The sequence below is a fragment of the Monodelphis domestica genome, chromosome 5 (genome assembly GCF_027887165.1).
Source record: "Monodelphis domestica isolate mMonDom1 chromosome 5, mMonDom1.pri, whole genome shotgun sequence".
NCBI lineage: Eukaryota > Metazoa > Chordata > Mammalia > Didelphimorphia > Didelphidae > Monodelphis > Monodelphis domestica.
In genome coordinates, this window is record NC_077231.1 from 209,116,712 (window position 1) to 209,693,427 (window position 576,716).

General features: G+C 35.8%; 1 protein-coding gene, 1 long non-coding RNA gene and 1 pseudogene across 2 annotated transcripts; 2 read left to right on the plus strand and 1 right to left on the minus strand.

Moving 5' to 3' along the window:
* Positions 1–14,605: 14,605 nt before the first annotated feature.
* On the minus strand, positions 14,606–73,999 carry MTPN (myotrophin). Its single transcript, XM_001367586.5, has 4 exons — positions 73,537–73,999; positions 38,027–38,140; positions 36,747–36,830; positions 14,606–17,908 (listed from the first exon to the last, which is right to left on the minus strand). The coding sequence occupies exons 1-4, from the start codon at positions 73,606–73,608 to the stop codon at positions 17,822–17,824; spliced, it is 357 nt and encodes a 118-aa protein (XP_001367623.1). The 5' UTR covers positions 73,609–73,999; the 3' UTR covers positions 14,606–17,821.
* LOC103100586 (uncharacterized) lies at positions 59,123–300,535 on the plus strand. The gene is made up of 3 exons (XR_008912312.1): positions 59,123–59,444; positions 173,823–173,862; positions 300,266–300,535. It is a non-coding gene; the product is annotated as an uncharacterized LOC103100586 (long non-coding RNA).
* Positions 300,536–405,514: 104,979 nt separating this feature from the next.
* On the plus strand, positions 405,515–413,718 carry LOC100022396 (60S ribosomal protein L15-like; annotated as a pseudogene).
* The last annotated feature ends 162,998 nt before the right edge of the window (positions 413,719–576,716 follow it).

Below are 576,716 nucleotides of genomic sequence, written 5' to 3' on the forward strand. Positions count from 1 at the left end.
GCTAGCAAAATTCCAAATCGTTTTCCTGAGTGAATGTTGGTTCTCAGAGAAGTTTACATGCTAATGAGGGAAACAACAGGGGCGTAGTCAGTGATAGGGTCAGAATGTACTTTAAGTCCTCTGCAATATGGTTTTAGCCATTCAGCAAGCCTGCTAGGTGCCAGATGTTATGCCAACCCAGGAGTTTATGAGTATCTTCAGAAATTGTAGCGACAGGCATGCCATGGCTGTCACGAGTCATAACTGGGCTTTTGAAGTCCACAAGCAAGAACATAGTGTCCTTCTCCCACACACACAAAAAAAAGGGAAAATTTATTGTTCTGAGGGTGTAGCAGCTTTAGTTAAATCTCATGAGATTCCTATTTCCATATTTGAAACTTTTTTTGGCTTTCCCTTTGACTTAATTCATAAATGAATTTCTTGTAGTACATTCTCCCCATTCCCCCCAATAAGCAAAACCAGTGGCTTCAAAGTCAAGAAGGAGGTGGGTGGCAAGGATAGACACTAATTTAATCAGAGGGGCCAACTATGCAGAGGAAAACCAAATTCTCAGCCTTTGGGGGGCACTACTCTGTCCCGAAAATGTCAGCAAACAAGATTATCTGTAATTGCATAAACAGTTGAGATAAGGGAAATAATTTTACGGACTCTAGTGAAGCTAATGATACATATTTGAATCTTAGAAAAAGTACAAAATACCAAGAGACAAAGGGGAAGGTAGAGATAAAATCCCCTGTCAAATGGAAACCCTCTAGGCTGGAAGGGTACTCATGTACATATATAGTTAACCCTTGAAAGTCTAACCAGCAAGAATTGTCACAAACTGAACTCATTATCTTTCTCCCCAAAGAACTACCACTTTCCAAACTTCTCTATTACCGTTGAGGGCACCACATACTCCCAGGCACCCTGGCTCAGAACCGAGGCTCAGTCCTTGATTCCTCACTCTCTCATCGTTCAGATCCAATCTGTTCCCAAGGTCTGTTGATTTTGCCTCTGTAACACCCTGGTTCAGTCCCTCATCTCCTCCTGCTTGGACTATTGCATTCATTAACCAGCTGGTTGGTCTGCCAGTCACACGTTTCTTCCCATTCCAATCTACCCTCCACTCAGCTATTAAAGCGCTCTTCTTAATGTTCCATGCCACTGCACTACTCAATCCACTCCAGGGGCTCCCTATCACCTCCAGAATAAAATAGAGAATCTCCTTCACAACTAGCACCCCCTCCACTTTACAGGGTTTAATGCCATCTTCATTCCCCCACTTTCCACTTCATTTCACAGTCCAGGGATACTGCTTTTCCTGAAACAAGATGCTCCATCTGCTTACTTTAGGCATCTTCCCTGACTCTTCCCTTTGCCTGGAATGAATTCTCTGCCTCCCCAGCTCTTCCTCTTAGCTTTATAGGCTTCCTTTATGTCCTAGGAAAGATCCCACCCTCTGATTTCTAGTGCCTTCCTTCTCTTTATTGTTTCTAATTTATCTTATATGTAACGTGTTTGTGCAAATTTATTCACACGTTGTCCCCATCCCCCCCATTACGTTGTGAGTTTCTCTTGAGCAGGGACTTTCTTTTACCTTTCTTGCTATCCCCATCATACCAAGCACAAAGCAGGAACTTCAGAAATGTTTACCAAGTGACTGAAAAGAAGAATTATTTGTAAGTATAATACAGCTAACATTCATATGGTATATTATGGTCTGCAAAGTGCTTTACATATGTCATCTCATTAAAACCTCACAACAACACGGGGAGGTGGGTGCTATTATTATGCCCATTTTCCAGATGAGGAGGCTGAGAGATGAAGTGATTTTTCCAGGGTCACATAGTATCTAAGTCAGAATTTGAACTCAGGTTTCCTGGATTCTAAGTCCAATACTAGTGACTCTACCAAATGTCTGCCTCTTGATAGTTCTACCCTTTTCAACTTTGTAGAACAAAAAAAAAAGATCTTTGTGATTTTACAGTCATTTTAATTCAAACATTGATTTTTCTTTTAAAATTTCCTCTTAATGGGAAATATTTTCATTAAACATATGCATGTGTATCTATGTATTGTGATATGGAAATCACTTTAAAAGACTGATATATATTAATTTAAGGTCGCCAAGGAATTCAGCTATGTAATTCCTAAATGAAAACTCAAGTCAGCAGTCAACCTTTTATGGAGTTTTTAATTTCTAACAGGAGGAAGAAAGGTATGAGAGAGAGAGAGAGAGAGAGAGAGAGAGAGAGAGAGAGAGAGAGAGAGAGAGAGAGAGAGAGAGATTGAGAGAGAGAGAGAGAGAGGGGGGGAGAGAAGGGAATAGGGCTTAAATACCCTCTCTGCTTAGGTTGGGCCAAAAGCCCAAGGCCTTGGATAGCCAAGGCAAAGAAAAGAGATCGGTCCCTATCACTCACGTGACCAAAATGGAGAAACAGTCTCAGGGCCTCCACTCCAAGCAACCAGCCTCCAACCACCACACTCTCCCTCCACACAGGAAGTCCCAGCCTCCTTAGCTCTCCTCTATCTCACTTCCTGTGTCTCACCTGTGCCAATGGTGGCTCTAGCTTAACCCAGGACCGCCCAGAGGTCTGTCCCCTTTGCACATGTCTGTTGAAGGTCATATTCTCAAATAATTAAATCTTGAGCTTTGCTGCAGCCCTTCCAAAATACTGTTACCCTGAGTAGGGTGGAGATTGTAGTTTCCAAGACCGGATTCTGTCATTCCAAGTATCTCTGTTGTTACTGATCAGGAAATAGCCAAATCCCATCCTCTAAAGAATGGTTTGAACAGGGTTGAGTAGTTTTGAAATTCACAGTATATAGACATATACATATGGAAAATATATACTGAGGTACTTCATTTTATTGCGCTGTTTTATTGAGCTTTACAGATATTACTTTTTTTTTTTTTACAAATTGAAGGTCTGTGGCAACCCTGTGTTGAGTAAATCTATTGGTGTCATTTTTACAACAGCAGGAGCTCACATCATGTCTCTGTATCCCATTGAGGCAATTCTTACAATATTTCAAACTTGCTCATTATTATACTATCTGTTATGGTGATCTGTGATCAGTGATCTTTAATTTTACTATTATAATTGCTCCCTTCTTTCTTTCCTTCCTTTCTTCTTGTCTTCCTTTCTTTCCTGCCTTCTTTTTTCTTTTCTTCCTTCCTTTCTTCCTTCCTTTCTTCCTCCCTTTCTTTCTTCCTCCCTTTCTTTCTTTCTTTCTTTCTTTCTTTCTTTCTTTCTTTCTTTCTTTCTTTCTTTCTTTCTCTCTCTCTCTCTCTCTCTCTCTCTCTCTCTCTCCCTCCCTCCCTCTTTCTTTCTTTCTTTCTTTCTTTCTTTCTTTCTTTCTTTCTTTCTTTCTTTCTTTCTTTCTTTCTTTCTTTCTTTCTTTCTTTCTTTCTTTCTTTCTTTCTTTCTTTTCTTTCTTTCTTTCTTTCTTTCTTTCTTTTTTCTTTCTTTCTTTCTTTCTCTCTCTCTCTCTCTCTCTCTCTCTCTCTCTCTCTCTCTCTCTCTCTCTCTCTCTCTCTCTCCCTCCCTCCCTCCCTCCCTCCCTCCCTCCCTCCCTCCCTCCCTCTTTCTTTCTTTCTTTCTTTCTTTCTTTCTTTCTTTCTTTCTTTCTTTCTTTCTTTCTTTCTTTCTTTCTTTCTTTCTTTCTTTCTTTCTTTCTTTCTTTCTTTCTTTCTTTCTTTCTTTCTTTCTTTCTTTCTTTCTTTCTTTCTTTCTTTCTTTCTTTCTTTCTTTCTTTCTTTCTTCTTCTCTCTCTCTCTCTCTCTCTCTCTCTCTCTCTTTCTTCCTTCCTCCCTCCCTCCCTCCCTCCTCTTTCTTTCTTTCTTTCTTTCTTTCTTTCTTTCTTTCTTTCTTTCTTTCTTTCTTTCTTTCTTTCTTTTCTTTCTTTCTTTCTTTCTTTCTTTCTTTCTTTCTTTCTTTCTTTCTTTCTTTCTTTCTTTCTTTCTTTCTTTCTTTCTTCTTTCTTTCTTTCTTTCTTTCTTTCTGTTTGAAATCTTCTGTGATTTGGAACTTACTGGCTCTGAAGGTAGTCTCTTACCACCATTGGCCAGATCTAATTGCAGTACAATTCTTCCTTTCATTAAAGCTGTCTTCCTTTATACAACTTTCACTGTTGCCCCTAGTATCACCCTTCAGGGCTAAATAGAACAAGTCTTCTGGGGGAGAATCTTTTTGGTGCTTGTGGACTTTCTCATTACTTCTCCAGGATCAATATCTTCTGTTCCTTCATCCAGCCTTAATGGGATCTGGTCAGCAGACTCCTCCTCATCCTGGTCCTTCTATATTGTTAATGTTCTCCCTAAATGTGTGCCCAGAGCTGAGAGTGATACTTGACATGGTCTGAGAATAGATACTTAGAAGGTGACTCAGTCACTGAAGATTCATGGGATTTTAGGATTTAAAGATAGAAGGAATCTTAATCCAATCTTCTCATTTTGCAGATAAGGAAACTGAGCCCCAGAGAGGCACACTGGTTCACCTGAGGACACAAGATAGTAGCATCATTCTCATAGCTCTTCTATTGTTTCTTCCCTGCTGGTGAGATCTTTGGCTAAAGGCTGGGGCTGGGGGTGAGCAGTTGAAGGGCCCATTAAACATTGAGTCAGGACTCAATTCTAGTACCATAATCTTCCCTTTCCTAGTTGCCTCCATCCATAAACTTTAAGGCTGAACATTTCTTAGAAGGTAGTCAAATAATTTTGTTTATAGCATTCCTTTGACTGATGATTTCACTGAGATAACATCATATTTAAACTTTGGACCTCTTTTGGCACCTTGCACGGTGCTCTGCACACACTGTACACTTCATGAATGAATGATTGAATAATTCTTATGAACTCTAACCTATTGTCACTAATTAGAAGGAAATAGCTAGCCTTGATGGGATGGGGGAGAGCATGGAGGTGGGGAGTGCTTTGACATTTGATAATAAAAGTTCTCACACTTTAAATAGAAACAACTTTTTTGAACCCACAGGATTTTCCTCATGGAATTAATCTAGTAAAAATGGAGCTACTCAGCCAGCAAGCATTTATTAAGCACTTCCTGTGTGCCAGGAATTGTGAAGGCAAACAGTCCCTGCTCTAAAGGAGCTTGCCATGCAGACAGCCATAAACAGACAAGACATTGGCCATTTTCCCATTGTGTCTGACTCTTCTTGACCCTATTTGGGTTTTTCTTGGCAAAGATAATGGAGTGGTTTGTCATTTCTTTCTCCAGTTCATTTCACAGATGAGAAAACTGAGGCCAACAAGGTGAAGTGACTTGCCTAGGGTTATGAAGCTAGTGTCTGAGGCCAGAAACGGAACTTAGACCTGTACTCTATCCACTGTCACCTACAGACAGAATATATATAGGATAAATTGGAACTACTCAATAGAGGGATGGTAATAGACTTAAGTTTATTGGGAGGCACTGGAAATCAAGGCCAGGCTTTATATAGAAGGTGGGATTTTAGTTGAGACTTCTCAGTTATAAACTAATTCAGCATAGTTCCCCAGGGGAAAAACAAACAAACAAACAAACTGGATTAGGAGCCAGAGGCCCTGGGTTTCAATCCTGGATCTTACTCACCTGTGCAACCTTGGCCAAGTCCCTTAAGCCTTTGGGCCTTTATTTTCTTCATCTATACAATGAAGGGGTTGGCCTAGATGACCTCTAAGTCCCTGATAATTGGTCTGAAATTCCATGTCCTGAGTTAGGTTTTTCTCCCTTGCAAGTTCTCATATTTTAGCACAACATGGAACACTAGTTTATCTTGCAAAGAGAGGAAGATGCTCTTTTGGAGTGTGACATTCTGGGTCAGTCGAGTGCAAATGAAGATGTTCTCTTGCTGGAGAATACATCACTGGCACAAATGTTTGCCTTAGGGCGGTTCCAGCAGTTAGATGGATCCATATGAGCTCCTGTATAAGAGCCTTAGATGAGAATTGGGAAATACTGACAAAATTAATACAAAGACAACACAATATATACAAGGGTAATATGCAGTTTTCAGCATCAACATGTGGCCTGCAGGAATCTTCCTATATGATTTAGGTGCCTCTTTTTCTATTTGATGCCAGTGATCTAGTCCATTCTTACGCATAATGAGAGGAACTCGATTGTTTGGGATTCACCATTTCCTTTTAAGTTGAAATGAAATTGAAATTTAAGTTGAAATAAAACCAAGAAAAAGCATTTATTAAGTACTTAGTATGTGCTGGGCCCCGAGTTGACGACATCAGTTTCAGCATTTACTCTGCAGGTCACCGCACTTCATTCTACCATGTATATAGGGAAGGTCAGCACAGGATGGGAAATGTCCTGTAAGAGTAAGACATCCTTGGGTCTGTCGGTCTCCGTTTCTTTATATTTGTGAATATTTGTACCCATTGCACTGCCCAGCCCCACCAGGCTGTAAGTAACTTGAATCAGAGACTATGGTGTCACAGTGTCTAATTCAGGGCCTTGCAGACCCTTAACATTTGTTGAATAAAATTGAACTAGATCATCCCCTCTTGTTCTAACCTTCTAGGATTCTGTAAACTGACCTCTGCAGGGCTGCAGTGGAAGAGTGCTGGATTTAGAGTCAGAGGATAGGGATGCAAATCCTACATGCATAACCAGGGGCAACTGGCTAAACTTCTTTGGGTCTCAGGAGCCTCACTTGTAAAACAAGGGAGTTTGGAAAAAATGGCTTAAGGATCCTTCCTTGATTTTACTTATAATCTTTTAAATTTCATTTTCTATTTATTTATTTATTTACTTACTTATTTACTCATTTATTTATTTATTTATTTATTTATTCATTTATTTATTTATTCATTCATTCATTCATTTATTTATTTATTCATTCATTCATTCATTTATTTATTTATCTATCTATCTATCTATTTATTTATTTGTTCATTCATTCATTCATTCATTCATGTATTTATTTATTTATTTATTCATTCATTCATTCATTCATTCATTCATTCATTCATTTATTTATTTATTTATAATCATTCATCGCTCATTTGTCTTTCTCTGTCCCTTTGTCTGTCTCTCTCTCCGAACTACTCATTCATTCTTTCCCAGATGATTCCATTGCAGCATTTCTTAGATCTTCCTTCTTTTTGTTTATAAGACTGAAAGTACAAATGCTTATGTCCAAGGGACAACCATCTTGCCATTTCCTTTGCTTTATTTAGGAAGCTCGATGTGCAAGTGGGCCCTGAAAGAAGCATATTCCCAGCAGTTGCCTTTTTTATGACTCATGATCAGACAATTTGGGAAATAGCACATTAAATAGCTGTGGACCACTGGGTGATATCACTGGCACTAGTAGAGTTGATTTTGGATGTGTGATCCACACCTTGTAGCCTGATGGTATTATTCTTCAGCCCGTTTGAAAAGATGCTAAATTTTATGGGGCATTTAAAATAGTAACTTCTTTACTTTTTTCTGGGAAAACACATCTGCTTGCCAGGCACAGGACCTCTGCATGTGGCATTTGCCAGGCACCTTTTCTGGGTGTCAATTCCCAAGTTCAGCATTATAGATGCTATTCCCCCCACACCCCCTTTATGGAATTTATTTAAAAATGTAAAATATCTAAACAATTGCTTGGAAACGCTGCATTAAACCTTTAACCAGAAATAATTCTGATTCAGGTTTTTTGGTGCAAGCCTGTCCTTTTCTCAGTATTCTAAGAATAATTTGGCTGATGATCATATGATCATGGATATTCCTGGGACTATAAAGATGCAAAAGAATATGCAGGGTCCAGTTTTTTAAAAAAAGTAGTTGTATAACTTTAGACTTCACTAAGATTCAAACACAAAGACAAATCTATTTAGTGATAGCATTTATTCTTAAAATTCCATGAAAAGGGACAGCTAGGTGGCTCAATGGACATCCAGGCCTAGAGAAGGGAGGTTTGGGGTTCAAATTTGGATTCAAGCACTTGCTAGCTGTGTGACCCTAGGCAAGTCATTAACCCCCATTACCTAGTCCTTACCACTCTTATGCCTTGGAATCAATACACAGTATTGATGTTAAGACATGATGGATAGGGTAAAAAAAACCAAAAAACAAAAAAAACCAACTCAACAAAACTATTCTTTCTCTAAAGATTTTTCAACACTTTGAGTCATCTGCTAATGTTTGACATGTTAACTAGGCAGCAAAACATACTGATTTCAATTTTACCTTTTCCTTTTGCTTTTTCTGGAGTGCCTCTGGGAATCAATACAACACTTAAATGATGGACTGGCAGTTGTTTGTAGTATACAGACAAAATCTTATTTTAACATATTTGATAAGGCATAAAAACTGTTTTTGTTCAAATTTGTTTAAATGCTACAACACTACCAAAATACTGAAGGACTGGAAATGTCAAGGAAGAAGAACCGATTTGGATTTGCAATAAGAAGACCTAGATTCTGACTCAGCCAGTTAGTATGCAACTATAGGCAAATTAGGACTTCTTTGAACTGTGGAATCTTTATCTGCAAATATGCCATGTGGTACCTCACAGAACTATTGCACAATAAATGCTCTGGGAACCAAGGATTGTTCAGATGTGAGTGGTTTTGATGAGTGGACAGAGATAGATATTTATATTTCTGGCACCAAGTTCTTCATTTACTCCAGTTAATGCCCAGCTTTTAGAAGTTGTACCATTTTCATTTCTCTTCTGGATTGACTAAATTCCAATGAGGAATTTATTTTATAACAACTTAATGGGTTTTTTTTTGACATTTTTCAAATTGATGAAAACTGGATAGGGAAATGAGATAAGTTTTCTATAATCACAAAAATAAAACATACCATGAATTTAACTAAAACTCAGTAAAAGGGAAGAACAACAACAACAACAACAACAACAACAAAACAGGTAATAGAAAGCTGTAAATAGTACTCTTCTAACAATTATGATTAACATCCAGCTTAGATGGCTGTTTATACTTTGGAGAGAATTTCAAGCTTTATAGACAAAAAAAAGAGGAAATACAGATGATTAATGAAAATTTATCAAGTTTTGATAATAATGTTAAATTTTATTTTTGACATCACTATAAAACTTAGATCTGGGAATTTTCAGATTAAAAAGTGTTAGAATCACAAAATGATCAGAAATGCCTTAAAAAAAAAACACCTTTATTTTCCATCTTAGAATCAATACTGTGTATTGGTTTCAAGGTAAAGGCTAGGCAGAGGGTCATACAACAACTAAGAAGTGTTTGAGGGCAGATTCTAACTCGGAGCCTCCCAACCCTAGATCTAGCCCTCAATCCACTAGTCACTTCGCTGCCCCCCACTAATGATTTTTTATTTTATTTTATTTTTAAAATATATTTTATTTGATCATTTCCAAGCATTATTCGTTAAAGACATAGATCATTTTCTTTTCCTCCCCCCGACCCCCCATAGCCGATGCGTAAATCCACTGGGCATTACATGTTTTCTTGATTTGAACCCATTGCCATGTTGATAATATTTGCATTAGAGTGTTCATTTAGAGTCTCTCCTCTGTCATGTCCCCTCAACCGCTGTATTCAGGCAGTTGCTTTTCTTCGGTGTTTCTACTCCCATAGTTTATCCTTTGCTTATGAATGGTGTTTTTTTCTCCTGGATCCCTGCAAGTTGTTCAGGGACATTACACCGCCACTAAAGAAGTCCATTACGTTCGATTATACCACAGTGTATCAGTCTCTGTGTACAATGTTCTCCTGGTTCTGCTCCTCTCGCTCTGCATCACTTCCTGGAGGTTGTTCCAGTCTCCATGGAACTTCTCCACTTTATTATTCCTTTGAGCACAATAGTATTCCATCACCAACATATACCACAGTTTGTTCAGCCATTCCCCAATTGATGGGCATCCCCTCATTTTCCAGTTTTTGGCCACCACAAAGAGCGCAGCTATGAATATTTTTGTACAAGTCTTTGTGTCCATTATCTTTTTGGGGTACAGACCCAGCAGTGCTATGGCTGGATCAAAGGGTAGATATTCTTTTGTCGCCCTTTGGGCATAGTTCCAAACTGCCCTCCAGAATGGTTGGATCAGTTCACAACTCCACCAGCAATGAATTAATGTCCCTATTTTGCCACACCCCCTCCAGCATTCCTTACTTTCCTTTGCTGTTATGTTAGCCAATCTGCTAGGTGTGAGGTGATACCTCAGAGTTGTTTTGATTTGCATCTCTCTGATTATAAGAGATGTAGAGCACTTCTTCATGTGCTTGTTAATAGTTTTGATTTCTTTATATGAGAACTGCCTATCCATGTCCCTTGCCCATTTATCAATTGGAGAATGGCTTGATTTTTTGTACAATTGATTTAGCTCTTTATAAATATGAGTAATTAAACCTTTGTCAGAGGTTTCTATGAAGATTTTTTCCCAATTTGTTGTTTCCCTTCTGATTTTAGTTACATTGGTTTTGTTTGTACAAAAGCTTTTTAGTTTGATATAGTCAAAATTATTTATTTTACATTTTGTGATTCTTTCTATGTCTTTCTTGGTTTTAAAGCCTTTCCCCTCCCAAAGGTCTGACATGTATACTATTTTGTGTTTACCCAATTTACTTATGGTTTCCTTCTTTATGTTTAAGTCACTCACCCATTTTGAATTTATCTTGGTGTAGGGTGTGAGGTGTTGATCTATTCCTAGTCTCTCCAACACTGTCTTCCAATTTTCCCAGCAGTTTTTATCGAATAGTGGATTTTTGTCCCAAAAGCTGGGATCTTTGGGTTTATCGTATACTGTCTTGCTGAGGTCGTTTTCCCCCAGTCTATTCCACTGATCTTCCTTTCTGTTTCTTAGCCAGTACCAAATTGTTTTGATGACTGCTGCTTTGTAATATAGTTTAAGGTCAGGGACTGCAAGGCCCCCATCATATGTGTTTTTTTTCATTATTTCCCTGGATATCCTTGATCTTTTGTTCTTCCAAATGAACTTTGTTATGGTTTTTTCTAAATCAGTGAAGAAGTATTTTGGTAGTTCAATGGGTATGGCACTAAATAGATAAATAAGTTTGGGTAGGATGGTCATTTTTATTATATTGGCTCGTCCTATCCATGAGCAGTTAATGTTTTTCCAATTGCTCAAGTCTAGTTTTAGTTGTGTGGAGAGTGTTTTGTAGTTGTGTTCATATAGTTCCTGTGTTTGTCTCGAGAGGTAGATTCCTAGGTATTTTATTTTGTCTAAGGTGATTTTGAATGGGATTTCTCTTTCTAGTTCTTGCTGCTGAGCTGTGTTGGAGATATATTGAAATGCTGATGATTTATGTGGGTTTATTTTGTATCCTGCAACTTTGCTAAAGTTGTTGATTATTTCAATTAGCTTTTTGGTTGAATCTCTAGGATTCTTTAAGTAGACCATCATGTCATCCACAAAGAGTGATAACTTGGTCTCCTCCTTGCCTATTTTGATGCCTTCAATTCCTTTATCTTCTCTAATTGCTACTGCTAGTGTTTCTAGTACAATGTCAAATAGTAGAGGTGATAATGGGCATCCTTGTTTCACACCTGATCTTATTGGGAATTCATCTAGTTTATCCCCATTGCAGATGATATTAGCTGATGGTTTTAGATGTATACTGTTTATTGTTTTTAGGAATGACCCTTCTATTCCTATGCTTTCTAGTGTTTTTAATAGGAATGGGTGTTGTATTTTATCAAAGGCTTTTTCTGCGTCTATTGAGATAATCATGTGGTTCTTGCTAGTTTGCTTGTTGATGTGGTCAATTATGTGGATGGTTTTCCTAATATTGAACCAGCCCTGCATCCCTGGTATAAATCCTACTTGATCATGGTGAATGATCCTTCTGATCACTTGCTGGAGTCTTTTTGCTAGTATCCTATTTCAGATTTTTGCATCTATATTCATTAGGGAGATTGGTCTATAGTTTTCTTTCTCTGTTTTTGACCTGCCTGGTTTTGGAATCAGTACCATGTTTGTGTCGTAAAAGGAGTTTGGTAGAACTCCCTCTTTGCTTATTATGTCAAATAGTTTGTATAGTATTGGTATTAACTGTTCTCTGAATGTTTGATAGAATTCACTGGTGAATCCATCAGGCCCTGGGGATTTTTTCTTAGGAAGTTCTTTGATGGCTTGTTGGATTTCATTTTCTGATATGGGGTTATTTAAGAATTCTATTTCCTCTTCTGCTAGTCTAGGCAGTTTGTATTTTTGTATATATTCATCCATTTCTCCTAAATTGGTGTATTTATTGCAATATAATTGGGCAAAGTAATTTCTAATGATTGCCTTAATTTCATCTTCATCGGAGGTGCTGTCCCCCTTTTCATCTTTAATGCTGTTAATTTGCTTTTCTTCCTTCCTTTTTTAAATTAGATTGACCAGTACTTTGTCTATTTTGTTTGTTTTTTCAAAGTACCAGCTTCTTGTCTTATTTATTAAATCAATAGTTCTATCATTTTTGATTTTATTAATTTCTCCCTTAATTTTTAGGATTTCTAGTTTGGTTTTCTGCTGGGGGGTTTTAATTTGATTGCTTTCGAGTTTTTTCATTTGCATTTCCAATTGATTGATCTCTGCTCTCCCTTGTTTGTTAATATAAGCATTCAGGGATATGAATTTACCTCTGATTACCGCTTTGGCTGCATCCCAAAAGGTTTGAAAGGATGTCTCGCCATTGTCATTTTCCTCGATGAAATTAATTGTTTCTATGATTTCTTCTTTAACTAAAAGGTTTTGGAGTATCATATTGTTTAATTTCCAATTGGTTTTAGATTTGGTTTTCCATGTACCATTACTAATCATTATTTTCCACTAATGATTTTTTAAAGTGTGGTGACATAGTTTCTTTGTAGATCCCAGCTTCTAGAATAATTTTATTAGGTTTATGCATTCAAAAAATAGATTAACTTTTTACTTAAAGCTACTTGGTCCCTCATGTTTAATCCTCATTTCACAAACCAAAAACCTTCATTATTACACCTTTGTTTCTGTCTAGTGTATTTAATTCACGAAACATTTCAGTTTTAGTCCATTTCAATAACAGAGGAATGGGCCTTTCTTAATGTTCATCTTTTGACAATATTAATGACCCTCTTCTGGACATTGTCTTCAGTATTTATTTTTTTGGTGTGCGTGTGTGTGAGCTCTCTTTGAGCTCCCCTACCTGCTTAACCACTTTTTGGTTTCTTTTGCTAGACCTTCACTTGGGTTTCTTGGGAATATCCACTAACCAAAGGCACTCACTCCTCAAGGACTTGACTTAGCCTTTCCTTTCTCTCTATTCTATTTTACTTGATCTTATTAGCTAACATATTCAATAATTACTCTATGCAGATGATTTTTAGATCCTATTCATCCTCATCCCTCATTACTATTAGACATTTTGAACTGGATATTCTGTAGACATCCTAAACCTATGTCCAAAATAATCATCTTTCCCTTAAACTCTTCCCAACGGTACCACCTTCTTCCCTGACACTTGGGCCAATAGATGTCATCCTTGTCTCCTTACTTGCACTTACTACACCTCTGTTGTCATGCCTTTTTTTTTTTAAACAACCCTTACCTTCTGTCTTGGTATCAATTCTAAAGCAGAAGAGTGGCAAGCATTAGATAATTGGGGTTAAGTGCCCTTGGTCACTGTTAGGTAGTGTCTGAGGCCAGATTTGAATCCAAGTCTTCCCAACTCCAAACCTAGCTCTATCTGCTGTACTGTCCTGTAGGCATGTCTTTTAAATCTTCCAAACATTTCTTAGATACAAGTCCTCTTTGACACTGCTGCCAAAGGAGTATATGCCCTTATCACCTCACATCTAGATTATTGCAACAGATATCTGGTTGGTCTCCCTGCTCCTGCAGTCCATCCCCCATTTCCTAAAGTCTGAGTGTGTGGGTAAGTAACCCATCCTTCCTCTAGTGATTCTTTTACTTCCAAGATAAAAAATGAAATCCTGCTTGACTTTTGAAGCCCCCTTTATCTTCTCTCAACGTATTCTACAATCCACTGACACCACTTTTTTGGCTTTCTTCTGTGCTTGACAATCTTTGGCCTAGATCATTTCTAAGGTTTCTTCCACGATTTGAGATTGTACATGAAGTTCTCTAACATAATATTAAGGTTATTTGACAGCCAAATTTGGTATTTTTCATAAAACCTTATTAAGTTCTATAATTCCATCGTTTAATGACAAATGCCATTATTTATCACCAAATGGAGTGTGGATGCTCAGTACACATTTATGATGCAAATAAATCAAAAGACTAGAATAAGTGCTATAAATGAGTTCATGGAATGTTTTGGGGATTAACCAGTTGGCTATCAATACTCATTTCTGTTAAAAATTTCCTAAAATGTATTAGCATAATGGACATACGAGTCTTTCTGTGTTCTTCAGGGTCACTAATTTATAATCTTAAGTACTGATGCAGAAGAACTGGACAAATCTGTACTGAATAAGATATATTTTAGAAAAAGGCTTTTTCCTTAAAAAACAAACAAAAATCTGGACACCCCCCCCCAGCTTGAAAAATTCTGATTAAGTGTGGGGTTCAAGTTAATCAAAGTTTTGCTATATAATCCAGGTTTTGATGTATTTGCAGACACATCAGGGAACATAGATGAAAGGGACTCAAGGACAAAAAATAAAACTCCACATTTCTCCAACTGTAGCACAATTCAAGTTTATTCCATTTGTTCTTGCAACACAAAACTTAAACACAGTATTATTTAGCATTCTGATGTTTATGAACTAGGATAATATGAGAAACCTAACTGTCAAAAGAATTACATTTTGGAAAAATGAACTCAGATATATCAAAATGCACAAAAGCACTAGTTCTTTAAATTTTTATTTTATTACTGTTTAGAAAGATATGATTGTTCCTCCATTTACAAAATAGAATTAGGACAGTTTCATTTATTTACTTATTTAGCATGCAAAACACTGCAATTGCTTATGTGGGAGTGCACTCTCACCAGCTTCTTCTAATACACTCATGCGGACAATATTGCATGGGAGAAGGTAGCAGCTCAATTTAAGATTCAAATGTATAACAAAGTAGAGGATGCAGAGGATATAAAACTCAGTATTTATAGGTCTTTAAATCTAGCCAGTTTGGTGAAAACAATAATGAATGAATGGCCTACTTGTCAGCAGCTTCCACATATTCTATCTCCCTGTCCTTTGTGCACAACTAGAATTTAGGAAAGTGTGCTGTGCATAGAAGAAATATATGGGTATGTAAAGGAAAAGAGGGATGGGGACTGTCTGAATTTCCAAGTCCATAGCAATCTGTCTAGGTGTGGCGGGTGTAATTTGACACTTCACTGATGTGCTGGTGTGAGGCAAAAGTAAGCCACCTGTACGTTTTTTACTTGAGACCAGAAAAGGAAATGAAAGAATAGAAAACTCAAGAAAATGCAAGATACCTTTCTGAGATGCTTAATTTTACTTTAAGAAGACAAAAATGTTAATTTGACCTTTTGCTGATGCATGTAGTGCAAAAAAAAAAGATACAGTTTTTAGCTTTTTTTTTTTACCCCAAAATATTAATGTTAAATTGTTGTCAATTCCTCTGCCAAAGAAGTTCAGATATACATTATAAATAATGAGGTTAGTTAAGAAGTAAAAGGAAAAAGAAACCCCAAACCATCTCTGTTGGTCAGTAGAATTTATTCTACAACACTGTGTTGTCTTAGCAAGGGAGCTCTTCATGATGATGGAGTTTGCTTACAAGTTGGTAAAGGGGAAGGTGGAAAGGCAAAACTGCCTTTACTGAATTACAAGAAAAAGGATAACTTGTACAAAGCATCAAATAGTTTTATATACCACAATGACTGAGTAAATCAGAAGGCCTGGGAAAGAGTACAATGCACATTGTACTGCAATAGTCAACTACAATGAAACACTTTGAAAGGTAAAGGGGAAACTCTGTAAAGGTTAAGTTCTAAGCCTTTAAATAGAATTATGGTAATAGAACCCAAACCCACACACACTGTACTACTTTAGCAGAACTAAAATGGACTGAGTGCCCTACAATTCAATAGAGGCATCACCATTTTAGTTCAGTGATGTAGGCCAGCCCTGATTAATAAATGCTCAGTAAATATAAAAAGGTTGTATTAAGATGGAAAAATTATCCAAATATATTTGTCATTTTAAAACAATTATTCAGTAATTGGCTTCTCAGAATAAGAGAAATCATGGGTCGGACTGGGTGTGGAAGTAGGAAGGGGGTGGAATTACTTAGGGAGGAGAGGAAGGAACATTGAATTAAAAAAACCCACTACACTTAATCAATCAAGCAACTGTTTAGTATGATTTGGTATTGGCCAGGCTGGTTGTTCTTAGTAATAATTTAATTCTCTGGAAGGATGCTGCACTATGTATAAAAATCTTTATTAAATTGTTCCCATCCCACAATCTGAATGCAAGGAAGGCCTTTAAAAAAAATCTGAGGTACATTCAAAATCTTGTAAATTGGATGAAAAAAAAAATCTAACATTTATTAGTAAATTATACTCATCTGGATGTTTCTGTTTAGTGCACAGTTCTGATTTTTGTCATTATTTAAATGAAAGATATTAAAATTAGATATTCATTTTATTTTGCCATAATGCTCATGAAACAAATATGTAATGTGTACAATATTTTCTTCAAGTTATAAAAAAAAACCACTGTAATTGAGTACTTATTTCTAAATGTACAGAATCATTTTTAAAGTGTATCATACTCTTTGTGACACATGATTTTAAAATAGGAAACTACAATGTGGGTTGCCACATGTCCAGCAAAAACTTAGAGATATTTGGTAACAAATTATGTTTGAGGAGACTGGATCAAATCAAATTTACCCAAATCTTAAGCCCCACCCTAGCATGGTACAATAAGTAATCAACATCCAATGTAGGGATGGGGAAGGTGTTTAAATTATGTTCCTTGATTCTTCAAATAAAATTGATTTCAAAGAAAAATTCCAAGTAAAAATAAGTAGAAGAAAACCTTCAGCTACCAGGAAACTTGTTTTCTTTTTGTATAATACTAACAAACTTATGGCTATACTACTTTTAAATCCCCGCTCACTGCTAGAAGAGTTTGAAAGTGTTTCATACATAATACACATTTCTCAAACTGGAGGAGAAAATGAATATATTGGAATGCTATTTCTCCTCAGACCCTCAAATCAAAGCTTTTACAAATAAGACTGGTCAGTTTTATTTAAGGACACATGAAACCCACATGGAAAGGGAAGAGAAATTCAAAGTCCAGTCATCCAGCTACTTAGGGGTATGCCCCTCCTCATCTGAACCGAGTCTTTGTTTAAATCAAAGTTACTGAGGAAAGATTTGGTCACCAACCATAGGCAACACTCTTAACCAGGCCAGGAAATCCCCATTACAGTGCAATCTTAAGGCAGAGGGCTATAGCTAATTGCTTATCTCAGCACCCTAAGTTTACAACATAGTAGCCACCACTGCTTCCACAGTTAGGGCTACAAAATATATAGAAGTAGGCCTTTATATAATCAGACCTTTCGACACAATCTAATTAATAGAACTAGTTAGGGAGCTGCACAGGTTGAATGTTAAACAGTATATTTTGTTTTTGCCCCTCCACAGGGCATGAGCTGAATTTTATTAGAAACATGAGAGTGACATGATCAGGAATCCCAATAAAGTCCTGATCATATGGATTTACTCTCTAAAAATAGTTTTTTCTGGTAGTCTGATTTATTATGAATTTCTCTCTCCCTTCACCTCTCTTAAAGTATTTAGCTGAAGAAGCTGGCAGATAGAGAGTGACAGACAGACAGGCAGCAGTGTGAGGCCACGGGAGAGGCATTCTTCCATATGGATCAGTCCATCCAGCCATCACTGAAGAAGAGCTTTGATTGCCTGGTTGTCAGTGGCTTCAAAGGCAGTTAGTCCATCTGGGCCTTTCACAGTTTTATCAGCACCCTGAAAAAGAGATAGAGAGAGACAAAGAAAAGAAAGAGGAGAATTGTTATCACTAAAAGCTAATTTTTAGTGGAAAAAGTGAAGTTATTTTTTAATGGAGAAATGAGGCTGTTACAACAGATTTACTTAAGTTTATTTAGGTGAATGTTTTAATTGGCAATTAAAAATTCCTTAACAGTCCTCACAATAAAATGAGAGAAGGGCAAAATGACTTCTGAGGTACCTTCTAGGTCAAAATATATGATTTCAGTAAGACAGTATAGTTCTGTAAGATAGTTCTTAAGAACAAAACATCACACAAAGAAATCTAGGAATTAAAGTAGGATGAGAGGTCATAGATTAGACAGGAGAGAACTATTTTCTTATTCATCAAAAGTTTTCATAATACAGGCTACATAAGAAAGTAGCAGTTGGCACTGAAACAGGCAAAGCTGTTGTCTACAAGTAATTCTCTTTTACTATTACTATTGTGTATGGAGTGTGTTATATTTCATATAGACAGCCTCTTCCCAAAGCATCTGTAATTAACAGGAGAATAGAAATGTGATTTGGAATAAACTTGAAAGAAGATCCAGTTATTTATAGCTTTTTCTTTTCTAAGACTGGAAAGTGATACTGCATATAACACATAATGAACACACACACACACACAAAATCCACAGCTAGGATATAAAACAAGATGAATTTTCTGAGGATGATGAATGATATTGCTCATTTTACTTAATAAAAATATAGGCTTAAAACAATACATTATAGGTTGTAGAGAATATTCTCTTTCCTTTCCTTTTCAGATGGACCTCTATATTACTCTAAACATGCTAAGAGCTGAGGAAGAAATCTCTGTGTAATGTTGAGATGTCATGTGGACTATGTCGGCATCGTACCTGGGTGTGCACACGGACACACACAGATGTGTATTCATTAGCCTCTCATCTCCAAGAAGCATACTGGTTTAACTTCTCTTGGTTCACAGGTAAGACCTGTAACCTTGTGGTGCCCATAATATTTTCATCATCATGGTTCTCTATATGGCCCTAAGCCCAGAGTTCTTGTTCATGGTATCTCCAACACCAGACTGTCCCCTTCACTCCACTGTCCTGTTTTCCCCACATTCACTATGTCGCTGGCTCCACTGTTGTGTAAGCTCAACTTTATTTCCTTAAATTCTTTACTATTTCCCCTAAACTGCCTTGCCTTAATTTAGAAGTTTTGAACTTGGGATCTGTGTACCTTTTAAAAACTGTTTTGATAAGGCTATATTTCAATATACAACAGGTTTACTTTTGTACATTATTTTATCCATTTAATAGCATTATTCTGATAGGTTTCATGTTTAATGACCAGTATGCAAATGTATCACTTTCTATTTTAAAAATAATAAATGTACAGTATTCTTGCAACATTAAGGATAATAAGACTTTAATAGTCTACCTATAATTTGTTTCATAGGCTCCTTAGGCAATAAGGTGAAGCCTAAGAACCTTTTCAAAAGCAATGTTTTTAAATAATGGAAGGAAATGTTAAATTTCAGTTAGAGATTAGTGAAAACAGCCCCCCCCCCATCCAAATTACAAACCCGTCTTCATCTATAATCAAAGTACAGCTAGCTTCTAATACAATGGCTGTTACGTGATTAGAACCTAAAGTATTTGCTGTACTGAGAATTCACTGTGGCCAGAAAAACAATACATATGTACAATGAATGAATCAGGAGAGGAGACAGTGTTGGCCTATAAAACCTTTCTTTGTTTTTAGGATATTCCAATACTGGAGAGAGAGCCTGCTATTTTGGCAGCTTTGAGTAGTTGAAGCTCAGCATTTCCTAATCTTGACACATATGGCAAAGTTTCCACCAAAGAATTTGGTAAAGGTGGAGCTGGCAGGAGTTGTCAAGGTAAGGATCAAGTTGGAAGATCATAACAGATTTCAAATACTAAAGGGAAGCTTACTCTACTACTCATCGCTTAATCTATAAATTTAATAATGATTGAGAGTGTTCCTAGGTACCATAGGGGATTCTAAAAGAAATATAAAATCATTATCTCTGCCCTTAGGGAATCAAAAGTCCAGTTGAGGAAACTAAGGCGCATTTGTAAGAAACTATTAGAAAACAATTAAACTTGAGGCATTTTGGACAATCCCTTTATTGACTTATTCATGTTGGAAAAAAGGTACCCATAACACCTCACACACCAAGACTGAAAGATAAAATAGGAGAAGAGACCAAGGGGCCAAGAGTTTAGTTGTTTAGAAAATGTTTTGATATCCTGTCCAATGTGTTAATAACAACCATTCCGTGTTTGAGCTATTTAAAAATCAAAGTAGTAAACTAATTACTTGATGAACAATATAAACGAGGATTAAGTGTTAGGATGTAGGTTGTCAGAAAGTGTTTTTGGTATTATAGGGATTAAAGAATTCCATGAGAAAGGAAAGCATGTATCTGAAATAAAATAGGTAGGTCTCGAACTTCCGGGTAATCATGGCTGCAATCTAGACGCCACACGCTTCCTTTCCCCGGCACCGAACAAAATAGACTACATCAAAGGAGCATAAAAATCACCTTTGGAGGAACAGAAGGACTCCCCAGTACTCCCCAGAGGCGAAGGTACGTGGGGTTTGAACATTTCCACACTATAATAAGAAGGAGGAAAAGCTTGCACAGAAAAGTGAACTGAGCCGCCCTTCCCCCCCACCCCCCACCTAACCAGAGTGAGCTACCTGAGCGCTCACCAGGACAGTGAGTGAGTGGGGAACGTCTCTGTCTGGGGGGGGGGGGGGCACTCCAGGGTCCTTGGGATCTGGGGACTGCCAGGAAAAAACGTCTCAGGGCGGTTTCACGGGAGAATCCTGCGCTGAGCACAGGGGGCCCAGGGAGCCCAGGGAGCCATACTCGGGGAGGCTGTGCTGAGCATCTGGGCGGAGCTAAACACCAGGGGCGGACCACACGCTGATTATCTGGGCGGAGCTGAACACCTGGGCAGTGTGGCTTGTGATCAGGGACCCAGCGCTCTAAGAAACCTCGGAGCCTGGGAAGAACTAGTCTGAGGCAATCTAAATCCACAGAAAACCCGCCCATATCACCCAGACCCCAGACCAAAAAGGAAAGGGGAATAAAACCACCAAAGGGCTGGTTCACATGGCCCAAAATCAAGTCTCCAGGAAGAAAGGGAAAAAGGTGACTATTGAAAACTTTTATGGTGGAAATACCCAAGGAAAAGAAGAGAATGAGAATAAAAAAAAACAGAACATGCCTCCCAAAATGGAAACTATCAACAAGCTCTGGAAGATCTCAAACTGAAACTCATCCAAAAGATGGAAACCTGGAAAGAAAAATGGGAGAAAGAGATCAGCAGTCTGACAGATAAGACTGCTCAATTGGAAAAAGAGCTCGAAGCATCCAATAGAAGGGCAGACAAAGATGAAAAGCAAAACCAGTCCCTAACGACCAGAATTAAGCAACTCGAAGAAAGTGAGATCATAAGACAGCAAGAATCAATAAAGCAAACCCAAAAAATTAATGAATTAGAAGAAAACATAAAATATCTCACTGAAAAGGTCACAAACTTGGAAAACAGAGGAAGAAGAGACAACCTCCAAATTATCGGTCTCCCAGAGATAAACAATAAACTCGATATTATTCTACATAAAAGAAAATTGCCCACACGTTCTGGAGCAAGGGGGCAAAATAGAAATAGAAAGGGTTCATAGAACACCCTCTATACTAAATCCCCAAAAGACAACCCCAAGGAATGTAATTGCCAAATTCAAGAGCTTCCAAGAAAAGGAGAAAATCCTACAAAAAGCCAAGAAGAGGAGCTTCAGATATAGGGGGGCTCCCATAAGGATCACACACAACTTAGCGGCTAACACACTAAGAGACCACAAAGCATGGAACACGATATTTAGAAAGGCAAGAGAGCTGGGTCTCCAACCAAGAATCAACTACCCAGCAAAACTGACTATATACTTCCAGGGGAAAGTATGGGCATTCAACAAAATAGAAGATTTCCAAGCATTTGCTAAGAAAAGACCAGAACTTAGTGGAAAATTTGATATCCAAGCACAGAAAGCAAGAGAAACATGAAAAGGTAAATATGAAAGAAAGGGAAAAGAAGATTAATCTTATGTTTTTCTTTAAGTCAAACTCTCTTCTATAAGGACTACATTTACATTAAATTGTATATATTAATATGTGGGGAAAATGTTTTGTGTAACTCTCAAAAATTGTATGCATCATAAGAGCAGTTAGAAGAAACATGAATAGGGAAAGATTGGGGCATTAAGAAGATTTGGGGAAAGTGGGGGCAAAGAAAGGAAAAGGGGGGGGGAACTGTCGATAACACTAAGATTTACCTCAAGAAATAGGGGGGGACTTAATAGAATAATCTTTCCCATATAAAGATACACATGGGAAGGGGAGGGGAAGAACTCTCATATGAGAAGGAGAGGAAGAGAGCGTGAAGTGGAATTACTTAAACCTTACTCTCAGTGAAATCAAATCTGAGAGGGAAGAACATCTAGATCCAGTGGGATCCTGAATTCTATCTTACCCATTAGGGAAAGAAAGAAAGGAAAATTAAGGAGGGGGAGGGAGGAGGGAGTATAAAAAAGGAGGGAAGGAGAGGGGGGAGGGGAAGGGAGCATAAAAATGGAGGGGCTAGAAAGGGAAGCATATCAAGGGAGGGGACTAGGGGGACTGACCTAAAGTAAATCACTGGTTCAAAAGGAGATAGCTAAAGAAGAAAGGTCAGAACTAGGGGAAGATATCAAAATGCCAGCGAATCCACAAATGACAATCATAACTTTGAACTTGAATGGGATGAACTCACCCATAAAACATAGACAAATAGCAGATTGGATTAGAACCCCAAACCCTACCATCTGTTGTCTTCAAGAAACACATATGAGGCGGGTTGACACTCACAAGGTTAGAATTAAAGGTTGGAGTAAGACTTTTTGGGCCTCAACTGATAGAAAGAAGGCAGGAGTTGCAATCATGATAAAGCCAAAGCAAAAATAGACAATCATTAAAAACTACTTTGCCCAACTGTATGGCAATAAATATACCAAACCTAGGTGATATTGATGAATATTTACAAAAATATAAATTGCCTAGACTAACAGAAGAAGAAATAGATTTCTTAAATAATCCCATATCAGAAAAAGAAATCCAACAGGCCATCAAAGAACTTCCTAAGAAAAAATCCCCAGGGCCTGATGGATTCACAAGTGAATTCTATCAAACATTCAAAGAACAGCTAACTCCAATACTATACAAACTATTTGACATAGTAAGCAAAGAGGGAGTTCTACCAAACTCCTTTTATGACACAAACATGGTACTAATTCCAAAGCCAGGCAGGACAAAAACAGAGAAAGAAAATTATAGACCAATCTCCCTAATGAATATAGATGCAAAAATCTGAAATAGGATACTAGCAAAAAGACTCCAGCAAGTGATCAGAAGAATCATTCACCATGATCAAGTAGGATTCATACCAGGGATGCAGGGCTGGTTCAATATTAGGAAAACCATCCACATAATTGACCACATCAACAAACAAACCAGCAAGAACCACATGATTATCTCAATAGATGCAGAAAAAGCATTTGATAAAATACAACACCCATTCCTATTAAAAACACTAGAAAGCATAGGAATAGAAGGGTCGTTCCTAAAAATAATAAACAGTATATATCTAAAACCATCAACTAATATCATCTGCAATGGGGATAAACTAAATCCATTCCCATTAAGATCAGGAGTGAAACAAGGATGCCCATTATCACCTCTACTATTTGACATTGTATTAGAAACACTAGCAGTAGCAATTAGAGAAGAAAAAGAAATTGAAGGCATTAAAATAGGCAAGGAGGAGACCAAGTTATCACTTTTTGCAGATGACATGATGGTCTACTTAAAGAATCCTAGAGATTCAACCAAAAAGCTAATTGAAATAATCAACAACTTTAGCAAAGTTGCAGGATACAAAATAAACCCACATAAGTCATCAGCTTTTCTATATATCTCCAACACAGCTCAGCTCTATTATCAAAGATAATAGATATTATTATTAATTTTTGTATGAAACTAATATTCCAGGCAAAACTGTAGTTTCCTAAGGAAACTAAGTATTAGTTCAAATAGTTGTTCAGACTTAAACTTATAGAACAGAAAAACAAAAGCAAAACATTAAAGGACAGGTATAAGTTAAGAATAAAAGTTGAAGCTTTCACAGGAGATGAATAATGGCTGGGTACACTTTCCCTTGTGTTCTAGGAAATGTGAAGAGGTTCTTTTGAGAAAATTAATACTAATCTTCTATTTAAATTAGAAAGTATGAGAAAAATGTGCTTTGGTATTACAAATAGTGTGACTTTCTGAGATTCAGGAATAGAAACAAGTAAGCTTCATGTGCCCTATGTTCTTGCCACACTGGACTTGTTATTTCCTGACTATGGAGTAGGTGATTAAAAAAAAAGAACAAAAAAATCCAACCTTTACCCTCTGTGTCTTAGAATGGCTACTAAGTATTGTTTCCAAGGCAGAAGAGTGGTTAGCGTTAGGCAACTGGAGTTAAGTGACTTACCCAGGTCAAATAGCTGGGAAGTATCTGACTCCACATTTGAACCCAGATCCTTCTATCTCTAAGCTTGGCTCTTAATCCACTTGGCATCGGTGACTCTTCAAAATAATAAATTTATCTACTCTTTTCACATCACTCAAATGCTATTTAAAAATTTTATAAGACTAAGATGGGTTTAATGAGTACATATTATGGCACTTTTGCTTATCATGACATGAAGATTCAATTTCAATATAGGTAGTATGGGTTAATGTGAGAATACTAGCAGTCAGGGGACTAATAATAATAATAGTTATCTACATCAAAGGAATTCTTTCCCTCAAATATTCAAACAATTTATCTGGATCTCTTCTTTGCTCCTACTGTGCTTTACTGTCATACTTTGTTGTCTTCATGTCAAATATACTTAGAGAAGACTAAAGGCTCTTGAGGACACAGTCTATTGTTCTTCATTTTTGTACTTAAGCACCTTACACAGCAATTTGTATCTATCAGGGACTTATGGATAAACTTGTTTGAACTTAAAAACATATAACCTAGGGGGCAGCTGGGTAGCTCAGTGGATTGAGAACCAGGCCTAGAGACGGGAGGTCCTAGGTTCAAATCTGGCCTCAGCCACTTCCTAGCTGTGTGACCCTGGGCAAGTCACTTGATCCCCATTGCCTAGCCCTTACCACTCTTCTGCCTTGGAGCCAATACACAGCATTGACTCCAAGACGGAAGGTAAGGGTTTAAAAAAAAATATATATATGTATATATATAACCTTTAAAAATCTTAATTCACATGTTATTGATGATTTGCAGTATAATATGAACTATTCATTTCTATATTGTAATTTCTTTAAGGGATTTTAGGTTATCTCAACTAGGAGCATATATTTTATAAGAAATAACCATTAAAGTCAGCTTGAGTGTTTGATGAATGAAAACTCATCTCTAACCATTGCATTTCTCTCATCAATAGTGATTCAGAATATCTTCCCATAACATTATATATTCCTTTGATTTCTTTCAAAAAACAGTCTATTTGATCATTTATCAACTGGGGAATAACTCATATTCTTATAAATTTGACAAAGTTCATTATATATTTAAGATATGAAACTTTTATCTGAAAAGCTGGTACAAAATTCTGCCGTCTTGTTCTAATTTTCTTGGCCACATTGGATTTATTTGCACAAAATTTCTAAAATTTAATGTAATAAAAGTTCCAATTTATAGCTATTGTTCACAGATTCTTCTATCAACAAATCTAATAGGTAATATGTTCCATGTTCCTTCAATTTACATATATCTTGCTTTATGTCTAGGTCATGTATCTGCTTTTACTGTATCTTGGTAAATGGTTTAAGATAACAGTCTACTAGTTTCTGCCAGACTGCTTTCCAATTTTTCCAACATTTTTAAAAAAAAACAACTGTGAATTCTTATGCTCACAGCTTAAACCTTTACATTTATCAAACACAAGGCTATTATAATAATTGACTATGTATTGTATATCTACTTCATTCTAGTGATCTACCATTTTACTTCTTAGATAGGAACACATAGTTTTGATAATTATTGCTTTATGATACAGTTTAGGGGTAGTGAGCTGGCCCAGTGAATAAAGCCTTGGAATCAGGAAGCCTCATTTTCATGAGTTTAAATCCAATCCCAGATACTTACTAGCTGTGTGACCCTGGACAAGTCACTTCCCCTCTGATTGTCTGACAAAAGGATCCATTGAAGCAAAACAGCCAAACCACTATAGTATCCTTGCCAAGAAAACCCTATGGATAGGAAGGGCCCATGGGGTCAAGAAGAGTCAGACAATACTGAATGATTGACTAACAACCATAATACAGTGTAAGATTTAGAATTGCTATATCTTTCCTTTACATTTTTTCCATTAATTGTTTTTAATATTATTGACCTTTTGTTATTCCAAATGAATTTTATTAATTTTTTTAGCTTGATAAGATACTATTTTTGGTAATTAAATTTGGGCAGCATTGTATAAGTAGATTAGTTGAGATAGAATATCATTTTTATTATAATGGCTTGGCCCACCAGAGAACAATTAATATTTTTCTAAACATTTAAATCTGACATTTGCATAAAAAGTGTTTTATAATTATGTTCATATAGTTCTTGGTTTTATCTTGACAGGAATTCTTCTAGGTATTTATTTATTTATTTTACTAGCTATGGTTAGTTTTTTTTTTTTAATTTTTTAAAAAAAATTTAAAACTCTTAATGTTCCATCTTAGAATCAATACAATGAATTGGTTCTAAGGCAGAAGAGTAGAGGTTAAATGATTTGCCCAGGGTCACAAAGGTAGGAAGTAGTATCCAGTCTCTAGGCCTGGCTCTCTATCCACTGAGCCACTTACCTGCCCCCTCTATGGTTATTTTAAATGAAATATCTCTTATTATTTCTTCTTGTAGGGTTTGCTGGTGATTTTATATAACTATCCTGGCAATCTATGTTATTTTATATCCTGTTACTTTGCTAAAATTGTTTTAATTAACTTTTTAAGTTGGATCTCTAGGATTTTCCAATATTGTCTTTCAAAAAGAGTTTTATTACCTCATTGCCTATAATGATTCTTTAAATTTCTTTTTCTTCTCTTGTTATTGCTATCATTTCCAGTACAGAATTGAATATTGGTGATAATAGGCATCTTTGATTCACTCTTGATCTTACTGAGAATACTTCTAGCTTATCTCCAGTACATGTAATGCTTGCTAATGACTTTAGGTGGTTGCTTCTTTAATTTTAAGGAAAAATCTACTTATACCTACTGTACTATATATAAGTCATAGAAATTAGATTAAGATGGTGCTGAATTTTATATAAGATGTATGTTAAAATAAATGAACTTCTGAATCTAGCTCTGTTACTAATCATTTGATCACTTAATAGAACTTATCTTGTATTCTATTGCTATAACTTCTAAAAAACCAAGCTAAGTGACTTATCCAGGGTTACAGAGCTGGTAAGTACATGACTCTGGATTTGAACTTCCTGACTCTAGGCCCAGTGTTCTTTTCATTAAGACACCAAAAATACATTTGTGATTCTACTAAGTTTCTAAATTTCTGTTCACAATTTTGGCTTTCTTCCAAGCTAACGAAGCAGTAGTTGAGCTACATTCTAGTAGTTATAACTTTCTATAAGAACACAATCAATTTCTCAGTGACCTCATGGTGGTATTAGTGGAAGGGGCAAATTCAATAGCAAGTTAATCTTTGCAATAATTCAATTTTAAGAAAGCTGAATTCAATTTTGCCATACCAATTTCAAAAAGGTCAAAAATCTAACATTCTACTCCCCCCTAAAATAAATAGCCTTAGGTTTAGAGCCTTTGTTGTCACCAAAATAGAATGTTTTCTGAATATCAGATATTAGAGTTTGTCCAGGGGGAAAAATATTAAGATACAGATACTTCACTAAAGGAAAGGCTGAGAGTATAAATAATAATAATTTAAAAAGAAATAGTTATGCATAACTGATATATAAAGTTATTATATATTATCATCAGTATTCTGTAGATTTGTATTTTGGCATATGCTAATAGGCTATATAACATATGGAAGCTTTTCAGGGAGGGCCAGAACTTTATACCATGTCAACTAAGCAAATTAGAGTCAAGTAAACTCAGGTCAGAGGAAAGAAAAGGGACACCATCTGGTCTGGTATTTGCACAAATCAGGTCCATGGCTGGTTTTTGGCCACTCACAGTGACCTGAATTTCTGGAGTCCACAGACAGTCGAATTCACCTTGGACAGTATCTTGACAAATTAAGACTCCATTGATTTGTAGGGTCATAGGATTTTACATTTAGAATTATAAGGGATCTTGGACATCAAGTGTCCTAGCTTAAAGGAAGGTGGGATATGTTTATTGTCTTCACACATCTTATGCATTTAAAAACGTGTTGGGAAGGGTATAGGCTTCATCATCCTGCCAAAGGACAGTAAGAAAGGTTAAAATCCTTGATCTACAAAAATGGGGCTAGGCTCTTCCCATAAAAATTGTTATGAAGACAAAATACTGAGAACTTAATAATGTGAGATATTACATGATGTAAAAGCTGCAAGAGAAGAATTCTTCCAGCTATGGATAGGTACTATATTTGGCATGACAGAGATTTAGTAAGGAAATATTTTCCCTCCTTGAATTTTGTCTCACAGAAGCCCCTGTTCGCACATCCAAATAGTTATCAGTAATTTCATTCTAGTTTGAGACATTAGGCAGATGATAGGAAGAACTGGAACAGGCCTAGAACAATCAGTTCAATCATCTATGCAAGAAGTACACACTTTCAAAATTCACATTTTGTACCTCCTTAGTTCCCCCCCCCCCCCAAGCTAATTGGTATATAAATGAGGGAAAAGATCAATAATAAACAAAACAGCAAGGGAACAAAATGAATAACGTGGGACAGGCAGAGGATAAGTCATGGTTTACATTTGTTCCAATGCTACCTATGTTAGCTCTAATCTGGAATTATTATTACTGAACCCTACCTAAAAGATGAGGTGCTGGGTTCATTTTTAAGGACTGTGTATCAACCACATTAGCATTTTAATTATTGTTTAATACTGCCTCCTCTTCCGGCTTCTGAATTATTAGAAATTATTAGAAAAAGCATCTCTATGTCTTCCCCCCCCCCTTTTTACTATAGCCAAGAGGTTTCTGATAACCCATACTGATATAGTGGTTTAAGGTTTTCATAGTAGGCTGTATATTATCCCCATTTTACAGATGAGGAAACTCAGTCTCAGAGAGGTTAAGATGTTTGTGGTCACAAAGCCAATCATTAGTCAACAAACAAAAATTATCTACTATATGTTAGATTAAAAAAAAAAAGTGAAATTGGGCTCTGCCCTTGAGGAGCTTACAATATAGCTGATGGTGACTACATGAATATATATAGGTATGTGCAAAAAAATCACTAGATGACCGGCAGGGTTTGGGATAGGTGGGGAGAGAGAGGAAGGGAATCAGAAAAGGCTTTATGTAGCAGGTGGGATTTGAACTGAGTTGGGAAGTGTAAACCTCAAAATTTCTCAGACTTATGAATGTTAGGGGTTTCCCCCATTGGGGAATCGTCTACTTAAAAAAAAAATTCCCTAGCAGATAGTGAGAATTCTACTTGAATGCCAGAAGGCTCCTTGCCTTGGGAATATCCCTACTCCACCCTACTTAGGACTGCTTTAGGACAGAGAGCTCCTTGAAAACAATGAAAGTGCTTTGATCCATGCTTATGGAAGTGACAGGAAGTTCTTTGAGTCATGACTGTTTTAGAATTGATACAATGGGATACTAAGTACCTATAAATAAGTACCTATAAGTACCTATAAAGGTGAGGCAACTTGTAAACTACTTAAACCTAAAAGGGGGATAACTTATTCAGAGGTTTTTTCTTAATGAAATTTGTCGACACAGCAGCATTTTTTCCTGACTTACTAAAGAGATTAAAACTACTCAGCTGTGAGTTCAAAATGGGCGGTCCTTTAGAAACATCTACAGTGATTGGTAGATGTAAGGACTTAGGGGAGGTGACAGAGGAGATTTTGCCCTTAAAAATAAGAGCTCAGAGAAGAACAAAAGAAATCTGGATTCTGATTCTCATTCTGAAGGAGAGCTCCTTGAGGAGCTCCTCTGAGGGGCTCTGTCCCTCTGGGGTAGGAGCTCTGGAGGCTCTTGAGAGAGGCCCTTTGAAACAATCTCTGGCTGGAAGACTCTTTGAGGAAGGATGCTGGCCTGGTGTCACTAGTATCCTTGTTTAGTCAGACCTTGTGGTGAGTGTTAAAAAACTGACTGATTTCTCTTTTAAGACTCAGGTATAGGCCATATTGGCTTGAGGACCTTCATACTTATTCCTTTCTTACTCTCTCTCTCTTTCTTTGATTACTCATTGTATTGTTAATTAAAATCTCTATAAAACCCAATTGACTTGGGTATTTGAATAATTGGGAATATTTCCCTGGAGACCACCTTATATTTGATTTTAAAACCCAAGACACTGTAGTGAAACATATTTCTGCGGTCAAATTTACTCACCCTCTCTTATATCTATCACAATTTATATCTTCCACTATTTTAATCACTACAGTTTAAGACCTCAACTACATTTTAAATCTCACAGAAGAAAACTAATGATTGGAGTAAAGGAGGGAATATATTAGCCAGCCAGTGCAAAGGCACAGAGGTGGGAATTGAAGTGTCATGTGTGAGGCATAGAAAGCCAGTCTGATTATCCATGAAGGAGAGGAATGTATAAGAAGGCCAGAAAACTAAGTGAGAGTCAGGTTGTGAAGGATATAAATAACAAACAGAGCTTATATGTGATCACAGAGTTGATAAGAAGATACTGACATTTATTTAACATATGAACCCAAGTCTTCTGACCCCAAGTCCTGCATTTCCCTACTACAATGTTGTCTCACAAAAAAAGTAGTCAGCAGAAACACATGTAGTTATTTTTTTCTTTCCCCCTTAAATAGTCATGGAACTGAAGCTTTCATATTTAGGCAGATCAAAGGCAGTAACAAAAAATTTCATGTTTCTATGGAATTTAATGGAGGCCAGTCATAATAACTCTTACACTTACTCATTTACATGTATGAAAAATAGTATTGTACAGAAATCATATCAAATCTTAAGAAGTCTTTCATAATCTACTTCCCTCCCTCCTTTCCAGTCTTATACTGTGCACTCCTGTGACACTGGCCTCCCGATTATTCTAGGAACAAGGCCCTCCCATCTCTTGGCTCCAGGCATTTTCTCTGGCTTGTTCTCATATCTGGAATCTTCTCTCTCCTCTTCTCCAACAACTGACTGCTCTTGTTTTCTGGGAGCCCCAAATTAATAATCCCCTATTTTACAGGAAGCCTTTTCCAACTCCTTTTAATTCTAATGCCTTTCTTGTTAATTATTTCTTATTTATCCTATGTATAGCTTGCTTTGTATATATTTGTTTGCATGTCCTCTCATTAGATTATTAACTTTTTGGGACTGTTTTTTTTTCTCCCTGTTTTTGTATTCTCAGTACTTAACACAGGTAAACAATCATTTTTTTGGAAATGAATAGGCTTCTGGGTCTCAGAAATCATTAAATACCTTCAACAATCCTAAACTGCTTGTTTCTGGCAAAAATTCATCTTTTGAATATTCTAGAGATGATGATTTAGTAGTGTGAATCACAGACCATCATAATCTCAGGATCAAAAGTGAAGGAGATGCAAAGAACAGCCTATTATTAACCAATGAGGTTGAAGTATAAAAAATAGAGTATGGAGTAAGAAATAGGAGTAGTCTAACTGGAAAAGCACGTTGGCTTATGTAGTGAGAGACAGACAATACAACAGATAATCTAAGTATTGTACTGGCATCCCCCAAATACTAAATTATCAAGAAGGTCCTATTTGCATGACAGGTAATCAATTGATGATTAACAAAAGGGAATGTGAATTGTACAGAATAAGAAAGCAAGGATTTTGTTGTGATCAAGAATCTATTCTGTTTTCAAGATTCCTTCCCCCCCCCCCCCCCACTGAACCATATATATTTCATTAGTATAAGGAACACCTAGTGAGGAAATACCCTCAACATATTCTCTGTAACTTAATAGTATTAGAGTTGCCTGGGGTCCTGGGGGGTGAAGTGATTTGTCAGGTGTTTGTGTGTGTGTGTGTGTGTGTGTGTGTGTGGGGGGCATAAAAGCTATTATGTGTCAAAAGCAAATACAGGTCTTACTGATTTCCAAGAAAGGTTCTCTATGACAACATCCAAACACACAAAAATTTTAACAACCAAAAAAGACTAACACTTTACCCTTCTGGAATAATATCCAATTTTTTCCCAAATAACATGAAAATGGCCTTCTTTACAAAAGCAGTGGAATTCCTTTTGTATATTTTGCTTTTTCAAAGAAGAAGCTGAATAAACTACATATTAAATTCCAAGTCTCTTTTCTAACCAAATTAATTTTATACTAATCACTCTCAGGCAAACCAATAAAATTTTTTAAACTTGGGAATGATGATATAACTAAGTAACTGAATATACAGGAATACTTCAGCAACATTGCCACTACCAGTTTATGTAAATTGTGTGGTCATATAAGAAGTCAATAAACATGACATTTCTTTTATGGGCCAGGAACATCTTAGGGAATGAGAAAACATATTAAAAATATTAGTCACCACCTTCAAGGGATTTATATTCCAAATATGCTGGATATAGGTCAGGATGTGAAGAAGAGGCAAGAGAAATAGGGCCAGAATGTGGGTGGCAGAATCTGTAAGAAAGAGACTTCCCAGACACTGATGCTTCCAACCTATCACAAAAATTGACTATATCTCCTGATAAAATTTAGTTCAGGATTTTGGCTAAGTGTTTTGTTGACCAAAATGTTGGTGAACAAAAGAAATCACTTTATTTGTACTAATTTTTACAGGTAGCATGGGAAGTGTTGAAGAGTAAAAAAATCACCAAGTAAGAACAGAAAATCAGCCTCACACTTAAACCATGAAAGTAAAAGAATCTTCATTACAATTATTACCAAAAATAAGAACTTACATTTATTTATCCCCTCATTAGAATGTAAGCTCTTTGAGGGCAGAGATTGCCTTTTTGCTTCTATCCCCAATGCTTAGTATGGTACCTGACACAGAGTAAGTGCTTAATAGAATACCTGATTGCCAAAATAGATAATTCTATGCAGATAAGCAAAGAATAATATGACAAACCGACCACTGTATAATTAAGATCAAACTTATTCCCAGAGACAAGTAGAGAATATGCACCCTACCTTTCTTAATTGTAGAGGTAGGGAATTACAGACATGGAACATTCTAACAAATAATATGTTAGCTGGTTTCTTTTTCTTTCAATCTTTATTATGAGATGGCTCTTTGGGTAGATTTAAGGGAGCGATATATTTAGAAATGAATGTGAATTAAAAGCAAAAGATGACAATAAAAATATCTAGAATCCTTTAAAATAATGAAACAATTTGGAAAAATGCTAACATAGTGATTAAAAATTACACATACCTTTTGACCTAGCAATATCCCTAACTAGACAGTGGGTAAGGATCCATTTATACTAAAATATACTTCTGAGTTCAATGCTTCTGAAATTTATTCTAATAACATGGATGAAAATCCATCTATATCTGCCTATTCCTTAAGCTTCTCACAGAAGGTCTGACCCACCCAGTATGTTAGAGGTATTCTTTTCTGGCTTCCTCACCTGAAATGGCAAGAATACTAGAGGAGCATTCTGGCCATACATTTGTCATTTCTCATTCTCATGACTGTGTGATTTAAATATCATGGGGATCTTCGATGCAGTCCAATTCCAGAAAGACTCAATAGAGTTACAGAGTCACATGTTTGCCAGGGCATGGCACCACGGAAGCCAGGAAATATGGCTATGAAGGCAGTTGGCCAACTGAAGGATCTGGGGGAGGAGCTTAGATGAGGTTTCAAAAGCCAGTGAAAGAAGTCTTGGCTGCCTTCTTAGTGGCTCTTATCTATTTTGTCATCTCTGGCAAGCAGAGGAGCAGGGTTGGAAACTGGGAACTGCTCTTAATTTAAGTTAGAAAGGCTAAAACCTTATTCTCTCTTCGTTTCTCTTTACTAAGAAATGTTTATAAATTTAGTATAAAGCCTCCTAGAGTAATTTTTATTTCATAACACTATGTCAGCAGGCAACACACAGAAATTTCCAATGTACCCAGAACCAGATTAAAATGTAACTAGTAAATATTTAATAAATGAATAATATAATTCAATATGAGGTTAATGTGTGGTTTTTCTAAAGTCAATATGTGTTTAGCATCCATTTCCATTTAAGTTTGATACCACTGATGTAGAGCAACGTAAGCAGAAATGGCTTATAAAATGCCCTTGATAACATTGCTTGGCCTGCCATCTTTCCTAAATTTCCCTAATTTCCTGGAGCTTAGTGAATGAAGGATAAACCATTCTTTTCCCCTTAGAATCCTGGCACAAAACTTTTTTTTAAATATATGTACCTTTTTAGCAAGATATTTTTTAAATCAATATATATTACCTATATAATCTTACTACCAATAGCCAACAACCTGATTTAAGAATCTCTCTTAGGTTACTTCCTCATCTATATCTTATACAACTAAAACATCTATATCTTAATTTTGAGATTGATTTGGATTCTATATGTCATCTTGGAGTTTGTAACCATGAAGAACAGGAAAACTGGCCCAAGAGAGACAAACATTCTAGTTTTTAAGACATTCCAAAATATTTCAAGAAAATTCAGGTTATGATTCTTATGACTATACACTCAAAGGAAATTCAATATGAGAGATATAAGATTCAAAAATCAGAGATTATGATGCCACACAAACAAAAAAAGGAGAAGGAATCTAAAGAAACCAACCAGACTGTTAAGAGAGATACCTGGTGAGTTTAGGGTTAAAAAAAAATGCATAAAGGACAGAAGAATACAAGAATCCAAGTCAACTCCTAAAAACTGCATGAGCAAGGCAATAGGAACAGAACAACAAAAAGGAAGACAGAGGCCTACCTCTTAGGGAAGGTGATGTAATGAGATAAAATGAACAGAGAAAACAAAAACTATTCAATACACATTTTGCCTCCATTCTTTACAGCAAAGAGAATGTTCTATCCTTTTTCAGTTTGAAGAATAAAGACCCTAGGGACAGAATTCCATCTTCATAGGAGGAGACCAAATAGCAATTTTAAACTGCTTTGTCTCCAGCCTTCCCAAAGAAACTGGAAATATTACTTCTGAACCAAATCATGGAGAGCAGAGAAAGTATCAGAAGACTAGAGTTAGGCAAATGTTTCCCAAATTTTAAGAAAAGCAAGAAGGGCAGGGGTTACAGAAACTACAGGAAGTCAAATTTTATATTGATCTTCAGTAATATTTGAGAACAAATTACACTAACATGTTTTAAGCATTAAAAAAGGGGGTGTGTATAAGAGGGACCAACCTGAATTCATTAAGAAAAATATCAAACTTGCCTCATTTCCTTTTCTTATGGGGTAGCTATATTGATAAAAGGAGGCATTCCACAAATAAAGTATTTGACTTAGTCTGCTGACTTAGATCTAAGATTAGAACCATAAAAATGTTAGCATTTTTCAGCTATGAGTTAAACTAGCTTTTCTGAGTTGGCCAAGAAGCCTAATCATTGTTTAGAATGATAGTTTTATTGTAAAAATAAATTGAGTTCTGAATCATCAACTTACAAACTTTTGGAACACAACTTACTTGTAAATCTAGGATTTCCTGAAATGTATTCATTTCTAAGAATATAATTTTAAGACACAATGAAACTACAATGCATACAAATAAAAGTGGCCAAGAAAATGGAAGTTATAAAAACCATGTTATTACATAAAGAATGGTGTACAGAACTGAAGATATTTGGACCTGTTTAGAAAACTAAAGGAACCTATATTTGAGAGACTGTTCTGAAGAAGGAAGAAGTAGTCTAGGTCTATGTTATAAATAGGACAAAAGGGTGAAAATTATAGGGAAACAAAATTCTTTCTACTGAGGGAGTCTTAACCAGATTTGTGCAACAGTGAAATGCTTCACAAAGTGCTAAGCTATACACTGTATATATTCAAGCAGAGGGTAGATGATGACCTATCTTACACTGAGTAAAAAGGTTAGACCAAATGATCTTTAGGATCCTTTTCAACTCTTATGCTATATGATATAGTTTTCTCTTGAGATGAGAAAGCTACAGGAATAGTTAATCCAAGAGGTGGAAGATGACAAAACCTAATATGTTTATTTTATAGAACAAGAAATTGAGACCCTTAGAGGTTAAGAAATTAGTCTAGAACACAGAGCTAACTACCAATGCCAGTGTCAATACTAAATACTATCAACTCTTTAAATTTCCTAGTCCAGGACTGCTTTTGACTAAACCATTTCTAAGGCATGTGTGTCTATGCAACTAAATAGTCTTGGTACAGTGTAGAAAGTAGAATCTGGGATCTCAAATCCCACAATTGAGTTCTCAATGTCTGATGCTATATATGATTTGTACCAAAATAAAACCCAGCAATTTATCTTCAATAAGTATCTATTAAAATGCTTACTATTTGCCAGGCACTGTTAAGTGCTGAGAATACAAAGAAAGTAAAAAAACCACAGTCCTTAAACCTATCTTTAGCTAAATATAAAGGATCATAGAAAACAGTGAAAATTAACAATAGCTCTTACCTTTGATAGAAGCAGTTTCACACAGGAAACGTGACCTTCATATACTGCAGACAGAAGAGGGGTGATATGATGTTTATCTGGAGCCTAAAAAATAATAAATTCAAGGGAGAAAATAAACTCATTTATTTAAAGCACAGAATTCCAAAGCTATTAAGTGTCCCCTGAGGTCATCTATAAATCCCTTTGGCACAGGAATTCCCTGTTCAACATACTTGATATAGTGGCAGTGACCAATCATCCAGCCCTTTAAGAGCCCAGTGACAGAGTTGCCTTAGCAGGGAACCCATTTCAATCTCAGCTCATCATTAAAGTTTTCCATTATATTGCATGGTTTCTGATTTTTCCACCACCCTGATCAATCTCTTCCATTCTTCTTAAAACGTGATGCCCAGGATTGAACAAGACTCCACAAGTTTGACCAGGGCACACAATAGTGGTACTATAATTCCCTTGTTGCAGACACTAGTTCTGTAAGTTCAGTCTAAGATTAAATTAGATTTTATGGTTACCACATCATATTGTTAATTCATAATGAAAAAGAAATGATTTAAAACTTGGTTTCAGGGGCAACTAGGTGGCAAAATGGTTAGAGTCAGGCCTGGCAACCAGAGGTCCTGGGCTCAAACTGGCCTCAGACACTTCCTAGCTGTGTGACCCTGGCCAAGTCACTATTTCCCAGTTGTCTAACCCTTATTACTCCTCTGCTTAGGAACTGATACTAAATATCAATTCTAAGACAGAAGATAAGGTTTAAAAAAAGAAGCCACCAAAAAACTCAAATTATAGTATCATCATGGATAGGAAGACTTAGTCAAATTATAGTATCATCATGGATATATAGAAGACTTAGCATTCATTTCATTAAGTAATATTTACTTGTTTCCTACAAACCATTTTAAATCTCCAAACTTTAATATTTCTAGCACCTGCAGACTTCAAAAATAAACTAAGTTAAAAAAAAAGGGCTTGGGACACAAATATGTACAAATAAAAAGAAATTCTCACATATGCCAATGGCTTAACCTAAATTGCTAAAAATATGATGGAAAAATTAATTCCCTTTCTAATATTGAACCTTAAAATCAAGCCACTACTTATTCTAAAGGGTCTCAATCATCTCTTTCTAAATTATAGGAAATTGGCACATTTAATTTCAAATAATTTTCTTTTTCAAAATGAGGTTCTCACAAGTAACTTTTAAAAAATGTATAATAATCAATTACCCAAACCATACAGCAGAATTGGTCTACACTAAATTGCTTATTTTCTTTTAGACATACATTAATATCAGCTCCTTTCAGTAGCAGAAATTCCAGGATTTCAAGCTGCCCACAATCTGCTGCATAATGAAGAGGCTTTCTACCACCTTCTAGTGTCCGGTTGACATCTTCACCCTTAAAAGAAAGGGAAAACATTAGAATAAAAAGGTGATGGTTGGAGAAGGGAAATAAAGTTCATTTTCTCCCCTAAAACTGAGGATTTCATTTAATGATTACATTTTCTAAAATGAACTGATCAAGGACTTGAATAGAAATATGGTATAATACCCAGTAGAGTCAAGTCATAACTATTCAAGGTGAAAATTAAATGACATGTGAAAAAGTCCTTTGTAACCACATAAAACTATATAAATATCCAAATTGTTACAATTATCATCAACAACTATAAAACTATATATATACACACATACATACAGACACACACACACACACACATACACACACACACACATATATATAAACAACTCTAACATGGCCCAAATCTTCTCATTTTGGAAGCAAAGTACAATTGGGCCTGACAAATCTATAGATGGGAAACTGCTTGGTAATCAGTATGGTTTGAGTCATGTTAAGTTAAAGATATCAGTAGGATTTCCATGTGGAGGAGGCCTGTGTAGAGTCTGAGACATAAGTGTGGGTCTGAAGAGATGAGAGGAAAAAGGATATAGGTTTGGGTGACATTTGCATATTTATGGATGTATTATGAGAGAAAATATAAAAGAGGCAAAGGTAAAGGATAGATTCTTGATTCTAAGGAAACATGTACACTAACTGGCTAGGATGAAAAAAAGTAGCCACCAAAGGAGGCAGGAGGGATTAGAGAAGAAGAAAATCAAGAGAAGATGGTATCTCTGAAGTCATGAAAGAGAAGAAATCCTGTTGGAAGTGGTTTTGAAGGTGTCAAAAACAATAAAGTGGTTGAAGAGGATGGAGGAAAAAAAAGCTAAATATTGGTGACTAGGAGGATACTGAGGACAGAAGTCAGTTTGCAAAGGACTGATGAAAAAGTAGACATGTAAGAAATATGTAAGGAAATGGAATGTTATCTATGTAACATTGAGTGTCAAGAGTAGACATAATTATACTTCTTTGTATTCCCTACAAATAAACAGTGTTAGGGATATAGCTGGTGCTTAGCATATATCTGTTGACTATATAACTGTATCCTTCCAAGTATGATGATTATTCTCCTTCCTAGATAAAGACAGTTCAGAACAATTTAGGATGTTTAAAATGTCAAGGGTATTTTCCTGAAGATTCTGTTTAAGTATCAAATTGATTAGAGTTAACTTTCAATTATCTGCTAGTTCATCTTAATTACTATCTCCAGGCTGCAACTTTGTGAGGTTGATAGGCAATGCTGTCCATTCTTGTCATGAAGTAATAGCAGAGAGCTCTGCCTTGAAAGGGTTAGGAAAAGAAAGAATTTTAAGTATTGAGACTGAACCAGACCTCAGTTGTCATTTAGTTCAACTGATAAAGGAATCCTCATCATAACATAACCAAAAAATGGTCATCCATCCTCTGCTTGCAGACCTTCATTGAGGGAGTCTTTTTAGGAAAGGAGAACCTATCAAGCTATTCCAGTTTTGGATAGCTCTGCTAGGAAGCTTTTCCTGACATCAAGCCCAAGGCTCCTTCTTTGCAACTTCTATCTTTTCCTGCTATGTCAAATACTGTGCTTGACACTGGGGATACAAAGACAAGAACAAAAACAGTCTCTTGCCTTAACAAGATAACTTTTATTTGGGGACAAATAATATCTATATTTACATTAATAATATTTTTACATTATATACAAATACCTACAATAATAATACAAATACAATATAAGATTACATTACATAATGCAATAAATAGAAATAACTGGTTATAAAGTACATACTAAGTTATATGGATGGAAAACAGTAGGAGATAATTGGGACAAACCTTTTGTAAGAGGCTGAAGTGAGGAAAGAATTCATTCCAGGCATGAGGACATCCAGGCCAGACTTGGAGAGTTAGGGAACAAGTGGGGGCAATCTTTTTTGTACATAGAGTATGTGAAGTCATATTTCTATTAAGACTGGAAAGGTAGGCTGAAAGTCAGATTGTGAAGTCTATAAATGCCAGAAGTTTCCATTTTATTCTAAAGGCAATAGAAAAGCACCTGCAGCTTCTTGAGTAAGGGAAGGAAATGCTGTTATCTATGCCTTTAGAATAAGACTTTGGCAGCTATAAAGAGTGGTGGTGTCAAACTCAAAGAGAAACAGAATTCCTATGGGTCAAGAGTCTTCACAGTGTCCTACTCCAGAACCACATAAGTCAGACACTGAGGAGCAGCCAAATAATTAATCTAGGTTAATTTCTAAGCCTGAGTGTATAAGAAATAAAAGTTCTCTAAAGAATGGGCTGGGCTATTAGACCTTTATGTGAGTTCTATCAGTCCATAATGTTTTTCCATTTCAAACTCATTTATTAAATATGATCATCTTTGGATCCTGATTTTTAAGAACAAGAGTATGATACAGATTTGTTTATTTTTTTAAAAAATTACATGTAGAAACTATTTTTTGACAATTGTTTTCTGACATTTTATGATTCAGAATCCCTCCCTCCCTGACAAGGTGGTTAATGATCTGATATAGGTTATACTAGTGCTTTTATGTAATATGCATTTCCAATACTTCCCATGTCATGACAGAAATCATGTCACACATACAAAAAAAGCTCAAGAAAGGAATAAAGTGAAGGATGGCATGCTTTAATCTGCAATAAGATTCTAACAATTCCTTCTTTGGATGTGGCTAGCATTTTCTTGAAAACTTGTCTTGCTGATAATAATTCAGTCCTTCACAGCTGATCAGTGTACATTATTTCAGTATACATTGTTCTGGTTCTGCTGCTTCACTTTCCACCACTTCATAGAAGTCTTTACAGGCTTTTTTTCTGAACTGATCCTATTCAGCATTTCTTATGAGTAATAGTTTTCCATTACAACCATATTCCACAGCTTGTTCAGCCATTCTCCAACTGATACAGTCCTTCAGTTGCCAATTCTTTGTCATTACAAAAAGAACTACTAAAACTATGTTCAAATAAGTCCTTTCCCCCCAATCTCTGGAGAAAATATAGCTTGGGATACAGACCCAGTAGTGGTATTGCTGGGTCAAAGGGTATGCATAATTTTATGGTCCTTTCCCTATTCCCTATTTCCAGAATGGTTGTATCAGCTCATAGCTCAACCAACAGCATGTTAGTGTCCCAATTTTCCCACATTCTTTTAACATTAGCCAATCTGATAAATATGAAGTGGTATCTCAGAGTTGTTTTAAGTTGCATTTTTCTAATCAACAGTGATTTGAAGCATTTGCTCATATGATTACAGACAGTTTCAATTTCTTCATTTGAGAACTGGTATTCCCCCTTTATTTCTACATCAAGTAATCCATCTTGACATTATCTTGGTGAATGGTGTGAGATGTTGGTCTATCCCTAGTTTTTGCCATGTTGTTTTCTAGTTTTCCCATAAGTTTTTTATCAAATAGTGAGCCATTCCCCCCCCCCCCCAATAGCTTGGATCTTTGGGTTTGTTGAACACTTATGGCACACATTTTGAATTCAGACAAACAATGAGAGTAGATTAGCAGAATCAGCTTAGTCAGACTCATACATTTACAAAGAACATTCATATTTGTGCCCATAAATGTGTAGTACCTGGTAGCACACACTTATGGATTTCTAGATAACCAGAGAAAACATACTCATAGCCATGTATCAACCTGCTAGATTTTAGTTTTTAAATTAAAGCATATTCAATTCAAATAGCTCTAGTATCAAATGCCAACTCTTCCACTTACTATTAGCATGATCTTAAGCAATTCACAATGAATTATCCCTAAGTTCCCAATCAACTCTAAATGTATGATTCTAAGATATATTATTCAACAGGGTAGATGATCTGCATTCTTCATTTCCCCAGTAAGGATGGTTAGAACAATCTCTTTAAAAATAATTTTAATGACTTCTTTTTTTATGACCTATGTTTCCTTTGAAAGGAATTCTTTATTCCCTTTGTCTATTTTGAGTTAATTAATCAAGAATTTGAAGTACCCCTACTTAGCACTTGGTAGGTCACTGTCCTTTTGGCAGTGCTAGGCAAATTGGGAGGCTGTGATTGGTTCCTGTGAAGTGGGTGAAGGACAGAAGTGACTTGGAAAAAGGACTATAAAAGTTGAGACTGAGGAGAAGATTTCATTCATTCCTTGGTTCTTTGGTGAGAAGACCCTCCTAGAGGAGGATCTTGTGCCGAAGGCTTGCTGGGTGAGTAACTGGAGCCGAAGGAAGAGGCTTGTGTTGGTGAAACCCTTGGAAGACACCATTGGGACTCTAAGAGACTACCATGGCTCCATGTGGGTATCGGGACTTGAGGGAGCCCTTGCCGGGTGACGAGCTAGACTTCTTCGGACAGAAATTATAGGGCATCTAGCTAGGCAATACTTTCTACTTCTTTCCAACATTTCTCTTTTACTATATCTCTATTAAACTAAATTGTTAAGAGTGGCTAACAGACTCATGACTTAAGAGTTAATTTTATAAATGGCAACCAATATCATATATTTTTAAACTCTTATATTTAAGTCAAACCAATTTTAATTTTATATTCCCCACTAGATTTCCCCCCTCATCATTTCTGAGAGCCATTATTTATAATACAATATGAAGGGGAAAAAAAAAGTTCCATAAAACTAAACACCTTATCAAAAGAGTTTGACATATATGTAATGACATATCTCTAATCCATAGTTCCCCACTTCTGCAAAGAAAAGGGTGATGTCATCTTTTATCTTCTTTGGGGTCAAACTATATCAATATAATGCCATAATATTCAGTTTTGACTGATTTGTTGTTCATTATTTTTATATTTCTGTAATGATTATTTATTGTTTTCCTGGTTTTGCTGATTTTGTTGCAACAATTTATAGAAGTCTTTTAATGGGTTCTCTGTATTTATCACATTCAATGTTTTTTATAGCACAACAATATTCCATTACAATAATGTACTACAATTTGTTTAGCTACTCCCCAATTGGCAATCTACTCTATTTCTAATTCTTTGATATTATGACAAATGCTAAGAATATTTTGGTTATCTTGGGTTATAGGCCAAAAAAATGGAATAACTGGGTCAAAGGTTGTAGAATTTTAATCACTTTATTTATATAATTCCACCAACAACTCATTTATGTGCTCAACTTTCTACAACCTCCCTAACAGTGACTCTCCTATCTTTTTTTTTTGCCATTTTTGCTCATTTGCTAAGGATGAGAAGAAACCGCAAGGTTTTTATTTGCATTTCTCTTATGAAAAGTGGCTTGAAACATTCTTTCATATGGTTAACAATGTGCAATTCTCCTTTAGTGAAATGATCCTATTGTTTGTTATTCATCAAAGCATGGCTTTTATTTTCTTAATTATTTTTTCATGTAGCAAGTAATGTTATCACCTTTCTCCCCAACTCACTGTATTGTTATTTGGAAATAAAACCTATGGTTTTATAAGTTATAGAAATGTTTTATGATTATTACCCCATGTCAAATGTTTTAAAAAATAATCTTTAAAACTTCAGACAGACAATAGTTTCTAATACTCTTCTACATCCTTCAGACAGTTGTTTATTTGCAAAGACAATGCCATCTTTAGTTCAACTTGCTTGGCTCTCCCCAGGATGAACAATGTCAAATTTACCACAGTTGTGAGTCAAGAATTCTTACCTTACTGAGAAAACCTGACTAAGAAAACAACTCTAAGAACTATTGTAGCTGACTTAGCAAAATCTAACTAAACTTAATTCTCAAAAGCACCTTCCAAAAACAGGTTTTTATTCTGCTTAGCTCAAGTCAGAAACAAACATTTATGTTATCATAAATGCAAACTGATTTTGAATGGTTCACAAATTAGCAAGTTTCTGAGTTTTGGTTATTATTCATATACAGTGTATATACTGAGAAACAAATTTAAATGGCAATAGGGATTATTTGAGGTCAATCTCAAAACTCTTTACAGCTTTTGTCAAACTTTGAAGGATTACACAGAAAGATTTCTTGGTTGCTTACTTCAGAAACAACTGCTTTTCTAAAACAGCATCACTCTTCATTATCAATTTTAACTCAGGCAACTAATCTTGTTTCATTAAAGTTCAGGAAGGATAATTACCATGGCAATGGTTCACTAAGTTTCATAGCTAATACAAATTAACTAGATTTCTATAAACTGTAACCTCCTCTGTTTTAGCTTAAAATAAACATTACCAATTCATCTTTTGGGCAAAATATAGCAAAGAAGTTCTCTTTCTCTCTCTTCATACATACATATATGTAACTATGAGGTATTTGGAATGGAAAAACTAGTTTGTTTTATACAGTAATACAAAGAAGATTCATTGTTCCAATGACAAAGACAAAAGGGCCATTTTGTTAATACCATGCTAAAATTAATATACACTTAAAATATATGTAGAAGTACAGTTTCATATATAATCTTTCTCTATTCTTTATATGTTGAAATGGAAATATTTGTTTTTTGAGGTCATAATAAAAAATTTTATATTAAAAAGTTCATCTTTACTTCATTATTCTGTAGTCAAGATGTAAGTACACAGCTCCTGACTATAGGAATTCAGCAAAGAGGTAAGGTATTTTTTAGAGAATGTCTCTTTAAATCTTCTCTATAATCCTGTACCTGACATATAGAAACTAGTATTTGAATTCTGGGAAGGAAACAATCTCTGCTAAGTAAAAGAGGAGAGAGAAAGAAAAGGGCAATAAGTAGGTGCTAATAAGAGAACAGAAGTGAGTAGGAGTTGATAGGTATCAAATGGTTATATGAAAATAGAGAACAGACCCTCTCATAGTCACAAAAAATAGAATTTTTGCCAAGGAACTTTTCACTTTCCTCTATATAAAAAGTATGAGGAAAGTCAACTGTTTGGGGAGGGAAAATGTGTGGAAGAATCCAAACTTGTCACCAGTTCTTCTAAATAATAAAAAACTTTACCCAGGGCCAGCCCCTTTAACCAGACAGAATAAAGCAGGAAATCTTGAAAACCAATCAAGTAAACCCTATTTGTTGGACTGGGCTCTAGGGAATATGCCCAGGATTAGGAAAAATTTGGGATTTCTGTTCATTCCTAGAAAATTAATAACAGCTAACATTTATAAAGTGCTTACTCATGTCAGGCACTATATTATGCTATTATGATTTCATTTGATGCTCACAGAAACCCTGAGTGGTAGGTAGTATTATCTTCATTTTACAGATGAGGAAACTGAAGTTAACAGAGGTTGAGTGACTTCCCCAGAGTCACATAGTCAGAATTTAAGAGCAGATATGAACTCGGGTATTCCTGGCTTCAGGCCCAGTGACCTATCTACAATGCTACCTTGCTGCAGCAATAGTAACAATCTGGTTATCTTCCCACTTTAGGAACCTGCTGACCTCTCACAACATCCACAGCAGAATTTGAGTAGGTGGGATTTCAAAGAGAAAGAGAGGGATGTGTCAATTTGGGGAAGAGAAAAGAATTTTTCAGCAGCCTTATTTTTAACTTCTTCAAATTAACCAAAAATAATTTATTAAATGCCTGCTATTTGTCTGGTACCCTGTTTTGGGGATAGTAACAGTATCACAATGGGACATGGAAGAACAATTTGAGACCTTTTGCTAGATTCTTAAAGTTGTTTCAAGGAGTCCCTTTTCAACTCTTATGGAAAATAGAAATTACATGTGCAATGTTAAAAGTGACTGGTGATTATATTTTCCTTGTAAAAAGCATAAGTAGTGAAGTGAATAACAACAAAAAGCTGTATTGTGATGAAATAAAAACAGCAATGACTTTCGTATATGGAATGACTTTCTGCTTGCCTCTGTCTTTTAAAACTCAGCTCAAACTCCCCTTCCTATATAAGGCTTTTCTAGATACTCCCTCCCCTAAGCCACTCTACCCCTAATTATTATATTTATTTTATTTCATTTAGTTCTTTTATATTTATTTTGTATATCCATGTTAATTCCTTTCAGTAAAAGGTTCTTTGCTGGTCTAGGTTGTCCCATTTTTGCCTTTGAATAATTAGTACCCAGAACAGAACTTGGCATATAATAGATGCTTAATAAATAACAATAGAAGATTTGTTTAGATATATGTTACTGCTTTGATGATGAAGGAAAAAAAGAACAAGTTATATAAAGTCCAATTTAGAAAACTCAACGATTCTATTTAAATGCATGTTAGCAAAATATTTATTTGGATGCATATACAAAAAGCCTCAGATGAAATTTACTACAAACCAGGGGTGAAGAACAGAACTTTTACCAGCCAAATATCCTCCCTTATAAAGATGAAGAAAATGATCCTGAGAAGTTAGATAACTTATTTGAAGCCACAGAGCTAGTGGCCAATCTGGCTAAAACTGATAAACTCCTTATTCCCAATTCCTTCTCTACAATATCAAATTATTTTTCCAGTCCTAGCCTCCCTTTCCATGACTTGCTTGTCATACCCCAGTCAGGGGAGAGAGAAAGGGAGGGGAGTGGTTTGGGCATTCTGCTCAGGGGAGGGAGTAAGCACTTCCATTGGACTGCTGGGCAGAGGGGTAGGGAGGAATAGTGGAGAAGGGGAAGAGAGCAGCTCCACCCAAATCCCTGTCTTTCTAGTACCTAATTGGTGAGTGAAGGCATGCATGCCCAGAGGTCTCTATGTGTGTGCCATAGGTTTGCCATCATAGGTCTAGAGCATTTATTGGCCCAGCCCTTGTCATTCTCCAGGATCCTCCAGCCAACTCTTTATCCTTATCAAGAAACCACAGTATAAGGTAAACAAAGTTTGGTTTGGCAATAAATAATTGATAGACACTTCAGTAATAGAGTTGGGGGTATAGAAAATCTCATTTGGGCGAAGAACAAGAATGGAGGTGGAGGGGGTAGCTGGGTAGCTCAGTGGATTGAGAAGTTGGGAGGCTCTGGGTTCAAATCTGGCCTCAGACACTACCTAGCTGTGTGACCCTAGGCAAGCCACTTAACCTCCATTGCCTAGCCAATACCACTCTTCTGCCTTGGAACCAATCTATCAGGCAGAATCTGGTACGGGTTAAAAAAAAAAGAGATGGAAACAACAAAATATGCAAGAGCAGAGGTCACACGTCGTCATAGTTCTTGAATGTATACCATGAGTATTTCCTCTTATAGGGGAATCTGAGTACCTTTACCAAAATTCTAGCTGTACAGTGATCTGTCTGGAAACGTTTTGGGAATGGGGTGGGGAGAAATCAAATATTAAGAATTTTACTCATATATATATATTTATTTTTACGACGACCTCCCAACAAATACCTAAGCAATACCTCCTACGAAGTATACTCCAAGAAAAGATACACGAAAAAACACAGTATCATTTTGTGCAACTCATAACAGGTCACTTTATTTTTTTGTAGTTTGCTGGCTAACAGAAAGATGTATTCTTTAAAGGTAAAAAAGGAGTTAGCATATATAATTTATATTTATTGATTAAATGATCACATTTTAATGTGAATAAATTAGAGTGAATATATCCATTTCAATTTGTAAATTTCCATTTTAAGTTCAGCCAAACCTCAGTTCTTAGAAGGTCTTGGAATCAAGAAAATGAACTTCCAACTCTGAATTCAATTTTAACCAATAAAAAAAACTGGATGGTAATGGGGAAGAGACCAGAAATCTGGAAGAACCTGAGAATTGTTTAACTCTGCATTCAGAAAGCAATTTAAAATGTTCAGGGGAAAACCATGGCTAGATGCTAAAAAGAATGAAAACAATGAAGAATAGGAAGTTCTATATTGAAAAAAAAGTGTGCTGGATATGGAGTCAGAGTACAAAGGTTTGAATCCTACCTCTGCTATTTCCTACCATAATTGCAACTTCTATGATCCAAAATTGAAATTCTTCTGTTACTTCCATCTTTTACACTGCTTCAATTCCCTTAAGTTGACTCTGTTTCACCACAGCCTCTACTTTTCAGTTTTTCTAGTTCACCACAGGAGTTGTGGCCTCATTTTCTCCACTTCTCTTTTGTGTCAAGTCTTTGAAACAGTGTCCTACTCTCAGGTCAAGTTCTTCTCTTGTTCTTTAATCCTCCCAACCAGACCTACTCTTAAAAAAAAAAAAATCTCCATTTGATCCTGCCACATACCCCTCAGATTACTGTTTTATTCCCTTCTTTCTTTCATAAGCAAATTACTAGTACCATTTTTGCCTCAATTCCCTTATTTTCCAGTCACTGCTCAGCTCCTTATGACCTGACTTGTAATGCTATGGCCCTCAGTGGTCCTCAGCTTGCTCCTGTACGGTTGTGAAACATGGACACTGTACCGGAAGCACATGAAACAGCTGGAGCAATTCCACCAATGGTCCCTCCGGTCAATCATGAGGATCCGATGGCAGGACTGAATCACCAATCAGAAAGTCCTCGACAGAGCCAACTCCACCAGCATCGAAGTCATGGTCCTCAAAGCCCAGCAACGATGGTCTGGACACGTCATCCGCATGGACGCACAGCGAATACCAAGACAGGTATTCTATGGTGAACTGTCAGCTGGACTCAGGAAACAAGGCCGACCAAAGAAAAGATTCAAGGATCAGCTAAAGTCCAACTTGAAGTGGGCTGGCATTACACCAAAGCAACTAGAACTCGCTGCCTCTGTCAGAAGCAGCTGGTGAGCCCACATTAACCATGCTGCCACCACCTTTGAAGATGAGCGACGTCGACGTCTTGCCGCTGCGCGTGACACCAGGCCACAACCGAACCTCCTGTAACAACTGGCGTCCCAGGCCCCATGTGCCACAAACTCTGCGCCTCAGCCTTTGGACTCCAGAGCCACATGAGGGTACACCGTAGATGAAACTGCACAAAGACAATAGTCATTCTCGATCATCGAGAGACTATCACTATACATTGATAATCTTAACTATAAATAATATTCTTGCAGTTAAGATTATCTATCCACCATTTTTTATTCCTCTCCAGATTGTACTCCCTACTTTTCTTGCCATGCCTTGGGCTAGGATCTTGTATCTTCCCCTCCCACGTTTTCGGCCCCTCCCCCCCCATCTTAGAATCAATACTGTGTGTATTGGTTCTAAGGGAGAAGAGATGTAAGGGCTAGGCAAGGGAGGTTAAATGACTTGCCCAGGGTCACACAGCTAGGAAGTATCTGAGGCCACATTTGAACCTAAGACCTCCCATCACTAGGCCTGGCTCTCAATCCACTGAGTCACCCAGCTGCTCCCTCTGCTTTTTATGTGTAGTCTACCTCCATGAGAAGGAAAGCTTCCTGAGGGAAGTGACTGTTTTTCTTTCATCTTGTATTTGTATTCTTAGCACTTAGCACAGGGCTTTGAACATCACAGGTGATTAATAAATGCTTGTAGACTGACAAAATAAATGATCCCAATTTGCAATGAGTTAATATAGGCAGAAATGTATGGAGCAGGTACATAGTATTTTCCCTCAAATCTATTTTCCTCCATTTTTACTTCTATTAAGAGCAGCTCCATTCTTATAATCACAACTCACAGACAATTTTAGAGACCTCCTTGACTATTCCCTCTTCATCACCTCCCATATTCAATAAAATTCAATTCAATTTTACCTCTACAACATCTAACTTCACCATTGATTCAGAATTTCATCATCTCACCAAGGCTATTGCAAAAACCTTCAAATTCCAGTCTCTCCCAGCTTCAATTTATTCTCTTCCATACAGCTGCATACAGAATATCCCTCAAATATAGATTCAACCTACACATTCCACTCTTTTAAAATCTCCAATGTCATGCTATTGCCTCTCAGATAAAATACAGTAACATTAATCTAGCATGTTTAAGTCCTATTATGATGTGACTCCCTTATGTTTTAGTTCACTTTATGCTCTTTGGTTTCAAACTGGCTGACCAGTTGTTTCTGTGCGTTCATAAGGGCTGGCCCCCTTGCTTAAAATGAATTTCTTTTTCCTTGACCTCTGAGAATACCTAATTTCCTTTAAAGATAAACTCAGATACCACTTCGTTTCTTTTTTAGGGACAAAGCTTCCCTACCTGGCTCAGATCATTAGTACAGGGGTCACTCAGGGGCCTAACCCCTCTATTTATTTTGACGCAGGCTGGTTATCTTTTCTCAGTCAACCCAATGACTCCTCCACTCCTGAGGCTCACCATATTAATGTCAAACTTGGTCTGATTAGCTTAGCCAAATATCTGTTAGAACCTCTGTGGTCAAACTATCCAGCCTCACTGGGTAGCAGGGATTTCAGGTTGATATTACAACACTAAGCTCTTAGGTATGATTTCCAAAACGAATCCTTTCCTCATTTACCTCATTGGTAGTGTCCTCTCCTGTTGACTACACAATCTGTTGATAAGGAGGATGCATTTGCTCTCTCAAGAAGGCAGTATGATATAGGCTAAACTAACATCCTAACTTGTCGTTGCTCAATTGTTTCAGGTGAGTTTGACTGATTCCATTTGGGGTTTTCTTGGCAAATATATTGGAGTGGTTTACAGTTTCCTTCTCCAGCTCCTTTTATAGGTGAGGAAACTGAGGTTAACAGTTAAGTGACTTGCTTAGGGACATAAAATTAGTGTCTGAGTCAGATTTGTGCTCAGAAAGAGGACTCTTCCTGACTTCAGATCAAGCACTAACCTGAATTTTAATCCCATTTCTGAGTCTCTCTCTGTGACCTTATGCAAGTCTCTCAATCTACCTTGGTCTCTGAAACTTCATTTGACCTCTAAGATCTTTGCCAGTTCTAAATCTATGATAATCAAATGTATAATATTTCCAGGAACTGAATGCACTTTAAAAATAGCCAGTGAATTGGATGATTTGGAATAAGTCATTCCTGATTTCTATTTTACTGTTGTCACCTTTGACAAAACAGGAAAAAAAAAAATCCAACTTATCTTCTTAAGGTGGTGCTTAAAATAGTCTAATTATGAGACTTATCGGTATCATAAAAATTCTCAATTATTTAATGGAACAAAAATAGTTTTCCAAAACTGAAAGCTGAAAATAAATGGTTTCCAAGTAACATAAGGAGATAGAATTAAAAAGAGTAAATGTTTCAGTTATTTAAGTTCTTCTGTATAACAAATTAACTTAAATTTAGCTCTCATTTGGTCTTCATGGATATAAAGGATAATCTGTGAATCTCCTCAGGAAAATAAAAAAAAAACCAACAACAACACATTTCATAGCATAAATAATTAAATTTGCTTTTGGTCTTTTCTTTAACCAATCCTTACATTACATACAACTTTAACCATTGTCACTATTATGAACACTGTGATTTTTTTCCCCCTCACATTCTTTTCAAAGTATATAATTTTCTAATAAGACTAAGGCAAGTATGACAATTACTTTCCAAATGGTGTACATACATCAATATTATAATATATCTTGTCAATTTTCTTTTCCTCAACAACATGACCCTTACTGATTCATTCAGTTTGTTATCCCATTTTTGTAGTTTTGGCTCCCTACAGTGTGTGTTCCCTCTCTCTCTTTCTCCTTCTCACATGCACACACACCATATTACTAATCTAACCTATATTTATTTTTGATGGATTTTTGATCCTAAGCATATCACCTTACTCTTACGACTATTGAATTTTATTTTGGTTCTAGAGCAAAGTTTTGCAAGTAAGCAAAACAAGACAAAACAAAAAAAAATGCACAATAAACTTAATGTCTTTAGCATATATAAATATCATTTTGAAGTTTCTTCTTATTTCCAAAATATAGACAGTCCTTGATATTTATTAAAGTGTGTTCCTATAAACTATATTGTAAAGTGAATCACAGCAGGACAATGTTATAGCTGAGATCTGCATTTCAGACCAAGGACTTAGCACTCGATATGTCACAGCAATAAAAAAAAATGGCATCATTAAAGATGAACAAAGAACTACAATAATTAGTTGAAATAATAAAATTGCACTCTAAGTCATAGAAATTTGAAGCTAGAAAGTTTTCTTAGACATCATTGAATCAATCTTCCTCCTTTGACCAATGAGGAAAGTGAATTCCAAAGATGTTAAATGATTTGTTCCAAATTATTTAGTTGTAAAACAAAGATTCAGAGATCTTTATGCCTAGGTCAATGATCTTTTACTGTGACATCATCTCCCTAATACTATTTCTATAAAAAATGGCCATAAAAATATTGACTAGATTAATTAGGTAACTATTATTATCATTATAGAAGATACTTCCATACAGTACAAAACAGCAATAACTACTCTTGATACTGTCATATCACGAATTAGACTTATGATAAGTGGGGAAGAGTAGAGGAAGATGTAAATGGTCAGTAATTCTTTAAAAAAAAAAAGGAAGGAAGCTTCAAGGGAAGTGTGGACTATTTTTCTTTATATCTCAATTTCATATTAGCAAATGATGGCATGCAAAATCTTTAAATCTATTCATAAAATAGTGCAAAAATGCTTGTAGCTATCACTAATAACTTCAATTGACAAGTTTAATTAACTGAATTAACCTAAATATGGTAGTCTTCAATCATATTTGCTGTTGAAAACAAAGTGGTCACAAAATAATTGACTAAAGGGTATATGTGGAAATGAAGCAAAGCATCTTTGTTTTGGTGAAGGCAGGAATATTTGTTGGTTACCGCTGTACTTTAGGACCAGGATTGTTATTGTTTTCATAGACAATAGCTATCTTTTTTAGACAGCTATCCAGAGACCAAATTCTCCAGAATCCCCAATCTATCCCATTGAGTTATATTAACTAAGAGGCACAGTTTAGGGGGAAAAAAGGAGACCACTTAGTATTATTTCTTTTCTTTTCTTTTTTTTTTAAACCCTTACCTTTTTTTTGGAATCAATACTGTGCATTGGTTACCAGGCAGAAGAGTGGTAAGGGCTAGGCAATGGGGGTTAAGTGACTTGCCCAGGGTCACACAGCTGGGAAGTGTTTGAGGCTAGATTTGAACCTAAGACAGTGATGGGCAACCTTTTGAGCATAATTCAGGTGGTGTGTCACTTCAAGAAAAAAAAAATGCCTTTTCGGCATGCGGCCTCATACTTCTCTGTATGCAGAGCCATGTGTCATCGAAAATGGCTATGTGTATCAGTGCTGACACGTGTGTTATAGGTTTTCCATCACAGACTTAGGACGTCTGGACTCTAGGCCTGGCTCTCAACTAGTATTCCTTTTTTTTTTAAATTTTATTTAATTAGTCAATTTAGACAATTAGTCAATTATTCCTTAGTTACAAGAATCATATTCTTTCCCATAAGTCCTTCACAATTGTCCTTGATCATTGCATTGCCACTAATGGAGAAGTCCATTACATTCAACTGTACCACAGTGTGTCAGTCTCTGTGTACAATGTTCTCCTGGTTCTGCACCTTTCACTCTGCATCAGTTCCTGGAGGTCATTCAAGTTCACATGGAATTCCTCCACTTTATTATTCCTTTGAGGACAATAGTATTCCATCACCAACAGATACCAAAGTTTGTTCAGCCATTCCCCAACTGGAGGGCATTTCCTCATTTTCCAATTTTTTGTGCCACCACAAAGAATGCAACTATGAATATTCTTGTACATGTATTTTTCCTTATTCTCTCTTTGGGGTACAAACCCAGCAGTACTATGGCTGGATCAAAAGGCAGACTGTCTTTTAGCACCCTTTGGGCAAAGTTCCAAATTGCCCTCCAGAATGGTTGGATCAATTCACAACTCTACCAGCAATGCATTAATGTCCCTACTTTGCCACATCCCCTCCAGCATTCATTACTTTCCTTTGCTGTCATGTTAGCCAATCTGCTAGGTGTGAGGTGATACCTCAGAGTTGTTTTGATTTGCATTTCTCTGATTATAAGAGATTTAGAACACTTTTTCATGTGCTTATTAAGTTTTGATTTCTTTATCTGAAAATTGCCTAGTCATATCCCTTGCCCATTTATTAATTGGAGAATGGCTTGATATTTCATACAATTGATTTAGCTCTTTATAAATTTGATTAATTAGACCTTTTTCAGAGGTTTTTGTTATGAAAAAATTTCCCCAATTTGTTGTTTCCCTTCTAATTTTGGTTGCATTGGTTTTGTTTGTACAAGACCTTTTTAATTTAATGTAATAAAAATTATTTTATTTTACATTTTGTCATTTTCTAGTATTTCTTAAAGGATCTGTGGTTCCTTGGGGGTAGATACTTTATGGAAGAAAACACAACCATATGATTCATCTCATCTCTGTGAATTAAACTAGGCTGATCTACAGGCAAATGAAGTCCACACAAACCCTTTCTAGCTTAATAGAATCTGCCAGAACTTATTCATGGTTTCCTTAATCTTTGAGAACCTAGGCCCATCTCTGCTATAAAATGAAGCACTAAAAGACTCTACCAGAGAGGTCTCTTTTAGTACTTGTTACAAATATGATTGAACTTTAGTTATAGTTTCTTCATTCAGGTAATCATTAAAAGATAATGAATAGGAGAGAGCCAACATGGTGGATTAGGGGCAGTCACTCAGCTAAACTTTCCCAATATTGCTTTCTAAACAACCTTAAAATAACAACTCAAATCATATTTTGGAGCAGCAACTAACAATAGGTTGGGGTAAAGCATTTGAGAAGTGGTGTAATGGATAGCGTTGGACCTAGAGTCATGAACAAATCTAGTTTCATGAGTTCAAATCTAGTTTCAGACACTAACTGTCTAACAACAGGAAAGTCACTTTACCCCTTTTTTGCCTCAGTTTCCTCATATGTCAAATGAGCTGAAGATGGAAATGGCAAACCATTCCAGTATCTTTGCCAAGAAAATCCAAAATGGGGCCCAAAAGAGTTGGATACAAATAAAATAACAGCAACATAAGAAGTTTGGGACACTGGTGTGGAGGCCTGTCTAGAGACCACACAACCAACAGCAACAATAGTGACCACATCAGCAATTAAAAGTTTACACAGACAGAGGGCATGAATATAAATCAATTAAGTTGGAATGACCTCAAAGAAATGAAGAGGGGAGTTGCTCAAATAAGAGAGGCACACAAGGAAAAGCATTTACAATGGCGGGGAAAATAAAGGCATTAGGGGGCAATGCTTGAACCTCAGTTGCTGGAATTGGTTTGAAGGCAGGCATATACACTCTCCGTTGTGTATAGAAATGTAATGTGAACGAGGGCAGGGGTGGTTGGGTGGGGAGAGGGAAGAGAGGGAGAGAAAGTGAGAGAGAAAAAGAAGAAAATGGAATGGAGAGAAATACACAGTAATCATAACTATGAATGTGAACAGGATGAGCTCACCCATAAAATGAAGAAGACAGAGTAAATTAGAAACTAGAATCCAACAATGTTTTTCACAAGAGACTAAGTGAAACAGAAAAAGAGTTAAAGTGCTGGAGCAAAATCTAACATGCTACGCAGGGATAGCAATCTTGATCTCAGACAAAGCAAAATCAGACCTAATTAAAATATATAAACAAGGAAACTACATTATGAAAAAGGTACCACAAACAAGGAATTGTTTTTTTGAAAACATGGCTAATATGGACATATGTTTTATATGATTGTCATATGTTTAACTGATATACTGCATGCCTTTTCAGGGGATGAGGGAAAAGGTGAGAGGGAATCTGAAGCTCAAAATTCCAAAAGAATTAAAATTAAATAATAATTAAATTATATTAGTTATTATTAAAGTTAAAAATAAATAATAAATTAAATTTTTAACAAAATAATACTCAATAGAACGGGATTAAATACTGATAACTAAAGGATTCAAATTAAGGGTACTTATAGCTGTGACATTTTGTCACTATTTTATATTCAATTGATCGCTTATCTGAGAATATTATGGGTCTACCTATAGTCCTATTAGTAAAAATCTGATAGAAAAATAAAAAGCTTTATTGAAATAAAGTATATTTAGTAATAACGTCATCAGTTCAAGACATACTATGTACTTTGTGCTAAGTACTGAGAAGTACCCATGAATCATGCTAAGCACCTGGAAAGGCATGAACACATCCCTGCCCACAAGAAGCTAACATCTTATGGGGGAGACAGCATACAAATATTTGTATAGCCAAAATACATACAATATAGCTAACCTTTCTTGTTTTGCTCCTCCAGTTGGAAATTTGGTTTGATATAATTTACTATAATTCATTACTTCCTAGTATCTAAGAAAGTTAGTAAAAATGTGTTTATTTGTTTCAGTGTTTTTCAGGGACTGATAATCATTTGATTTGCTTTTCCACCAGCTGCTCATACTCTCCACCATCTGGGAAAATTGCCTTGCATTTATATTACACATATTTTATATGTACATGATTATATGTATGCATGTTGCTGCTTATAATAACATAAGCTATTTGTGGGCAGGAAGTCTTTTGTTTTTGTATCCTCAGTGCCTGATGATGGAATGAAAATCTAACTACTGTGTTCTCACATCTCCAACTGCCTTTCAGACATCTCAAACTCAATGTTCAGCCAACATCTTGAACTAAAGATGACCAGAGAACTTATTATCTTTTTTTCCTGCCATCTCCTACCTTCCCTTTTACTGTAAGGGGGCAACACCATCCTTCTATAGACTAGAAATTGTCAAATCTACACTAATCTCTCTCTCTCTCTTTAAAACCCTAACCTTCCCTCTTGGAATCAATACTGTGTATTGGTTCCAAGGCAAAAGAGTGGTAAGGGCTAGGTAATGCAAGTTAAGTGACTTGCCCAGGGTCACACGACCGGGAAGCGTCTGAGGCCAGATTTGAACCTAGGCCTTCCCGTCTCTAGGCCTGGCTCTCAATCCACTGAATTATCCAGCTGCCCCCTCCACACAATTCTCTTAACTACTCACCTACTCCCCACCCCATATCCAATCTGTTGCCATGGCCCACATCCCCTACTCTCCTGACATTGACACCACTTGAATGCAAGCCATTATCCTCCCCTACTCAAGATGACTACAATTACCTGCTGGTGGGTTGTCATGCCTCAAGTCTCTCCCCACTCTAAATCCACCTTCCGTTGAGTCATTAAAGTGATTTTCCTAAAATGAAGGTCTGGACATGTCAGTCCCTAATTCAGTAATTTCAGTGGCTTCTGATTGTATCTAGAATAAAAAACAAGATGCTCTATTCGGTATTCAGAACCCTTCACAGCTTAGCCTAAAATTGAGGTGCAATTCTTGACTTCTCACTCCTCCCCAACCCCCCATTGAATATGTTGCTATGATCCGTTGATTTTTACTTCGGCAACACTCTGGGGCAAGCCTTAAAACTCATGCCTGGACTACTACAATAGCTAGTTGGTTGTCCAAGATCTTTCCAAGATATTAAAAAGATTTGGAGGAAAATTTCAAGAGGCAAGTAATCATGCAATATTTTTATTATCTGTATCAATCATAGGGGGAATATGTGTTTATTGAATGGTAGCTAGAGTGATTTTATTTAAGACTGATCATAAAATAAACACAAAAATTTCAATCAACATTATTTTTTAAAAATTCCTAATAATTGTATTTAAATGTAAGTATTTCCAGTTTTAGTATCTAATATAGTTCGTGGTCATTTCAGTTGTGTCTGACCCTTTGTCACCCCATTTGGGATTTTCTTGGCAAAAATACTGTGGAGTGTTTTGCTATTTCTTTCTTCAGATCATTTTACAAATGAGGAAATAGAGGTAAACAGGGTTAAGTGACTTGCCTAGGGTCAAACAGTTAGAAAGTACTTGGGACATTTTGAAATTAGAAGATGAGTCTCCCTGACTCCAGGCCTAACACTGTCCACTCTGCCATTTAGTTTCCCCTAATACAGAGTTCAGTTTTCTCAATATTAAGAAGGTTTTCATTTAACTTTGTTCTCAATTTTCGGTGAAATGAATATCACTAAAAGGTTATTTGATATATAATTTAGCTCATTAACTATTCTCTTTAGGTTAATTTATTTCAAAGTCTAATGCTGCCTAAAGTATTCCCTTATAAGGATCTTGAGGGTAAAACAAACAAAAAAAAGTAATTATCTCCTACAACATATTTTGTTGGTATCTCATAGGAAGGAAATTCTCAAAGCTTGAAGTCTATGATTATACTTGATTAATATCTTTTAATTCTGGTTTTATGCCTTTGGTAGTACTAAAAATATTCTGTCTTAGAATGTAATTCATAGATATTATACCAAAACTCTCTTAACAATTAAATATAGAGGGAGCAGCTGGGTAGCTCAATGGATTGATAGCTAGGCCTAGAGATGGGAGGTCCTAGGTTCAAATCTGGCCTCAGCCACTTCCCAGCCTTGTGACCCTGGGCAAGTCACTTGACCCCCATTGCTTAGCCCTTACCACTCTTCTGCCTTGGAACCAATACACAGTATTGACTCCAAGACAGAAGGCAAGGGTTTAAAACAAACAAAAACAAACAAACAAAAAACAATTAAATATAGCAGGGGCAGCTGGGTGGCTGAGTGGATTGAGAGCTAGGTGCTAGGTTCAAATTTGGCCTCAGATCACTTCCTAGCTATGTGACCTTTAACTTAACCCCCCATTGCCTAGCCCTTACTGCTCTCCTGCCTTAGAACCAATACAAAGATAGCCTACAAAGTATTGGTTCTAAGGCAGAAGGTAAGGATTAAAAAATAAATAAATAAATGTGTCTTTTGAGTTCTGGCACAGTCATGTTATAAACATTCCATTTTCAAAATGAGTAGCTCTTTCTTCAGAACTTGAACTGAGACTGACTAAAAAAAATTGTTCTTAGATTAAATCTGTTTCTTTAAAATCATTAATGCACATGGTAAAGCTGCCAAAATTTCAACTCACTTTTGGAATATTTATTTCTCTAAGAATTTCATTTTTCAGTTATCATATCTTTTCCTCAAAATGCTAAAAATCAGGATAAAGAGGTCAGGTAGCCTATTTCCCCCCATTACAAAGTATCCTGAGGGTAAAACAAAAAAGGGAATTATCTTCTACAACATATCATTCTAATAGTACTTATCTCACTATATTGCCAAATCTTTTCATATAGTCTTCAATCTAATTCTTAAAATGTTCCTCCTAGAGTTATTGGACATATACAGCTTATGAATGTTGTACAGATCCATCTGCAAATGATGGGTCTTAAGTGTCCAGATGTCAACTGTGACTGTTTCCTCTGTAAGAGAGGAGAGCAAATTCAACATGCTAGAAGACCATCTTGAATGGGGGAAGGGCAGGAAGGAGAGAGAATTCCAGAGAAGAAACAGAGGAACTGAGAAGATCCAAACAGTTGAACTCATTTCTCTTTGGGAAGCCCACCAGGAAGGTTGATCTGAGTGAACCTCTGAGCCTGGAGCATCCTCCTGTGAAGCCTGACCCTCAGTATCCAGTGGAAGACAAACCAGAGTGAGTAGGACTTTGCCAGAAACCTATTTACCACAAGATTTCCTCTCAATCCCTTTAGACAGCCTTGAATTTGATATCATAGCTAGGACAGCTAGGAATCAGACAGCTCTCACAAATGACCCCAGAGGGTCAAGCAGGCAAAGCCTGATCCTGCAGGACTTGGGGAGAAGGGGTTCAATTGTTATTTAGGGACTTCCTATTTCCCACCTTCCTATCTCCTTATACCACAACTCACTTGCCCTACACCTTTCATGTGTTCCTTTAGAATAAATAACTGTTTACTAGATCAAGTGCCTGCTGCATAGTATCCAAGAAAGGAGATTTGGAGTTGGGGGGAGGGGGGGAAGGAAAGTTACACTTCTCTCCTCAGAGAGGGAGAAGCTGTCTGTCTTGTATTTTATTTCAACCAAGTCTCTGAGGGAACAGTAACCTATGATTCTGAAGGCAACCAGAGAGAGGTTTACCAGGGAAAGAGAGAGGGAAAACAATCTATCCCCTTTCTCCACCTTTGGCTCCATACCATCTGTACCACACTCTGGTCCTGAATTCAGTGGTGGGAGATTCCATTTCTCTCCCTCCAATTACACCTCCTACCAAGCTTGCACACCATACCACTGTTGATGCCTACATATTTATATTCTGTTTCTACCTGTGATCGTTAGCCTAATTTAGCCCTCTGGACAGTGACCCTTGGGTTGTTGGCTTTAATTCCATATCTTGCCAGTATCTTCATTAAGTATGACACTCTGGACTGTGACTTCAGCTCTACACTCATAACTTACAGTAACAAATGGATCTGTGTATTGATGAGATAAGTTAATAGAGTTATTAAATCTCTTATAAGCCAAACAGAATAGTAAGTGCTTAGGATACAAAGAACTGCAAAAATTTAAAAATTACATGTGTTAAATCTTATAAATGTTTAACTTTTTTTGTAAATGTCAACAGGATATTGTAGAAAAAATTTGGACTTAAGGGGCAAGAGAACTAGGTTCTTATATGGAACAGTTCTGAAATTTGCTTTGTCATCATGTGCAAGTCATTTCATCTGAGATTCAATTTCTTCACCTGTAAGATAATAACAATAATATATAATCTCTTTTACAAGGATGGAATAAAGAAAACACTCCTTGAACCTTGCAGCATGATGTAATTGCAAATTAACATTATGTCTTGAAATAACAAACCTAAAACTTTTTTCAAATAGATCTGTGATCAATTTGGGAGTTACCTCCAAATATGAAGTTTGCAATCCATTCATGCCTGTTCTTCCCATTTGACTTGTCCAGTCTATTCAAAATTTCACCCGAGAGAATCTGTTCCATAGTTTAAAGGCATTCCTTGTTTTCTTCTGATATTAGGCTACCAGTGGTACACTTTCAAATTTGTGTGAAATCCTGTATCCCCTTCTCTCTCCAACATGACCAAACCATCTCTTCCTATAATTTTTTATTCCCACCAAGTTAAATCAAGTTGATTTTTCACTTATCCTTCGGTCTGTTAGTTTTTCCTGGAGTAGTTAGTGGTTCCTAAATGGCCAAACATTCAAATTCAGTAAATTATATGTGGAACTTTAAAAAGTTCTAACATAACAAAACTTTCATTCTAAATAAAATAATGTTAACTCCCCACTTAAGATAGAAAAATCATGAGAAATTTTTTTTTAAGTTTTCTAGATATAACATAACCCTACAGCTGATCTCTACTGCAGAAGTACATACTGTACTGTCACAAGAGACCAGTGTCCCCAAAATCTACTTAACAAACCTGGACTAAATTAGCAGATGTGTCACCATTCAGTGGCACAACATGTAAATGAATACTCACGAACTGATAGTAGAGCAAAAAGAAACTTACGTTAAATTTAACCAACTTTGTAAGGATGAGTTAATGCTTTTCTAAAACTTCAATACATGTTGTATGACATATTTGCTCATTCACATCTTAAAAATTCTTTAGAGTATAATCTTGCAACAAAAAAACTTTGCTTTTTGTCACATTTATCAAAAGCAGTTCTCTAGTAATATTGGCTAATTAAAAAATACTATCAATTGGTGTGAATGCAAAATATACTATCATGGGCAAAAAGAAAAAAAGATTAGTTAATATAAGTAGTATGTTTCACATGTAGCAAAAGAGAAAGTGGCAAACAGAAATAAGGCTGTACCTGAAAATTATGGAATTCAACCATCACTTATGTTATATATTTCCACAATTATAGATAAAATGAAGGCAGGAAAAATTCAAAAATTTTAATTAAACATTAAAATAATTTATTTCATTTATACCTTGAAAAATGTATGCTGCATTCAAAGTATCAATTTTATTAGGAGAAATCCAAAAAGTTTCTGTAATTACTATTAACCATCAATTACTTGATAGAATCTCAAAATTTGGAATTAGAAGAGATTTCAGTACTCACCAATTCCAACTCATACATGGAAGTAATCCCACTATAATATACTCCAAAATAGTCATTCATATTGTTTGAAGGTTTCCAAAGATAGAAGCCACTTTTCAAGCCAGTTCAATTTACTTTTAGACAGCTTCAATCATTAGAAATATTGGCCTTTAATTGGCTAACATGACAGCAAAGGAAAGTAATGAATGCTGGAGGGGATGTGGCAAAGTAGGGACATTAATGCATTGCTGGTAGAGTTGTGAATTGATCCAACCATTTTGGAGGGCAATTTGGAACTTTGCCCAAGGGGTGCTAAAAGACTGTCTGCCCTTTGATCCAACCATAGCACTGCTTGGTTTGTACCCCAAAGAGAGAATAAGTAAAAAGACTTGTACAAGAATATTCATAGCTGTGCTCTTTATGGTAGCAAAAAATTGGAAAATGAGGGGATGCCCTTCAATTGGGTAATGGCTGAACAAACTTTGGTATCTGTTGGTGATGAAATACTATTGGGCTCAAAGGAATAATAAAGTGGAGGAATTCAATTTGAACTGGAATGACCTCCAGGAATTGATGCAGAGTGAAAGGAGCAGAACCAGGAAAACATTGTACACAGAGACTAACACACTGTGGTACAATTGAATGTAATGGACTTCTACATTAGTGGCAATGCGGTGATCCTGAACAACTTGGAGGGATCTACAAGAAAAAACACTATCCACATTCAGAGGAAAAACTGTGGGAGTAGAAACACAGAAGAAAAACAACTGCTTGAATATATGGGTCGAGGGGATATGGCTGGGGATGTAGACTCTAAATGAACATCCTAATGCAAACATCAACAACATGGAAATAGGTTCTGATCTAGGACACATGTAATACCCAATAAAATTGTGTGTCGGCTGTGGAAAGGGTAAGGGGAGGGGAGGGAGGGAAATAATGTAGCTCTTGTAACCAAGGAATAATGTTCTAAATTGACTAAATAAAAGAAAAAAGATTGGCCTTTAAAAAATAATTACTTAACTCTTTTAAAGAGTAAATTAATGGGTGGAAAAAAGAGAAGTTTGGGAATGAAATTCTGGATAGAAATATTTCTAAAATGTAGTTATATACCAAGCCTTAAATACAGTATGCTGAATTTAACATGTTTTTAAAAAATGATGCTTGATTAAATTAAAGATTTACCAAATGCCCATGTTAAAGGTTCTGATTCTTTAATAATTGAAGTCACTATTCAGTAATGTCCCCAGGTTCTATAAAGTAATGTAGGTAGGTTTGTTTGTGTCCATGTTAAATAGTTGCAGAATTCTGTAGTTTTAAGTTCTTGTGCTTTTTTTTTCTTTCTTTTTTGTTTTTGCCTGTCAGGTTATCACTTCTCATGGCTCTCAGTGTGACTAACTATAGGCAAACCCCCTTCTCCCTTCTAATTGATCAGTTTGGAAGCTAGATGGTCAAACTTCTTAGAATTAAGAATAAAAAGTAGGAGTAAATAATTTCTGACATAGTATCTGAAAGGCTTTTCTATGAGTAAAATGAAATGCATTTTAGTACAAAAATACTTTGTGATACTTTCACAGGGGCTGTATTCTGGATAGGTTAATCTGCTGGATAGCTGAATTCCAGATAAGTGAGTCACTGCTAGACTTCTGTGAAAGAGGTGAATAAGCAGTTTAAGTCCCCCATGAAAAGTATTCAAAGGCCTCATTCTTGCACATGGAATTGTTTAAAAGGCTAAAGCAAACAAAGAGTCTGTTTTCAATTATAATACTTATTATGATATGTCTTGTGTCAGTCAAGTAATTATAAAGGTTCATTAATTCTATCACAATTAGATACCTAGTATATCAAAACACTATTTCACTGCCAAGAACAGGTTTCAGACATAGGAAGTATTTTTCCTAACCAGTATAGTGCTCAAGATAATTCTTAATGAATTTCTTATATGTTACTTAGATGCTAAAAGAAATTGCTACTGGCAGGACAGGCTGGACCCTTTTTGTGATATTTTTAAACTTAAAAATAACAAAGTGAAAATCATCAAGAAACTATTTTTCTATCCAGACTTTAAATAATCCAGAATTAATTACAAACAGAGCTAACCAGGAAATTTCAAGAAGAGAATTACTGTTAACTAAAATTTAGAGAAGAATGTTAAAAGCTCACCATTCACTTGTTATGTAATTAGCTGCAAAACTAACTAATCAGGCCTTATTAGGAGTTGTAGGTTCATTTAAACTAGTAGGATGTGCAAAAAGTTTTAGTTGGAATAGTTTCATCTGTGAAAAAGGATAAAGTAGGGAGGTTGGGTAAAATGATAAGCAAAAAAAAAAAAGGAATTGGTTCTCTTCCTCCTAAGTGTTTCTTTTGGTGAGATCTTCAGAAAAAGTCAAATGGCAAGCAGTTGCCCAATTCAGGGAGAGCCAAGTGGATTGACTTTACCACTTAGGAAAGATGGAGATGAAAAGTGGCCCTGGGGAGAGAGAATTTGTGATCCTCTTCCACATCAACTAAAGAGGGAAAAAATCTGCTACTTTTTTCTTACTTTCTCTTTCCCCACTGGCTTCTGGCCAGAACACTCCTCCCCCTCCTCTTGAGTAGTCTCTCCTCATGGTTTTGGAAGAGTACACTCTACTGGTTCTCCTACATGTCTGATAGCTTCTTTACTGGATCAAAACCCATATTCCATCCCTTAAAAATGGATAATTTCAAGGCTCTGCCCTGGGCACTCATGTTATACTCTTAGTTGGCCCCATGGGTTTAACTACTATCTCTATATAGTAGACTCCCAGAGTTAGCTATTCAGCCCAAGTTCTACTTTACTGCCTTCTGAATACCTCCAAATGGATGTCCCCTTAAGCTTCCTAAATTCAGATATTCAAAATGAATTATGTCCCTCCCCAAATGTTTTCTTCCTAATTTTCCTATTTCTAAACTCCCAACAACTTTCTAGTCATTCAGATCAACGATTCCAAAGTCATCCATGGTCCTTTGCTGTTCTTCATCCTCCATATTCAATCAATTGCCAAATCTTGTTGATCATATCTATACCACACTTATACATTCATAAAGCACCACTATAGTTCAGGTCCTATCAAATTACTTTTTAACTATTATAATAGCTTCCTAATTGGTCTCCTCAACTCTAGTTCTAGTCTTTTCTCTCTCAAATTTATTGTTCACATAGTTGGCAAAGTTATTCTCCCAAGGGATCAACAATGTCATCCTCCTGCACAAGGAGGCACCAGTGGCTCACAACTACCTTAAATTTTTTTTCTTTTGGAAAATTTTACTTAATTAGTCAATTTAGAACATCATTCCTTGGTTAGAAGAATCATAGTCCTTCCTTCCCCTCCCCCACCCCTTCCTGTAGCTGATGTGCAATTCCACTGAGTTTTATGTGTCCTTGAACAGAATCTATTTCCATTCACAACTTGTAACACATATAAAACATTCTGTATCTCAACTGTGTGTGTGTGTGTGTGTGTGTGTGTGTGTGTGTGTGTGTGTGTGTGTGTGCATGTGTGCCTTTGCACACCAGCTATCCTTAGAATCCACAGCATCTTTCAAGGCTCAGCTCAAGTGTTTCCATCTACAAAAGGCTTATCCTGATCTTCCTGGTTGCTAGTGTTCCATTTCCCTGAAATTACTTTGTACAGTCATTCCCTTCCACATCACAGAGATTAAGGGTGTAGCACTCCTGCAATCTGGAAAATCTGCATTAATTTTTTGGTCCTTCATAACAGAATTTAGAATTTTTTCTTTTTTAATGGAGTATTTACAATAAAAGAAATTGTATATATTTATGGTATTAAAAGATAAAATATGTTGTTATATAGTATTATACATATAGTTAATGCATTTGAGTTTCTAAAAAATTTCTGTGTCATTTGTTAGCCTTTGCATGTCATTTTGCAGCTTTTGCAAAACTCCCAAATTCCCATTTAATTTCTTGTGCCAACTCATGAAATAAGGAAACCACGTTGGGGAAAGTTGTGATGTGGAAGGGAATATTTTGTTTATATTTTGTATTAATTTATCTCATTCATTTTGTTTCCCCCAAACTGAATGTGGACTTTTTCAGTGCAGAAAACTGTTTTATTTTTGGCTTTGAATTCTCTTAGTCTATACAGTGCCTTTTTAAACGAATGGAAGGTAAGGTCCAAGCAGTTCCAGTTTGACATTCAGAAGTCAATACTTTCTCTTAAGTCACTTCTGTCCTAAGATCACAGTATCTGTCCTGTTCAAGATTATAAGATCTAGGAATTTAGCAAATCTGTTAGCCTGAACCTCCTGAAATTGGTGTTCTCTTACTAGAAAAATGGGGAACTCTTGCTTCTAAGGTCCTCTATTTTTGGAGTCTAGATATTTAGGGAATTTCTTACTCTTCTAATTCCTTGCTTAATGGAAGGAAACCAGAGTTGCCAAATCTCAGGCCTTGTTTGTCGGTAAACTGACCTGGGGGCAGGGGGGGGCACGGCTGTGGCAAATTGGGGAATGACTTTCACCTTCCAAATATTTCTCCTATATTGTCTAAGATTAATTTTTGTTAAATAAACACAGTCTCCTAGAAGAGTAAAAGGAGACACTAATAATTATTTACACCTTGGGGATGGGTGGGTGGGAAAAGGGCCATTTTTATCTATATCAACAATATTAAGTTCTAGAACTGAAACTAACACTCTTTTGGGTAACTCTCCCTATCTGTTCTAGTCATGCCTTAAAAATCATCCTTCCCCTTATATCCTCTGACTACTATTTCTTGGGCAATATATTGATCTCTCTTGCTCATAACCTTAGTTATCTCCTACATAATTCTCACTTACTTTTCATATCAAGTCAATTAGAAGGTACTAGACAGTCTATCTTCAAAACATCATTTTTATTCAATTCCTCCTCTCCATTCTCTTTATCTTATTGTCTCCAACAAGCCAGACTCTCATCACCACTTCCTTGGATTTATGTAGTAGCAACCAACATCAATTAGTCCCTAAACTCTCTTCAATCTTTCATATAGCTTCCAAAATTATCTTTCTTATGCACAGATCTAGTTATGGTATACACTAGTTTAAGCATGAATCTCAAATAAAGTTTAAACTCCTTTGCCTGGCATTCAAGGCCCTCCACAGTCTGGCACCATCTTAGATTTTCTATTTTTCCAATCTTCTCTCACATTAACCTATTAAACACTTTATGTTCTAGTCTCACTGGATTATTTTCTGCCCTGAAAAAACTATAACTTTGCTTACATAGTTCTCTTTCCTTAGACTAATCTTCTTCTATTCTTGTTTCTTGAATTTTCAAATATCCTTTAATGTCTACTACTTCTTCCATAGACCCTTTCTGTACTATATCATAGCCAGTAACATTCTTTCCCTTTAAAAAGACTTTTAAAGCACTTTGCTTATTATTGTTCATACACTTATAAAAGATTGTGCTAGGTATTGGTGTCATCAAGTTAACAATTTCTCTGAACCTAATACATAAAATGCTATTTGTACTATCTCACAAAGTTGGTGTAAGGAGTCTAATAAATCTTAACAATTCAATGACTGTGTCTTATCTAAACTTTGATCTCTGTACAGAGCAGAGTCTTAAGTCAACTACTTTGACACCTAGCTTAGGGACTAAGGAATCTAAAAAAAGAAGGCAGCAGGGCTAATATTGGAGAATGGGATACTTCATTGGAGGGTTGCTGTTATAATGGGTGTAAAAGAACATGTTGCTATTCATCTTTCATTTTCAAAGAGGACAATGACATCACGGGGTAAAGATAGATTTGCTTGTGAATTAGAATTGCACATAGTGATCAGTCTTACTCTCTCTTCCAGTCATAGAAATCCAGTGACAAAACAAAAGTCAGGGCCACTGGCACTGGTCCAGAATACAATGGATGGCCATGGCAACTTTGATGCTGACCAAGCTCTAAGCATTTTCAGAGTGCCTGCTTCAGCCGCCTTCATGGTGATTGGAACAAACTGTTCTCATTTGCCCATTCTAATGGGGAAGTCTTTATATGTTTGAGGTAGAAACTCCTCTAATTTGTTGATGGATATGAAGACTATCTAGCCTGTCTCAGAGGAATGTAGCCACTGTGAATGCTACAGCTTGTTGGAGCCACAAGTGAGAATTGAGTCAAAGGTGGATGAGCAGCCCTAAAAAGGGCTTAGTAAACCTTCATACCAGTGGCATTAATCCTCCATCAACATCCTGTAAGGATTTGTATGGGTCAGAGAAAGCAGCTCTGGATTGTTATAAGGCACTGTACTTCAGGAAACGAAGAGGAATATACAAAAAAAGGAAAAAAAAGAGAGATAAAAACATGCCTTTATTATGGTAGTCCTTCCATTCATTTTTCTCCCTTAAGTTACACAAAGTTGTTATTTAAGTACTGCCTTGGTTCTCAGTCCCAAAAGGAGCTGTCAAAGAAGATGAACAAGTTGGTCCTAGCAATGGTTAAAGATTATTCAGTAAAGTATGTGTGATGATATTAAGTGCATGGCACACCCACTCAGGCATCAGTTTAAAATGGAAGAAATGAATTAAGAGTGCATGTATGGATCAAATCAACACATCCCCACGAACTCAAAGTACATGTCCTAGTGATGGTAGATTACCTTCATATACATGTTTATCACTAGATAACATTCTAGATATTGGCTAGAGCTTAAGCAAAAGCAACTAATATTTGTTATATACCACTTACTATGTATGCCACCTTAGATCCTGTATCTTTACATCTGACCAATATTGTTAATTTATCAAGTAAGAATGTATAAGGGACCAAAGCAGCTTGAGTATTCATAAATTTTAACAAAAGGTTCCCCAACAAGAGACAGTTTCACTATAATAAAATCTATTGTACAGTCATGAAACTACATGGAACTGTTTGGCCCAATGCCCATTTATGATGTTTATTATTATGGAATTACCTCTCATTACCTTGGCTTGACTATAGTTGTGTTTTTGGAAAACCAATTAACATTATACAGGTTATACCAATAAGAGGTAAACGTCCTTATGAAAGCTTACATTAGTAAATATTCCATATCTAATTAAAACACTTAATATAGCATGATCTTACAATTTGATTAGGTTTTATCACTGTTATAGAGAAAAAAGTAACATATTCCTATTCTCTGAAGTAAGGGAAGTATTACATTTTAATTTCAAGGCAAAGTAGTTTCTTGAACCCAATAAATACAATGCAGAATAGACTGTGGTCTGTTTTAATCTTGATACTGTTTAGGAAACAACATGAAAAGTGAGCCTCAAAAGTTTTCAAATTTCTAAAGAAAACAGTCAAGTCTTTTCTTTCTTAGGCTCAAGTGATCCTATTTTCTCTCACACAATTGTTGCCTTTTAAAACCTGAGGCGCTTTTAAAGTGTAGAGGATATGAAGTCAGGATGGGGGATGGAAAGGGAAAGGAAACCACAGAGAAAGGGAAGTTAGAGACCTGATGTATAGTATTTCACAGAAAGTGAAACAGAAGTACATGTAAACAAGAGTCCACATATCAGACTTGATCCAGAATATATGGACTTAATTGTCCTGCTAATTCAATAGTACCCATCTATAATGAACCATATCAAAACCTGGCAAAGATTTTAAACTCTGAACACAGTAGGTATTTAAGTGATTTGTTATCAGACTACTTTAGGATATAGTTATGGTACCCGGAGGAGTATCTCCTCCATGTAACCTTCCTGGCTCAGGCCCAATCCTACTCTGATATTTTGCTTCTCATCCTTTCAGCATTTATGCATTATTTTCAATGGAATAATGCCTTACTATTGTAACTTTCTTTAAAATTTCTGGAGAGAACCCTAAAAAATTTATATTATACTGTGTTGTCTTTTGAATATAATAAACACAATCAGATTGTTTGTGATCCATGATCATTATGATCAATTTTTTAAATAATGAAGTATGACAAAATGAGATCAACCTCCCAACCCACACAGTTTAAAAGTTATATCTCATATGGTGATGGCCTTTGAGATTATTAATTTTACAGGATTATTTGTTCCACACAAAATAGCTCTACTATCTTTTGCTACCTCTACTATCGGGCTACACACTATAACACTTTTATTAGTGTATTTAACTAAAGAAATTTCTTGTGCCTCCCCCATCCCTCATAGCCCCTTTTAACTATAGATTTGAACATGTTAATAGTAATGTATAATGAAAATATTAACAATAGTTGCTAGTATTTAAATAATAGTTTACCTAAACCATAAACATTACCTCATTTTACACATTTCATTCAAAGTGTCAGAATGATGTCCTTAGGGATTAATCTATGAATATTAATATGTGAGATGAATGAATTTTATGAAATGTGTTATGACTACATGAAGACACTGAAATCTTAGTTATGCTCTACATAATTGAGGCTACTATTGATAAAGAACCTCTAAGTGAAATGTTGATTTGTATTCACTGTTAACTTATGTGTCTCAAAGTATTTTATACATGTATATAACCCTAATCGTCCAAATACACAATGCAATATTAGAAGTGGTACATGGATTGTCAGGTGAAAAAGAAAATGAATGAGTAAGCAAAGAAGCAGGAAAAATGGTAACCAAGTGGCAAATGTTGGGAAGTGGTTGGCTAGAAATGGTTAAAAGCCCTTCTAGGGCTAGTACTATGCCTTCTATTTTTTACACTCTCCATATTGTCCTATAAAATGTTTAGGAAATAGTGGGCATTCAACAATAAAAGTTCAGTTCAGAGGTTAAATGTTTGTTTATTTTTCCATCATGGATCTGTGATTTCATTGGTAACACACTGATGCAGGTGTAGAACAACAACAATCCTGGACTACTCACTACTACACATTAAGACACTGCTACCTTGAAGTTAAAAATGGCTACTAAAAATTTAAGTTATACATGAGTGTAAAACTTGGATACATATGTATATGAAAGTATTTTTTATTTTCCTCTGATATATACTCAATCTATCCATGGTAGGTTTCCAAAGATCTGAGAATTCTTTTAACTAACTTTTCATTGGTCTAGACGTCAATTCTGAACCATTATTTCTTAACTTCCCCATAATATTCAATTTTGCTGAGGAGAAACCAGAAGCAGATAGAAGTAAGCCAGAAAAAGGAGGCACAATGGCTAAAGAAAATCACAAATTCCTAAACAAATTTTCAAAGGGAATGGTCTACTAATAGGGTTGTCTTTGTATATGAACAATGTCACAGAACTTCAAAACAGGATAGGGCAAAGGAAGAAGGTGAGGAAAAAGATTTTTTTAATTAGTCTTCATACATTAGAATGAAAGTCAAAATATTATACACTCTCCTATATACTTTGATACACATATACTTTATATGTAAAAACCTTATAAAAATACATGAATATTTTGGTCAGTGAATGGATAAATGGGTAAGATAGGACTTAAGTGGAAGACATTGAAAAAAAGTAGTTGAGGGAAAAAAGGAACAGTCAGCAAATGCTAGCTTTTCAATAATTTTCATCACTGAAGATCCAGAGGCCAAGTCACAATTAGCAATCTAAGAGATAAAAACTAAATGTTCTGCTTTTAAGGTAATTTTTCTAATCCAATATTTGAGGCCAACCTGCCAGTCCTTCTTATCTTGTTTTTCTCATCTGTGCTATATATATCTGGAATTAAATAATGGGTAGAATACACACACATACAAATCAAGCAATGAAAACAATGACATTTTTACTTAAAATAACATTGATTTAAACATAAAAGTATGTTGAAACTTGTGTTCAAATTTTATATACCTAGAACTTGCAAAAGATACTAGGGGAGACAGTTCTATGGTATATTCCAAGTTTTAGTTTGTGGGGTCAACTAGATACAGTGGAAAGAATACTAGATTTGGAAACTCAAAGGACCTGAGGTGGAATGGTTGGTTGCTTTTCTACTAATGCCATAAGATACCTTGGGCCAACTCATTTCGACTTTTTGGGCCTCAATGTTCACCTCTGTAAAATGAGTTTGTATTAGTTGACCATAGTTCTTCCCAACTCTAAATCAAGAACTGTGGCCTCCATAGCAGCGGTTCTCAACCTCTCAATTTGTAGCAATGAGAATACATAATGCATATCAGGTACTTACATTCCGAATCATAACTGTAGTAAAATTACAGTTTTGAAGTAGCCACCAAAATAATTTTTTGGTTTGGGGTCACTGCAACATGAGGAACTGTATTGCGGGGTCAGGGCAATAGAAAGGTTGAGAACCACTGCTCCATAGGATCAGGATCTTGGAGAGTCTAACTCCATCAGTATGACAGGGAGACTATTAATTTCAACTTAGATTGACAAATTCATGGAATCTGGCTCCAGATTGCTACCAAAGGAGATGGCACACTACCACAATATCACAATTTGCTGGAAATGATTGACAAAGTGGATAACAAAGGTCTAAATAATGCAGAATTGAATATAACGATAGTAGAAAAAAATTAGTAGTTGCCCACATTGTCTTATATATTTTAAACATTCAGAAACACTATTCTGCTTGTTTGTTGTTTTCAAATAGGCAACTTGGGAGACATACATTGGTAAATAAATGTTCAATTTTTTTTTAGAAAAAGTAACTTGAATTCAACAGGAGAGCAAGATTATATGTAGGTCACATGTTTATATCTGTTGTGCACTTATGATTTCCTTTAATAAATGTTTTCACTATTGCAGTTCTTTTAAGCAACTAAAGGCACAGTAAAACGAAGTATAAGGGTTCTATTATATCCAAAAAAAAAGAATAACTTGTTTTACATAAAGGAGGCATTAAGGGCAACAAAGGCAGTCCTGAAAATTGAGTTAGTTAACTATTTCTCTTAAGGACAACACAGATTTAATTTTTATATATGTGGTTTTGGTTGTAAATTGGTTTCCCCTTCATACCACATAAGCTATGACTGAACAACAATTCTATTTATTGTACAATTAAATGTTTTGGATGTTATCAGCCAGAAGGCTAGATTGAAGGCTCACCCAAATAAAACCAGTTAGGACATCTTAAAACACATGCCGACTGACAACCTTAGCACTTGAAGCAAAAGTATATTTGTGTTGTGGCAGAGGAGAGGAAAGGTGCCACACCCAAAATTAAGGCTTCTTAAAGTGAGGTTAAGTTTCAGGACTGTGATTTTCAGAACTATGACATTTTTAAAATCATTTCCTACGGATATATTCAAACTATGGCAGGCACGATATTTTTAAAGAAAAAGTTCGTCTGGTCAATATCATCTGCATGAATTTACCAGTATGGATGGATCCAACACAGATTTAATACTATTGGGAAAAGGTCTTTAAGAAATACTGGGTCAATGGCCTAACCCAAGGGCCTACTTCTGGAGGTGGAGGGGCGTGATTTGAGGCTAACCAGCTTTTCCTGAGTCCTGGAGGGCAGGATAGGGTTAGATTCCAGGTAAATGAACTTAAGTGACAATGAGAGAAGAGGGTCATTTTGATTGATTGACCCAAGGGAGTGTGACTCAGTCCTTCTTCTAAGGAGAACTAAGACTTGATTTGTCCAAGTCCTTCCCAAAGACCCTCCAGAACCCTCCCCATCGCGGACCCCTGCTGAGAAGCCTCTCCCACGCTGGACGCCGGCCATCCCCCCGACCTTTGCCTGTTTATCTGCAGCCTAGTCCGCGGCTCTTCGTGGCTCCTGATCCCCCAACCCACGCTTACCTTGGCCACATAGTCTTTCACCTCATCGAGGTCTCCATTTTTCAAAGCCCACATGAATTCCTTGTCGCACATCACTGCAGCGGGGCTGGCCGGATGGAGAGAGGGAAAGAAGGCGGCGGGCGAGGCTGAGGGAAGGAGGGCGAGAAACGAAGGCAGCGGCGTTGGGAGAGGAGCGGAGAGCGGCCGCAGGAAGCCCGGGCAGAGAGTGGCACAGGAGGGCTGTTGGCCAAGGCAGTCGGACAAAACGGCAGTGGGAGCCGGGAGGAGTAAAGTTCTCTCAGAGCTGGGGGCCGCGCCAAACGGAATCCGTGTGGAAAGGGAGGATCACCTTCCACTTCCGGTTCACGCTCCCACAGTGACCCGCCTCTTACTTCCTCTTCCCCTTCTCCTCCCCTCCAACGCCCAGAGTTAATGCTCCGCCCCCGTCGCCAGTAGGAATAGGGAAAGGGGCGGGGGGAAATGCGGTTACTTTACTTGCGCAGGCGCACTTGGGTCAGGAGGGTGATAAAGTGATTTCAATCTGTTATAGAAAGCATAGTAAGGATGCCAGAGAAGTAGACTGCAGAAGACTTTTTTCGGTCTTTAGAGGTAGAAATGATTTTAAAAGTCATATATTTAAACATTTTCCTTTTAAAGATGAATCAAGTGAGACTCAAAGAGGGGAAATATTTTTTCCCAAAGTCACAACAGTAGCAAAATTGGGGTAGGTGTTGGACTCTCTGCAGGGTGAACAGTATCAAGGGACAGAGAGAAGGATTAATGTTCCATCTGACCCAATGTCACTGTGACATGCAAACTTTCCAAGGCCTGTGTTCTCTGGTTGCGGGATTTTTCCAAACTGGGAGTTCCTTCAAACAGATGAAATGACAGGTTCTGAACTGCTTCCTTTCCACCTTCTCTGCCTTCCCCCCCTAATAATTTCCTGGCCATAGTGATATTAACCTTTTTTATTTCATGGGTGAATGCCTTTGGAAGTATGGGGAAGACTATGAACTCTTTCTCAGACTAATGCCTTTAAATGTGCAGGATAAAACATAAGCTTATAAAGGGAATTGGTGTTTGCGTTAATAAAAGTAATTTTTTCCCATTCAAGTGCATCCCAGGTAACAACTCCTGCTCTACTCAGTCAACTGGGCATTTATAAATCATCTATTATGTTCCAGGCACTGGGCTAAGTGCTGAATAGTTTACATTCAAGTGAGGGAGACAACATATATACATAAAAGTATACACAAAATATATACAAAGCATATATATAAAAACAAAATAATTTAGGAGAAGATAACAGCTGAGGAATGAAAGAACCTTATGTAGAATTTTATGCCTGTACTGAACTTTGAAGGAAACTAGAAATTTAAAGAGGTGAGGTGGAGTGTATTCAAGGCACTGAAAATGGACAGTCTGAAGTGTCATGGAGAAGGGAAATGAACTATCCAGAACAAGTAAAAAAAAAAGATGTCACTTTGGTTAGACTGTAGAGAATGGTGAATAATATAAAAAAGGCTGGGAAGTGGCTTTGAGGCATTTTGTGAACTATAAATGTCAGGCAGAGGAGTTGTATTTTACCCTAGATATATTAGAGATACATGGAAAGAAACTCTGGAGACACACTCTAACTAGGCCCTGATTCTCTCTCTCTCTCTCTCTCTCTCTCTCTCTCTCTCTCTCTCTCTCTCTCTCTCTCTCTCTCTCTCTCTCTCTCTCTCTCTCTCTCTCTCTTTCTCTCTCTCTCTCTCTCTTTCTCTCTCTCTCTCTCTCTCTCTCTCTTTCTCTCTTTCTCTCTCTCTCTCTCAAAGAAAACTGAGCCTTAGCCTGACCAAATAATATTTTTGCCATTATCTATTGTCAGGTTTAAATTTAGCCTCATTCAATACAAGAGGTGAAAGCCAGCTAAAAGGAGTAGATGAGGTTAAGTAGAGTAGACTGTTATGAATGGTGAGGAAGAGGCATTGAGAAATTCTGGTTGAGCACATTCCTTTAGCCTCATATATTATATGATCTCTAAAGCATGTGTGAATTCCAAGTCCTGGTTTTTTTCATAGATAACATCATGCTCCAGAAGATTCTTAGAGTCTATAGACAAATGTGCTAGGCACTTTGTTAGGAGCTGGGTATGCAAAGATGAAAATGAACTGTCCTTGACTTCAAAGAGTTTAAATTATTTGAGAGAGACAACTTGTTCCCATGTATGAAATGTATCCAAAAGTATATACAAAATATACACAAAATAAATGTGAATTACTTATTGGGGGTGTCATTCCTCTCCTCCTTCTATGAACCGCCCAGAAATGTTTTATCCATAATCTTTTACCACAACAAATGGAAGAACAAAAAGCTAAAGGCTTTTCATTCATTTGTCGAGACTCTACTTATTCCTTTTTCTGGACTCCCCTCTTTTCTACTGTCTACTTTTCCTATATAATCATGTATTTTATTATTTGTGAGTTGGGGCAATCTCTCATATAGTTGATGGTTTTCAATTCTTTTAAAAATGATTTCTTTTGACTACTTATTATTAAATGACTTTTGGTTTTATATATTTCTATTAGTTTCCTGTTTAGCTTGTTCTAAGACTTTTATTACAGCTATTTGACTCAAAGAGTTTTTTCCCTGTCAACTACTTTTTTTATCCTGTTAATTTGTTCATGAAAATGTTTTAATTTCATGTAATTGAAATTGTTTTGATTTTAAAAAATTTATTTTATTTCTTTTTTTTTTCATAATCAACTCTATTCTGTATTTAGTTAAGCTATTGTCCTTGTAAAGCAGAGGTGTCTAAATTTCCAAGAATTGGGAAATATAATCAGGAAATATTTAACAAAATAAATAAAAACAAAATAATTCAATTATAACAACAATGTTAATCTGTGGTTTTCTAATTCAATATGCAGCTACTGAAATTGAAACCACTACTTTCATATACAGAACTTGATGAATAAAAGGGCAAAGGAATTTTAGATAAGAAGAGAAAATAATTAAATCCATTATAAGGGATATAATGTATTTCCTCTTTCATGGGTCAACAGTTTTATGCCTAAAAAATAGTAGGAAAAGAAATTTGATTCAATAAAAACTTATTATCATATATGTGTTAAGAAGCCCAGTTTTCATATAGTCGAGTAGATTGGTTACAAAAGATATGGAAAGTGAATTGTGTCATAAATATATGGACTATATTACCCTTTAAAGAGGTAGTGTGATGCTAGCCAGGTAGTAAACAAGCATTTATTTGGTATGTAGTATGTCTGGATTGTGGTAAGCTATGGAAATACAAAGAAAGGCAAAAACAGTCCCTGCTCTCAAGGAGCATACATTTTAAAAAAAATTTAGAATATTTTTCCATGGTTGCATAATTTATAATCTCCCTCTTCCCTCCCTCCTTCCCAGAGCTGACAAGCAATTCCACTAGGAAACACATGTATCATTGTTAAAAACCTAATTCTATGTTATTCATATTTGCAATAGAGTGATCTTTTAACATCAAAACTCTAATCATATCCCCATTGAACTATATAATCAATCATATGTTTTTCTTCTGAATTTCTGATTCCACAGTTCTTTCTTTGGATGTGGATAGCATTCTTTCTTATAAGTTCCTTTGCATTGTCCTGGATCATTGCATTGCTGCTAGTAGAGAAGTCCATTACAACCGATTGTGCCACAGTGTATCAGTCTCTGTATACAATGTTCTCCTGGTTCTGCTCCTTTTGCTCCGCATCAATTCCTGGAGGTCTTTCAAGTTTACATGGAATCCCTCCAATTCATTATTCCTTTCAGCACAATAATATTCCATCATCATCAGATACCACAATTTGTATAGCCATTCCCCATTTGATGGACATCCCCTCATCTTCCAATTTTTTGCCACCACAAAGAGGGAGGCTATAAATATTTTTGTACAAGTCTTTTTCCTTATTATCTCTTTCAGGTATAAACCCAGCAGTGGTATGGCTGGGTAAAAGGGTAGGAATTCTTTAAAGCCCTTTACACATAATTCCAAATTGCCCTCCAGATTGGTTGGCCCAATTCACAGCTCTACCAGCAGTGTATTAGTGTCCCAATTCTGCCACATCCCCTCCAACATTTATCACTTTGCATTTCTCTAATCAGGAGAGATTTAGAAAACTTTTTCATGTGCTTATTGATAGTTTTGATTTCATTGTGTGAAAACTGCCTATGCCTGTCCCTTGACCATTTGTTGATTAGGGAATGGCTTGATTTTTTTAAATGTAAATTTGACTTAGTTCCTCATATATTTGGGAAATTAAACCTTTGTCAGAGGGTTTTGTTATAAAAATGTTCTCTCAGTTTGTTGCTTTCCTTCTAATTTTGCTTGCTTTGGTTTTGTTTGTATAAAAGCTTTTTATTTTTATATAATCAAAGTCATGCATTTTACATTTTGCAATATTCTCTATCTCTTGCTTGGTCTTAAATTCTGTCCTTTCCACAGATCTGACAGGTATAATAGTCTGTTTACCTAATTGATTTATGATTTCACTCTTTATATTTAAGTCATTTACCCATTTTGAATTTATCTTGGTAAAGGATGTGAGATGTTGATCTGAATCTAATCTCTCCCATGCTGTTTTCCAATTTTTCCAGCAGATTTTGTCAAATAGTTAGTTCTTGTCCCAAAAGCTGGGGTCTTTGCATTTATCAAATACTAGCTTACTAAGGTCATTTACCCCTAGTCTATTCCATTGATCCACCCTTATGTCTCTTAGCCCATACCATATTATTTTGATGATCACTGCTTTATAGTAAAGTTTAAGATTTGGTACTGCTAGGCCCCCAACCTTCACATTTTTTTCATTATTTTCCTTGATATTCTTAATCTTTTGTTCTTCCAGATTAACTTTTTAAAAATATTTTTTATGTTATAATTTACAATTTAATAATTTTTTGTTATAATTTTTTTCTAATTCTATAAAAAGTTTTTTGGTATTTTGATAGATATGGCATTGAATAAGTAGATTAATTCAGGGTAGGACTGTCATTTTTATTATGTTATCTCATCCTACCCATGAGCAATTAATGTTTTTCCAATTATTTAGGTCTAATTTTAATTGTGTGAAAAGTGTTCTGTAGTTGTGTTCATGTAATTCCTGTGTTTGTCTTAGCAGATAGATTCCTAAATGTTTTATATTGTCTAGAGGGATTTTAAATGGAATTTCTCTTTCTAACTCCTGTTGCTAGTTTTGTTGGAAATATATAGAAGTGCTGATGATTTATGTAATAAAAAGATTTTGGGAAGGTTAAACAGATGGGATCACACTAACAAAATGTATATAAAGGGGGTTAATTAAACTAATCAAGGATAAATGTTTTGGAAGGGGAATTAAGGAGTGACTTATTTCTAACCCACCCAGAATTTAACCTTAGCCTTTTTTAACTTAACTAACTAAATTAATAAAAGGTAATGTTCACAGGGCCCAGATTCTCACAAACTCCAGAATCCTTGGTTGAGCCCAACTGCAGGATCAGGATGTAGGGTCCAAGAAGGGAAGAGGTTCATACCCATTCACAACTGTCCACCACAATGAAGGAATCAACCTTTAAAAAATAATCCAAAGTGCTTTGCTATGTTCTGCTAGAAATCTCTTCCCACATTTCTGTGGGTTTATCTTGTACACTGAAACTTGCTAAAGTTGTTAATGTAATAGAAGGATTTGAGAGAGGAACAGGGGGAATGGAAGGAGAGAGGGAAATGGGGAGAGAGGGAATATGTCTCTAACTTTTGCTTTAAGTCTTCCTTCTCCCTCTGCTGTTCTGTGTTTATGTCATGCAAGTATGTTGCAGAATTATGCAATTCCTGCAGGGAAAGTGATTCAAATTGCAGAAAGAAGTGCTTATAAAAGTTTCTAAGTGTAGCACTACATCCCCTTTAGGAACTGCCTCTTAACATGGGGAATGGCTTGCTTGCTATCCTGTGGGAACCCTAAAATTGCTTCCACATTCTCCAGCAACCTGTTGAGGTAAACTGAGGGATGCTCTTTTTGTTCCTGCCTAATCCTCTCAAATTTCCCCCATGCATTAGGGCTAATGCAGAATAATTTTATAGCCTTGAGGAGCTCTTTGTAAGCTTTTTTAAAATAAGTCATGTTCTGAGGCCAGGAATATTCCACATCCCCATGAAATTCTGGCCAGCTCCTCAAATTCTCATCCTCTCTGGTCTTTCTTAGGAATTGGGCCTGTTCTTGTGGGCCAAAAAGTTTCCCAAGTAAAATTTCTACATCCTCAAAGCTCCGTTCAAAAAGTTTGAAAGCTTATTTAAATTTGCACAAACATTTAAAAGGTTCTGTGCAGAACTGGGGAATTCTCTTTTGTAGGGTCTCTAAATCCTGTGCTGTGAATGATTTATGCCTTCATATATAGAACCCCTGTATCTTGTGTGAACTTAGAAAAATCTCTAAGAGGCATGATTTTTTGTGCCTCTGCAGGTCCCTCAGTCTGTACTGGGTCTGTATTGCTCTGTTTGTCTATCATCACTTTCTCTGTGCAAATTCCTACAGTTGGAGCTATTGTTATTGCCTCAGTGCCCTTGTTCTTATCTTTGTCATTGTCAATGTTAGACTCTGTCATAGAATCTTTGGCCATCCTCAGTTTCTCCATCTTTGCCCTGAAGTCCTGGCACATGTCTGTAATGGCTGCCATCTGTGAGAATACTTTGTGAAGTCTGTTATCCAAGTTGTTAATGTCACCCTTGCCTAAGATTAAGTCCTTTTCTAATTGTTGTATAAAATTATCAAATCATCATGACATACGCATAGACTGCTGGGAACATTGGCCATAAAGATGTCATTTCTATTTTCTTTTGCTCCCAACATTTAGTTATATTCTTGACTGCCCCCAGGAAATCATGGAATATAGTGGAAATTGCCCCAAAGATTGAGTAATACAAATAGGCCACTATCAGTAGCACCAGGCTAGCCCACAGTATCTTTTGGTACATTCTACTTTTCTCTGTACCTATGTTCATCCCAATATCTGTATAAGCCTCCCCAAAGGAAAAAAAAATGTCAGTTTAAATTTGCCTTGTAAGCTCCTTCACTGCTGTGAGCTGAGCTCACAGAATTCTAATGTACAAGATGGCTGCCTCTCCCCCAGTCACTCTCAATTGTCAGTAATTGTCAGTTGTAAATGCTAATGGTGGATTCCTTGTCCAGCTACCTGGGATTGTGGGTTCTGATCCCATCTGAGTCGCCACTGTAATAGAAGGATTTGAGAGAGGGGAACAATTGAGAGGGAGAACAGAGGAAAATGGAGAGAGAGGGAGAGAGAAGATTCTTCTTCCCATCTCTTTTTCCGGGAGAGAGGTAGCCAAGTCTTGTGCCCCTGACAGAGGGACTATGCCTCTTCAGAGAAGATTCTGAGAGATGGAGGACACCCACTGTTACTTTCCTTCAGAAACCTAGGGTCACCCCACTATCAAGGAGTGTAAAAATGGAGATTTGAACCCTAGACTTCAATCCCCAGAAGTCCTTGGTACTTCCCAGAATTCCCTATAATCTCACCTGAGATTCCCACCTGGGTGAGATCAGAATTTGTATTTAAACTGGCTGTAACACCTACTTGCCTCTCTTCTTCTGCTTCTAAGCACATGTGTCTCTCTACCTGTCATGCAAGATGTAGTAAGTGCTGTGAAATGGGCTAATGTGCCCTAGGCACGAGTCTTTCTTATTTTGTATTTTCTTATTTCCTTGATTTCTAATAATCTTAATAAACCTCATAAAATATAATACTCTTATTAAAGAGACTAATTTAATCTTTACAGGAGAGATGTTGTTCCTTGGGTTAGGTAGTTTGGATCCTTGGGATCCTGAGCTAACCTTCCCCTTTTGAGGAGAGATGTGATTCTTCCCAAATCTTCTGTCCCCTTTCCTAGTTTTAGAAACCAACCAGACCTAATTTTAAAGTAATAAATAATTTATTTGGGTTCACACAGAGAAGGAGAGGTAGGGGTGTTAGTCGAGGAAAGTGGGGAGTAGGAAATTCTGACACTGGTCCCCTCTGGCAGACTGGCCCCCCCAAGTTCTTGGGATTCAAGGCTTGAACCCTTCTCTGGCCAGCTGCTGGTTGATCCTGTGAAGATTGGATTTGGTTCTCCCCTCATTTTTAAAATGAAGGTACTTAGCTCTTCCTTTTTTGTGAAGATTAAATTGTAATCCCCTGTCAATTTTTAGCTTTTAATCCCCAAAGTGTAAACACAGTATTTGAAGTAAATCTATCCATTTTAACCACAAAGGTATGAACTAACTACAAAAAAGTGTGAACTAACCACAAAAAGTATGACCACCCATTTCATACATTGAATGGGAGGACTGTGACCCACCTGTGAAAGAGTGGGCAGTCCTGGAGAGGAGCATCTGCTGTGATTGGTAGACTTAAAATTTAGGGGAAGTTACACAAGATAAAAAGGTCTTTAAATAGTGGAAAAAGAGACACACAGAAAAATCAATCACTCAGGCTTGGAGTGAAGATCATCAGTCATTCAGAGTTGGACTGGAAGACAGTCACTCAGACTTAGAGTGAGGACAGTCACTTGGAGCTAGAGAGAAGACAGACACTTGAGGAGGAAAGACAGACACTCAGACTTGGAGTGTAGACACTTGGCTGTGGAACTGGATCCCTGGAGGAGCTTGTGCAGGAGACCTCAGACTACACTGTGGTAAGTGGAAAGGCTGACTTCTTTCCTTGCCCTTTCTGGAGGTGTGAACCTCCAAGAAAGGCCCATCATCTCGAGACTCCTTTCCCCTGACTGGTGCCTTAGAATTTCCAACTGGTTCAGAGGAAGGAGGAGCTTTCTCTCTTTCTCCCCTTTTGTCTCTTCCTTAATACCTTCCCTCTTGTAAATAAACTACTACTAAATTCCATTTACTTGAGTAATTCATTTTGGGATTTAGAAATTAAATCCCTGGCATCAACCAATTAAATATTCTGTCCAACCATAAATTTAACAATCCCTATTCCTCAGCTAACTAACTTTTAATTCAGGAATCTAGGGACAGAAATCTCAGGAAATGATCTGGATGGCTCTGGCCAGTGTGAGTCCAAATCCAGAACCCCTTTTAGAATTCAGGTAGTTGTTCTTGAAGAGTCCTAGTAGAGGTATTTTTGGATCCCAGAAGGAATAATAGGTCCCATACGGATGGGCTCTTTCTCAACTTCTAGGAAAACCTCCTTTCCTCCTCTACCTCCCAGGCTGGAAGACCATTGATAGTTGGAGCTTCTCTCTCTCTGCCGCTCCTCTGTTGCTCTTCAGCTGATCTCTCCTTCAACTTGGCTTCTCATCACAACCCCACTGGATTTCTCTTTCTTATATTAAACTAATTATTTCCACTAGCCTTTTAGTTGATTTTCTAGGATTCTTTAAGTATACCATCATATCATTTGCAAAGAGTCATAGTTTAGTTTCCTCATTGCCTATTTTAATCCCTTCAATTTCTTTTTCTTGTCTAATTGCTATTGCTAGCATTTCTAGAACAATATTAAATAATAGAGCTGATAATGGGCATCCTTGCTTCATTCTTGATCTTATTGGGAAAGTTTCTAACTTGACCCCATTGCAAATGATACTTGCTGATAGTTTTAAATATACATTATATGTTCTAGTGTTTTTAATAAGAATGGGTATCCTGTTTTATCAAAGATTTTTTTCTTCATCTATTGAGATAGTCATGTGATTTCTGTTGGTTTGATTATTGATATGGTCAATTATGTGTTTGGTTTTCCTAATATTAAACCATCCTTGCATTCCTGGTATAAATCCCATCTGATCATAGTGAATAATCCTTGGAATAACTTGCTGTAGTCTTTTTGTTAGTGTTCTATTTAACATTTTTGCATCTATCTTCATTAAGGAGATTGATCTATAATTTTATTTCTCTGTTTTTGGTCTGCCTAGCTTTGGAATCAGTACCATATTTGTGTCATGAAAGGAATTTGACAAAATTCCTTCTTTGCTTATTTTGTCAAATAATTCATATAGTATTGGGATTAGTTGTTCTTTAAATGTTTGATAGAATTCACTTGTGAATCCATGTGACCCTGGGGTTTTTCTCTTAGGAAATTCCTTGATGGCTTGTTCAATTTCTTTTTCTGATATGGGATTATATAGTATTCTATTTCCTCTTTTGTTAATCTAGGTAATTTATGTTTTTTGTAAATATTCACCCATTTCACCTAGATTGTCATATTTATTGCAATATAATTGAGCAAAATAGTTCTTAATAAGTACTTTAATTTCCTCTTCATTAGAGGTGAAATTACCCTTTTCACTTTGATACTGTTAATTGATTCTCTTTTTTCTTTTTTTTTTTAAATTAGATTCGACAGTACTTTATCTAATTCCTATGTTTTTTTCAAAGTACCAGTTCCTACTCTTATTTATTATCAGTTTCTACTTTGGGTTTGTCTGGTATCATGATTTCTATTCCTGCTTTTTTTACTTTAGATGATGCATAATAAACTCTGATCCAGCCCTTTACCTTGAATCTGTGTGTGTGTCACCTTGGCTTAAATGTGTCTCTTGTAAATAACACAAAATAGGATTCTTGTTTTGAATCCATTCTGCTATCTGCTTCCATTTAAAGGGTGAGTTCATCCCATTTATATTCAGCATTATGATTACTAACTGTGTATAGCCATCCATAGTATTATCCCCATTATATCCTGCTCTATTCTTTTTCACTCTGCTCCTCCTTACCAGTATTTTGCTTTTTGTCACCCCCACTTTCCTCTCCCTTTGATTACCACCCCCCCACCTGCTTCCCTTGTCTTATTCTCTTTCTATTTCTCTGTAGGGTGATAGAATTCAATGCCCCACTGATTATACTCATTTTCCCCTCTCTGACCCAATTTTAATCTTGGTGGCACTAGTTTTATTTGTGCAAAACCTTTTTAATGTGGTTGAAGTTACTAATTTTACATCTTGTAATGTTCTCTATGTCTTATTTGGACATAAATTCTTCCTTTAACCATAGATCTAACAGGTAAACTCTCCTATGCTCCCCCAATTTGTTTATGGTATCACCCTTTATTTTTAAATCATGTACCCATTTTACCTTGCTATATGATGTGAGGTGAATATTTGGTAAGTCTTTAACTTCATTAGCAAAAAAATGAATATTAGGAAGATCTGAGTTACATCAGTTGAAATGTGTGAAGACTAAACTGATAAATGAGGAAGCTTGACTATAGGGGAACAGGGGGTAAAAAAACTATGTGAGGAAATGGCAATCAGAACAATCAGCTGATAGATGACTTCAGCTGCAAGATACTGATTGACTGAAGAGAGATTGGAACTCATTAGATAAAAATTCGTCAGCTATTATCCCTCAGTGCTACCTAGAGTTTTATATGTTATTGACTTATTTTCTCTTTTATTACTTAGATTCTTTAACTCATTGGTATTCCTTTTGTATTCTCAGTGTCACTCAATGTGTGCATGTGATTTAAAAAGAAATTTAAGCAAGAAACATGCTCCCAAACTCTCTATTGCTATCTTTGTTGTTCTTTGCTTCTCTCTCTGGTTTGAGAGGGAAAATCCAGTGAAAGGTTTTAAAGCTATGTGTCTATATCAAGAGATGCTGACATCTAATTGTATAACTCAGAGTCTGGATGAGTGAATAATTGACTGGGTTTGTCTTCCTTCCTCAAAGAATTATCTTGAACTACTTTGCTGTGAGCATTCTTTGCTTCAAGGTGATTAGACAATGTAACACACTGTTGAATAGATGGCTATCCTTGTCTCTATTTCTCAGAAAGAACATAGAATTGGTGAGTTTTTCAGTTCTTTGGCTGAAAGAGAACTACTAAGTTAAAAGTAGGATACTTTCTTAGTACCCTTAAGGAGGGCTGTTAGGTTATTTTTTAAAGTTTGAGAGTAGATAAGAAGAGGGTTTATCTATCAGGAAAGTGGTGAGGATTTGCTGGAGGTTAGCATGATAGTAGATAATGTGTAAATGTTCCTCAATGGCCCAATTACTTCAAAGCCTATAGTCTAGAATTATGAGTTACCTCAAGGCCATGAATTTTCCTCACTCATGTGTTTTCCTAGTGTCCCTCAGAGGTACTAAATATTCATGGATGTGTACATTGTGATATGTTATTATTAATGCACATGTGATGTTGACTTTGGCATCACTGGTGTCTGACCAAGTTCTAGGCACTCCACAGCACCTGTTTCAGCTGCCTTCATGACCATTGGAACATATTGTTCCCATCTGCCTATTCTGAGAGGGGATGTCTTTACATGCTTGGGGTTGACAACCCTCTAAACTCATCAATGGGTTTAGGCCTTGTCAGTTATCCTCAAATTGGTTTATTAAGTCTGCCAAGATGGTTTTGCCAAGGCATGGCCATTGTACATGCTATAACTTCTTGCAGCCAACAGTGAGCCACACTGTATCCCAAATCATCAACTGTCATCCTGACTTTTGTCTTACTACTTTGATGACTCTGGAAGATGGAATGAGGCTGATGACTTTGTGCAAATCTGCCTTACTTTAATTTGCTCACAAGTCAAGATACTGTGATGAGATTTGTTGTCTTAGAAAATGAAATATGAACATGTGATATTATTTGTCTTATTTTAAATAAATATTCATGTTTGTGAATGGCTGTTTTGTATAGATGGAAGTACATTAATAAGGACTTGAATGCTGTACTGACAATGCCTTTTTTGATGATTTTCCCCTCTTTTTTAAATAGTATTCAGACTCAAGCAGCCCACAACATAGACATAGAGATAGCATATTTTTCCCACAACAGGATCATCCTTTGGATCCAGAGAGAGTTTGAATGTTGCTATACGGTTGGGTTTTTATTTTATTTTATTTTATTTTTTGTAAACATAAACCTATCAGTGTGAGGGCAGTTTGAAATGAGCAGGTCACTATCAACTATTTGTGAAGGATGAAGTTCTACAGTGGGTTGGTCACTCAAGACACCCTGTTACATTTGGTTGAGAAATCATCTTTTAGCCATAGATATGAAAGGTATCTGATCTGATTCTTTTCCAAATATTAAAATTTTGTAATTTTGAGTTCAAATATTTATTTTGAGTTTCTTGTATATGAGTTATTCACTCAGTTAATAAATATAAATTAAGTACCTGCTGTGTACCAGTCACTCTGCAAAGTGCTAAGGATTCAAAAAGTGGCAAAGACAGCTGTTGTCATCAAGAAGCTCACAATCTAATGGAGGAGACAAAAAGCAAACAAATATTACAAACAAATGATGTATAGGATAAATAGGAAATAATGAGGGAAGGTATGATATAAACTATTTGGTTAAAATTTCTTCTAGATTTCCAGTTTTCCTAGCAATTCTTGTCAAATAGGGAGTTTCTTCTATGATAAGTAATATTTTGAGATTTGTCAAATACTAGGTTTTTGAGTTCAGTTATTCCTGATTTTTCCTTTTCCAGTCTATTCCATTATATACTTTTCTATTTTTAATCTAGTGCCAAATAGTTTTGATATTATTTTATAATGTAGTTTGATATTTAAAAGTGTTATTGCCCTATTCATTCCTACTTTTAAAAATAATTTTCTTGATATTTTAAACCTTTGATTTTTCCAAAATAAGTTATTTAATGTTTTATGCTTTTATTTTTTTCTGTTTTATATTTTATGTCAAACATATGGCCCCTAGGCTGCATTAAGCCCACAACCCTCCTGAGTGCAACCCAAACCAGATTGAAATGTAATGGGGAAATGCTGAATAAAGTAAATAAAAATGCAACAAAACATAGATAACATGAATATATGATTTTCTAAGTCAACATGTGACTTGTAGGGATCATTAGTATATGTTTTACTCCTCTAGCTGCCAGCTAGAGCATCTCCAGGTTGCCCTAGGTCTCAGGAGAGACATACATTATTTTGCAGTGAGGAGATTGGATTTGTGCTGTTTTCTGGATCTATTAAATGGTTAAATTCTGAGCATGGGAATGTTAAGGATTATAAAGTTCACAGTCTGGAGGTCTAATTAGAGTTGTTCCTACTGTTTTTGGTTGATTAATATGACCAGCTGTAGGATTCTGTTTCTTATAGCCTTGGATAATAGAAAATTCTGAGCTGTTCCTTTCATAGAGACAAAGCATGAGAGAACCAACAAGACCTAAGTAAACTCTTAGGAAATTTGTTGTAGTTTAGCATGGTTCTTAATAGATTTTTATCTGGAAGGAGATTCTAAGTTCATCTATTTTAATTGCCTCATTTTTCATATGAAGAGACAGGACAAGAGAAGAAGTAACTTATCAGAAGTTAATTCTAGGAATGATTTCAGAAAGATGTTTTATTTTAATGAAATGTTGTTTACCTGACTGAAGTGAAGAGTATGGGCTATGAGTTTTTTGATTTTGATTTGGTCAATAATTAGTTACTATGCTATTATCACAATTATTTTTTATAGAAAAAGAATAATTGCTTAGAATAGCATACTGCATCCCTTTGTACATCACTTATTCATGACTTTTAGAAATTTAAACCATTTGAGTTCAATTAAATAATTACCAAACATATACCAAGTACAAAATAGTGTGCAAAGTTCATAAATAAGATTGACCCTCCTCATTGTTTTTTCCTATATTCTGCCTGGACTCAGTTGACTTTATATCTATTAGTCTTCCTTCTCTGAGGCAGCTGCACTCAGTAAATAGATTGACTGTGATAATGAATAGCTCTACAAGTAGATACTTGACTCACTAAAATTTTTAAGTCCCAGCTTCCAGTAGGCAAAGCAATGGCTCTTTGAAATGCATTTTGTGGTTTCGGGGTGGTCCAAATACTTTGTGAGTTGGTCCAAAGGGAAAGGTGTAGCAAGAAGTCCTTGATACTCCACTCTGAGCACTTCCTTATCTTGATCCAAGGCCTCTTAAGAGATTGGCTTTTAACAGGTGGAAATTATTATGATTGTGAGGCCATCCTAGGAGTTAGAGAACCTAGTTATAAATTCACAAACTTGGATATCATCCAATTACTGTGGGACTCAGTTACCTCATCTGTTAAAAGAGGAGATTTAAACTTTGATAAACTGTATAAATAGCATGAGTACAGTACAGAGATAGGAGAGGGCTCATATTTGGGAAGTGGTAAGTTATTCCTATTTCACTGAAGCACAGAGCAGGGGAATAGTGGGAGATGAGGATGGACAGGGAGGTGGGGCTAGAGTGTAAAGGACCTTGAATTTCAATGTAAGAAAGCTGCATCTCATTCAACAAGTAATAGGAATCCACTGAAAGGTTTTTTTTTTTTTTTGGGAGAGGGTGATGTCATAATCAAGAAAGACTGTAGCATAGTTAATTTGGTAACTGTGTAGAGGGTAGATATGAGTGGGAAGAAAAAGGAAGCACAGGGACAACTTATGGAAGCTATTGTGCATAATTTAGATGCTTTGTAAAATAGATATGAACTAAGGTGATGACCCTGGGAGGAATAGGGAAGGAAGAGATGTGAAAAATATTGGAAGAGGAATTTCCAAGACATGTCTACCAAGTTCTGGAATGAACAAGTAGGTTAAGTAAATTGCTATATCTGAAATCTTCTTTGCTTCTCACAGTTGGACCAGTCAATTCAGTCATATTTCCCCCACTCTGAAATCTTTTTACTGATCTACACCCTGCCATATATGTCAAGAATGGGCAAAGATGAGATTCAACTAATCAATTAAAATAACCCAGTAATTTCCTAAAAATAAACAGGTAGTTTTTAGGCCAAAGTTTTGCCCATATTCTGATGGAGAGTATGTAGTAATAATGTATTGTTGTTCTTATAGTCAATTCTTTGTAATGAATAAACCAGTACAACAGATGTTTTCTCACAATCTTGCCCATAGAACAATCATTTTGTTGAGAATGAATTGTTCTTTCTTTATAGATAGGCCATAAAAGCCCATTTAATACATAATGTAACTGAAATACTGTATAGCTTAATTTAACAATAGTAAATGATACTTTTGCATCCAGTACTGATAATTTAACAGAATAATAACAAATGTATAAAATTTTTCATTTAATATGAGGGAGTTGAGGAAAAAGGTTCAATTAGAGGAAAGGAAGGAAAATATGGACTTATAAAAAGACCTAATAAAGAATTACTTTCTAATAACTTTAGGATTTGATGACACTAGTATTTTAATTTCAATATAAATGCTATACTTTGCTTTTCTTTAATACATGGGTGATATTAGTATTATCTATACTTATCAATCATGATTGATATCATTTTAGGCTCCCAACTGGAACAAGGATGGAGTGGATAAAAGAAAATAATGGACATTTTATTAAGCTCCCAGAGTAAGAGTTAAAATAGAGATGAGGAAGAGAAAGGGGCTTGTGTTTGCATATCTATGGTTTTTGTTTCATGTTAAGTAAACTAAGAATGGGAAGAGGTTGGAATGGGAAGAATAAAGATGGGTCTGGCATCAAATGACCTGATCATATTTCTGTTCTGCCTAATATTAATTGTGCATTCTTGGACAGGATATATAACCTCTTTATTTTTCTGTTTTCTTACCCATGAAATGATTATGTCAGACCAGACAAGTTTTAAGGGTCCTTTTTTTAGCTCTATATCTATTATCCTATGATTTGTTACAGCATGAATATGAATTTATAAATCTGATGACTAGAGATGTAGCTAGTGTGGAGTTGATAAGGGCACTTCTTTCTCAGAGGCTGGAGAATGCTTGTTTTTTTGGGAGAACATTTTTACTCCCTGTTGAGACTGCTGTCCTTGTGCTTATCTTTTGGGCTTCCACTGGTTGGGCACAATCACCTCCCAGGCTGAATATGGTCATAGTCCCTCAGGGACAGAGGGAGTTGTACAGCTTTTGGTCCCAAGGGAAGGGAGAACACAAAAGAGGTCCACCAGAACAGGGGCCATGACTGGGTCTCATTTTCACCTGCCCTTCTATAGGGATGTAGGCTAGATTACATTTTTTTTCACAGCATTACTGCAACTATGGGCTGACTGTCCTGCAACTGCTTCCTAATACCCAAACTATTTTTATAGCAGGCAAAAAGAATCTGATGAAGATTTGAGAGGGAGGAAGGAGAGAGAGAAGTTGAGGATGACTTAAGGGTTTCAAGCTGGGCTAAAGAAGGAGGAATTAAAATGTCATAATGGCAACTGATCTTCATGAAGCCATGAGGGTAATAGCTAACATTCAGCTCCTTTTGTGTTTCATAAACTAAAAAGTTGGTGTATGAACAGTATAGAGGGATGCTTCAATTTCAAACCATAAATGAAGTAGGATGTCCAACTGTCCTTGCTGAAAGAAATTATCATAGCTGGTAAGAAAATAAGTGATATTGAACATCTTCCAAGGAAGTAATTACTTTGGACTATTTAATTTTTAAGGGTGAGAGGCTTGTTATGTTATTGCCATTGAGTGCTGAATTGGCACAGAACTCATATCTAAGAGAAATATGTAATTAATAATTTGCTGGTAAAGAAAAATCCACATAACCCCCCACTCCATAACATATATCTTCCAAATGTTAAAATATGAATCCTAAATCAAATCCACTAAATTAACCAGTATGCATTTATTTAATTGAGTTTTATCACTTCAGGTATCAAGGGAAAAATTCCTATTTGAAGAAGTATAGAAGAAAACATCTTCACTGAATTTACTGGTACAGGTTGAAAGGATCTTAAACTTCTTTCCAAATACATTTAAGAGGAATATGACTTTTTCCTTTTAAAAATGCTATTTTTCTTTTTAGTTCCAGGTTTTCTCTCTTTTAAGCCCCCTTTCTATCCATTGAAAAGGCAAGAAAAATGATTTCAGCTATACATATAAAATCATTAAAAATATTTCCATATCAATCATGTTCTGAAAAAAAAATGTCAAAAATAAAGGAAAAAATATGTCCAAGTCTGCATTCTGGGTTCATCAGTTCTTTGTCTGGAGGTCATTTTACCTCATAAGTCCTTTGAAGGGATGGTGGATCACTGCATTTATCAGAGTTAGTGAGTCTTTTACATTTATAGTATTTTTGTTACTGTGTGGATTGTTCTCCTGGCATTTCTGAGTTTACTTTGTATCAGTTCATTTAAGTATTCTTAGATTTTTACAAAACCACAACCTCCATCATCATTTTTCATAGCATAATAGTTTTCCATCACATTCATATATTATAACTTGTTTAGCCATACCCCTATTGATGTTGATCCCTTTGTTTTCTAATTCTTTGTGATCACAAAAAGAATTGCCATAAATATTTTTTGTACTTATGGGTCCTTTTTCTTTAATATCTCTGGTGTATAGATCTAGTAGTGGTATTGCTGAGTCAAAGGGTATACACAGTTTTATAGCCCTTTAGACAAACTATTCTCCAGAATGGTTGGACTAGTTCACATCTCCCCCAATTGTACATTAAAGTATCTATTTTCTGACATCCCCTTTGGCATTTGGCATTTTCCTTTACTGTCATCTTAGCAATCTTATGGGCATGAGATGGTACCTCAGAATTGTTTTGATTTGTATTTCTCGAACTATTAGGGGTTTGGAGCATTTTTATATGATTATTAGTTTGATTTTTTCCCTCTTAAAACTGCTTGTACATATAATTTAACTACTTATCAATTGGGGAATGACCCTTGTTTTTATAAATTCAGCTCAGTATTCTTTATATTTGAGAAATGAGATTTTTATAAGAGAATTGCTATAACATCTTCCCTCAGTTTATTGCTTTCTTCCGATTTTGGCAGCATTCATTTTGTTTTTACAAAAACTTAATTTTAATGTAATCAAAATTATTAATTTTGCCTCCTATGAACCTCTTTATCTCTTGTTTCATCATGAATTCTTCCCCTATCCATAGATCTAACAAGTAATTTCTTCCATTAATTATTAATTTGCTCATGATATCACTATTTAAAACATGTACCCTTTTTTGAGCTTCTCTTGGAATATGGTGTTAGATGTTGGTCTATGCCTAGTTTCTGTTAGACTAGTTTCCTGTTTTTTTCCAGCAGTTTTTGTCATATCCAACTCTTCATGACCCCATTTGGGTTTTTCTTGGCAAAGATACTGGAATGGTTTGCCATTTCCTTCTCCAGCTCATTTTACAAATGAAGGAATCGAGATACAGCAGGTTAAGTGAGTTGTCCAGGTCACAGAGCTAGTAAGTGTATGAAACCAAATTTGAACTCAGGGAGCTCAGTCTTCTTGACTCCAGACCCAGTACTTTATCCATTGTGCTATCTACCTGCCCCATCTATCCACTGTACTGTAGTTTTTCACATAATTAAGTGCTAAATACATATTTGCCAAATTGAATTCTCCGTTAGTCTGCATCTTGTTTTGAATTATACCACTTTATATAGACTTTTATGTAAATACTGATTTTTTTTTTTACAATTTGTGAGGAATGTTCCCTGGATATTAATTATTTGCTTTCCTTGTCAGTGGGATAAAACACTTTATCCACTGTGCCACCTGCTGCCCTCTTTATTATTGTTCCCCTTTCTCTTAGACCTTTCCCTTCCTGTTCTCCTGTTGGGTAAACTAAATTTCTATACCCAACTGAATTTTTATACCCAATTTCTATACCATCTAAGTGGGGAAGGCTTCCTATAATAGAAACATCAAGTCATGAATCTTTGAAGAGATTGTTCCATGTTGTCAAATGAACTCGTGATGAATTTATTATGACCAAAGATTATATAAACACTTTTTATTTAAGGTGGGGGAAATTGTTCATGTTGATAAAATATCTTCAGAAGTAGGAACCAAATAGAGTTTTAAAAAAAATTCTTTTCCAGCCATTAAAAAGCCAATAACAAAAAAGGAAAAATAAATCAATTTTGATCAAGTATTATATAAATTAATATCCAGGGATTCTAGAACTTAAAAAATCCTAGAAACAAACTTTCTTTTGGCTTTGAATGCATAAAATATGTCAACTTTATATAGAAATTACAGTAGAGTTTGATTGACAGCCTTATTTTAAATAATAAACTATTGGGGCCTCCATTATTGTTTGAGGGATAATAGTAGAGTTTAATGTCCAATTTATGAAAAGATTCATTTTCTATTTTCATGCTTCCACTTCCTGTTCTATGACTATTATGGGAATTTTACCGGAACAAAGGACATTTTTGCCCATTATTACAGAATTTAATTTGGTCTAGGGCATTCAAATGTAGCCTAAATTGAAAATAAATATTTCTAAAAAAGTAATTACATATTTCTTTCTTTCTTGCCTTCAAATGTAATGTGAATGTTGAATTCATTGTGTTAGAGAAGTCAACCTGGAATTATGCATGACTAAATATTATTCTTTCTTGCTAAAATGTGCAAAACAGAGTGGCAGCAGTGATAGTATTTTAGTATTTTATGGTATGTTTTGTAAATTGCATGAAATGAACATTTTAACTAATCCATCACTTTCATTGTTGACAACAGTTTAAAACCCTTCAAATAAGCCCATGAAAATATTCCATATGGCAAAATGCTTACAAATAAAATGCCAGTTAAAGGATGATTCATGATTAGAAATGATGATTATATGACTTCTTCCCTCTATTTTGCCATCCACTGCAAAAGGTAGGCCTTGTACATGATGTATTATAATAGTACATCACAGTAAAATTGCTTATAGGGTTTAGAACTTCAAGAGACTTTTGAGATGATTTAATTTAGTTCTTTCATTCTCTAGGAGAATACCCTGAAGTGCAAGGAAGTCTGGTGACCTGTTTGAGGTCATACAGGACAAAAAGTAAGTAGCAGAGTCAGGATTCATGTTCAGGACTGTTCTCCAAATTCATCATTTTCATTATACAACTCTTGCTTATCTCAGATCCATTCTGTTATATGAAGAGGTAGATCTGAGTTCCTGCAATGAGGAAGGATGGTAAAAGATACAATCCTGTACAGTTCCATGAGAGTTTTTGAAGTGAGAGATGTAGATAAGTGTGAAAGTTTTCTGCCTGTTTTCCCATTCTTAGTGTGCACCTTCCCAGCTTACTTAGACACTATGCTTCAATGCTGGAGTTTCAGTGAATCAAATTTAAGGGTTCATGGAAATCCAGAATTTTAAATTGGGAAAGGACCTTAGTATAACATTTAGTATAACCTCCTCATTTTATAGATGGGGAAATCATAACCCATAGGTGTGAAGTGACTTCTAGGATGTCACAAAAAGTCAGTAGTAGGGCTTTGTATGAGGCAGTCCACAGATTAGAGATGACCAGGACCTATAGACTAGATAGGTTCTTGCATCTAACAGCAAGGTAATTGATTTAGGTCTCATTGAGGGGGCTGAAGAAGGAAGCCTTAGTAAGTGATTGGGAGGGGCAGGAAGCTACAAATAGAGATAGGTGGGCTGGCAGTCAGTATCTAGAATGTCCAAGAAGGCATGTGTCAGAGTGTGGAGTCAGGGCAGTTTAATGGCATGCAGAGAGTGGATAGAAATGTAGAAAAGTAGGCAATCATGTTGACAAATGTCTATTGACAAGTAGAGGGCATCCTATGAACATACGGGCTGATATTTGGGAGCAAGTCTCCTGTCACTGGAAAGACTGCTAAAAAAGCAAGGCAAGGGCCTCAGACTCAGGAGAATTGAATGTATAGAGCAGGTTCTTAAGAGAGGGACTTAGGTTTGTGAAAGCTATATAAAGGTTCTAATATTAGGACCAGGATGTCAGATAAGTTTGGGTTAGATAGTAGATAGGAAGTGGTCACAAAAGCTAAGGTAAGATGACAGTTTCAATAACCAGGGTGCTAGGACCTTTGATACAGAACTTAGATCCTTTACCAAATCTGTTGGAACCATAGAATCATAGAATTGGAAAAGACCTCATTACCATCTAGTCTAAACCATAAATGAGAAGGAAATTTTACTATACCATACCCAACAACTCGTCATCCAGTCTTTGTGTAGAGATTTCAAAGGAGGAAGAACTCATCACCTTTCAAGGTATCCCATTTTACTTTTGAATAGTTCTTTTTCTTAGGATGCTCTCCCTGATATTGAGTCAAAATTTATCTCTTTGTAACTTCCATCTATTGCTTTTGACTGTTGTCTTTTTTAGCCAAGTGGTACAAATATGATCTTTATTTCACATGGAAGCCATTCAAATGCTTGAAGACAGCTATTGTATTTCTTCCCCACCCTCTCTGGCCCCTAGTCTTCTTAAGGACAAACATTTTTTTCCTTCAATCAATCGATAAGTCATGGACTTGCCCTTTTGTTTCCCTTGTCCCCTGTTAGAAAGTCTCTAGGTTATCAATGTCTTTCTGAAATCTTGGTTTCCAGAACTGAATATAAGACTCCAGATAAAGTCCAACTACACCTAGTATCCAGTGGGATTATAATTTCCCTATTTCTGGAAGCTTTACAGCTCTTAATTCTGTCCTGTATTACATTAACTGATTCACATGAAACTTTTAGGCCACCAAATCTCCACATTGTCTTATGAATAGCTGGTGGTTATGCATTGGAGTCAGCTCATACAGGCTCTTTCTACTTAAAGACTGTTAACATTTCAGTATGAATGCTCACACTTCAGAAATTGGTATGCAATACAAATCTGGGCTAGATCTACTGTTTTTTTGATTGTTCAGACTTTAAAAGTGATAGGAAAATGTTAAAATGCAGACAAAATTTAAAAGTGTGTATTTTCCTTGCTTTAAGAGCTGCTTGTTAAATATTTACTAACATGCCACTGGATATATATCTATGCCTCTCTCATCTCATATTTAGAAGTTTATTTTTTTGGACCAAAGTACATTTATCTCTCTTGAATTTCATCTTATTAGATTGAATTCAAAGATTTAGCCCCAACAGTTCTCAAAATTTGGTTCTTGAGGACAAAAACATTTTCCTAATAATACTAAAACATTAAACATTTTAATATGATAAAATATATAGACATAAATTTTATAGACATAAATTATATAAATATATATATGTATACTCAAAAGTTTTTTTTGTTGTTGTTCAGTCATGTCTGACTCTGATCCCAGATGGTTTGCCATTTTCTTTTCTAGATCATTTTGACAGATGAGAAAACTAAGACAAACAGGGCTAAGTGACTTGACGAAGGACATGTATATTAAGTGTCTGAAGCTTGATTTGAATTTGGGAAAATGAGTCTTTCTGAACTCAGGCCAGTATTCTATCTGCTGTACCACCTAGCTGCCTCCAGTACTAGATACTGTACTAAGTATATGAAGAAAGGGTAAAGACAACTCTTACTCTCAAGAAGCTCATGATCTATTGTCAAGAGAACAAGAGGAATGTTCTCAGTCTCTTGGGTGATTCTCCTGTGGAGGATTTATAGGAAGATATAGATGTGGACTATGTTTGCCAGGAAAACCCCAACTGGGGTCATGAAGAGTTGGATATGACTGAACAATATCAACAATTACTTAGCACAGTGCCTGGTATGTAATAGGTACTAAAATATTTATTGACTCTTGACTATTGTGTTGACAGCAATGGAACCTAGGAACAGTTCATTACTTGTCTCTTGCTTTTTGCAACTAGTCCCCCTTATTTTCCAGTTATATATTTTTCCAATGACACCTTTTTAGGCTGCTTCTCTCCTGTAATTGTTGGTTAGCAACATATTACAATATGTTGCAGACAATCTGTGCTGTCCAGTTGTCTTCCTGTTGATCTTTGGATGACCTCAGCTTTTAATTCTAAGGAAATATTAGAATTTCATGATATACTCATATAGCATCTCTGAAAGAATATTGTTAAAATGTTTGACCTTTTCAAAGCGAGAAACTTGAGATCAGAACAGGGAAACAAATTGTATTGAATTATTAATAACAATATTAATAATAGCTAACATTTTTGTAGCACAATTAATTATTTGCAAAGCCTAAAAGTTAGATGCTTTATTATTCCCATTTTTCAGATGAAACAGAGATTAATAGGTGTTGGGGGGGTGGGGTTTACTCAGGATTATGTAGCTAGTATATATCTAAGGCAAGATTCAAATTGGATCTTCTTGTCTCCAAATCCAGGGCTCTGAGTCTCCTAATTAATGAATACTTTGTGTCCCAGGGATTTAGGAGTAGGATACATTTCAGGCCTTGGAGCAGGACTTAGTGGCTGGGGAAGAGATTAAGCAACCCTCCCTAGAGAAATGTAGTCAGTCACTGTATAGAGACTCCCACAGCTGGTTAGTGGTGAAGCCAGTCTCCTGACTCCCACTCCCAAAGTTTTGCTTCTACTATTCAGAAATTACCTATCTTATTCTTTCTCAATCAGCAGATTGTGACACTCTAGATGGCTATGAAGACATCACCATTCTGACTCATCTCATGAATTTCCGCTCTCTTTTTGCTAGTTGTTGCCGGGGAAGGCAGAGGATGGAAGTAACTATGAAAATGGTGTCAGAAAGGAATAGTATCATGGGTTGGTGTGTATATATGTATGTATGTGTGATTGTATAAATACAGCAATTATCACATAGGTTTATAAACCCAGGGTCATATAATATTTTGGGGAATGAGAGTCGTGGAGAGAATTATGACTTGGTGGGAGGTAGACTTGCTGTTTTGCCATAGTGTGTTCTAAAATAGTTGCTGGTGTTTTGTAGGTTAGAATGTTGTGGTCAGCTGACTTGACTGACCATGACCATATCTAACATTTATTTAGCACTTGGGCAGTTAGGTGGCACAGTAGATGGGGTATTGGACCTGGAGTTATGAACACTTCCTGAGTTTAATCTAGTCTCAGACATTAACTAGTTGTATGATCCTGGGCAAATAACTTAATCCTGTTTACCTTGGTTTCCTCATCTATAAAATGATCTGGAGTAGGAAATGACAAACCTCTCCAGTATCTTGGTCAAACAAACCTCAAATGGGGTGATGAAGAATCAGATACAACTGAAAACAACTCATTAACAATAATTCAACAAGAAAACCCAAAATGGGAGAATGAAGAATCAGATACAACTGAAGATAACTCATTTTTTTGCATTGTTAAAATGTTGCAACAATTTTATTTATTTATTTTATATTTATTTTATTCCAATAACAAATTTACACATAGGTTTTCCAAAGTTACATGATTGACGTTGTTTCCCTTCCCTCTTCCCTCCTCTTCCTGGAGTTGACAAGTAATTCCACTGGGTTAGTTATGTGTTATCAATCAAAACATTTTTCATATTATTCATTTTTATAAGAGAATAATCTTACAAAACCAAAATCCCATATCATATATCCAAATAAACAATTAATAATAATTTTTTTCAGACATGTGGTTTAACAATAATTCAACATCAAGGAAACCTAAAATAGGGGAATGAAGAAACACACACAATTGAAAACAACTCAACTACAATAACAAAATATGCCAAGTATTTGTTAAATGCTTTTCCAATGATTATTTCATTCAGTCCTCACAACAGCTTTGCATAGCTAGGTGTTATTACTATCCTCATTTTACAAATGAAGACACTGAGGTAAACTGTGTTTAAGTAATTTGCCCAGGGTCACATATCTAGTAAGTAACTGCCTCCTGATTCCAGGTTTGGCACTGTACCTACTATGCCACCTAGATGCCCTGAATAGATAAGCATTTAGGTAGAAGATCCCTGGAATAGTATATTGACCTACAAATTCAATCCTTTTAGTTATCTGTGTATTAAAGCTGTCTATGGTAGGTACTGAATGTATTTAACTTCTAATACATGGAAATAACACAATCTTATTCTTTGTTGTTATGATTTGAGAAAAAATAAGAATATACATGGGCCTTTCTAGAAAAACTGATATGTGAAAAATTCAAATTCACCTCTAGTTGGTCCGCTGTCACTTGAAAGTCAATGGTCTAGAAGAAAACTTTTTTTTTTACTATTTAATATACTTTATTTTTCTTGTCCCCCCCCCCACTCCTTTGGTCTGTGTTTTGTTCACAACATGACTAATATGGAAATATGTTTTGTATGACTGCACATATATAACTGGTATAAAATTTCTTGCTGTCTCAGGGAATGGGGAGCAAAGGAGAGAATTTGGAAATCAAAAAATTTTTTAAATAATTGTTAAACATTTTTACATGTAATTAGAAAAATATTTTTAAAAAGAATTCCTGTTCCAAGGTTACATCAAACTGTTCTTTTTAACTGAAAAAATTTATTAAATTAATTTAGAATATTTTTCCATGGTTACATGATTCATATTCTTTTTCTCCCCTCCTACCCTTCCCTCCCCATAGCCAATGAGCAATTCCACTGGGTTTTACATGTTATTGATCAAGACCTATTTCCATATTATTAATATTTGCATTAGGGTGATTGCTTAGAGTCTACATCAACCCATCAACCCCATCAACCCATGTGATCAAGCAGTTGTTTTTCTTCTGTAGAAGAAAACTTTTTTTTTACCTCTCAGAACTTCTCCTTCTTCCTACCTGTAAGGATGATATTAGAAAATAAGTATTGCTTTATTAATTTGTTAGTTTTATTAGCCAAGGTGCTATATGAATGCTAGCTCTAATGAATCCAAGTCTCTGTCTTCAATCCATTTATCTTATAATAATTGATGTTAATATATTACCTCAAAGTTTGCAGTGCTCTTAAAGTACATTATCTTATTTGAACCTCATATTCACTCTGTCAGGTAGATTCTATTGATTATTATTCTTATTTTGCAGATGCAAAACTGGTCATGTAGTTTGATGGCTGATTTTGAATCTAGGGCTTTTTGATTCTGAATCCAGCATTCCATTTATTATGCTAGTTCTCTTTAGAATTCCTAGCTCATATATGGAAATGTTTCGCATAGCTACACTTCTATAATCTATATCAAATTGCTTGTCTTCTCAAGGAGGGAGAAAAGAGAGGAGAAAAGAGAATCTAGAACTTGAAATTTAAAAACAAAAATATTAAAAATTGTTTACATGTGATTGAAAAAAATAAAATTTAAATGTAAAACAACAAAATCCCTAACAGTGTAGGATTATAATAATAATGGCTAAAACTTATAGAGTGTTTATTATGTTCCAGGTACTCTGCTAAGTGCCTTTGCAACTATTATCTCATTTGGTCCTCACAATAATCTATCATAGGTAGATGCTATTGTTATCCCAGAAAACTGAGGCAAATAGAATTTAAATGACTTACCAAACATGACACGTTTGGTAAGTGTCTGATGTCACATTTGAATTCAAGGCTTCTTAACTTTAGGCCTAGTGTTCTATTCATTGTGCCACCTAACTAACTGCCTAGATTGGTCTATGTTGAATCGATAATTATTTGTTAATGAGAGGATGGAATGAGAAATTTGCCTAGAACACCCATGTTCTTGCTTTCAGATCACTGAAAATTAAACAAGCTTAAGTCAGGCAGAGAAATGTGATGTTAAATTGCTAGAAGTTACTACCTAGTGAAAACAGATTAGAAATGAAGAAAAATGCACCTTTCAAGAATAGTGCTCATAGAATCATAGGACAGAGACAGAGGTGGTACAATTCAGGGAATGTGGAATTGAAAGTCAGAAGACTTGGACTGAAATAGTCAGTATGTGACTTATTACCTGTGTGACCTTGGGCAAGTCATTTAACTTCTTGGTTTCAGTTCCCTCAAACATAAAATTAAGGATTTGAACCAGCTAACATTTAAGGTATTTTTCATCTTGAAATCTATGATATCCTCATTCCTTTCCATCTGATTTTCATTTATCTAATGAGGAAACTTGGGCCTGGAGGAGAGGGACATGATCTTTCTGATTCATGGCATCCCTTAGAAGTCATTGGTTGTGATCTTACAGCCAGAAATCATTCTGTGTTTTTACAAAATTTACAGAAGACTGAAGGTTTTACTATAGGATTTCTCTCTGTCTCTATCTCGCTTTCTGTCTCTCTTTCTCTTTCTCTCTGTCTCTGTCTTTCTGTTTCTCTAGTGTAAGAATCCTTTGCTCATTATGAGATGTTAAGTCAACATTGAATTTATGATTCTAACACCACTCCCTTTAGAATATTATTGAAAGTGTGAAAAAAGTGTTAGAATTGGTCCCAGACTGCTGGCTATAGGTGAGTAGGTGATGATTACACTGTTTAGGACAGTCATCTCCTGTGCTGGACCTCCTCTCACCCCACCTATCATACCCCAGAGTCCAGAATCATCTAGGTTTGGGGAAAGTTTATGCATAAGGGATAAATTCAGTTAAATTTGATATGAACCTAAAACTATTTCCCAAGTCATTTAGTTAGTTACCTTGCAGTAGAACTCTGAATTACTATGTAATGTCATATTTAGAGCAAGAAGGGGGATCTTAGAGATTAAGGGTCCATCTATTTATACTTTATAGATAAAGAAACTGAGGCCAAGAGAGGGAAAAAGAATATTGACTCCTTTCTGCTATTAAAATATGACTGCTTTGGCTGTAATCATATTTCTATTGCCTTTAGCCAGTTAATTTGATCTTTCCAACATACATCTAATAAATTAATGCTTTAAAAAAGTAATGAAGAGACAAAATGCGGTTTAGTAGTATGTGTATCATTTTATACAAATTTGAATGTTTCATTTTGTAACATGTGGGACTTGTAGTCAGGAAGACCCAAGGTCCAAATCCTTTCTCTGTTACTAACTATGTGGTTATGTAACCTTGGCCTTATCTTTCTAGGCTTTAGTTTCTTTTGTAAAATGAAGGGGTTGGATTTGAGGGCCTCAAAATTCCCTTCCAGTTTTTGTATGTATTGCTTCCCTCAGTAGAATGTGAGTTCTTTGAGATCACTAACTGCCTTACTTTTCTTTTCATATCTCTAGCACTTAGCATTGCCTTTGCACATTTGTTGTTCAGTTGTTTCAGTCATGTCTGACACTTTGTGACCCTATTTAGGGTTTTATTAGTAAAGATACTGGAATGGTTTTGCCATTTCCTTCTCCAGCTGATTTTACAGATGAGAAAATGGAGACGCAGAGTTAAGGGAGTTGCACAGGATTGCACAGTAAGTCTGAGGCCAGATTTTAATTTAGTAAGATGAGACTTCCTGATCTCATGTTCTGGTATTCTACCCACTGTACTACCTAGCTGTCCTTACTTAGCACTTAATAAATTCTTTACTCATTTATTCATTCGCTCATTTATTCTTTCTCAAAATCTGTGATTCCAATAAGGCATGATAGAAAGAATGCCAAATTCAAATATTTGTTTTGTAAATTTTTATAATGTTCATAATAAATAGATGATAAAAAGTCATTTAAACTTTATGGGCATTGGGTTCTTGATCTGTAAAATGAGGGAATTGGATTGCTTGACCCTGATGTCTCTCCTAGCTATAGATGTATAAATCTATGAGATTTCCTTATTATAAGATTAGTAGCCATAAGTCATAGGAATTTCATGTGAATTACTGTAGTTAGCATTACTTTTGCACAACCAAAGATTTTTATAGTTTTTTCTCTTATTTTGTTACCCATAATAGCTAGAAATTATTCATGCTTTACAGCTGATGAAGTATTTCTTAATAACACTATGGAGTCATTGAACAAGTATTATTATTGTCATTTTTCAGATGAAGAAACTAAATTTAAGAGATAAAAATAACTAGTTCAAAGTTGCATAGCCAATGAGAAACTTCAAAATTGAACTAATACAGTTTTGTTTTTACTATTAGATGCTGCACTCTAGTTCTTCAGCATTTAAAAATCACTATTCTATTAACAATTTCTTGTACCTAAATATGTTTTAATCCTCATCACCTTTTGTATATATGTATTTTTTTTATATATGAAAAGGGCATGCTGGATCTGACTCCTTTGTTCCCTTCTTTTTGTTTTCCCTGTGACCTGATCCTTTAAGCAGAATACACAACTGTTATGTGTCCTCTTCATGGAGGTGCCTGGGATGATTAATTAAGTCAAAACTTAAGAGAGGTCAAAGTGGTGAAAACTCTGGGCCATGAGTCATGGGATCATAGATTTAGAGCTGGGAGGAATCTTTGAGGTCATCTAATCAAATCTTATTTATAGATCAAGAAACTGATACTCTAAAAGTTTTGTTCAGAGTTATACAGTTTATAAAGAACAGAGATAGAATTTGAACCCATAGTGCCTGACTCATTGAACAGCTCCACCATTCATTCTCCTCTGTCACATTACTGACAGAAAATAGCGTAATCCCCATTTTTGGTGTAGGAGTGCTCACTGCAGTTCTTGGTGGTGTGAAGTCAGAGTAGATAAGAATAGGGTTATGGATTCCTTACAGTTAGGTATATGAGATCCAAGTGGGGAGAAGGGAGAAAGTAGATCTAGGGGAGATGGAAACATATATTTAGGGAGGGTAAGGAGGAAAAGGCGCTAGCTTGATCTATATTCAAATCTGGTAGCCTCAAATTTCCAGAGGTATCTGACTTGAATGAAGCCCTGCTTTTACAGCAGCTCCAGGAAACAGGCTTCTAGAGGTCATACAATCCAGCCAGCTTATAATTCTGTAATGGGAATTTGTGTGTGTGTGTGTGTATGTGTGTGTGTGTGTGTGTGTGTGTGTATGTGTGTGAGAGAGAGAGAGAGAATGAATGTGGACATGGGCTTCATGCATACTATACTACAATGGACAGGAAAGCAGAGCTTAGCATTGGAATAGGAGTCAGACAATTTAGATTAGAGTTCTAGTTTAGGACCATAGGTTGACTAGTTAGTGCTGGAAGGGACTTTGGAGTTACCTAGTTCATCTCCCTTCCTTTTCAGAAGACAAAAAAGGAATCTTAGGAAATTTAAGTGACTTGCCCAAGGCTACACAAAGAGTAAAAAGCAGAAGTGAGCATGATTCAATCCAGAGTCCTTTTATTACAAAGCCAATATTTGAAAGAAAACTAATTAGCTATGAGACCCTGATAAGTTATAACTCTCCAAACCTATTTACTCAAATGTAAAATATTATGCACTGGACTAAGTGATGTTTATTGTACTTTACAGCTATTATTGTCTGGTTTTCTTTCAGATCTGGCTTCCTAGTAAAGGGCAAGCATTAGGTGGTGGGAAGAACTCTATTTTCTTCTTCCTTCCCCTCACCTTTAGGCCCAAGGTTTTTAGATGCTGAGACTTATTTTTACTGTGCCCTCTTCTCTCTATGTATCACCATCTTTTGATGGAAAACATTTAGAGTCAGAGAACTTGAGTTTATCCCCTAGCTCTTCTACTTACTGCCTCTATAATCTTGGGCAAGTAACTTAACCACAATGAACTTTGGTGTTCTTTTCTATAAAAAGAGAGATTTAGACTAGAGGTGCTCTAAATCCTATAATGCTACTGTGATTCAAAAGGCAATGGAAAGGTTCACTATACTCGTTCCCTTCCTTCTTTCTCCAATGCTTTTCATCTGCCTGATGATTTCTTTTAAAGGGAATAAAACTTTTCATTCCATAATTAGAGATGAAAGTCTTAAAATGCAAATGGCTTGTTGAGCTAACAAGCTGTCTGGCACTCATTTACACTAAAATATAATCAATAAGTCAAGCCTTTGAATTCTTAATTTAAGATCTTAGCTGTTGCAATAATTATATGTCAAGGACCTGTGATTTCTGAGTGTGGGATCTCTCTCCATATATGCCATCAATCTATAACTTAGAACTAGTTGTCTGAGGCTTAAAAGGGTTAATAGATTGACCCACTATCATCTAACTGGTGTCACAGGCAGGATTTAAACCTATCTTTTTTACTGACCTTTAGCTACCCTGAACCTCTTCCCCCACTTACCTTTGCCCTCTCCTCTATCAGAGGATGCTTAGAACCTTCCCAGTCTACTTGACAATTCCAATAACTTGGATAAGATGGGAGTCATGAACTCTTTTCTTTCTGGTGAAATGGAGGACCACTAGGTCTTATAAATTACTTTGCCACTGACTCCCAAGATGTTCTAGCCTTTATCTTCTACATATCTTCTCCACCTTTCATACTCTAGGAACTATCATCTAACCTATAGCCTCAGAACCCTTAGACCTTGCCAGTGATTCCATTCATTCTACTGGATCCTTAGGACTTTTGGGTCATTCATCTGCATAGTGATGAACTTTCTTTTATGTTTTGTGTTGAGTGAGCTCCTTGAGAATAATGACTTTTCCTTTTTCTATTTCTAGTGCTTTAAGCACAGTGAGTGATATATATTTTTGTAGAAGTAGGCCCTTTCCTCCAATATCTCATCTCTTTGGGAGATAGATCAGTAACTGGGTCAAAGGGTAAGCATAGTTTTGTGGTCCTTTGGGCATGGTTCCAGATTGTTCTCTAGAATGGTTGTATTGGTTCACAGTTCCACCAACAGTGCATTAGTTTTCCAATTTTCCCTCATCCTCTTTAACATTTATAATTTTCCTTTTCAGTCATATTATCCACTCTGAGAGGGGTGAAGTGGTAACTCAGAGCTGTTTTAATTTGCATTTTTCTAATAAGTAGTGATTTGGAGCATTTCCATATATGACTAGGTAGTTTTAATTTCTTCATCTGAGAACTATCTGTTCATATCCTTTGACCAATTATCAATTGGATAATGCTTTGTATTGCTATAAATTTGACTCTATCTTCAATATACTTAAGAAATGAGTCCTTTGTCAGAAATACTTGCTATAAAATCCCCCCCCCATTTGTTATTCCCCTTATCATCTTGATTGCATTGCTTTTGTTTGTACAAAAAATTTTTTTGTATAGTAAAGCTCCTAATGCTGCTCCTTCCTTCCTTCCCTCCTTCCCTCATTTTGAGAGATGAGTATATTGTCAATAAAGATCCTCAAGAAGAGCCTTATTGACCTTGGAGTTTTGGGTAGAGATTAGATTAGATAGGTTCTAAGGTCTCTTCAGTTTCTTAGTTCTACAAATATAATTCTAGGTATATGTTATCAGATGATAAGTGATAATGTAATAGAAATGGTAATATTCTTTTCTATTTTGATGGGGATAGCAGAAGAAGTGAGGAGATTAAAAAATAAAATAGCACTTGGTCTTCAGAGGAGTAGAGAAGAGAAAATAAAAAGGGATTTCAAAGACAAACATCTACCTCTTAGTTTGGCCAGAACTGTTTACTTGGACCTTATGGGGTAAATAGAAAGTATGGATAGAAATACGTTGATCCCCTTGCCACTATCAGAGTCACTAGGTTGTACTACAATTTTTATTTTCTCCTTAAGCATTTAGTTTTCCTTTGGTTTGAACTGGTTCACAGGAGATAAACTCACACTAGGATACGTGAGGGAGTTCAGGTTTGAAGCAAAGGAGAAGAACTGTTTAATTAGTAACTAGAAAAGCAGGAGGCCACAGATTAGATAAAAAGCAGTAAGGGTTTAAAACTTAATTAGCTTACAATTAAAATTTAAATGTACAAACAACTCAAAGGAGAGATTAGTTAAAATTAAGTTATTAGAAACAGAAATAAAAGTGTGATTAGTTTATTTCTCTGAATCAAAATGCAAAGTAACCTGGGCAGGAGTTTAGGAGCATTCTGCATATCTAAGCATCATCCATGAAATGAATGTCACAATAGCCCTAATATACTTATTAATAGTGAAGGATTCCTGGAAAGTGATTAGAATTAGGAAAAAAACACCAGGAACAGTAAAGTTGGGTTCAAAGTGGTGACTAGTTGACTGACTTGAATGTCCTCTGATACCTTCTGGTTGTATGACCTTTTCCAAATTATCTAATTCTTAGTGTCCCAGGTAAAATTCTAAGACTACGAATAGCAGAAGGGTTCTAATTCTGCATTAGTAAAGAGGTTTTCCTAATCAAGAATTGCATATCCCAAAGAAACCTCATGTTTGGACAAAAAGAAAAAAAAAGAGGAATGGCTTAATAAAGATTAGCTGAATTAAAAAGTTTTTATTGATACTTTAAAAAATATTACTGCACATCTCAGTACTTCCTCCTTCCTAACAATAAGCTAAAATAAACCAAAATATTAACTCTGTATATGTGTGTTTTTCTTTATTAGTCATTCTTTGTCATATCTCATATCATATCTCTTCATATCTCTAGTGATGTGAAGGAGAGATGTTTCCCCAACATAAAGGTTTGTTATATTTCATTGCACTGAATTTTCTTTTCTTTTAGAGTTACATTCCTCACTGTACATATATATGTATATATACACATATATGTATATATGTCTCTTGGTCCTGCTTACTTTGCTATATATTGGCTCATATAAGTTTTCTTAAGTTTCATTTCCATTATGATTAGAGGGCCAAAGGACAAAGCAAGGAATTCCAAAGCTTCTTTTTTTTAAAAAACATTATTTTATTTGGTCATTTCCAAACATTATTCATTAGAGACAAAGATCATTTTCCTCCCCCCCCCCCCAACTCTCCCATAGCAGAAACGGGATTCCACTGGGTATCACATGTGTTCTTGATTCGAACCCATTTCCATGCTGTTGGTATTTGCATTAGAGTGTTCATTGAGAGTCTCTCCTCAGTCATATCCCCTCAACCCCTGTAGTCAAGCAGTGGCTTTTCCTCGGTGTTTTTACTCCCACAGTTTGTCCTCTGCTTGTGGATAGTGTTTTTTCTCCTAGATCACTGCAGATTGTTTAGGGACATTGCATTGACCCTAATGGAGAATTCCATTCCGTTCGATTGTATCACAGTGTATCAGTCTCTGTGTACAATGTTTTCCTGGTTCCACTCCTTTCGCTCTGCATCACTTCCTGGAGGTTGTTCCAGTCTCCATGGAATTCTTCCACTTTATTATTCCTTTGAGCACAATAGTATTCCATCACCAACATATATCACAATTTGTTCAGCCATTCTCCAATTGAAGGACATCCCCTCATTTTCCAATTTTTGGCCACCACAAAGAGCGCAGCTATGAATATTCTTGTACAAATCTTTTTCCTTATTATCTCTTTGAGGTACAAACCCAGCAATGCTATGGCTGGATCAAAGGGCAGACAGTCTTTTATCGCATAGTTCCAAATTGCCCTCCAGAATGGTTGGATCAATTCACAACTCCACCAGCAATGAATTAATGTCCCTACTTTGCCACATCCCCTCCAGCATTCATTACTTTCCTTTGCTATCATGCTAGCCAGTCTGCTTGGTGTGAGGTGATACCTCAGAGTTGTTTTGATTTGCATCTCTCTGATTATAAGAGATTTAGAACACTTTTTTATGTGCTTATTAATAGTTTTGATTTCTTTATCTGAAAACTGCCTATCTATGTCCCTTGCCCATTTATCAATTGGAGAATGACTTGATTTTTTGTACAATTGATTTAGATCTTTGTAAATTTGAGTAATTAAACCTTTGTCAGAGGTTTTTATGAAGATTATTTCCCAATTTGTTGCTTCCCTTCTGATTTTAGTTACATTTGTTTTGTTTGTGCAAAAGCTTTTTAATTTGATGTAGTCAAAATTATTTATTTTACATTTTGTGACTCTTTCTAAGTCTTGCTTGGTTTTAAAGTCTTTCCCTTCCCAAAGGTCTGGCATGTATATTATTCTGTGTTTGCCTAATTTACTTATAGTTTCCTTCTTTATGTTCAAGTCATTCACCCATTTTGAATTTATCTTGGTGTAGGGTGTGAGGTGTTGATCCAAACCTAATCTCTCCCATACTGTCTTCCAATTTTCCCAGCAGTTTTTATAAAATAGTGGATTTTTGTCCCAAAAGCTGGGATCTTTGGGTTTATCATATACTGTTTTGCTGAGGTCACTTGCCCCAAGTCTATTCCACTGATCTTCCTTTCTGTCTCTTAGCCAGTACCAAATTTTTTTTTAAACCTTTATCTTCTGGCTTGGAGCCAAATCCTGTGTATTGGCACCAAGGAAGAAGAGTGGTAAGGGCTAGGCAATGGGGGTTAAGTGACGTGCCAAGGGTCACACAGCTGGGAAGTGTCTGAGGTCAGATTTGAACCCAGGACCTCACATCTCTAGGCCTGGCTCTCAATCCACTGAGCCACCCAGCTGTCCCCAGTACCAAATTGTTTTGATGACCACTGCTTTATTATTGGATCTGGGACTGCAAGGCCCCTTTCCTTTGTATTTTTTTTCATTATTTCCCTGGATATCCTTGATCCTTTGTTCTTCCAAATGAACTTTATTATGGTTTTTTCTAAATCAGTAAAGAAATTTTTTGGAAGTTCAATGGGTATGGCACTAAATAGATAAACAAGTTTGGGTAGGATGGTCATTTTTATTATATTGGCTCATCCTACCCATGAACAGTTAATGTTTTTCCAATTGCTCAAGTCTAGTTTTAGTTGTGTGGAGAGTGTTTTGTAGTTGTGTTCATAAAGTTCCTGTGTTTGTCTCGTGAGATAGATTCCTAAGTATTTTATTTTGTCTAAGGTGATTTTGAATGGGATTCCTCTTTCTAGTTCTTGCTGCTGAGCTGTGTTGGAAATATATAGAAATGCTGATGACTTATGCAGGTTTATTTTGTATCCTGCCACTTTGCTAAAGTTGTTATTTCAATTAGCTTTTTGGTTGAATCTCTAGGATTCTTTAAATAAACCATCATGTCATCCACAAAGAGCGATAACTTGGCCTCCTCCTTGCCTATTTTAATGCCTTCAATTTCTTTTTCTTCTCTAATAGCTACTGCTAGTGTTTCTAGTACAATGTCAAATAATAGAGGTGATAATGGACATCTTTGTTTCACTCCTAATCTTATTGGGAATGCATCTAGTTTATCCCCATTGCAGATGATATTAGTTGATGGTTTTAGATATATGCTGTTTATTAATTTTAGGAAACTCCCTTCTATTCCTATGCTTTCTAGTGTTTTTTAATAGGAATGGGTGTTGTATTTTATCAAAGGCTTTTTCTGCGTCTATTGAAATAATCATGTGATTTTTGTTGGTTTGCTTGTTGATATGGTCAATTATGTGGATGGTTTTCCTAATATTGAACCAGCCCTGCATTCCTGGTATAAATCCTACTTGATCATGGTGAATGATCCTTCTGATAACTTGCTGGAGTCTTTTTGCTAGTACCCTATTTAAGATTTTTGCATCTATGTTCATTATTTCTTTCTCTGTTTTTGACCTGCCTGGCTTTGGAATCAGTACCATGTTTGTGTCGTAAAAGGAATTTGGTAGAACTCCCTCTTTGCTTATTATGTCAAAGAGTTTCTATAGTATTGGAGTTAGCTGTTCTTTGAATGTTTGATAGAATTCACTTGTGAATCCATCAGGCCCTGGGGATTTTTTCTTAGGGAGTTCTTTGATGGCCTGTTGGATTTCATTTTCTGATATGGGATTATTTAAGAATTCTATTTCTTCTTCTTTTAGTCTAGGCAGTTTATATTTTTGTAAACATTCATCCATATCGCCTAGATTGGTATATTTATTGCCATATAATTGGGCAAAGTAGTTTTTAATGATTGCCTTAATTTCCTCTTCTTTGGAGGTGATGTCCCCCCTTTTCATCTTTGATGCTGTTAATTTGCTTTTCTTCTTTCCTTTTTTTAAATTAGATTGACCAGTACTTTGTCTATTTTGTTTGTTTTTCAAAGTACTAGCTTCTAGTTTTATTTATTAGTTCAATAGTTCTATCACTTTCGATTTTTTAAATTTCTCCCTTAATTTTAGGATCTCTAGTTTGGTTTTCTTCTGGGGGTTTTTAATTTGTTCACTTTCAAGGTTTTTTATTTTCATTTCCAATTCATTGATCTTTTCCCTCCCTAGTTTGTTAATATATGCACTCAGGGATATGAATTTTCCTCTGATTAGTGCTTTGGCTACATCCCATAGGTTTGAAAGGATGTTTCACCATTGTCATTTTCCTTGGTGAAATTATTGTTTCTGTGATTTGTTCTCTAACTAACTGATTATGGAGTATCATATTATTTAATTTCCAATTAATTTTTGATTTGGTTCTCCATGTACCCTCACTGATCATTATTTTTATTGCCTTATTATCTGAAAAGGCTGCATTTATTATTTCTGCTTTTCTGCATTTGTATGCCATGTTTCTGTGACCTAGTGTATGGTCAATCTTTGTGAATGTGCCATGTGGTGCTGAGAAGAAGGTGTATTCCTTTTTGTCCTTATTTATTTTTCTCCATATGTCTATTAACTCTAATTTTTCTAAGATTTCATTCACTTCTTTTACCTCTTTCTTATTTATTTTTTGATTTGATTTATCTAAGTTTGATAGTGGTTAGTTCAAATCTCTTACTAATATGGTTTTACTGTCTATTTCCTCCTTCAATTCTCCTAGTTTCTCCATTAGAAATTTGGGTGCTATACTATTTGGAGCATACATGTTGATTAGTGATATTTCCTCATTATCTATGGTCCCTTTTAACAAAATATATTTACCTTCCCTATCCCTTTTAATCAGGTCTATTTTTGCTTTGGCTTTGTCAGATATCATGATTGCAAATCCTGCCTTCTTTCTATCAGTTGAGGCCCAGAACTTCTTACTCCATCCTTTAATTCTGACCTTGTGTCTACCCACCTCATGTGTGTTTCTTGAAGACAACATATGGTAGGGTTTTGGATTCTAATCCATTCTGCTATTTGTCTACATTTTATGGGTGAGTTCATCCCATTCAAGTTCAACGTTATGATTATCACTTGTGGACTCCCTGGCATTTTGATATCTTCCCCTAATTCTGAGCTTTCTCCTTTAGCTATAACCTTTTAATTCAGTGATTTACTTTAAATCAGTCCCCCTAGTCTCCTCCCTTGATATGTTTCCCTTTCTAGCCCCTCCCTTTTTGTCCCCTTCCCTTCCCCCCTCTCCTTCCCTCCCTTTTTGTGTTCCCTCCCCCCCCAAGCCCCCTTGGTTTTCCCTTCTCCCTTACCCTGTTGGATAAGATAAAATTCAAGATCCCAATGGATCTGGATGTTCTTCCTTCTCAGAGTTGATTCCACTGAAAGTAAGGTTTAGTAAAAACTCTCTCCCTCTCCTTCTTATAGGAGAATTCTTCCTCTCCCCTTCCCATGTGTATCTTTGTGTGAGAAAGATTATTCTATTTAGTTTTTTTTCCCATTTCCTGGAGTATATCTTAGTAACATCAACGATTCCTCCCTCCCTTTTTCTTTCTATCCCCACCTTCTCCATATCATCTTGATGCCCCAAACTTTCCCTATGCGTGATTCTTCTTACTACACTAATGATGCATACAATTTTTGAGAGTTACATTTTCCCCACATATTAATATATATATAAATTGATATAAATGTAGTCCTTATAGAAGGGAGTTTGAATAAAAGAAAAAGATATCATTTTTCTCCTTTTTGCTTTCCTTCATATTTACCTTTTCATGTTTCTCTTGGTCTTTGTGTTTGGATATCAAACTTTCCACAGAGCTCTGGTCTTTTCTTTACAAACACTTGGAAATCTTCTATTTTGTTGATTGCCCATACTTTCCCATGGAAGTATATAGTCAGTTTTGATGGATAGCTGATTTTTGGTTGAAGACCCAGCTCTCTTGCTTTTCTGAATATCATGTTCCATGCCTTACGGTCATTCAGAGTTGAAATTGCTAGTTCCTGTGTTACCCTGATTGATGTTCCTTTATATCTAAATTGTCTTTCTCTGGCTTTTTGTAAGATATTTTCTTTTGCTTGGAAGCTTTGGAATGTGGCAATTACATTTCTGGGTATTGTCTTTTGGGGATTTAGTGTAGAGGGTGTTCTGTGAACACTTTCAATGCACATTTTGTCCCCTTATTCTAGAACCTCTGGGCAGTTTTCTTTGATGATATCATATATTATGATATCAAGATTACTGTTTATTTCTGACTTTTCTGGTGGACCAAAGATTCTCAGATTGTCTCTCCTTCCTCTGTTTTCCAGGTCTGTCACCTTGTCAGTGACATATTTTATGTTATCTTCTAATTCTTTAGTCTTTTGACTTTGCTTTATTAATTCTTGCTCTTTTGCAAGACCATTGTCTTCCAGTTGCCTGATTCTGACATTTAAAGACTGGTTTTCCTTTTCAGTTTGGTCTGACCTGTTTCTTGAGGCTTTGAGCTGGTTCTGCATTTGCATATTTTGGTCTCTCAGATTGCTGATTCCTTTTGCATTGTTTCCCATTTTTCCTGCCAGAAGGCTTCCATCTTTTTGATAATTTCTGATTTAAATTCTTCAAGAGTTTGTGGAGAATTTCCATTTCTTTTGGAAGGTTTTGGAGCATTTGTTTGTGTTTCCTCTTCTATCTCCTCTGTATTTTGTATTTTTGCTCCATAAAATGTGTCCAAAGTCACCCCCTTCTTCTTGTTTTTCTTGGTGTTTGGAGGCTTTTGCACTTCTGTACTGTTTGCAATCTGTATGATTTTTATTCCCCTTTCCAGTCAGAAATCTGAGTGAGGAGGACTGGCTCTTAGTGTATCTGTCTGATGGTTTGAGGCTTTAGCCCCAGGCAAATTGTCCATTCTCCACAGCTGCCCTGTCTTCCTGGGGAAACCCAGGGTCTGCCCTCCCCTGCCTGCCAGCGTTTTGGGTGTTACTGCTCTCAGTTCCCTTCAGTTGCTTCTCCTCTGCCTTACTTCCATGCTCTGAGCCTGGCACAGCACTGTCCACTAGGTACCTCAGTGCCTTTGCCGCCCCTGAGGTTCCTATCCTTTCAGAGGGATGGGATTAGGTTCAGCTGGGTTGTTCTGGATGTGCCCCGAGGCAAAAACCTCTGGTGAGACTCTGATGGAAGTACCCAGCCAGGGGGATACAGGCTCCCCCCATCTCTCTCAGGCTGCTTCCCTGCCATCTGTGTTGGACTTCCCGAAACTGGCCCAGGTTGCTTTCAAGGTGTGCCCTTCAGAACAGCTGGCCCTGAGGCCCTTTTGCTGGCCCTGAGGTTCTCGCTGCTGCTGCTGTGGGCTCTGGGTTGGGGGGAAGGGGTCATGGGGCCTTCCTTCTGCCTTCCCCCTAGACCCTAGTGATCTAGGATTCTGGCTCTTGGGGGGTGTACCTTTTGATTTGTGTCTAGAAGGAGGGTTCCCCAGCTCTGTCCTGTTGTTAAGTTTGAATTTCAGTCCCCTAGGAGCATTCAGTTTGTGATCGGTAAGGAAGGGTTTTCAGAGGTCTGAACTTTTGCTGCTTCTAAGCTGCCATCTTGACCAGAAGTCCTCCAAAGCCTCTTTTTAAAGAGGGATCCAAGGTCAGCCATCCCTCCCCATCCCTTTGTTTTCTACTAGCTGTACTCTTTGGACTAAACTTCATCTTATACTTTTGCTCAGCACTTTCTTCACATCTCTCCTGTAGCTTTTCAGTTTTCTTTTGTGTATTGTCTTGCCTTTTAAATTGTAAGCTCCATGGGGCCAAAGACTCTTTCTTTTTTACATCTGTATCCCCAGATCCTGACACAGTGCTTGGTACATAGTAATCATTTAGTAAATGCTTATTGACTTTCTCTAAGTTCCTAATATTTATGTTTCTTATAAAAATATTCTATAATGTGGTATTGTAGATAGAGAGTTTGCCTTGGGTTCTAGTCTTGCCTCTGATTCATATTACTGTGACCCTTTGTCACTCAATTTACCTCTTAGAGCTCTAGGAAGCTCAAGAAGACTCTCAATTCCCCATCTGCAATGGTAGGAGAAGTTTCTTTAAATAATTCTTCAAACCAAATAAATAATAGATCCTGTTAGTAAAAATAATGTTCAATACTGTAATTTGCTTTCCCAAATGATGGACATGTTAGGTTTTTTTTTTCTATTTCTGGAAAAAAGCATTGGTATAAACATTTTGATATATATGGGCCCTTTCCCAGTCATTGACCTTGGGTTATGTTCCTAGTAGTGATATCCTAGTCCAGGGGCACATGGTAAAACAAACCACTCATTTTCTGCCATAGTTCCAAATTGTTTTCCAGAATGAATAGGTTATTTCATATCTCCACCAATATTTTGTTAGTATATTTGTATTTCTATAGCCTATGGGTTTGAATTTTCAAACCATGATTCTCTTTATGAGCATAATTTGAAACATTTTATTTGAAAAAGCCTGAGCTAAAGTTCTTCAACTTCTTTCACTCTCTTATGAGCTGAGATCTAATGCTCTGAATTTCTTTGAGCATTTGGATGTTTTATAGATTTTTGGCTAGACTAGACTAGACTAGTAGAGATTAATCTAAATCATATTTATTTTATGTGCTAATTTGTCCATCCATAAAACACTCAAGTCTCAAAGATTTGGGAAGTTTTTTGAGTCAAAATACTGTCTTGGGGCTGATTCCTGTTTACCATTTTCTTTCTGCTCCTCCCTCCATTTTATTGGAGAGAAATCAATATTGATTTTTGGGTAGTGAAGTTGAATGATGGAGATTTGTGAATAAAATGGAGAAGTAACTAGTTGGGGGTAGAGTAACACCTGCTCCCATGAAAGAAACTGAAAAAAAGAAGTAGTACTCAAAAATCACCCAAGTTAGAAGCAAACCTTGGATTGAAGCCAGAGGAATTAAAAATAGATATTTCCTAAGGTATACTGGTAGATCTATTGCTATGGCTAAAAGCATTTTGAAGAAGAAATAGATGAACTGATTAATGCTGAAAGCAATAGATTCATTTTCTAGTGAGTTTAAGGAAAAGCCAATTGGATCAACTGGAGACATTCAAGAGAAAATGAAGAGAAGATAAGGCAGCATCTATCCCAAACCTGTTCATCCACTGATACTTCAAAATGAGGAAGTGACAAAAAACCTTTAATGCAGGACAAACAAAGGATGTATCCAGGAATTTTGTAATGGAACCTTGGGCATGATAATCTTCAGCTTATGATGGAAGGAGGGAGTCCAGACTTTGCAGATTCTTAAATAGCCTCCCCAGGACTCTTGGGTTCATATTCATTACTTGTATTAGGGAAGCTAAAGTACATAAGTATTTTTTATAGGTAAGGGTACCATTCATATGTGTTTGATTGGTTTATCTACTTCTGATATCATAGGTAGAGAAAAGTTAATTGGTTAGAAAAATTGAAACTTATGGCTTTGAAAGTTTTAGAAATAAAAAGGTTTCACATATCAGAGGTTCCAGAAAAGGAGCAGGCAGAAAGAAGGGAGTTTATATAGGACTTGTGGGACAAAGAAAGGCAAGGCATGAAAAACCAGTTTTCTTATTTATAACGTCCTACTTGATTAAGAAATCACAATAAATACCTTTATAAATCTTTAAGTGTCAACCTCTTTCTTCTGAATACCTTTGAAAAATTAAAAATAAGCCAACCAAATTTAACCTCAAGATGATACTTGGACAAGACATTTGACTTTGCTGGACCTCAGTTTCATCTTTCCTCACCTTTAAAATTCCTTTCAGACTTAAATGTATGATTCTATAGGCATTAGGTAGTAGGATCCCTTCCTACTCTAATGTTTAGAGTCTGTGATTATGAGGTTTCAGCTAGATGAACATGTCTTTATCACCAAAGAATTTTATCACATCTGAGGAAAGATGGTATCATGTGTTATTAAGAAGGCCAGAGCAAGGGATTTGAAATCAGTTGTTGTTTAAGGCTCATTGACAGAGGAACAGTTTTGTACCTGAGGCTGTGAGGGTATGCAGCTATTTATTACCCAGGTCTCTCCAAGGGTGTTGGAAAATAGTCAGAGGAAAAATATTGGTTGTTATGGAAATTGGCTTGTGTTTGGTGAAGAAAGGAGTTTAGAAGTTGCTGAGTGGGTGTGAGGTTGGAGAAATGATTTGTTGGTTGTATAGGAAAATGAGGAGAATTGAGTTGGTGTGAAGCATGGAGACCAGTTCTATTAGAGAATTATGGGAAAATGAAATAATGAATAAGTGAATGGATTTAGGAGGCACAGATTGACTATATACAAGAGAGAATCTTTGGGACATGGTGAATGCTAAGGCAAGCTTAGACCTGGTGAGGCCTGCCTGGGTGTGGAAGCCTGATCCGAGAGAGACTGCGGTGGCAGTCTGGGTGCCACTGGCTCTCCCATCCTGCATGAAGCCATTGAGAGTTCAGATCAGAGTTGTTAATTACATTTAGTCTTGTATCATTTCTTTGTATTAAGGGTGTTTTAAAATTTCTTCTAGTCATTTTTGGGAAGAGATCGCCTAGGAGTAAAGAATTGGGCCTTCTAAGCCCAGGCATGGACCATTACTGTGAGGATCCATCTCATGACATCTCTAATTCTTTCATTTATTGACTATTAGACTTGGGCAAGTGTCTACACTGCTTGGAGCCTCCAGTTCCTTATCTATAAAATGGAGATAATAATAATTGTAGTATTTGTGTCTAGATTATTGTGAAGATTAAAAGCAAGTTGTTGAAAAACTCAAAATGCTAGATAATTTTACTGGATCTATTGGATTTTAAACTCCTTTAAACTTTAAACTTTAAAGTCTTAGAGTGTGGGGCAGGGACTATATCTTATTTTTCTATCTACCTGAATCTAGCACAATGCTCTATGATTTATACATATTTGTCAAGTGGCTAAAAGAGTAGTGATGGTAAAACTAAAGCTTTTGCAACTTTACCAGAATGGAATTGATGGCTTCTCTTCACTCAACCCCCTCTAGATACCAAACTCCCACAAGGACTTCTCATTCCTATTTTAGTTATACGTCATCCTCACATCCCACTCAGAAAATGTGCTTCCTTTTGTCTTGCATATAATATAAATGCATTACCACACATTTTTGCATTAATTTAACATTTCTCTTCTGTTGCCTGCTTTATTCTTTACATGGTTTTCATAGTGTTATCTGCCTTAGATTGTAAGCCACAGAGAGGCAATTTAAGAGTAATTTTCTGCATACATGTACAACATAGCATTGTAGAGAGACTGCGAGTTTCAGAGTTAGGAAGACATCTTTGGCTATATACTGGCTGTGTGATTTGTGCAAGTCAAGGTTATAAGCAACTCTTTAAGACTATAAATTACATAGAAGGTTCTGATCTGAACTGGTAGAGAAAGTTTTCTAATCTGGAAATTTCTTGTAGTCATGAAATAATGGGCCCAATACCTAACCCTGTGTGTTTTTATGCCCTTTTATTAATTAAAAAAATTTTAAAACCTCACCTTCTGTCTTATAATCAATACTGTGTTTTGTTTCCAAGGCAGAAGAGCAGTAATGGCTGGGCAATGGAGGTTAAGTGACTTGGCCAGGGTCACACAGCTAGAAAGTGTCTGAGGCCAGATTTGAACTTAGGACCTTCCATCTCTAGGCCTGGGTTCCCAACCCCACTGAGCCACCAAGCTGCCCCTTTATGTCCCTTTAAATGTTTTATGATAATATTAGAATGATCACATTATAAAGTCCTCCATACCTTAGAGCTAGAAATCTCATCTAGTTCAATTCCCTCATTTTATAGATGAAGAAACCATAGATACTTGCCCCCTGACACCTTCAACCTTAGTACCACATACATATTTAAGAGAACACGTTATGGGAAAGATGAAAGAATATCTACTTGGTAGTCAGAAAACTATTGGTAAATTGGCTAGTAGTTGGTGAAATAGGGGTCTAGATGAGATATCAAGTGAGTAACTGGCAAGAAAAAGAGTATAAGTAGGGGAGATCAGGACTAGTTGGTGAATTGGTTGTGGTCTTTGAGTTTTTGATGGGCTGTTATGTGGAGGAGGGAATCAGAGTTACTCTATTGGGCATAGGAGCAACTGGGGACCAGGGGTAGAAATAGTAAATAAGCCAAGGCTTGAAATCAGTAAGAACCTTTCTAACAGTTAATTATAGTTGTCTAGAAGTAGAAAGGGGCAGCTAGGTGGTACAGTGGATAGAGCACTTGGTCTGGGGTTAGGAAGCCCTGAGTTCAAATATGACCCCAGACACTTAGTACCTGGATGAATCTGGGCTAATCACTTAGCGCTTAAGCTGAAGAAGGAAATGGAGAACACTCCAGTAACTTTGCTGAGAAAACCGCAAATAGGAACAATGAAGAGTTGGACATGACTGTAAAAAGTTGAACAACAATAAAAATAGAATAGCTTGCTTTGAACTATGTTGGGTTTCTTCTCGTTGAAGGATTTCAAGCAGAGGCTGTTGGGCTACTTGTTGGATATGGCATATTAGAGATGCTTTTCTTTTATGGGATGCATTAGGTGGCCACTAAAGTCCTTTCCAAATCTCAAATTCTGTGCTCTGTTGTCTGAAACAATGGTCAGAAAACTATCTAGAGATGAACAGGCAACTATTAAAACTATGAGCAGGTAACTTGGGGACCTGATGCATTAGAGTTGCATTAATTTAAATTTTTATTCTTAATTTAAGGTTCATTTTCAATTTCACTTCTTCAGAAACATCTTGTTCTTTGTCCCATGAATCCTATTTTCAAAACAACTAAATGGTTTCCTTCAAAAGTCTTATGGGAAATGCCTCCAGTAAACACTGAAAAATATAGTTGTAGTTTGTAGCTCTCACCTCGGGCACCTTAGGAGGTCTTCTGAGGTTACCACTCTCCATTTAGTGTGATCCAATACAAAGCAGGAAATCAGCTCCTCTATTTTTCTCCAAGAGTGATATGAACACATAGATGAAAGACTTAAGACACATGCAAACTTTAGCATATTTTTTGACTATCTGGAAATTGGGACCAAAACATCTACAATAAATCTTAAAAACAACTTAGGATGTATTTATCTAGAGTGATTTGTAATTTTTAATTTGAGCAATGAAGATGTCTCTAGCATTTTGTTTGTTTTCTTCAGCCAGCAGTAGTTTCAGAAATATTGGTATTAAAATGTATTTCTTTTAGGAGTCTTAACTTCAGTTGTTAAATCAAGAAAGGAACAGGTGGGTGCGTGGGTAGATAGATGACAGGATGCCTGGCTGAATGACCACAGGAAGCAAAAAGAAACTCAGTAGTGAGGAGGGATAACTAGAAAACAGTCTTGCAGGCAGGCCTGCTATTATTAAACTACAAAAATAAAATTGCATCAAGAAATTTTATATAGCTTGAATTATGAATTACACTTGTTATAACATTTTAAATGGTCAGTAATCTTCATGGGAAAGCTCATGTCTGGAATGCATAGTTACCATGGCTTCATGTCTAAGTTAACAATCATATGTCTGACTGGATCCTCATCTAATAACTTGGGGTAGGAAAATTGTGGTCATGGATTTCTAAATCCCACTTAAGTGGATTCCTAGATGCCATAGTTTCTCAGGTTGCTTTCAAGTTTGCGGTTCTGATTCTTGATGTAGTTTTAAAGATGGGAGTCTGGGTGGTAGTATGATGAAAATAGTGGAGACAGAACGTAAAGTAGACTAAAGAGGAAGATAATCAGTTTCATTTGGGCTATATTAAAACTTTGTGAGGTGTCTTAATTGATTTTCTAATAGCTGCAGGGTTGGAATAGGGATACCCTGCCTCTTGAAGGAGGTTTATAAGAACATCTTGCATCTTTCTGAAGGGACCAGGCATCCCCCACTTAACTTCTATACTACTGGGATCTCTGCAAAATCTGTGGAGGTAGGAGTAGGATCTGCCTTAGCAGCTTTGCAGTAAAGGGAATCCTTGCAATGAGTGATATCCTTAATGATTTTTAGAACTCTAGGTGAAAGAACATAGATAGCTTAGCAAAGTCAAGTCTAATATAGCAAAATCAGTTCATATTACATTAATTGCTAATGTTGAATAAATAATAAAATATTCATATTATTGAGTCAGTAAACATTTATTAAACATCTATTATTTTTCAGGCACTGTACTAAATGCTTGGCATACAAATATAGTTTAAAAAAAGGCATTCCCTACCTTCTAGGGGCTTACCATTTTATAAGACAAGACAAAAAGGGAAACTGAAAAATGGAGTTGAATGGGAGAAATAATAACAATAATTTATATAATCCCTACTATGTGCCAGATTCTTTACAAATATCTCATTTGATCCCTATAACAACCTACTGAGGTAGATGTTATTATCATCACCATTTTAAGTTGAGGAGACTGAAGCAAACAGAGTAAGTGAACTATTTAGTCACATAGCTAGTAAGCTTCTGAGGCCAGATTTAAATTCAGATCTTCCTGATTCCAGGCCCAGTACTCTATCCATTTTACTACCTAGCTGAAAAACATATGTAGGAAATCTAAGCATTTCATTTGAAGGGAAAATTTATGTCCTTCTTTGTGAAGGGAAGAGTCAATAATGACTATGAGATTTTGAATATGGGAATCCACTCATGTAGATTGTGAAGTCAGAAGAATCAGTTTAAGGACAATGATGACGATCAGCTTTTTGGGGGACCTGTCAAGGTTGGGGTTTTGATGGGACATTCAGAAGGAGATTCAGGAAATAGAATTCTGAAGCTGGATTAGGACTAGCAATAATGATTTGGTGAGAGGCAGTCATTAAATAGATAGCAATGAATGAGACTCCCAAGAAGATGAATGTAGCATTGGGAAGAATAAAAAAGAGTCCAGGACAAAATATTCTTTTTTTTTTTTTTTTCAAGAAGAAGAACCAATGAATAAGACTGAGAAAGATAGTTAAAAAAAACAGGAGAGTATTAGATGTCTCTAAAGCCAAGATAAGAGGCCAGTATTTCTTGAAAGGACTGGTCAGCAGTGCAAAACCTGTAGAGTTGGAACTAAACTAAAACAAGGTCATTGGATATAATGAATAGGAACTCATTGATGTGTTTTGAAGGAATGCTTTTTAAAAATAGAAGAAAAGTTTCATTTAACTCAACAAAAGCAAAACAACAAAATAAGCTTCTACCCAAATCTTGTCAGAAAAAACTCTCCATTTCCAGAGACTATCAAGCAGTCTTCCAATTTAGTTGGCCTCATCTTCCCTTCCAAACTGAACAGTCCATATGACTTGTAGTACCAGCAAGGAGATTTGTTTAGGTTATCTCCTTGAGTTTTTGTGGTTCCATGGAGTAATTTGAGAAAGTCAAGTGAACAGTTCAGCATGCTTTTATCCGGTACTCACTATGTGCCAGGCACATGTGCTTAGCACTATGCTAAATGCCAGGAATACAAATATAAGCAAGAAACACAGAAAATAGTTTTACTCAGTGGTGATTAGCAAAACTTTGATCGAAAGAGGTAAATGGGAGAGTAAATGGTAAAGAAATGGAAGTATTTGAAGGAGAAAACTTTTTTTTAAACAGTGTTTAGTAGTCAAGGGGAAGTGATAATAGGGATATCTAGATAGGAGGAAAAGGGTCACATGAAGTTGTTTAATTTTTTTAAAGGATTGGAGAGTATATTTCCAGACAGATAGGAAGGATCTGGTGAAGTATGAGAGACTGAAGATACAGGGAGAGAGGATGTGATTGCTAGTATAAGGTCTTAGAAAAGGTGAATGGAAATATGATCAAGAGGGAGCCTTAGTGATTATTAAGGAGTAACATTTTTGGTGAACAGAGAGACGAAAGAAAAAGGAATGGGTGAAACTACTGCAGAAGTTTGAGAAGAGGCAGTGAAAAGCTACCATTTGCTATCTGTGTGATCTTGGGCAGGTCACTTTAACCTCTTTGTGTTTCAGTTAACACATCTGTAAAATGGTTCAAACTAGATCAGGAGCCTTAAAATGTTTATGTGTATGTCATGGACCCCTTTGGCTCTCTGGTGAAGTCTATGGACCCCTTTTCAGAACAGTGTTTTTAAATGTATAAAATAAAATACCTGGATTATGAGTAAAACTAATTATATTGAAATGTAGATATCAAACTTTTAAAAAAGAAATAATTTCTTTTTCATGGAGTTCAAGTTGAAGATCCTTGAACTAGATGGTCTTTCTAAGATCCTTTCTTAGCTCTAAATCCATGATCTTTTCTCCCTAATATTCATTCTTCAAGGGGAGGCCTAGTATCTTATGTATATTTTTATATCTCCTAGTATTTACAACAGTGCTAGGCATAAAATAAATGCTTAATAGGGCCTTGATTGCTTGCTTGTTTTCAGATGGACCAAGAAATGTCTTGTCTTCTAGGATAAAGGCCTTGTTATTGTGATTCATTCATCACTATGTCTCCAATGTGCTGCACAAGGAATTATCGAGAAAGATCCCAAAGCCACTTGCCCAACAGAAGATAGTTCCATGTTGATGTGCTATTGAACCTAAAGTCATAGTCAGTGTACTTTTGACTTAAAGAATGCACATTAAATGTTATCCTTCATTGCTTTCTTGTTCATATAAAAAACTACTCATTAAATGCCCTTCATTAAAAATGAGTTTTATTGCTTCTTCTTGACCCCAGAACATATCTCAAATCCACGCATGTTACCTCCTTACTGACATCTATAAGAAGGATGTGGAGTCTAAGAGATGAAAGGAAGAAGAAGTGCATTCCAGAGCATGGACAGCATCCATGGAAATGGTCTTGAGGGAGGGGAAAGGAGGGCAGAGTTCAGGGAATGGTAAGTGACATAATTTACCTGGAACACAATGGTTAAAGGAAAACACCATAAAATCAGTCTGGAAAGGTAGATTAGAATCAGATCATGGAAGGCTTTAAAGGTGAAGCTACTAAGTTTATATTTTATCCCAGAGGCAACAGGGAGCCATTGAAGATTCTTGGTAGCTGAAAACTGGATTTTTACTTATAATTAATTATATTAAGTGATACATAAGTCAGAAAGGAACCCAATGTTCTTCCACAGCTCTGTTGATGCTAGAATGCTGACATAGGAGGAAAAGAGCATTGGTGATAAGTACAACATGGACACAAAGAAATGATGAATACTATATATTGCTTTACTAAATCATTCTTCTATATGTTCTTAAAACACAAATCTAATAACACGTGAAGATTATATATCCCATTAAAAAAAAACTCTCCTCTTCCTCACTCCTTCCCTATTCCTCCCTCCTCCCTCCCTCCCTTCCCCTATCTCTCTCTTTCTCTCTCTCCCTCTCCCCCCTCTCTTTCTCTCTCCTCTCTCTTTTATGCTATAATTTAATTGGGATATTTGGGAAATTTAATATAATAAATAAATACATTTTTAATATTAAAAAATTAATTCAACTCCCCAATCATCCTATTATATGGATTCTGCAAGTATGTTTACCACATTTTACACATGAAGAAACAGAGACTCAGAGATACTGTGACTTGTCCTTGATCACACAGCTAATAGGTGTCAAGCCCAAATAAAAATCCAGGTTCTCAGACTCCAAATCCAGCATGCTTTTCATTGCATTAATGAAATGCCTAGAAAGTAACAGAAAGCAGAAGATAGGGTTAAATTTTTGTGTTATATATTGTAAATGTTACAGGATTTCAGAGAAGAAATAGAATATTTTAAAGGTTTTGCTGAGCCATGAAGCTATTCAGTTTAGCAATGGAAATTGTCAATGTCAGGATATCAAAAACATTCTAGAGAGGACCTTGGATCCACAGACTGGGAAACCTCATTTCCATACTAAGGTAAACTTCTAGAATCCATAATAAAGGTAGACTTGCTGAATGCTTAAGTAAACACATCCTACTTGGGAAACTGCAGAGAGATAGGGCCTGGACTTGTGATTTCATTGGCATAGGGAATTTCCAGATGAACAAATTTTCTTTGCCAATACAGATTGCCATATTTCTTATAGATTAAGAGAAATTTCTGGAGCTATCAGAAGGCCAGTGATTTGCCCAAGGTCAGGAGCCAATGACTGACTGAAAACAGGCTTGAAACCAGATCTTCCTGACTTCACGACTGGCTCTGTTCGAATTCTTTGAAATCTGTTTGAATTCTTTGAAAATATAATTGTCTATCAGGATGAAGAAAAAACAGGAAATGTAATTTACTCAGATATTTAGCTGCTTTAAGGAGACTCCTTATTAGTTGATCAAATGGAACAAAGGGAAGGCATATAATGTAGTAAAGAGCTTGATTCCAATCAGAGTACAAGGGTTAGAATAGATCTCTTTTACCTACTTCCTGTTGAGGCATCTAAGTAGTGCTTTGGAGAGAGCACAAGCCTAGAAACAGGAAGACTTGAGTGCAAATCTTGCCTAGAACAATGACTAACTTGTATGACCCTGGGCAACTAATTCCTTTAACCTCTATTTGCTTTGGTTTCCTCAATTATAAAAAAAATAGGGATAATAGTTCCTACCTCCCAGGGTTGCTGTGATTAACAAACAGGATGATATTTGCATTTGTACAGTGCCTTGCACATAGTTTGTATACTAAAGTAATAACTGTATCAGGTGATCTATGAATGATTCTTCTCCTTTGGACTTATTTCATTATCCTGGTGATAGGGGACCCAAAAATCTTATAAAATGATATATACATACTAATGGTTGCGTTAACATAAAAGCCAAGCAATAAATATTAAGGCCAACATCTTTAATTAAGTAAATATTTAATTCATGTTTAAATATTGAATGAGAAAATGCTTATTTGCTTTCTCTTCTCTTGGATGAACCACTTATCTTTTTTGGTCTCATCTTGTTCATCTGTAAAATGAAGGAGCAGAACTAGGTGACCCCCCCCTTCACCCCGTCCAGTGCTAAATCTATGATCCCATGATTGTTGAGGTCAAGAAATTAGGATCAGACATATAGAGCTGGAAGGCATCTGAAGGATGAGCTAATCTAACTCCATCATTTTACAGATGAAGAAACTAAGGCACAGGGAGATTAAATGAGTTGCCCAAAACAAGGCAGGAAATATGGGATTTGAATACAGATACTCTTCTGGAACCAGAACTCTTTCTACCACAACAATCTCAAAACTAGGGGTAAATAGGCATTTTTGTCTGGAATTGATGTGCAAACTTAAGAGTGTTAATAGATACATTTTTGAATCAGTTTTATTTAATATTTTAATGAGTCCAAAAGAGACTTTTCAGACTCCCCTCATGACAACAGCCTCTTGTCAGTCCTCAGTGGGGCAGAGATTGTAACATAAACATAAAAACACAACAAGAAGAAAGTTTTGAGAAAAAGAAGGAATAAATATATATATATATATATATATACATATAGTACTTTTGTGACAGTCTCTATGCTAAACACTTTATAAATTTTATCTCCTCATTTGATCTTTATAGCCACCCTTAAAGGCAGGTGCTATTGTTACCCCCAATTTACAGTTGAGACTGAGGCAAACAGAGGTTAAAAAGGGACTTGCCCAGGATTACACTATTAAGTGTCTGAGATGGATTTGAACTCAACTCTTCCTTCCTGGTGTAGTACACCATGCACTGTGCTACAAGCTGTTAGTATTCTCTCTGGGGAATCATGTTGAGTTGGACACAAGCTCACATTCCTGGAATTTCTAGCATTTGAGCTTCTTTATCTAGAATGACCTCCTTAGTCCAAACTCTGATACAATTAGTTTGCTCACTTCTCTTCTACTCTTGCTACCAACCCCAGTCTGGGTAATCAATTTATGCTTCTTCTCCTATCCCCTCTTTTGTGACCCAGATGGAAATTGCTGTCTTGCCTAGGAGTTTGCCTGATTGCTGGCACATATTAGTGTGTGATAGCTGGCAATTCTCTAGTTAAAGAATTTGGTTGAAAATGGAAGCCAGGGCCTGGTAGTCTATAAGAACTGCAGTGCTCCTATGGCACATTTGAATGTAAAAAATTAAATCTATTTTTTTGGTCTAGTTCCACCTCCTGGCTATTACTTAGTACTAAATTCTTATAGCCCAAGATCAAGACCTGAGTCCTACCATTTGTCACTTCCAACCTCCTCACCCTCTTTTCTACTTCATATACAGTTTTCTGCTTTTAACCCTTTTTAATGGTCATGACTACCTAATTTTTTTTTCTTTTAATATTGACCCATTGCTCAAGGTTCCTGACCTCCACATACCCTGGAATGTCTTGGCTTTTCTTTCCCTGGCTCCGTAAGCAGAGGGGGATGAAATTAGCACCACGGGACCCATTTAGCTATGGGCCTTTCCAGACCTGACCTGGGCCTGAGTGGAACTGAATACAGATGAATTTCACTAAGGATAAGTAGAAGGTAATGTATTTAAGGGGGAAAAGACCCAAATGCAAACTGTATTTAGTAGATAAAGGACTCATAATATCTCAGAATCACAAAATTAGCAGATTACAGAATGCGGGAGCTTGAAGGACTCTTAGAAATCATCTAATTCAACCCCTTCTTTTACACAGGGGCAAAACGTGAAATGATCTAAGTCCACTGTGAACTAAGTACAGACAGAACTGAGCCTTGAACCCAAGCTTTCTTTGTCCATGTCCAATGTTCTTTCTATGACCCAGGAAAATCTAATTTAGTGCTGTAGCTAAAAATGCCAACATCATGTTGGGCATTATTAGAAAGGATGTTGGAAACAAAATTAAAGATGTTCTTATATCTAGTATGAAACTGGGAGATACCACATATTCTACTTATCAGAAGTAGAGAAACTATGGACAATTTCATTTTATTGGATCTCAAGAAAGTCATAAAACTGAAGATACTTCAGAGAAGAACAAACTAATCAAAGGACTGAATAAAAATCAATATGACTTTTCAATCTGCGAAGACAAAGACTAAGAAAAATAGTATCAACATCCTTATTCAGATCTTTCTATCACTTCATAGCTGAACTACTGAACCAGCTAACCAGTATCAGTGCCCCAAGTCTCTCCCTTTTAGTCAGTAATTGCTGTCAGGTTAATTGCCTTAAAATATCAGTTTGATCATGTGACTTACCTGTTCAAAAAGCCTCAGTAATCATAAATATAGAACTGGAAGGGACCCCAGAAGCCATCAAGTATAATCCTTTCATTTTATAGATGCAGACACAAAGACTCAGGGAGGTTATGACTTGCCCAAGATCAAACAACCAGTAAGAATTGAGTGCAGGATTTGAATCTAGGCCTTCGATTTTAGAGCCAAGTGATCTTTCTAGTGAGCCACAGCAACATTCACAACAATGTTGAAAGTTTTTAGCCTAGTGTTCAAGGTCTTCTACGATCTGGTCTTCATTTACCTTTTAAATCTAAATCACTCATTAATTCTTTGATTCAACAAATATTGGTCTTTTTTCTATATATAGAAGACCCTGTATTAGGTATTATATTTACCTCTTGAATCCAAATCATGCATTCATTCTTTAATTCAATAAATATCAATCATTTTTCTACATATAGAAGATACTATACTAGTTATTACATTGACCTTTTGAATCTAAATCATTTATTCTTTGATTCAATAAACACTGATAATTTTCTATGTATGAGACATTATACTCAGTGTATCTCAGGGATATGAGAATAAGTGAGTTAATAGTTCTGACTTTTAAGGAGTCTATAATCTATGGGGGGGAGATTATGTGAAATATATACTTATTATAGACTCTGATAGCTATGATTGGAAAAACACAATATTTACCTGACATTTAGAATAAGGAGAAAGCACATATAATGGAGGAACCAGAGCAAGCTTCATGGTGAAAATGGTGTTTTTCTGCTCTTAAAGTATTTGAAGGCATCCTAGAAAGAAAGGCATGAAAAAGCTATGGGATGGATGGGTGAAAATGCAGGATATGCTAAAGGAACATCAAAAAATTTAGGTTTGCTGGAGCTCAGGGTATGGGTAGAGTAGTGATGGGAATTGTGGATCCAAAAGTAGTTTGGGACAAGATCATGGAATTGTTATTTATTCCTATTCTTAAATATGAACCTTCAACTCCAGTCAAAATGGTCTACTTACTCCTTCCAGAATATACTTTGTTTTAGTTTTTTTTTTAATTGATTCACTTCCCCTTATCTGACTTGCTCTCTGTTTCTAGGATACCATGAATCAGGTCTTCTGGTTTGAGACTAGATTGAAGTGATTGACTAACTAAGACTTAACAAAAAGGGATTTATTTAGCCATAGCTTGGAAAGGATACTAAGCAAAGATACAACCAGTACAGATAAATGTGACTTTCTCCATACCTCCATATAGAAATGTATCTTGTTAGTGGTGCATGTTGGGTGTGATGACTTGTATGGCAGTGGGGCATCTATCAAGTCTGAGAGTCTTGACTCCTCAAGGACCAGCCTTTTATAGCTTAATAGACCAGGCAGATGAGTCAATAGCTTGAATTTGTACCAATGTACCTTGGATCAACCTTGGGCCTTTTAGAAAAAAAAAGCTATTCTACCCCATATGGTAAATATTGCTTCCATCACACCCTTCAAACAATGCCCACTTATTGAAATCCTATCTAGCCTTCAAGGCTCAGCTTAAACCCTAGATCCTCCATGGACCTTTTTCTGATAATTCTAACTAAGTATGATCTTTCCCTTCTCTAAACTCCCATAGCATTTATTATTTGTACCATTCACATGACATATCTCATCATATTAGATTATAATTATTTGAAAATATGCATTGTATTCTCAACTAGAAAGTAGCTGCCTAGAGGGAAAGGATTCTGTCAGTTATCATGTTGGTTCAAATATATATTTCATGTCCCCATGTGATTTATACAAAATCTGAATATGGTCTAAATTAGTGTTATTTTTCAATGTAACTCTCGCTATATAAAAGTTTTTCAAAGAGATTATTTTTGGAAGTGACAGATGGTTTTGGAGTAGGGAGAAGACAAGACAGGGAGATTAGATAGTAAGCTATTATAATAGTCTATGCAAAGATGATTGAGACCTGAACTAGCATGACAGAGTAAGACTAGAGAGAAGGGATGGTTGGGGACATGGAGGTAAAATTTCAAGGATCTGCCAACTGTTTGGGTGTGGGGATGAGGGAGAAGAAGAGTCAGATTTTAAATCTGATTGAAGGGGAGGATAATGGTACTGCCAACAGCAACAGGACAGAAGGATCTATAAGCAGGTGAGGTGATTGATAGAAACATGTAGTGGATCTAATCACCACAATTTTATAACTTCCTTTAGAACCAAGGTTCTTAAGTTTTGTCTTGGACCCTTTTGGTAGTCTGGTAAAGCCTGCCTCAGAATAATGTTTTTAAATGCATTAAAATATGATTACAAAGGAAATTAATTCTTTGAATTAGTTGTTAAAATATTAAAAAAAAGATTCACAGATTCCAAGTTAAGAATCTTTGCCTAGCAATATGTGTTGATTTGCCCCCCTGCCTACTCTTTTGAAAGGTGAGAAGATATCAGTAAATATTAACTGTATGTTTGCTGTCTTACCTCTACAAAATCTTTCTGAGGATTGTCTAAGCATCTACTAAAACCATCCTGGATTAAACAATAACATCACAAGAAGGCCAAATGCAGGCTTTTAAGGACCATTTTCTAGAGCAGACCACATCTTTACCATCATCCAGTTAACTAGGAGGAATAAAATATATAAAAATTCAATTCTAAATACTTTTAATTATATTTTTCAAAAAGCATTTTACTGTATAGAATAGATAATGTATCCCTCCATACTGATGTCACAATTCTATATGATGAGATTATGGAGATGACTTTGTTCAACAAGTAATGAGTTTTGATATGGAGAAAGGTTAAAATATGCTTACCCAAGATTTTAATTAGTGGAAAAATGTCATCCATAAAGATCAAACAGAAGAAGTGCTCATTTGTGGAAAGGCTTTCTATGGATAAAGTCACTATTTCATTGTTATGCCATTGTATCAATGACATCAACTTCAGGAACTAAGGAAATCCTCTTCTGGGTAATCCATGGAAAATCAAAAGAAATTGTTCTATGTAGCCATTTTAGAAAGACAGAACTGATGAAAATTGTATATAATGCCAGGTATATTATGTAACTGAGTGAGCAGAACATCATGGTAGTCCATCTCATAATCTGGGCATGTGATTTCATCAGGAAGAAGTTTCCTTGTGGGATAAATCTGATTCAGATTAAGAATTCATCTATAATTTATATTTTCATTCTTAGGACACTCAGAGATCAGGTGGTTCACCCACGACTGCATAGCTAGTATGTGTCAGAGGCAGGGTTTGAACCCCTCTTCCTGACTGCAAGACTGACCTTCTCTTCACTGTGTTTTGAGAAGAAATGCAGGTTGACAATGTGTTGAGTCCAGAACTGAGAAAAAGATATGGGGCTGGATCGCACTTGGGAAATTAGACATTGCTTTTCAGTTATCCCAAACTGCTTCCTGCCAGGAAGGCCTATCTTTTTAATGCCAATATTCTCCTGGTGATACTATATGGTTATGCTTCATGGAACACCATGATCTTGGAAGAATCAAATTTGCAAGTAACCCAAAGGGCAAGGGAAGAGATGCAAATTGGGTATAAATCACTTGTAGTATATTACCAATGATGAGTTATGTGGAAGAAGTGTCTATACATATAAACAGGAAAAGGAAGTGGGATGGCCATATAGTGAAAACAAGAGAGAACTGACAGATGGCTTGAAGGGCACATTGGTGCCTGAGGTATGGAATGCCTCCAGTGCATTTGGTGGAGCGGAGTGGGAGGGGATCTTCTTGGAAGAATTATGGAACACTATGCATGTGAATTGAAGAGTCAATGTTGTGGATAGGGAGCCTGGGTTCAAATATTGCTTCTCACACATACTGGCTGTATCACCCTAGGAACATTATTTAGCTTTTCAGTGCTCGAGGTGCTGACTTGTATTAGTTGAAGGATTTTCCTTATCTAGTAGTTCCTTACAGTAACTCCTTATTCCTATAGTTAATTAGAAAGAGTCATTTATGGAGCAGTAAATGTATATCAATAAAACTATGGCTCTCCCAGAGTATCAGAAGAACAAAATATAATTAGATTACAGGTAGTCAAGTCATTCATGCTAATAAATATGATTTCATGACCAAGTCGCAACTCTCATATATATTGACTATATATGACTTTGGGCAGATATCTTTAAACTCACTGGCCAGGTAACTCGCTAAGACTCTAAATTGCAGAACAGGTTCCATCTTCACTGGCACCATAGAGACAATTTCCTCTTTGAGAATTGTCTACATTAATTTTTTCTTAGATCTAGGTTCTCCTTTAAATGTGGTATTCCCACAAACTAGATTTACAGTAATAACTGTTAGTTGGTTTTGGAGTTTTTCTTGTTTGTATTATTATTTTTTAGTACCCAATTTGATTCAGAAGTTGCTAAGTATACTAGCAAGTCACTTATCCTTGTTTGCCTCAGTTTTCTCATCTGTAAAATGAGCAGCTAGGTAGCTCAGTGGATAGAATGCCAGTCCTGGAGTCAGGAAGACTCATCATCCTGAGTTCAAATTTGGCTTCAGACACTTACTAGCTGTGTGACTCTGGGTAAGTCACTTTACCCTGTTGGTCTCAGTTTCCTCACCTGTAAAATAGGTGAAGAAAGGAGAAGAAAATGGCAAACTACTCCAGTATATTTGCCAAGAAAACCTCAAGTGGGGTCATGAAGAATCAGACACAACTGAAAACAACTGAACAACAAAAGTAAGTAGAGGTCTCTGGAGAGGCAGTGTGGGGTATCAGAAAGAATTCTGGATTTGGAATTCCAATTGACTGGGGTTTGAATTCTAGCTCTCCTACTTACTATTTGTGCGATGCTTGGCAAATCACTTAACCTTAGTGGTCCTAAGTGTCTCATTTGTAATATGAGGTTAAGCTTGAAGTCTGAGGTGTTTCCTAGCTCATGACTCTGAGATACTACAATTCTGTGGTCCTGTGATTCTTCTATAAGATCCTAGGCCAATCAGATCAGGACTGAGAGAGTCAGATGTCCTTACTGACTAGAGCTTGCTTTAATGTCAAGTGAAGGAGGCCTTCACTTAGTGAATTGGAATGGCTGTTTCAGTAGTCACACTCATATAGATAGCTTTGTAAAATAATAACTCATTTACATAACTCTTTAAGGTTTTCAAAGCACTTTCTTCACAACTGTGTTGTGAGGAAGAGACATCATTAGGAATTCTGGAACCTTGGGCACATTCAATTGTGATAGATGTTAGCTCCTTCCAGGGCTGCCTGGTAGCTAGACTGCCTCTCCCTCTGGACCGACGAAGGCCTTCTTGAATCCAATGCCAGTCTTTTTTTCAAGGATGGTGTGCTGACTTATAACTTAAATTATATTAACATCTATGAATAACTATTTCCTTTAAAGAAAAAAAAACCTAGTAAAGATGCCCCTTTTGATTGGCATTAAGAAGCATATTCTCCAGATTAGTCTAGGTCATTTGCTTGAAGACCAAGCAATTTTTCTGTGGGCAAATTGTGATCAGAGGGCCACTTCCAAGACTACAATTTGCCCCTATACTTTCTGGGAACAGTGTTACCTTCTCTCCACTTTCTTCCAGCCCCCTAAAATGGGCCAAGCAGTTCTTGAAATGCCCCCTCTCCCAGCAGAATGAGGTTCAGATGATATAACCCTGCCCCAGAGATATGAGGCTCCTGTTGGGCCAAAAATGATTTGAGAAATTGAACCTCCAACTACTACTTGCCCCACAACAATTAAGCATGTATGCTACAATCTTTCTGGGACCACGCCTAGACTAAAGGAGCAGCATCTCTTCTGACCCTCTCTGTTCCTTGTCTCTAATCCAGATGTTTCCCTTGCCTTCCCTTGGGCTGAAAGTGAGCAAAGAGGAGAGAGAAAACAAAATGTGCCGTCAAGTGTCAGCATCAGAAAATTTATGTGACTCAAATAATTAAGCAGATACTCAAACCCTAATCTCCTAATTCTAGGTGCTAAAACATGAGGTGGCACAGTTAACAGAGAGTGAAACTAGAGTTAGGAAGACAAATTCAAATCTGACCTCAGACACTAGGAGTGTGTGATGTTGGGTAAGTCACTCCATGTCTGCTTGTTTTCTCATCTATAAAACAGGTAGAGCAATAACCTTCCCCAACTCCTCTTAATTCTAATGCCTTCTCTCTGTTAATTATTTCCTATTTATCCTATATTTAGCTTGATTTGTATATATTTGTTTGCTTGCTGTCTTACTCATTAGACTGTGAGCCCCTTAAGGGCAAGGGCCGTCTGTTGCCTCCTTTTGTAGGCACAGTGTTTAGTACAGTATTTGACACATAGAGTAGATTCTCAATATGTGTATATCAAATGGAAAGACACCTACTTTCGAGGGCTATTGTGAGGACCAAATGAGATTTGTGAACCTTCAAATATGATGACTTCTAGTTATTATTATTTCTTTGTACTTTGCTGGGATGCTTCTCATGAACCACTTACCAAATGTCTTTGTTTTGTCTTAATATCTCTTTGAGACAGAACATTGCTTATAATTCTGTTTTTTTTTTAGTGTAGATATCATCAGTATTATGAGCATCATAGCTGAGAATTTGTGTTGGTCTACTTTATAGGCAAAAAGGGAATTCACCCTTTGACCAAAGAAGGATGACCTTTGTGTGTGTGTGTGTGTGTGTGTGTGTGTGTATGAGAATGGGTATATGCTCCAGTGGCTTTTCAGACTTGCAGGGGGAACTTAAATTAATTACACTGTAGGATTTTGTTTGGGCTAGTTTTCTAGTGTTGTGAAACACTGGTAATGAGGTGGTGACATTATCCTCACCATTCACCCTCTGTTTTACCCCTCCATTCTATTTTTTCTTTTCTCTTCCTTTACTTCTTGCTTCAAGCTTATCCCTATTGACTTCAAGGTGTGACCTAAAGTTGATTGTCAAAATGAAATCGTGTCTGAACTATTTCCCCTTTCCATATCTCCATTTCCTTACATATAAAAGGATGAGGTTGTACTGGATGACCCTTAAACTCCTTCCAGCTTGGATATTTTATGCTGCTGTGGCTCCAGTCTGGTGTACAGGGATTTTATGAGATCTTTTAATGCCCTGGCCTGTATTGAAGTAATGCATCAAAGTTGGTGAGTAAGTTGTTGAAATAGATGGGCATGGTGAACACTAAAATATAGGCCTGTTTTGTGCTGGTAATTGAGAATTGGATCTTTGCTTGTAATTATGTAAGTGATGTATGAGTCAGAAGGGAATGCAATTCTCCTCCACAGCTCTATTGAGGCTATAGTGCTGACACTGAAGGAAAAGAGCTTTGTTGGTAAGTACAACATAGACACAAAGAATTGATGTAAACCATAATAACAGCACTATTTTACAAAGTCAATCTTATCCTCTTGGTGTTTAAGACAACCATTCTAATAATAAGTGACAATAATATATTACTTTAAAGTTTGCAAAGCACTTCATGTGCACTATTTAATGTGAACTCCCAATGACTCTGTGATATGGTTACGTCAGGTACTATTGCCATCTTTTTTATAGTTAAGGAAACAATTTCAGAGAGGTTTAGTGACTTGCCCATAGTCACATAACTAATAACTAGTGGAGGCAAGATCTGAACTCAGATCCTTACTTCAGGTTACTATTCTATCCACTACATCTGTTTGGGGAATGAAGGTCAGGTGGGATTTGGGTTTAGAAACTCCCTCTGCCAATTCAGATGGACAATTCATCTGCAATTTACAGTCTTAATAAGTTGGCTCTGGGGAATTGGGAAGTTATATCACTTACGTATAGCTACTCAGCTAGTATAGTAACAATAAGGGCTTAGGCTCAGAGTTTCCTGAATATAGGATACCATGAATTCTTTCAATCTTTCAAATATGAAAATGTCCATTTTAAATTGTTAGACTCAAATGCTCTGTATTGAATTTTTAAAAAAGTTCAAGTGCTTAGAAAAGAATCTCTAAGGTGCAGCTAGATAGCATAGTAGATAGAGTGTCAGGCCTGCAGTCAGGAGGAACTGGGTTCAAATCTGATCTCAGACACTTCCCAGTTGAGTGACCTTGGGCAAATCACTCAAACCTGATTGCCTAGCCCTTGTTCTTCTTCTGATTTCTAACCCATACTAAGATAGAAGGCAAGGTTTTTTTTTTTTTTTAAAGAAAAGAATCTCCAATAGGGGTTGTCATAGATGCCAAAATTGTAACAAACTTGACGGAAACTAGGACATCCCTAGGTACTGTTGGATAAGAGGAAATATGAGATCTGATGGATTATTGGAATGATGATGCATCATGTCCATTCTTATGTTCTTTTGTTGTGCCCAAAGTAGCCCTTAATCAGAAAGTATAGTTTCTTTCCATGTTTGACATAATCAGAAAGTATAGTTTCTTTCCCTGTTTGACATTTCAGAAGTTCCAAAGTTCCCAGGTTGCATGCAACTTTCAAATCCCATTATCCTTCAATCTCTTTTTTTCATATTGGAAAAAACCCTATACTTCCTCTCAGAACCCTTGTCAACAGTTTCCTTTAGAAGTAGATTTAAGTGTGAAGTTTTTTAGTTCCCAACCCTTAGCCCAAGCTTCTGCCTCATTGTGGACTTTGCTTGACCTATAATGACCAATGAGGCTCCACCTTCCCTTATTCACTAGTCTGGTTTTGATCCCTGTTTATCCTGGCACTCTGATGGATTTTAAGATCTTTTATCTGGGGACAAGTTCTGCTTACCAGTCTTTTTCTGGATTCCCATCTCCACCCTCAGGTTAAATTCCTGTCAAGGATTTTCCAGGTTTCTATCCCTAACTGTCCTACCACATGTCTTGTCTAAATGTAGATACAACCCAGCCCAAATCCATCCCTGCCAGATTTTTGTCTCTTGCTGGAGTCCTACTGTTTTTGGCCTATGCCAGTGTGTTTAATTCAGGGAAACATCTATATCTAAGAGCCACGTTTATTATTATTTTGGAATAATACCCCCAGCCTAATCATCTAAATATGGGGCTAAAGTAATTGGATCATGGCAAAACTAATCTAATTTCTTTCTCTCTCTTAATGACTTACATTGGCTGCTACACAATTGAGTAGTTTGCAGTGATCACTATTGATTGAGAAGATGGCTAGAATTCTTATCCTGGTCTTTCCCCAGTGTGGTTAGATGGCTACACTTAGAACCTCAAATCCTCTGTGACCTAAAGCAGAAATCTAAGCAACCCAAATGGCTTTTTTTTTTTTTTGTTGCTGTTCAATATACCTAAAGGATTATTTGTCTAGAATTGGAGTTCAACTTCCTCATTTTACAGATGAAGAAATTAAGACCCAGGGAAGTTAGAGATTTGCCCAAAGTCACAACAGTTAGAAGAATTTTGGGAACCCATTTTCTCTCTCTCCAGAGACAGTGCTTTGAACTAAAGTTCAATCCCAACTTTGCTATTTGATATCTATTTAGTCTTGGATAAGGCTCTGGCTTTATGTATAAAGCAATGGGATTGGGCTAGATGGTATGATTTTTTTAACCTTCAAAGTTACAAAATAGATGAATTAGCTCAAGAGAGTATCAGAAAATTATGGGGAGAAAATACAAATTCAGGCCAACGATACTTTAAAAAATTCATTGCCAGAGAACTCCCCTGCAAAGGGAGTAAGTCATGATACATTTGACTTAGAAGGATACACTAGGTCAGATGTCCTTGATACATAGTTATGTTTCTTGGTAACTTCTGTATTTATTTGAATGCTAGGGGAAGAGATGGTAAAATTGAGCATAGGAAGAATATTGACTATGTAGAAGAATATTTGTAAATTTGGATTCACTTGAATTCTCTGGAATTTTAGATAATAGAAGTTTCTAGAATTAGCCACATATTGCTATTTTCTAGATAGTCACAAAATTCCCTCATCCTAATTTTGACTTCCATATACCTGAACAGAAAAATAAGATTTTTCCTTGGAATTTCTTTCAGTTACCTAGGCATCCTTTTTGGTATTTTTTGCTATTAAAAAAGTTGAAGTATAACGTTCATCACCTCCCCCAACTCTATGAATGTGGACAGGAGGTGGAGGCTTATTAGTTGCTATGACATTTCTTTCTCTGGGAATATAATTTCTCTTCTAATATATTTCAAGCCCAGGTGCCAACGAGAGCAGGTGTCAGGTTTTAATCATCAGCATTTGTTTGCTTCATATGGCATATTTCTATTTTGTGTTTCATGGTGTGGTGCTCCTCTTTCAGCTCCCATTTTTTTCTTAAAGAGTTGACTTTTCCAGATGCCATCACTTCCTTATTATATGCCCTCTCTGTCATTCACATCCTTTTCATCCTATTGAAATGTCTTTCTCAAGGATCACCAATGACCTCCCATTCACCATATCCATTGGTCTATTTTACAATCCTCAACATCCTGGATCCTCTATGTACTGCTGATTGTTTCTTCTATTAGATGTTATTTTCTCCCTGGCTTTATAGGCACAACATTTATTTGGTTCTCCTCCTACCTTTTCTAACCAATCCTTTATGCCCTTCTCTAGTTTTCCATCCTCTTTCCACTTCTCCAAGACTATTTTAACCTTTCTTCTCTCTCTACACTCACTCCATGGGATATCTCAATTACTCATACTGTTTCAGCTACCATCTCCATGAAGATGACACCAAAATCTGTATCTGTCCTCTGAGTTCTAGGACCACCTCTAACTGCTTACAAGGCAGCTACATCTACATTTCCCACCAGAACCACAAACTAGTATGTTTTGAACAAAGCTTTGTTGTCGTTCATCTGAGACCATTACCATTGTGTTTAGGCACAGATCTGGTCATGTCACTAACTGCAGAAATCTTCAGGGACTCACTATTTGCTGGTAAGTGCAATTCACATTCCATTGCCCAATATACAAGGCTTTCTACAAGCTGGTGCCATGATACCTTTCCTTCTTTAGCTCACATTATTCCCTTCCATATTCTCCTATATTCCAACCAAACTGGAAAATAGCCTTTGAACACACCCTATGTTCTCCCCCCACTATGCCTTTACTTGTAGTTCTTTATGCCTCAAATGTCCTCCCTCTTCCCTCTTTGCTTGTTGAAATCCTAGCTAAAAGCCTGACTTACAATTCACCTCCTATAATAGGCCTTTTGGAGTTAGACCTTATATCAGACTTAAAACATACAAACAAATTCAAATGTACTTGCCATGGTTTGCATTGGTGTTTTTGCTTGCACTGTATCTACTTTAGGTTCAGACTGTCTCACATTGGTTACTTCACTAAGATAAATGAAGAATCTGTGGAAGGGAATTTAATAACAAGCAATATGTATCAGAGCTGGTCTAGATTGTTCCCTTAGTCCCTGGGAATGCTACTTCTCTTGATGTAGCTCCTGTGCAAGCAGGCCCCTAGTTCTAAAAACACTGGATACTGATTATATCAAGGCATTCATACTGAGGGATGCATACCCCATGCCATAAATAGTTGTTTTTTTTTCCAGTCAATCTGACTCTTTATGACCCTATTTAGGATTATCTTGACAAAAATATTGGAGTGGTTTGCCATTTCCTTCTCTGGATCATTTTACAGATGAGGAAACTGAGGTCAAGAGGATGCTCAGGGTCACAGAGCTAGTAAGTATCTGAGGTCAGATTTGAATTCAGGAAAATGAGTCTTCCTGACTCAAGGCTTAGCACTCTATCCACTGTACCACTTAGCTGCCCACAATAGGGGGCTCTTAACTACCTCCACCAATGAAAGAAGTACCTTGTACTGCTTCCCCTACCCTAAGACAAATACTGATTTAGACAATCAGAATTGTGAGGGTTGGACTAGAGTCTGAACTCAGGACAGTGCCTTTCAAGAAGAGTTCAGCCTTTCATTTAATGAATTTACAGAGCATCTACTATGTATAGAGTATCATGCTTAGGGTTATGATGGATATAACTGACATCTAAGGTATGATATCCATCCTTAAAGGGCAAACAGACTCACTGAGAAGATAAGCCAAAGTTAAAGAATCACATATTAAGGTATACAACTGAGCGGTGTCTCTGCTGCCTCTATCATCATCACCCCTCAAGGCCTAATCCATTGGACATTAAATTGCTTTTCTAAGAATTATTAATCCAGACACAGTCTTTGTACTTAAGGAGTTAACATTTTTAGACAGAAGCAATGACATAGATATGCAAAGTGATAGTATTTGGATTGGCAAACCAGGGATGAACTGCCTAGAATAACAGATAGTGAAAGATGGGAAATAACTCATTTGTGCAAATAATGTCAGAGTTGGGGAGAGAGAAACACAGACAGACAGAGAACAGGAACAGAGATAGAGAAAGATGTATATAGGGAGGGAGAGAACTCTATTTCTTCCCCTTTTTTGAGGAGTGGGGAGTAGTATATGATGATTTGCTGATCTTGTGAAAAATTTTGATTTATTTCTAATGACTCATGATTTTATAATCAGTGCAGATTGTTCCCTCCTTCGCTGAAGTAGATAAAAATCCCTTAATGCCTTAGTAACTAACTTTTATGCATTACCGTGGTGAAAATGAAGTAAATCAATACCTAGTGGTCAATCTTCTGTTGATGAAAGTCTCTGAAATGAGCTAGGCTGATCTCTCAAGAGGGCAACTAGGATAGAATGACAGCTCTTTGAATTAGGAAGTCCTGTCTTTCTGAGTTCAAATCTGGCCTCAGATACTAAATAGCTGTGTGACCCTGGGCAAGTCATATAATCCTATATGCTTTAATTCTTCATCTGTAAAATAAGCTGGAGAAGGAAAAGGCACTCTAGTATCTATGCCAAGAAAACTCCAAAAAAAAAAAAACCAACTCCACAAATAGTTAGACATGACTGAAATGACAGAACAACAACAATGAAATCTCTCAAAAGCAAACACAATCATTTGCTGGTTTTATAGTGAAAAACTTCCCAGTTTATTAGAAATTTCAAGGGTATGCACTTTTCTGGCCTAACCTTAGAGAGTTCAGGGTCACCCCTGAATGATGATGATGACGCATTGTGAGAGAACCATAGTGGAGGGATTTGTTTAGTTACTATTGTAAATTATCTTACCTTTCTCTTACCAATCTTCCACCATAATAAAGAGATCTAGCACTTAAAACCATTTTATAACCACATTTTTCTTGTTCGGTTTCTTTGCTATAATTTCTAGTAATATCTTTCCCCTCCTGTTATGGACAAGTCTTACATAATCCCATGCTAACACCTACAGGACTGAATCATAATTCATCTTGTCGATTTATAGCATACCCACAGGAAAAAAAATGCCCTATGATGCAAACTTGTGGTTGAAATATAGCTCTCCTAAAACACCCCCTAACTAGGCAATGTGGTTTAGAGGTCAAAATTAGAACACAACCAGTTTAAACTGTTTTCTTCATTACTTAAATAATGAGACAAGCTGAAAAGGACCAGGAAATGGCATTAACAAGCAGAAAAATCATTTATTCATAATAATGTTGAAATAGAAATCTTCCTCGTGTGGGAGGATCCATGCATTCTTAACACACAATTTCTCTCTGTCTCTGTCTCTCTGTTTCTCTGTCTCTCTCTTCTTTTCCTTCTTTCTCCCTCTTTCCCCCCTCTCCCTTCCTCCTTTTCCTTCCCCTTCCTTCCTCCCCCACCTCTCCCTTCTCTTTGATTAACATAAGAAGTCTATTTAGAATGTTTGCCTGTGTTTTTTGAATAAAATGCCAAATTGCTTGCTCACTGCAGGTTTGCCATTCTCACAAGAACTGCTTCTATTTAAAATTCTTCCCCTGATTTAAGCAGGAATTGATGTCCCCAGTTTACTCTGAGGGTAAAGCCTGGATATGGGGTGGGCAATATGTACATTTGCTTAGGATAGGATCCACAATGAAGGATGCTTTTTAATACTACTTTTTGAAATCAAATGTATGAATTTTTAAAACCAGAAAACCGTGCTTTTGAGAGTACAGAGACATTATGTTGTAATAAATCACCATGTGTGTTACAGCAGAATTGCACAACTGAATAGTAACAGTAACATACATTTCAAACCCAAAGGGATAATATTTTCCAGTGTTGCTTAGGTTGCACAATCTGAGGCCAAGTATGGGAGAATACTCTTGTATAGCCAGAGGGTGATGGTGGTGGAAGGGAACCAGTGTAGTTTTAGCAGCTGAGAAGAGGAAGCAAAGAATGAGAGGTGGCCTGGGAGTATGTCAGGGATAGAGTGGTAGTCACAACATACTTCTGACTCCCCTCCAATAGCTGCCATTGGGATATACAGATAGAAGATGTTTATGGCCATTTTGGAAATCTATGGCATGTTTCTGCTGTGCATAAACAATTTGCAGATCTGTGAGTTTTGAGCAATATTAATTTAATATAATACATAATTCTAGAAAGAAGTCACATAGAGCACTGGAAAGAAATCCTGGGTTCAAATCCTATCCTTGACACAGGTTGACTATCCTGGGCAAATCCTTTAACATCTCAGTGGTTTAGACTACTTAATAAGACTACAAGATATAGACAAGTTGCTGGCCTGCACTGGTGGACAGAATCTCCACTTAGGAGTTCACTGTACCAGTCTTTATCCCTATCCTTCAGTGCCTATTCTCCTACTCTCTGTTGTAGAGGAATTATTGATCTTTGTCAGTAGAAGTAATTTCCATACTGGAAGCTCCCTATGTTGATGAAATAACAGTTTAGATCTTCAATTTCCTCTTCCCCACAAAAGAAAATGAAATGAACAAACAAAACTTCTAGCATAAGACATTTTCTTTTTAATTCAATAAGCATTTAAATACTTAGTATGTGCCAGACACTGTGCTGATGAATGGGAATACACAGGTAAAAGATAAAAATAAAAACAGCCCCTGACTTCAGGGTAGCTAAGTTATGCTTATGGAAGCAGAGAACTCCTAGGGAAACTCTTCTCGCCTTCATCTAAGAGAGCATGATGCTAACACTGACCTGAAAATAAAGGAAATTTAAAAATGAAATTCAATATTTAAGCCCAAACATCTCTATGATGGGAAAATTAGGGACAGAGAAGGAAGTGAGGATGGAAGTGATCCTGTGCAAATATGTTTTGGGATCCTTATCAAATGTTGATGAGGGAGGAAATAGGTGACTTTTAAATATAGAATAAAATTACAATCTTCTGAGATGGGTAAAGTATACTCCTGTTTGAAAATGGGGAGATCGACTGGTTGACCTTGCAAAACCCTTCCTGTGCATATCTATTATTTTATATTTATATGATCTCTAAACTTGTTTTTGATCGCTGAATGGCTTGGGAAATCTATCAGGTAGAGTAGGAGGTGGTATTAATGATCTAATTGATGATATTCATTCATTGAAGTACATATGGAATTTGCATGCAGCTGGCAACTTGCTGCAGCAATTTTTACTGAGTGAGAAATGCATTGTGTACATGCACAAAAAAGCACAGCAGCTGAAGTATTTGTGAGAATCCTGTTTAATTCAATACTCATTTGGTGTACTCATTTAGTAAATGGGCTTTGAGAATTATAATAAAAACATCAGAACCCTAATCTGGCAATGAGCCTCAGTAAAATTAGCTGAGCTTGTCTTCAGGTGACAAAATACAAACTGTTGTTGCATCTATCTTTGCAGAAGGGTATTAAAATTGCTCTTTAGTATACAATGTACTGGGCATACACAGATCAGACAAGACAATCTATGACTTATTCTATATATGTACCATCTATTTCTAGTTTTTATCTATTTACCTATATGGTTGTTCAGTTGTGACCAATACTTCATAATCCTGTGGACCATTCTGACCAGGAGTTTTCTTGACAAAGATACAAGTGTGCTTTGCCCTTTCCTTCTCCACTGGTTTAAGACAAACAGGGATTAAGTGACTTCCCAGGATGACTCAGCTAGTAAGTATGTGAGGTCAGATTTGAACTCAGGCCTTCCTAACTTCAGGTCAAGGGTTCTATCCATTGAGCCATCTACCCAACTCCTAAACAGAGGTCAAATGACTTGCCGAAGGCCACACAACTGTTAAGTATCTGAAACCAGTTTTGAATTTAGGACTTCCTGAATCCAGACTCAATGCTCGGTCCACTTCCTTCCCCTACCTATTTGTACCTATACCTATAACACTATTTTTTAAGCTCTCTATTTCTATATAGCTATAATTTACCTATATCTATGCCTATATATACACAAATAACTCTAATGCAAATTAGAATATTGTGAATGAATAGAAGAAGTCTAAACAGAATGGTTTAAAAGGGAAATAGACATTATTTTCACCTGAATGTGGAAGGGAGAAAGAGAATTTGAGATTGGCTTCAGAGAGGAAGTAAGCAAGATTCTGAAGGAAAGATTTCAACAGATGAAGATATAGGAGGAATTCATTTTAAGAATAGTGTACAGCATGTACAAAGGTATGGAAAAGATTAAATAGAAAAGGAGAAGAGAGAATAATTTGGCTGGAACATTAGTTGCTTGAAGGGGAGCAGTATGAGTCCTTCCCCCCACCCCCGTTTGCTTTTTTTATGCTTCTCTTGAGTCTTGTGTTTAAATGCAAAATTTTCTATCCAGCTCTATTCTTTTCATTGGGGATGCTTAAAAGTCTTCTATTTCATAAAATATTCATATTTTTCCCTTAGAGTTTTACTCATTTTCCTGGGAAGATTATTCTTGGCATTTAATCCTAGATCTTTTGCCTCTCTTCCATAATATATTCTAAGACCTCTGTTCCTTTAACATAGAAACCAATAAATCTAGTGTGATCCTGACTCTGGCTCCATGATATTTGAATTCTTTCTTTCTACCTTCTTGAATTACTTTCTTTCTGATCTGGGAGCAGTGGTATTTGACTATAATATTCCTTAAAGTTTTCCTTTTAGGATCTCCTCCAGGAGATGATTGGTAGATTCCTTTAATTTCAATTTTGCCCTCTGGACTTAATAAGGGGCAGTTTTCTTTGCTAATTTCTTGAAATATATCCTTTTCCTTTTTGATCAGGAATTTCAAGTAGTCCAATAATTCTTAAATTATCTCTCCTTGGTCTATTTTTCTTGCTGTTTTTTTTCTCTGATGAGATTTTTCACATCTTTTTCATTCTTTTGATATTGTTTTATTGTTTCTTGATTTCCCATGGAGCCATAAGCCTCCATTTGCCCAATTCCAATTTTTAAGGAATTATTTTCTCCAGAGAGGTTTTTGAACTTCTTTCCCATTTGACCCGTTCTCCTTTTAAAGAAGTTCTTTTCTTCACTGAATATTTTATATTTCTTTTTTATATTTGGCTAATTCTGCTTTTTAAGGAGTCCTTTTATTTGATTTTTGTGCCTTTTTCACCAAGTTGTTAATTCTGTTTTCATATATTTTTTTTGCATCACTCATTTCTTCAGTTTTCCTCTTTCACTTTCTTTAACTGTTTCAGGATTTGTGTCCAATTAGTATTTTTCCTTGAGGCTTTTTTTGTAGCTATTTTCACATCTGGGAGCTTTTAACTCAGAGATAGTAAAATAGATTAGACAACTGGTCAGAAAGAGATTATAGGTAGAGGTCTCTTTGCTGCCACTAGGAACAGCTGGTACTGACTGGCAATTTTCTTACCCATGTGCAATTTGGGATTAAGTTCTAGGGGGGGGGGGAAGGATACATATGGTGAGTAACAAGGGATAAGGGGATTTGGTCACATTTCAGAGCAAAGATGGCCCTTCCTGAGTGAAGACCAGAGTGACTATATCTTTTCCAGGATCACACTACTTTGAAAGCACCAAAAACTGATAGACCCCCAGAACTAGCTCTGAAAAGAGCAACATGAAAAATCCTGAAGTGTAGGACAGTATCTCCCCACCCCCAGCGAAGCAGAGCCCAACTTGCTGTTGCTTGTGCTAAGTGTTTGTGCTATGGGCAGGTCTCTACCCTAGTGTCATAGACTTCTCTTGCTGACCTTTTAAGTTTTCTTAAGTCAGAAAAACATCCTGACCTTTTGTTGGCTTTACCACTCCAAAATTTGATGTGAAATGTTGAAGTTGTTTGGAGGGGAATGTTGGGAGAGGTCAGCTAGATGACTGTTCCTAATCTACCATCACTGGTTAATTCTTAATGATGGGTTTGGATCTTTTAGCAATTTTTCAAACATTAAAAAAGCCTTAATTGGATTTCTGTTCCTTAAACTTGACACAATTTTCAGTCTCATTCAGAATCTAGAAGGTTGGATTGTTATTGCTTGGATTTAGATCTATCCATTTCCATTAATGCCACTAAATTTTGAGTTTGGTGAGAGCACAGATAGTTTTATCTTATTTATTTCTTTTATTATCTTTAATACCTAGTGGAGTGTCTCATACATGGTAAATGTTTAATAAATGTTTGTTAAATTAGACTTTGTTTTGGGGATAGTAGGAGTCTAGGACTTTTAGACCAGAGTCCTCAGCCCCAGATCACACATAATTAAAAGAAAAAACAAATCACAGCATGATATCTTTGGTGATAAATCAAATTGCTTAAGTTTTTATCTTTATTTTTGTTCTCAGGGACACTATGTACTTGTTTATGCCTTCGCTGGCTGCTGAAATGATTATGAATCTTCTCATGCTTGTAAGTAGGCAGAATACAAAGATTAAGTTTTACATTTTCAAAGGTGAAGTCATTCAGATTTTTTTTTCTACCTCAGTATCTAAATTGCTTCAGTATTTCAAATAGCTTTGTTTTCATCTGTATAGGCATGCTCTCTATCATCTGAAGTAATGGAGATTTACTAGTAATGTGGCTGTAATTAAGTGACTTTTTAAAGCTATAAGTTGAATAAATCAGTAGGAATATAAACTGAAATGGATGACAGTGATCAGGATGAAAATGACATTCCTTTTGATTGGACTTACTTCTCTATGCATTATTTGGAGTTAATAATTTCCCCCCAAAGGTTAAAATATTGCACCAAATCCTAGAATCTCAGAGGTGGAAGTGACCTCAAAGATCATCTTGGCCATTTCTCAAGAGAAATTCTCTCAACAACATCTTCAGCAAATGATATTGACTCATCTCTTGAAGACTTCCTGCTATGAGTACCCATTACCTCCTTAGTCAGTCTCACTCTTTGGAAGCTATATTTATTGAAAAAATTTTCCTTAGATGGAGACAATGTCTGTCTCTTTGTAACATTTACCCAGTGCTCCAAATTTAGTCTCCTAGTTCATGTGTAGAACACATTTAATCCCTCTTCTGCATGATAGTGCTTCAAACTTGGATACCATTAAATGTCTGTCTACTTCTGAAATCTTTTATTACTCAGGTTAAATATTAGATGTAATTGTATGGGATAGATTTGAATCTTTTCAACATTTGGTTATTCCTTTCTAGTCAAATTCCAGATCAACAAGTTACTAGAGTAATGTATCAGTTATCCCAAATCCAAGGAATGGGATGAGTCACAGATACTGGTGATTAGGGCACTCTCCAGGGTTGGAAATGGGACAATTTCCTCTCTGAGAAAGAAGGAATGATATTTAAATAAAAAATCCAGGTAAGTGTAAACCAAAGGCAAAGTCAGATTAGGAACACAAGTGTCTCCAGAGTTTAAATCCAAAAGTCTGAAGTAGAAGATGGAAGGAATTTTAGGACCAGGGACTTCAAGCTTGAGAGGTTCAGAAGGCAGCCTACAGAAAGTATCTGTGAGATGGCTATTCAAAGTGCTGTTTCCCTTTGGCCTTTTGTGATGTATCATTCTGTTAATGAGTCAGATCTTATTTGCCCCCTTCTGACTTATCTGGCCAAGGGGATAAATCCCATCCTCTATCTCAGAATGCTTCACTGAATTTTAAAGTCATGGCTTGGTAGAAAGTTTCTGCCAATTCTGGAATAATCATGCTATCATCCAGTGTTCTTTCTTCAAATCCATACCCTTCCCTTTGCACTGTTACTGTTATCTCCATGAACTGAGAGCATTTTAAAATGCATGTTCTTCCTGTCTATTTATCTTTACAAGGATTCAGAGGGTCCTTTGTCACAATAGGGAATTCCAATCATTCTGATGGTAGGAGATAAAACAATAGAGATAAAATTCAAAGGTCTAGTAGAAAGGTCAAGAGTTTTTTTTTCTATTAACTTAGGAGAATAATGATAGTGAATTCCCAAAATTGGAGAATAACTGGGGACCCTAACTGGGATTGACATAAGAGGGTGGACAGGAGAGCTGAAAAATTTTCCTCAGGAGAAGGTGGAAAGCCTTGCCTATGGTGAAAAGTTCTGTACCAAATGGTATTCATTTGTTTAGGTGTTTACCTTATGGCATTGTATTGGCATTACCATATGGCATTGTATTGATGGGGTCAGCACAGGCTCCCAAAGTGGAGGGGATCTGTCAGAACTTGCAAAAAGCCTGTTTGTTGGCTGTCTCAGTGGGTCTTTGACCTATGTACATAATTAACCTTGGCATCTTGCCACACTTGCAGCTGCCAAGTATTTGAACTGACCATGTATAAGACCTTGAACAGGCCCTTGGGGATTGCTACTAGATTGTTGTTGCAGAGAAGGAGCATTATGTCCCAAGTCTTCTCAAGACGAATGAACAGGAGTGAATTGAAATTTCAGGAGACAATCATAATTTAACCCTACATCAAGTGAATGTGTTGTATCCCCTTGGGCATGTTTTACCAAATGACTAGTGTTAGGACACCAGAATAAATCTTAATGTTTATAAAATTTATACTCTATAAAAAGTTATTTAGGGTAGCTGGTCTACCAGGTATGCAATTTTAAGTATGGCAAAAGTATTTTTAAAATGAAAAACATTTCAAACCACCTCTCCCTATCTGGCCCAGACTGGAACTACACTGGTTACTTGTGGACCAATCATGGATGCTTTAACCTACTCAATTTGGGACTGATTTTTCATTTATTAGACCCAGGGGTCTTCTTTTCCAGAGGGATCATGATGTTGGATTTAATGAGGATACCTAATTGGTTTTAGTGCCACTTTAGTTCAGCACTCCCAAATTCAATAAAATCACTAGTCTCAGTTTATTCAATAATTGGCATTACAAGTATGTTCTACCATGGCCAGCAGCAAAAGTCCTTTTGAAGTAGCATATAACCTACTGAAAAATAATGACCAGTGGATCTTGTTTAGATTGAACTGATGGACTATTCAAATATTTTCACATGGTAGCCTCTGTGCATGATGGAAAACAACTGAGGAAGAATATAGAAGACAAACATTATAAGAATTGTGCCAGAAATACTAAACTCATTCTAAACTGATTCAAACAAAAAAGGGATTTTTCAGGATTTTTCAGAACCAAGGGGAAAATAAAAGAACAGAAAAGAGAAAGAACTGCAATAATGATAACAGATAATGGAGAGGAAGAAAGCAAAGCCAGAGCCATCCAACTCCTATTTAGTTTTTGTTTCAGATTTTTTTTTGTTTCTATCTAAATATCAAGTAGAATGATCACTAACAGAAGGTCAGCAAATATATTCACTGTACTTTCAGTGTACTTCATGGAAGTATGGTACCTTGAACCCAATGGGAATCTCAAGGTACTCTTCTACCATCACCTCACACATCTTCAGTTTAAACTCTTGATATAATTAAGATAGTGTATTAGGACAATGATAGAAGAGAATAGATGAAAAACAAGATTAATTAGAGAGTTTACAGGATGATAGAATATAAAAAAGTGTTAACTTTGGAGTTAGGGAATCTGGTTTTGAATCCCAGTTCTGCCATATACAACTTACACAAATTTGGGTAAATTGTTCAGAATCTTTATGTCTCAGTTTTCTCATCTAAAAATGAATGAGTTAAGCTAGCTGGTCTTTTAGGTTCCTTTCAATTCTAAATCTATGATCCTATGTTTGTCCTAGCCTTTCTAGTCCAAAAAAATCCTCTTTGGTACAAGGGGAAAGAACCAGAAGGAAAATATGAATTATTATTATTATTATGCATTCTCTTCATCGCCTATTATCTCTCCCAAGCAGCAATCCTACTTCTTCTTTGATCTTTTTCTTCCTTCCAACATAGCTTCAGAAAGCTGGGTTTTTTTTTTTTTGTCCCTTTAGCATCATCGTTTTGTATTTAGCTTTTCTTCCATTTTAAAAATAGATATATCTGCATATTTTAAAATGAATTTGGTCAATTAAATTTTTTCCTATTTTCCTATCCACATTGATTTCTTTAAAAAGATTCCCCTTTATAAAGATTTCATTCTACTAATTTTTAGTACTACCTATGTAGTTATACTTTATCTGTTTGTGAATTAGAGGTCATGAATTTCATTGTTGCCCCTTGTTCTTGGTATTATGTTTCAATTGCTATTATTCTCCCTCCTCCCCCTACCTCATATTATACCTATTTCCTGTGATATTTGGTTTGGTGAAAATATGCAGTCAGTTTTCTCTTTTTCCAGACATTTTTAATATTATCACTGTTCACACCCAATCAGATTTGAAAGTTTAACAGAATTATGGAACTTGAGATCAGGAAGGGAGCCATCTAGTTCATATCATATGCAAAAAAGAGTCTCCACTGCAATATATCAAACATGTGGTTGTCAGGTTTCTGTTTGAAGACATCTGAGTAGGAAGAACCAACTACCTTTCATAGAAGCACTTTTTATCCCACTTTTGGACATTGATAATTGTTAAGAAGTTTTTCTTGATATTAAGTCTAAATATGCAACATGTCTTCCTTGAGTCTTTTATTCTCCTGTTAAACATTCTCAGTTCCTGCAATAGTTTTTTGTTATGAAGTAAAGGTCCTTAACCATCCTGGTTACCCACTCTGGAAACTCTCTAGTTTATTAATGGCATTTTAAAATGGTGGAATCTACTTACCAGGGCAGAGTATATTCCATATTTTTGCAATATTTCATTCACTATTTTTGGTTACTGACTCATGTTGAACTTATAGTCACATGAAAATCCCAAGATCTTTTTAAGAATAAATCCATGCCTCTCTTTTTTCATTATTTGTGAATTTCATTTTTGTACCTTAGTGCAAGACATGTAACGTTATCAAAATTAATCCATAGACATGAAAAGATACTTTACAGGTCTTCATTAGATGTTATTTATTCCTGTTCATGTTGTAAGTTAAGGTTCAGAAATCTTTACCTCTCTCTAAGATACCACACTCCTAACTAGTGATTTACCACCTAAATTCATATTTCTGCTCTCTAGCTCTTAATTTTTTCCAACACTGATGAAAACAATTGTGTCTTTGAACTATTCCTTTTTCTAATTCTAGGATTTTATAATCTCTAGCAATGCTTCCTAGGTTCATTATAGTGATAGCATCATTTATCTCTAAGTGAATTACCAGAAGTTGGTAGTTGTCATCTGCTTTGATGAATCTCAGGGGACTCTGCAGCCTTCAAAATAGTCATTGTAGAAGACAACCTATCTTTCTGTTGTTTATGTGAGGTTGACAGATGATTTCCTCAGTACCTATGAACAGAGAATTGCCAGCTATCATTATTTTCTATTTCATCCTTTGACTTATACTGATAGCCTTTCCTTTATTGCCTCCAAGGACTATTATCACTCTGAAGAAAGTAAAGCAATTTTCTTCAGTGTGTACAGCACTATTTTCTTTTGGGAGGGTTCAGATACATCTCTATGGAAAGAAGTTCCTACCTATGTATGATATAGCTACAAATATAGAATGGTTTTTCTTAATTTTTTCTTCTTCCAATCTCTTGACATAGTATAAAATAGTCCTATGCTTCCTCAGATTTTTAAATTCTTTTTTTCCTTTAGAAGTGCTTTTTTTCTTTCTTTCAAGGAATGCTTCAATCTTCCTGCTCACCTGGAGAGTAGAGACTTTCCTCTTGTCCTTCCATCTCTTCACATAGGGAAATCCACATAAGTTCACATATTTATATTAGTTTTCACTGGCAAAAATGTAAGCATAATGAATTTTCTACAGCTCATTGAAAAATATTTGTTTTCCGTACTTACTGGAATTGATTTCCTCAGTTAAGTGTACATACCTTCTGTCACCTATGTGCCAGACAATATTTGCCTCCTGTGGTCCTGGGTTAATTTATGTGTAGGTCATTTTCTGATACTTATTCCGTTTAGGCTTCCATCTTTGTGTGAAATAGGGAATTTGGATCTGGATTCTCGGTTAGTACAATGCTAACAGAATAAGTTTAAAAAACTTAAGTAGAAATGAAAAGGAAATGCACAACATTATTATTTAGGGTGACTATAGGACATCCAGATTGTTCTAGGCTGGGGTAATGCAATTGCCTGTATTTTTCAGATTTCTTTTGTCTTAGACTTTTCCAAACTGGAATTTTCCTGAGAGATCTTTGGAAGTCTTCCCCTGAATTAGAATTTTCATGAGTGAATCTGGAAATCATAAACCTGAATAGAAAATGAATAAAAACAATTTAAAAAAAAATTAGAACACAAACAGTATCTGATTGAGGAGAGTCATTGGGGGCCAGGACTCCAACAGGACAAGGAGAGGCAGAATATCTTTATTTTCCCACAGCTGGGCTTCCCTGCTGTGCCTGCTAGGAAGGAGGGTTGGGGAAAGTCTTGGAACTACTAAAGGATAGTGTTCAATGGAGCTTCCACTCCCAGAGCCTGACCTTCTGAGGGATCTGGACACATACCAGCCCTACTGGTTACAAAGAGATACAGTAATGTGTTTTGAGTTAATAAGTGTGGAAGGTAAAAACAGAATCTAATATAGGGTCAGGGAGCTACAAAATATGTCATTAGTTTGCCCTGCAGAGGCAGGGGTACAGTCTATACTTTTTATGTCTTGTGAGGACTATTGTAAAAACCTTATAGCCCATTTCTTCATTATACTTTCCCCCCAAAAGATAGCAAGGAAGTTTCTTTTTCCCTCCAATGATGATGATGATGATAAAACCATTTATTGTATTAAATGCTAGAGTACAAAGTCAAAAGTGAATTAGCTTCTGTTGGGGAAGACAACACGTGTGTGTATATATTTTCACATACACACAAATACACATATATACATATAAATAGAAATATATTTATGTAGTATGTTCACTATATATAGAAAATAAATATAAAGTAATTTAAGGAAAGAGGACACTAGTAGCTCAGGGTATCAGGTAAGGTTCCATGAAGAAGTTGACATTTGAGCTGAATCTTGAATGACACTAGTCATTCCAAGAGGATTGATCAGAATCAGAATTGATCTCCAACTCAGAAGGGTGTGTATTCTGTATATACACAAGGGACCACTAGGACAAAGGCACAGACATAAGAAATGGAAAATTGATATTGCAATGGTATCTTTCAAGAAAATTTCACTTTAATTGGGGTAGACAAAAATTAAAAAAAAATGTTCAGCTGAAGGGAGGATGAAAAACTCTCAGGGGCTCTTTAGTCCAATATGTATCTGAATAAAAATTCTATTTTCTGACATTGACAAGTTTTCAGCCAACTTTCCCTTGAAGATTTCTAGTGAGGAGAAATCCAGTACTTCCAAAAATAATCCAGTCCATTTTTGGACCATTTGAATGGTTAGGATATTTTTTTTCTTATGGCAAACCAAAATTTGCTTTTCCATAAAATTTTACCTGTTTTTCATAGTCAAGTACTCTATGTGTCTAGGCAGAACAAGTCTAATATCTTTCCCACATATTCTCCCCTTAGAAACTGAAGGCACTTGCCAGGTGTCTTTTAACCAATCTCTTTTTCTTGCTAAACATTCCAAGGTCCTCTAATTAATACACTAAAATGTTGATCTCAAAGCTTTTCATCATCCTGGTCACCCGTCCTTGGATGTTTTCCAGATTATCAATGCTCTTCTTAAAATATGGCAGTATATGTCTAACCTGGAGAAAACTTTAGGGAACAAAATATCTGAAGAGGGATTAGACTTATTCTGTTTGATCCCAGAGAATTAAATAAGCAACTATGAATCAAAAGCAGAATGGGTAGCCTCCTAAGGCACATAATGGGCTCCCCTTCACTGGTAGTGTCTAAGTGAATGATGAATGACAGATTCGGGGGGATTCTTATATAGTAATGCATTTAAATTAGTGCCTTTTGAAATGCCTTCAAATTTTGAGTATCTGTGGTTCTCCATTCTTTGAAATACTTCACTTATAGACTTGACCACTGATTTTGCCACTTAGTCATGAACTTAAATCATATCTTTTAATATCTTAGCCTTTCTTTTACATTTTGATTAACAGCATTATAATGTAATTCCATCTTCTATAGGAAGTCTTTCCCAATCTCTCTCAATTACAATGTAATTCCATCTTCTATAGGAAGTCTTTCCCAATCCCTCAATTCTAGTGCCTTCTCTCTTTTAATCATTTCCTATTTATCTTGTGTATTACTTATTTATTCATATTTGTTTGCTAGTCTCTTCTATTAGATTGTGAGCTCCTTGAAGGCAGGGACTTTCTTTTGTTTCTTTGTATCTCCAGCCCTTTTCATAAGCACATAGTAGGTGCTTATGCTTAATGACTATTGACATGTCCCCTTCTACAGTCACTCAGCTTTTCTCCTTCCTTTTGACTTCAGGTACTTTCTCATCCTTTAAACTATTTTATTTATTGCTGACAAACTAACTTTTGTTGTTAAAAATGACACTTTCATAGCATGCATTTCTGGTTGTGTCAAATTTGAATTTGATTTATAATCAGGATACTTGGGGTTTACAGTATTCTCTGCTCTGCCTCTCACTGTGTGACTTGTGGAAAGTCTTACAACCTCTGTGGTTCCTATTTTCCTTATATGTAAAATGAGTTGGAGGTGGGGGAAGATAAATTAAATCATCTCTAATGTCTTCCAGGGGTATGTATATGATGGAGAGCCCTTAGCAGGGTCCTACTCCAACTAGCTCTGGGGTCAGTTTGTTGAATTATCAATATTAGCATTTAAACCTTGGAAATCAGAAAGTTGTTTAAATCAGGGCTTTATTTGTTTAAACCTTTCCCTTTTGTTTTAGAATTGATACTAAGTATGGGTTCCAAGGCAGAAAGGCTATAAGGGCTAGGCAATTGGGGTTAAGTGACATGCCCAGGGCCACACAACTAGGAAGTGTGGAAGTCAAATTTGAAGCTAGGACCTTCCATATCCAGGCCTGGTTTCCTATCTAGCTAGCTATCCTCTAACCCCAGGGTTTGATTTATTGTTAGTTCATTTCCTAGACTTAAGAAAGTGTTATAGAAAATGTTAAAAATGTAAATTTAACTTAAAATGAGTTATATGTACATTTTCACCCATAGGAAAGGCAGTTGTTAAACATTTAGTAGTACACCCTAGCTTCCATCTCTAAATTCTCTCTTATTTTTGAGGGTGAAACTTCAATTAAATGAAACTAAAATTCTAGCCATGTGTGCTCTCAGGGCCTATTCTCTACCCTACTTGGTGTGAGCTTTGAGGGAGGTCAAGTTCATGTTTTTTGCTCCAACTACCTTGGCTTAAACCTGCCTTTTGAATAAACATTTTCAAATAATTTAAAACAGGGCAAAGTTCTTGAGGGCAGAGGTTGATCTTTTACCTAACTTATGTAAGGGGGTGGTAATTCAGCCATCTCCAGTATGTAAAAACATCTATTATCGATAATAATAGCTCAAACTTATATGAGACTTTAGGTACCACAAACATTTTCTATATAGTGACTTGGTGAGGTAGGTGTTAGAAATAGTATTACTCCCACTTTACAAATGGTAAAACTAGGACATAGAGAGATTTTGTGACTTGCCCAAGGTCATGAAGCTGATTAGTGGTGTCAGATCTGGAATCAGAGCCTCCCCCTTCTAGATCCAAGAGCAGCACTTTTCCTACTATATCATGCAATTTCAAAAAATAAAAGAAGTACTTTAATCCAGTGTTTGCCTTTCATTTTTTATGGGTTTTACTTATTTAATTTTGATTCACAGTCAATGATGATGCTTTGCAAGTTTAGTTTGCAAAGAGTTTAATTTGCATCCTAAAGTCATAGCATGTTTTTTTTTCTCAATTCTTGGTTTTCTCAGTTGTTTGTTATTTTCTTCTTTTTATGAGGAAAATTTTATAAAGCAGGGTTTGAAATAGTACTGCTGAAATTAAACTGAGGGATTATGACTGGTGATCTACTTAAAAATTGTTTACTTTAACTAGGGAGAAGTAATTATTGCAATCTTCCCCATGTAATCTCCAGGCTTACAGTTAATTGGCTTTCTTAGGAAAGAGACAGTAGCTAAATTTAAAATGGCCTCTTGTGTGATCATAATGACTTTTGACAGAACTATATAGGCAAGAAATAGGGGAGGAAGGAAACAAAAGAGAGAGAGACACATACACAGAAAGATAGAATGAACAATCCAAATATTCCAATGATTATAGCAAATTATCATTAGTTTAGTTGGAAGTTATAACATGAAAGTGACCTTTCTGCTTTTCTTGAACCCTTTATTTGAACATGTTCCAACACAACTTTGTTTTCTGAAGGATAAACATTAATTTAATTTAAAAATATTTTTGAAGAGCATTTTATTTTCTTGACAGCATGTTAGAGTGGAAAGAACACTGGACTTGGAGTCTTGGGCTTTGGTTTAAATTCTGGTTCTTCCTCCTTATTGTCTAAATGGCTTTGGGCAAGCTATCTACCCTCTTTGGGCCTCTGTTTCCTTTTCATTGTTATCCTCTTGGTGAAGCCTTCACTGATATGTTGAGTTGTTAATGTTTTCTCCTTCTTCAAATGATCTTGTATGACATAAACTGTCCCAGAAGACTTGGTACGATTTAAAGCGTATTAAAGCTTATTATAGCTTAACTGCACTTAGACTTTTGAGATACCCTATGTTTATTTGTGTACATGTGATCATTGCCACATTCCTCAATAAGTTGTAAAGTACTTAAGGAACTTTTCACTTTTTGTCTTCATTACCTCACACTAAGTACTTTGTATAACTAAGTGGTTAATAAATGTTTTTCTGAATTGAATCAAATATAAACAATGAAGGATTAGAATAGATGACTGAACATCTTATTTCAACAATTAACCAACAAGCATCTACTGAGCACTAGGCATTAATGATGGGCATTGAGCTAGGCACTGGATACACATAATGGGCACTAGTCTAGTTACTGGGTACACAAAAATAAAACATGAAAAAAATTAAGCTCTTAGTTGTATATTATGCTAGTCATTGAGAACCAAGGCTACCAAAGGTCCTTTCCTATTCTCTACTTTATTATACTGTAGCATATAAAACTGAGACTGATCTCATATTTCAAGAGAATCAACTTGTCTTTCAAAATCTCTCCCAAAGTTCTAGCATTGTGAGAAATCTGTTAAATGATTGTGTGGACTCTCACATAGTTCAGAGTACCATAAATACATAGGGGAATCCTTTAATTTGATTTGTATTCTCCTGGTAAAATAGCCCATTATGCTGCTGTTCTTTTTTTTTCTTTTCTTTTCTTTCCTTTTATTTTTTTTTAACCCTTACCTTATCTTAGAATTAATAAGGTGTGTTGGTTCTAAGGCAAAAGAGTGGTAATGGGTAGACAATGAGGGTTAAATGACTTGCCCAGGGTCATACAATTAGGAAGTGGCTGCAGCCAGATTTGAACCCAGGGCCTGACTCTCAATCCACTGAATAATCTAGCTGCCCCCTGCTATTCTTTTCAATAGCCATCCTGGTTTGGTTTTCTTTTTTGGTCCTTAATATCTTCAGAGAAGAGTCTGATGGCTTGAGAAATGGAAAAATTGGTTCTACTATTAATCTCCAGCTCATTTATATTCTTTTCAGGAACATGGTCTATACTTCTTTTTTAAAAAAAACTGACAAAAGTATGAATGGAAAACTTAAATAACTAATTTTTCAACTCACCACAGCTCCTGAATCTTTTGGGGATAGTGTAACTGAGAAAATGTGGTTTGCTAAGACTGTGAATTGCCAAAACTGTAAAGATTTCGGCCAAATTGTAAAGTAATTTTTAGTGTCTTGATTTAAAATCAAAATTAAGTGGTCGCCATGGGAAAATTCCCAAATATGAAAATACTCAAGTCAGCTGGGTTTTATGGAAATTTTAATATAAATGAAGGAATTAAGGGAAGGAGATAGAGAGAGAAAGAGAAAATAGTAGAAAGGGTTTAGGCCAAATGGTCTAGGCCTGAGCCTAAGGGAGGGCAAATCAGTCTTTATCACTCACCACAAGATTGTCTTCAAGCAAGCTCCAAACCACTGAACTCCAATTTCAACTAACTTCCAATTCAAAAACTCCATTACCTGAACTGACTTCTCCTTTTAAAGAAAATTTCTCTTATGTCACCTCCCCTAAATTTTCACGTCTACCAATCACAGTAGATGCTTTTTCCCAGGACTGTCCATTCTTAGTTCCCATCTTCTTTTGTTCTCACCTTCTCTGGTTAGATTAGATCTACTGAGTACTTCACACCTCTTTTGTTAAGCTTGCCTTTTGTAAGTTGCTTGACCTTTTAGGTACTAATTTAACCTTTATAGGTACTTAGCACCCTTTTGAATTAGATCTAAAAATAGACCTAGCTTAAGGTTCTAGCTTTACTATGAGTTAGGGACTTTTAATTGTTCAATCAGGAGTTTACAACTTTATCTTTCCCTAAGGCACTGTCTGAGTAGGGTGGAGTAATTTTAAAAATTCTCAATACATTCCTGATCAAGTACCTCCATTGTTAAAAATGGGGAATAGCTTAATCAAATCTTCTGAAGTAGAGTCTGAATAGTTTTAAGATTCACAATAGTTTAGGGGAAAAGTTTAGGGATCTGATTAGTTATAGGTTTAGCAACAAATGAGAAGGAAGAAAAGGAGGGGGAAGAAGGAGAAGGAAAAGAAAGACATTTTTCTCTTGACTTATATAATGGCCTTGAGATGGAAAATTGTTTCATATTTGCTGTTGGGATACTTTTTTGGTAACAATGTTGATTAAGAGGGGGATAAACATATTATATTCATGTAAGGTTACCAAATAATAAACAAAAGGAGTGGAGACTGGAAGACCACTTAAAGTCCTATATGGATTAATCCACTCATGGATGCATTGAGTAATCACTCTTTCTACCAATAAGAAGAGTTTTATGCAAATGAATCATCTTGAATCTGGGTTATATTAATTGAACTAAATTGTCATTTTTTTTGTGGGCTCAAAATTATGAAAGGCTTTCAGTACATTGTATAAAATATTCATCAGGCATGTTGTAGAGGTAATTCATGTTACTGGTACAGGCTTGTTTAGACAAATTTATTTCTAGTTCTAGGAGTCTAATATTCTAAGACATATGTTTTCCCTTTCTGATTCATATCCTCTATTGAGTCAACATTTGAAATATTCTTGATATTATCTGGTTATTTATTTCAAGATAAAATAATTATAATTCATTTTTTTCTTGTGTATATATTTCCTTGTTCCTGTGCCCAACCCATATAGCTATCATCCAGGAAAGTAATTCCTGAGGAGAAAATTACAGCCTTCCCCACAAAATGCCAAACAGCTGCCACTCAGAGGGGAGGCAAGTCATCAGCAAGGCACGTTGTAGTAGAGACAGGAACCAGTATGTGATAGACAAATCAAATCATCACCACCATCCCATCCATCTTGACCATCATCTCACTTCAGAACCCAATGGAAGAGCCTTGGGAATAGTAATGTTTTTTATCAAAGTGCCCACAGCTATCATCCTGGGAAGTAACCCTTATGGAAATGCAGATTTTCCAGGTGCCACATACACTGCATAAGGCAGAAAAGAAAGTTCTTACCATCAACACTGACAAATGGTTCAGTAGTAGAAACTGATATTAATTTTTTATTGGTTTAAATAATATTAAGCTAGATTCATTAACATCTATTTTTACCACTGTACTCTAAAGACCTTGGGCCTTTTCCATTTGACCTGCAGCTGAGACCAAATGTATTATCTTCCCCATTTGAATGTTCTTTGAGAACAGAGAAAAGTATACTTTTCTATTTCTGTCCCTAGAGTTTAGCACACATAGTAAGTACTCAATAAAAGCTTTTCAAAAATTCATTCATGCTTCAGTACAATGTAAGCCCTTTGAAGGCAGGTACTATTTCACGTTCAGCTTTGTATCCTCAATGACTTATACAGTACTTGGCACATAGTAAGTACTTAATAAATGTATGCCAATTGATTGCTTTTTAGTGACATTTACAATTTATAAAAGATTGATTTAGTGACCTTTAAATTATTGTAATATATCCAACTTACCCTTATAGGTTCATTACTATCTTCATTTTTATACTTATACTCTGGTGGCAATTAGGCATCTTGCCACCCAACAATTGCATTTCAACAGTTGAATGGCTTGGCCTTGTCTTGGGAAGCTCTAGAGGACTTAAGATAGCAAATGAACTCTTTCCAAATTTAGAAAGGCTTGGAAGAGTCCCCAAGGCAGAGAGCAATCATCTTTAGTCCCCAAGGGATTACACATTAACTCAAAGAATTCCTAGCAGATCAAGGCTTACATATATGGTGAGATCCATTTTTAACCTTTCAGGAATTTGCAAACACTATCACAGAGCATTTTGGAGGAATAAGTATTTAGGACAAGTCATCAAAGAAACAAAATTTAAATTCAAAACCCTTTTTATATCAGAAAATCTCCATACATTCATATTTATATTTGTATATATTTATATAAGTATGTATACATATACACTGGTAGATAAATACTCATTCTTCCATAGATCTGAATTACCATAAATTGATAAGGCAATGCAGGGTGACCAATGCTGATGGACTCAAAAAGAAGCAGAAGTGGTTCAGAGCAATGAATAGTTTTGATGGATTTTTATGATCTGCCTCAAGAAAAAAAAATCCCTTTTCCCTAGGCTTTTCTACAAAATTAAAAGGGGTCTTGTTTTTGCATGGGATATTTATTTTTATGCCTTGTCAGATATTTATTCTTATCAACTTTGTGGTTTATTTTGCCCAGGAGGCCTTAACCTTAGTTTTTTCCCTTTCTGCTCCCAAGGTCTTCTTTGCTTATCAATCTGGAATCTGACTATGCTAGGAGTCACTTGATCTTGCAATGTCCTGGTTAGTTGAAGTTGAAGTAGTGCTTTTGTTTTCTTTAGCCACTTCTATTTTCCCTGTAATTTTCCACATATATATATACCCCCACATATATGCTTTTTAAGCCATTAATCCATAATATAGCATCCCATTTTCATTTCTGAATGATCCAGTAATAGGAATTCACATTTTAAATCATAGTTACATTTATTGGCTAAAAATAATCATAACAGGGATAAGATGTCTTTCATTCAGGGATTGGGCAGGTGGAATCTTCATGAAAAAAAATGAGATTTTCTATGGTTGTTAAAATTTAGATTTAGCCACTCCATTTACATGGTGAATTGCTAGGAAATACTTGTAGTTGGTATATGTGTCTTTCTCAGTACAATGTGATAAAAAACTATTTCTGTACATGAAAGCATCCTTTAGATTAACTATCAGTATGGTAATTTTTAATGCATTAAAATAATAATTTAATAAATTTAATATGAAGTTTTAATATCAAAGGCTTTTCTGTGTGAATGTTACGTTTTCTTCTTGTAAGACACATACACAGACACCTAATAACAAATCCTGGATAAGAAATTTTCAACCCTCTGTATCTGCTATGCTCAGATTGCTATTGTAGGGGGGTAGTGAGGGAATAAGATCATATAGAAATAAAATTCAAACTCTTTTGCCTCAACATTTTTTTGCTGACTCATCATTAAAAAAGATTTATCATTTTTAGCATTCATTTCTTTTTGAACTTTGGGTTTCAAATTTTCTCCCTCTGTCTATCCCTTCTCCCATTAATTGATAAGGCAAGCAATATAATATCAAGTATACATATGAAAACATGCAAAATATATTTCCAAATTAGTCTTATTTCAAAAAAAGTCCCCAAAAATAAAGTAAGAAAATTATACTTCAATTTGAACCAGTTCTCTTTCTGGAGGTAGCATTTTTCATCATGAGTTCTTTGGAATTCTCTTGGATTATTATATTGGTTAGAATGACCAAGTCTTTCATAGTTGATCATCATTATAACATTGCTGTTATGGTGCACAATGATTTCCTGTTTCTTCTCACTTGACTCTGCATCAATTCATATAGATATTGCTATTTTTTTGAAACCACTTATCTCAACATTTCTTACATCACAATAGTACTCCATAATAATCATATGCTACAACTTGTTTAGCCATTCTTCGATTGATGAGCATATATTTGATCCCCAATTCTTTGTCAATGCAAAAAGAGCTACCATAAATTTTTTGTACCCATAGATCTTTTTTCTTCCTCTCTGATCTCTTTGAGATATAGACCTAGTTATGGTATTGTTGGGCCAAAGGGTATGCACAGTTCTATAGATCTTTGGGCTTACTTCCCAATTATTTTCCAGAATGTCTGGACCAGTTCACTGCACCACAATAGCTCATATGTGTGTGTGTATGTGTGTGTATATATATATATATATATATATATATATATATATATATATGCACATATATTTCCCCCTTCATGTCCTCTAGCACTTGTCATTTATGATGTATGAGGTAATACTTCAGAGTTGTTTTAATTTGCCTTTCTCTAATCAAGAGTAATGTGAAACTTTTTTATTAGTATGGATAACTTTGATTTCTTCTTCTAAAAGCTGTCAGTTTATATCCTCTGACCATGTGTCAATCTACAATGTACCATACATTTGACCATTGTGATAGAGACATGAGAAAGAGAGAGAGATTTTGTAGTACTTGTGGACCAAGATGCAGGGCTGGAGATCTAGCTCTAGATGTCTGTCAAGAGAAGATTCCAATGGAATGTCCCCTGTTGGTGGCAGTTTGAGCTGATGGGGGGAGGGGCTTTTGGACTTTATCTCTGACTGGGAGACACACTCTCTCTCACTCCCTGGACTTTTGAAGATGGGTGAAAGACTTTTGTGAGGCTGATTTGATTTTTTTGTTTTCTCTGACTCTGAGCAGTTGAAGTTGACACTGAGAAGAGAAACTTGGCTTTTGGAACTTTGTCTCTGTCTCCCTGGCTCTGAGCAGTGGAAGCTAACCAAGGGAGAAGCTTTTAAGTTGTTGAGCTGGCCAGGAGAAAAGGAGAAACTTTGAACTTTGTTTCTTTCTGGGGTTAAGCTGAGAGATCTGGCTGATTTGTGAAGAAGAAATAAGATTTTGAACTGCTATTGTCCTCCATCTTTCTAACTATTTAAGAGTCACACTTGTGACTCTTCTAATCCTCAATTTTATATCATTTAGATTAGGGAAATTCCTCATCCCTCTTACCTCAGTTTCCCATCTTGTTATCCCAATAAACCCCTTGACTGAGAAAGCAACTAGAGTATCTTTATAGTTCACTCAGGAGGGAGGGAAGGAGCCAAAGGCTTCAAGAAGATCTGGGAGGTGAGGGAGGCAAAAGGGAGAGGTTTGTTAAGGGAGGGAGCGAGGAAGGGGTTAGGAAACAGATTGATCAGTAGGGATCAATAGGCAAATCCCAGAGTAAACCCCAGGGCAGTCCCTTATAAGCAGTGTCCTCTGTGTACCAGCATCTCTGCGTGGTGGCATCCCTGTACCTCAGTATTTCTCTGTTCTACATCCATTACCATTAAGCAGCATCAGGTCCCAGTAGCAGCCTCTCTAGTCACAGCCAACCAGAGAACAACAGTCATTGCAGGAGAAACAGGTTCCCCTCAGTTTTACTTCTCTATCTCAATAAGTAATAGTTTCCCTTCAGCTTACATTTTTATTTCACCATGTGGGATGACTCATTTTTATAAATTTGACTCACTTCTCTACATATTGGGAAATGAGACCTTTATTAGAGAAATGCTGCCAATTTTTTTTGCTATTATTTAATTGTCTATGTTACCTTTTAGTATAATGTAATTTTCCTGATCATATCTTTTAATTAGAACTATTTCTATTTTTACTTTGCCTTTTTTACTTCAGCTGAAGCATATCATATTCTGCTCCAGCCCTTTATTTTAATTCTCTGTGTGTCTTTATGTTCCAAGTATGTCTCATATAAATGCGATATTGTTGGATTCTGTTTTTTAATCCATTCTGCTATCCTTTTCCATGTTATGGGTGAGCCCATCCCATTTACATTCATAGTTATGATTACTGTGTATTTCTTCCTTTATTTCCTTCTTTCTATTATTCTCTTTCTTTCTTTTTATCCTATCCCTCATCAAAAATCTATTTTGCTTCTCACCATTGCCTCTCTTAATCTGCCCTCCCTTTTATCACCTTACCTCACTTCTCTTATCTCATTCCCTTTCTGTTTCCCTTTGGGTAATATAAATATATACACCTGAGTGTATATCTATATTCTTTCCTCTGAACGAATTCTGATGAGAGTGAGGTTTAAGTATTGTCCATCCTTCCATTTCCTCCTCCACTTTAAAATCTCTTTCTTGAGTGTCTCTTTTTTTACATAAAACTTGCCCCATTCTACCTCTCCCTTACCCCTTCTCCCAATGCATCCTACTTTCTCACCCCTTCATTTTTTTGGGGGGAGATTTCATTCAAATATATTTGATTCATGTCCATTCCTTCTGTCTATGTAAATTTCCTTTAATTGCTCTAATAATGATGAAGTTCTTAGAAGTTACCTGTATCATCTTGCATATAGAAATGTAAATACTTAAACTTTATCAGGTACCTTAAAATATTGTTCTTTTATGTTTACTTTTTAATGTTTCTCTTGAGTTTTATGTTTGAATATAAAATTTTCTATGTAGTTCTGGTCTTTTCATTAGGAATTATTGAAAGATCTCTATTTCATTAAATATTCATATTTTCTCCTGAAGGATTATATTAATTGTGCTGAATAGATTATTCTTGGTTGTAATCTTAACTCTTTTGCTATTTGGAATATTATATTCCAAGACTTCTGTTCCTTTAACATGGAAGTTGCCCAATCCTATATGATTCTGATTGTGGCTCCATGATATTTAAGTTGTTTCTTTCTGGCTTATAATATTTTCTCCTTGAAATTTGCAATTATACCCAGAGAATTATAAAACTGTGTATATCCTTTGACACAGCAATGCCAATACTGGGTCCGTTTCCTAAGGAGATCAGGGAAAGAATTAATATGTTCCAATATTTTTATAGTCGCTCCCTTTGTAGTGGAAAAGAATTGGAAACTGAGAGGATGCCCATCTGTTGGGGGATGACTGAAAAAATTGAGGTACATGATTGTGACAGAATACTACTATTCCATAAGAAACAATGAATAGACTGATTTAAAAAAAGATAACTTGGAAAGAACTACATGAAATAATGAATAGCGAAATGAGTTGAAATGGAAGAATCTTATACTAAGCCACAAAATTAATGCTGGAAGAACAACTTGTAAATGGTACCTCCAGAAAATGAACAGAAAGGTGAAATATGAAAGACTAAATTTATATGTAAGTATTGGCCACCTTGATGATATCTTTTGTGATGATGGAGGGTGGGGAGGGCCTGGAATACTTGTGGATGGAATTTATTATATAGAAATGAAGAAAAACAAGCCAAACATATAGGAGATTTGTGATTTTATTTGTGTGTTATTTTCTTTTTCTTTGTATATAGAAATGCTTATTTTGTAAAATTTGGAATAAAAAGATGTAAAAAACTCCTCAAACCAAATATTTTCTCCTTGATCTCAGAGCTCTAGAATTTAATCTCTTATATTCCTGAGAGTTTTCATTTCAGCAGATAACTGGTGGTTATTTCAATTTCTAATTTTCAACCTTTGGAATTAAGCTATCAAAGCAGTCCTGCTTTATAATTTCTTGAAATACAATGTCTAGGCTCTTTGATCATGGTGGTCAGGTAGTCTCATAATTCTTAAATTATATCTCATCAACTTATTTTCCAGATCAAATTTTTTTCCCTTGTAAGATGCTTATCTTCTTTTAATGTTTTCATTCATTTGACTTTAATTGTTTCTTAATATCTCATGAAGTCATTAGTTTTCACTTGCTCAATTCTAATTTTTAAGGAATTAGTTATTTTCTTCAGTGAACTTTTGTACTTTTTTGTTTCTTATTTAGCCTATTTTGCTTTTTAAGGAGTTTTTCAGTGAAATTTTGTGCCTCTTTTACTTTTAGGGAAATTCTATTTCTGAGGGTGATTTTTTACAATATTTTTTGGTGCTTCTTAAGGGCTAAGCTATAAATTTTCTTTTCATAACTTTCTTGTATCACTCATTTCCTTCCCTGATTTTCCTTCTATCATTCATCTCATTGAAAAAAACCCAGAAATTTTTGTTGGGGTTTGGGCAATTAACATTTTTAATTGAGGTTGTGTTCATAGCTATTTTCATGTTATTGTCTTCTTGTTAGTTTGTACCTTCATTTCCCCTTCCATTGTAGTAGCTTTTCATGGTTAATTTCTCCCCTTGTTTCTAACCTATTTCTTGACTGAAATTTATGTTAAAATTGGATTCTCTTCATCTTGATGGAGGAGGCACTGTTCCAAACTTTGTTCTTTTTCATGGTGCTATTTTCAAAGATAGTTCTAGGGGGGCCTGCATGTTTTTGGTACTTTCAAGGTGGTGTGAGTTGGGGGTCAGTGTGGTTAGTGATCTATTTTTCTGTACTCTCGCTTTTACTCAGGAAGGGTCCCTGCTCCTCTGCAGCCACAATCACTATTACTCCTCTTGGCCTTAAAACTGTGACCAGGTCCACTGTTCTTCTGTAGCTACAAGTGCTAGTACTCCTTATTACCTTGGAGTTGGGTTCAGGGCCCTGCTCCTTTGAGGCTAATCAGAAACTGTTCACTTTGTCCTAGAACTGCAGTCCAGAACCATATAAAGGCAAAAGAGTTGCCAATCAGTGCCATCTGCACCCAGTGTCAGCTAATAGTCCTCTGTAATTTCTTGCTGATGTCCAACTAATGTCTGTTGATCAATTCCCTTACTATCTCTGCTTCTATCATAGCTGTTACTATGTATATGTATGCACTCTGGATAAAAATTGTACTATGGTATCACTGACTTCTCCTACCACCTTCCAAGTTTTCTTAGGTCAAAAAAAATCTCATGTTAATTTTTTATTGGCTTTGTTGCTACAAAATGTGATTTGAAGTATTGTTTGAAAGTGTTTTTGGAGGGTGGTCTGCCCCTTACCTTGCTATTAAAACTCTTTATAATTTGGGTTTAGTATTATTTCCCACTATTTCTGTATATTCCAGACAAGCTGACTTAATTTTTGTAATCCCTTAAACCATCATGTGGTTTGCAACATCTTTACTTTTGTTCATCCTGTTTCCTCTAATCAGAATGTCTTCTATGCCACTTTTCATCCTTTTCTGAAGTTTTGACTTCCTTTATTGATTAAAATTCATTTTTCATCACAAAACTTTGCAAATGTTCCAACTCACACTGTTTGTTATATACCCCAAATTCCTAAAGTTCAAATTGTTTGTATCGGCCCATTGAAATGTGGATTTCATGTTTGATGAAATTTATATTAAATGGGTTATGTTGCTAAAATGCTATAAACTGTATAGAACTGGAACATTAAAAGAAGTCTGTGTAAAATTCTTAATAGAGTTGAGAGCAAGATACAACTTCTGATCATCCTAACCCAAAGAAATAGTAATAATTTCAGGTATTGTGAGTAGAAGATTTCTACTCTTCTTCTAAGGTATGTGACTGCCTGTGCCATTATATAGTAAATTCAGGCCTTAAAGATCCATCTTAATGCATTCCAGATTGAAAGTGAATGGACTTTTAAATTATAGGAAGAGAAATTGGGTTGGCTATAAGAAGATTTTCCTCATTGAAAATGCTTTTGGATTCCATATAGTGTCTATTTAACTATTACAATTGTTGAATTTTTCTTGTTAGCTTTTTACCTAAGGGCCTATTTTTTAGTTTCTTACTAATTAACTCCCTTTGACTTTGAGCCTTAGATAGGCTGGCCTAGTTCTGATAAGTGGGATGGTTTATTAAGAGAGGATGTAAGATCACCTTCCATAAAGAGATCTAAGGTTATGTCTACATTCATTCTTATGATTCAGTTTTCTTAGGAAAAAAATCAGACAGATAGTGGATGAGTAAGCATCCATTTTTGGCTCCTTTCTTTTTTCCTTTTCCCCCCTTTCCACAGTGTGTTGTGTGTGTGTGTGTGTGTGTGTGTATTTGGTTACATACAGAAACAATTTTTGGCAATTATTCTTTGACATTTTAGAATTCAAGATTTCTCCCTTTTCTCCTTCTCTCCTTGAGGCAATGAGTAGTCTGGGAATAGGATATACCTGTAGTTTCTTGTGAAAAATATTTCCATATTGCTCATGTTATATTAGAAGGCACATATCATGCATAAAATAGAAATCCTATGAAGGAAATAAAATGGAAGTGGTATACTTTGATCTTCACTCAGACTAAAACAGTTCCTTTTTTTTTTTAGCTGTGGATAGCATTTTCATCATAAGTCCCTTGTGGTTATCTTGGGAATCTTGCTTTGCTGATAATGATTTAGTCCTTCACAGTTGATTATTATGTAATATTTTGGTTACTTTATATAGTGTTCTTCTGGTTCTTCTGATTTTATTTTGCATCAATTCATGTAAGTCTTTCCAGTTTTTTTTTTTCTGAAGTCATCCTGTTCATCATTCCTTATAGTGCAATAGTATTCTATTACTACCATATAAAGTAACTTGTTCCTCCATTCCCCAATTCCCACAGTTTCTAATATTTGCCACTACAAAACTAGCTGCTAAACATATTTTGTACAGCTAGATCCTTTTCCATTACCTCTGATCTCTTTGGGATATAAACCCACTAATGGTTTTGCTAGGTCAAAGAGTATGCATAGTTTTGTGGCTCTTTGAGTCTGATTCCATATTGCTCTCCAGAATAACTGTATCAGTTTGAAATTCTACCCACAGTATATTAGTGTTCCAATTTTTTCCCATATCCCCTTCAGTATTTATAATTTTATATTTTGGCCATGTTAGTCAATCTGGTAGTTGTAAGGTAGTATCTCAGTATTGTTTCAATTTGCATTACTCTAATCAATAGTGATATGGAGCATTCTTTTCATATGACTTTGAATAATTTAATTTCTTCCTTTGAGAACTACCTGTTTATATTCTTTGACTATTTTTCAATTATGTAATGCTTTGTATGCTTATATATTTGACTCAGTTCTCTATATATTTGAAATATAAGTCTTTTGTCAATGATACTTGCTACAAGATTTTTTTCTGCTGAATTTGCTATTTTCCTTTTAATCCTAGTTGCATTGGTTTTATTTCCAAAGCCTTTTAAATTAAATGTGGTCAACATTAACTATTTCATTTTTTGTAATGCTCTCTATGTTCTATTTGGTAATAAATTATTTCCTTATCCATAAGTCTGACAGGTATACGTTGATCTTACCATAATTTGTTTATGGTGTCTCCATTTATTTCTAAATCAAATATCCATTTTGACTTTATTGGGTGTATGATGTGAGATACTCATCAATGTGTAAACTCTACCATACAACTATCCAATTTCCAAGTAGTTTTTGTCAAATAGTGAGTTTTTTCTCTTGGATCTTTGAATTTATTGAACACTAAGTTGTTATGGACATTAACTGCCACATGTTGATTGCCTAATCTCTTCTATTGATTGGCCATTCTATTTCTTAGTTAGTTCCACATTATTTTTATGATTACTGTTTTACTGGACCCAGGCTTCCAACGCCGAAAGAGTGGGACTGTCTCTGTGCGTCGACTTTTCCAATTAAATCTCCTTCACGCACAAGTGTTTTTGTGCACACTTATCTATATCACAGATGAAAGTGCACAAAGACAATCATTATCCTTGGTTACCGAGAGACTACTACTACTACTACTAGTATAGTTTGAGTTCTGGTATGGTCAGGTCTCCTTCTTCCTTTCCGCCCATTAATTTCCTTGATATTCTTGGCCTCCTGTTCTTCCAGATGAACTATTTTTTCTCCTAGTTTTATGAAATTTTTGGGCATTTGATTGGTATGGCACTGAGTCGGTAACTAATTGAGATAGGATTGTTACCTTCACTTTATTGACTCACCCTCTCCATGAGGAATTGATATTTTCCTAGTTGTTTAGGTCAGATTTTGTGTGAAGAGTATTTTGGATGTGTGTTCAAATAGTTGCTGGGTTTGTTTTGTTAAGTATACTCTCAGGTATTTTATATTGCCTAGAATTATTTAGAATGGAATTTCCTTTTCTGTCTCTTGTTGTTGGATTTTGTTGGTGATAAATAGAAATGTTGAAGACTCATGATGGTTTATTTTGTATTCTGTGACTTTGCTGAAGTTGTTAACTATTTCTTTAGTTTTTTGGTGGATTCTCTAGGGTTCTCCAGGTATGCCATCATATTATCTGCAAAGAGTTATAACTTTGTTTCTTCTCTAAAAAAATAATGAATTTAGCTTCAAGAAAATGGGTAAGAGTTGTAGTTCTTAAATATTACTTCACTTATATTAGAATTCTAATTTCTTCACTTACCATTAGAAATATTACTTTGGTTGTTGGTATGAAGCCAAGACATTCAAGTATCACTCTAGCCCACAACCAAATAAGACCAATTTCAGTGAACTGCAAGAGAGCCTGGCACAAAGTGACACATTCCAAGGAGTGAAAAGTATGGAGGTGAAATTTCCCAATTAATCATCTGAAAGAAAAGCCAAGGCCCTTAAAGGGTTCTGGCAGTTTCCAAATTTGTAAATGATTCCTCTGAACTGTTCTATAAGCTCTTTGAAGTTGTAAGAACAGCAAGAAGACCAGAAGGTATAACAGCTGCCAACCTTTGCTATGAAGAAAAATACTTGTCATGGACAAAAAAAATACAAAAACGAAGGTACTAGTAATTGGAAAAAATGTAATTTTTACTGATTAAACTTATCATTTTATTCAAAGCTATACCAAAAGTGTTGAAAGAAGTCTAGGTAAGCATGGGAATTTTGTAAGGTTGTAAAATATATACATAAAATGTTTTATGATTTTTTTCTTTTTAGTAGAATTGGGCATCTTGGCTTCATAGAAGAAATGATGAATACTGATTAATTTATTGATATGCTGAGAAGTAGAATTATTTCATGATTATAGAAGTTACCAGATGGAGATGGAACACTATCTGCAACACCAAATTGCTCCAAGCCATATATCATAAGAGATGAAAAAATTATTCAAACTACAGAGATAAACAGGCTTTATTGGCTTGGGAATCTGCCTGATTTAAACCTTATTGAAAACCTAAGAGTTATCAGAGCTAGACTTAGAAAACATGGACTGCTTGCCACAGGTATATTTAAAATTCATTGTGATAAAAATATGAAGAAACATTAAAGAATGTATCAAAATTTTGTGAATTCAATGCCATCTTTTGTAAAACAAGTGATTGCAACAAAAATTGGATACATAGTATAAGTTTTTAAAAATTTAAACTATATATAAGATTTATTGTATAAATTCATATTCATTTTACATTGTTTTCTTTAATTCACACAATGCTTCAAAATCCTGTTTATTCTTATTTTCCAATGTCTTGTTTCTTCTTTCTATTTCTACTGCTTCCATTCTATGTTAAACTTTCATTTTCTACCTTGCACTACTGCAATAACTATCTAAGCTGTATTCCTATCTAGCTTTTACCTTTCCAATGGCCTTTTATAAAACACTGTCAGGTTAATCTTTGTAATGCTCATCTGATCACATTACTCTTCTGCTCTTTATGATTCCCCATTGCCTAACAAATAAAGTATGAAATACCAACCTGGCATTCAAAACCCACTACTATTTGACTATAACCTAATTTTTAAAGAAATCAATTTTCCTTCATATTCCCTTGCTTCAACTGAACTGAACTATTTACCATTCTCTGAACAAACTCAAACTTTTTCATTGTTGTGCCTTCATCCAAATTGTTTCTTATTGCTTGGTAAAGACTCCTTCAACATTGCCAGTGAAAAATCCCACCCATCTTTCATGACTCACCTCATATGTTGCATCTCACTGATTTCCACTATTAAGTCTAGATTGTCATAGCATTCCCTTAAGATGATGGGAATATGTGTAACTAAGTGGTAGAGAGGACAGAATACTGGACTTGAAGCCAGGAAGATGTCAAGTTTGAATTCTGCCTCAAGTACTTACTAGCTATGTGACAAGTCATTTAACATCTCTTACCCCGCAGTTTTCCCAACTGTAAATGGCATAAGAATAACTATTTTGTAGGATGCTATGAAGATCAAATGATATGATGTATGTGAAGTTTCAGCAAACTCATAAGATATGCATTATTTATCATTATTATCAGAACAAGTGATGTAATTGAAATACAGCTGAATATATCTCCGAAAGATCTCTTCCCAGCCTCAGACATTTCAGGAACAATGATTTCTTGCCAGTTTGAAATGGTACAAGGGCTTCCACAAGGCATCAGATCCCTAAGGGAGTAATACAGACACTCTCCCTGCCTGTGTCCCTGCTAGTTAGTGTACAGGGAAAGAGAAACAAAGATCTGTTCATGTCAGGAAGTTTCTCTTCAGGATTCTACGCCAGTAATGTAAAATGCTCTTCTTATATCCTGGAGGATTGCCTTAATTGCCTTAGTCTTATTTTCACTCTGTGAACAATCTAAGCTATGAACAGAAACAACAGTTGGCCAATTTAATTAAATTGATCAGTACCAACAAATATCCTTCCTATTCCTCAAATATCCATGGTAACACAACACAATCACAATAGAAGTGCTAGTCTGGCCAGTTGCTCAGCTTTCTGACTGTGTGCTACCCAAATGGGGGACCAGCTACAGATGTTTAGTCTTACCACAACTGCTAGCCATGGTGCTGATTTTTGTTCTGCATTATTGACACTTAGCCCAAAGTCATTCCTCTCTCTTTTTAACTGTAACCTTGTTTAAATATTAGGTATGCTAAGTACTTTCACTCTTTACTTTTTATTATATTTATCTGTGTATAAGTCATTTTTATTGGAATAAAATCTTCTGAATGTAGAGATTATATTTTATTGACCTTTTTTCTAATATGTGAAATCTGACATCTTACAGTATTCTAAAATGGTGAGATCAGACATGTGACACATGTGTATGTGTGTGTGTGTATGAGAGAGAGACAGACAGACAGACTGAGACTTAGGTAGGTAGGTAGATAGATAGATAGATAGAAACAAAGACACAGAGAGGCAGAGAAAGAGAAGCTATTACTTGGAAAAAGTAAGGCTTAACTGGAGGTACTGAAGTGTCTATTCTAGGTAGCCCAGGGAAATGTGACCAATTTGGTTGCCAATGGGTATTTTTTAACTTACAAGGTGGGAAAGAGCAGAAAAAGGAAAAAGAGGAAGGGACAGGCATTTCAAGAGAATTATTTCCTCTTTCTCAGCTTTGCTTCAGGCAGGCCTACCTTTAGTAATATCTGTATAGATCTTTTTGGTTGTAGCAAAGACTAGGAAATGTGACTTCTATTTCTCAAAATTCTATAATAAGATGATATACCTGCCTGTTGGCCCCTAACAGTCAGGTTCAAAAGTGTAAGACAATTGAATATTTCAAAAGGAAGAAAGTAAGTTCCTCAGTGTGGTATATGATTCAGGAGACCCTGAATATGAAAAAGGAACTAAGTTATAACATTTCTATTTTTAACTATGTGACCTTGGACAAGTCTCTGGGCTTCAGTTTTTTTTTTTAATTTAAAAACTGAGGAAATTTGATTAGATTTTTAAATGACTCCTCTAGTCTATGAATAAGATTGATATCCCTAAAAGACCCCATCATTTATTCAAGATCCATTTCTTTTTAAATCTGCTATGTGTTGTAGTTCTAATTAATTATGTAAAGCATGTGTATGTGAAGTTAAAAAAAAACCCACCCTATTCTGCCTTTGTTTTTTCAATGTTACAGCTGCAGAGAGCCCCAGGTGCTGTTTTCAAAGAAGATTAAGGTACTGCATCATGAAACTTCCATTTCTAATCAACGAAACACACTGTAGCTAGGGAATTAACATTAAATATCATTACATGTTTCCCAAGAAGTTGAGAGGAAAATAGAGGTTTAAAAAAGATAGATTAAAAGCAGCAGGGATGTGATATGGTAGAGGGAGTTCCAAGGGAGAACTGTCTTTGGGATTTGTGTGACTGGAAATAGTCCTTAGTGGTTTTAAAGAGCTAGCAAGTAGGACTAATGGTTAAGGATGGGAATCTTTTCTCATTCTGGAGATGATTTAATGGTGTCATATCTTACAGAGACAAACAAGATGCTATTTAATTGAAGAAGGTTGACTTCAAATGAGGTGAGGGATGAGAAAAGGGCATACAAGTGATCATATTTTAAGCTGGTGGCAGATATTTAGTCTTAAGAAGGCTGTAATTCCATTGTAGAGATAGAGTTGGTGAAAAAGGACTGTTGTTATTTACTTGGAGAAGGAAAAATAATTTTGTCTCCTCCTATAAATCTCTCCTCCACCTCTCCCCCCTCAAAATCCCTGGACTTCATATTAAAATACGTTTGGGTCAAGATTCAGAGAGATTCAGAATCAGAATGGACCTCAGAAGAAATTTAGGGGAAACCATATATTAATAAGAATATATGAAGGGGTCTCTTCTTGTCCTTTTTGGAAGATTTTCAATGGTAAGGAACACATTACCTTCAAGGCAGACTATTCAACTTTTCCATCACTTTTATTGTTAGGAATTGTTCATTTACCTGAAATTCGTGTTTTTGCAATCTATTGTTTACTCTCAGACCTCTTTAGGATGGACATAACAAATTGAATCTCTCTGTAACAGGATAATGTTTGAAGATGGCTGGCTATCATGCCCCCCCAATCTTTATTTTTCCAGGACAAATATATTTGTTTCAACTGACTGAAATTTATAAAAGCAAAAATGGGACTTGGGTTTCCCACATGCTAAAAAACTGAAAAACTATGTAGTAAAGAGAAATATGTAAATGAGTAGTAGGGAAATCTTTTTCTGAAAAATCTAGATAGTTGAATGGTTTTTAAAGGACTTGACAAAAGTAGAAAAGTGTTCTTCCTGATATGTTACATTCAAATAGTGCATTATCCTGTTTTAAAAAAAGTTTTGATGTTAACTCTATGGGCTGCATTCTCTTGGCTGACATATCATTAGCACCCAGATTTTTCTTCTTGAAAAATGCATAGGCAGCTAGGTGATGGAATGAGTAGATACTGGATTTAGAGTCATAAAGATGAGTTGAGATTTTGTCTTGGATATTTATTGCCTGTGTGACCCTAAGTAGTTCACCTATCTTCTCTCAGTCTGAGTTTCTTACTTCTATAAAATTGGAATAATAATAACACTAACTTCACAGGGTTGTTGATATCCAATGAAATAAAATTTGTAAAGTGGAATTGCAAACTAAAAATCTGCCAACTATAAATGTTACCTAAAAATAATAAAGAGTACACCTTAATTTTTCAGACCAACCATCATGTGGAAATGGACATGTCAAACTCTTTGTGCTGAAACTTGTTGTTCAGTCATTTTTTAGTCATGTCCAGTTCTTTGTGATCTATTTTGAGGTTTTCTAGGCAAAGATACTGGAGTGGTTTGCCATTTCCTTCTTGAGTTTATTTTCATATGGGGAAACTGAGCTAACAGTTAAGTGATTTCCAGGGGTCACCTAGCTAGTAAATGTCTGAGACTGTGTTTAAATTCATGAAGATTAGTTTTCTCAACTCCAGGTCTGGCACACTATCCACTCTACCACCTAGCTGGGCTAATAATATTAATATTGAGAAGACAAAGACCTCAAAATCCCCATTTGACAGTCTATATATATTTAAAAGAAAGTAAATTAAGTTATAGAATAGTTAATTGAATTTCATTAAATTAGAAGAATGATGACATGAAATAATGGCAACTTTGATCTATTATGTTTCTAGTAGTTTGTCCAGAAGCATTTTCTGGACTAATTTTTTTTTTTGATTTCAGATTTTTCCTCTGTGTTGCTTTTGCAATACAAATAGCAAAGAGGAAGTCTTAATTTTTTGTTCAATCATGCTATGAAAAAAAAGATGTAACAAAACAAAGAAGTAGTTGCAATTTATATCCTTCCTTGAAACTCTCATATGAATTGACATAGAAGAACCCAAGTACAGTTTTGGACATTTACCATTTCCTTGACTTATAGCTCCCACCCAGGAATCTGGGGAAATTTATGCAAGATATCACTTTAGTAAGCTAACATTTACAATTAATTTGTAAGCCCAAGTCCATAATATTACAGAAGAAAGCTTTTATTTTTAAAGGAGGAAAACAGAACAGATCTGAAAAGAATGATGTCCCAACTCAAAAATATGTGAAAATCCCAGGAACTACTTACAGTCCTCAATATGAGAGGTTCTTTGACTAAAATCCTCTTTTCCACTAATTTGTTTCTTGGCCTGCTGTTTCCTATTGTTCAAAGGAGGCTAGAAGGAGGATAGCATTTTTTTTTCTTCACCTCCCTTGTCTTCTCCCAGAACAGATGGCTTTTTATATGGTAGTACTAGATCCAGTATATCCAGGAAGTGCAACACTTTTCAGGCAAGATAAGGATAAGTCTTGAGTGTTCTCTTTGCTTTCAGTTTATGTTCAGGCAAAATGAAGTATCCGCCCTACAGGATGTAAGTTGTTGAGGACAGAACTTATTTCATTTTGTTTTTATATTCCCAGAGCCCAGGGCATAGTTGTTTAGTCATGTCCAACTCTTTGTGTCATTTGGGGTTTTCTTGGCAGAGATACTGGAGTAGTCTGCCATTTCCTTCTCCAGCTCATTTTATAGATGAGAAAACTGAGGCTAACAATGTTAAGTGACATGCTCAGGGTCATATAGCTAGTAAGTGTCTGAGGCCAGATTTGAGCTCATGAAGATAAATCTTCCTGACTCCAAACCTGTCATCCTATCTACTGAGCCACTTAACTGTCCCTAGCATATAGTAGGTACTTAATAAATGTTTGTTGATTGACTACTCAGTTATTACTGATATTTTCTCTCTGGCACTCCTCCCTTTTCCTTCTCCTGATCTCTACCAGTTACTATACCCATCTATTGCTATGAATAATATCTCCGGATCTCCATTTATTTTCCTCAGTTACTCAAATTGGAGACAGAAAAGGAAGAGGACAAAACATCATTTGATAACTGTATTTTAACTTACTCTTTCAAAGTACACTTTAAGTTTATATACTGATTTAATACAAAGAAGTGAGGCCAAACCTTGCTTCCTTTGATTAATTGAAAACTGAATATATTACTCAATGAGACAATTCAACTGAACATTCATTGAGTACCTACTAAGAATCAGGTACTATACTAAATCCTGGGAATACAAAAGCAATAATGAATATAGACCTTGTCCTCCAATAACTTGTATTATAAGTTATAATAATATATAATAAGAGAATATTAGAATTAAGTGCAGTTGAGAAACAATATACTATACTTTTTTTGTGTAAAGGTTAGGGATGATAACATTTCAAATGAGGACATTATTGGTAAACTATGTTGACAAGACTGACATAGCACCTTTTCCTTGTGGTCTATCTGTGATTGAGATCTGTCTTTTGTTCAATTTTTTAGATATACTTTGTTGTAATTCTACAGAAATATCATAAGAATTAAAAATGAAAAGGTCTTTGGAGGTTATCTAGTGTTCTCATTTTACAGATTAAAGGATCATAGCTTTAGAGAGGGATGGCAACTTTAAGATCATCTATTTCACTACCCTTATTTCATGGATGAGAAAATTATGGTCTAGAAGGGGTAAAGGGTATTCCTAAGGTCACACTGGTAGTAGGGTATAGAATTTAAACTTAGGCCTTCTGACTATAATTCTAACAGACTTTTCACTACACCATGCTAACTGTGAGATCATGAACAATTTATTTAGCTTTCCTTAGCATCTGCTTCCTTATGTATAAAATAGGGAAAATAATGGCACCACAAATCTGTATTTCTATACCTTCCATTGATCATTTCTAGTTCTACCCTCTGCCAAAGCAGTCTGATTCTGTTTTCATGGCAGCTCTTCAAATACTTGAAGACAATAACCATTCCTCTCACTTACCTCACCATCTAATACATTTTATCTTTTTCAGGCTACATATTTCCAGTTCCTTCATAAGATCCTTATATGACTTTGTCTTCAGTTCTGTTCTCATTGTGTCTAATCTCTTCTTCATGTGCTCTGCCTTGTCAATGTTCTCCTTAAAATGAAGGTCTCAGAACTCAATAGTCTAGATGTGGTCTGATTAAGGCAGAATCCAGAAGAGATATCAATTTTTATGAATTAGATATTTTGCTTTTCATTATTACAGCTGACAACTTTTAAGGTTGCTATAACCTCTAGGAATTAATATGGGAGTGATGTAGAATAATGTTCTACTTCTTTGGAATATTATTGCTGAGATGGTGAGACTAGCTATAGCATCTTATAATGCATAGGGGAGGAATATAATCCTATTTTGATTATTCCTTAGGCTTTTCCCCCCTGATTATTCTTTATCTGTTCTGTCCTAAAGAGGCAGAGCAGTGGAGATGTGTAGGTGTGAAGGGGCAAGAGAACAAGGACCTGTCTTACTTTCTTTTTCTAGGTTATCTCAAGTTTTGCCAATTGCTCATTCTATTGCTTACTTCTTTCGTTTCTCCCATCCAAGAACTGATACCTCTTTCTCACCAACATATCTGCTAGCTGTCATTCTGAGAGTGTTGATCCATGCTTTTATGATAATAATAGCTAGCATTTACATAGTCTTTAGGGTTTAAAAGCACCATTTGCAAGTTATCTTACTTGATCCTCACAACAACCCTGTGGTTATTGGTATTATTATTATTAACATTTTGTAGTTGAACAAACTGAGGGAGATAGAAATTAAATGTCTTGCCAAGGGTTACATAGTTTGTATATATTTGAACTCAGAACTTCTTTGACACAATGTCTAGTGCTGTATTCATTGTGCCATGTCGCTACCTGTCTTAGTTGAGTGATTATCTTAATTGGGAGCAAGGGGCATGAGATAACATCATATTTTAATATTTTTATCAGTGGGTTTGGAGGTTTAAATGGATTATTCATTAGATTTTCAGATGACAAAAATGTTAAAGGGTTAACATTTAGGAATAGATTATTCAATACATGATATAGCCAGGATCTAAAGAAATTTTAATAGGTTAGAATACTGAGGTGATTTAAATGATTTAAATTAAATTAAATTAAATGATTTAAAGTGATTCAAATGAGAAGAAAATTAATAAGGTCTTGCATTTGGTTTAAAAATCAATAGGACAAGTACACAATGAGGGAGATTTGTTTAGAAAATCTTATATGAAAAAGATCTGGGCATTTTAGTGAACTGTAAGGCCTACATGAGCCAACAATCTGACACAACAGTGCCAAAGCAAATATTATTTTATTCTATATTTGGATATCTATAGTATCCCCAGTGAGTGAGATAATAGTTCTTTTGTATTGGTCTTAATCAGACTACATTTGCAGAATTGTATTCAGTTCTAGATATTATATTTTGGGAAAGATAGTGACAGACTTGATTATGTACCTAGAATAATTAAAATTGCAAAAGACCCTGAGACCAAGACAAATTATTTGAAGGAATTAGATTTAAGCTACAGAAGAGAAGTCTAGGAAGATAAATGATTGCTATCTTCAAGTATTTGAAGACCTATCACGAGGAAGAGAGAATAGACTTCTTCTATTGGCCCCAGAGGTTAGAACTAAGACCACTTGGAAAGAGTAGAGAGGCATATTTCAGCTCACCATAAGAGGAAAAAACTGAACTCTCACAATTAGAACTGCCTCTGAAGATCAATAGGTTGTCCCAGGAGGCAATGGATCCCTGGAGGTCTTTAAGCATAGGCTAGATGACCATAGTCAGGAATGTTGTAGAAGTGATTGTTTTCTCTCCTTGTTTGTCTCGGTCTCTGTCTCTCCCTCTCCCTCTCCCTCTCCATCCTTGCCTCCCTCTCTCCCTGTCTAATTGGAGTTCTTTTTAAATTGCTCTTCTCTTTTGATTCTAGTCAAGACAGTAGTTTCCTGCTGCTGAGACTGTGTGTATTAGAGAAGTCCATATCTAGGTTGTATTATATGACTTTTGGGATCTGTTCAACCTGAGAATTCCCATGCCAGTGAATGTAGGTTACAGTTTATGATTGAGACTTGTGGGCTAAGATTGGGGAGTCAATACAATACAAATGGATAACTATTTTTGTGAAACACTTAAATATTTAAGGCTGCAGTTTCATCTGGTTTACTATGCAGAGTTGTGAGAAACACATGTATTCAATGGCAAGAAGAGAATCATATTTTTAATACAGTGGTAGATATAGACTTGTCTTTAGGGCTAAGGACTTGGAAAACTTATCTATGAAAATTAGCTTTTGAGATGATACATTACTTGAAAGTTCATTAAAAAATCTCTTTAGTACCACCACAATTTCCTGGGTTCATATTATTGAAGAAATGTGAATATAATTTTACATTAGTATTTTAATCAAGTCAGAAGTTCCCTTTTGGCTTGCTAGTAAGGGAGTTAAAAATCTGCATTTAAATTGTGGTTTTAAAATGTTGAACCAGAGGACCCATGAGTAGTCTTCTCAGAGGGTTAGTTTTTGGAGAACATGGACCCTCTACTGCCCTCTTTTTGAACTAGCCATCAGAAAGTTCAGGATAGAGCCAGAAGGAGAACAGATTTAAGAAATAACAGGAAAATGCTTAGGGAATTATATAGAGCTACATCTAATGATCAGATTTTCCAGTTGTTCATAAGGGTTATAGGTTGAATCTACATGATCTGACATGAGCTAGAGTGTGATACTGCTAATAAGCAATTTATTTGACAGCTGCACAGTGTGTTATTGCTTTTCTACTCTCTGAAATGCCCATCCCAACAGTCAAAGTTATTTGTTTTGTAGAGGCACAAGACAGCTGGTGAAGAAGCAGCAAAGCCCCTTAAGCAATGCACAAATGGCCTTCTCTAACACAGACAGTCTCAACAGCAGGAGACTGTAGTGCCTTGACTAGAATCAAAAGAGAAGAGCAACTCTTAAAGAGAAGGGGAGGAGGAGGAGGAGAGAGAGAAAGAGGGAGAGAGTATAGGAAGAATAAAGGACAGTCTTATGTTTCATTTGAAAAGAAAAAAATAGCGAAAAAATGCTCTTAAGTACCTGCCTACACACACACACACACACACAAATGTATATGCTTTTTATGTATGTATGTAGGCAGATGTCACAACAAAGTCAGACATGACTGAAAAAGAATAAGTGACATGTATGTATGCATGTATGCATATATGTATTTGCTGCCACAATAGACAAAAAGATGATGCTTCTACCTCTATGACTTTAGGCAAATAATTTAATCTCTTGAGAATACAGGTTTTTGTTTTTGTTTTTTTTGGAAAGTCAGAGATCTGGACTAGGTGACCTCTGGATTCTTCCAGTTCTATATTTTTGATCCCATGAACATATGAAAAAGCAATTGTCTCCACATTTTGAAAAGATTAAAGGACATGTGTGTTGGACCCCAAACTCAGTGATCCGATAAAGAAGACAACTGAGAATGGAAATGGATCAAGAAAGATACCCAGATAAAAGTTCAGAACTGTATACTATGGAAGACACTGGGTACTGAAATAGAAGGAATAGTGAAGGAGGTTCCATGTTCTATTCAGGTGAAAAATAGGAAAGCAGGTCAGAAAGAATATTCATGGTCTCAGATAGCTATATGCTATTTCATGGAAGAAACTTGAAATTTCAATGCATTTTCAATATTCTCTCCTCTCCTCTCTTTTCCTTCTCCTTCTCTTCTATATTCACCCACTTTTCTTGCCTGATTTTACTGTTATTGGAAACCTATATTGAGGAAACTTTCTCTACCAATGAAGGTTTACCATTTATACTCTTAGAGAGTTACAAGGGGGCCCTGAGAGGGTAAAAGATTTGCTCAGGATTACATAGCCAGCATGTATAAGAAGAAAAATTTGAACCCAGTGCTCCCTCACTTTGAGGGTAGTTGGGTAGTGAAGTGGATAGAGAGCTGGGCCTGGAGTCAGGAAGTTCCTTCTTTCTGAGTTCAAATCTGGCTTCAGACATTTACTTGTGATCTTGGACAAGTCAACCCTGTGGGCCTCAGTTTTTTCATCTATAAAATGGACTGAAGAAGGAAACGCAAACTATTTCAGTATCGTTGGATGATGAAGAATCATACATGACTGAACAACTGTCTTACACATCTTCATATCTCCCTCTATACCTACAACAGTGCTTCACATATAGTCTGCACTTAGTCAATGTTCTTTAAATGAATGAATAAATGACTTCGTCAGTTACTTGCAATATTGATCCTGGGTTAAACATTTCCTGGAATTTAAGACTATTTGTGCTTAGTTATTTAAATTGGAATTCTGTCAATAAACTATTGGGAATCAAAGGACTAAGCTAATCCACAATTGCTACAGAAATAAGCAGAGGGGAGCAGAATCTTGGTTCAGTTGTATCCACCATGAATCATTCATGAGGACAGCTGAGGAAATGATACAGACAGTTGGGAAACCCTGAACTAGCCCAGAAGGAAAACTTAAATGCACTTTTAAACAGATAGAAAGAAGGTCCTGAGGCAACTATGAACATAGGCAAATTTCTGAGTATGAGTCAAAACAACTGAAAAATATTGTGTTAAGAATATGATACAGACAAATTGAAGAAATAAAATAAGACAAGTGAAGGTAGTTAAGGCCTGGATTTCAGTGAAGATAATGGTAACAGTGAAATTGGTTCTTGCTAAGATAAGTGGTTGAGCACCAGAGTAGAACCATTTGTGAACTGCTTTTCATATAGCATAGCAATAGTATTTCTACTACTCTGATGCCTTTAAGGTACTTATGATTCTGTAAATATAAATCCTGACAATTTATTAGCACAAAAGGCTTTTTTTTTTCATTAAATATTAGAGCAATCAGCAATGAATTACTGAAAGTAAGATAATATCTCTGCCCAAGATAGCATCTATGTTATGCAAATAAAATAGAATTTTGGCAGACATATTATTGGAATATCTACTATAGTAGAGGCTACAAATCTTTCTCATTCCTTGGCTCAAAGGCATTGCTACCATGAACCTGCACTACCTTTTTTGTTTTCTAGATACTTTAGCCCTAGATAATTCAAATAACATGGCTCAGATGTCCTAGATGGGAGATAGAGGTTCAAGATTAGAGAGTGTGTTGTACCCCCAAATCAAATGACCCAGAAGAAAGAATTGACATGAACAATAAACGCAATGCCTTGATATTGGAGGACAGAGAGAACCAAATAGTGATGTCTCCCTTTAAGCCTTCATGGATTTGAAGAGAGGGTATACAAAAAAGGAAGGGTTCCTTTAGTCCATGAGAAACCTCTCAGAGGAGACTTTAGGTTAAAAGGACATACACAAAAGAAGGCTTAAATCTAACTCACAGTCATCACTCACTTTGGAATTCCCATTGTTTACTCACTTGAATGTAAGTTTAATATGTGATTTGAGTCTAATCTGCTAGTAGACTTGACAAGAGTCATAAATCAAATAACACAATATTTAATTGGAACAGAATAGCAAGAGAAAATAAAAGAGAACAAGAAAGGGAATCATGCTTGGTCACCCCTCTTCCATACACAAATGATTAAAATGTGCCATGGTTTCCTTTGTCAAAAGAGAAGTATTTAAGATCTCTGCTATGAACAGAGTCCCAGAGAACAAATTTTCTGAGGGTCAGAAGGTTTTGGTTTCAGTTCATCTGCTTTGATTTATGGGTATGATTTTTTCTATGTAAATCTCCATGACTTTGTGGTCCTCTGTGTTAACACATTTTGTCTTCTTCCTAAAGTTCTTTGGTTTGTTCCAAAAACTCCTTTGCTGATGCTTCTACATCTCTTATCCTTTTGATTAGAGCTTGGAAATTCTATTTCCCTGGTTGTTATTCTCTGGAGCTGCCATCCCTTAAAGATCTACTCTGCTATTGCTTTAGAGCAGTGTGATTGCTCTTTTAGTGCAATATTTCTTAGGCCAACATACTTAGGACTATGTGACACTTTTTATGGCTCTGCTATTGATCAACTTCATAGCTCTGCCTGGATGGCATGTATGGATCCCTGTTCAGGCAGCCATGAGATTTATAAACATCCTTTTCAAGGAAAATTACCAGGTCCCTACTAGATGTACTAATGTTACTGAATTCCATTCATTTCTACTTCATTTCAGAGTGTAGGCACTGTTTCCACAACATAAATGACATCTGACAATAAATATTTTTGAAACCTGGGGATTGTTATAGTAGGGTTGGAAGGAAGGGTTAAACAAGTTATATATATATATATATATAATAAAAGTTTACCTAAAGGGAGAAAGGAAAGGAAGGGGATCAGGTAGTAACTTATTTCTAACCCACCCAGATCTAAAACCTTAAACATTTCTAAATAACTTAATTAAATAAGTGATTAAAGATAAAGAGGGATTTATAAAGTCAGTAGGACCCAAGACCCTCACAACACCAGAGCCCTTCATTGAGTCACACAGCAGTCTCAAGTTGAAAGTCCTCACAGGGTTTTAGGAGGGGAATGAGGATTAACACACACATACACACACACACACACACACACACACACACACACACACTGTCTACTAGTGTGGGGTAATCTGTCACTCAACCACTCCTTGAAGATGGTCCAATTCCCTGGCAGCTCCAAAGTTGGTTTTCCTCCAGAGAGAGAGACTTCTACTTCTTCTCTGTCTACTTCTAGTGAGGCAATGTCACTTAGTTCCCAACTGCCTCTCAGTGCCTTAGAATGTTGACTCAGTCCTTGCAAGCTCTGTGGAATCTTGGTTTTGCAGCATCCCATGCTATTAGCTTGCCCTGCTAAAAATCCCTTACTACAGGATGAATACCCCATTTCCATGTGCTCTTCCAATTTCCATCATATCTTCCATTAATTAGTGATAATTCATACCTTGAAATTCTGAAAAAAGAAGGCACTAGAAATCCTGGAGGGGGGGGGAGGAGTTGGCAGCCTCTACTAGCATTCCTGCCATTACAACAAAATTTATGCCCCCCTTCCAAAAGAAAATCAGAGGTATGTGTCCTGAAATGTAAAACATTCTTGAAGATTTGTCTCCATATGGGTCAGCATTATTGAGCTAGGAATAGTGTCAAGAGCCATCTGTTAGAGGAAAGCAAATGAATGCTTTAATGGGGCAATGAAAGGAACTTGACCCAGTTTTGTAGATGTAGCCTGCTGAGAGTAGATGATAGTTGTAAGAATAGGAGCAGAAGAGAGTTATGGGAAGAAGAAGGTGTGACAGATGGCAGGCTAGGAACTGGTGATGCAATTATTACCACTTGCTATTAGTTGAAGAGAACTGTAGAAGAAATATGGTAGAGAGCAATAGGAAATAATAATAGGTGATACCAACTTGGAGGACCAACTCATAAATACCCTCATTTGGGGTGCTATCTTGGATAGTAACATAAATATGAAGCAAACAGGTTTCTTTTTTTTAAATTTTATTTGATCATTTACAAACATTATTCATTAAAGACATAGATCATTTTCTTTTCCTCCCCCCACCCCCCATAGCCGACACGTAAATCCACTGGGCATTACATGTTTTCTTGATTTGAACCCATTGCTATGTTGATAATATTTGCATTAGAGTGTTCATTTAGAGTTTCTCCTCTGTCATGTCCCCTCAACCGCTGTATTCAGGCAGTTGCTATTCCTCGGTGTTTCCACTCCCATAGTTTATCCTTTGCTTATGAATAGTGTTTTTTTTCTCCTAGATCCCTGCAAATTGTTCAGGGACATTACGCCACCACTAATGGAGAAGTCCATTACATTCGATTATACCACAGTGTATTAGTCTCTGTGTACAATGTTCTCCTGGTTCTGCTCCTCTCACTTTGCATCACTTCCTGGAGGTTGTTCCAGTCTCCATGGAACTCCTCCACTTTATTATTCCTTTTAGCACAATAGTATTCCATCACCAACATATACCACAATTTGCTCAACCATTCCCCAATTGATGGGCATCCCCTCGTTTTCCAGTTTTTGGCCACCACAAAGAGTGCAGCTATGAATATTTTTGTACAAGTCTTTTTGTCCATTATCTCTTTTGGGGTACAGACCCAGCAGTGCTATGGCTGGATCAAAGGGTAGATATTCTTTTGTCGCCCTTTGGGCATAGTTCCAAATTGCCTTCCAGAATGGTTGGATCAGTTCACAACTCCACCAGCAATGAATTAATGTCCCTACTTTGCCACATCCCCTCCAGCATTCATTACTTTCCTTTGCTGTTATGTTAGCCAATCTGCTAGGTGTGAGGTGATACCTCAGAGTTGTTTTTATTTGCATCTCTCTGATTATAAGAGATTTAGAACACTTCTTCATGTGCTTATTAATAGTTTTGATTTCTTTATCTGAGAACTGCCTATCCATGTCCCTTGCCCATTTATCAATTGGAGAATGGCTTGATTTTTTGTACAATTGATTTAGCTCTTTATAAATATGAGTAATTAAACCTTTGTCAGAGGTTTCTATGAAGATTTTTTCCCAATTTGTTGTTTCCCTTCTGATTTTAGTTACATTGGTTTTGTTTGTACAAAAGCTTTTTAGTTTGATGTAGTCAAAATTACTTATTTTACATTTTGTGATTTTTTCTATGTCTTGCTTGGTTTTAAAGCCTTTCCCCTCCCAAAGGTCTGACATGTATACTATTCTATGTTTACCCAATTTACTTATGGTTTCCTTCTTTATGTTTAAGTCATTCACCCATTTTGAATTTATCTTGGTGTAGGGTGTGAGGTGTTGATCTATTCCTAATCTCTCCCATACTGTCTTCCAATTTTCCCAGCAGTTTTTATCGAATAGTGGATTTTTGTCCCAAAAGCTGGGATCTTTGGGTTTATCGTATACTGTCTTGCTGAGGTTGCTTTCCCCCAGTCTATTCCACTGATCTTCCTTTCTGTTTCTTAGCCAGTACCAAATTGTTTTGATGACTGCTGCTTTGTAATATAGTTTAAGGTCAGGGACTGCAAGGCCCCCATCATATGTGTTTTTTTTCATTATTTCCCTGGATATCCTTGATCTTTTGTTCTTCCAAATGAACTTTGTTATGTTTTTTTCTAAATCAGTGAAGAAGTATTTTGGTAGTTCAATGGGTATGGCACTAAATAGATAAATAAGTTTGGGTAGGATGGTCATTTTTATTATATTGGCTCGTCCTATCCATGAGCAGTTAATGTTTTTCCAATTGCTCAAGTCTAGTTTTAGTTGTGTGGAGAGTGTTTTGTAGTTGTGTTCATATAGTTCCTGTGTTTGTCTTGGGAGGTAGATTCCTAGGTATTTTATTTTGTCTAAGGTGATTTTGAATGGGATTTCTCTTTCTAGTTCTTGCTGCTGAGCTGTGTTGGAGATATATAGAAAAGCTGATGATTTATGTGGGTTTATTTTGTATCCTGCAACTTTGCTAAAGTTGTTGATTATTTCAATTAGCTTTTTGGTTGAATCTCTAGGATTCTTTAAGTAGACCATCATGTCATCTGCAAAGAGTGATAACTTTGTCTCCTCCTTGCCTATTTTGATGCCTTCAATTTCTTTTTCTTTTCTAATTGCTACTGCTAGTGTTTCTAGTACAGTCAAATAGTAGAGGTGATAATGGGCATCCTTGTTTCACTCCTGATCTTATTGGGAATGCATCTAGTTTGTCCCCATTGCAGATGATATTAGCTGATGGTTTTAGATATATACTGTTTATTATTTTTAGGAATGACCCTTCTATTCCTATGCTTTCTAGTGTTTTTAATAGGAATGGGTGTTGTATTATATCAAAGGCTTTTTCTGCGTCTATTGAGATAATCATGTGGTTCTTGCTGGTTTATTTGTTGATGTGGTCAATTATATGGATGATTTTCCTAATGTTGAACCAGCCCTGCATCCCTGATATGAATCCTACTTGATCATGGTGAATGATCCTTCTGATAACTTGCTGGAGTCTTTTTGCTAGTATCCTATTTAAGATTTTTGCATCTATGTTCATTAGGGAGATTGGTCTATAGTTTTCTTTCTCTGTTTTTGACCTGCCTGGTTTTGGAATCAGTACCATGTTTGTGTCGTGAAAGGAGTTTGGTAGAACTCCCTCTTTGCTTATTATGTCAAATAGTTTGTATAGTATTGGGATTAACTGTTCTCTGAATGTTTGATAGAATTCACTGGTGAATCCATCAGGCCCTGGGGATTTTTTCTTAGGAAGTTCTTTGATGGCTTGTTGGATTTCATTTTCTGATATGGGGTTATTTAAGAATTCTATTTCCTCTTCTGCTAGTCTAGGCAGTTTGTATTTTTGTATATATTCATCCATATCTCCTAAATTGGTGTATTTATTGCCATATAATTGGGCAAAGTAATTTCTAATGATTGCCTTAATTTCCTCTTCATTGGAGGTGCTGTCCCCCTTTTCATCTTTAATGCTGTTAATTTGCTTTTCTTCCTTCCTTTTTTTAATTAGATTGACCAGTACTTTGTCTATTTTGTTTGTTTTTTCAAAGTACCAGCTTCTTGTGTTATTTATTAAATCAATAGTTCTATCACTTTCGATTTTATTAATTTCTCCCTTAATTTTTAGGATTTCTAGTTTGGTTTTCTGCTGGGGACGTTTTAATTTGATCGCTTTTGAGTTTTTTCATTTGCATTTCCAATTGATTGATCTCTGCTCTCCCTAGTTTGTTAATATAAGCATTCAGGGACATGAGTTTACTTCTGATTACTGCTTTGGCTGCATCCCAAAAGGTTTGAAAGGATGTCTCGCCATTGTCATTTTCCTCGATGAAATTATTGTTTCTATGATTTCTTCTTTAACTAAACAGTTTTGGAGTATCATATTGTTTAGTTTCCAATTGGTTTTAGATTTGGTTTTCCATGTACCATTACTGATCATTATTTTTATTGCCTTGTGATCTGAGAAGGCTGCATTCATTATTTCTGCTTTTCTGCATTTGTGTGCTATGTTTCTGTGACCTAATGTATGGTCAATCTTTGTGAATGTGCCATGTGGTGCTGAGAAGAAGGTGTATTCCTTTTTATCCCTATTTATTTTTCTCCATATGTCTATTAATTCTAATTTTTCTAAGATTTCATTCACTTCTTTTACCTCTTTCTTATTTATTTTTTATTTGATTTATCTAAATTTGATAATGGTTGGTTTAAGTCTCCCACTAATATGGTTTTACTGTCTATTTCTTCCTTTAATTCTCCTAGTTTCTCCATTAGAAATTTGAGTCTTATATTATTTGGTGCATATATGTTGATTAGTGATATTTCCTCATTATCTAAAGTCCCTTTTAACAGAATGTAATTACCTTCTCTATCCCTTTTAATCAGGTCTATTTTTGCTTTGGCTTTATCAGATATCATGATTGCAACTCCTACCTTCTTTCTGTCAGTTGAGGACCAGTAGGTCTTACTCCATCCTTTAATTCTGACCTTAATTCTGACCATCCTTTAATTCTGACCTTTAATTCTGACTAGTAGGTCTTACTCCATCCTTTAATTCTGGTAAGGAATGGGTTTCCGGAGATCTGAACTTTAGCTCTCTCTAAGCCGCCATCTTGACCGGAACCTGTTCTTTATTTTTTGAAGAGGACCGATGACATCATGGAGTGATATCTTGATCCCCCTGTGAATCTGATTTAAGTGAGGCAGAGTTGCATAAAGTCATCAGCCTCATTCTCCTTTCCAGAGTCATTGAAGACCAGTGGCAAGACAAAAGTCAGGCTGATTGGTGGTGGCTTGGGATGCAGTGGATGTCCTTGGCATCTTTGATGTCTGACTGAGCCTTAAGCACTCCGCAGTATTTGCTTTATGGTCATTGGAATAAATTGTTCTCATTCATCCCTTCTGCCAGGGGAAATCTTTACATGCTTGTAGTAGAAATACTCCTAATTCACTAATGGGATTTGAGGCACAATGGTTACCCTCAATTTGGTTTAGTCCTTCTCATAGATATTACTGGGGTGTGATTGATGGCCATGCTATAACTTCTTGGAACCAGAGTGAGAGCTGAGTGAAAGATGGATGCCAAAATTGATGAGAAGCTCTGAAAAGAGTTCTGCCAGTCCTTACACCAGAGGTACTAGTCCTCCACAAACACCCCAAATTGTCTTTTTGCAAGTGGATATACATCCTATTTCCATTAACTGTTCATTTTTGAACCCAAGGAACCTATGTGATTATGGGGAGAGCTAATGGCTATGTTCTTGGTATAGGTGGCAGAATCTGAAGCTTTGAGATGATCTGAGTAGAGATAACAAGGCATTCTAAATAGTAATAATCTTAAAGCTTAATATAATGAACAGCTTTCAAAGACCTGGCTGAGGAGATAAAAATCAAGAAAGAGCAGAATAAAGTGCATATCATCCCTGTTGTCTTTTTCCCCCTAGAGTTGTGCTAAGTAGGCTTTCAGTAAGCCACAAAGGACACACACAAACACACACACACAGCTTAATTCAACTTCAAAAGCAATTATTATATCCACCTATGCAATATACTATAGAACAGTGAGCATGAAGGAATACACAATAATGACTTGTCTCAGGGCCATTTCTATCTGAACTCTATTAAAAAAATGAGTAGAAGATGATGATAATAATAACTCCAATTTATATGCTTCTTTAAAATTTTATAAAGAACTTTCTTCCCCAAATTCTGGAAGGTAGATATTATATGTCTGCTTCTGGTATAATTGAAAGGCAACAAGGATCAGGAGTCGTCCTTTCTCTACCACTAACCTCTTCTATTATCATTCACAAGTCACTCATCTCTTCCTTTCTGTGTCTCAGTTATCTCATTTATAGAATGAGAGGTTTGACCTACATCATAGCTAAAGTCCATGTCAGTTCTGTTATAAGGAAGTTTGGTAGGAGTTGCAGAAGGCCAACAAGAAAAGATTCTGGAATTCCTTTTAACAGTTCTAACATTCTAAGTTTGTATGACCTGAGTTTAATTGTTGAATAGGTTAGCAGCTAAGAGAAATTTGCAAGATTACTCCAAAGGGGAGCATCTAGGTAGCACAGTGGTTAGCATAATAAGATCTGAAGTTGAAAGGAGCTGGGTTAAAATCTGGCCTCAGACACTTCCTGTGTGACCCTGGGCAAGTCACACTTAACTTAAATTGTCTAGCCTTTGGTCCTCTGCTTTCTTAGAACTAATACTTGGACAGAAGGTAAGGGTTTAAATAAAGAAGATTACTCCAAAGGGTTGTCATACCATGTAGATATTAGACTTATTTTGTTTGGTTCTAGAGATTTGAACTAGGAATGATGAACTAGGTGGAAGTTGCAAAGAAGCAAATATAGTTGTGAGGTAAGAAAAAAACCCAACAACTTCCTAACAATTAGAGATCTGAAAATAGGAAAGTAGGTTGTATGAGTAGTACATTCTCTTTTTTTTAAAACTCTTACCTTCTGTCTTGGAGTCAATACTGTGTATTGGCTCCAAGGCAGAAGAGTGGTAAGAGCAAGGCAATGGGGGTCAAGTGACTTGCCCAGGGTCACACAGCTGGGAAGTGTCGGAGGCCAGATTTGAACCTAGGACCTCCCATCTCTAGGCCTGGCTCTCAATCCACTGAGCTACCCAGCTGCCCCCTAGTACATTCTCTTTATTTGGAAGACTGGAAGCAAAGATGGGATGATCACTTATCATATATGGTGTAAAAGGATTTCATGTTCATGTATAGGTTGGACCAGAAAGTCACTAAGTTCTTTCCAACTCTAAAAATATGTGGCTTTATGATTCTATAGAGCAGTTATGGTGAATCTTTTGGAGATGGAGTATCATGCCCCACCCCCAAACTGAGTGCCATGCTCCTCCCCCACACTTAGTGTTGGGTACATTCCACCCCTCTTACCCCAAACAGGGGAGGGAGGAAGCACTCCTATTGGGCTTCTGGGTAGAGGGGTGGGTGAAGCAAGAAATGTCCTCAACAAGTGTCAAGAGGGGAAAGGGAGTGACCTGAGTGTCCTGCTCCTTTCCAGCTCTGCCAACTGTAAGCCACCTACCTTACCCTCTGTGCTCTCCCATTGGACTACTGGGCAGAGGGGTGGATGATGTGAAAAAAAAATGTCTTCAGGTGTGGTGGAGAGGGGGAAGAGAGCAGCTCTACTTGAGTCCCTCTGCCTTTCTAGTAATTTACTCTGGGCAGGGGGAGGGTGGCTATGTGCCCACAGAGAATGTTCTGCTTGCCATATTTGGCACCTATGCCACAGGTTCACCATCACTACTATAGAGAGAACATTATTGTTTTAATTTTATAAATAAGGAAACTGAAGTTTAGAAGAGACTTAATTTGCCCATGGTCTCCCTGCTGGAATATGCTGGATTTTTGATTTTTGATATTTGAACCCAGATATTCACTTCAAGTTCAGTGCTCTTTTTAACAATGAATTACTACTTTTCAATAATTAATAATAATAATAATTTAAACTGACTTTTACATAGCACTCTCATTATATTATGTATTACATATAATATATGTATATTTATATAAATATTACATATGTTTATATAAAACTTCATTTAATTCTCACAAAACCATATGGAGGTAAGTTAGGTGTCATTACTACCAGATTACATAAAAGTAAACTAAAGCATAGAGATGTGAAGCAATTTGTCCATTGTTACACAGCTGATATTGGCAGTAGATTTGAAGTTGGAGATCAAATCTTTTTGATCTACCATTTACTTTTCCTGTAATTTTTGGCAAGTCATCTCTGTATGAATCTATAATATGAAGGGTTTGGGCTAGAATATTTGATGTCTTTTCTAGTCCTAAATCCTATAACTGGGAAAGTTGGTTTTTGGACAAAGGTCTAATTCTGGTGCTCTTGACACTTAGAGTATGGTTATGGCTTCTGCTGTGTTGGAGATTCCAAGCACATATCTAGTCTAAATATAGTTGCTAGTCAACTTAATCTTTTTTTTTAAAGCAGTCCGTATATGCATTTTCTTTATTATTATTTCCATTAGGGGATTATTATTTTTTAACTCTAGGCATTTTCATAGGTTGTTCTCTAGGCCTGGAATATTCTTCCTTGTCATTTTGTCCCCTGCCTCCTTTCAAGGTGCAGCTAAAAATTCTACCTTCTACAGGAAGCCTTTTATAATTCTCCCTTAGTTCTGGTGCCTTTTCTCTATTATTTCCAAAATAAATAAATATCATATATGCATACATATATATATATATTTATATCTTATTTGTACATAGTTGTTTATATGCTGTCTCCATTAGACAGTGGGTTCTTTGAAATCAAGTACTGTCTTTTGCCTTTCTTTGAATCCCTAGTGTTTAACATAGTGCCTGTCACATAGAAGGTATTTAATTAATATTTATTGACTAAATATTGTTGATGAAAATCTTGATATGTGGATCTTCCCAAGTTTCACAAAAGTAAAATTGGTAGCCACAGAGCAGGGGTCATTGAAAGTGTTTGAGATCCAACTTTGCTAGGCAATAGTAATGGAGTAAACAGTGTTGTAGAAGTCAGAGTCAGTAGCAATAGCAGTAATTTAGGCAGGCATAGTAAACTACAGGAAAATAAATGGATAGGCAGATTGGCTAATATGCCAGTTAAGGATAATAATGAATATTGGAGGGGATATAGCAAAATTGGGGCACTGATACATTGCTGGTGGAATTGTGAATTGATCCAACCATTCTGGAAGGCAATTTGGAATTATGCCAAAAGGGTTTTAAAAGAATTCATGATACCACTACTAGGTTTGTGCCCCAAAGAGATAATTAAAAAAGGGTTGTACAAAATCATTCATGGTCACTCTCTTTGTGGTGGCAAAAAATTGGAAAATAAGGGGGTGTCCCTCAGTTGGAGAATGGCTGTGGTATCTGATGGTGATGGAATATTATTGTGCTGTAAGGAATGATGAACTGGAAAATTTCTGTATGAATTGGAAAGACCTCCATGAACTGATGCGGAATGAAATGAGCAGAACCAGGAGAACATTGTACACAGAAAGTGAAACATTGTGGAATGATAAAATATAATCAACTTTGCTACTAATAGCAGTGCAAGGATCCAGGATAATCCTGAGGGACTTATGAAAAAGAATTTTATCTACATTGAGGGAAAGAACTGTGGGAATAGAAACACAGAAGAAAAGCATATGACTGATCACTTGTTTATATGGGTATATGATTTGAGATTTTTGTTTTAAAAGATTATTCTCTTACAAAAGTGAATAATATTAAAATAGGTATCGAGTGATAGATAACACATGTATAGCCCAGTACAATTGCTTATCAGCTCTGGGAGGGCGGAGAGAAGAGGGAAGAGAGACAACATGAATCATGTAACCATGGAAAAATATTTGAAAATGAAAAAAATGAAAAAAAAGAAAGAAAAAGTAAATGGCTAGGGAATATAGGAAGTCAGTATTCCAAGTAGAAGGAAGAATCAATAGGACACTCACAGTCAAAGAACCCTGTTGACCCTGACTGGTCGCCAATGTCCAGCAATAGCTGCTATTTGTCTAGTCCCATCCAGTGGCTGCTAAATCTGGTGAAGAGCAAAGACATCTGCCAAATGACTTGCTTGCCCCAGCCCAGTAGTGCATTATCCTCTCCATCAAAGACACTACATATTTTGAAGAGCAGGCCCAGATGAGTCATTCATTCAGTAGAGTTCCTTGTGAGGATCCAGCTTAACTGAGCACTAGAGATTCATCTATCCAATGCCACATGTCACAATGAACCTCATGAAGACTCTCCAGAGAGAGGAAGGACATTGAAGTCCAGAAGTTCCAGAGTTGTGAGTTTCCTTGTCTACTTGTGCTACATATGTGTGGGCCTTACTACTATTATATTTTAGGTTTGTGCTCACTCCTTCCCCCACAGACTATATATTTGTAGATGAGCATACCTCTGGTATTAGAAATTAGTGCTTTATAGTTGTTACTCTTATGCTATGACGTTTGAATGAATGCCTTTGCTAAAGATTTCAATCTATTGGCTGTTAATAATAAGAAGGTCACAGGTGGGCTTATGAGCTAGTGTTAGGAGGATAGCCATCCACAAGTTATCCCTAAGGTCCCAAAGTAATAGCAGCCATTCCTCTGGAGACCCAACTTTCAGTGGAAATGGAGGCTAGGGAAGGGTTATAGTTGATTTTTGGGAAATATGGCTAAAGCATAGTCAAAAAAGATTTGCATGCAAGAAAAGGTCGTCAAGGGCTTATATTGGCTGAAAAGAAGGTAGACCAGCCATTGATTTTAGATGAGAAACAACGAACTGGATAGTCTGAGTTCTGCACTTCTTTACATGCAATATTAAAAGCATAATTTGAAAGCTTCTAGTGTGTTGGGTGTGATAGAAGCTGGCACTAGAGAAAAAGTGCCAGGCTGAAGAGTATGTGAAATTGATCACCTTGATGGGGGTGGGGCCCCAGGAGTGGGAATCCTGAGGAGAGAAGACTCTAGTGAGGAGAGCAGTGAAGGTCTCTCCATCTTGAGACGTGGAAGAGAGAAGGTGGATAAAGACTTTATCCTGAGGGTTACCCACTTTTCCTGTTGGTGACTGGAAATCTTTACCCCCAACACTTCCCAATTGAAGGGACTTTCTGAAGAGAAAACCTGAGCAGACTTTACCTCAGCTTCTGTTGCACAGGGGTGAGTCAGTCTGACTTTCTCTCAGGGGGCTCAGGCTGCCAAGGCCTGGGTCCCCCCCCCAACTCTAGGAGGGAGGAAAAGGATTTAGATAGGGGCAGGGACCCCCTTTTCCCACTTTCCTTTCCCGTTCTTTCCTGCCCATTATTTCTTTTATATTACCTGATTGAGTTAACATTAAAAGTTTTCTGTTCTCCAAGCTGAGTGTGAGTGAACGGATCAAGGGGAGACCCTTTGGTCTTGAGTAGTAGAGGGGGGACAAGAGCAAATTGGGGAAAGCAGTTTTAGCTAAGGAGGGAAGGCAGAAGGGGGAAAATCTTCAAACCCCTTCTCCTCTCTCTGAGCCAACTCATTACAGCTGCTGTCTTCATTGAACCCCACTTCGTGGAGTAGGGAGTTCTCTCTTCTCTCTTCTCAATCCCCTCTCCATACCTCAGGGTCCAAGCCTCCCTTTCAGGGTACAAATCTCTTTTTATTTTTTTTTAACAATTGGCACCCCAGATTTAAAAGGACCCCATTTATTTAAAAAAAAAGCTTTAGTGACTGTCACCAACTGCCATCAACTGTCAGTTGTGAAGTTGTTGTCAATTACAACTCCTGAGGCCAGCAGCCTTTGTCACTGACTCTGGCTAGCAATTTCCACACAGGATCAAAAACATCTTGATTTCTTGTGGGGGGGGGGGGAGAACTAGTCAGTTACCAACTGCCACTCTGGTCAGTTACAAAACTGAGAAAGAGAGTCTATTGTAAAAAGGAAACTGTACTATCTAACTAGAAGCAAAGCTTGTGGGGACATCAACCATTTTCTAACTGTTAACTCCTGGCAGTTAGAGCCTAAAAAAGATCTAATGGGGAACATGTTACAACTAATACTATGGTTGACTGTGCTAGGAACAATTGCCATTTATTGGGGCTATTGTATCATTTATAATACATTGAAGAGAGAAAAGAGAACTCCCTACTCTACAAAGTGGGGTTCAATGGAGATAGCAGCTGTAATGGGTTGGCTCAGAGAGGAGAGGGGGTTTGAAGATTTTCCCTCTTCTGCCTTCCCTCCTTAGCTAAAGTTGCTCTCCCCAATTTGCTCTGGTCCCTCTTGTTCCCCCCCTCTACTACTCAAGACCAAAAGGTCTCCCTTTGATCTGTTCACTCACACTCAGCTTGGGGAACAGATAACTTTTAATGTCAACTCAATCAGGTAATATAAAAGAAATAATGGGCAGGGAAGAATGGGAAAAGGAAAGTGGGAAAAGGGGGTCCCTGTCCCTATCTAAACCCTTTTCCTCCCTCCTCAAGTTTGGGGGTAACTCAGTACTTGGCAGCCTGAGCCCCCTGAGAGAAAGTCAGGTTGACTCATCCCTATGGATCAGGAGCTGAGGTAAAGTCTGCTCAGGTTTTCTCTTCAGAAAGTCCCTTCAATTGGGAAATGTTGGGGGTAAAGATTTCCAGTCACCAACAGGAAAAGTGGGTAACCCTCAGGAGAAAATCTCTATCCACCTTCTCTCTTCCACGACAGAGAGACCCTCACTGCTCTCCTCAATAGAGTCTTCTCTCCTTGGTATTCCCACTCCTGGGGCCCCTCCCCCATTGAGATGATCAATTTCACATACTCTTCAGCCTGGCACTTTTTCTCTAGTGCCAGCCTCTATCACATTGGTTGATATGTCTATGTGGATTTACAAAAAAGACATAATAGCTAGCATATATATGTAGTGTTAATGTTTGCAAAGAGCTTTTACATATTTCACTTGAAAAAATTATATAAAGGGAGAAGATATTAGAATGAGTGCAATCTTCCCAAGTGGAAGATGTACTCATAGCTTGACTGAAATGTCAAAGAAGAGGAGTTAAAAGAATAGAAACCCTAGATATTTTTTTAAAAATTGTTGATATCTCTTATAGTACGTTAAGGCTTGAACAACCCTCTCCTTTCAACACTTCATGAGGTATATAATACAAGTATTACTGTCTTTATTTTTTCAGATGAGAAAATTGAGGGTCAGAGTGGTAAAATTATTTGCTCACATTCACATATGTAAATAAGTGCTGGAGCCAGGATCTGCCCCATGGCTCTTCTGGTTCCAGAGCCAGAATTCTTTCCAGTATAATATACTAATTTACACATAAAGTTTGAATTCTTTCTGCCTCCCAAATGAAAAGAAGAACAATTAGCCTACCATACATGTTAATATCAGTATGTATTGAGGCCTTATGATTTAGTAAAAGTGTCAATAGGATGCAGTATACAATTTTAGGTTAGGTTTAAAATTTTAGGAGTGGCTTCTGATAATTGAGTTTGATGGGATAAATTTAGTGAGAGGTGCTTTCTCCTTTTTCCTCTAGGGGAAATACCACTCCCACATTCAAACACAGAACCCTTTCTGTCTCTCAATATTGCTCTGACTATGAACCAAAGGCTTTTAGAAGTCAAAAAGTCATTTTTATGCATGTTACATGTTATTTTATACATATTTAAACACATATTGATATAATTAAATTATATCCACAAAGGGAATCTAAGGAGTCTCTTCACTATCCCCCCATCACTATTTTCTTTCAATGTATCTTTGACTTGTGTATCAGTGATGATAATGCAGAATAATTTACTTGGATGTTGCTCACACATCTACTTCTCTATTTTATTTTGAGAGTTTCTCTTTTTTATGTATTGTGGTAATGAGTTCACTTGATCACATCTCGAGGATATGTCAGGATTGAAGGATTGGGTTAATCTTTAGTAAGCATTCTTGAATGATTTGTGTGGTTGCTTTAAAGTATGTAGGATCTAGTTCTCAAGATACATAACTCAGGTGGTTTCCTATATTTATTATGGAATAAGAAGTCAAAGGCTTGATAAGATGGATTCAAATATTTTATTTTTCCCCCCATGAAGCTGGTCTTTTCAGTGCCTCTCTCTCCTCCTTCTCCAGTATGACATATTTTTGAAAATACAGCTGTTTTCAACTTTGGGATTTAAGTCAGAGAGAAGTGAGAAGGGAAGATAGAAATATGGAGAGAGACAGAGTGACAGAAAGATAGAAATATAAGAGAGTGAGAATTATGTATTTGCTAATTGTAAGGGATTTATGGAAATGACAAATTAGTAGAGCATGTAATTTAAATTGTTTTCCTGGTAGTGATATTTATTCACTAGACTCCTTTGATATCTCATTCATTTGAAAAACATTTGTTTACTAATTTTTTGATTGATAAACATATATATTAAGTGCCTACAATGTGTCAGGCACTGTACTGGATGCTAGGGATATAGATTTAATAATGACAATTCTCTCCCTTCAAGAAGCTTACATTAAATGGGCTTGGTTTAGTGGGTGGGAGATGGGGAAAGTTAGTTTGTTATCCAAGGACTTATAAAAAAAGACTAGATACACAATTGATGAATTTTTTGGCTGTAGCAATTCCTATAGACATCAGCTAAAAACAGGGAGATATTTCCATCTGTGTCTGTAGACAGAACAGTCATATTATTGAAATCATGAATCTTTTGAGATTTGAAGTAAAGAAATGGGTTACATTGATACTTTCATGTTCTCTTAAAGCCCCGTATAATTCATAGTACACATTTTTTTATGAGCCAGTTGGCCAGGGTTGGGAATAAGATGGTTTGGCATTGGAACAGAGAGATACTCAGTTCCCTTTGTGGAGATCAAACCTACAATCATGACTTTATTCACATTATGGAAGAAAACTAGGCACATATCTCCCAGCAAGTCACTACTATGTGAAATGTGATTGTGGTTGGACTATAAAGCCATTGAGAATCAAAGAGGAGTATGAGTAATTTTTGACAAGTTTTTGAAGGGCAGAGGTGGTCATGACTGAGTGTATTTTCCAATAATGGGGAAGGGAAAGGCAAAGGAAAAATATATTTATTAAGTGCCTATTATGTGCCAGAAATCATGCTAAGTATTTTACAAATATTATCTCTAGATTCTTTTAGTAGAATAAACTGTACCGACAGAAGCTTATTTTTCTCAGAAAGAGGTTGTGACTTGCTTAGGGTCTCAAAGCATTTAACAAATATTTTGTATACTCTGCTCACCCAATAGCCTGACTTCCTATAGTCCTATTAAGCAGGGAACTCTCTTGCCTGGAATAATAAACAGCTAGGTGATGCAGTAGATAGTGTGCTAGGCCTGGCATCAATTAAAAGTCAAGCTGCAGGAGACTTTCCCCTCCTTCCCCATCCCTGTCTCCTATAACTTCCCTTGGAGATAACTCTCCATCTACTTTGTACATTCATAGAGACCACTTTCCATCAACTCTGTATTTTGTATGTACGTAGTTATTTAAATGTTGTTGTCTCCTTTAGAATGTAAGCTCCTTGATGGCAGGGGCAAAGTTTTTGCTTTCTTTGAATCCTTATAACTTAGCAAAGCTCCTGGAAAATAGGCCTTAAATATGCTTGTTGACTGACATTTACTAACTTGACATTTACTAACTAATTTGATGTTTTACATCAAATTTATTTTAGTGTAATGAAACAAGACAAGACAGTATGTATCATTTTATTTCAAGCTTGTGCATTCTTTCTGGAGAGAGGCATTGTGGTGGAAAGAGTTCTGGATTTGAAGCCAAAGGGCTCATATTTGAATACTGGTTCTATAATTTGACTGCTGAGTGAAAAAGGGTTTCACTTTGCTTTTCTGGACCTGTTTTCTCACCTGAAAAATGAGAGGAAGCCCCCTTTAGCCCTAACTCCACAATCCTACATTCAACAAAACACTCTTAGGCTATCCTTAAAAGGATGAGTTTTGCTATTAATTTCTTATTATAGATAACGACTCTTATGAGGGTTGTGTTAAGGGACTCTCTTAGAAAAGATAATAGAATGGATTCACTTTCCTATTTATTTTCCTTTTGATATGATAATACCAAAATTATATCTTTAATTTATTTATCACCAAGTATATTTACCAATCTGTACTTCATTGGGAGAATTATATTGTCTTTTGATTCTGAATATATTTACTATGTTTAACATTCTACTCTTCTTTTTGTTCCCCTTTTTATTTATTTATTTTTATTATTATTTTTTTATTTAAAACCCTTACCTTCCGTCTTGGAGTCAATACTGTGTATTGGCTCCAAGGCAGAAGAGTGGTAAGGGCTAGGCAATGGGGGTCAAGTGACTTGCCCAGGGTCACACAGCTAGGAAGTGGCTGAGGCCAGATTTGAACCTAGGACCTCCCGTCTCTAGGGCTGACTCTTAATCCACTGAGCTACCCAGCTGCCCCCTTTGTTCCCCTTTTTAAAAATAAACATTTATATTTACCTTTGATATGCATATATATTCTGAGATTTAAGCACACAGATACAGCTTTTATTCAAATAGAACCTTACATTTTAATAATAATTTCTATACTACCTACTATGTGCCAGGCATTATGCTAAGTACTTTATAATTATCTCCCTGAGGGCCTATTAGATATTTCCTTTGCCATTCCAGTAAGGTTTGTCTCTAGAAAGGAGTAAGAGAGCTAGTTTAGTTTCATGAAAGGTGCCCCAGGCTAGCGAATCAGGGGTAATTTGATCACCCCTAATACACATACCTATCTCTTCACAACACCCTCATATACCCACCTTTGAATACATAGATTCATCCCAAACTCCTACATAGCAACTCATGTTTACAGAGCTTACCTCTCTCCTTACAGCTACACAAACACAAAATTGCATAACTACAGCAATGTATATCTACCCATCCACTCACCAGATTAGATAGAGAAAAGAAACTGTGGCATAATGGATGAGAGTAGGTTGGACAGAACAGAGGGTTAGGGGTAAGAAAAGTGCCTATTGGCAGATAGTTTTAGAGATATCTGCTGTTTGGTAGTCCAGCATTCTAAAAAAAGAAAATGGAATATGATAGAGAGATTTTCTTAACAGAATGATGGTTAATAAATCTTGGTTGGGTTTAGCTATAAAACTTTCCTTCTGACTTTGAATTAGCATATTGATTCTTGTGGATTTGGGTATACCAAAGGCATAGAAAAAGGTCTCATAAGTGAGGCCAGAATGGAATATCTTTTTTATGATGAAAGGTAGAAAAGTGATTATTTTCCCAATACATTGTGCTGGACATTTCCCTAATACACTCATGTTATCTCAAATGGAAGATCATCTTTACATTTTAGAAATATCCAGAGGTGAGGATATCTTACTCATGTCTACTCTAGAAGGCCCATAAAAATGGGTATTGGCTCAGCACTGCTTCATCTTGATGAGGGATATAAAATATTCTGTTGATAGGCTTATAATATAAATTCATTCCAGATAGGAATAAAGTACTCCCATAGATTAAAGTCTACTTTTCTAAAGTCAGAATCACATAAACACTTTGAAGAATCTTCCTGGGTAGAAGACTATATTTACTTTTGTAATAGGAGTTACAACACTTTTTAAAGAGGATATGACCAGAACTTTGTTTTAAGAAAGGAAGACCCTGCAAACTTATGGCAGCACTATAGCTATCAAAAACTAGTAGAAGGATTGTAGTTGGTGGAGAGATTTATTATTATGTTAATTTTAATATTAATGAAAGGTATTATGATGTGGTAGAAAGAGCATTGGCTTTGAAGACAGAGGGCTAGGATTTAAATACTATCTCTGATACTTCCTGTATGATTTTGGAAAGGCAACTTAATCTCATTGTACCTCAGTTTCCTTATCTATAAAAAGAGGGAATTAGATTAGATAGCTTCTAGTAAAGCTTTATTCAGCTACTCTAGGGTCCAAGATTTTAATAAACATAATCCACTGGAGGATAGAAAATACAATTTGTATATAGAAAAATCATGTTTCTTTTCTCTGCTCAAGTTCTTTGATGGCCAGTCTAAATAATTTTTAGATTTAATTAACTTAGACTTTCAAATAGTTTAAATAAGACTTTAAAAAAAGCTACTACAGAAAAGAATTGACTTGAAAAGATAAAATAATAGGTAGAAGTAAATGCAATCTTTTTGTTGGATATGGAAATGTTAATAGTCTCTGCCTCTGTATGCTCCACCCCTCACAATTGGTAATGGAATATTCATTCTTTGATAAATATATTTATAAATGATTAGGCAGTGAGAGTGCTCAATAAACACCCCCAGTTTTATAAATGATAAGGATTTTGTCAAAGTTGTAAAACAATGGGTTTATAGTGACAAATTTCAAGAACATATCAGAAAGTGATGTCTGTGGCTCAAAAAATGATTGATGTACTTCAGTGGGGTCGAGTGTAAAGAATTTATTGAAAAATCATCCAGTTTTTGCCATGATGAAATATTTGCTACTTTTCTGTTCTTTATTCTTCTTTATTCTATTTGGTATGTGTGAAGATACAGCAACATATAAGCACTGAAGAACTTTAAAGTCAACAATCACTTATTAGTCATCAATTATGTGCCAGGAATTGTGCTAAAAAGTATTGAAGAAGATGGATAAAGAGGGAGGTAGATGGCCCATCAGGCATTGGACTTGGAACCAGGAATAACTGAGATCAGATTCCACCTATCTCAGACCCTTAGGAAGCCATTTAACATCTTTCCCTAGATGCCTTATTTGTAAAATGAAGTGGTTGGATGTGATCAGCTCTAAGGTCTTTTCCAGCTTTAAATCTATACTATTATAAACCAGAACATGTAGGATAGAGAAATGGACTTGTCATATGGTAAGAGTGAGGGATGACAAGCAGATTGTTAGAACGTTTTCCTGGCATACCCACCATCTGAGGCAACAGTGATGAAGATTTCATGTACATTGGGTGGAGCCCCTTGTGGTCAGTGTTTGGGAGGACACAGGCAAGAGTCATAAAGAAAGAGCAGTTATGAATGTGTTGGGAAATGCATAGGCTGTAGTGAACTCCAAAAGGGATTATATTATAGATACATTTGAATATTTTGTTCATTTTAAAATTTGTTTGGGCATAAGTTTTTGTATCTTTTAGAAAAAATTCTGGAGTATAATTTAGTAAGAAGTTGAAATCATCTGCTTAAATGAATCCTTGTTATTATATGCAGATTAAGTCAGTGGGATCCAACAAGGGAGTATAGGGGAAGGATTGGGGATGATTTGCTTTTCTATTTCTGATTGGTGGAAGATAGAAATGGAACTGTAGAATTAGTCATAAAAAGATTGCTTGCTTGATGAGGAAAGACTTTTGACTAAGGGGGAAAACCTGAAGGACTAACTGATGTCTTCTCTTAAATTAATCCATTGAATCATAGTGTCAGAAGAGATCATCCAGTCCAAATCTCTTATTTTACAGAAGAGGAAATTGAGGCATAGAAGTGTTATAAGTGACTTACATAAAGTCATGGAGATAGTAAAGTGAAGAGTCAGGATTCAAACAGTCTAACTCCTAGTCAATTAATTTTTTTCATTGTACAAAAATTATGAAAATATTTCCTGAGTGAAATACATTTTCAACTCAAGATTAGAGAAAAACTGATAAAAATTTTGAAAAGATTTGACACTCAGTTGAGATTCAGAATGAGTTATAAAGTTAGATGGAAGTATACTCTAGAGATATGTGCCTATATATTTTGTACACATCATTCCTATGAATTTACTTGTAGGAGCAGTTGGAAGATACATTAAAAATACTTGTATCTCTGCAATATGAATTGCTTTTAGGGATTATCTGATTTTTAAAAAAAATTGCTTATTTTAATAATGAGATAGAGAACTGGCCTTGGAGCAAAGGAGGACTGGGTTCAAGTTCTGCCTCTGGTACCTAACACTTTGTGACCATTGATAAGTCATCAATTTCTAAATATATTAGACAACTCTTTAAGAATTGTGACAATTAAACATTCTGAGAGAATGAGTTTTAGATAAGAAAATCAATTTTTTGATCAGGATAGTAATAACTAATAAATTAATTGGTTAGTGGATCTATCTTGGTCATCAAAGACAAAGAAATTCAGCATCGTGAGTTATTAAATACAATTTTGGAAGCTGAGTCTTCCCCTAGACATACTAAGACATATCTAATTGGTGATTAGCTAATGAGGAGGTGGTCCAACATTCATTCAATCCCTCCCTGATTCTGTGATTTTATAGAAAATCACATCTGGTCCTAGATTCTGTTATCTAGAAAAAGAAATTGGATCTTAATTGGTTGAGAGTGATATTGTCCATTCATTCTAATATGAGACTCAAGGACTATGTCCTACTTCCTGCAGACACACCTATTCTAAGCTGGTTCTTATTTACTGGGCAGGATAGAACCTACAATCTCTTTTCAATCCTCCTAAAATAGAAGATGCTCTAGGATGGGAAATAAGAAAACCTTTCTTGAATTTTCTAGGAACAATGGGATGAGGAAAGAGGTTTGACGGACAGATCTGAGCCTTAGTTTAAAGTGTCATTAGAAATAATACTATTTCAAAAAAAGATCCTTTCAGAATATGTATATATATATATATGTGTATATATATATAGTGTAGAAAAAGTGCTCTCTTTAGTAGTGTCTTATGTGGAAAGGGGTTTCTTTTGCTAATGAAGTCACAGATTCATTATTCTTGTTAAATAATTTATTGATCTGTGAAACAATACTTGAGATTGTGGCATAAACTAACTTTCTACCACCAGTCAAAATACTCAAGTTCAAAGGTGATAAGGCCAAAAAGGGGCAAAGAATGTTTTAGAATTTTAAAGGACCTTGGAGATAATCTGGTCCTTAAGCTCTGGAGTTCTAAAACACAGATGATGAAGTGACAGGTATGAATGACTCAGACAGATTGATAGGCTCTGAATCATCACCCAAATTGTGAGATGTGATGGAAAGACAACTGGTTCAGGAATTAAAAAAAAAAAGAACTATATCTTGCCCAGGACAACTGGGGATTTCTTCTAGGGCAGGGAAATCTCAGGGGCATATTTCCTTTCCAGAACTATGCACTTAAAAATTGTTTAATTAATTAATTAATTTTGAATATTTTTCCATGGTTACATGACTCATGTTCTTTCCCTCCCCTCCTCCCATCCCCCTCCCAGATCCAACAAACAATTCCACTGGATTTTACATGTCATTGATCAAGACCTATTTCCATATTATTAATATTTGCACTAGAGTGATCGTTAGTTTATATCCCCAATCATATCCTCAATGAACCATGTGATCAAGCAATTATTTTTCTTCTGTGTTTCTACTTCCACAGTTCTTTCTCTGGATGTGGATAGCATTCTTTCTCATAAGTCCCTCAGAATTGTCCTGGATCATTGCATTGCTGCTAGTAGAGAAGTCCATTACATTCAATTGTGCCATAGTGTATCAGTCTCTGTATATAATGTTCTTCTGGTTCAGCTCCTTTCACTCTGCATCACTTCCTGGAGGTTGTTCCAGTCTCAATGGAATTCCTCCACTTTATTATTCCTTTTAGCACAGTAGTATTCCATCACCAACATATACCACAATTTGTTCAGCCATTCGCCAATCAAAGGGCATACTCTCATTTTCTAATTTTTTGCCACAGAACCATGCACTTTTTATGACAATTGCTGTCCTCTGTGCTATCATTATTTGTACTCCATGAACTCCCCACCTCCTCCCTAGCTAAGTAGAATTAGTTTGAGGGGCAAGATGTTCTTGTTAAAGTTTAAGTCCAAAGATGTGATTTGCTAGTTCTAGCTCTAATATTTAGGTTTGGAATCCTGAACCATTTCGTCTACTTCTGAATCTCAGTTTTATAATCAATAAAATTAAAAGATCCTTGAAGCATTCTATGAGTTTTTGAGTATAAACATTTCCTGATGACACTACTATTAGGGCTGCTAAACACTCCATCCCCTACTCCTCATTGAAAAACTGGGTATCATCAAGAACAGCAGGTGAAAATAGAATTACCTAGATCCTGGCTTCTAAACAAAGGAATAATAGGAATTAGGCATAGAGAAAGACAGTTAAAATGGAATGCCTTTTTTAAGCTGATAGCTAAAAAAAGGAAGAGAAATTTTCAGTCTAGAAAGACAAAGGCAGGGAGCAGACACAATGGAGTTAAATTTTTTTGAAGGATATTGTTCTTAATAACCAGAACTTCTGATCCCAGAATCCTTGAAAGAAAAATAAACTTATTTCAGGACAATAAAAGAACATATAATTTTATATAGCAAATAATAAAACACATAGGCTTTATTCCCTTATAATAATTTTATTTTCCTCCAAGGTCATTTCAGTAGTTATCATGCTTACCCTCCCTTCAACCACTGTCAAACCAAGGCCTAAAAAACTTAGCCCTTTCATGCTCAGAACAGACTTCCTGGCACTCAGATTTTCTGATTTGTGGATGTCTCTGTTACCCATTGAATCTAGAGCATTTCTTCAGTCATTCCCTGCTGTTTTCTCACCAAGCACTATACCACACAGTTCCAGTGTACATATCTCCTACCTTCTAACCCCTTTTCCAGTTCTGGAACCAGAGTCAAATCTACTCTGTTATTTCTGTTGTAGAGGGTGTGTCTATTTTCCTTGTGGCTCAACTCACTGTCCCTGTAACTTTCCAGACCCCAAAATGCCTCCCTGGCAGGCATTTTTTTTTGTATATATTATCTCCCTTTATTACAATGGAAGTTCTCTGAGAACAGGGACTGTCCTCATTTTTGTATTTCTATCCTCAGATTTCACATAGTGCTTGGCACAATTTCAGTGTTTTAATAAATACTTTCCCACCCCATTCATTTGTTCTGATAATATTCAGCACAGACTAAAAATATAAGCAATCTTGAGAGGGACATAGATAAATAAAAGGATGGCAGAGAGTTAGGGATTTTGAGGGTTAAATGCTAGGATTTTGAGATCAGAGAGAACACTTAGCTTTCTACAATGAATGGAACCGGACATATGTCTTGGGGTCTTTGCCTTTCTTTCAGAGTGGGTGAGGAAGGCAATCGTGTTCATGTTGAACATGCTGTGTTTCATTCATTCAATGTACATTTATTAAGCATGTACCATGGTACTTGGAACTGAAGGCAGGGAGATTCAGTCATTAGATATGCAAACATAAGGCAGTTCTTTACAAGGAGTGCAAGTGAAAATTGGTCTTGGAGAGTCTATTTCTTGAGGAGTGGATTAAAAAGATAAATGTGTTCATGTTGGACTTTCTCTGTTTCATTCATTCAATGTACATTTATTAAGCACCTACCATGGTATGTGGTACTGCAGTTAGGGAGATAAAAATGAAATAATCCTTTTCTTCAAGAAACTTACAGTCTCCTTGAAGAATAAAACATATATACAACTAAGTACAAGAAACAGAAAAGGTAGGAAGGTAGTAGCAAATCAGGGTCAAAATGCAGCAGGGTTCCCTAGCTAGACTCTTTGAGGGTTAATGCTATAGTGTGAATTTAATAAAAATTGTACCTCTTTATTTCATTTTTGGTCAGTCCCACCCTTTGATTAGGCACCTGTTGTGCTGGTGTCCTTGCATCTGGAAGGGGATGACAAGAGTCCCTGCATGATAGGTGGCATGTCAAAAAGTCAGGACTCAGATATGGACTGAGTCTGTGTCCAACCAAAGAGTCCCAAGAGGAATGGTGAAACTGGTTTTATAAGGAAGGGGGTATAGGAAGTGGGCTCTCTCCCTTTTCTGGTTGAAGAGGATAGGGATACTGACTTGGTTTATAGCCCTTTGGGATGGAGAGGCTGATGCAGCAGACCAGCTGATGTAGCCTGTGAAAATGGCTGGTGTGAACAGTTGAGCATGTGATCTCTCTCTTTCTCTCTCAGTTTTACTAATAAATAATTATAAATTCACATACAATCTCTAGAGAATTTTAATCTTAACAGTAACCATCAGATATCAAGCTTCTGAGGATCCTACTATACAGGAACCACTAAACAGGAAACATTTTATTTCATGTGAGAAATAGGTGTTTTTCCTTTCCTTTTATTTTTTAATAAAAATTGCCAACTTCTCTAGAGCAAAGATAAAAGATGAAGCTTTTCCTATCAGGCCAAAACCTAATTTTCTTTTTTTGGGGGAATCTTTAGTCCATTTGAATGCAATGGCAAAGAATCGTGTGATTAAAAAAGCTTTGTTCTATGTTGTTTTAATAAGATTAACATGGACAAAGAAATTTCTAGATGGCAAAATTACTAATGCTAGCCTTTTTATATTAAACACAAAGGACTTAAAAGAGGACTCTGATTTGAATGGATGAGTAAAGTTTGCTTATTCTTCTTTGGATTTAGAACGCTTGGTTTACAAATCTTTTATCTATCTCACAGTTCACTGGGACATAGAGCTGTTTGAGGTCAGTCATTTGTTCTGTCTACATCATTCTGGCTTATGCTTCTGGTTCAATCCATTGTAGATGGTGGGGGAAGAAGGTAGGTAAGCCCACTTCTGTAATGTAAGAGATAAAAGATGGGGCGATAAAAGAAAGTGGAATTAGATTTGGTGAAGGGGACAGAGCTGAAAGTTTCCCATTAAAAAATGGCAGTGTGTCACATGTTGTCTAGTCATTTTCAGTCATGTCTAACTTTGTGACTATTTTTTTTTTCTGGGCAGATACACTGCAGTAGTCTATCCTTTCTTTTCCAGCTCATTTTACAGATGAGGAAACTGAGACCAATACGGTTAAGTGACTTGCTGAGGGTCACACAGCTAGTAAATGTCTGAGGCCAGATTTGAACTCAGGAAGATGGTGTTTTCCTGATTTCAGGCCCAGCACTCTTATCTGCTGTATCATCTAGCCTTCCTTCTAGAAGGAAAGTACTGCATTCCATACTTGCCAACTGCTATCAGCACAACATACAATGTGTCCTTTATGCTGACCACTGTTATATGCATGAGTTTTGGTGGAGATAGCTCCTGAGAAAAAGAAAGTATCAATAACAATAGTTAATTTTTAAGTTTTGTAAAGTAGAAAAAAACCCTGTAACAAACAGATATTTTTATGTATGTTAGGATAAACTATCTCATTTTATTCCCACAACAAACCCAAGAGATAGGGGCCATCATTATTCCCATTTTACAGATGAGGTAATAGACAAAGACTAAGATTAAGTCCCACTTATAACAGCTAATAAGTGTTTATAGAAAGATTTGAAGTTAGATCTTTCTCAATCCAGGTCCAGCATTATATCTACTATATCATATACCTGATTCTAAGTACTGTTTAAAACTAGAATGATGGACTTGCTAGCTTTTACAAGAAAAAAAAACAATTATTAAGGGCATCTATATACAGTGTACTGATATAGACTTTGGGATATAGTTGCACAAATGGAATAGTCTTTGTCCTCAATGACCTAACATTCCATTAGGGAGGTGAGGGAGGGAAGGGTATATGAGGGACAAATTACATTCCAAGGAGTGTTGACATTTGTAATTCTACTTGTACAATGCTCCTAATCTGTGAAACCCCATTTTTATGAGTAAGATCAAGTGATGACCAACTTGCTACTTAGTTTTGATGTGCTCTGTCATTACCAAAAAAAAAAAAGACAACTAGGAAGTGGAGTGATAGAATGTCAGGTTTGGAGTAAGGAAGAATCCTCTTCCTGAGTTAAAATCTGGCCTCAGATACTAGTTGTGTGACCCTGGGCAAGTCACTTAACCCTGTTGGCCTCAGTTTCTCATTTCTAAAATAAATTGGAGAAAGATATGGTAAACTATTTGCCAATAAAACCCCAAATTGACAAAGAGTCAATCACAGCTAAAACAAATGAATAACAACAGCAAAATTTCAGTTGAGAAATAAGTTATCATCATCATTATTATTATTTTCTTACTTTATTCTTCTACAGACTACCCTTTTGTGTACAAACATGTAGAAACTAGATGAGGGAACAACTTCACATTTCTAAAACTAAGTTTTTGTGTTTACATATCTATTAAATTATTTAATTAAAATTAAATTAAATGAAAATTTTGTATAGATTTCAAGTAGACCATGATAGTTACTTTATATAGCATATATACAAAATCTATTTATTTTCTTTTTTTTTCTGCTTGTCTTTTGAATTCCTGAATTTTTGTGAAAATGACTTCTGTCTAATCTTATACTCCAAATAATTCTATGTTTATAATGACCATCTGTAAAGTGAGGATTCCATAGCTTGCAGTATACAAAGATAAGGAGACTCTGTAAGATCCAGACCAAAGGCTGCTGTGCACAAACTCAGTCATTGCAGATTTTACCAGACCACTCTGCCCTCCTCTCTCATATCCTCTCCCTTGCCGAATCTGGAGGAGGTTGATAGGGAAAACTTCTAATGGTTAAGAAGGGAGCCATAGCCCCAAGTTTGTGCTACTTGCCCTTTACAGGAACTGGAGGTCTCCATTGGTTTAGAGATCTTCAGGGTAATCATGGTCTTGAAGTATCATTGGAGAGAGCATCATTTGTGAAAATTAGAAGAGAGATTTGAAGATTGCTTTTAGTTGAAGCAGGCCATTGGAAGTAATAATTTTAAATTAAATCCTCCCCTTGTAAGCTATGCAACACTGGTCAAATTATTTAGATTTTGTAAAGGCAATCCTTTACAATTTCCTTTACATTTGGGATATCCTTTGATGAGCTTCACTTGGATAATTGAGTTGTATAGCTAACATTTATCTAATACTTACTCTGTGCCAGACACTATGCTAAGCACTTTACTGTTATTATTTCATTAGATCTTCATAACAACCCTCAAATGTATTAGGTAGGTGCTGTTATTAGCCCCATGTTACAGATGAGCAATTTGAAACAAATAAAGCTTAAGTGATTTGCCCAGGGTCTCACAATTAGTAAGTGTGAGGCCACATTTGAACTCAGGTCTTCTTGCCTCCAGGTCTAGCACTCTATCTATTGTGCCTACCTGTTTGGTACCTAATTGGTTCCATCCTTTCCTTGATGGCTTCATAGCAATCTGAATTAGGGGAGGTAGGTGTGAGAGACTAGGTTATTAGTCCCACACAGGGCTGTTGTATCACCTAAGGCTGACTGCTCCATAGACCTGAGGAACAGGCAGCTGTCACACCCAGATTTAGAGATATTTTTGGGAGGACAAGCTTCTACAGTATTCCTGCCCTCTGCTGTTTATTCTCTAGATTTTTAGCATTCTTATCTCCCTATTCACAGAGGAACCAGAACAAAGTGATGGAACTATACCTTTGAGTAGGAGGAAAGAACAAAACAAGAGACATTTCAAAGAACAGTCTAGACTATCCCAGCATCTTGTTAAGAAAATTAGGTAATCCCCAGACTATAGTGCTACCACTGACAGGCCTTGCTAAAGGGAACATTAAAGAGGGAAATGGATTTATTGACTAGTATGCTTCTCTCTTTCCTGATTCCCTATAAAATTATCCTCTATTTGAGTTACCTGCCATCTTAAGGGTCCATATGCCTAAAGTGAGCACTCTTAGGAAAAAAAAATTCTAGGCAGAAGATGAAAATTCACCCTAATTAAAGGGCAAACTCAGGTTTCATGCAAATTGGATTTTGCAATTCAGTGCCAGACAGGGAGAGTGAAAGGTTTAAAGGTAAAGGATTTGTTTCACAGCATCATTAGTAGATGTGCCCTTGATGATACCTTCTGCAATCTTGCCCCTTGTCTGTGACATGCCTATATCAATAGTCATGGGACCCTGGAAGTCAGAGTTTCCATGAACCTAATAACTTCGATTATTATGGTAAATTGCTTATTGACATATTCATCAAAAGAACATTTGGCATATCTACTATGTGTAGGATACTGAATTAGATGATGCCAAAGTATGTAGAATCCATGGTCCCAGTTCAATCAGAGGTTATATATCTGAAGACAAAGTCAACTCTAAATTGTTATTCAGGCATGTCTGACACTTTGAGACCTCATTTGGAGTTTTCTAGGCAATGTTACTGGAGTAATTTGCCATCTCCTTCTCCAGCTCATTTTACAAATTTGCAAAATTACAAATTAACAATTTACAAAAGAACCTTAGGCAGACAGGTTAAATAACTTGCCAAGAACCACACAGCTAGTAAGTGTCTGAGATATTTGAATTTAGGTCTTCCTGGCTAGAATCCTGGTGCTCTAGCCACTGCTCTACCTAGTTCCAAATATAAATCTTATGTCTCTCTTACACTAACAATAGCCATCATTCCTTATAATAGCACCTTATGGTTTTCAAAGTACTTTCCCAGTATCTCATTCAATTTTCACAATAACCTCCAGAGGCAGGTGCTTATTATTATCACTGTTTTGACAGATGAGAAAACAGAAGCAGAGTTTAAGCAATTTGCCCAGGGCCATACAACTAGTGGTCAGAGGTAGGATTTGAACTTTCTAACTCCAAGGCATTGTGCTATATAGTTGATTCTAATTTCAGAACCACAGATTCCCACAGATTCTCATTCAGGTTCTAAGAAAGAACCTTAGAGGTTAAACAGTACAGTACCTGAAAAACGAAACTGTCCTGGGGTCATAGTAGGTAAGTAGCAGAATTATTCTTAATGAGTAACTAAAGCCCATAATAATATTGGTAAAAATGATTAAACAGGAGTTAATTATTTACAAAGCTGAGCTACATGGGATAAATATGTATTACTAGCTGTCCCTTTCAACTAATTCATGATTGCCAAGTGCAACTTTTTGAAGAATAGGATGTTCAAAGTATAAACTGTGGCCGGATTAGCATTGAAATTAAGTATCAGTCTTATCCCTCAACATCAGTGTTATGTATCTTATGAACAAGAATATCAGGTTTGAGAAACACAATGTAACTAAACAAGTGAACAAGTTGTCAGGAACTCTTGAGGCTACTCTCCTGGATCTCAGAACCTTTTCTTCTAATGTGGGGTCTCAGGGAAGAAGGGTTAACATGGCTCCAAGATCTCTACTGTGGCAAGAGAAATATAAGCTAGGAGAAGGGATAGAATCTTCAATTTATGAATATAAGTGGTCTTTTTGTATTGTGAGTAGGTTAGGGCGGGGGGAAGAGAGACAGAGACAGACAGACAGACAGAGAGAGACAGAGAGTGACAGAGACAGAGAGAGACAGAGATACAGACACAGACATAGTATAGATGAGGATGATAGGGTTAGGGAGGGAGGAACAGAGAGAATCAGATAGGCCTCAACACAGATTTGATGTCAGCTCCAGGTCTTGAAATTACCCTTTGTCCTCCACATTAGTATAGTCCACTCATTTATAATTAAATGCTCACTTAAGATGCAATAAAAATCAACATATAGTTTCTAGTAATAAAATTCATTATAAAAGGAAAAAAAAACCCAAAATTAAAGGCTCAGTAATGCCAGTTTGCCAGGTAGCTGTAAGGCAGAGAGAGGAAGAAATGGGGAGGGGATAAATGTCATCAGTAAGAACTATTAGTATTTCTGAAACATTACTCTTTACTCCTTAGTCCCTTTTCTTACATAACAATAGTTCTTAACGATAGAGAGGGAATAAAAGAGAGAAAGAAGGAAAGGAGAAAGGTTCATTCCATAAGGGAGAGAATGAGATGCTGAAGGGCATTTCTGAGGGCTACATCAGAAATGATAAGAAATAAAAGTCCAAGACTCTGCTGATTCTTACCTTATCCTAGAGAGAAGCAATATAACTAGAAATAGGAAAACCACTCCAAACCTTAATTCTTTTTGAAATCTTTATTAATGCCCTTTTTCTTATGCTGCAATAATGTTCCTATGCTTTCCAAATGCACTGCCCTCTCCACTGAAACTTCCTTAGTGATAAAGAAAAAAAATGTTAAATAAAAACTAACCAGTCTAGAGATTGTGTCTGCACCTCTAATTGTCTACCTCTCTATTGAGAGGAAAGAAAGACCCAACTGTTAATTCTTGACAATATTCAATTGTCATTATTTTTCTCTGTTTTGGGGTTAGGCCTCAATTTAGCTCCTAGGCTTGCTGGTAGTGAGGAAAGCTGCATTGCAATAACTTCCAGGATGTGAAGAATATCAGTAAGTCAGGTGCTTGGAAGATAATGAAAATTTACATAATCAAGGCAGTGGAGAAGCTGCCCAGCATTGGATTGAACTTAAGGGGATATGTTTGACAGGCTCTGTGATACCCTTGAAAGAATCCTGGAGATGAATTTTTGAAACATCATCCCAAAATGAATAACCAGGGTTGGGAGGACACAAAGTTTTGACAAAGGACACCACATTTAGAAGATATTGATAGAAAGGCACTAGAAGTTTGGCTAGGATAAATTCTCTCTTACCCCTTCCCCTTTGTGCCCTGCTGCTCCTTTTTGACCTCTTCCTATCCAACTGGCCTCATGCTGGTTGGTGTCCCAGAATCTTTGAGAACATGCTTTGTTCTATCTGATTCTAGTGCAAAAATTCCTAGGAGGGCTTTATCTTTCTTTGATACTTGCTACCTCCTTCAACCAAGTGTAAATCACTTAATTTCCCTGAGCCTCAACTTTTAACATTTAAGCAAATGGGATAATAATATCACCATCACCTATCTCAGAGGGTTAATGTGAGAAAGGTGCCTTGGTAACCTTAACGATCTACAGAAACATGAATTTTTGATGATATGTTCTGGAAAAAAGACTTTTCAGATCTACTTCTCTAGATAAGTATGGGTACCTAGACTGACCACCAAGGACACCCCAATCCCTCTCAATCCTAGTGCTTTTACTCTGTTTTCCACTTTTGGCTTGTTTTGTCTATATGTATTAGCATGTTGTCTCCTCCATTAGATTTTAAGATCTTTGAGGGCAAGGATTATTGTTTACCTCTTTTTATGTCCCCTGTGTGCACTGTGCCTGGCACATAAAAGGAGCTTAGTAAATGTTTATTGATTGAAACATTCTAGGAAAGATAGTAAAGAATTCAAGAATAGATAAGATGGGGAGGGATTAAATCAGGTTGGTATCTCAGTGGTCTAAGACAAGTTTATATCAATTAACAATCACTTGTATTTATCTCTTGGGCTAGTATGATCTTAGAGCTCTTACAAAATAGACCACATGAAGAGTACATTATATAATTTAGTCATTATCTCTTTATAATCAACAAAAATTTCATCTGTAACTTGTTTTTGCAGTAAGGACTTTTGAAAACTAAAATTGAAGTAATGTAAAATGACTGTGCCTCCTGGCTTAATGTTGCTGACTCATGCAAGAATACTCTTCTTTTTTACTGGATGTTGATTCCCTTATTAAAATAAACTCTCTTTGGTTTGGACTTTTAATGTTTCTTCCTTGTGTCCTTTCTTTAGATCTAGGAGAGTGAGTAATACTGGATCATCTTTGTAATGTGCCTTTTCCTCATATATTATTGGTTTTGATTTTTTAAAACTTTAGAACCCATGTGTGTACTTGAGGAGCACCTTGGGCACCCAGTCCCCAAACTCATGGCAGGTCCTCCTAAACAAAACTGTCTAAGGTTCAAAGGTTGTTGTTGTTGTTTTTAATCTATTCACTCACAATTATTGTTCAAGAGTCCACAACAATGAGTGTATCTTTATTCATTGCTCAGAGTACACATGTAAAGTAAAAAAAAATCATTTGGTGAAATAAGATAAAATGAAAAGTTAATAACAAAACACACATGTGGGCACCTTGTTTCTCAAATACACATGCTGTCAATGGGGAGAGGTGTCAGCCATATGGCAATTTTGTGGAGAGGCATGCATGTTATAAGGCAGCTGATTGGCACAGTGGATAGAATATTAGGCTTAAAAATCAAGAAGACATGAGTTCAAATATAGCCTCAGACACTTACTATGTGATCCTAGGCAAATCACTTAACCTCTCTTTGCCTTAGTTTCCTTATTTACAAAATGGAGATAATAGCACCTACCTCCTAGGGTTATTGTGAGTATCAAATGATGAAATACTTATAAAAAGCACTGTGCTTGGCAAATAGGTGTGATATAAATTGCCTATCTCCTCTTTTCCTTCCCTTAATGAAAATGGGGTTCATTGACCACTCATATACATGTATGTTCCATATGTTCAAAGCTTCAAATATCAACAATCTGCCTTGGGAATTCATGGTTTATATACTGGAATAAAAGATTTTTGGAACTATGTAATATTATAACAATAAATATGGGGGTTAGCTAGGTGGTTGAGTAGAGAGAGAGCTAGACCTGGACACAGGAGTTCCTGGGTTCAAATTTGGCCTTAGACACTTCCTAGCTGTGTGACTGACCCGTGACAAGTTACTTAACCCCAATTACTTAGCCCTTATTTCTCTTCTCTCTTGGAACCAATATTTAGTATTAATTCTAAGACAGAAGGTGAGTTTTTAAAAAAAGAACAAAGGTACATATTAGCTCAGTGACAGAAGCATATTCTAGGTCTGATGGTGGTAGTACAAATCAGGAAGAGGCAGAGACATGTTATTATTCTGTTGTTTCAGGTATCTGACTTGTGACCCCATTTGGGGTTTTCTTGGCGAAGATACTAGAATGGTTTGCCATTTTCTTCTCCAGCTCATCTTACAGATGAGGAAATGAAGCCAAAAAATGTGTCTGAGGTAATATTTGAAATCAGGAAACAGAGTCTTCCTCACTTCAGGTCTTGCATTCTATCCATTGTGCCACTTAAGAATAGGTAAAGGATCAGAAAAAAGGAAGGATGGTTAGTAGACAGCATAACAGTGGAGGAATGAGAAAAAAGATGGGAAAGAAGGAAGATTCTGTCTGTAGCAGCTTTTCTTGTCCACTATCTCCTCAGGACCAGTGGAAACATCCAGTGTGAAAAGGTGAAGGAAAATAGTGGAAGGATTCAATCCACTTTTATTTTGGAGAAGGGCTAGGTAGTCAATCCAACTTTGTATTGCCTTCAGTGCTGGTATATTCTGGTCATAGTAGTGTACTCTTGGGCAAAAAAGAGCATAGGATAGGAGGATGGAGGAACTGTGTATCATGTAAGCTCAGTTTTTCCTCAGGTATTTAAAATTTTGACAGGATGGATCAGAAGAACAGATGGAAATGGAGACTACAAGGAAGAGTAGGTACAAGTAGGGACTGGGTTTTAACTGCTGCAAATATGTTTTTATTCATCCTTTTTTTGGTTCTCTATAACATTTGTCTCTTCCAGATCTTTTCTCTCTTTAAGACATCAACCACACTCCTACTCCTAATGCCAAAACATTTAGCAGGTGACCTTGACTCCTAGCTTACTCAGAAACTGATGCCATTTAGTATAAGCTAGTTCTCCAATCCTAACAGTAACCTTTTTTCTTCTCAAAGCTAGTCCGTCTTCTTGTTCCTTTGATCCTATCCCCCCTCCTTTCTGCCAGGGATTTGTTTCATTGATCATTTCTCCTGTTCATCTTTGATCTTCCTAGACTTCCTAATTACTCTGTTACCTAAAAACATGTTCATCATTCCCTATTATTAACCCCCCCAACTAAAATTCCTTATCTTGATCTTATCATCCCCTCAAGTGCTAACCCTTTAACTCTTCTCCCTTTCATTGGCAAACTTATTGAATGTCATCCAATTTTGCCTCCACTTCCTCATCATTCTGTTTCAGCTTGACTTCCTATCTCACAACTAAATTGAAATTATTCATTACAAACTTATCAATAATATTAAATCCAATGACTCCCCCCTCCCCCATTTTTTGTCCGTGTGCTCTCTGCAACTTTGTAGATCAGTTCTTTCTTCCTAACATTTATCTTTTCTTCTCTAACATTTACCTTTTTAAAACCCTTCTGTGGTCTTCTGGGCTAAGATGGTGGCAGAGTAGAAGGGAGGGGCATAATATCCTCACAACCAACTGATACAAAGCATCACAAAAGGACAAAATTCAAATTCAGATGAGTGAAGGGAGGATCAATGGAGTAGACTTGGGGTAAATATCCTCAGCAAGCTAGTGTACAATAAACTCAAAGATCCCAGCATTTGGGGGAAAATCTACTATTTGACAAAAATTGCTGGGAAAATTGTACAACAGTATGGGAGAGATTAGGTTTAGATCTATATCTCACACCCTACACTAAGATAAATTTAGAATGAGTAAATGACTTAAATATAAAGAAAGAAACTATAAGTAAATTAGATGAAGATAGAATAGTATACCTGTCAGATCTACAGGAAAGGAAAGAATTTAAGACCAAGCAAGAGATAGAGAATATTACAAAATGTAAAATGAATAATTTTGATTGCATTAAATTAAGAAGTTTTTGTACAAACAAAACCAATGCAACCAAAATGAGAAGGGAAGCAACAAATTGGGAAAAATCTTTATAACAAAAATCTCTGACAAAGGTCTAATTTCTCACATTTATAAGGAGCTAAATCAATTGCATAAAAAATCAAGCCATTCCCCGATTGATAGAAGAGCAAGGGACATGAATAGGCAATTTTCAGATAAAGTAATCAAAAGTATCAATAAGCACATGAAAAAGTGTTCTAAATCTCTTATAATTATAGAAATGCAAATCAAAATAACTCTGAGGTACCACCTCACACCTGGAAGATTGGCTAATATGACAGCAAAGGAAAGTAATAATTGTTGGAAGGGATGTGGCAAAATTGGGACACTAATGCATTGCTGGTGTAGTTGTGAATTGTTCTAACCATTTTGGAAGGCAGTTTTGAATTATGCCCAAAGGGCTTTAAAAGGCTACCTACCATATAGTCATACCACTGCTGTGTTTGTACCCCAAAGAGATAAGAGGAAAATACATGTACAAAAATATTTATAGTTACACTTTGCGGTGGCAAAAAACTAGAAAATGAGAGGGTGTCCATTGATTGGGAAATGGCTGAACAAATTGTGGTATCTGTTGGTAATGGAATACTATTGTGCTAAAATGAATAATAAACTGGAGGAATTCCATGTGAACTGGAATGACCTCAAGGAATTGATGTAGAGTGAAAGGAACGGAACCAGGAGAACATTGTACATAGAGACTGTCACACTGTGACACAATCGAACATAATGGACTTCTCTACTAGCAGCAATACAATGATCCCAGACAATTCTGAGGAACTTATGAGAAAGAACACTATCCACACCCAGAGAAAGAACTGTTGAAGTAGAAACACAGAAAAATCACATGTTTCAATCAGGATATGATTGATGATGTAGATTCTAAATGATCATCCTAGTGCAAATATCAATAATATGGAAATAGGTCTTGTTCAATGACATGTAAAACCCAGTGGACTTGCTTGTTGGCTACAGGAAGGGGGTGGGTGGAGGGGAAGGAAAGAACAGGAATCATGTAACCATGGGAAAATATTCTAAATTAATTAATTAAATACATAAATTAAAAATTAAAAATACTTCACCATAACTAACACAAGTATATAATAAAATAAAGACTAATTGAATTAAAAAAAAGTCCTTCTGTGGTTTAAAAAAACCCTACCTATGGAGGATAACACTCTTCTAGTCACTTAGGCTTAAAATTTTGGAGTCATTATTGACTCCTTTTCTTTTCTTCTTATATTCAATCAATTTGAAGTCTTATTGACTTCAATAAGACTGAGTCTTATTGAATCAACCATCACAATATTTCTTATGCTTTCCTCTTTTTTTTTTTTTTTAAATAAACCCTTACCTTCCATCTTGGAGTCAATACTGTGTATTGGCTCCAAGGCAGAAGAGTAGTAAGGGCTAGGCAATGGGGGTCAAGTGACTTGCCCAGGGTCACACAGCTGGGAAGTGTCTGAGGCCACATTTGAATCTAGGACCTCCTGTCTCTAGGCCTGGCTCTCAATCCACTGAGCTACCCAGCTGTCCCCTTGTTTTCCTTTTTGTTCATTTTTACTAACACAACCCTAGCTCTGGTGCTTGTTATGTCTTTCCATGGACTTTGTCATAGTTTTCTAGTATATTTCTTTTTCTAGCCTCTCTTCATTGCAATCTATTCTCAACAACAACAACAACAAAATCAGATTTTCCTGAATCACAAGGGTGACCATAACATTTCCTTACTCAAAAACCTACATTAAACTTTTCCCATCTCAGATTCTCAATCGGGGCCAAACTGGTCCATTCACTATCTCTCAGAAGTACTCCTCTATTTCTTGCCTTTGTACTTTTTCTAATTCTCTTTCCTCTATCTTTAATCTTGCCTACCTTCCTCTTTATTCAAATCCTCCTAATCTTCTAAGACTCAACCTTAAGCAGCCCATCCTGGTCTCCCCCTCCACTGACATCCTATGGCACTTTTGCTTGTATTATTCATTTGGTACTTAATCATGTTTTTCTCTGTTATATCTCTTGTGTGGTTGTATTGTACCAAACTGTTATTTATCTCTTGTTTCATGTAACCTTTATAGTATTTATCTTGTCTCCACATTCATTCTATACATTTCTTTTTTTTAAAAAATATATTTTATTTGATCATTTCCAAGCATTATTCGTTAAAGACATAGATCATTTTCTTTTCCTCCCCCCCCCACCCCCCATAGCCGACGCGTAAGTCCACTGGGCATTAGATGTTTTCTTGATTTGAACCCATTGCTTTGTTGATAGTATTTGCATTAGAGAGTTCATTTAGAGTCTGTCCTCTGTCATGTCCCCTCAACCTCTGTATTCAGGCAGTTGCTTTTTCTCGGTGTTTCCACTCCCATAGTTTATCCTTTGCTTATGAATGGTGTTTTTTTCTCCTGGATCCCTGCAAGTTGTTCAGGGACATTACGCCGCCACTAATGGAGAAGTCCATTACATTCGATTATACCACAGTGTATTAGTCTCTGTGTAAAATGTTCTCCTGGTTCTGCTCCTCTCGCTCTGCATCACTTCCTGGAGGTTGTTCCAGTCTCCATGGAACTCCTCCACTTTGTTATTCCTTTTAGCACAATAGTATTCCATCACCAACATATACCACAGTTTGTTCAGCCATTCCCCAATTGATGGGCATCCCCTCGTTTTCCAGTTTTTGGCCACCACAAAGAGCGCAGCTATGAATATTTTTGTACAAGTCTTTGTGTCCATTATCTCTTTGGGGTACAGACCCAGCAGTGCTATGGCTGGGTCAAAGGGTAGATATTCTTTTGTCGCCCTTTGGGCATAGTTCCAAATTGCCCTCCAGAATGGTTGGATCAGTTCACAGCTCCACCAGCAATGAATTAATGTCCCTACTTTGCCACATCCCCTCCAGCATTCATTACTTTCCATAGCTGTTATGTTAGCCAATCTGCTAGGTGTGAGGTGATACCTCAGAGTTGTTTTGATTTGCATCTCTCTGATTATAAGAGATGTAGAGCACTTCTTCATGTGCTTGTTAATAGTTTTGATTTCTTTATCTGAGAACTGCCTATCCATTTCCCTTGCCCATTTATCAATTGGAGAATGGCTTGATTTTTTGTACAATTGATTTAGCTCATTATAAATATGAGTAATTAAACCTTTGTCAGAGGTTTCTATGAAGATTTTTTCCCAATTTGTTGTTTCCCTTCTGATTTTAGTTATATTGGTTTTGTTTGTACAAAAGCTTTTTAGTTTGATGTAGTCAAAATTATTTATTTTACATTTTGTGATTCTTTCTATATCTTGCTTGGTTTTAAAGCCTTTCCCCTCCCAAAGGTCTGACATGTATACTATTCTGTGTTTACCCAATTTACTTATGGTTTCCTTCTTTATGTTTAAGTCACTCACCCATTTTGAATTTATCTTGGTGTAGGGTGTGAGGTGTTGATCTATTCCTAATCTCTCCCACACTGTCTTCCAATTTTCCCAGCAGTTTTTATCGAATAGTGGATTTTTGTTGCAAAAGCTGGGATCTTTGGGTTTATCGTATACTGTCTTGCTGAGGTTGCTTTCCCCCAGTCTATTCCACTGATCTTCCTTTCTGTTTCTTAGCCAGTACCAAATTGTTTTGATGACTGCTGCTTTGTAATATAGTTTAAGGTCAGGGACTGCAAGGCCCCCATCATATGTGTTTTTTTTTTTCATTATTTCCCTGGATATCCTTGATCTTTTGTTCTTCCAAATGAACTTTGTTATGGTTTTTTCTAAATCAGTGAAGAAGTATTTTGGTAGTTCAATGGGTATGGCACTAAATAGATAAATAAGTTTGGGTAGGATGGTCATTTTTATTATATTGGCTCGTCCTATCCATGAGCAGTTAATGTTTTTCCATTTGTTCAAGTCTAGTTTTAGTTGTGTGGCAAGTGTTTTGTAGTTGTGTTCATATAGTTCCTGTGTTTGTCTCGAGAGGTAGATTCCTAGGTATTTTATTTTGTCTAAGGTGATTTTGAATGGGATTTCTCTTTCTAGTTCTTGTTGCTGAGCTGTGTTGGAGATATATAGAAAAGTTGATGATTTATGTGGGTTTATTTCATTCTATACATTTCTTAAGAGCAGGGAATAAACCTCATGAATCTCTATATCCCCTACTTGGTCTAGCACAAGCTAGAGCTGAGATGGCACTTATTAGTGTATCAATCAGCCATTTCTAATTCATGTGGAAATGCATATTAGTCAATGTGTTATCTCCCACAGAGAGGCAGATTTAGATGTAATAGAAGTTTTTCCTTCTATTACAGAACAGAAGTGGAATGGGCTTCTTTTAGGAGGTTATCTAGTTTCCTTACATTAGAGGTTTTTTAACAAAGGGAGGTTGTTCACTTGTCAGTGATCTTGATGGTACAGGAGATGTCTGCTCAGTGACTCCTGGCCCCAACCCTGAAATATAAGTGTCCTGCTTGCTAAAGGGATTCATGACAAAGGGAACCAAAGCCATGAGTCCATGGCTCAAAGACCTATAATAACCCTTTCCAGTCCTCTCAAATTCTCGATTGGAGCCAAATTGGCCTATTCATTATCTTGCAGAAATGCTCCTTGTTTTCTTGCTGTAGAAGGCTGTAGAAGATCATGAGGAGTGTCCATTTGGGCTAGATAAATTCAGAGGTCTCATGCAACTCTTATATTCCACGATTTTAAATGTGGAACAAAATTTTGTCGTCTTTTAAAAGAATTTTGGGCATCATCACAAGTAGTGATGGTAGAAAATGGTAGTGGTAGGGAGCCTTCCCTATACCAACTTCTTTAGGCCTTTAAATATTTTTTTTTTGTTGGGAAAGGTAAGAAGGAATGGCTCATGGTCTCTGTCCTTGCTTAGCCATCTGGTTTTCCCAGGAATGAGGATCTGGGTTCTGACTTAGCTATGGTTGTACAGTACCATTCTCAAGCATTATTATAGGAAGGGAAGGAGGGAAAAGCAAATTACTCTCTGGCCAGTGTCTCTCCTTGCTTTAGACAGTTGTGCCTGGTCACACATTAGATATTTGCTCACTTTTCATTATTTTCCTCACTCCAGGAATGAGAAAGAGAGAGAGTTATAGTAGAGTCTCTTCCATCCAGACTCTTCTGTTGTTCTTTTCTCATTCCTTTAACACAGGTCAAACTCTCACTATCATATATCCTTCCACAGAGTTTCATTTTTTTCTGATTTGGGATTTGGAGGTAAAAGATTTAGAAGCCATTTTCATTGTGCCTTCTTTCTTTTCCTGTGTCATGACTCCCTCTGTGCTGTGTCTTCTACATCCTACTTGGAAAACCATGGTCTCATGGATCTGGTCTCCTTGGCATGAATCCTTCAATACCAAAGACACTTGTGTCTGAAGATGGGGACCTGTACCTTTTGATCAAAGGATCCATAGGCTAGGGGTGGGTGGGGAGGAGCTCCTGCAGGGTGTAGAGTCAGAGGAGCAGGCACAGTGAACAACACAGGAAGTTAAGATATGGGAAAGTAGAAGTCAAAGCACAGTAAAACTGGGCTTCAGAGGAGTCACAGACAGGTCTTTTTACCTGCATCAGTGTGTGTGCAGTGTGTGTGTGTGTGTGTGAGTGTGATGTGAATATTAGAGATCCAATAAGAGCCTCTACTTTTTCTCCTCTTACTCTTCTTAGTTCTTTACAACATGGCTTCTGACCCCCTCATTTCATTAAAAGTGCTCCATCAAATGTTATTAGTGATCTCTTATATGTTTGGCTTTTTTATGTAGTTTTTATTCTCCTTGATCTCTCTGTAGCCTTTGTCAATGTGTATCACTCTACTTGATACTCTGTTCTCTCTAAGTCTTTGAGACACCATTCTTTCCTAGCTCTCCCACCTATCTTACCAGTCCTCTGTTTCTTTTGCTTCCTTTGCTGGATCCTCATCCAGATGATACCCTCTAACCACAGGGCTCCCACAGGATTCTGTCCTGGACTTTCTTTTTTTCTCCTTCTATACCACTTGAATTGGTGAAATCATCAGCAGTCATAGAGTTAGTTGTCCTCTCTATGCTAATGATTATAAAATCTACCTATCTTGATATAACCTCTCCCAACTGCCTTTCAGATTTCTTGACCTGCATGTCTAGTATTTGCTGTAAAATTTCCCCCTTTTTCTTGTTTTCCTTCTAACTTTGGCTGCATTGGTTTTATTTGTGTAAAACCTTTTTAATTGCATGTAATCAAATTATCTATTTTACTCCTAGAGATCCTCTATATCTCATATTTGGTCACATTCTTCCTTTATGCATAAATCTAATAGGTACCTTTCCACATGTTTCCCTTATTTACTTATGCTATCACATTTTATATATAAATCATTTATCCATTTTGATGCATCTTTTTTATATGGTATGAGATACCCTTCTATCTCTAGTTTCTTCCAAATTTCTTAGAAAAAAATAAGTGCATAATCTATGCTTTTTCATCATGTTTTATCCAACTGATTAAACTGTCTCAGTGATGTTGATTGGCATAAGGCCAGTTATAAAAGGGAGGATGGGAGTTGCTAGTGGATGAAACATGAAACAAACAATTTGATTGGTGGATACAAATAAACCTCAAAAATGGAATTGGAATTCAAACTGGCTTTGATAGAAAGCTAGCTAGATACAAGGGTGATTGACAGCTGTTTGCTCTAACAATGCATACTGAGAAGAATGTGAAACTTGCCTGATTGATGCTCAAAGAACTCTCTGTTAGTGTCTTTCATATAAAAGGGGAACAATGTAATTAATTGTAAAACTGTATAACAATAGTTCCAAATATAATTCCATCAGTTTATTTCCATTGAAACCCAGTTGGCATGTATCTCAATTACGATCACTATTACAGTGATATCAGGTTATCTTGGTTATAAGTTTCATTTGAATACAATACAAAGCTCAGTGCTTATAAGCTCAATTTTTATAGTTTCTCATCAACCCATATAATATAGTTGTCTTCTCACAGCTTCTTATAAAACTAGGAAAAATTTCTATGTACTAAACTATGCAAATGCTATGACTGTTAAAATTAATATGCATCTGTGGATCATGTGATCATTTTAACTCTAGGAGACCCCAAGTTGATTGATTTGTCATATTGCAGAGTAAAGCTAATATGTTCCATTTCTGTGCTGTGAGAAATGCTGTTTACTGTCTTCATGAACATGCAATTTGCTGTAACTTAAAAAACCTCCAGCTTCTAAAAGTAGCCTCAGAGGGGGTGTGTTTATTCTCTAATTTGGATGCTACATTTTCCCATCTCTATAGGAGGTCTCTAAGAAAAACATAAATTTGGTTCCTTGCTTTACCGTCATGGGCAAATGAATCATGAACTAATTGCAGATTATCAACAGAATGGCTACAAGTGTGTCAGAGACACGAAGTCAATTGCTCTGGGCAGGCAAACAAAAGGTTCCATTCTTTTCTGGTTATTTTTAGGAAAAAAACCAAGAGATTCATTTTGTGTTTGTAACTAACTCAGTGCCTAAAATATCTTATGTACTCATCCACTTTCCCCCATACCAGGATACAATGGTAAGTAAAATTCCCAGGAATGATGTAATTTACATGATAGAGCATTCCACTGCAATGTGCCATCTGCTCAGAAATCTAATAAATAAGGTGCTGAGTCTTGGGCTTCCTAGTCACATTTTAATTTGCCATTAATCTGGTTGCCAAGGTTGTCATTTTCCAAGTGGCCTTTTGGTAGGGACATCCTTGCCTCAGGTGTGCTCAGGGTATAGGGAGATCAGTAAAGTCCAATGGAAACTGTGGGATGATAATTCCATCTCAGAGTGGAGTTGCTTCTTTCTCACTTAGCTGTGAAGTAGACCAAAGTTTCTTAAGGTGGTGATTCAGATTGCTTTTTGTGTAATTTTGTAACAACCTTTTGTGGCACAGAGGAATTACATGCTACAGTTAGAGTCAGGAAGACCTGAGTTCAAATCTTGCCCAAATCCCTAATAGCTTTGTGCCCTTATACTGTCTATTAACTCTGCTTAGTGCATAGCAGACATTGTGTCTGCTATGCTTTCCTCATCTATAAACTGGGGGAAATAATAACACCTATTTCTCAGGGTTGTAATGAGGATCAAATGCTATAATATTTGTGAATTGTTTTGCAAACATTAAAGTGATAATCTAGCTATCATCATCACAAATCATCGCCATATCTCAGAAGACTTAGTTTCCCTATTTTGTAAACTAATTATTAAAATTCATATTGACAGCACTTCAAAAGATCTTATTTAAAAATGTTTTATTGATGCCTTTTATCTTTACATTTTAGTTCTCTTGTGTGATCTGCTCTAGAAATGACCCTCTCTTGTGACAAAGAAAAAACAATTAAGCAAAAGCATCTTATTAAATTAAGATATCTAAACAATATTCTGTTCTAGTAGCCCCTCACCTGTCTGATGTAAGAGGAGAGGTATGTTCCATTTATCTCTTCTCCAGGATCTGCTTTGGTTTTTTAATTACTCAAGTTCTGACCTTCTTTTAGTGATCTTTAAATTTATATTGCTGCAGACATCTTGTATATTATTTGCTTCTGTTTATTTTGCAGTTCTTATACACCTTCCCCTATCTTTTAAAATTATATATCTCTTTAAGATTTACAAAATACTTTCCTCACAATAATCTAGTGAGATGGGAAGTATGGTTTTATATCTTCCATTTTATGGATGAAAAAAAGAGGATAAGAGAGGTTCAGTGACCTTTCAAGATCACACAGGTAGTGAGTAAGTAGCAGAAACCAGAACTTGAGGCCAGGACTTGAATTTGCAAACCCAGAAATCTCTTCATGATACCATGGGTCTTACAGGGAGGCCAAGTGGTAGAGGCTTGTGGAGCTTGGACTTCTCAATGCATTATGTCTCATTTTTTACATTTTTGACTATAACATCTCCACCAGAGCTTTATTTTAATGGCTTATTGTAGCATGGGATTGACTTTAATTCCTCAAAAACTATTTTAGTAGATTAAAAATAGTGGCAATTTTTACTTGAGGCTTATAGGTGGCACAATGGAGAGTATACTGGGTCTAAAGTCAGGAAGACCCAAGTTAAAATTCTGTCTCAGATATTTATTAGCTATGTGACCCTGGCCAAGCCTCTTAACTTCATTTCCTCAACTGTAAGTGGGGGCAATAATAAAACCTACCTCCTAAGGCTGTTGTGAAGATTAAGCAAGATAATATCGTAGAGCACTTAGCACAGTGCTTGGCATATAGTAGGTGCCATATAGTAGATGCCTTTCCCCTTCTAAGCTGAAAGGCTTCAATTATGGGTATAATGATGAACCAGGACCAGCTTAGCACTGTTCACCCAGGCTCATCACCACAATTGCAATAGGATAATGAACTTTTTGGCTATAGAAACTCTTACAGATCATCTAGCCTCAGTTTCCTCATCTGAAAAATGTGAATAATAATAATACCTACTTCCCAGAGTTGTGAAAATCAAGTGAGATAACATGATAAAGTGCATTGCACAGTGCCTGTCACATAGTAACCATTTTTTTCTCTCCCATTTTTTTTAATAGCAAACTTCAGAATTCATGTATCCATTATATATCCACAACTGTTGTCTATTAAAGTAGTCATTTTGGAAGGCAATATATCTATAATCAATGGTGCCATTGATAGCAACATTTTTAGAAAAACTCTTTAAGAGTTTCCTTTTATAGGGGGTAGTTTTTTCTCAAGTTTTTTTTAACATTATTTTATTTGGTCATTTCCAAACATTATTCACTGGAAACAAAGATCATTTTTTTTTCCTCCCTGTCCCCCCCCTCCCACCACCCTTCCCTCTCCCATAGCCGAGGCATGATTCCACTGGTTATCACATGTGTTCCTGTTTCTAACCCATTTCCATGTTGTTGGTATTTGCATTAGAGTGTTCATTTAGAGTCTCTCCTCAGTCATATCCCCTCCACCCCTGTAGTCAGACAGTTGCTTTTCCTCATTGTTTTTGCTCCCACAGTTTATCCTCTGCTTGTGGATAGTATTTTTTAAATCCCTACAGATTGTTCAGGGACACTGCATTGACACCAATGGAGAAGTCCACTACCTTCGATTGTACCACACAGTATATCAGTCTCTGTGTATAATGATTTCCTGGTTCTGCTCCTTTTGCTCTGCATCACTTCTTGGAGGTTGTTGCAGTCTCCATGGAATTCCTCTACTTTATTATTCCTTTGAGCACAATAGTATTCCATCACCAACATATACCACAATTTGTTCAGCCATTCCCCAATTGAAGGGCATCCCCTCGTTTTCCAATTTTTGGCCACCACAATGAGTGCAGCTATGAATATTCTTGTACAAGTCTTTTTCCTTATTATCTCTTTGGGGTACAAACCCAGCAGTGCTATAGCTGGATCAAAGGGCAGACAGTCTTTTATCACCCTTTGGGCATAGTTCCAAATTGCCCCCCAGAATGGCTGGATCAATTCACAACTCCACCAGTAATGAATTAGTGTCCCCACTTTGCCACATCCCCTCCAGCTTTCATTACTTTCCATAGCTGTCATGTTAGCCAATCTGTTAGGTGTGAGGTGATACCTCAGAGTTGTTTAGATTTGCATCTCTCTGATTATAAGAGATGTAGAGCACTTTTTCATGTGCTTATTAATAGTTTTGATTTCTTTGGCTGAGAACTGCCTGTTCATGTCCCTTGCCCATTTATCAATTGGAGAATGCCTTGGCTTGATTTTTTTGTACAATTGATTTAGTTCTTTGTATATTTGAGTAATTAAAACTTTGTCAGAGGTTTTTATGAAGATTGTTTCCCAATTTGTTGCTTCCCTTCTGATTTTAGTTACATTGGTTTTGTTTGTACAAAAACTTTTTAATTTGATGTATTCCAGATTATTTATTTTGCATTTTGTAACTCTTTCTAAGTCTTGCATGGTTTTGAAGTCTTTCCCTTCCCAAAGGTCTGACATGTGTACTATTCTGTGTTCGCCTAATTTTCTTATAGTTTCCTTCTTTATGTTCAAGTCATTCACCCATTTTGAATTTATCTTGGTGTAGGATGTGAGGTGTTGATCTAAACCTAATCTTTCCCACACTGTCCTCCAATTTTCCCAGCAGTTTTTATGAAATAGTGGATTTTTGTTGCAAAAGCTGGGATCTTTGGGTTTGTCATATACTGTCTTGCTGAGGTCACTTATCCTGAGTCTATTCCACTGATCCTCCTATCTGTCTCTTAGCCAGCACCAGATTGTTTTGGTTACCACTGCTTTATAATATAGTCTGAGATCTGGGACTGCAAGGCCTCCTTCCTTTGTATTTTTTCATTATTTCCCTGGATATCCTTGATCTTTTGTTCTTCCAAATGAACTTTGTTATGTTTTTTTCTAAATCAGTGAAGAAGTATTTTGGTAGTTCAATGGGTATGGCACTAAATAGATAAATAAGTTTGGGTAGGATGGTCATTTTTATTATATTGGCTCGTCCTATCCATGAGCAGTTAATGTTTTTCCAATTGTTCAAGTCTAGTTTTAGTTGTGTGGAGAGTGTTTTGTAGTTGTGTTCATATAGTTCCTGTGTTTGTCTCGGGAGATAGATTCCTAGGTATTTTATTTTGTCTAAGGTGATTTTGAATGGGATTTCTCTTTCTAGTTCTTGCTGCTGAGCTGTGTTGGAGATATATTGAAATGCTGATGACTTATGCGGGTTTATTTTGTATCCTGCAACTTTGCTAAAGTTGTTGATTATTTCAATTAGCTTTTTGGTTGAATCTCTAGGATTCATTAAGTAGACCATCATGTCATCTGCAAAGAGCGATAATTTGGTCTCTTCCTTGCCTATTTTAATGCCTTCAATTTCTTTTTCTTCTCTAATTGCTACTGCTAGGGTTTCTAATACAATGTCAAATAATAAAGGTGATAATGGGCATCCTTGTTTCACTCCTGATCTTAATGGGAATGGATTTAGTTTATCCCCATTGCAGATGATATTAGTTGATGGTTTTAGATATATACTGTTTATTATTTTTAGGAATGGCCCTTCTACTCCTATGCTTTCCAGTGTTTTTAATAGGAATGGGTGTTGTATTTTATCAAAGGCTTTTTCTGCATCTATTGAAATAATCATGTGGTTCTTGCTGGTTTGCTTGTTGATGTGGTCAATTATGTGGATGGTTTTCCTAATATTGAACCAGCCCTGCATCCCTGGTATGAATCCTACTTGATCATGGTGAATGATTCTTCTGATCACTTGCTGGAGTCTTTTTGCTAGTATCCTATTTAAGATTTTTGCATCTATATTCATTAGGGAGATTGGTCTATAATTTTCTTTCTCTGTTTTTGTCCTGCCTGGCTTTGGAATTAGTACCATGTTTGTGTCATAAAAGGAGTTTGGTAGAACTCCTTCTTTGCTTATTATGTCAAATAGTTTGTGTAGTATTGGAGTTAGCTGTTCTCTGAATGTTTGATAGAATTCACTGGTGAATCCATCAGGCCCTGGGGATTTTTTCTTAGGAAGTTCTTTGATGGCCTGTTGGATTTCTTTTTCTGATATGGGATTATTTAAGAAATCTATTTCTTCTTCTGTTAGTCTAGGCAATTTATATTTTTGTAAATATTCATCCATATCACTATATATTGCCATATATTTGGGCAAAGTAGTTTTTAATGATTGCCTTAATTTCCTCTTCATTGGAGTGAGATCCCCCTTTTCATCCTTGATGCTGTTAATTTGCCTTTCTTCTTTCCTTTTTTTTAATTAGATTGACCAGTACTTTGTCCATTTTGTCTGTTTTTTCAAAGTACCAGCTTCTAGTCTTGTTTATGAGCTCGATAGTTCTATCACTTTTGATTTTATTAATTTCTCCCTTAATTTTTAGGATTTCTAGTTTGGTTTTCTGATGGGGGGTTTAATTTGTTCGTTCTCAAGTTTTTTGATTTGCGTTTCCAATTCCTTGATCTCTGTCCTCCCTAATTTGTTAATGTATGCACTCAGGGATATGAATTTTCCTCTAAGTACTGCCTTGGCTGCATCCCATAAGGTTTGAAAGGATGTCTCAGCGTTGTCATTTTCCTCAATGAAATTATTAATTGTTTTTATGATTTCTCTAACTAACCGATTTTGGAATATCATATTATTTAATTTCCAATTAATTTTTGATTTGGCTCTCCATGTACCCTTACCGATCTGTATTTTTATTGCCTTGTGATCTGAAAAGGCTTCATTTATTATTTATGCTTTTCTGCATTTGAGTGCCATGTTTTTGTGACCTAGTGTATGATCTATTTTTGTGAATGTGCCATGTGGTGCTGAAAAGAAGGTGTATTCCCTTTTGTCCCTATTTATTTTTCTCCATATGTCCATTAACTCTAATTTTTCTAAGATTTCATTCACCTCTTTTACCTCTTTCTTGTTTATTTTTTGGTTTGATTTATCTAAATTTGATAGTGGTTGGTTCAAGTCTCCCACTAATATGGTTTTACTGTCTATTTACTCCTTCAATTCTCCTAGTTTCTCCATTAAAAATTTGGATGCTATACCATTTGGTGCATACATGTTGATTAGTGATATTTCCTCATTTTCCATACTCCCTTTAAACAGAATATATTTACCTTCCCTATCCCTTTTGATCAGGTCTATTTTTGCTTTGGCTTTGTCAGATATCATGATTGCAACTCCTGCCTTCTTTCTATCAGTTGAGGCCCAAAAGGTCTTACTCCAACCTTTAATTCTAACCTTGTGAGTATTGACCCGCCTCATATATGTTTCTTGAATACAACAGATGGTAAGGTTTTGGGTTCTAATCCAATCTGCTATTTGTCTATGTTTTATGGGTGAGTTAATCCCATTCATGTTGATAGTTATGATTGTCACTTGTGGATTCCCTGGCATTTTGATATCTTCCCCTAGTTCTGACCTTTCTTCTTTAGCTATATCTTTTTGAACCAGTGATTTACTTTGGGTCAGTCCCCCTAGTCCCCTCCCTTGAGATGCTTCCCTTTCTAGCCCCTCCCTTTTTATGCTCCCTTCCCCTCCCCCCTCTCCTTCCCTCCCTTTTTATACTCCCTCCCCCCTCCCCCTCCTTAATTTTCCTTTATTTCTTGCCCTGTTGGATAAGATAGAATTCAGGATCCCACTGGATCTAGATGCTCTTCCCTCTCAGATTTGATTTCACTGAGAATAAGGTTTAAGTAATTCCACTTCATGCTCTCTTCCTCTCCTTCTCATATGAGAGTTCTTCCCCTCCCCTTCCCATGTGTATCTTTATATGGGAGAGATTATTCTATTAAGTCCTCCCCTATTTCTTGAAGTAAATCTTAGTATTATCGATGGTTCCCCCCTCCCTTTTCCTTTCTTTGCCCCGACTTTCACCAAATCTTCTTAATGCCCCAATCTTTCCCTATGTATGTTTCTTCTAACCACTCTTATGATCATACAATTTTTGAGAGTTATACAAAACATTTCCCCCACATATTAATATATATAATTTGATGTAAATGTAGTCCTTATAGAAGAGAGTTTGATGTAAAGAAAAAGATATGATTTATTTCCTTTTCTCTTTCTTTCATATTTACCTTTTCATGTTTCCCTTGCTTTCTGTTCTTGGATATCAAATTTTCCACTAAGTTCTGGTCTTTTCTTAGCAAATGCTTGGAAATCTTCTATTTTGTTGAATGCCCATACTTTCCCCTGGAAGTATATAGTCAGTTCTGCTGGGTAGTTGATTCTTGGTTGGAGACCCAGCTCTCTTGCCTTTCTAAATATCGTGTTCCATGCTTTGCGGTCTCTTAGTGTGTTAGCCGCTAAGTCGTGTGTGATCCTTATGGGAGCCCCCCCTATATCTGAAGCTCCTCTTCTTGGCTTTTTGTAGGATTTTCTCATTTTCTTGGAAGCTCTTGAATTTGGCAATTACATTCCTAGAGGTTGTCTTTTGGGGATTTAGTATAGAGGGTGTTCTATGAACCCTTTCTATTTTTATTTTGCCCCCTTGCTCCAGAATGTGTGGGCAATTTTCTTTTATAATCTCCTGTAGAATAATATCGAGTTTATTGTTAATCTCTGGTTTTTCTGGGAGACCGATAATTCGGAGGTTGTCTCTTCTTCCTCTGTTTTCCAAGTTTGTGACCTTTTCAGTGAGATATTTTATGTTTTCTTCTTAATTCATTAATTTTTTTGGCTTTGCTTTATTGATTCTTGCTGTTTTATGATCTCACTTTCTTCTATGTTGCACAATATGAGTGCTAGTGAGTCCCTGAACAGTACACAAAAGGAGATTTACTTGGCTATGTAATGAGGACAGAATTGTACTTAACTTCTCTAAATGCTCTTAACCTTGTGTCCATATAGAAATTCTCATCATCAGGGCACACTATGGCAAAAGATATGATGACTTTTGTGGTCTTCTGAAATCCAGTAAGTTTGAATTTAGGTATGTGTGGCCTGGACTTTTTATGCCTTTACATAGCCAGAAAACTAAGTCAGGGAATCAGGAATCAATTAACAACTAGGGATACCTTTGTCTCCTTTCAAGGAAAACTCTTGGAAAAGGGATGAAGACAGTAGGAAAGAGAGAGAGCACTAATAGTTGGCTAGATTGGCAAAGACCTGGGTTAGAGATGGCCCCAGACACAAGGTTGGGATCTGATGTGATTGAGGTGAGAAGGAGTGGTCATCTAGGTTGCAATAGTGGAGTTCAATTCTATGTCTGAATTTAAATCTGACCCCAGGCACTAACTAGCTGTGTGACCTTAGACAGGTCACTTCATCCTGTTTGCCTCAGTTACCTCATCCATAAAGTGAACTGGAGAAGCAAATAGCACACCACTCCAGTGTCTTTGCCAAGAAAACCCTCTATGGGGTCATGAAGAACCTCTCACAATTGAAAAGACTGAACAACGACAAAGGTGAGTGTAAGTGTCTTCCAGGAATAAGGGGCCATCTCTACAAAGGCATGGAACAGGGTGGGGTAAGGAAAGGAATGTGTACATGGAAGGGACTAGGATCTAGTGATAGGCAGTGAGGTCTTTAAAAGGGAATGAAAGGTTTAAAGTCAGGGCACCTTGTTTTGGATCTCAGTTCTGCTACTTACTACCTATCTTGGCTCAGTGGATTGGGAAAGTCACAACCTTTTTGGGCTTCAGGTTTGACATCTGTACAATGAGGGGGTTGGACTAGGTGACCTAAGTTCCTTTCCCAGCTCAGAATCCTATGGTCTCTAACAGTGATGATGAAATTAAAGCTTGATAAACTCTAGACAGCAATCATCAAACAAAAGAACACTGTCTCCTCATATTTGGAACCAAATTTTGGAGTATTGGCCAGATCTATTACACCTTGTGAAAAGGAATTCTTTATTCCTTTTCCATCCTCTTACCATAGAGATGTGTAGGGATTAACCAGCCCACAGTGAAAGGAAGTAGAAACCAGAGACATAGGAAGTGATGTAAGAAGAGAATATAAAAGGGGCAAGTGTCAGTTGGCCAGGTGATCAGTTGCTGACAGGTGCTGGCAGTTGCAGGGAAGTTGGCTGCTGAGAGTGTGTTGGGTTGGTGGCTTGCATTTAATTGCTGGAATTTAAAAGGCAAACTTGCGCCTATCTCATGAGGGGGCTTTAGCCTTTAGAGGGCTTTTTGGTTTTTGTTTTGGGCTGTTAGGTTTTTCCTTCCTTGAATGTTTTGGGAAGTGGTTGGTCTTTGTTGACAGACCTAATTGGGATTGGATTAAACACTTATTGGGTTGGTTTTGATTGGGTTGGAACTTTGTGGGGTGGTTATAGATATAGGCAGTTTAAGATAGTAATTACAGGTAGTTATAGGATAGTATAGTATAGGCATTAGAAAATTTCTTTCTCTACTTCTTTCCTATATTTCTCTCCTTTATTCATTTTACTATATTCTTTTACTATCTCTATTTTAATTAAACTAAATTGTTAAAAGCTGCTAGAAGTTTTTTTTTTCTCTGATGTAAAGGGATAATATTAATTTACAACTCTACTATATTATCATGAAAACAAATTATTAAAAGCTGTTCTCTTATTTTGTCAAAACTCCTAATTTAACCCTTACAACCTTTTCCAGATCTCATCTTGTGTTTGGAATTTAATTAGTATTAGACTTAGATTTTCAGGAAGAGGTCAATCTTCGGTTGTCTCAATCATGAAAGCAGTTGGGGGAGGGTTTGGGGATGCATTAAGGATGACAAATAAGAGAAGAGACCTTTTAACTCCATGATGTAAAGTTGAGAATATTGGAAGAAGAGCCAGTCCAGTTATGTGTTTCCTATATGCCCCCTTCTTTTTCTCTTGCATAGCCCGGGGCAAGTTCTCATCACTTCACACCTGGATTATTGCAATAGCCTTCTACTTGATGTCTCTACCCCATTTTATTCTCGATTTATCTGACAAAATGATTATTCCTTAAACACAAGCCTGACCATTTCAGTTCCCTACTCAATAAGCCCTCTTTTCTGTCATTTCAATTAGGGGTGACTTCTCCATGGACCCCATTTGGAGTTTTCTTATCATTGCCATTTGACAGATAAGAAAACTGAAGTAAACAGGGTTAAGCAACTTGCCCAGAGTCAAATAACTAATAAATGTTGGAGGCCAGATTTCAACTCACAAAGATGAGTTTTTCTGACTTCAAGCCCAGTGTTCTATTTACTGTGTCACCTAGCCGACCTTGATAAGCACTGATTCCCTATTACCTTTAGAATCAAATAGAAAATGCTCTGGTTGGTATTTAAATGCCTTAACATTATGCTTTTCCTTCCTTTCTAGTTGCCTCCTTCCTATTTCTAGCACATGTCTTCCAGCTCAGTGCCTTTTCCATTTTCTCCCCCCCCCCAAACCCTTTCCTTCTGTCTTAGTATCAATTTTAAGACAAAAGGGCAGCAAGGGTTAGGTAATTGGGATTAAGTGATTTGCCCAGGGGCACACAATGTAGAAGGGTCTGAAACCAGATTTGAACCTAGGTTCTTCTTCTCCAGGTCTTGTGCTCTATCTATTGTCCACAACTCAGTACCTTTCCAATGATTGTTTCTTACATCTAGTATGTTTTCCCTTCTTACCTCTACCTTGTGCCTTTCCTGGCTTCCTTCAATACACAGCTTAAATCTTTCTGCAGGAGGTGTTTAAAGGATTCTCCTTCCTCCCCTCTCTCCACTGCTAGGGTCTTCTTTCTGAAATGAACTTCCATCTATTCTGCATCTCTATATTTTTTTAAACCCTTAGCTTCCATCTTAGAATCAATACTTTGTAATTTGTATGGATTCTAAGGTAGAAGAGTAGTGGTAAGGGCTAGAAAATGGGGGTTAAGTAACTTGCCCAGGATCACACAGCTAGGAAATGTTTCAGGCCTGTTATACATAAAAAATCATCTGGAGGCTTATTACCAGATTTATAAGCATTTATTAGTAAAGAGAAAGAAGGAGACGGAACAAAAATTTTTCAGCCTTTCTAACTTTAGGTAAAGATTCAGTCCTCCAATGTAGCCACAGATGACCTGGTAAGATAAGAGCGCAGAGAGCTAGAGTCAGCCTAGAGACAATTAGTTTAAAGCCTGGTCTGGAGAAAAAAAAAGAGCCCTCTGCTTCTCCTACTGATTCTTTAAACTTATAGCTCTTCCCTGTGTGGCAACATTGGGGGGAACATTGGCTATTCTGAGGAATGCTGCCTATGGCATCCTGTGTCTGGCCACTGGGGTGCATGGGATCAAGGTTCCCTAAATATTTACCTCATGTAGGTCATACTTGAATCCAGGACCTCCTATCTCTAGGCCTGGCTCTCAATCCATTGAGTCACCCTACTGCCCCCATTTTGCATCTATCTTATATGTAGCTAGTTATTTACAAGTTGTTTCCCCCACTAGAATGTAAGCCCTTTGAGGAGAGGGATTGTTTATGCCTTTTGGGGCTTCTTTACCACTTAGCATAGTATTCACACATAATAAACATTTACTAAATGCTTGTGGATTGTTGTCCAGCTGTCAAAACTTAGTGACACTTTCTGGGATGTGAGGAAGGACAGGGTGAGTTTAGGCAGGGGGCATCATAAGGTGGAATGAAAGCTCTATCTTCCTCTTGCTATTGCTCTTGCTTGTGAAGACTGGGTCTTAGACTCCAGAATGGGGAGCTTATTTTCCCTGAATTTAATTAGTCATCTTGGGTGCCATGTGTATTGGGAGGACAAGGTCCTCCACTCCTCTGGGTCTTCAAAAAGCTAGATTGACTTATGGCTGGTCAGGTAGGTGGGCAGCCTTCTGGGCTTTAGTTCTAGGGTCTATTCAGTTTCATTCCATGGTCATACCAGCTTGACTATTTTAAATGTTGACCAAGCTCTGGAATTACTATTTTACTTTTAGAATAGTGCCAACCCTGCTTTTTTGCTGGTTATTTTTCTAAATATGCAGCACTTCCTATGGAGAATAGGGACAATCACTTTTTATGTGGAGTAACTCCAGAGATTAATGACCCAGCCTTTCCTCTATATTAAATTCACATGTAGCTTTTATTTCATTGAAGCAATCTTGTCTGGGTGTTGAAGTCTAGATTTACGGTGGTTTCTGTAGCTGAAGATGAAAGTTTTGCTTTAAATTTGAATGAAACAGTCAGTGGTGTTTATAACTGTGCACACTTCATTTTGATTGGGCAGATTTACTGACTCAGAAAAGAATTTCCAAAGCTGAATAAACCTATTGTGGTATAATTGTGATCAGTGTGTTTGCTACAGAGTAAATTGAGAAACTGTTCTGGAATGCATAAACAATGAGAGTCCTCCCATCAAATACACTTCATAGGTACTTAATCAAGCTGATCCTAGCTTGGAGGCTAAAGGAGCTTTCGTATGAGTAGTGATGCTACATATTAAAACAGTGGAAGGGTGGGTAGAAAAAGAACAGAAAGCATGCACAGATTTAGTTTAATGGATAAAGGTCTAGAATTTACCAGGCTGCTGTTTCATTGATGCTGGAGTTATTTGTTCTCTGAACTCTTTTTGACTTCGCTGAAGTCTTTTGACTGTCCTTGGAAACTTTCTATTGATTCTAAGAACTAAGAACTAATGGGACTCAATGGAGTTTACCATTCGGTCTTCTTTGGTCTGGTCAAGTGCACAAATTTTATGAAGGGGAGAATTTCATGGAGATAGAAGAAACAGGAGAAAGGAAAACTGATTTACCTAGGAGCAGGCTGTATTTTCTTCACTCTAAATAGAAAGAGGGATTTGGAATCAGAAGAGCAAAAAAATAAACAGCTTACTGTCTGCTTCTAGATAGTTCTTTCCTTCTCATTAGACAGCCCAGGACCCTCCAGAGAAGGCATTTAAGCATTGAGTTATAATCACACAGTCACAGGAAGGCATATATAACAGAGGAAAGACCCTTGAAATGGGAGATGAAATCCCAGGCCTACCTCTGTCTGGCCCATAACCTGAGCAGGACACAACCACTCTGTTAGAAGCTTAAGAGCTATGAATGGAGTTTAGCAAGCTGTGAAATGTCCTTGAAGATAACTCTAACCTTCAGGGTAGAGTGTATGAAGATGTTCCAATAGAGTTGTCATGGAAAATGTAGCTTCACTCAAGGGCACTAACAATGGAAAAAAAGTGCCCCATTGACTCAGTTGCCTATTGCCTTTTTGATAGAGTCTAATAAATACTGGGATAGTAGTTTCCAAGCTTTTATGATTATGTATGTCCACAAATAAAATTTACACCCTGTCTCTGTTCTCCAACCCCTCCCTTTATATCATGGGTTTGAGGAAGACAATGATTTTTCTAATGACAGCAAAGAAATTGCTATGGTTTTAAGGTTCCCTGAAGGACCTATATCTTGTTGGCTCAGAAGAGAGGGACCTCACACAGCTGTGGGAAGGCATAGAATGAGAGCGTACTGAATGAAGGGCAGATAAATGAAGTGAGATAAGCCCCATAATTGGCTATACTATGAAGAGAGGGATGTTATTCATCTTCTCATTCTGATTGGTTGACCTGAGTTTGGATAAGCCATGGCTGGGATTGGAGGAGAGAGGTGTTACTGAGCACATTAGTTTCTTTTTCAGTAGGTTGGGGGTACTATACAGTGATTACTCACCTCTATCTTTAGGGATCATGAATTTCTACAAAGTGCTCTTTTCTTTCAACTAGCCTGTTTGTTTTCATTTCTATGTGAATGTGACAGGAATTTCTGTTTTCATCACTTGGAGAACTCCTAGTATGGGAACTCTTTCTATCAATTCAGACAGACATTATTCTAAGACTTAGTAGACATTTCTTTGGGGGTTACTTGAGTCCCATAGAGGTTAAATGACTTGCTTGGGAACACATTACAGTAATTGTTAGAGCCCTAATTTGAACCCTTTCTCATTTTAAGCCTGGTACTCTATTTACTACCTCATAGTGCCTTCTGTTTTTCTTATTCCTTAACTATTTCTGGAACTATGTAAAGAATTCCTCTACAGTGTGCAGGCGTTTTTAATCTGGGGTCTGATAAAATTGCTTTTAAAAACTTTTTGATAAATGTGTTTCAATAAAATTGATTGCCCTTGTATTTATTTTATATATTTAAAAGTATTATTTTGAGAAGTTAATAGGCTTCTCCATATTTCCAAAGGTCTTCACGATACAAAAAAGGTTAAGAACCTTTGATTTAAGAGAGAGAGCATAACTATTTCAGTTTGGAAGAACTAAATCAAAAAGTTCTTTTAAAAAATCTGCTGATACCTATAACTCAAGTTATCGCTTCTCAGTGCATCTCTAATGTCAGGAGCATATTTTTAGGATCTATGATAGAGAGAGGGGAAAGGCAAGCTGTAATAAAGATCAAGAAATGTTAAATACTATACTCCATTTCTCAGCAGCATGATCTTGGTTTTGATTTAGCTCACCAGTGCTGGTTTTGCATTATATGAAGCTGACTAACTTGAGCCAAACACTGCTGAGAACTGCTGGGTAGAGCTTTGGATAAAGCTTTCTAGCAGGGTAAAAATGGTCCTAGTATTAAGATACATGTAAGATGATGATGATGGGATTTGTATCTATGGATCATATCCACATGAAGAAAACAGAGACTGTAATTTGTCATCTCACCCCCTTTCCCCCCCTGCTGCCCTCGCCAAGTCTATCCTCATTTTCATGTCTACATGAAAAGGAGCAAAGGGAAGTTTTACCTATTATACAAGTATAAGTATCTTAACAATAGAAATGGATCTCACTGGCTTCAGCCAGAAACTTGAAATTGGTAGTTTTAAATTTCCACCTGTCAAGAGCCTAAAGGATTTTCTAGGATAGAAAGGGGATTAAAGAAGGAAAAATAGAGTAAGAGAAGCAGTGAGATAGATAAAAGCATCTGATTCAGGGCAGGAACTGAACTTTAAAGGAACTAAAAAAAAAGATCAGGGTTTAGGGGCAAATCTAATTCTTGTTGGAGAAGCATTCTCCAGGGATCTCAATGTCTCCCTTTATCCCTTTCCCTCTCTCCAATGCCTCAACTCATTTCAGGTTCAAGACCTTTCTTGGATTTAACCTCTCCATTTTCTCTTTGCCTTTACAAAAATAAAAATTTCTGTAAACCTATGAGTTAAGGGAGAGTAAGGTTTGATGATAAGAATTCACGTCATTTCAACAATATTGTATGCTTGAATTTGTAAGAGTTCTTAAGTCTTTAAAAGTTATTTGTCTTTTACAACATGGCTGTTATTGCACAAATTATTTTCTTGATTCTGTACACTTCATTATATATCTGTTCATCTGTGTTTTCGCACATTTCTGAAACTGTTACTTTCATCATTTTTTATGACATAATATTCTGTTACATTTACATACTATTCCAGAGGATCAAAAAAGAAGTGTTATTTCCTACCTCCTGACTCAGAGGTGATGGACAATGCAAAATGAGATGCATATTTTGGGACATGATCAATGTAGGAATTTGTTTTGCTATTCTATTTGTATATGCAATATAAGGGTTGCCTTTTTCAGCTTTTGACAGGGACAGTGGTAATGTTTGTAGGGAGAAAAAATGAATCCTTGGCAATTAAAAAATAAGTTAAAAAAACTCTGCTATGTGTCATGCCTGGTACTGTGCTAGGCTCAGGAAATAAAGAAAAAATGAAATGCTCCCTGCCCTAAAGGAATTTACATTTTATTGATGAGAAATCACTTTGGCCATGTCTAGTAATGTGACCATTTCACTCCAGGTTTTTGTTATCTCTCCAGAAAATGGAAGATAGATACGATATCAATGCCATCTCTTTATATATTCAAGTTTATATTTAGAAAACTGAGAATGGGCCAGCCTCCTCTCAACTTAAAAATTAACACATAGGACAGCTAGTGGTTTGAACACTGAGTTTGGAGCCAAAAAGACCTGAGTTCAGATCCAACTTTAGATACTTGCTAGCTCTGTAACCTTGGGCAAGTAATTTAAACTGTTTGCCTTGGTTTCCTCATCTGTAAAGCATGACTAATAATAGTGTCTACCTCCCAGGGTTGTTGTGAAGATTAAATGAAATAATATTTGTAAAGATTTTAGTGTAATGCATGGCATGTGGTAAGAACCATACAAATGTGAGCTATTATTATAGTTATTATTTCATCAAGAATTTGGAATAGAGCAACTTTAAAAAATATACTAAACATTGACTTTTTATTCATTGGCAGTACCTATACAATTGTAAAATGCCCAGATGAAAATAAAAAATATAAGTCAGTTATCCAGATAATCCTTTTACAAAAGCAGAGTCAGACTTCTGTATATTTGGGAACATCTAAATGATTGGCTGCAGTTTTTTAGCTTTCACAAGATGTTTGGTATTGTTCAGATATCATAAGTGACATGTGCCTTGTCCTTTTATTTTCCAGAGTAATGCAACTCAGTTGCATTATTATTAATGTTTTGCTGGTATCCATCTTTTAATTTTATCTTGTAGAGATGTTTAAGATGAGAGGAGGCAGCTGTGTCCTCTATGTACACTAAGGGTATCAATTTTTAATTCATATTGGTCATTACTTAATGTCATCTTGTTTCTATATCACAATCATTTAAGCCATTTCCTCATTTCAGGATGACTCAAGTGAATGAAAGAACAGCCTTCTCTTTATCCTTATTTGGGTACATTTAGACCAAGTGACAATTGTCTTTCCAATCAGATAATGATCCCAGGCAAATAGGTCCTTTCTGCCTAGACCTCTTTTTTCCCCACAAGGAGTAACAATTAATGAGAGAGAGAGAGAGAGAGAGAGAGAGAGAGAGAGAGAGAGAGAGAGAGAGAGAGAGAGAGAGAGAGAGAGAGAGAGAGAGAATATGTATGTATGCATGTATGATGGTAAGGGGAGGGATAACACTTCTTCAGATCATTCTGTTTTTTTGAGGTGACCAGAGCCTAGTGTCCTGAACATGGATTTTTCTTTTTTTCCAATTTAAACATTATTTTATTTGGTTATTTTCAAACAATATTCCTTGGAAACAAAGATCCTTTTCTTATCCTACCCCCCCTCCCACAGCCCCTCCCTTAGCCAACGCATGATTCCACTGGGTATCACATGTGTCCTTGCTTCAAACCCATTTCCATGTTGTTGGTATTTGTATTAGGGTGTTCATTTAGAGTCTTTCCTCATTTCTGTCCCTTCCACCCCTGTAGTCAAGCAGTTGCTTATCTTTGGTGTTTTTTACTCCCACCATTTGTCCTTTGCTTGTGGATAGTGTTTTTTTCTCCTGTATCCCTGCAGAATGTTCAGGGACGCTGTATTGACACTAATGGAGAAGTCTATTATGTTCTCTTGTACCACAGTGTGTCAGTCTCTGTGTACAATGTTCTCCTGGTTCTGCTATTCTTGCTCTGCATCACTTCCTGGAGGTTGTTCCAGTTACCATGGAATTCCTCCACTTTATTATTTCCTTTTAGCACAATAGTATTTCATCACCAACCAATCCATCATGGGATTTTTCTAATAGCATCAGGTGTCATGGGTTTACTCAGCAGGAAGAAAAATGTTTAGAAATGAGTCAGGAGAGGACCAGTGGCCACCAGAGCCTCTGCCCATTTTAGATATGGCTCACTAGACTCAACTTTTAAAATCTTTGGAGAGTATCCTTGGGAAGCCTTTTTTTAGACTATAATTTGGATATTGACCTAAAGTAGAAGTCAGTATTTATTTCAACCTCAATCTTTTTCTTTCATGTAGTTTTCCTTTTCTTGAAAGTTGAAAAATTTACTTTAGGCAGTGAGGTACAGTGGAAGTATAGTGGGTATAACTGTACCTGGAGTCAGAGTACCTAGAATTAAATTCCACCTTTGACACTTAGCTATATGATCTTGAGCAAGACACTTAACTACCCTGGACCTCAATTTCCCCAACTGTTAAAAAGAGGGGTGGCTTCTCAGTTCCTTTTAAATTCTGGGTTTATGATTTTATAAATCTGGGGATGAGGATCTTAGAGCCAAAGCAAATTGGTCAAGACCTTATATAAACTAATCATCTATATGAATATAATTTTAGATTTTTGTTTGTTCATTCTGTCTTTCTATAGCTATAATCCTAGTGAAGTACCTCTTAGATTTTTTTCTCTTTTTATTATGAAATTCTGTAAGGCTAAAATCTTATCTTTTCCAAAAAATCTTTTATATTTCATGTCCTTGAAAATGTTTCTCAGCAGCTATTTGGAAAATATCTAGTAAAGAACTAAAAGCTAGTAATTTCTTTACTTATGGAAAACCCCATAGGAAAAGAGATAGCTGGAGTTGTGCCAAGAATAGTTCACAAGGAACAGAAACAAAAACATACATCATCAAATATCGTCTCCATTTAGAAATATCCCTTTAAATCAGACTGTAGATTGATGATTGAATTGTCCCTTCTAACCTCCTTCTCTTCTTCCTTTTGGGAAACAATGGGGGTTTTTCATTTGAATTTACAGAACTCTGGAAATGAAGATCTTTTTCCATAGGTAAAGTTATTTGGAGGAAAGGTTTTGACTAAAGAAGTTGAGAAATCTATGAGAATTGAACAATAGTACAAGGCAAATGAAACACATTTATTGCTTTGATTCTTTCAGGGGTGGAGAGTCTTTGTTCACAGAAAGGCATTGTAGGTGGTTGAAAAGTAAAAAATCCAGTTGGTCAACTATGCTGACATTGACACACTGAGTTTGAATGACTTTAACTTGAGTTATAACTTTATAATTTCCAAGCAAACAACTGATCCAGTGATTCCCCACTGCCAAGTTTGTTGAATAAATCTCTTATGATCATGGGTTTAGAGCTGGATGGGATCTTAAATGTCATGTAGTCCAATTTCCTCATTTTACAATTGAGAAATCAGTCCCAGAGGAATGAAGTGGCTTGGAAAAGTAAGTTTTCCAAGCCATTGTTTAAACCCAAGATATATGATTTCAAATTTAATACTCTTTATACTGTACCATGCTATCTCTCAGTTGGAGAAAAATCAAACTGATTCTTCTGTGTCCTATATAAGAAATGACCATTCAATGGGCTAAAAGTTCCTCCTTTCACAGTTTTAACTATTAAGACAATTGGCTGGTTCTTTTGGCACCATAGAGACTCAGCCCAACAGTTATTTGCCTCAACATTGTTTTATGGCTCAAGGTTTTTATTTGTTTGTTTTTTAGAGGAAAGAAAAGCTGGAGCATGTGTGGTCAGGAATGGTTGAGGGACTTTTGAAAAAATTATTCTTGGAAATTATCCAGGAAAACTGTCCCGAAATCCTAGAACAAGAGGGGAAAGTGGAGATTGAAAGAATCCACAGATCACCCCCTGTTTTTAATCCCCAACTGACAACACCAAGAAATGTTATAGCCAAATTCAAAAACAATCAGATAAAAGAACAGGTATTACAAGCTGCCAAAAAGAAACCATTCAGATACCATGGAAACATGGTGAGGATAACACAGGATCTGTCTGCATCCACACTGAAGGACCGAAAGGCATGGAATATGATATTCCGGAAAGCAAGGGAACTAGGCCTACAGCCAAGAATAAAATACCCATCAAAACTGACTATATTCTTACAGGGGAAAGTATGGTCATTTAACACAACAGAGGAATTCCAAGCATTCATAAATAAAAGACCAGACCTGAACAGAAAATTCGAAGTCCAACCACAGAATTCAAGAGAATCATCAAAAGGTAATTAAAAAAGAGGGGAAAAACAACAACAACAAAGGTTTTTTTAAAGAGACTCAATAAGTTAAAATGATATGTATCCCTATAAGAAAAGAGGTCATTGGCAACTCTTAAAAACTGTTGCTATCACCTAAGCAGCTAGAAGAACTACACTCAGAGGGAACAGTGACAAACTGTATAGGATGAAAGGACAAGACATAAATAGGTATATAGAGATATGCATGCATAAATACATATACATGTGTATGTATATATATATATACATGACTAAAGCTAAAAAAGAAAAGAGGTTATGACTAAAAGAAATGGGAAAAGAAACAAATGGGGGTAAATTTATATGTCACAAAGAAGCTCATGGCGGGAGGGGGGAGAACATCGATACACTGGAAGGGTAAAGAGGTTGGAGATAGGAAATATTCAACTCTTACGTACTTTGAAACTGACCCAAAGAGGGAAGAACAATCCAATCCATTGGGGAAGAGAATAGATTTGCGCCCTATAGAGGAGTAGAAGGGTAAAAAACAGACTGGTGGGGAGGGAAGCAGTACAAGGGAGGGAGAGGGTGGGGGGGGGATTTTTAAAAAGACTACAGGGGAAAATAAGGGAGGGAATTAGAAGGGAGGGGGGTAGAAAGGGAAATACAAGGGGGACTGATTTAAAGTAAATCACTGGACTAAAAGGTAGAGCTGAAGAAGAAAGGTTAGAATTAGGGAAGGATATCAAAATGCCAGGGAGTCCACAAGTGACAGTCATAACATTGAACGTGAATGGGATGAACTCACCCATAAAACGTAAACAAATAGAAGAATGGATTAGAATCCAAAACCCTACCATATGTTGTCTCCAAGAAACACACATGAGGCGGGTAGACACCCACAAGGTCAGAATTAAAGGATGGAGTAAGACCTTCTGGGCCTCAAGTGACAGAAAGAAGGCAGGAGTGGCCATCATGATATCTGATAAAGTCAAAGCAAAAATAGACCTGATCAAAAGGGATAGGGAAGGTTATTATATTTTGTTAAAAGGGACTTTAGATAATGAGGAAATATCACTAATCAACATATATGCACCAAATAATATAGCACCCAAATTTCTAATGGAGAAACTAAGAGAATTGAAGGAAGAAATAGACAGTAAAACCATATTAGTGGGAGACTTGAACCAACCATTATCAAATTTAGATAAATCAAATCAAAAAATAAATAAGAAAGAGGTAAAAGAAGTGAACGAAATCTTAGAAAAATTAGAATTAATAGACATATGGAGAAAAATAAATAGGGATAAAAAGGAATACATCTTCTTCTCAGCACCACATGGCACATTCACAAAGATTGACCATACATTAGGTCACAGAAACATGGCACACAAATGCAGAAAAGCATAAATAATAAATGAAGCCTTTTCAGACCACAAGGCAATAAAAATAACGATCAGTAATGGTACATGGAAAACCAAATCAAAAACTAATTGGAAACTAAACAATATGATACTCCAAAATCGTTTAGTTAGAGAAGAAATCATAGAAACAATTAATAATTTCATCGAGGAAAATGACAATGGCGAGACATCCTTTCAAACCTTTTGGGATGCAGCCAAAGCAGTAATCAGAGGTAAATTCATATCCCTGAGTGCATATATTAACAAACTAGGGAGAACAGAGATCAATCAATTGGAAATGCAAATAAAAAAACTCGAAAGTGACCAAATTAAAAACCCCCAGCAGAAAACCAAACTAGAAATCCTAAAAATTAAGGGAGAAATTAATAAAATTGAAAGTGATAGAACCATTGATTTAATAAATAAGACAAGAAGCTGGTACTTTGAAAAAACAAACAAAATAGACAAAGTACTGGTCAATCTAATTAAAAAAAGGAAGGAAGAAAAGCAAATTAACAGCATCAAAGATGAAAAGGGGGACATCACTTCTGAGGAAGAGGAAATTAAGGCAATCATTAGAAATTACTTTGCCCAATTATATGGCAATAAATATACCAATTTAAGTGATATGGATGAATATATACAAAAATACAAACTGCCTAGACTAACAGAAGAGGAAATAGAATTCTTAAATAATCCCATATCAGAAAATGAAATCCACCAAGCCATCAAAGAACTTCCTAAGAAAAAATCCCCAGGGCCTGATGGATTCACCAGTGAATTCTATCAAACATTCAGAGAACAGTTAATCCCAATACTATACAAACTATTTGACATAATAAGCAAAGAGGGAGTTCTACCAAACTCCTTTTATGACACAAACATGGTACTGATTCCAAAACCAGGCAGGTCAAAAACAGAGAAAGAAAACTATAGACCAATCTCCCTAATGAATATAGATGCAAAAATCTTAAATAGGATACTAGCAAAAAGACTTCAGCAAGTGATCAGAAGGGTCATCCACCATGATCAAGTAGGATTTATACCAGGGATGCAGGGCTGGTTCAATATTAGGAAAACCATCCACATAATTGACCACATTAACAAGCAAACCAACAAGAACCACATGATTATCTCAATAGATGCAGAAAAAGCCTTTGATAAAATACAACACCCATTCCTATTAAAAACACTAGAAAGCATAGGAATAGAAGGGTCATTCCTAAAAATAATAAACAGTATATATCTAAAACCATCAGCTAATATCATTTGCAATGGGGATAAACTAGATGCATTCCCAATAAGATCAGGAGTGAAACAAGGATGCCCATTATCACCTCTATTATTTGACATCGTACTAGAAACACTAGCAGTAGCAATTAGAGAAGAAAAAGAAATTGAAGGCATCAAAATAGGCAAGGAGGAGACCAAGTTATCACTTTTTGCAGATGACATGATGGTCTACTTAAAGAATCCTAGAGATTCAACCAAAAAGCTAATTGAAATAATCAACAACTTTAGCAAAGTTGCAGGATACAAAATAAACCCACATAAGTCATCAGCTTTTCTATATATCTCCAACACAGCTCAGCAGCAAAAACTAGAAAGAGAAATCCCATTCAAAATCACCTTAGACAAAATAAAATACCTAGGAATCTACCTCCCAAGACAAACACAGGAACTATATGAACACAACTACAAAACACTCGCCACACAACTAAAACTAGACTTGAGCAATTGGAAAAACATTAACTGCTCATGGGTAGGACGAGCCAACATAATAAAAATGACTATCCTGCCCAAACTTATTTATCTATTTAGTGCCATACCCATGGAACTCCCAAAAAATTTCTTTACTGATTTGGAAAAAAGCATAACAAAGTTCATTTGGAATAACAAAAGATCAAGGATATCCAGGGAAATAATGAAAAAAAACACTAATGAGGGGGGCCTTGCAGTCCCAGACCTCAAACTATATTACAAAGCAGCAGTCATCAAAACAATTTGGTACTGGCTAAGAGACAGAAAGGAGGATCAGTGGAATAGACTGGGGGAAAGCGACCTCAGCCAGATAGTATACGATAAACCCAAAGATCCCAGGTCTTGGGACAAAAATTCACTATTTGATAAGAACTGCTGGGAAAATTGGAAGACAGTGTGGGAGAGATTAGGAATTGATCAACACCTCACACCCTACACCAAGATAAATTCAAAATGGGTGAAAGACTTAAACATAAAGAAGGAAACCATAAGTAAATTGGGTAAACACAGAATAGTATACATGTCAGACCTTTGGGAAGGGAAAGACTTTAAAACCAAGCAAGACATAGAGAGAATCACAAAATGTAAAATAAATAATTTTGACTACATCAAATTAAAAGGCTTTTGTACAAACAAAAGCAATGTAACTAAAATCAGAAGGAAAACAACAAGTTGGGAAAAAATCTTCATAAAAACCTCTGACAAAGGTTTAATTACTCAAATTTATAAAGAGCTAAATCAATTGTACAAAAAATCAAGCCATTTCCCAATTGATAAATGGGCAAGGGACATGGATAGGCAGTTCTCAGATAAAGAAATCAAAACTATTAACAAGCACATGAAGAAGTGCTCTACATCTCTTATAATCAGAGAGATGCAAATCAAAACAACTCTGAGGTATCACCTCACACCTAGCAGATTGGCTAACATGACAGTTATGGAAAGTAATGAATGCTGGAGGGGATGTGGCAAAGTAGGGACATTAATTCATTGCTGGTGGAGTTGTGAACTGATCCAGCCATTCTGGAGGGCAATTTGGAACTATGCACAAAGGGCGATAAAAGAATGTCTACCCTTTGATCCAGCCATAGCACTGCTGGGTTTGTACCCCAAAGAGATAATGGACAAAAAGACTTGTACAAAAATATTCATAGCTGCGCTCTTTGTGGTGGCCAAAAATTGGAAAATGAGGGGATGCCCATCAATTGGGGAATGGCTGAACAAACTGTGGTATATGTTGGTGATGGAATACTATTGTGCTCAAAGGAATAATAAAGTGGAGGATTTCCATGTGAACTGGAACAACCTCCAGGAAGTGATGCAGAGCGAGAGGAGCAGAACCAGGAGAACATTGTACACAGAGACAAACACACTGTGGTATAATCGAATATAATGGACTTCTCCATTAGTGGTGGTGTAATGTCCCTGCACAATCTGCAGGGATCAAGGAGAAAAAAACACTATCCAAAAGCAGAGGACAAACTGAGGGAATAGAAACACGGAGGAAAAGCAACTGCCTGACTACAATGGCTGAGGGGACATGACAGAGGAAAGACTCGGAGCGAACACTCTAACGCAAATACTAACAACATGGCAATGGGTTCAAGTCAAGAACACATATGATACCAGTGGAATCACGCATCGGCCACGGGGGGGTGGGAGGGAGGAAAAGAAAATGATCTTTGTCTTTAATGAAAAATGCATGGAAATGAACAAATAAAATACTATAAAATTAAAAAAAAAAGAAAAAATTATTCTTTTTGCATGTCAATATATGTTAATAATTGTTTTCTGGCATTTTACAATCCACGTTCTTTCCCTTTCTCTTACCCCTCCCTCTTCCTAAAGACTGCAGGTAATATATGTATATATATATATATATATATTACCATACAATATATATTTGCATGTTCATCATGATGCAAAAGACAACACGTATAGCTTACAGTAGAGAAAAATTCATGGAGGAAATGAAGTGAAGAATAAGAAAGGCATACTTCAATCTACATTTTGACTGTCAGTTCTTTCTATGGCAGTGGATAGATAGCCTTTTTTGTTATAAGTTCTTTGGAGCTGCTCTTGGGCCTTCCATTGCTGATAACAGTTAATTCATTCACAGTTTCCCATTGAATATTATTGCTTTTACTGTGTACAGAGGTCTCATAAGATTGAATTTTAAAGAAAGTAGGAGGTTATGAGTAGATGGACTATCGTGATATTCTCATTTTTTTTCAATTTTTAAGACTTTTTGGATAAAACAGGACCTTGTGGGAAATAGAATTCAAGACCTTTGGTTTTGTGCGGAGAAATAATATAGAGAGTAGAGTTAGCTATGTTTAAAAGAAGGCTTTCTATAGAGGACATTCATGGAACTAGAAAATGTTAGCTAACATCAAGTCCAATGTTCTCCTTGAGGATAAGGTCTGTTTTGTTTTTATCTTTGTATCCTCAGCACTTAGCATAGTTGTGCTTTGGACATGGTTGGTAATTAAACAATGTTGGAGGAATTGAGGAAATAGAGGAGCTTAGCAACTTGCCCACCCAGTGACAGACACAAAACTTAAACCTTTCTTCTAATTCCCAGACTTGTGCTCTTTCTACCAGTTTGGTTTTTCTTCATATTTGTTCTGAAAAGTAGTTCAAGGGCTACTTGAGTTTAATGCCTGGTAAGCACAAAATTTTTTTTTAAACCCTTACTTTCTGTCTTAGAATCAATACTGTGTATAGGTTCCAAGGCATAAGAGTGGTAAAGTCTAAGCAATGGGGGTTAAGTGACTTGCCCAGGGTATTATAGCTAGGAAGTGTCCAAGGCCAGATTTGAACTTAGGACCTCCTGTTTTTAGACCTGGCCCTCAATCCACTGAGCTACTTAGCTTCCCCCTAGTAAGTACAAATAGTAATTAAATTATTACTAAAAGTTACATATATTTTCTGTGTTGGTTTATTCTACCTCCAAGATCTTAGGATTTTCCTCCCCAAAACAAGCTAGGAGAGTCCAGAAAACAACTAGACCAAATCTGATGAATTGCCTCTCATTACTGTTCTTCAATGCTGGTATATAGGCACTGTGTGGGCATGTACATTGTGCATGTGTATTTAGGTGTGTATATATATGTGTGTGTTTTTCAGTGTGAGTGTGGGTACAAGGATGTGCATGCATTTGTGAATGTAAGCATGGGTGTTAGGGGAGAGGGGTCCACTTGGACACACTTCCTCTTATATCAGCACTTATTGAAAAACCTTTCCTCAGCTCTGTCTCTGTCTCTGTCTCTGTTTTTTTCCTCTTCCTCCTCCTCCTCCTCTTCCTCTCCCTCTCTTTCTCCATCTCCTCCTTTATATGTATAAATGTAGTTGAATTGTTGATAAGAGATCTAGAAAAATTAGATGGAAGAAAGAATATGTAGAAATTTTCAAGTTGGTGAGATGTTTATATATAGGAAAGTGAGGGAGTTTTGGGAACTTGATCATATGTTTACATGAGATTCAACAAGATTTTTATACAAGGAAGTTTGTGTGAAATTTGAGAAAAATCTCTGACATTTTCATCATCCTAGAATACAGGCTTGATCACATTATTCTTTTGGTTAGAACCTTTTGATGATTATCCATTACTTACCCAATACATATCGAACTCCTTGACTTAGAATTTAAGAACCTCTATACCATTTTTAAGCCTTCTCTGATTCTCTTCTTCCTCATAGATTCTATACTCTGACAGCTACTGTCTTCTGAATACCTCCCATACTTTGCTATCTTACATTTTTACTCACAATACTCTCTTTACCTAGAATTCCCTGCTTTCCCTAAGCACTATCTTTGGTATTGAAAAGTATTTATTAAGTGCACTCTAGGTGCCAAACACTGTGCTAAGGGTGCAAATAGAAAATTGAGATATTCTCTGCTTTCAGAGAGCTCATATTCAAATAGAGGCAGATGACATATAAAGGAAGTTACAGTGAATAGAAGATAGAAAGGCAGTACCTACATAGGGAAAGTAGCAAGAGAAAAATGTGTCCAAGAGTTAGAATGGTATGGATCTCTGAGATTTGTTCAGAAAAGGTCAGGATCTAGGCAGGGTAATAGGTTCAATATCAACCTAACAGTGGGATTCTTCTTCCTGTTGTGAACTGGGCAATTGGGCAATAAGGGTTGATTGGGGATAGAACAAATCTGGCTCCCCTTAGAGGCAGTAGATGTTGTTATATCTTTCTTCCATTCATTGGGGTGAGGTAGAGGAAGGATACCATTCTCTGTCATGGAGCCTGTGGAAGTGTTAGCAATTAGCCAATGTGAAGCTCTTTTGACAAAATTTAGGTAAAACACTCTCATGTTAACAAAACCTTCTTTGATTTTCCTAGCTAGGAATACTTGCTTCCTCATGATTTTATAACACTTTATACTCTTCTCATGCCCTTAAAATATTCTCATTTATGTTATACTTATTTGTGTCCATCCCATATCCTTTCTCCTAGATTATAAACTCTTTAAGGACAGGGACTATTTATTTTATTTTTTTTCTTTTGTTTTCTCCCTTAGCAGGGGGCATAGTACATTGCACATAATAGTCATTAATATATATTTTTTGATTGAGCAAATGAACAGAATATATTTAAATATGTTTCAGATGGAGGCTTTCAAGCTATGAATTTTCCTTTTCTTGAATGACTAGATTATAGCTAACAAGTTCTTAATCTAAAAGTATAAAATAATGAACACATTGCCTGCCAAATGTCCTTTAATTTAGAAAAAAAATGTAGCCTTTGATACTGATAATCAGCTGTTTCTTGCAAAAACTCAGCTTAAAAGAAAAATCACAAAGGCAAAAGAAATATCTACAAAAAGTTAAAGAGTTATCATAGAAAAAAAGAATTAGATTCATATTGTGTAACTCCAGGGACAGAATTAGGATCAATAACTGGAAGTTATGGGAAGCTGATTTTGGATTAATATGAAATGGAAAGTTAAAACAATTAATGCTGTCCAACAATAGAATGGGCTGAGTTTCCTATTACTGGGAATGTTTAAGCAGAGCCTAGAAAATGCCTTGTCAGGGATGTAGTCAAAGGGATTCTGTTATTGGGTAGAGAATTGAACTAGATGACCCTAAATGCCTTTCAGATTGTAAGATTCTACAACTGTAGCGCTCCAAGTGTGTATAGCATTGAGTGGAGTCAAAGAAATGCTGCTAAAGATGGATTTAAATAAGAGGCTTTATGGGGGTACTTTTAGTGAACTTCAGGATCCTTTTCTGTGGAATGGAGATAAGCCCTCTTTCCAGATCTGACTTCTTTCCTCAAATATTATACTTTTGCTTTCAAAATACTTTCACATTAATTATTTCACAATAATTTTTCAAGGTAGCAGGCAAGAGATTCTGATGATCATTTTTCAGCTGGGGAACTGAGGTTCAGAGGAGTTATGTTCCTTACTGTGTTCATGAAACAAAGGGTGCTTTAGTTAAAAATGGAATAAAAGCCTTCTGACTCATATATTGTGCATTCCACTAGGAGGCACTGTCTTGATAAATATCAATAATTTTGTTAAAGTAACTCCTAAGATGAATGGTTTTCTAGGAATTTGTAGTTTTAAAAATCAGCCACAGAATCTGCATTTTAATAGAAGTCATATAGTTCTTAAGTGAATTATTAAAGTGTACAGATGAAATCTGCATGTTCAGTGGAAAGAATTGATTCTAGCATCAGAGGATTTGAGTTTAAATCCTACTTCTTGGTGTGGGTTTTAAAATTAATAATCAATAACTAGATATTATATTTTATAAAGTTTTACTAATAATAACTAAGGCAAAGAACTGCCTGACTTCAGCCTGCTCACAGGTCTAAAAGAGAGGGAGAGGGAGGAGTTACAGCCACTTAAATACAATCAAACTAAATGTGGGGATGCCAGAAAATGGACTTTTGGGAAATACAAAGGACTTCTGGGGGATGAAGTCCAAAGGCTCACAATCTCCATTTACACACTCCTCTGTGATCCTATTGGGAAACCAGTTCCCCAAATGGATCATGGAAACATACTCAACTTAAAGATTGCAATAATTTGTGGATAAAAGGAAAAGAGAACAAAACCAATGATTACTAGGTATGAGATAACCCTATTAAATAATGAACATATCACACTAAAATGCTATGGAGTTCTTAATCCTACAGACTTGCTCCCTGATTTGCCAATTTCTGGAGAACCTTTACACAATTGTACATCTTTAGTCCTCTGTTGATAAATCTTGTAATGATTTATAGGACACCTCTTTGGATGATTCAGATTTAATATTATTTACAGATGGTTCTTCATTTATGAGGGATGGTGTGTGCTATACAGGAATTGCAGTAGTTACTGAATTTGATACTCTGTGGTCAGCTTCTTTGCCCTCAAATGTTAGCTCACAGGGTGCAGAACTCACAAATTTGAAACAGGCCTATATCATGGCAAAGGATAAAAGAGTCATAATTTGCACAGACTCCTGCTATGCCTTTGGCATATGTTACATCATTGGCATGCTATGGCTTCAGTGGGGATACTTAACATCAGCTGGAAAATGTATTGCCAATGCAAACGTTATTACTGAACTTCTTTCTGCCATCCAGCTCCCCAAAGCTATAGCTGTCATTCACTGCTCTGCACATACAGGTGGCACTGACCCTGTCTCCAGGGAAAATAACTAAACAGATATTACATCAAAACTAGTAGCCTTAGAAAGCCCTGAATTAATTATGCCACTAACAATTGCTGATGATTTGGGTCTATTCCTTTCTTATAATGACAAGGAAGTGGGAAAATGGAAGAAGAAATTTAAAGCAAAACAGATAAATGGTGTATGGGTATCATCAGATGGCAAACCCTTACTCCCTAGAGCTTTCTATAACCAGATTTGTCACACTATTAATAAACATGGTCATTTTGGCACCCAAGGCATCTGTAGACTCTGTTAAAAGAGTATGAATAGCACCTGGAATAACTACAATTGCCTCCAAAGTATGTACAGCTTGTCCTACCTGCCAGGACTTTAATCAACATGCCTTTTGAGGAAAAGCCTTTGGAGGATGTCCTATTGCTTACACACCATTTGAGCACATACAAATTGACTTTATCTCTATGCCAAAAGTGGGACAGTATAAATTTTGTCTGGTCATAGTCAATCAACTGACCAGGTGGCCTGAAGCATTTCCTACTGCTCATACCACAGTGGCTTTTGTTGCTAAAATCCTTTTGAAAGAAATTATTCCTCATTTTGGCCTGCCAGCATGTATTGATTCAGATAAAGGAAGTCATTTTACTGATTCGGTGTTATCTTAAATTTATTCATATCTGGGGATAATGCCTAAATTTCATATACCATATCATCCCCAGAGCTCCGGCTAAGTTGAATGAATGAATAAAGAACTTAAAACCATGATTGGCAAATTATGCACAGAGACTCATTTAAAGTGGCCTGAAATTCTACCTCTGACCCTATTTTATCTCAGAAGCAGACCCAGAGGTGATTTACACATCTCAGCATTTAAGATGCTATTTGGACATCCACCTATTTAGGCACAACTATTTTCCCTTGCCTGTACTTCACTGTTAGGAGGGGATACAACCATTGCTACATATATCAGACAATTACAAACAAAATTGAACTCCACAACTCTGGAGCTGCTGTTCAAGCAGGCCCCATTGATTTTTGAAATCATGATTTAACCCCATGTGATAGTGTATACATAAAGAATTTCAAATGTACTGGGTTGACTGAACCTGCTTGTGATGAACCATTCCAGGTCCTATTAACTACACTAAAATTGGAGAGAGGGACTCATGGATTCATTGCAGCCATGTAAAACGAGTACCTTCTGTTGATAGTGAATAATTGCTTGCACTGATTGTATTTGACTATTGATTGCGATTGGACTTCTTTATTGCTGGATTTGTACTATTTTGTTGCACTTGCTTTGATTGATCCTTGTATTTGAACAAATTGCCTTGTAGGGCAACACATGTACTAACTCATAAAAGAAAATCTGTATTAGTGACCTATATTGACCTGATATGCTTTTTGTAATATTTTGTGCCTTTATTAATTGCTTTTGTAGTTTCTTGAATGTATTATTGCTTTGTCTACCTCATTTGCACTAACACTGCAGATCATGGTAAGTCAAAGAGGAAATGAATCTTATTTTTTTGAAAACTAATCCCTATACTTTACCTCTGTAATTATGAAATATACACAATAATAAAATTTTATTTTCTTTCTACACTTGTCATACATTGTTTTTTCCTTCTTTTCTCATTTTTATTTTGCTTTTGAAACACATGTCACTAGTATTGAAAAATAATTTTAAACTATATTTACTTTTTGCAATAGCATAAGCTAAGATATCCATTTACCTAGCATGTAAAAAAACATACCCAAACAGCTTTGGACTATGGCAACCTGCCACTTGTTATTTAACTATTATGAGATTTTAGCTCAATGACTATGTCTAATCCAAGGACAGATGGACCACAAAGGAGCACAGAACATGACTTGCAAAGTGTCAAATGAGCACAAAAAGGGTGAAGGAAACCAAACCAATCCTACAGGGATTGATGACACTGTACAAAAAGCACAGTGACTTGATCATGTGTGAGACTTGAGATTGTGGCTGTTTAACATGTGTTAAATGCAGGACTTCCTGGTACCACACTCTATATCAAGCACATGACATTGTTTGCTCTGACTCCATTATCCTGAAAAAAAAACAAAGAAAAGGGTTAAACCAGGAAACTCTATTTCCCATTTGTCTCAAGATCTAGTCTCTTTTTCTATTTTCTCTCATGACGTGACAACTTACTTTAGTCCAGACTGCTAAACTGGGTTAGTGACTAATTGTTGTTGTTCGTGTATGGGACATGGATCACTACAAGAACCTGTTGTGAGTTGTGATTTTGTTTTCCTTCTTTTCAGAAAATGTTTTCAAGTTTTCTTGAAAATTTTGTGCAGAAACATACCAACAATGGACAGACATTCTGCCATTAGTTCTGTTCCATCTTAGAACACAACCCAGTGGAAATTTGCATATCTCTCCATTTGAGATGCTATATGGACACACAATTTGGCAAGGAAGGACTTGTAAGCCAGTTTACATTTCAATGATAGGTGGAGACTGTCAATTAACAAAATATATACAAGCTTTACAAGCAAGAATAGCAGAGTTGCATGTAATGGGCTTGATACAACAAACAATATCCCTGGATTACAATATGCACCACATCAAACCAGGAGACATAGTATACTTAAAGAATTTCAATAGAAAATTGGCTACAGACATAAAATGGACTGGACCATATGAAGTATTACTTACTACCTCAACAGCTATAAAAGTTACAGGGAAAGGCTCATGGTTGCACTGTTCACATGTAAAACCAGAGAAAAATTCAACATCACTGTAACAGATATAGAAGATAATTAAACAAAAGATAGCACTGAGAAATGAAAATAATAACTTATTAACTTTAAAAGTATACCACAAAGAAATAATAGTGACACAAGATGCTACTGCAAAGCTAGCAGTCATAGAAGGGCCTGAATTGATTTTAACATTAACAACTACTAATAATTTAAATTTACCACTTTCCTATAATGAAATGGAAGTGGAAAAATGGAAACAAAAATTCAAAGCAAAACAGATTAATGGAGTGTGGGTGTCATCTGAAGGAAAACCCCTGTTCCCTAGAAGTTTCTATAACCAAATTTGCCAATCTATTCATAAAAATGGTCATTTTGGCACCCAGGGCATCGTGGACTCTGTTAAGAGACTATGGATAGCCCCTGGTATAACTACCATAGCCTCTAAAGCGTGTTCAGCCTACTCTACCTGCCAGGCATATAACCAACATGCATTTCATGGAAAAGCCTTTGGTGGACACACATTTTGAACATCTACATATAGATTTCATAACGATGCCAAAGGCTGGACGTTATAAATTTTGTCTAGTAATTGTAGATGAACTAACCAGATGGCAGGAAGCACTTCCTGCAACCCAAGCCACAGTGGATTTTGTTGCAAAGATACTTTTAAAGGAAATTACTCCTCGTTTTGGCCTGCCAGCATGTATTGATCCCGATAGGGGGAGTCATTTTACTGATTCTTTTCTAAATCAGATATATTCTTGCTTGGGAATAACTCCCAAATCATGTTCCATATCATCCCCAAAGCTCAGGCCAAGTAGAGAGGATGAACAAAGAACTTAAAACTATGATTGGCAAATTATGCACTGAGACCCATTTAAAATGGCCTGAAATTCTCCCTCTGGCCCTATCTTATCTTAGAAGTAGGCCTAGAGGAGACTTACATATTTCACCATTTGAGATGCTTTTTGGACACCCTCCTATACAGGCTAAGCCTTTCTCCCCGGCATATACCTCACTATTAGGGGGAGATAATACTATTGATTCCTATATATAGGAGTTACAGCACAAACTATGTGAACTTCATGAATCCAGAGCTGCAGTACAAGCCGGACCACTAGATTTTTCTCTGCATGACCTGAACCCAGGAGACAAAGTTTATATTAAGAATTCAAGTGTACTGGAGCAACTCAACCTTCATGGGAAGGACGATTCCAAATATTGTTAACTACTCCAACATCTATAAAGATTGGAGAAAAGGACTTTTGGATTCACTGCTCACATGTGAAGAAAGCATCTTCTGCTGAGACTGATTGACTGTATCCTATCATATATATTGGAGATAATAATCCATTGACAAATGGATGCTGTTTTTTGAACAAATTGAATTACTGATTTTTTCCTTATTTTTATTATTCCTTTTCTTTATTTTGATTAGAATATTTGATTTTTCTCATTTTTGTACTGAAGGTACACATAACTAATATTAATATTTTATTCCTGCAGTAATAGAAGTTAATATATATTCTTGCTATAATATCAATATATACCTAAAAGCTTTAAACTATGGGGACCTGCCATTTATTGATAAAATATTATAGGACTGTGATTAATGTTTGAATCTGATTTCAGAAAATGAGAAAAAACAAGGAGCACAAACTTAACCCGAATAGTGCCAAAAAGAGCACACAGGAAATACTAATGTGAGACTCGAGGTTGCGATGCTTGACATATGTTAAGTCGTAGGACTTCCTTGTATCTACACTCTTTACGAAGTACTCATACAAGTACAAAATTTGATTATCATGCTGGCTCCCTATATCCCTGAGAATGACAAAAAAATCAGACGAGGGAATGACGCTTCCCTATCAAAATAGAATTCTAATTCTTTTCTTCTTATATTATGGCAACTTCCTGTAGTCTTGGCTACAAATGACTAAGTGAAATATTACTGCATTCTGTCCTACAGACTTGTGGGATAGAAATTACTTTATATTGGACCTATACAAGGCCTATTTTGAATTTTTCTTATGTTTTTGATTGTTTTTATATTCTTTTGATAATTGACTCATATTCCCCCATAACTGAACATTGCATTCTGAGCTAAACTTGATGTTTTTAAATACTTACTTCAGGGGGGATTGTATTTTAATTTAAAAATCTAAGAATTTTTGAATTTTTTGTTTGAGATTATATTTTTTATAAAAATCTAAGAATTTGGTTTTTTGTTTAAGATTGTACTTTTATAAAAATTCAAGATTTGATTTTGTTCGAGAAAAGATCTTCAAGAAAGAAGCTTGAAACTTTTATATCCAGAGAATGAACTGTTGCAGAAAGATGCCTGAAAACCTACACTCCATCAAGAAGATCAAGAATGAATTTTGAATATGATTGATTGAACTGAACTTTGATTGAACATTTATTGTAAAATGTACACATTTATGCCAAAAGGGACTGCCCCTAATTTGGCTTTCTGTCAATGCACCTAGCAAAACATTGGTTTTGCTTTCTTTTCTATTTCCTCTCTCACTATTCTAATTTCTCTTAGAAAATTGAATATCGTGTATATCTATAGTTAGAAGTGCATTTAGGATTACAAATTGATTATGTTAAATGATCAATGGGGAGACTAGTCTCCCAATGATCATCAGGGGGGATTTTAAACCTTAAAATTTCACAGACTTATGAATGTTAAAAATTTTACTCCACATTGAGGAATCCTCCAATTCCCTACTTGAAATAATTCCCTACCAGATAGTGAGAACTCTATTTGAATGTGAAAACTCCTTGCTATGGGAGTATCCCTACTCCACCCCTACTTAAGACTGCTTTAGGGCAGAAAACTCCTTGCTAAACAATGAAAGTACTTGAAAACCATACTTATAAAGGAAAGGAGTTCTTTGAGCCATGCCTGTTTTTGGAATTGATTCAATGGGATGCTAAGTGCCTATAAAGGTGAGGCAACTTGTAAACTAGTTAGACCTAAAAGGTGAAAACTTACTCAGAGGTTTTCTCTTAATGAAATTAGTTGACACAGCAACATTTTTTTCTGACTTACTAAAGAGATTAATCTACTCAGCTGTGAATTCAAAATGGGCTGTCTTTTGGAAAACATCTACAGTGATTGGTAGATGGAAGAACTTAGGGGAGGTGACAGGAGATTTTGCCCTTAAAAATAAGAGCTCAGAGAAGAGCTGGAGGTCAATTCTGAAACATTCAGATTGAGGAAGGACTGATTCTGAAACATTCAGATGGAGGAGGGAGCTGGTGAAAGCAGCTGAGATGACGCTGGCCTGGTGTCACTAGAATCCTTGCTTGGGAAGACCTTGTGGTGAGTGTTAAAAGACTGACTGACTGATCTCTCTCTCTTAAGACTCAGGTCTAGGCCATGTTGGCTTAAGGCCCTTTATACTTATTTCCTTTTTCTCTCTTTCTCTCTTTTTCTCTTTTCTTTAATTCCACATTTGTATTAATTAAAATCTCTATAAAACCCAGTTGACTTGGGTATTTGAATAATTGGGAATATTTCCCTGGCTACCACCTTATATTTTATTTAAAAACCAAGACACTGTAGTGAAACATATTTTCTGTGGTCAAATTTACTCACCCTCTCTTATATCTATCCCAATTTATATCTTCCACTATTTTAATCACTACAGTTTAAGTCCTCAACCATTTTAAATCTAACATCATACATTAATTGTTAACAATATCCTTTGTCTTCATTTAGGTGTCCATATTTTTCAAGTACTGAACTCAACCTGTTTTCCTTCACTCTTGAAAAATAAAGAGTACATTTACTGTTCTTAATATACACTTTCTGAATGAAGGTAGCTAGGTAACACAGTAGATGTAGAGTCAGGGAGGCCTGAATCCAAATCAAGGCTCAGACACTTACTAGGTGTGTGACCTTGGGCAAATCACTTAATTTCTTTTTGTCACCGTTTTCTTATCTGTAAAATGGGGATAAAAATAGCACCTACTTTCCAGCATTATTGGGAGAATCAAATGAGAAAATATTTGTAATGTACTTTAGAAACCTTAAGGCACTATATAAATACTAGCTCTTATATATTCCCTCTCCTATTTATTATGCATAACTGCTATTTGGAAACATGATGTTAAACAGACAATCTTATACCAGGTGGTGAGTTCTTGTTTTTCAAAAATACAAAAAAAAAAAACTGGGCTACTAAGTTCTCTTGCTCCTGATTCTTGACTAACTTCCATTCAATATATTAATTTTCAACAGTATGCCTTTGCATATTGTTACAGTGCAAAATATATTAAATCAAATGTGGAAAATTAAGTGACAAGAAAATATCCTCCATGTATATATAGGGTAAAGTCTTCCATAAGTTACTATATGTCAGCCCTGACTGATGAGGTTTCAATACGAGAGGCAATATGAAACAGAGAGTGGAGTAATACAGAAAAGCTTTATTTAGAAGAAAAGTAAGGGGGGAAAGAGGTTGGGAGGCTGTTGGCAGTAGAAGTGACAGAGGAGAAGGAGAAGGGAGAGGAAGGGGGAACCCAAAACCTGTGGATGGTTAGGGTTCTCCACCTGGGTAGAGAAAGGGGGCAATCTTTTATATGGTGGTTGTCTGGGATGTCACTTATATTGTCTCTATTGGTCAAAGTTGAGGTACATTTAGTTCTTTGTATGGTCCCCAGGGGATTGGGATTCTTGGTCTCTGGGGGTGGGAAGTTCTCAGGCCTGATGATCAGTGATGAGGAAGGTCATTTGTTTAGGCCTGACAGTAAAATCCTGATTTTCTTGGTCTCTTGGGGCTTGGTCTCACAATTTGGACAGGTACTGGAGTTGGAGAGAGGTATTGGTTTTGGTAGGGATTGGGGAAAAGTGGGGATTTGGACTTTCAGAGAGGAATCGGAGAGGAATTGGAGAGCAAAATGGAATTTGAGTTTCTACATAGCTCTTTTTTTCCAAAGTACCCTGAAATAAATAAATAAATCCTGACTGGCAAATAAGCAAAAGTTACAAATCATTTAACCATAGCTTAGATAATTGAGACAGTAGACTTAAAAATTAGCACCAGATTTAGAAAGTAAAAAAAACAGATCATCTTCCTGGGCATTCAGACTGGCTTTTCTCAGCCAATTGTGGTGCTATATTACCTCAGTGGTGAACTAAAGAACTATCAGTCACCATACCTTTGTAAATAAAAACATAGAAACAATAAATGGCTCTGAAAGGCTGATGCTCAGTCAAAGGTAGAGAATCTCAGAAAATAGAAGGTTTTTTTAAGAGATATGATGAGTAGAGAATTATGGTTCCATGCCTATCACAGAAGCATTATGATCAGCAATAGTAATAATAATAACAATAATAATAATAATAATAATAATAATAATGCACTGAAGAGATATGCCCAGAAGTGAGTGGCAAATAACAGAGTAGCTACATCACTAAAGGGCCTCAAGAGATCCAAAGCACTAAAAATATACACTGCTCAATTCGTTCATGTATTCTGACACCTCAGATCCCTAGCATATGCCATGCATTTTCATTGGTGAAATCTCCCAGCCAATATAATTTCCTCCCTGGTCTGGAACTCACAAAAAGTTAGGATATTTTTGTCCTGATTCTTTGAAATTATTTATTTTACATTTTGTGATTCTTTTTATGTCTTGCTTGGTTTTAAAGTCTTTCCCCTCCCAAAGGTGTGACATGTATACTATTCTGTGTTTACCCAATTTACTTATGGTTTCCTTCTTTATGTTTAAGTCATTCACCCATTTTGAATTTATCTTGGTGTAGGGTGTGAGGTGTTGATCAATTCCTAATCTCTCCCACACTGTCTTCCAATTTTCCCAGCAGTTTTTATCAAATAGTGGATTTTTGTTCCAAAAGCTGGGATCTTTGGGTTTATCGTATACTGTCTTGCTGAGGTCTCTTGCCCCCAGTCTATTCCACTGATCCTCCTTTCTGTCTCTTAGCCAGTACCAAATTGTTTTGATGACTGCTGCTTTGTAATATAGTTTAAGGTCTGGGACTGCAAGGCCCCCATCATTTTTTCCCCATTATTTCCCTCGATATGCTTGATCTTTTGTTGTTCCAAATGAACTTTGTTATGGTTTTTTCTACATCAGTAAAGAAATATTTTGGGAGTTCAATGGGTATGGCACTAAATAGATAGATGAGTTTGGGTAGGATGGTCATTTTTATTATATTGGCTCATCCTATCCATGAGCAGTTAATGTTTTTCCAATTGCTCAAGTCTAGTTTTAGTTGTGTGGAGAGTGTTTTGTAGTTGTATTCATATAGTTCCTGTGTTTGTCTCGGGAGGTAGATTCCTAGGTATTTTATTTTGTCTAAGGTGATTTTGAATGGGATTTCTCTTTCTAGTTTTTGCTGCTGAGCTGTGTAGTAGATATATAGAAATGCTGATGACTTATGTGGGTTTATTTTGTATCCTGCAACTTTGCTAAAGTTGTTGATTATTTCAATTAGCTTTTTGGTTGAATCTCTAGGATTCTTTAAGTAGACCATCATGTCATCTGCAAAAAGTGATAACTTGGTCTCCTCCTTGCCTATTTTGATGCCTTCAATTTCTTTTTCTTCTCTAATTGCTACTGCTAGGGTTTCTAGTACAATGTCAAATAGTAGAGGTGATAATGGGCATCCTTGTTTTACTCCTGATCTTATTGGGAATGCATCTAGTTTATTCCCATTGCAGATATTAGCTGATGGTTTTAGATATATACTGTTTACTATTTTTAGGAATGACCCTTCCGTTCCTATGCTTTCTAGTGTTTTTAATAGGATTGAATGTTGCATTTTATCAAAGGCTTTTTCTGCATCTGTTGAGATAATCATGTGATTCTTGTTGGTTTACTTGTTGATGTGGTCAATTATGTGGATGGTTTTCCTAACATTGAACCAGCCCTGCGTCCCTGGTATTATTCCTACTTGATCATGTTGGATGACCCTTCTGATCACTTGCTGGAGTCTTTTTGCTAGTATCCTATTTAAGATTTTTGCATCTATATTCATTAGGGAGATTGGTCTATAGTTTTCTTTCTCTGTTTTTGACCTGCCTGATTTTGGAATCAGTACCATGTTTGTGTCATAAAAGGAGTTTGGTAGAACTCCTTCTTTGCTTATTATGTCAAATAGTTTGTATAGTATTGGAGTTAGCTGTTCTTTGAATGTTTGATAGAATTCACTGGTGAATCCATCAGGCCCTGGGGATTTTTTCTTAGGAAGTTCTTTGATGGCCTGTTGGATTTCATTTTCTGATATGGGATTATTTATGAAATCTATTTCTTCTTCTGTTAGTCTAGGCAGTTTGTATTTTTGTATATATTCATCCATATCACCTAAATTGGTGTATTTATTGCCATATAATTGGGCAAAGTAGTTTTTAATGATTGCCTTAATTTCCTCTTCATTGGAGGTGAGGTCCCCCTTTTCGTCTTTGATGCTGTTAATTTGCTTTTCTTCTTTCCATTTTTAAATTAGAATGACCAGTACTTTGTCTATTTTGTTTGTTTTTTTTCAAAGTACCAGCTTCTTGTCTTATTTATTAAATCAATAGTTCTATCACTTTCTATTTTATTAATTTCTCCCTTAATTTTCAGGATTTGTAGTTTGGTTTTCTGCTGGGGACGTTTTAATTTGATTGCTTTTGAGTTTTTTCATTTGCATTTCCAATTGATCAATCTCTGCTCTCCCTAGTTTGTTAATATATGCACTCAGGGATGTGAATTTACCTCTGATTACTGCTTTGGCTGCATCCCAAAAGTTTTGAAAGGATGTCTCACCATTGTCATTTTCCTCGGTGAAATTATTAATTGTTTCTATGATTTCTTCTCTAACTAAAAGATTTTGGAGTATCATATTGTTTAATTTCCAATTAGTTTTTGATTTGGTTTTCCATGTACCATTACTGATCATTATTTTTATTGCCTTGTGATCTGAAAAGGCTTCATTTATTATTTATGCTTTTCTGCATTTGTGTGCCATGTTTCTGTGACCTAATGTATGGTCAATCTTTGTGAATGTGCCATGTGGTGCTGAGAAGAAGATGTATTCCTTTTTATCCCTAGTTATTTTTCTCCATATGTCTATTAATTCTAATTTTTCTAAGATTTAATTCACTTCTTTTACCTCTTTCTTATTTATTTTTTTATTTGATTTATCTAAATTTGATAATGGTTGGTTTAAGTCTCCCACTAATATGGTTTTACTGTCTATTTCTTCCTTCAATTCTCCTAGTTTCTCCATTAAAAATTTGGGTGCTATATTATTTGGTGCATACATGTTGATTAGTGATATTTCCTCATTATCTGAAGTCACTTTTAACAAAATATAATTACCTTCCCTATTGTGACATGGAAATTGCTTTAAAAGACTGATATATATTAATTTAAGGTTGCCAAGGAATTCAGCTATGTAATTCCTAAATGAAAACTGAAGTCAGCAGTCAACCTTTTGGTGTTTTTAATTACAAACAGGAGGAAGAAAGGTATTAGAGACAGAGAGAGAGAGTGAGAGAGAGAGAGAGAGAGAGAGAGAGAGAGAGAGAGAGAGAGAGAGAGAGAGAGAGAAAGGGGAGAGAAGGGAATAGGACTTAAATACCCCCTCTCCTTAGTCTGGGCCAAAGGCCCAAGCCCCTAGGTAGCTGAGGCAAAGAAAAGAAATCAGTGCCTATCACTCATGTGACCAAAATGGAGAAACAGTCACAGGGGCCTCCACCTCCAGACTCCTTCAGAGCAAAACCTCTCAGAGCAAAACCTCCTCAGAGCAAAACCTCTCAGAGCAAAAAACTCCTCCAAGAGCAAAACCTCTCAGAGCAAAACCTCTCAGAGCAAAACCTCCTCTCTTCCTCAGACCCCACTATCTTTAAGGACACCATCTAAGTCCCCTCCCCTCAGTTCTCACATCTACCAATCACTGTTGATGTCTCCTCTGTGCCAATGGTGGCTCTAGCTTAACCCAGGATCACCCAGAGGATTGTTTCCTTTGCACATGTCTGTTGAAGGTCATATTCTCAAATAATTAAATCTTGATCTTTGCTGCAGCCCTTCCTAAATCCTGTTAGACTGAGTAGGGTAGAGATTGTAAGTTCCAAGACCTGGTTCTGTCATTCCAAGTATCTCTATTGTATCAATTCTAAAATCAATCATGACTCAAAGAACTTTCTGTTCTATGCTTATGCATAGGTCAAAGCTCTTTCCATTGTTTAGCAAAAGGTTTCTGTCCTAAAGTAGTCTTAAGTAGGGAGGAGAAGGACCCTCCCATGCCAAGGGTTTTCACATTCCAATAGAGTTCTTATTATCAGTAGGAAATTTTTTAAGTATGAAATTTCCCAATGGTGAAATTTCCAACATTCATAAATCTAAGAAATTTTAAGGTTTACACTATCCCTTTTTGATCAGGTCTGTTTTTTTGCTTCGGCTTTATCAAATATCATGATTGCAACTCCTGCCTTCTTTCTGTCAGTTGAGGCCCAGAAGGTCTTACTCCATCCTTTAATTCTGACCTTGTGGGTGTCTACCCGCCTCATGTGTGTTTCTTGAAGACTATATATGGTAGGGTTTTGGATTCTAATCCATTCTGCTATTCATCTATGTTTTATGGGTGAGTTTATCCCATTCACGTTCAAAGTTATGACTGTCACTGGTGGACTCCCTGGCATTTTGATATCCTTCCCTAATTATAACCTTTCTTCTTCAGTTCTACCTTTTAGTCCAGTGATTTACTTTAGGTCAGTCCCCCTAGTCCCCTCCCTTGATATGTTTCCCTTTCTAGTCCCTCCTTTTTTGTTCCCTCCCCCCTCCCCCCTCTTCTTCCCTTCCTATTTTTTGTTCCCTCCCCCATCCCCCCTTGGTTTTCCATTCTCCCTTCCCTTGTTGGGTAAGATAGAATTCACGATCCCAATGGATCTGGATGTTCTTCCCTCTCAGAGTTGATTTCCCTGAGATTAAGGTTTAAGTAAAAACTCTCTTCCTCTCCTTCTTATAGGAGTTTCTTCCCCTCCACTTCCCGTGTGAATCTTTGTGTGAGAATGATTATTCTATTTTGTCTTTCTTTCCCCCCTATTTACACATTACATTTTCCCCATATATTAATATATATAGATTGATATAAATATAGTCCTTTTAGAAGAGAGTTTGAATAAAAGAAAAAGATAACATTTTTCTCCTTTTCCCTTTCTTTCATATTTACCTTTTCAGGTATTCCATGCTCTTTGTTTTTCAATATTGAACTTTCCACAGAGCTCTGGTCTTTTCTTTGCAAAAACTTGAAAATCTTCTATTTTGTTTAAAGCCCATACTTTCCCTTGGAAGTATATAGTCAGTTTTGTTGGATAGCTGATTCTTGGTTGAAGACCCAGCTCTCTTGCCTTTCTGAAAATCATATTCCATGCCTTATGATCATTCAGAGTGGAAATTGCAAGGTCTTGTGTGACCCTGATTGGCATTCTTTATATCTAAATTGTCTTTTTCTGGCTTCTTGTAGGATTTTTTTTTGTTGTTTGTAAGCTTTGGAATTTGGCAATTACATTCCTGGGAGTTGCCTTTTGGGGATTTAGTGTAGAGAGTGTTCTGTGAGCTCTGTCAGTGGCTGTATTGCCCCCTTGTTCTAGAATCTCTGAGCAATTTTCTTTGATTATATCTTGTATTATGATGTCGAGTTTGCTGTTTATTTCTGGCTTTTCTGGAAGTCCAATTATTCTTAAATTATCTCTTCTTCCTCTATTTTCCAAGTCTGTCACCTTGTCAGTGAGATATTTTATGTTCTCTTCTAATTTCTTGATCTTTTGGCTTTGCTTTATTGATTCTTGCTCTTTTACCTGCCCGTTGTCTTCGAGTTGCCTAATTCTGACCTTTAAAGCCTGGTTTTCCTTTTCAGTTTGGTCAAACTGGTTTTGTAGATGCGTGAATTTCTTTTGCATTATTTACCACTTTTCCTCCCAGAAGGCTTCCATCTTTTTGATCCTTTCCGATTCAAATTCTTCATGTGTTTGTGGAGAGTTTCCATTTCCTTTGGAAGGTTTCGGAGCATTTGCTTGTGTTTCCTCTTCTATCTCCTCTGTATTTTGTATTTTTTCTCCATAAAATATGTCCAAAGTCACCCCCTTCTTCTTGTTTTTCTTGGAATTTGGGGGCTTTTGTGCTTATGTGGAGTTTGCCATCTCTATCTGAGTGGGGAGGACTAGCTTTTCTTATCTCTGTCTGGTGTTCAGAGGTTTTAGCCCTAGGCAAATTGTCTGGTTCTCCTCAGCTGTTCTGTCTTCCCCGGGAAGCCAGGAATTGTTGGTGTTTCCATGTTACTGCTCTCCTCAGTTCCTTCCAGATGCTTCTCTGTTGCCTTACTTCCACGCTCTGATCCTGGCTCGGCCCTTTCCTATGGGTGTTTGTTTCTGTGCCTTAGCTGGCCAGGAGAGCCAGCACTCTGAAGGGGGAGGGGCCGCAGCTTCCTGGAGCTCCAAAGGCTCCTGATAAGATTAACTTTCTCTGGGTTGAACTGAGTATGCTTTGAGGTAGGGACCTTGAGACTCGGATGGAAGGATCCAGCCAAGGCGCTGCAGGCTCCCACATGTCTCTTTCTGTTTCCCTGCTGTCTGGGTGCCCCCGCAACTGGGTCAGGGTGTTTTCAGGATGTGGCTTTCAGAATAGCCGGCTCCTGAGGCCCTTTTGCCAGCCCTGAGGTTTACTGTTGTTTCAGAGGACCCTACTCTCTGAGGGGGATGGGGCCGTGGCTTCCTGGAGCTCTGAGGGCTGGTGATAGGATTAACCTCAGACTGAGTATGCCCTGAGGCAGGGACCTTCGGTGAGACTCAGATGGAAGGATCTGATCGGTGGGCTACAGGCTCCTCCTGTCTCTCTCTGTTTCCCTGCTGTCTGGGTGCCCCTGCGACTGGGTCAGGTTGTTTTCAGGAAGAGGCCTTCAGGATAGCTGGCCCTGAGGCTCTGAGGTTCCCTCTGCTGCCTCAGACTCAGAGCTCTGGGTTGGGGGGATAGGTCCTGGGACCTTCCTTCTGCCTACCCCTTAGGTCCAAGTGATCTCATGTTCTGGCTTTTGGGGGGGCCTTACCTTTTGATCCAGGTCCAGGTCCAGGAAGAGGATTCCAGGGGTCTATGTTGTTGTTTGTTTTGAATTTCGGTGCCTTAGGAGCATATAGTTTGAGTTCGGCAGGGAAGGGTTTCCGGAGATCTGAACTTTAGCTTTCTCTAAGCCGCCATCTTGACCAGAAGTCTACTAATCCCAATATTAAACAAACTATTTGACAGAATAAGCCAAGAAGGAGTTCTACCAAATTTATTTTATGACACAAACATGGTACTGATCCCAAAGCCAGGCAGGCCAAAAACAGAGAAAGAAAACTATTGACCAATCTACCTAATTAATATAGATGCAAAAATCTTAAATAGGATACAAGCAAAAAGACTCCAGCAAGTCATCACAAGGGTCATCATACCAGGAATGCAAGGATGGTTCAATATTAGGAAAACCATCCACATAATTGACCATATTAACAAGCAAACTGACAAAAATCACATGATTATCTCAATAGATGGAGAAGAAGCCTTTGATAAAATACAACACCCATTCCTATTGAAAACACTAGAAAGTATAGGAATAGAAGGACCTTTCCTAAAAATAATAAACAGTATATATAATCTAAAACGATCAGCAAACATCATCTGCAGTGGGGATAAACTAGAAGCCTTCCCAATAAGATCAGGAGTAAAACAAGGATGCCCATTATTACCTCTATTATTTAGCATTGTACTAGAAATGATATCAGTAGCAATTAGAGAAGAAAAAGAAATTGAAGGTATTAAAATTGGCAACAAGGAGACCAAGCTATCACTCTTTGCAGATGATATGATGGTTTACTTAAGGAATCCTAGAGATTCAACCAAAAAGTTACTTGAAATAATCAACAACTTTAGCAAAGTTGCAGGATACAAAATAAACCCGCACAAGTCATCAGCATTTCTATATATCTCTAACCCATTTCAGCAGCAAAAATTAGAAAGAGAAGTACCATTTAAAATCACCCTAGACAATATAAAATACTTAGGAATCCATCTGCCAAGACAAACACAGGAACTATATGAACACAACTTCAAAACACTCTCCACACAGTTAAAAGTACATCTAAACAATTGGAAAAGCATTGATTGCTTATGTGTGGGATGAGCTAACATAATAAAAATGATGATTCTACCCAAATTAATTTACTTATTTAGTTCCATACCCATTGAACTACCAAAAAACTTCTTTACTGAATTAGAAAAAAACCATAACTAAGTTCATTTGGAACAACAAAAGATCAAGGATATCCAGGGAAATAATGAAAAAAAAAACACATATGATGGGGGCCTTGCAGTCCCATATCTCAAACTATACTATAATGCAGTGGTCATCAAAACAATTTGGTACTGGCTAAGAGACAGAAAGGAGGATCAGTGGACTAGACTTGGCATAAATGACCTCAGCAAGACAGTCTATGAGAAACCCAAATACCCCAGCTTTTGGGACAAAAATCCACTATTTGATAAAAACTGCTGGGAAAATTGGAAGACAGTGTGGGAGAGACTAGGTTTGGATCAACACCTCACACCCTACATCAAGATAAATTCAGAATGGGTGAATAACTTGAACATAAAGATGGAAACTATAAGTAAATTAGGCGAACACAGAATAGTATACATGTCAGACCTTTGGGATGGGAAAGATTTTAAAACCAAGCAAGACTTAGAAAGAGTTACAACATGTAAAATAATTTTGATACATCAAATTAAAAAGCTTTTGCACAAACAAAACCAATGTAACTAAAATCATCATGGAAGCAACAAACTGGGAAACAATCTTCATAAAAACCTCTGACAAAGGTTTAATTACTCAAATTTACAAAGAGCTAAATCAATTGTACAAAAAATCAAGCCATTCTCCAATTGATAAATGGGCAAGGGACATGAATAGGCAGTTTTCAGATAATGAAATCAAACCTATTAATAAGCACATGAAAAAGTGTTCTAAATCTCTTATAATCAGAGAGATTCAAATCAAAACAACTCTGAGGTATCACCTCACACCTAGCAGATTGGCTAACATGATAGCAAAGGAAAGCAGTGAATGATGGAGGGGATGTGGCAAAGTAGGGCCATTAATTTATTGCTGGTGGAGTTGTGAATTGATCCAACCATTCTGGAGGGCAATTTGGAACTATGCCCATAGGGCGATAAAAGACTGTCTGACCTTTGATCCAGTTATAGCACTGCTGGGTTTGAACTCCAAAGAGATAATAAGGAAAAAAGACTTGTACAAGAATATTCATAGCTGCGCTCTTTGTGGTGGCCAAAAATTGGAAAATGAGGGAACATATTGTGGTATCTGTTGGTGATGGAATACTATTGTGCTCAAAGGAATAAAAAAGTGGAGGAATTCCATGGAGACTGGAACAACCTCCAGGAAGTGATGCAGAGCAAAAGGAGCAGAACCTGCAAAACATTGTACACAGAGACTGATACACCATGGTACAATTGAATGTAATGGACTTCTCCATTTGTGTTAATGCAATGTCCTTAAACATCCTGCAGGGATCTGGGAGAAAGAACACTATCCACAAACAGAGGACAAACTGTGGGAGTAAAAACTCTGAGGAAAAGCAACTGCTTGACAACAGGGATTGAAGGGATATGACTGAGGAGAGACTCTCAATGAACACTCTAATGCAAATACCAACAACATGGAAATGGATTTGAATCAAGGACACATGTGATACCCAGTGGAATCGCGCATCAGCTATGGGAGTGATAGTTGGGGGAGGGTGAGGAAAAGAAAATGATCTTTGTTTCCAATGAATAATGTTTGAAAATGACCAAATAAAATAATGTTCAAAAAATAAAGTAAAATAAAAGAGAAGAAATTGTGAAGACTGACAGTTAGTGGGAGAAGGCCAGCTGGGATTGGCAGTTGGGTCTTTTGACTAGCACTTCCTTCCTTCTGGGCTTGACTTCCTTCCTGGTTTTGGAGTTGGGAGGGGTGTTGGCTTCTCAGTCTAGATTAGGAGAGCCTCCTCTTGGTTCAGCCTGAAGATACAGGCCCAATCAGCTCTGAAAGTTAGAACTTTCCTTGGTTGCTTGCTATCTACTGCTAAGTTTCTAAATTTGACAAAGCTAACACAGATATAGAGTAGACAGATGTGGGAGAAACCCTCCACCAGCCTGTAAGGCTGGGCCTCAGCTCTAAGATGAGGAAGGCTCCAACTTTATTTAGGGACATCCATCGTCCCTCTTTCCTGATACCTCGCCAATCCAAACTGGTTATTAAATTTTATTTTATTTGAATTCGCAGTCAGATAAGTGGACTATCTTTTCTGGGGCATAGAGGGAGCTGAACATCAGTTCAATCATTCAATGATAAACAGTCCTTATTGGACCCCTGCTGCTTCCTCTCAGCAGGGGGCATCTCTCTCCTTTGCCTCACTGAGCAATATTCCCTCTCTCCCTGAAACACTTCCATATCCTGCTACAAACCTCCCTATTCCCCTGTTCTTTCACTCCTCCCATCTTTTATCAAGAAATATTACAGGGAGGCATGTATTATTATTTTCCTCAGAGGGGACTATGTTATTGTTGTGAACTTTGACTTGAATTTGAGCCAAATTTAGAACAAGAGACTAACTCCCAGAATCTAGAAGGCCCCGTGAAGATGCCTGCAGAGACCATACGCTGTATCAGAAGATCCGGAGTGAACTTTGAGATATGGTGAATTTGAACTTGGGGGGGGGGGTGTTGAAATGCTTTTGTTTTGAAATGCTTTTTGTTTTGTTACATTCAAAAGAAAAGCATTTCAACACCCCCCCCCCCAAGTTATGCCAAAGGGGACTGCCCCCAATTGGCTTTTTTGTTAATGTACCTATTATTTGTTTTGTTCCTTTTCCCTTTTATTTTCCTCTTATCCCCAGATTATTGTAAATTCCCTTTAAAAACTATAACATTTGTATATACCTCTAGCTCAAGTTATGTTAGTTATGTTTTCATGATCCATTGGGGAGACTAGTCTCCCAAAGGATCACAGGGAGTATGTGTTGATGTAGAATCTTGAACCCTAGAGACTGCATTTCCAACAGTCCCCTTTTCCTTTTCCTGTTTATGAGTTATGTGGAGGGAGTTTTGACTTTTTGTTTCTGCCCATGTGGTCTCGCTGGTTCATGGCAGAGGAGGGAGGATTGGCTTTTTAGTTTTTGCTAGCCTTACTTCCTTATACTTCAAGATAAATATTTAATAAATATTATTAAACATAATACTTGGAGTACTGGATATTAATTTTAATCTTTACATTGGAACGAATCACTTAATTCCCCTGGGCCTCTGCTTTCTCACCTGTAAAATGAATGGATAGGACTAGATGGTCTTTGAGTCCCTTTCTATTTATGCTCCTAGGATTCCTTCCTGTTAAAGGGTATAGTTAGGGTTCTGTAAGTTAATTTTCACTTTCAGTTTTTACTAACTTCTACCATTTGCAAATTTTATGAAGGTACATTGACAGAAATGGTATCAGTTCTCAGATAACATTTTTTCTCCCTTGTATTTTTTTCATTCTTCTCATAAGCCTCAGTCTCATTTTGAGTTGAGATATTTTAATGAGTTTTTGAATGATTGTTTTCTGCTTTTCCTAATATTGTTGCTCAGGTCTCTAAATTAGAGGAAAGCATTTTAGTGAATGGGAGCGGAAACAAAAAGCATCATTAGCGGGAGGCCTGCTAAAGTCATAGCTATTAGGAATGTGAAATGTCACTTGACTAGTAGTGTGGAAAAAAGACTGCCAGATAGAAGGGTTAATTACTAGAAGCCAGCTTCAAAAGGAGACTGTGCCACTTATAAAAGCCATTTGTTAGCAGTGGTGAAAATAACACTTATTCCTTTCTCTTTATCACATTTTGCAGTAAAGTGACTAAATAGCCCCATTCTGGAATGGGACAGATTGGCAATGCTCATGCCCAGATACCAATTTTTAAAACTTCCTCTTTGATTTCAATATGCTAGAGATTTGTTTATTAGAAAAGGCATCACTCCATATTCAAGGTTTCAGGTCCTTTTGATGTCAAGCCCACTAACAAATAGATTTAAAAAGGAAAGATTTAGCCCATCTGATTAGAAACAATATCGGAATATTAGCCTTGCTGTTTCTTAGGCTATGAAAAAAAGGGTGAATTTCTCTCAGTATTGGTCCAACTTCTTGATCAAACTGGTAATGATGTACAGGTATGAGGAGAGTATTCATAAATATATGTGTACATATATGAAGCATTTATCAAGCACTTACCATGTACCATATATTGTCCTAAACACTGGGGAAACTAATACAAACAAGTAAAATAGTTCTTCTCCTTAAGGAGATTATATGTAAAGGAGGAAGAAGAAAGGATGAGAAGGGATTTGGAAATGATGGCATAGAAATGATGGAGTCTTAGTTCCATGCAAAATAGAAAGAAAGCTTAATTATTAGAGCCTGGAATTTTGTGGGGAAGAGTCCAAGATTTTATGTGGAAGAAAAATAAAATGGTTCAATGAATATGGTAAAGTTTGAACATTTTGCTTGGGAAACATCTATAAATATACTATAACCATTTAGTATATAAAAAGTAAAATTATATTAGATAATTATAATAGTATGAATATGTAATTATAATATATAATATACTTATAGAATTATATCGCTATGAAAAATTTTAATTAAATTAGCTGTTATAATTATATAAGTATACTAACTTTAATAATATAAACATATTATAAATATCATACTATATAAATTATAACAATATAGAATAAAATATATATACACATATGTCCAAATGCATTCATATTTTCCTTTTTTAATTTATATATTTAGTGCTAGTATAATTCCTATGGGACAAACTGCTTCCTATAATTTCCCAAATTTCCCCTCTTATGGCATTGTTGCATACCCAGCAGAAATTAATAGGGGTGAGGTGGAGTATGCCTTTATTTACATTTATGTCTTAACTCCAAAAACAGATGATAAAAATATCTTTTTTTCCTCTGTTAGAGGAATTTCAAACATTAAATGGATGGAGGAAGGAATCCTTCTTTGGAGGTTATCCCAAATTAAATCATACCTGAGTATGACTAAACATAATACTGGCCTGTTAAGCATTGTGAATTCCTAAAATGAGACAAATCTATGGGGAAGTTGCCATTCTGAATGCTTAATAACCTTTAACAATTAGATGGTATCAGGGTTATTCAACTTTTGACAGTATAGATATATCCTTAGAGTAGAGGAATGCATCCTTAGAAAGAAATAGTTTTACTCAGGAAAATAATGTATGCATAAGAGTAATTAAAAAGTGTTAATACATAAGAAGGAAAGATATTTTCTAGAAGAAGTTGGATAAGAAAAAAACTTCACAAAGGAAGGTAGTATTTGAGCTAGGTCTTGAAAGAAAAGAGGTGGTATCAATAGGTAGAGAGGGGAAAGAAAGGGCATTCTAGGACTAAATAATAGTGTTCTCAATGGGAAGTGTGGAAAAGGCATGGAGAGAGGACTTATAAGCCAAGTCATGCAGGAAACAAGACTGGGGACTTGTCTGTCGATCAAGGAGAAGGTTCCAAATGGAATGTTCCCAGGAAAAGACAGCTGGAGGAAAACCAGACTGAAGGAGGGACTTTCTTGGTGGCTGGCTGAGGGGGAAGAAGCCCTGAACTGATCTTGTTAGCTTTTGTCCCAGGCTGAAGGACCCTTGATGGAGGGCTTCTGGAGTTAAGCTGAGAGACATTGGTGGTTTTGTGAATTGAAAGAAGAAAAGAAGATTTTAAACATTTGTCCTCCATCTCTCCGGCTGTCTTGGAGTCACAGCTGTGACTGGACTAACTTCCCAAACCCACAAATTCTCCTTATAGATTAGGGAAACCCTCATTCCTCTTTCCTCAGTTCTCTATCTTGTTGTTTCTCAATAAACCCCTTTCTTGAGAAAGAAAACAAGAGTATCTTCATAGTACACTCAGGGAGGAGGGGTGAAGCCACAAGCTTCAAGAAGAAACTAGGAGGGGGAGGCTGGAAGAAAGGAAGAGGGAGTATGTGGGATCTGGGAGTGAAGGGAGGAGGAGGAGGAGGAGGAGGAGGAGGAGGAGGAGGAGGTTAGGAAGTTAGGAAATAGATTGCTCTATCAGCCATCAATAGAGACTAAAGGCAAACCCCAGGGCTTTCCCCTGTAGCAGCACCTCTCAGTGTCTCTCAAAGTACTTCTCTCCCCATTGTAACTAAGCAGCCCTCAGGTGTGTCCCCTAGTAGCAGCTCTCTAGTCAAGCCAGAGTATTCAGTCATTACAACAATAAATAGTTTCCACACAGATTATCTATTTATTACAGAAGGAAGTAGTAATGTTTGAGAAATTACTGGGGAACAGTAAATAATCCAGTTTGACTGGAATGCAAAGTACATGATTGGGAGCAGATAATGAATTGAACTTTAAATATATTGGCCTTTGAGGTTTTTGGGTGGAGGGAGGGAGGTGGACAGGACATCTCAATAAAAATGCCTCTCTTGGCAGTTGAAAATACTGGTCTGGGGTTCATAAGAAAGGTCAGGCCCAGAGATTTTTTTTATATTAACAATAATGACATTCTTAAGTTTAGATTACCGAAGAACAAGGATAGCAGATAAATAGAAAAGAAGGTTCAAGACATGGCCTTGGGAAGGTTAAACCTCAAATATCAAGAGAACACAAGGAGGAATGAGCCAGAGAAAGTTCGAGAAGGAGTATTTGTTATATACCAACTATGTGGCAGGCACAGTGCTGAGCACTTTAGAAATATTATCTCAGCAAAGAAAACAAAAGAACAATGGTTAAATAAATTGGAAGTAAACCAGAATAACTTTTCTCAAGTCATATAGACTTGGAGTAAGTGATTTCTGTATATTCCCTATAGCCACTAACAGCAAGATCATGCTGATATTAAAGACTTTCATCTAAACAAGTTATCAAATTATAATTTTCATAAATGTCCTAGGAGTTGTGAGTTGTTCTAACCAGTAATGTTACCTGACTATACATGTTCTCTCTATCTCTCTATTTATATTCTCTATTCATGTATTTCTCCATGCATTGATTCCTTCTCTCTATATGTGTCCCCATCCTCCACAAGGAGTATGCTCACTTGTATAAAAGTACAATTTTGTGAATGGAATTCTTGTTTTTACTTATTTTTATAATTTTTGATTAAATGACTTTCTCTTGGATTGGTTGAGTTAGAAAATAACCAGGAATTTGTGGCTCTTATATATTTTTTTGAGTGATTCTGGTCCTTAAAAGCACTGAACTCAGATTAACATTCTGTGTTCTCATGCAAATGGTCCTTTGTTGCTACAGAGAAATGGAAATTGATATAATCTTGGTGCATTTTTCTGGAATAATACATTTCATGTAATTCTTTTCTGATAGTTGGTGTTCTCCTGATTTTCAGATATCTTTAGAACTGATTCATCACCTCTCTTAAAACTGTGATCTTCAGCACAGACATCTGCATATGCTTGGTTTCTAGTTACTATTCCAATGTTTTATCCCTTTAGCGCCATTTTCACTTCAAATATCCGATGTTAAGGTGCTGGAGTCCAAGTGTGATGACTTCATCATTATTTATGGGGAAAAGAGCTTTTAATTAGAAGTTTTTGAGAGATCTTTTCTATTTTCCCAATGTTTTTGTCATTGTTTCATTGTATCATTACATGTTTATGGAACAATCGTTTTCACTTTGGATCTATTGTCAAATTTTCTGCAAACTTGCTTTGTTTTCTCCTCTACTCTATTTTATGACTTCTTAAAATAGTCTATCATCCTCCTCTATAAGATTATAGGAATACATTTATACTCTACACTGAAGTTGTCTTTGATTATAATACTTCTTAACATATAATGCTGATTATATATAATCACATTATAATTATTATATATAATATTATATTATTATATATTATATTATTATATATTATATATAATCACATATAATACTGGTTATAATATTCCACAAGGTTTCTTGGTTCTTTAGATTTTATTCATTATGTCTACTGATTTAAATCTGTTCAAGCACCTTGCCAAATAGTGGTGGTCTGTGTTGACTTCTGTTCTTTTATCCATATTCCATTTTTGGCATCAATAGCTTGTTTAATTCAAACAACTTGCAAATGTTCTCAAAGTTCACAGGTATTGAGAGACAACTGAGGAGAAACTTAGATGCCTTATTAATTTTTAATCTAATGGAAAGTGCTGGTACAGGTGGAAAATAAAACCTTTGTGAGTTCTTAAAATGAAGACATGAATTCGACTATGAAGTCATTTCCCCCCAAATAAGTGTTTATGATGAGGATCAGTTTGTGCAAGGTATGTTCCTAATTACTAGAAAAAGTTTTGTGAGCATTTAAAACATCAATTGGAACCATGACCAAAAAGGAGAGTTTCAGAATTTAGGCAACTAAATTCAGTTCTGACACTATTTGAACTGGATGTAGGAATAACCTTTGTAGCTGCAACAAAAAGAAAATTCTGAAATATTCCCAAAGGCATTACAGAAAAAATCTATAAGGGGTTTCACTCTGGAAAAAGGGTTAATGTTGCCACCTGCCGTGAACAGAGAGAACTACAAGAATTATTGACACCATTTCATCCATGGGAAGAGCACACTTGCAGAAAGGAATGTGGAGAACAACATATATTGAAGAGACTCTAAGAAGCAACACCTTATGGGACTGTTATCCAGAGCATGGTTGTGAATGAATGAAGAAAGGCTGTCATTAGTGGGATAATAGCATATGAATTCAATGGTTAGTTCTATTTATTTGTGTGTATTCTTATCCATAAATATATATATTTTTCTTTCTTGGGCTTTTGAACAATGTGCTTTTAAGAGGAGATAGTGAAAATATAGTTGAGTGGTATCCTGTAGTGAAGTCTAGATTTTATAAGTGGGGCAATAATTCAGAGAGATGAGATATTCCCCCAACTGTCAGGGTACTTCATGTCATTTGAAAGCTTTGACCAGAGGTATGTTGGTAAATATTTAACAATTAGCTATCTGAAGAAAAAGCACCTATGACATACATAAGTTAAATCTGAATTGTTAACACTTTTCCCATCACTTTATTAAGTCTATACAATGAAAAACATTAAATCAAGCTCTGATTTACATTATTTGCTTATTTCTAAGGCATAAATACTCACACTAAAAACTGAGCAAGATTTTGTTTAGAGCTGGCTCCAGCACACCCCTGAAAAGAAGTATAATAGGACATCTGTAAAATCAAGATGATCCCTAGCAAGGCAATCTCTGAGAGATTTAGATATATTTTTGAGTGTACTCATAAATAATTAGTCTGGGGAAAGCTAGGTGGCTCAGGGGATTGAGAGCCAGGCCTAGAGCTAGGAGGTCCTGGGTTCAAATGTGATCTCAGATACTTCTTAGCTATGTGACTCTAGGCAAGTCACTAAACTTTGCTTGCCTAGCTCTTATTGCTCTTCTGTCTTGGAACCAATATGCATTATTGATTCTAAGACAGACAAGTAGAGGTTTTAAAGCAAAAAAAGAAAGAATTAGTCACCTGGCTAATCCATATTTATTAAATACCTGCTATGGACACAAAACATGATAGAAAGAGTGTCTATTAGCAATGAAAGGGCTTTGGTTTAACTTATTGGCTTGATATTTGTGTGACTTTGGGCAAGTCAACCTTCTTGGTCTGTAGATTCTTAATATGAAAGAAAGTGTTTGGGCTACAACATTTCTAAACTTTTTATACCATAATCCTATGGAATTCTATATTCTGTGAGGAATTTGTAATGACAAAGAAAAATGTAATCTCTTTCCTCCAATGACTATACTCTATAGAGCTAACATGTAGATAACATGGGAAATCACATATATTAAGATGTTCCAAAATACTTCTGTGCTTCCTATTGATTTTTGAAAGCATTGCTAAAAATATATATCTAAATATACATATTACAAATCCATATGTATATAATGTGTAACCATATATACACACATATACACTCATATATGATCAGTAACCTAGATTCATAAGGCCAGAAGAAAATATGTTCCCAACTATCTCCTTTTATCTTTAGGAAATACTGAACCTTATAAAAGGCAGTATTTTCAAGAGGAATGAACAATAGACTGACAATCAGAGAATAGAGTCCAGTTCTATATCAATAAACAAGGCTTTTCACCTCTCTAGGTTTCTACTGTTTCATCTAGAAAACGAAAAGAACTGGATTAGATTGTCTCCAAAGCTACTTGCTACTCTAGTAGTTTGTAAGTCTTCATATTTTTATTATGTTCTTAAAAAATTCCTGTCTTGGATTTTCTTAACCTTTACAGTTAAAAGAGTTGCTTTGTTATGTCCAATTAATTATTTCTTGCTGCATTTGCTGCTTTTTCTTTTTTCTTCCCCCCCCATTGCATTGAACACCACAGTCCATCAACTTTAGTTTAATCCTTTGTTTAACATTCAAAGCTTCAGCCATTATAGATGAAAACAAGTTGCCTGTTGGAAATGTGAAGGTCATGGAGGAATTATTGCACACATTCAATTGCAAAAGGGCAATTTATGGCCTATAGTTATGGTTTAGGCCTTAGTTTTCTTAGAAAACATCTCTTTTCCAATGACCTTGTGATGATTCCATTATCCTTTGAAATTTGCAGTCATTTCTTAAAAGGAGGTTGTTTTCTATATTTCTCCAGATGATAGCCTTATCTGTAGTTACTACTGGTTATAGAATAATTACTAGAATTGGGTTTGGAAACATGAATTTCACTACCTCTTCCATTACCAGTTGTATGACTTTGGACAAGTCACTAAACTCTTTCTACCTTCAATTCACTATCTACAAAATATTATGAATAATTCTCTTTATTCTGCTTTATAGGATTATGAAGGAAATAGTTTATAAGCCTTAACATGTAAGTTATTAAAAGGGATAATGCATAGGAAGAGAAATGAAGCATGATTAAAACAAATATTGGAGAACAACAGTATTAATGGTTGGAGAAGAGTCACTTGTGATACAAGAAGGGGGCAGCTAGACACTTCCTAGCTCTGTGACCATGGTGAATCACTTAATCCCCATTCGCTTGCCTTTAACATTCTTCTGCCTTGGAAACAATATACAGTATTGATCCTAAGATGAAAGGAAAGCTTTTTATTTTTTTTAAAGGTACAAGAAGAGGCTGAGGAGATTGGGAGGCCACAGAAGCCAAGGCAGAAGAAAATATCCTGGAGGCATGGAGTGGTCAATAATAGCATGAAAATACATTCAATAAGAAACTCGTATGACAATATAGATGCACATATCTATTTTTTAAATGTACTTTCAAAACTGTGTAAAAGTAATCAATGCTATATGAAATGATTAAAATGATGAATATTCAAAGAAGCATGGAAAGATCTACATAAATTGATGCAGTCAAGTAAGTAGAACCACGGAGACAAAATGCACAATGACTACAGCAATATAAATAGAACAACCATATACATGTGAATGATAGGTAAATTTTGAAAAATTATAAAGCACAAACATGGTTTAAAAGAAAATATATGAGAGGATTGTCCCAATCCACCCCTTCATGGAGGTTGGAAGCCCACAGTTGCTGTACATTGCACATTTCTAGTTTTTTTCAAAATATTGTTTGACTGTACTGAATTTTTTTCTTCTTTTGTCATAAAAATGGTTCTCTAGGAGTGAGAGACACTAGGGAAAACTATGATGATACAAAAAGCAAAAGACTTCAATAAAAACTTATTTTAAAGAAAATTTATTTCTTTATTAATCTCACTTTAATTTATTAGAAAATTGCTTATCAGCTTACCTGTATTTGAAGTAATAGGTGCCACATTCAAATTTTGACTCTGCCACCTGAGCGAATTGATTGGGCAAATTGCTGATCCTTTCTGAGTTTCCATTTCTTTAACTGTAAAATGAGGTTGGATTAGATGACTTCACATCCAGGCCTCTGATCACATCATCTAAGTAATACCCATGTTAAGAATATAACGAATGGCACTGCAAAAACAGAAGTCTAGTTTTCTTTTTTTTTTTAAGCTTCTTTTTTCTTATACTTCAGGTGAATTTTTTCCTTTTTGGATTGTATTTCTGATCTTATTTGTCATAGGAAGAAAAAGAAATGTATGTTTATTTCAGATTTATGAATCTGGATTTTTTTTAATCTTGCCTTCAGGTTCTCATTTTTCATTGTGTTGTGTATGGGATTACATAGCAACACAAATTTGCTTTATGTATTATTTCAGATCCAGTGTATATGTTATAGTTATTAAAAACCATACTTGGTTAAATTGTGTAGTTTATGATGGTATGACTCTATTTTGAGTGTGTTGCAGTAACTAATTTAGTCATTCCCAATGTTATTGCTTTATTATTTTGTTTTGAATTTTCTTCTGCATTTTCCCCATACGAGCTACTTTTTCAAAAGAAGGGAAGGTCATGTGAAATGTTCATTTTTCATCATGAATGTCCATATTAATTTTTTGGATTATTTCTACTATTTTATTACCCACCAATTGTGAAATAAAGCTCTTGTCTGGATCTATTGATTTGAGAATATATTATTATTTTATTTATTGCCACAAAGTATATTTATGGGTAGATAACTTTTCCTAATATCTCATTTTCCTACCTTGTATAAGGATTTAACATTTCTAAACTTTTGAGATAGTCTCTGATTTGTTACAGAAATATTATTGATTTCTCTTTTCAGTATTTTAGATGTAGGCATCATTCAAGAAATATGATAAATTTTTATAGAATCCCTAGATTCCTTCCAAGTATAACTCAAGTGTAATCACCACCAGCAAGGTGACTTTCCTGATCCCGGTCATTGTTAGTGTATTTTCCCATGTGAAAGTAATTTTCATTACTTTTTCTATACTTTCAATGGATATAATGGCCATGCACAATGGCATAGTACTCTTGTTCACCCCATCGGAGGGTATTTTCACTGGCCCTTCTATGTCTTCAAAGAAGAGTCAATAGTATTATTATATACAATACTATATGTACACACCAACATGCACACATGTATAATATACACATATAGAAACATAATACACATATAATATGTATATGTATATACAAAGCAATTTCACACATGCCATATATGCACACACATATCACATACCTCTATGTGTGTCTACTCTGTACATGTATCATCACAGTATGAATTTGAACTCTTTGAAGTTACTTTTATTTTTTTGTCTTTGTATTCTAGTATCTGGCATATTTCCTCCTACATAGTAGGAGCTTAATAAATGTTTGTTGAATATGTCATTGATTAAATATTTTCACTAATAGTTTTTTCCTGCTGATCACTGCTTGATCTTTTTTAATCATGGCCTCTCATTAGTATCCTTAAATAAAATTCCAGAGCAGCGTGACTAGAATAAGGAATTCTACCCAAAAGAAAGGAAGATAAATGAAGATATAACTAGTGACTTGAAATAATTGAAGCGTTACTATTTAGTAGAGGGATTGGAGAGCTTTGTGGTTCTAGAGCACAATTTCTTGACTTTGTTGTAGACTCTTGAGGACAGTCAGGTGGTGCAGAACACTGGATTTGGAATCATGATTATTTAAGTTCAAATTCAGGCTCACACACTCACTAGCTTTGTAACCTTGGACAAATCATGTGTCCTCCACTTGACTCAGTATTCTTATCTGTAAAAAGGGAATGATAATAGCACATGGTTATTGTGAAGGTCAAATAAGATAATATATGTTTAGTGATTAGTACAATTTCTGTACATAGTAGGTTCTATATAAATTTTATTGTTGTTCTTATTAACATTGTTACTCTTATGAACCCTATAAAAATTTCTCAGAGTGTTTCTAAATGCACAGAATAAAATACTTAGGATCACAAAGGAAACAAATTATATTGACATTTTAATAAAATATATGCATGTATATATGTATACACATAGGCACATGACACAAACATATACATAATGCATATTTTATATTCCACAATGCATATGCATGCTAATAACACATTTATGGATTAAAATAAAAAATATGATCGTTAAGATCAGACTAATATCAGAGCCAGATCTGAAGTAAATGAAAGAAAGAACTTTTCATATCACTCAAGCTATCCACTAACATAGTAGTGAGACTTAACAGGTAGTTGAAATACTCTGCAACTTTTCTAACTACCATCTATCTACACAATATGATATAGAAGAGATTCCTACATTGTTTAGAAGGGAGGTTAGAGAGGCAAATTCCTTCCAACTCTAGATTTTATGCTTTTCTTACATTGTTTGGGAAGCAATTTTTTTTTCAATTTGCCAATCGAAGAAGTTGTGATACAATGCAAAGTAAAACATTTTCTTCACTTCTGACCAGGCCAAAGTTTATCTTAAAAAAAAATTTCTACGTAAGTTTTATGGATGTAAATTGTACTATATTGTGCTGGGGCATTTAGTACAAATGAAAATTTATTTGTTTGTTACTTTAAAATACACAGGTAACTTCCTCATTCCTATCCTCTAGTCACAAAAGGCAATATCTGAAAAAATATATATGCATATATAAAATTACATTTTACTTATTTCTGTTTATCAGTTCTTTCTCTGGCAGTGGAGAAGTCATTCTTCAACCAATATTTCTGAATGAAATTTTCTCTTGGTTCTGCTAATTCACTTTTCATAATTTCATGTAGGTCTTCTTATGTTTTTTTAATTAGCCTGTTTGTTATTTCTTATAGATGAGTATTTTTCTATGCAATCATATACAACAATTTATTTAGCCATTCTCCAATTGATGGACATCCTTTTAGTTTCCAGTTCTTTGCCACCACAAAGAGAGCAACTATAATATTTTAGAAATAGAGGTTCTTTTCCTTTTTCTCTGATCATCTTAGGAAATAAACCTAATAGTAGTATTGCTAGGTCAAAAGGTATGCAGAATTTTATATCTCTTTGGGCACAATTCTAGATTACTATCATTAGAGCTTTACCTCTAGATCTAACAGAGCTATAATTAGGTTAGAGTAATGGCTTTATTACAGAGAACCTAAATTTAGAGGGCATATGGCTTTAATACATCCATTCTTTCAGGAGCATATAAAACAGTATTGTATAGTAACTTCCTTAGTTCAGCTAAACTTATCATGAATTACAAAGCCTGCTTGAGGATACCTTTTGTATTGCTTCCCTGAGCATGTCCTGGTGCCAGAATTATTAGTTATAGCTTTGAGTTCTGTTGGCTTATTCCCAATTCTGTTTGGATGTTAATGGCTTTTAGTTTGCTATTTGTTTTGTTTCTTTGATCTTATGGTACACTTTTTATTTAAGTACATGCATCATCAGAGTTTTAAGACAGTCTATCTCTAATTTTTCTCTTTCTAAATGCTAGAATACTATCGACAGTCATTTTCCTCTGATTTATCTTCTACTTTTCATAATTGTTATTAATAATGTCTTTTGTTTTTAATTTTGTTTTCCGAACATTTTTGCATGTTTTGTTGCATAATCCACATTGGGGCAACAATTCCCACTATTTCAGATAGTTTTCATGGGAGAGGTCATACTCAGCTTTTGTATCAGATGGTGGTCATCTTAGTTCCCTCTACCAGTTTTAAAATTTAACACATATTCAGCCTTCTTAACACTGTTAAAGGAAAAAGATGGCAGAGTAGCAGCAAGGAACTCTTGAACCACTCTGAGAATCCTCTCAAATCCTCTCATCAACCTTAAAATTGCACCTCAAAAAACAGTGGAGTGATACAACCAGAAAGGAAATGAAGTAACTTTCCTGTGGAAAACAACTTGAAAGTTAGTCAGAGAAGGTGAGAGGGGAGAGTAGCCAGAAATAGCCAGAACCAAAGCTAAACACCAAAGATTACAAACTGCCCACTCCCCACTGATTGATTCAGGTTCCAAACTGGGGTATAAGCCAACTCTAAGGCTCTAAGACCCTGCCTAAGGTAACAGTAGAGTACTGCATGCCCACCCTTGAAGTGGTGCACATGCTTTCAGTAAGGCCCCAAGCCCTAGTGCAAGGCAGTTCCTGGCACCTGGCCCATTCAAGACTAAGGGGAGGCCCAGAGCCCCTGCTAAAACTTGTGGTAAGGCCCCAAGTTCCATTGCAGGGCAGTCCATCATGCAGTAGGCTGGTATAAGCCCAGGGTAATACTCAGAACTCCTCTGTCTTGGATTGAGATAAGGCCCTGCACCCCAGCACAAAGTTGCTCACAGTGCTCTGAGCCTTGCAAGCCATCAATATTCCCTAGAGGATAGTGAATCAACAGTGGGAGATGTTTTTCATAGCTCCTATCCCACAGGCCATCATACCATTTTGGAAGAACTGAAACTTTTCTCTCTCTTTACTTATAAATGCTGGTATCTAGTATTAAGCATCCATATTAATTTTTATTTCTAAAATAAATAAGACTAGAAATTGTTTTCAGGGGAAAAAACTGATAAAATAGAGCATTGATTAATTTGATTTAAAAAAGGGAAAGCTCAAATCAAATAACCAATATCAAAAATCAAAAGGGTGAACTTACTACCAATGAAGAGAAGATTAAAGGCATCATTAGGAATTATTTTGTCCACTTTTATGACAATCAATTTAACAATCTAAGTGAAAGGGATAAATATTTTCAAAAATATAAATTGCCCATATTAACAAAAGAGGAAATACAATACTTAAATAATCCTACCTAAAAAAAAGAAATTGAACAAGACACCAAAGAATCCCCTAAGAAAAAACCCTCAGGGCAGGATGTATTCACAAGTGAATTCTTTCAAACACTTATAGAATAATTAATACCAATATTATATAACCTATTTGGCAAAATAGGCAAAGAAGGAGACCAAATTTCTTCATGGCACAAACATGGTGTTCATACCTAAGCCAGGAAGACCAAAAACAGAAAAAGAAAATTCTAAGCCAATTTCCTTAATAAATATAAATGCAGGTCTGGTACTGCTAGGCCACCTTCCTTCACATTTTTTTTTTCAATATTTCCCTTGATATTCTTGACTTTTTGTTCCTCCAAATGAACTTTGTTATAGTTTTTTCTAATTCATTAAAATGTTTATTGGTAGTTTAATGGATATGGCACTAAATACGTAAATTAGTTTGGGTAGGATTGTCATTTTTATCATGTTAGCTCATCCTACTCATGAGCAATTAATGTTTTCCCAATTATTTAGATCTAGTTTTAATTGTGTGGATAGTGTTTTGTAGTTGTGTTCAAATAGTTCCTGTCTCAGCAGATAGATTCCTAACTATTTTATATTGTCTAGGGTGATTTTAAATGGAATTTCTCTTTCTAACTCTTGCTGCTGAGATGTGTTGGAAACATATCGAAATACTGATGATTTATATGGGTTTATTTTGTAACCTGCAACTTTGCTAAAGTTGATTATTTCCGCTAACTTTTTGGTGGATTCTCTAGGATTCTTTAAGTAGACCATCATATCATTTGCAAAGAGTGATAAGTTGTTCACTTCATTGCCTATTTTAATACCTTCAATTTCTTTTTCTTCTCCAATTGCTACTGCTAGTGTTTCTAGTACAATGTTAAATGATAGAAGTGATAATGGGCATCCTTGTTTCACTCCTGATCTTATTGTGAATGCTTCTAATTTATCCCCATTTCAGATGATGTTTGCTGATGGTTTTAGATATATACTGTTTATTATTCTTAGGGAAGGTCCTTCTATTCCTAGAATTTCTAGTGTTTTCAATTTTGTCAAAGACTTTTTCTGCATCTACTGAGATAATCGTGATTTTTGTTGGATTGCTTGTTGATATAGTCAACTTTGTGGATGCTTTTCCTAATTAAATCATTCTTGCATTCCTGGTATAAATCCCATATGATCATAATGAATGTTTCTCATGATCACTTGCTGGAATTTTTTTGCTAGTATTCTATTTAAAATGTTTGCATCTCTGTTCATTATGGAGATTGGTCTATAGTTTTCTTTCTCTGTTTTTGACCTGCCTGGCTTTGGAATCAGTACCATAATTGTCTCATGAAAGGAATTTGGTAGAACTTCTTTTCAAATTATGTTAAATATTTTGTATAATATTGGGTTTAGTTGTTCCTTGAATGTTTGATAGAATTCACTTGTGAATTCATTAGGCCCTGGGGATTTTTTCTTAGGGAGTTCTTTGGTGGCTCATTCAATTTCTAGTTTTCTGATGTGGGGTTAAGTATTCTATTTCTTCTTCTGTTAATCTAGGAAATTTATATTAAACAATATGGTACTGGCTAAGAGGCAGAAGGGAGGATCAGTGGAATAGACTTGGGGTAAGTGACCTCAGTAAGACAGTCTATGATAAACCCAAAGATCCCAGCTTTGTGGACAAAAATCCACTATTTGACAAAAACTGCTTTGAAAATTGGAAAACAGTATGGGAGAGATTAGGCTTAGATCAACATCTAATACCCTATACCAAGATAACCCAGAATGGGTGAATGACTTGAATATAAAGAAGGAAAGTATAAAGAAATTAGGTGAACACAGAATAGTATACTTGTCAGATCTTGGGAAAGGAAAGATTTTAAGACCAAGCAAGAGTTAGAAAAAATTACAAAATATAAAGTTAATCACCAAAAACCATCTGTTACTATAGAAATAGAATGGTGGATTAATGGAATAGATTAGAAGTAAATGACCTTAGCAATTTCATGTTTGATAAACCCAGAGATCCAAGTTTTGGGGATGAGAACTTATTTTTTGACAAAAACTGCTAAGGAAATTGGAAAACAGTATGGTAAAATTTAGGTTTAGTTCAATATCTCATACCCCACGCTAAAATAAAATCAAAATGGGTAAATTATTTAAACATAAAGGCTTATAGTATAAGTAAATTAGGGGAATGTAGAAAAACCTGCCTGTCAGATCTATGGAGAAAGAAAGATTATGACTGAACAAGAGATGGAGCACATGACAAGATGTAAAATTAATAATTTTATCTATGTTAAATTAAACTGTTTTTGTAAAAATAAAAATGGTGTAACTAAGATTCGAAGGGAAAGAATGAACTGGGACAAAATTTTATAACGAGTTTCTTTGATAAAGGTTTCATTTCTCAAATATACAGAGAGATAAGCCAAATTTATAAGAATACAAGCATTCCCCAATTGATAAATGATCAAAAGATATGAACAAGCAGTTTTCAGATGAAGAAATCAAAGTTATTAACAAACATATGAAAAAATATTCTGAATCACTATTAGAGAAATACAAATTAAAACAACTTTGAGGTACTACCTCACTTGGTCAATATGACAGTAAAAAGAAGTAATAAATGTTGGAAGGGATGTGACAAAATTGGGACATCAATGCAGTGCTAATGGATTTGTGAACTGATCCAACCATTCTGGAGAGAAATTTGTAACTATGCCCTAAGAGGTATAAAACAATTCATACCCTTTGATCCAGTAACACCACTAGTTGTTCTATATCACAAAGAGATAGGAAAAAAAGGGAAAGGACCTAGGTGCACAAAAAATTTTATAGCAGCTCATGTTTTGCAAGATAATACTTATAATCCAGATCAAATTGTTTACCAGCTCCCAGAAGGGAGAGGGAAGGCAGGGAGACAAATAATTTGGATCACATAATTTCAGAAAATTTATTTGGAAAATTGTTTTTACACATAATTGGTAAAATAAAATATCTTTACCAAAAATTAAATGCTAAAGGATAAATAAACATATTACAAGTAATCACAGTTTATTTTTTCCTCCTATATTTCTAATTTAAAATTGCAAGAATTATGGTAAGTATATTACTAGTTAAATCTCACTGTAGTAAATACCAAAGTTTTGCAATCCTTTACTGTATGGTAGGTTAAAAAGTAGAAGTAGGCCATAAAATTGGGAGGAGGTGGTTGGGGTAGAAATCTTTTCCAGGCAGGCAACTTGTGCTTTTGCTGTACTGGGTTTAGATGCATTTTGTTTAAAAATTCCATATCCATGTAATATTTCAATGTAGAGGCTGCTTTCCCATATATCTGGAGTTGCATAACCATGAATAAATTATTTCCACTTCCCAGTCATCCCCATACCACATGGCCTGCTTTTTAAACATTATCTTCCTACTCTACCTTCCAGAACCTTGGACTCTGTTTCTGGAATCCAGGCATTGACAGATGAAATGTTACCTCATTGTGCCTGGAACCAGACCTCTATATCACAGCCATATCTATCCCATGTCACTAAGTTCATGTTTCCTGCCCTTCAAGCTCTCCATCCTGTTTTGTATTCTCCAATTAGAATCTAAGCTTCTTGAGGGCATGGTCTGCCTAATTTGATTATTTTGAAATCCCCTGTGATTATATTTCATAGTGTCTGGCATAGAAAGCATTAAATTCTCTATGTATATTTTAATTTTTCTATCTTTATGTCTGTGTTGGCTTAAAAAACGTAGGGCATTGAGGGGCTGGGAGGCAGTAGCAAATGCAGTTGTTGCCAGCTACAGCACTGGTAGAGAGATTCTTCTGTTCTTTTTGCTATGTCACTGTTTAATGCAAGTAGTATAAGATTTCACTGGCATTTCCACAGAAAAATTTAGAGATATCAAATAGTAGGAATTGAGATCAAGTGGTCTGGTAGAGGAAGGCTAGCCATTATCAGGAAGTCAGTTAATTAAAAACATTTGGTAAGCACTTACTATGTGTCAGGTACTATGCTAAGCACTGGTATAGAGTAGATAATTGTCAGTGTGAACGCTGTTGTTTTAGGTGAAAAAAATATCACTTTTATGTGACTAGATTACAGTTATCGGGGGGCTTATCAAGGCAGAAATTCATAGACCTAGGAGGGATGAGGTAATGGGGTCTGTTCCTAATTTTGGATCTCTTATTCTTGTGTAATCATTGTGTTATATTTGAGGATTGTCATCAATGTTATATATAGGGGTAGTCATGGATGTCTTTGTTCATGAATTATGCTGATACAACATCCCCACATCCTAGTATATGACATGAAATGGGTGAGCAAACGATGATAATGCTGGGAAATAAAATATAGTTATATTATCTATCTGGATAGTACCCACTTAACTTTCTTTGACCTGTTCCTGGACAAGAATGCTTGGTGGTCCGTGGTACCATAATACATTAGTTTTTACTGATAGTATCTATATTTTGTCATAGACATTCTTTTTTAGCATGTGAAAATAGAAAATGCTAATGGTTTCAGTGAATTGATTTTATTCCATCCACTTGTTCTCTCAAATTTTCCCATCTGCTGCTCAAACTTATGGAAATTAATCATGTCTTCTCTACTTCTCTTTTTTGGGACTATGAATAATTGGTATTCTCTTTCAATCAGATTTCAAGTGTTGAGTATGTACCTGCACAGCATTGTAAGTTTTCATTTCTGTGAGCATCAGCAATGCTCTTTGTGAGTCAGTGATCATCCATATCAGAATATAGGAAGGTCTGTCTTGGGATAGAGGTAGAAGTTTATCTGATATCACATCACTTAGATTCTTAAATTTTTTAAAAATCATGTCAACTTTCTAATCTTAAAGAAAGATTTAAAATATTCTAGTTCTCATTTAAGGATGGGAATTTAAAAAATGAGAAATGAACTTATCACTTGTAAAACTAGAAAACTCAAATGAAGCCAAAGGAGAGATTTTGGATGTGACATGATGCCCAACCCCTGGCAGATTAATGGCCTTAGACCATTTTGTTTTAACTATTCCCTCCTTGTAGACAGTTTTTATCAAATCATTATATTATTCTATTTTTTTCCAAAAGTGATCTTAACTTTTTATTTTTAATATGAGTCACAATAATAAATGAAGAATAGAGATGGTTCTGATGGATTCTTCCCCTAAGTACTTTTCTTGCTGACTAGGACTGACTAGAGAAAAGTGAGTAAAAAGAAGCTGAGATATTGTATAATAAAAATTAGTTACTCTTACAAAGTTTGTGAGTGTGTATTTGTGTATATGTATATACACATGCATGTCAACCTCTGAATATTCTCTATGTGTAATTCCAAATGTAATAATTCTTAAATGCATCAAATTATAAACCCAATTCTCTGCCATGAATTAGAAATAAAATTTGCAAAAAAATACTCTTCTGCCTTCAGGCAATGAAGATTTCATGGTACAGAGGGAGAAAATCAAGCAGCTAATGTTATTATATAGAGAAATGAAATCATGTCCTAGTTTGTTCCATTTCTCTACAGGTCTGAGTCTTAAGGCCTTCTGAAGACTTTTTGGATATATACACACTGTTACATGTTGTAGATCAGCAAGACCCCTACTCCTAACCTGGGAGAAGAGAGCTGCAGAGTCCAGACTTTACCACTGGAATGTAACCTTTCAGGATTCCCAGAGGAAAAGCATTTCACATCTGGTCAAAAAGATGTGACTTTTCATACAAGCTAACTAAAAGTTTATTTATGAGAAAGATTATTCTTTGTCTCCATGGAAGTTTAAATCATGATTTCTTTAAGGTCAGGTAGGTTTTTCTCAAGTGGTCAGAGATTTTCTTGGGATATTTGGGCCTGAAACACCTTAAAAGAGTTCTGACCTCTAGGAAAGAAATAGCTTATTACTAATCTCCTGATTTGTTTTACCATCGAGTTTTAAATTTGGAAGGGACCTTGTTAGGTGAACTCTTGACAATGGGTGGGCTTTCTCACTGGCTCTTATATTCTGGTGTCTGTGAAATCTGCTGTCCTATGGAATGACCCCCTTGCCCAAATATCCTTCAGCATCAGAATTTACATGCTTTAGGAGAGGTTCCTCATCTTGCTATGGGAAATTGGAAGACAGCACCACAATGACTTTGAGCTTTAATGGCCAGTCTCTTCAGCACAATGGCCAGCAGCTCGCCCAGAGGAGAAATTGCTATTCCTCTTCCTATTTTCACTGATAGGTCTCTGATCCTGATTGAAAGTTGTTGTTCAGGTCACTCAATGCCTGCCTTTTCTAGGCATTCAAGACCTATAGTTAAGAAGACTGCAGTTAGGGATGTGTCACATTCTGCATCATTTGCTTGTATATGTTGTATGTTCTACAAAACAAGGGCCAAGGAACATTATGTCTGATTGAGGAACATTCATAAGATTAGGAGCAGGTGAATCATAGATAGGAGACCCATGGAAATGGGATTAGTGGTAAGTGACTGTTCCTATAGTAGGAGAATTACACATAATTCCACAGAGTATCTCTAGAGGCTACTTTTACTTTCTGTTTTATTATTGGGACACAGTTATTTGATGTTCTGTTAAGGTCCAGAGTTGTAGAACCTCCATTTAGATGGAGATAACCCAAAAAGGTTATCTTGAGACTCTCCAGAACCACTAGAGTTGGTAACTATAGCCTTTGCTCTTGGCCAGTGAAGTAATGTATGAGGAATTGAAAAGATTTTCAGTGAGAATATAACTTTAGATGCAGCCTTAATTTTGGCTTCTGCCACTCCTTTGGTAACCAATCTTAATGACTTGGACCTTTGTGTCTATCATCCTGGGTAGTTTCTCTGCTTATTTGTAAAATTCAATGCTTCTGTTGCTATGGTCCTAAGATTTTTTTTGCCTTCTGGACCGTTAGCTTTGTCTTCTGTGCCAGTTTCCCATATAAAATCTCTTTCACTGACAGTTTTTTTCTGTCCCTGTTTTTTATGTATAGGCTTGCTCAAGAAAACCACAGAACTCTTCTGACTCAATTCACTATAAACTCATGCTTTGTAACTTAGACCCTCACTGCTCCTTGGCAACTCCAACATCTATCTCTTGTTTATTCTGTAACATATTTCCCATAGCAGATGTTCCAAATGCTTTCTATTCTCTTCAAGAATCCAATCTTCAAATATTTCCCTCACTCTCAGCAAATTAGCTCTTTGCCTTCTCTAAATCATGGCTCTCTAGCAAATTTATTCATTTTCCCCTCCATGTTTCTTAAGATGTGTTTCTCTACATATTTTTTTCCTTTCCTCTAGTTTCAGTGGACAATGTGGCTATTCCTTTCTAAATACTTGGCAACTCTTGAGGTCTTTTATAGTACTGTTATTCTATGACTCATAACATTTCCCATGTCAAGGACACTACCATCATTGTAGTTATGCAGACCCGCAACTTCAGTTTCATACTTGAATCTGTGCATCTCACATATTCAATGCATGACCAAATCATCTTATTTCTGTATTTAGAATACTTTTCCTATACATCCCCCTCTTTCTTTGGTCATATAAGTGGTCCAGTGGATAGAATGCTGGGCCTGGAATCACAAAGATCTAAATTCAAACTTGGCCTCAGACCCTTACTAGTTGTGTGACCCTGGACAAATCACTTCACCCTGCTTGCCTCAGTTTCCTTATTTGTAAAATGAGCTGGAGAAATAAATGGCAAACCACTCTAACATCTTTGCCATGAAAAGCCCAAATTGGGGCACAAAGAATCTGACATGAAAAAAATGATTGAACAATTCTCTGCTTAAACAGCCAGTACCCTAGTTCAGACTCCCATTACTTCCCACCTTAGATATTGCCTTCTAATTAGCTTCTTTGACATAACTGTTTCCCTACTTCAATGTATCTTGGACTCAGTTACCAAAGTGATTTTCCTGAAGTGTAGATGTAAATCTTGTCATAACTCTACTCAATATACTTTAATGGCTCCCTTTTATTACCAAGATTAAATATTAAATCTGTTTTTTGTAATTTAATATTCTTGCCTCCTTTCTCCCTTTTCAATCTTCTTCTATTTACTTCTCTCCATGCATTTTATATTCTAGTCACAGAGGCTGACATTTTGTTCCTTGTATATGGCATTCCATTTCCCATACCTCTGTCATTTCACTAGCCATCCTCCATTCCTAGAACATTCTCTGGCACCCCTTTCTGCCTCTTAGTTTCCCTGGCTTTCTTTTAGACTCAACCTAAATACCATCTTCTGCAGGATGCTTTCTTATTCACCTACCCTATCCCACTTCACCTGCTGGTAACTTTCTTGCTGAATTATATCTTTCTTTTACTATATATCTTGCATGTGCCTAGTTATTTATATATTTACCTCCCCATTAGCTTATGGGCTCCTCAACTACAGAGCCTGTTTTGCTAGGTTTTTTATCCTTAGCAGTGACAAACGGTAAGTATTTAATAAATGCTTGGCGCCCGATTCATAATGCTAGCTACTTCTAATTCTTTTAGGACTTTGATCCTTCAGTTATCTAATTTCTCTGTAGTATTGAAAAATCTCAGTTCCAAAATTTTCCATGTGCTTTCAGAAGTATGCAATTCTGTTATTTCTTTGAAAAATTTTAGACTAATCATCCTTTCCTCTACAGCTATCATCCTTTTCTTGCTTTCATATTATTTACCAACTACTCACTAACCCTAAATACTGATTGTGTGCAAGACCTGGGGATATGTACTGGACAGTACAAAGACAAAATAAAAAGCATTCTGGGAAGAAAAGAGGGATTGAAGTAGATTAGAGATAGAGATCTTGGGAGTTGAGGATGGTGACAATCGTGACACAGAGTAGAAGTGGATGGGAACTGGAGTATAGAAGAAAACTGTTAGCCAGATATTGAACTTATGAGGACAAAAGAAACTTGGTTTCTCATAAATAACAGCAACAGGAATCTGGATAGAGTGGAGGGAATTTTAAAGAAGTGATTGTTGAGTGCTAGTAGTAGAAAGTTATGAAAGTGTTAGTGGGGAACAAAGCTTATATCCAGGATTCACTGAATCTGTGCTAATAGGTACAAAAAAGTAGCAGGCAGTCTTGGAAAAGGTGACAAGAAATTTAGGAAAATGTTGGTTTTAGTGAATATCAGAATATTGATTCAATGTAGGAATAAGACATATATGCTCTAGAACTGGAAAATATTTTGGAGGCAATTTGTTCTGTGTAATATTATTGTTTTAGCACTGGACTTGGGGACAGGAAGGTCTGAATTCAAATCTCACTTCAGATGCATAGCCATGCCTAAGTCTTATTTTCCTCATCTTTATAAAGGGAGAATAATAATAGCATTTATATAATGCCTACTATGTGCTAGAAGTGGGCTAAACACAACAAATATCTCATTTGATCTTCACAACAAACTTAGAAGGTAGATGCTATTGTTATTAACATTTTACAAATGAAGAAACTGAGGCAAAGAGAGGGTAAGTGATTTACTCAAGGTCATACAAAGAGTAATTGTTTGAGGCAGAATTTGAACTTGTCTCTCTGACTTCAAGGCCAGTGCTCTATCCACTGTGCAACAGCTGCCTCCCAAAGGAAAATAGGACCTCTCTCATAGAATTGTTGTGAGGATCAATTCAATAATAACTTGCATGAAATCTCATATAATCTGTTTGAGGTAGAATCTGAATGCAAATCTTCCTGACTCTAGGCTTAAGTGCTCTGTTTATCATACCATCTAGTTGCCTCCTAAAAGAAAATAGAATCTGCCTCAGAGAATTAGGATTAAATTTGAAAATTAATGTTAAGTTCCAGAGAAATGTGGGAAATATTATTTAATCCAACCACCTTATTTCATAGAAGAAAAACCTAAAATAAGAAAGCAATGAGACCGAGATTACAAAATAACAAATTTTAGAGCTATTAGTCAAACTCAGTTCCTTTATCTTCAAATATAGTTATAAATCCATTTCTCTTCCTACTGTGTCATAACAAAGGAATTTCCTTTAGGACTAAGGGGAAATAAAAGGTTAGGGAAGGCAGTTAAGGGCAATAGGATTGGTGCTAATTTTTCTAGGTGAATGAGTAGTGGTAACTTTTATAATCCTATAATGAACCACTTTCATTTCTAATTTTTCTAGTAAACTCATACAGCATATGTCCCCAGGGGATTCTCTAAAGGAATAAGGGACATTTTGGTCTTCTCTATCCTGTGGTATCAATGAGAGAAGTACCAATGGACCCTGTAGAGAGCTGGCAATCCTGTCTAGATAAGGCTTTGTAGGATACTTGGGCAACTGGCACTGGGTGGGGGGAAGGTTGAGAAAGAAATGTATATTATTTATCGATCTGAAACACAATTAATTCTCTCTCTGCTTATGACTTCAGCTGTTATGTCTAGGTGGCTTATTTCTAAATATATATCTAACTGTGATCTAATTTTTATTCTTTCACCTATAATTGCCTTTTAAAAATTTCTCCTTGGGTCCTTCACTATTACATGACACTCATTATATACCCTCAACTAAAACGCCTCTAAATCTAACGTACCAATCTAACTTACTCGAACAGTGTACTAGAGCTGTATAACCAAGGAATAGCCAGGTCTCATAAATAAGACAAGTATTTACGTGTAGCAGTGAGTGAGGTTTCCCTTTCCCAATAGTGACTGTCTTTTGGATAAAAGGATAAATTTCCTGGACAAGTTGTAAGTCCTTGTTGGAGGTCGGGATCTATGATTTTCTTTGTTGATATCCTCAAAACTATAATTATAGTAAGTATTATTCATCTGACACCTCAGAAATAATATAATTCACACTCATGAGGTAGCTTTAGTCATTGAATGAGACCAAGATAGCCACCTATATAGCAATGCAAACTTAGAAAGAGAACTAGTCACAGAAATGCTAGACTGATTTGTAGAGACTTGATGAAAGGTCTGTGCACATGACTTCACAAATATCCAGGTGCAGGGTCTGACTCTAAATAAAAGTACAGAAGGAAAAATGGAGCTCTATGAAGAGAGTGAGACAAGAAAGACATTCAGAGTTTCAAACGCAGAAAGTGGAGAGACTAAGATGCTCAATTTAATTCATACTTGGGCAGAGACCCACAGACTCCATCATATTTTAAGTAACAAAAGGGGAAGAAAGATCCATATAATAGGGAACCCACTTGCACTGAGAAGCAACTGACACTTCCCTACACTGGTACCATGAAGAACATGGACTTTATTGGTACAGAGGTAAGGTGGAATCCAAGAAAGGAAAGAGATGAGTGAGCTTTTCTAGAAAGGGGACATTAATTTTTCTGAATGTACAAGAGTTCACATCTAAGTTCATTTTATTTTATGTTTGGGTGTGAAATGGGGCAAGCAACAGGGTAAATCCTTCATTCATCAGGTATATTACTTGCCTGTGCTTACTGAAGACATGAGAGGTCTTAGAAAGACATGAGGTACAATCTCATGTTCTCTGAGGGGACTATATATATCTTGGTGGTTGTGGTGTGGATAGAGAAGTGAGTTAAATATTATTATTCACAGTACCCCAAAGTGATCCTGTTGCATCATTTCAGATTGTTAAATAATATATAGTTCACAAAACATAAACAAGATTTCCACAAAAAGTAGATTAAATTGAAATTTCTTTTCAAAGTTGTTAGGCTTTGTTAAACCTGGGAAGTTTTCTTCATTGAGCTGTTTTCACTTTCACATATAAATTATTCATTAAAACCAAGAAACCACGGAATAGCTTCACATCTTTCTTAAATTTTCTCTTTGAGTTAGTTTCCTTTCATTCAAAGGAGAAAATCTAATTGGTCATATTTAAAGATGTTTCATTATTGATAAAAGCAGAGAACAAGAGTGTTCAATAACTGTCTCTTCTTATTTCTTAATAGGATTTTTCTGCCTGATTCTCAAATCTCTAGGGTGAAAATTTGGCTATCTTAAAACCCAGGATGTTAGAATATATTTCTTATCCCATGTGAAAGTGGGATAACTCTTCAAATGGAATATGACATATCCACCACTGTTTGTCATGAGTTATTGGAGAGGGCTTTATAAGCATTCTTTTGAGACCTACTATAGGCACAGATTTTGCATATCATCCTGAAAGTAGGTATATAGGAAGGATCCACTAATAGTTTTTTTTTTTTAATTTCAGAGGGATTTTATCTTGGTGAAATTCTATTCCAAGATGGGTGAAAAAAATTCCCCAAAGAAAGTGAAAGATGAATGGATTAAAGTACAGCTTCTAAATGATTCATTTTCGATCAACGAGAGACTACCACTAACATTTAATAAAGACTCTAGTTCGTCTGCTAACTATAAAGGAACCAATGTATGTAAAGTGAAATAATATTTGTAAAGTGCTTAGTAAAAGGCCAGACTTATAGTATATGCTTAATAAAAATGTGTTCCCTGTTTGATAAAACCTGTTCTATTTAGTCTTTGAGGCTCTAAATATTGAAGAAAAAAGAAGTCTGGGGATATGGCAAATCAAAATAGAAATTAATTAATTAATATGCTATTTTCTAAAGAAAGAAGTGTACAATTTACATGCAAAATACAAGTCTAATTGTTGGATTTTCTGTTTGGTCCTGTCTGCCAAGATGGATTGTTGCCAAGGTCAAAAGAATCATATTTTAAAGACTCTAGTTCTGGTGAGGTTCAGGGAGCAGATTTACTAATATGCTTTAAGTATAAACATAAAGTCCATGGAGAATCCACCTCCAAGCTATGGTACTCCTTGACATTTTTGGTGATAGAAATGTTACATATATTCTTAGAAACAATGTCTACCTTGCCGTCTATAATGAACAAATGCTCTTCTTTCTTAGATAGGATTATTATATCTTGTAGGGAAACTGGAAGAGTTATTCAATCAGTTAGGCACTGTGTTAAATCCTAGGTTCACAGAACTTCTATACTGTGAACCTATTCTAGGTTCACAGAGATTCTATACTGAAATGTGTGAGTAATATCAATGGTATGTTTGTAGAATTGGTATATCAAGGTTTGATGGTTACTTAATACACCTAATTGGGAATAGGGCCAGCAGGTCCTTCTAGGTCCAAACGCTATCTGACTCTTGACGATGGAAAGACTAGGAACAAAGGAATCCCTATACTATGAATTCTGGGTATTCCTCCCTCCTTCCCTATGGACCTTGCAAAAGATCTTCTTCCTATCTTCCAGCTACCTACTTACTACACTCTCTGTCTATAAACCCCAAGCTATATAACTACTCTTGATGAGTTCAATCCTCTTCAGCCTGGGCCTAAGAAGGCTTCAATTCTTTCCCACAGTCAGTTACTGGCTTGCCAACAGTTCTCTTCAGAGCAGTCAGGTTACACACTCAGGACTCAGGAACACAGTTAGATGATAAAATTAGGAGTCAGAGTTGGTAGGATCTCAACAACAGGATACCAGGACTGCAGGGTAGATAGATTTGGCTCCACCTGGAAAAGGTAAGCAATTTCCCTTGGCTCAGATAGTAATAAGCCACAGGCAGTTACCCTTCCAAGTTCTCCCAGGTACAGGGACCAAAAAAGCTCTTAACTGTCTCATTGTGTTCATTCTTATATCTTCCCCACACTTTAGAATAGGGTCCTTATAGTTCTGTGGTGTACAGCAATTCTTCTTTGCAAACTCTCCTGTCTACTGTTTGCAAACCCATTTCATCCATTTTCCTTCCTAAAATACTAAGTCTACAGTCTCTAGTATTGCAGGCATATGAACCTTCATTCTTGTCCCCTTGTCTCCTTGTAGAGATGCAAAAAATCACATCCATTTGTGATGTAAAGATTGTCAATATCTTAACACATGTAAAAATAGAAGTTAACCATCTTGATCCTTTTCCTTCCAAAATTGCTTGGCAATTTTGAATCACTGATAAAATAAAAAATCATAGATCTGGAAAGGCCCTCACAGGCCATCCAGTCTAAAACCTATTATAAATCAAGAATCTGTATCCATGATATATGATTATCCAGTTTCCACTTAAGGACTGTGTATGACAGAGAGCTCATTATTTATCCCTTGAGGAAGGACATTCAATTTTTTGAACACTAATTGTTAGGAAGTTTTTCTTCATAGTGAGCCAATTATATTTCTTTCTGACTTTTCTCTCTCTGCTATCCCTACCTTCCCATCACCATGGGGCCAAAGAGAACAAATTGCATACCTTTTCTACACAATAAACCATCAAATATTTAAAGCCATATTCTTTCTTTCCCTAACATCAAGCATACATTTCTTTTCTCTAGGCCAAATATTCCCATTTCCTTCATGCATTTCTCATAAAAAACCAATAATAGAAGCCCTGCAGTTCCCAATGCAGAGAATGTAATTTCTTTTCATATTTGGCACTCAAATTTTTTGTCTTCCCTCAAAAGACTGAATCCTCTATTAGTAAAAATACTGATATCCCCATTTGGCAGTACTCTGTCCTCAAGTTCATTTATGTTTATTTCCTTATCTATGCACAAGTTGTTTCCCTAAGTAGAAACTAAGTTCGCTAATGTCAGACACTTTTATTTTTTACTTTGTATTATCATGACCCAGCATAGTTCCTTACACATAGTGTTTAACAACTCTTTTCAGAGTTAATTTAGTTGAGTCTAGTTCTCTTTTCTCTTTGCTATTCTGAGATAATCAAGGAATGAAACTGAATTCTTACTGAATGGAGGAGCTGGCATTTTAACTGGTTCTTGTAGGCCTGGTAGGTTTTTGGAAAAGTGAAATAGAGAGGAGAAAGGACATATTTTTGTAGGGAGAAGTTATGGAGATGGGAATTAATAACATATGTGGGTGGTAATGAGAAGAATCAATTAACTGAAGAAGATTATGGAAGGCCTTAGAATCCAGGAGTTATGTGTGCCTGAGGTATGGTGGAGATAAAGCTGAAGAGGCTGATGAACTGGAAAATGAGGGTGTTTCAGAAGGGGTAATAGAGTGAATAATACAGTAGCAAAAGATGATGACAAAAGGTGGGAATCCAGGAATGTCTACTCTTTCCAATAGCCCTTTGTATTGGGGGACAAAAATGAGGGAGCAGCTGACATTTGGAGAAAGCAGTAAAGGATTACATCTCTTAAGGAGAAAAACAAAATTTCAGAACATGAAGCAAGTGACAGAAAAAGGATCTATAATGAAGGAGAATTTTAGTCAGGAAATTAAGAGTATTTTAAAAACATTTATCATATTTGAGGCCCAATGCTACATGTTGGAGATATTAAAAAAAGGGAAAAAACATGATGTCTGCTTCAAGGACTTCACACTACATTGGGTGAGATAATGTGCAAATGATTATGTACATTGTCTCTCATCTCCCTCTCCTTCTCCCTCTGTCTCTGTCTCTCTGTCTCTCCTCTACCTCCCTTTCCATCCCTTCTCCTGCTTCTCCTTTCTTCCTTATCTCTGTTCTCCTTCCCTCCACCTCTTTCTTTCTTGTAAGTAGAAAATAATCTCAAAGAGAAACAACTCATTGAGTGTGGAAGTGGAGGGGATAGGATGAAGAAAAATCAAGAAAGGCTTCTTCTAAAAAGTTTGGTTTAAGTTGAGCCTTGAAGAAACCCAGGAAGTGAAAAAAGTAAGGGACAGTATTCTAGTTATGGTGAACAGCCAGTGATCAAGTGTCTTGTGTGAGCACCAACAAGAAGATCACTATAATTATTTCTCAGAAGATATAGAAGGGGGTAAAGTATAAGAAGGGCAACTAGGTCTCGGTAGATAGAGAACCAGCCCTGAAATCAGGAAGATGAGTTCATATTTAACTTTAGACACTTGCTATATGTGTGACCCCTGGACAAGTCACTTAATTCTGTTTGCCTCAGTTTCCTCATCGTAAATAAGATAGAGAAGGATAGAAAAACAACTCCAGTATCTTTGGCCTACCCTTCTCCCTTCAAAAAAAGGGACCATGAAGAACTGGACACAACAGAAAATGAATAAGAAGTGGTTATGCTATGAAGAGCTTTGAAGATTAAACGAAGGACTTTATATTTGTTCCTGAAGGCAATATGGAGTCCATATGATAATATGGTCAAACTTTGGTTTTAGGAACATCAACAAAAGCTGAGTAGAGAAGTGACTGGGATGAGAATAGACTTGAATCAGGGAGACAAAATAGTCTATTATAGTAGTCTAGAATTTGTTAAGGATGGAGACAAGATTCTAGGGAATAAGAGAGAAGGGAAGAGTAGAGGAGAAAAGATATTTGGAAAGGTATGATTGTGCTATTTAAGAATGAAGGTATAGAAACAGGCATGAAGACAAACAGGCTTTTGTCTTACAAGTGCTGAATTTATACCACAGGTATTAGGAGAGCAAAATATAAGAATCTGCTACACATAGAACTATCAGTGTGGAGAAGCTTGTAGAAAAAATTGTCCCTAAGATTTTATTTAGAAATATGGTATGAGAGCATCTCAGTCCATAGGGATTCCCTGATGAAGTAGAAAATTGTAGGGTACATAGTAATCTCTTAGTATTCAAAATACTTGAAACCACATATATTTATCAGAATTGTGGCAGGTTCTGTAGTAAGTGAGATTTCTTTTTCCTAGAAAGCACAGTATTCAGGAAGTCCTAGAGAAGAATTATCAGATTAGAAGCAGCTAATTGATATAGTGGTGCTAGTGCTAGTGTCAGGAAGATTTTAGTTCAAACATGCCCGCAGATACTTACTAACTTGTGAACTTTGGCAAGTTACTTAACTGCCATTTGCCTCAGTTTCCTCAAATGTGAAATCGATATCATAATAATACTTACCTCACAGGGTTGTTGAGAGGATCAAATGAGGCAATATTTATATTTAATTCAGTGTCTGGCACATAGTAGGTATTCAATTTCCTCTTTTGTTAACCTAGGCAATTTATATTCAGCCATTTCACCTAGATTATTGGATTTATTGTTATATAATTGGACAAAATAGCTCCTAAGTATTACTTTAATTTTTTCTTCATTAGAAGTTAAATCACTCTTTTCATTTTTGATACCAGTAACTTGATTCTCTTATTACTTTTTAAAAATAAATTTAACCAATATTCTATCCATTTAAAAAAAATAGATCCAACTCAGTCTTATTTATTACTTCAATAGTTCTTTTACTTTTGTTAATTTTGTCTTTGATTTTTAGGATTTCCAATTTAGTCTTTATGTGGGGATTTTTAATTTGATCTAGTTTTTTTAGTTGCATACCTAATTCATTTATCTGCTTTTTCCTCCATTTTATTGATATAAGCATTCAGGGATATAAATTTTTTCATGAAAACTGCTTTGGCTGTAACCCATAAATTTTAATATGCTGTCTTATCCTTGTCATTCTTTTCAACGAAATCAGTTATTGTTTCTATGATTTGTTCTTTGACTACCTGTTTTGAAGAATATATTTAGTCTCCAATTAAATTTCAATTTGCTTTTCTATGAACCTTTATTGAGTGTGATTTTTTTTAAACCCTTACCTTCCATCTCGGAATCAATACTGTGCATTGGTTCCAAGACAGAAGAGTGGTAAGGGTTAGGCTGTAAACCTTAAAATATCTTAGACTTATAAATGTTGGAAATTTCACCATTGGGAAATGTCATACTTAGAAAATTTCTTACTGATAGTCTATTGGAATGTGAACCCCATTGGCATGGAAGGTTCCTCCTCCTCCCTTCTTAAGATTACTTTAGGACAGAAACCTTTTGCTGAACAATGGAAAGGGCTTTGACCTATGCTTAAGCACAGAACAGGAATTTCTTTGAGTCATGATTGATTTTAGAATTGATACAATAGAGATACTTGGAATGACAGAACCAGGTCTTGGAAAATACAATTTCCACCCCACTCAGTCCTAACAGGATTTAGGAAGGGCTGCAGCATAGATCAAAATTTAATTATTCCAATCTCTACCCTACTCAGGGTAACAGGATTTAGGAAGGGCTGTAGCAAAGGATCAAAGATTTAATTATTTGAGAATATGACCTTCAACAGATATGTGCAAAGCCACAGACCTCTGGGTGGTCCTGGGTTAAGCTAGAGCCACCATTGGCACAGGGAAGACATGAACAGTGATTGGTAGATGTGAGAACTGAGGGGAGGGAACTTGGATGGTTTCCTTAAAGTTAGAGGGGTCTGAGGACTGAGGGGTGGTTGGTTGGAGAGTTTTGGCTCTGAGTGGTTGGAGAGGTGCTCTGAGAAGCTTGCTCTGAAGGAAGCTGGAGGTGGAGGCCCCGGAGACTGTTTCTCCATTTTGGTCACGTGAGTAATAGGGACTGATCTCCTTTCTTTGCCCCAGCTATCCAAGGGCTTGGGCCTTTTGGCCCAGCCTAAACAGAAGGGGTATTTAAGCCCTATTCCCTTCTCTCCCTTTTTCTCTCTCCCTCTCTCTCTCTCTATCTCTAATACTTTTCTTCATCCTGTTTGTAATTAAACTTTATAAAAGGTTGACTGCTGACTTGAGTTTTCATTTAGGAATTACATAGCTGAATTCCTTGGCGACCTTAAATTAATATATATCAGTCTTTTAAAGTGATTTCCTTGTCACAAGGCAATGGGGGTCAAGTGACTTGCCCAGGGTCACACAGCTGGGAAGTGTCTGAGGCCAGATTTGAACCAAGGACCTCCTGTCTCTAGGCTGGGCTCTCAATCCACTGAGCTACCCAGCTGACCCCTTGATTGTGATTTTTATTGCATTATGATCTGAAAAAGTTGAATTTATTATTTCTGCTTTTCTGTATTTGGTTGTGAAATTTTTGTGCCCTATTACTGATTAATTCTTGTGTATATATTATGTGCTGCTGAAAATAAGGCATGTTCCTTTTTATCACCATTCAATTTTATTCAGAGACCTATTACATCTAACTTTTCTAAAATATCATTCATTTCCTTTCTTCTTTCTTATTTTTTAGTCAGATTTATCTAGTTCTGATAGGGGAAGGTTGAGGTCCCCCACTGGTATAGTTTTACTGTCTATTTCCTTCTTAAATTCCTTTAATTTCTCCTTTAAAAGCTAGATGCTATAACAGTTGGTGCACATGTGTTAAGTATTGATATTACTTCCTTATCTATATTACCTTTTATCAAAATGTAATTACCTTCATTCTTTGCTTTAATCAGGTCTATTTTTGCTTTAGCTTTTCTGAGATCATGAATGTTGCTTCTGCTTTTTTTTTTACTCAGTTGAAACACAATAAATTCTGCACCAGTTTCTTATCTTTATTCTGTGTAACTTTACTTGCATCAAATGTGGATCTTGTAAACAACATATGATTGGATTCTGGTTTCCAATTCACTCTGCTATCCACTTTTGTTTTATTTGTGTGTTCATCCCATTTTGTATTTACAGTTATGATTACCATTTGTGTATTCTCCTTCATCTCAATTCCCTCTTAATCCTGCTCTTTCTCCTTTCACTCTTTCCCTCCACTCCAGTGTTTTCCTTTTAATCACTACCCCCTCCCATATCCTCTCCCCTATATTACTTTCCTTCTGAACACCATCCTTTTTATTCCCCTCCTATTTCTCTCTAGGGTCTTTTAATACCATCCCTCCCCCTTGCAACTTCTTCCCCCTTATATTATTCTCCTCCTTAATCTTTCCTCTACTTTCTTATTCCCCTTCTACTTCTCTGTAGGGTAAGATAAGATTCTATACCCCAGTGAATATGGCTGTTCTTCCCTCTCTGACAATTCTTTCAGTTCTGATGAGTAGGTGATTCTTGCTTATAAACCCAGTTGTCTTGCTTTTGAGAATATCATATTCCAAGTCTTCCAGTCCTTCAATGTGGAAGCTACCAAATCCTATGTAATCCTGACCGAGACTCCATGATATTTGAATTTGTTTCTTTCTGCCTGCCTGCAATATTTTCTCCTTGGCCTGGGAGCTCTTGAACTTGGCTATAACAGTCCTATCATTTGGTGTTTTTTTGAAAGAAGTGATCTGTGGATTCGTTCAATTTTTATTTTTCCTTCAAGTTCAAGAATATCAGGCAGTTTTCTTTTAATATTATGTCTAGTCTTTTTAAAATTTTTGGTCACGACTTTTAGGAAGTCTAATAATTCTTAAATTGTCTCTCCTCAATATATTTTCCAAGTCAATTGTTTTTTAATGAGATATTTCATATTTTCTTCTATTTTTCCCATTATTTTGATTTTATTTTGAGTTTTCTTGTTTCTTGATGTCTCATGAAATCATTAGCTTCCTTTTGCCCAATTCTAATTTTTAAAGAATGAATTTTTACTATGTCCTTATGATCTTTCTTTTCTATTTGGCCCATTCTACTATTCATGGTACTCTTTTCTTCTTTTTATTTTTTTGCTTCATTTTTTCAGTTGATCAATTTTGCTTTTTAAGCTGTTATTTTTTCATTACTTTAATTTCTTTTCCCCATTTTTCTTTGATCTATATTATTTGATTTTTTGAATTCCTTTGTGAATTCTAGAGGCTGAGATGAATTCCCCTTTTTCTTTGAAGTTTTGCATGTGGTTGCTTGGATTTCAAAGCCCACTGTTGATTTACTCTTTAAAATTTCTAGGGTTAAGTGTTTCTTTAGCTATTTGCTCATTTCCCCAGCCTTTTGATTTGCCTGTGGACTAGGAATTTTGAAAGTTTCTGATTCTGCTTCCTCTGCTGATGTCTTGTAGGTCTCAGCACTTGGAGCTATTTTGCTCTGGGTCTAGGTCTTCACCACAGAATAGGTTTGAAAGGGAAAAGTGCTAAGCACTTCCAGGCCTCACTGTGAGCTGCTACCAGGGCCTGGGACTTCAAGAAGTTTATGTGGGGTCTGGGATGCTCTGCTATTTTTGGTGTGGTCATGGTGCCAGGATTGTGAAGTTGGCCTATGCCAAGCTTAGGAACCTGGTACAGTATGTGGGTGAGTGGTCAGCTAGCTCTCATCTGTATGCAGTTTTTGACTTTCTCTGCCTAACTTTCAATATTTATTCAGTGGGAGAGCCTCTCACTCTTTCTTGCTGTTGGTTTTGCACTCCTGTCATTTTGAGGTGCTTTTTAAAGATTGGTTTGGGAGGTTTTCCAGAGAATTTTAAGTTTTCACTGCTACTAAGCCACCATTTTAGCTCTACCAAATAAATTAAATATGATGGGATGATATTTAAAAAAACAAAAGCAAAATAAAATCAAAGGATAAGAAAAAGGAGTACACTGGGAATAGAGCAAAAGAAAGAAACTTTGGGGAAAATTATCTCACATGAGGAGGCATGTAGGAATCATTGCAATGGAAGGGAAATGGGAGGGACTGGTGGTCATGCTTGAACTTTACTCTTATTCAAATTGGTACAAAGAGGAAATAACATCCTCACATAGTTATAAAAATCTACCTTACCCTATAGGGAAGTAAAAAAGGAAGGGGGTATAAGAAAAGGGTTAGGAATGGATTAAAGGGAAGGTGAACTTGGGAAGGCAATAAGAAACAAAAACATCTGTCAACAGAGAAAAGCTGAAAGGAGAGGAAGAGAAGAATAAACAAGGGAAAATAAGATGGAAGAGAATGCATAACAATTCTAACTGTGAATATGAGTGGGAAGAACTCACCCATAAAATGGAAGAGGATAGCAAAGTGGATTGAAAGGCCAAGTCCTACAAATTATGATGTCTACAAGAGACACATTTAAAGCAGGGAGACACACACAGGATTGGAACAGCATCTGCTATGCTTCAGTTAAAGTTGAAAAAGCAAGGATAGCAATTATGATCTTAGACTGATTGTAATGGAATACTATTGCACCATAAGAAAAGGCAAACAGGATGATCATTAAAAAAAAAAAAACCTTGCAAAGACTTACATTAAGTAATGCAAAGTAAAGTGAGCAGAATCAGGAGAACATTGTGCATAATAGTATCAATTAAATATGATCAGCTGTGAATGATTTGACTATTATCTGCAATGCAGGAATCCAGGAAAATTCCAGGGGACTTAGAATGAAAAAGGCAATAACTATAGAAAGAACTGATGAAGTCTGAATGCAGATTGATGTGTGCCATTATCCAGTTTATTTCCTCCAGGAATTTTCTCTAGTGTAAAGAATATGTGTTTCCTTTTACAGCATGATGAACATGGAAATATGTAATAGATAATGCCCCATGTACAACCTATATCATATTACTTGCTATAGAGGAAGAGGAAGGGGTGGGAGGGAAGGAAATGGATACAAAAATGGCAGAAAATGATTATTGAAAATGGTACTAACATGTAATCTGGGAAAAAATAAACTTAAAATAAAAAAGTACTTAGTCCAACCCTTTCATTTTATGAATGAGGAAACTGAGGGTCAAAGTGTCTTATATGGCTCATGGTCATGTGGCAAGCTAATGACAAAAATAAGAATGGATCTTAGTTCTCTTGATATTCTCCACCCAAGCCACATTGCCATATGAGAGATTCTATCTTTTGTTAGATCCAGAAGCAATCTTGATAAATGGCAGAGCTGAGAGCTTCTAGAGCTTGGGCTTAACAGGCTTCATGGATGAGACAATCTAAGTGCATGCATCCATCTTAAAAGGGAACTGAGGAAATTGGCAGTTGGAAGCTTGTATTGAAACTTTTCTAAATATCAGTCATGGCTCACAGAGTTGGCTAAGCTGCTGATTTATACGTGACTGCGTGGCTGATGGAGAAATATTGCTGCTTGTCTTTTATACTGTTTTGTTGGCAAGGGGTGGTGGTGGAAAAGAAACCTTCATAGCTTGTCACAAGTTTCAATCAATCAGTCAATAGTCCTTAAACATTTATTAAGTGCCTACTATCCCATCTCTTCTGGAATAGGGGGATAGGAAATGGAAAGAGTGTCAGCTTTTATATTCTTGGGCTCAAAGATCACTGCAGTCAGTGACTGCAGTCATGAAATTAAAAGACACTTGCTCCTTTGAAGGAAAGCTATAACAAGTCTGGATAGCATACTAAATAGAAAGATATCACCTTGCCAACAAAAATGCATATAGTCAAAACTATTTTATTTTCAGTAGCAAAGTATGGCTCAGAGTTGAACTATAAGAAAAGCTGAATGCTACAGAATTGTTGCTTTTGAGTAGTGGTGCTAAAGAAGACTTTTGAGCATCCTTTGGATAGCAAGGAGATCAAATCAGTCAACACTAAAGCAATTAATTCAGAGTATTTTTTGAAAGGTCAAATACTGAAGCTAAGGGAAAGATTGAAAGCAAAAGCAGACTGGGACAACAATGGATGATATGGAGACTTGGGGATATAGTAGAGGACCATGGGGCCATGAAGACTCAGACATGACTGAAAGACTGAGCAACAGCAACAATATGTGCTAGGCACTGTTCTGAGTGCTGTGATACAGCAAGAAGTGAAGGAAGTTCATGCCCTCAAAGAGCGAACACTATAATGGAGAAGACAACAAGCAAACAAGTATGTGCAAACAAGCTATAATGAAAAATAGAAATTAACAGAGGGTAGGCACTAGATTTAAGAGAGGTGGGGAAAGGTTTCCTGTAGAAGATGGGATTTTAATTCAGACTGAAAGGAAGTCAGAGTATTCAGGGAGAAGAGGACTGGACTCATCGAACCTCAACACAATTACTCTTAAATATTGGCTAGAGGATTGCCTCAAATAATACATTTCTAAGAATTGTGGTCATGCATATTGAATTTTGGTACAGTTCTCAGGCCTGATGAAGTGCTAATAAAACATTTTTTTCCCTCTCCTAAGAGGGCATAGGCCATCACTTTTCCTGCCTCAAAAATATCATCTTCCTGATTCCAGGCTCAACACTCTGTGAAACCTAGCTGACTCTGAAAAGTAATATTAGAAATCATTTAAACCAACCTCTTAACTTTTCAAAATAAAGAAATGAACCCCAGAGTTGTGACTTGTTTAGGATCATATAGTTAGTGGTAGAACCAGGACTAGAACTTAGATCTCTTGAATTAAGATTTGGAATTTTTTTTATTACCATGATCTTAAAAATTATTTTTTTTTCTTTCTTTTTTTTTAATATATTTTATTTGATCATTTCCAAGCATTATTCGTTAAAGACATAGATCATTTTCTTTTCCTCCCCCCCACCCCCCATAGCCGACGCGTAAGTCCACTGGGCATTAGATGTTTTCTTGATTTGAACCCATTGCTTTGTTGATAGTATTTGCATTAGAGTGTTCATTTAAAGTCTATCCTCTGTCATGTCCCCTCAACCTCTGTATTCAGGCAGTTGCTTTTTCTCGGTGTTTCCACTCCCATAGTTTATCCTTTGCTTATGAATGGTGTTTTTTTTCTCCTGGATCCCTGAAAGTTGTTCAGGGACATTACACCGCCCCTAATGGAGAAGTCCATTACGTTCGATTATACCACAGTGTATTAGTCTCTGTGTACAATGTTCTCCTGGTTCTGCTCCTCTCGCTCTGCATCACTTCCTGGAGGTTGTTCCAGTCTCCATGGAACTTCTCCACTTTATTATTCCTTTGAGCACAATAGTATTCCATCACCAACATATACCACAGTTTGTTCAGCCATTCCCCAATTGATGGGCATCCCCTCGTTTTCCAGTTTTGGGCCACCACAAAGAGCGCAGCTATGAATATTTTTGTACAAGTCTTTGTGTCCATTATCTCTTTGGGGTACAGACCCAGCAGTGCTATGGCTGGGTCAAAGGGTAGATATTCTTTTGTTGCCCTTTGGGCATAGTTCCAAATTGCCCTCCAGAATGGTTGGATCAGTTCACAACTCCACCAGCAATGAATTAATGTCCCTACTTTGCCACATCCCCTCCAGCATTCATTACTTTCCTTTGCTGTAATGTTAGCCAATCTGCTAGGTGTGAGGTGATACCTCAGAGTTGTTTTGATTTGCATCTCTCTGATTATAAGAGATGTAGAACACTTCTTCATGTGCTTGTTAATAGTTTTGATTTCTTTATCTGAGAACTGCCTATCCATTTCCCTTGCCCATTTATCAATTGGAGAATGGCTTGATTTTTTGTACAATTGATTTAGCTCATTATAAATATGAGTAATTAAACCTTTGTCAGAGGTTTCTATGAAGATTTTTTCCCAATTTGTTGTTTCCCTTCTGATTTTAGTTATATTGGTTTTGTTTGTACAAAAGCTTTTTAGTTTGATGTAGTCAAAATTATTTATTTTACATTTTGTGATTCTTTCTATATCTTGCTTGGTTTTAAAGCCTTTCCCCTCCCAAAGGTCTGACATGTATACTATTCTGTGTTTACCCAATTTACTTATGGTTTCCTTCTTTATGTTTAAGTCACTCACCCATTTTGAATTTATCTTGGTGTAGGGTGTGAGGTGTTGATCTATTCCTAGTCTCTCCCACACTGTCTTCCAATTTTCCCAGCAGTTTTTATCGAATAGTGGATTTTTGTCCCAAAAGCTGGGATCTTTGGGTTTATCGTATACTGTCTTGCTGAGGTCGTTTTCCCCCAGTCTATTCCACTGATCTTCCTTTCTGTTTCTTAGCCAGTACCAAATTGTTTTTATGACTGCTGCTTTGTAATATAGTTTGAGGTCTGGGACTGCAAGGCCCCCATCATATGTGTTTTTTTTTCATTATTTCCCTGGATATCCTTGATCTTTTGTTCTTCCAAATGAACTTTGTTATGGTTTTTTCTAAATCAGTGAAGAAGTATTTTGGTAGTTCAATGGGTATGGCACTAAATAGATAAATAAGTTTGGGTAGGATGGTCATTTTTATTATATTGGCTCATCCTATCCATGAGCAGTTAATGTTTTTCCAATTGTTCAAGTCTAGTTTTAGTTGTGTGGCGAGTGTTTTGTAGTTGTGTTCATATAGTTCCTGTGTTTGTCTTGGGAGGTAGATTCCTAGGTATTTTATTTTGTCTAAGGTGATTTTGAATGGGATTTCTCTTTCTAGTTCTTGCTGCTGAGCTGTGTTGGAGATATATAGAAAAGCTGATGATTTATGTGGGTTTATTTTGTATCCTGCAACTTTGCTAAAGTTGTTGATTATTTCAATTAGCTTTTTGGTTGAATCTCTAGGATTCTTTAAGTAGACCATCATGTCATCCGCAAAGAGTGATAACTTGGTCTCCTCCTTGCCTATTCTGATGCCTTCAATTTCTTTGTCTTCTCTAATTGCTACTGCTAGTGTTTCTAGTACAATGTCAAATAGTAGAGGTGATAATGGGCATCCTTGTTTCACTCCTGATCTTATTGGGAATGCATCTAGTTTATCCCCATTGCAGATGATATTAGCTGTTGGTTTTAGATATATACTGTTTATTATTTTTAGGAATGACCCTTCTATTCCTATGCTTTCTAGTGTTTTTAATAGGAATGGGTGTTGTATTTTATCAAAGGCTTTTTCTGCATCTATTGAGATAATCATGTGGTTCTTGCTAGTTTGCTTGTTGATGTGGTCAATGATGTGGATGGTTTTCCTAATGTTGAAGCAGCCCTGCATCCCTGGTATGAATCCTACTTGATCATGGTGAATGATCCTTCTGATCACTTGCTGGAGTCTTTTTGCTAGTATCCTATTTAAAATTTTTGCATCTATATTCATTAGGGAGATTGGTCTATAGTTTTCTTTCTCTGTTTTTGACCTGCCTGGTTTTGGAATCAGTACCATGTTTGTGTCGTAAAAGGAGTTTGGTAGAACTCCCTCTTTGCTTATTATGTCAAATAGTTTGTATAGTATTGGGGTTAACTGTTCTCTGAATGTTTGATAGAATTCACAGGTGAATCCATCAGGCCCTGGGGATTTTTTCTTAGGAAGTTCTTTGATGGCTTGATGGATTTCAATTTCTGATATGGGATTATTTAAGAATTCTATTTCCTCTTCTGTTAGTCTAGGCAGTTTGTATTTTTGTATATATTCATCCATTTCTCCTAAATTGGTGTATTTATTGCCATATAATTGGGCAAAGTAATTTCTAATGATTGCCTTAATTTCCTCCTCATTGGAGGTGCTGTCCCCCTTTTCATCTTTAATGCTGTGAATTTGCTTTTCTTCCTTCCTTTTTTTAATTAGATTGACCAGTACTTTGTCTATTTTGTTTGTTTTTTCAAAGTACCAGCTTCTTGTCTTATTTATTAAATCAATAGTTCTATCACTTTCGATTTTATTAATTTCTGCCTTAATTTTTAGGATTTCTAATTTGGTTTTCTGCTGGGGGTTTTTAATTTGATCGCTTTCGAGTTTTTTCAATTGCATTTCCAATTGATTGATCTCTGCTCTCCCTTGTTTGTTAATATGAGCTTTCAGGGATATGAATTTGCCTCTGATTACCGCTTTGGCTGCATCCCAAAAGGTTTGAAAGGATGTTTCGCCATTGTCATTTTCCTTGATGAAATTATTAACTGTTTCTATGATTTCTTCTTTAGCTAAACGGTTTTGGAGTATCATATTGTTTAATTTCCAATTGGTTTTAGATTTGGTTTTCCATGTACCATTACTAATTATTATTTTTATTGCCTTGTGATCTGAGAAGGCTGCATTCATTATTTCTGCTTTTTTGCATTTGTGTGCTATGTTTCTGTGACCTAATGTATGGTCAATTTTTGTGAATGTGCCATGTGGTGCTGAGAAGAAGGTGTATTCCTTTTTATCCCTATTTATTTTTCTCCATATGTCTATTAATTCTAATTTTTCTAAGATTTCATTCACTTCTTTTACCTCTTTCTTATTTATTTTTTGATTTGATTTATCTAAATTTGATAATGGTTGGTTTAAGTCTCCCACTAGTATGGTTTTATTGTCTATTTCTTCCTTCAATTCTCCTAGTTTCTCCATTAGAAATTTGGGTGCTATATTATTTGGTGCATACATGTTGATTAATGATATTTCCTCATTGTCTAGAGTCCCTTTTAACAAAATATAATTACCTTCCCTATCCCTTTTGATCAGGTCTATTTTTGCATTGGCTTTATCAGATATCATGATTACCACTCCTGCCTTCTTTCTATCAGTTGAGGCCCAGAAGGTCTTACTCCATCCTTTAATTCTGACCTTGTGGGTGTCAACCCGCCTCATGTGTGTTTCTTGAAGACAACATATGGTAGGGTTTTGGATTCTAATCCATTCTGCTATTCGTCTATGTTTTATGTGTGAGTTCATCCCATTCACGTTCAAAGTTATGATTGTCATTTGTGGACTCCCTGGCATTTTGATTGCCTTCCCTAATTCTAACCTTTTCTTCTTTGGCTCTACCTTTTAGTCCAGTGATTTACTTTGAATCAGTCCCCCTTGTCCCCTCCCTTGATGTTTCCCTTTTTAGTCCCTCCCTTTTTGTTCCCTCCCCCTCCCCCCTCTCTTTCCCTCCCTTTTTGTTCTCCCTCTCCCCCTCCCCCCCTTGGTTTTCCCTTCTCCTTACCCTTGTTGGGTAAGATAGAATTCAAGATCCCAATGGATCTGGATGTTTTTCCCTCTCAGAGTTGATTTCCCTGAGATTGAGGTTTAAGTAAACCCCCCCCTCTCTTCCTCTCCTTCTTATAGGAGTTTTCTTCCCCTCCCCTTCCCCTGTGAATCTTTGTGTGAGAACCATTATTCTATTTGGTCTTTCTTTACCCCCTATTTATACATTAAATTTTCCCCACATATTAGTATACATAGGTTGATATAAATGTAGTCCTTATAGAAGAGAGTTTGAGTAAAAGAAGATAACATTTTTCCCCTTTCCTTAATATTTACCTTTTCAGGTATTCCTTGCTCTTTGATTTTCGGTATCAAACTTTCCACAGAGCTCTGGTCTTTTCTTTGCAAAAAGTTGGAAGTCTTCTATTTTGTTGAATGCCCATACTTTCCCTTGGAAGTATATAGTCAGTTTTGCTGGGTAGCTGATTCTTGGTTGGAGACCCAGCTCTCTTGCCTTTCTGAAGATCATGTTCCATGCCTTACGATCATTCAGAGTAGAACTTGCAAGGTCTTGTGTGACCCTGATTGGCATTCCTTTATATCTAAATTGTCTTTTTCTGGCTTCCTGTAGGATTTTTTCTTTTGTTTGATAGCTTTGGAATTTGGCAATTACATTCCTGGGAGTTGTCTTTTGGGGGTTTAGTGTAGAAGGTGTTCTGTGAGCTCTGTCAGTGGATGTATTGCCCCCTTGTTCTAGAATCTCTGGGCAATTTTCTTTGATTATATCTTGTATCACCATGTCCAGTTTGGTGTTTATTTCTGGCTTTTCTGGGAGTCCAATTATTCTTAAATTTTCTCTTCTCCCCCTGTTTTCCAGATCTATCACCTTGTCGGTGAGATATTTTATGTTCTCTTCTAATTTCTTGGTGTTTTGGCTTTGCTTTATTAGTTCTTGCTTTAAAGCCTGGTTTTCTTTTACAGTTTGGTCAAACTGGTTTTGTAGATGCGTGAATTTCTTTTGCATCATTTCCCACTTTTCCTCCCAGAGGGCTTCCATCTTTTTGGTCCTTTCTGATTCAAATTCTTCATGGGTTTGTGGAGAGTTTCTATTTCCTTTGGAAGATTTTGGAGAATTTTCTTGTATATCTTCTTCTATCTGCTCTGTATTTTGTATTTTGGCTCCATAGAATGTGTCCAGAGTCGCCCCTTTCTTCTTATTTTTCTTGGTATTTTGGGGCTTCTGTGCTTCTGTGGAGTTTGTCATCTCTGAACGTGGAGGATTGGCTTTTCTTGTCTTTGTCTGGTGATCAGAGGCTTTAGTCCTGGGCAGATGTTGGTTCTATGAGCGTTCCCTGGGTTAAACTGAATATGCCTCACTGGAACTGGAATGGAAGGGTCGGACCACGAGGCCACACTCTCCCCCTGGCTCGATTTCCTGAAGTTGCCTTCAGAATCCCTGGCCGTGAGGCTGTTTCGTCGGCCTGCGGGGGGATGGGCTGCCGCTTCCCCAAGCTCCGAGAGCACAGACTTTCACTGAGACTTGGATAGCAAGATCCAGCCTGTGAGGCTGTCTTGCCCGCCCTGAGGGTTGCTGTTGTTTTGACCAGCTCTCTGCAGCGGAGGCCCCAGGCAGTAACTTTCACCGGGACCCACCAGCTCTTTGCAGCGGAGGCCCCAGGCAGTAACTTTCACCCGGACTGGGACTTGGGTAGAAGACCCTGAGGGTTGTTGTTCCTCAGACCCTGCTCTCTGAGCCCGGCGCGGCTGCCACTTCCGGGAGCCTTGGACTCTGCGCTCCTACCCCTGAGGTCCGAGGGATCTCGGGTTCTGGCTTTTAAGGGGAGCCGTACCTTTTGAACCGGGTCCAGGTCCAGGAGGAGGGTTCCCAGGGTCTGTGCTGTTGATCGTTTTGAATTTCGGCGCCTTAGGAGCTTCTAGTTTGAGATCGGTCGGGAAGGGTTTTCCGGAGATCTGAACTTCAGCTTTCTCTAAGCCGCCATCTTAACCGGAAGTCTGATCTTAAAAATTATTACTAACACTGGTAGGTATTTCTTTTAAGCTCTATACTCAGCAAAGGAAATAGATAGAGGAGTTATGATTCCATTGGTATAGGGAACTCCCAGGTCAGGAAACATTCTCTGCTAGTAAAGGTTGGCACCTTCTTGGCCATTTTGTAGTCTAGAGAGTTGCCTAGGAGACTAAGAGCTGGTGATTTGCTCAGGGCTACATAGCCAGTATGTGTAAGAGGGGCTATTTTAACTCAGGTTTTCATGACTGTGAGGCTGGCTCTCTGTGCTTTCTATTTTGGGCCAAAATAAATAAATCACAATAATAATAGCAAAATTGAATGGAAAATTTTGTTGAGATTCTCTCAGTAGACCTATAGCAAGCCTACTTTGCTTTGTTTGCCTTTCTACCCCTTTCTCTAGTTATCTTCTATTAAAATGTAAACTCCTTTAGGGTAGGGACTTTTTAGCTTGCTTGTTGTTAGATCCCTTGCAATTAGCGGTGTCTGGTACCTAGTGAGTGCTTATTAGATGATCTATCTCAATCTGTTATCTATTAGCTATATGTATCTTATACTTATTAATGCACATTTTCTCTCTCTCAGCAGAATTTATATTCTATTGCTATATGCTTTTTGAGGGCAAGGGTTATTTCTTTTTTATCTCTATTGTCTAGCATATAGTAGCCATTTAATCAATAATTGTTGACTAATTGATAAGTAATAAGCTACCTACCTATGGGATTTTATCTTAATTAGAATCAAAGTCTATAGCTTTGGCTTGACAATCTAAAAGTAGTGAACTATAGTAAGTTAACATTTTAGCATGCCAGTGGGGCAGCACTATGGGCCTACATGGTGTTTCTTAAAAAAAAAGAAAGATGCCCACTCATACTTTTCACTTTTTATTTTTTAAAATTTTTAATTACTGCCATAGTCAACTACTTATCAGGTAGGCTCTTTTGGAAACCTCTTCGAAGTGGCTGCTAATTGATTCAGGGTTTCTGAAAACTGCTTTTGCTCATGTTGTGCCTGCTGATCTGCTTCTGTGGAAAGAAAACAGAATAGCAAGAAATTTATAAATGCAAATTGAATGACTGTCGCAATGTATTTGTGTAATAGTAAGAGTGCAAAGAGAAATTGCACCAAATGGCCATTTCCCCTTATTTCTCTAACAATATTGGATTCTACCCATGTAACCTGAATCTTGGATAATTACAACTCCTCTTATGGTTTTACCATTTAGGGTCACACTAGAGAAGCTATTTTATGAATTGCTGGCAACTATTCTGGCTCTAAAACCTTTGATATTCTCTGTGGGATATTTCTGTTAGTGCAAGAGGTATGTCTATTAGGTTACAATGGCAAAGCATATGATGGGTTATTATGTTATTTGAAATAAGAGGTAAAGAGGCTTGGAGGGAGTAAGCACCTAACCAGAGCCCTATTATGATCTTTTTTTCATTAATAGAGAGATTTCCCATTGAACAGAGACAGGTGTGGCTCTCTTCTTTCCTAAGTTCACTAACATAAAAAAAGGAACAAAATTTTACAGTGCCAAAAGGTACCCAGAAGCTATGATTTTGGTCACTACTGATGCTCAAATAGTGCCTAAGGCTTTACTGAATATATTTTTCAGTTGGGATTGTTCTCAGAGATAGAAAAAGATAAGAAATTATTTTCAGAGATCATGCAGTGTCTCTGGAAATGCAATTTGGTAACATTTGCAAAGTCTACTATTTACTACCTTGATGCAAAAGATTGGGATAAATGATTTAATGCAGCTCTGGAAAGCATGATCATTACACATATATTGGGATAGTGTTACTTTGTTTAGTGTTTACACATAAAGAGAGAAGTCCTTCAAGAACATAGAAAGCAGAGATTTAGAGTTGGAAGAGGTGTTGGGACTACCAATAGAACCTTACAGGACATCAGGAAGGAGTTTTAAACCTCCTGTAAGCTCTTGGACTTCTCTGGTAGTCCTTGATCTCAAATCAAATAAAGTAACTGAAATAAAAAAAAATTGTCCCTGTTCTTAAGGAGCTCACAATATAATGATATTTCTGTGGCATATATTTTGGTATGTATTAGGCTATTATTTTTGGCCAATTAACTTGGGTTTACATACCCAGTAGTAGAACTCTGGGTCCAAAGATTATGAACATTTCATCATTTTTCCTACATAATACAAAAGTGATTTTTAATAATAGATCAATCCATGGGTCTAGTGACAGCTAATTAGTGTTATTTTTTCCCATTGTCATTTTTACTGATTTCTAGGTGAAAGTTCTTTCACTGTTAGAAATTTAGAAGGTATTTTCAAATTGTCATAGTTTTCAGTCATTTTGAAAATCTTATATTCTTTGCTTTGCTGTTAGGAAATGGCTCAGTGTAGTATAAATTTCTTACATATCCTGGATGTCAAAAAATTTATCACAGGTAATTGATGCAAATATTTCACCCATTCAATGGTTTTTCTTCTTATTCTATTGATTTTGACCATGAGAAATGATTTTCATTTTATGGAAGCATAATCATATAGCCAATGTTGTGAAAGTTCTCCTCCCCACCTCCCAAATACTTCTCCATTTGTATTCAAGTATTTAAAGTTTATCCTGGAATTTGGTGTAAGATGTTGTTCTAAACCTAATTTCCATCAAATTACTTTCCTTTTTTTCTAACAGTTCTTGTAAAAGAAAAAGCTGGGAGAGAGGGAGAATCCTTTTCCTAGTGATTTATGTTATTGGGCTTATCAAACACTAAATTACTACTTTCAGTTGTTTTTGTTTCTTCTTCTCCATTCTCTTTCACTGGTCTACCTTTCTTTTTTAAATGAGTACTAAATCATATTTGATGACTATTGCCTTATAATATGATTTAAAGTCTGGTAAGGCTGTTTCCTTGATATGTACTTATTTTTCATTATTTTCCTTGAGGTTCTAGAATTTTTGTTCCCCTAATTGTATTTCATTATTATTTTGTCTAGTCCAGTAAAGTATCACAGTCAATCAATAAGAATTTGTATGGGGTAGTGTGTTAGGTGCTAGGCATACAAGGACAAAAATGATAGATATGGATAAATCCGTCACATCTATTTATTTAGTACCAACTATGTATAAGATCCTGATCTGTGTGATGTGTGGGTGAGGTACAAAGAAATATAAGATTTGATGTCTGCTCTCATGAAGATTTTAGTCTAGTTAGGGAGATAAACCAAATGCATAGGGGTAAAGCATTTTAAAATCATTTTATGTTTATTTTTAGAAATGTTATCTTTTGTGTACCTTTGCCTGCACTCTTTGCTATTTGCCATGCTCCACCAGCCTTAATTCTGGTACTTGGTCAGGACTGTACCACTGCAGCCATTGAACCAATATGAATTGGGCCCCTCAAGTAAGCCTAGATAACATGATACTTTTGGTGGTATATTACTTTGCTTTTAGAGAGTTACTAGCAGGAAATAGTTTTTACAAATCCACACCAATTGAGAATCTATATTAACAGGAGTTATCAATTATGTAGAGTTCTGGACTTTTGATCAGGAAAAAAGTAAATTTAAATACTATCTGCAACAATTAAGCAGTGGCATGGTAGTTAAAATTGTTGAGTCTCAGTTTCCTCATCTCAAAAATAGAACTTCTGGAAAACATTGTACAAATGTCAGTGATCATCATCAATACCATCATCATTCAGTAGATTTTTTTCCTTGTGGATGGCTTGTTTTTTACTATGTTGTTTAATTACACAAGTAGTTATCAAAAGTATTTCCATAAAATATTAAAGACTTTTATGTAATTATCTACTGGATATATTCATTCAACATTGTAAGATAACTATTAATCTTTTTGATAGTCTATTACTGCCTATTAATATGAATCCAGTATACAGCCTTGGTTCAACAACCTAACATTATCTTCCAGATAAGATAAGCTACATGAGGATTTTAATGAAACTCAATTTTCCTCTTTACTTGCTAGCTATGATACATTTTCCAACAACTTGCTCACACCATCAAATTACATGAATTCGCTTTTTGGGGTTCTCAGCCGAACTTTAAATTATAGAATTATAGAATCTTAGAGTTGGAAAGGACCTTAGAGAGTAGATCTCTCTCTCTCTCTCTCTCTCTCTCTCTCTCTCTCTCTCTCTCTCTCTCTCTCTCTCTCTCTCTCTCTCTCTCTCTCTCTCTCTCTCTTTCTCTCTCTCTCTCTCTATATATATATATGTTAATAAGGACTATTTGCTATAAGGCACCAAGATTTAGAAGATACTAAAAGGATCTGTATTCCTTTTGTATGCCAGTAACTTAGTACTCAATTAGCAAGAATAATTAGTTAAAAAGGGAAGATAGCAGATGATGAGCTTTCTTTCCCACTTTGGCCCCAATATAGTTCCTCTACAAAGTTGGCTTTGCCCTTATCACTCTCAGTTGTGATCTTTCTAGCACAGTTGTTGAGGCTTTTAATACAGATAAGACTATAATCTGGTCACAAAGAAGCTCATGGCGGGAGGGGGGAGAACATCAATACACTGGAAGGGTAAAGAGGTTGGAGATAGGAAATACTCAACTCTTATGTGCATTGAAATTGACTCAAAGAGGGAAGAACACTCAAGTCCATTGGGGCAGAGAATTGATTTGTGCCCTATAGGGAAGTAGAAGGGTAAGAAATGGATTCGTTGGGAGGGAAGCAGTACAAGGGACGGAGAGGGTGGGAGGTAGTTTATAAAGACTGTAAAGAAAATAAGAGGGAGAATAAGAAGGGAGGGGGGTAGAAAGGGAAGAAAAACAAGGGTGGGAATTAGGGGGACTGATTATAAACATACATTGGTGTAAAAGATAATAGTGAAAGAAGAAAAGGCAGGACGAGAAGTAGGAATCAAAATGCTGGGAAATACACAGCTGGTAATCCTAACTCTGAATGTGAATGGAATAAACTCACTCATAAAATGCAAGTGAATAGCAGAGTGGATTAGAATCCAAAACCCTACCATATGCTGTCTGCATGAAACACACATGAGGAAGGTAGATACGCATAGGGTGAAAGTAAGAGAATGGAGCCAAATATATTGAGCATCAACTGATAAAAAGAAGGCAGGAGTCTCAATCATGATATCCAACAAAGCCAAAGTAAAAATAGATCTAGTTAAAAGAGATAGGAAAGGTAATTACATCCTGATAAAAGGCAGTATAGACAATGAGAAAATATCAGTATTCAACATGTATTGCAAAAATTAAATTATATCTCTAATAATAAAAATATTATATCTTATGTGATTTATTAAGGATCATTATAAATCAAGGAATAAAGAAGATACAAAATAAAAACCACATGCCCATGACTGATTAGCCCATTTAAAATCCCTGCACTTGGCTTATCACTATACTTGCTACATCATTGCAAAGGAACAGCTCATGGGAGGCATTACTACCAGTCAAATACCAGTTGTATTTGTATCTTGCCAATGTGGAGACTCAGGAGAGATTATAGGGAATTCTGGGATATACCAAGGACTTCTGGGGAATGATGTCTGGGGTTCAAAATATCCATTTCTATAGTATGCACCAAATGGCACAGCATACAGATTTCCAAAGGAGAAACTAGTGCAGCTCAAGGATGAAATAGATAGAAAAACTATACTAGTGGGCAACCTGAACCTTCCTCCATAAGAACTAGGTAAATCAAACCAAAAAATAAATAAGAAGGAGGTAAGAGAAGTGAGAGAAATCTTAGAAAAATTAGAGTTACTAGATATGTGGAGAAAAATAAATAGGCACAAAAAGGAATATACCTTCTTTTCAGTAGCACATAGTACATTCAAAAAGATTGACCATATATTAGGGCATAAACAGTGAAAACAAGTGCAAAAGAGCAGAAATAATAACTGTAACCTTCTCAGATCACAATGCATTAAAAAGAATAATTAGTAAGGGTACATGGAGAGGCAAATAAAAAATTAATTGGAAATTAAACAATACAATTCTCCAAAATCAATTAAAGAACAAATCATAGAAATAATTAATAACTTAATTTAGGAAAATGACAATTAAGAGACATCCTTTCAAAATCTATGGAATGCAGCCAAAGCAGTACTCAGGGGAAACTTCATATCCTTGAGTTCATATATTAACAAATTAGAAAGGTCAATGAATTGGGCATGCAAATTAAAAAAAAAAAACTAGAAAGTGAACAAATTAGAAATCCTCAAATGAAGACTAAATTAGAGATCCTAAAAATCAAAGGAGAAATTAATAAAATTGAAAGTCAAAGAGCTCTTCATTTAATAAATAAGACTAGAAGCTGGTACTTTGAAAAAAAAAACAAATAAAATAGACAATGTACTGGTCAATCTAATTAAAAAAAGGAAAGAAGAAAACCAAATTGACAGTATCCAAGATGAAAAGGAAGACCTCACCTCCAAAGAAGAGGAAATCAACGCAATCATTAAAAATGATTATGCCCAATTATATGGCAATAAATATGGCAATCTAGGTGATATGGATGAATATTTACAGAAATATAAATTGCCTAAATATAAATATTTACAAAAATATAAATTGCCTAGAGGAAGAAATAGATTACCCAAACAACCCCATATCAGAAAAATAAATTGAACAAACCATCAAAGAACTCCCTAAAAAATCCCCAGGTCCATATGGATTCGCAAGTGAATTCTATCAAACATTCAAAGAACAACTAATCCCAATATTATAAAAACTATTTGACAGCATAAGCAAAGAAGGAGTTCTACTAAATTCATTTTATGACACAAATATGGTACTGATTCCAAAGCCAGGCTAGTCAAAAACAGAGAAAGAAAACTATAGACCAATCTCCTTAATGAATATAGATGAAAAGATCTTAAATAGGATACTAGCAAAAGGACTCCAGCAAATGATCACAAGGGTCATTCACTATGACCAGGTAGGATTCATACTAGGATTGCAAGGATGGTTCAATATTAGGAAAACCATACACATAATTTGTTAATATTAACAAGCAAACCGACAAAAATCACATGATTATCTCAATAGATGCAGAAAAGCCTTTAACAAAATGTAACACTCATTCCTATTGAAAACATTAGAAATCATAGGAATAGGAGGATCTTTTCTAAAAATAATAAACAATATATATCTAAGACCATCAGCAAGTATCATCTGAAATGGGGATAAATTAGAAGCATTACCAGTAATATCAGGAGTGAAACAAAGATGCCCATTATCCCTTCTATTATTCAACATTATACTAGAAACACTAGCTATAGCAATTAGAAAAGAAAAAAGAAATTGAAGGCATTAAAATAGGCAATGAGGAGACCAAGCTATCACTCTTGGCAGATGATATGATGGTTTACTTAAAGAACTCCAGAGAATCAACCAAAAACCTAGAAGAAATAATCAATTTTAGCAAAGTTTCAGGATAAACCCACATAAGTCATCAGCATTTTTATATATCTCTCACACATCTCAGCAGCAAGAATTAGAAAGAGAAATTCCATTTAAAATCACCCCAGACAATATAAAATAGTTAGGAATCTATCTGCTGAGAAAAACACAGGAACTGTAGGAACACAACTACAAAACTCTCTCCAAACAATTAAAACTACATCTAAACAATTCAAAAAACATTGATTGCTCATAGGTAGGATGAGCTAACATAATAAAAATGACAATATTACCCAAATTACTTTAGTTATTTAGTGCCATACCTATTGAACTACTAAAAATGTTTTTACTGAATTATAAAAAAGCCATAACTAAGTTCATTTGGAAGAACAAAAGATCAAGGATATCCAGGGAAATCATGAAAAAAAATGTGAAGAAAGGAAGTCTTGCAGTCCCAGATTTCAAAGTATACTATAAAGCAGTGGTCATCAAAACAATTTGGTACTGGCTAAGAGACAGAAAGGAGTATCTGTGGAATAGACTTGGGGTAAGTGACCTCAGCAAAACAGGCTATGATAAGCCCAAGGATTCAAGCTTTTGGGACCAAAAATCCACTATTTGATAAAAACTGCTGGAAAAATTGGAAAACAGTATGAGAGAGATGAAGTTTGGATCAACATCTGACATCCTACACCAAGGTAAACTCAGAATGGATGAATGACTTGAATATAATGAAGGAAACTATAAGCAAATTAGGTGAACCCACAATAATATACTTGTCAGATCTTTGGGAAAGGAAATATTTTAAAACCAAGCAAGAGCTAGAAAAAAATCACAAAATGTAAAATCATTAATTTTGATTACATCAAATTAAAAAGTTTTTGTACAAACAAAACTAATGCATCCAAAATTAGAAGGGAAGCAACAAATTGGAAAACAATCTTCATAACAAAATCCTCTGACAAAGGTCAAATTACTCAATTTTATAAAGAACTAAACCAATTGTACAAAAAAAATCAAGCCATTCTCCCATTGATAAATGGGCAAGGGACATGAATAGGCAATTTTCAGTTAAAGAAATCATAACTATTAAAAGCACATGAAAAAGTATTCTAAATCTCTTATAATCAGAGAGATGCAAATCAAAACAACTCTGAGGTATCACCTCACACCTAGCAGATTGGCTAACATGACAGCAACAGAAAGTATTGAATGCTGGAGGGGATGTGGCAAAGTCAGGACATTAATGCATTGCTGGTGGAGTTGTGAATTAATCCAACCATTCTGGAGGGCAATTTGGAACTATACCCAAAGGGTGCTAAAAGACTGTCTGCCCTTTGATCCAGCTATAGCACTGCTGGGTTTGTACCCCAAAGAGATAATAAGGAAAAAGACTTGTACAGGAATATTCATAGCCTCGATCTTTGTGGTGGCAAAAAATTGGAAAATGAGGGGATGCCCTTCAATTGGGGGATGGCTGAACAAATTGTGGGATATGCTGGTGATGGAATACTATTGTGCTCAATGTAATAATAAAGTGGAGGAATTCCATGGGAACTGGAACAACCTCCAGGAATTGATGCAGAGCAAAAGGAGCAGAACCAGGAGAACATTGTACACATAGACTGATACACTGTAGTACAATTGAATATAATGGACTTCTCCATTAGTGGCAATGCAGTGATCCTGAACAAGTTGGAGGTATCTATGAGAAAGAACACTATCTATATTCAGAGGAAAATCTGTGGGAATAGAAACACAGAAGAAAAACAACTACTTGAATACATGGGTCAAGGAGATATGGCTGGGGATGTAGACTCTAAATGAACATCCTAATGCAAACACCAACAACATGGAAACAGGTTCTGATCAAGGAGACATGTAATACCCAATGAAACTGCACATCAGCTGCTGGAAGGATGGGGGGAGGGGAGGGAGGGAAATAATGTAACTTGTAACAAAGGAATAATGTTCTAAATTGACTAAATAAATTAATTAAAAAAACATTTAAAAAGCCTATGGTCTGAAAGTCTTCTTAAAGGATTGTAGATTGATAGGTTTAGAGCTGCAAAGATCTTCAGATGCCTTCTAGTTCAACTTCCTCATTTTACAGATGAAGAAACTGAGGTTCAGGGGAATTAAGTGACTTCCCCAAGACTGCCTGTCATTTATATAGGCTACTGTCCCCAGTTCTTTCAATTGTTTATCAAATGTGATTTCTAGCATTCTCATCATTTGAACAATCTTCAAAATATACTCTAAATGATCAAGATTCCTAATTAATAGCTCGCTCCCAGGATTGAATGAAATGTTCAAGATCTGATTGGATCAGCACACAGAACAGTGGGACAAAATTAATATCAATTCAGACTAGTATCTAATTAACTTTTTAAAACATCTTTTCACACTGGTTGATCATGATTAAAACCCATATGCTCCTTTGACAAGAAGTACTATTGTTGGAGTTGTTGTACTAACGCTCCAACCTGCATTTAGGTAATCAATTTTTTTGAATCTGAAAGAAGACTACATTTATCTCAGTCACATTACTTCTTCATTTGTGCCCCTTGTTCCAGACTATATAAATCTCAAATTTTCATTCCATATAAAGCTGTCTCTCCTGGCTTTGGGTCATCTTCAATTCCACAACAACAATCTCTATTATTATCTAAAATATTAGAAATATAATAATTCATTTGGTCTTCACAACAACTCTCATGAGGAGGTCATTTTTAGATGAAGAAACTGAATCAGAAGACATATAGTTAATTTGTGGCAAAGCTGGGACTCATCATTAAGTCTTTGGATTAATATCCACAGCTTTTTTCATTATGATATGATTTGTGTTTGGATGTGTTTAGTCAGATATGATGGGCTTTTGTGCTTTTCATAGTTGGGTTATTTCATCAGTGCCAATGGCTGATTAAAAAAAAAAGGTAGGCAAAAGTTCCTGACAGTATGGCAAAAACACTAGATGACAAATAGAATACACATGCACCTCCCTGCTAGGTATGGGGACTGTACCTGTGATTTCATTGTTATAAGCAATTCAGGTGAGAAAACTTCCTCTACCACAGCAGGTTGGCATCTTCTCTAAAACGTAGACACTTGGAGAAGTGAAGTAACTTGCCTGGGGCCACATAGCCAAATAAATGTCAGAGGACATCCTTATTTCAAAGCCAGCCCCTTCTCCAGTATGCCATAATGGACTAGGATTTTTTTCAGGTTAAATTCTGCTCTCTATTCTAAAGACATAGAACTTGAGAGACCTGGTGTGTCTCAGCATGATTTGAGTGCAGCCCAATGCCACATAATGTGTTTTCCACCCTGTACCATCCCAATTATGGAATATACTGTCATTTGGAGCTCATGAGGTTGGCCCCACAATGTTCTTCTACACCATCTCTTATTCAGTCCTTGTGTGATCCGTTCCTTCCCTCGGAGTCTATCCAGGGCAATTGCCATCCAAATTGCATACACAGATTAGCAGTTTAACTTGCCCTACTGCAGTAGTAGACATCTTAATTATCTATAATTAAAAAGCTGGATTTGGTACAGGACATATAAGAAGTGTTTATTTGACAACTCTGTGAGATAAGCCTTCCCATCCTGGAGATGTCCCAGCCTGCTGGATACCGATGTCATCACACCCAGGGAAATGTGTAAAGTCAAGTGGTTATTGGCAAGTTGCCTGCTTACAGTATCTAATTATACTGTTACCATTCCCAGGTTTTACTGAGGGCCAATAATCACCCTGAACTAGACAGTTGAGACTGACTTTGTCCCAGAATGGGTTCAGCCCACCTGCTGTTACAGCTTATGGGGCAGACCTGAGGAACATTGACCAAAGATATGGTTCTTAGGGAAAGTGTGTATGAATGTGTGTCTGTATGTGTGTAGACGGTATGCAATTGAACTTTGTTTTGGACTGAATCTTCTAGAAATTATCTCCATTGTTTGTACTCTTCCACTGAACTCAATTCAACAAGCATTTATTAAATATTTATTTAACAGAGGCAACTAGGTGGTACGATGGTTAGGTTGTTGGACTTAGAGTCAGTCCTGACTGAGTTTAAATCTGACTTTAGATTTATTACCTGGGGGAACCTGAAATAGTCACTTAACCTCTTTCAGACTCAATTTCCTTTTCAGTAAAATGGGACTTGGGCATTCACCTCAAAAGTTTGTTATGAGGACAAAATGAGGCAACTCCTCCTCCTCCTTCTCCTCCTCCTCTTCCATATATATATCTTGCCTCATTTTGTCCTCATATATAAGATATAAGATATATATATATACCAAATAGAAATTATACATTATAAATTATAAACTAACATATATAAATTATAAGTATAGAAAATGTTTTATAAAGCTTAATATGCTTAATAATAATGATAATAATAATAAAAATGATTACATGCTTACTATCTGTAAGTCTAGATGCTTAGGATATAAAGACAAGACTATATATAGCATACAACTATACACATACAAAACTATGTAACTAGAATTATGTATAACTACAGCTTTATAAATTGTATAAAATTATATAAAATAAATTATAAAGTATATATGTTGCATATTATATTAACATAAATATATAAACAGACATACATAGCTGATTTTGCTCATTTCATTCTTTATCAGTTTATGTCTTCAAAATTTAATTTGACTTTTGTTTTCAAATTCAACCTTTAAATTGTGTTTTGGTATATGTTTCAGAAAACTAAAAATTTTGGGAAGTGTCTGCGAAAATATGGGTTTCAAGACTTTGAATTGCCAAAAACTGTAAATATAATTTTTAGTGTCTTAATTTAAAACAAAAATAAGTGGTCACCACGGGAAAATTGCCAAATATGAAATACCCAAGTCAGCTGAGTTTGTGGAGATTTTAATTAATACAAATCAAGGAATTAAGGAAAGGGAAAGAGACAGAGTAAGAGGAAATAGTAGGAAAAGGCTAGGGCCTTTTTTCTTTAAGAGATAAACTAAGTTAGTCTTTAATTACTCACCACAAGATCTTTCCAAGCAAAACTCTAGTGTTCAGAGACCCAGCAGCCTCCTCTGACTCCTGACCTCCAATTCAGCTTCAAAAGCTGAATTAAATAGAACTCCCTTGAACTGGTTCAGACAGCTCCTTTTAAAGAGAAATTTCTCTTGTGTCACCTCCCCTAAATTTTCACATCTACCAATCACAGTAGATGCTTTTCCTAGGACAGCCCATTCTTAGTTTTTAGTTCTCACCTTCTCTGGGTAGATTATATCTTCTGAGTACTTCACACCTCTTTGTAAAGCTTGTCCCTTGCAAGTTGCCTGACCTTTTAGTGATTAATTTGACCTTCATAGGTACTTAGTACCCCTTTGTATTAGACCTAAAAATAGACCTAGCTTAAGGGCTTTTGCCTCACTATACATATGAGTTAAGTACTTTTTCATTGTTCAGTAAGGAGTTTACAACTTTATCTTCCCCTAAAGTATGCCTAAGTATGGGTGGAGTAATGTTAGAGTTCCCAATACATTCCTGACCAAGTACCTCCATTGTTTAAATGGGAAATAACCTTAACCATAACCTTAAGATAATGTTCCAAGGTAGAGTCTGAGAAAATTAAGATTCACAGAAGTGATATTTAGATAGTAAAATGTTGATGTTATGTGAGTTCCACTAAGTTACTACTTCTCTTGCAATGTAAGGATAAGTTTTGTTGTTGTTATTGAATTCTTTCCATTTGTGCCTGACTCTTCATTACTTCATTTAGAGTTTTCTTGACAAAGATACTGTGGTGATTGGTCATTTCCTTTTTTAGCTAATTTCATAGAAGAAGTAATTGAGGTACATAGGGTTAAGTGACTTAACCAGGGTCACATAGCTAGTAAGTATCTGAGGTTGGATTAGAATTCAGGAAGGCTAGTTATCCTCACTACAGGTCAGGTACTCTATCCACTGTGCCACCTGATTGTCACAATGGCATGCTTATAAGCCCTGTTATAAAATTTCCTCAGTAATTGCATGCTCAGAAGTTTAAATTGGTAAGGAATTTAAAAAAATGTAAATAATAACACATGGGCATAAGCATCACAGTTCTAAAACACAGAGGTTTTAAGTTGGTGAACTCATTATTAAACAAAACAGTCACACCTGTCAGATGATACAATTGTATTTTAGTGCCTGGGGTTTTATCACCCCATACCAAAGTGCTTATTTGAATTGGTCTAGTTTAAATTTTCAAGTAATTGTAAAATGGATTAATCATGTCAATAAATTATGAAGTGGTTAATAATTTGAAAATTTATGACAAATATTTATTAGACTCCAGTTTTGACATGAGCTGACATGTTTATTTTCAGTTGGCAGATAAGTATACCTTAATTTCAGACCTGAAGGAATTCCATAAAATAAATTAAAAGGCAATATGACTTGATATTGATGTACTTTTTTTCAGTCATCAAGGAACTTTTCCTTCACCTTTCAGGTATTTGCCTGATAAATGTCCTTCATTTTGAAAAGAACAAATGACATATAGAATGATATCTTTCTTGCTGGCGAATTGGATTTGAGTGAGTCAGAGTTGCATAAAGTCACCAGCCTTACTCGCTCTTCCAGAATCATTGCAATTCAGTGACAAAAGTCAGGACAAGTGGTGATGGCGTAGGATGCTTTGGATGACTGTCACATCTTGGATGTCTGACCAAGTTCTAAGAGGAAGTCTTCATCTTCCCCCTTCAGATATTTGACAGTTAGAAGTTTACTGATTAATCACTTGCATCCACATATGATTATTTTCCTTGATATTATTCCCAGATGCTCTGGAATTTTTCTCCCCTAGACTTGGTACCTCTCCTCACCCACCTATAGACTAGAAGATGGAGTTCAAATTGGGAGAGCAAATATAAAGAAAATGGCCAAAGCACGTTCAAATCAACATATCTGTGGAATGTTGAGATCTAAGCACTAAGGCAAATGAGTAGAATGATAGCCCAACAGATTTTATTTGGAAGCCATGATGAAGGGAATGCCTAGGAATTGATTACCTATATGTATATAATTCCTCAAAGCATTGGCCTTTTTTTTTTATCATGGCTGCTTTTGTCCCCAATTCTATGTAAGGGTGAGGTGTCAATTTGATCTTTGGTAGAACTTGCTGAGCCTTTTTTTTTTTTGATTCAGCATCCACAAGAAGATGGTGAATATATGTTAAATCAGGGGTGGGGGTTGTTGAAAAATGTTTAATAACCTCCTCTCTGGGTGAAACAATTATACAGGGCAAAACAATTATACATAGGACACAGTATAAAATTTCCTCTACATTAACAACATTTCCCCTAACACTTTCTTAAATCTAGACAGTCAACAAAATAATCAAGTTCCAATTTATAGCATTAATAGATTTCTGAGTTATAAATGCTCACTGTGAGAATTAACAATAGGCTGTTGGTACAAACCATCTTTAGTCATAAGGTCCTTTTCCAGAGACCCCTAGGTTTTGAAGGGATCATATGCTTTTCTTGTAGAAAATTTGAAAATATTTAGATATAATGTACCCTTTTTTTTTTGCACAAGACTGTATCTAGAGTTGACATACAAGGAGTAGAAGCAGAAAAAAGAACAGATGTGGGGCAACAGAGCAGTGGAGAGATCAAGTCAAAGAGAGAATAAACCATGATCAATAGTAGGAATTGGGAATTGGGGAAGGCAATAAGTAGATTAGGAAGTGGGGAGCAGGTTTTCTGGGGACTCCATAACTATATAGACTTTGATACACTCGGATCACTTAATAGGCACAGAAATACCCTTGTTCATGACTCCAACTGAATTCCTTAAGCATTTAGGCAAGCGAAGTTGTTGAACAGAAAGCTATGATGAGAAGCTATTAGTTTTGTGCACGTGGATGCCTAGGTTTGTGGGAGAAAGTCGAGTACCTGGTAAAGACTGTGCATAGTAAGGGGCTAAGCATAAATCTATGAGCAATTTGAGCTCCAGTGAAGGCCACGTGACTTGGAAAAATGGCAGTTTTGGTGGGGGAAGCAGTTTTAGTATTGTATTTTTGATTTTAGCAAATATGACCCTGTGAAGATTGTTACCATGGAAAAGATGCCCTGCAAAAGGGCCACGTTAGAGGAATTAGGCACAGATCATTGCAGTTTGGTAGAGCAGAGTATTCCTTTCAGTTTTATGCAGGGGAATCTAATTCCTTGGAGCTTCTCTGTGATACTCTCCTCTAGAATGGAAGAAGGTGGCTCTGCCTTGGGCACATCTAAGGGTGTGTGTGTGTGTGTGTGTGTGTGTGTGTGTGTGTGTGTGTGTGTGTTAGCTGTGTATCTGTGTCTGTGGCACTTTGTGTGTGATTTATTTAAGGGTTTTTGTTATTAATTTTTAAAGGATATATATATATATATATATATATGTATGCATACATATTTTATTATAAGAGTATTTATTTTTTAAGGGTCTCATAAACCTCATCAGGTCAGTTTCATCTATGTAACCCTTACAGTATAGAAGAAGCATTATGGTGTTATGGAAAGAACCCTGGGTTAGATTCAAAAGCCCTGTTTTTTTTTTTAACCCTTGCATTTAGTCTTAGTAACACCCATGAGACAGAAGGACAAGTCTAGGTAAGCAAAGCTAAATGACTTGCTCAGGGTCACACAGCTAGGAAGTGACTGAGGCCAAATATGAACCCAGGTTGTCCTGAATCCAGGCCTGCTACTCTATCCACTGTGCCACCTAGCTGCTTCATAGGCCTGGGTTATAATCCTGGTCTCCCACCACCTAGATCTTCACCAGTTTGCATTTCAAATTACTCATCTGTAAAATGGGGATAATAATAATTCCAACTTAGTAACCCCAATATTTAGTATGGCTCCTGGCATATGGTAGGCACTTAATAAATATTTATTGACTATTGCCATAGAGGTTAGTATTTAGTCTGAGGATAGTCAAATAAAATTAGGATTATGAAAATGCTTTATAAAAGAGAATTGCAAAGGGTGATACAAACATAAAGCCTTATAGTTATTGACAAGAGCAACAGGGTCGTTAATTTATTCTCATTTATTAATACAAATAGCATGTTATCTGTCATCACTCAGGCCTTGACTTTTAACTCAGTGGTTGAATGCCTGGGTGGATTATTTTTACAAATCAAAGGAGAATATTGGATCATGGACTTCTGAAAATTAAATGACTACAACAGGGATGGCAGTATCTGCTATCTTCTATACTACTTTATTGGAAGATAATTTGTATATAAAAATAGTATATAGTAAGGGACATTTAAACCTGGTACATGTTCACTGAAGCTTGAACTAAGAAGAAAGGACTATATCATAATTGGCTGAGGAAGATTCAGAGGTGAATAAATTGGGGAATCAACTTGATCTGAGGGAAAATCTGAGATTTTTTTTTATTAGGGGGTTATTTGAGGTCTGAAGACAGGGAAATGTAAAGAATTAACACGGGATCAGGAACTTTCTCTATGCTTTTTCCTTCTTCAACTTAGTACTCAGACCCTGCTTTACTGTTGCCCCAATCTTGATATTGCCTATGCCAAAATTAGAACTGTATTGTTTTTATGATTTAATTGTTTTCAATTTAATATATTTCTCTTTTTGGGGTCCCTTTTAGGGTTTTCTTAGAAGAGGTACTGGAATAGTTGGTAATTTCATTCTTTAACAGATGAGAAAACTGAGGAAAGCAAGATAAAGTGACATGCCCAAGGTCACACAACTGGTGTCTTACTGAGGTTAGATTTGAACTAATTTCTTCATGATTCCAGGCCTGGCACTGTAGTCTTGCACACATTTTTCTGACATCTTTTACCTCCATCTGTAAACCTTAGGATAGGCTGTGTTGGAGAATGGACCTTGATTTTATAAGTAGCTCTTGATCTTGAGAGTTCTAGATTTAGACTTAAAAAATTCAGATGAGATACTTTCAGTATCAAGATCTTCCCTTTTCATTAGAGCCTCTTTTAATGTTCTGCTTTGTCTAGTCCCTGCCAATCTACTTTACAATGGAATTAGTACCATTTTCACTCCTTTATTTTCTATCATTTATGAACTTCTGATTTTTGTCTGGTTACCTGACTTTTGACCCCTGATCTTCCCTCCTTAATAATGGCTAAACTCTGGTTTCCCTACCCTGTCCTGAACTATTTTTGCTAAACCTCTCATATCTGCTACTATAATCTTTCCTTTGCTTCTTGAAAAGCAATTACTAAACATTTATTAACAACTTACTAGGTGCCAGGCACTATATTAAGTTCTATTTGGCTTTTTTTTTTGTTGCTGTTGTTCTCTATTGGACTTTCTATTCATGACCTGGCACCTGCTGTAATAAGTGGGAAGGGAAAAAGCTGGAGAGGTAACTAATTACATTAAAGAGATTAGAAAAATCAGAAACAGATTTAGCTTAAAAGGAAGAAGATATTATATTAGGACAATATTGATGCTTTTATGCCTCTCCTTTGGCATCAGAGAAAAACTTCACTTTGAATTTGAATCTCTTCACCATTATTATAAGTACATGAAAAAAAAAAACCATAATAGTATACCCCTGAGGACTTGAGGTGTTTTGAGGTTGGGGAGATAGAGGAAGGATGGAGGAAAGAACATTGGATTTTGAGATTTGAACTTAAATCCAGCTCTGTTATTTTAATGCCTGTGTGAATTTAAGCAAGTTACTTGATCTATATGGGCTTCAATTTACTCAGTTGTCTAATAAGATTTTATTAGATAATACTTAAGATCTCTCCCAATTTTAGATTATTTGATCTTTTCCTATTGCATATCATCATCATTGATAGATACCTTTTTTAATCAGTTAGTGATGGTGGGACCCCGCAGATCTCTTAAGAATCCTAGCATCTGCAAATATTCAAATCTTCTTATTCTCAAACCCTGATTGGCTACCAGCCCAATCCAGGAATTTCCTCCACAAAAGCTGGTATTGATTAGAGTTGGCTAGCTCTTTGCTGCCCCCTGCTGTCTCTTGTTAGCCCAAGTGGCTCCAGGTCTATACTGCTTGAGTTTTCAGGTCTCATTTTGCTTGGTTCTCTAGTAATTGTCTTCCGATTCTTATTTGTTTCCCTGTATTCTCCCGGCCTCTTTCCCTGTATAAAATCCAACTCTGGCTTGCCTATCCAATCCTGCCCCATTAATTACTACCCTCCTTGCTTTATCTCCTTTAGGTTCAGAGATATTCAACTTTTCTTCCTTTCATTTCCTTGTCCTTAGAGTTTTTAAACTCTGTGTCTATGTGTTTGTAATTGGCATTCTGGTGGAACCTATTCTCAGAATTGTTTGTTGTCTACATACATAAAGGATGGAAATACTGCATTTCTGCTAGAGGTTAATGAAAATAAAGATGTATTTTTTTTCCTGTTTCAGGCTCATAGATCTTTTGAAATTTATCTGTGGATCCCAGGTTAAGAAACTCTGCTTTTGGGGAAGAGATAGTAGTTACAGTTAGAGGTAAGGATGAAACATTGGAGAGTTAAAAGTGGGTGAAAAAGTCTAAAGCCTCTTTTCTCCTAATCCTAACTCTATTACAAACCTTCATGGTTATATTTGGCATTCTGAACTGTCACCTTTCTTTCCTAGACTAATTTGTTATCTGTCATTTGTGGAAATAAACAAGTCTCATTAAAGCCACACTACATGCATCTGATGTCTGTTTAGAAATGACTAATTTCCTGGTTTTCTTCCTACAACTACAGCATTGTTTTGGCAACATTTTTTTTTCCTTAAGTGTTCTACATAATAGATAGAAGATATGGTTCTTGGCATATCACAGATTGTCCTTTTCTGTCTAAAGCTTTGATCTCTTTGTTTGTTTTATTGGTCTACAATACACAGTGACAAGGTGAACCTAAAATAATAAAATTTACTCTACTAGCCAGAAGTCATATTATCCATTTTCAATTTCCCTATATTGCTAATTAGTCCATTTGTAATATGTAGGACCTCCATTGGTTCAAGTAGAATATCAGAGCTGACATTTCATTGGAATGGAATAAGCATTTATTTAGCACCTACCTTATGCCATAAACTAGGTAGTTTACAAATCTCTAATTTGATCCTCATAAAAATTCTGCTGAGTAGATGTCATTATTATCCTTATATATATTGACAGGAGGAAACTGAGGTAAGCAGAGTTTACTTGATTTTCCTAGGGTCACAATGATTTATCCATTGAACCACCACCATCTTATAACTGCTCACTGTTTCTGAGCCCACAACTATTTTCATTGTCTCTTCAGTATCAGCTCTAATATTTTGAAGAAAAGGCAATATAGACAGGAGGGAGGGAGTAAAGAACAGGAATATGAGAGCAAGTGCTTAAAATAGGAATGTTCGTTTTGGAGAACACAACTTGTGGAAAACTCAATTTGCTTCTTTATGTCCTTGAAGTGAACACTATAAATATAAATTCATGAGCCACAAGTACAAATGGTAACAGGTAGATATACGTGATTGAAATTTAAGCATTTCAAATTCTAAATCATCTTCAGTTTCAATTTTAGGTAGAAATATTCAATATTCCTTGCTACCACATTCAAAAGATAAAGTATTGAGGTGGATTAATCATGATCCAGTATTGAAGATTTCTGGGTAAACTGAGAAGAAAGAGGAAAAAGCAGAGAATCTCACACATGCCCTTCCACTTACCAAGTAGAACATGTGGAGAAATAGGATACTTCCAGGGTAGTCTTTAGGTGGAAGGTTTTTACTATTCTTGACTTGGGAAACTTTCGTTGCAACCAAAATGTGAAGTTGGGAAAAGGAGTTTCTAGGATGCCCTTAGGATTTATGGACATAACCTTTCCCCACTTTTTCTTCCTTGGGGAAAGTATGCCCTTGCCCTTTCCCTCTTCCCTAAGTTTTTACTAGGTCTGTTTAAGTACATGGCTCTCAGGTTCTATTCAGTCATGCAACCCTTTGCCTATTGTTGGGCTCTGTGTGGCTGATGGGAACCTGCCTTTTCCAGCAACTCCTGCTGCTCATTTCTAAAAGTATCCCCCAGGATGCATAACTAATGAGACTTTATTCTTCCAGCTCACCATTACTCCTTCTAGCCTGCAGAGTGGGAGTGAGTGAGAAGGAGCTGTGAGTAGGGTTTGCACTTGTCTCTGAAACTCTAAAACCATGCTATCAACATAATCACCATATGCTTCTGATTGCATGCAAACATAAAACAGCAGCAATCATGCCTTGCTTTCAACTTCTAATTGAATACAACACAATGATCTTGCATTCTTATTGAAGGTCATTTCCACTGGGTAATAAGTGCTTACAATAGCAACCGTTCCATGCTGTCTTTCCACTTGCCTTTACATTTGTATGCCCCCTCCCCTCCAAAGTTAAGCATGCCTTCAAGGTCTGCTATAGAGCTGGCCTTGTTATGATTTGAGTCCTTCATATCTCCTACCTAGAGATTCTAAAAAGCACCAGCTGCTTCTATTGTTACTTAGCCAGCTCTTGCTCACAAGTCTCCTCCTTTGGCTATCCCCTTGTGAGAGTAAATTACAAGGACACAGTCACCCATAATTCAATTACCTTGGTTCATCTTTAAAAAAGGAAACTGTCTTTTACAGGATATTCTTGTCTTTGATGTCTTTTTAGGCTAGTGGACTTTTCTTATTAGACTCTCACTTGGGTGAGGGCAAGAGCTGTGTGTTAATCAAGTTTGGCATTTCCCCTTGTGCTTGGCAAAAGACTCAATTCATTGGGGATTAGTTAAAAAATTATCATTGTACCTGAAAGCCAAATTCAAGGCATGCTTTTTTTTCTTTCTTTCTTTTTTCTTTTCTTCTTTTCCTTCCTTCCTTCCTTCCTTCAGGTCAAGTCAGAAAGACCTGAATTAAAATCTGAACTCAGATACTTAGTAAGCTATGTGATTATGGTCAAGTTATTTAATCTCCCTCAGCACCTACCTCCCAGGGTTGTTGTGAAGATCAGCATGTGCATAGTTCTTTACAAACCTTCAAATGTTAAGAAAAATTTAGCTATCAGCTCTTAGATCTGTCTCTTTCCTCTTCAACTTTGTGTCCTTTGTCTTTGCTGCTTCCTCTGACTCTGCCTCTTTCCGACTTTGCACATTTCAACTCTCTCCCTCTCCCTCTCTTTAGTTCTCTATCTCTCTTTTTGTCTCAACTTCTATCATCACTAATCCCAGTCAAGATTTCTCTTTCTCATAGTCATTAGATACACTGACTTCAGCCAGTGTTCACTTGACTCTGTCACAGAAATGACCTTGCAAAACTTTCATTTGGCTGTGGGTATGTAGCATCTTCTTCACTTTTACCTGAAGAAACACCCTGTGATTGCTTTCCTTTTCCCTTTACTCCTGTCTCCTTTCCATACTCTTAATCTCTTTGAAATAGACTGATTACATTAGTTTCTCTACATTTATTTCTTGACCATACTCTAAATGCCTTTTAAGTGGGCTGCTTACACCAACTACTCCTGGATTTCTTCTTTCTCTCTCTCTCTCTCTCTCTCTCTCTCTCTCTCTCTCTCTCTCTCTCTCTCTCTCTCTCTCTCTCTCTCTCTCTCTCTCTCTCTCTCTCTCTCTTCTTTTTTAAGGGGTCTGAAAGGCCCTTTACTTCTTCACAGCCACTTTTGTTTCCTTCCCACTCAACATGACCACACTGGAATGACTAAAGCCAAGGAAATATGAAACATAAAAAGAGTGGTGAATTTAGAGACCAGAGGTTCTGAGTTTAAATCCCAGTTCTGATCTTTTCTGGGTAACTTAGGCAAGTTACTTAACTTCTTTGGGCTTCAGTTTCTTTACCTGTAAAATGGGAGGATTGGTTTCAATGGCCTTTAAGGTTCTTTCTAGTTCTGAATCTATGACCTTGGGATCATTTTGAGCTTATTAAAGAATCTCCCTTTACAAATTTTGCCATATTTTCTCAGAAATTATGTATTTAAAATTAAATTTGTACTTTATCAACTCATTCTCAAATTTTTCTGAGGTGGCAGGTGGCTGAGATAAATTTTCAAAAGGCAAATGCTGATTTAGCTTCTAAGACCTAAGATGTATGAACTAAGGCTTACTAAATCACCTCCCTATATTGTACTTAGCAAAATACCATGTAGATTTAGATGCTTTGTGATACAATATAAAGAGCACTGAATTTGTAGTCAGATAACCTGAGTTCAAATCCTAGCTCTGCCACTTGCTAATTATGCAAAGAAGAAATGATGCAGAAGATATCATTAAATATGGAAATGATTAAGGAAGTGAGTCACATATGTATTAAGGCCAAAGCTTAATAGCTGGACAATGCAAGTATTTAATTTGAACCCACAAAAATGTGAATATTATATGATCTAAAAATCAATCAATAAACACGTATTAATCTCTTGCTATGTGTCTGGTATACAGAGTACAGACACAAAAAGAAGTTATCCTTATCCTCAAGAAGCTTGCATTCCATTGGAGTAAACAACACACAAAATTGCAAGAAAATACAAAATATATACAAAACAAGTTGGTTGGTCAGAGGATGGGTAGGATGAAGGGAAGCACTAGCAGCTTGAAGCACTAGGAAAGGTTTCATGTAGGAAGAGTCACTTGTGCTAGACTTTGAAGGAAGCTAGTGATGCTATAAGGTAAAAGTGAGGAGGGAGTATATTTTACGCATAGGTAAACAGCCATGGTAAAGACATAGATATTGGAGATGGAATGTTATAGGTAAAGAAGAGCAACTTGTTCATTGGGGAAGAAGGTTCCTGGTTCAATGGGTTCTTAATGAAGAATCTATGGAAAAGCAAGGAAAAAAGTCATCTATCAGTATATGTAAATAGAATGTAGTCTATACCACTAGAATGAGTACCCACATCAATGAGGTTTCAAATCCATTGACTATTAATATAAGCATATGAGAGTTTTACAAAATTCTGATATGTATGTCATTATGGAGATGATTACTGACTACATGGCAGTTTTGGAGAAGATTTCCTGGAGGAGGTATTTCAAATGAAATAAAGAATTCAACAGGTATGAACAAGTTATTCCATGTTCTGAAAATAGCAAGAACAATGATACAAAAGGTAGAAAAATGTGGAATACCCACCTAGACTGGGGAATAGATCAGCTTGATTTGATCACAGAGTATATGAGAGGAAGTAGCATGAAATAAGTCTATCAAGACAAAAGTGATGAGGGCTGTACTAAGGTGTTAGCAGTGTTGGAGGAGAAAGAAAGGAGTATAGGAGAGATGGTGTAAAGATAGAATCCACAGTGCTTGGCAAATGATTGGATGTGGAGGTGAGAAAGAGTGAAAAGTCAAGATTGGCACCTTGGTTGTAAGCCTGAATAACAGGAAGAATAGTGGAACACTTAACAGTAATAGAGAAATTGTCTTAGTGCCAAATCAACCTGGTCCTTTTTGTTACCAACTTCATTTATAGTTTCACTAAAGGAAAATTTTATTCATGAAGACAGCATCAATTAGCACAGATCACTTAAAATAATGTTTTCTGAACCAAATGCCCTGATACTGCCTCTAGATAATGATCTTGATACCAATGTCATAGGGTGAGTTCTGGGCTACATGATTGATACACAAATCAACAAATTTTGCTGTAATTTATTAATAGGTTGCAGACTATTTTAGACAAAAGGGGAGTGATGTATATCATTTCATCCATCATCCAAAACAGGAGATGGCCAGCCATGGATTCCTATAAGTCTGCTCCTAGCCTGGGTTTGCAATTTCTCTCTTCTGAGAGGGCTTCTTGCAGGGTATCTTTACACTGATGTTTAGGTATAGGACAAATTTTATGTAGGGTCCTTATCTTTAGAAAGGGGAGAGGTCAGGAGCTGGGGGAAGTTGGGTTCTCAGAAACAAGGATATAAAAAGATAATCAAAACTGAAGGAATTAAGCATGTATCTGTAATAAAGGTAGTAAAGGGAGCAAGTGAAATTCCTCACAGAGAAACACAAAATGTGATCCAGTATCAGGGAACTACTAATAGAGGCTGGGAGAGTGGAGCAGAGACACAGATATTCTATTTATTTTACTTTAAGCATAGGAAATGGGACAGTGTCTAGAAAGAGAAGTACTTATGCCATAGATGATAGAGAGGAAAGAGGATAGAAACAACAACAATAATATAACCCCTTGATTCTCCATCTATTGGAAGGGAAACTTAGTGATAATATCTAGACCTGAGGTGAGATGGTAGGAGCAGGATAGACTACTTAGAGACTGAGCTATAAGTATCATGATTGATAGGGGCTTTGGCCCATGGTTGCCACTTAAAGTGGTGTACTTCTTGCCTCAGACAATTGAACGTCAGATTATGACAAAACACACATTTAAAGTTTTGAGGACTGCCATAGGAAGGAAACTTCCCCCTTAAGTGTTTGAGGGGAGTATGTAGGTGATTTCACTATCACCATCCCATTTCACTCTCAGGACTTACTTTCCCCCACATGCCAGGGCAGCATGCGTCTACCATGCCTTGTACCTTTTTGTCTGGAGACTATACTGAGTCAATGGAAATTTAGAGGCTTTGGAGCTATTCAGTGATATCGACCTCAGATGCCAACATTCATAAATATGGTTGTGGCTACATTAATTCTAAAGATCAGGATTTAGAACTAATGTGAAAGGAGGATGGATCGGAATTTACTGATTAATATTTTATAATATGTTTTATCTTATAGTAGGAGAAATGAGATTAAATATTCTAAACTTGAACTAATATAAAATAATTTAGTGAACTATACATATTATACCTCAGACACATGTTATTTAGCTTTAAAGAACCTCCTTAGAACTGTGGCAAATATGGGCTATGTACCAAAATAGTATTTCTTTTGACAGGAAGAATGAGCATAGATATGGAAAAATGGAAAATATCTTTACGACAGCAATAAGATGTCTTTAGTCCATTCAAACATCTCATTTTGTTTAGATTACATGACACAGTATAGACAACATTGGCTTTTGGCATCAGTGGATTTGTGTTCATATCTTACCTATGATGGCCCTACCTCTGTGTGATCTTCAACAAATCACTCGACCCCACTGGCCCTTCAATTTCTTTAATTGTAAAGGAATTTAACAAGAAAGCTTCTTAGGCCCCTTCTACCTCTAGTTCTGAAGTCATATGATTTTTTTCAATGCTCCAAGAGTTAGGGCAATTTTTAAACATTTTAAAATATATGAAAATATATGAAATTTCATATATAAATATATGAAAAAAGAGCAAAAGGCACATTAGTTAGGGTTGTAGACCCCAACAGAGATATACAGAGTTATTACCCCACTTTCTTATGAAAACAGATTCTGATAACTAAAACATACATATGGATCTCCTCAATAAAAATGAGTTGCATGGTTCTTTTTTTTTCCTGGAGAAGGAAATGGGAAACCAGGCATAAGTTAAGTTTGAGAATGAAAATGGAGATATAACTCTAAAAGTTGTTTTGATGTTCCCTAACACAAAAGAATCCTTGAAATACTTAACAATTTTGATTGGAAGAAATTTCCTTTTTTAACCTTGGGATGGTGACAACAAAGGAAGATGAGAAGTGACATTAGATGATAAAATGATGGACTTTGGTAGAGCAGCTATCCACATCATTTCTATACAGTTTCAAGGCAGGAAGCCCATCTTTGTTTAGAGATTTCATAATCTGCTATCAAATTCGGTCAGTATTCATGATGTTAGTGCAATGAGTGGAAACTCTAAATTCAGGATGGGAAGAGATAGATATGTTCATAGGGAGTAGTGTTCAAATCTCATACACAGAAGCAAAATTTAGCAATAAGTTGTTGCTAATAGAATCACTTTCCTAGGAGAATGTTTTCTTAAGTCCATGAAAAGTGAGAATTAGAGGATTAAGTGACTTACCAATGGACTCATGGCTAGCATGTTGACAAAGTTGGGATTAGAACCCAGGTTTCCTAATTTTGAATCCATTTTTCTTTAATTTACCCAATATTTCCTCCTGATGTCAAATAACACTAACACCAAATTTTTTTTGGATTGTATGAAAGCAGTTAAATAATCCTACAGTTCAGAATCTTCTCTCTTTTGGAAAAGGTGACAGTATGCTTTGTCTGTTTTTATTACTGAAGTATTTGTCTTTAGGGTTTGCAACTAAACCCCTACTTTTTGGTTTGAGGAAATTCTTCATCCTGAGATAGGTTGGTATGTGTCATTTATTTTCTCTGTACATCATAGAATTCTTTTTCTTTGATAAGGACTTTCCAATCAGCCACTTTCCCCTCCCCATTTTTTATTATCTTCTGCCAGTGTTAACTTCAGCTGTATTGGCATTCATTGGTCCTGTCTTATCTGAACAAGGAGCATGGAACTGCTGCTACATCCTGCACAATAGAAGAGGTAATATTCCCAGACTTTAATTAGATTCGAAGAGGCTTCAGAAAGAACAATTTGCAAGTTAGAAACTATCAAGCACTGAAGTTGCTTTGTGCCTATCTCTGGCTTAATGATGAAGGAGCACTTCATCTCAGGTTCCACAGGTGAAAACCCCTCAGGGAATCTTTTAAAGTTTGCATTTTATACATCACAGTACCAGTGGAATGTCTGCAAAGTTACTCTTACACATTAAAGTGTCTATTCTCTATCCAAAGCTAAGTTTCAAAATCAAAATTCTCCTCCTCCATTCCTATTTCTGTACAAAATGCAGAGGTGCAAATTGAGACCAGAAAGGTAGGTTAGAATCAGATAACAGGATCATTTTAAGTATTCTAGTTGTCACTTTCCCATGGAAGTAATGTAATCTGTTTAAGCCCATTGTTTCCCTTAATTAAGTTCCACTGAGGCTTGCACAGGAAAGTGACAACTAGAATACTTATGATGCTTATAATACAAGAAATATCTAAGATACTTTTAAGGTAATCAGGGTAAACAACAGGGCTAAATGGATTATAATATTAGTTAGGAGATGACTAAGATACTTAAGATATCTGTGATACTTAAAACACCTAAGATGCCTAAAGTGCTTAGGATACTTAAGGTCCTGAATGTACTTAAGAATTTTATCACAACCAGGGTAATGAACATAAATATATATATATATATATATATATATATATATATATATATATATAAATATATATATATGTATACACAGAAATCAAGGAGTAAGGTATTTAAGAATTAATAGAGTGAAACAAAGATGGAGAAGTTGTGGCAAGCAATGCTTAAACCCTACTGTCATCAGAAATAGCACAAAGTAGGAATAATATCCATAGATATAGAAATCTGTCTTATAAGAAATTGGGAAAACAATCTTCTAGATCTCTTTGATGAGGACTTCATTTCTCAAATACATAGAAAACTGAGTCAAGTTTGTAAGAATATAAAGCATTTCCCAGGTGACAAATGGCCAAAGGATATGAACAGGTGATTATTACATAAAGAAATATAACCATCTTTAGTCATATAAAAATGCTCCAAACAACTCCAAAAGACTCATGACCAAAATAAAACAAAAAAACAAAACAAACATATCTACCACCAAGGAAGAAACAAATGGAATCTGAATGCAAATTTAGACATATGATTCTTTACTTTATTTCCTCCATGAACTTTTCTCTAGTAGAGGCAATGTGTCTAATTTCACAATGAGACCAACATGGAAATATATATTTTATGATAATATATGTATGACCTAAATTATATTGCCTACCTACTTGTGAAGCGGTGAAGGATGGGATGGAAACAGAGAGAATGGATTGCAAAATGCCAGAAAAACAGTATTTTAAAACTTGTATTGACATGTGAAAAAAGAAGATATAAAATGTCACTGAAACAATTAATTCCTTAAAAATTGGAATCGGGCAAGTGGAAGTTAATGACTTCATGAGAGACCAAGAAACAACGAAACAAAGTAAAAAGTATGAAAAAATAAAAAAATGAAATTTCTCATCTGAAAAAAACTGATATGGAAAATAGATCAATGAGATATAAGAGCAAGACATGATATTTAAAAAAATATTGAGGAAAACTTCCCTGGTATCATATCCAGAGGGTAAAATAAAAGAAAGAATTCATTGATTGCCCCCTGAAAGAGATCCCAAAATGAAAACTTCCAAGAATAATATAGCCAAATTTCAGCTTTCCCAGATCAAATAGAAAATATTTTAAGCAGCTAGAAAGAAGTCATGAAGTCACATATCATGAATCCACAGTCAGGATCACACAAGATTAACTGCCTTTCATTTTAAAGGAGCAGAAGTCTTGTAATATGATATACTGGTAGCCAAAGGAGCTAGGATTACAACTAAGAATCACTTACTCCACAAAACCAATTATAATCTTTCTGGAGAAAAGTAGATATTTAGTGATATAGAGTATCTTCAAGCCTTCCTGATAGAAAGATTAGAGCTGAATAGAAAATTTAACTTTCAAATAAAGTCTCACGAGAAAAACAAAAAGTTAAACATGAATGAGTAATCAGAAGGGACTGAAAAAAAGTTTAACTTTTTTATTCCTATGTGGGAAGATGATACATTTAACTCATGTCTGTGTGTTTGTGTGTATTTATTTCTTGAACATTCTCATATTCATACATACAAACATATACTTAGTTGTGTATAGAAATGCAACTCACTCCATTAGGGAAATAGAAGGGAGAAATGGATAAGAAAAAAAATGATTGGGATTACAAAGGACCGATTAAGGGAGTCAGTGGTTAGAAGTAAAATAGACTTTTGAGGAGTGATAAAATACGAGATGTGTGTGAAGAAATAGAAAATAATAAGATAGAGAAAAATATATGGTAATCATAACTGTGAATGTGAATAGAATAAGCTCATCCATAAAATAGAAGTCGATTGTAGAATAGATTAGAAACCAGAATTCAACAATATGATATTTACAAGAGACATATTTGAAACAGAAAGAAATTCACAGAGTTAAAATAAAGGGTTGTAGCAAAATCTAATATATTTCAACTGAAATAAAAAGACTGGCAGAAATCATAATCTCAGATAAAGCAAAAGCAGATAAAGACCTAATTAAAGGACATAATTAGGGAAACCACATTTTACTAAAAGGCACCATAGACAGGGTCAGGTAGGTGACTTAGTGGATAGAAAGCCAGACTCAAAGTCAGGAGGTTCTTGTTTCAAATCTGGTCTCAGACACTTCTTACATTTCTCTACTTTCACTCTTTCCACCTCTTTGTAAATAAATATTACTAAAAGTCATTTTGATTTGAGCTATAATATTTTAAATTGGTAACCACAATATTACCTTAGAATTCTTATATTAGCATAAAAACCTAATTTTAAATTCTTACAGAAATAACATAAAAATTCTATTGTAAGTTTCTTTATCAAAGAACTCATTTCTCAAATATGTACTGATTATATAACAGAGTCAAATTTATAAAAACAGTCACCATTCTCCAATTGATAAATGATCAAAGGATATGAACAGGCAATTTTCAGAAGAAGAAATCAAAGTTATATAAAGTCATTTAAATGCTCTAAAATACCATTGATAAGAGAAAACAAATTAAAATAACTCTGATCAAATCAAAATGACATCTCACACTTATCAGAAATGACAAATGCTGGAGAGTATGAAGGAAAAATGGGTCCACTAATAAGCTATTGGTGGAGTTGTGAATTGGTCCAACTATTCTGGAAAACAATTTGGAACTATGCCCAAAGTGCTGTATTACTGTGCATACCTTTTGACACAGCAGTACTACTACTAGGCATGTATCCTAAAGAGATCAAAGAAAAATTAAAAATACCTATATGTACAAAGATATTTATAGTACTTTTTGTGGTGGCAAAGAATTTGAAATTGAGGGGATGCTTAGTAATTGGGAAATGGCTGTTACAGGATATGATGGTGATGGAGTATTGTGCTAAAATGGGGAGGGTGGTTTAAGAAAACATGTTAAGACATATAAATTGATGCAAAGTGAAATGAGAGATCATTGTACACAGTAACAGTAATGTTTTAATGATGACAAAATGTGAAAGAAAGGCTACTTTTTTCAGTATAATAATCTAAGACCATTCATGAGGATTCAAGATGGAAAAAAAATAGTATTCATCTCTAGAGAGAGAGCTAGTGAACTCTTTGTTGAAGTATAATTGTTGAAGTTGAAGTATAATTTTCTCATTTTATTTTTCTTGCCTTTTTAATAAAAAGGCCAATATGGAAATATATTTTTGCATGATTTCACATGTATAATTGCTTGCTCCCCCCAATAGGTTGGGTTGATGAGGGAGAGAATTTAGAACTCAAAATTTTAAAAAAAGTTAACATTAAATAAATAATAAATTAAAAATAAAAACAAAAGATTAGGCATCTCTTAACAAGAATAACTTACATTTATATAAGCAAAGGACTTTAAGCCTATTATTTCTTTTTAATCTCACAACAATACTGAGGGGGAAATAAGAATATTATTATCCTCATTTCATAGATGAGAAAACCAAGACTAAGAGAGTTTTGAGTGGCCTAAGATAACAAAACTATTCAGTGGTGAACCTTGGAGATGAAAGTAATAGTTCTGGTTCCATGTCCCATTATATTAGTTTCTCCCCAGGTTTCTCTATGCTAGGTAAAATTTGTAAATATCAACTAAGGCTTTTAGTGGTAAGTTCTGGTCATCAATCCTGCAAGTAAAAACTGTGTTCTCATCAGATTTTAAGTCATGTAGGTTCTTCAGTTATTTTAAATGAACTTAAAGATGGGTAGCATGTCAGTATAGAATCATTGCTATAATCACACAGGCCTACATTAATATATATTTCATGTTTATCATCTGCCTGCTTGTGAATAGGCTTAATGTGATCTACTGATTAAAATACAATGAAAGGTCAGAGAAGATAAAGGGAACACCCATCAAAATTTGTTTTTGCATAAATAGAATCAATGCAGTTAAAATTAGAAGAGAATAGTTAGTTGAGAAAACATAATCTTAGCAACCTTCTCTGATAAAGGTCTCATGTTCAAGATGTTTAAAGAATGGACTTACATTTATAACAATAAGATCAATTTCCCAATTTATTAATGGTCAAAAATATGAGCAGACAGTTTCAGAGGAAAAAAATCTAAGCTATCAATAGCCATATGAAAAAAAAAAACATTCCAAATTACTAAATTAGATAAATACAAGTGAAAGCAAGTCTTTGTTTTTTCTTGACAGTTATGTGGCACCATGGCTAGAGTGCCACGTCTGGAGTCAGAAATACTTAAGTTCTGACCTAGCTTCAGACACTAAGTCACTGTGTGACCTTAATCAAGTGACTCAACCTGTTAACCTGTGTTTCTTCAATCATAAATGAGGTGGACAAGGAAATGACAAATTTCTAACACCTTTACCAAGAAAATCCCTAAAAGGTTTGCAAAGAATTGGACACATCTGAAATGACTAAACTGTAATAATCAGTTTTACTTTACAAAGGTTGGTTTGAAAATGATGTTTATGTTTATGGAGGGATGAATTGGTCTAGCCATTTCTAAAAGTGAATTTGGAATTAGGCTCCCAAATCAATAGTCCATAAGACTTTTTGATGTATAGATACCATTACTAGGCTTTACTAAAATTGCTTAAAAAAAGATTAAAAAGAACCTGTATGGGCAAAACTATTTATAGAAGCTCTTTTTGTTTTGGAAAGAACTGGAAACTAAGAGGAAGTCTACATACGGCGAATAACTGAACCCTTAATGGAATGTGAATATAATGGAAAATTATTGTGCCCTGAAGTTTCAGAATAAAACTGAGGGAGACTTGATTGAACTGATGCAGAATGAAATGAAATGAACAGAATTTATTATTTATAAAATAACATCATAAAGAAAAAAGCAATGGAAAAGAATTCTGATCAATTCAATGATCAAATATGATCCTAAAGCTTTTAAGTCATACTGAAGATGAATAAGTAGAAGACATCCTGGACTGTCTTATAATATCCCTGAAAGCTTTTCATTCTAGAAGGTCTTTGCAGAGCTGAACATTGCACATTAGAAGCCCCATGGATTCTTCTTCTGAGTGTCTGGGTTCTTTTAGAAACTCAATTTTAAAGAGGAAGCCAAACTCAGCAATGTTTTCATTCCTCTCCAGGTTATACTCCTGAATTTCCTCCCAGACTTTCTTTAAACAATATCCCTGCATGGGTATTTTAATCTTCTCCTTCATATCTCTCTTTTGCAGTGTTCTTTCATGATCTATCTTTCCTCATTAAGTTCCTCCTGGCCAAGGATTGTCTTTCTGCTTGTATTCTCGGTGCTTAACATAATGCCTGTCACATAGCAAGCACTTCACAAATGTGTGTTGACTTGAGTTTTGTGATATTAACTCTAAAGAGTGAAAACATCTTGCTAGTATGGAGCTTTTAAGGTGACATTTTCCCATACCAAATCATTTTTTATGGCCAATAAAAAGTTGACATTATAGGATTATATATTACCTTCAAGGCAGCTGAGGGCACAGTGGATAGGACCTGAGCTCAAAATCTGTCTTAGACATTGGCTATGGGAAACTGGGCAAGTCACTTAACATTAGTCTCTGCATCTGTAAAATGAGGTTAATAGCACATCTTTCACAGGGATATTGTGAGGATCAAATGAAGTAATATTTAAAATGCTTTCCAACTTTGAAACACTGCATAAATGCTATTTATACATTTCAGTCAATTTGGTAGGTATGTGGTCATCTACAGAGTATCATTTATGAAACACTACTTGTTTTCTTCTTATTTTTTTCTTCATTGTCAAGGTCACCCTTGAAAAACATAATTATTCTTATACATTTTTTGCATAAATATGAATAAGCATATAGGTTGATGATTTTCTATATTGTCCAGATTACCTTTATTAATAATATTAATGTTTTCTAATTTTTTGGTGCCTTTTGTTCTTTTCTATAACTTCTGATATCAATTCCTTAATATTCTCAAAATGCTGTTGCCTCTAGCATGGGTCTCCTCTGAATATACTTTGTCTAATTAATCCTTTTAATCTTCCTGTCTTTGTTTTCTTCAGTGCTATTTGTATTTTCTCATGCAGAACACTGGGCGTTTTAATGCTTGAGTCCAAGTGTGGTGGGTGTCTCTATTCTCATTGATACAGAAAATAATGTTTTACAAATCTTGAAAAATCTTTTAGTTTTATGTTTTTACCCTATAATACCCTTGAGCAACCTAGCTTAATTGGATCTCTTGCCAGACCTTCTACAAGCTTGTTCTTTGCTCCGCTGCTTCCTACTATTTCATAAGGTAATAATGATGTTCCTCTTTAATACTTTACATATAAGTTAATGTTTTCATAAGAGGTCAGATCCAGGGGACAGATGCCACCTTTACCTTTTGTAACCATGATCTGTAGAATCTTGTACATAAGCCCAGCCACTTCCAGTGCACTGAATTGAAAAGAATAATGGAAATCTCATGTTTGTATTTGTCTGGGGGAAATGTTGAATGCCTTCTCAGGGGAGACTCTAGGGGTAGAAGAAGGGCAATCAGTGGTGATAGAAAGCCAGCTGTGCTATGAAGAAATACAACCAGAGACCAGGAGATAGACAAGGAAGCTGAAATTTGGATTTCCAGTGCCTCAGGGGATGATCCATGTGAGCTGCTGTTTTCAGGCTTAGTTGGTGATTGAGCAGAAATTATTCGTAGATGATGTTCTCTAACATTTGTTTTGAATTTAAATGAATTATGTTTTTTATGGAGGGGTTGGTATGGCTGAGAATGGAATAGAACTATGACTCACTAATTAGTTTGGAGGATATATGAAAGGAGTTGCTCTCTGGCTATGGGTGCTCTGCCCAGAAGCTCTCTGATTCAGTTTCTTTGATATTTACTCTGCTCCAAGTTTTGATCAAGCATTTTATTGGATTTATGTGCCAAAAGTATATCGAGCAAGAGAGTGACCATGAGGTAAAGGCTCATGATCTGTGGATTTAAACAGCTGATTCTCTCAAACATTCTTCTCCTTCCCATTCTTAAGAAGTAGCAAGTGGACCCAGAGACACTTGGGGTCTATTTTTCATCCTAAACTAGTATTATTCTTGTTGACTATTTCTCACTATTTGGCCAGGAGACCAAGTATTTGGTCTTTTGGTCTTTCTATTGTGGTGATTGTATTAGTTAAATTTCTTTAAGGGGTGGTGCTATCTTGTGTTGGCATCTGTTTGTTTACCAATTTCCTGATTTCCTCCCAGGAAACAATAGATTATTTTTTGAACTTGTAAGTAAAAAAAAAAAAGTCATACCTTCAAATGCTTATTTTTTATTTTAATGGCTATTTTAAAATGTTGATTTTTGATCTTTACTCTGTAAAAGACAAATAAGTCCAAAATGATTTCCATATCAGAAATCAGTCTTTTTCAGTCTTGTGGCATATTATCAATTTAATTTTATTTTTTTGGGTAATAATAATTGATTCTTGAAATAGTCCCTGATGACTTTCTTCTTGGAGAAATTATTTATTTTATTCAGTCTTCTCTCTAGCCTGTAAGCTTTTGGTTTCTGTTCTTTCTTATTCCTGAACTATATTTCAAGCCATGTTGATGGTGTCATTCTCCTTATGCCAATATTTGCATTAAAGGTGATGAGTATTAAAGTATGTACTGATTTAGTTAGGAGTGTTACATAAAGTTCTACATAAAATTTTTATTTCTTCATCCTTGTCAAAAGATATGCACATAGTCTGCCAAAGCTCATCATAAAAACTGATGAACAAGTGTCTCATAAAATGGACATGACTTAATTAGGCATTTTAAATGTGCATGACTACCCATTTCAATACCTTTAAGAATCTGAGCCTTCATTGGTACTGGTATTTAATTTGCTAACTCAGATTGAAATTCTTCTATGCTTTAGCATAAGGTTGTTAATTTTTTTAATGACATGGAATCACTCCTGTAGTCTGGTAACGTCTGTGGATGCCTTTTCAGGATAATATTTTTAATGCATAAAAATTTTAGGATTACAAAGGAAAGAAATTATATTAAAATAGAGGTAATGATACATATATATTCATATATTTACATAACCATATATATGTACTATATATATCCACAGCATATATACCTAATGCATATATAGATATAGATATCCATATATGTATATGTGTTGATAACTATTTTAATATAATTGATATATATATATATAAATGTATGTACACAAGTATACACATATAGGCATTTTTGTTTTTATATATATATATATATATATCCACTCCTAGATCACTGCCTTGTTGTGGCAGAGGGGCTTTCATAATTCAATGAAACTATGAGCTCTGCCATATAGGCTTACCCAAGATGTAGAGGTCATAGTGAGGAATTCATTGGAGAAGGAAATGGTAAGCCATTCAATTTTGTTTGCCAAGAAAATCTTATGGACTATATGGAGGAAAGAAGGGCCTGGCATGCTATGATTCATGGGGTCATAAAGAGTTGGACATGACTGAACAACTGAAAAAGATATCCACATGCACACACATATATATGTATCTATGAATTCACAGATTCCATTTTACAAACTCTTGCCTTCCTGCTTTTGAGTTTGTGTTTCCGAAGTTGATACGACTAAATTATTGGTAATGAATCACTCTAATCATAGATGCTGCTTCAGAATTGAGACCTTTTGAGGAATTGAGAAAGGTTGAGAACCACTGCCTTATAGGATCATAGGCTTAGGCAACTGGGTGGCTCAGTGGATTTAGAACCAGTTCAAATCTGGCCTCAAGCACTTCCTAGCTGTGTGACCCTGGGCAGGTCACTTAACCTCTATTGCTTAGCCCTTAATGCTCTTCTGTCTTAGAACCAATATATTGCATTGATTCTAAGATGGAAAATAAGGGTTAAAAAAAGAAACTTAGGATCATAGGTTTAGAACTAGAAGGGATCTCAAATTTTATTAAATAAATATGCCCTCATTTTAAAGATAAGGAACACAATGCCTTCCTCTTATCTCTCAATTAATAAGTCTCTGAGACAAGATTTGAACTCAGTTCTTCCTTACTATAAGTCTAATGAACTCGGAACCACAACATTCAATTTTTCTTATTCCTTTGCATATTAGAGGAAGACTGAGTTTTGTTTTCTCCTTTTATTTCTTTAAAATCATTTCCCATTTTCTCTTCATTCCTTAAAATCATGAAGCACTTGCATTGAGGTAAGAGTAAGGCGATGTTTCTTCTCTTATCCATGCTGATCATCTTCTTAAAGATGAGGCTGGTTGGTTTGCCAAATCACTTGCATTCTCAGCAGATTTTTCATCTCATGATCCTAAGCTTTATGCCTTTTAAGCAGTTCAGTTTCCTTAGGAAATAAATCAGTCAGGATAGGTATCTTCTGATTCCCTAACTTACAAAGCATACAGGACTTGACAGGGAGGACTAGAGGCAATGTGCCTGAAAGGGGGAAGGGGCTGGTGTTGGTGGGGAAAACAAGGTGGTCGAGAGGACAGTCTTAGATGTTTGAAAGTTATTTGACTTGCTTTTTGTTATTAGGATTTCTTTGAAATTGCAGCCCTAGGAGATTTGATAGAACAGGCATTTGAAGACTAATGCTGAAGCCTGCATCAGAGTACAAATAAACCAAATCCCTGAGCAGAAAGAGCCCTGTTTGACGTGCCCTCCTCAAGAATAGTCTAATTGCTATGACCTCAGCCCTTTCGAAACTCTAAATGGTAATCTTAATTTATGCTGTTTATTATCTGACACACTATTTGACTTTGGCATTGACCTCTACAACTGTGTACACTATTGGTTTTATAGAGAATGGGCTGAGATGGCCAGATTTAAGAAAAGGCAATGGAATGAGCAATGAAACCAAGTCTATTTAGTGCTCAGAGCTAAATGAAGGAGAAAGAGATAGAAAATGTGAAAGAATGAGTTGGAATTTCCTAGAAAAGATGTAGAACTAGTAGGTAGGTCCCTTGGCTCTTTCCTTCACCATTGCATCTGCACAGGCTCTGGGGTTCCTTGACAAAGAGGGAAGAATATGGTGAGAGGTGTGTGTGTGTGTGTGTGTGTGTGTGTGTGTGTGTGTGTGTGTGTGAGAGAGAGAGAGAGAGAGAGAGAGAGAGAGAGAGAGAGAGAGAGAGAGAGAGATAAAGAGAGAGAGAGAGAGGGAGAGTCTGTTTTAGCCCCTTTGCCCCTTTGGTGGTGGGCTTTGAGGTGTGGAATAAGAATTGAGATGACAGAAACCAGTTTAGATCAAATGACAGTGGAGGGACTATGTGTCTAACATCTCAGCATTAGTATATCTGAGTTTATTGAGGTTCATTATTACCAAGCTGATTGACAAAGTATGATTTTTGCTTGTTTGCTTTGACTACTATTGGGCATATGAACTACTTATTAAGCTATAGGGACATTGTGGCCTGGACATATATTGATGGGAATTTTTTATCTTGATAGGCTAGAGTAATGAAATGATACTCGAATAATCTAATGAATCTCTGATTTCTTTGCCATGGGGTTCCTTCCAATAATGCAGATAACAATCCATCTTTTGCTTATCTATGCTATGCAACTCAGTTCCATGTCTTCCAATCATTTTATCTACCATATGCTTCCCTCTTGCCCTTTGGGTGACCCTTTTAGGTCCCCTCCAGCCCTTAGATTCTGTGAACTCTGAGAATCTATATCGTGGCTCTTTTAAAGCATCATAAGGCCTTATATTATACCTTATGGATCAGGAAAACAATTCCTTTCTATTAATCCCTCAACTTCAGTTATTGTGTCCCCAACCCTCCTTCCTAATTATCTTATTTTCCTTTCCAGTAAACAACTCATCCATAATAACTTCCCTACTCTTTTCTCCTGGAGAGATTTATGTGTGCTTTTGCTAATTCAGCAGTTGCTTCACAGGAGCAGAGATAGAAGCAGCCCTCCTCACTTATTATTCAGGAGTGTCCTGATTAAAGTGCACTTTGTCTTTGTTTTTCATCTATCTAGGTTCATTCTGGGGATATTTTCTTCAGACCTAAATTCTAGTGGTGTTTTTCAAGGTGGTGCTACTGTGATGTCTGAGCCCCTAGGCTAAGTATTTTAGAGTTTTCATTTATTTATTTATTTATTTTTGTTAATAACTTGAGAAACATCAGCAAATTTTGAACATAGGAAGCACAGAGAAGAGCACTATATATGAAACATATTATGTACAATGCTTTTAAAAGTAGCATATATTAAATTTATCACGGTAATACTCACATTGTCCTGCTTATCTGGATCACATTTTAGATTTCCTTCTGCTTTCTTTTGGGTATTTTATGAACATTCTTTTATTTTAAATTATTTTTTCTTACACCTCTATCATTCTTTCTCTTCCCCTTTCCTCCTCCTCCCAATCAAAAGAACTTCTTTTGTTGTAATAAATAATTTGTTCTAGCAAAACATTTAATCATTGTTCCTTTAGGAAAATGTACATTTCATTTTTAATTGAATATTTTTCAATAACACATAGAAAAAATTTTTGATTATTTTCCAACATTTTGTGATTCAAATTCTCTCCCTACCTCTCTCCCTCCACTTACCAAGGTGTTACTATACCATATGCCAGAGTTTGTTCAATGATTCCCCAAATAGTGGATACCCTCTCAGTTTCCAATTCTTTGCCACTATAAAAAGAGCTACTAAAATGTCTTTGTTCAAGTAAGTCCTTTCCCCTCGTCTCAGATCTCTTTGAGACACAAACACAGAATTGGTATTGCTGAGTTATAAAGTATGAATAATTTTATGGTCTTTTGGATGTGGTTCAACAGTTCCACTAACAGTGCATTAGTATGCCACTTTTCCCATACCCCTTCCAACATTTAAAATTTTTCTTTTTAGTCATATTAGCCACTCTGAGAAGTCTGAGGTGGCATAGTATAAATAAGTAATATAAAATATTTTTCTCCAACCCAAAGGGGCATTCTCCTAATATAGTGGACTTAGATTTAAGAATTTCATAGTGGGGGGTGGGTAATATCTATAGAGAACAAATGGAAATAGAATAAACCTATAACTTGGAAACTAGAAGGCCCCTCTTAAATTAATAGCTGGTATTCTTTTCTGATGCATGGAGGTCATATTTCTTGAAGCTGACTCTTCCTTAAGGTGGCTAATTTTCTCGAGCCATTTGTGGCCATGTTTTTCTTTAATATGTTCACTGGATGTATTGTTTACTACTGGTCCATACTTTCAAATGATATGGATAATGGAAGAGAAGGTGAGAGAGAATGAGAATTTTTAAAATAAAAATAGATTTACCAACAGTTTTTTCTACTTATTCCAAATATTTATGAAAATATTAAATTGAAAACTTGAACTGAGTAAATCAAGCAAAAAACATGGGCATGTAGCATTTTCAAAATAGGAACCTCTCCTTCAGGGGAAAAAGCTTTTATTTTATTAATAGTAGGATTAATCCAGCATATGTTGATCTTTCTTTTTTGACTTCCTCTAGCACATGTTTACCATACAATTTTGCCACTTAATGATAGAGCATTATATAGTTTCTAAATGCTTCTAATGTATCAATTTTATCTCCTTTGATTTAAACATTCTCAAAGACAGAGATTGCCTTTTACTGGTCATATTTTTTTTAAACCCTTACCTTCCGTCTTGGAGTCAATACTGTGTATTGGCTCCAAGGCAGAAGAGTGGTAAGGGCTAGGCAATGGGAGTCAAGTGACTTGCCCAGGGTCACACAGCTGGGAAGTGTCGGAGGCCAGATTTGAACCTAGGACCTCCCATCTCTAGGCCTGGCTCTCAATCCACTGAGCTACCCAGCTGCCCCCTACTGGTCATATTTTTGATGGTGCTTAAACAAAGAAGCAAATATTCATAGGATTCTTCATCTAGAATTGGAAAGGATTTAAAAAGTTATCTAATTCAACACCTTCACTTGACACTTGAAGAAATTGAGAAGTAGAGAGGACAAGTGTCTTGCTCAAGGAGTCGCCAATATGACATAGAAAAGTAGGGATTCAAACTCAGATCCTGTGGTTCCAAGTTAAGACCACTTTCCATTTTGTTAGGCATGTAAAAAGTGTTTGAGATGCATTGGTTAATTGATATCCTCAAATAAAACACATCTACATTTTTGAGATATTTCTGACTAAAATGTCTGTTTTAGAAAGTATTTAATAATATTTTAGTTAGGCATGTCCACAAGATTGTCCCCATTTCAAATATGTATGTATCAACCAAAGAATTAACAATGGTTAATGTGGACTGTAGAAAAATCATTAACAAGCCATTGATTTGCATCTCACTTCTCTCTGTTAATCAACATAAATCACATTTTTAATAAATAGTTATTGAGCAGCTACTATATTTTAGTTTGCACTGATGTCTCCCTTCATTAGTGTCAGGTGGTATTAACATGCATTTCACTCATTGTGAATTGCATTGAGACCTGTATTTTGTCAGTTTTAAATCTAATGACATTTGAAATATCTTTCAGAACATAGAAATAGTTTCTTTTCCTATTTCCTTGATTACCTTGGAGAAAAGGCCTTTATTTATAACAGATCTCTTTGTGGTGGTAAAGACCTGGAAAGTAAGAGGATTCCCCAAAACAGGGGAATGGTTTAACAAGTTATAGCATAAGATTGTTATGGAATACTTCTGTACAGTAAGAAGTGAAAGGCAGTTTAATTTTAAAAATAGAAAGAACTCCATGAAATTATGAAGAGTAAAATGAACAAAACCAAGAGAATATTATATACAGAACAAAAATATTATTTAAAGGATAATAACTGTGAATACCCACCTCCAGAGGAAAGAAGTGCCAAATAGAACCATGCAGGACATAGTTCTATACATGCATTCATATGTATATATATATATATATATATATATATATATGTGAATACACATACCCAAATGATGCTTTCTTCAATGCAAGAAGAAAAGAAAAGGAGGGAAATATCAGGGAACTTTAATGTAACAAAAATTAATGCAAGCCCCCCTGCCCCAAAGAAGGTTGTTATCATTGATTATTGATCTTGCTTCACAAATTTATCAAGAATTCTTTTCTACTAAAGGAATTAACTTCTTTCTGAACATTAGCTATGCTCCAAATTTTGATTCTAACCTTGTGAGTGTCTACCCACCTCAGGTGTGTTTCTTGTAGACAACATATGGTAGGATTTTGGATTCTAATCCACTCTCCTATTTGTTTTTGTTTTATGGGTGAGTTCATCCCATTCACATTCAAAGTTATGATTGTCACTTGTGTATTCCCCAGCATTTTGATATCCTCTCCTAGTTCTGTCCTTTCTTCTTTTGCTATATCCTTTTAAACCAGTGGTTTACTTCTAATCAATCCCCCTAATCCCCTCCTTTGATATGCTCCCCTTTCTGACCCCTTCCTTTTTGTTCGCTTCTTGTTTTTTAGGGTCTGTTTAAGTCCCCTCCCCCTCCTTTTCCCTCCCTTCTTGTACCCCCCAACCCCTCTTAGCTTTCCCTTCTCACTTTCCCTGTAGGATAAGATAGAATTCAAGGCCCCAATGGATCTAGATTCCCTTCCCTCTCCGAATTGATTTCACTGAGAGTAAGGTTGAAGTATTGCCTTTTAGCACTCTCTTCCTCTCCTTCTTATAAGAGTATTCTTCCCCTCCTCTTCCCATGTGTATCTTTGTGATAAAAATGATCCTATTTATTTTATTTCTTCAACTATCTCTTGGTTCCATCTTTGATTCCCCCTTCCCTTTTTCTTTTTTTGTATATCATATTATAGCACTTATTACCCCAATCTCTTCCTGTGAATAATTCTTCTAATTACTATAATAGAGAATATAATTTTTGGGAGTTACAAATAACATTTTCCCCGTATATAAATATATATATATATATTTATATATATATATAAATATATATATATATATATATATATATATATATAATTTGATCTAATTATAGCCCTTAAAGAAGAAAGTTTGAATAAAAAACATTTTCCCCCTTTTCCCTTTCTTATTTACCTTTTCATGTTTCTCTTGATATTTGTGTTTGGATATCAAACTTTCCACTTAGTTCTGGTCTTTTCTTTACAAATACTTGGAAATCTTCTATTTTGTTGAATGCCCATACTTTCCCCTGGAAGTATAGAGTCAGTTTTGATGGATAGGTGATCCTTGGTTGAAGACCCAATTCTCTTGCCTTTCTGAATATCATGTTCTAAGTGTGGAAGCTGCCAGGTCTTGTGTGATCCTGATTGGTGCTCCTCGGTATCTGAATTGTCTCTTTTTGTCTTCTTGTAGACTTTTCTCCTTAGCTTGAAAGATCTTGAATTTTGCAATCACATTCCTGGGAGTTGTTTTTTGAGGATTTAATGTAGAGGGTGTTCTATGAACTCTTTCAATATTTATTTTGACCCCTTGTTCAAGAACATCAAGGCAGTTTTCTTGGATGATTTCTTGTAGTATGATGTCAAGATTTCTTTTTATTTCTGGCTTTTAAGGTATACCAATGATTCTCAAATTGTCTCATTGTGATCTGTTTTCCTGATCTGTCATCTTGTCTGTGAGATATTTTATTTTCTATTCTATTTTGTCAGTCTTTTGACTTTGCTTTATTAATTCTTGCTGTTTTTTCAAGATCATTGTCTTCCAGTTGCCTTATTCTGGTCTTTAAGGACTGATTTTCCACTGTAATCTTTTGATTTCCCTTTTTGGTTTGGTCTATCCTGCTTTTCGTGGCTTCCAGCTATTTCTCCAATTGGGAGTTCTTGTCCTTTTAACCATTATTTTCTCTTTGAATTATTTCCCACTTTTCTTGCCAGAAGGCTTCCATCTTTTTGATAAGCTCCAATTTAAATTCTTCAAGAGCTTGTTGACAATTTCCATTTTTTGGAAGGTTTTGGATTCATTTGAATTTCCTCCTGTATTTCTTCTGTAGCCTGGTATTTTCCTCAGTAAAAATTTCCCGGGTCAACCCCTTCTTCCTGTTTTTCTTGGAGGGAGGTTGTTGCTCCTGGGCACAATTTGCCATCACTGTGGACATTTTTCCTTCTCTTTTTAGTCAGAAATATGAGTGAGATGGGAAGGTTCTTTGTGTATGGAGTTAAGGAGCAAGGCTTTTACCTGAGGCAAGCTCTTGAATCTCCACAGCTTCTGCTGTTTGCTGCCCTTCTCTGTGCTATTTTACCTCAAGCAACCACAGTCTGTGCTCTTCCGCCTGCTGGGGTTTCAGGTGTAGCTGCTCTCAGGGGTAGGTCTTTGGTGGTCACAGTAAGCTCTGAAGGACCTAGAGGTGCCCCTTACTCATTCCAGAGGTGCCCCTCACTCACTGATTATGGCACATGCTGGCTCTGTCTCTGGCTCCATAGGTGGGGTGGGGGAGGGTAGATCAGCTTGTGGTTTGGGTGGGAGCTTTTTCACCCCCTTATAGTGTGGAAATGCCCCAATCCCATGTACCTTCAATGCTGCACCCTACTGTACAGTCCCTTTGTTCTTATGAAATTTTTTTTTGGTCTTTTGAGGTAGTCTATATTGGTGGGTGCTGAGGGGAGGATGAGTATTGTGTCTAGACTGCCACCATGTTTACCTGGAAGCCTGAACATAAGCTGTGAATATACACTTTAGTGAGGGTCAACAGAAGCTAAATCTTTTAAATAGGATTTGCGTTTTATTTATTTAAAATGTAAAATTAGCTTATTCAGCATCTCATTAATATTTGTAAGCATTACTCTTTTTATCACTATGATTGCAACCGATGCTATAATGACAACCCTAAGGCACTGTAGGGTCCTGAAGTATGAATTATCAAATAAAGAATAAATTGATGAAATTCATAACACTTTTTGCAGTGGATGACTAAGAGGGCCTTAGGTGCCAAGACTTTTGGGGATTTCCTTCATAGCTTTTGATGTGCCTTTTCTTTTTCCACCCTAATGAAACTTCATAGAACAATCTATAGGAACTTACCTGAAACTCTGGGAAGTAAAATGACTTTCACAGGATCATTCATGATCTTGGCAAGATTTGAATTCAGGCCTTTATGACTCCCAGTTCCATACTCTATCTACTGCTTTGATTGTATTTCAAAAATTGTAAGTTTTAAATTAAGTGAACTATGTAATAAATTTTAAAAAATTAAAATGAATTTTCTAGAAGCTTAAAACCCCAAATTGATTTTAAAACTTGAAAATTGAAAGGTCAAATAATAAAATAGTCATTTGTACTAACTGATAATATGATATAATTAGAGAAAAGAAAAATGTAGCATATACTATACAATGAATTCATTAAGAAATATAATAAACCATACTTAGTGAGAAATCAGTGTGGCACAGGGATTAGAGAACTGACTTCAGAGTTTGGAACAACTGGTTTCAGGCCCTGCCTTTAATATATGATAGTGGCGATAATCCGTTATTATCCCAGACAAGTCTCAATAGGTAGGGAGAGTTTCCTCAATGAGAGTTCCTTGTGCCAATGAAATCTGTTTGTTACCCAAGACTCTCCAAACACCTCAGCATATAATATGTCTTAAATAGTTGAAAAAATTATTTACCACTAGTTACTTATTATACATTAAGTTATATAATACCATGATTTAAATATGTTGACATCACTTCACACATCAGATTGGCTACCATGACAAAAAAGGAAAATGGTAAAATCTGGAGGGGATATGGAAAAGTTGGGACTCTAATGCACTGCTGCTGGAGCTACAAACTGATATGAACATTCTGGAGAGCAATCTTGAGCCCTGCCCCAAAGCCCTTTCAGATTGTGAATATCTATTGACCTCAAAATACCACTACTAGGTCTATACCCCAAAGATTAAAGATGGGGGAAATGATCCTACCTATACAAAATTATTTGTTTTGCTCTTTTTTATTGTGACAAAGAACTGGAAACTGAAGGGATGTCCATCAGTTGGGGATTGACTGAACAAGTTGTGGTATGTGGTTGTAATAAAATACTATTGTGCCATAAGAATGACAAACACTATGAACAAAAAAAAAATCTGGAAAGATTTACATGAAGTGATGCAAAGTTCAGTGAGCAGAACCAAGAGAATTTTGTACACAGTAACAATAATAATGTATGATGATGAACTGTAAATGACTTAACTATTTTTAACAAGACAAAGATCCATGACAACTGCAAGAGACTCATGACAAAAAAGAATATCGACCACCATAGAAGGAACATACAGAGCCAAATGCAAATTGAAACATACCATTCTTTACTTGATTTCCTCCATGAACTTTTCTCTAGTGAAATCAATGTTCTCTCACTATATAATGAACATTGAAATATGTGTTATATGATAATATTTATATAATCTATATTATAGATTGGGGAGGAGGGTGTGGTAGATGGGAGAGAGAATACATGGATTGCAAAATTTCAAAAACAAATATTAAAAAAGTTATATAGACATATAATCTGGAAAAATTTATTATAAAATATTATCTTGGTGCTTATGGATAATAACTAATATACACAGAAACTAGATCAGAATCACAGTTAATATTATCCTAATCATCCATGAGGAATTTCCAACAGAATAAGACCAGTATTTTTGTCAGGAACAAGGCCTTTGTAATATATGGATTACTATTGAAAGGCCATGAAATGAGTTAGCATGTAGGCTCTGGATCATAAAACAGGTCAGACATACAAATAATTTTCCACTGGTGTTTGGGCAGGGCCAAATGAGTTTTCAATGCAACATCTATTGTGTGTTTCCTTGGGACTTTGGAATACCTCTCACTTTTATCTCAGTTCATCCATGCTCTTCTGTATCCCCACAAAGACTTCTGTAAACATCTGTTATCAGTTGTGTCAATAATAATAATTTTATATAATGTTTTAAGATTTGTAAAGCACTTTACATATATTATCACATTGATCCTTGTAACAATCATGGAATATACCTCTATCTTAGAGATGATAAAACTGAGAAGTTGTGACCTGCCCAAGAATACACAGGTATTGTTAGGCAAGATTGGAACTCAGATCTTATTGATTCCAAGCCTAGAAGTCTATTCTCTGAGTGTCAGAATGATCTCAGGAGTCCCAGGATATAAACAAACAACACAAAATTGCAGGACTTTTATGAACTGTTAACCTAACTAGTTTGTCTCTACAAGTTCTGGAGAAGGTAAACAGAGGCAGAGAAAAGGGGAACTTAGCTGGAGTTAATTTTAAGGGTCATGTGTATTGGATAATCTGGCTTTGCTTTTATTATCCTCTTAGGTTTTTATCAAGATTAATTCATATTATGTATTAGTTGTCTATATGTTAATTCCTACATTGAAAACTCCTTGGGGGACATTACCTATTATAGTGCATTAATATTTTGAGTGCTTAATAAATATTTGTTGAACAGATTAAACTGTTCAACTATGACCTTTATATTAAATATTGAGGGCTTAATTCTGTGTTCTAGTTCTTTAAAATAGTAATTCACCTTTCTTATAGGTAAATATTAACAAGAATATCTACTTGTTCAATACACTATCATTCTAGATAGGACAAGGGAAAGGCACTGAAGCTGAGATTTCATTGCTATGTGAAGCTCCCAGTTGGGAACTCCCAGAGGAATTGTATAAACTACTTATAGTATTCTACAATTATTTATTACTTAAAATGCTATTAAAGAATTTTTATCTTGAACCCTTGGACAATTGTTTTGAACCCACAAGGGATTTTTGAACTACTAAGTGGGACGCATTCACATAGGGCATTTAGAGTTTAAATGATTTGCCCAACTCTCTCTGGATTCCAGTTTGGCTATCTATTATGCTATGCTGTATCTCTGCCTTTCTATCATTCTGTCTAGCTTTAGTATTTATTTATTATTAGTATATGTCTATCTTTCCCTGTAGGAAAATATTACACTTTTACATAGTATATTGATTATATTATGTATATGTAAACATATGTATATAGATACATTGGTATGTATATATATACATTCATGTGAAACATTCATGTTTTCCTTTTTGATGGGAACTGCAATTTCATTTAAGTAGGAAACTACCTGGTATGAAAACTTTCTTCACAGATGTAGAACTGCAAATCATCTGTAACCAAGTCTTAGAAAGCTGTCGAGAGGCAATGAGAAATTGTGACTTGCCCATGTATCAGAGAGAGAATTTGAACTCGGGTCTTTCTGACTTCAAGGCTGGTCCTTTATCAACTGTCTGTCCCTCTGTGTTCACTTATAATGTGCTTGGGTATTTATGTACATGAAGTTGCTAATGAAAAACATTTTTTCATTTTATAACAAGTGCTGTATTTATTATTTATGGGATTTGTTACATAAATTCCCACAAGACAAATCAGGGAAATGTATTTAATTAGTTCTTTCTGAAATTTGTATGAATAAATTTGCTCTGTAATAAATTAGATGAACATTGTTTTTAAGAGTCATTAAGAAGGGAAAGATGTTGAAACATCCTGTAAATAAACCTTTATTATTTTTTAAACTTTTTTTATCATTAGCTTTATGCTAATTTTTAGTTGTGGAAATGATTTGCATGTCTAAATAGTGGGAAACATTTTGGTTCCAATTAAACTTGTTTGTTTATTTCTTTATTATCTTGTTTTGTCTGAGTAGAGTTTTTGCTTTGTACATCATGAATTTTTATTTGAACCTGAAGGCACTGCATAAATGTAGAAGACATTATTTTTTACTCAACCCTCCAGCTAAAAATCCCTCCCTTTCACTGTCAGCCATCAGGACTTTATGGGAAAAAATATGCCAGGTGATAACACTTCATTCTTCTCTCCTGGCACCTGAAATTACATTGACTATGGAGAAAATCACAAAATGGAGCTCACTTCACCTAGTGAAAATTTGTATTGTGCAGCCTCAGCTGGTGGGTAAAATCACAGCTCTTTAACTTATTGATGCCACATCAGCTGGACCCTTTTTGATGTTAGTCATTCTTCTTACATTACTCTTTCTGACTCCCTATCTCATCTCTCCACTGTATCTGTTGCCGGCTTCTTTACTTAAGCCTTAGTCTGGTCCTCTCACCTTTATTTACACCAGATAACCTGGTCTCCTACTTCACTGAGGATACTGAAGCCATTTGTGTGACCTCCCTCATTTGTCAGAGCTTCTCAAATTGTTGCAAACCTTAAAGCACTAAATATATTTCTTTGTGTTATCATTATTAGCATCAACACTATCTTCTTCCTTATGGCTATAGAAAGGACATCTACATTCTTTATTAAGGCAAATCTCTCTATCTGTACTGTTAAGTCCATTCACTTCTGTCTCTTACAGCATCTTATTCCAACAATATACTATTTCTTTCATCTTCAATTGCTAACTTTCCTCTGTGTCTACAAAAGTGCTTAGGTTTCCTCAATCCCAAGTTAAAGATCTCTTGACCTTTGTAGCTAGTCCATTTTGACTATTTTCCCCAACTCTTTTCTATTCACTATTAAACTTTTCAAAAATATTGTTTATGATGGATACTTCTATTTTCCCCTAATATTTATTAAATTAAGTTGACTGTGTGGAAAACCATAGTCATCCAATTGTTGTTAGATGGAATATATACACTTGAAACATACTATACATACTATTTCCCGGTGGACAGAAATAAATTTAAGGAAAATCTTTTTAGGCCTTATTAAGCAAGAACATTTTTGCTTTTGCTTGGCACCCAAGTATATAATAAGTGCTTTTTGATAAAATGAGTTAGTTATTAAAATACCAAAATGATCCCATTAAAAGATCTCCCTTCCTTCATGAAATCTTGCCAGACCACTCCAAGGTGTGGTGATCTCATCTTCCCTTTTATCTCACAGTGCTACTTTTCTTTGTCCTATAATACATTTTTCCTCTTTTGCCTTGAAACATATACTATCATTGTAATGAGACAATTGACACATCTTCCCTTAGACTCTGGTGGAGATAACCCAGGACCCTGAATCCAAGTGACATAGAAATGGCAATGTTTTTGGAAGAAATCCCTGTGGAGATATAGCTTGGCAAATGACCTAATTGATATTATAGCCATATTTATTGAAGACCAAGAAAAGAAAGTTCTGACACCAAAGTCTTGAACCATTAAATGGTTCAACAACAGACACTGATATGAATTCATCAGTGGAAATGACATTAGAAAAGAAGCATTTTCATCTCCTTTGTTTGAGTATAGTTTTATACATAATCTTCCCCATTAGATTGTGAGCTCCTGAGAGCAAGGATATCATTTGCCATTCTTTCTATCCCTAGCACTTAGCACGGTGCCTGCCACTTAGTAGGCACTTTATAAGACTAGTTATCTGTTGCTCTTCAAATAACTGATCATTTTTACAGTTTTTCAAATGGTATAATTATTAAAACTTCCCTTCCTCAATTTTGAATGAGACAGCCAAAGCAGCCCATTAAGGAAGGAAACACTTTCTGGGTTTTGGCTACATAGGTGAGAGTCTACTGACCTGGAAGCCATATGAAATTAGTGAATGTTGGTATTGGGCTGGGTTTTGAACCTTTGACTTAGCTCTTTGATTTCGTTGGGAGACTAAATCCAGCTTTCCAAAAGACTCTGATCCCTTTGATTAAATCTTTGACTCTCTTGTTCATCACAGCCGCATTTGACCTCATGTCCCTCAAATAGTCAAATTTATTGATCTCTTTCAGATACGTTTCAGATGGAACTTTTGGAGTCTGCTTAGTGTTTCTGTCATGCAGGTCAGAACATGACCTTGCTGCTATTCAGTCTCTTTTAGAAGTCCATAGCAGTACACAAAGCACTCTGGAGGATTTCCTAATGATTTGAATTTACATGTCTCCTGTCTAATCTGTTTCATGAGTGCCAACAGAAGCACAGATGAGCTCCTGGGTGACTGTGTTACTGTTCAGGACTTTTGATGATGTTTTATAGTCTCTTGAGGTGAATAAGATTTCTTTCTTTATTCTTTTTTCAAATGACTGAATGGAAGCATATTTTGATACCAGCTTTCAGGTTTCTTGATGTCTTTTCAAGCGTAACTGCATAATCACTCTTTTATGTTAATTTGTCAATCTGTGACAGAAACAGAATTTCCATTAGTTTGAGAACAGCTTCTGTGCAGAAACTTCATTGGTTTGGAGTTTTTACCCAAATCAGTGATAGGTATTCCTCTTTCCAAACATTAATCTTTCTGGGGGAGGCACCAGTAGTGATAGGTTAGGGGGAAAAGGGAAGAAAAGAAAGAATAACTGACTGAAGATGAACACCTATGAATAAATCTATCAAAAGGCATTCATCAAGTGCCTACTATGTGCCAGGCATTATGCTAGCTGTGGGGATACAAATATAAAATTGAACTTGAGTTTCTAAAAGGAAGATACTTGTAATATAGAGGTATATATGTATTTCTACAGAAGAAATAAAAACTGAACAAATGGAAAAATGCAGATTAGTATTGGTGCTTGAGTTTGAGAAAGGGAGAGGCTCTTAGGGGCAGAAATAAGAAGAGAGTACATTCCTTGTATATGGAACAGTCACTGCAAAAGCAAAGTGATGGGAAATGTGTCATTTGTGTGAAACAAAGAAGTTAGTTTGGAGTATGGGAGAAAGAGTAATGTCTTATGAAGCATACCATAATATCTTTTAAAAAATTTTAATTAATTAGTTAATGTAGAGTTAAAGTCCATAATGGACTTCACCATTAGTGTCAATGCAAAGTCCCTGAACAATCTACAGGGATCTAGGAGAAAAAACACTATCAGCAAGCAGAGGACAAACTGGGAGTAAAAACACCAAGGAAAAGCCACTGCTTGACTACAGGGATTGAGGGGATGTGACTGAGGAGAGACTCTAAATGAACACCTGAATACAAATACCAACAACATAGAAATGGGTTCGAATCAAGAACACATGCACTACCCAGTGGAATTGTGCATCAGCTAAGGGACAGGTGGTGGGGGGGGGAGGAGGAGGAAAAGAAAATGATCCTTGTCTCCAATGAATAATGTTTGGAAATGACCAAATAAAATAATGTTAAAAAAAAAAAGAATGCCTTTTGAATTCAGAAATTGCCCCTCCAAAAATAAAATTGATTTATTTTTAAAAAATGTTGATGTTTTTTCTCTCCCTCCCCCCACCCCCTCTCAAAGCTGACTCCCAATTCCATTTGGTTTTACATGTATCATTGATCAAGATCTATTTCCATATTATTGATATTTGCAGTAGGTGTTCATTTAGAGTCTACTTCCCCAGTAATGTCTCCAGCATCCCATGTGATCAAGGAGTTATTTTTCTTCTGTGTTTCAGCTCCCACAGTTCTTCCTCTGAATGTAGATAGTGTTCTTTCTCATAAGTCCTTCAGAATTTTCCTTGGATCACTGTACTGTTGCTAGTAGAGAAGTCCATTACATTCGAATGTACCACAGTGTATCAGTCTCTGTGTATAAAGTTCTCCTGGTTCTGCTTCCATAATGTCTCATGGAAAAATAGGTTGGGGAAAGATAGTGAAGAGTGTTAAAAGCTTATATTTGATTTTAGAGGCAATTGGAGGCTACTAGATTTTATTGACTAATTAAGTAGCATGGTCAGATGTATTCCTGAGAAAAATAACTTTGGCTTGAGTATGGAGGATGGACTAAAATGGGAGGGCCACCTATAAAAGAGAGAGAAAGAAATTAGAAGACACCTCCAATAATTTAGATGAGATATAATGAGGGTCTGAATAGAAATGGTAGCTGTGTTAATAGAAATAAGAGGGCTAGTTCAAGAGAAGTCATGAAATTAGAAATGACAATATTTAGAAAATGATGCATATATAGGGAGGCATAAGTGAAGAGTCAAAGATAACTCCAAAGCTATGAACCAGTGGGACTGGAAAGATGGTGGTGGTGATTTTGACAAAAATAGGGAAGTGTGAGAAAAGGGTGGATTTGGAGGAAAGACAATGAATTCTATTTTGGACATATTAATTGGAGATGTGTCTGGGTTATCTAATGTGAAATGTTCAATAGACAATTGGTGAAGGCAGTTAGGTGCATCATGAGATTGAGAGCTAGGCCTAGAAATGGGAGATGCTGGGTTCAAATCTGACATCAGACACTTCCTAGCTGTGTGACCCTTGGCAAGTCACTGAGCCCCATGTCTTAGCTCTTACCACCTTTCTGCCTTGAAATCAATACACAGTAATGATTTTAAAATAGAAGTTAAAGATTTTTAAAAAATATACATTTGGTGATGTGGGAATGAAACACAAAGGAGAGATGGGGCCTGGATATGTAGATATGTGAAACATCTGCATAGAGATTGTAATTAAATCTCATAGTAGCTGATGTGTGTGTGTGAGAAAGAGGGAGATGAAGGAAAGGAGATGTGGTTTAGGAGGGGGAGTACCCCCAGTTAGGAGATAGTCTGGTATAAAATCAACAAAAAAGACTGAAAAAGAGCAGTTAGGCAGGAGAATAAGTAAAAGTAGTATATTAAAGTCTATAGGGGAGAGAATGTACAGGAAAAGAAGGTGATTAATTGGGTTAAATGCTGTTGAGAGATTAAAGATGAGGACTGAGGAAAAAGTCATTACATTTGGCAATTAAGAGATCATCAATAACTTTGGAGACATCAGTTTTAGTGGAATGATGTCAGAAGCCAGATTGCAAAGGATTGAAGAATGAGCAAGAAGAGAGGAATGGAAGGAGCAATATAGTGTAATTTTGGGGGACTCACACTCCTTAAATGGAGAAATGAGGGTTAAAGGCAGCGAGGAAAGGATTGATGAAAATGGCTTCCCTCACTACTCCCTCTCAGAGTCCCTGAATTACTTGAGGGAGACAAAATGGAGTTCTCCCCTCGGGGAAGGCTTGCCCCTTGGTGGCCAGGCTGGCCCTCAAACATGAGAGGGAAGTCTTCTCTACAAGGAGAGGTATGATGGATCTCAACCCAGATATAAACGCTTTGGGGTGCTCACAAGTCTCCCCCTCGTGTTTTCTTGAAAACTGTCAACAAGATGGAGTCTGCCAATGGGTTTACTCTCTAGATGTAAATAAACAAGATTGAATTCGCTATCTGACTGCTTATTGTATTTAATTGTTGATTGGGGTAATGGGGTAGAGGTTAGAGGGACTGTAGGTTGCCCTAAATCTCTTTCAAAATAAATCTAATTACTGAAGTACAAGATTTTCTCTTAGCCAGGGTAGAGGTAGAATAGGGGAGAGAGTAGTATCTCAATAGTTCATGGAAATGAAACTCTTTGAAGAAATTAGGTTTCTTGACAGGAACTAGCAATGCTTTAAATGGGAAACTGCAATGTTAGGATTTCTGTCAGTGTCAGAAATCTCCACAGGTGTCTTGAAATGACCCAGAGAAGCAGCTCCTCCTTCCACTCCCTTCTGTGTCTCCACACCCAAGACCCCTCTCCTCAGGAGAATTTCCCAGAAGTCCTTGTTCAGTTTCCAACTGTCATTCCTACATTCCAATTTCCCCCATGGTTCTTTTTTATCCTACTCCCCATCATTACAACAGGCAACATTTTTTTAAGGAAAAAAAAAACAAACCTTTTAGCCAAGAAAAGGAGGAAAGATAAAGAATAATAAATAGTTTATGGAAAAGCACAGTAAAGATTAGTATGGTTTAGGATGGGGGATATTTTGGTATACTTGAAGGCTGGAAGTAAAGAACTAGTAGCTAGAAAGAAGTTAAAGATTAGAGAGAGGGGATGATTGAGATTGGAACAGTAAGGAGGTCAGTTTGGGCCATACAGTACATGAAAGATGTAATATGGAATAAAATTCAAAAGCTCAATTGGAATCAAAGATTCTAAACAGAAACAGGAAAAGTGAATAAGGAGTACAATGGAACCACTCATAGCACAATGCTGCTTATTGAGGACATTGTACAGAATATTTGAATGGGATAAGTGACAACTCCAGAATGAAACAGGAGTTGACTTGCTCCCTGCATCCCAATCTGAGATACATAAATGGAATATGAAATTTATATATATATATATATATAGCCAAAAAATGAATACATACAAGTTCATTCAATACAAGGTGGTTTGAGAGGGAAGGCATTAGAAATTGAAGAGATCAGGAAAGGCTTCACTCAGAAGATGCAACTGAATCTTAGGGCAGAGGTACACTATTTATCCATCTGGAAAGCATAACTCTCTGCAAAGATACATGATAACATACTATAATAATATAATAAAATAACATAAATCATTCATACCTAACTTTCTTATATTCTTTGGAACCTTTTCTTACCCTAAGAATAATAATACTTGACAAATTCCTATATTTAAGTAAATATTCATCTACACCAAAGTACAAATGTTTCCCAACAGAATTGTTCCTCTATTCATATGTACTACTAGGGAGCTATTTATTTGTAAATACTGCTGAGCACAGAAGCAAGTATATAAAATACAAATAGAATATGAAGACCAATAAGTGAGGAATGTGGACTGGTAAATGGGAGAGAGTGGGAGGAAGTGTGTTGGTGGATAATTGGAAGGAAGTTGGAGTTGAAGGTATTTGTAAACTAGAGATGACCTGTTTCCTGATCCAGAAAATCATAGAATCTAACCTTAGATAGTGTTTCTAGTTTAACTCCTTTGTCTTTGAATTGAAGAAATGGAAACCCAGGGAAATTAAATGAGTTGTTCAAGGTTATAGATGTCAAATATCAGAAATAAGATTTAAAACTCAAGCCCTATGACTCTAAAGCATGTGCTCTTTCAATTACATTAGATTTCCTTTCATGTGTACTTTTAACATTGGGATCAATGCCACTTATGATGAGTCTCAGGGAACTCATTGTGAAGATTAAATTTAACTCTCCTCTGATTATAATAATGAAATTAATTAACTCTCCCCTGATTGTGAAGATTAAATTATAACCCCCATCTATTTTTAGATTTAATCACCAAAAGTGTAAACATCCTACTTATAGTAGTGCGGAGATCTGCCCATCTTTTAGATTTAATCACCAAAGGTGTAAACACCCCATTTCACACATTAAGTGGGAGGTCTGTGAACCACCTGTGAAATAGTGGGTGTCGAATCAAAATAAACTGACTGCCCCTGGGCAGTCCTAAAAGCAAAAGCCTCAACTGTGATTGGTAGACATAAAAATTATAGGAAATGACACAAAAGAAAGTGCCTGTAAAAAGGAGTGCCAACTGCCTGAGTACAATTTGACTTGAAATTCTCAATTGGAGTGGAACCTCCTGTGGGAGAGTTCTACTGGGAACTCCATTGGGAGTTCAACTTGGAGTGGAGGCTGATAAAGAATCTGCTGACTGGACTGACATGTGGTGAGTGAAAACTTAACTGCTGTTTTTTTTTCTCTGAAGATGTTGGCCTCAGAAAAGACCTATCCTCTTGAGAGACTTTCCCAAGTTCTCAGCTTTTGCCAAAGCCAACTGAAACTAACTCTCCCTCCATGCCTGGGAAAGGGGGGAGGAGGGATGGCAAGAGTAAATTACTTAGTGCTTAGGCTAGATATCTTACCCTCTGATTTCCTTCTTAATTCTTCTCTATATTTTGCAAATAAATTGTAAAATAAATCACTTTGGAATTAATTAAATTCCTGGCAACCACTCTTAAATAATCAAGTCCAACCCTTTTAAAATTAACCCTTCCCCCCCCCCCTTCATCATGCACTTCTCATCAGGTAGCATTGAGGGTTCATTTAGGAATTGTTAACACTGCACCATCGGAAAGCAAGGAATGTATAGCTCTTGAACCTACTTAGTAATTGGGAGGAGGGGCTATATTTGTGACAGTGTTGTGCCTGGAACTTGTGATGGTTTTGGAACTTGTCTGGTTTGCAGGCAGTCTATAAGGTTATAAGCATGTGGAGTGAACTTTCCTTGTATCTTCTGACAGAGAAAGGGGTAATTGGGGAAATTCCATTTATATTATTGCTTTTTGGATAGTGGAAATGGCTTGAGAGATCCAAGTAAGTTATAGTGGTAGGTGGTGTTCTTCAGCAAAGGACCTTAAACTGTTATGATATGGGGCTGGGGACTGGGGAAAACCATTTCCTTGGTCTCTAAGTAACAATTGTTTTTCTTAACTTCAGCTCATTCCTACAATGAAACAAAGCTTTCTTTTTTAGGATCTATAGACTTCTTCACATGCTTTTCCATGCCTAAAATAAAATTAGTATTAATTTTTTTCTAACAAAGGTTAGTAAAAATAAAAATACATTTTTTCTTATCCAAGTTCACAGGCACCCTAAAATAAATTTACTTGTAGGGATTTTAGTTTAGGACTTACTGTTTTAGATATTTGTTGGGGTATGTGTATATATATATATATATATGTATATTAGATAATAGTGATTGGAGTTTAGTGGGAAAACAAGAGGTAGTAAATTTATAGTAGAAGTAAAATCTTTCACTATTTTTGTTCAGAAAAGAACTGTTCAAGAGAAAAGTGAAAATAAAGTATAATCAATTTGTATGCAGCATTGCTGTATGGATAACCAGAAAATTTTAAGCTTTTTAATCCTTTATGTTCTGGTAAGGAATAAGGCTTAGAGACCAGTTAGTATTTTGATATCTTAAAATGCAGTTTTGAGCTCTGGGAAAGGAGGTCTAGATGCAAAAAAAAATTGGCTTTAATTAATTAGAAGATAATTATCTAGGCATCTGCCAGCATGAAAAAGAAGATAAAATTTAAAGGGCCAAGACTGACCACATTAATGCATATGAGCTGATTGAATACTATAGAGTATAGATAATCCACTGGAAGGCACTGAAACCATCGTGAGTAAAAGGGCTTCAAATTTGGAAAGGACTTCAGAAATTATTAGGCAGCTAAGAAGCAAAATGGATAAGGTTCCAAACCTGGAATCAGGAAGATTTATTCAAATCCAGCTTCAGACACTTACTAGTGTGTTATGCTGGGCAAGTAATTTAACTCTCTTTGTCTCAGTTTCCTCAACTGAAAAATGAACTGGCAAAAGAAATGGCAAACTACTCTAGTATCTTTGCCAAGAAAACCCCAAGGGGGGGTCATGAACAATTGCACACAGATGAAATGCCTGAACACAAATCAGAGATTATCTAGTCCAACATATACCCAAATAGGAATCATCTTTCCAACCTCCCTAAGAAGTCATCATTTACTATTTGCTTGAAGTTTTCAAGTTTGGAAGCATCTCACTATCTTCAGAGATAACCTATTCTACTCTTAAGTAGTTTTAATTATTAGAAATTTTTTTCTTGTTTATATGAAATTTCCTAGTTGGGTACTTTGGGACCAAGAAGAAAAACTATAAGTCATTTTACCTAGGGAAGCTTTTCAAATACTTGAAGACAAGTACTCACTATGCCTCTCACTCCAAACCATGTAAAGTTAACTTGTTATGTGCCAGGCACTGTCTCTTCTTTAGCTAAAATATACTTAGACCTTTCAGCTTATCATCAAATAATGTGGCTTATGTTCTCCTTTCTATGGATTTATTTTACTTATCAATATCTTTCCTAAAACTTGGTTTCTGGAACAGAAGAGATTCTCTAACTATGGTCTAAGGAGAGCACAGTCTAGTGAAACATCACCTTCCTTGTTCTAGTTACCACCTTTAATTCAGCTCAAGTTCCCATTACCTTTTTGATTGCCTGATGTTACTCTTGACATACTGATTACTAAGCATCTCTGCTCATTTTCACAGGATCTATTATCTAGTTATGCTTCTTATATATTACTTTTTTCTCCAGATTGCCTGTGAATACAATTTTTAAATACTTATTTTCTGATATTTTGCAATTCACTTTCTCTCCCTTCCACCCAAAACTCCTGAAGAAGGCAGGAAATATAGGTTGTATATATATTATCGGATAATACGTAGTTCCATGTTTGTCATGTGGTGAAGTGATACATTCTCCAAAGGGACATTCAAAAATCTCCAGCACTGCAATTTGAAATAATCCATTCTGTGGCATTCAGTTTTTCTTATTTTTCCAACCTTCACAGTTATAAATTGCTACTGGAAAAACCATAGATTTAACTATAGGAACCTTGGTCAGCAAAGTAATGTCTTTTTCAGATATGCAACAGCTTTCTTCCAAGGAACCAGGATCTTTTAATTTCATGACTGCAGTTACCATCTGTAGTGATCTTTGATCCTAAGAAATAGAAAATCTTACAAGCTACCATGTTTTTTTCCTCTATTTTCCAGGAAGTGATGGGGCCAATTGCCACGATCTTAGTTATTTTTATGTTAAGCTTTAAGCCAGCTTTTTACCCTCCCTTCTTTCATCATTAAAAGAATCTTAGTTTTTCTTCCTGTTCTGCTATTAGAGTGGAATAATATGCTTATCTGAGATTATTGATATTTCTCCTTGCAACCTTAATTTCCTCCTTTAATTTGTCTAGATTGGCATTTCATATGATGCACCATGTATAAGTTTAACAAATAAACAAAGTGACCACATACAACCTTTCCATACTCCCTTTGTAATCTTAAATCAATCAGCTGTTTTATGTACCATTCTAATGATTGCTTCTTGACCCACTTACAGGTTCCTAAGGAGACAAGATGATCTGTTATTCTCATCTCTTTGAGGGATTTCCACATTTTATTGTGATCCACACAGTTAAAGGCTATAGTGTAGCCAATGAAGCAGTTTTTCTGGAACTCCTTTGGTTTTTCCATAATCTACTCAGTGATGACAATTCATTTTCCAGTTCTTCTACCTATTTAAAAAGCAGTCTACTCTTCTGGAAATTTTCAGACCACACGTAGCTTGCAGGATTTTTAGAATTATTCATGTTTTAATTTGCATTTCTCTAATCAAAAGTGAATTAGATAATTTTTTCATATGAGTATAGATAACTTTGATTTCTTTTGAAAACTTCTTGTTCATATTGTTTGAGCATTTATCAATCAAGGAAATGACACTTCTTATGCATTTGTTTTCTGTATATTTGAGAAATTTCCCTTCTATCGCAGTTTCCTACTTTTCTTATAATTTTCACTAGATTGGTTTTGTTTGTGCAAATCATTTTAAATTCAATGTAATCAAAATATCCAGTTTTTTGAAACAAAGGAGTTGTCCATCAATTGGGCAATGGTCATACAAGTTGTGGAATATATTTGTAATGTTGTGCTATAAGAAATGATGAACAGGATAAGTTCAGAAAAACCTGAAAAGGCTTATATGAATTAATGTAAAGTGAAGTGAGTAGAATGAGAAGAACATTATGTACAGTAATAGAAATATTGTATGATGATCAACTGAGAAGGGATAAACTCTTAACAGCAATATATGATTCCAAGATAACACAACAGACTCATGAAAAATGCTAACCACAGACGAAGAAGGAACTGTTGAAGTCTAATTGTAGATCTAACATTACATTTTCACATCATTTCCTTCATGAGATTTTTCTCAGATATGTTAATATGTGTCTTTCATGATATGAGGAATATGGATGTATGTTTTGAAGGATAGCATGAATATAACCTATATCAGACTATTTACTGTCTTGCAGAAACAGAAGGGGAGAAATGGAAACTGAATTGCAAAATATTACATAAAATTATTAAATATTGTTTCTTCATGCAATTGAAAAATAGTTTTAAAAATCTAACAACTTCAAAGAAGTTTCCATTTTGTATCTGATGATGCTTTTTATCTCTTGTTTAGTCATACTTTCTTTCCCCTTCCCCATAAATTTGACAGGTAAAATTTTCCATACTCTCCTAATTTGGTTGTGTTATTACTCCTTATGTCTAATTCATGTACTCATTTTGACCTTATCTTGACCATTTGATCTGGAGATATTAGTTTATACATATTTTTTTGCCAGAATACTTTCCAGTTTTCCCAGAAATTTTTCTCAAATGATGAATTCTTATCCTCAAAGCTTGGATCATTAGGTTTGTATAACACCAGATTACTTTGTTCATTCACCTCAGTGTTTTATGTACCTAATTTATTCCACTGACCCATCATTCTATTTTTGTCAGTGTCAGATTGTTTTGAAGATTACTACTTTATAACACAGTTTGAGATCTATTACTGCTAGGCCACCTCCCTTCATTTGATTCTCTTGATATTCTTGACCTTTTGTTCTTCCAGATGAATTTTTTTCCATCTGTATTAAATAATTTTTGGTAGTTTGATTGTTATGGTACTTAATAAATTAACTTAGATTGTTTGTTCATTTCCCCAACCTATTCCTTGCCTTTTAACTTTATGTTAAAGATGGGCTCTGTTCCTGAGGTGGAGAGTGCAGTGTCTCAAGATTCAGGCTTTTCATGGTAACATTTTCACCTCCATTTATAGGTGTCTATAAATTTTTAGTGCTTCCAAGGTGGCACAACCTAAGGAAATTAAGTTCTGTTCTACTTACCTGCATTCTGGTATTTATCTATGAAGGAAACATGTCACCTTCTAGCTACAAGAGCTTGCATTCCTTGGTCCTAGAACTGTGACCTGGTTCCCTGCTATCCTGTGACTGCAAGTGTTAGTGCTCCTTTCTATCTTGAAATTGAGAACAGGGTCTCTATCCCTTTCTGATTGATTACAAGCAATCTACCTCTGTCCTTTAACTGTGACCAGGGTACCTGTTCCTCTTCACTCTTCAGCAAGTGCTAATGTCCTTCCCTGAATTGCAACACAGTACTGCATATGAACCATGCAGCAGGGTCCTGAACCCAGCCCTGGAAGAGGGTCTTCTGTAATTGCCTATCTCTTAAATTATATGATCTGGGAATTAACTCCTAAAGCATCTGCTGTTCCAATTGACTTCAAAACTCACTTTGCTCTGGACCAACCACCACTGCACTGTGAATTATGGTTCCTACCATGCCCCTTTAAGTTGTCTTGGCCTGGAATAATTATTAATTTTAATTATTATTTTTGTTGGTTTTGCTGCTACAGAATTCAACTGGAGGCATTATTTTAAAGTTGTTTGGAGGAGAATTGGGGAGAGCTAGGGTGAGTTTCTACCTCTTTTCTGCCATCTTGGCTTCATGGTGCAAGATGTTTTTGTGAAACTTGGTTATAACATCTTCACTGACATTATTGCAAAGTGGCATTGGTTTGGACAACATTATGTGTGTTACACCTGTATTCTCTTCCTTAGCCAGTGAAAATAGAGTAGAAACCAATTATTTCCTTACAACATGCTAGAAGGTCATCCTTTCCCCTTGTCTCCCTAAAATGGTGAAATAATGGAATCAGTGAGTTGCTGTCTGAGGAACGATTGTCTCTTGCTCTATCTCATACAGAACAAGAAGGCCATATGACATTGACGGATAGCTAGTGTGATGTGAGTTGGCTGCAGAGTAATAGAGATTATTGCTGTGACCAGAGTGCATGCTTTTAAAATTGTTCCTGTTGCTAAGATGTTACCACTGTTGTGACTAGGGAGATGATTTTTCTTCTTCTTGATGATTATGAGAATTCTTCGTGGCTTCTGAGATTTCCTTAGTTCCATCATAGAGGCAAAGGAGCTGCTATTTAGAAGAGATTCCATTATCATCTTTGGTTAATGTTATTCACTGGGTTGAAAGGAAGGGTCAGATCAATGATCTAGAGGTTCCTTTTAGTTTTAGGCATTATAGCATATAACACCTACATGACAATGATAATCACAATCAACACCATTATCTCTATCATTGCCCCATTCTAACCTGATAATCCTGAAATTGTACTTTAAGGCTTACAAAGCATTTTGCCTAAACTCTCTTTTCACCCTTATAGGAACTCTGTATGAGGCAGATTCTATGGGTATTATTATCCCTCTTTTGCAGGGGAGGAAACTAAATGTTATTAAGGCAATAGATAGCACTGACTCAGAAGCCAGGAGGGTCTAGGTTCAATTCTGATCTCTGTCACAAACTAATCTAATGCTGGGAAAATCCTTTAACATCTTTGTTCCTCAGTTTCTTTATTTGTAAAATAAGACTATTGTGCCTGATGTCCTGTTCCAGCTTTAAGTCATTGATCTTGTAACTTGTTCGTAGTCACGCAACTAATAAGTCTCTGAAGTTGAATTAAAATCCAAGTGTTTCTGACTTAAGGTTTTCTATTTGCTATACCATACTGCAACTCTTTGCTATAAAGGAAAGAACACCAGCATGTGGTATTTAACATTTTATGCTGAGTAATGCTTGGTAAATCACCGAACCTTATTCAATTTTCTCCATCTGTAAAATGGAGATACTAACACATGGATTACCTACCTTTAAGAATTGTTGTGGGAAAAGCATTTTATACAGTATATCACTTTAAAATATATTGGAACATGAAAACATTGTTTTGAGCTACTGGGGAAAAGCTTTGTTATTATTATTATTTTCATTACAGGAACAATTTCTTCATAATGTTTGCCAACATATTTTAGAAGCTTAATCACTTTTGCATAAATTAAGGTGAGCATCATTTGGTCTCCCACTGATAGTGACCTTTCTATCAATTATTCTCATCAATTCTCTCTGAGACCCAGGACTCTGAATTTTCTCTTATTATAAAAGGCCTCAAGTGTGCCTATGCCATTGATGCATTGCTATGGTGACTCCTCAAAATAGATGCCTGAGTGGTAGGCAGGTGGCATACAATTGGCAAAAGCCATACTCTTATCCAAGGGCATGCCAGGAAGAGGGATGTCAAAGCACATTTGGCCAGGGAATATTTGGATTTCAGCAGTGAATGGGAGTTGGGAGTTGGGAATAGAGAATAAAAGGAATAGGAGTTACCACTGCAAGAGTTGTCATCAGTTGAACCTTTCCCTTTCCCAAAAGAAGGCAAGGACCTGTACAAGTCATTAGGGTAGAACTTGATCTGACCTAACTGCTTGCCTTTTCACATGGCAAGTCATAGTTGAGAATCTTTGCTAGATTCATCCTGAGAAATGTTTTCAGGACTATGTGAAACACAACCTCCTTGCTCACAGTAATATGAATCTTTTCCCTATTCATCATAGTCAGTGTGGTTCATTTGGAAGAAATCCATATAGGTCTGGGCCAGAGTATAGTATTTTGTTGCTACATTTCCTTGAACAGTAGGAATTCTCAGGTAGGGGCACTGTTCCTCTGGGGAGCTCTGTGGGCATTATTTGGTAGAACCTAATGATTAGGTCTGAGTTCAGCAGATTAAATAAGGGAAGTAACCATGGTTGGAATATAAGAGGTTCTTTGATGGAGTAGAGATAGTGCTGGACTTGGAGTCAGGAAGACTTTGGGAACTTAATTTAACCTTGCTCATCCCGAGTTTCTTCATTAATAAAATGATAAGATTGGTCTACAAAGAGGCTAAGAGGTTAACTAATGTGCCCAGAGTCACATTGCTGGGATATATTTGAGATAGAATTTGAATTTGGGTTTTTCTGACTCTAAGCCTAACGCTCTATCCACTCTAACACCTCTCCCTATGCCAATGTGTTTCCCTGTTGAGTATGGCGTACCTTCATAAACGTTTTGTAAGATCTACCTCACCTAACTGACTCTAGTAAGACTTGCATGATCTTTGTAATAATAATATGTTTTTTTTAATCTGGGGATTTCAAAGCACTTTAGAAATAAAAAAGTTGGTGGGGGAAAGGAAAGTTACCACTTAGAAATCTTTGTTAGCAAATATTCCTCACTTATATTGGTGATTCTTTTCATCCTATGACATGCCCAATTATTGTTTTGAATATCATCTGTAATATACTACAAGGTATTCATAACTGGTTAATCTACTATTGCAATTAAAAATAGCTCTCAATCTAAAAATAGATCTGGAGCTTGATTATAATCACAGATATTTTTAAATATTCCCAAAGAACAATAGGAGGACAATGCAAAGATTTCTGAGATATTATCTATTTTAACAGATCCTTGTTTTGTTAGAATAATGATATATAATAATTAGAATGTTAGAATAATTAGTATAATAAATAAAGTTGTGATTTTTAGCTGTTTCTTATAGATGAGAATTGTGCCCTTAGGGCACATTTAATGCATTTATTGAAAAATATTGTACTTGCCTATAGTCTTCTGCCCATGTCTCAGTGTAGCATGAACTTGACATTGGGTTCTTAATGCCTTACCAATGAGATACAATCTCTGACATATTCCATCAAACTGGAAAGATTTTAAGATTGGCAGAGCCAGAAATTTAGTTCAAGGACCAACCTAGATCAGAGAGTGGGGTCTTATTACCAGAAAATTGGTCACTGAAGGGATTTTTTGAAGGGTGGTGGTAGATCACTGTAATTCATGAGACTATTTACTAGGCATGGAGGTGTCCCTCTTCTCTTTTATTGGTGACCAATTAGACTGTCCTGGAGAATGGATAAAAGACAGATGAATTGCCAAAACATAGAGGTCAGAAATGATGATGGATGAAAAGACAGTTGACTCCAATATGAGAAAATTTTAGAAGGCATTGGGCTTTTGACAGGTAGAAGTTATTGTGAGGTCAGGGAGCAGGCAGAATTTAGTGGGAGAGAGAAGGGGGTTAGTATTACTCAGAGTCTGATAATTACCAGTAAAGACTTGGGTAAGGAGGCATACAATTTTATCCTCTAGGTTCAAAAATAAAAGTGCTGAGAAGCAACTTGTCATACTAGGTGTTAGGTGGCTAACAAAAAGAATAATACAAGACTAGAAATCTGATTACACCAGAGATCCAACAGATGCCAAGACTTTGAAAACCCTGACTAGGAAGTCAGTTAACTACATATCGAGGCAAAATAATCTAAGGATTAGTCTACTTGAGGAGACAGAAATGAGGAGATAGTTATTTCAAGTAGAAACACTTTTAAGGATCTTATGGGTCAGTGGAAGCATAAAAGGGCTACTAGAAAGCAAGAAATTAAAGCTGACAAATCTGGTTGAGAAAAACCAAATGGAAATTGTCAGGAATATAGTAGTTAGCACATATCGGAAGAGTAATAGTTCAGTCTAAAGAGTAATAGCCATAGGATTTGAATTACTGATTAAAGGCAGACACCACTTGCTTTCAGCACTGGTTTTATGCTTTTGGCTCCTGGTTGGATGAAGGTCACTTACTGGAAGTGAGACACTTAAGCACCAGGCGTGCTGATTACTTTTGACGATAGTAGAAGAGAATGGGTGTTTTGGGAGAGGTCTAACAGCCAGAAGCTGTCAATGCAGAAATCATAATGTGAAAATGCACAGTGGAAACTAATAATGGAACCAAAAATATGATGCCTGCTGGTGCATTCCAAAGTGGGAAAAGAAAAAGATGAGAAGCAATCTGAGACAGGATAGAAGAAAGAGAGATTAACAGCAAGGTAGTTTAAAGGAAGTAGGTAGAGTACTATGATTGAGGTTGTGAAAGACATATGGGAAACATGCTACAAATAGGGACCAGAACTGGGACACTTAGAACAAGAGCATATATTCAGGAAAAAGCCAAGAAACATCTTGGATGGAATCTAGAGTTGTGAGTAGTGGCTATGGATTCTGATAGTTAAGTTAGAAATACAGGGCAAGTAGCAAGCAGAGGAGGGAAGAATTCGATAGGTCTTCAATTTTCTCCTTATAATATTGACCTATGCAGATATCCTTTGTCTTTTGCTTGAATTTCCCTAAAAATGATATTTTAATAGAAAAATAATACTGGGGGCTCCAGGCATATTTTCTATATTTTGACTTCTTTGCTCATTTTTCAGTCATTTTATATGAATTTCAATTTTGGGGATAAGCTAGAAAAAAGATTAAGACAAAAATTATTCATCTGGAGTCATGTTTTCCTACCATTTTTCTTTTCTTTTCTCCTTTTTGGTTAATATTTTCTGCTATTTGGTTTGCTAGACCACATTTTAAGAAATATTTTACTTGACACTCAAAGTGATAGACTTGATTGTGGCTTATGGATTCTTGTGTTTTATCTCCTAAAATATTTCTAAGAGGATGGATTTTGCCTGAATTGCTACATTGCTTTCATCATATATATATATATATATATATATACCTTATATAATATTCATCTATGTTCAAATCATATACATCTGAGTAGACAGATTGTAAGCTTCTAGAATTCAGAGTGTCATATTTCATTGTTGTATCCCTAGCAGCTAGGAGGGAATTGAGTATATAGTAGGCATTTACTAAATGTGAGTTGAATTGAATGTTTCAGGCTAAGCGTACATAATTCTAACCTTTATTTGGCAAGTAAATCTTTATGCTATATGTTATTATGTTTGGAGAAGAAAAGAGGGAAAATCTATGAATTATTTCTACTGTAGTCCGTGATTACTGCTAAGAATTTTCAGGGTATAGCGGCACTTCCATTTTCCCATCTCATTGAATCTTAGGGATGGAAAGGACTTGAGGGCATATAGTCCAATGTCCTCATTTTACAGAGGAGGAAATGAAGTCTTACCTTGGAAAAAATGATGGCTGACATTTCCATGTAACTTTACAAACTCTTCCTTAATTGATCCTCCTAACAAGAAGTCAGGGCAGACATTATTATCCTTGACTTACAGATAAGGAATCTGAGTCTCAGATAGGCTGCAAAGTCTATAGGTAATAAATGGTGGGATTAGCATTTGATTCCAAGTTATAGTTCTTTCTCTTATGGCATAGGGGAAAAGAATGATCCAAAGAAAGTCCAAATTTATTCTGACTTGGATTAGGCAGTGGTATTGGAGCAGAGGTAGGGAGAAAGTCATATAAAGTAATCCTCTGGTTTGTTGCTTATAAAAATTTCCCTGACCTATTTGGACATGCAGTGTTGATTGAGCAGGGCAGCAAGTCCACTGGCAAATATTTGCTGCTTTTGAAATTTTTGATCAGTTCAGAATAATATGTGTGTATGTGTGTGTGTGTGTGCGCATATGGGGTGTGCATGTGGATGTGTGGATGTGTTAATCATCTTCCTCATCTTCTGAAGAAATGAAGGAATCTTGCCTGTAGAAGTTGGGACGGTTAAAAGAAAATACAGATTACATTCCCATGCTTGTGATAGCTAAGGCAGAGGTGAAATAAGTTTTCACATCCTAGACAGAGTCTATCATTATAGAGCATATGTTGGAATGAAAAGGGAGAAGCCTTGTGGTTTCCTGGCACTCCTCTCACCCCCTCCCCATTCTTTGCCCACTCCAGCATGGCAGAAGTGCAGCCCTTTCAACTTACTAATCAGCTGTCAAAACCAGGGTAGACACCAAGTCTGGGCTCTTGTCTGAATGGCTACATTGCAAACTCAGGAAAAGTAGGAAGAGGTCAGTTGCTTTGGAGTCAAGCCATGCAAACTGAAGTAACAAATGCAAATGAAGGAGTCCAAGGAGAGGTGGGATGATGCTTGGTTTTCAGGCAGGGCTAACAACCAGGCTAAATTGATTGACTGCAATGGGTCACATAAATTCTTTAGATGAAAAATTCTCCAGGCATTTTTCTGGAAAACAAGTGCTTCACGAGGAAAATGTGTCTGGAAACAACAATCCCTCTTTCCTCTTGGTTTAATAAACATCAAGTTGTGATGGTAGCTAACCTCTCAACCCAGAGCATATCCTCAAGAATTCCTAATAAGCTGAGCTGACTAGCCATGTAGTCCATAGGGCAGAACTAACAAGGAAGAAAGACTTTAAATGCTGCTGGGTTTTGCTTATTTAAATAGCACTGTAGAAAGTAAAGGAGTTTAGGAATTAGGGGACCTAGATTCAAGCTTTTTGCTAGCTAATTTACAATGGGCAAGACATTTAAATTCTTTAAGCCTTGATTTCCTTATCTGTAAGTGAAGAAGTTGCACTAGATAACGTTTAAGGTTCTTTCTATCTCTAAATGCCCGATGCTACTCAATATTTAATTTATTTTTAATTATAATTAGAAAAGAAAAATTTGTAGACCCTTTGAGGTTTTCCAGATACTTCAGCTGATCTTATGAACTATAACCCCTTTAAAAGAAATTAAATATTGAGCAGCATAGGGCATTTAGAGCTGGATATCCAATATTCTAATAAGGTATTTCCTATGCTAAAATGTGGAGATCCGGGGAAGGGAAGGCATCTGTCATTTGAGACAGGCACAAAACACACATTCTCTTTCTGCTTTGACTCATTTGTGTTTTCCTAAGTTGTAATGGGAGAATACAGTTTAAAATCAGCTAATATGTTTCTAATCCAATATATTGCATATATTGTACATATATATGTATATATAACTAAAAATGAAATTACTAAGTATCACATGGTTATATGTGGGTAGCAAAGTGTTGAAGCTTAATCTGATAGAACCAGTTATTTTGCCAAGTTATTTGGCTTGAGAAAAGTCATAACTATATTTCAAAACCGGCAATCACTAAACAAATGTAAAGGCCTAATGAATGTAGAAAATCAATGTGGTATAGAAGTGTGAGCAATGGACTTAGATTTAGGAGAAACTTTGTTTCTCATCAAGGTTCTGACATTTTTCTAACTGTATAATCTTGGACAAATAACTTATCCTCTATGAATCTCAATTTCCTCAGCTGTAAAATGGGGATACTGAAAATTATTTTAATATTAATTCCTATTAATATGGAAGAGTGGAGAGCACAGTGGGTAGAATTTTAGACTTGGAGTGAGGAAACCGGAATTCAAGTTTGGCCTCAGACATTAACTGTGACCCTTGGCAAGTCACTTAACCACCATTTCCCTTAGTTCCTCATCCATAAAATGAGGACAACAATATTTCTCAGAATTGTTCTGAGGATCAAATGAGGTAATAATTGTAGAGTAATTTGCACTATCACATACGTAGTAAATACTGTGTAAATATTAGCTATTATTGCTATCATTATTACTTATATCACAAGGTTGGTATGAGGAAAGAAAGGTGGCATGGGATAATATATAGAGCAATGATGGTGAACCTATGGAACAGATGCCAAAGATGACATGCAGAGTGCTCTCTGTGGGCACTCAGCCAACTCCCTCCCTACCTCCCAACCCCAGAGTTTGTTACTAGAAAGGCAGAGGGTCTCAGGCAGAGCTGCTCCCTCCCCCTTCTCCACCATGCTAGACAACATTTTTTTCACATCCCCTGCCCCTCTGCCACACAGCCCAGTGGGAGTGCACAGGAGGTGAGGTGTGAGGCTCATAGGAGACAAAGCTGGAAGAGAGCCCAGTGCTAGGACCATTCCCTTCCTTCTCTTTACACTTGCTGAGGGCATTCCTCACTTCACCCACCAAGCAGCCCAATGGGAGTGCTTCCTTTCTCTCCTGTGTGGGGTAAGGGGAGAGGTGGGATGTACCCAGCATGTGGTGGTGGGGAGGGGCATGGCACAAGGTCTCTGGTTGGGGCAGGCACGGCATTTGGTCTGGTGGAAAGGTTTGCCATCACTGATATAGAGTGTCCATTTTCTGAGTTAGGTTTAAATTCAGCCTCTGATGCTGACTTATAACTCCTCTAAGCCTGCTTTTCCTAACTGTAAATGAGTAGGTTGGATTCCAAAGCCTCTTCTTGCTCTAGATCTATGATTTGATGTTTCTTTGTAAACCTTAGTGTTATAGAAAGGAGGATTATTATTATTGGGTTATAGCAGGAAAGAGCATGCTTCATTTCTTAATCACTGCCCTCTCAAGAAAGGGTCAACAACAAAATAAGTGAGAGGCATATTTGTTTTCTATAGAACCAGGAGGAAGAAGACAAGAAGTGGTTATTACTGTTCTTCTCATACTTCTGTGTGCTTTGTAAATTCTGTGCTTTTTGTAAATTAAAATAAGACTACCATCACCAGCAATTCTCAGAAACAGTGTGATTTAATGGGAAATGTGCTAGTCTTGTATTCCTGTCCTGGCATCAGTACTTATTAGCTGTGTAATGCAGAGTTGCTCACTTTTCCTTTATGGAAATACTTTGCCCTTATCTATTAAATGAGGATACAATGCTTTAATGTTTATACTAACTGCCTTACAGGGATACTTTATAATTTTTTAATTGAAAATTTTTATTTAATTAATTTAGAATATTTTTCCACGTTCTTCCTCCCCTTTATCCCCTAATAGTCCATGCTTAATTCCACTGGGTTTTACATGTATCATTGATAAAGACCTCTTTCCCTATTATTGATAATTACACCAGGGTGATCCTTACAGGGATATTTTAAAGAAGGAATTTTGTAAGTCTTAATGTTTAATATAAATTTGAGCAATTAACATCTTTTTTTCCCAACAAAGACCTGAATTTCATTAGTATTATGGAACTCCCAGTTGGAAAACTTGGTACTTTCCCCAGTGTCAATCTGAATCCTCTCTGCCACTTAGAGTTTTAAGAAGTTGTCTGAGGAACTGAGTTGAAATGACTTGCCTATGGTTCCACGGTGATTGTGTCAGAGGTAGGGCTTAAACTCAGATTTTCCTAATTTTGAAGCCTGCTCTCTATTGACTGTGTCATGTTGGTTCTCAACTTATTAAGGCTGACTAAGAAAATGCAGTAATAATTGCCTCAAACCTTGGCTCTGCTATTCATTCAGTGACCTTGGAGACATCATTTAAACTCTCTGGTTTTCTGTTTCTCTTTAAAGAGGGGTTGGATTAGATGACTTCTGATATCCCTCTTAGATTTAAACCTATGATACTATAATAATAATTTGAAAAAAATTTCCTTTTCTAAAAGCGATTTTGTTCAAACACTCTATCTTCATATCTCCCTATATCCCTTCCCTTCCCAGGGAACCATCTCAATGTGTGTTTTTCAAGCATTCCCCCTCCCCCTCAGTAGTAATAATGACAAGATCAGTCTTGTCATTATTGTCTATCAAGAAACAGTATCATTGTCTATCAGAATATAGACAAGACTATCTTCTCATTCCATTTACAAGAGCCCAGAGCTCACATGTGGAATGCTTAGGCAGCAATAGGGATTTGTGACAAGGCCATTTGTGACCTTGAAAGCCATTTTTCTCTGACATTTCCCCAAATTCAATGAGACATACCTGTGACATGATTAGCACCACATTTTGACCAAATGAGCTAATAGCCTCGTGAATATTTATTCATTCCAGAAAGCTTTGCTGAGTAACTAGAGAATATTGTAGTAGACACTGGGCATTATATATAGATAAGTATGATACAGTCTTCTCCTTCAACAGAGCTCACAGTCTAGTGGGATAATAATCTGCTTGGGTCTCTGCCTCTCAGTTTTCTGATTTCTAGATAGAACACTTTATTTATCTATTTACATTCACTCTGTAATTCTAGATAGAACTGTTTACTTTTCAAATATTTATTTTACACTGATGACCTTGGCACAATTATGAGCAGTAGCTTTGAAATGACTTTTAGTTCTTCCTTAAATATGGTCATACTTAAGGGTCACATTTTTGACTTTTCCCCCCAAATATTCTACCTATTAACCCTAAATTCCTCTTTAGCATTCACAGTCATGTATCCACAGGGCTTAATGAGCTGGTTCTCTCCTGTATGATGAATAGGATGCATCTTTCATTTCAATGTAGCTATAGGCACAGTCTACAACATTGTAATTTCCCACTATTCCGATGATTTCCTAATTTGTCCAAGAGAATTACCAGTTATTGACCCCTGGAGTATTGGAATGCATGTGTCTACATAAGTCCACTACATAAGTCCATTGTGCTTTTTACTGAATTTGCAATTTGTAGTTAAGTACTCTGAAGAGGATTGGATTGTGACTCAGATTGGCCCTCCAACCTGAAATCATCAATTTTATTTCCTCATCTCAGCTTTGTCTCTGTAGACCAGAATAATTAACTGAAACCTGGTGAGCTCAATTCCAGTATCAAGAATTTCCGCATGAAAGGTTATTTGCCATATGAATTACCTTCGGGTTCAAAATCTGTAAGCACTGGTCCTTCTTGAAATTTTCTTTTAGGGAACATAATATATGCATTGACTTAGAGTTGTATCATCTGGTTCAACATCTTATTTTTTATATGAGGACACTGGGACCTCAAGATATGATGTTACTTGCCCAGGGTCGCGCAGAGAGGAAATAGTAGATTAGAACCCATAGATTCATAATTCTAGGGCTAGAAGGATCCTCAGGAAGAGGCCATCTAATCCAGTCCCCTCATTTTACAGATGGTGAATCTGAGTTGAAATGACTTACCAAAGACTACAGAGGTAATTAGTGTAACCGGCAGGATATGGACCCAAGTCCTTGGATTTCAGAATCAGGACTTTTTCCATCCAATCACCCTATCTCCAAAGAACTGCTGGGTCAACAAGACATTTTTCTTTCAAGTAGAATCAGCTTCCTTGATCTTTCAGCAACATACTTTATGTTTCTTGAGAAATTTTTGCTTAGAAAACTCTTTAAAACCCTGCAAGCAACTAGAGGTTTCTGCTTCTTGTTTAAGAGAATACCTAAAGAGATGCATTTTCTGAAACTCCTGGCTTTTTAATATACATCTCCCAAAGCCTTTCTCCTGTCTGATTTATGCTAGGATTTCCTGTTGTTATGTTCAGAATTTGGACAGAAGAATTATTATTCTATAACCTGGGGTAAGAAGAAAATTGATGTGTCTTGGGAATGAATGTCTGATCTGTGGATATTCAGAGAAGGGCACGAAGCAGCTTTTAAACTAATAATGTCAGAAGTCGTGATTTTTTTCTCTTTCAAGCAGACAGTAGGACAGGAATAATGAACAAGTCATGTGCAGGCAAAGCTTAAATGGGTTTAAAGGGAGACATAATAAGGATTTAAAGCACCAGTGTTTTATCCCAATGACTAGGATAGCTAATAATTAATATCCAGTGAAAGCTCCTCACAAATAGTTGAAAAGTCAGTATTTGCATCAAGTGATATATGCATATAAGGTTCAAAACATTCAAAAACAAGATGCAGGTTAACAGGGAATTCAATTTGATAAATATTTATTTAGCACTTAACTGTGCAAGGCATTATAGTAAAATGGACAGAGAGGCTGGTTAGGTGGCACAATGGATGGAGTACTGGACCTAGTCTGGAAGACTCATCTTACTGAGTTCAAATCTAGCCTTTGACGTTTACCAACTCTGTGACTCTGGGAAAGTCACTCAATCCTCTTTGCCTTAGCCAGTACATGAGAGAGGGAGGACTCAAACATAAAATTTTCTGGCTCCAAAGCTTTAAATTTAAAAATTGTGTCTGATTCTTTGTGACCCTATTTGGGGTTTTCTTGATAAAGGTACTGGAGACATTTGCCATTTCCTTCTCCAGCTCTTTTTACAGATGAGAAAACTGAGGGAAATTGGATTAAGTGATTTGTTCAATATCACATAGCTAGTAAGTGTCTGGTGTTGCATTTGAACTCAGGTCTTCTTGACTCTAGACCCTGTGCTCTATCTACTGGGCCACCTAGTAAATTCTATTCTTTCTCCATAATAAACCAAAGCTACTTTTTTGTAGTTTTTTTCTTACTTATTAGTTTATTGTCATGTGGTGGTAGTGGTGATAAGGTTTGTTTGCAAATGACTATTAAAAATGTAGATTTTGATGTGTCCCAAAAAGGTTCAAATGAGCCAGGACAGTGGTGGGTGTGGGAGTGAGTGAGTGTGTGTGTGTGTGTGTGTGTGTGTGTGTGTGTGTGTATGTATGTGTGAGGTAACTCAAAAGGGTGTTGAAGATCAGGGGGCTTAGCATTATTCATTCCTTAAAAGCATCTAAGCATCAGCTGTTTACAGATTGTATATCTAATAAAGCGATGAGAGGTAGTCAAAAGAGAACAGGCCTTGGAATAAGGATACATCCAGATCTTAGCTCTAATTGTTAATAGCTTTATGACCACGAGAAAAAATTACTTAACTTCTCTGAGCTTTAGTATTTTATTTTGTGAAATGGGAATGATAGTACGCATGCTCTCCATCTCACAGGGCTCCTATGAATCTAAAGTTTTGTAAACCTTAAAGCACTATGGACATTTAAGTGATTATTATTAGATAATATGCCCAAGGTTCATTTGTTATTTAAATTAAGCAGCTGAATCAACCTACCATGTAAGAATAACCATAGAATGAAGAAAGAGCTTTTAATATGTCCATTCATTCTGAAATCAGTTATTTCTTTTGGACAAAGTGATAGTTTTCAGCAAAAGCAATTTGATGATATCTTCCTTTTGAATTGGAATCCAAGAGACAAAAGAGAGGCTGAGCTGGGGAAAGTTAACATCCCTTTCTTTCTCAGTTATTACTTTAAAAAAAATCCTCAAAAATGCTTTTCTCTGAAAAGATAATTAGCCAATTCCTGTTATGTTTGATCTTAGAGTAAAAGGTAACAAAGTAAATACTGAACAAATGAAACTGGCAGAAAGCCTAGAAGGCATTTGTTTTGAGGAATGCAGGTACTCATTCTCCAAGTTATGATCTTCTGAGTTGCCCTATCAGTATAAATAACTGGCAGGTTTGTACATTGCCTTCTCTTAAGTATACATTCCCAGAGGCCATGCAATTCTAATACTTCTCAACACACCTTGGAGAGCAACCCAGCTCTTCTGGGTTGGGACTACAGAGCCAAATGATAGCTTTCTCAGGTAAATGTTTGGTGTCTTTCCTGAGGCAGAATGGTCACATGTCAGACCTCTCACTTGTTTTTTCTTTTCTCTTTACACAGCTCACTTTATTTCTCCTTAGGCTGTTCCCCTTTTAATGTCCATGGCATCAGAAGAGACTTACCCAAGCCACCTGGTCTAACTATCTAAATAGATATCCTTTTGTATCATCCAAAAAAGAGCAATCCAGCTTCTGCTTGAAGGTATCTACTAATCATTTCTTTTTATCTCTTTTCCATCTCTTGCTTTGTTATTTCATTTTCTCTATGGAAAATTCTCTGTGCCACTGAAAATGTCCTTTATCAAGGCTCATGAATAGTAGAGTAATGTCAATGATCCACATGTAGCAAATCAAGAAAAACTGCATATTTTAAAATAAAATTATATTCTTTAAAGGACAAAAAAGACATAGTAGGACTGCTCACTTTCTCCTTTCAGAGGTGGACAAAACTATCAAATAGGAATGATGGCTATGTAGAGATCAGGAGAGAAATTAGGAAAGTCTCAGTGTTGGAGTGGCACTTGAATTGAACCTTGAATGGAACTATGGACACAGAGATGTGGAGATGAAAAGGAAGAGCATTGCTGTCAGGAGGGCTGGCCTAAGCAATGGCACAGATAGGGTGGAATGTCATGTTTGAAGTATGGCAAATAGGTCAGTTTGGCTGGAACATAAAGTATATGAGGAAGTAAAAAGTGAAATTAGGACAATTCTTGGTGGTGAACATCTGCAATCCCTGCTACTGGAAAGCATGAGGTTAGAGGATCTTTTGAGCTTGGGGGCTTTGAGCTTCAGTGTCTGATGGTAATTTATTGTCTTCATTAAGTCTGGCTTTCAGTATGTTAAAAAAAATAAGGCATACGGGCTCAGGAAAGAAATGGAACAGGTCAAAACTCCCTTGCTGATCTGTAGTGGAACTGGGAACAGTGATGTGCTGGAGCTGACTAGAAAGGTCCAATTGCTAAATTTTCCATGTGGGCACTAATAGCTCAAAAACCAGCAGACATTACAACCGAACTTGATTTATTGTTTTGTTAATTGTCTGGATTTAAGAAAGTGTGAAGAAAATGATAATAATGCAGATAACACTTCAAAGTACTGCTCCATAACACAGGGCTGTTATGAGTCTAAGGCTCTTTGTAAATCTTTAAGCACTACAGAAATAGGAGTGATTATTATTAGATAACATATCCAAGTTTCATTGCATAGAAGAAAATACTGAGGCTCAGAGAGATTTTTAAACATTTACCAGTAAGCCTCTGCATTGACACATATCCTGTATGAGATGAAGAGATTTAATTTTTTAAAATGAGAATTCAGTTTGCATAAATAGGTTGGAGCCAGATTTTTTAGGATAATATTAATAAATAATTTAATGATCCAAACTATTCTTCAACTTCTACTTTCATGTCTGAAAATTATACTAGATCTTTAAGTGTTGATTTATAGATTTTGATTAATTTTGTTTATTCTACATAGAGTATACATCCATCATTCTGGAAGGGGAAGGATCTTCCAAATATTTTAAAATTGTGTGGGCATCAGTGTATTTTTGGTTTTATTTTGGAGTTTTTGTTATGCATGACTTTACTATTACAACAATGACCAATATAGGAGCATGTTTTACTTGACAAAAAAAATGAAGAAAAGAATAAATAAAATTGTGTGTGGATCAATGAAACATATTCATTTGCCAGTGGTTAGCTCTATCTCATGTGTCACCTGATGATTTGTCCCCTTGGGTTTCTAGTTATACATTTCTAGATTGACATTTTTCTGTGATTATCATTCAGTTATATTATGAGTTGATATATTATAAATTACATATACTTGAGTTTATCTGTCTACTAGACAATCACTTTTCACACTCTTTCTATTAGAAAGTGTATTCTAATTTAGAAAAGCAAGCTTTTGGAATAAAGGCCCTTGATAAGTCTGAGACTTCCCACTGGCTTTAGAAACTATTATTCCCAGGGGCAGTTGAGTAGCTCAGTGGATTGAAAGCCAGGCCTAGAGAAGGGAGGTCCTAGGTTCAAATCTGGCCTCAGACACTTCCCAGCTGTGTGACCCTGGGCAAGCCACTTAACCCCCATTGCCTAGCCCTTACCACTCTTCTGCCTTGGAACCAATACACAGTATTGATTCCAATATAGAAGGTAAGGGTTTTTTTTTTAAAAGAAAGAAACTATTATACCCCCTCCCCCTTTTTTTTATAAGCCAAGCTGACTTTGTTCACTTAGTTATAAATATGAGTTGTTTTTCTAGCAGTGACTTCTGCTGTGGGTAAACTTTGTGAGATAGTTGGCAATGGTTTGAATTCTATAGACTATACCTGGACCCCATATTAAGAGTTGAAGCTGGTATCCATGCTACTCAGAGGATTTAGAGCTGGAAAGAATAATAAAGTTTAACCTTCCAATTTTATGGATGATGAAAATAAGAGCTAAAATATGATGTTCCACAATATGGTGTTCCACAATAAAATGACAGAACTTTTAACTTAATATGAATCCCTTTACTCTGAGAAAGAGGTTTTGTTTCCCCATTATTCCACATTTCCTCTGAATTAATATCCCCTGCTTCCCAGTATGCTGATTGTCATCACATGGCTGGTAATTTGAAATGACCAAATATGATCTCTCTTCATTTTCTCTCTTGGTGTTGGGTAGTCTTGCAGACTGAAACTAGATTTCTTCCACATCTCATGAAGCCTTCCTTGGCCTTTCTTAATGAGAGGCAGCATGACACAGTGAATATATTTTACCATCACTGATGTCATCTGGCAAACATTCTAGGTCCTCAAGAACCTAGTTTCAAGTTCTGACCTAGTCACATATTTTAGCTTTGTAACACTCTATGTGTTACAATCTACTTTATGTGTCTCAGTTTTTTCATCTAAACAATGAGAGGACTCTATGGCTTTGAAGGAATTTCATAATCTTGCTTACTGTAAGTTATTTTTTCCTCCTAAATTCTTTGTGTCTTCAGTGCACTATGCACTATTGTTAGAAAATGAGCTGAGAAATGTGAGAAGGCTAGTTTATATTGATTTAAATGGCATTACTTCTAAAGGTCTTTGGGAGGTAAATCCAGCTGTTTTATCAAGCCCATTACTGAATCTAGAACATAGTGTGAGAATTGGGTCATAGATGATATAGAGGAAGCCATATGGCATGATGGGAAATATATATTATTGGGTGTCATGACATCTGGGTTTTAATTCTAACTCTGCCCTTCATTGTTTGTGGCCTTGGGCAAATTTCTTAAACTCTCTGGATCTCAGTTTATATATTTTTAAATGGAAATTGAGCCAGAACAGAAGTTCTTTTTATTAAATTAAAATTATTAAAATATTTTCCTTGTTTACATGATTCAAGATTTTTTCCCACCGCTCTTCCCTCCCCTCTCTCAGAGCTGACAAGCAATTCCACCAGGTTATACATGTATCATTGTTCAAAACCTATTTCCATGTTATACATATTTGCAATAGAGTGATCTTTTAACATCAAGACCCTGATCATGTCCCCACTGAAATATGTGATCAGTCATATGTTTTTCTTCTGCATTTCTGCTCCTACAGTTCTTTCTCTGAGTGTGGATAGCATTCTTTCTCCCAAGTTCCTTTGGATTGTCCTGGATCATTGCATTGCTGCTAGTAGAGAAGTCCATTACATTCGATTGTACCACAGTGTATCAGTCTCTGTGTACAATGTTCTCCTGGTTCTGCTCTGTTCATTCTGCATCAATTCCTGGAGGTCTTTCCACACAGAACAAAAGTTCTTAATCTGGAGTCTTTAGACTTGATTTAAAAATATTTTGATAATTATATTTCAATATGATCAATTTCTTTTATAGCCATGTGATTTTTATACTTAATGAATTTAAATACTATTCTTAAAAAAACACATCTCTCACCTTCTATCTTAGAATAAATATTAAGAATCAATTCTAAGACAGAAGAGAAGGAAAGGCTAGGCAGTTGGGCTTAAGTGACTTGCCCAAGGTCACAGAACTAGGAAGTGTCTGAGAATAGATTTGAAAAATATTATTTTAATTCTTAAAGGGGTCCATGGACTTATGTCGACTGCTGAAGGAATCCGTGACACACAAAAATTTGAGATCCCTTAATCCAGAGGATTCCCAATATTTCATTTCACTCTGAGTCTTTTATAATTCTGTAGCTCATCTCAAAGGTATGTAACTTATATTTCTTTTTATCCATTGCTTCTCCAGAGAGGAATTTACTTTTTACTTGATTGAGTCATTTAAAATAAAAAGTGGGTAAATCTGATTTGCTAAAGGAAATTAAAAAAAGCTGAAACCTGGTTAAATAAAGGGAGTTTCTTTAATAAAAGCAGGACCAGTAAGTCACTTAACTATGTTTACTTAATATATTTTTTCACTCTTTGGAAACCACAGTTATTGATTAAATATTGAATGCAATTTATAAGACAAACACAGATAAGTTAATTATATTTCTCATTATTTGAGAATGAAATGGAATATTAAAAATGAAAATCTTTAAGGTTTTCTTGCCTCCAAAATGGATAAGCTGAGAAAGAAGTTGAGAACACTGAATGAGTAAAGTTTTCTTTTCAAATTCCTTGTGACCTAGAGAATCTTGCCTAAAATGTTGTCAGATAAAATCAAAGATGATAAAACCTTTATGTTAGTCATAAGAGGACTGAAATTATATTATTCTAGAGTTTCCTTATCTTCTCCCAAAAGAAAAAGTCTAAATTGGGCTTTGGTTGACAGGGCAGATTAACAATACTGCAACATCTTCCAAGGCTTCTTTCTACTCTCAACAGATTGTTGACCCTCATACCTTATAGCTGATCTGGCTACTGACACATTATAAGAAAGCCACGGTTGTATAGAACTTAATTCCATGAAGACTTTAATGACCTGAAGGAATGTGATTGAAAAAGCAAAATCCATGGCTTTATAAAGAATTTATTAGCCATTTTTGGAGAGCCCACATGACCCATGGGTTTTTTTTCCCTCTCTATTTGGAGAGAATCTGACCCAGTTCTAATGTAGCTCTGTTTTCAAGAACCCAAAGGCCTTTGGAGGCTAGTGATGTATATGATTGCTAAGTCAGTAACATGACATTTTCAGTCTTTTTCTACCAGCCAACATTTTGTAACAATCAATTTAGAATATATGACTCCAAGTGTTTGAAAGGCAAATATTTGTTAGAGAGGCTAGATTTACTCTTTTTTGTTCACAGAGGGCAGAATGTGTAGTAGTGGGTGGAAATTACAAAGGAGATTTTGTTGTCATGACTGGTTCTTTATGATTTCATTTGTAATTTTCTTGGCAAAGATACTGGAATGGTTTGTCATTTCCTTTTTTAGCACATTTTGCAGATTAGGAAATTGAGTAAAATAGGATTAAACAACTTGCCTAGGGTCACACAGTTAGTAAGGTCCTGAGACTGGATTTGAATTTAGGAAGATGGGGCTTCCTGACTCCAGGCCCAGCACTCTATCCATAGCACCACCTATATGCCTTAGATACAAAGAGGATAAGTTAGGCTTAATACCAGGAAAACACTCCTAAAAATTAGAGCTTTCTCAGAATTAAATAGGTTGCCTCATAAGTCTTTCACATTATTCCTAAGGTGACAAAGGAAAAAGAAAAAGAAACTATATTTTCTAAAATAGTTACAACAGCTCTTTTTGTGATGTCAAAGAACTAGAAAATGAAGGGATATCCATCAATTGGGGAATGACTGAACAAGTTGTGGTATATGCTTGTAGTATAATACTATTTGCCATAAGAAATGACAAACAAGATGATCATAAAAACCTGGGAAGATTTATATGAAGTGATACAAAGTGAAGTGAGCAGAACCAGGAGAACACTGTACACAGTAACAACAATAGTAACAACAACAATATATGATGGTCAACTGTGAATGAGCTATTATCAACAAGGCAAAGATCTAGAACAACTCCAAAGAAGTCATGATGAAAGAGCATATCTACCACCATAGAAGGAGCAGTTAGATTTGAATGCATATTAAACTATACCTTTTTCACTTTATTTTCTTTGTGAATTTTTCTCTAGTGTAAGCAATCTGTGTCATGTTTCATATAAAATTATATGTGTACAAACTATATACAAGCTTCTCACTTGGGAAGGTGTGAGGGGGAGGGAAATTTTCTTAAGTTAAAAAATAAGATGCTGGATGGTTTTCTCTTCTTAAGTGACTGGATGGTTGTATATTCTAATTGATATTTGTTTTCATCTATGAATCTTAGATGGTCATGGTGTAAACTAACAGAGAAATAGCTGTTGTTTCAAGAATAAGTCCCATTGAACTGAAAGCACTGTATGGAACTAGATATGGTTTTTGAATTCTTTTCCACAGGCCAACAGAGTGATATTTTCTTAATTATGAGTGCTATCACCTAAGCAATAATTACTAACTTAAAGGATTATGTTAGAGAGTCTAGTACTAAGATTACAGTTTCTATGGTTTTATAATTAAGACATTTAAAGATTCCTCCTAAATTTCTTCCTTTCTCTATTTCTCATTTTCTTCCTCTAAATATGTTAACCCCTTCCTTATCTCTTCCTTTCCTTTTCCATTCTTCTGGTTATCTTCTTTTTATGCCCTCCAATTCCCTCTTTCTCACCTTTTCCCACATATATTTCCTCTTCAATAATTTCCCTTTCATCTCTAAGCACATATGTAAAAATGTTAATTTCACACACAGAGGGAGCATGCCATGGTGAAGAGAAGATTGGTGTCAGTCAGAAAGCTCTGGGTTCAAATCCTATTGCTGATAAATATTTCTTATATGTTCTGGAATTTAACTTCTCAGTGCCTTAGACAACATTCTAAAGTTATGAATTAAAGAAACATTGAACATTTGCATCAGTCCAGAAAGGTTCCAATTTATATGTTCCTCACATCACAAAATTAGAGAATCACTGTTGAAAGGACCTTAAAGGCTATCTAATCCAATTCTTTAATTTAATATATGAGTAAACTGAGGCCACAATTGCTTAAGGTAACAAGTGGTAAGGTTTGGATTCAGATCCAAATTCCCTTAAACCTAATCCAGAATTCTTTCCACTGTATCATAAAAAGACAAAAAATCCCCCAAAGAACAAAAAGTTCTCAGTAACATATAAGCCAATCATATCCAAATAACTAATCAATTAAAAAGTGCTATTTATTAGTCTAGGAACCAAAAGGATATTCTGGTGAGGAAAAGAAACACATGATCGAATAAAAAGTGTGTCTCACATCTTTATTAGTCCATTATTTATGATATATTGCTTAACCCTTACAGACCCTTTCCAACTGGATCCTTAGATTATATAGAACCAACAATTTGGCCCAGCAATAGTCTGTCTGAAAAGTAGGACACCTGGAATGAAACTTCAAGGACTCTGTTTGTATTGGCTCTGTAGAAAGATATGGGTGAATGATTTCATAAACATAATAGTTTTGCCACAGAGGCTTGTAAACCATGAAGATGAAATATTTTGTCTATCAGAGAATATTCTCATCTCTCTTCCTCTCTCATTTCCTTCTCCCTGTATTTCTTTTCCTCCCTTTTCCTTTTTCTGTCTCTCTTCCTCTTTTCTCTCTGTCTTTGTCTAGCCATTTCTCTTCTTCATCCCATCTCTATCTATTGCTTTTCCTTTCTTCCTATTTTTCTGTAATCTCTCTTCCTCTTTGTCTTTGCTTCTGTCTGTCTCTTTCAATCTCTATCTCTCATATATACATCATTTCATCCTTACACAAAAAAAATTTAATTAGATTTTTTCAAGTCATATATTAAAAAAAATGAGAACTGTTCATAGATATAGCATACAATTATGCAAGAATATTTTCTAAAAATAAAAAGTCAATTTAAGAGCTAAGAAAACATCCATCTTCTTCCTCTAAAGTCCTATTTCACTGCCTCATTATCACATGGGACCCCATGTTCTTCATAGGTATAGCCAGTGGAATATGTTTTGGCAGACCCTGCTAAGGTAGAAAGTTTAATTTCAAACAAAATTCTTTTATTAGGCTTCAACAATAGGTTTGGGGACATAATGTACAATTATTTAACTTACTATGGAAAGGCTCATTATCAAAGGGCGTGCTGTCAGGTAATGAACTTTTTTTTTGTCACTCTAATTATCTTCTAAAGTATGATTGACCATAATCTGACAGTGAAGAGAATATCCATATAGATAAAAATACAGATTCTTGAGTTAAATTCCAATGAATCAGATTTTTGAAATGTCTTCCCAATTCCATATCAGAGTCTAGAAAATGGGTATTTTTAATTGTTATTTTATTCTTCTTTGAGAATAGTTAGGAGACTCTTCAGTGTTCTAAGACTTAATACAGTCAGCACAATTACTTCTAAAACTGTATTTTGTTAGTTTAAATTTGCTATAGTAAATGTATCTAACTTAGCCATTGCTTCAATAACCCTTTTTAGATTTATGTGTACAATTAGTCATACTCATAGTCAATAACTTGAGAGGACTCTAAAAGAAAATAAAAGAGGAGCTGTGTAAAGTCAATTTTAGGGTTGTGACTTAAAATCTAGAATTAATTGGTTGCTGGGGAAAATCCCAAATAAAATACTTAAGTCAATCTGGAAATTTATGGTAATTTAATTAATATAGAGGGAGGGAATTTAAGGAGAAGGAGGGAAGAGGATATAGGATTCTCCTGCCTGGTCTGTGCCAAGGAGAGTTTTTAAATCCCCACCTCTAGGTCTCTGAAGAAGATTAGAAGCTTCTAAGGGGATAAAGTTGGAAAAGTAAAGGAGGGAAACTCCTCCAGAAACTCACCACTGAATGGGACAATAACTTGTAGCCATGCTAAGATCCCAAAAAGCCAGCATGCTGCAATTCTCCACTGCAAAAGGTGCCAGAGAGAGGAAGTGATCCAAATATATAGATCTTTCACCCTTGTGTCTCCTCCTCTAAATTTTCATATCTACCAATCACATCAAAGGCTTTTCTCCAGGACTGCCCATATTTTTAGTTCTCATCTTCTTTTGATTAGATTATATATTTAGTTACTTAACACTTCTTTGTTAAGTTCACCTTTTGTTAGTTACTTGGCCTTTATGTGATTAATTTTTTTATAGTTACTTAACATCTTTTTGTATTAAGATACTTGACCTTTTTGTGATTAATTTAACCTTTATAGTTACCTAATTCCTTTTTGTATTAAGATCTTAAAATAGACTTAACTTAAAGTTCTAGCTTCATTATAAGGTCAGAGTTAAGTACCTTTATTGTTCAATCAGGAGATTACAACTTTGTCTTCCCCTAGTCTAACTAGGGTGGAGTAATTTAAATTTTCCAAAACATTCCTGATTTTGTTAAACTAAGTATCTTCATTATTACAACCAGGAAATAGCTAAATCTAATCTCCACAGCTGTGGTGACTTAGTAGGTTGTTCTGTTCAAAACTATGAAAAATGATTGATTTAGGTGTTCAGGTAGACCCATTTCTCAGTTCTATTCATGAATAAATAGCTACTTGAACTGGAAGATCAGGGCTTAGAGCACCACATGATGACCTGCCCTGTTGTAAAAGTCTATGTAGCTAGTCCAGCTACAAACATCCCTAGTGGTCACATAAATTGATGCTCTTCTGTGTGTGGAGAAATGCTTTACATGTAAACATTTTTGGAGAAAGTCCTTTAAGGCTATACATTGTTGTACCAAATTAAAAATTGAAAATAATAGTCAATGAACAACAATCACAGCAGGATCTTATATAAAATGCATGTTCTAGTCATTTGTGTGTATGCTGCAGAACATTGTTTGCAAAAGAATACCTCAAATTCCATTTTCATAATCTTATCAATGATGTTCCTTCTCTCTCTCCTCTTTCCAGTTCTTTGTCTCTTTCTCTGCCTGTCTCATTACTGTGTATTTATTTTAACATTCATTATAAGAATTTTTAAATTTAAAAATACTTTTATGTATTTCATTAAATATTTCCCAATAACACTAAAATTTTTAATAGTTATTAAAAATACTGAGTTCTAAATTTCTCCCTCTCTTCTTCCTTTCTCTACCCTTTGAGAAGAAAAAAGTATTATTTTTATATTTAACTTAATTTTTCTCTATTACATATAAATAAAATTTTAACATTCATTTTTAACTTTTTTTCTTCCAAAGTCTCAGAATTCCTTCTTCCCATTACCACCACTTGACAAAGCATGACATTTGAGATAGATTAGACATATACAGACAAAACAACCCCAAGAATAATGAAGTAAAAAAATATGAATATATATGTATATACACATTTCAATGTGCATTCCATCAATTCTTTCTTTGGAGATGGATAGCAGTTTTCATCCTAAATCCTTTGAAGTTGTATTAAATCATCATATGGCTCAGAATAGCTGTCATATACATTTGTTACTGTGTACAATGGTATGCGGTTCTGTTCACATCACTTTGCATCAGTTCATAGAAGTCTTCCCAGGTTTTTCTGAAACCATCCTACCCATCATTTCTTATCACACAATAGTATTCTATCCTAATCATATACCACAAATTGTGCAGCCATCCAAAAAAAAAAAGCTGATATAAATATTTTTGTAAGTCTAATTCTTTTTCATTTTTTTATTTGATTTCTTTGGGGGGGGTACAGACATAGCTGTGTTAAAGCTAGGTCAAAGGATGTGCACAATTTTAATGCCTTTTGGGAATAGTTCCAAATTACTTAGAAGAATGATCAGTTTATAACTCCAAAAGTCCAATAGTGTTTCAATTTTCCCATAGCCTCTCTAACATTAGTCATTTCCCTTTTCTGTCAAGTTAGTTCTGCCAAGATACATGTGAGGTTGTACTTCAAAGTTATTTTAATTTGTATATCTATAATCAAGAACAACTTTTTACATGACTATAGATAGCTTTATTTCCTTCTCAAAATTGCCTGTTCATATTCTTTGATCCTTTTTCAAGTGGAGAATGACTTGTATTGTTATAAACTTGGATCTGTACAATTTAAATTTGAGAAATGAAACCTTTAGCAAAGATATTTGCTGTAAACCACCCCACCTAACTAGTTTCCTGCTTTCTTTCAACCTTGGCTATGTTGGGTTTTTTTAAGTGCAAACACTTTTAAATTTTACAATCAAACCATTTATTTTACTTCTTATAAGCTTTCTGTCTTCCTTTTTCCATAAACCTGATAGGCAAAATAGTCCATTCCATCTTATTTGCTTATGCTATCACCTTTTATGTATAAATTACATACCCATTTTGACCTTAATTCAGCTTACATTGTGAGATGTTGGTTTATATCAAGTTCTTGTCAAACTGATAACTAGTTTCCCCAGAAATTTTTGTCAAATAGTGATTCCTTGTCCCAAATTCTTAGATCTTTTTATTTGTAAAACACTAGGTTATTATGGTCACTCATTACTATGTATTTTTCACTTAGTCTATTCCACTGATTCATCACTCTATTTCTTATCCAGTACTTATCCAGATGATTACTGCTTTAAAAGCCCTTTAGAATTGTCTTAAATCACTGTATTGCTGAGAATAGCTAAGCCTTCAGTTGATCATTGCTATAATATTTCTATTCCTGTGTATGACATTATCCTGGTTCTGCTCTCTTTACTTTGCATCAGTATATATGACTTCCTATGTTTTTGAGACCATTTTGCTTATAATTTCTTATGACACAATAATATTCCATCAAAATCATATATCACAACTTATTCAGACAATACCCAATTTGTGGACATCCTCTCAATTTTTCATCTTTGTCAACACACAAAAAAACTGCTAAAATATTTTTATACAGTTTAGTCTTTCCCCCCTTTTTTGGTCTCTTGGTCTTTTGGACCTAATAGTGTTATTGTTGGGTCAAAGGGTATGTACAATTTTAAAGCTCTTTGGGTGTAATTCCAAATTGTTTTCCAGAATGGTTGGACCATTAACAACTCCACTAACAGTGCATCAGTGTCTACTATTTTCCCTTATTCCCTTTCACATTTTTTATTTTCCCTTTCTTCCAAGTTAGTATAATAGACATGAAGTAGCATCTCAGAGTTTAAAAAATTTTCATTATCTGGACAATAGTGACTTAGAGTATTTATGTTACTAATAATATTTTGATTCCTTCTGTTGAAAACTGCTTCTTCATATCCATCACTTGTTTATCATTTGGGAAATAACTCTTATTTTTATAAATTTAGCTTAAGAGAACTTTTTTAATTGATCTACTACTTCTTATTTTGTGAGCTAATGTTTTACATATATTCAATTATTTTCCTTCATTATATTTTGAGTGTATATTTAGAATAGTTTTCTTTCTAACAAATTGTTGCCCTTAGTTATTATTCTCTTTTGACAATGTGAAATATTTGCCATCTATGGTAGTTTCTCATCTCTTGTTCTCCTTAAAGCAGTGATGGCTTTATTTGAGTTGAACTCTATAAGAATTGGAAACAATTTATGACTATTCATTTATCCATCTTCATGTATTAGCATAAATCGATTATGTAAATAGCTCAATGTGAGATATTTTGATTCCATACCAGAACCTTTTCTTTTCTTTTCTTTTCTTTTTTTTTTTTTGCTATTTCTTCTAATACAGGGAACATTTCAATCTTTTGCCTAGTAAGTCAATAGTCATTTTGATAGCTTTAAGTCTGGGTTTGAACTGGTAAAGGTCTTTGCATCTTTCATAAGGACCTTAGGATTTCTAAATTCTTTTTAAAATTTATTTTTATTTTTTAAATTTAGAATATTTTTCCATGGTTATATAATTTATGATTTTTTTCATCCCTCTTTCCTACCCCTCCTAAAGCCGACAAGTAATTACACTAGACCATTGTTCAAAATCTATTTCCATGTTATTCATATTTGCAATAGAGTGATCTTTTAATGTCAAAACCCTAATCATATCCACATCAAACTATGTGATAAATCATAGCTTTTTCTTCTGTGTTTCTGCTCCCACAGTTCTTTCTCTGGATGTAGATAGTGTTCTTTCCTATAGGTTCTTCTAGATTGTCCTGGATCATTGTACTGCTGTTAGTAGAAAAGTCTACTACATTCAATTGTACCACAGTGTGTCAGTCTCTGTGTCTCTGTGTATAATGTTTCCCCTGCTTCTGCTCCTTTTACTCTGTATCAATTCCTAGAGGTCTTTCCAGTTCACACAGAGGATTTCTAAATTTTTACAGAATTCAGCTGGCCAGTTACCAAGCATTTATTAAGTGCTATGTATTATAGGCTAAGCACTATATAGTACCATATAGTACAAAGCACTAAAGAAAAACTGATCAAGGTAGTTCACATTCTAATTGGGAAGAAAAAATATCCAAATAAATAGGGATATACAAGATATATTCAGAATACATTAAAGGTAATTTCAGAGGAAAATGCATTAGGATTTCGAGGAACTGTAAAAATATCTAGTATAATATGATATTTGAACTACATATTAGAAAAAGCCCTTTACCTTCAGTAGTAGAATCCATACAATGTATTGATTCCAGGGCAAAAGAAATGGTAAAGGCTAGGCAATGGGGGTCAAGTGATTTTCCCATGGTTATAAAGTTAGGGAATGTCTGAGACCATATTTGTAGTCAGGAATTCCCATTTCTAGGCCTGGCTCACAATCCATAGAGCCACCTAACTGCACCCTTAACCTAAAGTTTAAAGAAAATGAAGGACATAGACATAAGTAGAGAGAACCTTTTAGATGGGGGTTAGCCTGTGCATAGAATCAGTATGTGAAGTGACACGTGCAAAGTACAGCAAGTAGGTCACTGTGACTGAATCATATAGTAATGCTTGCCTTTGGCAGTTCCCATTTATTATGCATGTCTTACACAATAATCCTTACATGTGAACATGTGAGTCTCTTGTTATTATACTTATCCTCCTGGCATTAGTATGACTGTAGAAAGAAATACTGACACTCAATTTCAGAACTCCAAGGTCAAGCTGTATACATGTAAGACTTGCTTAGGCATATAAACTTCAGGATTTATGAGTATCACTGTAAACTCCACTAGACCAGAGGGCTATTTGTATTAATAAGTTTCTAGCAGGATGAACAATTACTATTTGGAGATGTGAATTGTACTCAGATTTTCTATACAAGAATACCCTTATTTCAAACTAAAGGATATTGTATAAATTGCTGAAAGCAGAATACAAAGAAGAAAAGCTAGACCTATCAATTAGATATTAATTAAATACTTTATCCTAATTTCTTTGCTGAACACATAGTACCAGCCTTTATGTATGTGATATGAGAAGAAATGTTTTGAGACGAAAGTGAAATCTTTGCAAGATGTCCTGTTGTATCATAATAATTCAAACTTTCCCAAATATTTAGAATTTGACAAAACTTTCTTAGCACAGCCACAGTTTTTGTCATGTCTTATCTTCCTTTCCCTTTTCCTTTTCAGTTTTTCTTGTTTTCAGTTTTCTAATGCTGTGCATTAGAACTTTAGAAATGTCTTAGTTGTTACTTTCATCATCACTTTCATTCCTGATACTTGACTTTCTAGGAACTTGGTGAATATTATGGGCACAAACTACTCATGCCAGATGGTTGAGTACAGAGTGAAAAAGACATGTTAATAGTATGGGAAAGTTTGTCCCATCGATAAGGATATTTCTAAACCGCAGAGGTACAAATAATTAGTACTTTGTTTGTCTTGGACAATGCCATAATAAAGATTGGGCAACCTCACCTTTGTGTCAAGGTAATAGAATTCTTTTTTTAAAATTTGGAATATTTTATTTAATTAATTTAGAATATTTTTCAATGGTTACAAGATTCATGTTCTTTCTCTCCCCTCTCCACACTCCCTTCCATAGCCAACACGCAATTCCACTGGGCTTTACATGTGTCATTGATCAAGTCTTATTTCCATATTATTGATATTAGTACTAGGGTGATCTTTTAGAGTCTATATCCCCAATCATATCCCCATCAACCCATGTGATCAACCAGTTTCTTTTTCTTCTGTGTTTCTACTCCCACAGTCCTTTTTCTGGGTGTGGATAGTGTTCTTTCTCATAAGTCCCTCAGAATTGTCCTGGATCATTGCATTGCCACTAGTAGAGAAGTCCATTATATTCGATTGTACCACAGTGTATCAGTCTCTGTGTATATATAATGTTCTCCTGGTTCTGCTCCTTTCACTCTGCATCAGTTCCTGGAGGTCTTTCCAGTTCATGTGGAATTCCTCCAGTTCATTATTCCCTTCAGCACAATAGTATTCCATCACCAACATATACCACAATTTGTTCAGCCATTCCCCAATTGAAGGGCATGCCCTCATTTTCCAATTTTTTTGCCACCCAAAAGAGGGCAGCTATGAATATTTTGGTGCAAGTCTTTTCCCTTATATCTCTTTGGGTATAAACCCAGCAGTGCTATGGCTGGATCAAAAGGCAGGCAGTCTTTTAGTGGCCTTTGGACATATTTCTAAATTGCCATCCAAAATGATTGGATCAATTCACAACTCCACCAGCAATGTATTAATGTACCAATTTTGCTACATCTTCTCCAACATTTATTACTTTCCTTTTCTGTCATGTTAGCCAATCTTCTAGGTATGAGGTGGTACCTCAGAGTTGTTTTGATTTCCATTTCTCTGATTATAAGAGTTTTAGAACAATTTTTCACATGCTTATTAATAGTTTTGATTTCTTTATCTGAGAATTGCCTATTCATGTCCCTTGCCCATTTATCAATTGGGCAATGGCTTGATTTTTTGTACAATTGATTAAGGTAACAGAATTCTAAGGAAATTCATGGCACTTATTCTTTGGCAGGTAGAAACAAGTCAGATTAGTGCCTGATAGTCTTAGTTAATAAGAATCATTAGTTAAAATGGGAAATTTATAGATGGTGTGCTACCTCCCACCAACAGGTTCAAATCAGGTAAGTTCTCCAAGAGGACTTAGCCCTTCTTCCTCTTCTGGCATTAGTCACTTCATAGCACCACCTTACTGTTCTCAGGTCATTGTCTCCTTATACTGGGGGCAGTGTTGGGGGGATAATCTTTCCCCATGGGGCTTTAGGACCTAATGTCCAAGGTTTCCACCTTCAATCAAATCTTTAATTACTTTTCTTGTTTACCTCAAGCATTTTTTTGAAACTTATCTTAGGTGACAGAATTTTTAGTTATATGTCTAGTTATGGACAAATTTGTGATAACTAGAATCCATTTTCTTCAGAAACAGTCTATATGGAAGCCATCTGACCATCCCATTCTGGTTTCCATTCCTTATTTTCTTATAGTTATTTTGAGAGCTTGAACTTGGAGAAGAAGGAAGAAGAAGTTGAAGGACAGAAACATGAATTTTAGTGGAGCACTTGAGGCTTTGCTAAAGACATTGCCTTTTTGGGATTTTGTAACTCTTATTCTGTGTTGGTGTTTTATAGGGGGGCAGTTTAGTATTTGCTAAAGAACATTGAGTTTGAAGTTAATAGACCTATTGCTGATTACTGGATAAGTCTATGTATCTCAATTTTCTAATCTGTAAAATGGAACTATTGATACTTTGATTACCTACCTTATAGTGATGTTTTTGTGAGGAAAACACTTTGTAAAACTTATACATATACATGTAGATTATTATTATGTATTGCTATGCTCATAGTTTTTTTAGGTCCATTTTTCTTAGCCATAGTTAAGGTATGGACCACAAATTACAAAAGAGCTATATTTTGATATAGTTTGAGATTATGAATTCTGTGGTATATGCATATTTCTAATTTATAGGCAAGGTAAGGATAATAATCATCATCACAACAATGCTTTACATAATGCTTTATCTTGAAAACATCTTATATATATTTTCTCACTTATTTCTCAGATAGTATAGATAAGAAAATTGGGACAATGTGGCCTGTCTATAGTTATCTAGATAGGTAACTACATGAAGCAGAATTTGACACTAGGTCTTTCTAATTTTAAGTGCAAACCTTTTTATATAATACTCCACTAATTTCTATATGAAAATAACTCATGTTTTGGAACTGAACTTCATTCATGATTATTAAGTATTTGGGTCCTCATTTTGAGCTATTTGTCACAATTAAAGAGGTGGTCAGATTTCAGAGGCCTCTAAAGATATTCATCTCAAAGGAAGTAAAAGCTTTGGTCAGGTTACATTAGGCTTGAGGTTATGTGAAATAATGATTAGAATTTTGGACTTGGAGATAGGGCAACCTGGGTTAAAATCTCACCTTAGATATTTACTAGCTATATGACCCTGAGTAAATCACCATCTGAGTCTAAATTTCCTCATCTGTAAATGGGGATGATAATAGTACCTTTACCACAGAGTTGCTGGGAAAACCAAAAGTAATACTTGAAATTAATTCCTTTTTCTAAACTTTAGAGCAACATATACATTTGAGTTGTCATCTTCCTCACCATAATCATCAGCAGCAGCAACAAAAGTCACAGCTAGGGGTAACTTGTTTCATCATTGTTATCTTCTCAGTTGATAATGATGCCATCCATTTTGTAGTTACTTTGCCCAACTTTAGAAAGATATGACATATCACTCCTAGTATTCTTTTGTTTCCAAAAGTTCTTGGATATGTAATGTTACTCCTTGCTATTTCTTGACCCATGCTCCTCAAATCCTAAGAGGGCAAGGAATCCAGGAATCTGGATAAGGAATCCAAAAATCCATGAGCAGGAATCTGGTACCACAGTGCATGGAAATACTGCTAGTTACAAACTGTATGACTATGAAATGTTCATTTAACCTCTCGGTTTCTCAGTTTCCTCATCTGAATTCACCCCAATTTCAGCTCATTCTCTGAACTTCAGTTCCTCATGCCTTCTTGATATTTTGTGGTTTCTTTTCCTTTGCTCTCCATTAGATAGATTTTATGTGTTTTCTTTAGGTGTTTTATTTCCCCACTGGAATGTAAGGTCTTTGAGAATAAAGATGATTTAGTTTGTACTAGTTTCCCCAGTGTTTATCAAAGTGTTTAACACAAAGTAAGAGTTTAACAAAGATTCTATTTATATATCCCTATGCATGCATGTTTTTAAATATATGTATGTTGTTAGGGGTAGAAATTGAGGGGGTTTATATAAAAGGTTGCACTAGATTATTTAAGAATAAGGTTGCCAGGAATTTAATTAATTCCAAAGAGATTTATTTTAACAATATATTTATAAAATATAGAAAGATGGGAAAGTAAGAAAAATCAGAGAGAGGATAGGGTAAGATATCTAGTCTATGCACTATTTTGCTCTGACCACTGACTCAACCTAGACAGGGCTAAATAGCCTTTAGCTGGAGAGGCTGAGGCTTTGAGCTAAGGACCTGGGGATGTAGGGAGCCTCTCTCAAGAGAGTAGGTCTCTCCTGAGGCTAGTCCCTTCAGAAAAACCAAAGAAAGGAGTCAGCCTACACTTGCTATGTGTCAGTCCAAAGGGAGAGATTTAAGAACAGTCACACCAAGTCCAAGGTCTCATGTACAGTAAACAGATTCTTCACTAGCCTCTAACTCAAATTCCAAACTCCAGAAGAACCCCCCACAGGAAGTTGTAACTCCTTTTTAAAGATACTTCTTTTGCATCACTTCCTGTGCCTTCCTCTACTTTTACCTTTATCAATTATAGCTTAAGATTTGCTTAGGGCTGCCCAGGGAGCAGTCAATTGATTCTCATTCATTACCCACTATTGCACAGATGGGTCACACCTACCCCACTGAAGTGTAAAGTGGTGTGATAACACTTCTGAAGACTAAATCTAGAAATTGGGCAGGGGAGAGTTAATTTCATTTTCAAAATCAGGGGAGAGTTGATTTAATCTTTACAATGTATACATATGTGACTATATGTATATATGTTCTTGATGATTGCCAGGATCACTTCTAGCTTTGTATCTATGATTTCATGACTCCCCAATAGCACTGAATCCACCATTCTGCCAAGTCTGTCACTGTTCACAAATATTCCTCATATTTAGACTTGTTTGCTTTTGACTCTAGCCCTGAGTAATGGCAGTCAGATACTTTAAAATCACCAGCAACCTCTCAGTTGTTAGAGCTTATGGTAAATAATAGTCTTTGGGTAATTATCACCCTTCTTTGAGGTAAGATTTGTACCAGTAACAATGATTCTGTTGCTTCTTCCTTTTCCTAAGGTATACTGGAATGTGATTATTCTATATTTCTGCCTACTGAAGTATTGGAGAAAATGCATCGGAGAAAAATGTCAATACTCTCCAATGAGCTATGTCATAGATCATTTGACTGAGAAGTAGACTGCAAATAAGGAATTTTATCATCATTTAGTGGATAGCTTCCTGTGTGAGATAAGGGAGCTTTTATTCTTGACTACTGTCTTCCCATAGGAAAAAATAAAAAATCTGTTAAGTATTCTTCTGAGATTTAGATTGAACCATACGTGTCCAAAGTTAAAGAAGAGTGAGAGGAACCAATAAATTAAGAATTTTTTAAAAGCTTGCTCTATACAATTACTTATATTTGTATTACTTTGTATAGTTAGCTGTTTTAAATAGAAAAAAAAACATTTGTGTTTAAGGAAAGTTAATGATTTATTTCATCTATATCTTAGAGAAATACATACATGAAAAAGGAGATGTGGACCTGTTAACAAGAAAACTAAATTACAGCACTGACCTTTGAGAGGAAAAAGTCTCTTCTGTTTTGGGACTGGAAATCTTTAGTAATATAGTAGTAGCAGATATCACAGAGGCACTTTATAAAAATAAATATAGTTATTATAGTGATCAGTTCCATAATATTGTGGGTATTATAGAAGTAGTAGTATGGTATAGTATTTTAAAAGATTATTATGGTATTTAGGGCTAAAAGGAACTTTTGGATATAATCTAGTCTGAATCCCTCACTTTTAAAAAGGAGAAAATTGAGGCTCCAGAAAGGTCATATAAGAAGTACACAAAAGTGCTTTCTAGTCAGTGGCAGCTATCAGGCAGGTGATCATGTGCCAGCATGTTGGCCTACAAGTATATCCAGGAGCTCTGAAGGAGGCAGCAGTCGGATGTGATGTACTTCCTGTTGTGGGTGCACTGCTGGCAGTACTGCCAGCTGTCTTCTCTGCACCACGCCCTGAGGCCCATCAGACTCAGACAAAGTCAGGCAGCTGGGTTACAAGGCCAAGCAAGGTTATGTCATTTACTGAATTCGAGTGCTCCATGGGGGGTGGGCAAAAGCATCCGGTTCCCAAGGGGGTAACCTATGGGAAACCTGTGCATCATGGTGTCAATCACTTGAAGTTTGCCAGGAGCATTCAGTCTGTAGCAGAAGAGTATTGAATTCCTTCTGGGTGGGTGAAGATTCAACCTACAAATTCCTTGAGGCTATTCTTATTGACCCATTCCATAAAGCTATCAGACGAAATCCTGGCACTCAATGGACCACAAAATCAGTGCACAAACACAGAGAGATGCATGGTCTTACCTCAGCTGGACTGAAGAGTCAGGGTCTTGGAAAGGGTCACAAGTTCTACCATACAATTGGGGGATCTCTCCTGCTGCTTGGAGAAGGTACAACACTCTCCAACTGCATCGATTGGGTTAATTTGTGCACATTAATTTGTAGACCTTAATCTTTAATAAACAAAATTTAAGAAAGTTAAAAAAAGAAGTAAATAAAAGACCTAGGATGAGAAAACATCTTTTGACTTTATTATAAAAAAATTTTCCCTTCTTTTCTACCCTTGGGATCTTTCCTCTACCTTTGCCTCCTGTTCTCTGCCCTTGCCCCTATCACAGACACTTCTTTTAGGTTTGAAAATGCACTAGCCTATAATCACAGTTGAAATTTGGTACTTTTTCTTTTTATGTCAAACTGTTTGATGAAACTGGAATGCACTATAATTCTTTAGCAGTAGGTACTAGCATCAAACACAAAAGTACTCAAGCCTATGGCTTCAGGTTCTATAAAGTCAGTTGGCATTCTACTTTGTCAGCACTGTAGATCTGAAATTCCATAAAGTGAGTTTCATAAAAATGGGGGTTAACTGAAAAAGATTTCTCACTTTTTCTTCTCTTCACTCAACTTGCTCCCATACCTCTATAGTTTTGCACCCACCATTCTCCTCATATAGAATTTGTCTATGTGTCCACCATCTTCAAATTCAGATAAAAAACTTAGCTCTGTAATATTTCCTTTGCAAAGTCTTATTAATTAGGTCCTATGTGACTTCTCTATGTAGTACACCTTTACACTTGCATAATTATATTATATTATATTAATTTTAACATTTTTTTTTGGTTAAAGAGTATGTCTGTGTTCTCTTTCCCCAACTATTTAATAAAATTTCTTGAGGGCATCCCAATTTTTCTCTTCTTTTTCAACACATACACACATATACATTATTTAGAATAAATAAATCTTCACTCAAGAAAACTGTAGAGTTGTTCTGTTGCTCTGGTGCCATGGCCCTGACTATAGCCTTCTCATGCTATATCTTCTTTGTTTTCCTGCTGGGTGTAATGTGTTCTTATTTATGACTTCAGGAAATCACTTTTCAAAGATTAGTTGTTATCATTCCCTCCCTTTGCTTGCCCTTTTGTTTTCTTTGCATTCTGGCAACTAGTTAGTCTTAGGATCATAAATTTAGAGTCATAGCAGACCTTAGAGATTATCAAATTTAAACCTCTCATTTTTCAAATGAGGAACTTAAGTCCAATTTTAGCTATAGTTCTAAATTTATTTTAAAATATTTCAAATACCTATTTTTCAAATGAGATTCCAGAAAGATTCATTGGATCATAGAATTATAGATTCAAAGTGGGAAGGAAATTTTCTAGTCATTGTCTCCAACACTTCTCCCTTTTTTACAGATGAGGAAATTGAGGCACAATGCGGGTAAATTACTTACCTAACTTCTCGTAAGTACTAAGTTTCTGAGGTGGAATTGAAACCCAGGGCATTTGACTACAAAGACTCTTTCCCCTATAACAAGCTACTCATTTTTGTCCTTATCTAAGACTTCTATCTAAATCTCTTTCCTGCATGTCCTACTGTTGACAACTTTGAATTTTGTTTACTTCATTTTGTTCAACTAGTTTCTTGACAAGCTCCATTCCTATTTATAGCTGTATTTCTCAGAGAATCAGAAGATATGATGGGAAGATCATAGTGATTAAGATTAAGATAGTGGTGAGGATTATAGGGGCTTATTGGGGTTAGTTAAATTGAAAAAGTCTCGCATCAATTCCATTCTTCAGCTCTTTACATATATCCAATTTTCTACTATCATCCTGGTCACCTCATGAAGCACCTGAAGGAGCTTCTTAGTAATAGGGCAAATACCATTTTCCTTATTTGGTCTGATGGCTCTGTCCTTATGTAATCCTTCTTCCATTTGGCCAGAAAGTTGCTAAGAGCACATATTTTGTTAATAAATGTATATAATCAAATGAAAGAGAAATGCTGTAATCAAGACATAGAACTATGACACTTGGCAAAAGTCTCTAAGGTTCCTTTCTGAAATTAGTTTAAATATCCTTCCCTACAAAGCCCTTTGATGGAGATAATAGAAAAAAAAATTTTTATTTTTTTCCATTCTATCATTGAGCAGTGAGATTGACTCAAAGTGAGGAAAATGAAGAAAAAAATGTACCAAATTATAATGATATTTAACTTTTAAGAAATTGTCTATTTTTTTTTGGTGAGGAAGAAGTACTTTTTATTTCTCTGAGAGCCTTGAGGTCACTTCAATAATGGAAATAAGAGGGAAGTTAGTAAAGGGTGGGAACAGAGGGGTAGGAAGAAGTATTATGCTGATTGTAAAACTCCTAGTTCTTATAGGCTCATAAATTTAGAGCTAGAAGGCTCCATAGAAGCCATTTAATGTAACCTTATAATCTTGCAGGAGGAAACAGAAGTCCAAAGAATTTAAATGATTTATCCCTGGTCTCCTAGCAATGGTAGTAACTGGCCAGGCTGGGATTTGAAAGCAGGTCCTTTGACTATTGGCTAATATTCTTTCTAATGCATCACACTCATAAAGGAATAAGAGATCATGTTGTAAGATGACTTTATTTACTGGAAATTCTGTCAAGACCTAAAGAGTGGAATATGGCAAAAGAGTACTTGATGGATTTGATGGACTTAGAGAGCAACCAAGTGAGTTTCAAATTTCTTGGTAGATACTACTCTCCTATTTGGGTACTGATATCTTAGAAACTCCCCTTTTAAAGAACTCAGACCAAGTTATAGTTGAATTCTTATTATCTTTAAGGAATTATTGATGCTATAATATATTTTCAAAGTGCTACATTAATAGCATGCACAAATATATCTTCAAATACAAATTCTTCATATGTAAGCTAATGACAAACTCTATGAAAGATTTTTGTTGTCTTCTTTCTCTCTTTATTTAAATCCTTACCTTTTGGCTCAGAATGAATACAAGAATCAGTTCTAAGAAAAAAAAAAGATCAGTAAGAGCTAGGCAAATAAGACTAAATGACTTACTCAAGGTCCCACAGCTAGGAAGTGTCAGAGGACATATTTTAACCCTGGTCCTTCCAATTCCAGACCTGGCATTCTATCCATTGAGCCACATAGCTGCCCCTTGTAGTCTTCCCTTGCTTAAATTCCACTTATTAATACTTTAGTAGATTTATGATCTCAACAAGATGGTATTCCCTCTAGTGATACTGATAATAAACTGTATATTTCTTATTCTGAGTGACTTTTGTCCATATCTTCCACAAGGAGGCCCTCCCAGTGTGCATGAGCCCTTTCTCTTGTCTTTTGACATTACATATATGTCAACGTAGCCCATAGAGTTGTGTTGGTGAACCTATGGCATGTGTGTCAAAGCTTGCTGGAGGGTACTGATCCCTTCCCCCTCTCAATCGCTCCTCAGGACATTTATCACATTACCCATCCTTCTGCCAGCAGACTAATGGGAGTGCTTACTCTCTCCCCTGTCTGGAATAAAGTGGGGTGGGGTAGGGCCTCATATGTAGTGTGAGGGTTGCAGTTTGGGCACTCATCTTTAAAAGATTTGCCATCCCTGCCATAGAGTGTCCATCAGTTATTTCTTGGCCTTTAAAAAAATAATTGATATACTTCCTTTTCTACATATGTACCTATATATGTATAAGTAACATATATACATATATATGTCTTTGATCATATATTTGTAGTATTTATGGTACAGCACTTTTATCATATATCCCATATTATTTTGTGCAGTTCTCTGTTAGTGTGCAGCAGTTATATGCTTTGTTAATTGAACTTTTTGGGACACATGCTTTTGATTTTTCAGAGATTGTTGCATTTATTTGCAGTCATATAGCCTCTTCAGGAAAAAAATCACCATAAAATGTGTGTTTTTTCATGAAATGATTATTCAAAGGTTTTATGCATAAATATTTATAGATTCTTAATCTGTCTGTCCAACATTTCAGGACTTATATTTAAGAATGAAAGACACATTCAGCATTATACTTATTTTCTCATCCCCTCCCATACTTCTTCCCCTGAATTTTGCTGCTTATACCTGGGAGGCTGAACCCTCAAGGACATATGTTAATCCTCATTGTCATTCCTTGAATATTACTGGTGCCCATTTAAAACTTGATGGAAGAGTTTAAGAAAATGGATTTTGTCTTGTCCCTCATCTGTACCCAAAACAGGACTGATCTAGCCAAGCAGAAAAAAATTAATAGAGCTCAAAAAGGGATAAATGAAAGCTATAGTTTCCATCCACCTTCCCAAGGGAGCAGAAAACATGACTTGGTGGTATAGATGCTCTAATTCTGCTTGCTTTGACTTTGTCAGATTTATTTGATTTCTCTTTGCCCTCAGTGAAAGCTCCCTTGCCTATATATTGTAGAATTATTTATATAGAGGAAATGTTATAGTATGTACCTCAGTCTGCAGCATGTGCTTGGGTAGCCAATGCTGTCAGAAGCACTCCAGTGTAATAACATAATGGTTCACATCAATGACAAGGGTTTTTAAAAATATTTTTTTATTTTTATTATGAAATCCTTAGCTCTCTCATAGGCTCGTCTTTGATTTTGGATTTCAAATAGAATTTAATCATGAAAGAAAGCTGCATGTACCCAGCCAATCCTCTTGAAAGCAATTGCCTTTTATATCCCCAGGTTCCTAATCGCTCCTTCAGTCTGCCTCTGCTGTTTTATTCCCTTTTATGTTTGTGACCAACATGTAAATAAGCAAGGGTCAGCCTCTGACTATTATTTAAAGGAACTATAAAGGGAAAGTGGGAATGAGCCACTGGCTTTAGATCTGATTGGTAGATGAAGTCAGGCTTGAAGGGAAGGGGCCAGGGCCCTGGTCTGAGAATCAAGAAATCGGAATGCCAGTTTACTTGCTTGTTGGATAACTTTCTTTGCCTTGATTCTGATATTTCAAAATGGGAACACTAATACTACAGATAGTTCACATATTTTGTTGTTGTGAAGAGCTTAGATATCCATTGCTACATTTGACCCTTATACACTGTCCTGGAAGGTAGACAGTAGAATGTTACTACCCTCATTTTCAGATGAAAGAAAAAGGTCAGAGAAATTAAGCAACTTGAGGAAAGTCAGCTAATAAATGGTAGACTAGAATCCAGTTCTTTGGGTGCTTGATTGTATTCCTATACACACACATACACAGAATATCCCTAAAATCTTAGGGTAGTTTAAATGTATATACACATCGCTATTTCTTCATATATATGTATTTAAATATGTATATTTTTTTCTACTAGATTATAAGCTCTCTCCTTTCTCTGCGGGTACAGATCTAGGGTTGCTTATTATATATGGACATGCAAATATATGCTATATATTTACATCTGTGTATATTCATATACATATGTTATCCTTTCATCAAGTCTTTCACCACTACAATCGTCCTTCATCTAGCTGCCAAAGTGCTTTTCCATTAAGTATGGCTCTAACAAAGTCATTCCTCTACTTAATAAACACTCCCTATTGCCTCTAGGAACAAAGTACTTGTGTATATATAGCATATACATACACATAAACATACACATATGTATATATATGTGTATATATATGTGTATATATATATATAGATGTGTATAGATATATGTTAATATGAATTCCTACAGAAACATGTATTACTCATCTTCTAGAAGTTTCTCAATATATACACATATACATTGTATCTATATAATATATGTGTTTAGGTATATGTAAATGTATAATCTCTCTTCATCCACTTTCATTCCTTTACAATGCATTCTTTGCACAGCTGCCAAAGCAATTTCCCTTAATCATATAGCTCTGACAATGTCTGTCTCCTCCTCGATGACCTCTAATGGTTCCTATTGCCTCTAGCATTGAATACATACCCCTGTATTTGGCTTTTAAAGTCCCTTTCAAATGGTCTCCTGCATACACTATTCATTGTGCACTCTGAAGTCTTGTCAAGCTGACCTTGCAGTTTCTCATATGCCATTCTTGATCCTGTCGCCATGCCTTTGCACTACCTGTTCCCTACAACTGGATACATACTTCCTCCTATCTACTTCCTTCAAGGCTCAGCTTAGGTACAACCTTCTACCAAAAAAAAAAAAAAACTTTTCCTAACCTCCCCAATTGCTAGTATATTCCTTTTCTAAACTGGATAGCTAGAACATTTATTAAGGGATTACTAAGTGCCTGGAACACTTGTAATTATGAGAACAAATACTTGAAGGCAGTGGCTGAACTCAAGGAGCTAACATGCTAATGGTTGAAGACACAAAAATGGGTACAGTAAAGGGGATGAAAAAGTACTTGTGCCGGGAGCATGATATTGCATGTGATCTCTTTTCCCCAAGATAAGATTAAAGACAACTTTGCAGTATGAAGGAGAGGCCACAAGTGGAGCTGACTTCCAGAGCATGGAGTACAAAGCATGCCTCTAAAGAGCTTATTTAATTGGAAAGGTAGGACACTATCTATACTTGACAGCAAATGAGTTACTATAAATTAAGTTTCACATCAGTGGCCCACGTTGACAATATTAGCAGAGTTTAGAGGAGGGAGGAACCACTTTGGGCTTAAGGTTGCTAGGGAAAGTGAACTTGGGACTTGCTCTTAAAGGATACATGCACACACACATGTGCACACACAAGTATGTATATATATGCATACATTATATATGTATATGTACATGAAAATTGGAATAAAAGAATAACTTAAATGCAGTTTTTCCTTTAAAATCTTGTGAATTAGTGATAGTCTCTCGGTGATCGAGAATGACTATTGTCTTTGTGCAGTTTCATCTACGGTGTACCCTCATGTGGCTTTGGAGTCCAAAGACTGAGGCACAGAGTTTGTGGCACATGGGGCATGGAATACCAGTTGTTATGGGAGGTGCGGTTGTGGCCTGGTGTTGGCATTCATGCGCGCTCATCTTCAAAGGTGGCGGCGGCATGGTGAATGTGGGTTTGCCAGCTGCTTCTGTCAGAGGCAGTGAGTTCAAGATTTGAACTCAGGTCCCTTTAACTTATGAAATCATGCTTTTTTCCATTGTACCATGCTGCTATTTTGATGATCTAAACGAATCTTTCTGATTCCTAGTCCAGTGCTCTACCCATTATGCCACCTAACTGCCCTTTTTTATACGGGGTTAGGATAGATGAGTGTGCACAAAGATACTTGTGCGTGAAAGAGATTTAAGTGGAAAAGTCGATGCACAGAGACAGTCCCACTCTCTCGGCGTTGGAAGCCTGGGTCCAGTGGCATGAAAAGTCGTTACACCTGGAGACTTCCTCAGCTACATTGGATGGCCGTGTTGTCCTTTGTGCTCCAACATGCCCTAAGCACTCCACAGTGCTTTGCTGCGTCGCCATCTCAGCCGTTGAGCCTTCTTATTGGTTTCTTCTGTCTGTTCAGCCGAAGCAGTCCTCACATGCTGGGTGAGCAAAGCCCTGGTTCACCAGGGGTCGACGAGGACCTGATGGCTACCCTCACAAGGTTTGGCCGGCCTGTCGAAGCCGTTGCCCAGGGTATGGCCGCTGCCACATGCTAGCAGCTACTGGGAGCCACAAGTGAGAGCTGGGTGTCAGGTGGGGGTCAGAGGCTGGAGAGCTGCCCTAGGATGGCACTACAAGCCCTCCATAACAGAGATACTACCCCTCCCTGAGCACCCCATACACCCCAATAAGGACTGGTCAAAGAGAGTCAAGTGACTTACCCAGGATCACACAGCTGGGAAGTGTCTGAGGTCAGATTTGAACTTAGGACCTCCTGTCTCTAGGTCTGGCTCTCAATCCACTGAGATACCCAGCCCCTCTTTTAGAAGTTCTATTCAGTTTGATCTAATAAAAGCTAAGACTGATTTATCATCAATGCATGGATGTCATACAATTGATGCTGCTGAAGTGCTAGAAAATAGTTCTTTCTCTTATGCATAATTATTCTAATGCCACCTTCATTTATCATTGAATTTACTTAGTTTTTTCAACTGGTGCAAAGGTAACCCATGACGTAGTTACAAAGGAGAATTTTTTGGAATTAATAATTGTTGGCTTCTGGATAAATGGGACATTACTGTACTTTATAGTCCCTGAAAACTAAGTGTTCATATTTACCTGTTTAAGTTTTTATTTTCCTTCAAGGAAGAGCTTGTGCCAACTTTTCTGTGATGTATCCCTTCATCTCAGCACAAAAGGATCCATCCCACTTTATATTTCTTATAAAACCAGATTTATTTTTTTGCTTTTATCACAATCTACCTTTGCTGACTACTCTGCATACATGTCACAATGCCCATACTATATATAGACTGCAATGTCCTAGAGGGGAAAGACCACATTATTTTTGAGCTTTGAATCTTTAGCACCTAGTAAAGTGTCTGAAATGTAGTATTAATTGTGGAAATAATTATTGAATCAAAAATTAAATTGAATTATTATAAATTGGACAGATTACCATTCTCTCTGTAGAGCCTACTATATTTAATTCTCAATAAACTTCATCTTTCTCCTTTTTTTGGTGGGAAGGAAATAATTTTTCCCCTTTACAGGATGGGAAGAATGCTCTTTCCATTGAAGTTGCTCTTAACATATGCTTATTGGAAATATGTATATATTCTCTCTGACATGCAGCTAAACAAAGGGAGAATCTAAAGGCATAAAAAGGAGCTCTCATAGTTCCATAGTTCCAACTATTCATCTTGCTTCCCTGTCTCATTTTCTAGCTTGATACTCACCCAGGATATTGAAAGGTGATATTTTAGATCTTACTTTGCACAGTTCACAAAGAGAAGCAATGTAAATTTATTTCAGTTTTAAAAATCCTTGTTAAACATCTACTGTGTGTAGAGTCCTGGGCATAGTACTGGGAGAGATATAAATGACACGTTTAGAGGAAGAGAGTGAACAATCATATTAAGTTTGAAATTGCATCTAATGTCATGCATAATATAAGTTTTAAAGGATGTTTTTCTTTTTTGACTGTGAGTAATTGGATGTTTTGGATTGTTGGATTGTTACCAATCGCTTTTTAAATTTTTTTCAACAGAGAGGATAAATTTTTTTAATGAGACCTAGAAAGCACATAATTTCTTTGGAGAAATTTTCAGCTCAGTATGAACATATAAATCTACAAAGTGAAACTTACAAATTGAGACTATGATTCCTATCAGTAATATTAACAATATGACAGTCTACTACTATTTTTTAATATATTTCATTTTCAATTACATATTAAAAATTTAATAATCATTTCTAAAATTAATTAATTAAGAATATTTTTCCATGGTTACATGATTCTTGATTTTCCCCACCCCTCTGACCTCCCACTTTCCAGGGCTGAAAAGCAATTCCACCAGGTTATACATGTATCATTGTTCAAAACCTATTTCCATATTATTCATATTTGCAATAGTATGATCTTTTAACACCAAAACCCCAATCATAACCCCATGAAAACATGTGATCAATCATGTATTTTTCTTCTGCATTTCTACTCCCACAGTTCTTTCTCTGGAAGTGGATAGCATTGTTTCTCATAAATTCCTCTGGATTGTCCTGAATCATTGCATTACTGCAAGGAGAAAAGTCTATTACATTTGATTGTGTCACAATGTATCAGTTTCTGTTTGCAGTGTTCTCCTGGTTCTGCTCCTTTTGCTCTGTTTCAATTCCTGGAAGTCTTTACAGTTCACATTAAAATTGTCCAGCTCATCATTCCTTTCAGCATATCCTTTCAGTATCCTATCACCATCAGATATCATAATATGTTCAACCATTCCCCAACTGATGGTCACCCCTTCATTTTCCTTTTTTTTTTTTGCCACCACAAAGAGCATGGCTATAAATAATTTTGTACAAGTCTTTTCCCTTAATATACATTTGGGTTACAAACCTACCAGTGTTATGGATGGATCAAAGGGCAGGCATTCTTTTAAAACCCTTTTGGGCATGATTCCAAATTGCACTCTCCAGAATGGTTGGACCAATTTACAACTCCACCAACAGTGTATTAGTGTCCCAATTTGGTCACATCCCCTTCAAATTTTATCATTTTCTTGATGCCATATTGTTCTATCTGCTAGGTGTGAGGTGGTACCTCAGTGTTTAAATATTCATTTTTAAAATTTTGAGCTCTGAATTCTCTTGTTTCTGTTCTTTTCCCTCTCCTTCCCTCCCTGAAATGACAAGCAATTTCAAATGGATTATGCATGTGCTAGCATGCAAAACATATTTCCATATTGGTCATGTTGTGGAAGGAGACATATTAAAGATGCTACAAAGAAAATAAAGTGAAAAATAGTGTGAACTGATGTACTTTCAGACTCTATCAATCCTTTCAGTTCTTTCTCTGAAGGTGGATAGCATGTGTCATCACGAGTCCTTTGGAATTAAATGTCTTAGATGTTTGCATTGCTGAGAATAGTTGTTATTTAGAGTTAATCATCATACAATAGTGCTGTTTAATGTTACTGTGTACCATGTTCTCCTGGTTTTGTTCACTTAACGGTGTCCATCAGTCATGTAAAATTTTCCAGGTTTTTCTGAAATCATCCTGCTCATTATTTCTTAGGGCACAATAGTATACAATGATATACCACAACATATTCAGCTATTCCCCTCTTGATAGTCCTCTCAATATCTAATTCTTTGCCACTGCAAAAGAGATGTTATTAATATTTTGGTACAAATAGTCATTTCTTCTTATTTTGGATCTTTTTGAGATACAGACCTTATAGTGGTATTATTGGATTAAATGGAATGCACAGTTTTATAGCTCTTTGTGAAAATTCCAAATTGTTACTTCTGTAATATAGTTGGATCATTTCACAACTCTACCAATAGTGCATTATTGTCTCAAATTTCCCACATTCCCCTGACTCCAAGATTTATCATTTTCCTTTTTTGTCATATTAGCAAATATGATAAATATGAGGTGGTACATCATAATTCTTTTAATTTGCATTTCTCTATTGTATTTATTATTGCTACTTTATAATATAGTTTGAGATTTGATAGGCTACTTCCCTTCCCATTTTTATTCATTTATTTTAATTCATTTTTTTTGTTCTTCCAGATGAATTTTGTTATTATTATATTTCTCTATAATCATTTTAGGTAGTTTGGGGTGGCGTTGAATAACTAAATTAATTTAGGTAGATTTGTAAATTATTTTTTTCAATTGCATAGATCTGAATTTGTGTGAAAAATGTTTTATAATTGTGTTCATATTTTTCCTAGTTTTGTCTTGGCAGGTAGCCTCTTAGGCATAACTTAAAGTTTTTTAGTAGGATTTCTCTTTTTATCTCTTGCTGAACTTTGTTGGAAATATATACAAATGTTGATGTTTGATGTGGGTTTATTTTATATTCTATAATTTTGCTAAAGTTATTAGTTATTACCACTAGTTTTTTTGTTGTTGTTGATTCTGTAGGATTCTCTAAGTATGTCATCATATCATCTAGAAAGAGAGAATATTTAGTTTTCTCATTGCCTACTTTAATTCCTTCAATTTCTTTTTCTTATTGCTAAATTGAGTGATTGTAGAACAATATTAAACACTAGTGATAATAATGGGCATCCTTACTTCACACCTAATCTTATTGGGAAGGCTTCTGATTACAGATGATTCTTGCTGATTGTTTTAGACACTACTTATTATTTTAAGGAAAGGCCCATTTATTTGTAGGTTTTCTAGTATTTTTAGTAGAAATGGCTGTTGTATTTTTTCAAAGGCTTTTTCTATATTTATTGAGATAATCATGCGCTTTGTTATTTTTGTTATTTATTTGGTCAATTATGCTGATAATTTTCCTAATATTAAATCAGTATTTAATTCTTGGTATAAATCCCACCCAGTCATAGTGTATGATCCTCATGATATATTTCTGTAGTCTCTTTGTTAGTTTTTAATTTAAAAATTTTGCAGTTATGTTCACTAGGGGAAATGGCCTATATTTTTTCTCTGTTTTTGTTCTTCCTAACTTAGGTATCAGCAATGTATTTGTATCATAAAAGGGATTAAGTAGGATTCCTTCTTTACCTACTTACCCAAATAGTTCATATGATATTGGGATTAATTGTTCTTTAAATTTTTAATGAAATTCAGTTGTGAATCTATGTAGCCCTGGGTATTTTTTGTTAGGGAGTTCATTCATGGAATATTCAATTTCTTTTTTTTTTTTTTAAAGATGGGATTATTCAAGTATTCAATTTCCTCTTTTGTTAACCTGGGTAATTTGCATTTTTATAAACATCCATTTTACTTAGATTGTCAGACTTATTGACATGTAATTTGACAAAATAGTTATAATTATTGCTTTAAATTCATCTTCATTGATTTGATACTGACTAAGAGGATGAGTGGAACAGACTTGGGGTAAGTAACCTCAGCAAGACAGTCTATGACAAGCCCAAAGATCCCAGGTTTGGGACCAAAACCCACTATATGATAAAAAACTGCTAGGGAAATTGGAAGACAGTATGGAAGAGATTCAGTTTGGGTCAACATCTCACACCCTATACCAAAATAAACTCAGAATGGGTGAATGATCTGAATATAAAGAAGGAAACTATAATCAAATTAGGTGAACAAAGAATAGTATTCATGTCAGATCTTTGGGAAAGGAAAGGTTTTAAAACCAAGCAATACAGAAAGAATCACAAAATGTAAAATCAATAATTTTGATTACATCAAATTAAAAAGTTTTTGTCCAAAAAGAACTAATGCAACCAAAATTAGAAGGGAAGCAACACATTGGGAAACAACCTTCATAACAAAAACCTCTGACAAAGGTCTAATTACTCAAATTTATAAAGAACTAAACCAATTGTACAAAAAAAGCAAGCCATTCTCCAAATGATAAGTGGGCAAGGGACGTGAATAGGCAGTTTTCAGCCAAAGAAATCAAAACTATTAATAAGCATATGAAAGAGTGTTATAAATCTCTTATAATCAGAGAGATGCAAATCAAAACAACTCTGAGGTATCACCTCACACCCAGCAGATTGGCTAACATGACAGCAACAGAAAGTATTGAATGCTGGAGGGGATGTGGCAAAGTCAGGACATTAATGCATTGCTGGTGGAGTTGTGAATTAATCCAACCATTCTGGAGGGCAATTTGGAACTATACCCAAAGGGTGCTAAAAGACTGTCTGCCCTTTGATCCAGCCATAGCACTGCTGGGTCTGTACCCCAAAGAGATAATGGACACAAAGACTTGTACAAAAATATTCATAGCTGCGCTCTTTGTGGTGGCCAAAAACTGGAAAACGAGGGGATGCCCATCAATTGGGGAATGGCTGAACAAACTGTGGTATATGTTGGTGATGGAATACTATTGTGCTCAAAGGAATAATAAAGTGGAGGAATTCCATGGAGCCTGGAAGGACCTCCAGGAAGTGATGCAGAGTGAAAGGAGCAGAACCAGGAGAACCTTATACACAGAGTCTGATACACTGTGGCACAATCAAATGTAATGGACTTCTCAATTAGTGGCAATAGGATCCTGAACAACTTGGAGGAATCCATGAGAAAAAAAGCATTATCCACATTCAGAGGAAAAACTGTGGGATTAGAAACACAGAATAGAAACAACTGCTTGATTACATGGGTGGAGGGGATATGGCTGGGAATGTTGACTCTAAATGAACATCCTAATGCAAACACCAATAACATGGAAATAGGTTCTGATCAAGGACACATGTAATACCCAATGAAATTGTGCTTTGGCTGTGGGAATGGTAGGGGAAGGGAGGGAGGGAAATAATGTGATTCTTGTAACCAAGGAATAATGTTCTAAATTGACTAAATAAATTAATTAAAAATGATATGAAAAAAACAAAACAAAAAACAAATTCCTGTATTTGGTTATATCCCCAAAATTATATTCCTCAATTTGCACTCTGAATCTTTCTGTTTCTAACAGGAAATGAAAAACATGTTTTAACCTCAGCCCTTTAGAATTGTGGTTGGGCATCGTATTGATTGATTTCTGAATCTTTCAAAGTTGTATTTCTTGATTGTCATTCTATCAACCATGATTAGTTCTATTCACATTACTCTGCATTACTTCATACAAGTCTTGTCTTATTTTTCTGAAACCATTCCCTTCACAACACAATAGCATCCCATCACATTCATAGACCAGAAATTGTTCAACTACTTCCCAATTGGCAGGTATCCCCTCAGTTTCTAAATCCTTACAACTACAAAATTAAATACTATAAGGATTCTTGCAAAAAAAATAAATAAATAAATTCATCTTCATTGGTGGTGAATTCATCCTTTTAATTTCTGATACTGGTAATTTGATTTTCTTTTTTCCCTTTTTCAAATAAAATGAGCCAATGCTTTATATATTTTATTTTTTTATAATACCAATTGCTAGTCTTTTTTATGAGTTCAATGGTTTTTTAATTTCAATTTTAGTGATTTATGATTATTATATTTCTGTATAGTATATACTATATTATCATAATTTGATTTTTATAATTTTCAACTTTCTTTTAAAATTATTAGACTATTATTTATTAAAGATTAATTATTTATATATTTTAATGGATATTATCTCTTTTTTGACAATTAAGCCATATTTTAATTAAATGCCCATTATGAGAGGTCATTGTATTAGACCCTGGAGGCAAAGACAAAAATACACATAAATACCTTTGGGATGGTTACATTCTACTAGCACTGTCCTTATGAAAAGGATAGAGAAAATATATATTTCTATTATATGGATGAGAACACTGAGCCTCAGAGAGGAAAAATGACTTGTAGAAGACAGGATGTCAATTCAAGTTTCTGATTATAAGTTGAATGTATATTCTACTATGGCGTACTGTTTCTGTTTTACACAACTTTTTCCCCCATACAATTAATTTTATGTCTCCTTCTTCTTTGGATTGTTCCTTATATTGTCAGAGTAATGAATATAGTGATTTAGGTGTGGGTTCATACACAGATTAGATTTTCAATCTTTACTCTCCTCCCCTGATCTAAGCCCCAGTATCCTGACTAGTTCAGGTTGAGTCTCTGAATCCAACTTCACAAAATATAAACACATACTTATGGCAATCATAGGTGAATATCATTCTCTGGGAAAGACAGGATTTCTTGTCATTTCATTGGCAACTGATTTTCAGTGCACATGTCCAGTGTAATTGCTCAAAAGATAATTCCTCAGCTAATTTGAAAAATGGCAATGATGTAGGCCTTTGCTATTTGGTTGGGACTGTGACTTCACTGAAATTACTTTGACTGCAATTTAGAAGGAGTTTATAGACTCTTCTGGATTGTTTTGTGTGAACTTAACTGGTTCTTAACTCATGGACATAGCTTAGCTATATTGGAAGGTTCAGAACCACAAACAGCAACTGATTCCTTTTGGAGATACTGCTTGCTTTGTAAATTGTTATAAAACATCAATCAGCATGAAAAAGGTTTCCTATATGCCTTTTGGTGCTGTGTGCAGGCAGTTTCATAGAAAGGTTGCTATGAAAGATGTTATTTGGAATTCTCCTATATACGTGTACATGCTATGTATATACAAGATGTAGTGGAGTTTTGTGGGAAGATTTAGAGTCAGGAAAGATCTGAGTTAGAATCCTGTCTTTGAAACCATCTATGGCCCGTGGACAATTCACTGAATCTCATTGGTAACCCAATTTTCTCATCTGTAAAATGGAAATATTAGCAGGTCTAGATCTTCCATTATAGGTTTTTAATGAAGATCAATGAGCATAGCTCTAATAAAACTCTTGACATTCTTCATAAGTCATCTCTTTTAGTATTATGTAGGAGACAAAAAGAAAAAACACAAACCATCTTTTCTTCTCATAAATATGATGGACACCCACAGGTTCTGTAAGAACAGAAATGAAGATGAATATATCAGGCAAGATTGAAGACTGTACATCCTCATTGCCACTCCACGTGCAGCTATTCCTCCTTCTGTGGTACATCACTTTCTCATGGATTGATAATCAAACAGACACATATTTCACTCTGCTCTCCAGAGCCCTATTTTATTATTAACTGCAATTATATTAAATATATACCCTGCACAAGAAATTACTTTCATATATTATTTATTTATATGTATACATGTGTTTTGTTTTGCATTCACTTATGACTACATTTCTTTTTTTTTTTAAGACCTTATTTTCCATCTTAGAATACAAATTGTGTATTGCTTCCAAGGCAAAAGAGTGGTAAGGGCTAGACAATGGGGTTAAGTGACTTGACCAGGGTCACAAAGCCAGGAAATGCCTGAGGCCAGATTTGAACCTATGACTTCCTGTCTCTAGGCTTGGTTCTCAATCCACTGAGCCACTAAGCTGCCCTCATGACTATATTTCATTGAAAGAGAACAAAAGAATTTTGGAAAAAAGGTTCCAATAAAATGAAAACTCCTTGATACTAGTTACTTTATATCTCTAGCATAGTGACTGGCACATAGTAGGTGCTTAATAAATGCTCATTAAGGGGGTAGTGGGGTAGCTCAGTGGATTAAGAGCCAGGCCTAGAGACAGGAGGTTCTATGTTCAAATATGGACTCAGACACTTCCCAGATGTGTGACCCTGGCAAGTCACTTCACCCCCATTGCGTAGCCCTTACACCTCTTCTGCTTTGGAACCAATATATAACATTGATTCCAGGATGGAAGGTAAGGGTTTTATTTTTAAATGCTTATTAAATTTAATTACAACCACCATTGCTCAATTTTTCACTATCTTCTCTAACTATTCATGTGATCTTTGGACATGAGTCATCTTTTTGTGGTGTTCTTAGCAATGTAACCAATTCTTTTTTTTTTTTAATTTTTATTTATTTATTTATTGAGTCAATTAAAAACATTCCTTGGTTACAATAATGATATTATTTCCCTCCCTCCCTTCCCTTAGCTGACACACAATTTTACTGGGTATTACATGTTTCCTTGATCAAAATAATATTTTCATGTTGTTTGTGTTTGCATTAGGATGTTAATTTAGAGACTACATCCAGAGCCATGTCCCCTCAATCCATGTAATCAAGCAGTTGTTTCTATTCTGTGTTTCTAATCCCACAGTTTTTCCTCTGAATGTGGATAGTGTTCTTTCTTGTAGATCCCTCCAAGTTGCTCAGTATCACTGCAATGCCACTAATAGAGAAGTCCATTACATTCAATTGTACCACAGTGTATCTGTCTCTGTGTACAATGTTCTCCTGGTTTTACTCCTTTTGCTCTGTATCAATTCCTAGAAGTTGTTCCAGTTCCCATGGAATTCCTCCACTTTATTATTCCTTTTGAGCACAATAGTATTCTGTCACCAACATATACCACAATTTGTTCAGCCATTCCCCAATTGAAGGGCATCCCCTCATTTTCCAATTTTTGGCCACCACAAAGAGCACAGATATGAAATTCTTGTACAAGTCTTTTTCCTTATTATCTCTTTCGGGTACAAATCCAGCATTGCTATGGCTGTATCAAAGGGCAGACAGTCTTTTAGCACCCTTTGAGCATAGTTCCAAATTGCCCTCCAGAATGGTTGGATCAATTCACAACTCCACCAGCAATGTATTAATGCTCTGACTTTGTCACATGCCCTCCAGCATTCATTACTTTCCTTTGCTGTCATGTTAGCCAATCTGCTTAGGTGTGAGGTGATTTCTAATTTGTCCCCATTGCAGATGATGTTTGCTGATGGTTTTAGATTCATACTGTTTATTATTTTTAGGAAAAACCCTTTTATTCCTATGCTTTCTAGTGTTTTCAAAAGGAATGAGTGTTGTGATTTGTCAAAGGCTTTTTCTGCATCTATCGAGATAATCATGTGATTTTCGTCAGTTTGCTTGTTAATATGGTCAATTATGTGGATGGTTTTCCTAAAATTGAACCATCCTTGCATTCATGGTATGAATCCTATCTGGTCATAATGAATAATCCTAGTGATGACTTGCTGATGTCTTTTTGCTACTATCCTATTTAAGATTTTTTGCATCTATATTCATTAAGGAGATTGGTCTGTAGTTTTCTTTCTCTGTTTTTGATCTGCCTGGCTTTGGAATCAGTACCATATTTGTGTTATAAAAGGAATTTGGTAGAACTCCTTTTTTCCTTATTTTGTCAAATACTTTGTATAATATTGGGATTAGTTGTTCTTTGAATGTTTGATAGAATTCATTTGTGAATCCATCTGGACCTGGGGATTTTTTTAGGGAGATTCTTTGATGGCTTGTTCAATTTCTTTTTCTGATATGGGGTTCTCATAGATCCCTCTGGATTATTCAGGATCACTGCATTGCCACTAATGTAGAAGTACATTACAATTGATTGTACCACCGTGTGTCAGTCTCTGTATACAATGTTCTCCTGATTCTGCTCCTTTCACTCTGCACCTTACCAATGTCTTTTAACCAGATTTATTTTTACTTTGGCTTTGTCAGATATCATGATTGTGACTCCTGTCTTCTTCTTATCAGTTGATGCCCAGTAGATTTTTCTCCATTCTCTTACTTTTACCCTATGTGTGTCTGCCTTCCTCATGTGTGTTTCTTGTAGGCAGCATATGGTAAGGTTTGGTTTCTAGTCCATTCTGCTATTTGCTTTCATTTTATGCGTGAGTTCATTCCATTCACATTCAGTTATGATTACCAGCTGTATATTTCCAAGCATTTTGATTTCTACTCTTAGTCCTGCCTTTTCTTCTTTCACTATTTTCTCCTACACCAATGTTTTGTTTTTAATCAGTGCCCCTAATTCCTACCCTTATTTTACTTCCCTTTCTACCCCCTCCCTTCTTATTCCCCTCTTATTTTCTTTACAGTCTTTGTAAACTACCCCCCACCTTCTCCCTCCCTTGAACTGTTTCCCTCCCCACCAATCCATTTGTTATCCTTCTATTCCTCTATAGGGTGCAAATCAATTCTCTGCCCCAATGGATTGGATTGTTCTTCCCTCTTTGAGTCAATTTCAATGTACATAAGAGTTGAGTATTTCCTATCTCCTACCTCTTTACACTTCCAGTGTATTGATGTTCTCCCCTTCCCACCATGAGATTCTTTTCGACATACAAATTTATCTCCTTTTGTTTCTTTTCCCATTTCTTTTAGTATTAACCTCTTTTTTAGTTATAGTTCTGTATATGCATATACACACATATATATGTATTTATGCATACATATATCTATAAACATATTTATGTCTTGGCATTATATCCTACATAATTTTTCCTGTGCCCTATAAGTATAATTCTTCTAGCTTCCCAGGTGATAATAACAATTTTTAAGCATTACCAATGACCTCTTTTCTTGTAAGGGTACATAATGTTTTGATCATTTTCTTGAGTTCTGTGCTTGGACATCAGATTTTCTGTTCAGGTCTGGTCTTTTCTTTGCAAATGCTTGGTATTCTTCTATTTTGTTAATTGACCATACTTTCCCCTGTACGAATATGATCAATTTTGCTAGGTAATTGATTCTTGGTTGTAGACCTAGTTCCCTTGCTTTCCAGAATATCATATTCCATGTCTTATGGTCCTTCAGTGTAGATGCAGCCAGATCCTGTGTTATCCTCACTGTGGTTCCATGGTATCTGAATGATTTTTTCTTAGCAGCTTGTAATATTTTTTTCCTTGGTCTGGTAGTTCTTGACTTTGGCCATGACATTCCTGGGCATTATCAATTCAGAATTAAATACAGGAGATGATTTGTGGATTCTTTCAATCTCCACTTTTCCCTCTTGTTCTAGAATAGCAGCTTTCTTGTATAATTTCTTGTAATATGATGTCCAGGCTTTTTCTTTTGTCATGGTTTTCTGGTAGACCAATGATTCTTGAGTTGTCTCTCCTGGAACAATTTTCTAAATCTTCTGTTTTGCAAATGAAGTGCTTTATATTTTCCTCAATTTTTTCATTCTTTTGATTTTCCTTTATAGTGTCCTGCTGCCTTGTGAAGTCACTTTCATCTAATTGTTGTATTCTGTTTCTTAAAGATTGGATTTCATCCCTGGCTTTTTGGTCATCCATCTCCTTCTTGTCTGATTTTCTTTGGAAGTCATCTTTTATCTTCTTTGTCTCCTCTTTAATCTCCTTTGCCTCATTCTCAAGCCGATGAATTTTGGCTTTTAAGACACTGTTTTCTGTTTCCAGATGACTTATCTTGCTTTTAAAATTGTCTTCAGTCTCTCTTAATTGTGTTTTTAATTTTAATTTGAGTTTTCCAAAGCCTGTATCCAATTTGCTGGGGTTTCTGTTTCTTTGCTTGGTGTTCCCTCATCCCTCCCTGTTCTCTTGGCTCTTTGTTCTTTGCCTGCATAGAAGCTGTTGATTGTAATTTCTTTTTTCTTTCTATGTTTTTTGCTCATATTTACCCCCTTCTTTACTCCTTGCAGTTGCCTGTGCTCTTGCACCTCTTATTTTTTTTGTTGGATCTGTGGGCTTTTCTGTCAGCCTTCACCCTTGGAACTTAGCAAATCTCTCAGCACAGTCTGTGGGGGAGGGGTGTTGGAGCTTGAGCTTCCTTGCCCTCTGAAGTCTTTGATGAGATTAAGTCCAGCTGGGTTGAGCTGGATGTGCCCTAAGGCCAAAACTTTGGGGGTTGCAGAGGAGAAATATGGAGTGTCTGTGCTGCTGCAACTAGGCTGCCTCCTCTATGCTCTGTGCCCTGCATTTTTTCTCCAACTGCATCCCCACTACCTGTGTTCGATGCTCTGAGCCTGGCACAATTCTGCCCATTTGGTACTCCCTCCAGCCCAGGACCCTTATCTGCCCAGAGGTTCCAGCTGCGTGGGAGGCTTAGTGATTTAGGTGTGGGGGAGGGCCTGGGACCTTCTTTCTTCCTTCCCCTTAAACTGGAGTGTTCTTTAATTCTGACTTTTGGGGGCATACCTTTTAAATTGAGTTCAGCAGGAGGGTTCCTTGGCTCTGTCTTGTTGTTAGGTTTGATTTTGAGTCCCTTAGGAGCATTTAGTTAGTAATCGGTAAGGAAGGGTTTTCAGAGGTTTGAATTTTCACTGCCTCTATGCCATCATCTTAACTCTGCCTGGACACAAGTCATTTCTGAACATTTGTGACATCTAATTGAGTAAAATTTGAGTTCTATAAGTTTTACATAGTGCAATTAATCTATGAATAATATCTAATGATATGATTCTCCCACCACTGATGAATGTCTTCCCAGCACATCATTTTTGCTATGCTTTACATATATCTCATAGACTGGTACAGTAATTAGGTTGAGTCATATATTAAGCATTAATTAATTTGAGATGTATTTGGTTGTGCCCTATTTCTGGAACATGATTTTTTCATTCTCCAATGGGAAATTATTTAAATCCAATAAATAAATTCCATGATTTTTCTATAATTTAGTGTATTAGAGAATAAGGTCATATTTTGCTCAAAAAGGACTATGCATTATATAAATTTCAGAGATTATATGAGATGAAAAAATCTATCATTAACAGCTAAAGTTTGAGGAAATTTATTTTACCTGCAACCATTTGGACTAAGCAATTGATCCAGTGTTAGTAGATCTTGAATCCATTCTTGATTTAGGCACTATTTCAGGATTTTCCCTTAGACAAGTTATTTGACCTGTATTGGTCTCAGTTTTCTAATTTGTAAAATGAGATTGAACTCCAGATTGGACTCTAAGGTCTTTTTCAGTTCTAGCATTCAATACCTGAAAAAAGTTGCAGGTAAATAGCTACTTGGAAATTTGGGACAGAAAGTATAAATTTTTGTAGGAAACCTGGAGATTTTTTTGTTCTCTTTTGATGAAATCTATAAATCTGTAATGTGAATAGGAAATATAAAAATTTTGCTTTTAAAATTGTAATTTAGGGAGGTTTTGATATGATAAGAAAAACATTTGTGTTGGACTTGGACATTGTGAATGACTATGAACTTGTTCATGTTAAACAATAGTTTTAATAAGACACAAATGAGGGAAAAGACAAGCTTTGCCTCAAAATAGAAAATCATTTCAATCAAGATTCTCTTTATAAAAACAGCGTGGTTGATTTAGTGTATTAAACAATTAATATATTGAAAAATTAAATATCATACTGATAGAGCAATTGTTTTATGGACTGGATTACTTTGCAACTATATATACAACTTCTAAAAATATATCAGTGCTTGTTCTCAACCATCCTCCTACCCACCATATTGTGTATTGTACATTACTTTGTAGGCCTCTTATTCTGGATGAAGGTACAATGCTCAACTTTTCTAACGTTCTCCGCTTATCTACCTACGCAAAATACTCCAGCAGTTTCTGTGTTTTAAAGATATCTGTTTACATTTAGTATTTTCTACTCTAGCATTTTCCATCTCTTATTCTCTAGTCCCCTTCTCCATACTATCACCACAAAATACTCAAATTTTCTTAATTTTGACTCTGATTGTATTAGTTAGCACTGTATCTTGATTTTCTTTCAATGACAAGCTTTTCAAATGAGTGGTCTACTCATGTCATCTCTACTTACTTTTTACTTACTCATAAATTAATTCACCATACTCTGATCTTTATCCCTATATTATGCTCTATAAATGACTGTACTCAAATCTCCTAATAACTTCTATAATGTGTATACTTTTTTCTGTGCATCAAATAGTATTTATCTTTTCCATCATTCTTGATACACTTTAATCCATTGACTTTTGTGCCATTGGGACCAACTAGATTTATTATTACTCTACTTATCTACTTAATTACTCCTCCTCCTGCATTTAACACTTGTTTTTTTACTTCTTTCCTATTGCATTTCTCCTTTTTTAAGAGCTTATAATTTTTTATGGCAATTATTATCCTGAAAAACACCTTAATGATGCCTCATTATAATATGGAGGTGAGCTTGGGTTCTCAAAAGTTATTTCAATTGAACACAAGATTTTTAATGTCCACTAACTTGGACAGTAATTGACTCTTGTAAGCTATGATTCTCAAATTTTTATATTGAGATCTTTATCAAGGTTCCAGTTGTATATCCAAATGACTGATGGGTATTTTCTTTCAAATTTCTTGCTATCATTTTGAAATTTACTTAAAATTTAGTCTCTCATATACTCCTTCAACTAATCCATGATTTCAAATTCCATGTATAATAAGGATAGCAATCTATGTCTTGCAAACAGAATCTTGGAACATATACCTACAATTATCCCAATTCTTCCCGTATAATCTATATCATCTATCTCAAATCTCCATCTAAATCCATATCTCCAAGCATTTATGTAGAAATATATCACTTGATCGAAGGTTCAGCCTTTACTTCCTTGGCCATACCTCTTAATTTCCCTTCTTTTTGTGTAACTTTATTCATTCACCTTCATTCAAAGTCAAAATTTAAATGCATAGTTGATTAGATTAGCAACCCCCCATTAAATATAAAAAGGACTTTATTGTTCATTCAGTCCTCAAATCCAACCTTTCCCAAGCCAAGAACCTCATTAAAATTAGAATCCTTTCCTCCTTCATTTCCTCCTTGACACAGTGTATGAGTGGAAAAAAGAGCTGTCCAGATCAGCGATATACACTAGGACTACCAAAGAATTACATTGAATAGATGATGATTTTCTTACGGTTTCAATTTATAATGTCAATGATCTCGTGTGTTATGCTAGAAGACTCAGATTATATGACCTTAAACAGATGAAACTGGTTTGAACAAGTTTCTCAACATTTAGTAATTTCTCTTTTCTATAGTAAGTTCTTTTTTTCTACTCAACTTCCTAACATGAACTTGTGATTCATTGCTCCCTTTTGTGGTATTTTTATTATATAGATTTTAAAAATGAATATTATTCCATGGAAACATGAAATGTATCTCTTTTGCTTATATTTATTTTCACTTACAGATTCTCTCTTTTCCTCCACCTCATTCTCATCCAGTGAGAAAGCCAAAAAAATGATACATATATATATATATATTATATAATAAAGTCATGCAAAACACATTTCCACCTTAACTTCATTATGAAGAAAGGAAAATTAAAAAAAAACATACTTGAGTGTTTGATCTTAGTTAATCAATTCTCTTTGGTGTAAGATAATTTTTCATTACTACTCCTTTAGTATTGTTGGGGATCATTGTATTGATCTGAGTAGCTAAGTTTTTCATAGTTGATTATTGATACAATGTTGTTATTATTCTGCATAATGCTGACTTAGTTGTACTCAATTAACTTTGCATCAATTCACGTCTTCTGAGTTTGTACCTTATAGTACAATAACATGCTATCATAATGATATACCACAATTTGTTCCTGAGTTTCTGGCCATTCCCTCATTTTTCAACATCCCCTCAATTTCCAAGTCTTTCACACAACAAAAGAGATATAAGTATTTTTTTGTGCATATCTATCCATTTTTCTTGTCTTTGATTATTTTGGAATATAGACTTAATAGAGATATTCCTATATCAAATGAAATGCAAAGTTTTATAGCTCTTTGGGTATAGTTCCAAATTTTTCTTCAGAATGATTGGATCAGTTTACACAGTTCACCATTAAATAGTTAATTTGGGTACCTATTTTTTCCACAACACCCCTTTCCTCCACCCCCAGAATTTGTCATTTTCCTTTTCTGACATATTAGGCAATCTAACAGATTCGAGGTGATACCTCAGCATTATTTTCACTTGTATTTTTGTATGATTAGTAATAGCTTTGATTTCTTTTTCTAAAACCTGTCAGTTTATATACATTAATTTTTAGAAATTTAACTCAAATACCTATATATCTAAGAATTGAGACCTTTATCGGGAAACTTTCTCTTAATTCCATTCCCAGTTTTCTGCTTTCCTTCTAATTTTGGCCGCTTTAGTTTTCTTTGTGAAAAACCCCTTTTTAATATCATGATAATTATTCAATTTACCTTTAGCCATCTCTTCTGTCTCTTGTTGGATGATGAACTCTTTTCTTTTGCATAGATGGCAGCTATTTTTCCTGTGTTCCTTTCATTTGCTTATGATATCAAAGGGTGTTACATAGTTTTATAGCCCTTTTGGCTAAAGTTCCAAATTTTTTTCCAGAAGAGTTGGATCACCTCACAGCTAGTGCCTAAATTTCATTTTAAAGCAAGAAAAGAACCCAGTGAGGTAGAGGTAAGGTGGAAGTGCATTCCAAGCATGGGGAATGAATGGTAAGTGAAAATACACAGACTAGTGATGAAGTGGACTATAATTAAGATAAGTTTGAAAAATAGATTGCTTTCAGTGGTTAGGTCATTAGACTTCATCTTCAGATGATAATAATTTGAGTATTAGCCACTCAGCCTCAGTTTTTTCATCTGTAAAAATGAGGATAGTTATAATACCTAACTCATAAAGTTGTGTGGATCAAATGAGATAATATATGTAAAGTGATTTGCAAATATAAAAGACTGACTTAATTGTTAACTATTATTAATATGCACTTTGTTAGAAGTATGGTTTTATAATAAGGAATTTAAAAATATATAAAAATCTTGTGAACTCTAAGTTAATGTAAAATGTGACATTAGCAAATGGACATATTGTATATTAGAGGATTTAAAATATGGAAAATAATTTATAAGGTTTATTGTATACATCAATACATTTTAATTATTTCTGGACCATAAATATGTAATGAAAATGACAATATTATCCAAGTTAATTTGCAGTTTTAATACTATATCAATCAAACTATCAAAGGGAAACTTTATATAAATTTATAAAATAAAATTTATTAGGAGGAACAAATGACAGACTTTTAGAGGATCAAGGGAAATAATGAAAAAAGGAAAGAATAAAATTGGGGGAGGTAGCAATTCAAGACCTCAAAATAAATATATTATAAAGCACCAATAGTCAAAACTATTTGCTATTGATTAAAACATAGATAATTAGGTTAATGAAATAGATTACAAAAGGGAAAATCAGAAATAATAAAATTCAATCAACAAGTGTTCAATGAACCTCAAAAAATAAATAACAGGAAAGTTTTTCATTTTAATAAAAATCTTTTGGGAAAACCAGAAATTAATCTGGCAGTAATTAGTCTAAGACCAACACCTAATATCATATTCTATAATAAATTCAAAGTAGATTCATTAACTATTAAAGTTCATATGGTAAAAGAATCAGATGAAAAATAGGTTATATACTATTTACAGGAGAGGTATTCTTTATCATTCAGAAGATAGAGGCAATTATAAAAGAATTAAAAGGTAATTTTGATTGAATGAAATTTAAAAATTTCTTCAAAAAGAAAATTCCATTTTGGATAAGAAGGGAAGCAGTAGTAGTCTCTAGGTAACTGAGGATGACTCTTGTCTTTGTGTGTTTTTGTGCACAAAGACACTTGTGAATGAAGATTTAAGTGGAAAAGTAGATGCACAGAGACAGTCCCACTCTCTCGGCGTTGGAAGCCTGGGTCCAGTGGCACGAAAAGTCCTTACACCTGGAGACTTCCTCAGCTGCATTGGATGGCCGTGTTGTCTTTGGTGCTCCAACACACCCTAAGCACTCCACAGTGCCTTGCTGTGTCACCATCTCAGACGTTGAACCTTCTTTTTGGTTTCTTCTGTCTGTTCAGCTGAAGCAGTCTTCACATACTGGGTGAGCAAAGTCCTAGTTCACCAGGGGTCCACGACGACCTGATGGCTACCCTCATAAGGTTTAGCCGGCCTGTTGAAGCTGTTGCCCTGGGTGTGGCCGCTGCCGCATGCTAGCAGCTACTAGGAGCCACAAGTGAGAGCTGGGTGTCAGGTGGGGGTCAGAGGCTAGAGAGCTGCCCTAGGAGGGCATGACAAGCCCTCCATACCAGAGATACTACTCTGTATCTTATCTCTCTAAGAAAGGTTTAGTATCTAAGACGAATAATCAGCTAATAGATTACATACATATACATGCATTCATATACAGTCAAAACTATTATGCAGGAGATAAATCCTTAAAGAATATGAGAAAACCATTCTCAAAAGAAGAATTGCATACTATAAATGATCATACATAAGAATGTTGAAAGATGCTAACAAGAACTTAAACATAAATAAAATAATGAAGTTTCACCTCATAATCTTGTAACTTGACAGAGAAGAAAAAAATCACAATAATTCATGTTGGAGACATGTGTAAAATAGACATACTGATACATTGCTGATGGAACTATGAATCAGTACAGCCATTTTGGAAAGCAATTTGAAATTATGCAAATACAATTACTTAAGTGATTAATTGTTTTTAATGTATAAAAGTCTATCTCATTCAGTATTCAAAGTCCAGGACTGAAGTTGAGGAAGGTGATTGGTTCTGATTTATTGGGCATTTGACATACATTGCTTAATCCATCATTATGCTCAGCAGGTCAGACCTTTGTTTTTTCAAACATTTCATCTTTTCCCACCATAAACCCCAATTCTTCTGACTCTTAAATTCAGCATTCTTTCCATTATATCATGATGTTCTCTTATATATATAGAGATGAATCATAATTGACTTCCACACTCATAAAGCCATCATTTTTATCACCTTACAGTATATTAACAATTTTTTGTGATGCTATTTAGTGATAATTTGGGACTGAAGCATTTATACATAATCTATATATTTAAATTGGTATTATACACACATATAGAAATTAATATTAATCATCAATCTAGGTATAGGTAATCATAAATATCAGAGGAATAATTCCTGAAAGTGGAAAATTTTATCCTCTTAGGTGATAAAAATGTAATATAACTTTCTAAGAATTGATAACTTAAAGTATCTGTAAAATGAAAAATATCCCATCAAAGACAGATAACATATTATTAATACATCTTAATGTTTTGCTTAATGACATTTGAAAGATTGAATGACTACAAATTATCTACCCCAATTCTCTTGTTTTACAAATGAAGAATATGAGAATCTGGACACTAAAGTGATTTTCCTGAAATAACATATCTAATTTTTAGCAGAGCTAGCACTAGAATCCAGTAATTTTTATATTCCAAACCATTATTTTTGCTTTGTATCATACTATCTCTACCCTCCAAATTATTGAATCCTCTCTGTACAACCATAACACTACGTATATAATTTTTATGACACTTGTGATGAATTCATTCATGCAAATTCATTACACATTAACATTAGCCACTAATCTGTCAATGACAGAAAGACTCCATATGCAAATAATCACAGCAATATGTGTATGTTTGTGTGGAGTAGCAAAACCTGGAAAAATCAGTGCCCAAAGGTTTGGGAATAGTTGTACAATCTGTGGCACATGTAGAAAATGTTATAGCATAAAAAAAAGAAAAATGATTAATTTAAAGAAAAATGGTAAATTTTGTGATGAAGTGATAGAGAATATGGAAAAGGAAATGAAGAGAGCAGAATGCACAGTGATCACAAAACTAAAACAATACAAAAAAAGGAATTAAACTCAAGAATTTTAATGTACCATCTTGGGGAGAGGGTATGAGAGATCCTGTACACATAGCTGGTCAGAAGTTGAAAAGATAAAAAAAATAATTTTTATTGGTTATCTGAGAAGTTAAAAGCAAAGAAAACTTCATACAAAACTTATTAGCTCTGAATACATAAATAGAAAGGGTTATAATATGCTCTACCTAGAATAGAATAAACTCTGATCTTAGTGGAGCATGTAAGTGCATTGGGGTCTATATAACTCAGTAATGGTATGGGTTTGGTATAGAGGACTGGGCAGTTCAAGGATAGTGTTGGTAGAGGAAGGAAGAGTTCTTTCAGCCATAGCAATGGGTTACACTTATTCTTCCTTTCTCATGTGAAGTGTTTTTAGATGGGTGCTTCCTCTAGCACTACTTTAGAAAAAAACACAACTAAAAAAAAACAAAAACTTCTACGACATAGTGGTGTGTTTTTCTCAACTAGTTTTTATTGGATTTTATACTTTTTCTTCCTTAAAGTCCACACAGTGCAAGAGCAACAAGGTTTCTTTGTGTTGTAATCGTTAGAGCTTAACTTTGTTTTAAATCCTGTTTTCCTCAGCTTTAATTTTGGCTTCTTCTTAGGGAATCAGACCTAACTTCCTTTGGGAGAACATAATACTTCCACTATTCTCAGGAGCAGAAATATCCTATACCATCTTTCCCTAATTACCCAGAGAAGTTCAGGTTCTCTGCCTTTCTAGAAGAGAAGCAAACAATCCCTTCCCTGTGCTATTTTCTTACACTTCCTAGAATAGTTTTTCAATTACTGACATAGCCCTGCATGGCAAGTTTCTGAAGAGATGGTGTTTACCATTTTCTAAAGTTATAGAATCCAACTTAGAATAGAACAAAAAATTGAATATGATTTTATCTTGTTTCACCACAGAAACCTAAGGATATAAAAAAAAGAAACAACAGCCTTTCCCCTCTCTCAGTGGGCACTTCTACCTATCAAAACAAAGTATAGCAAGGGGTTTGCCTTCCTCAGATTAAAAGTCACGGGTGCAGAAAAAATTCATATAAATAGGAATGGGGTATCTAAAATTCTATAAGAAGTTCTTGACAGCCATGAATGTCATTCATGTCCCCTGATCATGGCCTAAAGGTGGGTAATGTAGGTAGCTTCTTTGGGAAGAACCTCTAAGGGGAGAAATCAAGATGTGTCTTTTAACACACACACAAATTTATATACCTATATTTAATAAATTCATATATTTCATGTCAGAAAATCTATTCATCTTTATATTTATTTTGTGATTAATTCAATTGCATTTGTTACACTGAAGTCTTTAAGTCATAGTCACAAGCAATTTTAAAATGCAGGGACATGCAAATTCCAAACCATATCTAGCATATACAAATGCTCTGCCATAGCTCTTTAGATGTATTATCATCAGGTACTTTCCCCAGTACTAGAAAACAGCATGGTATAAAGAGGAAAAAGCCAGCAGACTATACCGCTTACTAGCTTTGTGATCTTGAGTAAATCATTTAACACCATAAAATCATAGGTTTTAGAATAATGAAAGCTTCAGGGTCATATAGGATAGCCCCTCATTTTATGTCCTTGAGAAAGTACAAAAAAAAAAGGTCGTCCCTATCATGGTAGAGCAACTGTTGAAAAAAATCCCGCAAATCAAAGAGGAAATTCTTGGACTGACCCTTAGCATAACTCTGTCCTTTAAGAGAAAGTCAGGAAGAGCTGCATATAGAAGGTACAGAGAATACTAGATGAGAGAACACTGAGACACTTCAAATACAGGCCTTTACTCACTCTGAACAGCTGATGTTAGAAAAGTAGGTAATCAATAGTAGTCCATTATAGTTTTATTGTCAACTGTGCTGCACTCCACTTAATGAAGACATCTGTACCACATACAGGAGCCAATTTCTCTTTGTACATGTAGATAGACCAAGTCGATTCCTCTCCCTTCTCCTCAGACTTTTGGGAAGGGAAAGGAGAAAAATCAAGATTTGGAATGTCACAATTTGTGAGGCAATAGCATTGAGTCATAAGGCTTTGAACGAATAACTGTTGCATCGAACTTCAAAAGGGCAATAGATTCTTTTTGACTTTAAGCCTTTCTAAAGGTATACAAAAAATCAGGAGTCATCAGAACCTGTGGGGTGGGATTTGTTGTACACAAACACTTTACTTGGTAATAATTTTTTGCTGGTGGTTGAACCAGGAAGAGTGGAAAGGCAAATTAGACAGATATTTCTACAGTTCAGCAATATGGTTGTGGAGTTTTGCTTGCCTTGGATGGCTTCTTTATGTGTCTGTGGGGTCCCCTGTGTTGTATGAGTTCTAAGAGAACCTTCATGTGTTAAACCATGAGTGAGCTACAAAATGCATTGGGTGCAGTCAATAAAAAAAATGACTTGGCAAATGATGAATCTGTGTCAGAAACTCAGAAATAGTTACCACTTTGGCAACCAGATCTTCTGAGACTTTTCCTTCACATTCCTGTGTAACAGAGAAGGACTATGTCTGCAGTCAGTTTGACTGATATGGTTCATTAAATTAGTGGCAGAGCTTGGTCCCTATATTTGTTCTCTTGAGTTCTGTATAGAGAGATGGAAGGACACAGACAGGAACTTCAGACTTAAAGTGGGAAAACAAGTTTCAGATCTGACTAGCTCTGTGACCAGGAAAAAATCAATTAACTTTTCAAAGCTTCAATTTTGACATCTGTAAAATGGTCATAACACATGTTATGTGCTCCACAAAGTTGCTTGTGAGGAAAGCATTATATAAATCTCATCCAGCATCTTCCACAAGCCTTAGTGCAATTTATGTTTTAATAGCTTTAATAGTTTAAACTTACAGCAAGACTTTTGGGGCATCCTTCATAAGTTGTTATTGTTCAGTTGTTTTAGTTGAGACTGACTTTGTGTTCTCATTTGGAGTTTTCTTGGCAAAGATACTGGAGTAGTTTGACATTTCTATCTCCAGCTCATTTTATAGATGAGGAAATTGAGGCAAACAGTGTAAAGCTATTTGTCTTGGGTCACAAAGCTAGTATCAGAATATACTAGAACTCCAGTCTTCCTTACTTCAGGCCTGTAGTGTTATCCTCCTGTGCCACCTACCTGTCCAAATCCTGCATAATGGTAATGGATTGATATTGCAGAAAGACCTTTGGGACACCTATATAAACAGAAGTTATTATTATCACCACTACACCATGTGTTTTTGATCACAATACTCGAGATGAGATCTCAGTGCAAAGTACACAATAAGAATTACAATATATATGAGACGGTATATTGTATAGGAAAATATAGATCTAGGAGTAAGGTGATATGAATTACACTAGTGTGTGCTGCCCCTAAAATGCTGTGGAACCTTTGGCAAGCAACTTGATCTCCTCAGGCCTCAATTGTTTTCCTTGCAAAATGAGGGACTAGGAGTATTTGGCCTCTGGGGTTCCTTTCAGCTCTAGCTCTATGCACCTATAATCAGCTAAGCTACAAGGTCTCTAGCAGTGATAATATTCAATTAATCTACTTTTAGATAATTGAAGACCCTCAGCACCACTATATTTCATCTATGTCAGATGACAAAAGTTATCTGCATTTTTTGCCAAGAGATCTCTGGTATATTACTACAATAATATAACTTTTGTCCTTTTTTTTTTTTACTGTCACTCAGCATTTATTGTCTTATTCAGAAGGTGTATTCTAATGGTGATAAGGTCAGGCCTGGCAGAAGTGGAGGGAGGCAACCACTGACAGCTTTGTGAGGGAGAGAGATATTTTTTGATTAGGTGGGGCTTTGTTCTGTTCCTCAAATCAGATTCTACGTGTGGCATTTTTCTCTACCTATATGTTCAGTGATCCCTGAATCTTGATTTTCATCAATAGATTGTCAAGTCCATTACAATTCTTGCTGGGCCAATGAGAAAATATTACCTAAAATACTACAATTTGACCCTTTATTAAGATCCACATTATTGCCTAATTGCTAAATGCAATTAGAACATTAATGGAATGAATTACATGTGTGGAAGAACCTATTCTGTTAATTAGATTTCTTAATGGACTTTTTGGAAGCCTTGAAGGTAATCAATCTCTTTAGAAACATTCAATTGTCTGTTACTTTGGGGTTCTAAATGCTTTTGTACCTGCATTCCTTTCCCCTCCCTTACATTCCATATTTCCCCATTCATAACCAGGGATATGGTTTTAGGCTGCATTAACAATAAATTGTCAAGGGAATTTGGATTTGGAGTATTAATGACTACCATTTCAGCATTTCTTTCTAAGATTCTCCCCTCCTCCTCTCCTATATGTAAGCTATACTCTTGAAATGGAATTTGTGTCCTGATTTTACTTACTTTCCCATTTTTATGCCTTTGATATGCTGTTCACTCATTCTTTAACGTCCTTCCTCTGTAAATTCCTACTTTTTTTTTAGGCCCATGCCAAATGTTATTTCTACTATGACTTCTCTTTCCAATTTAATTTGTTCCTTTCTTCCTCTGCCCCTCCAATTGTAGTTTATTTATAACACTCTTTTTATGGTCCCTTTTATGTTCTGACACTTCATATAACTCTTTGTGTGTCTGTTTTATTTCCCTTGTTTTTCCAGTCATTTTTCAGTCATGTCTGACTCTTTGTGACCTCCATTTGGGGATGTTTTTTATAATATTTTTTTAATTTGGTTAATTTCAAACATTATTCCTTGGTTACAAAAATCATTTTCTATTCCTCCCACCTTCTCCCCACCCATCCCATAATGGATGCATAATTCCACTGGGTATTACATGTGTCCTTGATCAGAACCTATTTCCATGTTGTTGGTGTTTGCACTAGGATGTTCATTTAGAGTCTACATCCCCGTTCATATCGCCCTCAAACCATGTAATCAAGCAATTGTTTTTCTTTGGTATTTTTACACCCACAGTTCTCCCTCTGTATGTGGATAGTGTTCTTTCTCATAGATCCCTCCAAGTGGTTCAGGGTCATTGCGTTGCCACTAATGGAGAAGTACATTACAATCGATTGTACCAGTGTATCAGTCTCTATGTACAATGTTCTCCTGCTTCTGCTCTTTTTACTCTGCATCACTTCCTGGAGGTTGTTCCAGTTCCCATGGGATTCCTCCACTTTATTATTCCTTTGAGCACAATAGTATTCCATCACCAATATATACCACAATTTGTTCAGCCATTCCCCAATTGAGGGGCATCCTCTCATTTTCCAATTTTTTGCCACCACAAAGAGCATAGATATGAACATTTTTGTACAAGTCTTTTTCCTTATTATCTCTTTGGGGTACAAACCCAGCAGTGCTATGGCTGGATCAAAGGGCAGACAGTCTTTTATCTTCCTTTGGGCATAGTTCCAAATTGCCCATAAGAATGGTTGGATTAATTCACAACTCCACCAGCAATGCAATAATGTCAGGACTTTGCCACATCCCCTCCAGCATTCATTACTTTTCTTTGCTGTCATGTTAGCCAATCTGCTAGGTGTGAGGTGTGTGAATCTTAAAACTGCTCAGACTCTACTTCAGAAGATTTGATTAAGCTATTCCCCATTTTTAGCAATGGAGGTACTTGGTCAGGAATGTATTGAGAACTTTAAAATTACTCCATCCTGCTCAGACAGTGCCTTAGGGGAAGATAAAGTTGCAAATTCCTGATTGAACAATGAAAAGTCCCCAACTCATACTTATAGTGAAGCAAAAACCCTAAGCTAGGTGGTCTATTTTTAGATCTAATACAAAAGGGTGCTAAGTGCCTATAAAGGTTAAATTAATCACTAAAAGGTCAAGCAACTTACAAAAGGCAAGCTTAGCAAAAGAGATATGAAATACTCAGAAGATATAATATACCCAGAGAAGGTGAGAACTAAAGAGTGATGAGAACCAAGAATGGGCAGTCCTGGGAAAAAAGCGTCTACTATGATTGGTAGATGTGAAAATTTAGGGGAGGTGACATAAGAGAAAATTCTCTTTAAAAGGAGCTCTCTGAACTCAGTTCAGGAGGTCAGGAGTTCAGAGGAGGGTCTCTGAACTCAGTTCAGAATTTGAGGATTTCAGTGAAGGACTGGAGCTTGCTTGGGACGATCTTGTGGTGAGTTATAAAGACTGACTCTCTCTCCCTTAAGGCTCAGGCCTAGGCCATTTGGCCTAGGCCCTTCCTACTATTTTCTCTTTCTCTCTCTTTCTCTCTTCCCTTAATTCCTTCATTTGTATTAATTAAAATCTCCATAAAACCCAAATAGTAAATAGTACAATAAAATATAACAAGTAATAATACAATAAAACAAAATACCACAAATACAACAAAATCTAGGTAACATTGAATTTAAGTGTAAGTCTATATACAGCCTTTAAACATCCTCATATATGAATTAATGGCTCCCATATCTATTTGAGCCTGATGCAATTCCTCTATTCTAAGTCTCTCTCCAAACCAAGTCTTTTGGATTGATCTTTGTATTTTCTAAATGAATATAACTTTGTTGGAGATTTGAGGATTTAAATCAGTTAAAAATTATAGAAACAGACTTATGAGAAGTTTTGTATTTGCTTATCAACATCAAAACTCAATGAAAGCTATTAGATTCTAAATGAGTTTGGTTTTCTACTTTTTCTAATGATTTTTTTCTTCTTCCACCCACAATTTTAAAGTAGTGGATAGAAAAATCCCCAAATTTGGTTTTACTGCCCTTCATTTAACATCTATACTACTTTCACTTTTAGATTTTTATTGAAGGAGGTATGTATATTCAACCAAATAAGTCTAGTGCAGGGCTGTTTCGAGAGTGCATCAATTTTCTGCCAGTTGCTGAAAAGAGATCTAGAAAATATAAAATTCAAACACAGTGAGCTAGTGCATTATGCAGATGATCTGCTTCTAGCATCCCCTGATGCCAAAACATGCCTAGAAGACTCAAAGAGGCCGCTAATCAAATTATACAAAAGAGGACATAAGGTCTCAAAAAGAAAGTTGCAATGGGTTCTCCCAAAAGTCCAGTAGCTAAGCTTTATCCTGGAAAAGGTTATCAGGAAAATATCCAGGAAGAGAATAGCGGATATACAGTACAAAGGAACAACTTAGGGCATTCCACGTACAAAGGAACAATTTAGGCATTCCTGGGCATTACTGGGTTCTCACATGATTAAATCTCAGGATATTCATTTATTTCCAAGTGTCTCACAGATCTGACCAAAAAAGAGGTTGAGGAGCCATTGAAGGCTCACAAAAGAACATCTACATGCTCTGTCCACTTTAAAACAAGCTATCCTAACAGCTCTAGCCCTTGGCATTCCAAATTATAACAAAGATTTTCATCTATGTGTCCATGAGGTTACGGGTATAGCTTCTGGAGGGTAACCCAATATCTAGGATTGAGTTTAAGACCTATTGCATATTACAGTGCAATGTTGGATCCAGTGGAAAAGGCTTGGTACATTGTCTGTACAGTGTTGCCTTTGCTGCCCTCATAGTTAAAAAAGCTAATGAATTAGTGCTGGGATGCAAGCTCCATGTTTACTCTGCACACCAGCTAGAAAAATTGCTAAAATCTCAGAGCAGGCATGCATTTACATCTGCAAGCCTATCCCAGTACAAAATCATTTTGCTGGCTAATGATAATCTAATTTTACATAGATGTGCACCTTTGAATCCAGCTACATTAATCCCAGATGTACTCTTGGGAGAAAAACTCCTACAAGTTTGCACACAGATGATAGAAACAGTACATAGGACCAGAGAAGATATGAAGGACACACCTCTCAATGATCTCGACCTGATATATTCAGATGGTTCTTCATATGTTTTCAAAGGCAAAAGAATCATGGGAGCTGCAGTTATGATGGGGGATGGGACCCTCTGGCATATATATATATATATATATATATATATATATATATATATATATATACATTTGCCATGGGACAAACTTAGAAGAATAGGAGATTTGTCACAACATCTGGAAAAAGGATAGCATATGAGAACCTCATAAACCAACTCTTAGAAGCAGTGAACTTGCCAAAGGAAGTGGCAGTGATCCATTGCAAGGCTCACTCCTTTGGCAAGGATGAGGTATCCCTAGGAAATCACAGGGCAGATGTAACAGCAAGATTCACTGCAAGATTTGGTCCTATCCATGTTCTGTATTTCTCTCTGATGGATATGCATGATCGCAAACAAGCATACTACTGAGAGGAGATTCAGTCATGGCAAGAACATCTAGGGGCCAGATTAGTCAAAGGAATCTTTGGTTAGCAGAATGGTTAGCAAAAGGAGGGAATCCCATCTTGCCCAAAAGGCTGTACCAACATCTATGTAATGTGATTCACTCCAGAGGTCATTACAGAGTGCGATCCATGCTGGATGAGGTCCACCGGTTTTGGGAAGCTCCAGGGATATCAACAAATGCTATAAGTGTGTGTCAAATATGTGACATCTGTAGAAAGTTTAATCAAGGTCATTTCAAATGCAAGGCATTGGGAGTGTGACCCCTAGCTTAAATGCCTTTTCAGTGTCTGTAGATTGATTTTATTAACATGGCTGGTGACTGAGAGTATAAATATGTTTTAGTCATAGTGGACAGACTCACGCAATGGACAGAGGTACATCTATTAAAGAAAAACAACACTGGCATGGTAGTGAAAACATTGCTTAAAGAAATAGTTCCTAGATATGGCATTCCAGATGCCATAGACTCAGACAGGGGAAGTCACTTTACATCTAGCATTTTACAAGTGTATAAGTCTCTGGGAATAAAGGGTAATTTCCACAATGCATATAGACCAGAAATTTCAGGACAAGTGGAAAGAATGAATAAGGAGTTAAAAACCACGATAGCTAAACTCTGTGTCCAAACACATCTTAAATAGACAGGGATTCTTCCATTTGCACTGTTCTACCTGAGGATTAAACCCAGAGGAGACTTATATATTTCCCCATATGAGATATTGTATGGACAGCCAGTATGTATAGGAAGGACCATTAAACCATCTTATGTTTCCATGCTGGGAGGGGAATGCCAGTTACACACCTATCTGACACAGATACAGGATTGGGTGGAAGAGCTGAGAAGGCTAGGACTACTAGTGTAAAGGGTCCCACTAGATTTCTCATTATATAACATCATGCCAGGGGACAAAGTATATGTGAAAAATTTTAGCAAAGACAAACCCACAGAGCCCAGGTAGATTGGCCCATACGATGTAGCTCTCACCATTCCTACATCAATCAAAGTAATAGGAAAATATTCTTGGTTTCATGCATCTCACTTTAAACATCACTACACCCATGATAATGCGCCAAAAGACAGCTTAATGGAAGTCCAAGATTCTAGTCAAACACAGATGCCCCAAGAACAACCTTTGATAAATAAACATAGAGCCCATGAATCCAACAAAATCTCAGAAGAAGAAATAGAAATACTAAACAGAGACAGTGAAACCGAAATAAAATAATGCCCAACACAGATAGCATAAATTTGGGTTAGTTAGATCAGGGAGGATTAGTGTACCCTGTGAAACACAGGAGAAGTGATTCTCCTGGGAGTTTATTTGGGTGGATTTAGAATCCCTTAGAATTAGCAAACATATAAACAAATCTCCATCTCAAGCCATCTAAAATATCATTAACCTCTACAATCAACCACAAAGGAATATAATAATTGCCTTACAATAAAAAACTCACTTGCACACATGAAAATGGCACATTCTGTATAAAGTTTCACTCACATGCATCAACATATTCACTCTTACATGCACGCACACGTTAATCTTATACACACACATGATCCTATAGTCCCAGATACTTGAAATCGTCTTTCAAGGTGAGATGACTGACAAGTATGTATCCTGTAAAGATGAAAACATCTGGACTGGTGACTACTTCAAGCAACACCAAAGGATGGAAAACACATTGACAACTGGAAAGAACTTAGAATCAAAGACATTATGGGGAATAAGCTTCAGAAAATTGAGTCATGTAAGATTAATCACTGATCACATTAATTTCACATATAGGGAATTGCATCCCCATACACATTGGAATCTACACAGTAAGAATGAAAAAGAAATCTTCAGGCAACATGAGAAGAGGATTTCCTGCAGAGGAGTAAGTATGCATCCACCATGACATATTTAGAACATGAGCAAATTTCACACTGATATTAGGGGCTGTGATGTAAATAAGGTCAGCCCATAAATTGTATATCTGTAAATAGATCTCTAGTACCAGATGATGTGTATATGTGTATATAAATAACATGTAACATATGCAAATGTGTAGAAAACCCAGACATGTACATTTGTAGCATAATAACGATCTAATCCACCAATATAGAAAAAAAAAGAGTTAACATACCAACCATTAACAGGCAGGGTCAGAGTAGTTTAGGGTGGAAAAGGAATGTTGTAACTAGAGAGATAACATAGGGACAGACTAAACCAGATTTAATTAGATACAAGTTAATATTTATACATATATGTAATTGTTATGAATTGTTACATTGGGATTAGCGTTACATAAAGCATAGGATAGTTTAACTTTATTTAAGAGTTAAATTTTATATTGATTGCAATAGTAATGACCTGTGTATTAAGAAATTGTTATATTGTAAAATTTTGTTAGTATATAATCCTAACCCTCTTACCACAACTCAGTCTTAGCATAAAATAGGAATTTAGATTAGCAAATAGATTAGGATAAGATTTATTATTTTGGGAGGGGGGAGTTTAGTTGGGAACAATAAGTAACATAGATAGATTAGAATAGATATAGAAGGTAAGTAACTGGTGTGGGCCAGGGTGGCACCATGCGAAAAACAGGACATGGAGGATTTGTGACAGAGGCTGGCACATAAGAAAAGTGCCAGGGTGAAGAGTGTGTGGAACTGATCACCTCAATGGGGGAGGGGTCCCAGGAGTTGGGAATCTGGAGGAGAAGACTGGCTAAGAGAGGAGTTGGTATCTCAGTCAGGAGAAGCTGAAAAGACTGAAAAAGACTTTCTCCTGAGGGTTACTCACTTTTTCCTGTCTGTGACTGGAAATATTTCCCCCCAACATTTCCTAATTGAGGAAGACTACTGAAGAGGAAACCCAAGAAAGACATTTTAAATCTCTATCTGACTTTACCTCATCTCCTATTGCCCTGAGTCTGAACTGTGGCGAAGGGGCCAAATCCAGGGTGAGTCAACTTGACTTTATCTCAGCGGGCTCAGGCTGCCAAGGCCTGAGTCCCCCCCAAACTTGAGGAGGGAGGGGAAAGGGTTTAGATAGACAGGGACCCCCTTTTCCCTACTTTCCTCTCCCATTCTTTCCCTGCCAGGTTTTCCTTTGTATTATCCTGATTGAGTTAAGTTAACATTAAATAGTTATCTTTTTCCCCAAGCTGCGAATCAAGTGTGAGTGAACAGATCAAGGGGAGACCCTTTGGTCTTATGAAGTGGAGGGGGGACAAGAGGGACAAGAGAAAGTCTGGGAGAGCAGCTTAACTGAGGAGGGAAGGCAGTAGGGGAAAATCTTCAAAACTCTTCTTTCTCTTAGCCAACCCTAAACATCACCTGTCTCACCCTGAACCCTGCTTTGAGAAGGGAGGTTCTCCTCTTTCCCCCCTTTTATTCTGAAAGTCTTAATCCCTCTAGTACAAATAAACAACCCCTCAAATACAGTATCTACTTTGGATTAAGTAAACAAGCAACTAATTTTAGCAAATTTATTAAATAGAGTAATATTTATACATCTACTGGCAACTGCAATGATTAGTTTGTTTAAGACAAAGTCTCCATAGTTCCACTTTAATTTCTCTCTGTCAGAAAGTAGATGGGAATCCTTGAAGTTCACAAATGAATTTCAGTAATGATATTTATCCATAGGTATATGGTGATTCTTAATGGACTAAAAAATTTTCTTGCTTACCTCAATATATCCATGTACATATAGAAATGTAATATATAAATGAATGTGCTTTTATGCACTGAATAATGTGGAACATCAGCATTACATCCAGAGGTAATGACAACTGGTATCTCCTAGCTCTGTCCCGCCTGGCATCCTCCCACATCCTGTCAGTTACCAAGTCCTAAAGTTGCATCTTTGAGTGACATCCTATGGTCCAGTAGGGATATAGAGGGAGATTTAAAGAAATGGTTATAGTATTTTGTTTCTAGTTGCTGTTTTTGAGATTTTTGGTCTGATTTAGGTGTTTGTAGAGAGACAGGCAGATCCATTGCTTGAAATCTTTGGGAGACTTCTTCAATGTCTCTCCAAATTAATGATCCAAAAATGGAAAGGTAGTCCCATGAGCCATGCACTTCTTCTGTGTCTATGCTTGGCATATCTGGGGGCTCCTAATATAGAATATTCTAAGTTTCTATTATAATTAGGCTTGAATTTCTAAAGGCTTCATTAAACTTGTATATCTGGGAGCTCCAGATATAACACATAACAATATCATAATGGGGTGGTCTTAGTTGTGCCATTAACCTGGAAGGTCACTTAATTTACTCCTCCTCTGGCTTCTAGCTGGAATGAGAGGCTAGAAAAAAATGAACTCTGTAAACTTTTTCACTCTCTAATATTTTGTGATTCTAGGTATGATTCCAAGGATTTAGATATAAACAGCAACGCTCAGTAAACACACATTTATTAAACACTTATAATGTGCCAGGCTCTAGGCTAAGCTCCAGATATACAAAGGAAGGAAAGATACAAGTATCAATTACTAATTAATTCATTATTAAGCACTACTATGTGCTAAGTGCTGTTAAGTACTTTAAAATATTAAATAATTTGATAGTGACAAGAGTCCTGGCAAAGAGGTACTATTATTATTATTATTATTATTACCATTTTACAGTTGAAGAAACTGAGGCAGAAAGAGGCTAAGCAACTTGTTCTGGGTCACTTAATTTAGGAAGTATTTGAGGCTACATTATTTGAACCCAGATCATCCTGACACTAGGCCCAGGACTTTATAAAAAAAAAAAAGTTCTAACCTTTGGGAATCCTCTTTCTAATGGAGATGATAACATGCTAAAAAAAAAACCCTCTGTGCATAAAGATGCATACATTGTAAGTGGGAGGTAATTTCAGATTTAGATATGCCCACTTGATGTCTTTAGACAGAAAAGAATGAGCAAATGTGAGATGAGAGACAGCTGAGGATACACGAGAGAGAGAAAAGAGTCAAGATAGAGATTATGTTGAAGGAAGAGAGCAAGGTTGAATGGTTTTGATTGGTTATTCTCTGCATTTGTGGCCCAAGGGAGTCATGCCCTTTTGGAATTGCATTGTGGCTATATTATTATTCCTTAAAATAAGGATCCTGGTCAGTGGGAGGAAGTATGAAAAGGCTTTTAGTAATAAATGGCTTTGGAGACTTTAACGCTTCTGTTAGCACCTTCAGCATTTTTCTTATCTAGTGAAAGTTTAAGAGAGAGCCAACAAACCATAACAAAACAAATACTTTTGTTCCCTTCCTCATTAGTGTCTGGAAGTATAATTTTGCTATTTTCCTTGAAGTCACTAGGGTCAGTCACCTCAATGAATAATCCATGTTGAGTTTTGAAAAGGGAATAAACCTTTAAGGAGTAGGGAGGAAATGTATAAAAAAGTGACAGAAGTGTTTAGATTCATGTGACTTCTCATATTTTGGTGTGACCTCTTATCGAGCTTTATCTGTGGGTCCCCTTCTGTATTAATTTCCTCATTTTATTAAGTGGGAGTCATTGTTTGCCCCTACTTTTGCACACAGCATTTTAAATGAAATTCTCAGTTAGCTAATTCAGTACAGTACAAAACAGGTTTGCAAACACCAGTCACTTCTTACTTGGGAAGCCTAAGGTGGGGGAAGGAAGAATATTGCTTAGTAGGAGGAATGGGATGCAAGACATATGATAACTGCCGTATTCTATCTATCCTCATTCATATTGGCCTTTCCAGCATTTCAAAATGCTGGTCAGTACCTCTCTTACTCTAGTTTCAGAATAATGCTACCCTGGTTTTCCAACCTCTGACAACATTCACTGTTGCCTTTGCTTCCTCTTTTTCTTCTCCCTCCCTCTAAAAAATATGTGGAAATTCTTTTTTTTAAGTATTTTTAATTAATTAATTAGTTGAGACTATTTTTCCATAGTTGCACGATTCATGTTCTTTCCCCTCTTACTGAGCTGATGAGCAATTCCACTGGGTTATACATGTATCATTGTTCAAAACATTTTCTATATTATTAATATTTATAATAGAATGATACTTTAAAGTCAAAATCCACAATCATATACCCATCAAACCATGTGATTGATAATATGTTTTTCTTCTGCATTTCTACTCCCACAGTTCTTTCTCTGGATGCAGATAGCATTCTTTCTGTCCCCCTGAATTGTCCTGGAACATTGCATTGGTACTAGTAAAGAAGTTCATTACATTCGATTGTAGCACAGTGAATCAGTTTCTGTGTACAATGTTCTCCTGGTTCTACTCCTTTCACTCTGCATCAATTCCTGGAGGTCTTTACAGTTTAATTTGTGGCAATTCTTGAAGGTGCATCCTTTGCTCTTTTTTCTTTTAATTTTCTCCCTCAATTAGATTTTCTTTCTCATGGCATCATTCTCTATTCGGCTATTTCACAAGTCTGAACCTTTAGTTCTGTCCTCCTCTGAGAATTAGTCATCAATTTTCAATTAATTACTGGATGTTTCCATTTAGTTGTCTTGCTGTTAGCTCAAATTCAACTTTTTAAAAAATGAACTCATTGGAAATTCATTGTTACATCAAAATCAACTCCCTGACAACTTTTTTTTTGTCTTTGTAAAAAAGGATCATTCACTCCCTAACCTGAGATATTTATATAACATTTTACCAATCAATAGAAAATAGAAAAGCATTTATTAAAATCCTACTATGGTCCAGGCATTATGTTATGGATACAAATACTACTAATGGCAAGAACCTTAAATTCTAATTGGAGAGAAAAGTACATATGTAAATGTATACAGAATAGATGCAAGTAAATACAAAATAATTAAATATAAGGTTATTCAGAGAGAAGGAACCAGAACAGGAGGGAATCTGAAATGGCTATATTGTATAATATGGTGTTAGACTGATATCTCAAAAGAAGAATGGAGATTCTTTGTTGCAAAGATGAGAAAGGAGTGCTTTATAGTCTTGGAGACAGCCAGTGCAAAGTAATGAAGACAGGAGACAAATGCTATTTGTGAGGAACAAGGAGATAACGCCAGTTTGATAGTTTGTATATTATGGACTAGGGTATTTATGGCCAAAGATGGCACACAGAGCACTCTCTTTGGGCATGTGGCAGCCCTCCTCCCACCCAGAGCCATATCCATCGTTCAAATCCAAATTTAAGCCTCATTTCTTTGAATTATCCACTAATTCTTCCAGTCTCCATGGACTGATACCTTTTTCTGTCATTTTTTGCTTATACCATATAACTTAAAGCTTCATTATTGTTCTATTTTGCTTACTCTTATTCCATCTTAATATTTATTCCTTTCAGGACAAGAATTATGTCTTTTTAAATTTAAATTCTTCTCTGTCCATTGAAACATCTTGAAGGTGCTTAACTTAAGCCTTTGATAAATGATTGATATAGTGATTGATGAAAATGATGAAAGGGATATGAGTTTTGATTGGGATAAGGAGATAGAGGACATTTGGGAACTGCTGAATTGAGAGACTGCCAGGGTTAGAGAGTGAGACCTGGTTTCTGAGAGGTTTTATTTTCCCTCCCTACCAATACTGAAGGCTTTTAGCACTGTCACATTAAACTGTGAGCTCCTTGAGAGCAAGGTCTGTTTCTTGCCTCTCTTTGTATTCCCAGTCCTTAGGACAGTTCTTGGCCCACAGGAGTACTTTAATTAATAATTAATGCTAGTTATCTCATTAACTATTGATCAGCAACAAAAAATCAGCAATAACCTATACTTCCTTGCTAGTTGCAGTTTGATAGCTCATCTAAACAATTCAAGATGACATAAAAATAAAAGGAAAAAGCAAATATTATTTTTCTCAAGTAACTCCCCCCAAAAGATTAAAATATAGTATTCCAATACACTTAGTCTATATCTTAAAATTGCACTACTTCTAAATCCTATATTCAATATGTCAATCCTCCCTTAACTTCCAATAGTATAATTCATCCAGGCTGTCTCATTCTAGGTTATTCTTATACAGATAATTTCATAAGTTTTCTATTTATCTTTTCAATGTAATAGAGACATTCCTATGTATCTTTTGACATTTTGTGGGTATTATAACAGTATGATTTAATCTAGTTCTGAATGCACTTACTGCCTGATAAACCTGCCTGATGGCACAAGGAAGAGCTACTATAGTGGAGGTGAAAATGGAGGGAAGGGAAATCTAAATTAACTTAAAGAGTTTTATATATATATATATTATATATATAAAACTCTTTAACATATATATATATAACTGTACTCAATTGGTAATGGAAAGAGAGAAAGGAAAGAATACATTGAAAAAAGGAAAGACAAAAGAAGGAAGTGGTCAGAAGTAAACAGACTTTGGAAGATAGGAAGAAAGAGGGGCAAAGGATAAAAAACTTCAGAAGGGAGAGAAGGATGAAAAGAAGAAAATAAGATGTAAGTATGAGAATTTATTTTTTATATATTATATTAGTTCTAATTTATTAGGGAGAATTACTGTACATTCCTGTGTCTGGTATCTAAATCAGAGACACCATTCACTCTGCTGTTTTTTTGAATTTTCTTTGTCCACAGAAATCCTAAGTAATGTCTTTTAAAAAATCACAACAGAATTTGGTTAATAAATGAAGATGATAAGACTTCTTTTCCTGCAAATGTGTTCTTCATGATGTATATATGGGGAGGGATGGGTAGATTGATGGAATACCTGTTAATTAACTATTATTAATTAAAGATGTCTTGGGATAACCAAGGGAGGAACTGAATAATGAACTCCTTAAAATCTATTTATTAAGTTGTCTGACTCAGTTCAGGTCATCTCTGGTTCTGAAAAAGCCATGGAAACCTATTTCAAATTATTGGTTATGATGCTGGTCTTACCAATAAACCTGATATAAACAGTAAGCTTATTTTCTTATTCCAAAATCAGTTTATGAAGATAATTTTAATCTTAAAAGAGTGAAATTCATGATTGGTAATAACTATAATTTTGATTGCAATGAACTCATTCATAAATCACAAGCAGATAGCAGAATGGAAAGGAAACTAGAAAATAAAATATGTTTTCAGAAGAAGAAATAAAAACTATCAACAGTTATATGAAAAAATGTTCTAAATCACTGTTGATTAGAGAAATGCAAATTAAAGCAACTCTGAGATATCAAATCAGATGGGCTAACATGAAAAAAGTAAATGGTTAATATTGATGCAACAAATGGTTCAGTAATGCATTGTTAATTGAGTTGTTAATTAGTTCAACCATTCTGAAGAAAAAATTTGGAATTCCACTCAAAAAGGTATCAAACTGTGCATACTCTTTAACCCAGCAATATTATTAGATTTTACTCTGTTGTTCAGATAGTATTAAATCTTTATTACAAAGAGATGAAAAATGAGAAGGACTTATTTTTACAAAAACATTTATTGTACCTTTTTGTTGTGTCAAAGAATTCAAAATTGAAGGAATGTCTGTGATTGGAGAATGGCTAAATGAATTGTGGTATATGATTGAGATAGAATTTTATTGTTTAGTCACTCAATGTCTGATTCTTCATGACTTCATGGATGATAGTACTCCAATCCCTTCTATCCTCCACTATCTTTCAAAGTCTGTCCAAATTCATGTTGGATTGTTCCCATGACATTATCTGTCCATCTTATCCTTTATCTTCTCTTGTTTTGAATCTTTCCCAAATTCAAGATTTTTTCCAACGAGCCTTGCCTTCTCATTATGTGGCTGAAACTATTTAAGTTTCAGCTTACTGTTTGACTCTCCAATATATAGTCTGAATTAATTTCTTTAAGTATTGTTTCATTTTATCTCCTTATTGGTCATGGGACTCTCGAAAGTCTTTTAAAGCACCACAGTTTGAAAGTGTCAATTCTACAGCACTCACTTTCTTTATAGTCCAACTCTTACAACCATATATTGCTCCTGGAAAACAACAACAACAACAACAACAACAACATACTTTCATTAAGTAGACCTTTGTCATCAAGGTGATGTTTCTGCTTTTTACTCTGCTGTCCAGATTTTTCATGAATTTACTTCTATTAAGTGTCTTAATTTCATAGTTGCAGTCACTTTCTGCAGTGACCTTTGAGCCAAAGAATATAAAACTTCATGCTGCTTCCATTTCTTCTCCCTCTTATTTGCCAGGAAGTGATTGGATGAGTTGCCAAGATCTTAGTTTTTTTGATGTTAAACTTCAAGACAGCTTTTATACTTTTCTCTTTTACCCCCATCAAGAGGCTTCTTAATTCTTTTTCACTTTCTGCCTTCATAGTGGTATCATCTGCATATCTGAGATTGTTATTTCTTTTGTCAACCTTAATTCTGGCTTTTGATTCATCTAGTCTGGCATTTTGCATGATGTATTCTTCTTTTAAGTTCAATAAATAAGGTGACAAAAGACATCCTTGTCAGTCCTTTTCCAATCTTAAAGCAATCAATTATTCAATGTTCTGTTCCTCTTTTTTTTTTTTTCATGTACCCAGATACAGGTTCTTCAGAAGACAATTAAGATTACCTGGTGGATTTGTCACATTTTGCTTTGCTCCTCAAGATCATAGGTTTTAGTAAGCAATCAAAGGAGCAGAAGTAGATGTTTTTCTTGAGCTCTCTTGATTTCTCCAATATCCAATAAATATTTTGAATTTGCTCTCTAGTTCTTCTACCTCTTTAGAGACCAGGTTGTTCTTCTGCTAAGTTTTGGTTCACATATTGCTGAAGCTTACCTTGTAGAATCTCAAGTATAACTCTGATGAAATAAGCAAAATTTTCAGTAACTTAAACATTGTTTGACAATGTATTTCTTTAGGATTGGGACATAAACTGATCTTTTCCAATCCAGTGACCCCCTTTTGAGTTTTCCTAATTTTCTGACATATTGAGTGCAGCACTTTAACAGAATCATGTTTTGGGATTTTAAATAGGTCAGCTGTAATTCCTTCACACCCACTAGTCTTATGGTTATTAATGCTTCCTGAAGCCCATGGTTATTGGTGTTGTTAAAGTCATCCTTGCAAGGTTCTTTAATATATTATTGCCACTTTAATCTCTTAAAGTCTTTACCATTTTTTTCTTTCATTAACTTCTTTTTGTGACAGAATATGTGTGCTATGAGAAATCACTAGAAGGATGGTTTCAGAATCAGGGGAAAATTGTATATGGTAACAGCATATTATAATAATAATCAAGTGTGAAAGGTTTAGCTACTCTGATTAAGACAAAGATCTAAGGCAATTCTAAAGGAAATATGATTAGAAATGCTGTCTGCCTCCAGTGAGAGAGAACTGATTAACTCTAAGTGAAGGCAAAAGCATATTGTTTTATTTTACTTTCTTCATTCTTATGGCTTTATTTTGTTTGTGTTTTCTTTTCCAACATGCCTAATAGTGAATGTTTTGGATGACTTCACATGTATAATTAATATCAATTTTCTTGACTTCTAAAGAATGGGGAAGGCATGAGAGAGAAGGAGAAAATTTGGCAATCAAAAATTTTTAAATGACTTATTTTTTATACATAATTGATAATTATTTAACAAAATAGGTAAATAAAAAAGTAAAAGTCTAATTCCCCAGACAAAATCCAAGCCTGTTATAGCTATTCAAATCTGAAATGATTTCATTATCTGTCTTCAGCAACTATCTAATATTAATGATAGATCATTTTTGTGGTCTGCCTTCTAAAATAAATGGTCTGGGTAATTGGCTCTAATTTACTTGCTTTGACTTGTTTGTGTAATTAATTATTTTTAGTAGTTGGGTGTAACTTTTGAGGCTTTTTCATGTTTCATGTTTGATGAGATCAAGTACAATGTCTTCTCCAATCAGTATTATCTGGAAGACATTGTCACCAATGGGGAATAGTTATTCTATTTGGATTCTGCTTTGGACTTTCACTCTGACAATAGTAAACATATTTAGTGAAACTACAAAACCATGTTTTACACCCATATTATTAAAAGCCATTTAAATAATTTTTCTATCATTGAATTTTTTGGGAAATCATATATGATTTTAACATTTACATGGGCTTGGCAACAATTTATTCCGCAAGTCAAATTATTTTTACATCTATCAGTGAATTCTTTGAGTGTCAAGATGTATTTTGTAAAGAATTATTTTCAAAATCCCTGATGTTTCTTTCTTCTAACTCCATTAAGAATTGTCTCATTATAAGTATAAAATTTTCTCTTAAAGTTTCTGTAGCAAAGAGCAGTTATTGATGCTTTCTCAGTTACTATTATTCTTTTTGATAGAAATATTACATGTAATTTTTTCAAAGCATTTGTATCATTTCCTGATTCAGATATCTTGAGAATATAATCTCTAATTTCTTCAGAATTTGTGTTATTTCCATCAGAGATCCTCTTTGTGCATAATTAATCTATTCTAACTAGTTTTGATTTTCTTTGGTGATCTTTATATTTACTCATGTGGCACACTGAAGACTATGATTATAGAGTCCAGAAGTTGTAGCTTCACTGTCATTGATGGAAATGAGATTTTGTTATTGTAATAATGACAGATATTTCCCATTTTCATCTCTTATTCTCTTTCAGGCTTCTACTTTAAATACCCTACATATATTCTATCTAATTTAAGTCCCTTGATAGTCTTTCTGTATACTTACTTTTTTTTTCTATTTTATGAGATAAATCTTACTCATAATATCCCAGCATCATACTTTATAAGACATTTAAAAAAGGTTTTCTTTTTAAACTTGAATCTCCCATATACAGATAACTTGTATCATCTCTGTATTTGACAAAGCAACTAAAGGTATGATGGCTAAGGTGGTTTCTAGGCTCTTTGTCTCTTTTGTGATGACAAGTTTTTATTTTTTATTATTTCCTTAGAACATAGTGATGATCCATATTAAAATCGTTACTTTGTCTTCTTTTCCCAGTCAATAGCTTGTTTGTCAAGATACTAGTTTGGGGTTACTATAATTGCAAAGCAAATTGTTTCATTCTAGTCTTTCTTTTATTTTGAATTGATTTTGATCTTTTTGTAACAAGCCTATGAACATAGATCACTGATTCAGAACTGATTCTCACTTCATTTAATGAGTGATTTACTATTGGAGAAATAATAAATTTAGTTTATTGTGATGTTATTCAGTGTTCACTATATCTAGGACTCTGATCTGCTTTTTGAAGAAGGTATTCAAGCAATATTAGAGTAAGACTTCTATGTACACTAGAAGCCTTGGGTATTTTTCATTTTCTTATTGCTTCTGAGGCATATTTTACAAGTTATTTTTTCATTGTCTTTTCCTGTGTCCACTTTTATATTGATGCTGCTAAGTAGTAAATTATGCATTGATGTTTTTTGGAGAATTTCATTTTCTTTGTAGCATCTCTCCAATCTGTAAAAGATGTTGGCATTAAAGGAAGTTATTTTTACAGTAATCTTATTAAAACAAATTCTCATTAATTGCAAAATTTATAATTTACAATTTACAGTTTACTTGCCCTCTAATAAAGTCTTACTTGTATGATTTATTGTAGCCTGGAAGAGACCTTGAGAGTGCAAAACATTTTTAGTGGAGCCCCAGCATTGACAGGCTTTATTAAGCTAAAAGGCTTCAAATGTGGACTTTTTAATGGACTAGATGTCTGTTATCAAAGATCGATTTTATCTACTAAGATTTGAAAGGTTCATCCCCAACTAGATGGTGCAGTGGATTGAGTGATGGACCTGGAGTGAGGAAGATCTGAGTTCACATTTGTCCTCTTGCACTTACTAGCTACATGACTCTGGAAAAATCACATGACTATCTGCCTCACTTCTCTCATCTGTAAAATGAGGATAATAATAGTACCTATCTCCCAGGGTTGCTGTGAGAATTTAATGAAATAAAATTTGTAAAGTACTTTTCAAGGATTAAAGTGCTACATAAATGCTAGCTACTATTATTAGCTGTTATCAATTTATTTTTGACCAAAGGATGATCAATCTTTCATAGAGAGAAATGCTTGAGTATCACCTATAACCTATATAGTGGGTCAGCTTCACATTAGTGAAGGAACTATATATAACATGAAAATTCTAGGAATGTTAAAATGTTTTATTTACAGACATAAAACCTTTTCAATTATTGTAGAGTTTTGACAAAGATAGCATAAATATTATTATTCTTACATAAATGAAAATATGGTTCGGAGAATTTGAGCAACTTGGCCAAGATTGCTTTTAAGGACTCTGTATTAGAAGTAAGCTTAATTCTTCTTAATACTCTATTCCTTTGGAAATGTGCTATGCTTTAGATAGTAGAGGGTTTTGGATGCCAAGGTAGCTCCTAAAAGATGTGGCTATTTTATTTTATTTTTTATTTTTTAGTTACTTATAAATTATTTTTAATATAGATTAAAAAATTTGAGTTCCAAATTCTCTTTTTCTTTTCCTTCCCTCTGCTTGATAAGGCAAGCAATTTACTATCAATTATATATGTGACATCATACACAACATTTCCATATTAGAGTTATTGCATTAGAAAATACAGAACAAGAAAAAAGAAAAATTAAATTAAAAAAATTTCAATCTGCATTTAACTCTTTCCTAAAATAGAATTTTTCATCATAAGTTCTTCAGAACTTTCTTGGATGATTGTATTGCTGACAATAGCTAAATTATTAATAGTAAATCATCAGAGAATATTGTTGGTATTGTATATATAGTTCTGGTCTTGCTGCAATTTTTTAGCCAGTGCCCTACTTGTTTTCTAACTTTGGCTACATTGGTTTTGTTTACTATCCAATATAATATAATAAAATTGTCTATTTTTACCTTCCATGATGCTCTTCATCTTGTTTGGTCACAAATTCTTCCCTATCTATAGATTTGACAGATAAAACTTTTTATGCTCTCTTAATTTGCTTATATGACACCTCATATCTACCTATATCATATCATTAAATGTAGATTAGTGATTTTGATATTGATTCCTGACAAAATTCTAAAAGATATAAAATTGAAAGGATGAAATTATGGGCTTTTAGAATGGGAGGGCTATTATGTTTTTCATCAAGAACAGGTTATGTCATGTTAATATTACTTATTTTGATAGGGTTCCTAGATTATTAGGCCATATGAATGTGTAAAATAAGTAAATTCATATTTTAGAAAAATATTCAAGAAATTATTTGTTGTTATCCTAAAGAACACACTGGAAAGATGTAGACTTCATGATGAGACATTTGTCTTTTAACTGATAAAGTAATCAGTACCAAAGACTAATAATGATTTGAAATTAATTTGAAGGTAGGTCTTTAGAATAGTGCCTGAGGGATTCATTGTTGACCCTTTCATGCTTTAGAGTGATCTAGATAAGAGCATAAAAAGAATGCTGATCAAATGTGTAGTTATGAAGCTGAAGATAGCTACTATATTAAACAACAGAATCAGGATCCAGAATTTTTTAAAAATGTGTTAGTCAAATGAAGTAAATACATCAAATGCATGGGTATAATATATGGGAGGATGAGATGGTTAGAAACTATTCATGTGAAAATGATCTTGAAGTTTTAGTGGACTGTAAGTTCATTGTAAAGCAATAATCCAAAATGGCAGGCACAAAAATCTTGATGTATTTTTATACATACTTTAAGAGAGTCTCTATATTGATAATAAGAGGAGGGAATGGCCAAACTGAACCATGCTTTGGTCATATTACATCTGTGCTATTGGGTTTATTTCTGGTTCTCAAATAGTGAAATAGATCAGATAGAGGCATATAAAGCAGAAGATAACTGGAGCATAAAAGAACTGGAGACTCTGACTTAAGGCTAAAGGAGTAACTAAGGTGAACTTTCAGAAGTATTAGCAATTTTGTGGAAGGATTATATTTGTTTTGCTTAGACATGGAGGCCAGAATTATAAACCATGTACCAAAGTTGCCAGGAGGAAGACTTTGGCTGGATATTTAAAAAAAAAACCCAACAACAACACATGTTAACAGAGCTGCCCAAATACTTTTCATCAGCTGCTTGAGGAGGTTGAGGTTTCTCTAAAAATCAAGGTTTTCAAATAGAGCATAGGTTTTCACTTCCATGAGGTATTGTTAAGGTAATTCGTATTTGTGTTTGAGTAGGAGTAGATGGCCTTTGGAAAAAAAAAATTAAACCTTGAGATTCTTAAACTTGCCTATTGATGACACTAAAATTTTTTCCTTTAAACACTTTATTTTAAGCAAAGTAGACTATTCTATCTTTCCTGATCTTATTTCATGTTCTGCATCTCTGCATTTACATCCATATGTTTATAATGTACCCCCACTCTTTCGGAACCTGTTCTTGTCTTTTTCTTCTGTATGATCTAGCTCAAATGTTACTTCATCTATGGGAAATCCATGAGTTACCCATCTCATTGCCTCTATCCTACCAGAAATGATCCTTTCCTTCCCAAAATTTCCAATGCAGTTGCCCTTTACTTCTTCACTCTTATCACATTTTGCCTTTTATCATGGTTATTTTCATACATGTAAACTGCATCACCATTCCCCCTTCCATTAGATTTCTATCTACTTGATGACTTGACTGATGGCATTTTCTTCCCCTTTGCATCCCCATTACTTATCACAAAGCCTGAACCTAGTAGGTTCTTAATTAATTTTGTTATTGAAGAAATGAGGACACGATTGCTATCTTTTGGGCCATAGTTAGGATTTTTATGTCATAAGATCATATATATTTTGTTGTCATTCATTCAGTCATACCTGACTTTTTGTGACCTCATGAACCATATTGTCCATGGGGTTTTCTTGGCAAAGATCCTGGAGTGGTTTGCCATTTTCTTCTTCAGTAGATGACACACAATTAGTGTCTGTGATCGAATTTGAACTCAAGTCTTTCTGACTCCAGGAATACTACTTTAACCACTGAGTCACCTAGCTGCCTGAATATCCATATAAACTCTCAAAAAATCTGGGATCCGTTGATTCCAAAGTGTTTCAGGTCATTAAAAATATAGCCCCAAAGCCTCATCCAATCCCTTTTCAGTGTATTCATTATAAGTCAGGAAGAAACCATAAATCAAATTAATTATTCCTAAGATAGAACAGGGAAGTCAATAACAAGTGAAAATCAAACAGTGTTAGTGCCTCTGTCCAATAAAATTTATCACAAACTCACACTCTGAAGTGTGGCAATGTTGCTTCATACCTGTCATATTTTTCCCATATAACAAATGTTTTAAAATGCATTTTGACAATTCCTGGCTTTGTCAATTTTTAGCTCTGCCTCTTCTGGTTTTCTGTCATGGTTGTAGAGTGTCTCTTATTGCCAAGACTTTCAAGGCTTCAATTTGCTGCTTCTCCCAACTACTACAATAGTCACTGTTGCTTTTTTCCCCTACAGGGATGTGTTATCACTGCCTTATGAGACTGTCTAAGGAACAACATTCTTTGAGGGATAATTTGCACGTTTTCAACTCCTGTGTTAGTCACTTTGATGATTGATAGGGCATTGATTTATCTCCCTCAAAAGAAAGTCCCCATCTGCAATGCTAGTTGACTTAGAGGGAATAAACGCCTTTAAATTCTCATCATATCCCTGACAGTGACTAAAAAGTGGTCTCTTTAAATTGCCTGGAAATTTCAAGGAGGGACTTTGCAAAATTGAAGGAAAATTGGAAACTTTTACACTTCACTCTTGCTTCTAAGACAGGCTTCCTAATCCACTCCCCTCCACCACCTCAAACCCCCTTTAAACTAGCCACAGTGGAATCGGATGTGCTGTAAAGATTCACTTAGGTTGATTGAATGCTGTACATTTAAGCGATCCTTCAGGATGGAAGTGGCATTTTGAGGCCTCTGCCCTTAGAAAAGCTGTGTAGATGTTTGTGGTGAATTAGGCAGCAGATCTTTTGGTTACATTTAATTCTGCCTCAGCTGTCCAAACACAGCCTTAATCTCCTTTTAGAGAAGATCATACCAGATCATTTTGCTAGCCTTTGATTAAACTTTGGGACTCAAGATAGGAGAGACCTAGATTATGCATTTCACTTTAAGCCAAAGAGCTTTTCTCATATGGTTTCAATGTTGTCCTTCCATTTCTTCTGGCTAACATCTAGTGTTTGGCAGGGAATCATCTGTATATAACTGCAGTCCAGCATTAATCTGAGTGAATTAGTTTTTCAAACATTTGTAAGATGACATTTAAGCATTTGGTCTGAACATTACAAATTCTCCGGGGATGACATAGATTCCTCAGGTTGTCGTGCCCCCGCTGGGGTTGGGGAGGGTATATCAGTACTCTCTGAAGATGATGAAAAACATTTTAATTGATATTAAACACATTGCAATGATCTCTACATTTTTTAAGATAAAAATATATTTTCTTTTGTTGTTGCCATTTTTTTTTAAAGCAGGTTGCTTGGAGGATTTGACATTAAGATAATGGCTTTAAGTTTTGAAGAGAAGAGCAGAATGCTTGAAATATTTATAATTTATAGTATAGTCACAAAGTTTGATTTGTTTTAAATTTGCTTCTTGGATGAAGGCTCTTATTTAGAATCATAGAATCCATTTATGCTCAGAGGCATGGACCTCAGAGACATTCTAATCCATTCTTTACCTGATGGAAAAGCTGATTATATTTCTCTGGACCTTGAAGTTTTAAATATTTGCACAGAAGAGGATAGAAGCAGAATTCCCTTTTGTTCAACAAATGATACAAAAGACTCCTAGGTCTTTAACTTTAGAAAGGGAAGAGTTCACCTTTAGAATAGTGAAGATATAATACCTAATTTAGTTTAAGAATGGTAATTCCTACAACTAGGCCAAAATCAACAATAGACCAGAAGCCTAGACAATGGTGGAAATACCACAAGTAAGGTGAGGCTATTAGTGGTTTGATAAGTGAAGGAAAGTTGAGAAATTAGAGGCAGTAAATGTGTAATTGGCATTTTTCTAATAGTTTAGTTAAAGTATATAGGAGAAATAATAGCTTAAGATTGTGGCTAGGTCAAGGGAAAGGTTTTTTAAAGGAAAAATAGGATCTGAATCTGTTTGAGGGCAGCAGAGAATGAGCCAGTGAACACAGAGTGACTGAAGACCAGATAGAGTGAGAGGAGTGGATCAAAGGGCACACTCAGAGAGTATATGGGGATAAGATCAAGGATACATGTAGTGATAAAGTCTTTTTTTTTTAAACCCTTACCTTCCATCTTGGAGTCAATACTGTGTATTGGCTCCAAGGCAGAAGAGTAGTAAGGGCTAGGCAATGGAGGTCAAGTGACTTGCCCAGGGTCACACAGCTGGGAAGTGTCTGAGGCCAGATTTGAACCTAGGACCTCCCATCTCTAGGACTGGCTCTCAATCCACTGAGCTACCCAGATGCCCCCGATAAAGTCTTTTTTAAAGAAAGAAGGCACATTTTTTCTTCTGAGAATGGAACAAAGAAAAAGATACTAGAAGATTGTGTTTTTGAGCCCTCTGCTATAAAATTGAAGGGAAATTGTTAACAGAGGATAATCTCTCTTTTTTAAGAAGGCGGGGCTCTTTTGAAATAAAAAAGGGAGGATGTTACAAGGGACATGAGGAGGAAATAAAATATTTACAAATATATGTTATGATAAGTGTGGTGGAGAATTACATAAATAAAAGCCAAGCAGTAAGGGTTGAGTTGAGGTTAAATTAAAAAAAAATTATAGTATATCCAATCACCAATCAGACTTTTATCTAATGGTATCAGTAGTATAGAAATAGAAAAGAAGAAGGTAGACAGTATGAGTAAGCAAAGTTTGGGGTTTGCAATCAGAACCAATAGGCCAGAAGGGAAGAAAAATGTACTGGTTAACTATAGGGTCAAGATTGTAAAATAAGAATTATGCCATAGCAAGGATGATGGACTGCAAAGGCATCAAGGAATGAGATGACTGCCACTGTTGACAAATTTTATCTAATATTTTTAGTACCTTAAGTTTTGTAAAATGCTTTACAATTGTTATCTCATTTTATCCTTACAACAAATCTGACAGGTAGGTGCTGATATTATCTCTAGTTTTACATGTGAGGAAACAGAGAAAGACAGAAGTTAAGTGATGCCCAGGATTATCCTGCAATTATGTTAGGCCAGATTTGTACTCAGGTCTTGTTGACTCCAGGTCCAGTGCTTAATCTATGATATTACCTAGCTGCCTAACTAGGGTAGAATGCCTAGAAGTCATGATGAGGATAACAAAATAGAGATATAAAAAACATAAGCTGAGACTTCAGAGAGGAATTTGAGTTCTTAGTAATGAAGTTCGAACAGTTGTAATTGATATGATGTCAAGAGTATAGCTTAAGACAGATGTTGGGATGCAGAGGAAGATGATAAGCTAGTATACCATATTTGAGAATGGAAGAAGAACTTTATGACAATAACCAAGCCAGAGATAGGGTATTAAAGATGGATGGAATGATTTGTAAATGAGAAATTGTTGAATGATGCTGAGAAACAGGAAGCCTGGAAATGGAAATGATGAACAAACAAGGATAATTATTTTTCCTCTTCTTGGGTATATGTGTTTGTGTGTGAGGCACTTGGTGAGGATGAGGGAATGTGCATCTTGTACTAGAAATGATGACTGGGGATACATTTTCTTCTCAGCTAGTCAAGTTTCTATGAGTTCAAGAAGATCTAAAAACCTAGAAGGGGATAAATTAATGGGAAGAGAAATCTGTTAGATATTAAATGGGGTTTTGGGTATCATGACGGAAGAGAAAGAAAGAAGATAGGAATATAGGAGGTTTAGGGTGCACATTGCTGGGAATAAGGAAGTGAGGAGAGGTAGCAGGTGAAGAGAAACCATTGTCTATGCAACAGGGATTCAAAGAGGAGGGGAAATTTTGCTATCATCTTAGTAAGCAAAAGAAGCTCTTGCAGTGCTCTAGTTAGAATATTGATTTAACTTCTTCTTCTGGTGGAGGTTGGTGAAGTTAGACTTAGGTTGTGGGGTCAGACTGGTTGGCAAAGTTGGGAGAGAATTGGAACCAGGACCCAATTTATGTATGAAGGGCTGAAGTAGTGTTCATTTACTTACCTTTCTCCCATGAATAAGGGCATCTCTGTACTCGTCTCTTAGGATTCTAATGGCACAATATTCCCATTTACTTTCTGGTCATACATTACTTTATTGACTGTTTCACGTCCTCACTTTGACAACCTTTAGTACTGTAAAAGCCAATTCTCCTGACTGATGAGTCATACTGGGACCTGCATTTTATTAAAGACCTTAGCCATCCTCATTTCTCTCCCACTAATTCTCCAGTGTGCTCTGCCTCTTCACCAGCAGCCTTATCCCTATGCTAGTACTTTCTCCTCATTATTTCCTGCTTTCCTTTATGTCTTCTGTTTGCTTATTAGAATGTAAGCTTCATGAGAAGTGGGACTGTCTTGTACTTCCAGCACTTAGCATCATACCAGGCACAGAACAAGCATCTCTGTATGTTTGTCTATTTCTCTGTTTCTCAAGAAAGAGCACTCATTATGCTCTCTATATAGAATACTCCCTGCCTGTCTTGTCCTAAATCATACTCTCCTCCCCCCCACCTTGAATGACTTCAAATACCAGATATTTTCTGGCAAATACACAAAGCACTGTATGGCTACTAAATGCTTCAGTTTGTGAGAATGTAGCACTCTTTTCTGATAGGTGGGGAAACTAGAATGGCTTATTAGAAAAAGTGCCAAGCCTGGAGTCAGGAAGAGTTGAGTTCAAGTCTGACCTCAAATACTTGCTGGCTGTGTAACCCTGGGAAAATAATTTAACCTCTATAACCCACTGGAGTCGGAAATAGCAAACCATTATAGTATCTTTGCCAAGAAAACCCCATGGAAAGTATGGTCCATAAAGTTAAGAAGAGTTAGACATGACTGAAGAATTGAACAACAAAGCATTATTTTGACATTACCTAATCTGGGAGGAAGTGTGGTATATTGAGAAAACAGTACTGGATTTGGAAATAGAGGACTTGAGTAAAAAATCAAAGTTCTGCCACTGAGTAACTGTGTTACCTTGGACAGGTCTCTTAAATTCTCTGGGCCTCAGTTTCCTCATCTTTTGGAAGTCTAAGATCCCTTCTAACTTGAAGTCTCTAATCCTATGAAGGTAAGAATGACATTTAGCCTTGGTCATTAGTATTGTAGATGTGGGTTGACCAGAGCAGGTTGGAAAGATACTATAACCTCATTTATTGTGGGCACTATAATTTATGAATCTTCAAATTGTATTGTCTTTTTGTGCTTCTTATCATTCTTTTGACTCATATTGAATTTTCTATCCCCTAAAGTCCCAATGACTTGTTCTGCTTGACCCTAGTAGGTAAATCAAGTACCAGCTGTAGAGAAGTTGCATATAATTTTTTTGACTCAACATTCAGGAATGATCCTTGGAGTAGTCCTTAGTGCTTAGTGAGTTCCTTGTTTCAGTAGGTGTTCAAGAGAGACTTAGGACAATGTATCAAAGATTTTTTTGAAGATATAGGATCATGGTGTCATATATTTAAATCTTGAAAAGGTCTCAGAAACCACCCAATAATTTTACAGATGGAAAAAAAAAACAGAGTCCCAGAAAATTTATTTGGCTTGATCAAGTTCATAAAAGTAGATAATCAAAAAAATCAGAATTTGAACCCAGATGTCCTGACTCTAGATACATTGAGTTTTTCTTTATATTTGACATCTCTTTATTATCTCCAAACTATGTGACCTAAACTATAGCCTTGTATGTCACTCCTGGAATCACTTGGCTTTAAAAAAATATATTTCATCTTATCTTCCCTAGATCCAGGCTTCTAATTCACGTCCTGGCCACTAGCCACAATCAGCTCTGTGCTTTTCCTCTTTAAAAGATTCAATTTATATGTTAGAAGCATTAAGTGCTGAAACAGGTCCAGAATTGCATCTGGAGTCAGGAGAATCTGAATTCAAATTCAGCCTTAGACACTTTCCACCTATGTGATCCTAAATGTGTGACATACTTTTTGCCTCAGTTTGCTTATATGTAAAATGGGGATAATAACTCCCACCTCCAAGATGGAGAATAAAGTGAGATAACATTTATAAAAATACTTTGTAAACTTTGTAAAGCACTTTACAAAAAATGAGCTATTGTTTTCACCAGTAGACTGTAAGCTTTGCATCAAAGATGTCTGATTTATGTGTATATCTCCAAGGCTTAATACAGTGCCTACCACCTAAGAAGCACTAAGTTAATGCTATAACTATCCATTCATTCATCAATCCATCTATCTATATGTCTTTCTTTCTAAATTATTTGGATTGAGTATGGACAGGTTCCTTCCAAACCTGGAATTTAAAAATTCTGCTTTTTATAATTTTATTTCCACCAGGAGAGAGAATTCAGTTCATTGCAATGATTATTCACTTGTTTTCCTCTATGTAAACTTACACGTATTTCTCAAGAATCATGAAGAGAATCTTTGTTCCTATTTTACATTTTCTGTGAGAGTGTATACCAAATTGCATGGACCATATCTATGTTTGAGATGTGAAGTTTTTAACAAAGTTTATATCATCCTGTTTTCTTATTTTCAATCTCAAGTGGCCAATAATCAGTATCATAGTTTCTCCCCTCCATGACCATCCCCTAGTATAGTACATGAGTCACTTTCATAACTTCAACCAAGCTCCATGGATTCAAGTTATTCCTTCAAGTAATTTTTGTGTTTTTTCTCTTAGTGCTATTTTCCTTCCATTTTTCATTGCTGGCTCTTTCTTGGAATCTGGTTCCATGGAAGAAAAAGAAGCAAGAAGAAATTTAAAACTCGGGGAGAGGAAAGAGGCCATTGCTATAAATACCAATTGGCTGTTGAAGTTAGAGAAGTAGTGTTCATCAGAGAGAGAGAACAATTCAAACAGCTGTTTGATGCCCTGATTCACATGAGATCCTTGATTCTTTGCAGCAGGGAATATAATACATTAATGCAATAGACCATTAATTCATTTCTCCATGTTGGTTTACAATTCATATCTTTTAAACTTTAAAGAGGCTCAACTGTAAGCTTTCCCAAGCAGAGCTGTTTACTTTCTTTCCACTAAAATAATCATCACAAATACCCCTCTGAGAATGTATATTTTCAGATGCCAGGTAATCAAAGCTTAGTTATGCTCAGTATTTTTTTTAGATCCAAATGGAAAATAATTGCTTTAGAGTACCCACTTGTGAGAATAACTCTGCTCATCAGTATAATTGCCAGCAGCCACTGTCTTTCCACCACAATAAATTCACAATGATTCATTAGCTTCTATTGGGGGATGAAATAGATCGTCTTGTTAACATTAACTTTGATTTTAAAAGGCTAAATTTCATTCCATATTGGAGTTCCCATTTGGGCATAAACTGGAATATTCCTTTAGGGAAGGATTCGATCACAGTGGATCATATTGATGGGTGGGATTTTGGTTTACCTCTATTTCATTTTGGTGTAAGGAAATTCTAGTAAACACCAATGCAATTTATAATGTACAGTTCTGTATCTATACAATTCATAGCCTGAGAATGCTTTCTGAGGTACTTACTTAAGTGATCTCAGTATTATCCTATCTATTATGTACCAGAAGCAAGACTTGCATTTGAATTGTCTTGATTTCGAGGCCAAACTTCTGCCCATTATTCCTTGCTGTCATGTCAGTGTGTGGGATATACCAGCTATATAGTCTTGTGATCTCATGAATAACAGTATGTAGTAGTGGAATAAAAGTGGGGCTAGGAATCAGGAGATCTGGATTTGAGTCCCTAATTAGGTCTGAGACCTTTTGGGGGTTTTGGTTTTCTAACGAGAATAATGAGGGGTGGAAACTACAACAATAACTATGACTACATGCCTTCAGAGGAAAACCAATCAACAAATACCTACAGTGTTGGACATTATGCTAAGTTCTGAGGATATAAAAACAAAAATGGAATATTCCTAGACCTCAAGTATCTTACATTTTAATGGGAGAGAAAATATGAACAATATATAGGAATATATGATACATGTACACAAAATAGATAAAAGGTTACTTTAGAAGTTTAGGCACCAGCTTAGGAGAGAATAGGAGAAGACTACTATAAGATATAATCAAGTTGAATATTGAAGATTATAGATAAAGAGGGACAATATTTTAATGATGGGAAACAGTAAAGACAAAGCCATAAGGATGAGAAATGGTGTCCATATATGTTTTCATTTTTAGATTTTTTTTAGCATGTTTACAGGGAGATTCTTTATACTTCTATTTTACCCTCTGTTTTTCAGATATCTGAGTGGTTTCTTTTATAATTTCTTGAAATATGATGTCTAGGCTCTTTTAAAATTATATTTCCCCCAATTACATATATATAGTTCTTAATTATAATTTTCAGGCATTTTGTGATCCATGTTCTCTTCTTCCCTTCCTTCTCCCCTCTTTTGGGTAGCAGATCAGATAATATAGTTTGTACATGTGTTATGCAATATATTTTCCATGGTCATCATGTGGTAAAAGAAGACATGGATTGATTATAAAAGGAAAAATGTATGAAGGAAATTAAGTGAAAAATGCTATGCTTCAATATGCATTCAGACTCCATCAGTTCCTTCTGTGGTTGTGGATAGCCTTTTATATCATGAGTAGAATCCTTTTTTTTTTTTATCATGGCTTTCAAGTAGTCCAACAATTCTTAAATTATCTCTCCTCAACTGATTTCCCATATCAGCTTTTTTCCAATGAGATATTTTACATTTTCTTCTTTGGGTTTATTTTTTTCTTGTCATTTCCTGGAGTCATTAGCTTCTACTTGACTAATTTTAATTTTTAAGAATTTTCTTCAGTAAGATTTTGCTTATCTTTAAAAAATTACTTTCTATTTTGGATTCTATACTGTGTATTGGTCCCAAGGCAGAAGACTAATAAGGGCTAGGTAATGGTGGTTAAGTGACTTGCCTGGGGTTACTTAGCTAGGAAGTATTTGAGGTCATATTTGAACCCAGGATTTCCCATATCTGGGCCTGATTCTCAATCCACTGAGCTACTTAGCTGCCCACTTGCACATATTTTAACATTTGACCAATTCTTATTTTAAAATTTCTTATTTTATTTAGTATTTTTTTGTGACTCCCTTACTAAGAATTTAATTTTCTTTTCATATTTTTAGTGCATAGCTTTTATTTCCTCTTTATTTTTCCCTCTGCTTCTCTTATTTGTTTTTGAAAACCATTCCTCCATTTTTCTTTTGCCATTCTAAGAATTCTTGTTGGACTTGTTTCCAATATATGTTTTCTTTGAGGCTTTGTTAGTATATGTTTTCAAGTAATTTTCTTCTTCTGGGTTTCTGTTTTGAATTTCTCTATCAACATAGTAACTTTTTATAGTCAGTTTCTTTTTTGTTATTTGCTGATTTTCCCCTACCTATTCCTTGAATTTGGACTTCGTGTTAGATTTGGGGTCTATTAACCTCTATTGTGTGTGTATGTGTATGTGTGTGTGTGTGTGTGTGTGTGTGTGTGTGTGTGTGTGTGTGTGTGATTAGGGATTAGGTTTAAGGAAAAAGACAGTGAAATAGTGAGATATACTACTTCAGATTGGAAAGTCTATCATTTTATAAATCATCTAGTTCATACCTCAGACTCTCCAATTAGAAATCTTGCCCATCTATAACTAGAAAGAAAGAATCTCTTTGGGTATTCTACTCATTTACTCAAAAACCTTCAGTGGCTGCCTATTGCCTCCTGAATAAGATGAAAATCCCTTAGCTTGGCATTCAGGGGCAACTACAATTAGATAATCTGAGTTTGCTTTCCTAGCCTTACCTATTCATACATTGCAAGATCCTAGACAAACTAGGACTACTCGCTCTTCCCTGAACTTACATGTTGTCCTCTCCTACCTCCAGGTCTTTGGTCACATTATGGCTAGACTATATGTGTTTTCTATCCCAGTTTCATCTCCTCTCTCAGACTTGCTGAAATCTTTGCTACCTTTCAAGATCCAACACAGTGGCCAACTCCTCAATAAAGCTTTTATGATTCTTTCTAGCTGGATGTGACCTCTCATTCCTTACCCTCTTATTACTTGATTTGGACCTCTCATTCATGTTTATTACATTCCCACCTTTATCATTGTTAATTATGTCCTCATCTTAGGCTACTATAAAGTAAATTCCTTAAGAGTGACCACTGTGTCATTTTTCATTGTTGCCTCCCCAGCATATAACATAGTGGCTAGCACTTAGCAGGTGCTTGATAAATGGATATTGGATTAATCTGAATGGTACTGAATTATCCTAATGTAACCTAGGATCTAACAGAATACCAGTCATCTATAAAACTCAGAGTAAAGTGGAGCAAGAAGCAGTATCATTTTTAATGAGTGGATATTTTTGTTTTTAGCTATTTAGAATCAGTAACCTAGTTTCTAGTCTGGCTAAGGAAAACTGACAAATGCCCAATTTGTTAATGCTAGAACACTTCTAAAAGGATCAACCAAACAATAGCAAGCCCATTAAGTTGGGGCTATTTTCATAAATTTGGATGAATACTCTCACTCCTCATGAATACTGGCCCATAGTTTCATCTTATTGTGATGCAAAACTAATATGGTGGGATACTCATTGTGCCAATGACATTTTCAAAGTTCTGATTTTTATATATCTAATCTAGTATTCTTATGTTTTCCTATAAATATTTGCCTATGGAACTGTTCTGTTAATGTGAAAGCTCAAATGTAGAAAAATGGACAACATAGCAACTATTCTAAGCTTTCTCACCCTTAATAATATATCTGAAACTAAGAAAAGGAATATATATGCAACTGAGCAAGAGTGGGCTGTATATCTGATATAAGACTGTTCTTGCTAAAATTGCAATGTTCTATGTCCACTCATCTCCTTTTATGTACCCCTTTCCTATCTCTAGGGAATACCTCTTTCTTTTAATTCAAGAACCAAACCTTCCCATATATATCCCTTTGAATTATCCAGACCAGGTCTTCCTTCCCCAAATCCTTCTAACTGGACAAAACTTCTTTGTCTTTTTCTAGGAAGTTTTCAAGAGACAAATACATGATTAAAATAATCGTGTATTTAATTAATTCACAATAAGATAACATCCCTCCAAGTGGCATTTGCATTTAAAAAAAGCTTTTTAATCCAAAAGAAATAATCTATTTTGGTGAAACTAGGGTTATGAGAGGAAGAGTGATGCTTACCGTGGCTTTAACCTTATATTAAAATATTCAACCATGCCCTGGAAATTGTTCTTTTCCAGGGTAAAGTGAATGGTCCCAAAAGATGGATTTGGCTACTTCCTCTTTCATCTCTTAGATTGTTGTGTGTCTCTTAGAAATACATGGTTAATGTCTTAAGATTCTGTGTTGAAGCTGAGTAGACCGGAAAACTAAGGAAGGAATTCAAAGGAAGTCTCCTTTCCCACTTGCACAGAGGGTCCTTTAAATTATATCCTTTTGAATCTATAAAATCTACCCAGAGTGCTATGTGCATTTAATCCTACAAATTAAACAAATTAGAGTAATAGATGTGTTCCATATTCTAACCCAATAGCTAAAAATAAGTCCACTGGCAAAAAAGAAAATAATCACATTAAATCCAGCTAAGCCACATTGGTGACTATAGAAAGAATAATTGAGTGGTGTGTTCCAAAAGTCAATTGTATTGGAGGGATTTTCCTTAACAAATATTTATTGAGAGCCCACTTCTTACAAAGCAGTTTGTTGGTACCACTGCTGATTAACCACACAGGTTGTTCTTAGGTTTTAGTTGCTCTGATTGTTTTAAAATTCTTTACTTTTTATCTTGTTGTTGTTATTTTCCTCCTCAAGGAAGGGCTGAATGATTTAATAACTCTAGAATGGAAACAAAGTTGAGTTGATTCTTAAAGGTACAGATAAGGCTTATTGATGTTCTCTCCTTTCTGATTAGGATTTGAAGTGGAAAACATTTGGTGAAAGAAAAATGCAAAAAGATATTGCACTAACTTAAAAAAAATTTAAGTATGATTTAAAAAAACACAGCTTTGAGGTGATATTTCAATAAAGACAACTGATGTTTTATAGTACAGACAGCATTACTCCTTAGACCTGCTGTGAAAAGATCTTGGTTTGAGTGCTAACTCTTCTCCTACTAGATATGTGATGGGCTAGCTAGCATTCATTACCTCACTGAGTCCCAGTTTCCACTGTAATAAGATTTAGTAAATAATATTTGTATAGTCCTGCTTTTGGAAGGGTTCAGCCCTGGGTTAAATTGCTTGCAGAAAAAATAAGAACATTATTTCCTGACATGTTGTGATCCAAATTCTTTCCCTCCCTTCCTTCCTTTACTCTCTGTGAGACAGTAAATGGTCTTGTATAAGATATACCAGCACTGCCATTCAATACATTCTTCCATATTCCTAATGTCATGAAAGAAGATACATCTTTTACATAAAAGAAAAAATTCACTTTGATGTACTTCTTTTCCTTCATGTACTTTTGATGGATTTTTCATAAAATATTTGCCCTACCAAAAGAGAACTCAGAACTTGAGAATTTGGTTTATCCTCCCCAAAATTTGTAGCCTTTAGTAGTAACAATGAATTACACTTTTCTAAGAAGTTCTTACCTATCTTATAATAACTCAGACTAATAAGATATCAATATATATTACATATATTAGTTCAAATGATCCCAAAACATACAGGAAAAAAAGCATCCTTTAGCTAATAGTCAGTTTCTGTTCTCAAACATCTATTAGCTATGTGACCTCGGTCAAGTCACTTCACCCTCTTTGACTCAGTTTCCTCATATATAATATGATATGGACAAGGAAATGATAAACCACTTTAGTATCTTTGCCAAGAAAATCCCAAATGGGGTCATAAAGAGTTTGCCACAACTGAAAGTAGTGAATAACATCTTACAATACTAATATGTATGGAACCCTAACTGCTAAAAAGGGAAAAATCAGAATTTCTTGGATGTAGTGGGGGTGCCCCTATGACTAGGGACTTATAGTGCTAATGTAGAAGGGTTCCTTCACATTGTATTGATTTAACTTGAACATAAGGGTAAATTGAGACAGATTTCCATATAAGATAACTTTTAGAAGCAGGGGCATTCTTCCTGTAAATGAATAAATCACTTGCTTGCCTTGGTTCATGCCAAAGATCCCAAGCAAAAGGATAGTTCCACTTTTATAGGTTTTGGGGGAGTATAGAACAAAGAGCAGAACAGGATAGATAACATTATAAGAGTAAGGACAACATGATTGATTATAAAGCTGAGGTGTAGGGAATATCATGATTTGTTGGAAGTTTGATAATGGGGGCTACAACAATCCTCTTTTCTCAGGAGACTAAGAAATGTTCATTGTTGAAGTCCAGGTGTAAGATAGTGGCTCAGACTTTTGGAGAGCAAACTAAACATTTTTGAGAGATAGCTTGATTGTATAAGGTATCAGGCCCCCCAAATCCTCTTCTTACAGATACTCCAAGGTTAGCTCAATTTCTTGAGCCAAGAATAGGTCAGTGATTAGCAGGTGAAATGAATTTCTAAATTTAACACATTACTGAGCAGCTGGATTCTGAACTCAGTTCAGAGACAAAGAACTGTGACTTAAGCAATTACAGAACAAAATCAATTACTAGTAAATAGTATTGACAAAAAATAATACAGGATTAATTTTGATCTTCTCAACACATTGTAAAAATAGTTAGAGCAAATAGAGTCTCAATTCAGGTTCTGCACAATTTACAAGGCATACAGGGGCCTTGCACCTAGGGAAAAAACCATACTGCTACTTTGCACCTCTTTGATTTTAGTTAAGGCTTCTCTAGAGCTCTTTTTAATGGCTTTTCACTAGACTGCTCTCCTTCCTCTCAGCCTTCTGTTGGTCTTTTGTCAGCAACTGCTGCAACTATCATAACTAATTCTAGACATTGGTCTTTCTCTCCCTTTGGTGCTTTATCATGTTACTACTCCTATCTATTCCCATCAGGAACCATTACTGTTTCACTTATTACTTTAAATCATCTCTGGCTCTCTTTTATGCACTATCCTTTGCTACTGTTACCTCTATTCCTGCCATCTGCTTCCCCATTCCTGCAATGTCAATCTTGCCTCAATTTGGTTGCTGCCTTTTGGTATCTGCTTCTCCCAATTCTCATTCATAGCTGACTTAGGGGAATCTGGCTGTGTTCACCTCTTCGCAGTCTTAGGTTCTTGGTTCTCAGGCAATGTAAAAAATAGACTCGAATACAGGACTACAATCCCCACGAGCCTTTGCTCCACTTCCCCAGAATGCCTTGTAATCTCACCTGGGCTGAGATCGAGAAGGTATTTAAGCTGATTCAAAGGCTTTTGAGGCTCTCTCTCTTGGCTCTTTTTGGACTTCCGTTTTGGAGCAGGTGCGTCTCTTGCGTGATGTGAGGTTATTTTGTCTAGGCCTCTGGCCTAGGCACATGTTTCTTACTTGTATATTCTTTAACCTTTAACCTTTAATAAACCTCTAAAAATATAATACTTCTTGCAGAGAGAAACTAATTTCTACCTGCCTCAGATGCCTCAGTCTCCCCATATTCCCTAAATTTTAATCTTTACAGTAATATGCTCCTTTCTGTCTCCATCTACATATCCTGTGGAGTTTTCTGGAGGTCAGAAAAAATGTTCTTTTCCCTTTTTGTTTTTCTAATGTATCCTAACTTCTAGCAACCAGGGGCACTCTATGCAATTCATTCTGTGACTCAGAGAGGTCTCAAGAATAGAGTGGAAACACTAGTGGGAAAGGGGTAAAGTTGGGGTTTCAATTTGGGGAAATATATGTGCCATAAAAACAATAGCAAATATTCATGTTCTCATTATAGTTACACAATTACCTTCACAGAGTCCTTGTGAGAAAAGTGAATAGTAGACCACTGTTTGATTATAGAGCTGGAAGGGAACTTAGAGTTCATTCAGCTTACCCCTCTCATTTTTGAAGTTGTATCAACTGAGGTCTAGTGAGGCAAGTTGTAAGTGAAGGAAATAAACAAGAAGAGAAAGACAAATGAGAGAATGATGACTCACTCTCCTGTTCCTCTAATGGTTGATGGAATGCTATATGCAGCAATGGTAGGGTGCTTGTGTTTAGTAACTGAGAAATGGGAAATCCTATCTCCCCTGACTTAGTGTGATGAAAGCTAGGAAGATGTCTGAAAGCTGTAAAAGGAAGTTCCTGACTTCTCTATCTGGTTTTTACTTAACAGTCATTTCCCTTAAGTCATAGAAGATTAATTCTTACTGGGCTCCTATATGCCTGGGTGTTGTTATAGGCCACCAGCTCAAGTATTATTTAAAAATTAAAACAAACATTGTGCTTTCCTATAATCTGCTAAATTCACTTAGCATAGTGTGTGACACATAGTAGGCATTTAAAGGCTTGTTGACTTGAATGCTTATGGTTCTAGGCACTGAAGATACAAAGAAGTATTAGACATGGCATAGTTCTCCACAATAGAGAAGAAATTTAATTATCCACCTTGCCAAACAGGAGTCATACTCATAATCTTTGCCATAAGATGCCAATATCATTTTTATTAGGTCCTAAACTATTCTGTTTCCCTGGGCAGCAATGAGGGTTTAAGTTCTTCTGACAGCCTCTAGGGGGGAAATTCAAGATTTTGCCTTTAGCAATTATTGAGTAAGCCTATCAGAGCCCTTTTGGAAGCAAAAAAAAAAAGAGGTTTGAGCTAAATGTGACTCATGATCTCCGACTGTCCAGGGTAGCTGATTCTTCAATAATTGTCTCATCTATTATCAAGTGACTTGATAATACCACAGGCAACCATTATGTATCATGGGCAATAGTTGGACTGCAATGTGTGATGACCCTCAACCCACTGGCAGCTCTGCTAATGTGAGCCTGACTAACAGAGGACATCTGGCACACAATAGCATGCACAAACCAATTTGGTCCCACAAAAGAATGTCTCACTTCCAGGGACAAAGTTGACAAATAATATAATTGTGAATAGTGAGCAACTATACAAGTTAAGCCAGTATATTATATGTAACTCAAATCATAAGGGAAGAAAGACAATCATTCTGCATCTTAGTCTTGTCAAGTACTCTCAGCATGAATAATTCATAATGTCAATGATTCTCTGAATAACCTCAATAAGCTAAGGTGTCTGAAAACTGTAGAGATAATAAACAATAATGTTTGGGTGGCATCCCCTAATTCTCATGGCATTTTTTATTAGGCAAATCAGTTGATCATTCAATAAGCATTTATGAGTAAATGTTCAGTTTGGCTCTCAGAGCAATTGGAAATGTCCTATGAGCAGAGTAATGTAGGAAACAATTTAGTTGCCTATATGGCTTATAGGTCCATAATGGACAATTGCTTGGGGGACCTGCAAGAATGCAAGTCCTTCTCCTGGGCCAAATGGGCAACATTGTTAGTCTTTTTGTTGTTTTCTATGATTCCTCATCTACCTTTTCTGTCCTGGAAGAATGCTAAGGACATCTTAGAAATATTATAATTAATATTAATATATACATACTATATAATAATACATGATAATAATAAAATAATTATAATTCTAGCTATTATCAGATAGAAATATGGACATCTTTATAGCTATCAAGTGTTTGGATCCACCATAGCCTGATAATAAAAAAATATTTTTGTCATTACCAAATGAAATTTTAAGAAAATTCCCAAGAAACAATCAGAAAGACACATAACACCAACCCTCAAGCAAGGAATTACTTGCAAAAATCTATTTAGAAGATCTGCTTTGATATACATGTAAGCATAGGTAATCAGGATAATCCCTAATCAATTTGGTAGGTTTTCCAAAATGCTTCATGAGATTACAGAGTATAGAACACTGTTAAAATGAAGCATCTTTCATTGAGACATACATCTGCATTAGCTCTTAGCTGAGGTATGTTCATATTGCCAAAGAGATATATTGGGCTTTTAAAGTTGTTTTCCAGTGAACTGCTATTTCCTGATGATGTGACAGTATCAAGTTGACAGGCTCTTGTGGGAGGAAACTCCAGCAGTGTTCCCTTTTGAGAGTCAGTTGTGAAAATGAGTTCTTTTGTGAACTTTTCTCCCTTTTTGTTCTTCTCCCATGTATTTGCAGCAAGGGAAGAGGAATTGTATTTATTAGAATTTTCCAAATCAGTGAGATCATAGATCTATTTGATTATTTTAGGTATCTCCAGGTCTTAGCATAGTCCTTTGGTACATAGTAAGAATTTACTAAACTTCTCCTCATTCATTTGTTCATTCTCTTACCTCTCTGGCAACCAGTCTGAGAAATGGCAACTTACAACAAAAATATGTGCAAGTTGGGAATGTGTTTGCTCAGATGAGCCTGAAACTAGAGTTTCTAAGTCTTTTATTATCATTTAAAAGGTTTCTACCTTTGTATTCCTTTATCTGAGTATGTCAATGATGATCAATTATAAGAAATAGTTATTTCCAATCCTTTTTGAAAAAAAGGCAAGAAAAATGATTTTGATATGCACATGGAGCTCATCAGTTCTTTTTTCTGGAGATGTACATCGTTTTTCATCTTGAGTCCTTTGGAATTGTCCTACATCTTTGTATTGAATCATGTAGTTAAGTCTTTCGCAGTTGATTATAATACCATTATAATAGTGCTGTTAAAATTTATGATGTTTTCCTGGTTCTACTCACTTCATTTTGTATCAGTTCACATAATTTCCCAGTTTTTTCTGAAGTTATCTCCTTCTACATTTCTTACAATACAACAATATTCCATCACAATCATACGTTACAACTTGTTCAGCCATTCCCCAATTGATGGACATCCCCTCAATGGCTAATTCTTTGCCATCACCTAAAGAGCTGTACATATAGGACAATTTCCTATTTCTTTGATTCATTTAGAATACAGATATAGTAGTCATATTGCTGAGTCACAGGGTATTCATTTTTAGAGTCCTTTGGCCATAGATCCAAATTGTTTTCCAGAATAGTTGGACCAGTTTACAACTCAGCAAACAATATGTCAATAAACCTATTTTTCCACAGCCTCTCCAGAATTTGTCATTTTACTTTTCTGCCATGTTATCCAATCTGATAGGAAAGAGATGGTATTTCAGAGTTATTTTCATTTTTGTTCAATTTTAGCACAGTAATTTTTCAATAGTGTCCTACTTTTTGTGACCCCATATAGGGTTTTCTTAGCAAAGATACTGGAGTTATTTTCTTTTTCCTTTTCCACATCATTTTAGAGATGAAGAAACTGAGGCATGCGAACTGAGGCATGTGAGTCAGTTGAATGTTTTGCACAGGGACCCACAGCTAGTAAGTGTATGAAGCTGGAGTTGAATTCATGAAGGCAAGTCTTTGTAATTCCAGACCTTGCACTTTATTCATTGCACCCCCTACCTGCTCTGCTATTTTAATTCACATTTTCTAATTATTAATTATTTAGAGTATTTTAGGTGACTATTGAAAGTTTTGACTTTTTTATTCTGAAAACTGCCCATTCATACAAAAAATTTTGGACAGACTGTGTACATGGCCAGTGATCTAGGTCTAGAATTTACTAGGAATAAGAAAGTGGTCCATATTACATTTGAACAATTGTGTAACATAATCATTCCAAACTTCTATCTGAATTAAGGCCCTACATTTTTTACTTCAAACTTTTTTTGGGTGTTATTAATGAATTTGATTCATTGAGTTCCAAGAACTCAAAAGAATCAAAATTATGTGTCAGTGATAATCAAGATAAGTTTGCATTTGTAAGTAGTTTGTAGCATATTATTAATAATGAATTTTGTAGAAAAAGCATCATAAACAACATTTAAATTAAGATATATTAATCTGAAAAATAAGCTGGGCAGGAAATATATTGAAGATAAGGGAGGACAGATAGTCAACTTGTATGCTCATTGATTGCCATAAATTTTCAGGAAATATTGGCACAACTCTCTCTTGAGAAGATTTATGGAAAGACATGAACAAGAAATACATGGAATATAATGCTGTAGAATATTGGCTACCTGTATAGTTGAAGGGAGTACCCAGAGATCTTTGGGATAGGAACTGGACCTTTGATTTCATTAGTGCAGGGGATTGCTAGGTAATTAGTCTTGAGCACTCTCCCTGGAACTTGTAGTCTTAGGATGTTGCTTAGAGTACTGAGGGTTTGGGTGACTTGTCCAGGGACAAAGAGTCAACATATGCCAGAGATGGGAATTAGACTCTGATACTCTTGGCTTCAAGGCCAGCTCTCTATTTATAATTCCACACGACCTCTGTAAGATTATACAACCTTGGAAGTATTAAAGATTTGAAAATACATCATTTATATGAAAATGCAAAATTAAAACATGCAGATTTTTTGTACTTTTGTGTGTTCATATGCTCTATTTTTTCCATTGGGATTATGATTTATAATTTTTATTTACTTTAATTTAGCAGGAAATATATATATTCTTGATAAATAAATTCATTCATTCATCCATATGTTCCAAATATTTCTCAAGATCCCACTGTGTACCAGGACCTAAGTTTTATATTTTTAGATTATAAACTTCTTACTTCAACTTAATGAACCTTTTTTTTTTTTCAATTACATGTAGAAACAAATTTTAACAATTGTTTTCTGACATTTTGCAATCCATATTCCCCCTCTCCATCTTTCCTCTCTGCCCTTCCTAAGATGGTAAATAATTGGATATGGGTTATACCAACGGTGTCATGTAATGCATATTTCCATATTCCTCATGCTGTGAAAGAAGACACATATAAGAAAAAAATCACAAAGGAATTAAAGGGAAAAATACATTTTTCATCATGTTATTTTTGAGTTATTTTGGATCCTTTCATTGCTGATAAAAGTTTATACTGTAAAGTTCTTGAAGACAAGGTTTTTCTTCTTCCATTGGGGATCATGACCTTTTCACCTAGAATGATTCAGAAACCAATTTTTGAATCATACATTTAAAGCTAGAAGGAAGATTAGAGGCCATCCAGTTCAATTCTTTCATTTTACAGATGAGGGAACTATGGCCCAGAGAAATTAAGTGATTTGCCTAAAGTTACACAGGTAATATATGGTACAGCTTACATTCAAATCCAGATTTTCTGACTTCAGAGCCAACATAATTTCTACTTTGCCTTGTCCTAAAACCCTTTCTCAAGAAATGCTGTGATTTATCCCTTAATGTGATGTCAATCTCAACTTGTTTGTATATGTGTGCTGTATCTCATTAGGTTGTAAATTCCATGACATCAGTGACCCCACATTTATTTATAACTTGGTGTCTTCCTCTGGCTGAGAATAATGGTATTCATTATTTTTTAATTGAATTACTCACTTCTAAATCCTTCATGTGTTTTAACAGTTATTTCAATGTACTAAGCACTCCAAAATATTTGCTTAATCTATATAGTTATTATTTGAAAGAATTTTGAAAGTATAGGGTACTTCAAGGAGTCTTTATTATCAGATAAGACATTAATCAAATTAATGACAAAATTGGTACTGGCTTGGTAAGCCCCATTGTGAGTTGAATTTCTAATTTTCAATCTCCCTTCAAATTATTTTCTCTAGTTCACAAACTTGGCTTATATCTAGTTGACAAAATGTAATTTATTCACAGTTTTATGTTTGCATTTGGATTTGTAGAGGAATAACTTTGTCTTTCTCTTTCATGCTGGAAATTGATATAGAACATAAAGAATTAGAATTTGCTGCCAACTCCTGGGGAAAGTTTTAAAAAGGCCATCACTTTAGAAATAACTTTATTTCTATGTTTCTTCACCCAATTGGTTGTTGTGAAAGTAATTGTCATCCCAAATGGAGAATTATGACTTCAGTTAATACATAAACAGCTAAACTCTTTAGAAAGAGAGATCTTGTTTTCATGTAAATGCCCTTACTTATAAAGAAAAAAAATTAAAATCCAGAAAACATAATGCCATTATGATAGAGTAATTTCTGAATATCATTATCTAACCTATGTATTACAATCTTTAATAAATGGAATGAGCTCTTTTGGTTTTGGTATGGAACAAAAATTGCAAATACATATCGATTTTCATCAGTCTGTACAGCAAACATATCCCTACTAAGTACAAAATATTATCTGAGACTGGTTCTACAAATATAAGAAAGGCAAGTTCCTTTGTAAGAAATAATCTAGGCAGGAAGGAATTAGCCATCATAGATCATCCCTTGTCTCCTGATCCTTATTTTTTATATTCTTGCCATAGATTGCTACAGGGTGGTTAAAAGGGTACTGCAATTGAGCATACTGGTCCCAGCTCTGCCATTTATTAGTTGTGGGAAACAAATCATTTAACAGTTCCATTTCACTTTTCTCATCTGTAAAATGAGAATAATAACTCCTAAACTATTTATAGGATTACTGTGGCAATCAAATGATATCAGCTATGGAAAGTAGTTTGTAATTGTGACTTTCTATTTGTGACAAGTATTATTCTCATTCAGTGTTGGACCTAGATTCTTGACCTCTAGGGTCCCTCTCATTCTTTTATTTCTCTTGGACTGGGTATGAACTAATCCATCAATTACAGTGAGGAATTGGGGATGACACTAAGGTTGCAAGTAGAAGGATGGAAGAATAGTGATGCCATCAAGAGTGATGGGGAAGTTTGGAAGAGAGATAGGTTTTGGGTAAAAGAACATATATTTTTTGGCACAGTAAGTTTGTGATGCATGTGAGGCTACCACTTTGACATATCTAATAAGCATGAGGTGATGGAGAACTAATGAATATATAGGTTTAGGAGCAATTGTAGAAAGATGATACTTTATTTAATCCATGGGAGCTGTTGCAATGATAAAAAATAGAGGGAGAAAAGAGAAGGGGGCTGAGGACAAAACACCAGGTACATCTACTAAAACCAAAGGAGACTGATAAGGGGCAAACCTGTTGGAGATATGAAAAAATAAATTGTCCTCAATTTTCAGATAAATAAGAACACCCAGGAAATAAAGATGATCAAAAATTGTAAAGAATGAAGAGAGATAGAAAAATATGAGGGCCAAGAAAAGGTCATTGGATATAGCAATTAAGAGATCATTACTAACTTTAGATTAATTTCAATTGTGTTGAGATCAGAAGTCAGACTTAAGGGAGACTGAAAGTTATAAAATGTGAGAATGGTTAAATGTCCAAGGTATCTTTATTACCCCTAGACCAAAGTAGGGGTCAATTCCTGAGTAGAAATAGCACAAAGTTCTTAAAAAGAAATTAGAAATAGTTGGTTTCAGGTGAAGAATTTTTTTTGGGAAATTTCTATTTAATTATTTAATTTAGAATATTTTCCTATGATGATAAAATTCTGGTTCTTTCCCTCCCCTAAACCCACCTCCATCCCATAGTCAACCCAGACTTTCACTGGATTTTATAATTCATTAATCAAAAACTATGTCCATATTATTGATATTTGCTCTGGTGTGATCATTTAGTTTATATCCTCAATCACATCCCCATCAACCCATATGATCAAGCAGTTGTTTTTCTTCTGTGTTTCTACTCCCACAGTTTTTTCTCTGGATATAGAGTTCTTTCTCATAAGTCCCTCAGAATTGTCCTGGATCATTGATTGCATTGCTGCTAGTAGAGAAGTCCATTATATTTGATTGTGCCATAGTGTATCCATCTCTCCGTATACGGTTCTCCTGGTTCTGCTCCTTACACTCTGCATCAATTCCTGGAGGTTGTTCCAGTTCACATGGAATTCCTCTACTTTATTATTCCTTTGAGCACAACAGTATCACATGTATCATATTTATCATGTGATACATGTATCACAATTTGTTCAGCCATTCCCCAATCTTGGACATCCCCTCATTTTCCAATTTTTTGCTACCACAAAGAGTACAGCTATGAATATTTTGATACAAGTCTTTTTCCCTATTATTTATTTGGGGTACAAACACAGTAGTGCTATGACTGGATGAAAGGGAAGGCAGTCTTTTAGCACCCTTTTGGCATAGTTCCAAATTGCCCTCCAGAATGATTGGATCAATTCACAACTCCACCAGCAATGAATTAATGTTCTGGTTTTGCCACATACCCTCTAACATTTGTTACTTTCCTTTGCTATCATGTTAGCCAATCTGCTAGGTGTAAGGTGATACTTCACAGTTGTTTTTATTTGCATCTCTCTGTTTATAAGAGATTTAGAGCACTTTTTTTTAAACATTATTTTATTTGGTCGTTTTCATACATTATTCACTGGAAACAAAGATCGTTTTCTTTTCCTCCCCTCCCCTCCCCCCCCCTACCCCGCCTTTCCCTCTCCCATAGCCGACGCATGATTCCACTGGTTATCACATGTGTTCTTGACTCGAACCCATTTCCCTGTTGTTGGAATTTGCATTATAGTGTTCATTTAGAGTCTCTCCTCAGTCTTATCTCCTCCAACCCTGTAGTCAAGCAGTTGCTTTTCATCAGTGTTTTTACTCGCACAGTTTATCCTCTGCTTGTGGGTAGTATTTTTTTTTTAGATCCCTGCAGATTGTTCAGGGAAATTGCATTGATACTAATGGAGAAGTCCATCACCTTCGATTGTACCACAATGTATCAGTCTCTGTGTATAATGTTTTCCTGGTTCTGCTCCTTTCACTCTGCATCACTTCCTGGAGGTTGTTCCAGTCTCCATGGAACTCCTCCACTTTATTATACCTTTTAGCACAATAGTATTCCATCACCAACATATACCACAATTTGTTCAGCCATTCCCCAATTGAAGGGCATCCCCTCATTTTCCAATTTTTGGCCACCACAAAGAGCGCAGCTATGAATATTCTTGTACAAGTCTTTTTGTCCATTATCTCTTTGGGGTACAAACCCAGCAGTGCTATGGTTGGATCAAAGGGCAGACAGTCTTTTATCGCCCTTTGGACATAGTTCCAAATTGCCCTCCAGAATGGTTGGATCAATTCACAACTCCACCAGCAATGAATTAATGTCCCCACTTTGCCACATCCCCTCCAGCATTCATTACTTTGCATAGCTGTCATGTTAGCCAATCTGCTAGGTGTGAGGTGATACCTCAGAGTTGTTTTGATTTGCATCTCTCTGATTATGAGAGATGTAGAGCACTTTTTCATGTGCTTATTAATAGTTTTGATTTCTTTGGCTGAGAATTGCCTGTTCATGTCCCTTGCCCATTTGTCAATTGGAGAATGGCTTGATTTTTTGTACAATTGATTTAGTTCTTTATAAATTTGAGTAATTAAACCTTTGTCAGAGGTTTTTATGAAGATTGTTTCCCAATTTGTTGCTACCCTTCTGATTTTGGTTACATTGGTTTTGTTTGTATAAAAACTTTTTAATTTGATGTAATCCAGATTATTTATTTTGCATTTTGTAACTCTTTCTAATTCTTGCTTGGTTTTGAAGTATTTCCCTTCCCAAAGGTCTGACATGTATACTATTCTGTGTTCGCCTAATTTTCTTATAGTTTCCTTCTTTATGTTCAAGTCATTCATCCATTTTGAATTTATCTTGGTGTAGGGTGTGAGGTGTTGATCTAAGCCTAATCTTTCCCATACTGTCCTCCAATTTTCCCAGCAGTTTTTATGAAATAGTGGATTTTTGTCCCAAAAGCTGGGATCTTTGGGTTTGTCATATACTGTCTTGCTGAGGTTGCTTGCCCCCAGTCTATTCCACTGATCCTCCTTTCTGTCTCTTAGTCAGTACCAAATTGTTCTGATAACCGCTGCTTTGTAATATAGTCTGAGATCTGGGACTGCAAGACCCCCTTCCTTTGTATTTTTTTCATTATTTCCCTGGATATACTTGATCTTTTGTTCTTCCAAATGAACTTTGTTATGTTTTTTTCTAAATCAGTAAAAAAAATTTTTGGAAGTCCCATGTGTATGGCACTAAATAGATAGATGAGTTTGGGTAGGATGGTCATTTTTATTATATTGGCTCGTCCTACCCATGAGCAGTTAATGTTCTTCCAATTGTTCAAGTCTAGTTTTAGTTGTGTGGAAAGTGTTTTGTAGTTGTGTTCATATAGATCCTGTGTTTGTCTCGGGAGATAGATTCCTAAGTATTTTATTTTGTCTTGGGTAATTTTGAATGGGATTTCTCTTTCTAGTTCTTGCTGCTGAGCTGTGTTGGAATTATATAGAAATGCTGATGACTTATGTGGGTTTATTTTGTATCCTGCAACTTTGCTAAAGTTGTTGATTATTTTGATTAGCTTTTTGGTTGAGTCTCTAGGATTCTTTAAGTAGACCATCATGTCATCTGCAAAGAGCGATAATTTGGTCTCCTCCTTGCCTATTTTGATGCCTTCAATTTCTTTTTCTTCTCTAATTGCTACTGCTAGTGTTTCTAATACAATGTCAAATAATAGAGGAGATAATGGGCATCCTTGTTTCACTCCTGATCTTAATGGGAATGGATTTAGTTTATCCCCATTGCAGATGATATTAGCTGATGGTTTTAGATATATACTGTTTATTATTTTTAGGAATGACCCTTCTATTCCTATGCTTTCTAGTGTTTTTAGTAGGAATGGTGTTGTATTTTATCAAATGCTTTTTCTGCATCTATTGAGATAATCATGTGGTTCTTGTTGGTTTGCTTGTTGATGTGGTCAATTATGTGGATAGTTTTCCTAATGTTGAACCAGCCCTGCATCCCTGGTATAAATCCTACTTGATCATGGTGGATGACCCTTCTAATCACTTGCTGGAGTCTTTTTGCTAGTATCCTATTTAAGATTTTTGCATCTATATTCATTAGGGAGATTGGTCTATAATTTTCTTCCTTTGTTTTTGGCCTGCCTGGTTTTGGAATCAGTACCATGCTTGTGTCATAAAAGGAGTTTGGTAGAACTCCCTCTTTGCTTATTATGTCAAATAGTTTGTATAGTATTGGGATTAACTGTTCTCTGAATGTTTGATAGAATTCGCTGTGAATCCATCAGGCCCTGGGGATTTTTTCTTAGGAAGTTCCTTGATGGCCTGTTGGATTTCTTTTTTCTGATATGGGATTATTTAATAAAACTATTTCTTCTTCTGTTAGTCTAGGCAATTTATATTTTTGTAAATATTCATCCATATTGCCTAGGTTGGTATATTTATTGCCATATAGGTGGGCAAAGTAGTTTTTAATGATTGCCTTAATTTCCTCTTCATTGGAGGTGAGATCCCCCTTTTCATCCTTGATGCTATTAATTTGCCTTTCTTCTTTCCTTTTTTTAATTAAATTAACCAGTACTTTGTCTATTTTGTCTGTTTTTTCAAAGTACCAGCTTCTAGTCTTGTTTATTAGCTTAATAGTTCTGTCACTTTCTATTTTATTAATTTCTCCCTTAATTTTTAGGATCTCTAGTATGGTTTTCTTCTGGGGGTTTTTAATTTGTTCATTCTCAAGTTTTTTGATTTGCATTTCCAATTCCTTGTTCTCTGTCCTCCCTAATTTGTTAATATATGCACTCAGGGATATGAATTTTCCTCTAAGTACTGACTTGGCTGCATCCCATAAGGTTTGAAAGGATGTTTCGCCATTGTCATTTTCTTCAACGAAATTGTTAATTGTTTCTATGATTTCTTCTCTAACTATCTGATTTTGGAGTATCATGTTATTTAATTTCCAATTAATTTTTGATTTGGGCCTCCATGTACCCTTGCCAATCAATATTTTAATTGCCTTGTGATCTGAAAAGGCTGTAGTTAATATTTCTGCTTTTCTGCATTTGAGTGCCATGTTTCTATGACCTAGTGTATGATCTATTTTTGTGAATGTGCCATGTGGTGCTGAAAAGAAGGTGTATTCTTTTTTTTCCCTGTTTATTTTTCTCCATATGTCTATTAACTCTAATTTTTCTAAGATTTCATTCACCTCTTTTACCTCTTTCTTGTTTATTTTTTGGTTTGATTTATCTAAATTTGATAGTGGTTGGTTCAAGTCTCCCACTAATATGGTTTTACTGTCTATTTCCTCCTTCAATTCTCCTAGTTTCTCTATTAAAAATTTGGATGCTATACCATTTGGTGCATACATGTTGATTATTGATATTTCCTCATTGTCTATACTTCCTTTTAGCAGAATATATTTACCTTCCCTATCCCTTTTGATCAGGTCTATTTGTACTTTGGCTTTGTCAGATATCATGATTGCAACTCCTGCCTTCTTTCTATCGGTTGAGGCCCAAAAGGTCTTACTCCAACCTTTAATTCTAACCTTGTGAGTGTCAACCCGTCTCATATGTGTTTCTTGAAGACAACATATGGTAGGGTTTTGGGTTCTAATCCAATCTGCTGTTTGTCTACGTTTTATGGGTGAGTTCATCCCATTCACGTTCAAAGTTATGATTGTTATTTGTGGATTCACTGGCATTTTGATATCTTCCCCTAGTTCTGACCTTTCTTCTTTAGCTTTCTTCTTTTGAACCAGTGATTTACTTTAGGTCAGTCCCCCTAGTCCCCTCCCTTGAGATGCTTCCCTTTCTAGCCCCTCCCTTTTTATGCTCCCTTCCCCTCCCCCCTCTCCTTCCCTCCCTTTTTGTACTCCCTCCACCCTCCCCCTCCTTCATTTTCCTTTCTTTCTTGCCCTAATGGATAAGATAGAATTCAGGATCCCGCTGGATCTAGATGTTCTTCCCTCTCAGATTTGATTTCACTGAGAGTAAGGTTTAAGTAATTCCACTTCACGCACTCTTCTTCTCCTTCTCATATGAGAGTTCTTCCCCTCCCCTTCCCATGTGTATCTTTATATGGGAAAGATTATTCTATTGATTCCCCCCTATTTCTTGAAGTTAATCTTAGTATTATCGTGGTTCCCCCCTCCCTTTTCCTTTCTTTGCCCCAACTTTCCCCAAATCTTCTTAATGCCCCAAACTTTCCCTATGCATGTTTCTTCTAACTACTCTTATGATGATACAATTTATGAGAGTTACACAAAACATTTTCCCCACATATTAATATATATAATTTGATGTAAATGTAGTCCTTATAGAAGAGAGTTTGACTTAAAGAAAAAGATAAGATTTATCTCCTTTTCCCTTTCTTTCATATTTACCTTTTCATGTTTCTCTTGCTTTCTGTGCTTGGATATCAAACTTTCCATAGAGCTCTGGTCTTTTCTTAGCAAATGCTTGGAAATCTTCTATTTTGTTGAATGCCCATACTTTCCCCTGGAAGAATATAGTCAGTTTTGCTGGGTAGTTGATTCTTGGTTGGAGACCCAGCTCTCTTACCTTTCTAAATATCTTGTTCCATGCTTTGCGGTCTCTTAGTGTGTTAGCCGCTAAGTCGTGTGTGATCCTTATGGGAGCCCCCTTATATCTGAAGCTCTTCTTGGCTTCTTGTAGGATTTTCTCCTTTACTTGGAAGCTCTTGAATTTGGCAATTACATTCCTAGGCGTTGTCTTTTGGGGATTTAGTATAGAAGGTGTTCTATGAATCCTTTCTATTTCTATTTTGCCCCCTTGCTCCAGAACGTGGGGGCAATTTTCTTTTATAATCTCCTGTAGAATAATATCGAGTGTGTTGTTTACCTCTGGTTTTTCTGGGAGACCGATAATTCGGAGATTTTCTCGTCTTCCTCTGTTCTCCAGGTCTGTGACCTTCTCAGTGAGATATTTTATGTTTTCTTCTAATTCATTAATTATTTGGGTTTGCTTTATTGATTCTTGCTGTTTTATCATCTCGCTTTCTTCGAGGTGCTTAATTCTGGTCGTTAGGGACTGGTTTTGCTTTTCAGCCTTGTCTGCCCTTCTATTGGATGCTTCGAGTTCTTTTTCCAATTGAGCATTCTTATCTGTCAGACAGCTGATCTCTTTCTCCCATTTTTCTTTCCAGGTTTCCATCCTTTGGATAAGTTCCAGTTTGAGATCTTCCAGAGCTTGTTGATAGTTTCCATTTTGGGAGGCGTGTTCTGAATTTTTTTGGATTTCCTCCTCATTCTCCTCTTTTTCTTGGGTACTTCCACCATAAAAGTTTTCAATAGTCACTTTTTTCCCTTTCTTCCTTGAGGCTTGATTTTGGGCCATGTGAGCCATCCCTTTGGTGGTTTTATTCCCCTTTCCTTTTTGGTCTGGGATCTGGGTTATATGGGTGATTTTTCTGTGAATTTAGGTTGCTTCAGACTAGTTCTTCCCAGCCTCCGAGGTTTGTTAGAGCGCTGGGTCCCTGATCACAGCCACACTGCCCAGGTGTTCAGCTCCGCCCAGATAATCAGTGCATGGTCCACCCCAGTGTTCCGCGCAGCCCGCCCCAAGTACAGCTCCTCTGAATTCTCCAGTGAAACCGCCCTGAGACGCCTTATTCTGGCAGTCCCCAGATCCCAAGGACCCTGGAGTGCCCCCCCAGACAGAGACGCTCCCCACTCACTCGCTGTCCCGGTGAGCGCTCAGGTAGCTCACTCTGGTTTAGTGGGGGAGGTGGGATGGGGGAAGGGCGGCTCAGTTCACTTTTCTGTGCAAGCTTTTCCTTCTTATTTTAGTGTGGAAATGTTCAAGCCCCACGTAACTTTGCCTCTGTGGGGTACTGGGGAGTCCTTCTGTTCCTCCAGAGGTGATTTTATGCTCCTTTGATGTAGTCTATTTCGTTAGGTGCCGTGGAGAGGAAGCGTGTGGCGTCTAGATTGCAGCCATGATTACCCGGAAGTCTAGAACACTTTTTTATGTGCTTATTAATAGTTTTAATTTCTTTAACTGAAAATTGCCAATTCATGTACCTTGCCCATTTATCAATTGGAGAATGGCTTGGATTTTTGTATAATTGATTTAGCTCCTTATAAATTTGACTTATTAGATCTTTGTCAGAGGATTTTGTTATAAAGATTGTTTCCCAATTTGTTGCTTCCCTTCTAAGTTTTGTTGCATTGTGTTTTTTTTTTTGTACAAAATCTTTTAAACTTATTGTAATCAATAATATCTATTTTATATTTTGTAATTTTTTCTAGTTCTTGCTTGGTCTTAAAATCTTTCTATTCCCAAATATCCAGCAGTTATTCTATTCTGTATTCATCTAATTTACTTAATAGTTTTCTTCTTTATATTCAGGTCATTGACCCATTCTGAGTTTATCTTGGTGTAGGATGTAAGATGTTAATCTAAACCCTAACCCATACTGTTTTCCAATTTTCACAGGAGTTTTTGTCAAATAGTGGATTTGTGTCCCCAAAGCTGGGATCCTTGGGTTTATCATAGACTGTCTTGCTGAGGTTACATACCCCAAGTGTATTCCACTGAGCCTCCCTTCTGTCTCTTAGCCAGTAGCATATTGTTTTGCTGGCCACTGCTTTATAGTACAATATAAGATCTGATACTGCTAAGCCACCTTCCTTCACATTTTTTTTCCATTATTTCCCTTGATATTCTTGATTTTTTTTTCCAAATGAACTTTGTTATGTTTTTTTTTTTTCCAATTCAGGAAAAAAGTTTTTTTTTGTATTTTGAAGGGTATGGCACTAAATAAGTAAATTAGTTTGGGTAGGATTGTCATTTTTATTATGATAGTTCATCCTACCCATGAGCAATTAATGTTTTTCCAATTATTTAGATCTAGTTTTAATTTTGTGGAAAGTTTTTTTGTAGTTGTGTTCATATACTTCCTGTGTTTGTCTTGGCAAATGATTCCTAAGTATTTTATATTGTCTAGAGTGATTTTAAATGGAATTTTTCTTTCTAACTCTTGCTGCTAAGATGTGTTGGAAATATATAGAAATGCTGATGATTTATGTATTTTGTATTTTTTTTTGCATTTATTTTGCATTTTATTTTGTATCCTGCAACTTTGCTAAATTTGTTGATTATTTTCACTAGCTTTTTAGTGGATTCTCTAGGATTCTTTAGGTAGACCATCATATCATCTCCAAAAAAATGATAGTTTAGTCTCCTCATTCCCTATTTTAATAACTTTAATTTCTTTTTCTTCTCTAATGGCTACTGCTAGTGTTTCTAGTACAATGTTAAATAATAGAGGTCATAATGGGCATTCTTGTTTCACTCCTGATCTTATTGGGAATGCTTATAATTTATCACCTTTACAGATGATGTTTGCTGGTGTTTTTTTTTAATATACTGTTTATTATTTTTAGGAAAGGTCCTTCTATTCCTATTATTTCTAGTGTTTTCAATAGGAATGAGTGTTGTATTTTGTCAAAAGCTTTTTCTGCATTTGCAAAAATAATTTGATTTTTGTTGGTTTGCTTTTTGATATGGTCAATGATGTGGATGCTTTCCCTAATATTGAATCATCCTTGTGTTCCTGGTATAAATCCCACCTGATCATAATGAATAACCCTTGTGATCACTTGCTAGAGTCTTTATGCTAGTATTCTAGTCAAGATTTTTGCATCTATGTTCATTACAGAGATTGGTCTATAGTTTTATTTCTCTGTTTTTACCTGTCTGTCTTTGGAATCAGTACCATATTTGTGTCATAAAAGAAATTTGGTAGAGCTCCCTCTTTGGTTATTATGTCAAATAGTTTTTATAATATTGTGATTAGTTGTTCTGTGAATGTTTGATAGAATTCATTTTTGAATCCATCAAGCCCTGGGGATTTTTCTTAGGGAGTTCTTTGATTATTCAAATTCTTTTTCTGAGATAGGATTATTTAAGTATTCTATTTCTTCTTTTAATCTAGGCAAGTTATATTTTTGTAAATATTCATCCATAGCACCTAGATTGGCATATTTATTGCCATATAATTGGGCCAAATAGTTTTTAATAATTGCCTTAATTTCTTATTCATTAGAGGTGAGGTCTCCCTTTTCATCTTGAATACTGTTAATTTGGTTTTCTTCATTCCTTTTTTATTAGATTGACCAGTACTTTGTCTATTTTATTTGTTTTTTCAATGTACCAGATTCTAGTCTTATTTATTGATGCAATAATTGTTTTACTTTTGATTTTATTGATTTCTCCTATATTTTTTAGGGTTTTGTAATTTAGTTTTTATCTGGGAATTTTTAATTTGTTCTCTTTCTAATTTTTTTAATTTGCATGTCCAATTCATTGACCTCTGACCTCTCTAATTTGTTGATATATTCACTCAAGGATATCAATTTCCCCCTGTGTACTGCTTTGGCTGCATCCCATCGATTTTGAAAGAATGTCTCATCATTGTCATTTTCTTCAATGAAATTACTAATTGTTTCTATGATTTGTTCTTTAACTAACTGATTTTGGAGCATCATATTATTTAGTTTCCAAATAGTTTTTGGTTTGCCTCTCCATGTACCCTTAGTAATTATTATTTTTATTGCATTATGGTCTGAAAAAGTTGCATTTATTAGTTCTGCTCTTTTGCATTGTTTTACATGATTTTATGGCCTAGAACATGGTCAATCTTTTTTAAAGTATCATGTGCTGCTGAAAAGGTTTATTCTTTTTTGTCTGTATTTATTTTTCTTCACATATCTCTTAACTCTAGTTTTTCTAAGATTTCATTCACATCTCTTACCTTTTTCTTGTTTATTTTTTTGGTTTAATTTACTAAATCTGAGGAAGGTTAAGGTAGATAGATAGATAGTAGGTAGATAGAGGAAGGTTCAGGTCTCCCACTAGTATAGTTTTACCATCGATTTCTTCCTTGAATTCCACCAATTTCTCCTATAGAAATTTGGATGCCATGCCATTTGGTGCATACATTTTGATTACTGATATTTCCTCATTGTCTATATTGCCTTTTATCAGGATGTAATTACCTTCCCTATCTCTTTTAACTAGATCTATTTTTACTTTGGCTTTGTCAGATATCATGATTGCTACTTATGCCTTCTTTTTCTCAGTTGATGTCCAATAGATACTTTGCTCCATCCTTTAACCTTTACCCTATGAGTGTCTACCTGCCTCATTTGTGTTTCTTGTAGACAATATATGGTAGGATTTTGGTTTTTAATCCACTCTGCTATTTGCTTGCATTTTATGGGTGAGTTCATGCCATTTACATCCAGAGTTATAATTAATGCCTGTGGATTCCCCAACATTTTGATTTCTTCTACTAGTCATGCCCTTTCCTCATTCAGAATTTCATTCTAAACCATTATTGTTGTTTTTAATCAGTTCCCCTAATTCCCACCCTTATTTTATTTTCCTTTCTCCTCACCTCCCTTATTTCCCTCTTATTTTTCTTTAAGGTCTTTTTAAATTAACCCCCACCCTATCCCTTCCTTGTATTGCTTCCCTCCCCAGCAGTCCGTTTGTTACCCTTCTAATTCTCTAATGGACATGAATGAATTCTCTGCCCCAATGGATCTGATTGTTCTTCACTCTTAAAGTCAATTTCAATGCTCATAAAATTTAAGTATTTTATGTCTCCAACCTCTTAACCCTTCCAGTGTATTGGTGTACTCCCCCTGCTCCCACCATGTGCTTCTTTATGAAATATAAATTTACCCCATTTTGACTCTTTTCCTATTTCTTTTAGTATTCACCTCTTTTTACCTTTAGTTTTATATATATATATATATACCTATATATATATATATATACACATACATGCATACATTCATATATCTATATCTATGTCTATATCTATTGACATTTCATTCTATACATAATACAGATTGTCACCGTTCCCAGTAAGTATAATTCTTGGAGCTATCCAGGTGATAATAACAATTTTTAAGAATTACCAGTATCATCTTTTCTTATAGGAATACAAATAATTTGAACTTATTGGGTCCCTTAAAAATGTTTTTTTCCCCTTTCTTAATTACCTTTTGATGATTCTCTTGAGTTCTGTGTTTGGGCATCAAATTTTCTCTTTAAGTATGGTCTTTTCTTTATGAATGCTTGGAAGTCTTCTATTTTATTAACTGACCATACCGTCTCCTAAAAGGATATAGTCAGTTTTTCTGGGTACTTAATTCTTGGTTCCCTTGCTCTCCAGAAAATCATATTCCATACCTTCTGGAACTTCAGGGTAGATGCAGCCAGATCCTGTGTTTTCCTAACTGTGGTTCCATGATATCTGAATGACTTCTTCTTAGCAGCTTGTAATATATTTTCCTCGGTCTGGTAGTTCTTAAATTTGGCTATGACATTCCTGGGCATTGTCAATTCAGAATTAAATACAGGATCTTTGGATTCTTTCAATCTCTACTTTCCCCTCTTGTTCAAGAAGGTCAGGACAGTTTTCTTATATAATTTCGTATAGAGTGATTTTCAGGCTTTTCCTTTTGTCGTGCTCTTCTGGTAGTCTAATAATTCTTAAATTATCTCTCTTAACTCTGTTCTCAAGATCTGATGTTTTGTGAATGAGATGTTTTATATTTTCCGCAATTTTTTTCATTCTTTTGATTTTGTTATATATATTTTTGCTGCGTTGTGAAGTAATTTGCTTCTAGTTTTTGGATTCTAGTTTTAAAGACTGAATTTCATCCTTGGATTTTTGTTCATCTTTCTCCTTCTGATCCTTCGTCTCCTTTGCTTCATTTTCAAGCTGTTTAATTTTGGCTTTCAAGATTATTTTCTGTGTCCAGATGACATATTGCTTATTATGTTCATTTCCCAGTTGTCTTCAGTCTCTCTTAATTGTGTTTTTTGAATTGTATTTTTGAGTTCTTCCAAAGCCTTTGTCCAATTCGCTGGAGTTTCTGTGTTTTTGCTTCATGTTCCTTGGTCCTCCTCTTGTTCTTTGTTCATTACCTGGATAGAAGCTGTTGATTATAATTTCTTTTTTCTTTTTCTGTTGTTTACTCATATTTTTCCCCTTCTTTCCCCCTGTAGTTTCCTTTAGTCTTGCTCCTCTGAGTATGTGCTGGATCTGTGGGTCTTGGGTGTTCTGTCCTGAAGGGGCTCCTTCTCTGCTCTGCTGATTGACTAGGTTAGGCTAATGGTATTGATGATCCCTGAGGTCAGATCTTCCTCAGCTGTCAGCAGAAGTGCTGAAAAGGAACTGGGCTTCCCACCCTGTTATCAAGTTTGTAGCCTGTAGTGGTTGTAGTATTTGCTGTTGGATCTTAATCATCAAGGCTCTCTGATCAGTCTATGGGGGAGGGGTGTTGGATATTTAGCTTCCCTGCCCTCTGAAGACTTCTTATATGCCCTATTGATAAGATTAAGCCATGGAGGAGTTGATCTGCAGAACTGGATGTGCCCTGAGGCCAAAAACTCAAGAAGGGCGGGTGAAGGGCAAGATGGAGTGTCGTGACTGAGACTAGATTGCTTTCTCTGTGCTTCTCCTCCAGCTGCCTCTGTACCACCTGTGTTCCATATCTTGAGCCTGGCACATCTGTGCCAGCAAGGTATTCCCTCTAGACTAGAGTCTTTGTATTTGCCAGCCCAGAGATTCCAGCCAGCACTGGAAGCTCAGCACTGTAGGTGGGGAGGGATCTTGCGATTTCCTTTCATCCTTTCTCTTAAATCCTAGTGTTCAAGAATTCAGGCTTTTTTTGGGGCACGGGCATATCTTTTAAGTTGAGTCCAACATGAGGCTTCCCTATCTCTGACCTGTTGTTACATTTGGTTTTCAGTCCCCTTAAAGCATTGTGTTTGATTAGTGAGGAAGGGTTTTGTGGAGGTCTGTACTTTTGCTGCCTCTAAGCTGCCATCTTGACTCTGCCTCCTGCTGCCAGGTGAATTTGTAATCAGGGAGTATATGATATAAATTCTAACAGTTCCTAACAGTTAATGCCTGTCTCTTGAAATATTAGAATTTTAAAAAATGCAATCTTAAAAATGGAACCTGTAGGAAAAGTGCAATGTTTTTGGGTCCAAGCCTATCAACAGTCAATATAACTCTCCATTCTTTTCTGGTGGTCCTATATGTTCCTAAAAAATTATATAGTCCTCTGGATCTATAGTTGCTTTGCTTCCTTTGAAAGGGTAAAGAAGCCAGGTGTTCTAGGTATTCAAATATTCCTTCTGTTCTTGTGGATCCTATGCTTATTCAAGCCATTGACAATCTACATGGGAAAAAATGCCAGTGAAGGTATAAGTCCAAATTGTTTCTCCATATCATGGCTTCTGCTTTGTTCCTTCTTCTCTGGTGATAGCAGTCTTTCTTTTTCCACAACTTGATTTATCAACTTTCCTTTTCTGTGGACAATAGAGATGTGTTGGGTCCTCCTTCAGGTCCCTATGTATATGTATGTGTGTGTGATTCCAGGTATGAATGCATTTTTGTTTGGCATATTATTTTTGTACATGATATTCTAGAGATTATGCCCAGGGCTATTGGAAAGAAAATAAGTCTTTGTCTTTGTATAATCCCACATTCACCTACATATCCTATATCCTTTTTATTTTAAAGGTTAAATAAAAGGGGATGCTCAGGTATAGACTAACCAGTACTTTGTCAGAACAGTGTCAGTACAAATACTTTATCACTGGCAAATATATTTTGTTCAGATGTTTTCTACCTATCTAGTCACAAAGAAAGAAGGAGATACTCTTCCATACTTGCTATGTAAATGTGAATTAAAGTGAAGAAAGATGAAAAAGATAATGAAAATTAACAAAGATGTAATAAGACCTTACATTGTAGTTACATATATTTTTTTTCAGTTACATATAGAAGAAATTTTTGACACTTGTTTTTTGATATTTTAGAATTAAAGTTTTCTCCTTCATTACATTCTACTCTATAAGAGCTGATGAATAATCTGATGTAGATTATATCTGTACTTTCATTTGATATATGTTTCTGTATTACTCATATTATGATAAAAGTTACACATCACACATACAGTAGAAATATAGTAAAAGGCATGCTTTAATCTGTGCTTATACTCCAAAATATCTTTCTTTGATTATGGAGAGCATTTTCATCCTAATTCTCCTGTGTTTATCTTAGAAACTTGCTTTGTTGATAATGGCTGAGTCTTTCATGATTATTGCACAGTATTTCCATTATTGTATACATTGTTCTCCTAGTTCTGCTTTCTTCACCTTGCATCAGTTCATATAAGTCTTTCCAGATTTTTTGAAACTTATCATGTTCATCATTCCTTATGGTACAATAGTATTCTATTTATGACCATATACCACAACTTGTTCATCAATTCTCCAAATTATGGACATCCCTTAAATTTCCAAACTTTTGCCACCATGAAAAGAGCTGCTAAAATATTTTATTACAAGTAGGTTCTTTTTCCTTATATTTTATCTATTTGGGAAGTAGACCTAGCAGTGGTATTTCTGGGTCAAAGGGAATGCATACTTTTGTGGCCTTTTGAGCCAGGTTCTGTATTATCCTCCAAAATGGTTAGCAGTTCACAGTTCCAACAATGTATTAGGGTCCCAATTTTCTCACATACCATCCAGTAATAGTTATTTTCCTTTTTCATCATGTTAGTCAATCTGATATGTGTGAGGGAGTATTTCAGACTTGTTTTAATTTGCTTTTCTCAAATCAGTTTGGAATATTTTTTCATATGCCTATGGATGGTTATAATTTCTTCCTCTTTATAACTGCCTATTCATATCCTTTGACAGATTTTTTTATTGCAGAATATTTTGTATTCTTATAAATTTGATTCAGTTCTCTCTATATTTAAGAAATGAAATTTTTGTCAGAGATGAGTGGTATAAGATTTCCCCCATCTTTATTGTTCCTGTCTAATTGTGGTTGCATTAGATTTATTTATATAAAACCTTCTTAATTTAATGTAATTAAATTATTAATTTCATTTTTGATTTTATCCTGAATGTGGTTTTGTAAATTAGAAGGCAAAAGAAAAGATGGACTTGAGATGTATTACAAACAATGGATAGAACTGAAAGATATATGATACTACCAATAAAATGGGACAGTCATAGACTATTTTTATGCACATTACTGAAAAAAAGGCTCTGGATGCAGCATTTTATCAGTAATATTCTGACTTTGATAGCAAAACAAATAGCTTACCCATTCAACTGGCTTTTTTTCACATAGTACTTATCAATTGATGTCTGTGGTTTTTTTTTTTGTTGTTTGTTTGTTTTTTTAAGTTTTTCAATTACTTCAGTGAATAGACTGGTCAAATCCTCAAAAAATGCATAAAATTCATTCTTATGACTACCATTGTTAGGTATGTTTGCTTCAGAAAGTCCAGGCATTAGCCTCTTTATAAGTCCCATGTAGTGTGCATGATTTCCACCAACCAATTCAAGTTAAAGATAGCTCCCCTTGGGAGACTGAATTTCCTTGGAACTGCAATTATAAGACCTTTGTAGAAATCCATTTAGACAATTGTAATTGATTTCTCCCTGTGTGACTCTATGAGGTAGCATCAAAGTGGTGGATTAGTTTGGGACCAGTGGAAGTTATTTTCATTGTCTTCTACCTACAAGAGAAAGAAACAGAATTCTGGTGCTGGTGGAGGCCGATGTGATCACTATCTTCTGTACTGTCTAGGATGCTTTTCTGATTGACAGAGGACAAGGTCAAAGAATCACTGAGGTGATTTAAAAAAATCCATTTTCTAATTTTAAGAGGGTATTGGCCAAACAGAAAGCCCAGAGGAAATCTCTATTGACATTTATTTTGCAGCAGTGATTTTATTGGAGCTCTGCATGCCCTTTTAACTGTAGTTTTCCAGGTGAAATCAGTCTAACAATAGTCACTGCCATAGTTATTAACAAGGGTATCCTACTGAATAGCAGTTTTGTTAGTCTATTGTATTTTTCTCAATTTCTTTATATATGCTATGGACCATATTCAGAATCTACACATCGAATAGGACTCTCCTTTTTTTTTTTTGTTCAATTAATTATTCTGGCCAGGATATGTTATGGTGCCATAAAATTTAAAATCCAAGGGTTAACTCTATGCCACATTGAATCATTAGATTTTAAGGCTTTGGTGGTATGGTATAAATAGCCAAAACAAAATTGATGTTAATTCAGAAAATGTGATTAATTATAAATCACTCAAATTAAATTAATTGTCATAGGCTCTTCATATGGATAATTGTTACTTCATGTGGCTGTTATTGAGGGACTCCTGTCTCTTTCCTTCATTGTTCTTCCTTGACAGTGGAGAGAAGATGAACAACAGAGAGAAGCTTTCAGAGGAGTCTAATTTATTTAATCTAAGGCCAATCTCATCAGTAGCCACTGCCCTTTACAACCCAGTTAACTGAGGCTATTTTATTATTTAGCACTGTTGTGAGCTACCCAAAGATAGAAACATTTGAACAGGGCTCCCTTTGATGGCCTTAGTCTTCAAGGAAATGAAAAAAAAAAAACAAAGAAACCTGTTTACCTTGCCCCAAGTTTAGAAATTCCAAACACAGGGAAGATAAAATACACTAAACAAAGCAGAGGAAAGAATCCTAGAAACTATAGTGCTTGACTTTTTGGGAATGCCCTCTATTTCATAAGTGTCCCTGATAGTTTCTTTTATGCAAATATCACTTCCAGCAAAAAAAAATGGCAACAGTGGTCATCAGGTATAAAAAAGTCACTAAAATTGAATATCATTCCCTGATGCTGGTAGGAATGATCTAATCTGATTCTTTTGGGGTGAAGGTGATAAGTCTAATTCTCTCTGTGAGGGCCTCTACCTGGCAGTTACCTTCTTGTGCCTTTGCTTTCTCTGGGCCTTCTAAGGGAAGGCCTTGACTAACTGTGTGAAGAGCATGGTCAGTCTTTTTTTTTTTAACCTGTGGCTCTTTTCTACCAGAGCATTTATGCTAGAATAGTGCTTCTGTTGCCAAAAGTACAAATAATGAGTGAGTACATTTTTATTTCCTTTGAAGGAGAACTGAGGGAAGGATTTGTGTGTATTTAAGTATCAGTGTTAAAGCTGAGACAAATTAGTTAATGCACTTGTATGATTGGATGATGTTCTTCCAAGTAGCCTTGTTTACAGGTGAGTACAGTATGCTGTCATAATATTTCTCCTGTTGTATAAAAAGTACATTTAATCCAGAAGAGGAAAACCTAAGTCAATGGAGAGTGCAAGACATTGGCAATAGTCTGTTATGTAAATATGTATATAAAGTTAGCCATGTTTAGATAATGACACTGTAGAGTTGTAAGATCATGTATTGAAGACTTGGAGGGAACTCAGAAGCTATCAATTCCAATCCATTCCTTTACTTTACAAATTACAAAACAGTGCTAGGGAGGTTAAGTGACGCCCATGATTGCATAAGAAATAAACATCAGAGGCAATGTTTGAACCCAGGACCTCTGAATCCAAAGCTAGTGTTATTTGCACTGTAAATACTTCAGTGGATATGAAAATCATATCAGTTTTTGGGAATTGTGCAATCAATATTAAAAACAAAAACCTAGATAGTTGAATTTTTAAAATTTTCAACAGTTTCCTTTAACAACTAAAAGACAGATACCTGATCCAGAGCAAATGACTGTTGAAGTTGGTTGAGTGAGAGTTTCAAGTTTTCTAGTGAACTTGTTATTTTACTTTATAATCTCATATCTTCAAGATGAGTATCTTGAGCTTCTTGTGGAAATAACCCAGTACTTCAAAATCACCCTTTAAGGGTTTGTAAAGGTAACAAAGAATCCTGTTTATTTGAACCCCAGAGACAGTCTTTTTGTAATGTTTTTTATTTTAAAAAATTTTCCAGATTATATGTCAATACAATTTTTATAACTAATTTTTGACATTTTGTGATACATGTTCTCTTCTTCCCAACCCTCTCCCATCTTCTCAAGAAGGCAGGTAATATGGAATAGATTATATATATATATATACATATATACATATATAAAATCAGATAATATTTACATGTTCATCATATTGTGAAACAAGACACATTGCCTACATTCGATAAAAAATTCATGGAGAAAATAAAATGAATAATGTTGTGTTTTAGTCTGCATTTGGACTCTGTTTCTTTCTTTTTTTCTTTTTTAAACCCTTATCTTCTGTCTTCGAATCAATAATATGTAATGGTTCTAAGACAGAAGAACAGTAAGGGCTAGCCAATGGGGGTTAAATGACTTGCCCAGGGTCATACAGCTAGAAAGTGTTTTAGACCAGATTTGAACCTAGGACCTCCTTTCTCTAGGCCTGGCTCTCAATCCACTGAACCACCCAGCTGCCCCTGGACTCTGTTTCTTTTATAGAGGTAGATATCCTTTTTCAGCACAAGTCACTTGGAGTTGTCTTGTTGTCTTATTGATAATAGTTAAGCCATTCACAATTGATCAAAATACTTCATTGTTTCTATTGTGTACAACATTCCCCTTGTTCTGGTCATTTCACTTCATAAAGTCTTTCCAAGTTTGTTTGTTTTTTTTTTTTTGTGGAGGTCATCTTATTTGTTTGTTATGGTAAAATAGTATTCCATTGCAAGCATAGACTACAACTTGTTCAACTTCAGTTTCCAGTTTTTTTGTTTTTTTTTGTTTTTTTTTTTGCACAAAAGAGCTACTATAAGTGTTTTTCTATAGTTGGGTTGTAATGATATCTTTTACTAGTTCAGTTTCACATTACATAAGGTGATATGTGCCCCATACCTTCTACTGGTTTGATAAAAGCTTACAAGAATATCACATAGTAAAAATAGGCCTTTAAAATTCACTTCAAAGTATTTTAAGAAATGATCTTTATAATAATTGATCTTTGTATGAAATATATCTCAAAGAACACCATCAATTAAATATTTAGAGATTGACATTAACAAAATAAACTCTTCACTATGTCTCATAAATATGTTTTATATGTCCCATAACCAACACAGGTATAATTCAGGATACTTTTCTCTCCATAATTGCTTTACCTCATCATAGCAAATCATCCAACATGATTCATTCATGACATTGAGATGTAAGTGGAACATTTTATCTAACTTTCTAAACACTAAAACATTGATGGCATTAACTGGATTCTAGCAATGATGATAATAATAATATTGGTTGGTACAGAGGCAAGAATGGTTATGTGGGGCTTAATTGGAGGCTGTAAGCAATGCAGTTAACAACAACTCTTTTATAGTCAAACTCATTATTCATGCCATGATATGAGAAGTGGAAATGATAAAAAGGTCCTATCAGACTTTTAAACTATCATACTCATATCAGGGCACTGAGTTTCTGCTTTATGGTACCTTTTTTTTTTAACAGCACTTAATACTTTAGTAATGTACATACACACAATGGCTCTAAGAAGACAAAACATATAACAGACATTCTAAATTGCCTTAAACAGTAAGTGAAAACAAGTTAAAAGGATTAGGTGACATATAGTCAAAGCAGCACAAAAATTTTGACAATTCCACATCATTACTGCCAACAAAAACAAATTACTTTAAGGTAAAAACTTGAAATGCAAAGAAATTAGAGTCAAAGGAGAGAATCTATGAAGAAGGATATAGATATTTCTGGTTATCTACATGACAGAAGCCTAACAGAGTAAAAATGTAGAATGAATTAAATGGGAAACTTAATGAAGAACAAATGCTTATAGCAAGAAAGGTGATGGAAGTTAGCTTCTCTGAAGTGAAAAATAGTTAGGTTGCATAAACTCAAATATTTCACATAGTGTATGAACTAGTTATAAATTGCATTGCAGTTCCCTCTTTGATGAAGGACAGATTTCTTTTTTAAAACCCTTACCTTCAATCTTAGAATCAATACTGTGTATTGGTTCTGAGGCAGAAGAGCAGTAAGGGCTAGGCAATGGGGGTGAAGTGACTTGCCCAAGGTCACATAGCTAGGAAGTATATGATGTCAAATTTGAACCCAGGACTTCCTATCTCTGGCCATCAATATCCTGAGCCACTTGCCATACCCCCATCTGTTTCATTTTTTTAAAACAGTATTTACTTGTATGTTTGTTTTTAAAATTCCCAGGTGTTTTCTTCCTTGCCTGCCCTTCACACAAAAGAAAGAAGACATCATTTGACAAAAAAATATATATATACATACATATATATATATATATACACGGAGAGATAGATAGATAAAACTATGCCTTGCTTGTTTCTATTTATCAGTTCTTTCTTTAGAGGTGGACATACACAAGTTATCCTTCAAATAACTTATTTTACTCTATGCAATGTTCTTTTGGTTCTGCTCATTTTGGTCTTCAAAATTTCATGTAGGTCTTTTGATTTTTTAAGATTAATCTCCTTGTTATTTCTTATGGTAGAATAATACTCCACTAATTTGTTCTTAGGAAGTATATTGCATAAAAATGGCTAGTACAACTATCTTAATTAACTCAAATTGATCAAAATCAGTTTACCTTTATATATTTAAGTTCATCTCTATTTTGCAAATTGATTTGAATATAAAATGTACAAATGCTTTTTCTTTATATTTTTACATTCATATTTAAAATTAAATCAACAAAACTCTGGAAAGATGAGTCACATAAGAACACATCTGAGATCCTGCTTACAGGAGGAACTGGTTTATATTCTTAGAGGCAGAGGGGTGTTTCTTATCTCCCTAGGAAGCATGAATATGAGTTGGAACTTGCTCATTAGATGTATTAGTCAGTTTGTCTTCTGTTCCAGGAAGTAGAGGTAAGTAATTCTATATATGCATTTATACTTTAAATAGTTATCTTTTTGTTATTTTAAAGTAGAAGTAAAAGGTGGTGAAATGCACAAGCCTAACTGTTGCCAGACCTGCATTTCATGTCTGACTTTCATGATTTCTATCTCTTAGCCTATGGCTGTGTATGGTGAGCCTATGACACATGTGTCAGCAGTGACATGAGGAGCCATTTTTGATGACACATGGCTGCATGGAGGCTCAGAGCACCTCAGGGCTGGGAACCACTGTGAACACTCATCTGTGGCCATGGCCATGCCCTGACTGGGCCCTGAAGGGTTGGGGTGAAGGCTGCTCCATCCTCTGGCCACTGTGAGGGGGAAGGGTGGCAAATGGTACCCACCAGGCTGCTGGGGCACATGGGGTTCCCACAGGGTAGGGTAGGAGGAGAGTGCTAGCTCAGGCAATTAGTAGTAGTAGTCTCTCAGTAACCAAGGATGACGATTGTCTTTGTGCGCTTTCATCTGTGATGTAGATGAGTGTGCACAAAAACACTTGTGCGTGAAGGAGATTTAAGTGGAAAAGTCGATGCACTGAGACAGTCCCACTCTCTTGGCATTGGAAGCCTGGGTCCAGTGGCACAAAAAGTCGTTACACCTGGTGACTTCCTCAGCTGCATTTAAATAATATTAAAACCAACAGAAGAAAGTGCTTGTTTGGGCTTGAAATGTACAAAATACCAGCCTTCAATTGAAGATTTAGCCAATGAAATTCAGCAACAAAAAAGTCACTAATAGACAGGTTAAAGAATCCCCACTCCCCTTCACTTATCTTAGTTCACAGCACCCCACACAAGTTAAATAATATCAAGACCAACAAATGAAACTGACTGACAGATGAACAAAGAAGTCACTAAGCAGGTAAGTAAAATAGTTTTTGGTTTATTAAATACAGTTACACATTACAATTATACATTTTTTATTATTTAAACTATAAATATGAAATTATAGGTTTTTTTTCCTCAAAGTGACACATCACCTGAGTTATGCTCATTTTTTGGCAAATTTTGACACACCAAGCTCAAAAGGTTTCCCATCACTGGCCTATGGACAAGTCATCTTTCAGACTCTTACTTAAGTCATCTTTAAAGGGGAAGGAGAACTAAAATAACTGTAATGCCCCATTCACAATGTTGTTTTGAGGGAGGTGCTTTTTAGGCATTAAGGTGATATGCAAGAACATACTGTGGTTATTACTGGCTTCTTTGGATGGTTTCAGGCTCAGTGCACATTTCTGGTTCTATCTCTTTCATCATTAAGAGTTGACAACTTGTATGAGCTCTTCATGAAAGATGAGATTGTATTCTTTTGTCTGGGTCACTCAGGCAATTGTATTCCTTCAGTCCCCCTAATTTACAGATGAATGAAATGATTTTGTTCTATGTACTGGGGTCATTGATTTGTTATGTTTGTAGTTTTACTTGAAACAACCATACTGAAATCAATGTTGAATCAAAGAATCTCAAATTTGGAAAAATCTGGGAAGGGGCCTCTAGCCCAACTCATACCTAAAAGGGATCTCTTTAACTAACACATACAACAAGCTTATATTTGCTAAACGGCTTTTATTGAGGGGGAATGTATTACCTCCGTAGGCAGCCAATTAAAATTTAGCATAGTCCTAATTGTAAGGGTTGTTTTTATAAATATCAGGCAGTCAGACAGTCAATAAATATTTATTAAGTGACTACTATTTGCCAAGATATGTGCTGGGGATACAAAATACAGCAAAAGACAATTTCTGCCTTCAAGGAGCTCCTAATCTAATGGAGGAGAGAAAAAAAAAAACAAATAAATGGTGTAAATGAGCTATATACAAGACAAAATGAGAAATAGTTCAAAGAAGAAATGAACTAGAGTTAAGAGGTTGAGAAGGGCTTGCTGTAGCTGATGTGGATTTTTGTTGGGACTTGAAATGAAATAGGAAATGTAGAAAAGGAGGGAGAGACTTCCAGGCATGGGGCACAGTCAGTGAAAATGCCCAGAGCTAAAAGATGGTGTTTCTTATTCATGTAATAGCAGAGTGGCCCGGGGGATCACTGACCTGTAGAATATCTATCTGATGAGGAATAAGGACCACAAAAATCTGTAAAAAAGAAGGAGGGTGTCTATGCTATGAAGGCCTTTGAATTCTAAATACAGAATTTGATCCTAGAAACAAGTGGTAGTCACTGGAATTTTTTGAATAACGGGTGACTTGATCAGACCACTGCTGTAGGAATACCATTTTGGTGTCTGAATGGAATGTGAGAGAATAGAACTGTCCTTCATTTTTCTGTTGTTTTTTTTTGTTTGTTTTTCATTTTTTAGTTTTTGACTAGTATCAATCAGCCAATAAACATTAAGTGCCTTCTGTGTGCCAGGCATTTGCTAAGCACTGGAGGATGCAAAAGGCAGTATCTGCACTCAAAGAGCTTACAGTCTAATGGGAGAAGACAACATGAAAATAAATAAATACAAAGCAAATTACATACTAGAATGTCCTTCTTTTGATTGTTTTTCTACTTTGGCAACTTAGAGTTAATTTTTACTCTTGAGCTACATTTTCTGAGGCCATTTTAATTATTGAATATGTTGTTTAAAAACAGGTTATTATTTTTAATATTGGAATTAATAATAAAGAAGTTTAGTTTTTAATGTCTCATGAGATGAATCTAGATCCTGCTTTTGCAATATTCCATTTACCAAAATAATGGCTTGGCTTTGCCCTCTGTATATGTAATTATTAATCCATGTCTTTGGCTAATGTAGAATCCAACAATAGTAGAAAACTCTTGCAAGTTTCCTACTGGCTGGCTTAAGCTCCTCAGTCAGTCTTTGGCTCTCTTGGGATGTGTTTGTATCCAGTCACATGTAACTATCATCCATTACATTATTGACAATATGTTGTCCCATAAGACAGAGGCATACAGAGAGAATTCTGGTGATTAAATATAGATCATGCAATAGAAAGGCATCTATCTCATTATTAAATAAGATTGCATGAACCAGGGCTTTGAGGACTGTCCCAGACTTCTGTATACTGACAATTTCCTGCTAAGCTGTCATTTTTAATCATTCTCTAGCTGATTATACTCCTGCTTGAGCTCTACTGCCTGGGGATATTTTGCTCCCTTGAACATGCTACTTTGTACAGGTGATTATGATTAGCTTTAGAATTAATGATGTAAGTTCAATATTGAGATATATATTGTGGTGGATCAGAGCCCTTATTTAACCCAAGTATATTTGAATGACAAAATCTACTTCATGCCATTAAATCTATCATGCTGTTCTGGAACCCATTATAGGTTTCTTCAGTTTTGGGCATGTTCAGTTGAAGATTTTTTGAAAGAAAATGATAATCTCTTACTTTATTTCATTAAAAAATCTTTTGAAGAAATACAAAATATCTTTGATTTTAAAAAGAGCATTACCACATTTTCTCAAAAGGGAAAAATATGGACAATCCAAATGTTGCATTAATACACATACAATATTAGACTCAGGAGTATTAGTTAGATGCTATGGGAAGGAATTTTGAAAGAGCATGTCTCACATTAGGTGGTGAGAGTATGATCTTTATTGGTGAATAGTATTCTCATACTGATGTGATTATATAGTCATTGCAGCACTGAAATATTTCCCTTCTTATCTATTTCCCCTATATACATACATTTCTCTTTCTAGGAGCAAGAAATGTCAAGATTGCAAAAAGATTTCTCTAAGAAAAATGTGGGCGAAGCATTTTAGTAATTTTTCAGTGTGTCCAACTTTTTGTGACCCCATTTGAGTTTTTCTTGGCAAAGATTCAGGATTGGTTTGCCATTTCCTTTTCCAGTTCAATTGACAGATGAGAAAACAGAGGCAAATTGGGTTATGTTATTTGTCCAGAGTCATATAACCTGAGTTATAGCACCACAGTCCTTAATAAATACTTAATTACTTAATGAAAAGAATAATAACATTATAATTAGCATTGTCTCATTTGAGTCTCATAAAATAATTGTGAGGTAGACGCTGATCAAAAGATGATTCCTACTTTCCAAAAAGCTCTTTATTCCCTGCAACCATGCCCTTCTATTTCTTGATATTAGTTGGATTCTAAAAATCCTTCCCATCTTGTCCTAAATGTTCCATTCTTATCCCCTCACCTTTCCTCTTCACATGTACTCCCCTCTAGGAATCCCTCCTTTCTCTCTCTTTTCTTATACTCCTGCCCTCTTTTCACTCAACCTACCCTTCCTTCTCTTATTCCCTCAGTCCCTCAAGGGGACTCCCAAATTCTCCCTTATCCCATCCCCCTTCCCTCATTCTTTTCTGCATCTTGAGAAGATTTTTATCATTCTAATTGTAGATGATCTCTCATCCCAGTTCTTATAAGGGTAGGGTTCTAGTGCTATTAGTCTTCTCCCCTTCTCTGTGGCAGTTCCTTCACTAATTCCTTTTCCATATAAGATAACCATTCTACCTTACCTCTTCCTGGTCACCTCCACTAATATTTCAGATCATTATATTATATTCACTTTGATATTCACTTGATCTTGAATCATCCATTCATACATGCCCCTTCAATATACCCAGGCAATGATATCATTCCCAAGGGCCACAGATGACATTTTCTCATACTAGAATCAGGCAATTTGAATTTTTTTGGGATCCTTATGATTGATCTTAAGTTATCTTTGTATGTTTCCCATAGATTAAATTTTCTGCTGAGTTCTGGGTTTCCACCCAGGAATAATTGAAACTTCTTTAGTTTGTTAAATATCCACTTTTTACCTTTTATGATTATGCTCATCTTTGCTGGGTATGTTATTCTTGTTTGTAAATTCAGTTCTTTTTCTCTGCAAAATATTGTGTTCTGTGCCCTATTTTCTTTTAATGTTGTGGCTGCTAATTCTTGTGTTATTTTGAGTGTCACTCCATGCTATTTAAAAAACTTTTTTTTTCTTGTTGCTTGTAGCATTTTCTCCTTAACCTTAGAGCTATGGAACTTAGTAATGATATTCCTTTGCACTTTTCATCTATAGATCTTTTCAAAGTTTGATCAATAAATTCTTTCAGTTTCTATTTTATCCTCTAATTTTAGAATCCCTAGAGAGTTTTCCTTAATGATTTCTTGGAGCATTATGTCTAAAGTCTTTTTTTTAATCAAAATATTCCAGAAGCTCAACTGTTGAACAGATCTCTCGATCCAGTTTTGAGGTCAGATATTTCTATATTTCATTTTCTATTCTATTATTTCATTTTTATGTTTCTTTATTATTTATTGTTTTCATAGGAACTCACTAGCTTCCTCCTGTCTAATTCTAGTTCTTAATAGAACATTTTTCCTGTGAGTTTTTAAATCCCCTTTTTCTGTTTGAATGATCTTTCATAATTTTCTTGATTTTCTTGCAGTGCTGATATTTTCTTTCTCATTTTCCCTCAACCTCTCTCATTTGGTTTTTGAGGACTTTTTAATGCTATCCCAAAGTTTCTTTTTGAGCACATGGCCATTAATTGTATGTTCTTGCTGTTTTTGAAGTAGGTGTCTTTACTTCTTTGTCCTCTGAGTTTGAGCAGAAATCTTCACTGTCCCCAAAATAGCTATCAATAGTTGAGATCTTTCTCCTTTGATTGCTTATTAAAAGTTTTTTTTTTAAATGTTAGTGTCCAGGACAATAGACTTAATTATTGGCTTTTTATGAGAGTATGAGGGTTCCTTGTGTCTTGGGATATATTACCTCAGGTTTCAGTATTTTTGAGTATGTGTTTTTGGTCTTTCCTGAGTCTTATTTAGTTATTCCATTTTCTATTGTCCAGGGTCTAATGTAATTCCTGATTCCCTGCTCAAACCCTATTCCATCACTGAACTTAGGTGTTCCAACCAGACTCTTCTGGCAGTTTTGCCACTGAAACTACCAGGAGTCAGCTCACCTTTCCCTGCAGCAACAACTAGGGAGTAACCTGGGAGTTACCACAGCTGATGGGGACACAATCCCTCCATGATCATGCTCACCAGTGCATGGTCCTTCCTTGCTCCTCCTCTCCTACTGCCAAGGTATGAGGTAGATTTAGTGTCTGGTCCACATTCATTGGGCTTCCAAAATCCCTTAATTTTTAATAGCAAGGCTTGAATTTTTGCACTTAAAGCCTGACACCCATAGATTCTGTGGTCTACTGTTTCAGTCTCAAGCTGTGAGCTAACAGGGTTCTCTGGAGGCGACAGCAGAAAGAGTTGCTCCCAGGATTCTACCTGTGGATTCAGTCATACCTTCAGGAAGGAAACCTTCAGGGCTCAGCAAAAGGTTACCAGTTGTTGATTCTACTCTGTTTACTCTATTCTCATGCACAGGGCTTGTGGCAGTGGAACTGAGGTCAGGGAAGTCATAAACCTTCCCTAACTGTCCCTGGCTGTTCAGTTTCATTCTCAACTCCTATCTGATTTTGCCACTTTTGCCATTGATTCTGTGGAGTTGTTTTTGAATGTTTGTGGGAGATATTAGGAGGGGAAAGAAGTTTAATGTCCTACTCCACTATCTTCCCACAATCTAAAGAGATCCTGGAAATTTTCAGGAGAAATTCCTTTCCAATTTGACTTTAAAAAAAATATTAAATAATAATAGCTAATATTTATATGCCATTTTATATTAATATCAGTTCATCTTTATAATAATCCTGGTAGATAGACACTAATAATAACTCTTTTTGATGCATTAGGAAATAGAGACTGATGGTAGTTAACAGGCTTTCCCAATATCACAGAACTATTAAGTAATTCAGACCAGATTTGAACTTGGGTCTTTGTGACTCTAGACCTTGGATTCCATCCACTTCACCTCCTCTTTGGATATGATTATTCTACCAATTTTGAATTCTATTTCATTATAAATGAAACTAGAAGAACTAAAATGAATTTGCCACTAATGGAAGGATGAGTAATTGATTCACCTTAGAGGGGGAGAGAAAAGTGTTGGTCCAGTTTGTTTTATCATGTGTAAGAAAAAAAAAGAACTAAACAACATTTTGTGAGGCTTTTATTTGGTTCTCTCATTCCCAAGAGAGCATGTAACTATGGCAGGGTCTGTATGATTTAAGGAAAAAAATAAGAATTTTGAGAACAGAATCTATGTCCCACAGAGAAGAAACAGTTGACAAAATATGGAAAAACTGAATCCATGATAGTGGACCCAAAACAGAAAACCAGTTTGAGACTATAAATACATAGAGATAAAGGACTATGTTGAAGAAGAAAAGTTAAAAAATGTCTAATAAACACATGATCACTATACAGGCAAAACATATATATTCTAATGATGTGGAAATAACACAGGGATCACAAGTCTCCCAGGAGAGTAGGACTATAAACAGGAGAAGCGGTTAGGATACTATCATAATAATTTCAGCAATAGGTAATTAGTGTCTGAACTAGAGCAGATGTCATGTGTATGGAGAGAAGGCACCAATCTGAGGATATATAGAAGTAGAATCAATTAGGCTTGACAACTAGTTGCTTATGGGGGTTCAGGAAAAAATGAGGAATTGAAGATGTTTCTAAGGTTTTTTAAAAAGCATGAATACCTGAAAGAATGTCAGTTACTTTAATAGATTTAGGAAAGTTTGAAAGAGGGATGGAATAAAGAGGAAAGATAAATTTTGCTCTGTATATGTTGAGTGAGATACCTATAGTACATAAAAGTGGAGATGTCCAGTAGTCAGTTGTTAATTTAAGATTAGAATTCAGGAGAGAGATGTGGGCTTGAAATACATACTTGGTAGTAATCTACACAGGTATGATAATGGAAACATGAAATCTAATGAATTCACTGAAAGAATATAAAGAGAATAGTATCAAGGAAAAGATCTCTGGTATATATCTACAAATAGGGCTATAGTATGAATAATAGTTCAGCAAAAGAAATTAAGAAGCAGTTAGACAGATAAGCAGAGAACCAATTGAGAGAGGCATCAACAGAACCAAAAAAAGATAGAGAATTCAAGAGAAGGATGTGGCCAACAGTCTCTAAAATGTTAGATCAATAATCACAAAGATTGAGAAAAGGTCATTAAATCCATTAACAGAGCTAATTAATGATCTTGGTGATAGCTGTTTCAGAAAGTCAACATGATTTGATACTCAATGATTTCACTGCAAGGTTGAGAATAAGGGAGGATAGCAAAAAAATGGAAAATATGGATTAGGTTTGAGAAATGTAAGAGAGAAAAAAATTTTAGACACTCATAAGTTTAATGATACATTATTACAGAAAAGTATGCCTAGAGTAAAAAAAGTCTATATAAAGCTTGACACAAGACCTGATGAAAGTACATAATCCCAAGAGCAAGTATTAGTGGAACAAAGAAAAGGAACAGAACTGAATAGAACAAGTATTTATTAAACACCTATATACTGTCAGAAACTGTGCTAAGCACATTGCAGATATTAGTGTTTTTATAGTAATTATTTTCATCTTTGGTGAGAGGACCACCATATTTCAACCATAATACTTCATACCCCTCTGTGTAATATGAAGAATTAGAAAATGAATTTAAAATAGAGTCAGGAGTGACTAAATAAAATCAAATACAAAGCAAAGAAATCCATGCTGAAGGTGACACCATTTTAAAAGACCTAGGGATTTCATAAGAAAAACTGAAATTGGGATAGATGATGTTTAAAAAAAAGTCTTGTGTTATTAGTACCTCAAATACCAATAGAGAAAAATTAATAACTATCTTAACCATGTAACTATTTTATCCTTTTAATTAAAACTTTAATGAGAATAATCCACAAACATATTCAAGGCATCTCTTGTTAATATATGTAAAAGGAAATATGTAGAACTAATTTCTAAATAATGAGCCAAACATCCTTTAATAAATAAAAAGCCATTTAGAGAAAATGGTCAACTGAGTAGATATGTAATAAAAAGGACTGATTCTTATGAACATAAGCATGAACTGGATAGTGTGTTGAATTATTTTGTTTTGTGATTCCATACATTAGTGATTTTTAATGCTACCCACTGTATTTCGTTCCTTCTTTTCGGTCTTCTCCTTCAGTGATGTGCATAGGAACATGGGATATTGATTTATGGGATTATGTAGGAGCATACCAGCAACCAGAAGGCTTCTGGATTAAATGGGATTAATTTGAATTGTAAACAGTCAAATAAATTTAGAGCAGAGGATTTAGTGGGCCAAAGTTGATAATTTTTATAGTGCATGGTGGGTGAAGAATCAGGACAAAAATATCCTAACTTTTTGTGAGTTCCAGTCCAGGGAGGAAATTATATTGGCTGGGAGATTTCACCAATGAAAATGCATGGCATATGCTAGGGATCTGAGGTGTCAGAATACATGAACGAATTGAGCAGTGTATATTTTTAGTGCTTTGGATCTCTTGAGGCCCTTTAGTGATGTAGCTACTCTGTTATTTGCCACTCACTTCTGGGCATATCTCTTCAGTGCATTATTATTATTATTATTATTATTATTATTATTATTATTATTACTATTGCTGATCATAATGCTTCTGTGATAGGCATGGAACCATAATTCTCTACTCATCATATCTCTTAAAAAAACCTTCTGTTTTCTGAGATTCTCTGCCTTTGACTGAGCATCAGCCTTTCAGAGCCATTTATTGTTTCTATGTTTTTATTTACAAAGGTACGGTGACTGATAGTTCTTTAGTTCACCTCTGAGGTAACATAGCACCACAATTGGCTGAGAAAAGCCAGTCTGAATGCCCAGGAAGATGATCTTTTTTTTACTTTCTAAATCTGGTGCTAATTTTTAAGTCTACTGTCTCAATTATCTAAGCTATGGTTAAATGATTTGTAACTTTTGCTTATTTGCCAGTCAGGATTTATTTATTTATTTCAGGGTATTTTGGGAAAAAAAGAGCTATGTAGAAACTGAAATTCCATTTTGCTCTCCAATTCCTCTCTGATTCCTCTCTGAAAGTCCAAATCCCCACTTTTCCCCAATCCCTACCAAAACCAATACCTCTCTCCAACTCCAGTACCTGTCCAAATTGTGAGACCAAGCCCCAAGAGACCAAGAAAATCAGGATTTTACTGTCAGGCCTAAACAAATGACCTTCCTCATCACTGATCATCAGGCCTGAGAACTTCCCACCCCCAGAGACCAAGAATCCCAATCCCCTGGGGACCATCCAAAGAACTAAATGTACCTCAACTTTGACCAATAGAGACAATATAAGTGACATCCCAGACAACCACCATATAAAAGATTGCCCCCTTTCTCTACCCAGGTGGAGAACCCTAACCATCCACAGGTTTTGGGTTCCCCCTTCCTCTCCCTTCCTTCTCCTTCTCCTCTAACTGTCACTTCTATTGCCAACAGCCTCCCAACCTCTTTCCCCCCTTACCTTTCTTCTAAATAAAGCTTTTCTGTATTACTCCACTCTCTGTCTCATATTGCCTCTTGTATTGAAACCTCATCAGTCAGGGCTGACATATAGTAACTTATGGAAGACTTTACCCTATATATACATGGAGGATATTTTCTTGTCACTTAATTTTCCACATTTGATTTAATATATTTTGCACTGTAACAATATGCAAAGGCATACTGTTGAAAATTAATATATTGAATGGAACAGTTAGTCAAGAATCAGAAGCAAGAGAACTTAGTAGCCCAGTTTTTGTTTTGTATTTTCAAAAAACAAGAACTCACCACCTGGTATAAGATTGTCTGTTCAACATCATGTTTCCAAATAGCAGTTATGAATAATAAACAGGAGAGGGAATATATAAGAGCTAGTATTTATATAGTGCCTTAAGGTTTCTAAAGTGCATTACAAATATTTTCTCATTTGATTCTCCCAATAATGCTGGAAAGTAGGTGCTATTTTTATCCCCATTTTACAGATAAGAAAACTGTGACAAAAAGAAATTAAGTGATTTGCCCAAGGTCACACACCTAGTAAGTATCTGAGCCTTGATTTGGATTCAGGCCTCCTTGACTCTACATCTACTGTGTTACCTAGCTACCTTCATTCAGAAAATGTATATTAAGAACAGTAAATGTACTCTTTATTTTTCAAGAGTGAAGGAAAACAGGTTGAGTTTAGTACTTGAAAAATATGGACACCTAAATGAAGACAAAGGATATTGTTAACAATTAATGTATGATGTTAGATTTAAAATGGTTGAGGACTTAAACTGTAGTGATTAAAATAGTGGAAGATATAAATTGTAATAGATATAAGAGAGGGTGAGTAAATTTGACCTCAGAAAATATGTTTCACTACAGTGTCTTGGTTTTTAAATCAAATATAAGGTGGTCTCCAGGGGAATATCCCCAATTATTCAAATACCCAAGTCAACTGGGTTTTATAGAGATTTTAATTAATACAAATGTGGAATTAAAGAAAAGAGAGAAAAAGAGAAAAAGGAAATAAGTATGAAGGGCCTTAATCCAACATGGCCTAGACCTGAGTCTTAAGAGAGAGAGATCAGTCAGTCAGTCTTTTAACACTCACCACAAGGTCTGCCCAAGCAAGGATTCTAGTGACACCAGGCCAGCATCATCTCAGCTGCTTTCACCAGCTCCCTCCTCCATCTGAATGTTTCAGAATCAGTCCTTCCTCAATCTGAATGTTTCAGAATGAGTCCTCCTCAATCTGAATGTTTCAGAATTGACTTTCTCAATCTGAATGTTTCAGAATGATGACCTCCAGCTCTTCTTTGAGCTGTTATTTTTAAGGGCAAAATCTCCTATGTCACCTCTCCTAAGTTTTTCTATCTACCAATCACTGTATATGTTTTCCAAAAGACAGCCCATTTTGAATTCACAGCTGAGTAGATTAATCTCTTTAGTAAGTCAGAAAAAAAATGCTGCTGTGTCGACTAATTTCATTAAGAGAAAACCTCTGAGTATGTTTTCACCTTTTAGGCCTAAGTAGTTGCCCCACCTTTATAGGCACTTAGCATCCCATTGTATCAATTCCAAAAATAGGCATGGCTCAAAGAACTCCTTTCCTTTATAAGTATGGTTTTCAAGTACTTTAATTGTTTAGCAAGGAGTTTTCTGCCCTAAAGCATTCTTAAGTATGGGTGGAATAGATGTCCTCCCATAGCAAGGAGTTTTCTCCCCTAAAGAAGTCCCAAGTAGGGATGGGGTATAGATCCTCCCATAGCAAGGAGTTTTCACATTCAAGTAGAGTTCTCATTATCTGGTAGGGAATTATTTCAAGTAGGGAATTGGAGGATTCCTCAATGTGGAGTAAAATTTTTAACATTCATAAGTCTGTGAAATTTTAAGGTTTACAATCCCCCCTGGTGATCATTGGTCGACTAGTCTCCCCATTGATCATTTAACATAATTAATTTGTAATCCTAAATGCACTTCTAACTATAGATATACATGATATTCAATTTTCTAAGAGAAATTAGAATGGTGAGAGGGGAAATAGAAAAGAAAAGAAAGCAAAACCAATGTTTTGCTAGGTGCATTGACAGAAAGCCAAATTAGGGGCAGTCCCTTTTGGCATAAATTTGTACATTTACAATAAATGATCAATCAAAGTTCAGTTCAATCAATCATATTCAAAGTTCATTCTTGATCTTCTTGATGAAGTGTAGGTTTTCTGGCATTTTCCTGCAACAGTTCATTCTCTGGATATAAAAGTTGCAAGCTTCTTTCTTGAAGATCTTTTCTCGAACAAAATCAAAATCTTGAATTTTTATAAAAGTACAATCTTAAACAAAAAATCAAAATTCTTGGATTTTTATAAAAATACAATCTCAAACAAAAAATTCAAAATTCCTTAGATTTTAAATTAAAATACAATCCCGCCTGAAGTGGCTCTGAGTTTGCATAGAAGGTCTCTCCCCAGCAAATTTAAAGGGGAGTCAGGCATTAAAAGAAAGGAATGTTGTACCTCTAGGGGTCCTACAGACACCATTCTAGGGGCAAGTTTTTCAACTCTTTGGGGTATTCCTGATACCCCCACTACACTTTGTGAATCAACGGAATAACAATTTATATCTGGTACATTCTTCAATACAGACCTGGTAGCTCCAGTGTCTAATAGACAATCATAATAAGTGTTACCCACCTTTAAGGTAACTTGGGGTTCATTAGTATGGGGAGGGCAGTGGATAGGGACAATGGGTAGTAGGACATCAGGGTCCAGAAAATCAAAGGTTGTATCCTCTGATTCCTGTGCCCCAGCCCCCACCCCCAGACACCATCATTGTGTTTGGGATATTCCTTGGGTACCCCCCTGAAGGGCACCTTGACTATTTTTTGGACGAGCTCCATTTCTTATATTTTCTTGTTGGGTATTATTTTCTTCATTTGTAGCATTGTCATTATTTTCCCTGTTCCTATTTCTATAATTCTGGTTTCTAAAGTTCTTATTTCTATGTTCATTATAGTTATTTACATAGTCATCATTATAATTTCTAGAATTTCTAAAATTCTGGTTTCTATGACCATTGTCATCATTATAGTTGTTCTGGTTTCTATGACCATTATCATCATTTCTATAGTTATTTCTAAAGCTATTATTAAACTGTGTATTCCTTCTAATCATCTTAAGAAAGGTTCTACATTCCATCATTTTGTGGCCCTTCTTCTCACAGAAGTGGCAAGTTACTGATTTATTTGTAAATTCCCACAAAGGGGCTATAGTCTCTCCCTTATTTTTCAATTGTCTCCTTAACATTTCAATTTCTTTCTTTAAATCTTCCACTCATGTATCATCTTCCTCAGGTCTTTTTATATGACCTTTATAAACATAGGTTGCTATTCTCCTTAGTTCATCAAGGTCCATAGAGTCCCAATTAGGACAGCGAGTTCTAAAGTAGTCTTTTACCACTGAACAACAATTCTTAACAAATTGCCTACATATTTGTCTAATGTCTCTTTCTCTGGATAAATCAAGGTCCATATATGTATTCCCTACGTCAATAAGTCTGTCCATAAACTGGGAGGGTGTTTCATCAATATGTTGTTGGGTTTTTTCAAATTTTGACCATTTTTCAGGTCTATCAAAGCAAGCTCTCATGGCTGTCAATGCTTCTCTGGCCTGGTTTAGTTTTGTGTAATTTAGTTCAACATTGGGGTTCCAATGTGGATCTTCAGTTGGCCAATAATGTCCTCTTCTACCTCGTTTTTGATTAGCCAGAGAGACGATTTTATTTTTTCTCTCTTTGTTAATAATTCTTCTAATATATTCTCAACATCCAACCAAGTGGGGTCAAAAGTTCTGAATATGTTCTCTAATTTTTTTATAATTAATATTGGTTCTTCTTCAAATGTTGGCATATCTTCCTTCAATTTTTTTAAATCCTCAGGGGTAAAAGGTGTCTGATGTCTTACAGATATCAAGTTTCCATTTTTATTAAAAGTGGGTACTTCCCTCAAAGGAAATAAACTTTCTAAATTATTTGGTACTCCTGTTTCTAGACTTCTTGCTCCATTTTCAATTGGGTAAGTCTGAGACATAGAGGAGTTGGGCACATTAAAAGGAAGGGTTTGTTGTAATCCCATAGTGCCAGAAAATTCAGAAGTAGGGTGTGAATTTAGGTTGGAATGTGAACTTAAAGTAGATTGTGTAGGATGAGAAGGAGGAGCCAAGGAAGGAGTGTGAAAGGATACAGAGGTGTTTGGATTGGAAGAATCAGAAAGGTGTGAAGTAGAGGGATTAAGATCAGAAGTATGGGTAGGATGTGAACTTAAGTTGATTGTGTTGGGTCGGAAGTGTGGGTGGGGTGTGACTCAGAGTGGGTTGATTAGAATTAGAGTTTTCTGAGGCCAAGGGGGCAGGGGGAGAGGTAGGTTGGTTAGAAGCAGGGGGTTCTAAGGTCAAGTTGGCAAGAGGAGCTGTGTCCAGAGTTTCTGATAATGTTCTTAATTCTCTTTTAATGCTTCTCATAAAAGCTACAATCTCTCCTTGACCTTCCTCTATAAGCTCAAGCCGAGTATTTAGTTCTGCATATTGTTGAGTAGTAGAAGGAACACTTGGTTAGTTTGACTGAGAAGTGGGTTTTGTAAAGAAATATCATATTATAGCTATAACAATCAAAATCCCAAGGGGGAGTACTGTGTTGATTATATTTTGCCATAAATCCCATGGTATGAGAAATTTTGGAGAGAAAAAGAATGCAAATTTTACAAGGTTGGTCATGGAGCTGAATAGCCAGTTGTTAAATATGTTGTCAACTGGCTGTAACCACATATTTCTAAAGTAAACACGTGGGGATAAGGACAGGACCAGAACTTTCCCCAGGTTTGTCTTAATCTTAATTTAGGCAGTTGTTTGCTAAAGGAAATGATTTAAAAAAAGTTTTCCTAGCCAGGACTTTAGGGCCCTGTTGCTAAGATCTAAAACAGCTTAAATTTAAGGAGAATCAAAAAGGTTTTTTTACTCACCTGTTCTTGCAGCTGTAAATTTGAAGTCAAGTTAAAAAAGAAAACAAAACTGACTGATAGGCAAGTAATAAAGCAAAGAGATAAAGGAAAGAGATTTCACAGAAGTCTTTTGAGGGTTTCTTACCAACTTCGTGAGGTCACCATAAACTGTTAGATTTAAAATGGTTGAGGACTTAAACTGTAGTGATTAAAATAGTGGAAGATATAAATTGTGATAGATATAAGAGAGGGTGAGTAAATTTGACCTCAGAAAATATGTTTCACTACAGTGTCTTAGTTTTTAAATCAAATATAAGGTGGTCGCCAGGGGAATATCCCCAATTATTCAAATACCCAAGTCAACTGGGTTTTATAGAGATTTTAATTAATACAAATGTGGAATTAAAGAAAAGAGAGAAAAAGAGAAAAAGGAAATAAGTATGAAGGGCCTTAATCCAACATGGCCTAGACCTGAGTCTTAAGAGAGAGAGATCAGACAGTCAGTCTTTTAACACTCACCACAAGGTCTGCCCAAGCAAGGATTCTAGTGACACCAGGCCAGCATCATCTCAGCTGCTTTCACCAGCTCCCTCCTCCATCTGAATGTTTCAGAATCAGTCCTTCCTCAATCTGAATGTTTCAGAATGAGTCCTCCTCAATCTGAATGTTTCAGAATTGACTTTCTCAATCTGAATGTTTCAGAATGATGACCTCCAGCTCTTCTTTGAGCTGTTATTTTTAAGGGCAAAATCTCCTATGTCACCTCTCCTAAGTTTTTCTATCTACCAATCACTGTATATGTTTTCCAAAAGACAGCCCATTTTGAATTCACAGCTGAGTAGATTAATCTCTTTAGTAAGTCAGAAAAAAATGCTGCTGTGTTGACTAATTTCATTAAGAGAAAACCTCTGAGTAAGTTTTCACCTTTTAGGCCTAAGTAGTTGCCCCACCTTTATAGGCACTTAGCATCCCATTGTATCAATTCCAAAAATAGGCATGGCTCAAAGAACTCCTTTCCTTTATAAGTATGGTTTTCAAGTACTTTAATTGTTTAGCAAGGAGTTTTCTGCCCTAAAGCATTCTTAAGTATGGGTGGAATAGATGTCCTCCCATAGCAAGGAGTTTTCTCCCCTAAAGAAGTCCCAAGTAGGGATGGGGTATAGATCCTCCCATAGCAAGGAGTTTTCACATTCAAGTAGAGTTCTCACTATCTGGTAGGGAATTATTTCAAGTAGGAAATTGGAGGATTCCTCAATGTGGAGTAAAATTTTTAACATTCATAAGTCTATGAAATTTTAAGGTTTACAATGATAACATAGGTAATATACTTTCAATGATCTATGAAATAATATAATGAAGGGGAAGAAACAGTGAATGGATTATGAACTTTACCAATGGAGATAGTACCCCAAATCATTGAGATCAAGCTATTTATATAATAAAAGAACATTCTTTTGATGGAGCTATATAAATGTGATGCGTAGAATACTATACTTAGTGAAATCAATATTTTTGGTGACCCAAAGGTCAATTGAAATATGTACAGTTGCTTTATAGTTAACTATAATATATTTCCAGAGATGACATGTGTAAGAAGTAGCAAAAGAGATAACTTTATGAAAATATATGTTTTATAAAAGAGGTGGACTAATTATGTATTATGATGCAAGATAATAAGTAGAAATTATGGCATCTACCACAGGATTTTAAAATACCTAGAAGAGATGCTCTAGGACATTCAATAGACCCTTTGCACTTTATATTTGAAAGGCCTTCTATAAGAATTGAATAGAAATATATCACTGATAGGTTGGAATCTATATTGAGACAGGAAATTCACACTTTAGTGAACTCATTGATTCTTTGAAATACAAATGAGGAGATTAAGGGTGATATTTGGAGAAGGATAACAAGGAGCAAAAGGATTTTTAGTTAGGCATCTTATTACACATTGAGAGGAAAGCATGCAGTTCCTTAAGTCCTTCACTCCCATGTGAAAACATGAATAGAGGAGCAAGTGTTTGGTTATGGTAAATTGCATATCTTTTTTGAGAGTCCTGAATTCTGGGTCATTGCCCTTATATCCAGTTGTTGTTCCTGAGAAAATTCATAGGGGCTGAGTGGAAGGATGATATTAAGGGGATTCATCCAATGGGTGACCCAGATTGCTACATCCTTTATTTATCACAATGGTATCAGGATTATAAATTTTCTAACTTTGCAAACTTTGATTATATGACATTTGCTATGGTAATTATGATCATGAGAACCTTGAATTTTTTGCCTAATGGAACGTAAGACATTTGTTGTGTAGGTGGGAAATTCCTGTTACATAGACACTTCAATCAGGGCCTACCAATAGGCCAATCTTCACAATGTCCTGTTGAAGTCAAATCTGGGGTGTGTGGAGCACTGTGCTTAGTTCTGGATAGCACAGTTTAGGAGTGAGACTGAAAGATGAAGCTAAATGGGATTTTGAGAGGTTTTAAAATCATCTGAAGGTGGAGTCAAGATGGCAGCCTAGAAGGTGCAGAAGTTCAGACCTCTGAATACCCTTCCTTACCAATCACAAACTGAATGCTCCTAGGGGACTGAAAATCAAACCTAACAATAAGACAGAGCCAAGGAACCCTCCGGCTGGACTTAATTCAAAAGGTATGTCCCCAGAAAAGCTGGAATCTGATAACACTTGGGTTTAAGGGGAAGACAGAAGGAAGGTCCCAGGATCCTTCCCCCCTCCCACCCAGATTTCAGCAGCAGCAGAAATTTCTGGGCTGGCATAGGTGCTGGTCTGAAGGGCATACCTTGCAAGCAGGGCTGGCCAAGTTCAGAGCGTCCAACACAGATGGCGAGGAAGGAGCTAGAAAAGGAGCATAGACCTGGCAGCCTGGCCAGAGCTGTGGAGATCCTCCATATTTGCTCCAGCCTTCCAGGAAGTTTTTGTCTCAGTGCACACCCAGCCCAACTAAACTGAACTTAATCCCATCAAAAGTCTCTAGAACTCAGGGAAGCTAAGGATCCACACCCATCCTCATTGACTGCTGAACTTTAATCCAATCAAAAGCCTCCAGAGGACAGGGAAGCTCAAACTCCAAAACCCACACCAGAGACTACACTGAGAGATCTCTTGTTAAAGCTCCAAGAGGGGAGACTGACAGAAGCCCCCCAAAACAAAAAAAATGAGAGGATCAAGAGCACAGACAAATACAGGGAGTAAAGAAGGGGTGAATTTGAGCAAACAACAGAAAAAGAAGAAAGAAACTAAAATAGACAGCTTCTACTCAGTAAACAGAAAAGAGGGGGAGATATCAGCAAATGATAAATCAGAAATCCCAGCAAATTGGATACAGGATGTGGAAGAACTCAAAACACAATTAAGAGAGGCTGAAGACAATTGGGAGAAGGACTTAAAAATTAAGATACGTCATCTGGAAATAAAGGCGCTTGAACTAAAATGAGAAAATAGTGTCTTGAAAGCCAAAATCAACCAGCTGGAAAATGAAGCAAAGGAGAAAGATGAGGCAAAGGATATGAAAGACAAGGTAAAGAAGATGAAAGATGACCTTCAAAGAAAATCAGGCCAGAAGGAAAAGGATGACCAAAAAGGCAGAGATGAATTCCAGTCTTTAAGAACTAGAATAGAACAACTGGAATTAAATGACCTCACAAGGCAGCAGGACAGTATAAAGCAAAACGAAAAGAATGAAAAAATTGAGGAAAATATGAAGCATCTCATTCACAAAACAGACGATTTAGAAAATCGTTTGAGAAGAGACAATTTAAGAATCATTGGTCTACCAGAAGACCATGACAAAAGAAAAAGCCTGGACGTAATACTACAGGAAAGTATTCAGGAAAACTGTCCCGATATACTAGAACAAGAAGGGAAAGTGGAGATTGAAAGAATCCACAGATCACCTCCTCTATTTAATCCCCATCTGACAATACCCAGGAATGTTATAGCCAAATTCAGAAACTATAAGACCAAAGAAAAGATATTACAAGCTGCCAAGAAGAAGCCATTCAGATGCCATGGAAACACAGTGAGGATAACAAAGTATCTGGCTTCATCCACACTTAAGGACCAAAAGGCATGGGATATGATATTCCAGAAAGCAAGGGAACTAGTCTACAACCAAGAATCAAATACCCATCAAAACTGACTATATTCTTACAGGGGAAAGTATGGTCATTCAACACAATAGAAGGATACCAAGCATTTGTAAGGAAAAGACCAGACCTGAACAGAAAATTTGATGTCCAAGCACAGAACTCAAGAGTATCATCAAAAGGTAATTAAAAAAGAGGGGGAAAAGAAAAACAACAAAACAACAACAAAAAAATTTTAATAGACTCAATAAGTTAAAATGATATGTATCCCTATAAGAAAAGAGGTCAGTGGTAATTCTTAAAAACTGTTGCTATCACATGGGCAGCTAGAAGAATTACACTCTTACATGCTTTGAAACTGACCCAAAGAGGGAAGAACAATCCAATACATTGGGGCAGAGAATAGATTTGTGCCTTATAGGGGAGTAGAAGGGTAAAAAAAGGACTGGTGGGGAGGGAAGAAGTACAAGGGAGGGAGAGGGTGGGGGGCAATTTTAAAAAGACCACAGGGGAAAATAAGGGGGGGAATAAGAATGAAGCAGGGTAGAAAGGGCAGTAAAATAAGGGTGGGACCTAGGGGGACTGATTTTAAACATACATTGGTGTAGAAGGAAATAGTGAAGGCAGAAAAGGCAGGACCAGGAGTAGAAATCAAAATGCTGGGCAATACACAGCTAGTAATCATAACTCTGAATGTGAATGGAATGAACTCACCCAAAAAATACAAGCAAATTGCAGAGTAGATTAGAATTCAAAACCCTACGATATACTGTCTGCATGAAACACATATGAGGAAGGTAAATATGCATTAGGTGAAAGTAAGAGAATGGAGCCAAATCTATTGGGCATCAACTGATAAAAAGAAGGGAGGAGTTGCAATCATGATATCTGACAAAGCCAAAGTAAAAATAGATCTAGTTAAAAGAGATAGGGAAGGTAATTACATCCTGACAAAAGGCAGTATAGACAATGAGGAAATATCTGTACTCAATATGTATGCTCCAAATGGCATAGCATCCAAATTTCTAAAGGAGAAACTAGAGGAACTCAAGGATGAAATAGATAGAAAAACTATACTACTGGGAGATCTGAACCTTCCTCTATCCAAACTAGATAAATCAAACCAAAAAAATAAATAAGAAAGAGGTGAAAGAAGCAAACGAAATCTTAGAAAAATTAGAGTTAGTAGACATGTGGAGAAAAATAAATAGGGACAAAAAGGAATACACCTTCTTTTCAGCAGCACATGTTACATTCATAAAATTGACCATATATTAGGACACAAAAACATTGCAAAAATGTGCAAAAGGGAAGAAATAATAAATGCAATCTTCTCAGACCACAATGCAATGAAAATAATGATTAGTATGGGTACATGGAGAGATAAATAAAAAATTAACTGGAAATTAAACAATATGATTCTCCAAAACCAGCTAATTACAGACCAAATCTTAGAAACAATCAATAACTTCATTGAAGAAAATGACAATGGTGAGACATCCTTTCAAAACCTATGGGATGCAGCCAAAGCAGTACTCAGGGGGAAATGTATATCCTTGAGTTCATATGTAAACAAATTAAGAAGGGCAGAGGTCAATGAATTGGGCATGCAAATTAAAAAACTAGACAGTGAACAAATTAAAAATCCTTAGATGAAGACTAAAGGAGAAATCAATAAAATTGAAAGTCAAAGAACAATTGATTTAATAAATAAGACTAGAAGCTGGTACTTTGAAAAAAACATATAAAATAGACAAAGTACTAGTCAGTCTAATTAAAAAAAGGAAAGGAAAAAAAACAAATTGACAATATCCAAGATGAATATGGAGACCTTACCTCTAATGAAGAGGAAATCAAGGCAATCATTAAAAACTACTATGCCCAATTATATGGCAACAAATATGGCAATCTAGGAGATATATGGAAGAATACTTACAAAAATATAAATTGTCTAGACTAACAGAGGAAGAAATAAATTACCTAAACAACCTCATATCAGAAAAAGAAATTGAACAAACCATCAAAGAACTCCCTAAGAAAAAAATCCCCAGGTCTAGATGGATTCACAAATGAATTCGATCAAACATTCAAAGAACAACTAATCCCAATATTATACAAACTATTCAACAAAATAAGTCAAGAAGGGTTTCTACCAAATTCTTTTTACAACAAAAATATGATACTGATCCCAAAGCCAGACAGTTTAAAATCTCCCTAATGAATATAGATGCAAAAATCTTAAATGGGATACTAGCAAAAACACTCCAGCAAGTCATTACAAAGGTTATCCACTATGATCAGGTAGGATTCGTATCAGAATGCAAGGATGGTTCAATATTAGGAAAACCATCCACATAATTGACCATATTAACAAGCAAACCAACAAGAATCACATGATTATCTCAATAGATGCAGAAAAAGTCTTTGATAAAATACAACACCCATTCCTATTGAAAACACTAGAAAATATAGGAATAGAAGGGCCTTTCCTAAAAATAATAAACAGTATATATCTAAAACCATCAACAAACATCATCTGCAATGTGGATGAACTTGAAGCCTTCCCAAAAAGAACAGGAGTAAAACAAGGATGCCCATTATCACCTTTATTATTTAATATTGTACTAGAAACACTAGCAGTCGCAATTAGAGAAGAAAAAGAAATTGAAGGTATTATAACTGGCAATGAGGAGACAAAACTGTCACTCTTTGCAGATGATATAATGATTTACTTAAGGAATCCTAGAGAATCAACCAAAAAGCTAGTCGAAATAATCAACAACTTTAGCAAAGCTGCAGGATACAAAATAAACCCGTATAAGTCTTCAGCATTTCTATATATCTCCAACCCAGTTCAGCAGCAGGAATTAGAAAGAGAAATTCCATTTAAAGTCACCTGAGACAATATAAAATACTTAAGAATCTATCTGCTGAGACAAACACAGGAACTATATGAATACAACTACAAAACACTCTCCACACAATTAAAACTAGATCTAAACAATTGGAAAACATTGATTGCTCATGGGTGTGATGAGCTAACATAATAAAAATGACCATCCTACCCCAACTTATCTATTTAGTGCCATACCCATTGAACTTCCAAAAAAACTTTTTTTACGGAATTAGAGAAAACCATAACAAATTTCATTTGGAAGAACAAAGGATAAAGGATATCTAGGGATATAATGGGAAAAAAATACAAAGGAAGGTGGCCTTGCAGTCCCAGATCTGAAACTATATTAGAAAGCAGTGGTCATCAAAACAATTTTGGTACTGGCTAAGAGACAGAAAGGAGGATCAGTGGATTAGACTTGGGGTAAATGACCTCAGCAAGACAGTCTATGACAAACCCAAAGATCCCAGCTTTTGGGACAAAAATCCACTATTTGATAAAAACTGCTGGGAAAATTGGAAGACAGTGTGGGAGAGATGAGGCTTGGACCAACACCTCACACTGTATACTAAGATAAACTCAGAATGGGTGAATGACTTGAACATAATGAAGGAAACTATGAGTAAATTAGGTGAACACAGAATAGTATACATGTCAGACCTTTGGGAAGGGAAAGATTTTAAAACCAAGCAAGACTTAGAGTCACAAAATGTAAAATAAATAATTTTGACTACATCAAATGAAAAAGTTTTTGTACAAACAAAACCAATGTAACTAAAATTAGAAGTGAAGCAACAAATTGGGAAACAATCTTCATTACAAAATCCTCTGACAAAGGTCTATTTACTCACATTTATAAAGACCTAAACCAATTGTACAAAAAATCAAGCCATTCTCCAATTGAAAAATGGGCAAGGGACATGAATAGGCAGTTTTCAGCCAAAGAAATCAAAACTATTAGTAAGCATATGAAAAAGTGTTCTAAATCTCTTATAATCAGAGAGATGCCAATCAAAACAACTCTGAGGTATCACCTCACACCTAGGAGATTGACCAACATGACAGCAAAGGAAAATAATGAATGCTGGAGGGAATGTGGCAAAGTGGGGACACTAATTCATTGCTGGTGGAGTTGTGAATTGATCCAACCTTTCTGGAATTTGGAACTATGCCCAAAGGGTGATAAAAGAATGTCTGTTCTTTGATCCAGCCATATCACTGCTTGGTCTGTACCCCAAAGAGATAATAAGCAAAAAGACTTGTACAAGAATATTCATAGCTGCACTCTTTGTGGTGGCAAAATATGGAAAACGAGGGGATGCCCTTCAATTGGGGAATGGCTGAACAAATTGTGGTATCTGTTGGTGATGGAATACTATTGTGCTAAAAGGAATAATAAAGTGGAGGAATTCCATGGAGACTGGAACAACTTCCAGGAAGTGATGCAAAATGAAAGGAGCTGAGCCAGGAGAACATCATACACAGAGACTGAGAAACTGGTACAATTGAACATAATGGACTTCTCCATTAATGGCAATGCAATGTTGAGAAAAAACACTATCCTTAAGCAGAGTACAAACTGTGGGTGTAAAAACACTGAGTAAAGACAACTGCTTGACTACAGTGGTTGAGAGGATATGATTGAGGAGAGAGCTAAATGATTACCCTAATGCAAATACCAACAACAAGGAAATGGGTTCGGAACAAGGATACATGTGATACCAAGTGGAATTGCGTGTTGGCTAGGGGAGGGTTGGCGGGGTGGGTGGGGGAGAGGAAAGAAACTGATCTCTGTTTCTAATGAATACTATATGAAAATGACCAAATAAAATAATGTTTAAAAACTAACTAACTAACTAAATAAATAAATAAATGAAATCATCTGATATAATGATTTGATTTGAAGGTATCAGGAATATTTAATTTATAGAAAAGAATCCTGGGAATCAGACACATGACAATTTTCCTAAAGTGTCTGAAGGGTTGTTATTTGGAAATTATACTTTTATTTTGTTTGGCTTTGAAATAGTTATTTGAAATAATACATATAAATATATACTTAAAAATTATTTACATAAGGGAGGAAGGGAAGGGAATTGGGATGATCCATCTTAAACCTCTAAATAATCCCCCCAATCAAGTTGATAACCTACACTATTTAACACTTTTCTACCTACTAGTCTAATTAGTTAAATAGCCCCCCCCCTTAGTGGTATAAAAGTGGTAAGAAATTGAAGGTAGCAGGAACTGGGCTCAAAGGAAGGTCTCGCTGACAGTTGTCCTCTGGATTCTTGAGCATCTCTGTTGGAAATAACTCTCAGTGTCAACAGGATTCACAAGGACAGGCTGAATCACAGGGAAAGCCATAGGAGAGAGAATATCTATCTTTCTAGGTCCACCCCAGGAAACTAGACTCCAACTCAACTCCTGGATGCTCAATGGTTTCTCTCAGAAGAAGCAACCCCCTGTCACTTCTCCATAGTTCTGGAACCTTGCTCTTTGCCTTGCAGGATCTCCTTTTCCTGCTTTCCATATAACAGCTTCACAGTACACAATGACACAATGAAGGCCACCATCATATCTACCACAACAAAAGCAACTATAAATATTTATTAAACACCTTCTAGGTGTTAATGCACTGTGCTTTGTCTGGGTAAATGAAAGAAAGTAAAAAATAAAAACAAAAATAGTTTCTGTTCTCAATGAGCTCACAGTCTAAAGTAAGAGAGAAGAAGCTATTTGCAACAAATCAGATGCATGATAAATTGCAATAATTGCAGAGGGGAGGTGCTAGCAATAATTGATTTTGAAAAAAGATGTGATTTTAGATAGGCCCTGAAATAATCCAGAAAAGTCAGGTGATGAAGATGAGGAGGGAGAACAATGGGAGTAAAGGCATTCTATGAGTAATAGAGTATCTACTGTAAGGAACAATAAGAACAATAGCGCCTTTATAGCACAGGGTTTATGGAGGAGAGTAAGGTATAAGAAGATGGAAAAGTTAGGAAAGGAGCAGATTATAAAGTTGAAGATTATATTTGATCCTCAAGGTAATAGGGAGCCAATACAATTTAGTGAATGTGTGTGTATATGGTATTGTCAGATCTACACACTATACTTTGGGAAGATCAGTTTTTTAGATGAAGGAAGAATCAACTGGTATGTTAAGAGCCATAAGGAAAACAAAATAAGAACACTATTGTAATAGTCCAGTTGGGAGATGATGAGGGCCTATATCAAAATGATGTTAGTGACAAAGTGGAGAAAGGGACATATATGTGACATGCTATGAAGGAATCAACAGGATTTGGTTACAGAAGGGAGAGAGAGTGAAGAATCAAGATGATACCTTAGTTTTTAGCCTATTTGACTGTGAGGGCTATGGCACCTTGAATATTAATAGGGAATTTAGAAAAAAAATACAAGGCTGATGGGGGTAGTAGAGGAGGCAGAAATAATGAATTCAAACTTGGAAATGTTGAGTTTAAGATTTCATTGGCACATTCAGTCCAAGGTGTCTAATCAGCACTTGGAGATGTAAAAATAGTGATCAAGAGAAAAGTTTTAGGGATAGACAATACCTAGGAATCATCAGCATAGGGAAGATAATTTAAACCTTAGAAGCCAAGGAGATCACCAAATGAGTTAGTATAAAGGGAAGAGAGGATGACCCATTACAGTCTTTGAGGACACAGATTGTTAGTAAAACAATTTGAGTGAAGATACAACAAAGAAAACTGAAGTACTGGTCAGTTGGGTAGAAAGAAGAGGTTGATTAATGTTATTAAAGACTGTAGAGAAATAAAAAAAGAGTGAAAATTAGGAAAAGGCTATTTGATTTTTCAATTAGAAGATCAATGGGAATTTTGGAGAATGGCTGTTCTAGTTGAATGATGAGGTCAGAAGCCATACTACAGAAAGTTCAGAAGTGAGTGAGAGGAAATTGAAGATATAGATTGCAGTAGGGTTTATAATGAAAAGGAGAAGGATATAGGAAGATAGCTAATGGGCATATTATATCAAGTTTGAATGGTGAGGATGGGGATGACATGTGTGTTTAAAGGCATCAGGGAAACACCCACTATATTGGGAACGATTGAATTTTGAGATGATAGTTTTCCAGAAAACATGGGAGGGGATGGGATCAGTTGTACATTTAGAGGGGCTTGCCTTCACAAGTAATAGATCTTATCTCTTCACATGAAATAATGGTGAAGAAGATAGTGGTAGAAGTCAACAGACATGTAAACTGAGGAGGCTTTATGAAGAAGTTCTTAGTGAATGGTCTCAATTTTTCAGTAAATTTTAGGCAAATTTCTCAGCTAAGAGAATGAAAGGAGGGGGACTGTGGGAAGTTTTAGAGAAGATGAATAGGTTTGAAAAAGCCACTATTCTGAGTGGGATGGTGAATCAATTAGGAAGGTGTAAAAGATTCCTTGAAAGAATGAGCCTGGTTGAAATTACATAACATAAATATGCAGTAAACCCAACCAAGCATTAATAGATAGATGTTTCAATCACATAATCAACCAGTATTTTTTAAACATCTACTTTGTGACAGGGACTGTGCTAAATGCGAAGGATATATGTACAAATCCCTATGTACAAGGATTTTACAATCCAATAGGAAAGTCAGGAAGTACAGGTAGTGCTAGGAAGAAATGAACTCTCAATTATTTAAAGTCTTCAAATAGATTTTGAATTACTATTTGTCAGGAATTTTGTACACTGAATTCGTGTTTAGATTTAGACTTGACTACATGACCTTTAAAGTCTCTTCCAATTCTGAGATTTTGTGATTCTTAAATTTAAGATTAATGTAATGACATTTTACTCTGATTCCACCGATATATTTTATCTCTACTTACTCGCCTGTCTTTAATCTTCCTTCCATTCACTATCTCAAGGAAAATGATGTAAAAATAAACTACTTTTAGCTGGTCTTTATAAAGTTCCTCTTACTTGTTGGACTTCTTTTTCACACACACACACACACACATATATATATACATACATATATGTATGTATATATATCTTTTATTCTGAATTCTGTCTTCTCTTTGGGTTCTTCTCTGTCTAATGACTCTCTTTGTCCCCCTGTCTTTTTACCTTTCTCTGGACTCTATTCTAGATGCTTTAACTCATCACAACTTTTCTTCCCCTAATCTTTTTGTCTGTTCCCCTTGTCCTTACTTTTTCTTCCATTCCCTTCCATTCCCTTCCATTCCCTTTCATTCTCTCATTCTGTTTCTTTTCACGTTTTTCTTTGAGATTTCTTTTTCTCTGCCTTTTCTCTCTTTTCATCTCTATTTCTCCTTTTAGAATTTCATTATTATAATAATCCTTTTCTTTCCTTATTTCTCTTATTATTCATTTCCTATTCTTTATCACCCCCTGGGCTGGAAAAATCTGTCTTGCCAGCTTTTCAGACAAGGTTCATAAAACTCGTATACTGATAATGGAAGCTCTTGGAACTCAGATAGAGGGATATGTGTGTGTGTGCACATATGTACATATATGAATGGTATATCATCTGCATTTGCTATTCACCCTCTACCATCTACTATGCCAAAAAGCAGTAAGGCAAAGGCACAAATATTGCATTGCAACATTGATATTTGAATATGAGATTGAGGAAACACCTTTTACCTAAGATTGTTGATCTAGTCAGTTCTAGTTACATTATCCCCAGCAGAATAAAAACACTAAAAGCACTAATAAAATATGAAAGGCTTTTAAAGTTTTAAGTGCCTGTAAAATTAATTTTACAATCTAAACAACAAACTCATTCCTCTAGTTAGAAAGCTTTAGTGACCATCCTTCAGCTCTCTCTATAGTCAATGATCAATTGTAGCAATAAATAGTTTAAAATTAGGGTATAATTTGATTATATATCATAATTCATGGAAATGCAAGAACAATGAAATAACCAGAAATAGAGATGAATGTGTTGTCAATTTTTATATGGTGACTACAGATCTGTCATATTTTCTTTGTTACACTGAATATATTAGCAGGAAATAAATGTATCATCCAGGTAATCAATGTTTTGTGTCAAATGAAAATTCTTTGCTGTATAATTATCATATTTGTGGATGGTTTATTTATTCTACCATGCTATAAGTCCATTTTTTTGGCCATGAACCCCAAAGCTCTTTGAGTTGTATCACCTTGCTGGTTGGTCTAATTTAGTATTTTTGACACATATGTATTAATTCTAATGCATTTATTATTATAAACTGGGATTCAGTTTAAATACAATATTGTTGAAGGTTGGAAAAGATTATTACTGATGTATCATACAACTTCAGGATTCTATAATTCAAAATGACCAATGGGGGGAAAAATCTTTGCTCAATGCCATGTTGCCAAAGAAAGTATTCTTATATCCATAACACTCTTAATAGATTTATAGAATCTAGTGGTATAGTGGATATAGTACTGGGCCCAGAATCAGGAAGACTGAGTTCAAATCTAGACTCATATACTTACTATTTGTGAGACCCTGGGAAAGTCACTTAACCCTATTTGCCTTAGTTTTTTCATCTGTAAAATGACCTGGAGAAGTACATGGTAAACCCCTACAGTGTCTTTGCCAAGAAAAAACCCAAACTGGGTTGCAAAGAGTCAGATAGAACTGAGACAACTGATCATCAATAAGAATGTTAGCACTAGAAAGAACCAGAGAGACTATCTCATAATTTTATTGATAAGGAAAATGAGATACTAAGTGACTTAACCCAGGAATATGTTATATGGTGCAAAGAGTGCAAGACTTCTAACTGAAGGACCCTGGTTCAACTCTAGTGCTGATTCACTAAATTGCTATGTGAAAGTTATTTAATCTCTTATAGCCTTAGTTTCTTCAATTGCAAAATGAATGTGTTGAACTAATGCTTTTGTGGGCTTTTATATCATTGATATTTTGTGATTCTCTGAGTCACATATAGAGTGGCAGAGAGAGTACTCAATTTAGATCTGACTTTTAATGCAGTATTCCTGACACACTTTTTGGTACTTGGTACTTCTTTTTTTTTTCTTTTTTTTCCCTTTTAAACATTATTTTATTTGGTCATTTTCTTTTTTTTTTTAAATATATTTTATTTGATCATTTCCAAGCATTATTCGTTAAAGACATAGATCATTTTCTTTTCCTCCCCCCCACCCCCCATAGCCGACGCGTAAGTCCACTGGGCATTAGATGTGTTCTTGATTTGAACCCATTGCTTGGTTGATAGTATTTGCATTAGAGTGTTCATTTAAAGTCTATCCTCTGTCATGTCCCCTCAACCTCTGTATTCAGGCAGTTGCTTTTTCTCGGTGTTTCCACTCCCATAGTTTATCCTTTGCTTATGAATGGTGTTTTTTTTTCTCCTGGATCCCTGAAAGTTGTTCAGGGACATTACACCGCCCCTAATGGAGAAGTCCATTACGTTCGATTATACCACAGTGTATTAGTCTCTGTGTACAATGTTCTCCTGGTTCTGCTCCTCTCGCTCTGCATCACTTCCTGGAGGTTGTTCCAGTCTCCATGGAACTTCTCCACTTTATTATTCCTTTGAGCACAATAGTATTCCATCACCAACATATACCACAGTTTGTTCAGCCATTCCCCAATTGATGGGCATCCCCTCGTTTTCCAGTTTTGGGCCACCACAAAGAGCGCAGCTATGAATATTTTTGTACAAGTCTTTGTGTCCATTATCTCTTTGGGGTACAGACCCAGCAGTGCTATGGCTGGGTCAAAGGGTAGATATTCTTTTGTCGCCCTTTGGGCATAGTTCCAAATTGCCCTCCAGAATGGTTGGATCAGTTCACAACTCCACCAGCAATGAATTAATGTCCCTACTTTGCCACATCCCCTCCAGCATTCATTACTTTCCTTTGCTGTTATGTTAGCCAATCTGCTAGGTGTGAGGTGATACCTCAGAGTTGTTTTGATTTGCATCTCTCTGATTATAAGAGATGTAGAACACTTCTTCACGTGCTTGTTAATAGTTTTGATTTCTTTATCTGAGAACTGCCTATCCATTTCCCTTGCCCATTTATCAATTGGAGAATGGCTTGATTTTTTGTACAATTGATTTAGCTCATTATAAATATGAGTAATTAAACCTTTGTCAGAGGTTTCTATGAAGATTTTTTCCCAATTTGTTGTTTCCCTTCTGATTTTAGTTATATTGGTTTTGTTTGTACAAAAGCTTTTTAGTTTGATGTAGTCAAAATTATTTATTTTACATTTTGTGATTCTTTCTATATCTTGCTTGGTTTTAAAGCCTTTCCCCTCCCAAAGGTCTGACATGTATACTATTCTGTGTTTACCCAATTTACTTATGGTTTCCTTCTTTATGTTTAAGTCACTCACCCATTTTGAATTTATCTTGGTGTAGGGTGTGAGGTGTTGATCTATTCCTAGTCTCTCCCACACTGTCTTCCAATTTTCCCAGCAGTTTTTATCGAATAGTGGATTTTTGTCCCAAAAGCTGGGATCTTTGGGTTTATCGTATACTGTCTTGCTGAGGTCGTTTTCCCCCAGTCTATTCCACTGATCTTCCTTTCTGTTTCTTAGCCAGTACCAAATTGTTTTGATGACTGCTGCTTTGTAATATAGTTTGAGGTCTGGGACTGCAAGGCCCCCATCATATGTGTTTTTTTTCATTATTTCCCTGGATATCCTTGATCTTTTGTTCTTCCAAATGAACTTTGTTATGGTTTTTTCTAAATCAGTGAAGAAGTATTTTGGTAGTTCAATGGGTATGGCACTAAATAGATAAATAAGTTTGGGTAGGATGGTCATTTTTATTATGTTGGCTCGTCCTATCCATGAGCAGTTAATGTTTTTCCAATTGTTCAAGTCTAGTTTTAGTTGTGTGGCGAGTGTTTTGTAGTTGTGTTCATATAGTTCCTGTGTTTGTCTTGGGAGATAGATTCCTAGGTATTTTATTTTGTCTAAGGTGATTTTGAATGGGATTTCTCTTTCTAGTTCTTGCTGCTGAGCTGTGTTGGAGATATATAGAAAAGCTGATGATTTATGTGGGTTTATTTTGTATCCTGCAACTTTGCTAAAGTTGTTGATTATTTCAATTAGCTTTTTGGTTGAATCTCTAGGATTCTTTAAGTAGACCATCATGTCATCCGCAAAGAGTGATAACTTGGTCTCCTCCTTGCCTATTCTGATACCTTCAATTTCTTTATCTTCTCTAATTGCTACTGCTAGTGTTTCTAGTACAATGTCAAATAGTAGAGGTGATAATGGGCATCCTTGTTTCACTCCTGATCTTATTGGGAATGCATCTAGTTTATCCCCATTGCAGATGATATTAGCTGTTGGTTTTAGATATATACTGTTTATTATTTTTAGGAATGACCCTTCTATTCCTATGCTTTCTAGTGTTTTTAATAGGAATGGGTGTTGTATTTTATCAAAGGCTTTTTCTGCATCTATTGAGATAATCATGTGGTTCTTGCTAGTTTGCTTGTTGATGTGGTCAATTATGTTGATGGTTTTCCTAATGTTGAACCAGCCCTACATCCCTGGTATGAATCCTACTTGATCATGGTGAATGATCTTTCTGATCACTTGCTGGAGTCTTTTTGCTAGTATCCTATTTAAAATTTTTGCATCTATATTCATTAGGGAGATTGGTCTATAGTTTTCTTTCTCTGTTTTTGACCTGCCTGGTTTTGGAATCAGTACCATGTTTGTGTCGTAAAAGGAGTTTGGTAGAACTCCCTCTTTGCTTATTATGTCAAATAGTTTGTATAGTATTGGGGTTAACTGTTCTCTGAATGTTTGATAGAATTCACAGGTGAATCCATCAGGCCCTGGGGATTTTTTCTTAGGAAGTTCTTTGATGGCTTGATGGATTTCAATTTCTGATATGGGATTATTTAAGAATTCTATTTCCTCTTCTGTTAGTCTAGGCAGTTTGTATTTTTGTATATATTCATCCATTTCTCCTAAATTGGTGTATTTATTGCCATATAATTGGGCAAAGTAATTTCTAATGATTGCCTTAATTTCCTCCTCATTGGAGGTGCTGTCCCCCTTTTCATCTTTAATGCTGTGAATTTGCTTTTCTTCCTTCCTTTTTTTAATTAGTTTGACCAGTACTTTGTCTATTTTGTTTGTTTTTTCAAAGTACCAGCTTCTTGTCTTATTTATTAAATCAATAGTTCTTTCACTTTCGATTTTATTAATTTCTCCCTTAATTTTTAGGATTTCTTTTTTTTTTTTTAATATATTTTATTTGATCATTTCCAAGCATTATTCGTTAAAGACATAGATCATTTTCTTTTCCTCCCCCCCACCCCCCATAGCCGACGCGTAAGTCCACTGGGCATTAGATGTTTTCTTGATTTGAACCCATTGCTTTGTTGATAGTATTTGCATTAGAGTGTTCATTTAAAGTCTATCCTCTGTCATGTCCCCTCAACCTCTGTATTCAGGCAGTTGCTTTTTCTCGGTGTTTCCACTCCCATAGTTTATCCTTTGCTTATGAATGGTGTTTTTTTTTCTCCTGGATCCCTGAAAGTTGTTCAGGGACATTACACCGCCCCTAATGGAGAAGTCCATTACGTTCGATTATACCACAGTGTATTAGTCTCTGTGTACAATGTTCTCCTGGTTCTGCTCCTCTCGCTCTGCATCACTTCCTGGAGGTTGTTCCAGTCTCCATGGAACTTCTCCACTTTATTATTCCTTTGAGCACAATAGTATTCCATCACCAACATATACCACAGTTTGTTCAGCCATTCCCCAATTGATGGGCATCCCCTCGTTTTCCAGTTTTGGGCCACCACAAAGAGCGCAGCTATGAATATTTTTGTACAAGTCTTTGTGTCCATTATCTCTTTGGGGTACAGACCCAGCAGTGCTATGGCTGGGTCAAAGGGTAGATATTCTTTTGTCGCCCTTTGGGCATAGTTCCAAATTGCCCTCCAGAATGGTTGGATCAGTTCACAACTCCACCAGCAATGAATTAATGTCCCTACTTTGCCACATCCCCTCCAGCATTCATTACTTTCCTTTGCTGTTATGTTAGCCAATCTGCTAGGTGTGAGGTGATACCTCAGAGTTGTTTTGATTTGCATCTCTCTGATTATAAGAGATGTAGAACACTTCTTCATGTGCTTGTTAATAGTTTTGATTTCTTTATCTGAGAACTGCCTATCCATTTCCCTTGCCCATTTATCAATTGGAGAATGGCTTGATTTTTTGTACAATTGATTTAGCTCATTATAAATATGAGTAATTAAACCTTTGTCAGAGGTTTCTATGAAGATTTTTTCCCAATTTGTTGTTTCCCTTCTGATTTTAGTTATATTGGTTTTGTTTGTACAAAAGCTTTTTAGTTTGATGTAGTCAAAATTATTTATTTTACATTTTGTGATTCTTTCTATATCTTGCTTGGTTTTAAAGCCTTTCCCCTCCCAAAGGTCTGACATGTATACTATTCTGTGTTTACCCAATTTACTTATGGTTTCCTTCTTTATGTTTAAGTCACTCACCCATTTTGAATTTATCTTGGTGTAGGGTGTGAGGTGTTGATCTATTCCTAGTCTCTCCCACACTGTCTTCCAATTTTCCCAGCAGTTTTTATCGAATAGTGGATTTTTGTCCCAAAAGCTGGGATCTTTGGGTTTATCGTATACTGTCTTGCTGAGGTCGTTTTCCCCCAGTCTATTCCACTGATCTTCCTTTCTGTTTCTTAGCCAGTACCAAATTGTTTTGATGACTGCTGCTTTGTAATATAGTTTGAGGTCTGGGACTGCAAGGCCCCCATCATATGTGTTTTTTTTCATTATTTCCCTGGATATCCTTGATCTTTTGTTCTTCCAAATGAACTTTGTTATGGTTTTTTCTAAATCAGTGAAGAAGTATTTTGGTAGTTCAATGGGTATGGCACTAAATAGATAAATAAGTTTGGGTAGGATGGTCATTTTTATTATGTTGGCTCGTCCTATCCATGAGCAGTTAATGTTTTTCCAATTGTTCAAGTCTAGTTTTAGTTGTGTGGCGAGTGTTTTGTAGTTGTGTTCATATAGTTCCTGTGTTTGTCTTGGGAGATAGATTCCTAGGTATTTTATTTTGTCTAAGGTGATTTTGAATGGGATTTCTCTTTCTAGTTCTTGCTGCTGAGCTGTGTTGGAGATATATAGAAAAGCTGATGATTTATGTGGATTTATTTTGTATCCTGCAACTTTGCTAAAGTTGTTGATTATTTCAATTAGCTTTTTGGTTGAATCTCTAGGATTCTTTAAGTAGACCATCATGTCATCCGCAAAGAGTGATAACTTGGTCTCCTCCTTGCCTATTCTGATGCCTTCAATTTCTTTATCTTCTCTAATTGCTACTGCTAGTGTTTCTAGTACAATGTCAAATAGTAGAGGTGATAATGGGCATCCTTGTTTCACTCCTGATCTTATTGGGAATGCATCTAGTTTATCCCCATTGCAGATGATATTAGCTGTTGGTTTTAGATATATACTGTTTATTATTTTTAGGAATGACCCTTCTATTCCTATGCTTTCTAGTGTTTTTAATAGGAACGGGTGTTGTATTTTATCAAAGGCTTTTTCTGCATCTATTGAGATAATCATGTGGTTCTTGCTAGTTTGCTTGTTGATGTGGTCAATTATGTGGATGGTTTTCCTAATGTTGAACCAGCCCTGCATCCCTGGTATGAATCCTACTTGATCATGGTGAATGATCCTTCTGATCACTTGCTGGAGTCTTTTTGCTAGTATCCTATTTAAGATTTTTGCATCTATATTCATTAGGGAGATTGGCCTATAGTTTTCTTTCTCTGTTTTTGACCTGCCTGGTTTTGGAATCAGTACCATGTTTGTGTCGTAAAAGGAGTTTGGTAGAATTCCCTCTTTGCTTATTATGTCAAATAGTTTGTATAGTATTGGGGTTAACTGTTCTCTGAATGTTTGATAGAATTCACAGGTGAATCCATCAGGCCCTGGGGATTTTTTCTTAGGAAGTTCTTTGATGGCTTGATGGATTTCAATTTCTGATATGGGATTATTTAAGAATTCTATTTCCTCTTCTGTTAGTCTAGGCAGTTTGTATTTTTGTATATATTCATCCATTTCTCCTAAATTGGTGTATTTATTGCCATATAATTGGGCAAAGTAATTTCTAATGATTGCCTTAATTTCCTCCTCATTGGAGGTGCTGTCCCCCTTTTCATCTTTAATGCTGTGAATTTGCTTTTCTTCCTTCCTTTTTTTAATGAGATTGACCAGTACTTTGTCTATTTTGTTTGTTTTTTCAAAGTACCAGCTTCTTGTCTTATTTATTAAATCAATAGTTCTATCACTTTCGATTTTATTAATTTCTCCCTTAATTTTTAGGATTTCTAATTTGGTTTTCTGCTGGGGGTTTTTAATTTGATCGCTTTCGAGTTTTTTCAATTGCATTTCCAATTGATTGATCTCTGCTCTCCCTTGTTTGTTAATATGAGCTTTCAGGGATATGAATTTGCCTCTGATTACCGCTTTGGCTGCATCCCAAAAGGTTTGAAAGGATGTTTCACCATTGTCATTTTCCTTGATGAAATTATTAATTGTTTCTATGATTTCTTCTTTAGCTAAACGGTTTTGGAGTATCATATTGTGTAATTTCCAATTGGTTTTAGATTTGGTTTTCCATGTACCATTACTAATCATTATTTTTATTGCCTTGTGATCTGAGAAGGCTGCATTCATTATTTCTGCTTTTTTGCCTTTGTGTGCTATGTTTCTGTGACCTAATGTATGGTCAATTTTTGTGAATGTGCCATGTGGTGCTGAGAAGAAGGTGTATTCCTTTTTATCCCTATTTATTTTTCTCCATATGTCTATTAATTCTAATTTTTCTAAGATTTCATTCACTTCTTTTACCTCTTTCTTATTTATTTTTTGATTTGATTTATCTAAATTTGATAATGGTTGGTTTAAGTCTCCCACTAGTATGGTTTTATTGTCTATTTCTTCCTTCAATTCTCCTAGTTTCTCCATTAGAAATTTGGGTGCTATATTATTTGGTGCATACATGTTGATTAATGATATTTCCTCATTGTCTAGAGTCCCTTTTAACAAAATATAATTACCTTCCCTATCCCTTTTGATCAGGTCTATTTTTGCATTGGCTTTATCAGATATCATGATTACCACTCCTGCCTTCTTTCTATCAGTTGAGGCCCAGAAGGTCTTACTCCATCCTTTAATTCTGACCTTGTGGGTGTCAACCCGCCTCATGTGTGTTTCTTGAAGACAACATATGGTAGGGTTTTGGATTCTAATCCATTCTGCTATTCGTCTACGTTTTATGGGTGAGTTCATCCCATTCACGTTCAAAGTTATGATTGTCATTTGTGGACTCCCTGGCATTTTGATTGCCTTCCCTAATTCTAACCTTTTCTTCTTCGGCTCTACCTTTTAGTCCAGTGATTTACTTTGAATCAGTCCCCCTTGTCCCCTCCCTTGATGTTTCCCTTTTTAGTCCCTCCCTTTTGTTCCCTCCCCCTCCCCCCTCTCTTTCCCTCCCTTTTTGTTCTCCCCCTCCCCCCCTTGGTTTTCCCTTCTCCTTACCCTTGTTGGGTAAGATAGAATTCAAGATCCCAATGGATCTGGATGTTTTTCCCTCTCAGAGTTGATTTCCCTGAGATTGAGGTTTAAGTAAACCCCCCCCCCCTCTCTTCCTCTCCTTCTTATAGGAGTTTTCTTCCCCTCCCCTTCCCCTGTGAATCTTTGTGTGAGAACCATTATTCTATTTGGTCTTTCTTTACCCCCTATTTATACATTACATTTTCCCCACATATTAGTATACATAGGTTGATATAAATGTAGTCCTTATAGAAGAGAGTTTGAGTAAAAGAAGATAACATTTTTCCCCTTTCCTTAATATTTACCTTTTCAGGTATTCCTTGCTCTTTGATTTTCGGTATCAAACTTTCCACAGAGCTCTGGTCTTTTCTTTGCAAAAAGTTGGAAGTCTTCTATTTTGTTGAATGCCCATACTTTCCCTTGGAAGTATATAGTCAGTTTTGCTGGGTAGCTGATTCTTGGTTGGAGACCCAGCTCTCTTGCCTTTCTGAAGATCATGTTCCATGCCTTACGATCATTCAGCGTAGAACTTGCAAGGTCTTGTGTGACCCTGATTGGCATTCCTTTATATCTAAATTGTCTTTTTCTGGCTTCCTGTAGGATTTTTTCTTTTGTTTGATAGCTTTGGAATTTGGCAATTACATTCCTGGGAGTTGTCTTTTGGGGGTTTAGTGTAGAAGGTGTTCTGTGAGCTCTGTCAGTGGCTGTATTGCCCCCTTGTTCTAGAATCTCTGGGCAATTTTCTTTGATTATATCTTGTATCACCATGTCCAGTTTGGTGTTTATTTCTGGCTTTTCTGGGAGTCCAATTATTCTTAAATTTTCTCTTCTCCCCCTGTTTTCCAGATCTATCACCTTGTCGGTGAGATATTTTATGTTCTCTTCTAATTTCTTGGTGTTTTGGCTTTGCTTTATTAGTTCTTGCTTTAAAGCCTGGTTTTCTTTTACAGTTTGGTCAAACTGGTTTTGTAGATGTGTGAATTTCTTTTGCATCATTTCCCACTTTTCCTCCCAGAGGGCTTCCATCTTTTTGGTCCTTTCTGTTTCAAATTCTTCATGGGTTTGTGGAGAGTTTCTATTTCCTTTGGGAGATTTTGGAGAATTTTCTTGTATATCTTCTTCTATCTGCTCTGTATTTTGTATTTTGGCTCCATAGAATGTGTCCAGAGTCGCCCCTTTCTTCTTATTTTTCTTGGTATTTTGGGGCTTCTGTGCTTCTGTGGAGTTTGTCATCTCTGAACGTGGAGGATTGGCTTTTCTTGTCTTTGTCTGGTGATCTGAGGCTTTAGTCCTGGGCAGATGTTGGTTCTATGAGTGTTCCCTGGGTTAAACTGAATATGCCTCACTGGAACTGGAATGGAAGGGTCGGACCACGAGGCCACACTCTCCCCCTGGCTCGATTTCCGGAAGTTGCCTTCAGAATCCCTGGCCGTGAGGCTGTTTCGTCGGCCTGCGGGGGATGGGCTGCCGCTTCCCCAAGCTCCGAGAGCACAGACTTTCACTGAGACTTGGATAGCAGGATCCAGCCCATGAGGCTGTCTTGCCCGCCCTGAGGGTTGCTGTTGTTTTGACCAGCTCTCTGCAGCGGAGGCCCCAGGCAGTAACTTTCACCCGGACCAACCAGCTCTCTGCAGCGGAAGCCCCAGGCAGTAACTTTCACCCGGACTGGGACTTGGGTAGAAGACCCTGAGGGTTGTTGTTCCTCAGACCCTGCTCTCTGAGCCCGGCGCGGCTGCTGCTTCTGGGAGCCTTGGACTCTGCGCTCCTACCCCTGAGGTCCGAGGGATCTCGGGTTCTGGCTTTTAAGGGGAGCCGTACCTTTTGAACCGGGTCCAGGTCCAGGAGGAGGGTTCCCAGGGTCTGTGCTGTTGGTCGTTTTGAATTTCGGCGCCTTAGGAGCTTCTAGTTTGAGATCGGTCGGGAAGGGTTTTCTGGAGATCTGAACTTCAGCTTTCTCTAAGCCGCCATCTTAACCGGAAGTCTACTTGGTACTTCTTGATGTCTTTTGTTCTTACTTCTTTCTTTTGATTTTATTTTTCCATTCAGTTGAGAAAGAAAATGAAATGCTAAAATAATATGCCAGCTCTTAAAGGAAGGGAAACAGGATGAATCTATTGTATCTTTCCTATTCACAGTAATGAACAATTCCTGTTAAAGCAGTTATGTCAAAGAGACTAACCAAATAAAAATGTAACTCACTTCAGATGGAGCAATTTCTCTTTGGAACAAACTTAATCTCCAGCTCCCAGCATCATAGATAAAATGTATATAATATGAGGATGAGGATATCCTTTGGCAGAAGAGGGGAGATTTTGTGAGATAATCCTAGCCCATCTTACCCCTTGTAGTTAGGGATAAGATGCTTCTTGGAATGTCTGCTTCTTAGAAAACAAATTATTTCATTTTAAAACTTTTACTTTCTTTCCTTTTTCATTCCCTAGAACTTGCATCCTAATGATGTCACACATTCCCTGCATAGCCTTTCCAGCACTACTTGTACTTTTACTCATACCCCTCAATCCCTGATTTTGATAGGAGAGTTAGATAACTCCTTGTTCCACATCAATATTTCTTCTTCCTCCATAATTCAGCAAGATCCCCCCCTCGAGTTTCATTTAATTAATATTTAGCAGATGATCAAAATTCTGCTGTTGTCTACAGATTGGCAAGACATTTTGTTTCATTTTTCAATGAGTTCAGGGCCTTGCTCATTGTCTTTCTCCTTTCCCCAACAACTAAATTCATATGAAAAGACTTAAAAAAGGAAAGGGACCTATCTGTACAAAAATACTTATTGTAGCTCCTTTTGTTGACACAAAGATTTGGAAATTAAGGAGATGTCTGCCAATCAGAGAATGACTGAAAAAGTTGTGCTATATTATTTTGATGGGGTATTATTGTGATGTAAGAAATAAGCAGGATCATTTTGAAAAAATATGGCAAACCTTACATGAACTGACACAAATTTAAGTGAGCAGAACCAGAAAAAATTGTACATAGTGACAGAAATATTTTTTGATGAACAGTTGTGGATGACTAGTTTTTCTCAGCAATTCCATGATCCAAAACAATCCCAGAAATTCATAATGAAAAATGCCATCTTCCTTCAAAGATATATACTAGATTTCACTTTGTTCTTCTTTTTCTGTTGTTTTTTTTAATTTGAGTTCTCTTCTACAAAATAACTAATATGGAAAAATGATTTACATGATTACATATGCAAAATCTATATAAGATTGCTTACCAACATAGAGTAGGGTGGAGTAGGAGGGAGGGAAAGACAGGATGGAAGAAGGAGAGAATTTGGAAATAAAAATTAAAAAAAATGCTAAACATTACATGTAATTGGGGGAAATGAAATATTAAAAACAGTAAAATAACAAACCTAACCTCCATAAACACTTCCATATCCATAAAGGAAATAAACATGTTGATAGTCCCCCCAAACTCTAATCTCCAAATTCCTCAATTTACCCATTTTCTATTACTTATTCTTCCACTCCACCATAGCTACATGTAGAGATGGTCATGTTCTTAATCTTGCCCTAATCATGAAGTATTCTATAATCACATTCATGAATGCTTAAATTCCTTCATCTGATCATAATATAATGTCATTATACCTCTTTCTCTGCTCTATATCTCCAAACTCTGTCATTTGTCTTCCCTGCAACCTCCAATCACTCTACTAATCTATATTTTCACCAGGCCATCATTGATGCATTCATTGGTTATGCTCTCTTCCCTTCCCTGTTTTGATCCCTTGGTAAACCAGTTCAATTCCATGCTGATGTATTCTCTCAAATCTCTTGCTCCCTTTTCCTACTGAATATCTTGGTCTGCCAAAACAGTGCACTGGGTTACATCCATAATCTCTGCTTTGACTCCACCTAACATGATACTGAATGAAAGTGGAGATTGATGTTACACAATATGAATTTCACTACAGTGATGGGTATATGCAATTGGATGGACATCCCAGTTAGTCTTCATATATATATATACACACACACACGCACACACATACATTGTGAACAAGAGTGGATTGACAGGAAATTGGTTAGGTAAAAGAGTAGCTTATTTCTTTGGGAACATTCTTTAGCACTTTCAATGACTTTGGGATTCTTTTTCAAATAAAAAACATTTTAAACACCAGTACTTTTCACTATTTAGAAAAAAAATAAAATTATGTATTACATTACATAATGGACACCAAAAAATCCAATGTTTTTTTACAGTTATAGATCACTTAAATGGCATAAAACACATTATCAAAAGGATAAGCAAATAGAAAAATAAATGGATAAACTGGCTAACTCAAAGTGAGAAGACACAAAAATTCCATTTAGAATATGTGTAGGACCCATTCTGGAGTTGAAGGGAGGCCACAGATGGATTGTAGAGGATTAGGAAACGTGAAGAATCTAAATACCATGATATTGGAGGAAATACTTACATTGAATGCTTGGAAATTTTCTGTTTTATTAAATGACCATTCTTTCTTCTACAAGAATATAGTCAGTTTTGCTGGGTAGTTGATTCTTGGTTATAGATATAGTTCCCTTGCTTTCCAGAAAATCATATTCCATGCCTTCTGGTCCTTCAGTGTAGATGCAGCCAGATCCTGTGTTATCCTCACTGTAGTTCCATGATATCTGAATGACTTCTTCTTAGCAGCTTTTAATATTTTTTCCTTGTTCTGATCATTCTTAAATTTGGCTATAACATTCCAGGGTGTTATCAGCTGGGGATTAAATAGAGGAGATGATCTGTGGATTCTTTTAATCTCCACTTTTCCCTCTTTCTCTAGAATGTTGGGCCAGTTTTCTTGGATAATTTCCTGTAGGATGATGTGCAGGTTATTTCTTCTGTCATGATCTCCTGGTAGTCCAATGATTCTTAAGTTGTCTCTCCTGGACTGTTTTCTAAATTTGCTGTTTTGTGGGTGAGGTATTTCATATTTTCTTCAAGTTTTTCATTCTTTTAATTTTACTTTATAGTTTCCTGTTGCCTTTTGAAGTTGTTTGCTTCTAGTTGTTGGATTCTAGTTTTTAAAGACTGAATTTCATCCCTGATTTTTTGGTCATCCTTCTTCAGGTCTGATTTTCTTTGGAGGTCATCTTTCATCTTCTCTGCCTCATTTTCAATCTCATTAATTTTGGCTTTCAAAATACTGTTTTATCATTTTAGTTCAAGTGCCTCTGTTTCCAGATTGACTTATCTTGCTTTTTAAGATCTTTTCCCAGTGGTCTTCAGACTCTTTTAATTTTTTTAGTTGTATTTTGAATTCTTCCAAAGCCTGTGCCCAATTCACTGGAATTTCTGTGTTTTTGCTTGGTGTTCCTTGATCTTCCTCTATTCCATTGATCCTCCTTTCTTTATTGCCTGGGTAGAAGCTGTCGATTGTAATTTCTTTTTCCTTTTTCTGTTGTTACTCATATTTTCCCCTTCTTTCCCCCTTGTAGTTGCCTGTAGTCTTATAGTAGTAGTAGTAGTAGTCTCTCGGTAACCGAGGATGACGATTGTCTTTGTGCGTTTTCATCTATGGTGTATAGATGAGTGTGCACAAAGACACTTGTGCACGGAGATTTAAGTGGAAAAGTCATTGCACAGAGACAGTCCCACTCTCTCGGCGTTGGAAGCCTGGGTCCAATGGCACGAAAAATCATTACGCCTGGAGACTTCCTCAGCTGCATTGGATGGCCATGTTGTCCTTTGTGCTTCAACACACCCTAAGCACTCCACAGAGCTTTGCTGCGTCGCCATCTCAGCCTTTGAAACTTCTTATTGGTTTCTTCTGTCTGTTTAGCCGAAGCAGTCTTCATATGCTGGGTGAGCAAAGACCTGGTTCACCAGGGGTCTATGACCCGATGGCTACCCTCACAAGGTTTAGCAGGCCTATCAAAGCCGTTGCTCGGGGTGTGGCAGCTGCCGCATGCTAGCAGCTACTAGGAGCCACAAGTGAGAGCTAGGTGTCAAGTGAGGGTCAGAGGCTGGAGAGCTGCCCTAAGAGGGCACAACAAGCCCTCCATACCAGAAATACTACCCCTCCCTGAGCACCCCATACACCCCTGTAGTCTTACTCCACTCATTGTGGTGGATCTGTGGGTTTGGGCTGTTCTGTCCTGAAGGGGCTCCTTCTCTATTATAATCAGATCTTTCACAGCTAACAGCAGAAGCTGAGAAGGAGCTGGGATTCCCACCCTGTTATCAAAGTTGTTGCCTGTAGTTTGTTGATGCCTTTGCCCCTTGGAGCTTAGTCATCTGAGAGCTTGGAGCTCTCAGATCAGTCTGTGGGATAAGGGTGTTGGATCTTGAGCTTCCCTTCCCTCTGAAGGCTTCTTATCTGCCCTATTGATGAGAATGAGTCAGGGCAGAGTTGATCTGCAAATCTGGCTGTGCCCTGAGGCCAAAAAATCAGGAGGGGGGGATGGGCATCTTGGCTGCAACTATGCTGCCTGCTCTGTGCTTCTCCTCCAGCTGCCCTTATGCTACCTGTGTTCAACACCCTAAGCCTGGCACAGCTGTGCCAGTAAGGTACTCCTTCAGGACTAGTGCCCTTGCCCACCCAGAGATTCCAGTCACTGCTGGAGGCTCAGCACTGTAGGTGGGGGAGGGGTCCTGGGACCTTCCTTCTTCCTTCCCCTTAAACCTGTGTATTCTTGAATTCAGGCTTTTTTGCGGGGCATACTTTTTAAGTTGGGTCTAGGAGGAGGGTTCCCTAGTTCTGTTCTTTTGTTAGATTTGGTTTTCAGTTCCCTTGAAACTTTGTGTTTTTGATCTGTGAGGAAGAGTTTTCTGAAGGTCTGAGCTGTTGCTTTCTCTAAGTTGCCATCTTGACTCCACCTCAGAAATACTTAGATTGAGGAAATCTAGGATCTCTTGAATTATCAAAATACACACATTCCAGAATTTATTACCTGAATTTGTTGATTACATAAAAATTTCCATCACTCTACATTTTACTGTGTGAAATGGAAAATATACTTGGCAATTATGGGAAAGTGAAATAGTGTTACAAAGAAGAGAAAAAAAAGGAAAAGGATAGCTGTATAATTAGAACTTAAAGTGGATTTGTGACACTGTATAGGAAGTGACTGAATGGATAATAAACTGAAAAAAATAAAGAAACCAATGAAGTTTTATTAAATATAGAAAAAGGCCTTTGACAAAGAGTAACACACATATGTATATATTAGCATAAGCATAGAGTGACTTTTTTAAAAAGTAAGAAAATATCTTTGTAAAACTGAAACTGTCATATTATAAATATAGGAGTAAAGCAAGCTGCTTACTCTGCCATTATTATTTAATGTAATTTTTGTAATGCTAGCAATAGAAAAGAAGAAGAAAAATTCAAAGTAGAAAGTACAGAGGAGATAAAACCACCCTTAGTTGCTCATGATAAAGTGGTTTACTTTTATAAAACTAGAAAAAACTAGAAATCAGAAAAGTTATAAATCAAACCAATTATGGTGCCATTAGTACTGCACACTGTGGAAGGGAAAACTAAAGCAAGTTCTGGACTTTCTGCCACTGAGTTGGGACAAACAACAGTGGGAATATTAGAGAGAGAAGATATCTACAAGACAGACAGTTGATGGGGGAAGGGGCAACTGGGAATGGCAGTTGGGCTTGTGACTCTGAACTTCCTTCTTGGCCCTAGAAGTGGAAGGAGCTCTCTCCTGGTCTCTGGATAGAAGTGGCTCTATTCCTGATTTTCCCAACTGAGTGTTCTCCCTGGATTCTTGTGATTGGGTCATCGACAAAAGGACTTAAGGGAAGCAGTTTGAAGTGTAAGGCCAGTCTTTAGGAGCGTCAGCCTGCAGAGATAGGCCCAAATAACTCTGAAGGTCAGAACTTTTCTTCTTCTCCCTGTCTACTGCTAAGACTTTGACTTTAAGAAAACTAGCACAAATTAGCATAGACAGGAATAAGGGAAACACTCCACCAGCCTGTGAGGCCTGGCCTCAGCTCAAAAGCTGAGAGAGACTCAAACCTCATCTAGGGAATCCCTCTTCCCTCTTCCCTAATGTCCTCCTAATCAAACTTATTAAAAATTTGTCTTTATTTGAATATTGCAGTCAGATAAGAGGACTAACATTTTGGGGGACATAGAGGGAGCTGAACCTCAGGACAGCCATTCAAATACAAATAGTCCTGATCAGACCCCTGCTGGGTAATGTTGGTCTGGGGGAGACTTGTCCCTCAGGAGGGTCTGTGCTTACCTGCTCTGGTGTATCTTCCACATCAATCCATAGAGAAGAAGTCCCCTCAGGCTATCATAAGTGTTCCATTTCACAGGAACCCCATTTTAAAAAAATATAGCCTCTTGGCAGGGAGCATCTCTCTCCTTTTGCCTCACCAGCAGCCAAATTACCTCTCTCCCTTCAACTCCTCCATTCCCTGTTATAAAACCTTCAGTATCCACTGTTCTTCAATCCCACTCCATTTTTCCAATACATATTACAAGACTAAAAAAAATCCTCAAAATTAAATTGTGTTTCTGTATCATGATAACAAAATGAAGGAACTAATAACAGGGCAATCCCATTGTAAATAAGTACAAAAATATATAAAATATTTGGAGACCAAGCTGCCAAATCACAGAAAACCTTTTTATAAATTTCCATTACAAAGTGTTTTCCTTAAAGAAGAAACTTAATTAGCTAGGGGATTATTCAATGCTCATGGTTAAGCTCTGAAAATACTACCAAAGTTAATCTGCACTTTTAATGATGTCCTAGTCAATTTACCAAAAAAAAAGGCACTCATAGAATTTGGTAAAATTATAAAAAAATTCATTTGGGAAATAAAAGATATAGAATATTTTAAAAAGTGAGTAGGAAATAATGAAAAGAAATAAGAAGTGGGAATGAAGGAGGAGTGGCACTTTCAAACCTTGAATTATATTATAAAGCAGCACTCGTCAAAGTCTTATGATAAGACTTAATAGTAAGATAGATTAATGGAACAATTAGACAAGGGAGAAAGATAAAAATGGAACTAAATAACCAAGTGCCTGATAAAATGAAAAATATAAATTACTTAAGAAAATCTCTATTTCTTTACAAATAACTACTGAGGAAAGTAGAATGAAATTCATAAATAATTAGGGTGAGACCAATAGCTTACACCATACTGTATTCTACAGTATACTCTAAAAGAATACATAACCTTACTATTATAAACCATACCAAAAATACTAGCACAATGCCTTTCACATTGTAGGCACTTAATATATTCTTACCAACTAACTAAAATATGAAATATATCTTATATATTTCACAGCTATGGATAAGAGTTGTCTTTTAATTAATCAAGGGATACAGGCAGATATGAAAAATAAAATAGATAAATTTATTAAACAAAACTGAAAAGAGGGAGAAGTATCCTGTGGAAATTTTTGGTGCTTTAAAAAGACATCAATAAAAACTTATTTTAAAAAGAAAGTATTTTCTTGTGAGGAAATCAAGGAACCAGAAGGGGATTACATTACAAAGTACTTAATTAAGGCTAATAGAAGGAGAAAAAGAATTAATTTTTCTTTGGAGTATGCTATAGACCACCTGGCCAAAAAAAGAAATAGATGAAGAGTATGGGAAACATATTCTAAGATTTACAGAAAGGCATTAAATAGTGGTGATGTAGGGTCTTAAATTATTCAGACCTCTCTCTCTCTCTCTCTCTCTCTCTCTCTCTCTCTCTCTCTCTTCTTTTTTTCTTTCTACTTCTATGAATTAGAATAGTTAAAATTGACTTGTCTTCTTAATAATTTCATATGGAGAAGCTAACAAGTGGAAATTGTTTTCTGAAATGGGTTCTCACTTAAAAGAAAAAGCTAGTTGCAAGGAGTAAAAATGATAGGAATATAGTAGCACCAATTATAACTCCCTACTAGAATTGATGATAGAGAGGAAATCTAGGCATTGTTGAACATGTACCCTAGATTTCGTGAAAACAGATTTAAAATATTTCAGAGGAAAGATAAGTAGGATGCCATGACCTAACATGTTATAGGGGAAGTAATAAAGGGAGTAATGGGAGATGCTTTAGAATGAAATTCTGAAAATCTTACAGGAAACATTTCCAGTGATGATAGAAAATCAAATTTGTTTGAAGAGCTTGTTATGGAAGGTTATGGAAGAAAAGAGAAATCATTGATGAATTTAGATTTAAATAAGGGATGGGCTAAAGATGGAAGGATATTTGGATAACAGAAAAAGAATACAGAACATGACATGCTCCTGAAAAAAGGCATAAGTAATGCTAAAGCTCAGAATGATCTGAGCTTGGTAAGGAAGAAAGGAACAATAAAAAGCATTTTTAGGATATAGGAGAAAAATTAGCTCAAAGACTATGAGATAGGCCATTTTCTTTGGGATGGATGTGGTAGCTGAAAAGAGAGGACATTTTTACATAAATTTTATTTTATTTCTGTTTTCTCTGCTAAGTAATAATTTTTGTGCTGATAATGACAAAATGAAAATGCCTATTGGAATCAATACTCATGGTTTTTTTTAAAGGAATGAATACCTTCCTGCCCTTTATGAACTCATTTCACTTTGGCCTGCTGAAAATGTGATGAAAGAACTGGAAGCTCCGATTCCTGAGCTGGTATTGACAATATTTGAAATATTATTGAATATAGAAGAGATGCCACAAGATTGGAGAAAAGAAACTATTCTTTTCATTTCATGAAAAAGGTAGAAATCAGAGACTGCAATCATAGGGTAGGCAAGGGAGCATGACTTCAATTTCTGTAAAAATTTTAGAATGATTCATTAAAGAGATAGTTGTTGATTACCTAGCAAGGTAATTAATAATTACAAAGAGTCTACATGGCTTCATCAAGGATAGGTCATGTTAGATCAACTCCATTTTCTTATTTGGCATCTGCTCCCACACTAGAAGACATGGTACATGTTGTAATAGTTTGCCTACATTTTAGCAAAACTTTTGATAATCTATCTCATACCATTCTTGTGGAGAAATTTTTGCTGACAATAACATAGAATGGTCTGGCTGGAGGATAATATGGCAAGAAGATTTGAGTGAAGTACTACAGGGATTTGTGATTGATACTATGCTCTTTCACATTTTATATCAATGGATTAGATGAGAACAGATGCAACGATAATCATATTTACATGCCTCACAAAGCTGGGAGAGCTGTTTAATATGAAATATGACAAAGACAGTATCCAAAAAGATCTTAACAGGCTAAAGCAGTAGAATCAGTCTAATAAGATGAATACTGTTAGAAAGTCTTATATTTGCATATAAAACTTAAATATTTCAAGTAAAAGATGGAGGAACAGGACTAGGTAGCAGTTCTGAAAATGATCTAAGGGTTCGAGTGGGCTGCAAACTTGATATGAGTCACCAGAGTGATATGTCAAACAAAAAAGATAATGTTTTTCTGGATCACATTAAGAGAGGTGTAATTTTCATAAACAGAAGAGTGATATTTTGATATTGTCAGATCATAGTTGAAACATTATCTACCAGTCAGTCACCCAGAAATTAAGCCTGTGGGCCAGGCACTATTATGGGCTAAGAAATGGGGATTAAGTGTTGTGAGGGTCACACAGCTAGGAAGTGTCTGAGGCTAGATTTGAACAAAGGACCTTCAATTCCTCGTCCTGGCTCTCCATTCACTGGCCAGCCTACCAGTGCCTCACTGATCCTTTCAATTTATGTGGGGATAGCATTCATAACCCTTGATCATCTTTCTCTTTTAGGTTTTACAAAACGTATATGTCCTAATTTGGAAAATTTTTACAGGATGAGATTTATTAATGAATATCAAAGTTATACTCATGTCAAAAAAGCAATATATACATTAAATAAGCTGCTAATATGAAAAAATCTATGATCTAATTTACAAAATTATTTTAATGAGAGCTAATGGAAAAGCTGGCCTCCTAATTTTAAAATACATCCTGAAATATGGCACCTCTAAGAATTGTTCAGTTAAAAAAAAAAAGGTGATATATATCCTACTCTAATGTTTGCAAGGTGATACACTGTCTCATTTGAGTCTCACATATCTCTGAGGTAGGTGCTAATGTTATCATTATCACCATTTTACAGATAGTGAAAATAAAGCTCAGATGGAGATGAAAGTAAGAATGATTTCAGAATTAAAGTTGAAGGTTGCAAGATATAAATAAGCTGTTTTTTGTTTGAATATTTCAAAACCATATTTAAATTTGTTTCTTCTCATCATGTGGATGTTTTTAATAGATCTTTTAATGATGAAAAGAATCATAATTTTTTGCCTCTCTTCAGGACTGAAGAAAAGGAAGGATCCCAAAACTCTACATTTTCTCTCCTTACTTCCGATTGACAGAAATCTCTACTTCAATCCATCCATCTCTTCCTTTCCAAAATCAAAACAGCAAAGATTTATAGCAAGAAGATATAAATTCTAGAATTTGTTGACTTTGATTCAATTATGACTCTAACACTTAATAGGTCTATAATTTTGATTCCATGATTAAAATTTTCTTAGCCTGTTTCCTCAACTCTGAGGTATATATAACAAATGATAACAATAATTTATAAAGATAGATGTGTGTATATACATACAAATACATATATGGCTACTATCTATCTATCTATCTTTATCTATGAATATCTGCATACTATTTAGGAGAAAGAACTATTAATGTGGGTAGTTTAATTAGCCTAGTCCAATTTGTGTGTGTGTTTGTGTATGTGTGTGTGATTATCTTTACTATTCATAGAACAAGAGACCCAAACCTATCAGTTATTTTACATTCATTAGCAAAAGAATTGGCTCAAAACACAGATATATTGGATAATTGTTATATCATTAGTTCTTTCCCATACAAAATAATGAAAAAATGTTTTAAAATATTTTCTTTGTTTACATATTTATTTTTCTTTCCTTCCCCTCTTCCCTCCTATAGCCATTAAGCACTGGGTTATACAAATGTTATTACTTATACCTATTCTCTCATATTATTCATTTTTGCAATAGACCAATCTTTTAAAACCAAACTCCAAATCATATATCCAAAAAAAAATTAAGTCATTTGTTTTTCTTCTGTATTTCTACTTCCACAGTTCTTTCTCTCAATGTGGATAGCATTCATTTTCATAAATCCCTTTGGATTATTTTTATTAGCAAAATCCTTTACACTATAGTGTTCCACAGTGTTCCACTTTCTGTGTATAATGTTCTCTTGGTTCTGCTCATTTCACTCTGCATCAGTTCCTGGAATTTATTCCAGTTCATATAGAAATCCTCCAGCTTCATCATTCTTTATAACACAGTAGTAGTCCATCACCATCATATACCACAATTTGTTTAGCCATTCCCCTATCAAGGGACACCTTCTCATTTTCCAGGTTTTTGTCATCACAAAGAGTGGAGCTTTGAATATTTGGGTACAAATATTTTTTCCTTATTATCTCTTTGGGGTACAAACATAGTAGTGGTGTTGTTGAATTAAAGGGAATGATATCTTTTAAAACCCTTTGGACATAATTCCAAATTGCCTTCTAGAAAGGTTGGATTAATTCACAACACCACCAGCAATGAAATAGTGTTCAAATTTTGCCACAACCCTTCCAACATTTGCTATTTTCCTTTACTGTCATATTGGCCCAGTTGCTAGGTGTAAGGTGGTACCTCAGCAGTGTTTTGATTTGTGGTTCTCTAATTATGAGAGATTTAGAATATTTTTTCATGTGCTTATTGATAGTTTTGATTTCTTTATCTGAAAACTGCCTATTTATGTTCCTTGACCATTTGTCAATTGGGGAATGGCTCGATGTTTTTTTTGGACAATTGACTTACCTCCTTATAAATTTGAGAAATTAGACCTTTATCAGAGGTTTTTGTTTTAAATTCACACCCCACAATTTGTTGTTTCCTTTCTAATTTTGGTTGCATTTTTTTTTTGTATAAAAATCTTTTGAATTTAATGTAATCAAAACTATTTATTTTACAGTTTGTAATGTTCTCTATCTCTTGCTTGGTCTTAAATTCTTTCCCATTTTCTTAATGATGGTTATTGCTAATAAAGCTAGAAAGTGTATATAAAACACTGACTTCTTTATTAACTAATAATTTTACCATGGCTGAGGCTAGCTTTGACTGAAAGTCAAACAACCTTTTCCAAAAATTTCTCATTTGTCCATCCAAACCAGAAAGAATTTCCAATGGTTTGGAGACAAACTCTGAGCTAATATTTCATTGAGCTGGAGATTTTCCTCATGAAGGGATACTTTTCAGCAATTCTAAAATGACTAATGAGAAGTAAACATGAATGCAGTTCAATGTAGGAAAGAAAAGGGGGGATTGATTAAGTAGAATTGAGAAACCTGTCTTCCTAAAACATGTGGATATAAAGTGAAAGCAGAACTGTATTTGGAAAAGGAATTCCCTGTTGGAGACATCTTTTTATGAGAATATCAAAAGGTCTTCTCAATATCTCCGGGAAATAAACAGTTATAACAGAGCCATCTAAGATCTACTTTTAGACTATCAACACACATATCTACATACACACTTACCCAGTGATTCATCATCCAGACAAATTATCTTTTTAGGCAAATAATAATATGCTTATTTCAACTATATAGATATTGAAACTGAAAAGATCCTCATACTCCAAAACATAAATTCCATAATTATTAGAGTTGGGAAAGACTTTACACATAATTCAGTTCTTTTCTCATATTTTATGGAAGAGGAAACTGAAACTCCAAAAAGGCTTATTTATTTACTCAGTCAGATAGTGGGAGAGGCAAGAGTGAATTGAAACCTAACTATGGTCTAGTGCTCTTTAAAATATGTATTTTCTGTTTTTCTTTAAAATTATTGATGTACTTTTTTACATTACAAATATTTTCAAATTATTTTTCCTCTGTTAGAGGTCCCTTATAGCCTGGCAAAATAGTCAATTAAAATAAATAATACAATGAGCCAATCTGAAAATATATGCAATATTCTACATTTGAAGTACCCCCATTTCTTTATATTAATCATTTATTTTAGTTAAAATAAATCTATTTCCTTTCCCTTTTACTCTTCATCCAATCAAAAAACCAAATTCCTTGTAACAAATATGTCTATTAAGCAAAATTATTCTCTCATTGCCTACATATAGATATGTTTCACTTCAGAACTTTAATCAGTTATCTCTCTCAGGAGGTAATTCATTACCATACCTTGTGTATGTGTGTGTACAGAGAGAGAGATTGAGAGAGAAAGAGAGAAAGAGAGAGAGAAAGAAATAAAGTCCTAGATAAAAATTATTGAAAAAATGTTAAAAATGTTAAATGAAAATTAACATATTTTGGTAGGTGAAAGAGATCTTTGTGGTTAAATAGATATGAAGAAATATGATTCTTGGTATTTAGAACAAGTTAAGGAGAGTGGCAGTGATAAGAGAAGAGTGTATAGTTAATGGAGTGGCTACAGGATGGGAGTGCATATTGGTGTGATCACAATCAATCCTTTGACTGTTTTCTCCAACTCTGCCTTGCTTTACTTTCTGTTCTTAGCCACTTTTAGCCATGTAGCAGCTGTTTTACCACAGTGCTGATTCATATTGAAGCAATTTTTCTAAAAAATTCTTCAGATAACACCTGCCACAGTGCTGGTTGTTAGTATATAGAGATATTTGAGTGCCAGAGAAAGTTAATGCAGAAACCAGTGTTGGTGAAGTTTATCCCCATGCACTCATAATAAATCTTCTATTGAACTGTATATATTACTTTAGGTAGACATACGTAATGGTAGCTGGGAACTAAAGTACAAATCAATGAATTGAGTAACTGACTGGAGCATTTTTTGCCAAAATGAGAGAAAGATGGAGAAGATTAATAGTGTTTCTGTTCCAAATACCATTTTCCCAGGCAGAATTAAATTGATGGCACAATAGATAGAAAGATTATCATTCACTAAGAGTGGATCAGTAAAAGAATTTAAATGATGTGGAAAAATTTAAATTGATTGAACCAGGTACATAGCAAAGCAACTCTGGAGGGTTGAATGTAGCATTAAAACAAATAATAAATTTTGAAGAATAAAAATAGCAAGAGAAAGAGAGTTAAGGCAAGAATGAAAGTGGTTGAGGAAGAGGGAAGGAAAGGTAAAGGAGAGCAAGTAGAAGAAGAAAAGGAAGAGGTGAGAGAAAGAGGAAGAAAAAGGAGAAAGGGAAAGACAGAGGGAAGAGAGATGGAGAGAAACAGAGAAAGGTAGTCAGTGAGGGAGATGACACCTAGTATGAAAGAAAAAGCAGGGTGTGAGGATCCAGGGTATATAAAAGGTATGTTACAAAATAAAATCTGATGTGGATTTTTTCCTCTTGATTAATATCTTTGTCAAATATTTGAAATGGGACCTGAATCAATACTTTTTAAAAGTTCTTTCCCAGTGAGTCAGTATGTCATTAATGTGAGTGCCGCTTCTTTCACTAACAGAGATTTATAACTTAAATTATTTTAATATTTTCTTGTGATAAAATTCAATCCAAGGTACAACTAGTGACTAGTCTCCTTGATGTAGATAAAGTGACATCTTCAAGTGACAGATGGCTGTTTACTCCTTTCTACTCCCTACTCAGTATTTCCATATTGTCCTTAAGAACCAAGCTTGACATTTATAAAACAAGGAGACATTGGGTCAAGGATGTAACATATGATGGGTAATTTACTATAAATCATATTTTTAGGCTTTAGGAGTTAGGAATGAAATACATCTTCTACCTAGCTTCTACCTAAAAAAATTGGTGAATAAAAAGTTCTGTAAAGCTACAAAAGCAAAAAAATGCCATGTATACAAAACTCTGGCCTCTGTTTTCTCAATTCCTGGATCTTTTGTTTGGCTTTGTTTGTGTGGTAGCTTGAGAATTCAGTGGGGTTCTTCTGACAAGATGATCAGGAAGAGATTTTTGGACCTGAGGAGGGTTAAAGTCAAATGAGATCAATCATAAATGCTATTTCATAATATCATAAAACAATGGAATAACTTACCTCTCCTTTCTCTTCCCACCCAATGGTGAAAGTTTCTTTCCTTAAAGAAGTGGAGGACAGATATGGATTATATAAGCAGTTATCATGTAGTGTTATTCATAACAGAAACATTTGATGTAGTAAGGTAAGCAAAATGCTATCTGATATGACATGGAAAAGCCATTTTTTGGAGTGCTTTTTTGTAATTGCATTTAAAAGATTTCTTTGTCATATTTCTATTATCTAAATAGTTCACATCCCTTTATATATGTATACTTGATATTCAAAAGTGAGCATAACATAGATCTAAGGACATCAAGAGAAAGAAATAGAGCATACATTGAATTGTTTGCAAGATACGAAGTCAAATGTACCTAGTATAGTGTCATTTAGTTATCATGTGGGCAATGAATAAATATTGATTGAAAATGATGAAAAAGAAATTTTTATGAATATAAAATATTCAGAAAGAACCAAGCTGGTAACTTCATTTCAGGCTGCAAATGCTCTTTTAACTCATTAAATATAAAAAGAAGTTTGAGACTAGATAATTGAAAAATATGCACAAAGACCGAAAATCTCATGAATTATCTTTTGACATGTGGCATGAACTGATCTCTCAGGCTCATTTTCTAATGCTTTTTATACAGTATTCCTAGAGGCTTTAAAATTTTAGCAAAGTACAACATCAAATACCTCAATGAAGCAGCAAATATTTATCCAAACATGAATATTTATAGGCAGAGTCAGACTTTACTGGTTTGGACTTAAGAACTAAATCTATTTCAAATAACAAAACAAAATCACAAATTATGGAATATTTAATACTAAATGTATTGTTATCATTTCCAAGTCCTTGATATCTAAAACTAAAATAATACATATTTCCTTGAGTGAGATACTTAAACAAGGACAATAAACAAATAGGATGAGCAAAACTACTGTGTGAATTTAAATAGGTTTCTAAAATGCTTGAAGACAGTTTGTTTTCCTAAATACTTTAGATTTCAGTTTCTCTCATATTATTCATTTTCTTAGCATATACTTTCTTCAGAGACAATACAAAGGTGAGACAAACTTGTCTCTAAATGATCACGTATTAGTTGGTTCTAAATATGATGGGAATTTTGCCATTTTAGGATTTTTGACTGATTTCCCATTGTGTAGTGATTGTCTCACTGTGGTATAAACAGAGACAAGGAACAAGTTTGGTTGTTACAGTTTACTGCAGTTCATTAACATTATCTAAGAGGAGCTGAGAAAAGTACTAAAGGTGACCAGAACATAAAGACAAATTTCAGTGAATTAACCATGTCTTTTGTTCATTTCTGATTCTGCTACATTTAATTAGAAGCACCTAGAGAGTCACCAGTGAGTCTAAGATTAAACAGATATGGGGTTCTGGCTATCCAGGAGAGTGATGCACCTTGTGACATTTCTTATATGATTAGAATATTTTAAAAAAGCCTCACCTATATTATAAATAACTTTAAAAGTCCTAGTTTTCATCTAAACTTTAGTGGAAAATATATTCTAACTAATAAGTGGCAAAATAAATCTATTTTATATTTGGCATGACTTTTTCCTCCTGGGTCAAATTAACTCTTCTCAAATCATCATGTAGCAATTCCTCCTCTAGATTACTTGCTAATTTAATGATATTTTCACCTTTGACTCCTACTCCCAAATCATATATAATTTCATTTCCAAGAAGGTACTTACTATAAATAAGTATTAAAGACAGGTTTTTAGAGAATTAAAGAACATCAATTTGAAAGAGATTATTCAATCAAACCTCTATATGTAGCAGAAATCCCTTTGAAAACATGCCTATTAAGTTCTTATCCAGAGTATGCCTTAATATCTCCATTGATTGGGAGTCTAATAGCCCATGAGGATACCTTTTATTCTATGGTCTCTATAATTATTGGGGAATTCTTCTTCAAACATATCTCCATAAAATTTTACACTCAATAGTTTTTCCCCTCTAGTACATAACAGATAATCCATTTTCCCCATGATACTCCTAGAAATAGTTCATTGAATTTGGAGTCAGAAATTTAGATTTAAACAACAGCTCCAACCTTAAGTTGCATAAATTTGGAGAAGTCACTTAATTTGCTCTGGCTTTGAATCCTTCATCTGTAAAATGGAGTTCGACTACATGATCACTAAACACTTTTCCAGCTAAAAAGAAAATTCAAAGGTCCATGACAGGATGGCAGAGGTCATAACTCCCTTTATATTTTTATCCTGAAGGTTAAACATACTCTTTGATAAATTTCATATAGTATCTCTACTTCATATTTCATATGATTTCTAGTCACAGCCTAGATGTGTTTCTTTGAATGAACATTCATGTAATGTGCCCTGAACTTAAAAAATATTGTATGTTTCTTGACCAAATAAAAATACTAATATAATCTTCTTTGCTCTGGACACACACATTTCCAGATATTTTATATTTACATATATGTTTTCTGTATATATATGTATTTATATATACATACTTACATGTTTATATATATACATATATATGTATAATTCTACTATAATGTGACCTGACTGTATGTCTTTATAAAAATTCAACCCTGATACCTTATCATATCAGAGAAATGGCTTTGTTGCTTTTTTTAAATTACATTTTCCCCAGTTAACAAGATTTTATTTTCTCTTCCTCCATCTCCTTTTTCACAGTAAGGAAAAACAACAAATTCTTAAAGCAAACATACATAATTATATATAATCAAACAAAATAATACCCAAATTTGCTAGATCCAAAAATAATTGTATTATTCTACCTCTTGTGTCCGTCACCTCTGCCTCCATCTCTATCTCTGTCTCTCTCTCTGTTTCTTTCTCTGTCTTTCTCTTTCTTAAAATAAGCATCAGCATTCTGCACCATTAGTCTCCTTGTATTATGATTGGTCACTGTGTTGGATCAGAAATACTAAACACCATTCCAAGGGAGTGCAAGAACTCACATGTTTTATCAATCTGAAATTGCTTCAAGTATGGTCCTAGTAACAATGTATTAGCTAGGTTGGCTAAGTTTGGAGAGGCTCATCAACTGAAAATTGACCATTAAATAATGATTTTCTTGGGGATTAAAATTCATGAAACAGATTTTAAAATAAGAAATGGCACTCACTTCTACTTCTTCTGAGATGATAGTGATATGATATGAAAGGGAGAAAACTTTTAGATCATCTATTCTCATCAGTTTATTGTTAGTAAAAATTTAAGAACTTTGCCCACTGGCCAGAAACATTATATACTGCTGGACCACATCCATATTGGCATCCTTTTGATAAATTAAACCAGGAAGAAAAGAAATAATTCAATGGAATTAATGGTTCACGAATTTATTTCAGAGAATCAAATAAAGGATTTGGAGTTGGATTTAATTTATTTTCTCTTTTTCTGAAGTATTTTTTAAATTTTTATGTTTAACAATATGACATATAAAATAACAATAATATAAAATATATAATTTACCAATATGTTACAAATTATAAAATATCCTTATCCAAGAGAAAAAAATTCTCACAGCAACTATGTCCCCAAATCTCTTATTCTTTTCCTCTCCCTCTGACTCTTCCCCCTACATTTCCTTCCTCCCCAAGAAGGCAGGTAGAATGATATAGGGAGTACTTTTATTATCTTATAATGAATATTTACTTCATCATGTTATAAAATCAGGCACATTTTTATTATACAAGAGAAATCCTTGAAGAAATAAGTGAAGAATGATATGTTTCAATCTGCATTTAGACTTCATATATTCCTTCTATGGTGGTGAATATCCCTTTTAATTATGACTCTCTTGGAATTATCTTGGATCTTTGCATTGCTGATAATAAAATCATTCATAGTTGATCATTATACATTATTATTATTACTGTGTACAATATTCTCCTGGTTCTGCTCGCTTCACTTTGTATCACTTCATAAAAATCTTTCCAGGATTTTGTTTTTGTCATCATCTTGTTTGCCATTTTTTTATGGTGAAACAGTATTCCATTACAGCCATCTATCACAACTTGTGCAGGCATTCCCCAAATGGTGAATACTCCTTCAGTTTCCAGTCCTTTGCCACCACAAAGAAACAAGTGCTATAAATATTTATATATATACATATATATATGTATATATTTATAAACAAATTTATAAAATATACTTTCTTTACCTTTTTTTTAAATCACTTTTGGAAATAAATGCGATAGTATCATTTCTGGGTCAAAAAGTATACACATATTTAGAACTTGTTGAGTAGAATTCCATATTGTTCTCCTAGCTAATCACTTTCAATTCTTTTTAATCAGTTTTGATATGTCCTAGATTGTTAAAGGTCTTTCTAAAATAGGACCAGAATTGAATACAATAATCCCTCATCCTTTTGCTTTCACCTTCCCATATTTGCCTCTTTCACTTAAAAAGCTCCCCTTTTTCCTCATGACTGGAATTAATTAGAGAATTTTTTAAAGTTCATCTCGCTAAGTCTATATGTCAACAAGAATGTCCTCTACAGTCTACATTGCAAGCAGTCAATTCAGATTTCCTGGAAAACATTCATTGAGGTGAAACCTTTTTCTCTTGGAAGTCTATTATACTTCTGGATTGCTCTATGTACAATTCAATTTGTTTTCCACTATCTCTGATTTTCATTTACTTTCATTTGTTTTTCATAGTTCTATATTGTGGGGCTAAATACAATTTTAATACCTCTTTTACAAGGGAAATTCTTAAAATAAATACATCTAACATGTCCTTCAAAACTGTCTAAAGGCTGAATCTCACCATTTCCTTAAAACAATTATATGGATTAATTTTGATGACCTTTAACAGTTTATTCCTCTAGAACTGTTCTAGCTTTATAATTCTCTTAATAAGGGCAAAATTGAACAAGATACTACAAATATGGTCTGCCCAAGCCAGAGTAAAATAGAATGAACACTTCTTAATATAGTCAAAGATCATTTTCGCTTTTAAAAAGTAAGAGAGTATTGCACCTTTTAATTATGTTCTATATCTTAAACTCCTTTCTCTCACTACCAAACCAAATCAAATATTAATAGTTTTGATAAGGCAAATGATGATTTGTCCTGAATTCTATTGTGAACCTGAAATTTTCTCCATTGATTGTTTCAAATTTCTTAGCCCATGGTTGCCAGGATTCATTTTATTTTTTTTCCCAATTACGTGTAAAATATTTCCAACATTTTTCAAAGAATGTTGTGTCTTGAATCCTCTCCCTTCCTTTCCACCATCCCCCAACCCCATTTACATGGTAAGCAATCTCATATATATTTTATATGTGCAATCATGTAAAATGTTTTTCCATATTAATCCTTTTATGGAAGGAAACTCAAATGGAAAAAAATTAAGACAGTAAAAAAGTTTGCTTTGATCTGGATTCAGACTCAGTTCTTTTTTTCTGAAAGTAGATGGTATTTTCATCATCAGTTACTTAGGATAGTTATGAATCATTGTATTGCTTGAGAATAGCTGTTATTCACAATTGTTCATTGTAAAGTATTCATGTCACTGTACAATGTTTCCCATGGTTCTGCTTATTTCACTCTGCCTTAGTTTGTATAAGTCTTTCCAGGTCCTTTTGAGCTTCTATTGTTTGTTTTTTTATTATAGAACAATAGTATTTCATTACAATAATATAATATAAGTTACTCAGCCATTCCCCAGCTGATGGATATCTCCTCACTTTCCAGCTCTTTAACTTCCTAAAAAGAACTACTTTAAACATTTTGGACATATAAGTTTTTCTCCTTTAATTACTGATGGTATTGCTGGGTCAAGGGTGTATACTATTTTATGGCACTGTGGGCATAGGTCCAAATTGTTCTCCTGAATGATTGAATCAATTCACAACTCCCCCAACAATGCATTCATGTCCAAGCTTTTCCATACACCCTCCAAGTTTTGTCATTTTCCTTTTCTGTCATAATAGCCAATATGATAATAATGGGGTGGTACCTGAGAGTTGTTTTAATTTGTATTTCTCTAATAATTATTTAGAACAGTTTTGTAATATTATAGACAGCTTTAATTACTTTGTCTGAGAACCAACTATTCATATCCTTTGAACATTTATCAATTGGGGAATGAGATACTCATATATTCAACTCATTTCCCTAAGTATTAAGAAATAAGGCCTTTATTAGAGAGACTTGTAAAAATTTTTTGCACCATTATGATTACTGTGTATTATTTTTCATTCTACTTACTCCTGTTTGGTTGCTGACTTCCACCTCCTTGAATTTTCCCTCTTTTCTATCAGCACCAACCCCCTTCACTTATTCTCTTCCCCTCATATTTTCCTGTAAGGTAAGATAGCTTTCTAAACCTAAATGATTGAATATATTCTTCCCTCATTGAGCCACTTCTGATGAGAGTAAGATACACATGTTCTCCTCCCCACCTCCCTCATCATCCCCTCCTCTGTGAATGCTCTTTCATGAGCAATAATTTACCACATTCTATTTTCCCCTTCTCCCTCCTCACAATGAATGCATTGCTTTTTGTCATGCCTTAATTTAATTTATATCATAACATATTTAATTTATATCCTCCCCCTCCATATTTATCAATTTATTTGTCTCTCTATCTTCCTTCTAATAGCCCTAATAATGGTAGAATTCTTTGACATTAGAAGATTCATTTCCTCATATAGGAATATGCACAATTTAAGCTCATTGAATGCTTTACGATTCATTTTACTTTTTACCTTTTCTGATTCTCCTGAGTTGCATTTGAGAGTCAAATTTTTCCATTTAGCTCTGGTCTTTTTTATTAGCAATGTTTGAAAGTTAGTAAAGTATGAATATTTCTGTTGAGTTTTGTTTGGTTAATGATACTTGGTTGAAATCTTAGCTCTTTGGTCCTATGGAATCTAATATTCTAGACTCATTTATCCTCTAATGTAGAAGCTATTAAACCTTGAATTATGTTGATTTTGGCTCCATGATATTTTTTGTGGCTGCTTGCAATATTTTCTACTTATTCTGGGAGTTTTGGAATTTTGCTACAAGACTATGAGATTTATCCTTTTGAGATCTCTTTCAGGAGGTGATTGGTGAATTCTTTCCATCTCTATTTAATCTTCTGGTTTGAACATATCAGGGTAATTTTCCTTGATGATTTCTTTTCTCTCTCTTTTAATATTATTACATTTCTCATTTTTTTCTTTTTTTGATTTGAAGATATTTTATTTCCCAATTGCTTTTTTTTAAATTTTAATATTATTTTATTTGGTCGTTTTCATACATTATTCACTGGAAACAAAGATCGTTTTCTTTTCCTACCCTCCCCCCCCCCCCCCCCCCGCCTTTCCCTCTCCCATAGCCGACGCATGATTCCACTGGTTATCACATGTGTTCTTGACTCGAACCCATTTCCCTGTTGTTGGAGTTTGCATTATAGTGTTCATTTAGAGTCTCTCCTCAGTCTTATCTCCTCCAACCCGGTAGTCAAGCAGTTGCTTTTCAGCGGTGTTTTTACTCCCACAGTTTATCCTCTGCTTGTGGGTAGTATTTTTTTTTAGATCCCTGCAGATTGTTCAGGGAAATTGCATTGATACTAATGGAGAAGTCCATCACCTTCGATTGTACCACAATGTATCAGTCTCTGTGTATAATGTTTTCCTGGTTCTGCTCCTTTCGCTCTGCATCACTTCCTGGAGGTTGTTCCAGTCTCCATGGAATTCCTCCACTTTATTATACCTTTTAGCACAATAATATTCCATCACCAACATATACCACAATTTGTTCAGCCATTCCCCAATTGAAGGGCATCCCCTCATTTTCCAATTTTTGGCCACCACAAAGAGCGCAGCTATGAATATTTTTGTACAAGTCTTTTTGTCCATTATCTCTTTGGGGTACAAGCCCAGCAGAGCTATGGCTGGATCAAAGGGCAGACAGTCTTTTATCGCCCTTTGGACATAGTTCCAAATTGCCCTCCAGAATGGTTGGATCAATTCACAACTCCACCAGCAATGAATTAATGTCCCCACTTTGCCACATCCCCTCCAGCATTCATTACTTTGCATAGCTGTCATGTTAGCCAATCTGCTAGGTGTGAGATGATACCTCAGAGTTGTTTTGATTTGCATCTCTCTGATTATAAGAGATGTAGAGCACTTTTTCATGTGCTTATTAATAGTTTTGATTTCTTTGGCTGAGAATTGCCTGTTCATGTCCCTTGCCCATTTGTCAATTGGAGAATGGCTTGATTTTTTGTACAATTGATTTAGTTCTTTATACATTTTAGTAATTAAACCTTTGTCAGAGGTTTTTATGAAGATTGTTTCCCAATTTGTTGCTACCCTTCTGATTTTGGTTACATTGGTTTTGTTTGTACAAAAACTTTTTAATTTGATGTAATCCACATTATTTATTTTGCATTTTGTAATTCTTTCTAATTCTTGCTTGGTTTTGAAGTATTTCCCTTCCCAAAGGTCTGACATGTATACTATTCTGTGTTCGCCTAATTTTCTTATAGTTTCCTTCTTTATGTTCAAGTCATTCATCCATTTTGAATTTATCTTGGTGTAGGGTGTGAGGTGTTGATCTAAGCCTAATCTTTCCCATACTGTCCTCCAATTTTCCCAACATTTTTTATGAAATAGTGGATTTTTGTCCCAAAAGCTGGGATCTTTGGGTTTGTCATATACTGTCTTGCTGAGGTTACTTGCCCCCAGTCTATTCCACTGATCCTCCTTTCTGTCTCTTAGCCAGTACCAAATTGTTTTGATGACCACTGCTTCATAATATAGTCTGAGATCTGGGACTGCAAGACCCCCTTCCTTTGTATTTTTTTTCATTAATTCCCTGGATATCCTTGATCTTTTGTTCTTCCAAATGAACTTTGTTATGTTTTTTTCTAAATCAGTAAAAAAAATTTTTGGAAGTCCCATGTGTATGGCACTAAATAGATAGATGAGTTTGGGTAGGATGGTCATTTTTATTATATTGGCTCGTCCTACCCATGAGCAGTTAATGTTCTTCCAATTGTTCAAGTCTAGTTTTAGTTGTGTGGAAAGTGTTTTGTAGTTGTGTTCATATAGATCCTGTGTTTGTCTCGGGAGATAGATTCCTAAGTATTTTATTTTGTCTTGGGTAATTTTGAATGGGATTTCTCTTTCTAGTTCTTGCTGCTGAGCTGTGTTGGAATTATATAGAAATGCTGATGACTTATGTGGGTTTATTTTGTATCCTGCAACTTTGCTAAAGTTGTTGATTATTTCAATTAGCTTTTTGGTTGAGTCTCTAGGATTCTTTAAGTAGACCATCATGTCATCTGCAAAGAGTGATAATTTGGTCTCCTCCTTGCCTATTTTGATGCCTTCAATTTCTTTTTCTTCTCTAATTGCTACTGCTAGTGTTTCTAATACAATGTCAAATAATAGAGGTGATAATGGGCATCCTTGTTTCACTCCTGATCTTAATGGGAATGGATTTAGTTTATCCCCATTGCAGATGATATTAGCTGATGGTTTTAGATATATACTGTTTATTATTTTTAGGAATGACCCTTCTATTCCTATGCTTTCTAGTGTTTTTAGTAGGAATGGGTGTTGTATTTTATCAAAGGCTTTTTCTGCATCTATTGAGATAATCATGTGGTTCTTGTTGGTTTGCTTGTTGATGTGGTCAATTATGTGGATAGTTTTCCTAATGTTGAACCAGCCCTGCATCCCTGGTATGAATCCTACTTGATCATGGTGGATGACCCTTCTAATCACTTGCTGGAGTCTTTTTGCTAGTATCCTATTTAAGATTTTTGCATCTATATTCATTAGGGAGATTGGCCTATAGTTTTCTTTCTCTGTTTTTGGCCTGCCTGGCTTTGGAATTAGTACCATGCTTGTGTCATAAAAGGAGTTTGGTAGGACTCCCTCTTTGCTTATTATGTCAAATAGTTTGTATAGTATTGGGATTAACTGTTCTCTGAATGTTTGATAGAATTTGCTGGTGAATCCATCAGGCCCTGGGGATTTTTTCTTAGGAAGTTCTGTGATGGCCTGTTGGATTTCTTTTTCTGATATGGGATTATTTAAGAAAACTATTTCTTCTTCTTTTAGTCTAGGCAATTTATATTTTTGTAAATATTCATCCATATCACCTAGGTTGGTATATTTATTGCCATATAGTTGGGCAAAGTAGTTTTTAATGATTGCCTTAATTTCCTCTTCATTTGAGGTGAGATCCCCCTTTTCATCCTTGATGCTATTAATTTGCCTTTCTTCTTTCCTTTTTTTAATTAAATTAACCAGTACTTTGTCTATTTTGTCTGTTTTTTCAAAGTACCAGCTTCTAGTCTTGTTTATTAGCTCAATAGTTCTGTCACTTTCTATTTTATTAATTTCTCCCTTAATTTTTAGGATCTCTAGTATGGTTTTCTTCTGGGGGTTTTTAATTTGTTCATTCTCAAGTTTTTTGATTTGCATTTCCAATTCCTTGGTCTCTGTCCTCCCTAATTTCTTAATATATGCACTCAGGGATATGAATTTTCCTCTAAGTACTGCCTTGGCTGCATCCCATAAGGTTTGAAAGGATGTTTCGCCGTTGTCATTTTCTTCAACGAAATTGTTAATTGTTTCTATGATTTCTTCTCTAACTATCTGATTTTGGAGTATCATGTTATTTAATTTCCAATTAATTTTTGATTTGGGTCTCCATGTACCCTTGCCTATCAATATTTTAATTGCCTTGTGATCTGAAAAGGCTGCAGTTAATATTTCTGCTTTTCTGCATTTAAGTGCCATGTTTCTATGACCTAGTGTATGATCTATTTTTGTGAATGTGCCATGTGGTGCTGAAAAGAAGGTGTATTCTTTTTTGTCCCTATTTATTTTTCTCCATATGTCTATTAATTCTAATTTTTCTAAGATTTCATTCACCTCTTTTACCTCTTTCTTATTTATTTTTTTGATTTGATTTATCTAAATTTGATAGTGGTTGGTTCAAGTCTCCCACTAATATGGTTTTACTGTCTATTTCCTCCTTCAATTCTCCTAGTTTCTCTATTAAAAATTTGGATGCTGTACCATTTGGTGCATACATGTTGATTATTGATATTTCCTCATTGTCTATACTTCCTTTTAGCAGAATATATTTACCTTCCCTGTCCCTTTTGATCAGGTCTATTTGTACTTTGGCTTTGTCAGATATCATGATTGCAACTCCTGCCTTCTTTCTATCGGTTGAGGCCCAAAAGGTCTTACTCCAACCTTTAATTCTAACCTTGTGAGTGTCAACCCGTCTCATATGTGTTTCTTGAAGACAACATATGGTAGGGTTTTGGGTTCTAATCCAATCTGCTATTTGTCTGCGTTTTATGGGTGAGTTCATCCCATTCACGTTCAAAGTTATGATTGTTATTTGTGGATTTGCTGGCATTTTGATATCTTCCCCTAGTTCTGACCTTTCTTCTTTAGCTTTCTCCTTTTGAACCAGTGATTTACTTTAGGTCAGTCCCCCTAGTCCCCTCCCTTGAGATGCTTCCCTTTCTAGCCCCTCCCTTTTTATGCTCCCTTCCCCTCCCCCCTCTCCTTCCCTCCCTTTTTGTACTCCCTCCCCCCTCCCCCTCCTTAATTTTCCTTTCTTTCTTGCCCTAATGGATAAGATAGAATTCAGGATCCCACTGGATCTAGATGTTCTTCCCTCTCAGATTTGATTTCACTGAGAGTAAGGTTTAAGTAATTCCACTTCATGCTCTCTTCCTCTCCTTCTCATATGAGAGTTCTTCCCCTCCCCTTCCCATGCGTATCTTTATATGGGAAAGTTTATTCTATTGATTCCCCCCTTATTTCTTGAAGTTAATCTTAGTATTATCACGGTTCCCCCCTCCCTTTTCCTTTTTTTCCCCAACTTTCCCCAAATCTTCTTAATTCCCCAATCTTTCCCTATGCATGTTTCTTCTAACTACTCTTATGATGATACAATTTATGAGAGTTACACAAAACATTTTCCCCACATATTGATATATATAATTTGATGTAAATGTAGTCCTTATAGAAGAGAGTTTGACTTAAAGAGAAAGATAAGATTTATCTCCTTTTCCCTTTCTTTCATATTTACCTTTTCATGTTTCTTTTGCTTTCTGTGCTTGGATATCGAACT

Excerpts from the sequence above, each read along its gene's own strand:
- MTPN (XM_001367586.5), bottom strand. The coding sequence starts at position 73,608 with ATGTGCGACAAGGAATTCATGTGGGCTTTGAAAAATGGAGACCTCGAT. Across the intron at positions 36,831-38,026 it reads TGAAAGGAGCTGATATTAAT|GCTCCAGATAAACATCATAT; the intron begins GTATGTCTAAAA and ends ATTATTTTTTAG. Across the intron at positions 17,909-36,746 it reads TGAAACTGCTTCTATCAAAG|GGTGCTGATAAAACTGTGAA; the intron begins GTAAGAGCTATT and ends TCTCTTTTTCAG.